The sequence below is a fragment of the Anabrus simplex genome, chromosome 1, assembly GCF_040414725.1.
Source record: "Anabrus simplex isolate iqAnaSimp1 chromosome 1, ASM4041472v1, whole genome shotgun sequence".
Lineage (NCBI taxonomy): Eukaryota > Metazoa > Arthropoda > Insecta > Orthoptera > Tettigoniidae > Anabrus > Anabrus simplex.
Genome location: NC_090265.1, coordinates 784,164,868 through 784,741,583, shown reverse-complemented (window position 1 = coordinate 784,741,583; position 576,716 = coordinate 784,164,868). Strand labels below are relative to the sequence as shown.

General features: G+C 39.7%; 4 protein-coding genes across 13 annotated transcripts in view; 1 reads left to right on the top strand and 3 right to left on the bottom strand.

Moving 5' to 3' along the window:
• The window catches only part of LOC136857520 (V-type proton ATPase 116 kDa subunit a 1), a 581,303-nt gene extending 522,752 nt beyond the window's left edge, over window positions 1–58,551 (bottom strand). For both annotated transcript variants that reach the window (XM_067136242.2, XM_067136245.2), the window contains exon 1: window positions 58,443–58,551. The gene's annotated coding sequence lies outside the window, so the exon portion shown is untranslated. The remainder of the gene's footprint in view (window positions 1–58,442) is intronic.
• Window positions 58,552–179,205: 120,654 nt separating this feature from the next.
• drn (doctor no) lies at window positions 179,206–455,928 on the bottom strand. 9 transcript variants are annotated; one of them, XM_067136234.2, is made up of 6 exons: window positions 455,795–455,928; window positions 446,031–446,061; window positions 419,867–419,967; window positions 218,433–218,802; window positions 209,059–209,218; window positions 179,206–181,847 (listed from the first exon to the last, which is right to left on the bottom strand). In XM_067136234.2, the coding sequence occupies exons 4-6, from the start codon at window positions 218,682–218,684 to the stop codon at window positions 181,699–181,701; spliced, it is 561 nt and encodes a 186-aa protein (XP_066992335.1). In that variant the 5' UTR covers window positions 218,685–218,802; window positions 419,867–419,967; window positions 446,031–446,061; window positions 455,795–455,928; the 3' UTR covers window positions 179,206–181,698. The 9 variants fall into 9 exon arrangements, with proteins under 9 accessions (XP_066992335.1, XP_066992333.1, XP_066992341.1 ...); XM_067136232.2 differs by lacking the exon at window positions 446,031–446,061 and having other exon boundaries at window positions 455,795–455,927; XM_067136240.2 differs by lacking the exon at window positions 446,031–446,061 and having other exon boundaries at window positions 209,059–209,215; window positions 455,795–455,927.
• LOC137497069 (piggyBac transposable element-derived protein 3-like) lies at window positions 205,740–208,024 on the bottom strand. Its single transcript, XM_068225704.1, has 3 exons — window positions 207,894–208,024; window positions 207,331–207,620; window positions 205,740–207,218 (listed from the first exon to the last, which is right to left on the bottom strand). Exons 1-3 carry the CDS (start codon window positions 207,925–207,927, stop codon window positions 205,740–205,742), a joined length of 1,803 nt encoding a protein of 600 aa, XP_068081805.1. The 5' UTR covers window positions 207,928–208,024.
• Window positions 455,929–456,170: 242 nt separating the features above from the next.
• On the top strand, window positions 456,171–551,384 carry LOC136857518 (IQ calmodulin-binding motif-containing protein 1). The gene is made up of 4 exons (XM_067136230.2): window positions 456,171–456,342; window positions 467,709–467,967; window positions 498,579–498,757; window positions 551,150–551,384. The coding sequence occupies exons 1-4, from the start codon at window positions 456,315–456,317 to the stop codon at window positions 551,302–551,304; spliced, it is 621 nt and encodes a 206-aa protein (XP_066992331.2). The 5' UTR covers window positions 456,171–456,314; the 3' UTR covers window positions 551,305–551,384.
• Window positions 551,385–576,716: the final 25,332 nt, after the last annotated feature.

Genomic DNA, 576,716 nt, shown 5'->3' with positions numbered 1-576,716 from the left:
ATGGAAGGAGGTAAGTAGGTTAAGGTACGAACCAGGAAAGTGACGAATGGGAGAAAGTGAAAAATTATCGGCTGTTAATATGAGCAAATTCGGCGAAACATATCTCATCAACCCGGTTCCAGCAGTTCGAGAAAGTTACCACGTATCGGAAACTAGCTGTAGTTGACGGGGCAATCATATAGCATGCGCATATTTATCTAACTCCCCAGCTACTTTCTGATGTACTCGGGACGCAGCAGTAATCCCATCTATCGGAGATGAGTGGCAGCAAACGAGACAAATCACATGAAATGGTATTGTTCTCTTAGCCTTCAAAAGCATTGGAACAAACGAAACCGAGGCAGGCGGACTGCTAAATTCAAACTAAATGCTGCACATTTAAATAACTCAACAACTGCTACTAAATTTATCCACGATAAATTAGCGCTATTAACGGCGTGGTTGGTACATGATGGATTACCCCCTGTATACAACCATTCCAAACAAATTATCAGTGTCAGCCCTGTCATGAAACGACACTCGCCGAGTTCCTGGTCAAATTTCCACAAAGTTAAAATATTAAATATATTTAAAATATATTTATTATATATAACATATTTAAAGGGGCTGCCTGGCCAAGGCGGTAAAGGCGTGCTCGGTTCTCCCGGAAGGACGTGGGTTCGAATCCCCGTCAGGAAGTCGTAAAATTTAAGAAACGAGATGTCCACTTCCGGAAGTGCATATGGCCCTGAGGTTCACTCAGCCTACACCAAAAATGAGTACCAGGTTAATTCATGGGGGCAAAGGCGGCCGGGCGTAGAGCTAACCACTCTACCCCATCACGTGCCGCGGTTAACAATGGTGGAAGCCCTTACCTTCCACTCCTTTATTATATATTTTATATTTATTATATATTTAAAATATTTAAAATCTTAAACTAACGTATAGACCATTAACTAACTTAAATAATATTCTTCGAAATCGCTAAAATACTCTCTTCAAATAATGACCGACAGGGGAGCGCAAGGAAGCCCATTGCTATCGGTAGCTCTCAAACCATGTATCTCTCCGGAGATAGGTGGCTCATACGGATGACCAGGGAATTTTATGAATGTTATGATATTGTAGGCCCTTCACATTTAGTGTTCTTCCAACTCTCTGATATTATGGCATCTGATGTACTGCAGAGGGAGTTGTTCCTCCTCCTTTCACGACTCCCTCTTGTCTTCTTCTTCCTTACGGTTATTTCTAATTTTTATACTAATCTTCACAATTTTCCTTTTCAATATGACCCAATGACCACGCGCTTATACACCTTACGACCATTATAACTAAACCATCGCCAGTTAACACGTTGGAACAACATTTCCATGTTAGCAGTGCTCGGCGTTGAAATGGACTGAGCAACAAAAGTCTAAAATGATCAAATGTGTTCATCATAATCGGTATGATAAAACTGTACGAGACATAAATAATCGGATTTTTTATCTCTATAACCTTTTATGTAGTACTTTTCGAGAGTACCAATAACACAGGTATTTACAAATTTAATTTTAGGTGCCTTCAGCAAAACTTCCATTTCATCCAGCCTAGACTTTAGTGACTTATTCCTTGACTGTTGTTATAACCACAAAGACGCACACACGAAATGCTATCAATTGTGTACACTGTTTTATTTACAAATTATATAAACATTATACACACATATTTTGACAAAACACTTCTACGAAGAAAAATAAGAAGAAGAAGAAGAAGAAGAAGACTGCTCCATTAGCATGTCAACAAAATCACAACATTACTTCAATACTTGACTAACGACTTCACTAGCAAGTCTCGCTAACAACTCTACTCCAACTCCCAAGGCTGCCTCTTTATATTTATAGCTTGCCAGGCTTCTAGAAGAGTATGACACAACATGTTTTCTCAAAATTTCTAGAGTCTCCAATAACCCATTTACAATGAATGGAATTTTCTATGCAATTCTAGTGACAAGATGCGTTGTTCTGGAATATTACCGTGTTTTGCACAACCTTACACTGGATTTACACATCATATTTACAGGTAATAATAAATTATATACTATTAATTACGTGTTCTTACATTAAATAAACTCTTGTTAAAACAGCAGACGTGTCATGACATAACCTCACATGTTTTGTTAAGACTACAATTTATACCAAATAAAGTCCGTACATAACTACGAAAATAATAATAATAATAATAATAATAATAATAATAATAATAATAATAATAATAATAATAATAATAATAATAATAATAATAATAATAATCGAGATTGATATTTTCATAATTTACCCATGGGTTAAAGAATTGTTTCCAAGTTATACTAGTCCATTATACTTGCATCATTGTACGTATCGATTTTCATTACATTCTGTTCATCCGTTTTCTCTTGGTTCGGCGTTAATATGGACTTTGCAACAAAAATCGAATTTCATGAATATCTCTGTTATTATAGCCGGTACGGCAAAAATGTGTAAGACACTAGCTGTACCCGCGGCTTTGCTCGCTTGGATTTCGTAATTTGACAAAAGTAATCGTTCCTCGATACTGTACTAAGACATTATTTGAAAATTCCTTAAGTATAAAATCTCACTGAAAAGGTGAGTTTCATTTACCCCAGAAACTCTTTGTAAACCACGTTTGTGGCATTGCCTTCTGGACCTAAGATGACCAGCTACTGACAGAGCTAACTCTGGAACATGCGACATAGAACTGTACGTGTGAGAAACAGACCTCGCTCAAATCGAAAACAAAAAATACGTGTTTATATATTATTAAAGAAAATACTAAATACCTATTTCCACGGCTGTAACATCTTCAGTTTTTGAGATTGTACCGGGTGGTACACCTCCACGCCGCTAATTTAAATGCGCGCCAGTTAAAACTCCTCTGCTGGAGGAAGTCTGAACTTTATTGACGTTATTAATTTTCTACCTTCTCAGAAGATGTCACTACCTGTAAATTTTGGAGTTTTAGAACTGTGTCACTTTTGATGTGTTTTTGTTTCGCTTGAAGTAAGAAGTGTGAACTTTCTCTTCTAGAGGACACTACTGAAGATCTACAATAGTGCAGCCTAGTGCGGAGTCAAAGAACTATTCTTTTTGGAGAAAATTTAATTTCAAGAGTTTGTTCTTTGTTAAATTTCTTTCTGTCATTGTTTAAGTAGGCAATATTTACCCCTTTCTTCCCCTTGTTATGAATGTATCCAATCCCGAATTTCTTCTATTAATTTCTGACCAATCTGGTGTATCTTCCCCCAACTTGAATCTGTTGCGGGGTCCTACCCAATAAAGAGTTTGTGGGAGGGTGTTTTCTTTCCCCTAACGCCTAGAACCTTCCGCGAGAGGATATAAACTGCTGATTTTCGGGTCTCCGGGCCACTTGTGTTCCATCTTTCAGTGTGTTAAGTACATAGCAGGGGGCGGGAAGCGCCTCTTTCTTCGGCAGCGGTCAACAACAAGGTAATGGCCGATTAATAACTTCTTTCTTTGCTAGCTCAGCAGTTTAACTTTCGGGGCGGGTTCTAAGCGTTCAACCATGTAACCTTTTCCTAAAATGTAACTACTCTTTTCATATATTCTCTTTTAAAACGACATATCGGGATAGAGAGTGCTTAACCCTCTCGAGCTCCCACTCACATCGTCCTGAGGTGAACTTATTTTTCTCAACCAATTCTTCCGTAATGTAATGTAAATTGCTATTAAGTCACCTCTGTAGTATGGGATTAGCCCTTGTATTAACGGCCTAGTGCCAAGTAGGTCTTAAGCAAAGTGTATTAGGAGTGCAAGTTCGCCTCCTCTCAAATTGTATTTTAGAGGTCATGTATTAATCTTCTTGTTATTTATCAGACCTCAGTAGGTTGGGTATTTTGCCCCTGTGTATATGTCCTTTGAGGACGGCTTAAAGGTGGAGTTCGGAGTGGCCTATGATAGGCTTGTATTTTAGGGGGAAGTTGCCCTTTTTGAAAATTGTGTTTCTGCCTCAAGGAGGCTTTTGGATGTAATTGGAAGCAGATGTTTCTGGCATGTTTGGGGGTTTTCGGCCCCTTTGTTGTATGGTGTTCATTGTAAGGTTGGGCTCATTGCTCAAGAATTATGTTTCTGACTTTTGAAACCCCAAATGGGGTACCTATGTAAATGTATTTGTCAATCGTGTTTCGGCTACTAAGTACCTGTTCTATTTGTTGTTACCTAATTTTGAAAAGAAAATATAACCTTGTTAAATTTTAAAATTAATTTCACTTTAGTAGCTTGAGACCCGTTCACCACCCCGCACCTTCTTTCATGCATAACTACCACCAAAACACGGTAACAAGTGGTAGCAGAGCGTGGTTGAATGGGTCTCAATTTAGCCCCTTTTGACGGCTAAACATTGTTTGTTCCGAACTCTAACCATTTTCTCAGTTGCTGGAATTTTTTGACCTTTTCAAAATTGGTCTGTCATCATGCCCGGCCCTCGCGATGTTCTCCTTCTTAACTATTTGCGCAAGGAGGAGTTGATCTATGAATTAACTATCAGAAATGTGCAATCTGGAGGCACGGTTGCAATAGACACTAACAAGCTTAGAGAGTCCCTTGATTTGCCCATTTCCATCCCCAATTTGGGAGAGAAAGAAATTGACGATTCTCTTTCCACGATCACGGAGAATGTTACTGGGCTAGCTTCTGTAGTTAGTTTTTTTGATGAAAATGATCCGTCTCCGAATCAAATTAAGCGTGTGCAAGGCAGGCTATATCATTTTTCGAATAGGGTTAACGATCTGTTGTCTCTAAAACTGAATGACGTTCAGAGGAAGGAAGCTAGTAAGCTCCTGGAAAATATTTCCGAATTATCTAGTAAGGTCACTCAATTGTTAACTGGGGAAGTTCCTCCCAAATCTGATCAGCCCAGCATAGTGAATGTAGGTAGCGAGGAAGAACCTGCTAACGGAGAAGTAAATAGGAAAACCATCGCTGCTCAAACTATCTCTGCCCCATTGGACAACGAGTCTGAACGCCGTGCATCGCTGAGTAACATCCGTTCTGAATTAACTTCCTTGCCATTGAAACCTTTACCTACTATGTCACCCGGGTTTAGTAGCTTGCCTCATCCATTGGCAATGTTGCTCAGAGGTATTTCTAAGTTTTCCGTTAATACCACCAGTGACGTAATTTCATTTTTAAGATTTCTAGTGGAATTTCAGGATCATGCCCTTGTTTTTTCTCTTTCTCCATGTCAAATCTTGCAAATTATCTATCCGTATGCTATTGGTATTCTCTCTGACAAAATAGTTAGAGCCATTGCCGAGCAATCTTCTATTGAGGATTTCCATGCCCATTTGCTAGCTAACTTCATCCCGGCTAGGGCCAGGTCCTCCCTTATTCAGAAGTACTATTATCGTGTACAGCGCTTGGATGAAAACTTGGCTGATTTCATACAGGACATTAAGTTTTATACTAGGGTGTTTGCCCTTCATTTTCCTGAAGATCAGATTGTACAGGCTATTGTAGAGGGAATTTCACCCCCCTATAGGTCATATTTGTGTTTCGCGGCGTGCCCGCAAACCTTCTCTGAACTTGAAGCATTGGCCGTCTCAGCGGAAGGAGTTAGATACGCCGATTCTTTGCGTGTCGCGAAAGAACCCCCGCCTTCCTTTAGTAACACTCGGCCTCCACCTCGCCGACCAGTCAATCCCCGTAAATGTTATGCTTGCGGGTCCCCTGACCATCTGCGCAACAAGTGTCCGCTGATCAAGTCAAGTGGGACAAGGAATGGAGCCGGGTCATCACAAGGCTGTTTTAAATGTGGGGCTTTCTCACATATTGCCAAGAATTGTCCCAACTCAAATAGCACCCCCTCCTGCTCAACTTCTGGTGCAAATTCCACCTATGCCAATAATAAAAAGTGACTAGTGGCTCCGGCTGAGTCGACTAATCCATCTTCCCGAGACTCAGCCCTTAGTAAACAGGTTGTAAATGCAGAGAACGATCAGCCTTCAAATTCATCTTTTGAATGCCCTAAAGAATGTCTTAGGATTGCGGCGGATACCCCCGCACCTGTTCCTTTTCTTAAGATTGAGTTAAATAACGAGCCTATAACAGCTCTCTTAGATTCAGGGAGTGTTTGTTCGATTATTTCGGCTGAATGGTATTCTAAATTGAAATCAGTTTGTAAACTTCCTGACTATGTCTCTTCTCCTGTTCAATACATTTCGGCTAATTCATCTCCATTAGAAATTCTAGGTTCCTTACTGGTCAAGATTCGTATTTTTAAGTTTACATGGAAAATTAAATTGTTTGTGGCCAAGCAATTGTCTTGCCCCATTATATTGGGAGCTGACTTTATTTCTCACACTGGTCTTGTGCTCGATCTCCAGTCTAGGTCGTGCACATTCAAATTTGCTTCTAGTTGTAAAATACCACTATTAAAGTGTAATTCTGTGTCATGTTCTTCTATTTCGCCTACCCAGGATGAGATGTTGTTAGACCTTAGACATCTACCTGAGGAGCAGGCTGATAGTATTCGCAAACTGTGTCAGTCGTTTCCCGAGGTGTTCTCTGATACTCTTGGTGTTACTGACCTTATTGAATACAAAATTGAGGTCACGGATTCGATTCCTGTTCGTTTTCCACCGTATAGGCTATCTCCACCTAAAATGAAGGCTCTGAAAGAAATTATCGATCAGATGTTGAAGGATGGTATTATTAGGCCCTCTAAGTCGGCGTATTCATCGCCTATTTTTCTAGTCCCGAAACCCCAAGGAGGCTTCAGGCCTGTCATTGATTACAGGGCTCTCAATCGGAAGGTGGTGTTGCAATCTGTGCCCCTTCCTGACCTTCATTCTTGTTTTTCATGGTTTCGTAAGGCCAAGTTCTTCACCATCTTGGACTTAAATCAGGCCTATAATCAAATTCCCCTTGCCGAAGAGTCTAAACACCTTACAGCGTTTGCCACGGACTGGAATTTATATGAATACAACCGCGTGCCTTTCGTGCTCCCTACGGGAGCAGCTGTGCTCACTAGGCTACTAGATAGGGTTTTCTCCGACATCAAATTCGAGTACTTATATCACTATTTAGATGATGTCGTCGTATTTTCAGAGACTTTTGAAGAACATCTAGATCATCTGCGAGAAGTTCTCGAGCGCCTTCGTAAGGCTGGGTTAACCGTTAAGTTGTCCAAGGTCGCCTTTGCTAAGCCCTCTATGTCATTCCTAGGGCATATTGTGTCACCCGATGGTGTAGCAGTCGATCATTCTAGAACACAGGCCATCCGTGATTTTAAACCTCCCAAGGACATTAAAGGTATTGCCAGGTTCATTGGTATGGTGAATTTCTTCAGAAAGTTCATTCCTAACTTTGCTAATAGAGCGGCGCCCTTAAACCTTCTTCGTAGGAAAGGCATCAAATTCGAGTGGGGACCTTCTCAACAAGCCGCTTTTGAAGATCTGAAATTAGCTCTCTGTAATGCCCCTGCCCTTGCTATGCCTGATTTCTCAAAGAAATTCATCGTCCAAACGGACGCGTCATCGTCAGCTGTAGCTGCAGTCCTTCTTCAAGAGACTGAACTAGGGAGGCGACCCATCGCCTATGCGTCTAGGACATTGTCGGCTCAAGAAGCCAAGTATTCCATCTATGAGCTCGAAGGGTTGGCAGTATTATTTGCCTTAGAAAAGTTCCGTCTCTATCTGGAACATGTCAAATTCGACCTGGAAACAGATAATCAAGCCCTAAGCTGGGTCTTAGGTAGGCCGCGTCGTACTGGTCGTATAGCCCGCTGGGCTATTCGTATTTCCGCCTTCCAGTTTGATGTTAGACATATCAGAGGTACCGAAAATGTTGTTGCTGATGGACTGAGCCGTATGTTTCATAACGACGTCGAGACCCACGAATCGCTCGATAGTTCATCACCTTCCGAGTCCATATTATCTGGTGTTAATGCCATCTTAACAGATGCTCCCATGCTTTTTAGGGATGTTGAGAAATACCAACGTGAAGATCCGACGCTGGCTCCGATAATGGAAACCCTTTCTTCTGGGGAACATGTTGTCCCTTATGTTCTGAGGAATGGTGTTCTATGTTGCCCTTCGAGGCATGATAAGTTGATGAAAGTTGTTGTTCCAGCGGTTCTTGTACCTATGATCTTCAAGTATTATCATGAGACCCCATTAGAAGGGCATCTTGGAATCTTTAAAACCCGTGAAAAGATTCGTGAAATGTTCATCTGGAAAGGTATGGACGGCGAAATTCGTGAACTTGTAAAAGCTTGTAAATCTTGTTTGCTCAGTAAACCAACCATGTCCACCAAGGTAGGCCTCTTGTCTTCGCATCAAGCATCGCGCCCCATGGAACGCCTGTATATTGATTATGTAGGACCCTTCCCCCAGTCAAAGGGAAATGCCAACAAATTCATCTTTGTATGTGTAGATGGTTTTACAAGATTTTCGTGGTTATTTCCGACTAAGCTGGCTACCGCTCAGTCTACCATTACCTGCTTAAATTCTATTTTTGCTTCTTTTGGTCCGTGCCAATATATTGTATCTGATAATGCTAAGGCTTTTACATCTAATTTATTTCGTAAATTCTGTTTTGACTTATCCATCTCTCATGTAACTACTTCTGCTTATTACCCTCAACCATCTCTGGCTGAACGGGTTAATCGTAATCTCAGGTCCGCACTGATTGCCTATCATCATGAAGATCATTCCAGGTGGGACACGTCCCTGCATTGGATAGCTTTTGCTTTGAATTCGGCGGTTCATGAATCTCACAAGTTTACTCCAGCTTCTTTGATGTTTAAGTTTGTTCCCAACACGCCGCTCTCTAACCTCTGGTCTCTGAGTGACATTTTGCCCGAGACAATAGATCCGGACAACATTAAAGATCTTTGGAAGAAGGCTAAAGCTAATCTTAAAGTATCTCATGAAAAGGTTAGGGAAAGGTATGATCGTGGACGGAGACCCACCCCTTTAAAGGTAGGTGACCAAGTAATGGTCAAAAATCTTGTTCCCGCGGGCAAGCTTGCCCCCAGATTTCATGGGCCTTGTATAATTCTCGATTTCCTCACCCCGGTTACGTTGTTATTAAGCAATCCAGCCACCGAGAGGATATTTAGGGTTCACCTGTCACAGGTGAAACCGGTGTAAATTTTGTGTCAACTTGCTTCATATAATTTGAAAGGAATATGAAGGTTATATTTTTTTTTTTTTGAGTTCAACTTTTCAGGCTTTCTGCCCCTTCTATAATATTTTGTCTTATATGTAAGCATTTCTTGTAAACCTCCCCGATTGTTAAACTGCCATCCTGTCCTTGCCTCGGCCATTACCACGCTCCCGTCTCCTGCTTCAATACACACTGTGGCTTGATTTGAGTAAATGCCATGGATATCCGCATGCCGCTGGCCCCTCAACCTCTCCATAAGCCTGTACCCTCAAAGAAGATGATGGTCCAACACAATTCTGCCGCCAAACTTTAATGTTTCAGTGCCCCCGCAGCCGCGCGGCGCCGTGCAGCAACTGGAGCTGAGGACGGGCCCCCTCGGCCCCAGCGAGGACGACGTGTGCACGGCGAGCCGGAGCTCTCCTCCCGGCCAAGGCTGATGTGCGGCGCACGACCTGCTACTTGCCCGCGGCCTGTATATGTTCACCGCGGGCGCGGCGTGCTTCAACACCTCTGCTCCCCTCATAGTGCGGGCGAGCGGTATCTCAGGGTACTTGAGGGGTCCGAGCGGCCTCCTTTGGACGCAAGCTGCAACGGCCGGTCTGGCCATCCAACTTAGCCTACATCAACTACATGGACAGTCACTATAAGAGATGACTACACTTGGGAATTCAACAACAAATTTGGTGGACATTGCAAAATTTTTCATCACCTTTTAAAAGATTATCTTCAGAAATTCGCCTTCTACAAACATAAAAACCTTACGTTACCAATTACAACAAAATTTTGGAATTGAATTAAGAAATTTCTCAAATACTTCTGCAATTTATTTTAATATCAACATCAAAACTTGGACCTTATTTTCAAACAAAAGTTTATGTTCTTCTGTGTTACCCCTTGGAGGAACTTTTGGGGGGGGGAGGTCTGTACCGGGTGGTACACCTCCACGCCGCTAATTTAAATGCGCGCCAGTTAAAACTCCTCTGCTGGAGGAAGTCTGAACTTTATTGACGTTATTAATTTTCTACCTTCTCAGAAGATGTCACTACCTGTAAATTTTGGAGTTTTAGAACTGTGTCACTTTTGATGTGTTTTTGTTTCGCTTGAAGTAAGAAGTGTGAACTTTCTCTTCTAGAGGACACTACTGAAGATCTACAATAGTGCAGCCTAGTGCGGAGTCAAAGAACTATTTTTTTTGGAGAAAATTTAATTTCAAGAGTTTGTTCTTTGTTAAATTTCTTTCTGTCATTGTTTAAGTTGGCAATATTTACCCCTTTCTTCCCCTTGTTATGAATGTATCCAATCCCGAATTTCTTCTATTAATTTCTGACCAATCTGGTGTATCTTCCCCCAACTTGAATCTGTTGCGGGGTCCTACCCAATAAAGAGTTTGTGGGAGGGTGTTTTCTTTCCCCTAGCGCCTAGAACCTTCCGCGAGAGGATATAAACTGCTGATTTTCGGGTCTCCGGGCCACTTGTGTTCCATCTTTCAGTGTGTTAAGTACATAGCAGGGGGCGGGAAGCGCCTCTTTCTTCGGCAGCGGTCAACAACAAGGTAATGGCCGATTAATAACTTCTTTCTTTGCTAGCTCAGCAGTTTAACTTTCGGGGCGGGTTCTAAGCGTTCAACCATGTAACCTTTTCCTAAAATGTAACTACTCTTTTCATATATTCTCTTTTAAAACGACATATCGGGATAGAGAGTGCTTAACCCTCTCGAGCTCCCACTCACATCGTCCTGAGGTGAACTTATTTTTCTCAACCAATTCTTCCGTAATGTAATGTAAATTGCTATTAAGTCACCTCTGTAGTATGGGATTAGCCCTTGTATTAACGGCCTAGTGCCAAGTAGGTCTTAAGCAAAGTGTATTAGGAGTGCAAGTTCGCCTCCTCTCAAATTGTATTTTAGAGGTCATGTATTAATCTTCTTGTTATTTATCAGACCTCAGTAGGTTGGGTATTTTGCCCCTGTGTATATGTCCTTTGAGGACGGCTTAAAGGTGGAGTTCGGAGTGGCCTATGATAGGCTTGTATTTTAGGGGGAAGTTGCCCTTTTTGAAAATTGTGTTTCTGCCTCAAGGAGGCTTTTGGATGTAATTGGAAGCAGATGTTTCTGGCATGTTTGGGGGTTTTCGGCCCCTTTGTTGTATGGTGTTCATTGTAAGGTTGGGCTCATTGCTCAAGAATTATGTTTCTGACTTTTGAAACCCCAAATGGGGTACCTATGTAAATGTATTTGTCAATCGTGTTTCGGCTACTAAGTACCTGTTCTATTTGTTGTTACCTAATTTTGAAAAGAAAATATAACCTTGTTAAATTTTAAAATTAATTTCACTTTAGTAGCTTGAGACCCGATCACCACCCCGCACCTTCTTTCATGCATAACTACCACCAAAACACGGTAACAGAGATATAACTATCTCAATCAAAAGAATTCAACCCCTTTATAAGTCCTTTCCCGCCCTTCGACCCCCACCTAAGTGGATTTTCCGAAAACAATAATAATACATATTCCTTTATTTTTAAAGGAGATTCCAAATGCCAATCTTCACGTCTGTAACATGTTAAGTTCTTGAGAAGTACTGTAGGTATACTCATTTCAAAAATTCACCAGCTTTTTCAATTTTTTACCACCCTGAAGTAGATTTCCGAAAACAAAAAAATACGTTTTTCTTTATTTTTTAAAGGGGATTCCATGTTCCAATTTTCACGCCTGTAACATGTTTATTTTTTGAGATATAAGCATCCACATAAAAAAATTTCGACCCACATTTCACTTCTTTAACCTTTAACAGATTTTCCTAAAATAAAAAATATGTTTCTTTGTTTTTAAAGGAGATCCCAAATACCAATTTTCCCAACTTTTAAGTTTTTGAGATATAGATATACTCATTTAAACCATTCATCCCCACTAATCACTCCCTTAGCGACGGAACATGCAAAAGTCCTTCCTTAGTCAGCACCTACACTGTAACATATAAATGTATCCCCAAAATTTCGTTTCTTTATGTCCAATAGTTTTGGTTGGGCGATGGTCGGTCGGTCGGTCGGTCGGTCGGTCGGTCGGTCAGTCAGTCAGTCAGTCAGTCAGTCAGTCAGTCAGTCAGTCAGTCAGTCAGTCAGTCAGTCAGGACATGTTAATATACACAGATAATTGAATTTTATATAATTTTGGTTTTGTCGTATTTACCCATAGGACCACTAATAACATAGATATATGAGAATTAAAGTTTAGGACTTTCACTAAGTTAACATTTTACTCAGCGTGAATAAAATTATTATTTATAGCCTAGATTGTAGTGCCTCATTCCGCCACTTTACCGACTGATTTTAGTTAAATTCTATTCAGCCATTTTCTCGTTATGCGCATACCCACATACATACAGACACGACGGAAAATTAAAAGGCGCATTTCCTTGTTACTGCGGACATGACCGGCACAAAAATACCATTCTTTTTCAATTCTGACCAATGTATAGACTAAACTCGTATTTGATATTCATACTATGAAGATATGAAACTGAGCATGTAACGGATCCACATCCACATTTAAAGCATACAGGTTCAGGACCACTCTGTCGAAGAACCCCAAAACAAAGTTGTATTACAACTAGCAGTTCTAGCTTCGCTCGCGTTTAAAAATTGCTTGATTAGATTAAACCACTGCTGGTATCAATAGTGAACAATCTAATAATAACTTTCCTCTAATCAAACTCTCTCTCATGTTTCAGCCGGCCTCAGTAGCTCAGGCAGTAGATCCCCTGTGGGTAGGGCCGGTATACCCTGCCTGTCGTAAGAGTTGACTAAAGGGGGCCCCAGTGTTCTGAACGTGAGAGAGGGGCTTGGCGACCACGGGGCCCTTAGCTGAGTCCTCGCATTGATTCCACTTACTTGTGCCAAGCTCCTCACTTTCATTTATCCTATCCGACCTCCCTTGGTCAACTCTTGTTCTTTTCCGACCCCGACGATATTAGGTTTTCGAATCCTAGAGAATCCACGAGCTTCGGGGCCCTTGTCTTTCTTTAGCCGATATCTTTATTTTTCGAAGTGTCGGATCGCTTCCATTTTTTCTCTCTGATTAGTGTTAATAGAGGATGGTTGCTTAGTTGTACTTCCTCTTAAAACAATAATTACCGGGCGAGTTGGCCGTGCTGTTAGAAGCGCGCGGCTGTGAGCTTGCATCTGGGAGATAGTGGGTTCGAACCCATTTTCCTACCTACTTAAGGTCACGGCTGCTTCCTTCCAACTCCTAGGCCTTTCCTGTCCCATTGTCGCCATAAGACCTATCTGCGTCGGTGCGACGTAAAGCCACTAGGAAAAAAGAACAATCACTAATCACCACCACCACCAGACACTAGAGTGCTGGCCTCCCGACTCCACCCTGGCAGATTCGATCCCGGCTCAGTCCGGTGGTAATTAATGGTGCTTAAATACGTCAGCCTCTTGTCGGCAGATTTATAGGCACGTAACAGAACTTCTGCGGGACACAATTTTGGCACGTCGGCATCTCCAAAAACAGGAAATGTAGTTAGTGGGACGTAACAGTGTTTTACGCAACAGCCACTGAAAGTGGTCTTTTACTTTACGGCTGACAGTTTCGAAAATGAGTAACGTAAACTTTATAATCACTTTATTGGCTGTCGCGTACAATATTTTATTTTATACTATGGTAATTTTACTTATTTTAAATTATATATTGAATTATAAATATAACTGACATATCGCCACGGAAATCATCCATTTTGACTCATGCGGTAACGTTTTTCTTTTGTTACGTATGTGTATTTTCTTTTTTGCTATGGAAGTTATGAGAGATGTGCACATTGAGTTATGGTGAACAAAACATTAAAATTAATGTTACTGGTACTTGAAGCAGGTAACAGTCCACTAAGCTACAAGAGTGGTAACCATAATACTCCAGTCCCGACCGTTTTGATATGCTGTGATATATACGATATTGGAAATGGATTGACCTAGACAACAGTGAAGATACTACTTTCAACCATGTCATAGAGTAGAGGGATCGAAGATTTAAGTGTCGATGTATTTTTTTAATTATACGATCTTTGAAGCCTTGGAAACTTCGTATTTACACGGGTGTCCTTACGCGCCGACAATCATTGTACAAGATGCCACCTATGTAGGAAATTCGATCCCGGCCCTTATTTCTAATCCCGGGATTTCGGGATTACACTTGGTCAGTCCCGGGATCCCGGGATTATCCCGGGATTGAAAGTTACAAATAAAAAATTAGATATTCTCACAGAAATCAGCTGTTTAATCAGCAAATCGAAATTTAGACAAAATATACATATTTTACGGTATACATCTAGCTAATCTAATCACTCTAACTAATCAGACTTGTAGTCAGACTAACCAGATTTAAAATCACTCAGTCTCTATGTTAAAATTATTCTTTTCCAAGAATCAGTGAGATCTCTTTAAACTTACACAAAGTTAAAAAACCCTTATGTAACAAACTATGCAAATAAACTTTGGAAATTAACAACAATCTCTCTGAACATAGACTATACAGATGACTTTCATGTAACAACATCATAAGTAGGTAGAAAGTTTCTTAGCAAAAAGTATTTAAAAATAACATTAACCAGTCATATTTCTCGTAAATATAAAGAAAACTAATTTAATGTCAACATTCTAGTTTGAATTGCGAAAATATGATCTGAGAAATAACAACGCGTCCAGTGTCTCATCACCAAACCTGCTTCTCAATTTGTTGCACATATATGCAGCTGATGAGAAAGCGTGTTCAAGTTCGATGGAAGTTGGAGGAATCGTTAGTAAATACTTATAAGCCTGCTCTAGGTTATAGCTCCGAGTAGAATTTGAAGACTCGTATAGGTTCATTTCTTTCTTAACAATTCTGGAAAATTCATTTTCATTTAATACTTCAGGAGACATAATTTTCATGCTGTTTTCTATTTCTAGCTGAAGTTTTTCTTTGAGCGTCAAATCACTTTTTTCTCTATTTGTAGGCTCGACTTGCATATTTTGTTCTACCTCTTCGTATTTTTTTACCATTTAATCTCTCAATTAAAGAAACAATGTGTTTTTATCATGACTTTGCTCAGACTTGAAAATGTATGTTTTATTTCATCATCGAACGCCGACGCTACATTGTCACTATGAGGATTTTGTAGGTAGCAAAATACGCCATTCAACTCATTTCTTCGGCGATCTTTCATGCGCTTTTGTAAATGTATCTTGAATTTAAAACCAACTCGGAGCTATTGTCATTTATCTGCTTAAAAAGAAACTTAAGGGCAGCACCAGTTGTGCATAAATTCGCATCAGTGCGACAGAGTGCTTCTACAGTTAATTTGACTGGAGCCAAGACTTTAATGATTTCATCGATGAGCTCGAAATCGGACTCTTCCAACTGCACTGAATTATTCAAAGCTATAAGCGCCTTTTTGACGCTAAATTTCAAGAAGGCATTCACTCATCACACTCACACGGGAGAGGTAATGCACTAATGCACGCATTGTGGTCAGACTTTCACGCACATAGGGGATGAACTCATGCGCTAAACGAGAACAGGTATTTACACACCGAAAAGACGCATAAATAACGCACTGAGAGTTTCGCTTCACGCAGTCTATTTTACAATTTTTTAAAAATGATGTCAATCCCGAAAATCGCGGGATCCCGAAAACGTAATCCCGAAATCTACGGGATTGAAAAGCGGTCGGGATCCCGGGATCGAATCCTCTACACCTATGGAAACGTGCCCTTAGTGACAACAAAGTATTTCGACATTTATATGCAGATTCATTATCTGATGTGCCACAAGGGTGATGAGCTCTGGAATTCTTGTAATTTCTCAGCTGACCGTAAGTGACAGCCGACAGTAAGCTAGGTGATCGGCTACGAGAATTCTCGCTTTTATGCACCTTGTATTTCCTTGATTCTTGATGAAATTGTGGGGGAGATTATGAGTTCCAAACGGTGTACTCATGGAATATAAATTATCGCTGCATCTTTATTTCTTTCTTTAAACCTTCGTGTATTTCACAAAATAATGTCGGATATATCGGATATATACAGCTATTCCCTGGAGCTCCAGTGCAGATGTCAACATGGCAGGGCGTATTCACTTACCGACGGCTACCAATAATTGTGATTAATTATGTACAGGCCGGTTATAATAGGCATCGAGTGATAGTGAATTGAATATTTCTAATGATTGACGGCTAACACTAAACGGGTAGTAGCCGTAACGAGAAATCCTTGCATACTTGAAAACAATGAGTACCTACACGAATGGCACAAACACGGCATTCGTACTAGACTGTACTTAGAAAGACTATTAAATGGAACCACAAACGGTATTGCTTTGAAAAATATCACAACGTACAGACTACAAATAAACCTAGTGAGTACATGGTCCAAGTTTGAGGTCGATATCTTAAATACATTTCCAGTTACAGTAGTTTGAGTGCAACAGTGTAATTTCTCGTTCGGGGCCCGTCGTCAATGTGTTAAGCTTGGTGTTCGCTGATTCATTATCTCTCTGAAAAACCGTGTTTACATTACTGTGAAGCGGAGTTCAACCAATGAGATATGATTTCTAAGTTTAAAAAGTGGGTCAAGTACTTAAGAGTACGGTAAGGTGTCATTTTCCGTACTCTCTTGAGTACGGGAAGAAGGCACTTACGTTACAGTATGATATAAAATCAGTAACATTACTATTGTCATATTTCATCTCTCTCCTCGGCTTCTACGTCAATTAGCGTGTTCAAAGTCGTAGCCTGGTAACATTACTTTTGACATAAATATGCCCGCTGAGGGTCATCTGAAATTTTTTTTTGCTAGGGGTTTTACGTCGCACCGACACAGATAGGTCTTATGGCGACAATGGGATAGGAAAGGCCTAGGAGTTGGAAGGAAGTGGCCGTGGCCTTAATTAAGGAACAGCCCCAGCATTTGCCTGGTGTGAAAATGGGAAACCACGGAAAACCATCTTCAGGGCTGCCGATAGTGGGATTCGAACCTACTATCTCCCGGATGCAAGCTCACAGCCGCGCGCCATCTGAAAATTAGCGTTACGGAAGATTAGCGTGACGGAAGTGTAACCCCAGCAACCGTGCAGGCTGTGATATAAAAGGTTCTTTCCAACACAGTCCCTGTACCGGTACATGGCCGCTTTGCTCATGTGCAATACGGAAAATCCTTTCCAACACAGTCAAAATTGCGTTCATGTATTCGTCCATGTACTACTGTCAGGCTTTCGAACTAACTCTTTGCATCGATCCCTAACGGTCCGAAATAGTCCGCGGTCTAAAGCGTGTGCTGATCCGTACATTCCCGTGACATGCGCAGAAACACTGAATCATTGCCTCCTGATGTAAACTTCCTTCTTCTTTGAGAAACCTTAATCAGATGTTAGATTATTGAGGTTATTACGGAAAGTGACAACGACCTTTACAATCTCCATCCCGTGAAAATGAAGAAAAGCTGCTATTTTTCGCAAAAATAAATTAAAATTATTTAGGTTCCAGTATTTAATGTGTTATCTCTCTTTAGTTATTTATGAATTGTGTTACGTTAGGCCTATATAAAGGTCCAAAATCTACCAGGTTAATACAAACAATGTAATTGAAATACGATGCATTTTTCAGAAGAAACTGTCTCTCATTATGATGAAAAGGACTTCTTCGAGCATTTCAGGATAAACCGCGGACTTGCTCAAGATATTGCAAATTGATTTCAAATAAGAGAGCAACATAGAAGCAACTTAAAGAAAACATGGAGTATGAGGAATTCGGACAATTCTGAAACATATACAAGTTTTCCCATTCTGTTATTTTATTCCATATTTTGTGTTTAAATACAGATATAAAGTATAGGTTAAATCGCTAAATATGAACATTTGTTTATAGGTCTCAACATCTACATTTCGCGTCAATATGGTCTAAATTACAAACTATAATTGTATAATTATAGAAATATTGCGTTAGTTAATATTAAAATAAAATATTACCGGGCGAGTTGGCCGTGCAGTTTGGGGCGCACGGCTGTGGGCTTGCAACCGGGAGATAGTGGGTTCGAATCCCACTGTCGGCAGCCCTGAGGATGGTTTTCCGTGGTTTCCCCATTTTCACACCATGCAAATGCTGGGGCTGTACCTTAATCCTTAATTAAGGCCGCGGCCACTTCCAACTCCTAGGCCTTTGCTGTCCCATTGTCGCCATAAGACCTATCTGTCTCGGTGCGACGTAAAGCTACTAGCAAATATATACGGCGTTATTACTGGGGACTAATAGCAAGGAAACTTCCTCTCGTTCATATTTCAGCTTTCAATGGACTGTGTTACTCCAAATTCATGGAGAAAGAAGGTATTCCTCCAGGCCAGTTCATAACATGAACGAGAATCTATTCCAACACAACGCAATCGTGTATGAATCCCGTAACTGATACGAAGTCAGCGCATGCGTATAGGGCGATACGTGAATGCGTCCATGTACTGGTAACAAACTGCGTGTTGGAAAGAAAAGTATCGATATGTAGCCAGACAGTATTACCTAGCAACCAGTGGCGCTTCGTGCATGAAGGGCTTTTGGGCGCCGTACCGCCGCCTACAAAAACATTTAACGTTATTTCACTCTGTATTTGATTACATAAAGAGATGGACAAATGTAGCGAAGTCGAACTTGTGTGGTGTGATATTCAGTTCTACAATGTTATCTTTATTATTTCGGCTGTAAACATTTTGCTTTTCTATTTTCAAGAAAATGGCAAAGGTTTCCAGAGCGCGGCTGCCGTCCAACAAGCACGATGTTTTCTCTTTGGTCGTGAGGCGCTCGGACTGTGCAACATATGTGACAATGACTTGTAATGAATTGTAAAGTTCCAATCAATATATTGTCATATCCAGATGGCTGTTTGGTTTGATACTGATCTAAAGCCAAATAAATTAATAAAATGTCGTTTTATACACCTTGCGCCGCGCAATGCACCGGTGCATGCACCCTGACAAGCCCCAATATCCACTCTTGATGAGAGGCGTATCATTTCGCCTTCTTCTTATTCTTATTCTTCTTCCTCCTTTTCCAACAAGAACGATGCAATTGGGAACATGCATCATTTTCAAAAATATTTTTTTTGAAAAGTACACCAATGAAATAGTACGTAAACGTATTACATTGTGGTATGTTGCCTTGTTTTCTACCATTAAAAAAATATTTAATAGTGCCTTTCCGCAAGGCGAGTGAAACGGCCTCTGACGTAAGCGGCGCGCTGTGACGTCACGATCCCGTATCGCATGGAGCTCTACCAGCCGTTGTGCATCAGCCGTTGCTAAAGCCGATTGTTTATTATTCATGATCGCGAATAACTTCAGAATGACAGAAGAAAGGTTCAAAACAGCACAATCAGCCAATCTATCATGTGTAGATGTCATCATTCTTGAAAAATAGTGACTTTTGTGGCCGCAGAATTTCGCGGATAAAAAGCAAGTTTGTAAGTGGCATCTTTTATATACGTGCAATGTACTGTAACCCATAGTATTAGGATAACAACTGAACCTGGATAGATATCACATCACTTTCAACATTTCCTTCTAGACTGATTCCCCTATTAAAGAATAACATTACATTTTCGGGCTTTCAGCATTAGTAAAGTAAGAAATCGTATTTCAGCACTAACATAAACATATAGGTAGCATTATAGTACTAGTCCGCTTCTGTGGTGTAGTGGTTAATGTGTGCCATTCCCGGAGGCCCGGTTTCGATTCCCGGCTCTGCCATGAAAGTTGAAAACAAATAGTACGAGGGCTGGAACGGGGTCTACTCAGCCTCGGGAGGTCAACTGAGTAGAAGGGTTTCGAATCCCACCTCAGCCATCCTCGAAGTGGTTTTTCGTATTTTCCTACTTCTCCTCCAGGCACCTAAGGCCACGGCCGTTTCCTTCCCTCTTCCTTGTCTATCCCTTCCGATCCTCCCATCCTCCAACAAGGCCCCTGTTGAGCATAACAGGTGAGGCCTCCTGGGCGAGGTAATGGCCCTCCTCACCAGCTGCATCACCATACTCAAAGTCTCACGTTCCAGGACACTGCCCTTGAAGTGGTAGAGGTGAAATCCCTCGCTGAGTCCGAGAGAAAACCAACCCTGAAGGATAAACTGATTAAGAAAGAAAGAAAGAAGGAAAGAAAGAAATATCATAGTACTATAGGGCTATAATCTATCATTCCCCAAAAAATATATATTTATGGTTGGGACAACTGGCCTACCCACTTCCGGGGCCCATGAAAGAGAATTAAATATCTTTGTGGAGGGAAAAAGTTAAACATGATAAAGGTAAATATGACTTCATCTAGTTTTCACAAGTCGGGCTGAGTGGTTCAGACTGTTTAGGTGCTGGCCTTCTGACCCCAACTTGGCAGGTTCGATCCTGGTTCAGTCCGGTGGTAGTTGAAGGTGCTCAAATACGTCAGCCTCGTGTCGGTAGATTTAATGGCACGTAAAATAACTCCTGCAGGACTAAATTCCTGTACATCGGCGTCTCCGAAAATCGTAGAAGTAGCTAGCGGGGCGTGAAGCCAATAACATTAATTACATTTGGCTTTTAACAAGCTGAGCATATCAGGAAAGAAAAGTGTCCTGGTGACATTTTAGTCGTTCAATACAGGAATGTCTTTGGGTGCTGTGACTTTAATTTTTTTTTCTGTTTGCTTTACGTCACACCGTCACATAATGGCGACGATGGGACAGGAAAGGCCTAGGAATGGGAACAAAGCGGCCGTGGCCTTAGGTACAGCCTCAACATTTGCCTGGTGTGAAAATGGGAAACCACGGAAAACCATCTTCAGGGCTGCCGGCAGTGGGGTTCAAAACCCACTATCTCCCGGATGCGAGCTCACAGCTGCGCGCTCCTAACCGCACGGCCAACTCGCGCGGTATTTTTACTCTTCGGTTTATTAACTTGGCTTGTATAACCTAAAACTTAGGCTAAGTTGGATAATATTTTAAACACCTACATCACTATTTTCACCTGTGTGCAATTATGTTATTTATTTCATTAATATTATGATAATTATTATAATTGAGCATTGTTAACTTATAAGACTCCAACAGACAAGCATTGGTTTTGTGTAGAGTTATACATTTGTTAAATTCACGTCGTTTCCTTTCATGATGTACACGCCTATTCTTTGCTACATTATAGGGTATTTAGATATAGCCTGAATTTCTTTACCAATTAAGCTCTTCAATAAAGACATACATAACTCTCCCATGCCAAGATATATTGGTAGAATTAGAGCTGTCAAAATGGTTCATAACCCCTTTGATTTATTATCTTGACATGGATCACCCAAAACATAGGTTAGGTTTGGAGAATACTTTAATAATCAGCATTATTTAATGCACCGTTTATTACTTTCATATTCCAAGATGTAATTGAAGCATTTAAATAAAGCATCATACATTAAAATTTAAAGTTTTACCACTAGAACAGCTGACATGGAAAAGTGATTTGAAAATTCAAACAAATTCATCTTACGTTAAAATTTTCAAAAAAATAAACTGTAGACTTTTCCGATATATCACCAGCATTTCTCCAGCTCGCCAAAATCCATTTCTCCCTAGTTTTAGCGTCTTTGGAACGTTTATAAACAATTTGTTTGTGATGGTATGCGATGTGCTATTGCACATCGGAACTCTACACCATTTATAAGTTTTCTGCCTCACTGTCTGCACAGGATTCATTTTAAGTCTAAAATATACCACTCAGATTATTATCCAATGTATAGACCTCGAATTTAACCATACTAGACACCAACGTAAAGTAGAAATACGCGAAGTGTATCCTGCTTCTCACAGCACACTGCGTGTTATTTCGTCTGCTAATTCAGTCAACCTGTACGATGACGTCAGGCCAATGAGATCGCGTACTTGCGTGACGTGACATTTTCGTAGATTTTTATCATGTTTGGAGTTATTATTTGTACATTCTGATCACATTTTTGAATTCTGCATGCAATTTTGTATCAGATTAGCATATTTTTAATTAAAACCCCGGATCATGCATGTTCCCTATTATATCTAAATCCAGCTCTCGAAATATCACACTTTGTTTACCCTCCCAAAATTCGTATCAAAATGACTTCTTGCTTTCTCCAACAGCAGTCAGCAGCTAAGGCGGGCAGTTTCAGCGAAATAACCTAGCAGTCACTGCCAACAGTTACAGCTGGCTACGGCCACACACGTGCGTATTTTCACGTTGCGGTTCACATTCGGGGTGTGTACTGGCATAATCCATCGCGTGCACAATTGTAATAATTATGAATAAAATTTCATTTAAAAAAAAGAATAACTAACGATGGCAGAAGTAAGGAAGACATAAAATGCAGACTAGCACAAGCAAGGGAGGCCTTTCTTAAGAAAATACATTTGCTCACTTAGCGGTCATTAATAAAATACGTCCGCAAAAATGCCATAAAATTTAACCCCTCCCCAATTGTAATACGTTGTAACAGTCATTAAATCCACCCCCTAGTCAACGTCCAAAATGAATTACCCCCGCCCACATACACTTGTCTGAGAAAAAGTAAAAATAAATCAAGTGCCAAGTTCACAACAAAAACTAATGAGAGAAATCTAGGCACATAACCTTAATACTGGTTTCGATACGCGTTCGGTAAACTTCTCACCGAAATATGATATTATGAAGTTAATTGTAAATGTGAGCTTTTTTTACAAACCTTATAGGAAATGTATAACGCAAAATGGTGCTAATTTCCTAATGAAGGAAACTGCGAAGATAAGTGTAGTCTACATCAATCTTATTCTTCAAAATTTATTACTATTAGAATTTACATTTGGCAGACTTGTCTTTTTTTTTTCTAGTTGCTTTACGTCGCACCGACACAGGTCTTATGGCGACGATGGGATAGGAATGACCTAGGAATTGGAAGGAAACGGCAGTGGCCTTAATTAAGGTACAGCCCCGGCATTTGCCTGGTGTGAAAATGGGAAACCACGGAAAACCATCTTCAGGGCAGCCGACAGTGGGGCTCGAACCCACTATCTCCCGATTGCTGGATACTGGTCGCACTTAAGCGACTGCAGCTATCGAGCTCGGTCAGACTTGTCTTGTCTCAAAACTGACCATAATGTCAGGGAAACGAACAAATAAAAAATAAAAAAAGGCAGACTGGAATTAAAAAGTATATGGAAAGTGCTAACAAAATTTTCAAATCGAGTAACAACGAAAAATAATGATGAACGTACATATTTTCATACAGACCCTCCTCCCCCCCCCCAAATTATTGTACAGTTTTGTCATATTTTTGTAAGACCTCCCCCCCCCCCCAACATCGCTGGTTGGAGGGAAAGTTTCTCATGGATGACCCCAACCTCTTAGAACATTGATACAGGAATTAAAAATATGTTTCTGAAGACTTTCGTCTGGAGCGTGCTGTTCTGTGAAAGCGAAATATGGACGACAACTAGCTCAGAAAGAATAGAAGATTTTGAAATGGGGTGTTACAGAATAATGCTAAAAGTGAGATGGGTAGATCGAATGGAGAGATACGGAATGAAATTGGTGAGAAGACATTGATTTGGCTAAATTTGACGACAAGAAGAGATACAGTGATAGGACGCACCTTAAGACAGCCAGGACTCGTTCAGATGGTTGTTGGGGAAAGTATAGGCGGTAAGAACGGCAGGGATAGACTAAGGTATGAATATGACAAACAGATTAGAGCAGATGTAGGATGATAACAGGCGAGACAGGTCTTATGGTTACGATGGGATAGGAAAGGCTACGGGTGGGAAGGAAGCGGCTGTCCCAGAATTTGTCTGCTGTGAAAATGGGAAACCACGCATAAGTATCTTCAGAGCTGCCGACAGTGGCGTTCGAACCCACTATCTTCTGGATGCAAGCTCACAGCTGCACGCCCCTAACCGCACGGCCAACTCGCCCGATAAGTGATAAGTCTAATAAAACGACTGCGTGATTTTCCGTTCTTTCTGATGATGCCAAATGTAAAGTCATAAATCATTGAATCGGCCGGAATTTAAGAGCATAACATCAGCCTCGTGTCGGAAGATTTACGGGCACCTAAAAGAACTCCTGAGGGACAAACTTTCGGCACCTCGGCGTCTCCGAAAACCGCCGAAAGTAGTTAATGGGACGTAAAAACAATAACATTAATTCATAATTCTACCATCAATTCTCACTGTAGCCCAATTATCAACACAAATGTGTTTTGCTTTTAATCTACACTTAATCCCATAGACCTCTGGTACGGCGAACATCTCTGTACTGTGTCATATGCCTCACTCTAGATCTACGAAACATAAACATAACTGTCCATTCCTCTCGTAGCATCTTCCAGGGAGGTGAGAAGAGTAATGGAGTGGCCCTTAGCCAGGCCAAACGGGATCGCTCCTTGAAAGCGGCAGCCATATTGTTCGGCACCACGGCCGGCCGGGGAGCAGTGTGAGCTAGTTGCTAGTCATAAGTTTGTATTCACCCAGTGAGTTACCTGTGACAAGTTGCCTAATGGAACCGTTGTTTATCATAGGACGTGGTGTGTATGACTGCAGCAATAAAAGTGACAGGAAAAGAAAACCCGGCACTGCTTTTCATCGGTAAGTTTTTCTTCCCGTAGGCTAGTACGTACCAGACGTAAACATACATGTTTGTTTTTGTTTTTCATGGAGAGAGCATCATTGTTTTAAAATATGGATTGATGTAGATTCTCTAAGAACCTACCTAGACCGTCGGGCCCTGTGGACGAAGGCAGTTAAGAGGAAGAACTCGACACCTGGTGTTCATAGAGTTATTTGTACGGAGCACTTTAGCTCTGACCAAGTGAATAAACATACTTACCCGGGCCTAGACTGAGAGAGAATGCTTTCCCGAACGTATTCCCTGCATACCCAGTCTACTTACAGCCGTAAGCGCCTTAATAATAATAATAATAATAATAATAATAATAATAATAATAATAATAATAATAATAATAATAATTCAAAACGAAGGAAGGAGAGTTTAGACATAGGAGGAATACAGATCTATACAAGGATGAAGGAAATGAAGGGATGTTAGACACGATCAGAAAAAGGAGAATTATATTTCTTGGTCACATAATGAGGATGGATAACAGCAGACTGAAAAAAACGAGTGTTTAACCATGTTTACAAGAGCAAGAATGGCAACCAGTGGATCCAAGGAGTAAAAAACGATATGACAGGGATTGGAATTACAGACGATGTAATACAAGACAGAACAGCTTTCAGAAGATTCATACAAAATTTCAAGGGTTTCCAGGAGAAGGAAAAGAGGAAAGGTAATAATAACATCTGGACACAAGAGAGGAGGAAACAGCAAAGTGAAAGGATGAAGAACTATTGGAAGTCAAGGAAAGAAGAATTAAGATGAATGCACAGGGTCATTTTCCGTGGTCATGGCCAAATTCGAAGAAATAACAATAATAACGTTATTTGCTTTACCTCCCACTAAATACTTTTACGGTTTCTGGAGACGGCAAGCTGCTGGAACTTAGTCCCGCAGATATTTTTACGTGCCAGTAAATCTACCGGCACGAGGCTGACGTATTTGAGCACCTTCAAGTACCACCAGACTGAGCTAGGACCGAACCTGCCAAGTTGGTTTCAGAAGACCACCGTCTCAACTGTCTGAGCCACTCAGCCCGGCAGCACTTAAATTAAGATAATGATTGATATGCTTTATTGTTCCGTTTGGATGACGTTCTAAATAATAACTGTTTGCAGAAAAGGAATGAAACACAATCCAGGGATGTTGATACATTCGAGCCAATTAATATCGTACTGAAGTGCGCTACCAGTGTCGTTAATACTGCTCAGGTGCAAAAGGTGAGAACATTTCATATTTTATTACCGGAAGAGCTTTGAACACAATATACTCCTATTCGAGTTCGGTAATCCACATTTTAACTAATAATCTTCTTGTTTGTTAATTCGGGGTGTTCAACCCCAGACGAGGAAAATGGATAAAACTTTGAACACGCACAGTGTCAAAAGAAAGAAGATAAATTTAAATTGATAATTAGAAAATTGAGGGCTTCATTGAGACGTACGAGAATGATCATTAAAAATTTACGAAGAAGGAATGCTAGAATGACAAAAAAAGAAAGCGACAGCTATGAATGTTTTATTTCACGATTTGAAATCAAAAAGCTTGTGATTGCAGTGTTGGTTCTTGTCAATTTGTGGTCTGTGAGCGGCTTTAGTTTGATCAAAAGTACGGTTTTATATGTCACAATTTTGTGTACAGTGTGGTATATTACATTAGGTGCCTTGTGCTTGAATAGGAAGAAAACACAGTTTCAACCGCATTCTCCCTCATTCGGTAGCGCAAGCTTGTGCCGAATGGGCCTGGCCTCAAGGGCTTCCCCATCCTGTGAATTGGGCCCACTTTCTCCACAGGCTAGCAGTGGTGAGGGGCCACTCGATTACTCTTCTCACCTCCCTGCATTTTTCAGTTACTTGGCGCGTGCTGAAAATCTGATTCTGACAACCCCTCTGTGATCTGAAACCCAACTTACTCTCAACCACTGATCACATGATGATGATGATGATGATGATGATGATGATGATGATGATGATGATGATGATGATGATGATGTCTGTTGTTTCAAGGGGCCAAACAGCTAGGTCATCGGCCCCTGATAGTATGAAGTGCAACGAATTGAAACAATAATTAAAACTTCAAAATGTATCCAATGACTAGAATAGAAAACGAATGATGATGAAAAAATGACCATGAACCCAAAACAATCAGTGGATACAATTCACAATGCCTTCTTTTCTGGGATGATGTTTGTTAATAAAAAGGGGTCCAATATCCAGGTCACCGGCCTACGATAACAGTACTAATCGCTGGTAAAGCAGAACCATGGTGTTCCTCCTATAGTGGTACTAATCACAGGTAATGCAGACCCATGGTATGTCACACATAATGGCACCACTCGCAGGCAACACAGGCCGATGGCGTTCCTCAAATAATGGTACTACTCTCAGGCAACGCAGACCCATGGTGTTGCTCAAATAGCGGTACTAATCAGAGGCAACGTAAACCCGTCGTATTCTTCATATAGTGGCGCTACTCATAGGTAACGCAGACCCAGTCTGAACACAGGAGAACCGACACATTCCAGCGCAGCGTACGGCACCTTTTCTCGCATAGACATACTGTAAGTCCGCGCAGCGCTTCCAAAATCCCAGTGAACACCTTGTCTGGTATACTGATCAACGAGATACCGCAATAGTGGTTGAAATCCTTCCTGTCCCCTGGTTTACAGATAGGTGCAATTACTGGTTTTGTCTAATCTGAAGGTATTTCATCCCTCCGCTCCCGCTATATTTCACCATTTCAGCTCCGTTCCTGCTGCTTTATGAATTTATTTACTTTCCTCAAATGTATACATTTACAAGCTGTATCCTAATATTTGGAGAGGGCACTATATCGCGGCTTGCGCTGGTTAGTAACGTCCTAGGAGCCGCGATGAAACGCACGCCAAGACATTTTCTCCGGCACTTCATTATCGATACGAAGAGGGCCTTATACCGCTGCGGCACGTCCACTCTCTGGGAAGTCAAACAGGAGTGTCTAAAATTATTCACGCACGACGAACAAGTACGAACAAAAAGATGGAAGGTCACGTTGAAAATAGATCAGTAGCTGATAGCAGCAGACCTTGGGGCCTTATCGCACGTCCCTGCAATAAACAAGACGCGGATCCCTTCATCAAACAGAAGTCCACCAGCCAAACGTATATAAACAACAATAACACAGTCCGCCTCTGTGGTGTAGTGGTTAATGTGATTAGCGGCCACATCCGGAGGCGCAGGTTCGATTCCCGACTTTGCCACGAAATTTGAAAAGTGGCACGTGGTCCACTCAGCCACGGGAGGTCAACTAAGTAGAGAGGGTTCGATTCCCACCTTAGCCGGGCTGAGTGGCTCAGACGGTTAAGGCGCTGGCCTTCTAACCCCAACTTGGCAGGTTAGATCCTGGCTCAGTCCAGTGGTATTTGAAACGACAGGCCCGTGTCTGTAGATTTACTGGCACGTAAAAGAATTGCTGAGGGACTAGATTCCGGCACCTCGGCTTCTCCGAAGACCGTAAAAGTAGTTAGTGGGACGTAAAGCAAATATTATTATTATTATTTTTATTTTTATTATTATTATTATTATTATTCCCACCTTACCAACGGCCGTAGCCGTGTTGAGACACCGGATCTCGTGAGATCTCCGAAGTTAAGCAACATTGGGCGTGGTCAGGAGTTGGATGGGTTGCCACACGCTGTTCGTGGGGGTAAGGGAATGGAGGAGCGGAAAGGAACTGGCCACCCTACCGCACGTAAACTCCGGCTCAGGAACATCTCTGCGGAGGTTCGGACCTGCCTTCGGGCAGAATAACCCTTACCTTACCTATTCCCACCTTAGCCACCCTCGAAGTGGTTTTCCGTGTGGTTTCCCACTTACTCTCCAGGAAAATACCGGAATGGTACCTAACTTAAGGCCATGGGCTCTTCCTTGCATATCCCTTCCAATACCCCCCCCCCCTGAAATTCCCCAATTCAGCATAGCAGGTGAGGCCACCTGGGAGAGGCACTGGTCCTCCTCTTCAGTTGTATCCTCGACCAAATGTCTCACGCTCCAGGACACTGCCCTTGAGGCGGTAGAGGTGGGATCCCTCGCTGAAACCGAAACTGGATGAGACTATTGACTTTCAGTGTTCAGTCTGCAAGTCTGTGAATGAACTAAGCGCCTCTCTGCATCACAATCTGTAGCTTGCTCTGCAGCATCTTATCTTTAAATCATTAACCATTAAATCACTAACTGTCGTCGTCTTGGTATCACTCTGCTTCTCTTACCCTCCACGATGGAGTGCTTTATTATCCTAGGTAAGATGCCTAATATCGAATACAAGTTACATAAAAATATAACAATATTTTAAGTGGCTAGTGATTTCAAGAGCATTGTATGGGGCAGAAATATGGGGCATTGAAGTAGAGAGAAAAACATTAGATGTAATAAATAATAAATTCAGCAAAATAATTATGAGGCTTCCAGATTCCACGGCCAATTATGGAGTTGGAAGACGATGTGAGGATATAAGCATTCAATCAGATATAGCCCGGAAAATATTAAAATATTGCTTAAGGTTAAAAGGTGGAGAAGGGAGGAGAATACTCAATTTAGCATACAAACAACAGATGGAACACTTAAAGGATGATTACTGGTTAACGAAAGTGAAAAGGATGCTCGACACAGTAGGAATGGTTTAGTTACTGGGGTAAAGGGATTCAGGATGAAGATAAGGAATTCATTAAGAAAGTAATGGTCAGAGCGAAAGGGTACTGAGAAACAGACGATTATGGCATAATGAGCAACTAAAAGGACACTGCTGGATTTTTTTAAAACTATACACAAAATTGTAATAAGGAGAGAAAGACTTCCTAACAGAGAAGTGAGAGGAATGCTGTGGTGGCTAATGGGAATTTATAAAAATAAGGCTCAGAGAGAGAGAGAAATAACGAAAATCAGCGTCTACTCTGTGAAATGGAAGAAGCGCATCTGTTAGGAATCTGTCGGGAAACCGAAGCACTGAGACTAAAAACCTGAGAAGTGAATACAAAACAAAAATAGAAAGGGAGAGAATTTATTCTATACAATTGCTAAAATATTAAATAAAGAGGAAAGTGTAATGCAGGTATCAAACTTTAATGAATTGCAATCTCCCTAGTTTCAGTCGATCCTACGCTATTCTCCTAGGTAACCTGTCCTCCTCCATTCGCTTCATATGTCCCCATCACTGAAGCCAGTTTATATGCATAGCTTCATCCATGGAGTTCATTCCTAATTTAGCCTTTATCTCCTCCTGCTCTTGTTCCTGTCTATTCGTATCGCCAATCATCCCTAATACCTTCCAACTTATGAATAAGATACCACGAGTACACTCAGCTTTCAATCCTGTACCATGTAAAGATAATTTGGTCCAAGAGCTCGTTTATTTGTTACAGAATACTGTTGATCGAAACTGCGAGTTCACTGCATTCGCCCTGTTACACCACAATGCAGTAGTACGATAAGAAAATTACCGTTTCCAATACGATAGTGATGTCCGTTTGGAAGAAATCTAGGAGGAATGTCACGTGGACAACGAAACTGGAACGGGTAGATTATTTCTTAGACTGTGCATTCTCCCAGAATTATAGTACCGTAGTAAGTGAAACTGGACTTTCAATCTTCTTCCTTTCCCTTCTCTTGTCCCAGTTACCTGGGATCAACACTTCGTGAGGATTGATCCCTGTTTTGTCCTCTTCCGTAGCTGCCGTCCTCGGGGGCTCGGGTTCGTTTGCCGGTACTATCAAAGGTTCAAATGGTACATGCAGCTCACCTCCATTGGGGTTGTGTGGCTGAAAACTGCGCCACACCTTTATCCGGCTCCACTGCTAAATTGTTAGCATGCTTACCTTTGGTTCGACAGGGTCCCGGGTTCGATTCCCAGCCGAGTCTGGGATTTTTAACTTTTATTAGTGAATTCCTACGGTTCGGGAACTGGGTGTTTTTTTTGCCGTCTTCAGAATTAAAATTCATCTTAAGTAGGGCCCCATCCTCAAAGACGTGCAGGCCGCCTATCGAGACTGCACTTCCCCAGTGTTTCTACAAATTAGGGTGGAAAAACTCCTCGCTATGACTTAAGAATCCAGTCCGCGTTGTAAACATCGATGGTGGCTGAAGAGTGATTCTCATCGAAACCTCCCCCATGGAGCTTTGGCATTATTTCTTTTCTCCGAAGTGGTGAGTTAGGACTTAACAGTGTATATACTCAGTAAGTATACAAACAAAATCAAACCCCATGGCGCAACAGCCCCGAAGGTGCATGGTCTACCAAGCAACCGCTGCTCAGCACCAAGGTCTGCAGATTACAAGGTGTCGTGTGGTCAGCACGACGAATCCTCTCCGCCGTTATTCGTGGCTTTTTATACCGAGGCCGCTATCTCACCATCAGATAGCTCATGAATTGTAATCACTTCGGCTGAGTGGACCTCGAATCAGCCCTCAATCCCAGTAAAAGTACATGAACTGGCCGAGAATCGAAGCCGGGGCCTCGGGATAAGACGCAGGCATGCTACCCCTAAACCGCTGGGCGGCACAACTCAGTATGTGGAGGCCGTTACTATTAGTCCAGTTTTACGAAGGGATGCCCCTCCTGGCGCCAACTCTATGTGGAGAGATGTATTCATTATTGCGTGTTTCTCTGATGTGTTGAGTGTAGATGAAGATGGGAATTGAGAAAACACTAACACCCAGTCATCGAATCAGAGGAGTTAACTATAGGCAGTTAAAATCCCCGACCCAGCAGATAATCGCACCCGGACTGACAATTCAGCCAAGGAGCCGGACTGAAGTTGACAATTCAAGGAACGCAGAGAAACCAGAACTCTACTGGGTGACCTATTGCTGAATGTATTATTTTTGTCGGGTAAACACCAGGCGTCCTGGCATGCCCACATCGTACGGCATGAAGTATCGAAGGGATTTTTCCCACCCTCCAAAAGTCCAGCTGTCTTTAATCGGTATGAACTTGAGGTACGGAAGTGAACACTCTCCCACTGATCTATTTATATAATTGTATGTTTAAAACCAGTGCAGTAAACCTTTTGAAACTTTAGAGAAGATTTCAGACATTAATTTGTTGCGAATTCACTGGACGAGAATAACGTGACTCTAATGGTTTGAACAAGATATATTTTCCCTCCCAACATTAAATAAAATGGTCAAAAATATTATATACCTACAGTACATCTAAGGCAATGTGCCAATTTTTACTACGACCTTAGTTCAGTAGCATCCTCTGAAAATATATGTACATGATCGATGTATTAGTCTGCCAGAATGCTGTGCTGATGAGGTATTCTTTAATGTATCAGTTAATCTGTTATTATGAACAGTAAGATGGGCTTTTAGTGTCAGGATACCACATCGGAGTATTGGTGAAACTTCGGATATTTTTCAAACTTGCTTTACGTCGCATCGACACAGATAGGTCTTATAGCGACGATGGGATAGGAAAGGCCTAGGAGTGGGAAGGAAGTGGCCGTGGCCTTAATTAAGGCACAGCTCCAGCATTTGCCTGGTGAGAAAATAGGAAACCACGGCAAACCATCTTCAGGGCTGCCGACAGTGGGGTGCGAACCCACTATCTCCTGAATGCAAGCTGATAGCTACGTGTAGAGGTAGCGTGCCTGTCTCTTAATCCAAGGCCCTGGGTTTGTTTTCCAGCCAGTTTCAGAATGTTATTACTGTTCTGATTAGCAGAACGGGCTTCATTTGATACGAGATTTTCTCAAGCTCCTAGTTTCATCACAGTGAGATGATGACAAGTGGTTACTATGGTAACAATGCTGTCGGGGAAATTGATGACTACTCCCGATAGACCTCGAGCCCAAAAATACATCTATGTTAAAACTGTCTTGAATTGGTACGACGCTCTTTCGCCTTTAGATTTTGTTCGATTTACTGAAATTCCGACCTGAGAGAAGATCACAGGTTGAAAATAAAATTGGTGTCTCTGACGGTACATTGTTCAACACCTGCTCTCTAGCTTTTGGGTACAGTGGGGAATGGAATGCAGTAACGTGATCACGTGATAAGGAACATCCTCATAAATTGAGCGAGACGTACGACATTGCTAATACTGGCAATACATTGACGTTATCTACCTTATCGCCGGAGATATCGCACCATACAATGTTATTACTTTAAACGAGTCGATACAGACCCGAAGAAGAATTCTCATGTATCTCATGCTGAACAGGGGCCTTCTGGGGGATGATAATAATAATATTTTATTTATTCTGGCAAAGTTAGGGATGTACTCCCTTTCTTACTCTTAACCAGTCTTGATCTAGAACACTGTTAATAATACATAGTGATGACAATAATATGAAAACAACACTAACAATAATAACAGCGACAGTGTTAATAAAATAATCACCGGGCGAGTTGGCCGTGCGGTTAGAGGCGCGCGGCTGTGAGCTTGCATCCGGGAGATAGTGGGTTCGAATCCCACTGTCGGCAGCCCTGAAGATGGTTTGCCGTGGTTTCCTATTCGAGACATTTGATAAAGCGAATTACAACGAAGTGTGCTAGCAATTGAAAAGTTGATTTCCAAATCATATGTAAATCTTCATTGTCCATTTGGAGCTGAACCTGCAGATGTAGGCCTAAAGTGGTAAACATATGATGGTGATGATGATGTTTATTGTTTAAAGGGGCCTAACAGCTAGGTCATCTGCCCCTAATGGTACGAGGTGCAATGAAATGACAGGATCATTAAAACTTCAAAATGTATCCACTGACTAAAATCTAAAACGAATGATTATGACGATGAAAATTACCAAGAATCCAAAGAAATCATAGGATCCAATTCACAATGCGTTCTATTCTAAGCTGAATCTTGTTGTCCAAAGGGGTCCAAAATTCAGGTCATCAGCCCCTCATAATAGTACTAATCACTGGTAGAGCAGAGCAGTGGTATTCCTCCCTACAGTGGTACTAATCACAGATAACAGAGACTCATGGTGTTCCTAGCATGGTGGTACTAATCACAGGTGATCTAGACCCATAGTATGTCACACATAATGGCACCACTCAGAGGTAACACAGAGACATGGTGTTCCTCACCATCTGGGACTAACCACGGGCGCCGGTATTGCCGTAGTGTTCCTCACATAGAGGAACTAATGACAGGCCACGAATACTCATTGTGTTGCTCACATAGTGGTACTAATGATAGGTAATATAGACCCACGATGTACCACACATTATGGTAATGCCCACAGGTAACACGAACCCATGGTGTTCCTCACATAAAGGCACTGCTTACAGGCAAGGCATTCCCATGGTGGTCCACACATAGTGGTACTAATCACGGGCGATGAACAATCCCGTGGTGTTCCTCACATAGTGGTACCAATCGCAGGTAACGCAGACCCATTCTAAACGCAGGCGAGCCAACGCAATTCAACGGGGCGCACGACAGCTCCTCCCGCACGTACACCAGTCTGTGATGCGCACGTCCGCTCACCTGCACCGGTGGAATGCACACAATGGTACCAATCACAGGCAACGCCCAGACCCATGGTGTTCCTCACATAAAGGCACTACTTACAGGCAAGGCATTCCCATGGTGGTCACACATAGGGGTACTAATCACAAGTAATCTCATGGTTCCAATTCCATCATCCGTTCGTCGCCCCTTTTAGTCGCCTCTTATGACAGGCAGGAGATGCCGTGGGTGTATTATTTGTCTGCGTCCCCCACCCCACAGGGGGTGAAGCGGTAAACGTCAGTGTCGCAAAGTATTCCTGTCCGAAATCCATGTGTTTATATGCACTTTAAAATAAAATACGTGTCAGTGTGACTGAAAGCTTCTTCTATTTCTTTTTTTTTTTTTTTTTTTTTTTGCTATTTGCTTTACGTCGCACCGACACAGATATGTCTTATGGCGACGATGGGATAGGAAAGGCCTAGGAAGTGGAAGGAAGCGGCCGTGGCCTTAATTAAGGTACAGCCCCAGCATTTGCCTGGTGTGAAAATGGGAAACCACGGAAAACCATCTTCTGGGCTGCAGACAGTGGGGCTCGAACCCACTATCTCCCGATTACTGGATACTGGCCGGACTTAAGCGACTGCAGCTATCGAGCTCGGTCTTCTATTTCCTCCCGAGTGAGAGGGTGAGTACGTGTCTTCTAGCCGCAGCTTGTATTTAGGAGATAGCAGGTTCAACAATAAATAAATAAATAAATAAATAAATAAATAAATAAATAAATACATAAATAAATAAATAAACGCTGATCTTCATTTGGGACAGTCATTCAGGTGAGAAATCTCTATCAATTGCTTACCTAGTTCTTTCTTGAATAATTTCAAACATTTTGGATATTTATCGAACATTTCCCTTGATAAATTACTCCAATCCCTTACTCCTCGTCCTATAAATTAATATTTGCCTCAATTTAACATTTTGAATTCCAACTTTATCTTCATATTATGATCTATCCTACTTTTAAAAGCTCCTCTCAAGCTTATTCGTCTACTAATGACATTCCACGCCATCTCTCCAGTGACGGCTCGGAACATACCACTTAGTGGAGCAAACCGTCTCCTTACTCCCAAGTCTTTCCAGTTTGCAATTTTTTGTCGGAAATCACTCAGAACAAATCCTGCTGCTTTCCATAGGACTTTTTCTTCTCGTATTAAATATTCCTGCTGAGGGTCCCGTACACTGGATCCATACTCTAATTGTGGTCTTACCGGAGACTTCTGTGCTCTCTCGTTTACATCCTTACTGCAATCTTAAATACTCTCATAACCATGTGAAGAAATCTGTACCCTTTCTTTACAATGTGATTAGCTCAATGAGGATCTTTCCTTATATTAATACCTCTTTACTTACAGTGATCGATATGACATACTGTCAGCCCATCAAAACATTAAATCTGAGAGGACTTTTCCTCTTTTCCTAATTTTTCATCCCGTTTACCATCATAAGCATTGCCTGTTGTCCATCTCACAACAGTCCGACTCACAATCCTGTAACGTATTCATAACTCTATACAGCATAACGTCATCTTCAAAAGAAAACCTTATCCCTCACAATCAAATACTGAAGACATCCGTGGTAATCCATATAACATGGAAGAAAGCAGTGAAAACCGTCAGACGTGGGAAGGCGCGCATAATATAATCATTCGCGGTGCCATGAAAGTAACAGTACTTCCTGTTACCACCTGGCGAGCCGCCAGCGAAGCGCACTGCTTCGTGCGGGAATCAAACCGTCTGACATAATCGAGCAGCCACCAATAAGGCTGTTCTTCTTCTAGACCACAACAATCCTTGTGCTCCACCTATTATACCAATATACTGTGAACTAAAAGGCGATGCGATTAGCGTCGTTGCTTAGCTATTGGATGTCCAATCGGACGACCGAGGCTCGATTCCCAATGGACGCCGCGTTGGAAATTTATACCATAAATCACCTGGTAACAGGAAGGGCACTAGGCCACAAGTTAGAAATGAGTCAGAATGGCCCCAAAGACCCTACAAATACCTGGATTAAACTAGTTTATTTTTTTATTTTTTTTGTTTCATGATCTTTCTTTCTTTCTTTCTTTCTTTCTTTCTTTCTTTCTGTCTTTATTTATTTATTTATTTATTTATTTATTTATTTATTTACTTATTTATTTCATTCTTAATCCGTTTACCCTCTAGGATTGGTTTTTCCCTCGGACTTAGCGAGGGATCCCACCTCTACCGCCTCAGGGCAGTGCCCTTGAGCGCAAGACTTTGGGTCGGGGATACAACTGGGAAGGAGGACCAGTACCTCGCCTAGATGGGCCTCACCTGCTATGCTGAACATGGACCTTGTGGGGGGATGGGAAGATTGGGAGGGATAGAAAAGGAAGAGGGGAGGAACTGGCCGTAGACTTTAAGTTCGGTATCATCCCGGCATTTGCCTGGAGGAGAAATGGGAAACCACGGAAAACCACTTCGAGAATGCCTGAAGTGGGAATCGAATCCCCCTCTACTCATTTGACCTCCCGAGGCTGAGTGGAACCCGTTCCAGCCTTCGCACCACTTTTCAAATTTCGTGGCAGAGCCGGAAATCGAATCCGGGCCTCCAGGGGTGGCAGCTAATCACACTAACCACTACACCACAGAGAGGCGGACGAAATAGAAGTTTCTTTCTTTCTTTCTTTCTTTCTTTCTTTCTTTCTTTCTTTCTTTCTTTCTTTGTTTCTTTCTTTCTTTCTTAATCCGTTTACAGTCCAGGGTTGGTTTTTCCCTCGGACTCAGTAAGGAACCCCACCTCTTCCGCCTCAAGGGCAGTGTCCGCCTGCAGCGTGAGACTTTGGGTCTTGTGAATATACCTCGCACAGGCGGCCTCACGTGCTATGCTGAAGAGGGTCATGTATATACTCGCATGTGGAGGAGGGGGAGGGGAGAAGATTGGAAGGGATATAATATACAAGGAAGAGGGAACGAAGCGGCCATGGACTTAAGTAAGGTATTATCTCAGCATTTGCTTGGAGAAGAAGTGGGAAACCATGGAAAACCACTTCGAGGATGGCTGAGTGAGAATCGAACCCCCCTCTACTCAGTTGACCTCCTGAGGCTGAGTGGATCCCGTTCCAGCCTTCGTACCACCTTTTAAATTTCATAGCAAAGCCGGAAATCGAATCTGGGCCTCCGAAGGTGGCAGCTAATCACACTACCCACTACACCACAGGGGTGAACTGTTTTATGTTCTACTGTAAGTAAAGGAATTCTTCATTGTTTTCTACTCCACGTCCGATTCACCATAGACAGAGATTGAAAAAAAGTAAAAGTGTATGAGAAACAAACATCCTGAGACATTAAAACCAAGTACTGTGCTGATGAGCGATTGAGTTGAGTTAGCTGCGCTGTTGTCTGTGGTCGGACCGGCGAATGTAAGAGTTCAGTGTGGTACATGACTGCGATCAGGGGCGCCAGGGTTTGACGATTAGTCCGTGGGGGGGGGGGGGCTTTAACTCGCAATACAACTGACCAAAAAGCTGCGCGGTTTAGGTCACGTAGCTATCAGCTTGCATTCGCGAGATACTGGCTTCGAACCCCACTGTCGGCAGCTCTGAAGATGGCTTCCTGTGGTCTCCCACTTTTACACCAAGGTGTACTTCAAGTTAGGCTACGGTCGCGTCCTTCTCTCTTCTAGCTCTTTTCTATTTCATCCCCGCCATAAGACCTATCTGCATCGGTGGGACGTAAAGCAAATTGTAAAATCTCAGAGTCTAGAGGCCCGGAAATATCGAAATTTAACCCTCGTGAAAATGCAGTTTTAAGGTAAAAACATAATAGTGTAGAAACTGAAAGTCTTACTGTCGGATTTTTTATTATGGAATTCGAATTTAGGCATTAATCACAAATGGATCGATAGGTCTTTTTTCAAAATGACTTATACCAATATTTCCCTTGTTTAATTTTGCATTACAGCGTATAAGATAAATTATTTTTGAAGTTCATTAATTATTTTTATTTGTGGTTGTAATAAATACTGTCCGAGCTTTTTGGCTTCTCTATGAGCCACTCACTTAAAAATTGAAGGGGTCGGGGCAAAAGAGTGCCAAGCAACATTTTTGACAAAACTGAGCTGTCGGTGCCATTTGTTGAGAATTATGATAAGCTATCAGTAAACACTGGAAACTTGCATAGAAACACATTCAAGTGGCACTGCATGTGACTTTCATCTTGTTTCCCCCAACAGTTCTTAGAAACACTCGGAGCAAAACAGTGTCAAGCAACCAGAAGACCCAGATTACCTTGGATTGTAGGAGGAAGCTTGTGTTTTCGAGTGATTCTGAAGAATATCTCGGTGATCCTGATATAGACGCTGACTATCTTCCTCACATAGCATGTGAAATTTCCTCTCAAAGTGGAAGTGAGGTAAGTGTTGCTTGGCATTATTTTGACCATAACTAAAGTTTCCGCCATTGTTGCTGGGGTTATGTAACTTATTAAGTCATTAGGTTATGCTTTAGGAATCGTTATAACAAACTCTTGGATCTATAGCAAGTGGATTTTTCAGTTCAAAGTTTACTCAAGTTAGTTTAAGGCCTTTGTTGACCAACATTCGCAAATATGCATTATGTGGCTTGGCACTATATTGCTCCAATTTTAAATCTGTTGCTGTCAGTCATCAGTTTTCTCAAGAAAAGTTACATTGCCACTTGCGACCAGAGGTTTATACGAGTTAACAGAAAAACTAGTGCATAATTTTGCAGCACTCTTGTTAAAGTATCGTTATTAGTTACATAACAGAGGATACAACATGGGTATTTCTCGTACTAAGACTTGGTGTTTTGCACTGTTTAGGATATCCTGGATCATTCAAGGATACCGTAACATTCGCCTGAGAAAGGCCCGAATTCTAGGAAGAGAAATAGACGTATTAAGATACAGATGAATAAGAAGAGGCGAAACGAAGGAAGAGAATATGTAGCGCGTAAGACCGGAAAAGTTGTTCCAGGAGCAAAAGTTGGAGAGCTATGTCGCTGTCCCCTGAGATGTTTTGAACTTGAAGAACAACATATATTGTCAATATTTAATGGGTTTTGGGATCTCGCTGATTTTGATAAGCAAAATGCTTATTTATTTGGATGTATTGGAGCCATTCCTGTAAAACGGGGATACAGGACACCTGAAGGAGAGCCAAGCTACGGAAATTGTGGACATACAATGTAGGCATTCATGACTGTGGTAAAGACTTAGTGTGCATGTTTTTGTGGGATAAGAGTATTGTAGGAGAGGCAGTGACGAAATAGGTAGTGCAGTTTTGAAGTATCTGAAAACAAACGCCGTCGATGCTAAAAAGCTTGTGATTTTTTCTGATAACTGCGGGGGCCAGAATAAAAACTGGAATATAATGGCACTCTGGCCTTATTTAATTCACACTAAACGATTTAATGAGATCGAACACTGGTTTTTAACATCTGGCCACACATTCTTGCCATCAGGTAGAGACTTTGTTAAAACTGAGAAGTACCAACGAAATCAACCGCCTGTGTACGACGCTGCCGACTAGAGATGTATCATTCAAGAATGTGGGTGAAAGAAGTTCAGTGTAACAGACATGAAACAAGACGACTTTTATGACCTGGCAGCATTAAAAGTTGGACTCCTGAACACCAGTAAAAAACATGTGTAAGTGGCATGGAATTTAAATTCACAGACGTAATTTGATCAAATTTGAAGCAAGTAATCCATGGTTTATCAAACTAAAAACAAGAGTGAATATGGATTTTTAAGACTGTAGCGTGCAAAAAAGAGGCAACACCACAACGTTGGGCTTGAAACGAAAGTACACTACTGTGCAAAAAATAAAGAAAAGTAAACTGCAATATATGTTGAAACTCCTGGACTATGTCCCACCTGTCCATCACCAGTTTTATCTCAGCTTGATTCCTGATTCTGAAGACACTAATGAAGTTGAAGAAGTGTATGAAAGGAGCAGCTGATCTTTTAGTTTTAATGTTACGCATGTGCAGTTATAAGTCCCTAAATTCCATATTTTGAAAAGAACATCATAGTTAAAAGATACAAACAGACCTTTTTCCGTGATGGGTTTATGTTGATTTATTTAAATTTCTTTTCAGTTGCCAGTTCTACCCCGTTTTCCACTGCTACCAATTTAAATATTATTGGTGGAAATGTTATTTTAATTGAAGATTGGTATTAGTTTTCATTTCTGATTAAAATAGTTGAAATATCAGACATTGTTTCATTATCATAAAATAATATTCCTAAGATAAGTGTCACTCCCATTGGGGCAATAAAGTGCCAAGCCACAATATTCTGTGACGTGGTATTAAATGTATTGACTTTTACTCTACAAATAGCAGCTCGAAAGAAATTATGCCTGCAAATCACATACAATGAATATTACTGAACCTTTCAAAGCTATTATTACATCATTCCCGTGAATGGTACGATTTCACGATTTGAACAAACTTTCTAACTGCTCTCCCTTAAAGTTAAGAAAATGTTGCTTGGCACTCTTTTGCCCCGAGCCCTTCAATTTATACATGGAAAACTACTTGTATGTTGGTAATGAAATTTTTGTATGTTGTAGCCACATGTATCAGTTGTTACAATGCTTTTCAACCACCCCAAAAACGTTCTTATCAATTTTCTAAAACAACTTTTTCTCAGCCTAGGTTAAACGTTCAACAGGGAACTTGGGTTTGTTTTGAAGCACTCAGTCGTGGTTATCAGAAACTACACTCACTGTAAACCGTACAGTGTGATACTGAATTTATGAAGAGTAATAATGATTTGATGGGAGGTTGTGTGCGCGCTGGACCGTGCGGATAACAGCAGAGGTGGTGAAACCGCGTGCAGGGTTCCCGCGTAAGTCTTTAGTAAGTCTTTAGTTCAAAATTGAAATGTTTTGCCGAATTTCTAATTCTCATTCATAAAGAGTGTTCCTACGAACATTCGATCGCCACCGTTTCGAGGGCAATTAACTTGTAAGTACATCCTTTGTTTCTTAATTATGGACATGCATGATTGCATTTTCGTTGAATTCCTTGCGTCGCGGTACTGCGCTGATTAATTTTAAATCTTCTGAAGGTGGAATAAGAACGTTCTGATTTACATGGGAAGCCAATTACCCTGTCCGGATCAATGGCTAAATGTGGTTAGCGTGCTGGCCTTTGATCACAGGGGTCCGAGGTTCGATTCCCGACAGGGTCGGGAATTTTAACCATCTTTGATTAATTTCGCTGGCACGGGGTTTGGGTGTATGTGTTGTCTTCATCATCATTTCATCCTCAGTGTACGGGCGTCAAATCAAGAGACCTGAACCTGGCGAGCCGAACTTGTCCTCGGACACTCCCGACACTAAAAGCCATACGCCATTTCATATTTTCACCAATTACCCTTCCTGAAGTTTCGGATGAATCAGATCTATTTAATAAACTAACATATCCATAATAACTCACTTGTGATAATAAGGTAATCAAATGTTTCTTAGTGCCCCCCCCCCCTCCTCACCGTTGGTAATGTAAGGACAAAAATATCTTGGTAGTGCTAGGGTTAAGAACTATAATGAAAAAGGAACATTCCCCCTTTTCCCTTCTTCTGTTATTATTCTTTAAATATTTCTTCTCCCTGTCTGTGGGGGTTGCTGGGCATCCCCAAAAACAGTTTGAGGGTCTTGGAGCAACATAATACCCCCAGAGTTCGGTGCCCCTTACTGTGATGTCGTCAGACCAGCAACAGGTGAACAGAGGATGAGTAAGACACGAGATTTCGGCGCAATCCTGGACACATTGTCGGTGTCATACGTGTAGACTATTCCATCTCCAAAGTTATACAGGCAAAGGGCCTGCCATGAGCCACTGTGTCCATAGTCTAGTATGATCGTGTGATGAGAAGTCGCGTGGATGCGAGGGGTAAACATGTCTGCCACGCATGCGCCTATCTCAAGTCTCAAGGTCTGACAATAAACATCTGTTCCGTCCGCGGTTACTCTTGAGAAATGAGGTTCTGCTCTGAAGCCTCAAAGTGGCCAGTGGCGTGGACTGAATCCCATCTACCCCAGCGCTGCTGGGGTAAAGAACTTTGTATTAACATTTTCTAATTATTCCTTAGAACGCTTTTTATAATGTTTAAAAAATTGCGAACATCTAAGTCAAGCCAAGTAGCCTACAGCTGTCTCGACAATCCGCTCGCACTACCGCAGTTCAGCTTCTCCAGCGAGCTGGGTTTCCTAGCCGGCGCGGAATTTAAGGTCGCTTGGGTGACGCATGCACTTGAAGCAAATACAGAAGAGACAATACGCGACACTCAGCGAGATATCGAGGGACAGCTATTAGAACTCTCTCTAGCGGGTAGACCTGAGAACTACTGATTCTGTCATAAGAGCACATGTATTTGTGTGTGAAGTTTTTGGTGTTATTTATGCGTTTTCAGTGAGTTTACATAATTAAATAGTAGCGTGTGTCATTCCTTGATATCTCCTCTCAACATGAGGGGAAAGGTATGTGCTGTGTTTGGCTGTCTTTCTTTCGCTTCCCTCGTGGCAAGAAAATGTAAGTAATATTGTGTTTGCAGATATATATTCTTCCGGTGACAAAGAGATTTTTATAGTACTTCATAATCTTCTGGCCTGCTCGACCCATATTTTAACTGGCTTAAAATATAATACGCATATTTTATTGTATAGTGCAGCAGTTAACCTTCAATACCGATGTGTTGTTGTAGGTGTGATCTGTGGGTTTTGAAATGTCACAGAATTGATTTGGATAAGATGTACAAGAAAGAAGGGACGTTACGCTTATATATGAATTATAAGATCTGTTCAGATCATTTCCAGGCCAGCGACTTTAAAAATCCTCGACTATACAGCCAAGGGTATGTTACATTTTTACTCTAATTGTACGTAAATATTCCTTAAAGCATCACTATCGACAACATTTTCATACTTTTCTTTCTTTTATCCCTCTTCTCAGATTAAAGCCGGGATTTTATATATTTTCTTTCTGTTAGTAGGCTTCATGTTAATAGGAAAATTGTCCTGCTTTTAAATGTTAATTCATTGCATCATATGTGTAAGGAATGTGCCGATATTTTTATTGACAAGTGTCTTAATGTGATGATACAATGTTTTTAGATGAGAAAAAATACAAATCTAACCGTAAAAGTTCAGGCAGGAATGCTAAAGCAAAAAACGTTATGCATAAATAAAAGATCAAGCCATTTCACAGCAGTCCATTTCACATCTTCTTTATATGTCTAATTTCAGTCTTTAAATAATAACCTTTTAAATAATTCTACAATCATTTATCCAGAATTACTTTAGCAACTTCGAAGTTAATATCTCAATAATACTTTCTTTCTAGACGTAATTTATTTATCCATTTTCGTATATGCATTTCCATTGATATTTGAATTTAGCGCGATTTTTTCATGTCAAGTCACTAGGAGCGCCACCGTCGAATTGTCTCCCATTTTAACAAGGCTAAATCCATAAGTGTCGCGTATTGTCTCTACTGCATTTGCTTGAAGCTTCCTCGAGGCGGAACTGTGACCCCTCCCCCGACAGCAATTTACGGCGACAGGCCAGCTAGCTTAGGTAAGGGGTGATAGTTTTTAAAACTTGACATCGAAGTCTTCAGCGCCACACACTAGAGACTGCAAGAAAAATATCAACATCTTTACAGTACAGCCATGCCTTTGCTGGCGAGATGTAGTGTTTACAGTGCACTATGTCTTCTGGTATGGGCTATATCAAATTTGATACTTTCACTGACCTGTCTCAGTCTCATCCTTGGCTTTGACAATATGAAAGTGACCGAGGTATGAGCGATGCTAGTAATATCATTGCTTATGCAGCCAGTCCCTGTCATGAATAGTGTGAAAATATCGCTCATAGGGTCGGTTGGTGTATGCATTTCAGTGGGCTTGGCAGACTGATATGTAATAGCAACGGCTGGCTCAGTGAGGAAAGCAACGGGAAACTACCTCACTCCTCATTTCCCTAGTATGCCTCTTCAGTGACGCCTAAGCTATTTATGACAGCTGTTGGCGGAGCTGCAGAGGATCAAACCAGCCTTCGGGCTGAATACCCAATATACATACAGCAGTATAGCCACTTGCACATCGTGTTGCTAATAAAATAGTGCCAGTATATGAAATAAATTGTAATATAGAATTTAAATTTTAGTCCTGGGTTTCGGCATGTATACAGTTTTTTCGAGCAATTCATTGATGGCACGTGTGGAGTGTGTGTTCAGATAGCCACAGAAAAATATTTAGGTTGCCCAGCATGAACACAGAGTTAAGCGCGAATGGTTGTCTGTGATGGCGGTATATAGTGAAATTTTTTTAGTGTTCCTCTTGGATTATAGGTGAAGGTTTAGCGAGTTCTGTGGCATTCTTCATGAATATAACGTGTGTTATAAGTCGTGAGAAATATTCTCCCTCGTTTGTCGTACACTCAGTAAGCGAGTGAAATTATAAAACTTCAATGACGGTAAAATACCAGTTAAATTTTGCTGATTAGTTTAAGTAAAAAAACAAATAGTTATTCCGAGTGTATTTTTGTGAAAAGCATGACTGTACTATCACGAAGCGTCACCGGATGATACTATAAGTACATTGTTTAAAATCTGCTATAGATTAAGTTATGATGGTGTAGTCACTGCCGTGGAAGTATGTGCGATCGTGTGGTTGAAAATATTCTTGAAACGATCTTTCTCGGGTAGACCTTTCCACGAAAAATGCAGCTTTATAAAATGGTAATGTTGACTTTAAGGAGTGTAGTGGGGCTACGATTGTTTATATTTAAAAAGAACTTATTTGCAGCTGGGGTAATGAATATGTTCACCGCACGCCACTAAAAGTGGCAGTGCAATTGTACTTTAGTTACACGTTTAGCCTACTATAAGTCCTGTATATGAGCAAGTTATGCATCTGTTTCAGAGAGTTCACACTGTCTGTCACGACGAAAGTTTCTGCTTATTGTGCAGTATCTATTACTCGTGTCGTACCTACAAGCCGCCGCGACTTCTCGTGAGACGCAGACCATAGCTAGGGTGAACTGCCGTGTAGTACAACGTGTTGTTGACAGGGTCACCGTCGACTGACTTGGATGCTAGCGGTACAGCAGATAACTCGGGTATTCAATGCTGGATAACAACAATATGTGAGTAGCCATACCATCCAGGACCATGAACTCGCAATGAGGTGCAGAAGCCACCGTCCCACTTGGTTACAACTGCTCAACGCACGTCACAAGGCACAAAATATAACAGTGGCATAGGAACGCTCCCGTTGTACTCCCACAACATAAATAAGATCGCCTGGACAAATAAGTCGTGGTTCCAATTTGCAGTTTGTACACGCTAAAGCGTCTCCAAGCATTGGATGCAATGGATTCGTCTTGACCAGGCCGGAAATGGCTTCATCGTATGGGGACTGTTCATGTGGAATGAAATGGGACCCCTGGTACATCGGACAACGTCCCTCACCGACGAACGATACAGCAACCTGCTGGCAGATCACATCCACTCATTTGTTCACTTCCAGCACAATGCAGTACAGTTAGACCGTGACGAATAGAACACCTAGTGAGGTCACTCGCCGAGTTCAAGCGCGCTCCCGAGAGCGGCGCTAGTGGAGCCAATCACCAACGCTACACGGTCAGCTGTTTTAGTGGAGGTTACACCGATACGCAAATAACCAAATAAAACAGCCTGTTGTTTAGACTTATGGACAATACTGTCAGAGAGTTGTAAATAATATTCTCAGTCCCCACGAAGAAATATCTTTGGACTTTAATAAGAGAACGCACGAGATAAAATGTAACATTACCGAAAAGCGAAAGCAATATTGTGCTTTACATACTTTAAAAATGGCTTTTTAAACAGAGCACAAGAACAATAAGCATTCCGTGTTCTTAATCTGCTCCTGTAGGAAATTAATCCTAGTTTTGGCTGGGGAAAGAGACATTTAGCTCGCATTAAATTACGAGTTGCGATCTTTAGTCGCCTTTTGAGAGACACTATTGGCTTTTGGGCATCGGTAAGAGAACCAGACTGGCCGTGTACCGGGCGAGTTGGCCGTGCGGTTAGGGGCGCGCTGTTGTGAGCTTGCATCCGGGAGATAGTAGGTTCGAATCCAACTGTCGGCAGCCCTGAAGATGGTTTTCCGTGTTTCCCATTTTCACACCAGGAAAATGTTGGAACTGTACCTTAATTAAGGCCACGGCCGCTTCCTTCCAACTCCTAGCCCTTTCCTATCCCATCATCGCCATAAGACCTATCTGTGTCGGTGCGACGTAAAGCCACTAGCAAAGAAAAAGACCGTGAATCTGACAACAACTAGGCTGACCTTGAAACTTACCGTTCACTCACATCGTTATTCGTCTTCCTTATCCTCTTGATATCGCCATCATTCCTTTTCCTACTGGGTGCCTTTCGCGATTTTACCTCAGTGGATAGGCATTTCGGTAAATCTGGAAAAATATGAGGCACCGCTCCTGGTTTTGATTTCCACCTCACGCGAGGAAGTTCAACGTGTTTACCGTTCACAACGAAATAGTCCGCATATATAAGCTAATTGAATCTGCCGAAAAATGCAGGCCACATATTCTGCTTTATGCTGACGATTGCTCATCTTTCCACAGAATAACTCTCATCCATTTCGCCAAGAGATTATTTTCTTTTGGCGGTAGAAAAAATCGTCTACCATCAGGCTTCCTTTCGTAACCCGATTTACAACCAGGAACGAAACAGTATGTCATTTTCTCGAAATAATCGAAAACTAGTTGATTACACACATAAAGCACTACACAGATATATATTTTTTGCTAGTTGCTTTACGTCGCACCGACACAGTTTAGGTCTTATGGCGACGATGGGACAGGAAACGCCTAGGAATGGGAAGGAAACGGCCGTGGTCTTTAATTAACGTACAGCCCCAGCATTTGCCTGGTGTGAAAATGGGAAACCACGGAAAACCATCTCCAGGGCTGCCGACAGTGGGGTTCGAACCCACTATCTCCCGGATGCGACTTCACAGCTGCACAGATATTAATAGAGACTTTCAGAAAATATCAAAACAAACAGATTCCCTCGACAGGCGTTAAGATTGTTCCCATGACTTCACGCATGTACGCTATTAACTTCGTCGGCAATTCGGCGCACGTGTTTTTGCAGCTGGTTCGTTGCGAATGCAACGCCACACTCCGGCGGGACCACCAATGACAATGTTAAGACAGCAGAGTGATCAAACTAGATCTCCATTCGTCATGGTAAGACAATGCACCATCCAATCGCTCCCGAACTGTGGTTGACTGGTTCGATCAACACTGCATGGACATGAGGAGACCTCATCTAGGATGCTGTCGAGATGTGCCCGCCCTTGACTCTGCTCCGAACAATCCATGTGCACTGCGGGAGGCTGCGCAGTGATCATGGTGCATGCATACACAGTACTCCAGAGATACATCAGCACATCGAGGATTCAATGCAACGGCGGGTTGATGCTTGTATCAATGCTGGTACGTTTTCTCCCTGTGAATTTCCCATGATTAATGTACTATGTACAGTTGTAGTAAATGAGTTCTAACATGGAATTTAAGCGGTTCCAGACCCATGTCCATATAACATATTGTTTTCTTCTACGTGTGGGAATGTGCCCTGAAAGTTTGGTCATATCTTATTGTTACACCTTGCATACCCGGCTTAATATCGAGAAAGTCTGATAAGCCGATTAAGACAGACAAAAATCGAACTGAATCCAATTTGGCTTTTATACACCTAATTCGAGATAAAATAAAGTACAGCTCAAGGGATTTTTTTGTATTTATATCGTGTCAGAAGCAACGTTACATATAAGGATGTACTAAAAATGTCTATAGAAAATAAATTGTGCACCAAAGGTTCATACTGTGGTGTACGAGAAATTAGCAACGTCGAGTGCATTCCTTGTCACTTCAAGCAGCTCTTTCTCACTACATGAGGAATGATAGAGATGACATTCTAGCAGATTGGCTGTAGTCTACACTTCACTACAGACACACAAAAGAGAATCCACAGAATATCCCCACTTGTGCAGATTGGTCTTGCATCTAGTAACATCTGATCTCCGACAACCTCCCTCACCACCTATTTAGAAATATCCAAGTCGTCCAGTACTCCATATGTAGCTGCTAATTCTCCACAAGGTGTTTTCCGTCGTCCAAGATGCTCAACCCTAGCTCGCCACAAAGTGAGTCTTGAGTGCTGTTGTGTTCATTCAAGTTTCTGTGTGGTCTTCAAGAAACTTTTGCGTGATCTTAACCGTGATGGTGCTGGTTTGGAGTCCATACATTGGATGAGCTTTGGGATTGTAAGGGGGAAAATGAAGTATAAAGTCAAATTAATAATTTTACGCATACAGATGATAATTCTCCCACTTCTATTTCATAGCTGAAGACATACTGCTAAAAGTTCAATGCTCGAGACCATTAACTCGTTCCATCTCACCCACACAATTCGCGCGAGGAGGTATGGCTTTAATCTTGAGTGACTGCAGCTCGGCAACTCTACGCACGTAGAGATATTACGTGGTTGTGCTGACAATTACACCCACACAAAATAAAATAACTCTCACAGCAGAGAAGGAACAACGACTAAGGCGTATTAACTCTGCAGAATTAAACGGTACTCCAAATTCTTGTATAATTTCCCGTACTTGGAGACCGAGAGCCGTCAGACCTGGTGAAGTGGTGTTAGTAGTAGTAGTAGTAGTAGTAGTAGTAGTAGTAGTAGTAGTAGTAGTAGTAGTAGTTATTGTTGTGGTGTACCTCAAGGATTCATCCTAGGACCAACACTCTTCCTAATTTACGTAAGTATAACCAGGCAACCATCCGCTCTTAACTCTAATTAGAGGACAGCATGGAAAGGCTCGGCACTTCGAAGAATGAGGGTATCGGAAAACGGAGGGGAAGAGCCATAAAGGGAAATATAATACGCTCTAATACCGTGGGGATCGAAAGAATAAGAATTGATTGTGGGAGGTCGGATAGAAATGATGAACATGAGGAACCTGGGACAGGGAAATGGAATCAACGTCAGACTCAGATTCAGGCCCATGGTGCAAACATTATAGCCCTTAGGTTTCCTCTTTCAATTACTTTTTACTCGTGAAAGTGGGAAACCACGGAAAACAAACTTCACGGCTGTTGACGCTGGGATTCAAAAAGCCATTTCCCGAATGCAAGCTAACAGCTACGTGAACCCTAACCGCACGGCCAACTCACTCAGTCTTAACACATGACCACGTTCTACAAGTTTGAAATAATTTCGCCGATTGTTAACGCATTAGAGAGACTGAAATGCCACTGCAATTATTCAGTTGGCCGTGGCAACACGCGGTGTAATGCGTTAACTTAAAATGTTCGCCACTCACAGCGCAGCGGTGAATGTCTCCCATTAACGCACGGAGCCTATAACCTAACCTAACAAACGTCTGGCTGGCCTTTGGTCACAGGGGTCCCGGGTTCGATTCCCGGCAGGGTCGGGATTTTTAACCAAAACTGGTTAATTCCCCTGGCACGGGGACTGGGTGAATGTGTCGTCTTCATTATCATTTCAACCTCATCACGACGCACAGGTCGTCTACGGGCGTCAAATCAAAAGATCTGCACCTGGCGAGCCGAAGTCCTCGGGCACATCCCGGCACTAAAAGCCATACGCCATTTCAATTCATACCTAACAAACAACATATCTAACAATAGAATAAGTAAGATAATGACTATTTTTACATTCACAACGACCCCCCCCCCCCCCACCTCTCCACTCCCTGGATGAAAACAAATACAACCTATCGGCTTCCAAGTGACCCCCTTCTTCCTCTACACCAAGGCAAAAAGACCAACTCATCTCGAACATCAGTTGCTTGATGCTCAATTACAATTATCCATACTTTAATTAAATGCATTTAAGCCTATGGCAGTACCCAGTTGCAATCAAAAGCAACATCGAGTGTGGTCAATACCCGAATGGGTGACCTACTGGGCACACCACATGCCAATGGCCTCAACAAAACTCTGCCAGCCATGTCCATTCTAAATGTTAATAGAAAAGCGTTTAATGCTCCATATACTAATTGAGTTCGAAGATGGTTTTGCGTGGTTTCCCATTCCATTGTGTCTGTTTTGGCTTTACTTCTGTTTTCGTAGAATTCGAGTATTTGTTTTGTAAGTTTTACTGGAGGCATTTTTTAACATGTCCATAGAATCTCAACTTGTGTGTTCTCATGTCACTGTGAATATTTGTGTATTGTTTGATTACCTGTCTGCCTCTGAATCGGTATTGTCCGTCGGCGAGTTTTGGGCCTAGAATTTTTCTTAGGATTTTGCGTTCCTATATCTCAATATTTTCAATGTCTCCTTTCCTGTTCAAAATTAGCCTTTCTGATCCATAAAAACATTGCAGTTTAATTACTGTACTGTAATGTCTTAGTTTTGTGTGCTTGGAAATACGTTTCTTGTCATCGGCATGTAGTGGCTTTTGTTTCGTGTCTATTTTCCTGAATTGTTTAACCAAGGTACTTAAATTGTGATACGCGTTTAATTTTGCCATATTTTGTCTCCATGAATTTTGGTGGTTGTTGTTGCAGGTCACGTATTCTGTCTTTTCAAAAGATATGTGAAGGCCGACTTTTTCCGCAGCTTCTGATTTTGAGCTGTTGAAATATCTCGAGTTAAGATTGCTAGGCCGTCTGCAAATGCTAGGCAATCTATCGCTAATTTTCCTCTGCCTAAAGTGATTGGTTGGTGAATTTTGAGGACTAAGTTCTGTTTGCGCCATTCTTGTAACACTTTTTCAAGGACGCAATTTGAAGAGAAAAGGCCGGAGTCCATCTCCTTGTCTTACTGCCGTTTTGATTTCAAAGGGATTTGAGTTTTCCCCCACGAATTTAACCTCGGATTTCGTGTCTGTCAGTGTCTGTTTCACGATTGCAAGTATTTACATATTGAAACCCAGTTCTTTCAATATTTGTAAGAGTGATTCGCGATCAACTGAATCAAAGACCTTTTTGAATTCAACAAATATGTAGACTAAATTTTTGCTACAAATTCTCTGATGTCTTAGGATTAGCTTTAGGTTCAAGATTTGCTCTGGATACAATCGGCCTGGTTTGAATCCTGCCTGATATTATCCGATTTGTGGTTCTAATTGTTGTTGTGCTCTATCGAGAAGACACTGAGATAGAAATTGTTTATGCAACTGATACTAGTGAGAATCCTCTGTAGTTGTTTGCATCTGTTCTGTCTCTCTTCTTATATAGTCGTAAATATATTATTAATTATTATTATTATTATTATTATTATTATTATTATTATTATTATTATTATTATTATTATTATTATTATTATTATTATTATTATTATTATTATTATTATTATAAGCCGGCCCTGTGGTGTAGAGTTAGGGTCCAAGTCTCCTATTCCAAGGCCATCGAATCGTTTTCCGTCCAGTTCAAGGATTTTACTTCTGGACTGCGGAATACAGTTACAGTTTCTTGTACATTCGCTAAAATTAAATATTGTTTTAAGAAAATGGGGGAGACAGTGTCATTGACACTCCCTTACTGGCATGAGAACATCTAACATAATATTTTTATATTTAATTGTTTCTTTTAATCTTTATTTCATCATCCATTTATATTATTAATTTCTACAGCGTCTCCCATATAAACCCAGACCGAAGGCACGGTGTTTGTGCTCTGCACTACGGCAGCTGCCTCAGCCGAGCTTACGTCGCGCGCGACCACCCTGCTTTAAGCATGTATACAATCTTAGATGAAATCTTACCTAATAAAAGATCCTGGAAGTGTCGTCCTTCCTGGGTTAATCAGGCATTATATCTGATAACCACATTATGGCTGACGCGAGGGAGTTCTGCCACTGTAATGTTTCTGATTTCATTCTCAGTGTTTTCTTTCAGTTCCTCCAGTGTGTGAGGATTTATTCCAAGCACTTTTTCTTTCAGTTTACCTCACAAGAAAAATCACACATTGTTAGATCTGGAGAACAAGAGGGAAATGGACCAGCACTGATCACTCTGTCTGCAAACACTTCCGAGATTTGTAAGAAGGGAATCTTCTGCTGTATGCGTAGGGGCTGAATCTTGTTGAAACCACCCACGCGATTTTTCTTCTTCCATTAACTGATGGAAGATCGGTGTCAAAATGTCATCTTGGTACCTCTCTACATTTACTGTCGTCTCGAAATAAATTAGGCTCAATTATTCGTCTTGCACTAACAGCACACCAAACACCAATCTTCCTATCATAATGAGGGACTTCATAAACACCATTAGGATTTTCTGCACACCAATAGCTAGAGTTACGACTGTTCACGCGACCATTGAGATGAAAGAAGAACTTTTACACACGAAAATACGGTGTTTCCATGATAACTCTCTTACCATGTTAACAGCTGAGATTCAGACTGGCGTCTGATGCTTGCCAGGTCGAACACGTGCAGGCTGCTTGCAACGTCAAGAACTATGCGCACACCTCCAATACTGCAGCTTACGTTTTGGAGAGTAAAACCGCCGCTTAGACGGTCGTAGTTTATATGAGAGACCCTGTATGATGTTCCATTCCGCGGGGTATTAACAGTAGAATCTTCTAATTTTATACGCACATTGTAGAGGATAAGCAGATATCACTGATGATGGAAACGAGAAGGAAACCCCAATTAGGTTTACGATGTTCTTGTAGCACACTTCTCACTTGCCTTTGGAATATTCCTCTGTAAGTCCTCTTTAGAAGCATTCCCGCATGTGAAGTGGAATAGTGGAACGAGGTGAACATAAATCGGATCAAATTTTTCAAGCCACTGGACGAAAAGTGGAAATGTGCAAATAACTGGAGAAGAAATAAATGATCAATATGCTACACTTTAACGTAGAGTTATACCATCTGCATTTTTACGATAAATTCGTATCTCGTCTCCGCTTCCCGCGTGCATATTTTCTTTCCTCCTTCCTTCCGTTACTTATAGGTATTCAAACTCTTACTGATAGTATACAATACTAAAGAAATAGCCTTGTTCAAATCTCCCAGGACCGGGCGAGTTGGCCGTGCGGTTAGGAGCGTCCAGCTGTGAGCTCGCATCCGGGAGATAGTGGGTTCGAACCCCACTCTCGGCAGCCCTGAAGATGGTTTTCCGTAGTTTCCATTTTCACACCAGGCAAACGCTGGGTCTGTACCTTAATTAAGGCCACGGCCACTTCCTTCCCATTCCTAGGCCTTTCCTGTCTCATCGTCGCCATAAGACCTATCTGTGTCGGTGCGACGTGAAGCAAATAGCAAAAATCTCCCAGGCAGTTGTCCTACCTTGGCAGGATTTACGAAGGCTGTTTTTTCAACCTCCGATGGGCTGTAACAAAAATAATGTCCATCCATATTTCTGTTGTTAATCCAACATGATCTAAAGAACCACTTTAGTCTTAAACTTGGATACATAAGCTTCATAATTTTTATCTATTACCTGTTTAGTTGTATATCTTGAAGGGACTATATAATGAGAGGCAATAACTGTCCACAGTTCTGGAGGGTAGGTCATCCTCAACAATAATTTTCATGATGTTTTCGGTAATTTTTTATTCTTGCTCCCAGCATCAGGAAGTAATATTCCGTTTTATAGTTAGTAAATACTGCATTAGTATTCTTAACGAAATTACTAAATGAATGGCATTACCAATAAATAATAAATCCTTAACACCTTGACTAATTATCTGTATTTTAAAAGAATTTACTTATTGTATTATAATATGAATTATTTTTATAAATAATATAACTAATATTTTTGTAAGAACCGTAATGTCATATAAATTTATATAATTAATATCATTAATATTTATGGTTTAATCGTTTCACAACAATAATTCTGGAACCATTTGATGAATGTACAATATTCTTTTGTTTTTTGTTTTTTAGGATCTACTATGGACCACGTTAAGCATCATTTATTTCTAGATCTTTAGATCAGTCCAGTATTTCTTCATCCTTTCGGAATGGGCTTCTTTACGTTCTTGCGACCAGGTGTTGCCGGTCCGCTTCCTATTGTGTCATCTCGGTTTATTATTATTATTATTATTATTATTATTATTATTATTATTATTATTATTATTATTATTATTATTATTATTATTATTATTATTATTCAAAGAAAAGCTGTACATTTATGGAAAAACCGATATATTCTGCGATAAACTGAATCAAATTTTCGGTATCAATATATCGATAAATCGAACGAAAATATTGGTATTTCATAACAAGCGATATATCGTTCCCATCCCTAGTAGTAGTATCTGTAGTTGACGGGACAATCATATAGCATATGTTAAGTTATCTAACTCCCCTGCTACTTTGCGCCAATATTCAGGCATGCTGTTATACGGCGGACGCAGCAGTAATCCCATTTATCGGAGATGAGTGGCAGCTAAAGAGAAAAATCACATCACAATGGACAATGTAATGTTAACTTTTGATCGGCTTTGTGAGCTTTCGATATTGCAGGCGTTCGCATTCAGTTTTATTCCAACTCTGTGATATTAGGACATCAAATGTAAAGGCAGTCCTTCCTTCTATCATGACTCCCTTTTGTCTTATTCTTCAAGCGATCGTTCCTTAGCCTTTTCTGATTTTTTATAATCATCTTCACGACTTTCCTCGTCGATACGGACCGATAGTCACGCGATTTACACCTTAAGATAATCATGACAAAAACCATCGCCAGTTAAGATGATTAAACAAATTTCCATGTTAGCAACACTCGGCGTTGATACGGACTAAGCAACAAAAGTCTAAATTCCTGAATTATATTATCGTAGTCAGTAAGGTAAAACTGTATAAGACATAAATGATTGGAACTCATATTCTCTATAACTTTAGTTATGTAATACTTTTCGATAGGACCTATAACATAGGTATTTTAGGCGCCTTCCCCTACACTGCCACTTCATCCAACGTGAATAAAATTTATTTCTAACCTAGACTGTAATACTTTATTCACAGACTTTATGTACCGATTTTCATTACAATCTGTTCACCCATTTTCTCGTGGTTCGGGGTTGATATGCACTTAGCAACAAAAATCGAAATTTATGAATATTTCTCTTATCTTAGACGGTACGGTAAAAATGTATACGACATAAATGATCGGAAATGATGTAGATATATGAGAATTGAATGTTAGGGCTTCCCCTAAACTACTATTTCACTCAGCATGTATTTATAGCCTATATTGTAGTGCTTCACTCACCGACTTTGCATGCCAATTTTCATTAAATTCTCATCAGCCATTTTCTCTTGATGCCCGTACTTACATACAGACCAACAAACAGAGATGACGGAAAATAAAAAAAATGCATTTACTTATTACTGCGGACACGAACCATTCTTTTTAAATTCTGAGGAACGTAAGACAAAAATCGTATTATATATATATTATAAATTTAGAAGATACTAGCTGATGTACCCGTGCTTCGATACGGAATTCTCAGGAAGACTGACTCTATGGTTTTCCTATCTGAAATCAACATAGGCCATTACAAAAACGTCAGTAGGAATGTAGCAATTAAAAGCAATGCTATCATATAAAATATTCGATCAAATGAAAACACACATTTTCTCACTTTTAACAAACACTACTACGGTGCCGATCTAACGGTCCAAAGTTCCAGAGCTGGAATGACCAGGCCGCAGACAGCCGTATTTTTTTTGCAAGTAGCTTTACGTCGCACCGACACAGATAGGTCTTATGGCGACGATGGGACAGGAAATGACTAGGAATGGGAAGGAAGCGGCCGTGGCCATAATTAACGTACAGCCCCGGCATTTGCCTGGTGTGAAAATGGGAAACCACGGAAAACCATCTTCAAGGCTGCCGACGGTGGGGTTCAAACCCACTATCTCCCGAATACTGCATTCTGGCCGCACTTCAGCGACTGCAGCTATCCAGCTTGGTGCATTAAATTCTGCTTACCCATTTTCTCGTGACTCGGCGCTGATATGGACTTAGTAAAAAAAAAAAAAAAAAAAAAAAAAAATCCTAATTCATGAATCATAGCCGGTATGCTAACAATGTATAAGACATAAATAATCACAGATTTAACATCAGAAGACTTTAGTTATGTAATATTTATCGATACGACCACTAATAACATAAATACTTGGGAATTCAATTTTTTGCCTTCCCCTAAACTACCATTTTTCTCAGCGTGAATACAGTTACTTATAGCCTAGATTGTAGCTACCTTCCCTGACTTTACCTCCCGATCTTCATTAAGATACGACCACTAATAACAAATATTAGAGAATTAAATTTTAGGCCTTTCCCTAAACTACCATTTCACTCAGCGTGAATACAATTATTTATGGCCTAGCGACTTATTCCCCGACTTTGCCTACCGATTTTCATTAAACTCTCTTCAGCCGTTTTCTCGTGGTACGTGTACATACATACATACATACATACAGACAGACAGACAGACAGACAGACAGACAGACAGAAATTACGGAAAATTAAATAGTGCATTTCCATGTTACTGTGAACACGACTGATACAGAAATACCATCCTTTTAAAATTCAGAACAATGTACAGATAAAACTCTTATTTTATATATATATAGATACATAACATATATTAATCCGAAAACAATGATACTAAGAAATATTTTAAATCTTCAATTCCGGGGAAAGCAGAATAAATAATTATTCAAAATAAAATTTTTCTTTGAATGAATCGAACATAATGATTATAAGTGTTGTATTAACGAGCTAAACATCTAGGTAATCGGCTTGATTGAATCAAATAATTCGCTGCGTGTCAGTAGAGATTCCCTCCGAGGCGTAACTACAGCCCCCTTGAAGGAAACAAAATCTATCAACAACACACAAATTTAATTACAGCAGATACTTCCATGCAATCTATATCTATTTAATATATGCAAATGACTTATAATAAGAATACAAACTGAATTAATTTATTATTTTCTTTTGGAAGTTAAATATTTTGTAGGGATTGAAATACATGTAAGCTACATCGTGAATAAATACCGGTATGTGTTTCTATCTTTTGTCTTTGCAGTTTTAAAACTTTATTATACTCACATTATTTTCCAAAGAAACTGAAACATGGAGCGAACTTTATGTGCTGCATAGGCATTGGCGATTTCAATTATATCGATGAACATCATCAAGATAACTAGAATAAAGAACATCATATTCAGTGCTAAGGAGACTCAGTTCACAGAGTCTGTCTTCGGTCGTAACATTTCTTTATAAGTTTCAGTTTCGAAAATTATCGTTTTGTCGAAGAAAGAGCAACAAAAATAATTAGATCTATTGATATTTTGGTACCAATTTTCACCGTTTCTTTAATAATAACTTGGTGCAGGTATTTGTGGGAGAGCGTGCCGCTCGTAATACGAAAGACAGCTGACATAATAATAACCATTCGACAATTACTCTACGTACTCACTGTAAGAACAAACTTTTTCAGCCCATTCTACAAACATATCACGATATCCTTTCCCATGCAGTGTTACGCCACTGGTTTCCCTTAATTTGGAGCACATATTTAATCTTACCGATGAGATACGACCAATTCCAGTAAGAGCTGAAATACACGAAACCGCGGCTGACTATTTAATTTGAAAAGGTCAGAATCGGCAGTTAAATGCCTTGAGAGAAAGGCAATTACATTTTCTTAGTTAAATCTTGTTACACTGCATAAGGGAAATTAAATGGACCATTCAAAACGGTAATTTTTCAAGTAAAATACGGTATGGACCCAGACACATAAGTCAAAATATGGCATGTCTATACAAAATATGGACTTGCTAGGTTTAAAGTCTCTGCCCCCCCCCCCCCCCTTGCGCCTTACTGGATACACTTGCTCAATTCACAATAACAACAACAACAACAACAACAACAACAATGCACAACTGGAACTTGTAAAATGAATTGCTAAATGCTATTTTCCTTTGACTATTAGGACAATGAAAACTGTAGTATAAATACATCAGTGGAAGATGGAAATGTGCTTGTATCAAATACGTTACATATCGGCGGACAATAATTGGAAGTGAAAGTACCAAGCCCATAGGGAGAGATGGGCACTGTACCGGCGGACAATTGTAAACAAAAGTGGTGAGGCCTTACCTCGTTACTGCTCCCTGGCGGCTTGTCGGTACACCACACTATACACTTGGACACAGTCGCGACGCAGCTCACGAGCAGACTGAAAGTAGCGCCATCGCGTTCACTCAGCTGAGCTCCCCACTCCCGCGCGAACCTCAACAGTGCAGAGTCCTGACCTCCAACGTGCACCATCACACAACACCGTCGCAATATTTCAGCAAGGAAAACATGGTCGTGCCCTTCTCATGAACGTCGCTGTTGCCTCTCAACAGTGGTGAAATATTGTTTGTCCAACCCTTGTCCCGTTTCCTACGGAGTCGGGTATGAGGTGAGATGAATCTGTCGTGGCGGGTTTTTATGACCGGATGCCCTTCTTGACGACCTCATCAGAAGAGTTAATGAGATGAAATGAATGACGTGATATATGATAGTAGGGAGAGGGTGAAACCCGGTGCCTACTCTTGTCGAATAGCACCAAAGGGTCTCCTCAAGGCTTAACGTCTCCATCCGACGGACGAAACACCATCAACAGCGTCATATGTCCTCACTCCATATGGGCACTGCAGAGAGGTTTGGAATTTAATCCAGGCTTTTGGCACGCAATCTAGTGATTAGAAATTGTATACCACCACCTCCCCATCCCTCCCGGCCAACATTCTGATGGTGAAAATTTTTTCAACCAACGGGACTCGAACCTGCTAACCTCGATATCAGACCGTTTAGACTTCAGCGCCTTAACGATCATGTCCATCAGGCGGGCTTAACAGTGGTGAAATGTTATTTTATTTATTTGATTTTAGGAGTGGCGAAGTTAGGGCTCGTGGCCCCCTCTTACACTCAACCACGTAATTTACAGACAACACATTATATTAAAGAAATGTACTATTCTATTATAAAATCAAAGATAAGCTAAAAATTGCAGATTTGGACAACATTTATAATGAAGAAAGAAAGCAAAGTTCAACAAATAAAATAGAATAAAATAAAATAAAATGAATCCGGAGCATGAAGGTAAAAAGAAAGAGACAAAGTCATAACGAAACAGTAAGAAACAAACTGAAAAATATAAGCAATGCATAAAGAGAACACAATACGTAATAAAGTAAATGGAAATATATGTATGGCCGTAAAAAGTGATGTATGTAAATGAGTAAAAAGCCAAATAGTATGTACATTTACACCATAATAATAATATAATATTAATTAAAAGAAACAACGGTATCCTTCAGCTGTACAGTGAAATGGCATTGTTGCTAGCCTACCTACCACAATCACACAACCTATCATATGTCATCACACACACGAAACAATCAGCGGTATTCAACAGGTAATCTCTGCATGCAGTCTTAAATTTTGATATTGAGTTTGAGTTCCTGACAGCAGCTGGGAGTGAATTCCAAAGTCGTGACCCAGCCACTACGAAGGATCTATTATACATTGAAGAGTGGTTGACGGGAATAGCGAGGAAAGAGCCAGATCACGTGTTACAGTTATGGAATGAGTATAATAAATAGATTTTTTAAGAAATTTATTTGGGTAGATTTTCCTTGTGAGTTCGGTGTATCAACGTATGTGGAATTTCGTCGCCTCTCGGGTTTCAGCCAGGAAAGCCAGAAAATGTTTGTAGCTAGAGTTCAATGCTCGCTGAAGTTTCACAGTTTGTTCAAGGGTCGCAACAACGAGGACAATGTCGCAGTAATCAAGTATTGGTAGTATCAAAGTCTGGAATTTTCTTCGGTTAAGTTGAACGGAATTCAAACTTCCATGAAGTGATAATGAAGGGTTGACTGGCCGAAGCGGTAAAGGCGTGCTCGATTTTCCGGAAGGACGTGGGTTCGATTCCCTGTCAAGAAGAAACATTTAAGAATGAGATTTCCACTTCCGGAGTGGATATGGTCCTGAGGTTCACTCAGCCTACACCAAAAAATGAGTACCAGGTTAATTCCTGGGGACAAAGGCGGCCGGGCGTTTTAGCAAACCACTCTACCCCTCCAAGGGCATGTAGGTTCGAACCTACTACCTCCCGAATGCCGCATGTCCACTCGCTCGTTTAGCACCTTTCTTTTTCTTTACTATAAATATAAATGAGGATGTTTGCTATCAGAATTGATTCATCTAAATAAGGTAAACAATGGCAAACATCTTCAAAGGAATTCGGTAAACTATTAAAAACTCTACACAAGTACCCAGAGCTGAAGAAAGTGTTCTATGATTCGCGAGCATTAGCAGTGTCAACGATATCTTGTGAATGAAGATCCAACTTCAGGATAAAACAGGAAGCACAACATTTATCTGGATATCAATACACTAGATGCCATACAAAGCCAAACCAAACCCCATGGCGCAACAGCCCCGAAGGGCCATGACCTACCAAGCGACCGCTGCTCAGCCCGAAGGCTTGCAGATTACGAGGTGTCCTGTGGTCAGCACGACGGATCCTCTCGGCCGTTATTCTTGGCTTTCTAGACCGGTAGATGTCATACAACTAGCAGTAAAGGGATCTCTCTTTGTGGCTAGTCCACACCAAAGTTAATAAGCAATGTTTAAAAAACAAAGTTAATAAACAGTGTTAATGAAAACATTTCTCAATATAGTTGTCACGACCGCGTGTCGCGACTCGCCCCCTTTCATGTCTCAGTGCCGAGTGAACGGACTCGAGCGAGTCTCGAATCCGTGACCTCCGAGACCAAGGATATTGAGTATTGATCTACAGTTTATGTGATCATGTAACAGTGGCAAGAAGTCATAGTGATTCAAATGTTTGAGTCATAATTTTATTAAGTGAAAATGCCTGTGTAATGTTGTGTATTAGCCGACAACACAGCGTCAGTGTAAAACGGAAAACGCAATGGAAGTTCTGAAAGTGTTTCTAGAAGAAAGGAGTGCGTAGAATTTTTGACGCAGTAAGAAGCGAGTTGTTCGAGTAAATTCGATGTGGGAGGAACACGTGAACCAATCAGACTTTAAAATGAGAAACTTCTGGAGAAGTAGAGGGGTAAAGCTTCGAGAAACTTCGAATGTAAGATATAGGGAATGATACTTCGACAGGTGGGGGAGAATCTGTCTAATTACCGTGGAAGCAGCATGTGCGTGGCAGGCGCCACAAAGGGAGAGAAACTGTCTAGCTTCCGTGCAAGCAACGTGTGTGTGGCTGTGAGCCAGAATAGTACAGAATTTGTAGGTTATGTGTGTGGCTAGGCAAAACAGTCCAGTTATTGGAAAGGGTTAAGTGAGGATATAACTGAGTACAGCATAGATAGCAGGTTGCTATAGAAAGATTTAGAGCCGCAACGACTAAGTTACTTGTCGTAGCTGTGAGCCTAAAGACTGGGAACGAACATCGAACTGTTTACTAGGAAGGCCGTGTAATATAGTGAGCCTATCTTCTCAGTAAATTTAACCTAACCAGAACTATTGGGAGATAAGCTATTCTGATCGACGACGGAGTTTGTGGGTATCGTGTTCGGACCCTGGAGATACACATCCGCTTCTACTAAACATTGCGTCACGCTGGACGACTACGGCATCACGGGTGTGGAGAAGAAAGTCAAGAAAGAAGACGGACGCGGATGGAAGAAGAAGTCTTCAATCACAAGCTAAGTAATTGCCAAGTTTCGCAGGGTTTGATCTTATTGTATTGGAGTGTGTTAATGAACTGGATAGTCAAGGACTTTGAGAGAGACTATCTAACCAAGAGCTATATTTGTACTTCTACTAAGATTTTCAGGATTCATAATTGTATATTTTGTATTTGTACAGTGTGTGTCTATTTGAGAAAATACAGGTAAAGGGAACTGTGTGTGTTGTAAAGTTGATTCTTGTCATTTTTAAGTTTAGCTCCCGAATAATCGAACCCAGGTTCCTAGTCTGCCGAATCCTTAGTATCACGAAATAGTTAATAAACTTTTGTTAACGAACTTCTTCAACATCACGTCCATATCACAAAAGCTGTTTGTGAAGTTACGATGCATAGGGTCAGGAAAAAAAAGAATGAAATGGCGTATGGCTTTTAGTGCCGGGAGTGTCCGAGGACATGTTCGGCTGGCCAGGTGCAGGTCTTTCGATTTGACTCCCGTAGGCGACCTGCGAGTCGTGATGAGGATGAAATGATGATGAAGACGACACATACACCCAGCCCCCGTGCCAGAGAAATTAACCAATGATGTTTAAAATTCTCGTCTCTGCCGGGAATCGAACCCGGAACCCCTGTGAGTAAAGGCCAGCATGCTAACCATTTAGCCACGGAGCCGGACATACAGGAAGAAGAATGGACGCAAAATGTGGCAAAGAAAAACATTGGAAAGGCGTTTAGAATTAAGTTTGGAGAGAGCACTTATGTCACGATGCAACAGGCTTTCAAATTGGGCCCGAAGTTGCAAGAAATGATACAGATTATCGGAAAACGAGCTCCACTAGTGACAGGCTACTTTTATAGGCATAACTTAACGATTCTTAGCAACAGATAACTCAGACATTTCACTTATATACCTAATTGTCTAGAGTTAAAAAAACAAGGAATTTTAGTAACTGTGCCTAAGGTGTTTGAACCTTTCTACAACAATCTCAAGGAATTGGTAAAGGTACGAAATAAGGAAAATCTTCATTTAACCTAGTTGGGATAGTATTATTTTGATGATATACAAGCGATTATGGAAGGTTAGATTATTCAGCGAGGAGCGAAATTGGAAATGAAACTACATTAGAACACAGCTATAAAGAATACCACCCAGCTCGATAGCTGCAGTCCCTTAAGTGCGACCAGTATCCAGTATTCGGGTGATAGTGGGTTCGAACGCCACTGTCGGCAGCCGTGAAGATGGTTTTCCATGGTTTCCCATTTTCACACCAGGCTAATGTTCGGGCTGTACCCTAAGTAAGTCCACGGACGCTTCCTCCCCACTCCTAGCCCCTTCCTCCAATCATCGCCATAAGACCTATCTGTGTCGGTGCGACGTAAAGCAATTTGTAAAAAAGTAAAAAAAAAAAGAACATCATACAAAATTATGTATAGGGCCCATTAGAACTTTCGCTTGCGATTTGATGGTCATTTTTTTTTAAGAAGAAATATGAAATCATCGTATTCCGCATTAGGAATTTGTGTGTTCTAATTGCGTCCTTGCGCAAGTGCCAACCGAAATGTTAACGAAAACACAAAAAGGTAAGCAAAAGTTTCATTAACAAATGTTAGAGTTAGAATTTGTTTAATAATTGGCTTTACGTCACGCTGACATAGATAGGTTTTACGGCGACGATGGAACAGGAAAGGCCTAGGAATGGGAAGGAAGCGGCCATGGCCTTAATTAAAGTACAGCCTGCTGCGAAAACGGGAAACCACGGAAAACCACCTTCAGAGCTGCCGACAGTGGGGTTCGAACCCACTATACCCCGGGCATCTAGTTGGGAGTTTTGTAGCTGTGTGTCGTTGAAGTGAAGAGTGTCGATTTCAGCGCTCTAAAGCATGTTCGTGGATTAAAATCGAGGTTGCCCGTGGCAAAAAATGCATCAGAATGTTATCGAGGATTGCGTGAAGCCTGTGGTGAGAATGCATTATCATGGACGGTTGCACGATGGATCAAGACGTTTCTTGCGGGTCGGAATGAGACTGCAGATTTTTACCGCACAGGTCGGCCGTCCATTCCTCAAGATCATATTGATACCGTGAGTGGTCTCGTTTCCGTAAACCATCGATGTACTGATCGGGAATTATCCATAGAGGTTGGTCTCGGTCATCAAACGGTGTGGCACATAGTGACGAAATGTCTTAACATGAGGTTCCACATCAACTCACCGACGTACAATACAGAAATGGGATCGGTGTTCACTGGCTAACATCCACCTGGACAGATACCGCAGCGAAGAAGACGGTATTTCTGCAGCGTATTGACGCCGTTGATGAGACGTGGGCACGAGCCTTAGAACGAGCCTGAATTAAAGTGAGCGTCATCCAGGTTCGCCACGCCCGAAGAAATGTCGACAGTAACCCAGTCGGATGAAGCTTATGCTGATTGTGACATACGACTACGAGGGAGTTATTCTTACACCTGCTGTGCCTGAGGGACAAACCGTCAAATGGATTACTATTGCCGATTTCTGGAGCGGCATCTGCGTCCACCTATGCGGTGCAAACGTCCACAATTTTTTTTTTTTTTTTTTTTTTTTGCTAGTTGCTTTACGTCGCACCGACACAGATAGGTCTTATGGCGACGATGGGACAGGAAATGGCTAGGAGTGGGAAGAAGGAAGCGGTCGTGGCCTTAATTAAGGTACAGCCCCAGCATTTGCCTGGTGTGAAAATGGGAAACCACGGAAAACCATTTTCAGGGCTGCCGACAGTGGGACGTCCACATTTATTGCGAGATGATCGCCCTGTCGTCTTGCTTATGTCGCAAACAATGTCAAGCTCTTATTGCAACAGTGGTATTGGGAGGTCTTAGAACAACCTCTGTACTCACCAGACATGAGTCCTTGTGAACTCCACTTGTTTGCGAAGTTGAAGGTACCCCTCCAAGGCCAACAATTTTCTGACGTGGCATCTGTACTCCGCACAGTAGGGTGCTTCGTCGCTGTTATCAATAGAGAACGCCTTGCCAACAGTCCCCAACGGCCTCCCGACATTTGGTGAAAGGTAAGAGAATTTGCGGGTGACTACATTGAAGGCATGTAGTACAACTGTACTTGTTAGTTCATGAAATATTGCGTTCTATCAATATTGCCCCTACTTTGTTTAGAGCCCTCGTAAGATAAACTAAGTTTTCCTCTAGAGAACATCTTTGACTACTGTGACAATGTGCAAATGACTTGAATACAGCAAAACTACAATGTGAACAGAACTCTTGCATTTGATATGCCCTCCACTTCCTACACGATGCTCGCATGACACAATACTACACCTAGTGGCAAAAAGTCACGGGAAGGGGTGTCCCAGTAAGAAATGTGCCATGTATGACCCCTGAGCATTACGGCTATCTGCGGCGTAACTCAGCAGTCTATCAAAGACACCAGTGTCGTGAAAATGGCATTACTTCGCGAATTAACCGACTTTGAACGTGGGATGATCATCGGCACATGGCAAATGGGTCATAGCATTGCGGAGATTATACGCGAATTCGGGTTTCCGAGGTCAAGAGTGCCGAGGGCGGATCTTCAATATCGCAGAGAGAATGTTACCACCCGCGTAAACCGCCGCACGGGAAGACCACAGGTGTTTAACGAACGGACATCACGTCACCTCCGCAGAACCATACTGGGCGCTCTACGAGCTACTGTGAGTCAGATAACCGCCCAGTTGAATGTCGGGAGTCAGGAACCCACTTCTACCAGGACTGTAAGGAGGCAACTGCACCGCATAGGCTTTACCAGGAGACCACCAAGTCGTGTCCCTTTGCTGACACCTCGACACAGAGCTCAACGAGGTGAATGGGCCCGCGAACATCGGCAATGGACCATGAAACAGTGGCGGCGTGTGGTATGGTCCGATGAATCCCGGTTCCAGTTGTATCGAGCTGATGGGCGCGTGAGAGTGTGGCGTATGCCCCATGAAGCTATGAATCCTGCATGTCAACAAGGTTTGTGTCCAAGCGGGAGATGGCTCAGTTGTGGTCTGGGTGGCGTTCTCATGGCCCCATTGCCCGCCTGCAGGGAGCGCTGACAGGTGCGCGTTATGTGGATATTCATTCAGACTCTGCATTCCTTTCTGGCCCTAGAGTACCCTGATGGAGATGCCGTGTTTCATCAGGACAATGCGCCATGTCACCACTCTGTGGTGGCGCGCAGGTGGTTGGAGGAGCACTCTAGTGAAGTTACGACCATGGATTGGCCCTATAGATCCCCGATCTTAATCCAATTGAGCATTTACGAGATACTGTCGTTGCTGGTGTACCTTGTAGAATCAGTGCCTCGCCGTGTTGCGGAGGAGCAGCTCGTCATCAACATCACATTCAGTCAGTGTCTTCCCATGACTTTCGGCCACTCAACAAGTTAAAGATGATTATGATTAAACGACCAGAGAAAAATCACCACGTGACCCTCGTCAACCTATTGCTTTCTATGAACAGCCCTAACTATCTATCGTCCATGCTAGGCTTGTCTCTTCGTTTCACGAAATTAATTCTCGTTCCGGTTCATTGCCCGAAATAGTACCGCATCGAACAATTCGATCCCAGTAGATATTACAAAACTTCGTCACCTTCTGCTATCAACTACTATCAGCTCAGAAATTACGAGAATCACGAGAAAGGTTCGGTAAATTTCAAACTTCTTTAAAATCATTTAAGATAAGTCTAGGTTAAGAACTGATAGAGAATTTGCCACCTGGGCGACAATATTAAACGCAGATCAATTGATTGATTGATTGATTGATTGATTGATTGATTGATTGATTGATTGATTGATTGATTGATTGATTTGATTGATTGAAAAGCGTGCTGGTCGTCGACGAGGAATTTACAAGAACTATAACATTGTTCTTAGTGAACAGAGATTGTAACGTAGTAGACCTATTATTATATTCATATTTTGTCTTTTTAAGTATCAAAAGGGGAGAACGCCAAGGTTGCATACTTTTGCCGCTCCTATTCAGCCTCTACGCCGATCACATCTTCAAAGAAGCGATGCATGATACTGAGCTAGGTGTGAGAGTAAATAGAGTCGTCACGAACAATATTATATATGTAGATGACACCCGAATTATATCCGGCACCCTCAGCTGTGAGCTTGCATTCGGGAGATAGTGGGTTTGAATCCCACTGTCGGCAGCCCAGAAGATGTTTTTTCCGTGGTTTCCCATTTTCACACCAGGCAAATGCTGAGGCTGTACCTTAATTAAGGCCACGGCCGCTTCCTTCCCACTCCTAGGCTTTCCCATTCCCACTGTCGCCATAAGACCTAGGCCTATCTGTGTCCGTATGACGTAAAGCAAATAAAATATATATCCGACACCATTGACGGTCTTCAAGGACTTCTCTGCAGAATTCATCTCAGTGGATTAAGATATGGTCTAAACATCAATAACACAAAAACCAAGTTCATGGTATTCAGCAGAAGCAACCATGAAGGTGTCTCCATTTCATTAAATAATCAAAACATTGAACGAGTACGCCAGTTCACATACCTTGGGAGCACCAAAACAGACAAAGAGATCAGACGTTGTATTGAGATTTCCAGATCATCTTTCCAAAAGATGGTATCGTCCTTTTGTGATGATCATCTAAACCTCAAATCCAGGAGCGAGTTGGCCGTGCGGTTTGGGACACGTAACTATCAGCTTGCATTCGAGTGATAGTGGGTTCGAACCCCTCTGTCGGCAGTCCTGAAGATGGTTCTCCGTGGTTTCCCGTTTTCACACCAGTCAAATGCTAGAACTGTACCTTAATTAAGGCCACGGTCGCTTCCTTCCCATTTCCAGCTCTTCCCTATCCCATCGTCGTCATAATACCTATCTATGTTCGGTGCGACGTGAAAATATTAATTAAAACAGATTGTAAAATTTTATTTGGTCTTCGTTCAGAAAGCTCTCCTAAAAATGCCCTTCCTCGTCTTGCTTAACAAGTGAGAATTTCATATGGGTTTATGGAAAAAGCAGGGGCTGCCTGGCCGAGACGGTAAAGGCGTGCTCGGTTCGCCCGGAAGGACGTGGGTTCGAATCCCCGTCAGGAAGTCGTAAAATTTAAGAAATGACATTTCCACTTCCGGAGGTGCATATGGCCCTGAGGTTCACTAAGCCTACACCAAAAATGAGTACCAGGTTAATTCCTGGGGACAAAGGCGGCCGGGCGTAAAGCTAACCACTCTACCCCATCACGTGCCGAAGTTAACAATGGTGGAAGCGTTTACCTTCCACTCCTCCAAGGGCCTTCATGGCCTGTAAGGAGGTGACTTTGCTTTGCTTTGCTTATGGAAAAAGCTACTAAATGATTACATCTGAAGTCGTATAAAATACCTGTGGCGCATGTTCTTCAACCAGACGAACCGGTGCATAGATGAACATTTTGTGAGTTGGAGACTGGAAAAATATATACAATAGACAAACAGACCCACATTCAGTATTCTTCTCGGACGAGGTGGTGGTGATTTGTTTTGCTTGCTGCTTATTGTTTAAAGGGGCCTAACATCTAAGGTCATCGACCCGATTATTGTTTTAAGAGGAAGTACAACTGGGCAGCCATCCTCTATTAACAATAATCAGAGGGATTCATTTGGAAGGGGTTCGACACATCGAACAATTAATATATCAGCCGAAAAAAGACAAGGGGCACGAAAGGCGTGAAAATGAAAAACTCCCTACGTCTTGAGTGCTCTAAAACCGTCGGGGTCGGAAAACAACATGAGTTGATCAAGTGAGGTCGGATAAGATAGATGAAAGACAGGTGCCCGGCACAAGTAAGTGGAAGCAATGCCAGAAGGGCCCAGTGGTCGACAACCCACGCTCCCAAATTAGGAGCTCGTGGCGCTCTACCCCCTGTGGTTGGGGGGGGGGGCGTTAGAATAACACCCACGGTATACTCTGCCTGTTCGAAGAGGCGACTAGCAGGAGCCCCAGGGGCTCTTAACTTGGAAGCGTGGGTTGGCGACCACGGGGCCTTCTGCTGAGTCCTGACATTGCTTCTACTTACTTGTGTCAGGCTCCTCACTTTAATCTATCTTATCCGACCTCACTTGGTCAACTCTTGTTCTTTTCCGACCCCGGCGGTTTTAGAGCACTCAAGACGTAGGGAGTCTTTCATTTCACGCCCTTCTTGGCCCTTGTCTTTCTTTGGCCGATACCTTCATTTTTAGAAGTATCGGATCCCTTCTGTTTTCCCCTCGGATTAGTCTTATATAGGGAGGATGGTTGCCTAGTTGTACTTCCTCTTAAAACAATAATCACCACTAAACCTGGGGGTCTCGGACGAGACCCGGTTCCACCTCTACGGCTCTCGATGTACACAAATCATTCGTTATTGGAGTGCTGACTTCACAAATGAAGTGTCCCTCCATGATGCAAAAATCGATGTATGGTGTACCAGTGGTGAAGGAATCATAGGGCCATTTTTTCTTGAATACAGTTGATTCTGTTTCTTATGTAAAAACCATAATACCCCCTTTCAAAGAATTAACCGATAGGGAGCGTGATTTTGCAGTTTTTAACAGATTTCTCACGCTACGCATAATTCTATGAGAGAAATTCACAAAGGTTTCTACAGAACTGAGTTATTAGTACGGATTTGTGCCCCGCTCAGTCCCCCTATTTATCCGCCTGCGATTGTTATCTCTGGGATAAATTTTTAAGAAAACTGTGCAAGACAACCTACGACCTCGATACGCACCCTCGATATCTAAAGAGTTAAACGCGAGTCGTAACTGTTTATTATTTTTTTCTTTGTCAGGCTCCATGGCTAAATGTTTAGCGTGCTGGCCTTTGGACATGGGGGACCCGGGTTCGATTCCCGACAGGCTCGGGAATTTTAACCATAATTGCGTAATTCCGATGGCATGGGGGCTGGGTATATGTGTCGTCTTCATCATCATTTCATTCTCATCACGACGTGCAGGTCGCCTACGGGAGTCAAATCAAGAGACCTGCATCTGGCGAGCCGAACTTGTCCTCGGACACTCCCGGCACTAAAAGCCATACACCATTTCATTTCATTTTATTTTTTCTTTAAAGACATGAATATGGCAAACAGTTTAAAGTAGATGTACTGTAGGATGTACACCCATGTTCATGAAAATCAGAACACCTTGAAAGAATAGGGATATGAAGTTCATATTCACAGGACATGTGCATTGTATGTTCTGAAGAAATGATTAGTATTTGAAGCATGTCGGTCCTCAGGTTCCAGGTCCACATCGATATCTCGGCGCACCACCACCGACTGGTAAAATGTGCCTGCGGCTCTTGTTGTCGCTACAAACTGTAGATAATGGATCAGTTTGACTTGAACAGACGTGCAGGATGCCTCGCAGATGCATGCGAGAACCGTACCGTCAAATGAGTGAGTTTGAAAGAGGGCGCATTATTGTCATGAGAGAACGTGATGCATCCATCCGGGATATTGCTGCTCGTGTGAGACGAAGTGTGACGGCAGTGCAACGGGTGTGTACAGAATGGTTCACATAAGGCCGTAGAACACGACAGGATGGGTCTGGTCGCACTACCCAGACCACCTCCAGAGAAGATCGACACCTTATGGCATTGCAGGACTGATCTGTGTCCTCCTCGGCTCTGCCGCAACAGTGGAACAGTATATCACATCGTACATTACCAGGAGTGACAGTCTGGTCTAGGTTAACGGCGTGTCGTCCACTTCTCCGCCGACCTTTGGCTAATGTACATAAACATGCTAGACTGCAATGGTGTATAGAAGGACGTCACTGGTGACAGGAATTGCAGCAGATAGTGTTTTCGGACGAATCCAGGTTCTGTTTTTTTGAAAATGATTGGCGCATTTTGGTTCGCCGCAGACAGGGGGAGAGGCATCACATTGATTCCATTAGCACACGACATACAGCGCCAACTCAAGGCCTTATAGTGTGGGGTGCTATTGGGTACAACCACAGATCACAGTTGGTGCGTGTCAGGACACTGTGACCAGTTTGACTTACGTGAATGATATCCTGCGACCCGTAACCATACCCTTTCTGCACGACACCCCAGACGCCATATTTCAGCAGGACAATGCGCGACCACATATTGCTGCACGAACACGTGCCTTCTTGTTGTCACAGGATGTCGGACTTTTGCCCTGGACCGCCCAATCACCGGACTTGTCGCCGATCGAAAATATGTAGGATATGGTGAAACGACGGGTTCGGCGCTGTGACCTAATGTCAACCTCCAAAGATGAACTGAGGAACTAGGTGAATGCAGCATGGATGGCTAAACCCTAGGACGCCATTCGCGCCTTGTACGCGTCGATGCCATCACGCATGGAACAAGTTATCAGTGCCCATGGAGGGCCCAGTGACTACTAGGCAACAGGACACATGCTGAATCTAGGTGACTGAAATGCTAATCGTTTCTGCAGAACATACTAATGAACATGCCCTGTGAATATGAACATCTTATCTCTAGTCTTTCAAGGTGTTCTGTTTTTTATGTACGTGAGTGTAGTATAGTACCGAGATCGAAGGCTGTTTCGATCTCCAACAGTTCCACAATCAGCTGTCACAAAGAGTGTAGGCATCACTGAAGAGGTGTGCTAGCGAAATGAGGTGTGGATTACAGTAGTTTACCGTTGCTTTCCTCACCGAGCCAGAATGAGCTATTACATATCAGTCTACGAAGCCCATTGAAACACAGAAACCAGCCCACCCTGTGAGTGACACTTTCACACTGTTCATCGCAGGGACTGGCTGCATACAGAATAATGTTCACAGCGTTCCTCGTACCCAGCGTTGCAAACCTCCGAAAATTGAAATACCATACAGAAATTAACCGTAATCTTCAACATAAGACCGTACAGTGCTTATTTTCACCCAAATACACTAAAATTCATAGAATGCGTGCAATAATAGCGAACAGCAATTATATCAAATAGGAATAGGAAATGCTTGTTTTAGTACACTGTAAATGGTTCGTGGTTCTAAACAGTATATTGTGTTCCGCGAAAATTCCCGAGAGTTCTTTTCTGCACTGTGTGCTAATTTCTGAACCCTCGCAAAGTTAGTCTCTTTGTTGAAAACAGCCTTGAAATTGCTTTGCTGGGCAATGGATACAATATTCATGCTTTTAATGTGCGTTCCGCTTTTATTATGTATTTTAATATTAGTTAATTCCGAGACAAATGTCACGTTACACACCTTACACTTTGCCCTATCCTCACATGTTGGATCAGGACGCAACCATACTCTCCCACGACTGCCTGTACTTTTGTTTCCTTCTGGATGTTTTAACAGAAAGTTTTCTTCTCCTTTGGGTGTCGAAGGACCTACTTCACTTTCGGAATCAGAAGTGAACAGCATCTTTGTTTATTTAACAATTTAGTCACATAATTAGTACATGGTAAGCTTACCCACACGAAACTGACGCACTGCATTGTCACGCAGAAGAATTTGTAAGTACATCACAATATTATTCATAAGAACGACAAAAATTTACAACTAGACGCTGCAGTGTTACCCATTTCATGTTACACAACACTTCACATTCTCATTGGCTGATTAAGAAACGATTGACGGAGCTCGGTGTGAGCCGATTCCAGAGTGTGACTCTGAACATAATATGTAGGACTACGAGATCCACAGTTGATAAAGTTTGATGTAGGGTAATCCCGGTCGCAGAGTGAAACAGAAAAATCCCACGTGTCAGACTATTCAGGCGCTTCATTGGTTGATATGAAATCACCTCAAAGCTGAATCACAACATTCAAAGCTCAGTAGTCCCCGGGAGAAATTGAGGACACGTCATACATGTCCAGGCAATGAGGTATGTTCAAATCGGAGAAAGAATAATTTTGCATACAAAATTTGAACATTTACAATTACAAAAAGTGTGCATTAAAAATTTCTCAGAACCGTATACAACGCGTATGGTTTGACATTCGAACCGTACATAGTAGGGTTCCGGAACACCGAGTGCCAATTGTTCCGAAACATTCTCAAGCCAGACCGAGATAGTGACTCGCTGTCCCGTCGGTAACGCCACTATGCACTGCTCTTCGCCTACTAGCTGTCGATACCGGCTGTGTGCCGCCATTTCCTGAAGTGTTCCGTGTTGCGTGTTCCCTCTTCTGCCATATCCTCTTTGTTATGTGAGTTATACCGAAAACTGACCTTCGGTATATGCGAATATCGTAATGTGTTCTGTTTTGTTTTCAACTGTTTTGTAAGAGTCTTTTCATTGAAGCCTATAATATAACCGTATGAAAAACGGTCAACTTTGCATAATGTCGCACCGGAGTCCTTTTTAGGACGTTTTACTAGAATAAAACCGTACAGAGTGAAATGCAATTGATGTTCTTCTATTTTGTCTGCAAAGGGATCTCAACCGGCACAATGACAGTCAATTCAAACTTAAAAATCCCACCATTTTTAATTTCGTATTCTGTTTGTATATTTTTGTTTTTAATCTCCTGTTCCGCTTGTATATAGTGTTTAATGTTTATATTCGTGTTTTGCTTGTATGGATTAATTTTTATTTTCGTGTTCCGCTTGTATATTTTGTATGTAAATAGAGTACTGATGAATGTTTCTTCAACTGTGCGAGTATATTTTTAATTGGTGAAAATAACGTTGTGACATTTGTAAACACATCTACTGCCAGTGTAATTGTGGCAGGTGTATTTCAGAATGAATGAAAACATTCTTATCCTAAAAACAACATTTAGACACAATTTTTTGGGTGCGTATTTCAGAGTTCCGACTGCTTTTTCACGTGCCGTGAAGTTTTATCCTGGCCGTAATTACAATACAGGCCGATACATTCAACTGGTGAAAATATCCTTGGATTAGTTCTTTTAGACACCTGTACTGCCATTGTAACCGTATTATGTGTATTTCATATTGATCGGAAAATCCTAACCTAAAAACAGCCTTTGGACGTGATTTTTGGGCGCCAATTTCAGTGTTCTGACTGTTCGTTCACGTTCCGTGCAGCTTTATTCTGGCCGTAACTATACACAGCACGTCCGGTACAGCAGCATATTCCTGCTGATGCGGAGCATGTCATATTGCCTCACGAATTTCTCTCTACTGCGCATTTACAGTGCCGTGTGCCGGCTCTCTGTACCGAAACACTCCACCTCAAGCTCCTAATGTTCCGTAACAACTGACTGTTCCAGTCTGCCCAAGCCTAGTACATAGAGGGTTGAAAACCGTATGATTGACAACTCTGGTCAGAGCCAAGCATGAGACTGAGACAGGCCAATGAAAGTAACACATTTGCTCTTGCCCATACCAAACTAGAGATGAGCTTATTATTTTTTTTTTTTTTGCCAGTTGCTTTACGTCGCGCCGACACAGATAGGTCTTATGGCGACGATGGGACAGGGAAGGGCTGGGAGTGGGAAGGAAGCGGCCGTGGCCTTAATTAAGGTACAGCCCCAGCATTTGCCTGGTGTGAAAATGGGAAACCACGGAAAACCATTTTCAGGGCTGCCGACAGTGGGGTTCGAACCTACTATCTCCCGAATACTGGATACTGGCCGCATTTAAGCGACTGCAGCTATCGAGCTCGGTGAGAGATGAGCTTAAAATGATATTTCATAATATCTGTAACCGGGCGAGTTGGCCGTGCGGTTAGGAGCGCACAGCTGTGAGCTCGCATCCGGGAGATAGTGGGTTCGAACCCCACTGTCGGCAGCCCTGAAGATGGTTTTCTGTGGTTTCCCATTTTCACACGAGGGAGATGCTGGGGCTGTACCTTAATTAAGGCCACGGCCGCTTCCTTCCAATTCCTGGGCCTTTCCTGTCCCATCGTCGCCATAAGACCTATCTGTGTCGGTGCGACGTAAAGCAACTAGCAAAAAAAAAAAAAAAAAAGAATATCTGTGACCAGCGAACCTGTGACTCCAAAATATCTGTGATTCAGTCACAGGGAGCACGAGCATATAATTATCATCACGGTCACTTTTTGGTCGCGGGCGGCCAGTAGGGAAATACTTCTACAGTAGTTGATATGATGACAATATCGGGTAGTATTTTTTGGATGAGTCGGGACATTAGAAGTGTGAAAAACAATATTCACCTTAATAATTTTTAAGTTTTAATAAACAACTACGCGTGCCGTGTCTCCATGATACCAGTTATTTACAGTACTTAATGTAGGTTTAAAAATAAAATGACTAACTTTTACCTAATATCATGCAACATACAACACGGGCTGGTACTCAACCTGGAGGTTCGTTACAGTAACAACCTTAACCTTAGTTATGTACAGTTACACGCCTACATTACAATACCTAAGTGCATTGAAGATTGAAGCAAATGGAACTGAAAAACTGAGGCATATTATACAGCCTATTCATAGTTTCTTCGCTAACAACAAATAAGAAATGCATGGACTTAATACAAAGATTCCTCCCATATACTGCGTTGTACACCTTAAACAACTCGTAAACGGTTAACGATATTGACATTTTGTTTTCACTTTAAGTAATGGTACTAACGGGCTAATAATCGGACTTACAGGACTGTGTCATGGCGTTAATATTTTCTGAGATCATGGTACTAATTTTGCTTTCTTAAACGGTACTAAACTATTTTGTACATATAGCATTAATGTACAAATATTACAAATTCATCACCGTGATTATTTTGAAAACGGACACGTACTTCTCGAAAAAATATGATGTATTCAAACATTTGCCAGCTGATGACTGCCCTGTTCTATTCGCGATATGTATGAAACATGTGCTAGCTGTTGACATATAGAGTTGCTAGATAGGTATTCTCTCTTCTGTGCTCATAAATACACTATGATAAATTGTATGATTTTTTTTCTTTACAAGGTGCTTGACGTCGCACCGACACAGATAGGTTTTATGGCGACGTGACGGTGCGATAGGAAAGGGCTGGGGGTGGAAAGGAAGCAGCCGTGGCATAATTAAGGTACACCCACCAGCATTTGCCTGGTGTGAAAATGGTAAACCACAGAAAACCATCTTCAAAGCTGCAGACAGTGGGCCTCGAACCCACTATCTGTCGAATAAGGGATACTGGCCGCATTTAAGGGACTGCAGCTATCAAGCTCGGTAAATGCATGGTTTAACACCTTTAATATCGCCATAACTACAGTCCGACTCGTTGGCTGAATGGTCAGCATACTGGCCTTCGGTTCAGAAGGTCCCGGGTTCGATTCCGGCTGAATCGGGGATTTTGTGCCCATCGTAACACTCTCATCTTCATATTCAGACAACATACCACACTAACAACCACCACAGAAAAACGCAATAGTAATTACATCCCTCCATTTAGGGTTGGTGTCAGGAAGGGCATCCGGCTGTAAATAGGGCCAAATCCACATGTGCGACGCAGTTCGCACCCGCGACCTCACAGGAGTAGGAAGAGCGGAAGAAGAAGAAGACGAAGAAGAAGAAGAAGAATTTCACCATAGCCACTGCAGATAACTTAAACGATATTTTTTTCACAGATACTTCCGTAGCAGTGTATCTGATATATCGGTGGCAAAGTAGCAGGCTATGATTTATCGACCATCTCTACAGTGTTTGTAATGAAAAGGTTAGCACAGAGCAAGTTGACATGGAGAGTTGCATCTCACCATTCTATGAACTGATGAAACGAACAACCTGTTACTTTCCATTTAATGTTTGTATCCATCCATTTCATTACTCACCATCGTTACATCATCTTATCATCAGCGGACATTAACGAACGTAATTAAACGAGAATTCCGCATTAGACGCATGGCTGAAGAGCTGCCGATACCCGAGGCGTTCCGAAGGACATTTCACAAAGTTTTACAACTCCTGTCACGGAATGTTGTGTAAACGCAGCCCTGCACGATTATTCGTTTCAACATAAAAGCAAGTCTCGGTGATTCTACCCAGTGACGTAAGCAGACATTCGTCAGGGAGCGCAGAGTGGGGAGTTATTTTAAGACTGGTTATTCAAATACAATTTACCAGTATTTTAGTAGTAGTACTTTCTTTATCAGGCTATTGTTATTTCTGGCCGTAGGTGTTACGTGGAATGTGAGAAACTAATAAAGGGATACCATTATTCATATTTTTACTATAGCCTATAGCTGGGATGACTACCTCAGGTGGTACAGACGCTGAATTTCTTAGCCGAAGTTGACAGGTTCGATCCTGCCTCAGTCCGGTGGTACATGAAGGTGCCGCACTCAAAAGTCTTTTGTCGGTAAATTTTTGGCATGTAAAATAACCACCTGCGAGACAAAATTCCGACACCTCGGCGTCTCCGAAAATCGTAGAAGTAGTAAGTGGGACGTAAAAAAACCAATAACTTTCTATTCATCTTTGTTCATAACGGCCTACTTACGGCCACGTTATTTCAGCCGTCTTCTCTGTGCTTTGATCGTTGCCCAGTGCTGCTTCATTCGTTGCCGATATTACTCTTTTCTTTACTTCGTCCACGTCGATCCCGTCTTCAACTTTGGCCTTTCTTGAAATCCCTGGTGGTCTTTTAGTTTCCTTCAGAGTGGGTTGCGTTCTTTTATATCTTCATAAGTGATTCCCATCTCCTGTAGGTCTTCTTTTCTTTAAAATAGGTAAAGATCTGGTTCGATAATAGTGTGGGTTTCATTCTTAGGAACTAGGAAGTGGCAATAAAATGCAATTCTCCTTCTTCGCATGACATCAGAGATCTTCTGAACATAAATATAGAGCTCATACTAGCAATAATAATAATAATATTATGTTGCGGATCTCGTGGACTGACCACGTCTCCAATTCTGCCGTACTCAAATGCATGAGAAGAGAACGAATGTGGATGTGTACAATCAAGAAAAGAAAAGTACAACCTACTTAAATTGATCATGCAGCATTCGCGTATACTGAGAACTATCAAGGACATCAGTGAAGCCTTAACCTCAAATCCGAACGATGGAAACCTAAAGCACATTATAATGTAAGCATCTGAAACATTGTTCCATTTACAAACCTTGAAAGCAATGAGAAAAAGCGTCGCACATATTTCTGAGAACAAGGCTTCGGAGACTTATACTGCAGCCCCGACTCTCGTCCCTCTCCCCGCGATTCGCCACCCGCGGCTTGCTGCTGTATGCCTGATAAGCGCGGGGACCGGAGGGGATAGGCTTCTATCCGCCAAATCGCCACTGCTAACTATCAACCATGCGTTATTCATCGTGTATACTTCTTCACCTCATACTTCTGACTTAAATATAGATAACAGAGTGCTGGTATTTTACTCCCGTTTACTTCTACAACCTGGTGGAAACACACTGCAAGGCTGCTGTTATAGGAGTAATATAGTTTTATTTTTATAGGTAGATCTGCTCAAATGAAACGCAGTCTATCAGGTTTAGTGTTCTCTTTTGTTGGCTGGAATCGAACCCGTGATCATGGGTCGGACATTACCACTGATCTCCCGAGGAAGCTAATTAACCAGTGAACGACGAGTACTACCGCTGTAGAATTCAACACTTTCATTTAATGATGATGATGATGATGATGATGATAATGATGATAGTAGTATAATACAGGCATTCTGCGGCCGCCACCGCTACCGGGCTCCCAGAGGCCACCTCCACCACCACCACAGCCAGAGGCCTCCCAGATGACTCCTCCACCACCACCACAGCCAGAGGCCTCCCAGAGGTCTCCTCCACCACCCGCGGGAAATTTGAATTTGTAAACAAAGCCACGTGCTTTTTGACAGCTGTCATCGACAACAACGCATCGCTAACCTCACTGCTGCCATCTTGACGGGCCTAAACCTCAGTAGTACCAACTTAACCTAACTAGCGCGAGGTAAACAAAGCCACGTGTTTTTTGACAGCCACGTGCTTTTTGACAGACAACAACGCATCGCTAACCTCAGTACTGCCATCTTGACGGGCCTAAACCTCAGTAGTACCAACTTAACCTAACTAGCGCGTGGTAAACAAAGCCACGTGCTTTTTGACAGCCACGTGCTTTTTTGACAGCTGTCATCCGCCATCTTGAAACCACAGAGCACTGTGCTGCCCTCTTTATCGTAGTAGATGTAAATTCGTCACCTGTCATTGGCAGTGCTGCCATCTTGACGGGCCTAAACCTTAGTGCTACCAACTTAACCTCACTAGCGTGAGATAAACAAATCCACGTGCTTTTTTGACAGCTGTCATCCGCCATCTTTAAACCACAGAGCACAGTGCTGACCTCCTTATCGCAGTAGCTGCTAATTCGTCACCTGTCATCCGCAGTGCTGCCATCTTAACGGGCCTAAACCTTAGTGCTACCAACTTAACCTCACTAGCGCGAGATTAGAATCGGTAAACAAATCCACGTGCTTTTTTGACAGCTGTCAGCCGCCATCTTTAATCTATAGAGCACAGTGGTGCCCTCTTTAGCTACTTACCTTTGAAATGTGGTGGCGGATAATTTGAAAAATGCTTTTTGACAGCAGCCATCTTTAATCTAGAGAGCACCGTGCTGCCCTCTTTAGCTAGATACCTGTGGTGGCAGGCAATTCCACATGACAGCAGCCATCTTTAATCAAGAGAGCACCGTGCTGCCCTCTATGTGGTGGCGGCAATTTGAAAAATTCTACATGCTCTTGTTTGGAAACAAACTCACGCGCTTTTTTGACAGCCGTCATCCGCCATCTTTAATCAACAGAGCACAGTGCTGCCCTCTTTAGCTAGATACCTTTGAAATGTGGTGGCGGCAAATTCCACGGAAACAAACCTATGTGCGTTTTTGACAGCTGACATCCGCCATCTTTAATCTATAGAGCAGAGTGCTGCCCTCTTTAGCTACTTACCTTTGAAATGTGGTGGCGGATAATTTGAAAAGTGCTTTTTGACAGCAGCCATCTTTAATCACCGTGCTGCGCTCTTTAGCTAGATACCTGTGGTGGCAGGCAATTCCACGTGACAGCAGCCATCTTTAATCAAGAGGGCACCGTGCTGCCCTCTTTGTGGCGGTGGCAAATTCCACGTGCTTTACAAACTCACGTGCTTTTTTCTGACAGCTGTCATCCGCCATCTTGCATCACAAACCTCAGTGCTGCGCTCTTTAGCTAGTTACCTTTGAAATGTGGTGACGGCAATTTGAAAAATTCTATGTGCTCTTGTTTGGAAACAAAGCCACGTGATTTTTGACAGCTGTCATCCACCATCTTTCATCAATAGAGCACTGTGTGCTATCATGCGGGCAATTTCGTCAGCTGTCATCCGCCATCTTTAATCTACAGAGCACCGTGCTGTCCTCTATGTTGTAGCGGGCAATTTGAAAAGTCCTGTTAGCCGTCATACGCCATCTTTAATCAAGAGAGCACCGTGCTGCCATCTTTAGCTACTTACCTTTGAAATGTGGTGGCGGATAATTTGAAAAATGCTTTTTGATAGCAGCCATCTTTAATCCAGAGAGCACCGTGCTGCCCTCTTTAGCTAGATACCTGTGGTGGCAGGCAATTCCACGTGACAGCAGCCATCTTTAATCAAGAGGGCGCCGTGCTGCCCTCATTGTGGCGGTGGCAAATTCCACGTGCTTTACAAACTCACGTACTTTTTTCTGACAGCTGTCATCCGCCATCTTGCATCACAAACCTCAGTGCTGCGCTCTTTAGCTAGTTACCTTTGAAATGTGGTGACGGCAATTTGAAAAATTCTATGTGCTCTTGTTTGGAAACAAAGCCACGTGCTTTTTGACAGCTGTCATCCACCATCTTTATTCAATAGAGCACTGTGCTGCTATCATGCGGGCAATTTCGTCAGCTGTCATCCGCCATCTTTAATCTACAGAGCACCGTGCTGTCCTCTATGTAGTAGCGGGCAATTAGAAAAGTTCTGTTAGCTGTCATCAGCCATCTTTAATCAAGAGAGCACCGTGCTGCCATCTTTAGCTAGATACCTTTGAAATGTGGTGCCGGCAATTTGAAAAATTCTATGTGCTCTTGTTTAGTAAAGAAAGCCACGTGCTTTTTTGACAGCTGTCATCCACCATCTTTAATCAATAGAGCACTGTGCTGTTATCATGCGGGCAATTTCGTCAGCTGTCATCCGCCATCTTTAATCTACAGAGCACCGTGCTGCTCTCTGTAGTAGCGGGCAATTTGAAAATTTCTGTTAGCTGTCATCCGCCATCTTTAATCAAGAGAGCACCGTGCTGCCATCTTTAGCTAGATACCTTTGAAATGTGGTGGCGGCAAATTGAAAAATTCCACGTGCTCTTGTTTAGTAAACAAACTCACGCGCTTTTTGTCAGCTGTCATCCACCATCTTTAATCTATAGAGCTCAGTGCTACACTCTTTAGGTACATACCTTTGAAATATGGTGGCGGATAATTTAAAAAGAAAAATTCTACATCAGCCATCTCTCGACGCTAATTGCACAAGATGGTGGCTATACATGACTCCTTAAAGGTGCTTATGCAAGATGGCCGCTATACATAGGTTCTTATGAGATGCCCTTGGGATGCTTGCGCAAAATGGCGGTTATACAAGGCTCCTTATGAGACGCCCTAGAGATGCTTGCGCAAGATGGTGGTTGCTCTTATGAGGCGGCTTAAGGGTCCTTGCACAAGATGGCTAGAGATGCCCTAAGGATGCTTGCGCAAGATGGCGGACGCAAGATGGTGGCCATACAAGACTCCTTATGAGACGCCCTAAGGGTGCTTGCGCAAGATGGCTGCTGCTCTTATGAAGAAAGCTAGCTTAGGGGCTAACGTGTCGTGCTAGTTCGATTCATGAAATTTGGGGCTTAAATGCATAATGTTAAATATCTCGAAAACGGCGCATCGTAGAGCAAAACGGACAACATTTTTCTACCCAATACCTCGCTTCGCAGTATGGGGAACATGATATCATAAGAAAAACATAGTCTAATGATGAGATCAACGGTTCGGTTCTAACTTAGGCCCTTTGGCATTAGCTCTGTTTCAGCTCGTAATGAAGCAGGTCTTCGTAACATGATCAGGTCTAGCTATGGTAGAGAGTATAACGTACCGTGCAGGTTCGATTCATTACATTTGGGGCTTAAATGCAAAATGTTAAATATCTCGAAAACGGACAAAATTTTTCTACCTGATACCTAGGTTTGCAGTATCAGGAACATGATAGCATATGAAAAACATAGTCTAATGATGAGATCGACGGTTCGATTCCTACTTAGGCACCTTGGCATTGGCAGCTATACATAGCTTCTTATGAGACAGCTTAAGAGCGCTTGCACAAGATGACTGCTGCTCTTATGAGACGCCCTAGGGGTGCTTGCGGGAGGTAGCAGCGACAAGACGATGACTATACACAGCTGCTTATGATACGGCCTAGAGGTGCTTACACGAGATGGTGGCTGCTCTGATGAAGAAAGCAAGCTTTGCATCCTGCAGGTATTTTTACAGCACTAAACCTCACACCTTTGAAATGTGGTGGCGGGTAATTTGAAAAATTCGACGTGCTTTTTCATAAGCTGTTAAGGCCTCCTCTTATGTCAAGGCATAGCTCTATCGAACAAGTTTAAACCTGCATCGGAATAGCTAGAGTAAGCACGTACTGCAGTGATGACGTCATTAAGCACTTGCAAATCACAGAAGAAACGTAACAAGGCTGGAATCGAAAACTGCACTCTATGCCGTTAACTTTATCATGTGATCGGAACATTGATTGAAGTGTTTAGAACACTAAATAAGTAGAACCGAACACTGTACTCGATACAACATGTGTTTAGAACATGTCAGGGGATACCTTTGTTCTAAGAAGATTAGTTTACCGCACATTCCTTGTAGGGCTAATAGGCTAAGGGGCTAATCGGTAAAAGGGCTAATGGGCAAAAGGGCTAAAGGGCTAAAGGGCTAATGGGATAAAGGGCTAAAGGGCTAAAGGAGCAACAACCTCATCGATCGCTATCAGCAAGAACGCTTGTACTTTGTTAAGTGTAGAAAATTAATCTTTATTTGTAAATGGTTTCATGTTCAGAACAAGGAATGGAACCTAGGGGTTACGCCTTACCTAATAAAATCCCCGAGGTGCGATGAGTTACGTTTTTCGAACTAGTGTTTGGAACACTGAAGTTTTCAAGATGATAGCAGAGAGTTTAGCAATGTTCTGTTGTTGGATCATAAATTCCGCGCTACAACATGCATAAGGTGGCAGCCTTGAGGTTTACTGCCGTAAAGATGACAAGAGTGAGGTTAACAATGTTCCGTTGTTGGATTTTAAATTCCGCGCTACAACATGCATAAGGTGGCAGCCTTGAGGTTTACCGCTGTAAAGATGGCAGCAGTGAGGTTAGCAACGCTCTATTGTCCTTCAAACTAAGGTTAGGGTTCGTCAAGAAGACAGCTGTCAAAAAAGCACGTGGCTATGTTCACCAAACAAGAGCACGTGGTCGTGACGACACGGTCACGTAGTATGCAGCCTCAGCATGCAAAGTTCAATGTCTACACCTACGTAGTAAACATTCTGCTATGTTCACAAGATTTTTTACACATAACTCTTCTTTATGCTTTAAGTTCATGCACATAGGCTATGCTAAGATAGCTGCACAAACACATGCGAACTTTGTACATTCTAATGGAATAAGTTTAGTACTGTGTGCATCATGGATACATGATGTGTGCACGCATTTGAACTTGACTATACGTAATGCTGCTGCTTTGTTTACAAGATTTTTATACATTGCTATTCTTTATGCTTTAAGTTCGCGCACACACAAGCGATAGTCGTACGCTCTGGCAGGAGAAATTTAGTACGATATTCGATACATACATTATCGATAGGTGATGTGTACACGCTTTAGAACATAGCTCTTCTTTGTGCTTTAAGTTCGTGCACATGGGTTAGGGATACACAAAAGCGATTGCTGCATGCTCTAGCGGAAGAAGTCTAGTACGATAGTCGATGCATGTTAAATCGATAGGTTATGCTAAGATTGCAGCACACTTACACGATTTTAGCACAATCTAGTGGAAAAAGTTTAGTATGATAGTCGTTTCATGCAAAATCATTAGGTAATGTGTACACGCTTTGAAACAAGGCTAATCTTTGTACTTTAAGTTCATGCGTCTTAGTTGTGGTAAGATAGCAGCACAATCTACCTGAAGAAGTTTTGTACGAGAGTCGATACATGCAAAATCGATAGTTGATGCGTACACGCTTTGAAACATGACTATTCATTGTACTTTAAGTTCATGGGTATAGGTTATGCTAAGATAGCAGCACAATCTAGCGGAAGAAATTTAGTACGATATTTGATGCATGCAAAAACAATAAGTAATGTGTACACACTTTGAAACATGGCTATTCTTCGTACTTTAAGTTCATGTGTATAAGTTATGCTAAGATAGCAGCACAATCTAGCGGAAGAAGTTTAGTACGTTATTTGTTGCATGCAAAATCGATAGGTGATGTGTACACACTTTGAAACATGGCTATTCTTTTTACTTTAAGGTCATGCGTATAGGTTATGCTAAGATAGCAGCACAATCTAGCGGAAGGAGTTTAGTACGAGAGTCAATGCATGCAAAATCGATAGGTAATGTGTACATGCTTTGAAACATGGCTATTCTTTGTACTTTTAAGTTCATGTGTATAAGTTATGCTAAGATGCCAGCACAATCTAGCGGAAGAAGTTTAGTACGATATTTGTTGCATGCAAAGTCGATAGGTAATGTGTACACGCTTTGAAACATGGCTATTATTTTTACTTTAAGGTCATGCGTATAGGTTATGCTAAGATAGCAGCACAATCTAGCGGAAGGAGTTTAGTACGAGAGTCAATGCATGCAAAATCGATAGGTAATGTGTACATGCTTTGAAACATGGCTATTCTTTGTACTTTTAAGTTCATGTGTATAAGTTATGCTAAGATGCCAGCACAATCTAGCGGAAGAAGTTAAGTACGATATTTGTTGCATGCAAAGTCGATAGGTAATGTGTACACGCTTTGAAACATGGCTATTCTTTGTACCTTAAGGTCATGCGTATAGGTTAAGCTAAGATAGCAGCACAATCTAGCGGAAGAAGTTTAGTACGAGAGTCGATGCTTGCAAAATCGATAGGTAATGTGTACATGCTTTGAGACATAGCTATTCTTTGTACTTTAAGTTCATGCGTCTTAGTTATGCTAAGATAGCAGCACAATCTACCTGCAGAAGTTTAGTACGAGAGTCGATACATGCAAATTCGATATTTGATGTGCACACGCTTTGAAACATGACTATTCATTGTACTTTAAGTTCATTGGTATAGGTTATGCTAAGATAGCAGCACAATCTAGCGGAATAAATTTAGTACGAGATTCGATGAATGCAAAATCAATAAGTAATGTGTACACGCTTTGAAACATGGCTATTCTTTCTACTTTAAGTTCATGTGTATAAGTTATGCTAAGATAGCAGCACAACCTAGCGGAAGATGTTTAGTACGATATTTGTTGCATGCAAAGTCGATAGGTAATGTGTACACGCTTTGAAACATGGCTATTCATTGTACCTTAAGGTCACGCGTATAGGTTATGCTAAGATAGCAGAACAATCTAGCGGAAGAAGTTTAGTACGAGAGTCGATGCATGCAAAAACGATAGGTAATGTGTACACGCTTTGAAACATGGCTATTCATTGTACTTTAATTTTATAGGTACAGGTTATGCTAAGATAGCAGCACTATCTAGCGGATGAAGTTTAGTTCGATGGTCGATGCATGTAAAATCGATAGGTGATGTGTACACACTTTGAAACATGGCTGTTCATTGTACATTAATTTTATGGGTATAGGTTATGCTAAGATAGCAGCACTATCTAGCGGATGAAGTTTAATACGATGGTCCATGCATGTAAAATCGATAGGTGATGTGTACACGCTTTGAAACATGGCAATTCATACTACTGCTCTGTTCCCAAGACTTTTAAGCATAGCTAATCCTAATGCTGCTCTTAACGACGTCGAGCTAAGGATTGATTACGTGACCGTGACGTCACGACCACGTGCTCTTGTTTGGTAAACATAGCCACGTGCTTTTTGACAGCTGTCTTCTTGACGAACCCTAACCTCACTTTGAAGACAATAGAGCGTCGCTAACCTCACTGCTGCCATCTTTACAGCGGTAAACCTCAAGGCTGCCACTTTATGCATGTTATAGCGCGGAATTTAAAATCCAACAACGGAACATTGTTAACCTCACTCTTGTCATCTTTACGGCAGTAAACCTCAAGGCTGCCACCTTATGCATGTTGTAGCGCGGAATTTATAATCCAACAACAGAACATTGCTAAACTCTCTGCTATCATCTTGAAAACTTCAGTGTTCCAAACACTAGTTCGAAAAAACGTAACTCATCGCACCTCGGGGATTTTATTAGGTAAGGCGTAACCCCTAGGTTCCATTCCTTGTTCTGAACATGAAACCATTTACAAATAAAGATTAATTTTCTACACTTAACAAAGTAAAGCGTTCTTGCTGATAGCGATCGATGAGGTTGTTGTTCCTTTAGCCCTTTAGCCCTTTAGCCCATTAGCCCTTTAGCCCTTTTGCCCATTAGCCCTTTTACCGATTAGCCCCTTAGCCTATTAGCCCTACAAGGAATGTGCGGTAAACTAATCTTCTTAGAACAAAGGTATCCCCTGACATGTTCTAAACACATGTTGTATCGAGTACAGTGTTCGGTTCTACTTATTTAGTGTTCTAAACACTTCAATCAATGCTCCGATCACATGATAAAGTTAACGGCATAGAGTGCAGTTTTCGATTCCAGCCTTGTTACGTTCCTTCTGTGATTTGCAAGTGCTTAATGACGTCATCACTGTAGCACGTGCTTAATCTAGCTATTCCGATGTAGGTTTAAACTTGTTCGATAGAGCTATGCCTTGACATAAGAGGAGGCCTTAACAGCTTATGAAAAAGCACGTCGAATTTTTCAAATTACCCACCACCACATTTCAAAGGTATGAGGTTTAGTGCTGTAAAAATACCTGCACGATGCAAAGCTAGCTTTCTTCATCAGAACAGCCACCATCTTGTATAAGCACCTCTAGGCCGTATCATAAGCAGCTGTGTATAGTCATCGTCTTGTCGCTGCTACCTCCCGCAAGCACCCCTAGGGCGTCTCATAAGAGCAGCAGTCATCTTGTGCAAGCGCTCTTAAGCTGTCTCATAAGAAGCTATGTATAGCTGCCAATGCCAAGGTGCCTAAGTAGGAATCGAACCGTCGATCTCATCATTAGACTATGTTTTTCTTATGCTATCATGTTCCTGATACTGCAAACCTAGGTATCAGGTAGAAAAATTTTGTCCGTTTTCGAGATATTTAACATTTTGCATTAAAGCCCCAAATGTAATGAATCGAACCTGCACGGTACGTTATACTCTCTACCATAGCTAGACCTGATCATGTTACGAAGACTTGCTTCATTACGAGCTGAAACAGAGCTAATGCCAAAGGGCCTAAGTTAGAACCGAACCGTTGATCTCATCATTAGACTATGTTTTTCTTATGATATCATGTTCCCCATACTGCGAACCGAGGTATTGGGTAGAAAAATGTTGTCCGTTTTGCTCTACGATGCGCCGTTTTCGAGATATTTAACATTATGCATTTAAGCCCCAAATTTCATGAATCGAACTAGCACGACACGTTAGCCCCTAAGCTAGCTTTCTTCATAAGAGCAGCAGCCATCTTGCGCAAGCACCCTTAAGGCGTCTCATAAGGAGTCGTGTATAGCCACCATCTTGCGTCCGCCATCTTGCGCAAGCATCCTTAGGGCATCTCTAGCCATCTTGTGCAAGGACCCTTAAGCCGCCTCATAAGAGAACCACCATCTTGCGCAAGCATCTCTAGGGCGTCTCATAAGGAGCCTTGTATAACCGCCATCTTGCGCAAGCATCCCAAGGGCATCTCATAAGAACCTATGTATAGCGGCCATCTTGCATAAGCACCTTTAAGGAGTCATGTATAGCCACCATCTTGTGCAATTAGCGTCGAGAGATGGCTGATGTAGAATTTTTCTTTTTAAATTATCCGCCACCATATTTCAAAGGTATGTACCTAAAGAGTGTAGCACTGAGCTCTATAGATTAAAGATGGTGGATGACAGCTGACAAAAAGCGCGTGAGTTTGTTTACTAAACAAGAGCACGTGGAATTTTTCAATTTGCCGCCACCACATTTCAAAGGTATCTAGCTAAAGATGGCAGCACGGTGCTCTCTTGATTAAAGATGGCGGATGACAGCTAACAGAACTTTTCAAATTGCCCGCTACTACAGAGAGCAGCACGGTGCTCTGTAGATTAAAGATGGGGGATGACAGCTGACAAAATTGCCCGCATGATAGCAGCACAGTGCTCTATTGATTAAAGATGGTGGATGACAGCTGTCAAAAAAGCGCGTGGCTTTCTTTACTAAACAAGAGCACATAGAATTTTTCAAATTGCCGCCACAACATTTCAAAGGTATCTAGCTAAAGATGGCAGCCCGGTGCTCTCTTGATTAAAGATGGTGGATGATAGCTAACAGAACTTTTCTAATTGCCCGCTACTACATAGAGGACAGCACGGTGCTCTGTAGTTTAAAGATGGCGGATGACAGCTGACGAAATTGCCCGCATGATAGCAGCACAGTGCTCTATTGATTAAAGATGGTGGATGACAGCTGTCAAAAAGCACGTGGCTTTGTTTCCAAACAAGAGCACATAGAATTTTTCAAATTGCCGTCACCACATTTCAAAGGTAACTAGCTAAAGAGCGCAGCACTGAGGTTTGTGATGCAAGATGGCGGATGACAGCTGTCAGAAAAAAGCACGTGAGTTTGTAAAGCACGTGGAATTTGCCACCGCCACAAAGAGGGCAGCACGGTGCCCTCTTGATTAAAGATGGCTGCTGTCACGTGGAATTGCCTGCCACCACAGGTATCTAGCTAAAGAGGGCAGCACGGTGCTCTCTGGATTAAAGATGGCTGCTATCAAAAAGCATTTTTCAAATTATCCGCCACCACATTTCAAAGGTAAGTAGCTAAAGAGGGCACCACTGTGCTCTATGGATTAAAGATGGTGGATGACAGCTGTCAATAAAGCACGTGGATTTGTTTACCGATTCAAATCTCGCGCTAGTAAGGTTAAGTTGGTAGCACTATGGTTTAGGCCCGTTAAGATGGCAGCACTGCGGATGACAGCTGTGACGTACCACATTTCAAAGGTAAGTAGCTAAAGAGGGCAGCACTCTGCTCTATAGATTAAAGATGGCGGATGTCAGCTGTCAAAAAAGCACATAGCTTTGTTTCCAAACAAGAGCACGTGGAATTTGCCGCCACCACATTTCAAAGGTATCTAGCTAAAGAGGGCAGCACTGTGCTCTGTTGATTAAAGATGGCGGATGATGGCTGTCAAAGAAGCGCGTGAGTTTGTTTCCAAACAAGAGCATGTAGAATTTTTCAAATTGCCGCCACCACATAGAGGGCAGCACGGTGCTCTCTTGATTAAAGATGGCTGCTGTCATGTGGAATTGCCTGCCACCACAGGTATCTAGCTAAAGAGGTCAGCACGGTGCTCTCTAGATTAAAGATGGCTGCTGTCAAAAAGCATTTTTCAAATTATCCGCCACCACATTTCAAAGGTAAGTAGCTAAAGAGGACACCACTGTGCTCTATAGATTAAAGATGGCGGATGACAGCTGTAAAAAAGCACGTGGATTTGTTTACCGATTCTAATCTCGCGCTAGTGAGGTTAAGTTGGTAGCACTAAGGTTTAGGCCCGTTAAGATGGCAGCACTGCGGATGACAGGTGACGAATTTGCAGCTACTGCGATAAAGACGGCAGCACTGTGCTCTGTGGTTTAAAGATGGCGGATGACAGCTGTCAAAAAAGCACGTGGATTTGTTTATCTCACGCTAGTGAGGTTAAGTTGGTAGCACTAAGGTTTAGGCCCGTCAAGATGACAGCACTGCCGATGACAGGTGACGAATTTACATCTACTACGATAAAGAGGGCAGCACAGTGCTCTGTGGTTTCAAGATGGCGGATGACAGCTGTCAAAAAAGCACGTGGCTGTTAAAAAGCACGTGGCTTTTTTTACCACGCGCTAGTTAGGTTAAGTTGGTACTACTGAGGTTTAGGCCCGTCAAGATGGCAGTACTGAGGTTAGCGATGCGTTGTTGTCTGTCAAAAAGCACGTGGCTGTCAAAAAACACGTGGCTTTGTTTACCTCGCGCTAGTTAGGTTAAGTTGGTACTACTGAGGTTTAGGCCCGTCGAGATGGCAGCAGTGAGGTTAGCGATGCGTTGTTGTCGATGACAGCTGTCAAAAAGCACGTGGCTTTGTTTACAAATTCAAATTTCCCGCGGGTGGTGGAGGAGACCTCTGGGAGGCCTCTGGCTGTGGTGGTGGTGGAGGAGTCATCTGGGATGCCTCTGGCTGTGGTGGTGGTGGAGGTGGCCTCTGGGAGCCCGGTGGCGGTGGCGGCCGCAGAATCCCTGTATTATACTACTGATGATATTTTCTTTTTGCAAGTTGCTTTACGTCGCACCGACACAGATAGGTCTTATGGCAACGGTGGGACAGGAAAGGGCTAGGAATGGGAAGGAAGCGGCCGTGGCCTGGTGTGAAAATGGAAAACCACGGAAAATCATCTTCAGGACTGCGAACAGTGGGGTTCGAACCCACTATCTCCCGAATACTGGATACTGGACGCACTTAAGCGATTGCAACTATCGAGCTCGGTAATAATAATAATAAGGAGAAGAAGAAGAATGGTGCATGGTATCTGTATAGGTTTGGTGGTGACCTAATGCGGATAAAATGAATGGCGAAGACGTCACAAACACCCAGTCCCCAAGTCAGGGGAATTAACAGTAAGAGGGGTGTTAATCCTGAAAATTGAACCGGGGCCATCGGGCCATAAAGCGGGACGTCAATTTGCGAAACCTTAGGCTACCTTGCGATACCTTAGGCTACCATCTCCACTGATCAGGTGTTCAGTATTGACAGTAGCATGAGGCCATGGCAGTTGCTTGTGAAGCAGCCTTGACAACACAGCAGGCTATTGGTTGCAGCTTAAAACGCCCAAGGCTTGGCGTTCACCAAACCAACGATCGAAAAGGGTGTAACCTAAGTCTAGTGGTAGCCCACGGCTTGATCCCAGCATACGCCACTGTCATGCAGGGTAAAACTGATGGAGGTAGAAGTAGTCGCGGTGGAAGGAAACGGTCTTGGCTGAGGAACTTACGGGATTGGACAGGACTAGATTCCAGTAAAGTGAAGAGGACAGCGGAATATCGCACAGAATTCGCTGTGATTGTGGCAAATTTCAGTAATGGAGAAAGCACTATAAGATTATTATTATTATTATTATTATTATTATTATTATTATTATTATTATTATTATTATTATTATTATTATTATTATTATATATCATTCGCTGGGGCCATCAAGGACCACGTTAAGTCTTGTTGCATTTGACACTGAACTTGGCCTTCTTTAGAGCCCAAATTTCCCTCATTCTTTGTGAGTGGGCCTGCTTACGCTCCTCTGTCCAAGGGGCACCGTGTCTTCTCTTCGGTTGCTCGTCTCGGTTTAGCCCGTTCGTCAATATTTTCTTGCGGAAGAGATCTCTGTTAAGGGCGTCTTCAGCTGAGATATGTAGCATTTGCAGGTCTTCTTTGGTATTCCTAAACCAGGGAATTGTGGTTTTGGGGTTTGAATCAAAAAAGTGAAAGATTTCTTTAGTTAACTTTCTTCCGTCCATTCTTTTCAGATGACCGTAAAATCGTGCCCGTCTTTTCCTGATTGTGTCGGTAATTTTCTCTATTTTGCTGTAGACTTCCTTGGTGGATCTATTTTGATGGATTCCATTTCTGTACTTTGATCCCAAGATTCCTCTCACAATTTTGCGTTCTCTTTTCTCCAGTTCTTCAAGGAGTCCTTTGTTGGCATTTAGAGACAGGGTTTCGGCTGCATATAGAACTACTGGCTTCAGAACTGTTTCATAGTGACGTATCTTGGTGTTTTGGGAAAGGCATTTTTTGTTGTAGATTGTGCGGGATGTTTGGTAGGCTATTTCCAGTTTGCGTACTCGCCCCTGAAGTGCTTCTTTGTCCAGTCCATTTTTCATGATGATCTCACCCAGGTATTTGAATTTGTCTACTAGGGTGATGTCCCCGTATTTTGTATGGAGTTTTGGTGGAGCCTCTTTGATGTTAGTCATAACTTTTGTTTTCTCAAACGATATCTGCAAACCAGTTTGTTCGGCAACTTCCTTTAAAATTTCAACTTGAGCTCTAGCGGTTTCTATGTCGTTTGAGAGAACAGCAATATCATCGGCAAATGCTAAGCAGTCTGTTGCGATCCCCTTGGATTTGGTTCCTATTCTCAATGGACTGTAGTTGGTCTCCTGTAATCTCAGCCGCCAGGTTCTGATGATCTTTTCAAGAACACAGTTGAAGAGTATCGGGGATAGCCCATCACCTTGTCGGACTCCTGTTTTGATGTCAAAGGAATGCGAGAGACATCCGTGGACCTTCACCTTGGATTTTGTATCGGTCAGGGTGACTCTAATTAATGCCAGCAGTTTCAAATCAACTCCAAATTCATTTAAGATGTTTAGTAGGACTTCCCGGTCAATGGAGTCGTACGCTTTCTTAAAGTCCACAAAGACAGACACATACTGCTTGGAACTTAGTGTACAATATATGATGATCGTTTTGAGATTTTGGATCTGTTCAGCTGTTGAGCGGCCTTTTCTGAACCCTCCTTGGTATTCACCTATTTGATGTTCGACTTGTGCTTCCAAACGCTCCAGGATGACAAGTGATAGAATTTTGTAAGTCACGTGTAACAAAGTTATTCCTCTGTAGTTGTTGATGTTCTTCATGCTGCCTTTTTTATGTAATGGATGGATCAAAACTATTTTCCAATCTTCGGGTAGGGTCTCCTTGTTCCAAATTTCTTCTATTTGCTTTTGCAAGATATCAAGTGATTCCTCTGGGGCATATTTCCATAGTTCTGCTACTACTGAGTCTTCCCCCGGCGCTTTGTTATTTTTGAGACGGGCAATGTGGCGCTTGATTTCATCTCTGCCGGGTGGTCTGGAATCTGGGTACCTGAGTAAGGGTTCCTTGGTCTCAATGGGGCTTTGCGGTTTAGAGCAATTAAGTAAATTCTTGAAGTAATCTACCAGAATGTTGCAATTTTCTTCATTTGACGTCGCCAGTGAACCATCCTTTCGCTCAAAGCATAGAGATGGTGGTTTATAGCCAGTGAGTTTGCGTTTGAAGGCTCTGTAGTACTCTCTGCTTTCATTCTTCCTAAAGCTTTGTTCTATCTTTTCAATGAGAGATTTTTCGTATTTACGTTTCTCAGTTCTGAACACCCTAGCTGCTTGGGCACGTTGGGTTTTGTAGGTTTCCCAATCATTTTCTGATTTCGTAGAGTAGTACTGTTTCCACTCATTGAGTCTTTCTTGGAGGACTGATTCGGAGGTACCATTCCACCAGGCATGCTTTTTGCTTCTCTTGATTTCTGCAACGTCTCTGGCGGCCTCAACAAGGAGACTTTTGGCGTTGTTAAAGTCACAGTCATTTGGTCTAGCCTTCTCCTGGAACTCCTCGACCCTTTGCCGAAGTTTATCTTTGTCGAAGCGTGTGATCTGTTTTGTTGCCTTCCTTGTGTTTGTGGGAATTCGTTTGAATTTGATAAGAGACATGTAATGATCTGAGGCCACATTGATGCCTTTCTTTACCTTGACATTCATAATCTCAGGGCTGTTTCTCCTGGAGATTGCAACATGATCAATTTGGAACTCCCCGAGAGCTTGGACGGGAGAACGCCAAGTCATTTGCTTTCTGGGTAGATGGCGAAAGTGGGTCGACATGACCTGCAGGTTGTGATTTTCGCAAATGGACACCAGTCTTTTGCCGTTGGGATTGGTTCTTTTGTGAGCAGGGTAATTTCCTATAACTTTCTTGTACTTCTGTTCACGACCTAGTTGGGCATTGAAGTCACCCCAAAGAAGCTTGACGTGGTGTTTGGGGATTTTGTTTAATTTTTCATCCAGTAGGTCCCAGAAATTATCAACTTCGTCTGGATCAGACTTGTTCTTATCGTTTGTAGGAGCATGTGCATTAACTAGGGCGTAGGTTTTGTTCGCGCATTTAATTGTGAGTATAGACAATCTGTCATTCACAGGTTCGAAATTTGCAACCGATTTAAGGATCTTGGTTCTAACAGCAAACGCGGTTCCAAGCATCACAGCTCCACTGAGTCGGTAGCCTTCGGATTCAAAAATCTCTTCATCTAGGTACCTTGTTTCCTGTAGGGCCATTATGGATATCTGATTTTCGTGAAGAGATTTGGTGAGGGTTTTCCGTTTGCCAGTTTGTGTAAGTGAATTTGTGTTGAAAGTTGCTAGAAAGGTTTTAGATTTTGGCCTGAGTTTTTGACTCTTCGGGGTACACCGAGACGCTCCGACTCGTCTCTTGCATGATGTCGAGTCTCCCCCAGAATCCGAACGAGACTCGTGCGCCGTGGCGTTCACGACGAGGGATTTATCCGAAGATTTACCCCCTGGGGTATGTTTCTTGAAATGTTGTGCCATCATGCTTTTTGACTTGACTTTGCTTTGGACGAGTACCCATCCTTTTACAACTAGGGTTGTTAGTCCTAGAGGTTGCCTCAAGATGTTTTCTGGCTTCTGGTCATTTACCAGTCTTCGCCGTAACCCTGGCAAGGGACCAGTTTTTTTTCACGGTGGTATTTTATTTCCCTACTACCCTCTGACTCTGCTGGCGGCAGAGCCAGCGAGCTTCCCCAATTCCAATGGGACGCGCCCGATGGAGGAAACCGGTAAATCCCCACACGGATTATTATTATTATTATTATTATTATTATTATTATTATTATTATTATTATTACCTTTATTTTCACCGAGCGAAATGGCCGTGCGATTGGGATCGCATACTGTAGCCGTGAGCTTGCATTCGGGAGATAGTGGGTTCGAATTCCACCGTCTGCACCCCTGAAGGTAGTTTCCCATTTTCACAGCAGGTAGATGCGAGGACTGTACCTTAATTAAGACCGCTCCCTTTCCCATCCTTGCGTCGTCGAGAAACCTTCAAGAAATGTTATTTCCAATTAGCTAACTAAAGATCACAACGTTCAACATTTATGTTTGGAGCGAACCTTGATGTTTGCCCGGTAATGTATTCTCTGGCTGTGTTGTTCCTTTCTGTCGTTCGACCAGAGTGCGCCTGTATTCTTTCTTGGTACTGTAGTTTGTCCTGGGAGACATTTTGTCTTAATATTCTTCTCGGAGGTAATCGGTCTCTGATGCCATTTCTGTTAGCCATGGTGTCTATTGTTGCAGTAAGTAAGAAGCCGGTTAGGCAGACTGGCTGGATTCATCCTTGACATATGACCGTAGAAGGTTAGACGTCGCTTCCTGGCCACGTGTGTGATCTTTTCAGTGTAGCCTACTTGTACAACTCCTGGTTCGTCCTTCTCTTTGACTGGTCCCTACATCTTCTGTAATACTTTTCTCTCCTGGACCTCCTGTTTGTCTGGCTGTCTTCTTCTTCTGGAAAGTTGTGGTTGGCTGTGCTCTTCTGTTAAGTGTCAGACACTCAGTGGCTTCTCAACGGATGAGTACATGATAAAAGAAGAAACAAAGTCTCCGTAAAGGACATGAAGACTTCAACTGTTCGTAACCTCGTCACTTGGTGGGGTAGAGTGGTTAGCTCTACGCGCGGCCGCCTCTGCCCTCAAGGATTAACTTGCTACTCATTTTTAGTGTAGGCTCAGTGAACTTCAGGCATGGTAATGTCTGAGTTTGGTACTGCGCAAGAGAATTGTGTTCTTGATTAGTTTAGTTGCAATGCCGGTTCTAGTTTGTTCGTTCGGGTTGTTAGCGCTGATCTTTCTGAAAGACTGGGTTCCAAGGTACTTGAACCTGTTGATTTTCTCAATTTTGCCCAGTAATTTAATTACAATTTGAGCATACAACATAATTCAAAGTACTGTAGAGCAGTGGCGCCGACTTTCGGGCGGGGGGGGGGGGGGGGGAGGGGAGAAAGGCGTTATCTTCCCCCAAAAATTATCTTAGGGGGGTAGAGTGCCATTTTGCCCCAACACCCCCACCCCACCCCAAAACGTGGAGTTTGGTAGTTTTCGGAGGTTGATAAAGCGTTAAATCTGGAGAAAATGGTAAATTGTTTTATATCTAGATTAGAAAGCGGGCATTCCTTCAGAGAACTGCATTTCCCAATGGAGTCTGTTCAGGTCGTACAGCTTTTCACATTTCGTATCATGAAATGCATGGAAAGGAAATCAAAATCCTGAGATTTGCTGATGATATACTTATTTTATATGAGACTGCAGAAGATCTGGAGAAACTGCTGAATGGTATGGACAAAGTCTTGGGTAAGGAGTACAAGATGAAAATAAGTAAGTCCAAAACAAAAGTAATAGTGTAGTCGTACGAAGTCAGGTGATGCAGGAAATATTAGATTAGGAAATGAAGTCTTAAAGGAAGTAGACGAATATGGTTACTTGAGATCAAATCACTAATGAAGAGATACTGAATCGAATTACAACAACAATAATAATAATAATAATAATAATGTTATTTACTTTACGTCCCACTAACTACTTTTTCGGTCTTCGGAGACGCCGAGGTTCCGGAATTTAGTCCCGCGGGAGTTCTTTTGCGTGCCAGTAAATCTACCGACACGAGGACGAGGCTGAAGTATTTGAGCACCTTCAAATACCACCGGACTGAGCCAGGATCGAACCTGCCACGTTGGGGTCAGAAGGCCAGCGCCTTAACCGTCTGAGCCACTCAGCCCGGCAAATTCTGAATCGAATTGGTGAGAGGAGATCGATTTGGCTATATTTGACCAGAAGAAGAGACAGAATGATAGGACACATCTTAAGACATCCCGGACTTGTGCACTGGTTTTTGAAGGAAGTGTAGGCGGTAAGAACGCTGGGGGTAGACCAAGTTATGTATATGACAAGCAGATTAGAGCAGATGTAGGATGCAGCAGTTACGTAGAAATGAAAAGTTTATCACAGGATAGGCAAAATTGTTAATAATTCTTTATCAAACGGGTATTTTGTCTTTTACCCCTTGCTACTTTCCTAATGGAATCTCCCAAACGGTCATTATTGTTTGATATTTTACTAGTATCCATGTTATTCGAGCCGGTGACATGTTTGTATGTTGAAGCCAGTCTTGTGTAATTTCTACACAGCGCGCGTGATGACGTAAGTTAATTAGTATAGGCGTCCGCCTCCGTAGAGTGACGGTTAGTGTAATTAGCTGCCGTTCTAGGGGGCTTGGGCTCGATCAAATCAAATCAAAATCTCTTTATTTGCAAATGAGGTGCCTACCTCGGTGGCAAATGGTACACTAAAATACATTATTGTCAAGCACTAAATATTAAATTAACAAGAGAACAAAATTTTCCTATAATACAATATTATACAATTTACGCTAACAATTTTTTCTATTAAACACACAGCTCATCCTTAGTAAATTTATATTGTTTACAAAATTCTTCTAATAATACCTCCTGTACTACTTACAAATATAGTCAACTGATATACTTTATGTGGAATTACTTCAAATGATACTGTACAACTGGTATAAGATTAAATTTTACATTGCATTTATTTACTTTTTTCTGTTTTCCTTTACCCATTCTGGAACCTAAGTAGCATAACGACCTGCTGCGTCTTAACCAGAGCCCCTTTTGCCACCACTTTTCAGAGTTCCTGAAGGGCCTTCACAGCTACCGTAGCGGTCCCAGGGCCCTCGAAGTCCCCACTGTACTTCACCCCTACAGGCAGTCCCCTACTTTGGCTGTCCAAACTCCTTAGACTAGGGGATGGAATTAATTTATTCACACACATTTTTTTATTTACATTAACCTGCACTGGTCGAATGCCCTCTAACATTTCATTTATTTTCTCTGTTGCTGTTTATTCTCTTCTTGAATATCTGTACAGATTTTGGAAACGGATCAAACACTACCCCTGGTAAACTGTTCCACTCCTTTACACCCTTCCCAATGAATGAAAATTTACCCCAATCGCTTCTACTAAAATTTCTTCTAATTTTACATTTGTGGTCAGTCCTGCCGATATAATTATTTTCCAACTGAAGCCTCTCACGGATATCTCCCCATGCTGCTTCTCCTGTATAGGCTCTATATAACCCTATAAGTCTAGTTTTCTCCCTTCTCTTACTTAAAGTTTCCCACCCTAGTTCCTTTAACATTTCTGATACACTACTCTTTCTCCTGAAATCCCCTGTTACAAACCTTGCTGCTTTCCTCTGCACACTGTCTATTTCTTTTATTAGGTATTCTTGGTGAGGATTCCAAACACTGTTTGCATATTCCAATAATGGACGAACCATACTTAGGTAACTTTTCTCTTTTAATTCTTTGTTGCATCCTTTAAGTAGCCTCATTATGACATGTAATGATCTGTATGCTTTCCCAACAATGTCATCAGCATGACCCTTCCAGTGCAAATTACTTTCAAATTTTACACCTAAGTATTTGCACTTGCCATCTTTTGGGATAACTACCCCATCCAAAGTATATTCAAATTCAGTTTTAAAACTCCTGTTTGTAAACGTTGTAACAGTTGATTTGCCTCCATTAACCTTCATATTATTCTCTTCAACCCATTGTTGGATACTCTCAAGGTCCCTTTGTAATTCTGAACAATCCTCAATGGTATTTATTTCCCTATAAACAATTATGTCATCTGCACACAACCTTATTTTTGATGTTATATTATTCCCTAAATCATTTACGTATATTAAGAAAAGTAACGGACCGATTATACTACCCTGTGCAATTCCCTTCCAAACTTTCTCTTCCTGAGATACATTATTTCCTACTTTGACTTTCTGAACCCTTGAATTTAGAAATGTTTTCACCCAACGTGTAACCCTTACGTCCAGTCCTATTCCCTCCAATTTCTTTAATAATATTCCATGTTCCACTCTATCAAAAGCTTTGGAAAGATCTATGGCTATGCAATCTAACTGGCCTCCTGAATACAATTGATCTGATATGTCCTGCTGAAATCCCACCAGTTGTGCCTCACAAGAAAATTTATTTCTAAATCCATACTGGCTCCTCATGAACCAATTTTTATCATCACATATACCTCTGTGATATTAAACTCTCCAGTATTTTACAAACTATACTGGTCAGGCTGATTGGTCTGTAGTTTTCTGGTTTCCTTTTATCACCCTTTCCTTTATAAATTGGTATTATTATAGATTCCTTCCATTCCTTTGGTATTACACTATTATTTATGACATAGTCAAAGAGAAATTTTAAATAAGGCACTATGTACCACCCCATTGTCTTTAACACCTCCCCAGTAATTTGATCACTTCCTGCTGCTTTTCCTTGCTGAAGCAGTTGGATTTCTCTGAAAATATCTTCATTTGTGAATGAGAAGCTTCTTGTTTCCCTCTGTGTGTCTCCTTCTGTATCTTCTGTTTCGGTTTCCAACTCCTGACAATCATCTACTGAATATCTGAATTCCTTACTAAAGAGGTTTGCTTTCTCAGTATCTGTTAAATAGTGTTCACCCGCTTCTCCCACCATTGTAGGAATTTGGATTCCTTTTCCTTTTTGATTCCTGATATATGAATACAGCTTCTTCCATTTCCCTTTGTGGTCATTACGCTCTTGAAGAATGCCATTCATATAATTCTCTTTTGCTTCCTTTTTCACTCTATTCAGTTCCCTCATTAGCTGTTTTCTAGTTTCTCTACTCTCCCTACCTTCTTTGATTTTCCTGTTTACTATTCTACATTTTCTTTTTAATTTTCTTATTTCCTTTGTATAATAAACAGGGTCTGAGGTCATTTTACCCTTCTTAACAGGTACAAATCTCTTCTCTCCTTCCCAAATGATTCCTTTGAATTTAGCCCAAAGTGTATCCACATTACTCCCTTCACTTATCCAACAACTGAATTGTGATTTAAGGTAAGTCCCAAATTCATCAACTTTAGTTTTTCTGTACAATTTCTTGTCCTGTGTGACCCTCTTATTAAGCCTTTTTGGTATCAGTCCTACATCCATTATTACAGCTTTATGGTCACCTATTCCTTCAATTACCTCAGTTTTATCAACAATTTCCCATGGTTTAATCAAGAATACATCTAGTAAGTTATTGAGACGAGTTGGTTCTTGTACTACTTGTGTAAATCCTCCCTCCCAGATTAACTTATTTGCCAGTTTCTGTTCATGGGCTTCACTTGTAGCTCCATTCCATTCAACTTCAGGCAAGTTTAGATCTCCCCCAATTATTACCACATCATTATTATTGTTTTTATGAGTATAATCTATTATTTTCTCAAATATTTCCACGTCCCTTTCCTCTCTTCCTGGCCTGTATGTTCCTATAATTCCCACCTCCATCATATTATCACAAATTAATTTTATCCCTAATATTTCATCCCTTTCATCGGTAAACCATTCATGTGGACAATAAGTTTCCTTCACCAGAATAAACACCCCCCTCCCTTTTTATCTCCTCGGTCTCTACGATAGACTGTGTACCCTTCTGGAAATACTTCTTTGTTACCCACCCCTTCTCTCAACCACGATTCCACTCCTATCACCACATCAGTCTCATAAGATTCCATCAATGTACCGAATTTTAATTGTTTATTTACTACACTCTGACAGTTTACCAAGAGTAATCTCAGACCCCCTTCCTCCCTAAAACTTGACTGTTGCAATTGGTTAACTTGAAATTCGTTACTTTCCTGAGTTTCATTTTCTAGTTGGCTGAGCCAGCTAGAAGTACGGCTGGCTCTTTCTACTAGTTTTCCCGGTCAGTATTATAACTCAAGGGAGTTGCCTCTTTTACAGTACATATCTTAAGATTAATAAAATCTAGAACAATATTTGCTATCTTTTGTTTACCTGAATTGTTTAGATGAAGGCCATGCTTTGTGTAACAGTGTCTCTCGAAACTGCTGCTATCAATTACCTGTGTATTACGAAAATGTTAACAAATTTTAACCATATCTGTATTAACTTTGTCCACTTCAATGTTCACACACGAGTCTCTAATCAAATCATGCCTGTGGGGCACGTTCACTACAAAGATGTTAGTGTGAGTCAGCTTACCTAGTGTACATTTAAGTTCAGAAATGACATTCTTAGCGTCGTTGTGAGCTACGTCGTTCGTCCCGCCGATGATCACTACTGCATCACGACTTCCGAGATTTCTTGCCGCCTGCTCCGTGTTTTCCAATACCTTCGTCATTGGGGCCCCAGGATAGATGACAGCCGATGCTGCAATATCTTTATTGTTCATTTTCTCCGCAATTCCCCTCGCCTGGCTATCACCAAATATGAGAATGTTCGACACTTTCGCCGGTGCACTGTGTGAGATTTTAGGCCTAACTTTGCTGCTTCTCGTATCGGGTCTTGCGCTATACGTCTGACTGCTTCCCGTGCGGATACCTTGCGTATCGCTTACTTCCCTCAGGGTTGAAAATCTATTTTTAGTGTCAATTACAAAGTTGTCCTTATTTAACTGTACTCTTTTCCTCCTAGAATCTGAAGGAACTTGACACCACGCGCTAGAATTCACGGAGTCACCCGTGTTCTGAGTGTTTACTGGTACTGGTACTTTCGATTCCAGTAAACGTACCTTCTCCTTTAAAATCTCATTTTCCGCTTTTAATGCTTGTAAATCCTGTTGCAATAAAGAGAGAATTACAAGTACATTATCATTACCTCCATCCTCCAAGGAATGAGACGCCAGCGATTCGTTGACCGTTGTAGACCTAGGTTTGTTACCGCTATTCAAATTGCTCTCGCCACAGCTAACACAGGTCCAAGTATCTTCATTTTTAGCAAAACCAGCACTACATATACACTCAAAATGGTACCAAATTAAACACTTTTCACACTGGATACCATTCTTCACTCGCTTCTTGTTTACACAGGTACTGCCAGAAATTTAAGAACGGCAGGAGATACATGCAGCTCACCTCCACTAGGGGTGTGCCCACTGATCTCTATACATGGATGGCTGTTAGCTTGGGTAGCAGTAAGCCGAATAGAAGATGACTGACGTAGTAAGATGGCAGCGAACGCACGGTGCAGTAGACCACGAGGAGCGCACTTGTTTTGTTTATGCTTAGTTCAATGACGCCAGGTCTTCTGATTGTAGTTCCACGGATGTTCTGTGCTGTTTTATTGCAATACCCCCACACATTTACAATGGAATTAAGATGAAATATAACTAGTTTAGATATTTCCCTCGCTGAATTGAAACCACATGTTACTTCTGCATGTTAGTAAAATATAAACCACCGGGCGAGTTGGCCGTGCGCGTAGAGGCGCGCGGCTGTGAGCTTGCATCCGGGAGATAGTAGGTTCGAATCCCACTATCGGCAGCCTTGAAGATGGTTTTCCGTGGTTTCCCATTTTCACACCAGGCAAATGCTGGGGCTGTACCTTAATTAAGGCCACGGCCGCTTCCTTCCAACTCCTAGGCCTTTCCTCTCCCATCGTCGCCATAAGACCTATCTGTGTCGGTGCGACGTAAAGCCCCTAGCAAAAAAAAAATATATATATATATAAACCGCGTGAATACAACCAGATAAGCATACCAGCAAAAATTAAAATCTGAAAGTAAGAGAAAAATTAAAGAATTTTACGTATAAAGTGGTGCTGTAGAGAGTTATGGCTTCAGCACTTTTCGAGAAAGAGGTTTCGACGAACAAGAAAACCTGGAAAATTTGTCTGTATGGTACTTCCCTACATTACTAAGTAGAGGTTTCACGAATTTGGTCACCACAGTTTCTGACACAAGTTCCTGGTGCTTATTGCTGCGAAAACACCTTAAATTTTTACATTGGCACAAAGAAGGAAGAACATAGTTTTTTTATGGTCTGGAGCAGACTTGCAGAGTTCTTGCAGTACGGTAGAGCCGCCTCAACAAATTTCTGTAGCCCCATAATTAGGCCAATAAATCGTTGTTGGGGATAGCGCAGGCCTCCTCTATCCGACTGTCTGATTAAGTTCATCAATGGGGATGCATTAAATGAGGTGGAAACGTTATTCAAGCACGTGCTGCATTCTTTTTTTTTTCTTTCTTCAATTACACGCACTAAATAACCACACACTAATGCCTGGTAAGCAGTTTCCAAAGGAACACACACTGACTCAGGGGGCTCACGAAAATCTTCCAATAAATCAAGTACATACTCAGGGAATAATAGTAATAGACGGCCTATTAGGCGACTTGCATGTCTGTGAAGACGCCACACACACCAAAATTCCCGACCCGGCCGGGAATCGAACCCGGGACCCTCTGAACCGAAGGCCAGTACGCTGACCATTCAGCCAGCGAGTCGGACATACTCAGGGAGCAACACTGGTTCTGTTTCGTCAAGTCCGGGGATGGGAAGTTTGGAAGGGATAGGCAAGGAAGAGGGAAGGAAGCGGCCGTGGCCTTAAATTAGGTACCATCCCGGCATTTGTCGGGAGGAGAAGTGGGAAACCACGGAAAACGACTTCCAGGATGGATGAGGTGGGAATCGAACCCACCTGTACTCAGTTGACCTCCCGAGGCTGAGTGGACCCCGTTTCAGCCCTCGTACCACTTTTCAAACTTCGTAACAGAGCCGGGAATCGAACCCGGGCCTCCGGGGGTGGCAGCTAATCACACTAACCACTACACAATAGAGGCGGACAATGGAATCTATGACAGCATATTATTCTGTTTTGTACCTTCACATTAACAGTACAATTGTCCCCAGATTTTTTTATTTTATTATTATTATTATTATTTTTTTTTTTTTTTTTTTTTTTTTTTTTTTTTTTTTTTTTTTTTTTTTGCTAGTTGCTTTACGTCGCACCGACACAGATAGATCTTATGGCGACGATGGGACAGGGACCAAGTTCATGTTTACGTTTATTTTCCGGAACCAAACTGCAGAACACACATAGTGTCAACTTCATATGACAATAAACCTCACAGCATAATTTAACAGTTTTAGAAAACTAAAGTTATATATAAGCTGGACAAACCGCCATGGGTATACAACAACGGAGTCGTCATTTTAACGGATTTTAAAATGGAATGCAACTTCATCTACCATATTTTATTTTATATTCACCTGTGCAAATGTTATAGTGTGTTTTAAAGTTGTTTTAAAGTCATATTTCATATTCATCCATGCAGATGTTATAGTGTGTATAAAGTTGTTTTAGGGCTTTATTGTGTTTGCCCGATTTGACTTTGTGGCTGATGATGGCACATATCTGGTGCCGAAACTAGTACCTCATTTGAACGATATGTGATTCTTTCACATTAATAAATATCTTTGTATTGAATAGGAGGAACCCTCTTAATTTTTAAATATGGTGTCCCCAAAATCCCTGCAAATCACATATAACACTATCCTCCACCACAATAACACTCAGTTACCTACACATGGCAGATGCCGCCCACCGTCTTCGGAGGGTCTCCCTTTCAAGGGCTGCACTCGGGTAGAAATAGCCACACGAAATTTAAAAAACCAGATTTATATGCCCTCTCCTTTTACATCCTTACTACAACCCCTAAATACCTTCATAATCAAGTGGAGAGATGTGTACCCTTTAGTTACAATCATATTTATGTGATTACCCCAATGAAGATCTTTCCTTTTATTAAGACCTAGGTATTTACAATGATCCCCAATGGGAACTTTCACCCCATCAACCCAGTAATTAAAACTGAGAGGACTTTTCCTATTTTTGAAAGTCACAACCTGGCTTTTAACCCCGTTTATCATCATACCATTGCCTACTGTCCATCTCACAACATTATCGAGGTCATTTTGCAGTTGCCCACAATCTTGTAACTTATTTATTACTCTGTATAGAATAACATCACCTGCTGAAAGCCTCATCTGTGATTCCACTTCTTTACACATATCATTTATATATATATATATATATATATATATATATATATATAAGAAAACGTAAAAGTCCAATAATACTGCCTTGAGGAATTCCCCTCTTAATTATTACAGGGACAGATAAAGCTCCGCCTACTCTCTGAGTTCTATTTTCTAGAAACATAGCCACCCATTCAGTCACTCTTTTCTCAAGTCCAATTGCACTCATTTTTGCCAGTAGTCTCCCATGATCCATCCTATCAAATGCCCTACATAGGTCAATCATGATACAGTCCAACTGGCCTCCTAAATCCAGGATATTTGCTATATTTTGCTGGAATCCTACAAGTTGAGCTTCAGTGGAATAACCCAAACTGCCTTCTATCAAACCAGTTATTAATTTTTCAAACATGTCTTATATAATTAGAAAGAATGCTTTCCCAAAGTTTACATGCAATGCATGTCAAACTGAATGGCATGTAATTTTTAGCTTTATATCTATTACCCATTCCTTTATACACAGGGGCTACTATAGCAACTCTCCATTCATTTGGTATAGATACTTCAGATATGGTACTATATCCCAAACCATTGTCTTTAGCATATCCCCTCAAACCTTATCAATTCTAGCTGCTTTTCTAGTTTTCAACTTTTGTATTTTACAGTAAATGTCATTATTGTCCTAAGTAAATTTTAATACTTCTTTAGTATCACTTATCTCCTCTGTCTGCACATTATCCTTGGAACCAACAATCTTTACATACTGCTGACTGAATACTTCTGCCTTTTGAAGATCCTCGCATACACACTCCCCTTGTTAATTAATGATTCCTGGAATGTCCTTCTTGGAACCTGTTTCTGCCTTAAAGTACCTATACATACTCTTCCATTTTTCACTAAAATTTGTATGGCCGCCAATTATGCTTGCCATCATGTTATCCTTAGCCGACTTCTCTGCTAGATTCAATTTCCTAGTAAGTTCCTTCAATTTCTCCTTACTTCCAGAGCCATTTCTAACTCAATCTCTTTCCAACCTGCACCTCCTTCCTAGTCTCTTTACTTCTCTGTTATACCATAATATAGTGGGTCTTTACCATTCCTTACCACCTTTAAAGGTACAAACCTATTTTCACATTCCTCAACAATTGCTTTAAACCCATCCCAGAGTCTGTTTACATTTTTATTTACCATTTCCCACCAATCATACTTAATTATTAAAAGCTCCCTCATGCCTGTTTTATCAACCATATGGTACTGCCTAATAGTCCTAATTTTTATATCTTCCTTTCTTACACATTTATTTTTAACTAGCTGACCCGACAAACGTCGTTCTGTCAAAAATAAGTTACAATGGAACGAACTCGAATTCAGTCTGTACTGCAAGCTAACATCAGAATAATGCAAATGACTACATTATCAACATCGAATGAGTTAATTTTCTAGTGCTACCAAAAGTTTGTAACAAACTACTGGAAAAGTGTGTTTTCATTACCTGTAATATTAATATCTTGATTGTGAATAAGGAAATGCTGAAATAGGTCACAGCATATCACTCCCTAGAAATTACCCTGATAGACTGTAACGTAGATGTGAACTGTTCAGCAGGTCTATATTTTTTGGATATTTGTAAGGAAATACATGGAATCTGTTCCTGTTCCTGAAACTAATGAGTACAATGGATCTGGTGGTGGAATCAATGGCACTAATTTCATTTTGCCATTTGTGCAACACAATCCAGCGGCTTCATTTTTATATTTCTTTACCTTACAATATTGCCAAACTGAGTTCATAGATCCAATAGCAACGCACTGGTAGGCACTGTAGTCAATTGAAACATCATAACTGAAAGCAGCTCGATTCAAACTTGCAAGATTATTAGCTGAACGACGCGCTGCATGGGTTTGTGATATCCGAATCCTTTCAGTTTCATTTAGTTCTTCACGTTGTTGTGCAGTTCGATTGGACTGAAAATTAGCTTGGCTTGTATCATTTGAAGTTCTTCGACCGAAGTTGCTCCGCCCGCGTCTTTTAGGCGGCATGAGTCTTAAAATGAGTATACTGTATATGGAAGCACACACAAAATAAACCACTCAACCAAAGAAATAGATGAACTTGTTTGTCGAGAAGCAAAGTTTTAAAAACAATCAGGGTAGACAAAGGTCTCCAACTATAACAAAACACAACACTGCATGCGACTCTCTGGAGAGCGTATGTTTGGGAGATCTGTACCGGCAGTCAAGCCAGCCAGCCAGTGGATAATATAGTGGATCTTTACCGTTCCTTGCTACCTTTAAAAGTACAAACCTATTTTCACATACCTCAACAATTGTTTAATATATATTAAATCGACACCGTTGGCGACGGGGGCCGGGCTCGCTACTGGGGGCACCGCTGACGTCGGGCTGCGCTAACGTTAGCCTTGCTCGCAGGCAGATTTCAGTTGTACTATAAGGTAGGGGAAATTGGGCGGAGTTAAAAGGTCACTTCTAGAAAGCTTTCTTGCATAATTTAAGGGGTATAAATACCCTGCATAGGTATATAAGGACATCAGACTCTCCTCAGCTTCATTATGTCTGCATTAATGACACCTTTGAGCTGGCTCGTTCAAAGTGCCGACTTGGCGGAGCTGTCGATTGACTGATGTGAAAATGGGAAACCACGGAAAACCATCTTCACGGCTGCCGACAGTGGGGTTCGAACCCACTATCTCCCGGATGCGAGCTCACAGCTGCGCGCTCCTAACCGCACGGCCAACTCGCTCGTTATTAAGTTAATTAATATAGGCTACTACTATACTACTTATTTGTATGATTTTTTAAATTCCTACAACACCCTAACAGGATGAAAATTGCTGGTAATTACTGGAAACAGAAAATAATGCACAAGAATTACACAATTCTTAACTGCAGTTAATAACTTGTTAGGGGGAAATAAACAACTTTATTCACCTCTTTGCTGCAAACGTCACAGGAGCAACTCCTGTAACCACTTTTTAATTAAAGACGAGTTGGAACCCGACACTTTCGGCATAATTCACACACTGAACAAACGGGAACACCAAAATATTCTCACAGAATGAAATTCACTTCTTTTCCCCAGAAGTCAACGGATACTGTCTCATCTCCTGCCTCATGACAAAGTACGGGAGTGTTCACTGCAAGAGGTTCTTAAGGCATTTCGGAGAGATTGGTTTACAGCTTCCCAATTTTAAAATTTTCTGTAAGATACTGAATGCAAGTCAGCAAATATTTTATTTTCTTGAAATATACTGAAAGGCATTTTTAACTGATTTGGGGATAAAAATAAGAATTATATAGGTTTTAACGTCAATTCGGACATTTTAAAGCACAATAGGACCACAGTTTCTAACTTTATAAATACATGAAACGCGTAAATACAACTTCATTTTAAGTCATTTCTTCAAGAACAAAATAGGTCTTTCCCGAAAATCCGAGGGCTGGTGATTACATCCCTCCACATAGAGTTGGCGTCAAGAAGGGCACCCGGCCGTAAATTAGGGCCAAATCCACGAAGCGAGACATGTCACACCCCCAAATCCACATATATGGAAACGCAGTAGGAGGAGAAGAAGAAGAATATATTTTGTTTTATATATTTTATTTTAAATTTTTCATCAAATAATATATAAACATAAATTTCGTAATATTCACAAACAATACGAAAATAACAATAACTAATCAGTAGCTAACAAACAATTTAACCACCTAAAACAAAAAATCAAGGACAACTTACATAAAGGCAATACTACTGTATAGCCTAGTAATTGTGGGTAAAACTGAAGACAAAGCATTTTTTCAGAGATGATAAATTTAATATTGTCAAGAAAGACCCCACTAATACCATACAAAAGAATCTCAAATAAATACTCAAAAATCCTCAGTTCTTGTTAAATGAACAGCAGACACTGCAATTGATTAACATGAACCCCAAACTACCAACTGCAAGAGCACTCCCTAAAATACACAAAATAAACAGGGCCGACGACTTTCGATGTGAGGCCCCTTTAAACAACAAAGCATCATACTCATCATCAAAATAAACACACTGGACTTGTGTCTAGGGAATGTTAAGGTGCAGCCATAATCGGCTTTGCTCGGGACTACTAGAGGAATCTCGCCGTTTCGTACCTCCTACCTAGCGATTTAGCGCCATGTGGAGCAAGAAGAAGAAGAAGAAGCTTTGTTTTGTTTTGTGAAAGATAACTAACTTTACATACAAGTCTATCTCAGTATTGCTTGTTTTGTCATAGTTAACTTAACAAGTCTTTACGCCGAGTTTGCCGCATAATTTCACGGGTAATGAGACTTTTTTAAATCGTGGTTAATTTGCCGTTTAATTTCACGGGTAATGAGATTTATTTTAAATCGTGGTGCTGTGAAGTACAGACAGTATTAATAGACTTCTGCAGTGTTTTGGGAGTCCACTTCATGAAATAGTGAATTAGTTATGTGAATTAACTGCTTTATTGCGCATTGCAGTGAACTTTTTGTGCTTGCACAATGGACAATTTCGTATGTAGTGAGTGTAATAAATTCTTCACCTACAGGAAAAATTTAAATCACCACATAAAAACAAAGCACACTAACAAAAATCCTAAATTTTCGTGTGATTTGTGTAGTTCTACCTCTCACACAAAATACAGTTTAGAACGGCATATAAATTCACAACATAAGACTATGAAGTGTGAACAACCTCAGGTAAAATGTCCGCTTTGTGTAGAAGAATGTCTTACAAAATCTGACATGGTGGCACATTTTAACAATTTTCATGAGATTCGTATCACAAACGAAAGTTTAAAATTTGCGAATGAAGAGGATTTCCTTAAGTGGAAAAGTGAAAAAGAAAATGAACAAGTGTGTAAATTCGTTGTACGTCACTCCAAGTACGAATGTAAAGATGGTTCTTCTAAAATGAAATACAGGTGTCACAGGGATGGGACCTTTAACTCAAGGGGTAATCATGAGCGTCACCAGAAAGTACTTGGAAGCAACAAGATAAGTAGTGATTGTCCAGCAAAAATTGATGTTTCAGTCTGCAGAAGTGCATGTTTCATTTTGTGCAACACACGTAGGCCACCAAGAAGAGTTAGATCGCATGAGATTATCGCTGTCGGAAAGAAATGACTTAGCGAGGAAGATTGCGATGAAAATTCCTTTCGATAGAATCCTTGAGGATTTTAGAGATTCTATTGGTGAAACTGACATTGAACGCATTCATCTTCTGACCAGAAAAGATCTATTTAACACTGAGCAAGAGTACAATTTAAAATCTGAAGCTGTGCGGCATGAGAATGTTTGTACTAGTGTCGAATCCTGGATTCCTGAAATGGATGAACGTGGAGGAATAGTACGCTTTTACAAGGGTCAAAACATGTCTTCTATGATGTACCCTCAATTAAAACCAGAGGACTTCGTGAGGCGCAGCAAGAAATGTTACTACGATACGGCGACAAGGACAAAGTATGACGTCATGCAGCGGTAAGTCTCCAAGTCTCGAGTTACGAGTTAATGTTTTTTACGTTGTGATCTGTTGATCTGTGAAGTTTACAACTTATTATTAGTGGTCTGTGTTTTGTGAAAAGAGTTGCCAGTATCTTTTAAATCCGTGTATAATGATTGAAAGTAATGATCTTATTACATACTTGCTTCGAACTCCAGTTTCTTCTTTGTCTTTCGAAGAAAAATTTACCCTGAAAGACAAGCGACCACAGCCATTATTGAAAATTGTGCAGAAGGATGGAAACCAAATAAGAACTTTCCAGTCCCAATGGTATAAGGATTATACATGTCTTACAGCAAGTGTGACAGATTGTAAGTTTTATTGTTACATTTGCATATTATTTGGAGGTGATAGTGAATGGAATGAAAGTGGCATCAGTACCTAAAAAATTTTCATAGACACCAGATTTCAAAAAGACATTCAGAACAGTGAGCGTTTTCTGCTTCTGGGCAGGAGTAGAATAGAGCATGCCTTATCAGAAGCGGCTCGTCTTGCAGCTCTAAAGTATAATGAGTTAGTAAATCATAATAGACGGGTTCTTGGCAGGTTAGTTCAAGTGGTGTGTTTTCTCGGAAAACAAGAACTTCCATTCCGTGGGCATGACGAGAGTAGTGACTCCGTAAATAAAGGTAACTACCGTACCTCGAGACCCTGGAATTGCTAGCACAAGAAGAACAATTCATGAGAGAGCACCTGGGAGCAACTTCAGGATTTAAACAACCTTCAAGTGACATTCAGAATGAACTTATTAACTGTGTAACTCAAGTGATGAATGAAGAGATTCAGAAAGAACGTTCTGTTTGTGAATTTGTATCAGTTCAGGCGGATGAAACATTAGATATATCTTGTCAGGATCAGATGAACATTATACACTGACTGACAGAGCAAATGCAACACCAAGAAGGAGTGGTTCGAAAGGGATGAAAGTTGGGGAAAAAACAGAGACGGCACGGACGAATAATTGATGTTTATTTCAAACCGATATGCAGGTTACACAATGCGCACGGCATCGACTCAGTAGGATGTAGGACCACCGCGAGCGGCGATGCACGCAGAAACACGTCGAGGTACAGAGTCAATAAGAGTGCGGATGGTGTCCTGAGGGATGGTTCTCCATTCTCTGTCAACCATTTGCCACAGTTGGTCGTCCGTACGAGGCTGGGGCAGAGTTTGCAAACGGCGTCCAATGAGATCCCACACGTGTTCGATTGGTGAGAGATCCGGAGAGTACGCTGGCCACGGAAGCATCTGTACACCTTGTACAGCCTGTTGGGAGATGCGAGCAGTGTGTGGGCGGGCATTATCCTGCTGAAACAGAGCATTGGGCAGCCCCTGAAGGTACGGGAGTGCCACCGGCCGCAGCACATGCTGCACGTAGCGGTGGGCATTTAACGTGCCTTGAATACGCATTAGAGGTGACGTGGAATCATACGCAATAGCGCCCCAAACATGATGCCGCGTTGTCTAGCGGTAGGTCGCTCCACAGTTACTGCCGGATTTGACCTTTCTCCACGCCGACGCCACACTCGTCTGCGGTGACTATCACTGACAGAACAGAAGCGTGACTCATCGGAGAACACGACGTTCCGCCATTCCCTCATCCAAGCCGCTCTAGCCCGGCACCATGACAGGCGTGCACGTCTATGCTGTGGAGTCAATGGTAGTCTTCTGAGCGGACGCCGGGAGTGCAGGCCTCCTTCAACCAATCGACAGGAATTGTTCTGGTCGATATTGGAACAGCCAGGGTGTCTTGCACATGCTGAAGAATGGCGGTTGACGTGGCGTGCGGGGCTGCCACCGCTTGGCGGCGGATGCGCCGATCCTCGCGTGCTGACGTCACTCGGGCTGCGCCTCGACCCCTCGCACGTGCCACATGTCCCTGCGCCAACCATCTTCGCCACAGGCGCTGCACCGTGGACACATCTCTATGGGTATGGGCTGCGATTTGACGAAGCGACCAACCTGCCCTTCTCAGCCCGATCACCATACCCCTCGTAAAGTCGTCTGTCTGCTGGAAATGCCTCCGTTGACGGCGGCCTGGCATTCTTAGCTATACACGTGTCCTGTGGCACACGACAACATGTTCTACAATGACTGTCGGCTGAGAAATCACGGTACGAAGTGGGCCATTCGCCAACGCCATGTCCCATTTATCGTTCGCTACGTACGCAGCACAGCGGCGCATTTCACATCATGAGCATACCTCAGTGACGTCAGTCTACCCTGCAATTGGCATAAAGTTCTGACCACTCCTTCTTGGTGTTGCATTTGCTCTGTCAGTCAGTGTATTTCGGTATTGTGTTGGCTATAACGTTCACGAGATGTTTGTGACGTTCTACGATGTCTCAAAAGATAAAAGTGCCACTGGACTGTCAGCCGTAATATTGGATGTCTTAAGAAAATGGGGCGTAGAAAAGAAATTAATATATCAGACTTATGACGGAGCTTCCATAATGGCGGGTTCTACAGGGGGTGTTCAAACTATCGTAAAGCAAGTTTGCCCACATGCAATGTTTACACATTGCTATGCACATAAGGTTAATTTGGTACTTCTGTGTGGAGCAAAAGCTATAAAGTGCGTCTCTTCACTTATGATTTGACTGCCTTCCATACATATTTCAGCAAGTCATCAAAGCGAACTCAAGTCCTAAGAGTCCCCCGGCATGTTCGATTCGTTGGAACTTCCACTCCAGAGCAACACTAACAATAGCATCCCATTTCAAGGACTTGAAAGAAGCTCTTACACACATTGTTGATAAAGATGAAGAATGGAATGGCGAATCTGTTAATGGTGCTATGGGACTGGTTAAGAGATTAGATGACCCTAATTTCCTCTTCTTGTTGTGCGTCTTCACCAAGATATTTTGCTACACGGATCATTTATTCAAGGTGCTGCAAGCAAAATGCACATCTAATGTAAATATCTACAACTATGAAATAAAGCAAACCATAAATAACTTAAAAAATCTGAGAAATGAAGAAACAGTGAATAAATGCACAGACACCAGCAAAGCTCTCAATACAGCAATGACAACAGAATCATTTGTAGTGCCAACCCTCACAGCATTGGCATATGAAATCATTGATACCACCGTGGTACAGATGGAAATACGGTTCTGTGACTTTGAAAACTTCCATTTTGCACAAACAAGGAGCCTTCATTAGTTAAGCTCCTCGCTCAGACTAGAGCGCCAACACAGAGTAGTAGTGAAAAATTAAAACTTGAAGTACCAAGAAACAGAATAAGAGAACACCAGTAAGGTAGAGTTGATTTGACACATTTTCTACGCCGTTCAGGTCACGTTGAAAACCTTGAGAGGAGGAGAAACAACTAACAACATGTCCATGTCAGCCTCTCCCCCCGAAGCTTAGCTATTAACTTTCATATCCGCTGCACATTGGTCTGAAGTAATCTAATTTTTTTTGTCACAGTCCAAATCGAAACGACCACAAGTACCAAGTCCAACAGAGTAAATATCCAGTTAGGTAGTATAATATCAGGAGGTAGATTAAAGTCTAGTACCACCTTAAAATCATGTTCAACAGCATTACTTATAGTTAACCCAGAGTTCACCTTTTTTCACCACATTAGGTGCTTCCGCAAAACATCCATTTAAGAATTACACACCACAGTTTCTGTTTTAAAAATGGAGCATGAAAGATAATAGGTTCCAAGAAGTGCACAATTCATAGTCTGAATCAAATCACATCTTCAAACTTAATAGATTCCGAACAGTTTTGGATACTGATTGCAATAGTATACACGGTTATGACAACCGTGATAAGGTTCCCTATGGGAATCAACATCTACATCATATGATAACCTGTCGAAAATAATTTCACCATTAGAGTTCATGAAAGATTATACACAACGTATCCACAGAGTTTCCTTCCAACAATTAACTTAATCTAGCAATTACCATATCATAGTAAGACCTACTCATGGTGTAAATTCACATAACATATGCATGTTCATGTTGGTGAAAAGAGCGAGATCACACACTTGTCTATTTATAATTTTTGGTTGAGAATGGTCTCTAGAGACCAAAACTAGTCCTAAACTGAATTAATGTAATTTTTACATAATAAATGTATTACATAGGTGGAACCATTTGAGCACTTGCCTTTTTTACTTGTAATTGCTTTGCAATATGGATCAGTATGAAATTCATTGCATGTGTCAATCCAAATTGTTCTAGGGCTCCTTCTCACTCTCATTCCCTTGAACTTCATCTCCACCATCTGTTTTGATATTCTTTCCTTCTCCACCCTCTTTACATGTCCAAACCATCTTAGTTTACTCCTATCAATTATCTCATTTAGGTTTTCCATTCCGTCCTCTTTTCTCAATCTGTCTTTTCTATCATACTTCGTATTTAATTTTGCTGGCTTGAATTATACTCTCCTCGCTACTTGCCATTGTCCAGGTCTCAGCTGTATAATATATTTTGTACATTATCCCTTTACACTTCCTTATTCCAAACAAGTTTTCTTACACACTGGTAGAATGCATCACCCTGTTGCACCCTTTTGATAATCTCCATGTCCAGCCTTGTATTCTGCATTAATTCTCTCCCTAGGTATTTGAAACTGTGAACAAACTCAAGACTTTGACCACCAATTTTCACAATGCCTTTCTCCTCTTGATATCGCCATCGTCTTGCTTTTCTCTGTGCTGATCTTCAAACCATACTTTTCAATTTTCTTGTCCAGTGCATCAAGGTGTTCTTGTACTCCTTTGCTGTTTGTTTTCCAAACCACAATATTGTCTGCAAATACGAGGGGGAGATCGAATATAAATGGGATTTTATTTTTTATTTAAATTCATTTATTAAAAAACACAAGGCAATTACAATTTATTTTTCCACATAGTTTCCTGCTTTGGAAATGCATTTGTCCCAGCTTATGGGCAGCTTTTTGATACCCCCATTGTAAAAAGAACAGGGTCATGTCACCAGCCAGTTGCGCACAAAGTCTTCCACACTCTAATCATCTTCAAATCGTTGTCCTCCTACAGCTTCTTTAAGTGGTCCAGACAAATGGAAAATGCAGGGAGATAAGTCTGGGCTGTAAGGTGGATGATCAAGTGTAGTCCAGCCTCTGACAGACCTCCAAACGTCCCAACTAAGGATTTCCAGTCAAAAGGCAAGGGACCAATCTGGAATACACTTTATGGAACTGTAGGTCGTTTGTGATGATTGCTTGACAGCTCCCATAACTCATTCTGACTTGTTCTGCAATTTCTGATGCTCTTGCCCGTTGATCGTCGTCAATAATGTAATTAACAGCACAAATGTTTTTGTCTGTAATGCTGGTCCGAGGATGGCGATCGTGTTGCTGATTTTCCACACGTTCTCATCCATCCTTGATCATTTTATGCCAGGCAAACATACATGCCCTTGACAATGTTTCATCACTGAACTGTGCAGTCAATCTCTGGCAAATTTCCACTGCTGTAACTGCTTCACTAACAAGAAATTTTATAATTATGCGTTGCGCAGTGGAGGAGTGCACATGTGGCTCCGACATCATGAGCGTTACTGACAAAATGGTGGGAAATATCTAACAGCACACTCCCCCCACTCCTAACGGTCCTGCCTAAGCATAGCAGAAGCGCAGGGCCAGTCCTACCAACTGTTGATGTTCTGGAACAAAAATCCTGTTTATATTTGATCAACCTTTGTAGTAATAACTTCATCTCCCTGTTCCCAAATGCTTCCTTTGTCTTCTTTATAATTTCATCCATAAAAATTAGAAATAAGAGGGGCGACAGCACACTCCCACATTAGTCCAGTTTCAAGTCTAAACCATTCTGTCTTTCGAAATGGAGTTTCTGCTGATGACACAGTCTTTGTACATTGCTTGCACCATTTCTACGGTTTATATACCCAGTCTCCTTTTGACCATGGTTTCCCACACCTCTTCCTGGGAACACTATCATATGCTATCATTAGATCTATGAACATCATGACTAGATCCTTTCCATGTTCCCAATTATTGTCCATTAATTAACATGTGCTGAAGATTTGGTTCACTGAGATTTTCCACTTCTAAAGCCATACTGCTCCTCTTGCAACTCTCCTCCTACCATTCTCCTCTCTTTCTGTTTTATGACCGCATAGGATCACTTTAGTCAGTCTATTGTTCAGGTCTCTTAGAAGGGATTGTTCGGGCTTTGCGGTCCTCCCAGTACTTCTTCAGACACTCCGATCTTCGTGCCCTTTCCTCGGTTGAAAATATGCGTGTTATTGGTTTGTTTCACATAAGGGTAAAATGGAGGTTTGTATTCTTGAGTTTTGTATTCAGTTTTATCTTATTTGTGGTGTCTACTGTTGTAAGGCCTACTTCCTTCGGATCCTCTCTTACTTCTGTGATCCCATTCGTCTCTCTAATATTCTTTCCACTATTTTTGCCACATGTGATAAGAGTGTGATTCCTCTATGGTTATCACACACTTTCTTGTCCCCTTTCTTAAAAACTTGTATTATTATTCCCTTTTCCCAGTCTTCTGGCACAAGTTTCTGTTCCCATATGCAATTTACAATCTGCACACCCATTGTACCATTAGTCCAACAGGTCCAGCAGTCTTGATCATTTCCACACTAATTTAATCCACCCCTGGTGCTTTTCCCATTTTCATTTTATGGACTGCTAATTCCATCTCTAACATGGTTATATCATCATCTACTGTTGAGTCATCACACCATATTACTACCGTATCCTCTGCACAATTTCTCACATTCAGCAATTTATTAAAATCCTCCTTCCATCTTCTCTATATTTCTTCTAACAAGTCAGGTCAGACTTCTCCATTTGTGTTAGGTCAGGAACACCCTCCTACCATATGTGAGAGTATGACTGTCTGGCCGAGGGTCAGGCGGCCAGTACCAAACCTGGCAAACTAGGGGAGAACCAACGGCTACGGGCGGATTAACTCTCCCTTAGTAGGTTTGATGAAGCCTTTGTGTAGGAAATGACACATAAATTCATCATAGTTCAGGGCACTCTCTTGCCCTTGGGGCGGAAAACTTCCCGTAAAACTGAATGAACCATACTTGGTCAACGGAATAGAAAGTCCTCAACGGTGGACCAGACGTAAGGACAGCAAGTCCTTCCTTGACTGGAATGGCGGACGAAGGCTGCAGTGACTAGGAACCCTTCAATCATCTTGCATATGCTTGCCACTGAAAACAGTTCCTTAGTCATCAAGCACAGTGCGTTTGCTGAAGTGCAGCAACACTCTTACTCTAAAAGAACCTCATGCACAGCAGTCTTCCAAAAACAAATTGACTCTTCCACAAGTTCTGCGGCCACCAGGAAGTTGTGACAGGGGCAGGGTTGTGATGCCTGAAAGCCTCTAGTGATAACTTGGCATGTAGGTGGTAGATGTGTGATCAGTTGCCTTGCTTAGGATTGTGGATGTAAAGCAATTTGATTATTGCATCTATGACTGAGCAGTCATATTTAGGGTTCGCTCTGCTCACCTCATACGGGGAAGGGGCTAGAAAAGTTGCCCTAAACATAGTCAGCCATTTCTAGTACTGATTGGATAGCCACGTCCAATGGTATCACCTCAATGTGGTCGAACAAGAAAAAATTATATATTGCTACATGGAACATAAGAACACTTAATGATGACACTTCAAATGAGAGACCCGAAAGGAGAACAGCCCTTGTGGGTAAAGAGTTACGATAATATAGACATAGCAGCACTCCAGGAGACCCGTCTTGCTGAAGGAGGTCAGTTGAATGAAAACAGTGCTGGATACACTTTCTTCTGGAAGGGTAAACCCACCAATGAACACCAAAACATGGAGTAGGCTTTGCCATCAAGAATAAACTTCTCGGAGACCTGCTGGAGCTTCCACTTGGACATAATGAATGCATCATAACATTCAGACTTCGATTAAATGGTGACCAGCATGCCACAGTAATTTGCACATATGCTCCGACATTAGACTCTGATGATGACATCAAAGAAACATTCTATTCAGATCTGGATGACATCCTATCAAACATCAATCACCTGATTTTAATGCCAGAGTGGTAAAGGACCACAAAGTATGGAATGGTGTCATTGGCAAGGAGGGAGTTGACAGTGAAAACTCCAATGGTATTAGACTACTCTCAAAATGTGCTGAACATCGATTGATAATCACCAACACCATCTTTCATTAAAGGGATCTCTTCAAAACATCATAGCAGCATCCTAGATTGAAACACTGGCACCTCATTATGTAATCGTCCGCAAGCAAGATCTACACGATGTTCTCATCACCAAAGCAATGATGGAAGCTGATAACTGTTGGACAGATCACCAACTTATTAGATCAGTGATGCTTTTGTCACTGTCCAGCCAGAGGACGAAACAACAGAAGAGCTGCAGACACACTTTTGACACCGAGAAGTTTGGCAATACAAAAATTACTTCAAAATACAGAGAGCTCCTTCATCGGATTTTGTCGAAGGAATATCAACCTGATGTAATACAACACTGGGAGAGTCTGAAGACCACTATTCAAGATGCTTGCAAAGAAACGGTAGGATACAAGACCAGAAAACATCAGGACTGGTTTGATGAAAATGATGAAGAAATTGAAGCATTGATTTCAGAGAAGAGAAAAGCCTTGCAAGCATGGCGAAGGGACATGAACTCCCACTCAAAGAAACAAGCCGTAAGTATTTCCAAAGCAAATGTCCAAAGAAAAACCCGTGAGCTCAAGAATGCATGGTGGAAAGCAAAGGCAAAAGAGTTGCAATATCTAGCAGATAAATATTCACAATAGTTCTTCCAAGCGACAAAAGCAGTTTATGGTCCCACCACCTTTGGGAAGAATCCCCTTTGATCCAGCGATAAGAGTGCACATTTAAAAGATCAATACTCCATGAATAGGTGGAAAGAACATTTTGAAGACCTCTTGAACCAGGAATCGATTATTGATGAACAGGTGTATGATATATTAAAACAAGCTCCCATCAATGAAGAACTTGGCTCCCTGCCAACATTACATGAAGTTAAACATGTTGTCAATCAAGCAAAGCATCACAAAGCCTCTGGGCCTGATGGTATACCAGTGGAAGCTCTCAAAGGAGGAGGTGAGGAACTCATAAGACACATACATGAACTGACTGTCATAATTGGAAGCACTGAAGAAATGCCTCCTGATTTCAGAGAGTTCCATATTTAAGAAAAGGGATCGAACAAACTGTAATAACTGTCCTGGAGTATCTTTACTGTCATGCCTGGGATAGCTTATTGCTTGAATCTTGGCAAATCGTACTGTACCCTTGCTGGAAAAAATACTTCCAGAGAGTCAGTGTGGCTTCAGGCCTTGTAGAGGAACCACAGATATGATATTCACAGCTCGTCAACTTCAGGAAAAATGTAGAGATTAAAATAGACCTCTTTATATTGCCTTTATTGATCTTACTAAGGCACTTGACTCTGTGAACCGAGAAGCTTTGTGGAAAATTTTAGCTCTATATGGTTTTCCACAGAAATTTATTGCCATCTTGAAATTGCTCTACACTGATATGATGGCAGCTGTCATTGGCAATGGCTCTATTGGAGAGTCATTCCATACCAATACCGGTGTTAAGCAAGGCTGTGTAATAGCCCCCAATTTGTTTTCCTCGTATGTTGCCGCTGTCATGGAACTTGTCTGAGTTGATCTCCCTCCAGGAATACATATAACCTACAGGATGGATGGTAAACTATTTAATTTGAGCTGTTTAAAGGCAAGAACATGGACATTCTCTGCAGCATCAGTTGAGATACAGTACGCTGATGATAATGCTGTCGTAGCTCAGACACAAGAAGAGCTTGTGATAATCCTGAAAGCTTTTTCCACTGCGTACAACAAGATCAGACTCGAACTGAATACCAGCAAAACACAGATCCTATACCAACCTGCCCCTGGGGAAGGTCAAAGAGATATCATGTCACAATTGATGGAGTGAGCCTTCAAGTTGTAAATGCCTTCCCATACCTTGGCAGCACCCTCTCGTCAAGCGCAAATATAGATTCAGAAATCCAACACAGAATTAACCGTGCAGGAGCATCCTTTGCTAAGTTAAGATCTTGAGCTTTTGACAATCATGATGTTAATATCGCAACAAAGATTCTTGTGTACAATTCTGTTGTAGTTCCAACCTTACTCTATGGATCGGAATCCTGGACATGCTACAGTCAACACCATAAGACGCTGGAACAATATCATCATAGTTGCATGAGAAGAATACTGCAAATAACTTGGCAAGACAGGTGCACAAATATCAGCATTCTTGAAGAGGCGAACACCACCAGTATAGAATTGATGGTTTTAAGACGCCAGCTACGATGGACAGGGCACGTAGTTCGCATTCCCAAACAAGTGTTTTACTCTGCGATATCAGTAGGTAAACGCTGTGTAGGCGGTCAGAGGAAGCTATTTAAAGATGAAATCAAGGCTAACTTGAAGAGATGTAACATTGATGTTGATAACTGGGGGAACTTAAGCCTTTGACCGTTCATCCTCGAGATCACTAGTCAATCATGGCACACTATCTTTTGAAGAAAACCTCCAACAGACGGTGAATGACAAGAGGCAACGTAGGAAAGAAAGAGAAGTGCTGAGGAGAAATAGAAACAACATGATTGCTCCACCTGGGACTACCTGTCATCACTGTGCCAAATTGTATAACTCCCGCATTGGACTGTATAGTCACCTCTGAATGCATAGATGAAGAGGTATACCATCTGGAAGACAAACCTACTCACATACGAGTATTTGCTATCATTTCTTCTAGATGTGTTATCAACTCTCCACCTTGCTTTTTACATGAGCTTTGTAAAAACAATCCTTTCCCAATACTTTGTATAATTCCATACAGCATTCTTTTACTGCCAACTCCATCTGTTTCCACCTTTTGTGTAAATTCTTTCCAACTTTTCTTCTCTTACCAATTTTTTACATTTCCTTTCATCAAGATACTTTCTTTTGCTTTCTTTTTTTAATCTCTACTCCATTCCTGCCATACTTTCATCTTTTCACTGCTTCTCTCACCTTCTCATTCAACCATGCTGTCTCCTTTTCTTTCACTCTTGTCAATGTTCTAACAGGTACTCTCTGCCCCACTTACAAATGCCCTTTTGAAGTTGGACCATTCATCTTCCACATTTCCTACTTCAGTAACTGGAGTTTGTTGTTTCAGACTCTCCAGAAATAATTTATGAACAAGGGGAGTATAACTTATATGCGAGGACTTACAGAAGGCAGAAGTATTCAGTCAGCAATATAGTTAGGTGTAGAGTCCTGATAGAGCAGGCAATAATAATGGTGAAATACTGAATGATGATATAGATATATATAAAAAGATACAAAAGTTAAAAGCTATAAAGGCAGCTGGAATTGATAAGATTTCTGGGGATATTAAAGGCTATGGGTTGGGATATATCTGAAATACTCATTTGACTACCGTTTGCATGAAGGAGCAATACCAAATGAATGGAAAGTTGCAATAGTAGCCCCAGTGTACAAGGGTGACAAACATAAGGCAGGTAATTACAGGCCGATCAGCTTGACATGTGTTATTTATAAGCTCTGAGAAAGCATTGTTTCTGATTATACTTACACACGTTTGCAAAATTACTAACTGGTTTGATAGAAGGTAGTTTGGGTTTAAGAAAGTTTATTCCACTGAAGCTCAACTTGTAGGATTCCAGAAGATATTAGATATTTTAGATTCAGATGGTCAAATAGACTGTTGACCTATCCAAGGCCTTTGATAGGGTAGATCATGTGAGATTACTGATGAAAATTAGTGCTATTGGACTAGACAAAAAGTGGTTGAATGGGTGGTTACATTTCTAGAAAATAGAACTCAGAGAATTAGAGTAGGTGAAGTGTTATCTGATCCTGTTATCATGAAGAAGGGGGTTCTGCAGGGCATTATTATTGGATCTTTATGTTTTCTTATGTATGTAAATGATATGAGTAAAGACCTGGAATCACTAATAAGGCTATTCGCAGATATATATATTGTCCCCTTCAAAAGTGGTAAAAATCATTTACTGGAGAATATTTTATTTCTACTGTAAATTGGAACATTATTTCGTGAACCAGGAAGAGAGTTTTAGCACGTCGTGTCGACTGGAACCAGTCACCAGGTGGACGGAAATCCCAGCCAAGGGCGAGCAAGAGGGGCGAGCAGATACCGCTAGCCAAGTAACCTTCAAATCAGCCGTGAATACCACGTGATCAGGCAAAATGTGTGTCAAGTGCTCGATCGATATTAGTAAAGGTATATGACGTCTGACTATGGCAGCCAATCAAGTGATCAATTTGGTGTGAAGTTAATGAAGTGACCAATCGTGTATAATGAAAAGACGCACCCCTGTCTTAAGACGGTGAATTATGGATTTTCCTAAGGAAACTTTACTCTGAATTTTCTACCTCTGAACGCGACGAGTGGGGAATTATTCTGACTTCAACTACGGACGTGAGAAGACGCATTTTGCTTACTGGGGAACTTCGTCTTATTTAAAGCTTCCAACATCTTGCAAATAGCAGTTCAGACATTCGCGGATTCTACTTACGATTAACTGAAGATATTAAAAGATAAGTTGCTTTTCCATCTCGTCAAACAGCGGTGTGTGTTTTGGACTTGTCTCAGACTTAATTTTCAGTTTCAGCTTTCGCAAGAATTTCTACAGAGGAGATCATTGGTTCGAGTGCAAGTCAGGATGCCTGTCTTCCTACGAGATGAATGGTGTGGTTTCCAGCGCGCCAGCATGTCCTCAATGAACGAGTAGGATGTAAAGCAACTCAGACGGGCGAGACCAGGATCGATGGTGCGTAACGTGGTAATGCACTAGGTCATCAGCCCGAGTTCTACGATCGACAGTCACCACCAAGTAATATTTAAACATTGTTATTCTGTCTTCCTATTTGTAAATGTAAATGTAATGATATAGCCTCTACTTATTTGTTTAAAAGAATTTCTATTAGTTAGAATTTTTTCCGCCTCTTCTTTCTTGGTGAAGGTAGTTTGGGAATGAGTGTGTGTATTTTGAACCTATGAGCTTGTTTGAGTGGATGTCATCGAGAAATGTTTCAACTGTCCCGAGTTCATTATGGCAGGAGAGATAAAAGTAATACGACCTCAACGTTAAACTAGGACTCTTTGAATAATTTTTATACTTGAATTGAGATCAGATGGGACAGTAATTTCGTGGATTCCATTATATCAGAGTTCATTCCTCGATTATACGACGTATGGTTGGATTCCGAGTGCGATAGAGTCATCTGAGATATTCTTGTGCAGTAGCTCCCGCATGTATGATCTTGCGCGGCCAGGGATAATAATAATAATAAAATAAAAATAAATTAACCTAATTATCGCGTAAAAGAACACCTAAGGTCATGAGCATAATAATAATTATTATTGAATAAGGTTGATGTGCGCTCATTTATATTAATTTAAGCCTGGGAAATGGCAGTATCTGACCGATACATTTATATATATTTTTGCTGTGCTATTATAATTAGTTGACTGGTAGATGGATATTATTGAATTTAGCAGATAAGTTGTGCATCCATTGTTGAGTCAATTTAAGAAGAAAATATGTTACCTGACGTAATTTCTTCGTTGTGAGCGCAGATTAATTGAGAGCCACAATTATGGTGGAGAGGTAAAAATAAATATCGCAGCTCATGAACCGCGTGCGCGGAATGTTAATTCTGACCTGTGTTTAGGCAAATTTGTCGATGATTTTCGGATGATTTTTGCTCGTAAATTTTCCCTGAACATCGTCGTATGACTGAGTTCTTCAATAAAGTGATAATCATTGCTCTATCACATCTCAAGTTGATGAGAGGAAGTCCCCACGATATTATCATGAGAATATTTTCCCTGACTTTGGCTAAACATGAAAATGATAATCAAGGGCTAGCATTCGTGTAAATATGTATATAATATTCCCGTGTATCTTTGTGTGAATGTAGTGAGTGTGATTTGTCTGTATTTTGCTTATTGTAATTTTACAGTCCATATTTGTGATGATGCTCTTCGCTGTTTCGTGGATTTTTTGGCCAATTTTATGCCAACTTTAGTGGTTCACTATTTGACAGAATTTAAACCTTTAGTGAATTTTATTCGTTTTTAAGGAAGAATAGGGTCTTAACTAGCGAATACATATAAATAAGTATAGGCCATGTCAGTGGATTGAACTCACAAAATCTCAAAGTTGTAAGAGTAATATAACTAATTATTTTCAATCAATGGGTAAATGTAGGTTGACATGATGTCAAATTCCAAATTATTGTGTGAAGATCAACTACTGAATAATTATGAAAGAGAATTTATTAACTAATTTAAAGGTCAAGGAAGACGATTCAACCATAATTTCATGGGAAAATTTTTTTAATTTAATTTTCAGAAAGGAGTGAAAATGATCATTTTCAAACTCGATTTAAGTTAAGTCCATTGAGGAAGGAAATTTTATTTCAAATCATTTAATTATTAATGGAAGAGATAATCTCAAATTAATTATTATTAATCATTTAATTAATTTTCGACTAAAAATCTAAATATTATATTTACAGACTCAGGCATTCGCTGTTCCATTTATCGATGGAGTGTCCATGTTGGTAACGACATAAAAGAAGACAAGTCATATGAAAATCCCTAGATTTTGTAAATTATTTGTAGAATTTGAGAAGAGCAGTAGTTGTAATAAATGTGTGAAACCTATTTAGCTTTCTCTCATTTGCCACTAGTTCATTATCTATCCCTGCACTTTAAAATTTTCGCACAGCCGATAAGCGAACGATCTACCCCCTGGAGATCCTCGCTCACCGGCCGAGCTGAGCCCGGCATGACAGGTGCAATATATATATATCTCTCTCTGTGTGTGTGTGTGTCTGGTTGGCAGACGCTCTCCATTCTTCACGTTTCTTTGCTTTCCTTTTCAGTTCATAGTAATGACATCTCACGTCATCTAATATTTGCGTCATGTACTCTAAAACTTGGTTGTCCTCTATAATATTTTACCTCTATTATTTTCTTCAATAATAACTCATGATGTCTAAGTATATGGCCTATTAAATGTTCCTGCCATCTTTTCATTTGTGTCATAAAACATTTTCTCTCTCCTGCTCTTCATTCGTGACCGTTTCTCTCCAACTAATTTTCAGTAATCTCCTATAGCACCAAGCTTCAAATGCAAGTAGATTCCTTTTTTTTCCTTTCACCTAATGTACAAGTTTCACTTCCATATAAAGCAATACTCCATATGTAGGTCTTCAACAGTTGTATCTTCACATTAAGACTCCTGGTTTTTGCTGTAAACGTTTATTCTTCTTATTAAAATCATTCTCAGCTTGAGCAATCCTACCAAATACAGTAGAGACAATGCGCGACACTCAGAGAGATATCGAGGGACAGCTATTAGAGCTCTCTCTAGCGGATTGACCTGAGAACTACTGATTCTGTCATAAGAGCACGTGTATTTGTATGTGTTTTTTTGGTGTTATTTATGCGTTTTCAGTGAGTTGACATAATTAAATAGTAGCATGTGTCATTCCTTGATATCTCCTCTCAACATGAGCGGCAAGGTATGTGCTGTGTTTGGCTGCACTAACTATAAAGTAGAGAAGAATGTGCGGTCTTTCTTCTGGTTCCCTCATGACAAGAAAATGTAGGTAATATTGTGTTTGCATATATATTCTTCCAGTTTATAGTACTTCATAATCTTCTGACCTGTTCGACCCATATTTTAACTGGCTTAAAATATAATATGAATGTTTTATTGTATAGTGCAGCAGTTAACCTTCAATACCGATGTGTTGTTGTAGGTGTGATCTGTGGGTTTTGAAATGTCACAGAATTGATTTGGATAAGGTGTACAAGAAAGAAGGGACGTTACACTTATATATGAATTATAAGATCTGTTCAGATCATTTCCAGGCCAGCGACTTTAAAAATCCTCGACTATACAGCCAAGGGTATGTTACATTTTTACTCTAATTGTACGTAAATATTCCTCAAAGCATCACTATCGACAACATTTTCATACTTTTCTTTCCTTTATCCCTCTTCTCAGATTAAAGCCGGCATTTTATAGATTTTCTTTCTGTTAGTAGGCTTCATGTTAATAGGAAAATTGTCCAGCTTTTAAATGTTAATTCATTGCATCATGTGTGTAAGGAATGTGCCGATATTTGTATTGGCATGTGTTTTAATGTGATGATAAAATGTTTTTTAAATGAGAAAAAAGACAAATCTAACCGCAAAAGTTCGGACAGGAATGCTAAAGCAAAAAAAGTAATGCAAAAAATGAAAGATCAAGCCATTTCACAGCAGTTCATTTCACATCTTGTTTATATGTCTAATTTCAGTCTTTGAATAATAACCTTTTAAATAATTCTTCATTCATTTATCCAGAATTGCTTTGGCAACTTTGAAGTTAATATCTCAATAACACTTTCTGTTTGACGTAATTTATTTATCCATTTTCGTATATGCATTTCCATTGATATTTGAATTTAGCGCGACTTTTCAGGTCAAGTCACTAGGAGCGCCACCGTCGAATTGTCTCCCATTCTAACAAGGCTAAATCCAAGAGTCGCGTATTGTCTCTACTGTATTTGATCCTACTCAATATCTCACAACAACTTTTTCTATCACTTGTGACTTTACTTCCTAAGTAAATTCAGACACTTCCTGTAATGTTTCGTTTCCCAATTTTATCTCTGTATATTTCATCTTTCGTCTACTTCATATTAATTTTTTTGTTTTATCTTTATTCATTTTCATGTTATATTCTTTTTCCAGTATTTTATTCATCATAGAATCATTTGTAAATCTTCCTCACTCTCTGCAATTAATGCTGTATCATTGGCAAATCTTAACATGTCAATTTTATTCCCATGAATAGTTGCTCCAACTACTAGTTCCTCTCTTAGTCTGTCCACTGCTTTTTGTACCTACAGACTGAATAGATATGAAGATAAGGAACATCCTTGTCTGACCCTTTATCCAATGTAAGCTGTTTCTTCTTCATTACCACAGTGAATTACTCAAATTTCTTGTATATAGATGTTATATATGATTCTCTTATCTCTAAAGCTGATACCTATTTGTTGAAGAATACTGAATAAAATATTCCAACTTAAATTGTCAAACGCCTTCTCCATATCAACAAATGCTATAAACGTTGCTTTATCCTATTTATTTTGCTTTTCTATCACTTGCCCCAATGCTAATAACCAAATTGATCTTCAGATAATTGTTCTGTTATTTTGTTTTCCATTTTTCATAAAATTCTAGAGATTATTTTTGAGGCATGACTTACTAGACTCTATGTTCTGTATTATTTACAAGATCTTGCATTAGATTTCTTTGGTTAATACACTTTATAAAGTCACCAAGTAACTCTCAAGTCCTATAAATATTACATACTAATTTGTAAATATAACTTCATAGACATGATACTGTATAGGCTTTTGGGCTTATGCCGTGTCAAGAAAATAAGGCGAAATTCTTTACGTTTCGCAGAGAACTGTGCCTTGCGTCATCAGAAGAAAATCTCGACTGTCCACGAGAAAGGCTTCCTAAACAATTACTCTTTTAAATTTAGAAGTTATAATAGAAGTGGAAATGGTATGTTCATTAGCCACCAGATGGCTCCCTGGATGTGGCACAGCGCTAGCGTTCGAAGTGGAAGCTGACCGAACACATATTATGTGAACCTCTTAGACTGATTCTGACGGTTCGGTCAGCTTCTGCTTCGAACGCTAGCGCTGTGCCACATCCGGGGAGCTATCTGGTGGCGAATGAACGTACAATTTTCACTTCTATTATAACGTCTAAATTTAAAAGAGTAATTGTTTAGGAAGCCTTTCTCGTGGATAGTCAAGATTTTCTTCTGATGACGCAGAGCACAGTTCTCTGTGAAACGTAAAGAATTTCACCTTATTTTCTTGACATGGCATAAGCCCAAAAGCCTATACAGTATCATGTCTATAAGTACAGGCCGTGAAAGCATCAATGGCAACATATAACTTCATAATTTATCTCGTGATTGATTTAATAGTTATCCAGGTATTTCATCAATCCCAGTAGCATTTTTAATTTTTATGTCCTGTAGCTGTGAAATAGACATCAGGAGAAGGATTGCCATGGCCAAGAACATCATGTCTCAGTTATTTCATATTTAGAAGGATCGCTCCATTTCTGTACAGTTAAAGATGAGACTAGTACAGACACTGGTATTCTCTATCTTCCTCTATGGTGTTGAAACGTGGACTTTCCGAGCTTCAGATTTGAATAAGATCAACTCTTTAGAGATGTGGTGCAGAAGAAGAATGCTTCACATTCCTTTATTATATTTCTTATGATGTAATATTTTTTCACATCTTCTTCATTATTAGAGTTTTTATATTTCCTTCTCTCATTGATCATATCTACAACTTCCAGACTGATCCATTCTTTTCTATTTTCTTTCTTCCTATAACTGATTCTGTTGATTCTAGAATTCTATTACAATTATCTTCTACACCTAATTGTTCTTCATCATCTTCTAGTTCAATTTTATTTGTTTCATTTTCATAAAGAATTTTGGTAGACTCATCTCTAAGTCTGGAAATATCCCATTGTTTCTTTCCATTCTGTTGCAATTTTTTAAACTAAGTTAAAAAAAACCTCTGCAGAAGTAATTGAAGAATACAAAAGAATCAATAATAAAATAACCAAATTAAAAAGAGAGTTACAAAAAAAGGTATTATGAACACAGATTACAGAATTGCAAAAACCAAAAAGAAACATGGTATGTAGTCAATGAAGTGTTAAGTAGGAAACTTGGACATAAACATGAAATCAGCCATCTTGTGGTAAATGATGTCGGCATTACAAACACAGAGGACATATGCAATAATCTAAAAGAACTATATGTTAATGTAGCTGAAAATATAAAAAAAGGTGTTCCTGAAGATGAGCAAGTTCATGGCAGCACAACAGCAGAAAGTCAAACTAATAGTATTTTCATGTCTCCAACTGATGAATGTGAAGTGCTCAAAATTATCACTTCTCTAAAAAATAAAAATAATTTAACAGAAGATAAAATAACCAATGTCATGTTAAAAACCTGCATTGAAAGTTTAAGTGCCATATATTGTGGAAATTATTAACCGTTCAATTCTCAGTGGAGAAATACCCCAATTACTCAAATGTGCCAGAATTGTACCCATCTTTAAATCAGGAGATAATACAGATTCATCCAATTACAGGCCAATTAGTATATTATCTGCAATTGGAAAACTCATAGAAATGGTAGTAAAAATTAGATTAGTAAATTTTCTGTGTAAAACTAATTACTTTTCCGATGAAAAAATGAAATGGCATATGGCTTTTAATGCCGGGAGTGTCCGAGGACAAGTTCGGCTCGCCAGATGCAGGTCTTTTGATTTGACACCCGTAGGTGACCTGCGCGTCTTGATGAGGATGAAATGATGATGAAGATGACACATACACCCAGCCCCTGTGCCAGTGAAATTAATCAATTGTGGTTAAAATTCCCGACCCTGCCGGGAATCGAACCCGGGACCCCTGTGACCAAAGGCCAGCATGCTAACCATTTAGCCATGGAGCCGGACACTTTTCCAATAATCAATATGGGTTTCTCCCAAACAGAGGAACTGATAATACCGTATTTGATACAGTAATAGATGTTTAAAAGACCTTAGATGAAAATAAATTAGCAGCAGGGCTACTCATAGATCTTAAAAAAGCATTTGACCTGGTTGGCCACAAAATACTTCTGAACAAGTTAAAAATAACAGGAATTAGGGGTTTAGCACACAAATGGTTCCAAAATTATTTACCAAACCGAACACAATACGTGATGATCAATGATACTAAACGTTCCAAGCAGCAAACAAAAATGGGAGTACTGCAGGTCTCAATACTATGTCCTATTCTATTTTTATTTATATTAACACTAAAGGGAAAATGTAAATTATCTGCCGATGATATCTTAATAACTTAATAATGCAAATTATGGAAGATATAAATTGTGACTTGAACAAGTTATCGGACTGGGTTTTATCTCAATAAATGATCATAAATGTGACTAAAACAAAACAGCCCATAAGATCACAGTGGCTAACACTGTTACCCTAAAAGACCAAGTAATAGAGCGAGTCAACTTAGCTAAGTATCTTGGTATAATACTAGACTCAACACTTCCCTGGAAAAAGCCATATTGATTATATAATCAGCAAAATTACCCCTTTGATAGGAATAATGCACAGATTAAGACACAGTAATTTCTCTCATCAACAACTGAAGTGTATATATTATGCAATGATCCACCCACATCTAACATACAAAAGCTTTATTTGGGGAAGATGTAGGAAAGATTATATTAATAATTTGGAAATCCTACAAAAAAGATCCATCAAAATCATGTATGGATTACCCTTCCTCAAACCGTCACATGAAGTTTTTTCAGAGTCAAATATTCTGCCATTCCATAAACAAATTGCATTTTCATCATAAGTCTTTATGTATAAGCTAGACAGGAAATTAACCCACTCTACTGTTTACTTCTCCCATTTTAGTGAAAGTCATAGATATGAAACTAGATGATCATTAAGGATATATCCCTCTCACTCTTAATTCAGTAAAGTATGGAATGAAAGGCATAGAATCATCAATGTTTAGGGAATATAATGTGTTGCCTCCTGTTATAAAGAACTCTAAATCGGTTATATGTTTTAAGGAAAAAACTGAAGGAATATTACTCTTATACAGATATCTAAATATAATCTCTGTATAAAATGCTTTAATTAATACAATTATATATTGTCCATATTTAATATACAGGATAGCGCACGAATAGTTGACACATTTGAAAAGCAAATATAAAATGCATCTTATGTGCTATGTTGTTCAAATTTCATGCACACCTTTCCTGTTTCACGGAAATAACTGTAGAGGGACACTGCTGCTTTGTCTCCGAATGTCTGCATTCCAGTGAGCTTTCTGCCATGGCCGACCACGGAAGAATATGTGGCATTCATGGGACTACAGCATGCCAAAGCCCTTCATTATACCATACGTATGTACCTTGTTTGACGTAATGTTGGCAACAGCATAGATATTTGAATGGGACTCCTACAAGTCAAAGCCCTACAATTGCACCATATGTATATATCTTAACATTAGTATTATATTACAATAAGGCATTCTTGTTTAATTAGTTTTTAGTAATGTTTTATTATGTACAATCACTATTAAGCAGGTTCACCAACAGCTGATGATGACGTATTTACAGGTCAAAACTAGTACTGTTTTAATGTAAATAATTCTAAACATTTTGTAAAATAAAGTATTGATTAGGTGGAAAACTCATCCTTCATATTTGTGAGCAAGTCTGAAGAGGAGTTCAACTGGATTCTTAGGTGTAAATGAAACGGCTTGTGATGCATGTTGAAGTGGAATTGATCTTGTTAATACTAGTTTCACTAGTGAACAATTCCAATATAGCAACTCACACACTTTTTCGTCTTATTCCACAGACTTCAACACACATCGCAAGCCGTTTCATTTACACCTAAGAATCCAGTTGAACTCCTATTCAGACTTACACAGATGATAACTTCATAAGCTTCACAACCTAGGCAGCATATTTGCATATTTAAAAAGAAGAATGAATTTGTTATTTGAATGAGACATGATCAAGCATCCTCTACTAGCTATACTTGCCATCTAACCACCATCTTCACTTCGAATATTACACTAGTCAACAGCCATTTCGCATCTGGGATGTATACATCAACTAGTATGTATTTTGGTGTGTAGAATCCGAATATACCTTTCAAAATGTTCTAGCACGTACCATTTTTTAGTTTTTAAAGGGTTTTTTATTATTCATATTCAGTATTTCACTTTTTGCTGTTCTTCTGTTTTGATGTTTCAATGTTTGTTTTTGATTTGCAAAGGAGAGCTAGAAAATGTACAAATTGTCAGTAAATGGTTATCCAGTGGTGTGAAAGAGATCCTCAATGAGTGTTTCCTGTGAAAGGTGGTGCAAATTTTTTGTGTTTAAAACTCGATATTGGGTTTTTCTTTTTTTACAGTAAGTCGTAGTTCTTTTTGTTTCTTCATGCGATGAAGGACTAGAAATTTGAAATTTTTCAGCACCCAAGGTATTTGGAGTAGACAGCGATATAGATACATTTCAAAAGCATCAATTCTTTTTTCTAGATTTCGGTCAAGGGTCAAGCTTTCACATCCAAAGAGAAAAATGGAGAATACATAGCACCGAATCATTCACATTCTTAATTGCACACTTAGATCCGATTTTGTAAATAGCTGTTTCATGCTAAACAATTGTCTCCTGGCCTGTTCTATTCTAGATTTTATCTCTCTCTTCGAATCACATTCCTCATCTAGCACAGTACCAAAGTATTTGAAGGAGGATACTTGTTCAATCTTACTGCCTTTTATTGACAGGGTTGCTTGAATTTTTCTTTTAGAGAAGACTACAGCTTTGGTCTTGGAAGCATTGACAAACAGGCCAAACTCTTCACTGCGCTGGACTAATTTGTCTATCATGATATTGTTAATTGCCTGTCCATTTATAACTATCCTGCTGTTTTCCTCCAACAATACCTCCCTAAATATTGCCTCAGAATAAATGTTGAATTAGAGAGGTGACAGCACACAACCCTGACGAACACCTTTTCTCATTGTAGTCACTTCTGATGTTCATTGGTCGATTTTGACATCTGCAGTTTGATTCCAGTACAGTGCGCTGATGATGCGTAAATCGCATTGGTCAATACCAGTCGATCTTAATATCTCTACCATCTTTTCATGTTTCACACAGTCGAAGGCTTTTTTGTAGTCAATAAAACAAGTATATACATCGACATTCATGTCTCTGCACCTCTGTACTAGTACATTTAAGGAGAAGAGTGCTTCATGTGTGCTGACCCCATTTCGGAAGCCAAACTGGGTCAGATCCATTTGAGATTCACATTTCTTGTAAATCCGGGTGTGTATGATTTGCAGAAATATTTTGAGGAGATGGGACATCAAACTAATCATATGGTAATCATCACACTGGGAGGAGTTCTGCTACTTCGGTATTGGTATGAAAGATGATCTCGGCCAGTCAGAACGTATTTTTCCTGATGTATAGATGATGTTCAACAACGATGTTAGTAGACTGAGGCTGGTTGAGTCCTGTTTAGCTATAACTTTAACAACTTCAGCGTAAATTCTGTCTGGACCAGTGGCTTTATCATTCTTCTGAAGTTTAATGGCATTCAATACTTCACTCTTTGTTATTTCAGGATTAGTTTCTTTGATTCTTTCGTCAGGTGGTGGAGGATCATCTCTGTCATCTTTGAAGAGATATTAGACGTATTCCTTCCAAGTTTTGCTTCAACTCCTAAAATAATTTCATTGTTTGCATTCCTTAATATTTGTCCGCATCGCTTCTTTTGTAGCCCACTCAGCTCTTTCACCTTTTTATATAGGTTAAAGTGACCATGTTTCTCCTGAAGTTCCTCGATTTCCTTACATTTGTCAGACATCCAGGATTCCTTTCCTTCTCTGTATTTTCTGCGTATCTCTTTGTGTAGATTTTTGTATGTAGCAGGGTCTTTATATTTCCTTCTTTCATTTGTGAGCTCCAGGATTTCATCAGTCATCCAGGTTTGGTTTTTGTTGCTGTTGATGTATCCTATGTTATTTTCCTGGACTTGAGTTATGTTATCTCTTATGGTGTTCCATGTGGATTCTACTTCTATATGTTGAGACTCTTTTATTGCTGCCATCTTTTCTTCCAGAGCAGCACCAACACTAGTTCTGACATCAGAATTGGCCAATTTTCTGATGTCTATGCGTCTTGATATTTTAGCACATCCTGTAGCATTTCTAAAGCGTTGCATTTTAAAGTCCATTACTACAGGTTGTGGTCACTGTTAATGTCGGCACCAGGATAGGTTTTTACTGATTTCACGAATTTCTCCAGCTCTTGTTTCACTAAAATAAAATCAATCTGATTTCTGACAGTATTTTCTTCATTATCTGCAGGTTAAGTCCATGTGTATAGCCTCCTAGGGTGAAGTTTGAAAAAGGTATTAGAAACAAAAACTTCATGTTCTGTGCAAAACTGCACCAATCTGTCTCCCCTTGTGTTTCATTCACCAAGACCATAGCTCCCTACAATATCACCTTCAGCACAAAGGCCAATCTTTGAGCTGAAATCACCCATGACCAGTGTTATCTCTCCTTTCTTTGTAAGTTTCAATGCTTCATTCAATATATCATAGAATGATTCTATCTCTTCATCATCTTTGTCAGAAGTTGGTGCATGAACCTCGATGATATTCATAGGTCAGTGTGATGTTTGCAACCTTACTAACAATACTCGATCACTAATTGGAAAGAAATCTAAAACTGATTTTGCAATCATTGATGACACAATAACGCCAACTCCATACCTGTGGTTAATATCATCTCTCCCTGAAAAGTACAAGGATTCTTCCTTCATAATCTGAATCCCTGATCCAGGCCATCTTCACTTAACCCAAGAATGTCAATTTTCAGCCTGCACCTTTCTGCTTCCAAGTTTGCAAGCTTTCTGGTCATATATAAGCTGTGTACATTCCATATAGCAATTCAAATTTTGTTGTCATACAATTTGATCTTTCCAAAACTGTCAGGCTTTCTAATCATAGCAGTGTTCAAACCATTCCCCCTGGAGAAAAATGGCAACTAGTAAATCTTATTGCTGTCTAAACCACCCAGACAACTTTTGTTATGTGTGTGGGAAATTCACTCCAAAAGCCCAAAGAAAACAGATTCCTGATTTGGTTAAGAAGGCATATAAATTGTATTTTGATTGTCCTGTTGGTGATCAAGATAAAAATTTTGCACCTCATATTGCCTGCATAACCTGTACTACAACCTTAATCAAGTGGTTGAAAGAAAAATGCCGAGCCATGCCATTCGCTGTTCCGATTGTGTGGTGTGAGCCTAAAGACTCAGACTGTTACTTCTGTCTTACAAATATTTCGGGACATTCAAGCAAAACTAAACATAAAATTAAGTATCCAAATGTATCTTCAGTGGATTTGCCTGTGCCTCATGATGAGGGTTGGCTGTTTCTGTCTGTAACTTGAAAGCCACGGAACCAGACACCACGTCTAGTGAATCAGAAAGTATTGAACATATAGAAAAGTACTGCTCTCAATATCATGACACTTCACCTCAGCTCTTTAATCAAGGTTAAAAGTCAGGTTGTGAGTTTCACAAATAGGAAAAGTCCTCTCAGTTTTAATTGCTGCGTTGATGGGATGAAAGTTCCTTTTGGGGATCGTTGTAAGTATCTAGGTGTTAATATAAGGAAAGATCTTCATTGGGTTAATCACATACATGGTAACATAGTTTTTGTCTTTTCTGTTACCCAAAAAGCCCTTCACAATTGCTTTAAAAGAAGACCAAGCAACTAATTGGATATCTGTGAGTTTGGTATCAAAGGTTGGATCTTTCAGCAATTTTCTTATTTGTGGTCCAACAAATATACCCTCTTTCAGATTTGCCTCACTTAATTTGGGAAACTTTTCTTTTAAGTGATTGAATACTTCTGCCTTTTGAAGATCCTCGCATACACACTCTCCTTGTTCATTAATTATTCCTGGAATGTCCTTCTTTGAACCTGTTTCTGCCTTAAAATACCTATACATACCCTTCCATTTTTCACTCAAATTTGTATGACTGCCAATTATGCTTGCCATCATGCTATCCTTAGCTGCCTTCTTTGCTAGATTCAATTTTCTAGTAAGTTCCTTCAAATTCTCCTTACTTCCACAGCCATTTCTAACTCTATTTCTTTCCAGTCTGCACCTCCTTCTTAGTCTCTTTATTTCTCTATTATAATAAGGTGGGTCTTTACCATTCCTTACCACCCTTAAAGGTACAAACCTGTTTTCGCATTCCTCAACAATTTCTTTAAACCCATCCCAGAGTCTGTTTACATTTTTATTTACCGTTTCCCACCGATCATAGTTACTTTTTAGAAACTGCCTCATCCCTGCTTTATCAGCCATATGGTACTGCCTAATAGTCCTACATTTATGATCTTCCTTTGTATCACATTTATTTTTAACTACGACAAAAACAGCTTCATGATCACTAATACCATCTATTACTTCAGTTTCCCTATAGAGCTCATCTGATTTTATCAGCACCACATCCAGGATATTTTTCCCTTTGGTTGGTTCCATCACTTTCTGAATCAGCTGTCCTTCCCACATTAACTAATTTGCCATTTGTTGGTCATGCTTCCTGTCGTTCGCATTTCCTTCCCAATTGACATCTGGCAAATTCAGATCTCCTTTCCATGTCATTTCTCACATAGCCGACTATCTTATCAAATAATTCCGAATCCGCATCAGTGCTACCTTTTCCCAGTGTGCACACTCCAAATATTATCTTTAGAAATGAGCCTTACACCTAAAATTTCATGTGTCTCATCTGTAACTTTTTCGTAGCTTACGAATTCTTCTTTCACCAGAATGAATACTCCCCCTCCCACCATTCCTATCCTATCTCTACGATACACACTCCAGTGCCGTGAGAAAATAAAGAAATAAAGGAAAGATTTTAACTAATCCACAAATCATTTTAAACTAAATGTATTGATATCTTGTATATACTGAAAAATTCTGTGTAAATACACTGACTGACAGAGCAAATGCAACACCAAGAAGGAGTGGTTCGAAAGGGATGAAAGTTGGGGAAAAAACAGAGACGGCACGGACGAATAATTGATGTTTATTTCAAACCGATATGCAGGTTACACAATGCGCACGGCATCGACTCAGTAGGGTGTAGGACCACCGCGAGCGGCGATGCACGCAGAAACACGTCGAGGTACAGAGTCAATAAGAGTGCGGATGGTGTCCTGAGGGATGGTTCTCCATTCTCTGTCAACCATTTGCCACAGTTGGTCGTCCGTACGAGGCTGGGGAAGAGTTTGCAAACGGCGTCCAATGAGATCCCACACGTGTTCGATTGGTGAGAGATCCGGAGAGTACGCTGGCCACGGAAGCATCTGTACACCTCGTACAGCCTGTTGGGAGATGCGAGCAGTGTGTGGGCGGGCATTATCCTGCTGAAACAGAGCATTGGGCAGCCCCTGAAGGTACGGGAGTGCCACCGGCCGCAGCACATGCTGCACGTAGCGGTGGGCATTTAATGTGCCTTGAATACGCACTAGAGGTGACGTGGAATCATACGCAATAGCGCCCCAAACCATGATGCCGCGTTGTCTAGCGGTAGGGCGCTCCACAGTTACTGCCGGATTTGACCTTTCTCCACGCCGACGCCACACTCGTCTGCGGTGACTATCACTGACAGAACAGAAGCGTGACTCATCGGAGAACACGACGTTCCGCCATTCCCTCATCCAAGTCGCTCTAGCCCGGCACCATGCCAGGCGTGCACGTCTATGCTGTGGAGTCAATGGTAGTCTTCTGAGCGGACGCCGGGAGTGCAGGCCTCCTTCAACCAATCGACGGGAAATTGTTCTGGTCGATATTGGAACAGCCAGGGTGTCTTGCACATGCTGAAGAATGGCGGTTGACGTGGCGTGCGGGGCTGCCACCGCTTGGCGGCGGATGCGCCGATCCTCGCGTGCTGACGTCACTCGGGCAGCGCCTCGACCCCTCGCACGTGCCACATGTCCCTGCGCCAACCATCTTCGCCACAGGCGCTGCACCGTGGACACATCCCTATGGGTATCGGCTGCGATTTGACGAAGCGACCAACCTGCCCTTCTCAGCCCGATCACCATACCCCTCGTAAAGTCATCTGTCTGCTGGAAATGCCTCCGTTGACGGTGGCCTGGCATTCTTAGCTATACACGTGTCCTGTGGCACACGACAACACGTTCTACAATGACTGTCGGCTGAGAAATCACGGTACGAAGTGGGCCATTCGCCAACGCCGTGTCCCATTTATCGTTCGCTACGTGCGCAGCACAGCGGCGCGTTTCACATCATGAGCATACCTCAGTGACGTCAGTCTACCCTGCAATTGGCATAAAGTTCTGACCACTCCTTCTTGGTGTTGCATTTGCTCTGTCAGTCAGTGTATTTTGATTCCCATTTGACTTCAATTGTCATCCCAATATCAACATTATGAGTGTTAATATTATTTTAACCGGGCGAGTTGGCGGTGCGGTTAGGGGTGCGCAGCTATGAGCTTGCATCCGGGAGATAGTGGATTCGAACCCCACTGTAGCCAGCCCCGAAGATGGTTTTCCGTGGTTTCCCATTTTCACACCAGGCAAATGCTGGGGCTGTACCTTAATTAAGGCCACGGCCGCTTCCTTCCCATTCCTAGGCCTTTCCTATCCAATCATCGCCGTAAAACCTATCTGTGTCGATGGGCCGTAAAGCAAACAGTAAAAAAAAAAAAAAATATTATATTATCTCCATTAGATTTGAACATATATTATGATATCCCGATAGAACTTTAACACGTTGGGTGCCACGTGATGCCATATGGTGTCACGCTGGTCTTCAAATTTGAGATGGCGTGACGTTGTATGGCGGCACACAGGTCTTGAAATCAGAGTTGGCGTGACGCCATATGGCAGCATAGCAGAGTTTCGGCTACGTGAAGTGCGAACTAAACGGTCTATTCCAGATATGTATTGCTACTATGTGCCACCATATGGCGCCACAGTATTCTTCCAAAACCACTGACTGGCCTGTGAACATTCTCACAAGTGAAAGCGCCCCAGACATTGCTTTTTCCTCGTTTACATGTGAATTATCATTCGGTCTGTATAGTTGTGCAAAAATATAAAGAAATGGAAGATATTGGTAATATTCTTGGTAGAAATGGTGACTTACCAAGAAGAGAATTAGTGAATTGGAATATTTGTGAATTACTTATGGATTCTGATGGAGAGAAAGATGTAAGTGTTGATGACAGTGAATATAATGCTAGTGACGATGAGTGCCCTCACAGCATGATGAACGTATTGAGTGATGTGGAAGACAGTGGCGATTCTGATAGTGACATTATAGGTGGGGACGATGCAGGTGCAAATGGTGTACACAATCATATGAACAATGATGACTGAGGTCCTTGTGTAAGGACACAGAAAAATATTCCATTTACAAGCCAGGAGCATCTAAATCTTCAAACTGACACTTCTTCAGCCACAGGAGCATGCACATCAAGAATTTTGAATCGGTCTACAACTAACCCTGAAAAAGAATAAAGAGCAGACCGATGGCCACATGACCCTTTTAGTCACCTTCTACGACAGGCGGGAATTACCTTTGGATGTATTCAACCCTTGCCATCCAAAGGTGGTCCAATAGATGGAACCAAACCACAATCCGTGTCTGCGCCTAGGTTGCCCCTTTTCAGTCGCCTCTTACGACAGGTAGAGTATACTGGGAGTGTATTCATCTGCATCCGCCACTCATGGGGGGTAACAATATGCAATGTAATATAAGGACTTATTTTGCATTTCAGCAAGTTTTCATAAATATTGTGTTAGTTTGAATTATAACATAAATTTGACATACAGTATTTGAAATTTGTGTTGTACATTCCATATAAAGCATTAAAAAATTCTGTGACACCGTATGGCGTCATGCTGTATTTTATACTTAGTAAAAATTGATGCAACACCATATGGCATCACATATGACCTTGGTATCATGAGATAAAGTTTACTTAGTACATCATATTAATATATCCGAAAGATTATATAAACAGCCTACAAGACGTATAATTGCTGTGGCACCAGCGGAATACTATTGAAATTCATGTCTGGCACCAGTGGAATAGTGTGCTACAATCGGCTTGGCACTCAACGTGTTAAAAATGGATTAACCAACCAATTCAATCCAAATATGACAATAATGTCCTTATACATCAATGTAAATTATTATAAACAATTAGTTTTTTTAAATAGTTTTAATATAACATCCACTTCAGAGCTCTGACTTAGAGTATTGAATTTATGGATGACGATGCCTGCAATGACAGGTGAAACATGTACCATTACAACCTTAGAATGATTACATAAGTCTTAAAGATTGTAAAGTATTGAATAAGTGGTTTTAAATAAATAAATTGTAAAAAGTTTTAACACATTAAAGGAGTCGGACTGATTTTGTCTTTTTCTGATTAGATAAAAAAACTTATGATGAACAAGGTGTGCATGAATGACGAGCATTCTAATGTTTCCAAGTCATCAGACTCCACGACTATGCCACAACCTGCCAAATTAATGAAGTTTACTTTGTGGACTGACTATGATGATGGTCTTATTCCACAGATTAGCTGGAAAAATATTTAAAGCAAAATTGTGAAATGGAAGAAGATATAGTGTCCTATTGGAGAACAAATGGACAAACCTATCCAAAACTTCACCAGATCGCTAAGAAAGTATTATGTATGCAAGCATCAAGTTCAGCTTCAGAGAGAAATTTCAGTTCAGCGGGCTTCATTCTTAACGCATGACGGTCTGTTCTACACCCGGACTACACTGATGCCCTTTTCATTCACAGTAATTCCATTCCACCACCATTATCAATGACCAATAAACTACGCACACTAAGTAAAAGCTATGTTCAGGTTTGTTTTTGTTGTTGGCATATTCCACGTCATTTCAGTTTGTATTTTATTTTGAGTTAAATGGGAATGAAGTCCTATGAACATGTTTTGTGTTATTTAGATTCATTTTCAGTTAACTTGATGTCAATTGCAGATGAATATTAGTTTATAATAAAGTTTCTCTTTTTGTACTATTATTATTATTATTATTATTATTATTATTATTACTACAGTGCAGGAGAAATTTCTATCATTTTACTTCAAAATGCGATTAGCCTACTTTAGAATTGTTATTAGTGCACGGAAATTAGTATAGTGAGTGATCCGAATACAAGTGTGCAGTGAACATTTCGCTGTACATAGCGCAAGTTTTATTGCGGGGACGTAGTCAAGGTTATTCTACTGAGCCCGCCCAGTGCAGTGGACTGCAGTGGGCTGTATGAGACCAGTGCTATGGGCAGTAAGCAGCTGCGTCAGAAGGGAACGACACTGCACGGGCTGGGCTGCCGGAGCCCGTGGGTTTGAAGTGCTACGTGGCGGGTCTCTCTGCAGAACTCTGTGTTGTGGACCGTATTGCAAATAGAGGAGTCGATAGCAATAAAGTACTAGAAGAGGAATGGTGGAATGATCAAGTAAGGTACACCACCCTACCCAGAGAGAATCTGGAAAAGGAAATGGATGAAGAAGTAATAGGAGTACAATGATACCCTACTGGGAATACAACAGTAATGAAATGGATGGATTGTAGAGAAGTGTAATGTTGACAATGACGCACAATGATTTACTGAGACTGGAGATTGTATAATATTACAATGAATGTATGGGATCCATAGGAAAGACTGGTATGATTAGCAAAATATACAGTATGAGAAAAGCATCAGATGGTACAAAAAACTGGCATCCCATTTCACAGACTTAGTATTTTAAAACTCTTACAACTCTTACGTCTTGTACCTCACGAAACCTTTCTTCTGCAAACGTTCATTTAGCTCCAAACAATTAACTCATTCAGAGAGAGAGTATATACACCAACAACCAAAGTAGACGAAGACCAACATCTACAGGCAATCCAGAAGTTTATATATACATATTAAGTATAGTTTTAGAAGGAAATGAAATAAATTGAAAAAAAAAAAAAAAAAAAAAAAAAAAAAGATGCACATTTAAAAAAAGATGAAGTAGTCTAGAAAAGGACAATATGCATTTCTATAATACAGGGGCCATGATAAGGAATTGCAAGTAAGATATGTCTATGAAGGTGATGGGCAGCCCGAGACAGGATCCCGAGATTAGTGCAATGACCTGTCACTGACACATCTCTAGCAGAGAGCAATAGGTCTACAGCTAGGTGGAAATGAATGTGGTTTCTGCCAAGTATGCGAGTCAAGCGTGGGCCTTCAAGGTGAAGGGCAGCCCAAGGCATGATCCTGAGATTAGTGCAATGACCTGTTGTCGACAGATTTCGAGCAGTGTGCAATAGGTCTACACCTACGTGGACCTGAACATTGTTTGTGCCGAGTGCGCGAGTCAAGCCTTGGCCTTCTCCATTCCACAAGCAAGTAGCAACTAGGCCGCCCAATTCTAGCATGCGTCTAGTATTGACGTGGTATTACATCAGCCTTTGCTGGTGAGATGTAGTGTTTACAGTGCACTATGTCTTCTGGTATGGGCTAGAATAAATTTGATACTTTCATTGACATGTCTCAGTCTCATCCATGGCTTTGACAATATGAAAGTGACTGAGGTATGAGCGATGCTAGTAATACAATTCCTTATGCAGCCAGTCCTTGTTATGAATGGTGTGAAAATATCGCTCATAGGCTTGGTGGGTTCATGCATTTCAGTGGGCTTGGCAGACCGATATGCAATAGCAACTTCTGGCTCGGTGAGGAAAGCAACAGGAAATTACCTCGCTCTTCATTTCCCTAATACGCCTCTTCAGTGACGCCTAGGCTCTTTATGACAGCTGTTGGTGGAGCTGTGGAGGATCAAACCAGACTTCAGACTGAATACCCAACATACATACATAGATGCATTACATCATCGTCATCATCATCATCATCATCTGGAGCCGTTTCCAACCAAAGGCTGGGTCTGCCATCGTTTTCTGTCCATCCACCACTTCTCTTCTGTCACTGTCATCCAGTTCCCTCCTCTTACCTTGATGCTCTTCTTTAAACCTTTCAGCCATCTGTCCCTTGGTTTTCCTCAAGGTCTCCTTCCTTTCAACTCCCATTTCTAACATCTTTCTTGGTATCCACTTTTCTCCCATTCTCTTAACATGTCCATACCACTGCAACCTTGATTTTCCCCCCATTTTTTTTCCATTAGGGGTACCTCATTTACCATTTCCGAAACACCAATTTCTTACTCTGTCCATTCTCATTAAACCTACTCGACACCTTTGGAACTTCATTTCCAATGTTTGTATTCTATTTTTATACCTCCCCATCACCCAGTTTCTGATCCAGACATCAAAGTTTGAACAAAATAAGTCTTGTGGATAATTTCTTCAAATCTCCGTGGTACATCCGTCCCATATCAATCCTCCCACACTCTTAAAGAGTCCATTTGCACACCTTCTTTCTCTTTCATCGATTTCCATTCTCTTTCCTCCATTTTCCTTCAATTACACTTCCCAGGAATTTAAAGCTTTCAGCTCTTTTCACTCTTTTGGGCTGAGAACTTCATTCCATAAGATGACAACTTCTTCACGTACATTTAGCTGTTGCTGCACTTCACTCTCGCTGTTTCCCCATATTAGTAGATCATCTGCAAACAACACTGCTTACATTCTTCTCTCCCCAGTGGTCCGTGCTACCTTCAGTATTAGATCACCCATCACCACTATAAACAGTTGAGGTGAGAGGGCACTTCGTTGCTTTACACCACCAAGTTCTTTCAGTTCCAACTTAAACACAGCTTTCGCTTCCATCATACATATTTTTCACCCTTGTCACTATCTGCTCATTTACTGCTTTTGTTCTCACAGCTTTCAAGATCTTGTTTATACAGACACTGTCATATGCCTTCCGTATGTCCATGAAGGCCATCACCAAATCTTTCCCATACTTACAGTGCTGCTCTTGTAGCTGCCTCACTGTGAATATGAGGTCAATAGTTGACCTCCTTTGTTTAAAGCCATTCTACTGTTCTCTGAATTATTTTTCCACTGACATTATTTGCTTTTCCAGTACTTTTTCATAGATCTTAGCATAGTGACAGATCAGGGTATTACCGGTACATAATCTATAAATGATACACACTGTTGCAGTGAATTCAGCAGTAATACTCTTATTCAAGGTTACCCAGTAAACTAGCAATTCATGTCTTAAAACTCTTGAGCTATAGAAGTCATTCTAATTATGATATGACTAAAGTATGGCTCTTGTTTGGTGAGATTAATGATACCTTATGTTGAATAATACAGAGGAGTCAATGTTTGCAACAATGTTTAATATTCATTAAGCAGCATACATTTACACATGCGCGCGCACACACACACACACACACACACACACACACACACACACACACACACACACACACACACACACACACGAGTACATGTTTCGTACCTGTAAGGAACATCTTCAGCTGTAAGAACACTGACTAAAGAAGTCCGAAAAATTAAAGATTTGAATCATTATTGAACAATATAAACCATGCACAATGTTCAGAACAAAATATGTAATATACATCACCAGCACATATGCAGTATAGGTGCTGTATGTTACAAATTTTCTAACAATTATTCAGCAGTTCTGAACACCGTGCATGGTTATAATACATTGTTCTACAATGATTCATATCTCTGGCAGCATGTTCATGATGTTAAAATAGTGTTTCCATACACGGACGTTATTTCATGCAATAACCAGCCGGGTTGAGTAGCTCAGGCAGTAGAGCACTGGCCTTCTGAGCTCAAGTTGGCAGGTTTGATCCCTGCTCAGTGCAGTGGGACTTGAAGGTGCGAAAATACGTCAGCCTCATATCTGTAGATTTACTGGCATGCTAAAGAGTTCCCAAGGGATAAAATTATGTAACCTTGGCAACTCCAAAAACCATAAAAGCAGTTAGATGGATGTAAAACCAATAACATTATTAAACAACTATCAACTGGGATGCCGCTCACATCTCAGCACAGGAGAATCTGTCTCAAGATATTAAGAGATTTATAACTAGGGCCGGGATTTTTAGGTGGCATAAACCTTCACTTTAGGTTTTTTGAATTCTTAAAATAGGTTATTTTAGGTTTTTGCCTAAAGGCAGCAATATTTTTTGGTTTTTGTAGTTCTGTAAAATTCATTTATGTACTTATTTCACAAAAGTTTACATTGTCATATTCATAAAAATACACAGAGAATACACTGTACTGTTTCCTTTGTAAGTTATTTTTTGGCATTGCAGTAAATAACAACGTACATACCCAAATTGTCTGGTGTAAATGATTTCCTGTTGTCACGTAACACATTCTTATATGACGAAAAAGTTCTTTCAACGGAACATGACGTCATTGGAGCGTAGTACCTAGATGCTAATGCATTAAGTTGTGGGGGTAATTTTCCTGAATACTTTTCACCCTGTAATACTGAATTGATGACTTTCATATCTTCAAAACCAGGATTGCGTTGAAGAATCTTCTGCAGGTTCGAAGAACATGCCACTCCCAATGGCCCAGGTATTTCTCTTCTGGAAACACTGCCAATGATATCCAGGGAATCTTCCAACTGGAGAATAGCTTCTGGTATAAAACAAAAATGTGTCTTAATATATGCTAGGGATGCGACGAGGGTTGGGCACTCGAGCGATTTCTTGGACTTTGCGATGCAGGAAGCTTCTGTTTCATCCAAGTCATTGACGACATTTTTAATTTCTTCTAGGTGCTCAGCATAGTAAATAGCAGCAGACAGCCAAGTTCCCCAGCGGGTAAGTATCGGCTCAGGTGGAAGAGGTGTTGTTGGTAGTTTCTCTTTGAACAACTGTATACGTGTTGGGGCTTTGAGGAAAACTTTCTTGACTGAAGAAACCACGCTGTTGACGTCACTGAAGTTGCTTCTAATCTCCTCCGCAAGGCGGTGCAGGCCGTAGGCCAAGCACGTAACGTGTAGCATGCTAGGGTAGAAAGACTGTAGAACCTGCCCTGCCTTCAACATGTAGGCAGCACTGTCTGTCACTAACAAAAGGAACTTGCTATCTTGATTCTCTGCTGGCCACAATATGCGTAAAGCATCCCTCACAGCGCAGGCTGTTGTGCTGTTGTTAGTTTGTTCTATTTCTTTACAAAGAATTAGATGAGCGTTACCTGGTTCATTTTGATCCAGCTTACCTACTACCACATTCACAATGAAGCGACCGCAACTGTCAGATGTTTCATCGACAGAACACGAAATGTAGTGATCGCCTATATATCTTCTCCTATTCCATCTAATGTCTTCTGGTAAACAGGATGCAAATAATTCTTCCTTAAAGTGGATTCATTCGGTATACTGCGGCCGCTGATGTCTTCTAAGAATGTTTTCACGGTCAGGTTACTTAGCACGTTCCATGGGACGTTTGCAGACACCAACGCCTGACATAGGTGAAAGTTAAAGTTATCTTCAGGCTTGCCAACTGTAGAAGAAAGAAACGTTCGCTTACTGTTGTTGCTGGACTTATTTCTCCTCGCTACGCTAGCCATGTGAGCAGCTGCAGATTTATGCTGCTCAAGATGGGATTTCTGCTCACATTTAACCTGAAATGCAGAATCCAAATCCTAAGTACTCTTCAGTAAGCGAGCTAGGGTATTGCAATGCAGGTTACAGGAAACTTACTTCTTTGGAGCATGCCTGACAGAAGACTACTCGACCGTCTGTAGTGAAGTGTACATCTGTAGCAATCCATTTTCTCAATAAGTGCGATTTAGGCATTGTTTCAGTATGCAGCAATTACGGTTAGAAAATACTGCAGGAACCATTCACCACACACTCTGCCGGTTGTACTCTCTATGGACAACTGGAGGCAAAACTGTTTACGTTCCTCCTGACCTATCATATGCATCAAGGAGCCACCAGATGTCACATATGTAGTGGGAAGCATGGGATGTGCTGCATTTAACGGTGGTAACATGAACTACCTCCGTCCTACTGCTTGTAATTGCTGTGGAAATAATTTTACAATGCAGGGAAAATAACATTATTTGAAGAAGGTAAAACAGCTATTTAGGTTATTTCAGGTGTCAACCCCTCATTTAGGTTTTTTTTAGGTGCAATGAAATTCACATATTCTGCTCCAGGAAGTGTGAAACGAACAAATATATCAAAATTTGTGAATTAAATGGCGAGGAAAAATATAGGTTAAAACCTAAAAATCCGGGCCCTATTTATAACGCCTGCCACGAGAGAGATCCAATTCTTTGTTGACCATTTGTAATCCAATTAAAAGTCTATTTTCACATCCGCACTCTTGTTTACCTTCTCCGTAACAGTAGTGTCTTATATACATTCACATTTGTTATAGCTTTGTGATAATTACATACCTACCGATCTTTGAAACACATATTGCTGAAAAATTACACCTGTAAATTGCATAAAATATGAGCCTTTCCACAATTAAATAATACATAGAAGCTATTCCAAAAGTTACAGTAAAAGAGAATTATATTTCTTCAGCATAATAAAACATTATGATAACAAACAGGGTAAATTAAACTAAATCTTACATGAAGAGTAGCACTGTCTCTGGCTCTATGACACTGGCAAAAACTTAATACCACTTACTGTATTTTTAAACAAAGCTACATTAACAACCAATCACAATAACTGAACTTTCAGTTCACACTGATCAATTTCCTAACCACCACCACAATTAAAACCATGGCAAAAAGGGGAAAAGGAATACCAGACTTGCTTTTTTTCATGCTAGTGGCTTTATGTCGCGCCGACACAGACAGGTCATATGGCGACGATGGGATAGGAAAGGCCTAGGAGTTGGAAGGAAGTGGCCGTGGCCTTAATTAAGGTACAACCCCAGCATTTGCCTGGTGTGAAAATGGGAAACCACGGAAAACCATCTTCAGAGCTGCCAACAGTGGGATTCGAACCCACTGTCTCCTGAATGCAAGCTCACAGCCGCGTGCCTCTGTCCGCATGGCCAACTCGCCCAGTACACCAGATTTGAGCATCACAATATTCAACTCTCATTTGAAAGTGACCACTGAGGACACAACTTCTGATCAAATGGCAGTTAAAAGGAATTACACCTTGAGCCACTCACAGTGACCAGTAGACGAAGGAACTTCAGCCACTGAAGCAACATTCCCAGATGGCGTAAGTTTCAAAACATATTTTAAGTTCTGCATTTAGTGACTTAAAATTGGAAGAAACAATTAGGAAGGTGAGGAAGCAATATTTGAAATAGGGAGTCTCTCGTCTAAATCAGGAGAATTGGCAGATATGTAATGACTAGGGCTTGAAAATTGAAGAAAAATCCCTTTTTTCTTGAGTGTTCGAAGATGAAGCCTAATATACAGAGTGGACCACATAAGGTGAGACTGTACAATATCTCAAAAACTGAGCGTTGTATAAAGAACTGTCTGGATGGTCATTTGAAGGTCTCGTGACGTTTTTAAAATGGGAAACCAATATTTTAAATTTTGTTTTCGCATTCCTCATACAATTGCAAGTAATCAACTTCATTTCCCGTATCAAAATTTAATCACTAAATTTTACAATATTTAAAATTCTTCGACCGTTTTGATACCTCATACAAAACGAAACAGCTTTTCATACACAATTTTTATAAGCACATAGTTCCGTCCCTGGTGTAGACAATGCAACATTGATGACTAGTAGGTACACAGAGTAATACCAGTCATTGCATATGCATCAGACCTTAGCATAATAAATGTTCAAAATGATGCCCTTCTACCTCAGTGCATTTTCCAACTCTGTGAATGAACAACTGATGTGCCCATAAAAGCATGTCTCTGTCAATACTGGCACAAGCACTTCATATGCGCACCTTCATGTTGTCCAGAGTCGTTAAGCTGTTAAGCTGCCATCAATGAAGTATGGCACCCAAAATCCCACACCACACATTAACCGACCAGGGTCTCTGATGTTCCACTTCTTGTAACCAATGTGGATTGTCTCACAGCCAAATATTGTGTCTATTTACTTCACCATGATTTGTGAATGCACACATCACTATACAATACTACCTGAAAAAAGTTAATATTCCGCAGTCTGCCCAGTGCCCACCTACAGAACGTTAGTCTATTCACAAAACCATCACTATGTAGTTCTCATGTAATAACATATGGTAGGGATGGAATTTATGCTGTTCCATATTCTCAGGATACCGCTTCTGGACATTCCCGCATTGGTAGTTAACGTGCGAGAACTGTCATGAGGCTCATAATTCAATGCAGCTGGCACCGCAACTGCCCTATCATCGTCCGCAGCGGTTTGTCTGCGCCTCTTATTCTTTGCCTGGACACTGCCTTCTTTGGTAAATTGTTTTATTACAAGATAAAATTAAGCTCTTGACAGAGTTCTTCAATCAGGAAACCTTCCTGAGTACACAAGAGTAGCCTGTTCCACATCTCTCCTAGATTTCCCGTAAATGCGAACCATTTCCACTTTGTCTTGTTGTGAAAGTCTGTCCATTTCAATTGTGCATGCGTCAAATGTTAAAAGACTTGCATGGAACTGATGGTTGTTACTCGGTGATCACCAACTGTTGTAGGTACGTACTACCAGGTGATCCACCTGGACTCGCAGGTGGTTGCAAGTACAATAACGACGGATACCAGGCAACCGTCCTACTGTGGAAAGTAAACAAAACAGACGTAGTGTCTCATGGCCTCCTCGCTGTAGTGTTATGCTGGACTGTGTCAAATGGGTCCAACCATTCATTGCACTCTTCGAACACATTCATGTAATTCTTTGTTATGTATGTTGGTGTACAAACAATTGCAAAGTGCTTTATATAAAAGTTTAGTTTCGTATGAAGAATGCAAAAACAAAATGAAAAATGTTGGTTCCTATTTTAAAAATGTCACACGACTCTCAAATGTTTTCGAAACAAAACAACAAATAGCATTTTCTTTCCCCCTTAATATCAAGAACTTTTACTCAAGACAGTTCTTTATACAATGCTTAGTTTTTGAGATTATACAGTTTACAACAATTTTTTATTTTCCACCTTGTCGATACACTAAATTGCTTAAAGCAACTTATTGGTTAAAAGTGGTACACACCGGGTGAGTTGGCTGTGCGGTTAGGAGCGTGCAGCTGTGAGCTCGCATCCAGGAGATAGCGAGTTCGAATCCCACTGTCGGCAGCCCCGAAGATGGTTTTCCGTGGTTGCCCATTTTCAAGCCAGGTAAATGCTGGGGCTGTACCTTAATTAAGGCCATGGCCACTTTCTTCTCATTCCTAGGCCTTTCCTGTCCCATTGTCGGCATAAGACCTATCTGTGTCGGTTCAACATAAAACAAATAGTAAAAAAGTGGTACATGTTTCGTATATTATAAACATCTTCAGCCACATAACACACATGATTGACAACTACAAATTAGTAATATTTCATCTGCACCAGTAATATTATGAAATCTGGATTTCTTCATTTCGACAATTACTTATAAATGTATCATTTTTAATTTATAAATTGGCTGTTCTTTTTTCATGAACCTTTTATTATTATACAAGTGTTTCCTTGACAACTGCTTTCAATTGTAGAAAGAATTTATATAATTTCTCTTAAGTATTTTGTTTTTAATATTGTCAATCTTCTTCTGTTAATTTTAAGGACACTTCCTCTAAAGCATTGATACTTTGTCAATATATGAATTTTTCATCTAAACAGAGGTTTAATTTGTGTCTTTTATTTTAATCAATTTCATTCTAAATTATTTCTTTTCTGGACTTGATAACATTTTAAGATATAACACTCATTTGTCAAGCAGCAAGGAGCAACCTTGAAAGAATTCGGGCATACATTTACCTTAATTCAGCAAGCTAAAGCCATGTGAAAAAGTATTAAAAAGTTTTTAACAGGTCCTGCAAGACAGAGGGATGAATGCCAATGGTGAATAGTAATGAAAGATAGGCAGAAATTCTTGAATTTCATTCAAAAGAACATGTGGTAAACAGTAAGAAAGAGGAGGATTAGGAGAAGAAAGAATACCTGCAAGATAAGTGCAAATGTACTCTGAACATTCTAAATTTTTATTGGCCATCATTCTCTGTACAGACCATGTGCTTCTGCTTTGCCCAATCCAGCATTTAAGAAGTACTCATTCTGAAGACATAAGTAACTTCTTTCAAATACTCAACAAAGTTCATACAAATTCCTCTATGGATCTGTGTTGGCCTCGTGATACTAATATGTTTAGGTTCAAATCAAACAAAATCAACTTTAAAATCAGAAACAGCCGGCATGTGCCATTTGTTATAGGAAAAAAGGGATGTTGAAATGACATATGGGCGGGCAACCTAAATGATGTTAAAATGCCTGCATACAGTATACCACTTTTCACGAGAGTTTAATCCTGATGTAAACAAATAGGCGGAGCACCTTGCCTTTGCACGTGGACATAAGCGTAGTTGATTGGAGAAGCAACCGTCGCACTCACTTGACTGTATGCGAGCTCGAAGAAAAGTAGCAAGTCGCATTAATTTTATTTTAGTTTAGTTTACTACATTCAGAAAGTTTGAAAGAGTACGTAATCAAATTAAAATATGGTTGTCATACATACCGGTATGTATCATTATATATGTGTTTTTAAAAATAAAATAGTGATTATATAATGAGAAATGAAGGCACAAGGCGTGGTGTAATACAGGAAGTCTTCTCGTAGTGAGGGGAAGTCCCAAGCTGTACAGCGTGGATCAGCATTCAGCGAGTATTCATAGTGAGAGAAATTGAGCAAGAGGTAGGACCATCGCGTGTAGTGAAGCACAAAAGAGGAAAACCACTCAGAAGTGACTATAGGCAGTGCATCGTGAATGTGTTCAATAAACTAAGTAAACAGAATCCAGGTTTAGTTATTTATTCAGTAGTTCAGACCTTCACATTGTTGTCGTATGTGATGCGCACCCCTGTTCATCCGAACACAAGACATTGACGGGGTGGAGGTCGGTACTACACGCTCAGCGAATCACAACCCTTTCTCTGGCGGAGGCGTGGACATACCATGTTTACATCAGGATTAAATTCTCGTGAAACGACACATAGCAAAGGTGAACTATTATTATTTTTCATAAACTACCAGTTACATCTGGGCTCCGCCTGAAAAGTATCGTTGTCCGTTAATATACCTACAGATCTACTTGCAAAGTTTCGAGGTAATGAAATAATACACATGAACTGTTGTGGTGACAGAATGTAATATATCAACAAAAATTTGAAAATACATCACAAATAGAAATTGAATTACATTTGATTTTCTGCAGTTTGGCAACTTCTTGCAAATTAAAGATATTGCTTCATTAACCTTGTACATTTAACTGTAAAATCATTAATCCATATTATGCATCATACTAATAGTAGCGTAAATTTATGAATTCCTCCGAGTTCTAACCTTGAAAAGCTACATAAAATTGACCACGAGAGACATGGAGTTTCCAAATTAATCCCTGCTCCTTACAGAGATTGTCCTCAAGCCTTGTTCAAATTCATAAACCAGCAACAGTTTCTATTACCAACCCTGTAGTTATGATTTTGCTAGAGAGAGAGTTGAATTGAACATAGAGCTAGCATTGCCATGGTTACAGCTGGTTGTTCATTGATCAGTTTGCAAGCATGGGGAGTTAGGGACTTAATCTCGTAATGCCAAACAAAGTCATCTCCATACAGGCCATGAAGACTCCTGGAGGGGTGGAAGGTAAAGGCTTCCACTATCCGTAACCTCGGCACTTGGTAGGGTCGAGTGGTTAGCTCTAGGCCCGGCCGCCTTTGACCCCAAGAATTAACCTGATACTCACTTTTGGTGTAGGCTGAGTGAACCTCAGGGCCATCTGCACCTCCAGAACTGAAAATCTCGTTTCTTAAATTTTACGACTTCCTGACGGGGCTCAAAGATAAAAACTTCATTATTGCTACGTACTGAACTGAGAATCACAACAGTAAAAGTGAATTCCACCTTCAATCGAACCCACGTCCTTCTGGGTGAACCGAGCGCGCCATTACCGCCTCAACCAGGCAGCCCCTAAATATCGTAATGAGAGACATAAAATGAGCTGTATCTGGTACTTCTATAACAACTTTGATAGTTTGTCCATTTTATGGATATTTTGTGGCCTCAAATAAAAGTAGTAAGTTGCATTAATTTTATTTTATTTTTGTTTACTACATTTAGAAAGTTTGAAAGAGTACGTAATCAAATTAAAATATGGTTGTCATACATACCGGTATGTATGTGTTTTTTTAAATAAAATAGTGATTAAATAACGAGAAATGAAGGCACGAGGCGTGGTGTAGTACAGGAAGTCTTCTTGTAGTGAGGGGAAGTCCCAAGCTGTACAGCGTGGATCAGCAGTCAGCGAGTATTCATAGTGCTCAAATTTGAGTTTGACAATGTAACTACCTCTACAACCTCTGTAAGGTGGAAATCAAAGTTTTATTGTTCTCCTTTTAATAATACACTACTCGAGCTCTTTAGGGACTTTTCAGCCACAAAACTACCCTTTTGCCTCAATGTGGCAGCAGGCCCATCAGCATGACTGCCACACCTTTCCAAGACTCTGACTGTTAATATGCTGTTGGAACATCACTGTAAGCCTCCTACGAAGCACACAGCCAAAGACAAGCATTTAAACAAGTAGTGGTATTTTTCTCCCCCAGTGCACTGTCATTGCATTAACTTAACCTAAGTAGTAAGCTAGCACTCGCATACCTGCCAACTTTCAAAAAGAGAAATCCGGAAGATCCTTAAGCGGAAAATTTTTAACAACACCCGCATTCATAACAGTCTTGAGACATAATGAAAAAGGGAGGCAAGGAGGGGCGGAATTATAAACAATACAAGTCAAATATAGTAGAACCTCGATGCATCATTACCGGAACTGTCGTTTTCCGGTATTCATAGTTGAATTTATTCGGTCCAAAAAATGTTCCAAATAAACCAATGTTAAATTTCCCCGCATCTATCGTTTCTCGAACTATCGTTTTATCGCATCGATCGCCGAAAAATTATTTGTCCTCGGTCACAATTTCCTCGCATAAATCGATCGTACGTAAGAAAAATATACGCAACTTTTTTTTTTTTTAATTTAGAGGAACTGCTTAATACTTTTTCACATATTAGCAGCAACCTGTTACGCGAGAATGTACGAGCGACTTTTTATAGTCTGGAACAAGGATCTTGTAGGCTGGAGTGCTGTGCGCAGGGTAATTAATCGCGTGACGCGTCGTACCTTGCGGAGTGAGTGGGATGCTTGAGGTCTGTTGACCGCTTTGTTGCCCTCTGCCCAAGTCTTGTTACAAGCCGGACCTAACCAAGCCAGACCAATAATCCTTTCTCGTAGCCTAGTCTTGTAACTTATTCTTAAATTGGCAGCCTCGCACAAGCCGCTGTGAAGTTATTCGAGACGCGCCGCGTTGAAATTCTAACCTCTATGACATTCTCTTTTTTAGTGACATCGTCCGAGCTGAGGTGCGGGAGCCCCGCCGTGTTGGGTATCCAACCTATCGTTCGCAAAAGGTCTATGGAATATTTTCCTAAATACAGGTTTATCGCCGTAATGTCCACCTATATCTTTAATTTGCAGTAAGAGAACTGAATTTAAAGGTTTTCAATTATTACGAAATGTGTAAAGAAAAGTGAATCGAAACGGCGTAAAAGTCACGCTTTTTATTTTCAACTCAAAGGCCTATATCATGGTTGCAATTAGTGATGGGCAGTCTGATACGAGGTCTCGAGATTTCTCGAAACTAGCGCAGGCATTTTTTCTCGCGAGAAATTTCGAGAAATCTCGAGAGCGTTGTCCCCACAATGTGCGACGAGCAGCGTGCCGTAGGCCTGCAGGTAATCGGAGCTGAATGTTGTTTGTTCCGAATAGGCGAACAGCCAACCACGGGCCTTCTGATTTTCGTAAATACGTGTCAACAGGCGACTAGGGAGTTCATTTCTACCGAGGTCTATTTTGACGCAGTATAACATAATTATGAAGGATACGCATTCGAGCATTGTATGCACTGGTAGGTACACGAATGAGTGGTTTAAGTACAGAACCTGACGGCTACTGTATGCACAGGTAACTGGATACTAGAGGCGTGCATTATTCGAACTCGAGACGAGGCAAGGTGCGCCTTGTTGCATATGCAACCACCATTACACATGAGTGGAATGTGCAATTTAAATTGCTATAGAGTATTCGCGTCATAATTAGGTAGGTACTTCGATTTACGACTGTGCAATGTGAACTGTGTCGAATTGTACGCGACAACCTGAAGACGATGTCCGAAACGCAACGTAAGTCGTGGATGTCGGTTATTTTGAACAGATGTCACATAGCACAGCCCACTGTGTTTGCTTATTCAAAAGAAGTAAAATACATCGGCAGAAATACTTCTGGGATGATCCGGCACTTATAAACGCATAATATCAATGAAGAGGAGTCGTCACAGAACACCTCCGGCCCGGTCTGAATCACAAGAAACTACCCTGCCGACAACGATCGTAAGGCATCCAGATAGGATTACATCCTAATAACAATTATTAACAAATTATGCGGGTTATTCAGCTGGGAAGTCCACCTGACATAACTCGTGAACGTTTCAAGATACTGGCATTCTGTATTCACTTTTGTTAATGGTAAGGAGCTCCTAGTTCAACATGCAGTGCTTTCATAGGGTTTTGACAAAATTTATCGTCACACACGTTTCCATGTGAGAACTACTGCTGATAATTATCAAGCTTACATTCGTAGTTACTGGGACGTCGCACAGCCCGCAGCACACGAGAATCGGTCTCGAGAGCGTTGCCCATCACCCCTGTTACACGTTCCACTCATGTGTAATGGGGGTTGCGTATGTAGCAAAGCACATCTTCCCCTTCTCAGGTTCGAATAATGCACGCCTCTAGTATCCAAGTAGGTGTACATCCTATCTACAGTTATTCACAAATTAGGCATTGTTATTCACCTAAGATGTCCACCCCATGACATTCTGTTTCCACTTTAGTAAATGGTATTAAGGGGTTCATAGTTGAACATGCTTTCCAGGCTTTTGACAAAATGTATTAGCTCACACGTTTTCATAAGAGAAAGTTATTTCACGCAATAACTGCCAATGATATACTATCAAGTTTAAAGTCGTAGTTACTGGTACGTCGCACAGCTTGCGCTACAGGAGGATCGGTCTCGGGATTCTCGCGAGAATCTCGAGATCTGCGACGTCAGTCTCGAGAGTCTCGAGCGAGAGCGTTGCCCATCACTAGTTGCAATATTTTGATACCGTTAGGTATAGTATGAGCTAGATTGGTTAGCACGTGATTGCTTTTGGTTCAAGGGGTCTCGATTGGGTCGAGGGTTTTAACTTTCCTTGGTTAATTCCATCGGTTCAGGGGCTGTCAGTCTGCTGAATTAAACATTAGAATTCATCTAAGGCAGGGTCGCATTTTCATATCCGCATAGATCACCTATCACGCGGCAACTCAAAAGACCTGCACCCGGCTCCGGAGGCCACGCGCCATTATTGTTTATTGTTATTACAATAAGATGTTATTACGGTGATAATCGATGTGATTATCGATACATTTACCGGTTGAATTTCAAACCAAGGCCAACTACAACTGGTCTTGTTCAAACACTGCATCTCGTATTACCAGCTACTATCGATAAAAGTCAAACAAATCTGATTTGACCGCAGAAAGCGAAACCAAGCGCGGATATTCAAAATCTTTTCAATAACGTTGTTCGGCCGCACAACACACTCCTAATAAAGTAACCGTATTTTATTATTTTCCTTTCCCCCTATTTTTTATGTTGCCCGCATCCGTCCTCATTTTTCCCCTGCCCCCTGAAAAACGTTGCATCGTGGTTTTACTGTGTATGAAATTAAATACACGAAGTTACATCTTGGTGAGTACTCATCTGTTCTCACTAAACACTGGGAAAACTTTCCGTGATCGTATAAAACAAGGAAATTAAGCAGAATATGCCTCACGAAAAGACCGATAATATCGTTTCTTAGTAACTCATTACTAGGGCCCGGATTTATATGCACTAAAAAACCTGAAAATATGCACTAAAAAGTTACAATATATGCACGGAAAATAAGGAAATATGCTCTTAAAAACATGCAATTTTATTCACTTACCTATTTACAGGTATCATTTATTGCAAAAAGAAGCATCACAATAGGTAACTAGTAGTCTTTCAATGTTTTCTGGAGACAAACTATGTCTGTTGTCCGTCAAAATGAGTTTATAGGCTGAAAATGATCGTTTTACATCAACTGACGTAATTGGACAGTACTTATACATGGGCACCAACGTTTCGGAGCATACATCTGGCAAGGATACCCTAGTTCCACTCAAGTATTGACTAATTAACTTAATCTCCTTCAGTCCTGGGTTCGAATTCAACACCTTTTCTAACTTGCATTTAATCTTCTCTCCAATTTCGCCTGGAGAGTAATTCAACGAAGATGTAGCTTTTTCAACGAGATCAAGTGATTCATGGAGGGGAGTACCAGAAGATTCTAAGCTCTCAATGGCTTTTGGAAGTTTAGAAAAATGTGCATGAATAAAATTCACATCTTCATAAACAGTAGCGGTTTCAAACACACCTTTTGCATCACGGACACACGCAATATGTTCATCTTCAAGTTTCGTAACCACTTCTTTCAGTTCATTAAAATGTTCCTGATAAAATGATACTGCAGATAACCATGTCCCCCACCTAGTCAGGACAGGTTCAGGTGGCAAAGGAACTTCAGGTAGACAATCTTTGTAGAGCTGGACACGAGCTGGTGCTTTCAGAAACAGTTTCTTCCCACATCCAATTAAATTGTTAACAGCTGGAAACTGTGCGCGTATTTCTTCTGCAATGAGGTGTAATCCGTGCGCTAAACAGGTTACTTGTATGAGTTTTGGATAAAATACTTGGAGGGCCTTTGCTGCTTTCAACATATACGAAGCTGCATCTGTGAGCAGTACAAGCACTTTACAACAATTAGTCTCAATTTCAGATGGCCAGAATAGTCGCAGAGAATCATTTACAAATCTTGCTATTGTGCTATGGTTGGTTTTCTCTAGTACTTTACAAGCAAGAAGATGTGGCTTACCTGGTTCGTCTGGATGTAATTTACCAACCACGAAATTTGCTATGTAACGGCCACACGAATCCGTTGTCTCATCCACCGATATCCAGACACAGTTCCTTCCGATATCAGAACGGATCAATTCCAGGGTAGATTCATATAGCGGAGGTAGGTAAATTTTCCTAAGAGTTGATTCATCTGGTATTTTTTGATTTACGCAATATTTCTCGAGAAATGATCGCAGAACTGGATTGTTTAATTTATTCCATGGAATGTTGCTGCATACGAAAGCCCTACAAAGATCATTTGAAAATGTATTAAGACTACAGATCTTGGGCTTTACCTGTGTAAGAAGTAGTAGTTGTGGTGTGCTGTTCTTCTCCTCCTTTGCTTTAATATGTGCAGTTGTTTTTGAATGCTCTTCAAGCTGAAATTTCTTTTCACATTTCACTTCCTTTGAGCAAACTTGACAGTACACGATGACACCATCTGTTGAATAGTCCCTATTACCCGACACCCACTGATTTAGTAAATCTCTTCTGCTGCTCTTTTCCTTAGGATTTTTTTAAAAACTAACACTTTCAGAAATGAGATGCAGGGCATTAAAATGGAACGTAACTAGTGAACTGAAGATACTTCTGTCCTGACCAAGTGCCTAGCCCCCTGAGATTATTATCTGCTGTGGTAGAGAAAGGAATTCAGGGAAGTCCAGCCTGCCTACCCACACCTAAGCTATCTGTTGCCATTGTCAGTTGTGAAAGTAAAGTGCCGTTACACAGACAGTCGAAAATACCAACTAGCGAGGGATGCACATAAAATAGGCAACTAGCTAGGGATGTACAAAACAGATTTATTTTAGTAGTTCTTGTAATTATCCTTAAATTCAGACATTATATACCGGAATATGCTGTTACGTCTAGAATATGCACTAACCCTCAAAATATGTCAAAATATGCAATTGCATATGCGCATATGCATTTTTTAAAAATCCGGGCCCTACTCATTACGAACAGCACCAAAAATACTAAATACTTAGAAATTCGTCACACAATTCCACGAGTTTCAGTACTACCGCCAATGTTATACATGCACACAAACAAAGCCTTTCAGCTGCTACGAAGCACGACGCAGTTACTATAAAACTATAATTGTTTTATATAGATTCACAGCCTGCTACTTTTCTGGAACATCTCATTGAATGAAGTAGCAGTTGAGGTCGAACAGGTGACAAAACACGGTGATAATCGATACATTTACCGGGTGAATTTCGAACACTGCATCTCGTATTACCAGCTACTATCGATAAAGGTCAAACAAATCCGATTTGACCGCAGAAAGCGAAACCAAGCGCGGATATTCAAAAGCTTTTCAATAACGTTGTTCATCCGTTTAACACACTCAAAATCCGTACATTTTACGGAAAAAACTGGAATACTTGGCAGGTACCTATGTACCAGTAAAGCTGCAATGTTGCACTAGCAAAATCTTGGAAAAGTGGCAATTCAACTGATAAGCCCATTACCACACTGGAAATTAATGCCAACAGTTTCATACCTCCTGGGCTGTTCTTTTCATCATACAATTTGTTTTACATTCCACCAACACAGATAGGTCTTACGGTGGTAATGGGATCGGAGTGGGGAGGAAGTGGCCGTGGTCTTAAGGTACACCCCCAGCATTTGCCTCATGTGAAAATGAGATACCCCTGTGGGTGGGGGCGGTAGAATAACACCCGCAGTATCCCCTACCTGTCGTTAAGAGGCGACCAAGAGGCCCTAAGGGATCTGAAATTTGGAGCATGGGTTGACGACCACGGGGCTCTTAGCCAAGTCCTGGCATTGCTTCCACTTATGCTCGGCTCCTCGCTTTCATCTACGCTATCCGAACTCTCTTGGTCAACTCGTTCTTTTCCAACCCCGACAGTAGTAGAGCTCTTGAGGTCTACGGAGTCTCATTTTCAAGCCACTGGTGGCCCTTGTCTTCCTTTGGCTGATTTTCATTTTTCAACGTGTCATGTCCTTTCCATTCTTTCTCTCCAATGTGTTATATATGGAGGATGGTTACCTAGTTGTACTTGCTCTTAAAACAATCACCACCATCTGTGAAAATGAGAAACTACGGAAAATCATCTTCAGTGCTGCAGACAGTGGGGTTCAAACCCACTATCTCCTGAACGCAAGATCCCAGCTGCACGACCCTAACCGCACAGCCCCAACTTGCTCGGTTCTTAGTGTTTAAATCATTCTTCAAAGGGTCAGACATCTTCCTCTTTCACCTGCAAACAGAATAAAAAAGGTTTGTCATGTCTTGCTTCTCCTCGAAAGAAAAATCGCCATCTATAAATGGGTCTTTTGGGAAGCCAGTTGAAAGGTTCACGCTACAAATGGGCTGCTCACCTTTTTTAGAAGTGCTGCAGTGATGATCGGGAACTCCCAAAATTAAGCCATTAGGATGACTCAAGCTGGTAATGAGGCCATTCCCACCAAAGACTGTTTAAAGAAATATGACCAGGCTAAGACCAGTAAATGTAGCCCACAATGTGCTGTTGGGAGATCAGAAGAATACAAGAATGAGGACTGTGGCTGCAAGGACAAACTCTCTGTTCTGTCCAGACAGATGGACTCTTACCTGCTACAGGAAAACATTGACTCGCACCTTGCAAAGTTCTGTCTTGCCTGATCAGATATGTGAATACTCTGATGAATTATGGATATACTGTACGACTGATTTTTGTCTCTATGGAGATTCATATATTGCAGTGTTACAACTACAGTGAAACTGTTAAGAAGTTTTTCAAGGGACCACAAAAAAAAAAAAAATTAAGCAGGAAAATTCTTAAAAGGGGTAATGCCCAAAAACTTATTCTGTACTTTGAAATACATGTGAAACACACAGCAAACAGATTTTCTTGTTTGTGAACAATACCGAAATAGGCTGATGTATAAGAGCTGCTAAAAGAAAGCCACAATAAAATTCTTAAGACTATCATGACATGTATTTTTAGAGATAAAGTAAAATAATTGAAGATACTGTATTATAAAAATACTTGATAAGAGAAGGAAACATATTATATAAAACCTTGCACAAGAGATAAGAAGTAATACTAAGAAAATTAAAATGATAGATGGTAACAGTACATTATGTAAATTCCATACTGCATTAGACAAACACATTTCCAAACACAAAAGTCTAGGTTCCTACTAGGAAAAGAAATTGTCCAGGATTGACTGTTTTAGGTTTTTACTGCTTTCTTGAAGTATAAACCTCTCCATTTCCCACATTGCCTTCCATGTGTTCTGAGGCACACTGACTGAAGCTTCCATAAACCGCCTCTGTTTTTCAAGGCGGATGCTTGCCTCACTGCAAGATGGTCTTGGGGGATTCTTTTCCTCAACCTCCTCCTCCTCTTCTTCTTCTTCAATCTCATCTCCTGCATGAACTTCCTTGCAGATCTCATCGATAGTCTGCTCCTCACAAGTGATTACCACATCATCAATGGCAGCGAAGTCGTTGAAACTACTGGTAATCTCCATCTGTCATTACTGATCTGCATTTAGGGCAGTCGCCCAGGTGGCAGATTCCCTATCTGTTGTTTTCCTAGCCTTTTCTTAAATGATTTCAAAGAAATTGGAAAAATATTGAACACTTCCCTTAGTAAGTTATTCCAATCCCTAACTACCCTTCCTATAAAAGAATATTTGCCCCAATTTGTCCTCTTGAATTCCAACTTTATCTTCATATTGTGATCTTTCCTACTTTTAAAGACACCACTCAAACTTATTCGTCTACTGATGTCCTGCCACGCCATCTCACCACTGACAGCTCGGAAAATACCAGTTAATCAAGCAGCTCGTATCCTTTCTCCCATGTCTTCCCAGCCCAAACTGTGTACCATTTTTGAACAAACTGAGCTGCTTTTCTTTGGATTTTTTCCAGTTCTTGAATCAAGTAATCCTGGTGAGGGACCCATACACTAGTTGGGGTCTTACCAGAGACTTATATGCCCTCTCCTTTACATCCTTACTACAACCCCTAAATACCACCCTCATAGCCAAGTGCAGAGATCTGTACCCTTTACCTATCATATTTATGTAATTACCCCAATGAAGGTCTCTTCTTATATTAACACCTAGGTACTTGCAATGATCCCCAAAAGGAACTTTCACCCCATCAATGCAGTAATTAAAACTGAGAGGACTTTTCCTATTCGTGAAACTCACAACCTGAACCCCGTTTATCATACCATTGCCCACCGTCCATCTCTCAACACTATCAAGGTCACCCTGCAGCTGCTCACAATCTTGTAACTTATTTATTACTCTGTACAGAATAACATCATCTGAAAACAGCCTTATCTCTGATACCACTTCTTTACACATATCATTGATATATATAAGGAAACACAAAGGTCCAATAATACTGCCTTGAGGAATTCCCCTCTTAATTATTACAGGGTCAGATAAAGCTTTGCCTACTCTAATTCTCCGAGTTCTATTTTCTAAAAATATAGCCACCCATTCAGTCACTCTTTTTCTAGTCCAATAGCACTCATTTTTGCCAGTAGTCTTCCATGATCTACCCTATCAAATGCCTTAGGTAGGTCAATCGCAACACAGTCCATTTGGCCTCCTGAATCCAGGATATCTGCTATGTCTTGCTGAAATCCTACAAGCTGAGCTTCAGTGGAATAACCTTTCCTAAACCCATACTGCCTTCTGTCAAACCAGTTATTAATTTTGCAAACATGTGTAATATAATCAGAAAGAATGCTTTCTCAAAGCTTACATGCAATGCTTGTCAAACTGACTGGCCTGTAATTTTCAGCTTTATGTCTATCACCCTATCCTTTATACACAGGGGCTACTATAGCAACTCTCCATTCATTTGGTATAGCTCCTCTGACCAAACAATAATCAAATAAGCATTTCAGATATGGTACTATATCCCAACCCATTGCCTTTAGTATATCCCCAGAAATCTTATCAATTCCAGCTGCTTTTCTAGTTTTCAACCTTTGTACCTTACTGTAAATGTCGTTGTCATAATAGGTAAATTTTAATACTTCTTTAGTATTACTCATCTCCCCTATCTGGACATTATCCTTGTAACGAACAATCTTTACATACTGCTGACTGAATACTTCTGCCTTTTGAAGATCCTCGCATACACACTCACCTTGTTCATTAATGATTGCTAGAATGTCCTTTGAACCTATTTCTGCCTTAAAATACCTATACATACCCTTCCATTTTTCACTAAAATTGGTATGACCACCAATTAGGCAATTATGCTTGTCATCATGTTATCCTTAGCTGACTTCTTTGCTAGATTCAATTTCCTAGTAAGTTCCTTCAGTTTCTCCTTACTTCCACAGCCATTTCCAACTATTTTGTTCCAACCTACACCTCCTTAATCTCTTTAATTCTCTGTTATAATATAGTGGATCTTTACCATTCGTTACCACCTTTAAAGGTATTATTATTTATTTATTGTATGATGAATCCATGTACACACATGTATATAGTTCAGGGTAAATGTGCGTAGTCACAAGTCCGTAAAATACTATAACTCTAGGTCTAGCATTTTGACCCAATCAACTGCTTCATCCGATGTGTGGTGAATGTCCATTAGCGTTCCTTTGAAAGCTCGAATTGGGCAGTCAGCAACAATGTGGTGGATTGACTGAGAAGAGGCACCACAATCACAATCTGCAGACATAGTCCAACCCCACTTGCACAACAGATAACCACATCTGCCTTGTCCGGTTCTTATCCGATTGATGATTCTCCACTGTCGTCTTGGAAGATCAAATCCTTGTACCCGTTTAGAAGGATTCTCAACCAGATGTTTGTTCACTACTGAAGACTGATCCCACTGGGCTTTCCATGAACTGTTAACATGAAGAGGTTCTTTCAAGATCCATTGCTGTACGCCAGGGTGGTTTCCTTGATTTCAGTCGTTCAGTGTGCGTAATATCTTGATGGATGGGTAGTTCGGGGTTCTGACGAATGTTTTTCCAAACCTTTAGGAGAGCTTCTGATCATCTTAGGGCTGGATGTGCAATATTGCTGAGAACAGGAAGCCATAGTGTGTTCGTGCTCCGAATGCAACCGGAAATTATGCGCATTGCCTGATTTGAGTTGTACAACGATCTTCTTTGTGTGAACACTATTGATCCAAGAGGGGCAGCAGTATTCAGCAACAGAATATGATAAGGCTAATGCTGTTGATCTTAGAACATGAGTATTGGCTCCCCATGATCTACCAGCAAGTTTCTGAAGAATATTATTTCTAGTTTTTACTTTAGCAGCTATATTTGAAAGATGTTGCTTGAAAGTCAAAGTTCTATCAAGTGTTATTCCCGAGTATTTTGGTGTACTGCAGAATGGCAACACTTCACCTCGGAATCTGACTGTTGGTTTGTAATTAGACTGTCTGCTGCGTAAGTGGAATGTAGATATAACTGTTTTTTGAGGATTTAGGTGAAGGAACCATTTCTTGAAGTATACATCCAAGGCTTCCAGATCAGTGGCTAAAGTAGTTTCAGCATCATAAAAGTTGGAGCACTGAGTCACCAAACAAATGTCATCAGCATAAAAGAATTTTCTTGATGATGTGTCTGAGAGGTCATATATGTACAGACTGAAAAGGAGGAAAGGACTGATCCTTGAGGTAAACCATCATTTAATTTAAACCCTCTACTTCTGTCATTATCAGCGTAGATCTGGAAGTACCTATTACTGAGCATATTGCTAAGTAAGGCCATAAGTTTACGACGTAGGATCACACTAAAAATTTTTAGAAGGAGTCCTCCTCGCCAGACAGTATCATAGGCAGCTGATAGATCCAAAAAGGCAGGTAAAAACCTATCTTCACATTCCTCAACAACTGCTTTAAACCCATCCGAGAGTTTGTTTACATTTTTATTTACTATTTTCCAGCGATCATTACTTTTTAAAAACTCCCTCATGCCTGTTTTGTCAGCCATATGGTACTGCCTAGCAGTCCTAATTTTAATACCTTCCTTTCTTTCACATTTATTTTAACTACGACAAAAACAGCTTCGTGATCACTAATACCATCTATTACTTCGGTTTCTCTATAGAGCTCATCTGGTTTTATCAGCACCACATCCAAAATATTCTTCCCTCTAGTTGGTTTCATCCCTTTCTGAATCAGCTGCCCTTCCCATATTAACTTATTTGCCATTTGTTGTTCATGCTTCTTGTCATTTGCATTACCTTCCCAATTGACATTTGGTAAATTGAGATCACCTGCTACTATCATATTCTTTTCCATATCATTTCCAACATAGCTGATTATCTTATCAAATAATTCTGAATCAGCATCGGCACTACCCTTTCCCGGTCTGTACACTCCAAAGACAAAGTTGCCTATTATCTTTAGAGATGAGCCTTACACCCAAAATTTAATGTTTTTCATCCTTAACTTTTTTGTAGCTTACAAATTCTTCTTTCAACAGAATGAATACTCCCCCTCCTATCATTCCTATCCTATCTCTACGATACCCACTCCAGTTCCGTGAGAATATTTCTGCATCGATTATATCACTTCTCAGCCACGATTCAACTCCTATTACAATACCTGGTAAGTATATATCTATTAAATTACTTAATTTGATTCCTTTGTTTACAATGCTTCTACAGTCGAGCACTAACATTTTTATGTCATCCCTACTTGATTTCCAGTTCCCTGTTCGCTTCACACCGCTCCCTAGGCCACCCCATTTCCCTGAATGTACCTGCCAGTAACCCTTCTAAACAAGTTTCCTAACATATGTACCACTGCGGTTTAAGTGAAGGCCACCTGAGCACAGATCCCTGTCTCCTACCCACCCATTAGGATCTAGAAATCTCACTCCCAGTTTCCCCACATACCCACTCTATAGTCTCATTTATATCCCCAATCACCTTCCAGTCAGTATCCCTCCTACACAGTATTCCACTGATAACAACCTCCGCTTCCTTAAACTTCATCCGTGCTGCATTTACCAGATCCCACACATCCCCAACTATGTTGGTACTTATACCTGCTTGCCTTACGTTGTTAGTACCAACACGAAACACTACCACCTTCTCCTTTCTACTTTCCTCAACATCTGCCTCAACCTAATTCCTGGATGACACTCTACCCTGGTTCCCTTTCCTTCACACACTTTCCCCACATCTCTAATGATGGAATCCCAATGACCAGAGCCTCAACCCTACCCACCTCATTTGATCCTCTCCCCTCCTGGTCAGCCCTATCTTCTCTCACTGCTGCAGAAGCCACTTCCTCCTCCCTTTTCTCCCTCCCATGACCCTGTTCCACCTGTCTTTTCCTTTCCACTATTCCACATTTCCCTTCCTCCTACTTCCACACTTCTCAGCAACAGTTCCCCGTTTCTCATCTTCTCATCTTCCCTCTTGTTCTACCTGCAGTGACTTGTACCGATTTCTCACAGACACTTGTCCTGAATTCTGATCCTGAACAGAGCCCTTAGCCTGCAATCTCCTTCCCCTTCAAACATTAGACCACCTGTCTTCTACAATTCCCCCCCATTTCCTTCCCGTCCCTCATTTACACCTCCTGTATCCTCTACATTATTTGAGGGAGGCATACTTTCCTTCCTGTCCTCTGAGAAAATCCTAATTATCCTCAAACTCTCCAACTCCTCCCTCATACTCCTTAATGCCTGGCCACACCCACATTTCCTACAGTTGCTCTGCTTAGCCATTATTTACGGAATAATGGGAAGAAAAGGAAAAATGAAATATCTTATTCTGCGCAAATAAAAATGAAAGGAAAGAAACATTGTGTAGGATAGTTCATAAAGATCACACAACAACAAGCTAATTAGTATAAGCTACTACTACACTACAATACTACTTAGTTGTACAATTTTTTTTTTTCTATAACACCCCAACAGAATGAAAATTGCTGTTAATTACTGAAAACCAAAAGTAATACACAAGAATCAGGTCTACACAATTCTAAACTGCAGGTAAGTCTACCCTAATTACGGTACTGCAACAGAATTCTAGTAAGAGAGTTAATACAAATACAACAGATACTATACTACACAAATATTTCACAGTAATAGAATAAACACACTCATTTATAATAAGATACCTACTATAATACACTACCGGTACAATGATTTTAAACTACGTTCAGACGCATCCTAATTATAATACAACAGATTATTACTAAGCACAAAATGAAATGGAAATTACATTTAAAGTTTGAAATTCGCAAGACTACTCAAAATAAACACTAATTTCTAATAAGTCACTACAATACACCAACAGTTTTTAAACTACATTCAGATGTATCCTAATTACAATAGGTTATTATTAAGCACAAATATAAATGAAAATTGCAATTAAGCCTAAAGTTTGAAACTCGCAAGAACTACCGTACTCAAGGATTACCAACAAAGTTAAACGCGTAGACAGAAGATTATTTCTTTAGTATTACTTTTATCCTACTATACTCTAATAGAAATGAAACCTTGCATTTGGTTAAATGCTTAAGTATCGACAGGATTGCCGTACACAAAGAAGAAACGCGAATATAACAGGCAAGATATTATCTAACATACCTTATCTTCACTACAATTCTCAACTGAAATGTGGTTATGTGATTATTACAGCTGGTGGAATACTATTATTTTCCCTACTCCACGGGATGGAGAATAAAAGTGTTCTTAATAAGAGGTTGTCTACAATAATTTCTCACAAATATTTCTGTCAAAACAACTCCTCCTCCTCCTCCTCCTCCTCCTCCAGGGACTTGAATTGCAATAACTGGGATATATGACTTTATTGTTGTTGTTGTTATTATCTAACCGCTCATAAATACTGTAAGATCAAGGGAGCGAAATATAAATTACGGACACTAACTACCTACTCAGAACTACAAATAATTGGAATACAAGATCAGCTGATTTTCCTGTACAGTTTTCCAGCACCCTGGCTCTTCATCACCAACTTCCAAAATAATGCTGTTGGTACCACTACCAAAGCCTGCTTTCTTGAAGCAATTTGCTATTATTACAGGCTCCACTGAATCCCATGATGAGGCAATGAAATGCATTGTGTTCAAAAGAGCTGGTTTGTAGATGGGTTTGACTGCTTCCACACACAGCAGCATACAGCGCACAACGGATTTTTGGTACCTCTGCTTCAATACCTTAATGATTCCTTGGTCCATGGGCTGTAGTACCGATGTAGTAGTATTCGATAGAAAAAATTCTACCTTGATGTTCCTTAACCCTTTAACGCTCACATTATTTTATGTTTAGTTGGCGTACATGAACAGTGGCTAAATATTTAGACACTTCAATAAAGTTGAATATGCTTGACAGAAGCCATTGATATTGTGCCTTATGGAATTTGGTAGTCTCTCCAGACGATCATTGGCTTAATATTTAGCCACTTTCTGTTTTGCGAGTCATTTCCTGCTTTGTGCTGCCATTTGGGACGAAAGTGGCTAAATATTTAGACACTGAGTTCTTGCATACCTAGCAGTATCATATGTTGTGAATATTCTCAGTTTGTTGCTATATATTGAGTGTTTCTGGAGTGACTGCTATATTATATCCCAATATTCATAATTTCATGTAAGTATAATGATTTTTAACTATTGTCAATAATCCATGTGAAGCTAATAGTTAACAATGCACATATTTAGCACCCAGCCTATTGTCAGTAGAAATGAACAGTGGCTAAATATTTAGCCACCAGGTTCTTAAGTTCGTTTGAAAGGGTTTTATGAACAAACATCAAATCCAATTAACAGTTACCCCTGCTACAAATAATGTTCTTCTAATAAAAATAGAACTTTGATCACTCAGGGAAAATCAGGTGGCTAAATATTTAGCCACTGACCTATAAAGGGTTAAATGGGGCCACTCCTTGTGATGAGCAGGGCAGTGGTCTATAAACACCACAATCTTTCTGTTCTGGCTCCCCATTTTGGCATCTAATGCCTGCCTATACTCTTCAAACAGGGAACTTGTCATCCAAGTTAACTTGTTGCTGGTGTACTTGCAGAGTAAAGTCCTGACATTTTTGAAACAACGTGGTTCCCTATCATCAGTAGAGGTAGTTTTTCAGTTCCTTCCATATTAGCACCAACCAATACCGTAACTCGCAATTTACTTAATTTTCCACCGTGGCAAGATTCTCCCTTCTAAACTAGAGATTTATCCAGGATAAGCTGGTAAAAAAGTGTGTATTCATCGAGATTTAAAACATTGCAAGGTTTGTAACTGCTTTTATTAGTAGGCAGAACTGTTTCCTTCCACGCTCCCCTTTCCTCCACACTTACACACTCTGCTTCGCCACGAATTGTTTTGTAAACAATACCAGCTCGATTTTTAAAGCGGTCCAGCCACCTGTTCGACGTGGTAAAAGGTACCTTTAATTTGAATGCAATTTCTTCGGCTTTCTCCTTCACAATAGTCCCACTCAAAATTTGTTTAAACTTTGCTGCTGTTTAAACCATATCAACAGAGTTTGTTCTACTTCATCGTACTTTCCGGATTTAACTTTCTTGCAATTTGCAGAAGTACTCCCTGAAGAAGCCAAGATCTCTTCTTTCTTTGCTATAATGCCATCCCCAGCTCCTTCGCCAAAGCAACACGGGAAAGTGTAGAGGACTCCAGTTCCCTTATAAACTCCACTTTGTCTAATTGTTAGTGCCTTTCGCTTGATCACTTTCCTCTGACTTCCGCTCATTTTCACTTAAAACGTTCGTACGTTGATATTACAAGTACAACTAACTTCACTGACTCCTATTCACACTAATTACGACTACACTATGCTTGGCAATCCATAGCTTAGGCTTACAAGACGAAAAAAGACAGTTTGTTAGCATGTGCTCTCCCCCCACCCTCACACACACACACCTGCTACAAGTTAACAGCAGCAAATGGGAAATCCAGCAATTTATTCTTAGAGATTCCTAGAACTAGTGATGGGCAGTCTGAGACGAGGTCTCCACACTTCTCGGGATTTCTCGAGACTAACGCAGGTACTATTTCTCGCGAGAAATTTTGAGAGATCTCTAGAGTGGTGTCCCTGGATTGTGCGGCGAGCAGCATGTCATAAGCCTGCAGGTAGTCGGAGCTGAATGTTGTTTGAGTCGAGTATGCTAGCCAACCACAGGCCTTCTCAATTTCGTAAATACGTGTCAACAAGCGACTAAGGCGTTCATTTCTACCAAGGTCTATTTTGACGCAGTATAACATAATTATAAAGGATATGAATTCTGGCATTGTATGCAATGGTAGGTACATGAATGAGTGGTTTAAGTACAGAATCTGACAGCTACTGTGGGTACACGTACCTGGATACTAGAAGCGTGCATTATTCGAACTCTAGACAAGACAAGATGCGCCTTTCTGCATGTGCAACCACCATTACGCATGAGTGGAATGTGTAATCTAAAATGCTTCAGTTTGCTCCAATTCTTTCGATTGGTAGGTGTACATCGTTATCAGACCCCACATTCAATAACATAACCACTGCTTGTGTTTACCGATATTTTGGTGATGAAGAAATAATTCCTTACAATGTTATAGAGCATTCGCGTCATAATAAGGTACTGCGATATATGACGGTGCAATGCGATATTGTGTCTAGTACGCAACAACTTTAAGACTATGTCTGAAACGCAACGTAAGTCGTGGATGTCTGTTATTTTGAAGAGATGCCACATAGCACAGCCTGCTGTGTTTCTTATTCACTTCTGGGATGATCTGATACTTAAAAACACAATATAAATGAAGAGGAAGTAACAAAACATCTCCGGCCCGGTCTGAATCGCAAGAAGCTACCCTGCCAACAATGATTGTGAGGCATCCAGGTAGGTTTACGTCCTAATAATAGTTATTAACAAATTATACGGGTTATTCAGCTAAGAACTCCACCTGATGCAACTGGTGAACAGTTTAAGATACTGGCATTCTGTCTTCACTTTCGTTAATGGTATTAAGGAGCTCATAGTTCAACATGCAGTGCTCTCCTAGGCTTTTAATAAAATTTATCGTCACGCACGTTTCCATATGAGAACTGCTGACGACAACTATCAAGCTTACACTTGTAGTTACTGGGACGTCGCACAGGTCACAGCACACGAGAATCTGTCTCGAGAGTGTTGCCCATCACCCCTGCTGAAAGAATTGGAGCAGTCAGGCATTTTAGATTACACGTTCCACTCATGTGTAATGGGGGTTTCATATGTAGCAAAGCACATCTTCCCTGTCTCAGGTTCGAATAATGCACGCCTCTAGTATCCAAGTAGATGTACATCCTATCTACAGTTAGGCCTATTCACAAATTATAGATGGTTATTCAGCTAAAATGTCCACCCCAAATAAGTCGTGAACAGCTTAAGATACTGACATTCTGTTTTCAATTTCGTTAATGGTATTAAGGGGTTCTTAGTTGAACATGCAGTACTTTTCCAGGCTTTTCACAAAATGTATTAGCACACACGTTTTCATATGGAAACGTTATTTCATGCCATAACTTCAAATGATATACCATCAAGTTTACAGTTGTCGTTACTGGTACATCGCACAGCTTGCACTACAGGAGGATCGATCGAGATTCTTGCGGGTCTCAAGATCTGCGACGTCAGTCTCGAGTGAGAGCGTTGCCCATCACTACCAAGAACCTATTCATAGGCCTATATCACCCCTGCATTCCTACTGGTTGTCACGGCAACGGGCGTAGTTTCTGGCCGTTTCACAAGTACCGCATAGACAGGCCGGTATCGAGTTTATTTTCCTGCTTTCATCAAGTATATTTTCCAACCACAAACAGTGAAGATGATGTTGTAGAAGAAATGTATGAGTTAGTAGACACCAAAGCTAATATTATCTTAATGGGAGACTTCAATGCTTCAGTTGGTAGTCATGAAAATCTTAAACATACTGGTAAATTTGGACTTGGCAAAACAAACTCGAGAGGAGAAAAATTGCTGGGGTTTTGTGAACAACATGAACTATTAATAACTAATACATGCTTTGATGTTCACAAAAGACAATGTTATTCATGGAAGGCTCCTGGAGATAGAAGACATTTGTTAGATTACATAATAGTAAGACAGATATAGAAACCAAGTGCTTACCAGTCACAGTTACCCAGGGGTTGATGTAGACAGTGATCATATATTAGTTGCAGCGAAGTGCAGTATTAGATTCAGAAAACAAAGCGTACAGTTCGAAGAAATGGTGTTTGAATAACATACACATTGCAGATTTGGCTTCAAAATTCAAAGAGAAAACTAATCAACTGAGCAGTGAAAGTACTGGAGGGAAAAATGTCAAGAACAGCTTAATGACAGCTGCTTCAGAAATACTGGGTAAAAGAAAATTGGAACCAAAGAAGCCTTGGATGACTCGAGAAATTTTAGATCTCATTGAACAGAGGAAAAAAATGAGAAGCAGGGATTTTGAACAGTATAGAGCATTAAAAAATTTAATAACAGACAAGTATCGCTTAGCAAAAGACAGTTGAATGAAATTGGAGAGGACATTAAAAAAGATCTAAAAGCAGGGAAATCTGATAAGGCATATTTTAAAATAAAATCATTGCAGAACAAGAAAATAACCAGAAGTAATGTGGTTAAAAACAAAGCAGGCGAGATTCTTTTTGAAAATGAGGAGGTAGGTGAATGCTGGAAGCAATATATTGAAGATCTATAAGGAGGTCGGGAAATAGATAACATTTGGGATTATGTAGAGGACGAGAGCCTGATTGAGGTAGAAAGGAAAGGCCTACCAATTACAAAAAGTGAGTTTAATATGGCTCTACACTTATTAAAGGATAAAAAAAAGCTGTAGGTGTTAACATTTCAGCAGAGCTCCTAAAGAACTGTGGAGACATCATGAAAGAGAGATTGTTTCATACCATTACAAACTGCTATGAAGAAGGAATCATACCACCTGATTTCATAAAGAACCGGACAATAACAGTCCCAAAGAAAGGAAATGCCAAGAACTGTTCAGATTACAGAACAATAACCATTCTATCCCGTGCTTCTAAAATCCTACTGATAATACTTAAATGCCAAATCAGCAGGAAAATTTAACAGAATTTATGATGACCAATATGGCTTCAGAGCAGGTAAGGGTACTAGAGAAGCAATTCTAGCTCTGCGTCAAATCCTGGAGAGAAAACTGGAAGATAACAGGAAAAGTTATGTAACTCTCGTGGATTTAGAGAACGCATTCGACAAGGTTGACTGGAAGTTATTATTTCAAATTCAGAACATTGGGTCTTGATTGGAAGGACAGATGTTTGCTTTTTAACCTGTACAGAGCCCAAAGCACAGATAAACATCAATGGAACGACAAGAGAAGCAAGAATAAGAAAAGGAGTGCAGCAAGGCTGTCCTTTTATCATCTTATCTGTTTAATATCTTCATAGAATTTGCTATTAGAACAATAAAAGAAAAACCAAAGGGATAACTTTTAATGGTAAACAAATTCATAGTATTCGCTTTGCAGATGATATTGCATTAATAGCTGATTTAGAACACAAAATGGGTTACATCGCGCATTCCTATCTACAAAATGTCATTGTAAAATGTCACAAATGGAACATAATAATTGCTTTTACTTAAATGAAGTGAAAAATCTGCAGTAAATTACGAAATACCGTCGTTATTGGAGAAATATGAATACATACTTAAGGCCTGTAGACAGAAATCGTTTGTCGTATTCCGCTGCTGGTGCCGTCTTGTTACTTTCTTGAGGTCCAGGGCTAGCACCGAGGAATGGGAGTGCTATGTCTGCGGATTCTCATTATTTTTGTCCATATGACTAGAGCAGCCAGTTCAAACAGCAAAATGGAAGTCAACAGCATTCACGATATTTCGTTCTTCAATGAGGCAAATGATCATGTTATAGTGATGTGGCTGGAACTCTACGGAAAAACAACTAAGGACGCATTCAACAACTTGATGCTGCACATTACAGAGAAATATCGTTAGTACCACAAAATTTTTGTTGAAAGAAAAATAGCATGATCCCTGGACCAATAAATCACTAGTCCACAGAATTCTTATGTACATTGGCCATAGCTTTTTGTCGCCTATTAAATCTTGCATATTGCGATACAGTTCAGGAAATGATGTCATCGACAACTGGAGCAATGAAACAAAAGCAAAGAACTTCAGTGAATACAGAAATCACACACGAAATTGTTCAAAGTGTAAGACAAACAAAAGACATACGTGTGTTACTGTGAGCGTAGTACCAAAAGTACTTGTAAAGTAGTAAAGCAGGTATACATAATATTCTCCAAAAATAAAATATTTCTTAATTTACCACAGATTTTAAACTTCAACTGTATAAAAGCAATTATTATGTTCCATTTGTGACAAATTTTACAGTGACATTTCGTAGATAGGAATGCGCGACGTAACCCACAAAATGACTAGGATGCTCGGTACACTAAACATGTCAGAGACGTTCAGGCTAAAAATAAACACAAAGAAAACTAAAATGATCATTCAAGAGAAGACTGAATTGAAAAACATTAAATTAGGCTGTGAAAAAATAGATCAGGTTAAAGAATTTTGTTATCTGGGTAGTGTTATTACCAATGGTAATCAGTGCCCGACAGAAGTCAAAAGAATTGCTATAGCAAAACAAGTGTTTCAATCTATTGTTTAATAAGCACACAGGAATTGAAACCAGGAAGAAATTTGTTAAAACCTTTTGTTGGAGTGTGCTAACTTACGGTTTTGAGACCTGGATTTTGGGAAAACAAGCACAATCAATACTAGAAGCTGTAGAAATGTGGTTCTGGAGAAGACTGACAGGGACGAGTTGGACAGAGAAAAAGACTAATATCCAAATCTTGAATGACGATGAGAAACGAACCTTAATTTATTCAACTGGGCGGAGGAAAGCTACATTTCTTGGACACGCCCTATGACATGACACCTTTCTCCAGAATGTCTTCGAAGGAAAGGTCTTAGGGAAGAAGTCAAGAGGAAGACCACGTCTCTCATACCTTCGGAACATGATCACTCAGTTGGGTTTCGCTTCCAATGTCACGATGAAAATGACTGCTGAAGATCGTGGGATGTGGCTGCAGCGACAAGGCTTAGCCTTTAGGTAATGGATGGAAACCACCTCTCGATATAGGTAACGAAGAAAAGAAACGCAAGTTCGAAGTTGCAGAAATGAGTGCATGGGAAAGTATTGGGGTATTACGTGCGAGCGATAAAGGCGCAATAGCAACACTAGCACATCTAAACTTAAACAGTTTCTTTCGCCGCAAGAATTTTATTTCATGTCTCCTCATCCTTGAGCTACGTTCTAATAATTGTGATATAATAATTACGAGTGACACGATACTACAATGTTTAGCTCGTATAAAGGTAAAAATAAAAATAATTTTCAATTTTATGCCAACACGTGGCATCACAATGCCTCTGTGGCCGTGCGTCAGGCCCCTTCCCACCAACACCTAGCTGGTTATCAACATTCGTTCAACTTCGTAGACGATCGGGATCTTTCGGCCCGCTGTTTGGCGGCACAATATGTATCAGCTGGCAAGTCATCTGTTTCCTGCATAAAGTCAGGAAGTTTCTTTGTTTCGTAATCATTTATTCACCTAACTAATAATGGACATGGAAAATCTTATCAGTTTAGTTCCAAAACGTAATTTCCTCTATGACAAGACCCATAAGTATTATTGCAACAACAACGTAAGAGTGAATGCCTGGAAGGAAATAAGCAAGGGAATGAAAAATCAAACCGGTTAGAATATTCAATTTTGTGGTAGATTAGGCCTATATGGTACTTAGTTTATTTTGCAATTATTGTTGACCTTATTTCAGAATCATATGAGTTTGGAGTCCATATACAGTACGGTAACTGACATGGCATGGAATGGAATGTACAGTATTTACCGTGAACAACTTTATAAGTGGCATTCCCTACGGTTGTCGTACGTGTTCCTAACAAACAGTACGGTAATGGATAAGAAGCTGCTGTGTTGTAGGCAAAAGAATTTTTCGGTTTTCAATTAATGTTGAGGCCACCTTGATTAGTGACTTCACCCTGTCGCAGCACGCAACTTACTGCATTAAAGTTTTATCAAACCATCCATTGCGTGCTTTGGGTTTTCCGTGTGGAATCCCATTCGATTCAATTCCGCTTGATGTGAATGGTGGAGAGGAAATTTTCAACTAATGGGTTCGATTCCATTCCACAAGGTGAGAGTGAGCATCTGGTGTTAGTGTTGTAATAGCGTGACATCATATGGCCTTGGCAAGCCCGGAGAGGCTCCATGACACGCGCAAACGGCCTAACACAGGGTTCAACTTCCACGAAGACTGGAGGGTTCTAACCATAAACTGCTTTGAGCGAACGTTTCCTACCTCAACAACAGGCTCTAAAATTTGAACTGTTTAACTGGGAAATATATTTACATCAGAACACTTTAAACGGGGAAAATATACATGTAACTTAATGCAACCGATCAAGGGACCAAGAATATCACACTTCTTAGGTGGGAAAACTTCTTAACCAAGTTTCACTGTAGTAAGCAAACAACAAAATTGTCTACAGTATATGGCATCTCCCGACAACCCATTTATCTCGCAGAACTCGTGTCACATATGCAAGATCATTTGCAGTCATACCTGCTGCTTCATTAACAAGGTGTTACCCCATAATGTTTTGCTCTTGTGTAGTTCTTTGATTTTGGAACATACCAATTCGATGGAGGCAAGTGCAGAACCAAGTGTCTTTGTAATTTCAGTAACTCACTGAATCGGTATTCTTTTCTGGATTTTTTAACTCGATCAGTTCAGAAATCTGAAGTTTCTTCATTCCTGAATAGAACATTTTGTTTTCTTTCAGCCATTTCACATAACTTAAACAGCATTACCAAGAGGGTATCCGGTTTCCTTCAGTACTATGGTATGCTGCAGTGTCGATTATTGACACACTTCTAGAGGGGAGAGTACGAAGGAGTTTTCATTCACCCATTTATCTTAGCACCAGCATAGATGAGCATCAACCTGTTTCAAGAGCTCATGCTGGTTGTAACTCGCCGAATACTCTTATTTTTGTCAATAATTTAAATGTATTTTTTTTACATCACATCGACAAACAGGTCTTATGGCGACAATAGGATAAGTAAGGGCTAGGACCGCAAAGGAAGTGACTGTGTCTTGGCTGGTGTGAAAATGGGAAACCACACAGAAAATGATCATCAAGGCTGCCAACAGTGGGGTTTAAACCCATTATTTCTCGAATGCAAGCTAACAGTATGTGACAAACTGTGAAGGTAACTAACTCCCCCGGTCCAACATTTATTAAATCATTCGAAATAATTTTCCTGTCTTTAAGATTGCATATCTTCACGAGTTTTAAATAGTTACTTCACCAATAAATATTTGGGGACCAATCACTATGTATCTGTTGCTTGCATGTTTCTTCCACCTGAACCTCATAATGTATAATTATAAAATTCTTTTCCCAGTTCTTTACGGGGTCAGGGATGAAGGGAGATGAATTTTCATAGTGAGTTTTTAAGACTGGATGACATCAACCTCATCAGAGCAGTTAATGAGATAAAATGAAGTGATATATGATAGTAAAAAAGGAAAGGGTGAAAGCTGGTGCCACTATGTAGCCTACTCATGTCGAATAGGCACGAAGGGGTCTGCTCAAAGCTCAAGTCCCCTTTCAATGGATGAATCATCATAAACAGCATTATATGTCCCCACTCCATATGAACACTGAGGAGAGTTTTGCTCACACAAAAATAAAATGAGAAAGGGCAAAAACAGCAACAATGGAGAAACTAAGAATGACAAAGAAGTCTGAACAAATTCACAATAATGCAGCCTCTCTTTACACTGTGCATCTAAAAGCGATCCAGATAAAAATGTCTTCTAATCCAGTTTCCACAGACTAGCCTGTGACTTAATTAAACATTCAGAGTGACTGACACAACACATGGATCACATGAGGGGATATTCTTCTAAACATACAATTAGAAGAGGATAGACATCATTAGCTTCTGCAATATTATAGGCCCTTATTGCTTGAGAAACATTTTATTATTTTGTTATATACCCTATATAAATAGTACTCCATTGGAACTTTACGGCTCTCCTTGATAGTAGTCACCTTCAGCTCACGAAAGAAGTATGAAACTGAATAAATACAGTCATAAAAGCAGAAAACCAGTGAAGAATAGAGGATAATGAATGTAAAAAAATGAAGAGCAAGAGACTTATGCAAGTTGCAGAAATGCAAGTAGATTTTTCCCCCCTGAAAGCTCATAGTTCCTAACTACTAAGCATGAGATTTCAGGTTTTTCCTTAGCATGTTGCTTTTATGTATGATTAATTATTACCTTATCCAGCTTGATTCAGGGAAGAAAACCTTTAATACCAAGCTCTGATTTGGCCACAAAATTATTGAAAGTATTAAAATTACTCTAGAGATTTTTTTTTCACCAAGATGCCTACCTTTCTAGCAATTTTTTTTTTCCTTCCAATTTTGGTCCCACGCCCTGTCAAACTTTTCTTCTCAGAAATTTCAACCACCACCCTTTCCCGTGTAATGGCCAACACAAAAGCATCCAAAAGGATAGGAAAAACATTGTTAGAAAAACCAATTCAAAGATGACAACTAATTATAATTAACGCACTATGAAAATCCTGGTTCATGGATCTAGGGCATTTCATTGGCTCAAATCTATCTAGAATCCTTTCGACATTTAAAAATCATAATGGGCAAAGTCCGAATAAGGATGTAGAATATAGTTTCGTTACACTGACCATGCATTAGCATTAAAACATTACTGAAAGGAAAAAAATAATAATTTTGAAACAATATTGAATTGAAAGGTTTATTAATACCTTACATACAATGTTTTCAGAACAATATTGTAGATGATTAAAAATTAAACATTGCTTTGTGAAAGAGAAGAATTACACGTACTGTGAAAGAACAGCAGGACGGGTAACGAGAACAAGAAATGTCGGGAAAGAAATGCCAAATCAACGGCAACTTCTTTGAGGCACGGGGGGGGGGGAGGTAAATCGATTAGGGATGAGAGAATGTAATGATAATTCATTTAAAGAATAAGACAATAGGAAATTGTGAGTGGTATGGAAGAAGTTATGATATTTAACAATTTACACACTACTGGACTGGTTTCATGATCTCCACAAAAATTTACAAAACTAGTATATTTTTCTGAATATTCTTTATGGGGGAGAGGTTTTCCATCAGAATCAAACAGGAACAGGCAAAGACAGAGAATGGCAATGAATATTTTATAAGTAAAATATGTATGCATTAAAAGTATCCTATCATACTCGCATCATACCACACACAGGAAATACCTCTCCCCCTTTCCATGGATGTGCCCCCACATGTAGATTGCAAACCTAGCAGGAAAACTCGCAGTCTACATTAATTTCCCAGACCAAAACGTTGCCGCGTTCTCTGGCAGAAAGCATGTCTTCTTTAAATCACGTTCTACAGATGGTACGGACGTCAACAACAGCACAAGAACATACGGAACAGCCATTTAATACTGGGTCATACTAGTGTGTCTTAACCCATCTACTGAAAGACTGAGTTAATGAAGGATTGTTTAATGGTTAAAACTCATGGACATAAATGTCAGTACTGAATTACTGATAATTATAAAGGAAATACAAATTTCACCAAAACAGTTACTGTACGAGATACATAGCTCATTGCTGTGCAAACATCACAGATGAGAACAGATGGATAATATAGTAAACAGAAGGGAAGACAGGCGCAATTTAACAATACCACGCACACACCCAAATGAAAATACAATTACGCTAGATATGCAAACTGTACAAGAAACTACGGCAACAGATGTTGTCCTCGCACCAACTCCAGTCAGTTACACACATACCACCTTCAGTTCCTTGCAGGTGCACATTTGGAAAGGCTTTCAATCACTGATACAAAGAAAGAAAAGGCGATCAATGCAAATTACAGAAGCCATTGTTTCTTGCTATAAACAGTATCCATTTCAAAAAGGTAGACAAAGTAAATCAGAGCTGCCTGCGTGGCCTATAATCTAACACACACAAACTTTTCCTAAATGATTAAGGTGAAAGCGCCAGGACGATTCCCTTTCTGCAACACACTCGAGACAGATCTTCAGTATAACAATACAGGCACGATCCATAAGATTCAAGAGCTTTACTTGTAAGGAATAGTGAAAGGGAGGAACAAAAGTAAAACAAACTCAAACATCTTGCCTAACAGGGAATCATCAACCACAACGCACAGCTCATTCTGTTACTCAGCACATACTCTAAAGAATATTGCAAGTGAACAAAGTAAAACAAATTCATCACACATCTTTAACATCCCCTATTTATTATAAAATACTCAATAGATTAATCTGATTTCTGAAAGAAAAGTAAAGTCATTTTCAGAAGAAAAAAATCACTAGTGATGTCCTTTAATATAGGAAAACTATGTTACCACTGTATCTAGCTTCAATGGCCAACAGTTCATATCAATACAGAAACAAAAATTCTCCCATATGTGACAAGTTTTTTTTTTTTTTAATGCTTTACTGCCTAAGAAACAAAAGTTGAATAATAAAACAGCATCATATTTGTAAATAGACAAAACTCTAAAAACTGATATGAGCATCTGATAAACACTGAAAAAGAACTTTTGATGTTCTGCCCTCTCTTGTTCCTCTAAAGACTGCTTAAGTGTTCCTCTGCAACTTCCTCGAAGGCAATTAGCTAATGGTGGTGGTTTTAACTGGCCCTCAAACTTACACACGTTTAACATCAGCCAACATAACAGAGCCAAAGAAAAGAAACAACGAACAAGTATTTGTAGCCATGCACTCAAAACAAAAAGTCTTTAGTTTTTATATTAAATCATTGTTCCATTAAAATGGCATGTCATAGGTATTATGTCTGGACCGTTAACTACAACTATAACAAAGCAATGTATGCTGGAAGGATGAACCCCCACAGCTCCCACCATTGAAATGTGCCATTCACTTCATAGCTTTATACAATACAGGCATAAATGGGAAAAAAGTGCACCACTTCAAAACCGACAACTGAAAACGGAAACTTCAGTCAAACCAACAGCAGGGTTTTCTCTTGATGTTCACGCATAAAAGAAAAAAATGGCACGTTTAGAGTTTTTTTATTATCTTGTCCATTCCTTTCAATTTTCTCATTCCCCTGATGCAAGTAACTTAGATAAAAATCAGCTGCCGATGACAATTTTGAGTAGTGTCGTGTCTTTTATACTTCCTTCTTCCCCTAATTGATCCCTAAATCACTTCTACACTAGGCACAGCCGGTTCAAATCTTCTGGATCTTCTCTCCTACAACCACGGGGTTATTGCGCCGGATCTCCTGAGCACCCATCTCCCGGTAATCAAAGGTGCAATTGTGCTTGTCGCTGTACCGATGCACCGCACAGAACAGCCCTCCGCAACGGCACTCGAAGCCTGAAACATCAGTCAGAAATTTGCAAAATTCTTCCAAAGTGTGCCATATCAATACAATTAACCTAGGTTTCCTGAAACAATTTCAAATAATGATAAACTCTTTCTTTTATATCACTTTGGGATGAAAAAATTGGTTACCAATTTTTTTTAAAGTACAAATACTGTCATCCTGCTGGATACAAGTCATTATGTAATGACATAACAATGCTTATTTCTTATCAAATGACATTTTAAATCTAATTAAAAATAGTGAAACCTCGCTAGCGCATTCATTAACACGTAAATTCAAAGTCCAATTATCATCTTATTAAATCTATATAAAAATACCTCACATATTGCATCACTAATTTTGACTAATACCGCTTAGTATGCTCGCATTGTTCCTAGCCCTGAAATATTTGACATTCCTTGTGAAAGAAACTATTTCTCAGGCAAGAACCGTTGCCACAGTTGCGTGATTATGGAAAAAGACCTTAAATTCCTGAACTTCACAGGATAAGTTGTACCTTCGGGGAGCAAGCCGTCAGCCTCAGGAAGGTTCAGTTTTGCTTGCCGGTTAGCAGCGAGATTGGCGAGCCTATATATGCTCGTATTTCACGTTCCATTCAAATGCAATAAATTTATTTTTTGAGGGGTACAGTGAAATGTGGCGAATATTTGTCGTGTGATACGGTAGTCTATATAGAATTAGGAACATCATCGTGTGAAATTTACCAGCATGGTGCATATTTGTCTTGTGATAGTTTAGATATGGCTATGGAAAGAGTCATTAAATTCCTTACTAATAAAGACATAACAAGCCTGTCAGAAATTGGACTGGCATCCGCATCTTGAAGTGCGCACAGGTCATGAATGTTGGAACTCGCAACTTCGAGTTTCGTCTATCATTCAAGTTGGTCGAAGTTTAATAAAAATGGCGGCCAAAGTAATTCTTGCCAGTCGCACATGGTTGAGTGTAACCCCCAATTCATTGTCTAATAGTGTGACCAGAAAATGTTTTTAACCCATTGCTCTCAAATAAACGGCTGCTATTAACATTTGTTATAGAAAGAGTGTGAACTGCAACATTATTTTTAACATTTTTATTGGCCCCCACGCAAGTTTCATTGTTTGGTGGTGTTCCACTCAGTGCACTTATTTTATAAACCCCAGTGGAAAATGTATTTATATTTGTTCTCAAGTTTTTCACACCTTTTAATACTTTCCTCTCATCTTGAGAAAGGGTAGATGTAGTTTACACTGTACCTGCAGATCCAAGACATAAAATGCTCCCATGTCGGAAAAGAATCTATTTAGTGTTTCCATATCCCTGTTGGACAGATTTTATTTGTATACTCAGTACGTTTTTAACATGTTCTTTATTGTTGTCCATGCAGGAACATCTTAACAAGGTTTTTCTGTATATTTTACTAATTTATATGCATTACAAAATTTTAGGATCTCTTCAATATTTCAATTCTAGATATAATATTCACAGTTTAAAGGCTATTTACTTTTCATGAAAACAATGAATTAAATAATGCTGCACAAATTCAAAGCATAGTTATGATGCAAATTACAGACCACACTTACAGGTTTCATAAATTTTTATGTAACAATTACTTTTAATAGGAAGTCAGGAAAAATAGCGGTGATGTGTCTCAAAACATAGAACACTCAGCAGGGTACTCACAGTATAAAAAAAAAAAAAAAAAAGATTATTTGTTTGCGCAACAAAACTAAAGAACAAAGGGAAAAACAGATGCTAATTACATTGAAAACACAGGGGTTATAAATGAAAATGATACTGTCAGCAGAAACCTCTCCTGAAAGAGCTCCTGCTACTTGACACAGCAAGCGACCTAGGGATACAGGAAATATATGCCCGTCATTAGTTAGCACTCAGCCCACTTAACGGTAGGTGGCCACTGTGGTGACCAGGAGCTCACGAAGTCTCTGTGGCCAGCAACATTTTAATTTGTAGCATTTTGCAGAAGAGAATGATTTAATCAATAGCGTGTAAATCTGTCCTTGCTTTGATAATATAGGCAAGAAAGCATAAAATATCAGTTTAGGACAACTGAAGAACACAGAAATGGAAGAAAATTAAATGGAAACTAAACTGAAGCAAAATAAAAGATCTGCAATTCAAGCCACTGAGAAACCTCTAATTCCACCATCAGCAGGTTTGATCCTGGTTCAGTCTGGTGGTAGAGCGGAACCTCCATTTTCCATTTTTGGAGGGACCGTGGAAAACAAACCCGTACAACACGAGAAAACTGAAAATCCGAGAATAAATGAAAACCAATAATTTGCTGAACATTACAAAAATGTAATATGTATTACTGTAATTTTACAAACACCCCTAGACCAACCCAAACTACAACACCAGTGGACCTTTGCCTGCCTAGCGACCGCTGCTCAGCCCGAAGGCCTGCAGATTATGAGGTGACGCATGGTCAGTGTGACGAATTCTCTTGACCGTTATTCCTGGCTCTCTAGACTGGGGTCGCCATCTCATCATTAAATAGCTCCTCAATTAAAAGCAATCACTTAGGCTGGGTGGACCTGGAACCAGCCCTTACATCCAGGTAAATATGCCTGGCCTGGCATCGAACCCGGGCCATCTGGGTGAGAAGCAGGCAAGTTAGACCGTGGAACTGGCTTCAAACAATTACCGGTACGCAAGTTAAAAAACCTTTATACTTCACGTTCAGATTTACCGGGGAAACTTTGTCAGTTTTCCGTGAAAACTTCTTTCAAGTTCAGCAACTTGGATCAGCCAAACTCTTCGAAAAATACAATAACGTCAAGCCAAACAACAATCGACCACGAGTAATTTTTAATTCCCCAATCTAATAAAATAAAGCACATTAGATACAAAAAAGAGCAACATTATGGCAAAATCCCTTCTTTTCTTAATCTTCCATTGTAATTTGATCACCAGTGTACTGTTCGTAGTCAGCTCCTGGAAATCTTGTACCGCGTAAATTAGGCTTACATCGGCATTTACAGGTTATGTTTATTTTTTTATTTGATTTTCATGCCTTCATTTGTGGCGAAATTAAGGCTCACGGCCCTCTCTTACACTTAACCCCACATTATCTAATAACAAAATATAAATCCTAACCTCATTCATTCTTCCATTCATACTACCATTCATACAAACTGGTTATATATTTAATAGGTAATCTCGGCAAGACCGCTTGAAAGAAGCTAAAGAAGTGCAATTTCTGACAATGACTGGAAGGGATTCCATAGTCTTGCACCAGACACATGAAAGGAGTGGTTAAATGAAGATGAGCGATGCATAGGAATTGCGAGTATAGTAGTCGATCTTGTGTTGTGTTCATGAGAGGAGAGTAAATTAAACTTTGAGGATAAAGACTGGGGTTTAGATTCATTCAACGGACAAAATACGAGAGTTGCAATGTGAAGATGTCTTAGTTTATCGATTTTTAACCAGGAGAGAATTTCATAATAGGGGGATATATGAGTTTAAAATTTAATTGAAAATATAAACCTAATGCATGAATTCATCGCCCTCTGTAACTTTGTCTGTTCCATGGTGGCATCTCTCATAATATCACAATAATTAACACAGGAAATATGAGTGTCTGGATAAGTTTAATTTTCAAGCTTAGAAAGGAAGAAGTGATTGGCGAGTGAGAGGGTGAAGTGACCAGTGAATTTCCTACAGATGCTTGTTATATGTTCACTCCAATCTAGTGTGTCACTTATGATAATCCCAAGATTTTTTACCGAGTTCTGAAATGGTATAGCTACACCACAAAGCAAAAGTGAAGGTAATAACTTCTTATTAAGGATATTTAACTGCCTTTGTTGCCCAATTACAATAGTTTGTGTCTTTTTAGGATTGATTAATACACAGTTCTTACTAGAATAGGAGCTAATAAGATTTAAAATAGAATTCATCTGATGAATTCCAAACTCAATATCAACAGCTTTACAATGATAATATATTTGTAGATCATCTGCATATAAATGATACTTACAGTTACTGAACTCACAAGGTATATCATTGATATATAAACAGAAGAGGTCCAAGCACAGATCCCTGTAGGACACCTGTTTGCTTCATCTTCCAGTCTGTGCTCATGCCGTTTATGACAACACGTTGTTGCTGATTGGTGAGGTATGAAGCAAAGAGCTGAATAGCAGAGGGACTCAGATTAAATCTTTGTAGTTTTGCTAATAATATGTCAATATTTACTGTGTCAAACGCAATACTGAAGTCAAGTAAAATAAGTATAGCCACTTTCCGCTCATCTGCAGCTCCTCTAACGTCGTCTGTAATTCTTAGTAGTGCCATCCCTGTGCTATGTCCTTCCTTGAAACCAGATTGGAAGGGGTCACGCAGAGAATATTTTCCCAGGTGTGTAAAGAAAAGATAAATAATAATAATAATAATAACAACAACAACATCTCGACTACAGATAACTTCCACTTCATACAACAACTTTTAACAACACGCTAGAATCCAGCGCACACCGGCACGAACATGCCACTACGGCTCCTTTTCACAAACAGAAAAAGAAGATACCTCGTCCCAGCTATGACGCTCCAACTCTGTAGTAATGTATTTTTAATCCCTCCACTGCAGATTACACCATAAGCAACTCCATTCTATTTCACCAGGCCAGCAGCACAAAACAATAACAGTCCCAAGGTCCTCCACGTTTTAATTTACGAAATAATATCAATTTAAAGTCTCACTAGCATCTCACACTGATGTTTTCAAATAATATTCAAAGATACTTGAAGTTAACAGAACTAAAAAGTGAAAGACTAACCCGCAACATATTCCCAGTAAATACAATTACCAACAAATAACTGCCATCATTGTTGCCATTCAAATTCACTGTGTACTCAGCAACACCCAATGAGTCTCCGTCCATGCCGACCAAATTCACTGTAATTAATAAGCCATATTCATGAACCCGGGACTTCAACCAGACAACTTCCAGTTTAACTACGCATATAGAACCTCATTCGACATTCTTGAAAAAACTGTGGAATATTTTTCCCTGCCCCTGTGGTAATAATTATTATTATAATCGTATGGTCTTCGCTATCGTGTGCAGACATTTCCATCTGACGCCATATGGCTGTCTGCTCGTCAATTTCGACGTTCCGTTCTACTCTAGGCCCACTAGATAGCAGACCAAGTAAACCAAAACTCTCTTCGGCATCTATGGCTGAGATTTAATGAATTTTGTCGGGTGAACACCAAATGTGCCACCAGAGATCTTTTACATGCTGACATTGTACGATATGCGTCGAATGGACTTTTTTCCGCCCTTAAAAAGTCTGACTACCTCTGCCGGGTTTGAACCCACTATCTTGGGATCTGGAGGCCGACACTACCACTGATCCACAGAGGCAGAACCCCCTATGGTTATAAACTAAGGTTGGACCACTACATATTACTGATGTGTTAATGCTGCAATCGTCAACCAATGACTAAAACAACGGGATGCAAGTGATGCCAGACATTTTATATCCTTTCTCACCAAGCAGCTTTATTGTAAATATGTATATAAGCTGGTTATTTCACAACTGTTCAAATGGATATTGTAAATTTAATGTATAGTTACCATGTCAACCTGTAATCGTTCAACCAACGGCAGTAATTAGTGTCATGAACATTGACGCCAGATACTTTATACCCTTCTTCCCCTAACTGTAAATGTAAATATATGTCTAAACTTTATAATTTCCTATAATTTTCTAATGAGTACCGTCAATTATTCTTCGGACCACCACTGCTGGACTCTGCTAAAATACCCAGTGATTTTACGCATTGGTGCCGACTACTGTGTCTATAAACTTATATTGTTTAACTGTATCACCACTGAACATGATTTTCTTTTTTGCTTAACTTTCCCATTGTAATGTATCTTAATGTTTACAATTTAATTACTAATCAGGTACCTGATTTATGCCTTGAGGAGCTACTATGACTGATGATGCCCTCAATGAAGGGCGAAACATGTCTCAAATGGATTCAATAATAAATTTCTAAGTGTTTAAAAATTTATAATGTATTGAATACGTGACAAACCCTTTAGCATCCTACATTCAGTATCTTCAATACGGATTAACAATGAACAATGATATTTATCACCTGCAAGAACTACCAGCATTTATATTATTAGATAGACGCCGGAAGTAACTGAATTTCTTATCGCAAATAATTTGTTTAATTCGATTTTGCAGTACATGGTATTGTTCAAATGTGTCAGCTGATAAATTTAGTTTGTAACGTTTATATAACGAATCACGCTGAGCCATCAGAGATTTAACTTCAGTTGTCAGCCAGACGGCTACGGCATACTTGCGGATCTTGGTGTTAACGTCCAGTCATTGCGGTAATTTGAGGAAGCGGAAAAGCAATCGGCAGTGAACTTACATAAGGGACCATCTTAGCATGCATTCGGGTGGTATTGTTTAGAGAATCAAAATAAAGCAGTGTCCACAACAATTGGAAGGAGACAGAGCACATTTCGACAGCTCTTCTTGAAGACTGAATGAGTTTCATCAAATGTTCGTACTTGCAAAGCTTCTACATTATGTCCAGGGTTAGATGTTTACTTTTTTTTTCCGAGCGTATCGTCGAACAGGTTTTCGGCACTTCCCTCAGGGCACTGTATAGTCACTGAGCTTTCAGGCAGGAATCTAAACTGCTTCTTCGTAAGTAACACAAATGATGTATTTTAAAATTAACGTATACGACTGCGTTATCGAGACCAGAACAGATGTTGCACCTTACATACATAAAGCCATGGGAGGTTTTGGGATTGCCTATTACTGTTTTGGTCCCAGTGTAAGATTAGAAATTTCACGTTATTGTGTTAAAATGTTGAAACCGCAGTAGTTTTATCTGCGCACGTTACATGTCAAAACTTTGCATCATTTCGCACTCGTACCGACTAGGACAGCAGGCGCGCTTTCCAGTTGAGCTCAAGGTCACGAATAACCGTAAATTCGGAAGCTTTTAAATTTTTTCTCTTTATGCAATTTAATCGTGATTAGTGACGGACATAATTGAATATAATGCATTCGAAAACTTGAGAATCGATATTTGCATTAGAAATAATATTCTCGAGGTCAACATAACCTTTAAAAGTCGATGTAGGCCGGAGGACTAATTTGCGCGGTACAAGATTTCCACAAACTGACTACGAACAGTATACCGGTGACCAAATTACAATGGAAGATTTAAAGAAAAAGGGATTTCGCAATCATGTTTGGCGCTTTCGTATCCAATGTGCTTTATTAGATTAGAGAATTAAAAAAATACTTGTGGTCGATTGTTTGGCTTGTTGTTATTAGGTTTTTCGAACAGTTTGACGATCAGAGTTGCTGAACTGAAAGAAGTTTTCAGAGGAAACTGACAAAGTTTCCCCGGTAAAACTGAATGCAAAGTTTCGATACTTTTAAGCCACGTACTGGTAATTAATGTTTGAATCCGGCCTTGCTGTCAAACTTGTCTGCCTCTCACCCGGAGGACCCAGGTTTGACTCCCGGCCTGGTCAGCCATTTTAACCTGGATATGAGGGCTGGTTCCAGGTTCACTCATTCTACGAGTATCTTCAATTGAGGTGCTATCTAATGGTGAGATGGCGACCCCGGTCTAGAGAGCCACAAATAACGGCTGAGAGTATTAATCACATTGACCAAGTGTCACCTCGTAATCTGCAGGCTTTCAGACCGAGCAGCGGTCGCTTGGTAGGCGGAAGGCTCACTGGGGCTGTAGTTTTGTTTGGTTTAGGGGTGTTTGTAAGATTTTTTCAAGTATACATATTTCTTTTTTTAGTTATGTTTAGCCAATTTGTTCATGGTTCATTCCAGGATATTCCGTTTTCCCGTGTTGTACGTTTTTTTCCGGTGGTCCCTCCAAAAACGGAGAATCGAGGTTCCACTGTAATATGTTCCCTTCTCTTATCAAGTATTTTTATAATACAGTATGTTCAATTATCTCACTATATCTCTAAAAATACATGTAATGATCATCTAATATTTATATTGTGGCTTTTTTTAGCAGCTCTTATATATCACCCTATTATCAGTATCGTTCACAAACAAGGAAATCTGTTGGCTGTGTGTTTCACATGTATTTCAAAGTACAGAATAACTTTTTGGGCATTACCCCTTTTAAGAAGTTTTTGGTGGTCCCTTGAAAAACTTATCTTTCACTGTAGTTATATTATTAAGATTGTAATGACTTCCGATTACTTCACACATGGTCAATTTATAATTTTGACGTCCTACTTCATATTCTCCTTTTATATGGCATAAGCAATTCTACACATTTCCTTATAATAATTAAACTAGTTTTTATGGTTGATTCAGATCTTACTAATGCGAACTACTGGACCTTAGTGAACAATTCTACTTTACGAAACCAGGTTAAGGGCCGACCTAACTTTTGGGTTATGTTTTCCTGGCTGATGTTTAAGCGGAACATGTCCCAATTTTAACATCTGTATAATATTTGTATCCTAAACATAAGGACTGAAGTATTGTAATGGTGGTATAATTCATTTGTTTAAAACTTTGATATAAGGTGTACTTTTCCATTAAATTTTAGAAAAGAATACTCTTGAAAAATTTAAGAGGTAAAATAGTGTTACTGAGTTTATGCGCTATTAATGGCTGTTTACGGTTTTCGGAGATGCCGAGGTGCTGGAATTTTGCCCTGCACGAGTTTTTAACCTTTTCGCGGCTGAATTCTTGGACAGGCTGATGTGACTGCAATGCTGGATTCCTTCAGCCAACAAACTCATCAGATATCGCCAATTTTGAACACAAAATACAAGCACTAACTACAATAATATTATGAGACAATATTTTAACTCGCCAGTTTGTTCCTACAGTGCTGGAGACCGTTCATGTTTGAGATCCAGGGTTCGATTCCACACGAGGTGGCAAAAATTTTCTTTATTAGGAAGATGTTTAGAAATTTTCATTTGTATTATGGGCTATGCCTACTATATTTACGCACAATACCAAACCATGCAAACGATTAACTGCAGAAAGATTAAATTAAACGCACAATATTGATCAAAGAAGAGCGGAACTTACCATGAACTCAGAAGCATCAACTGTATGTATAGAATCTGTCCTTTGTCCGCTACCCTCACCGAAATCTCTTCATTCACAAATACCTCGAAATAATCCATTTCAAGGCAATCAGGGGTCAAATTATTATACTTAGGTTTGGTACTTGAAATGCATGCGCTTTTGGTGTAAACTTTTTGTTCGTTGCTTTAGGCTGGCTTAGGTCTGTGCCATTTCTTCCTTTCTCTGGCAGCAAGTTATCACCTTTATCAACATTATTATCACTCCCTATCACTTCACTAATATCTTCAGTATCACTACTGTCAATGTCTAAATCCACATCGGGCTCTCTCTGCTCTAAAAGCGTAAGATTTCCTCCGGACGCATCTTGCGTTCATACACAGCAGCTATCATACAAACACGATGTTTACAACTGTGACAAAAGAATGTTTTCCTGCAGAACTACTCGCGGAAAAGACAGAAAGTTTAAAGTGAGACTAATAGATGGCAGAAGCATATAACAGTTATAAGGCAGATCGAGTATATTCGAGCGCAACATTGGCGGCGCAAAGCCTGGCTCGAGTATACTCTATCGAACCACTGGCAGATCCTTTCAGGCAGCTCGAATATACTCGATCGCAGCAGTGAAAAGGTTAATGTGCCCATAAATGTACTGACATGAGGCCGACACATTTGAGCCCCTTCAAATACCAACGGACTGAGCCAGGATGAAGCCTGCCAAGTTGGGTTCAGAAGGCCTGCGCTCTACCAGTCAAACTTGGAAAGAAACCCTGAATAGAGAAGAGAGTTACGAACACCGACTCTTTCCAACAGGACGCTATATGATGCCACATTCGTATTAAGAAAAGAATACCTGATCATTGCTAAATTACACAAATCTCTCTGAGAAGCTCACTTACATAAAGGCAGAAAAACTTCACTTAGCAGTGTCAAAAGAGATTTTGAGTTTCTGTTATAAGAAAATAAACAAGAAAATTCAAATGAATGAAAACGAACTGACATTTCTGCATGGTGATATACATACTAAAGCATGATTTTGAAGAGATAACTGTTGGATGAAACCAGGGTCAACGCTAACCATTCTGTCAATGAAGACTGGAGAGAATGACTGTTACGGGAACAATAGAGGATCCCTGGGGAATACCAAAAGGAGATGAACCAAATTAATCAAATGGTTCACAGAATCCCCCTAACCGTTTACCTTCACTTTTAAGAAAAAGATTGTGCAATTGTGTAATGAACACCACTGCTGGAAGCTAGTAATCTCTTGCAGCAGATGAATACTTTTCTTGAAAGATTAATACACAAAAAAAAAAAAAAATTGTGCAAGTGGATTCTTTTTGCCAAGTGAACACTGAGTCCCTAGATCAAGGAATAATTTTATTTCTGTCATATGATTTTGGCATGCAAAAGATTTCTGGCGACACTTTCGGTGTTTACCTGACAAAAATTAATTCAATCTCAGCCAAAGACTCCCAGAGATCTGGTTTACCCCGTTTGCCATCTAGTAGGCCTAGAGTAAAATGGAACGTCGAGATTGATGAGCAGACAGCCAGATGGCATCCAATCCAAATGTCTGCACACGACAGCTGAGGCCATACGATTATTATTATTTCTGTGTACAGAAGGCGACTAGTGCGTTACTTTCTCAGTGAATTTGCTAGAAATGTTCAAACGGGAGAAATATGCTAGCAGAGCGTGACGGATGCTATGCGGAGCGCGTCATTTGCCTGGTCAATACGGACCATTACAACATCAAACCACAATAAACAAACTTGGTTGTCTGGAAGGCTATTCCTTTGTTGACAATCACGAACTGCTTCGTCAAGTGTGCATTTGGTTGCTTAAATGCAGACAACTATGATGAACAGGGGAAGTTCTAGCATCAATCAGTACAAGTTGTATGGTATACATCGCCATCAACCCATTTGGAGACTACTTCAGATGAGTGGGATCACGCCATACTGATCAACTACAATCACATGACGCCAGACGGAGATACAGCTTCGGCTGATGCCGAACAAGTGCAGGAACTAACTATTCAGTCAAAACATTATATACTTGCCGCTCTGATGAAGCAACAATTAAGGCAATGGATATGGAGTAGTTCGTTGCTAGCGTTTACAACTAGATGGAGCAATAACTCAAATTTTTTTAAAGACAATAAGCCTAATTTGACCAAAACCTACTACAGCATTAAACATTTGCTTATTTTAGGTACTGTAAAAAGGTAGCTATTCATTATTCTTGACATTGGTGTTTTATATATAAAACTATATCTTTTAAGTTTGTTTTGTTATACCACCAGTTTCCAATTGGACAGTGTGGTTGGCTCCTTTGTGCAAGTGCTTTTTTCATTGGATTGCTGTACTTTTACTGCATTTTTCATAGATTTCTCCCTGTCTTTCTTTCTTGGTGCAAGGTTATGTTTGCCAGAGTACGGCCTTGTCTTCCGAGTTATCCAAGAGTAAATGCCCACTGCTGGATATATTTAGGAAATACTATTTTCATGGCATTTGAAAGGTTTAAACTGTGAATCAAGGCGATTGCATGCATTAATTTGTCTTAGAATATTTTGTAACATGCCAATTACAAGTTTGTGGTTGTTAATTCACGCAATTAGAAGTACAATTTTCGCGTCCCAACGACTTCGAATCACCGAGGTTTTAGTGTACACAATATGTGCTTAGCAATCATCTTCCTACCCTCCTCCCAGTTACCTGGGGTCCAAACTTTTTATGGATTTAGCCTAGATTTTATGCCCAGATGCCCATTCTTACACGAACCCTGGGTGAAGGGATGTATTGAACTACTGCACATTTCCATGCATGTTTGTCATGCGATGTGTTTATGTATTTGGAGGAGTGTTTCAAGACTAAAATTAACACCCTACCCCTGAACTACAGGAATTCAGACACGATTAAAATCCCTAGTCAGGTCGAGAATTGAACCTAGAGCACTCTGAACTGGAGGCGAGTACACTGACAACTCGGTCAACGTGCCAGACTACATGCTTACAAGCCATGAAATTCTTAAAAGATTTGCTTCAGCTTTCCAAAATTTTCCCCAAATGGTAGTATTCTACTTCAATAGGGGAGTGTGAGAGAGAAATTCAATTCATTTAGAACCCATCTAATTTACACACAATTCTAATTTAAAAACCTGCTAAGCTGTGAAGTATCATTTAATACCAAAGACAACAAACACCAACACTTCATAATAAACAAGGTCCTGGTAATTTGCAACCAATATTTGTAAGCTGTGTTACAGAACAATTGTCACATCTTGCAGACACGTGTAAAATTGTTGATGGCTGTGATTCTATTCTGAATATGATCATAAAAACTGACAGATAAACTGAACTACTTAACATTTGGGAATTGTTCCTTCAACTTTATTTCATCTCTAAAATAAACAATAACCGCTTATTATAATGTCTACGATTACGGGCCGTGAAAGCATCAATCTAAAGAATACCTACTTACCGTATTTACTCTTGTATCAGACCCCCTCGCGTATTAGTCTCGAAAAGCCTGGGGGGGGGAGGTTATAAGAAAATTAAAAATTAAAATTAAAAAAACTCGCATACAAGGCCCCCTAACGCAATTCAGAGAACAGCAATTCCACTTCAAAGCGGGTACAAGCCTTACTGCAGCCCTGATGACATCACAAAATTGTGAATAGTTTCGTCAGTGCGACCCACACAATGAAAACGCGAAGTCATGCGGTACATCTGTGTTTCGTAGTTAAGAAATATCTGTCTCCTAGCGTAGGCGTACTCCAGCTCTGATGACATTGCACAAAAAGGTGAATAATTTCGCGTTCGACCCGCGCATTGCAAGCACGCATCAGTCATGTACTGTATTTATGTCTGTTTTGTAGTTAAGAATTTCTGCCAGCATAAGGGTTAGCACTGCCCTTCTTGGTAACCCGAGTTTGATTCCCGGTGCCTTACTGCCAGAGATTTACGAATGGCAGGAAGATTGCTATGCGGTGAAAATGGTACATGCAACTCCCTTCCACTGGGGGCCTGTCTAAAAAGAACTGCACCACCTCGGGATAAGGAAACTAACTTTAGTACAGAAATATTCACGGTTATTGCTATTAATATCGCAAGCAAGATCATTAACAAAGTGATTGTTGAATATCTCGTAACTTGGGCCAATATAGGGTTTCTTTGCAGAGGAAGTAGGTTTAAAACGTGATAAAAATAATACAATCATAACAATAGTTTTACTCACCAACGTACTTCACGAATTATAATATAACGTCCCCACTTAAAGATTTTCGGAGACTCCAAACAAAACATTCTATGTGTTAATAAAAAAATGGAGACAATGATCATACGAAATTAAACATTATAATAATAAAACACATTACCACCACACCTGTAGGTATCCATAAATGCGGCAAACATTCCTGTTATTTATTATTAATCTTCCTGTCTTGGGAACTTCTGGCACTATGCGCGCACTTATAGCATACCTAACCTAAACAATGTGGTCTCTCTTCTCATTTGCAGTTGTTTCCCTAAATCCTGATGTGGAGAAAAAGAATGATATGTACTTAGTAAGGATTTGGCTTTCAACAGCAGCAGTTATCCAAACAACACTTCCAGTAACTACGTATTACATTCAGAAGAACAACTCTTAACATATGCTAGTTATCAGCTGGTTGTTTGGCACACTTTCCACCAAAGCACTGCTTTATTCGGAAGGACTAGCTTCTGCTACACATACACCAACTGCGAATATCAGAGACCATCTCAAGAATCCATTTTGGAATAGATTCTCACTGTTTGGACTCTATAGTCTGGAACGAAACTATTTTTAAAAGTTTCAAAAAAGATGGGACCTAGAATTCTCTCGATGCATGGCTGACGAGATGGCAGTGAAGATGACGTCATCTGGAATGATGACATGCTGGTAGCAGGGAAATTGCAAGTGATCAATATTATGGATCCGAATTGAAGATACTATACTGTAGGATGCTAAATATTTTATTAATATCACTAGATGCCACTTTTTTTGTAATAAAGATACGCACAAATTCTTTTCGTATCTTCTTTCTTGGCCATATATGACCTAGGTACTTTAAAGTAGAATATTTTAGCAAAATGAACTTGCGAAATATCACAAAATATGATTTATTGCTCGAATTGCATAAGTGATTATGACATATAGGCACTTGATACGAAAAATGTGAAATAGTATCTGAAAAACTCTCCAATAAACGATAAAGTGCTTCTGAGAAGGTGACTATTGTAGTTTCTTTCTCATTTGCTTGATAGTGCTATATATTCTCTACACAAATGCACACAAAGCAATGCACACGGTGTATCGGAAATGCGTATTCAGTTCCACGCTCTGTAAGGCTATCGATAAAAATCAATATCTGTTATCGATTACAGAAAATACAGAGATGAGATATCTATTAGGTTCCACCTATTCAATACTAATTACGTGTTGATGTCACTAATATCTTTTGTTCAACTTGGGACCAGTTTCGACACAAAATGTCATCAGCCATAAAATGAATCAAATATATAAGCAATGACATAATAATTAAAACTATTGTGGATACATACTGAAATATCCTTAAAAATCTTTAATCGTCCATTCACACCACGTGTTAAGATAAATCGCCATAAAAAAATCAATTTAAAAAAGGCCGTTTCTGTTCTGTTATGGCGCGTCATTAGTATTGAATAGGTGGAACCTAGTAGGTATCTCATCTCTGTGATCTCAATTCAATACAGAAACATCAATGAAGCTCATATCTTTGAATACAGAAAATGCGTTATGGTCGAGGTCATAAGAAGACCGTTCGTAGATACACAGTGCCTATTAATATATTCTGTGGCAGTGAGAGCTGCTTATGAACCTTTACAGGAAAATGACGCATTTAAGTATAAAAATGCCGAAAATTACAGTTTTTTCGAGGGATGAGGAATGCAACACGTGCAATAAACACTGCAGAGAATAAGAAACCCAATTAACATAATTCCAGGCGGCAAATAATCGGCGGTATTCGACACATCGCAAAGAAGTTGAAGAGTGATATACAGCAATTTGTAATGGACACATTCATTTATTCATGCAAGCTAACATTCCTCTTGAGAAAATGGATAATCCTGGCATGCGGAAGCGGATGTATATAAAAGGAAAGATAAATTAAACTGTCTTTGTGACGTAATGGTATTAGTAGGCCTATTGAAAATAAATCTCCTGGTTGAATGGTAATAATGTTACTATTTTTACACCTCTTTCAATTTTTGTGGTTTTTGGAGACGCCGAGATGCCGAATGTTGTCCCGCAGTAGTTCTTTTATGTGACAGTAAAACTAGTGACATAGGGCTGACATATTTGAGCACCTTCAAAATACCACCAGACTGAGCCAGGGTTGAATCCGCCAACTTGGGCTTATAAAGCCAGCGCTTTAACTGTCTGAACTACTCATCCCGGACCGGGGAGTACCAGCATATCCATGAACATCTTCCAGAGCTGTATTCCTTTGAAAAACTTAGTGAAAGCACGTCTGGTTGAGAAGAAGAAAGAAGAAATTGTTAGCGAGGTTTCAGGGGGTTTGATAGAAGACCACAGTGAATTTGCATCCAAGTGTTCGCAAGCATTATGGTTTCCGACGTCTAATGTGGACAGCAAGAGCGGCCTCTCTGCTTACACAAAGATACTTTCTATCGCACAACTCTGCATCCTGATAATGTTGAAACCATGTTTAGTTCATACTTTGAAGACAAGTGATTCAACGTGTAAAAAAAATGTAGGCAACGTATAAATTCATATTTACAGGTCAGATCACCTAACTTCATTTCGAGGTATCAGTGATTTATACATATAGTTCTGTAACAATTTGCATTCTTGGTTGTTCTAAGATCTAATAACAAGGATACATTGTAAGAGTTCACTTTAAAACCGCTTATCACAAAATTAGATTTTCCCCAATACTATAAGGAAGATTTCACAAGAAACATCGATCAGTATGACTATTTCATGAAATACCTACCGAAATAGTGTCAGTTTTAACACCGAAATCAACTGATTTACACTGACTGACAGAGCAAATGCAACACCAAGAAGGAGTGGTTCGAAAGGGATGAAAGTTGGGGAAAAAACAGAGACGGCACGGACGAATAATTGATGTTTATTTCAAACCGATATGCAGGTTACACAATGCGCACGGCATCGACTCAGTAGGATGTAGGACCACCGCGAGCGGCGATGCACGCAGAAACACGTCGAGGTACAGAGTCAGTAAGAGTGCGGATGGTGTCCTGAGGGATGGTTCTCCATTCTCTGTCAACCATTTGCTACAGTTGGTCGTCCGTACGAGGCTGGGGAAGAGTTTGCAAACGGCTTCCAATGAGATCCCACACGTGTTCGATTGGTGAGAGATCCGGAGAGTACGCTGGCCACGGAAGCATCTGTACACCTCGTACAGCCTGTTGGGAGATGCGAGCAGTGTGTGGGCGGGCATTATCCTGCTGAAACAGAGCATTGGGCAGCCCCTGAAGGTACGGGAGTGCCACCGGCCGCAGCACATGCTGCACGTAGCGGTGGGCATTTAACGTGCCTTGAATACGCATTAGAGGTGACGTGGAATCATACGCAATAGCGCCCCAAACCATGATGCCACGTTGTCTAGCGGTAGGGCGCTCCACAGTTACTGCCGGATTTGACCTTTCTCCACGCCGACGCCACACTCGTCTGCGGTGACTATCACTGACAGAACAGAAGCGTGACTCATCGGAGAACACGACGTTCCGCCATTCCCTCATCCAAGTCGCTCTAGCCCGGCACCATGCCAGGCGTGCACGTCTATGCTGTGGAGTCAATGGTAGTCTTCTGAGCGGATGCCGGGAGTGCAGGCCTCCTTCAACCAATCGACGGGAAATTGTTCTGGTCGATATTGGAACAGCCAGGGTGTCTTGCACATGCTGAAGAATGGCGGTTGACGTGGCGTGCGGGGCTGCTACCGCTTGGCGGCGGATGCGCCGATCCTCGCGTGCTGACGTCACTCGGACTGCGCCTGGACCCCTCGCACGTGCCACATGTCCCTGCGCCAACCATCTTCGCCACAGGCGCTGCACCGTGGACACATCCCTATGGGTATCGGCTGCGATTTGACGAAGCGACCAACCTGCCCTTCTCAGCCCGATCACCATACCCCTCTTAAAGTCGTCTGTCTGCTGGAAATGCCTCCGTTGACGGCGGCCTGGCATTCTTAGCTATACACGTGTCCTGTGGCACACGACAACATGTTCTACAATGACTGTCGGCTGAGAAATCACGGTACGAAGTGGGCCATTCGCCAACGCCGTGTCCCATTTATCGTTCGCTACGTGCGCAGCACAGCGGCGCATTTCACATCATGAGCATACCTCAGTGACGTCAGTCTACCCTGCAATTGGCATAAAGTTCTGACCACTCCTTCTTGGTGATGCATTTGCTCTGTCAGTCAGTGTATTTCACCAAAAAATAAGACCCTTAAATATCACCTATTCAACACATAAAAAATTTTTACAATTAAGAATTTATCATTATTACAATAAGAATGTGGGACATGTTTCGCCTTTCATAGAAAGCATCATCAGTCACTGTACCTCCTCAAGGTTAAATCAGGTACTGATTTATATTTAAATTATAATTACTAAGAGTTAACATTAACATATTTACAGTAGGAGCAACGCATATAACAGCGGCCATCAGCAGGGGACCGACTTGAAATTCTGAACATAACCAGCCGTTGGCAGCTGATCATTAGTTGTGACAAAGGTACACTACTCGGTATTAATGTGTATTACAGCCTATCAGCTGTTGATTGCTAGTTGTGTAAGGCGCATGACGGCGTCCAGTAGCAGTGGTCCGTCATAAAACGTTGACACTACATTATTAGAAATGTTAGGAAAAGTAATTACCAAGATTTATATTAACATATTTACATGGGAGCAGTCAAAGGAAATATAATACAAATGTGCCGCACCAAATGTGTGTAACTATATTTCTGCCAGATGTTAAATCAACATTTTTATTTGCCAAGGCTAACATCACAAGCCAAAGATTTCGACCGGGTGTTCATTTTCAAATTTACGGCATTACCTCCGAGTAAGGTCTAAATGAACCATTCCCACACTAGAATATTTTACATAGCATCCTAAAAAATGTAATATATAAAACTCAAATTTAAGAGTGATCTAAAAACCCCCACAAGTTCCCTTGTAACAACTATTATTAACAAATAACGGCTGCAATTGTTGTCGTACACAATGTGCTTATCTACTTATTCAACCTTTCTTTTCAACTACACCTAAATTAAGCCTAGACAATTTAAGACACTCCATTCAAGTTTCCATTTGTAGCAGTAAAATTCACCATTTGTTTATTGAGAGCCAAATTTTCGAACCTGGGACTTCAACCAGATAACTTCTTCAGTTCACAACTACGCTCCTTTGGTATCTCTCAAAGTGCTGGAATGTTTTTCCTAACATTCCAAACAATGTATTTTTTTAATTCTGAAACCAAACCACTGCTGCTAGAAACTGTGCAGTAACCTTGTCACAACTGGTGGTCATCAGCCAATAGCAGAAATATAATTATATGCATATGGTGCGGGACATTTGTATTATATTTCCTTAGAGTGCTCCCATGTAAATATGTTAATATAAATCTTAGCAATTACTTTTCCTAACATTTATAATAATGTAGTGTCAACGTTTTATGACGGACCACTGCTACTGGACGCCGTCATGCGCCTTACACAACTAGCAATCAACAGCTGACAGGCTGTAATACACATTAATACCGAGTAGTGTACCTTTGTCACAACTAATGATCAGCTGCCAACGGCTGGTTATGTTTTACGCATTGGTGCCGATTACTTGTATCTTTTTCCTTAGACTGCTCCCATGTAAGTATACCAATATAAATCTTTGTAATTACATTTCCGAACATTTCAAAAGGTGTAGTGTCAGAATTTCAAGTCGGTCCCCTGCTGATGGACGCTGTTACACTTAAGAAAATGGAAATTGCAACACCATGAAGGCACTGGTCGTTTGTGTTGATTTTCAAGATATGGAATGATGCCATGTAGGTATGTAAACAATCAAAGTTTCAGACCCACTGGATTGTTGCTATAGGTCTCCCCACATGATTGGTCACGAAGGAATCAACTCCAGTATACGGACTCGGGTGTAGCATAGTTGATTTGTAGTCTGTGCAGTGAAGTGTTCCCCGTCAAACATGCCTCGACGACAGAAAAGAGCACGCTATCAACAACTGTCGCCGTTTGAGAGGGCTCGGATAATTGGGCTGTGTGAGGGTGGATTACTGCTAAAGAATGCCGCTGCACGTGTTGGCCGACAGGCGTCTATGGTACGTGTATGGCAGCAGTGGTCAAATGAAGGTACCCACACTTGTAGACCTGCCACAGGCCCAGCGCAACATACAACTGTGAGAGAGGATCGCTGCATCATTCGGACGACCCGAATGGAACCCCATGCAACAGCAGCGCAAATTCGAGCAGCTGTGGCACCCCACATTACACAACAAACAGTTGGTAATCGCTTGCGTGCAGCTGGCTTAAGAGCCCGTGTCCCTGCAGAAGGTGTTCCACTGACCCCATAACAACGACGTGTAAGGCTGGCCTGGTGTCGAGAAAGATCGACGTGGGTCGACGAATGGCATAGGGTCGTCTTTAGTGATGAATCGCGCTTCTGTCTTGGCCGCAGTGATCTCCGGAATCGTGTGTGCCGACGTACTGGGGAGAGGGGCCACCCAGATCTTGTCGAGAGGCACACAGGGCCAACACCAAGCATTATGGTCTGGAGAGCTATTGGCTTTAATGTGAAATCACAATTGGTGCTTGTTGAGGGCACTATGACTGCTCGACAGTACGTTGATGGGGTACTCAATCCAGTGGTTGTCCCTATGATGGCGAACATTGCTAATGGGATGTTTCAGCAGGACAACGCCTGGGTTCACACTGCACGCATCTCCAGAGAAGCCCTCCACGACATCACAACCTTAGAACGGCCCGCCAGATCCCCGAACCTCAGTCCTATTGAGCATGTGTGGGACAGGATGGGTCGACACCTGGCCAACCGTCCTCAGCCACCCACAACTCTGGAACAACTGACCCGTGCAGTGCAGCAAGCATGGGCCACAATTCCTCAGGACGCGATCCAGGGCCTTATTAACTCCATGCCTCGACGAATTCAACAATGTATTGCAGCTCGTGGTGGGCACATCCTGTATTGATTGTTGTCCAAACTTGCGGTCAGAGGAACCTGAAAGTGTAATCATCGAATCACAACCGAACACTCGTCCTGCATGTTCAATTGCAGCAATGTAGCACCACCACTCCTGGGTATTGCAATTTCCATTTTCTTCAGTGTATATGCCTTGTTCCTACTGTAAATAATGTTAATATTAATTCTTGGTAATTATAATTTAAAAATAAATCAGGTACCTGATTTAACCTTCTGGAGGTACAGCGACCAATTCCTTCTATGAAAGGCAAAAAATCTCTCGTTCTTATGGTAATGATGAATTCCTAATTGTTAAAAATTTTAATGTATTGAACAGGTGACATTATTAATAAAATATTTAGCATCATACAGCAGGGAAGTTGTTGGCACAAAATAATTCAAATTAAAGCTGTGATTAAGTTTACTCAAGTTTACTGTGTGGTAGGCCTACTGTTCAACTGACAAACAAATGACTGGCCATTAAGTTATCTTGTGTCAATACTGCATAATATATCCTTGTCCCTTTCCTCTACGGGATCAAGTATGAAGCGAGGCGAATCTTTGTAGCAAGTTCTTACGACCGTATGCCCTTCCTGACGCTAACCTAATCAAAGGAATTAATGAGATGAAACGAATGACGAGATATGAGTAACTAAAAATGATATTTATAAGTAGACCTAAAAATAGTGTTCACCATCTATCGTCTTTTTACATTTAGAAATACTGCCTTCCAAAGAAAATAGCCAGTAAAACTCAAATACATTCATAAGTTTGTTGAAGAATAGTACAGAATGTTAACATGTATAATTTATAGCTCTTTGTGGCCTAGAAGCCGTGTGTTCACTGCACAAAACTTGATGTTACTGCATATTGGACACCGCTCCCCCACTACTTTTCTGGGCTGTAAAAGTAGGAAAAAAGGGGTTTAATATGCAAGTAAATATGGTATTTAAAAATCATACTAGCCAAGATCAGATGTTCATAACAACTAGAGCCGAAGTCCGCTATAGCGAGTACGAGATAACGAGAACTCCTCTTATGTCAGGTTTTTTCTGTCCCTTCAAACTCCCTATATTGAATTGTATATTATCCTTCGGTTACAGTGAGAACCCTATCAATGACTCATCCGTTATTATGAGCGATTAAGCGTGTGCAATTTTCTCCATCACCAGTATTTACGCACCCACCCATTATATTGCATGCGATCAATCACCTCTGGTATTGCTTCCTCACTGCATCAAGTAGCAAGCTCTCTCTTCTACATTCGAAGGCTATGTCTGAGTCTATTAATAAAACCCATCAACTGCTGTTCCGAAAATAAATGAAAATGAAAGAGAACATGATTTTGTAATAAATGTATGAATATTTTATCCAATAGCAGTTGCAAAATCAAAAATAAGGGGTGAAGTAAACAATCGCTTAAGTTTAATGCTAAACACTGCAATTAAGTTATAATGGGATACACCTCAAGATATGGCAGAGTGCATTTCGGAGATTAGTTTACATTTTCATTACGGCCATGAATGCTTCCTTTCCACTCCTAGGCCTTTCCTATCTCACTGTCAACATAAGACCTGTGTCTGTGCGACGTAAAACCAATTGTATTTTTAAAAAAGTTCATATTTTCTCACATCTGGTTAAATTATGGAAAGGATATAAGAATGTAAATTTATTGCGAGAATATTTCTCTGCTGGCACTTGAAAAATGTTTTTACGATACATAAAAATATGGCAGATTAGGTGACGCTGGTTGAATAAGAACTGAAACGTTTGCCATAAAATGCAATCAATCATCTTCAGAACGGTATCATTTTCTTGTTATGTGCACTTGCAAGATCTCTCGTCCATATTCGAAGGAAATGTTGGAGTCTATTAGCAATACCTGTCAACTGCCATTCCGTAAAGAAAATCAGAAATGAGAGAACGTTTTCATAACAAATATGTAAGTAACATGGTTGATAGCAGTTAAATCATTGGAAATAAAGGCTAAGTAATATATCGCTTAATTTTAATACTCTGAACTGAAAATAAGAATGCGATACACCTCGAGATATGGCAGAGGGCATCACTGATTTCAGAGATTAGATTACATTTTCTTGCGTCTGGTTAAATTTTGGTAAGGCTATTCCTATGTAAATTTATAGCAAGAACGTTATTTTTCTACTGGCACCACTTGATATATGTTTTAATGGTAAACGCGTGGTTAGGTTAGAGTAGGCGACACTGAATAAGAAAACTTAAGTATTTGCCACAAACACTTCGGTATCATTTTCTCGCTATGTGCACTTGCGAGCTTTCTAGTCTACATTCAAATGCAATGTCAGAGGAGTAATAGCTGTCGACTGCTGTTCCGTATAAAGAAAATTAGAAATGAAAGGAGAACATGTTTTTTTAACAAGTACATTAAAAACATGGTCGATAGCAGTTAACTCATTAGAAATACAGGCTACATAAAAGATTACTTAATTTTAATACTCTACACTGAAATTAAGTAAGAATGTGATACACCTCAAGATATGGCAGAGCACATTACTATTTTTAGATTGTTTATATTTTCTCGCGTGGTAAAATTTCGGAGAGGCTATTCCCATGTAAATTTATAGTGAGAATGTTATTTCTCTACTGGTGCATGGAATGTGTTTTCATGATACATATAATACCGTCAAGTTAGGTGGCCTTTTTGAATAACAAAACAAACATTTCCCACAAAATGCGTTTTCTCGCTATGTACGCTTGCGAGTTCTCTCATCGACATTCGAAGGCAATGTCTGAGTCTATTAGTAATACCCGTCGACTGCTGTTCTCTAAAAGATAATTCGAAATTAAAGAGGATAGCAAGTTTTACCAATGAACGCGTAAATGACGTGGCCAATAGCAGTCGCTAACTTGTTAGCAATCAACATTGAAGTAAATGATATTTTAATGTTATATACTGAACTAAATTTAAACTAGCACGAAGACTTACCGGACCAACCTATTAAAAAAAAAAAAATCTTTCAATAAACGCTAAGCTGAAACACTATAATTCCATAGTTACACCAGAGGCAACGTATGCTAGTGGAACTTTATTAAAATTAAATGTAAAATCTACAACAGACAAATTACAGAAAACTGATAGAAGAATTCTTAGAACAATTATTAATAAAAAACACCAAGTTGATGGACAGTGGAGAGCGTTACCTAACCCTTTCCACCCTGAAGGATTTTCTTCACGATTTTTAAAAGTAGGTGCCTTATATTAGACTAGACAAGCCTCCTGAAGTTGGGAAAAATAGTTAAAAAAATATTGTGTACACGGTTTTGAAGAAAATGGACCCCCAAGATGTTGGGGGTTAGGCCTTTACTGATACTTTTTTGGGGACATTTTACTAGTTTACATTCATATACACCTTAATGATAACATTCATTTACTTTGTCTCTCTTTTACATATTTTTCTAAACACATACATTTACACACATTCTCTCTCTCTCTCTCTCTCTCTCTCTCTCTCTCTCTCCCTCTCTCGAGATAATACAAAAATTGACAGGCATAATGTTTGAAATATCTATGATCTAGGCTTGACATGAAATAACTTGAAACAACATTTATCCTTAGATAAGCACAAATATACATCACATTTCTCACAGCGTAATTTTGTGCGCTTACAACAACTTTCTAGGCGACAAATTCTCGATGAATGGATGTCATCTACAACAGGCCAGTGGTCATATCCGTCGTATCGTTTGTCAACCCCAGGTATCGGAGAAGGTGTGTAAATCTTCTTAGGTGGTTCGGGCATACCATTTTCAACTTCTTCAATTCCTCTGTTTCCATCATCCTCAGTTCTTCTTTTCCTAGCAGGGGTGGCCAACCTCGCTTCAGCTATCGACATTCTAAATTTCAGGAGATCTTTGATCTCTCTGTTGCTTCTCTTATTAGCCAGAGCATCTTCCCGATATAGCATCCAGCTATTTACCGTTGCTAGATCTAGAAAGTGAAGAATTACTTTCACAGTCCATTTTCTGGTTCTGAACCATGTTCGATAACACTCCATCTGTTGGTTGCAAATATCAACCCCACCCATACACTGGTTGTATTTACAGACAACAGATGGACAATCCACTTCAACATGTCTTTTTTCAGCCTTGGACCATCTTCTCACATGCAGCTCTGGATGCTTCCCAGCACACGTGGAAGCCATTACCACTTTTTGGTTGTCCATCCACTCTGTTACAACAATCTTCTCATCGCTTCTGACATATTCATTGCTTTCACCCCTATTCATCTTTTTCTGTGACAGTTCTATATCTCGAATCCTGTTTTTCATGACCGTTCCTGTTCCCTCAATCCCCTTTTCTGAAAGTACCTGTAGCAGTGGAATAGTTGTAAAGTACCTGTCAAAATATACAAAACTTCCTTGAGGTAGAGAAGAAACAAGCCTCATAATAACTGCTGGACCAAGACCAAGTTCCCTATTAACTAGAGGAGTTGACTGACCCTGATATACCTCAAAATCTAGCACTAGACCTTTGGAAGTAGTCAAAACAAAGTTCTTTAGACCAACTGGGCGTGGCTTATTTTTCACATACTGCTTAAGTTTACACCTCCCTAAGAAAGGAATCATTTGTTCATCAATTGAATAACTACCATTTCCCCGAGGAAGTTGTAAGCACACATCACGCACTTTTTGAATCACAGGTTGCACTTTCCAAAGTGCATTCGAGTCAGCATCATTGGGTTTATTTACAGTATCGACTACATGTAGATGTTTACGCAGTAATAAAAATCTGTCTCGCGACATGCATTCTGAAATGAGATTCAGCTGAATACCTTTCTGCCAGTACATGGACAACCTGGGATAGCGAATGCAACCCATGAGTAAATTAATACCAAAAAATTTCTTTAATTCCTGTGGGTTTGTATTGATGGACTTCCCCGTTTTTACCACGGAATACATGTTAGTCTTCTCTGCAGCCAAATTGAAGAAGTCGTCATCAAAATAATCTTCATGGTACTGCAAAGGCGTTCTTTCACTAGGCGGATTCTGAAAATGAAGGTAGAAAATTCAGCATAAAATAAAAGTGATTGTAATTGTATTTGCCTTCACCTGAGGACATTTTTTTAAAATAGTCAGTCGATAATGCAAATAATCTTACCTGAATATTGGTGTAATCAATAGGCACCGGATGTGGCTTTTCCTGGAAATACTTTTTCTTCCAAAACAGCCGCCTTGGTGTAGTATCAGTCCTTGGCCCTGGGGAGGGTGTCTCTATTGCAGTACAATTTGTTTCTTCTTCTTGTTCATCTGCTTCACTTTCTAAGGGTTCCACTTCTACAGGATGTTCGTAAGTACTTATCATTGGATCATCGTCGTCATCATCACTAAATTGTTCATCAATGTCGGAATTATTTAAAAATTCTAAGATCAAATCATCATTGAGAAAACCTGGAAATAATACGAGAAATGAAGAAAATGTAAAAACAACACATGGTATGTGGTTTTACAGGAGGTAAGAGAATGTGTAAACATAAATTAAAAGTTGAGTTAAAACCTAACCCCCAAAATCTTGGTGGTGCACATTAATGTGGACATGGTGAACAAGATAGCAAATATACTCGTATTACACTGTTGAAATATTATTCCATATGCTTTTCTGATTGAAACTAATGTAGAAAATTTGCAGGAACAGCATTTTAAAAGAATAAAATATATATTTACCTTCGGTGTGTCCAACACGAGGTGGCAAGTCCATGTTTACAAGCTTCAGACTCCATCTGTTGGCGTAGCAGAGAAATAAAAACAGTTGAAAGAGGACGGCCGTACCCCCAAGAATGCTGCAGTCCGGTTTGACGCACTAAAATGATACTGTTTGGATGCTATGAATTTTTAAAGCCAACCCCCAATATTTTGGGGGTGGGTTGTTTAAGGGCTAACAACATTGTCTATCGTGAATGTGAATCAATAATATCTACAATGCGTAAAAGAAGAATTTCCTTTTTCTGTCACATATCAAGATTACCAGACACAAGGATACTGAAACAACTATTTGATTACTTTTTGAAAAATAAAATCAATAATAACTGGTTCGAAGAAGTTCAGGATGATTTGGAAGAATTGGGTATAACTTGGCAACAAATCAAAGACAGAAAAGAGAAGAGGATTTTGAAGAACAAAAGCATTAAGTCTCAAACTAAAAACAGTTGAACGGAAACAATATATTGTATCGGACACAGAAAGGGCTTCCAGGTCGGAGAGGATGAGAAAGTTCAGGGAGAAGAAAAAGAAGAAATTAACTCAAATGTATCGATTTAAGTGCTCCAATGTGGGCGTAAAATATGTAAATAAATAATACTGAAATTAAGTAAGACGTGGCAGAATACATAACTGATTTCAGAGGATAGCTTATAGTTTCTCACGCCTCATAAAATTTCAGAAAAGCTATTCCAATGTAAATTTGTAATGAGGAGGTTATTTTTGTATGTGCGCTTGAAGTGTGTTCATGATGCGTAGAAGGTTAGGCGACACTGTTTGAAGAAGAAAATCGAAACATTTGTCACAGAGGCCTCTGGAGTTACACTATTTTTTTTAAAAGAATGAAACACAAATAGTCACGTAGAATCAGATTTCAAAAAATAGCGAGCGAATAAACCGTAGTGTGGATATTATCTGAGAAAGTGCATGTTTTGAACAAACTGATTGCTGTTTCATAATGATTTTAATGTGTATGGAGTTTTCCCCAACATTTACAAAAATTCTGATACGACAATCCGCTATAGCGAGTAAATTTTTTGCCGTTATAAATTCTCACTATAACTGACTTCTATTGTATTGGATTTCACCAACATCAACTACTAAGGAATTCAACAGAACACCACTCCCTCACCTGTTAAGCCAACCTTCTTGCGGCATGTGGCGCATCGGTTCTTCTTTTTCTTGGCATCTTTGTCCGAGTCCTTGCCTTCGAAGCTGTCATCAGCATCACCACTGCTCACCGAGTTCTCAGCGCTACTACCACCGACGGCACCCTCTCCGTCCGCAGTCTTCTGCAACAACGTGTAAGAAATAATTTAACTGGAAATGTGAAAAGAAGTACTAGAAACTGAAAAATATTATTCTAAGCAAATATAAATTCCATATAGCAATATAGATTCTGCATTACCACACTAGTAACCAGGAAGGTTTCAGAACCTTCAATTTCAAACAAGCCAGGTTTCAGAACCTTCAATTTCACAATCAGACCTAGGGCAATCGTACACATTAGCTCAGGGGCTCAATGTGTATTTATGCAACAATCTATAATTTCAAAACAATCTGTAATTTCCATTTGCTTTATGACTTGTTCACAGTGTAAATGCAACTTTACCAGTCCAGAAGGCATTAACTTTTACCAGCTCTATAGCTTTTGAAGACCAGCCTCCATAACCTTTGTCACAAACATGCATCTAAGAAAGACCATTGGTATGAAGACATTGCAACCATTGAAGGCTAATTTGAAGGAAAGTTCATCAATCTCCACATATAGGCTGCCCCAGTGCAGATATCTAAATCATAAAATCAAACCAGGTGTGACAGATGGGTACACACACTTACGGAGAACAAGGTTATTGGATAGGTATTATTTATAACTTCAATAGTAATGTTATTGGCTTTACATCCCACTAAATGTTTTTAGTTTTTTTGGAGACGGTGAGGGGCCAGAATTTAGTCCTGCAGGAGTTCTCATGCCAGTAAATCTACCAACACGTGGCTGACGTACTTTAGCACCTTCAAATGCCACCGGACTGAGCCAGGATTGAACACCAAAACAGCATCAAAAATAGTGGGACTGGTTGCAGAAGAACATAGCAACATCAATGTATAATATTTTGAGCAAGAAACAAATGATATTAGATAAGAAGTTACAAAATTTACTTCATAACAAAGTAAAACACTTTGAGGGGAATATTCTGAATGATAATGAACACAAGTTCTTTGAACTTGTTAAAAATATAACTGAAGTTAAATCTGATATTAATGAAATGAACATTTTAAGTTAAAGGCGTAAATTTAATTGGGAAAGGAATTTTAACAATGAAGATTTGGTCATCTTAATAGCTGAAACAAGAAGTGGCCATAACTAGTTGAACAAGTTACATTTAAATATGAAGTAAGTAGACATTATCCCATATGACAGAACATTAACATAGATAACTAAGCTGAATAAGAATATTAAATTATTGAAGAATAGATAGTAATAATAATAATAATAATAATAATAATAATAATAATAATAATAATGTGACAAAAGCTGATAAAGGCAATACTATTGTGCTGATACACAAGATTATATTGAAAAGACTAAGAATTTTCTAACTAGCAATAATTCTGAATTGGTAAAAAAAAAAGATCCCACAACATCTATGCAAAAGAAAATTAAACAACTTCTCAATAACAAATTATTTGTTAGACTCCCAGGATACTGGAATTAGCTAGAGGCCAGGGATACCTACTCTAAGGGTGCTAACCAAAAATTTGTAAGAAAAAAGATAAAACCTGAAGATCTTAAATTTATTTAGGTATTCTCATCCAACATCGTCTAAAATTTTATGTAATGATAATTTTCCTAATATACCACTAATGTTTATTTATTGATATGGTGAATTATATATAATGCTTCTGTAAATTTGGGCTAAACAAAATAAAGTGTAATATTGCTTTTATTCTCTGATTGGACTACAGTGAAGAGAATTTACTATGTTCCTGAAACATGCTTTAATAAATTATTTTCAATGATATGTGTATAGACAAGGTGGACCAAGCACATACTATTTTAAATGGTTTTTAGTAGCTTTAAACAAGTCAGCACAGGAATGAACACCCAGAGGTGCCAACCTTTGAAGTGGATTATCAGTAATCGGCCTCTGCCCCTGAGAAAAATTGCGTCAAGTCCAAAGCACGCTCCTTCCTTCTCGATAATGACACCCCTTTTGCCCTTCCCTCTAACAATCTATTCGAAAGTAGGCCTATATCATATTACACAACAACATTTGCACATTTCTGTGATTAAAACATTCCTTGTAGCTTGTTGCTCATTAAAGCAGCTGCTTTTCAGTGATGTTTTTCTTGAACCATCCTTCCCACTGTGATGACATTTTCATCTTATGAACCATAAGCGATTCCGGTGCAGATGTGCTTAATGTAGGCATCACTTCTTTCCCAATCTTGCTGTCAACTATCAGGTACACTTAACACAGCAAATACAATATTACTGAAGGATTAAGTGGAGAAGAGCAGTGCCTGAGCTCATTCATCCACAATGAATTTTACAACTCTTATGGGTAGCAAAAGGAAGTAAGTCATGATTGAATAAGTATAGTTGCCAACTCACAAGCATTGAAACAAGGATGATTTAGGAGAAAGGCTCAAAAGGATCTAACACTTTTCCTTTTCTTTTTTCCATAGAAAATTATTTATTCGTGATGTTAGCTTTTCCATAATAATTTCTCCTGTGACCGTAATTCCATAATCATGAGGTGAAATCCGTAATAATTACGGACAATCTGTAATAATTGGCACTTCTGAATACCTATTATGGTAACGCTTATCAGCAACGTAGGCCAATTTCGGAAGAAATTAGGGAACCGATCGCTTAGAAGATGTAAGCGACTAATTTTGGTGAAAGTGATGAATATAATTTTTCTGGGTCTACAGATATACCAGAGAATGATGGAGTCGTGCCATTGGTTAATGGGCCTACAACAGTTTCTACAATGTCAGAGTGATAATTCAAGTGAAAGGGCTAATGACACTGTTGCAAATGTGTAAGCCTATTTGTAATTGTCAATCAAATGAAAGACAAATGAGCTACCAAGTAAAAAAAAAAAAAAAAAAAAGACTAAAGCTAGAGAATATGGTGTTGGATTTGGTTAGTCATAGTCCTTTGCAAAAAAGAACTTGCTACGAAAGTAAATAAGCCGATCTAGCCGACCAGAGGCTTACTGAAAAATACCGTAAACCTGAAACTGTAAATCTTAGAAAGTAGTAAAGCAGACACATTTTTTATTACGAAAAACAGCCAGGAAAGAAAACTGCCATGGCAGAAAATATGCAACGTGCCAAGAACATAAAACATTGCCATGCAAGGCTAATGGCCAAGGAAGCTTCATAATTCCATGCACTGCATAATCCATTAACCAATCACAAGCAGTCCTCCCAATTTCTTTTAAGCATAGCCAATCAGTAAGTAGAGATATTCTGAATACAAAGGAAAGTAGTTAATTACTTCATTAATTCAGTTTAACATCACAAGAACTTGTCTGATGAAGTTTACAGCTATATCACTGAACTGTTTCTTGACAATGCACATCACACTACTATCACAATCCATGCATATCACAAACACCCATGTCTTCCATCCTTTAGAACAATCAATGGAGAGAAGATAGAAGGGAAAAGCTTAACAATAAATTTTTCACAATCCTGACAAGCAAGGTGGTCTTTTTAAACTAAAAGCCATGAAGCCTATGACAGTATCCATCTTCAGAGCAGCTCCAGACAAATTCAGAAGTTTTCACACCTCTAACAATCTTTTAGGTTAAAACTACTCTTTGTCAAAATAAATAAATAAATAAATAAATAAATAAATAAATAAATAAATAAATAAATAAATAAATAAATAAATAAAATAAAATATTCTTGTGGTTGAATACTCAGGCACAGTAAATTTCAACATTACAGTAACCAGTACACTGTTTAATTCACCAAGAAGGAAGCATTAATTTATGCAAGGCACCGCAATTTTCTATCAAAGCCATACATATTCTGGACCCTCCATCAAAGAATACAATACTTTGTAGAGAAATTATGATAAGGTGTACAAAAATCCCTGTTCAAACTATTAAGGCAAGTGTATGTACAACCTGGGCTTCGTAATGTTTGCAAATAACTCCCTTGCATGAAGTACACTTTGGAATATTCAACCACTGCACAAATCCTCGTAACACTTGGACCACTATGAATGACGAAGGTGATAGGTAACTGATAAATTAAAAGAAAGAAGTGCCTCCAATCTAATAACTTACAATGAAGAGTTCAGATAGATATAGACGTATTTCCATTAATGCTCTGAACAGAGAAGGTAACAATGTGCACTTGTGTTGAAGGTCATCCGCTGACCATTGTGTCCTGTTGTGAACAAGGAAGTTAAATCATCTTGGTGCTTAGCAAGGAGAGAGAAGAGTGGTGGCTGCTAACATTGACACAAAATTGTAACCTATACATCTATAAATAAGAAATTATGTAACAAAAAGGAAGTATACAGCTTGATAAGCAAGTTGAAACAGTAATAAGAATGGCATTAGCATAATTGACCATCTGTACAAAAACTGTTTTTGCACATTGTGCACTTTTCATATAATAATAATAATAATAATAATAATAATAATAATAATAATAATAATAATAATAATAATAATAAAAGGTTATCTATTTCTTAAAAAAAAAAAAAAAAAAAAAAAAAGACAAATTTTATTCAATGAATTGCCATCACCTCAAAAACATCTGAGGAAAAGTCTAGAAAACTGAACTTAACTGATGAACTAGCTTTAGATTTATCTGAAAACGCTCATTTTGTAAGGATATCAGCATGCTGTGAGGCAGCTTAATGCATGAATTTTGAAGAATAAACATGAAAGGCTTACTCTATATTAATGAAAAAAATTAAAATTGGGTAAGCAAATTTTTTCAACATTTCTGGAAAAATGATAAAGACAATGGTTTGCCTTGATTTTAACAGACATATTTAGAAATTCGTTTTAGGAATTTTGAATTTCAGACCAAGCAAAGCATTCAATTTTTCAACTCAAGAACCAACAGAAGACTATCCAATACAACCTGAAAAATAAATATTAGTAGTGGTAATATAAACTTACAATCTCAACCAGATACTAAGAAGGCAATACTTACAGTTGTCTACTATAAATACTGTCAAACTGTTGGCTAGTATTGCACAACCAACTGCTGAGGTAACAATGTGCACTTGTGCTGAAGGTCATCCCCTGACCACTGTGTCCTGTTGTGAACAAGAAAGTTCAATCATCTTGGTGCTTAGCAAGGAGAGAGATGAATAATGGAAAGAGTAGCCATAATTGCTCTCCAGAAGGTTGGAAAAACAGCTACCAAGGTTGTCAATGCACTGAAAACCCTGGTGAGTAGCACAAGGCATCCGCATCAAATGATTCACCGATAATTGCAGCGTGAAAGATTGTGAGAGAGATGATCAACCCAGCACTGTACAGGCAGCAGGACCTGCTAAAGCAGTGACAGTTCATATTTGCAGTGATAAAGCCACAGCAGCACAACATTTCACTTTGATGGACATTTCTTATCAATACAACAAAACAAGCAAAGTGAATTTAAATAAGGGTGGCACCTGCAGTGTTTCACAAAAATCCTCACTGATGAGAAAGATTTCACATGTGCTGATAATTGATTAAAAGCAAGGACAACTAGGCAACCAAACCTTCTAAATCTAATCAGAGCAAAAAATTGAAGACCTCTAATCCTTCAAAGAAGGAGGGTACTGGCAGAAGAAAGTTAAGGGCCAAAAAGGGTGTGAAAATTAAACACTTCCTTAGCCGGGAAAAGTTAATCAACGGAGTTTGGATAGGAAATAGTGAAATTTCACTTTTGAGTGCTTCAACCACTGGGTTCTTGAGAGGCTCGTGGTGGAATTTCCCAAGTTTAGTGAAGCCACTATGTATCTTTATGGGCTGATGAAAGAAAAAGAGTAATGTATAAGGAAACTCTGCTGGACCTCAACGTGAGGAAACCAAACCAAACCATGTTAAAAAATCAATCCTAGAGCTTCCAGCAGAATTCCGCCCCAGCTCCTACAGCAAGGATGCCTTTCGGTCAACGTCCGCTATTTCACCTCCATTGCCGATGGCCATCTAATTCTCATCTAAATCCATTGAACTGTAATCAGTGCTAAAAGTAATTATCTCCAAGAAAAGGCACCCTACAAATGAAAGATTTTAGCAAGAAAATGCACCCTACAAATGAAAGTTTTTAAGTACCCCTTGGTTCCAGCAGCAATGCATTTTCGAGACCAGCCGTGCTATGACAGACGACTGATCAGAGATATTAAGGATCAAGCTACAAATTAAAACCTCTCTATCAGGACACTAACCATCCCTTAATTTTATGACAGGAATAATAACAGTTACGACAGAAGCCAAACATACAATAGTACTATCATGAGGATTAGAAGACAATTTTTACTGTTGCCGTTTCAGGAGTTAAAATAACTTAGGCTGACCAGTTGGTTAACAGTTCAGAACTTGTTAATTTGGAAGGTGAACCTACATGAAGTAAAAAAAAAAAAAAAAAACTACACACAGCATATCTTCTATTATGGCCTCTCCCAGGTGCTTATTTTTGGGTCATTTATTTTGTCTCATGCACTTTGAGTGTTTGTTTCATTGTAGTGCATTTTGCCAGTTATATGGATCGCTTTAATTCATTGTATTTTACACGGTTTAAATTGATCACACTTCAATCAATCCAGAAAGTATTCGCATCGTGCTGACAGTAAATTAATATTCTTTCAAGGTCCACCTATTCAATACAATAACATTTTATTGTGATACAATCACATGTCAAATGGTACTAGTTTCGGCATCTATGTGCCATCAGCCTTAAGTGCAAATTAAACAATTATATACATATGCCTAAAAAATCTAAAACACATTTTAACACATTTTAACACATTGTAAAATACATTACTCTAATGATACATGAGATAAGTTAAAATTATGTTAGAATTGAATGCCGTGATAAAGTTCTTAAAATTCCGGCTTCCAAAAAGGAAGGTTTGTGGCTTCTCTGGACTTCCTTTGACGTAATTCTGTGGAAGGAAAGGGCCAGGACGTGTGCAGACCAATAGAGAAAACTATGGTGAATACTGTCCTGCTCACAAACATGTGCCGTGCAGGTGAAGCAGCTAAGAAATAAACAAATTACAGTCTTGCTGCAGCTTGACAAGTGCACCGCAGGTGGAGCAACTCAGTATATTAACATCTGCTGATGAATCCCATATTTGCCACTCAATATTTGACACCAATATCATAGTAACCTCAAAAGAAAATTTTGGTTCCATCTTATTCAACACCAATCAGATGCTTAAAAATCTTTAACTTCACAAATTGTACATTTTTTGGTATGTGTTTCATCCTTATTATAATACTTCAGCCATTACCCAATAAAAATAATCAATACATCATTAATGTTTTTAAACACTGGACACTGCTCATAAAAAATCTCCACATAAATTTGTTCATTACATTTAAAAGAACGTTAAATGGAAAATAGTCTCCATAAATTGGTCTTAGCCTATACTGCCCCGATATAATATTGACTAGCCTATGTGAATGAAAATTAAACAGTATACCTCAGAGTGTCCACTAAAAACTGCTGTGAATCAATGGAATGGAAATTATCTTATGTTCATATAAGCTCAGAAACTTTGAAAATCTTTGGTAAAAATTTAAAATTCAGAGAAAACACAGAATGTAAAAATTACGTAAATAAAAATTAGTAGTACTCAAAAGATATCCCATGTTGCCATGCGGATCTGTTTACTGTTGACCTGCTCATGTGTACACTGTGTATAATAAGGATGAAACTTGTACCAAGAACTGTGCGATATGTAAATGTTAACAGTAATAAGTTCAATATTTTGAGAACTGATTAGTATTTAATAAGGTGGAACCAGAATAATTTCCTTTCAAAGTTACGAGGCATTAACTTAAGAGTCATTTTTTCTACAAGTTCAAGCTGCACCTGGATGGACAACTATTTGCCAATGATGGACAGGTGTAAACAGCAGTTTTTGAATGACTTTAGGATTCAATTTATATAAGCAAAACAATTTATGGAACCTTCACGTAAGTGTTTACAGAGTGCTGTTGAAAAACATGGTACTGTATTGTGTATTAACTTGGAAACGAGTCATGAGCAAATGGACAAGTGATGCAGGTAAGGGAGATCAACTACGAAATGAAGGACAGGTGGATGACCAGGCACTACATCCTCCAGTTCAAGGTATGGCAATCATAGCAGCCCTCCATGGCAAATATTCTATGAATTCCCATTTCTTATATGCTTTCATTATTACAATGATTTTCTAGACTTGAGGTAGAAGTTTAATACAACAGTCTCTGTTCCAATAAATGTTTTTGTAGCATGGGAACTTAACAAAAAAATATGAATTTTCCTTGTTTTAAAACAATCCACCTTCCTATTAAGAATCAAATACCACTGATGTTTTTAATACAAGACTATGGATGATTTGCCTTTGCAACTGGCTTTCAAAACTGTTAATATTCTAATAATTTGCTAACATTTACAAGGTGTAGTAATAATTTCCCAGAGAAATTCTCAAGTACTACAAACGCTAAAGGAACGCTTCATCGTTTATCCAATGAAACAGTGGTGATCTTTATAGGACTGTAACAGGCCGCTAGGTCTAATACAGGAATGGATGATATGGCCCTTAATTACCGTTTGAATGAGTTTTAATTAATTTCCTCAGTTAAAGACTGAATGAATCACCACAGATCTTTCAAGTACTGGCATCATACAACGAACACGCTTTCACAAGAAATGAAAGTGACTAACCAGTTTTACTGGAACAATATTACAAATATTCTCTTTCTCCAGAATAGAATCTCTGACTTTGTTCAGCCAGCACCTAATTCTAATAACAGATTTGGTGCTGCATAGAAGGTCAATTGAAAATTCTCCCATAACTCACCTACGATGTGAATAAACTAACTCAAAGCACAGTACCTAGTTGCAGGATCCTACACAGCCTGGAGCCAAGCAGGTATATGCAAGAATGTCTTCCTTTTCATCACTTACGAGAAAAGTTTTGAAATAAGAGGACCCTGAACACGTCAAAATTAAATCAACATTTTATTTAATAATTTGATAAAATTCTATACAATATTCAATGCATGAGAATGAGTTATTTAAATACGAGTGTTAACGCGTAGTCCAGGGAAATGTTTGTTCCAAGTCTGAACAGTGACAAATTTCTTACTACATAGAATTAAGATAACCCTGTATTTTCACGACAGTGTTTTTCTCATCACTAATGCATCTAGAACAATAGTCAATTCATATCACTGCATTCATGACAAAACTAGAGAGAAAAGTGCCCAGCATGCTTCAATACCAATAATGCCCCCATGCACAGACAGAACAGTTCAAGCTCACATCTTTGTTGATTTCTGTGGGCGGTGCTATGACTGGGATGGTGGGTTGAGCCGTGTCGATGAGGCTGGTGGGCAGACTGGAAGCAGGACCTGGAGCAGCAGGGCTGGCACTTCCTGCACTGCTGGGAGGTTGCTGCTTCTTCTTCAGAGCCTCTTTGTAGCAGAGTGAGCAGAGACCATCCGTGGCAGGAGATCCATAGAAGCCACAACCTGAGCGGCACATAGCCTGCATGGGATTTGACTCACGTTCCATCGTTGTAAAGTGAGGTGCACTTTAACCAGTGGTGAAGACTTCAAGAAGAGTGTGGAATAAACGCAACACTTTTTGTAAGAAAACACCAAGAGTAAGCGCCCTGTCAAGACCGGGTCACCTGCAACATACAAACGAACATCTTTGACACTCATAACTCAAAATGTAACGCAGAGTTGTGCCAAAGGGCAACTAAGCCACAGCACACTATACATAACACAAATATAACCATAAGCAGACAAGAGCATAGAACTATGAATATCCTATTGAAGGTGCAATGGATATGAATTTTTTTTTTTTTAGAACTTTCCACAGAAAGAGATGTCTCAGACAACAATCCTTGTGACAATAAGACTGCAGATGTATGTCCAGATTAAGTGAAAGGACAAGCAAAAAATGATGAACAAAGACTCAGTTGCACAAAAAAAGCCTGCAATATTTAACAAATGGCTTAAGAATTCTTTTTTGTAAATATCACACACTTAAGACTCCAAATGAAGATGCCAAATACATATAGGAATGAAGAATCTATAGCAGTTGGAAGGATATAGTATTCAAGGCAATGAAAAATTCCAAGAATTGAAAATGGAAGTCAATTAAAAGAAGATGCCGAAAATACAATGCAGTATAGAATTTAGGATGAAGACCAAACCTCAAAGCAAGTGTATACAGGGAAAGCGAAATGGTAACACAGCAGCAATAATCTCACCAAGCCATGAGCTAAGGGAGAAAGAAGCATCCAGTACACCTGAAAATTCTGGCTGCACAAGGAAAGGTCCATTTATGGGACTATTGAATATATTTCTTTATGTATCAAACCACAAAATTAAACATATCCATTAATCATCACATTCATAAAATGTATTAAAAATTGGGACAAATTTATACCTTTTTGAAAATCAGTTAAAGCTAGCATTTTCAGTGAACCCTGACAAAGAACTATAATAGACACTTAGGGTAAAACAAACTTTTACCAACCGTACAAGCAACGAAATTCAATGCACAAATCTTTTTTACTTATAGCATTTTAGGTCTTTCTGTACAAAAACTGAAATATAACAACTAAACTCTATTTAATAAAATAGACTTCTCTCTAAACAATGACATCTCGGTCACTTCAACCTAATTCTTCGAACAACAAAAGGATTAAAATTCAACCATTTATTTAATAAGCACTATTAGAGCAACCAATTAATCCCAAACTCTGCAAGCGATCAGTCTCTAGTTTGTAACGAGTCTAACAGTATATTACTTTTATACCAAAAAGGGATATTTGTTTATCGAGTCCGCTCCAGCCTCTTCTTCACTTTGACAAACCAAAGTGACCGAGGTATGAGCCTTGCAAATTATATCATTCCTTATGCACTCTGTCCCCGTTATGGAGTGAAAATGCCACTCACAGCATCAGTTCGTGCATGCATTTCAGCAGTCTTGGCAGACTGAGGTCTAATTGGTAATGGCAACTTCTGGCTCTGTGAGGAAAGCAGTGGGAAACCACATTCATTTCCCCATTCTGCCTTTTCATGACACCTATGCCATCTATGACAGCTTGACATCTAATGGTAGAAATGTTGAGGATTTAACCACCCTTTAGACTGACATACAAGCTATAAATATTAAAAAACAAAGAACCAACTGAACTATTAAGTCTCCTATAGTTCCAGAAATCATTCGTCACATAACGCAAGTTTCTTAATGGGACAATCAGATATGATAGTGGTATCCAATACCTGGAAACTGAAGACAATGTCCTTCAGATGTGTACCGAGAAAATTACATAAAGAGTAAAATAACAGAGGTGGTAGGAAAAAACCCCTGATGTGCACTTTTCAATATCATACGGTGCTCATATTAAAAACAAAGTTGTTCACTTCCATAGTGAATGTCAAGATGCTGCAAGGTGGTGAACAGCGATAGCAATGTGGTAGCCAGGCGCACTAGTTGGTACGTACACACTAGTTATTTTTGGCCTATGCCTGAAGCTAAGTGTAGCCCACACTGGGCCACGGCCACAACAATCACCTGTCATATGAACCGACAGTTCCTGAGCTGATGGACTCGTGCCTTCATGGATAATACATCCTCCCAGTTGGCAATGTTAACTAGGCACTTAATCATACCAGACTTATGAACATCCTTGGGTTTCATTTGCTGCCATCCTTAAATTAAAAATACATCACTTGCTTTGGAAGGTGTGAGCTAGTCATGCAGGCAACGTGACTAGCCCTTCAAAGTTTATGTTTAATGTGTATTACTGCTGTGGTGAATGAACAATACAGGACAATGCTGCAGAAAAATGGTAAAATAAATTTTCAATTTCATCCCTCAGTCTAGAAGTTCATAAATGTTTTGAAGGATGGAAATAATAATAATAATAATAATAATAATAATAATAATAAATCACATAACTTTCTGGCAAGTTATGCTCTAGTATGGCTACGTCTTTCTATCAAGCATGGACAGCTCCAGATCTAGTAAGGAATCAGAACGAAATTATCAAGAATCGACAGATACCGTGCTCAAAATAAATTGTGTATACAAGTAACTGTAACCCTGCCAAAGTTCATGATGAGAAAGAAGCACATTGCATAATGTGCTAACTAAACAGAAAAATCAATAATTTATCCACTTCAAGACTTTTAAGGACATTTGGTCTCAAAGACTTCCGAGTAGATCTAATATCGCAGAAGCACGATAACTGTTGTAGCGATATAATTACGAGCTCTACTCTGCTGATACGATCTTAAGAAACCTAAATATCATAAATCACCTCTCTAAACCAGATCTTTTCTTTAGCTAAAATCAGGTGCCATAACATTACCTAGCCAAGTTAAATTATGTTGCAGAACATGCGACAGTATTAGGGCATTTTAGTTTCATAGGGGAAAAGCCATGTTAATGAGCATTTTCTCAACTCTTCATCTTCATATCCTGTTTCCAGCTTCCCGGGTCTGATTGTGAATCAAGGACCTCTGCCTGTCTCTCCACCACTTCTTTTTTTAAGTACCGGTACATCATCTAGTTTTCCTCCCTTCTCTATGCACAGTCACACTGAATCTGTCCACCTCTTTCAGGGTCTTCCTCGTGCTCTCTCTACTGTTAACTTCTGAGGGAGCTGGTTTTTTTTTTTTTAAACCACTGTCTTCACCCATTCTCATCATATGCCCATACCACTTCAGCTTTGTTGTTTCTATCCTGTCTTATAAGTTTCAAGATTTGTCTTCTTCCTTCTCTCTTCATTTCTAATTCTATCCTTTCTGGTCTTGCCCTCCATACCTCTTAGGAATTTCATCTCTGCTGCCTGTATTCTACTCTTCTCTTGTTATGTTGTAGTCCACAATCAAGCTGCATAGGTTAGTATGGGTTCATGATAGGTTGAATACTTTCCTACATTTCTTCGGGACATCATGGCTCCACAAAATACCCCTTACACTGGTAGAAGCTGTTTGCATTCTTTTTCCAATTTCCCTGGTTATCTTTCCATCTTCTGTGATCACACTTCACAAGTACTTGAATCTTTTAACCACTTCCAGAAATTTAACATTCAGTTTTATCTTTTCCTCTTCCTTCCCCTTGTCATCACTATTTTAGTTTTTCTCTGTGCTTACTTTCATCCCAAATTTTTTTACCTCTTGGTACCATACATCTACTTGTTTTTGCACTTCTGTTTCATCCTCACCCCATATCACTAAATCATCTGCAAACAACATGGCTTTTGTGGCCTGTCTTCCCAATCTCTGTTTAATGTTCTTATGAATTTCATCCATGTTGGAGGCCAGTTTCAACTTCACACTACTAACACAATTTTTGTACATAGCTTTTATCATATGTCTTAATGTAGCGATACGGTCAAACGACCTGCCTTTCCTAAACGTACTGTTCTTCCATTTCTCCTAGCTTCCTCCTCAGTCTTCCTTCCAATGATTAACTTTCCCAATATCTAAAGTGGTTACCCAAACAAAGGAACATATAGGCCTACGTTACTACTTCCTGTTCCTGCCTTGTAAGTTCAATGTTATCTTGCTACTCTTTAAAGCTGCCATATAAATGACCGATTTTTTTTTGGAATTGCCACTTAGCCTACTACAAATTATTCAACTCCTCTAGCTTATAACAAGTTTAGGGAACAATCAACATGTATTGGAATAAGGAATTATTTTTCAAAATATTAGTAACCTTAATTTTTCTCTGGTTACCTCCTACCGATATTGAATGAATCTGAATTATCTTCCCAGCAACCTACAGAAAAATATTCCAGAAGTATAAAAGATATTTCACTTGTTTAGGCACAAGAGATGTTCATTGGGACCGATCACCTTCGATGTTAGGCCCCTTAAAACAACAATCATCATCAGAGATGTTCATTAGAAAGAACCATCTCACCCTAAGCTTGAATTCTCTGGCACAGAAGTGTAGCCACACATTTTAAAGCAGCACTTCACACATTCATCAATTCCAATTCTCAGTATTCGAATCAATCTATACAGAATTCTTGTTTTGGAACCTGGATGAATTACAGTAGCACAAACTAGTAATTAGAATATTAGAATATACAGGCAAGCTACCCACGTAGACTTACAAAACCAAGGATATGCCAAGCTATAGATGCTTAATATGCTCCCAGGTTAAGGTGACTGCACCAAATTAAACACCCATAAAAATCTAAAACATATTACACATTTCTGTTGAGTATTATGCCATTTTTTTTTAATGACCTTAAAATCACCTACTGTTAAGTTCCATGCTTTGTTGTACAGTCAAAAGTGACCAGTCTATTCCATAACACCTCCGGAAACAAAGATGGGTTTCATAAATACATCCTCCCACTTCATATAAGTAATTATTACCAATATTACCCACAAAATCACTAAAAATGCTACATTTCGGGACCGAAAAATATTCAAAATGGAGTGCTGAGTAATGGAATGCGAGTAATTTTCAATGCAATATTTCCAGTCCCCTACTTCTTTACTGGAGCCGAATCCTGGTTACGCATGAAGTGTCCCTGTAGCAAAATTCTAACAAGGCCTTTCAATCAACATGAACTTCTCTGTTTGGCTACTTGAATCAAATCTGGTGATGTGAACAGGCAGGTAAATATAATGAAACATGAACTGATGAGCTAGTAACCAATCAGAAGACTGCCAATGGCAGTAAAGATCATACAACATTACCAGTGAAATGAAAAACCACAGCCTGTTTCCAGTCATTGACCAGGTCAGGGATGAAATGAATGAAGCCCCCATCTTGCGGCGAGGATAGGAACTGTACCGGCTGCCAAAGCCTGTCGCACTCTTCTGGGGCAATGATTAATGACTGACAGATGAAATCAAATGATAGTTGAGTGTTGCTGGAATGAAAGAGTACCCGGAGAAAAAACATGTCCAGCAGAAATCTCACATGGAGTGACCGGGATTTGAACCACGGAACCCAGTGGTGAGAGGCTGACGCGCTGCCGCCTGAGCCACGGAGGCTCTACAACATTACCAGTATAATAATAATAATAATAACAACAGCAAGATCTAAATGTACATTAAACTGAGGATAAATGTTTCTATCGATTAAGATTATTTCCAAATCACCTATTATAATCAGGATTTTGTTGAATACATTAACACACACACCAGCTTGTTTCAGGAATGTACAATTACTGAACTTCACTTAGAAATTCTTGGGGAGAGTAACCCAGGGTCTCAGTTAAGCCATCTAAAGCTTTTATGCCAGTTGATCATGTTTTAAATATGTAAACTGAAGTTGAATACCAGGGGTACCAAACAAATATTTGTCTTGGTAGTGCAGAATTCTGCATTCCAACTCGCGTCAACGTTAATAAAAGAATACCACAGGCTCTGTGCCTATAATCCCATATGTCATCTACTTCAAAAAGAAAATCTCACTTCTGAATTTCTATCTGGCCATGGCATTGTAACACAGTTGAATTTAAGTTCTTATTTTTCTGAAACTGGGTGGTTTCTTCAATATAAGAGTATCCTAACCACCACACAATATGATTCCTCGTAACTATGGCCCGGAACCACTTGAATCTTGTGGCAACTTCCGTCTGGGGGAAGTTGTTGTTGTTGTTGTTATTATTATTATTATTATTATTATTATTATTATTATTATGTTAACATCTCTATCGCTTAACAATAGACTACCGCTAACATCGCAAATGAAAATGTTCACAGATGTCTATTCATGCCAAGGGGCTTGAGAATTATACATACATTTATAGTTTGTGATGGAGTATAGCTATGGAAGAAAGGGGGTGGGGGAGAAGGAAATATAACCCTCAGTATGGCTGCTGATAGACCGCGATTTGAGCCTGGGATCCCTGAAAGGTGCCCGTAAGTTGCCCTGAAATGAGCTATTCGAGGACAACGATACGTAATTTCGGTCACCAACCAATTTGAACACCAGTCCTTCACTAAATATTCACCATGCTCCTAGAAAACAAGTAATCCAATATAAAAATATAACTTACTCATTACACATTACTTTCAAGGTATTTCTCAATACTATAACTAGTTATTTGAAATATAAACTTCAACGTTGCGTAAAGAATCGAGAACAGTACGAACAATGACAGACCTGGGACCCTCCATTCTATTTTGGTTATATGGGAAACTGATAGTCGCGTGAAAATATCTTGATGATGATGATGATGATGATAATAATAATAAGAAGAAGAATTCTGAATATCATCGCAATTAGAATTCCAAGACCATTGCCGTTCGTTTTTACATAATAGAACACGCAACACACTTGTCAGCGAAAGCACGAACACATGTTTACCCTATCGCAGCTTTCAGACGCCTCTAAAAGCATAGAGAGAACACTAGTACACCGCATAAACTTAATAAAGCTCATTCCAAATGGGTGCAAGGACCCTGAAGAATGAAGGCACACAATATCTACTCACCGAATTTTGACAAAGTTAAGCATAGCACACACGCCCACACTAAAAGAACAAGCACTGGATGCTGATATGGCGAAGCTAGTACTTTATATAGAAAACTTCACCTATATCATCATCAGAACTATGCAACAGCTGAGGCAAAACTACGTAGTTTCCTCAATGCTACGCCTCTGCTCCAACACTAGCCAACCACCTTCAGCTGAAGGCACACAAAGCACTGTGCGTCATCGACTGACGAAGCAAAAGTACAGACCCCCCACCACCGGTATTCGAGCTCATGGGCGACAGGGCTGCCAACATTACACATTCACAATCACCGCCGATCAGCCGGCCCAATCTTTCAACAGCACGACCTTTAACATGGCATAAAAATAGACAAGTCGATGTGTTTGAACTTGGAGAGAGGCTTCCTGTTGATTTTCGCCCAAGGCTTTGTTCAAAGTGAACTGCCAAGTTCCGCAAATTACGCATGACGAAAAACAACTAAATGTTTAAACATAACTACAAATACGATTGCAATATCATACTTTTCATTCTTAATGACCCAAAATTTATCACGGAAAACGTGTAAATTTCAAAAACCTCCAACTGTACCTAAATTGTAGAAGCCTCAACTTATTAAATCATTTTCTGACAGGAAAAACAGTCAGTGCGACAATAACATGAAACTATCTTCTTATATTGAAACTGCTAACCCGTCATTCACTGAAATTCAATTTTATGATGTACGTGAACGGGAAAAATTGCTGTTCTATTTATCCTGTGCAGAAGGTGTGTTAAGTCACAAAATCGTGATTTCGAGAAAATCGCATTTGAAAGGTTAGGATCGATGTATTAGAATCATAATGTATAACTCAAATAGCAGGTGTGAGCATTTTACGCATGTTTGAAGAACAATTCGTAGTGATACAGACGTGTCTTAGTGCGCCTTTTGTGCACCCAACACAGCATTACCACCCTGTCTAGGACGTAAAAAGTAAACGAACTACCCAAGAACGTACCATCTCATTAACAGAACGCCTTTTCAGCTCAGTAAGGAGAATTTAACTTCAGCGTTATTTCATTTTAGGTAGCGGATTTTTTTAAAAAAAACATATCAATAATTGATATATGAACGTCAAGGTTTATGAGCCCTTCTCGTGATAATAAAAAAATATATATTACAACAAAAATTTCGAAAGAGCACTCTTATTGTACGTCATTTCAGTAGGTATTTAAAAATCGTCGAGTCATAAAATAATTCGACACTTTCCATACAAGACCAGATGTATCTCTAACGAGGTCAACGTATTGACAGCGCGTCTGTTTTCTGGTATGGGCCAGAACAGCGCCTAGTAACATAGGAAAACAACGGTAAACGACATCGCTACTAATTCCATTAGTACGTCAATTCATTGACGTCTGGACTTTCTACTATTCCTATCGAATTTTTGGGATTCAACAGCAGAATGCTGAACTCAACTGCACAAGTAGAAGAGCGAGACAACGTTCACTAAGAAAACACGTACACTTGTGTTGACAGCTATTAAAGAAGGAAGCTGCTGAAGTACCTTGGGTCAATTATCGGAATATTTCTCATTTGCGTTAAGAAATCGCTCATGGCGGAACCGTTTATGAGTAACATACGCAACTACCCAAGACATACTGTTACTGGTTTCACATCCAACTAATTGCTTTTGCGGTTTCCAGAGATGCTCAGGTGCCGGAATTTTGACCCGTTATTCTCTTACGTGCCAGAAAATATTTAACACTAGGCTGGCGAATTTAAACGCCCTCAAATACCACCGGATTTAGCCGTGATGGAACCCGCCAACTTTAGCTCTACCGTCTCTATTACTCAGCCCACACGGAGAGAATTTAAACGTGCACATATTCTACCGAATTATTCTGTATAGTTATCAACCGACTGTGAATAAATCATCTTGCAACCTAGAACACAAGATGCAATTCCGTCCGTTAATTCACAAAAACCCTTCCAGGATGAATCGTTTGAAGAGAAGTCACTTTACCATGAAAATGACAAATTCTTATCATCATAAAAGTCATAACTTTCCGATAAATTGCATTCGGCTGAGTGGATCTTTATAACCTGGTAGAAAATATAACTTAAGCTTTTCAGTCTGACGAACACAAATATAGCACTTAGACCACGATAAAAGTTATTTTACATCGTGTTCGACAGACAGAACAACACTTTTACGTCCCACTCACTACTTTTACGGTTTTCGGAGACGCCAAAAGTGTTGGAACTTTGTCCTGCATGAGTTCTTTAACGTGCCTGTAAATCTACAGACTCGAGGTGACGTATTCGAGAACCTACCTCCGGACTGAGCCAGAATCGAACCTGCCAAGTTGGGCTTAAATCAGTGCTCTACCGTCCGAGCTACTCAGCCCGGCGTTCGACAGACTGAAAAGCTCTTAAATAATACTGAGTCGACACTGAAAAAGAATAGCCTCATTCTTAAACACGTAGAAAATATAAATCAAATGCACATTTAAAAATATAACTAATGGGTTCGGCAACGGCGGAAATAGACGGGATTAAGACTAGGAGACTGTAGCCGTCGTGATCATTAAACATATAGCGCACGCATTTGCCTGAGGTAAAACTGGGAAACCATGGAAAAACATCTTTAGGGCTACCGGATGGTGAGGTTCGAACGCATCTCGCGAATGGAAGTTTACAATTAGCATTTTTTTTCCAGTTAAATTGCGAATTCCATCTCCTTTATTCATGGGCCTTATATTCGTGTAACTCGTTTTAAGAGGGCTTAAAGCGAGGTCATCGGCCCAGTTAATCGCGCAGCACTTCTGCCTTGGTTTAACAAACATAACCTTATAACACCATAAGAATTCTAAGATAAATTACATTCTAGTGCGGCAAACAAAAGATCGCCTTCCAGTTCGATTCAAGGCCGACAACACCTTGAGAGACTAAATGGCTCTTACAGAAGATTAAGCAAGGACGACACAACGAATCAGTTGGCAGTACTGACGCGGAATGCATGCGTGTCATTTGGGAAAGGAAACTGCTGATAAGCGCCCTCTGCGCAACCATTATGACGGCTAAGACGAGAACAACTATTTGAATCAGGTATCTTGTAAACGGCTTTGATAAGGTTGTCAGGACTGTTTCATTAGCTGTACCAACAATGTTACCAGGAAAATCAGGAACATTTCATGGGAGGTTCCAGAAATCAAATGACTAATCCAAACAGTTCTCCTGACGTCAGGTTAATGACTAATGTTAACAGTCCATTTCGCACACAGCAATTTATGCACTATCCTGCACTATTGAAGACTAAGGGCCTGTACTACGACAGCCAGATAAAAGTGCGGTATAAATTTATTTGCCAGTTTGGACATTTATCTGGAAGTTCGGTTGACACCGCGTACTACGACTTTCGTTTATGTGCAATCTGGGAAAATATTCTCGAGTATAGCTATGCCGAAGTTGGAGAGGCTGTTAACGCTCTTATCTGGGACTTAGCTCTCATCGGGGACGCTACCGCAAAGAATCAAGATGGCTACTCATGAAGATTAATCTACATCTGCATGATGCTGTGCGAAATTAAGTTGTTACAATGTAATTTATGTATATATTTATGAAGTATGTCATGTTTCCTGTCCAGATATCACAGAATTCTAAAAGATTTCCCAAGCTAGAAAGTTGTTGCTGCTGAGTATATGAGTAGTACACACGCGGTTCACTGCAAGCTTCATGGGTAGCCGTGGTCGTTAGGGCAGCAAAGTTTGCTGATAAGCAGTTTTTCGTGGGTTCGAGTCCCAATAGTCTAACATTTTTTTACCCTGTAAATTGTAGTCGGTTGGGTACTAGAGGTGATAGCACACATTTCCTAATCATTAAAATACGTGTCAAAAAGTGTGGGTTCTATTCCAAATCTATCCGCGACGCACATATGGAGTAAAGGTATACGACGTTGTTCATGGCGATTCGTCAGTCGAATGAGGATGTTAAGGAGGTTATATTTCTTTTACTTCATAACAACTTGCTACAAAAGTATTTACGCTAAAGTGAGATAAATGCTTGCCAGTTACTATTCCCACGTTGTATTGAAAAGAAAGAAACTAACTACTTATTCAGTGAGCAAACAATTTCTGAATTAATAATAAAATTAATGATCCCACGCTGCATCAATGGCATTAATTACGAATATAAACTTTACTTTCGACGTAACGCGCAACCTCGTAAATAGTACTAGACAAAAAAAGATACATAACCTGAATCTTAACTTTTGCGTCCAGGTTACATTTATTTCCTATAACAGTTTCAGTTTCGTTATACAGTTAATTAATTTTAACATTTCTTCGTATGTGTATATTTCAGTCCTAATTCTGTTTTTGACCTGGACTTCCACATTATAGCTTAATAAAAGTCTGATATTGGACTATAGTAATACAATTTCAAAAGGAATAGAACTAAACAAGCGAAAACACCAGGGAACACGTGTACCACCGCGCTAAATTTCACTATATTTTCAGTAACCTTATTACCAACCCAATAAAAATGTTACTACATCTTCCGCATTACAATACCGTAGTTAAAATCCGTTGGTAGTACGCAATAAAATATTTAACTTCTAGTTTGCAAAACTGCAGCCTACGTATCTGGCTGTTTATCTGACAGTCGTAGTACAGGCCCTAAGTAGTTGATTTAAGGCATTTCTCCTCAGTATGTTACAATGCAGAAGACTACATTTAAGAGGACAGCAAAAACCTAACGAAGAACCCTTCACTATGAAAACTTATACCTTAAGATAGACAACCGAAATTGAAAAGGGAATGACTGGACAGAACAAACCGTTCAGTGTCCGGGGATTTTCGTGAACCGCTACAGCAGTTCAGATAGATAAGCTGTCTACGTGCAGGTGAACGTGAGTTCGAAATCCGGCAAAGAAACTGGCTATGCGGAGTCCCCACAGTTTTACTATGTTGATGGGGGTGATAGCTCCTCAATGGGATCACTAAATTACCTAGATGTTAATATGAGGGCATTTAGGGGTTGTAGTAAGAATGTAATGGAGAGGGCATGGCCATAATTAGAGTATGGTTTCAATGTATGGGACCTACACGAGGACTACTAGATAAGAACTGGAAGAGATCAAAAGGAAAGTAGCACGATTTATTCTTGATTTCTGACTAACGAATAGCATTACGAAAATGTTGCAAATTTTCGGCTGGGAAGACTTGAGATTAAAGAGACGAAATGCTCAACTAAGTGGTATGTTTCGAGCTGTCAGTGGAGAGATGGCGCGGAATGACAAATAGACGAATAATCAAATTAATAATAATAATAAAAATAATAAAAGTCCGCTGAATTGCTATAGATGTATAGGGATGCTGGAGTGTTTGAATTTTGTCCTACAGGAGTTCAACGTGGAGGAAGCACTTTCTCTGTCACGTTAAGAGGGGCGATACCCATATAACTGTAGATATACGGGCTGTCCAAATAGTAACAAAATTTGTCGTGGTCTACATTATGTACTGATGCATAACCTTATAACGTAAAGGGGCAATGTTAATGTTCGTTACGTTGGACATTACTATTCTCATCCAGCAGAGAATCCAACTGGAGCACGACCCTTCCTGCCACAAAAGACAGCAGAAAATAAAAAGCTAGCAGCTTACAGTAATGTTTTAAACAGAGGTTCATTATACGAGAATACCTTAGCTCCAACTTTTCTTACGAATTTCGTAAGCACTGAAACTACAGATTAATATACCGTTTCGTCTGAGACGGCATCCCTAATATTTATACTTATTTATATATAAATTTGCTAGTTGCTTTACGTCGCACCGACACAGGTAGGTATTATGGCGACATAGGGACATGAAAGGCCTAGGAATGGGTAGGAAGACTTCAGAGCTGGGAACCAGGCTTGATAATCTTGAATTTTTCAATATCACGTAGACACAAGGAGATTAAGAAAATAAAACTTTTTTTTTTACAATTTCTTGTACGTCGCACCGAAACAGATTTTATGGCGACGATAGGATAGGAAAGGCCGAGGAGTGGGAAGGAAGCGACCGTGGGCCAAATTACGGCACAGCCTCTGCATTTGCTTCAGTGCTACTGACAGTGAGATTCGAGTCCACTATGTCCCGGATGCAAGCTCACAATTGAACGCCCCTAACCGCACGGCCAACTCGCCCGGTGAAAGAAAGAAAGAAAGAAAGAAAGAAAGAAGGAAGGGGGAGGGAGAAGATGAAGCCCAACAGTTATCTGATTTATATTCCTTCGGAAGGCCTCGTCGAGGTATGCCTACAGTTCTCCCTCCATCTTATAACCACTAACAGAATATTACAGTTTCAATTTCAGGTTACAAATAACCTGGGAGGGAGTACACACGCTTTTCGTTTTAACATCAAGATCATTGACGTATAAAATAACTCCCAATAACCAATAAACTGCACGGTTTTCACGATTAAAAGTGGTTTCCATAAATATTTAAAATAATCGGTTAATGTATTTCCGATATATACAATACCGTTTAACTGCGCGAAAGATTCAATGATTAGATTATAGTTTAGGTAGGTTGCAGTAGTTACGTAGAAATGTACATTTTGGCACAGGAATGGGGTGGCGTGGAAAGCTGCACCAAACCAGTCTAAAGACTTATGACACAAACAGTCTCGTGGCGATACAATATTTAAAATCTGCTATTACTATCTGCTGTGATTTTAAAACGTGAGTTTAATTCTCACAATTCTAAGGAATCACCCTACTATGCAAAACTGTCAAATCTGCGCTGAAAAATGTACTTCTGAAAAGAAAAAAAGAAAACCCTTTTCTTTGTCCGACCACACTATAATACGATAATTACATGCGGCGTAACTGTATCGTTATGGCATTTATTTACAAGCACAAGATACAGCTAGATTTTTAGAAAAACAAATCTATTCAATGACGTAATCGCTATCTGATCAATATGTACTAATGTTATTTTTGCAATTTTAATTCTATATAATCAATGTAATTATTCCTTTATGTATAATTATGAATGTCGCGATATGACTTCCTAAGTTAAAGTATCAATAAATAAACTTTATACAAAAGAAAAAAGATACAGCTACTATTAACGGCATCTCACTTGTACTGTCAACAAATTAACAAAAATAAACTTTCATAATAAAATATAAAAAACATAACAGAAGGTAACAAGATCAGGTAAACAGCCTATTAATAACTGCCCAAATCGAAAACCATGAGAATGTCCATGTTCATAGTCCAGTCGTAGTAGGTCAAGATGGCGGTACAACCACTTCACATCAACCTATCGTTAAGAGATTATTTACACCCCTCTGCAATATACTTTATGCTTTATCAAACTTGTCTCCTATTAATAATGTTAGAGAGAGCTGGGAGGCGGAATAGAAAAGATTAAGTAATCCGTGCTAAGAGTGAGGAATGTGGAGAAGGTCTTTGACTGGCGGAGAGGGAAAAGTAAGACAAGACGTTCCGAGCAGTTAATGCCTATTTACAATTCCGTGGAGGAAACTCGAGTCAGGTGTGTCACCTAATGTGCAGCGGTGACTCATTTACTGCCCTTAATACCTGCTCCGTAGACAGATTTCTGAGCTTAGGGTTTCTGTTCCTCACAACTGCAGCAAAGGAGGACACTGCCTTGTGTAACTGGCCAATATTGGGGAGGCTGTTGTCCAAATCGGAGAGCAGTTCGAAAGAGGTTGAAAGACCGTTAGGAAGAAGTGGCGAAGAGCAGTGGAATCAAATTTCTGTGAAACGGTATAGAATGCTTAGTAATTTCATAACCTCAAGTTGTATAAGTTTGTATGTGGTTCTTGAATTGTAATTTCGTATGGAATATTACACCGAAGTCGCGCTGTTGCGTAACTACGGCGATGGGCTTGTCGAGTAGGTAATATGACGTTGATAGAGGAGATTTACGTATGCTCAGGGTCATATGGATACCAGGACGCCACGGGTTCGATTCCCGGCCAGACCAGGGATTTTTAACCTGGATCTGAGGGCTGGTTCGAGGTCCACTCAGCCTGCGTGATTACAATTGAGGAGCTATCTGACTGTGAGATGGCGGCCCCGGTCTCTAGTCAAGATTAACGGCCGAGAGGATTCGTCGTGCTGACCACACGTCACCTCGTAATCTGTATCCCTTCAGGCTGTGCAGCGGTCGCTTGGTAGGCCAAGACCCTTCACGTGCTATTGCGCCATGGGGTTCGGTTTGGTTTTTTCGGCCATGTTGATGCACGTTTGTGGATTGGGGACGTTTCCAAGTACGGCACCAGTTCGAGAGGACATTAAGGGACCTTAAGGACTGTAAAAGAGCTGCATCTGCTGGATTACCGATCTCCCTAAATATCTTCCAGTCGTCAGCAAAGAATAGGGCATTTGCCGTTTCGTTGAGTTTGGGCGGCAGATCGTCCGTAAACAAGGAAAATAGCAAAGGGCCAAGAAGTCTGCCCTGTGGGACACCGGAGGTGACTGGTAACCATGAGGATCTGATCAACCTGATCAACTCTGTCAACGGGTATGTAGGAAGACAGGAAGAAGGGTCAGAAGACTGTCATGCATTATCAAATCGTTCGGCGAGTTTATGGAGCAGCAGAGTGTATGGTCTACAGAATCAAAAGCTTTCGAAATGTCTACGTAGCAGATATCCAGCTATAATTTAGCTGCAATGGCATGTGATTCAGAACTAAGCGGAGTGGTCAGGTTTGATAACAGCCACCTGGTAGGAAAAATGCCTATTGTTTGAGATATAGGGAGAGGTGAATGCGAGAAGATGGTGTACATAAACTTTTCAAAGATAAAGGACAATGTGGGGAGAATAGAAATTGGTTGGCAAGATGAAACAAATTTGTTGCCTGATTTAAGTAGTGGAACAATATTTGCCTGTTTCCAGGTCGAAGGAAAATAGCCCGTGGCGAAACATCTGTTAAATAATTTAGAGAAAGGGACGCAAAGGCTCCTGGCAGTATTTTTCAAGAAAAGAGGACCTATAGTGTCGGGACCGGTAGCTTTGTTGGTACGAAGAGTTTGAAGGAGATTATGAACTTGTTGTGGTAGTTATACTTGATATGGTTCTGTATGAAAACTGTCCCTACGGGAGGGAGCGATTGATTTTGTGAGGGAGGGGAGAAGTTGGACCTGTTGAACAGTTCATTGCGTTCGGCGCCGTCTGCTGTTGTATCGTGCTTCACGCCAATAGGAATCCCCTCGGTCCTTGTGTCGTCAACATACATTATGATAATGCCATTTCTTAATGCAGTGTTATTGCAGCTATCGATTTCCAAGTAACCATATCCGATATAGATTAATATCGAGAGTGGATCAATCCTGAACTGATAAGACACTCAAACATTTACCCCGCTTCAAACACACTATTCCCGAAATACATTTCGCGAACTGCACAATCAACAACCACTTCTGTCCATGTTACTTTGGATATTATAATAAAAATTGAGTTCATTTCCTGCGTTTTATTGTGTCTTGACTTCGAAGTTAAAGCTCCATGCAGGTCATATGTTTAACTAGTCGAGAACATTCATGGTCAATGTCTGATGTCGCAAATTTCCAGACTATATTCCACTATGCAGGATCACTTAGTAATTTCTGATAAAATTATAAAAGGTAGGCTATTTCAAGAATATCAGTATATCCATTTCAGCGATCCACGTCTTGTTAACATGGTATTTCTCGTAAAGATTTGCTTTTGCATCTGATCAGTCCTAGTAGATGGTATAATCATGGCGCAAATATGAAATAACGATTGGAAGAATCCCGACCAGAGAGAGGGTATTTCCCTTTCGGTGCCCGCCCCACCCCATCAGAGTGGTGAATGAATGGAATTTAAAAAAATAATTGAAAACAAAAAGAATACACACATATTGCAAAAACTTGAAGTTTAGACATTAAATTGCTTTACGTCCCATTAACTACTTTCACGGTTTTCGGAGACGCCGAGATGCCAGAATTTAGTCGCGCAGGAGTTCTTTTACATGCCAGTAAACCTACCGACACGAGGCTGATTTATCTGAGCACCTTCAAATACCACCGGACTGAGCCAGGATCGAACCTGCCAAGTTGGGGTCAGAAGGCCAGCGCCTCAACCGTCTGAGCCACTCAGCCCGGGACATTTAAATTTAAAAGGACATACAGTAGTACCGCGACAGCATTACTGCGAGTTACCAACGTTATGAGACTACAGCAACACTGATAGACCTACTCAGAACAGCCTTTGACACAGTCCTGAGTTACTATTACACTATCTCCGTAATCTGAAATGTGATAAGGCATCTCTTAATTCTTTCAGCACCTACCTCACTGACCGCCGGCAATCAGTAGAAGAACCAATGTACTCAAGATGACATAACAAGTCAATAGGTGTCCCGCAGGGGGTCGGTTTTGGACCCACTTTTGTCATTAGCGTGAACGACATAGGCGACGCACTGCATTATAACAAGTACCACATATACGCAGATCAGTTTTTTTTTTTTTAAATAGTGTCCATAAGACATGTCTGTTGTCTGTGAGTAGAAGTGTTAATTTAGACGTTTCATGCGGAAGTAGATTTACTTCGGAATGAGTAAACAATTCTCGTGTGAAAAATATCTTGCTGGAAAGGAATTTGAGGAGGAAAACATTTTTGGGACATTAACCAGAGCCAGAGTTATACAGTTTCTGACGAGGATGTAAATGAGGAAGAAGATAATGCCATTGATTTTAACGATACAGTTCCTGAAGGTGAGGACGATACTGTACAATGTATAGAAGATATTTCGAAATCTGAACAAAGTGAGCCTAAATCTGGCGCAAGAGTATGTGTGGCCACGTCAGGCAGACGCTATGTAACAACCTCCTCAGGCAGAAGACACTCTAATCGAAACATTTTTCGAGAGTGTTCCGGTTTTCGCCCGGCAGGAAAAATAACATTCTGGATTCTTTTTTGAAATGTTTCACTCTGGACGTCGTAAGTGCTATTAGTACAGTATATTAATAAGGAGGCTCAACGGAGAGGCATAAACTAGTGAAGTGGAGGTAATGTCGCCGGTTGGAATTTTGTTCTCTTATAACAGCTGAAGATATGAAGCTGGACTACCATGATTGATGTCCTGAAAAGTTTGTAAGTCCTGCCTATAGAGCAACAATGGGCTAAATATATTTCGTCAACTTGTGGCAATAATACTGTTCAATGATTTAGAAACAAGAGAGGATCGCAGAAAAGCAGGTAAATTCACTGTTCTTAGAGAGGTATTTAAAATAATGAACTTGCTTTGTGAAATAAAATCTATATATTAATCTGCTTCATTCCTTTTTATTCTTTCTGGAATTAAATGCCGGTGAATCAGACAATGATAGGTCTCTTAAGTTCAGTCAACTTTGATCTTAAAATCAAATCTCTAAATGACCACTCAATTCTCTACTTGGTGGATTGCTAAGCGATTTATACTTTCATCAATATTCTGATATAATGCTACTTTCATCCTTAGTGGTGTGACTGCATGCAACCATCTTTGATTACTACCAGTCAAGCCACGGAGTATACATATCCTCCGATCGTGGAAGAATATCATTTTCAGCGAGATACATTTTGATTCTCTGACCTTTCCCAGCTTCTAAATATACCCTAAAGATGGCAGAACGTTCCTAATAACTTACATGCTGCTAAGAGAAAACAGTCGACGTACGCACAGACGGGAAGGTATCAATTCAACTAGCCTCCTGGTATGACCATTAATTTTTTTTTTTTTTGCTACGGGCTTTACGTCGCACCGACACAGATAGGTCTTATGGCGACGATGGGATAGGAAAGGCCTAGGAGTTGGAAGGAAGCGGCCGTGGCCTTAATTAAGGTACAGCCCCAGCATTTGCCTGGTGTGAAAATGGGAAACCACGGAAAACCATCTTCAGGGCTGCCGATAGTGGGATTCGAACCTACTATCTCCCGGATGCAAGCTCACAGCCACGCGCCTCTACGCGCACGGCCAACTCGCCCGGTATGACCATTAATAAAACGCAGGGAACTACTCTTGAAAATTTGGGTGTCTACTTTACCCGAACCACTATTCAATCATGGCCAATTGTACAGTGTATGTTGCACTATCTCGGGCAAGATCGTTTCGATATCAAGATCCAGATACGCCCAAATGGTCAATGCACAGTGAAAATTGAATAGAAAGAAGTGTAATACGCTACATTACTAATGAATAAATTATTATTTAAAGGTTCATTAAACTATTTATAAAGGGCAGGCAAAACAATACAACAGGCGAATCAAGAAAAGTTACCTGACCTATTTATAACGAATGCTGAGGAGCAGTTTAGGCCCACTAAACATTAGTAAAAGAGTTTACTAAGAACAGCTTTGCCCAGTTCGTCCGACCCGTCTACTGGACCGATTTGCTCCATTTTTATTTTATTCTTTCCTGAATTATTTGCCAATGAATTATCAGGCACTGAAGACCCCTAAGTTCAGTCAACTTTGAGTAATCCTAAAACCAAGTCATTAAATATCACTCCAATAATTGCAAGCGAAGGCTTAGCCTAACCCGCAATGCATATTTTTTTTACCTAGCGGATTGCACACAGTTAAGGAGCAATAACTTTACGTAAAGGGTCCGATACACACGCCGACTTCTGGAATACTTACCTGCACGGACTTGCCTCCGGGAGGTAAATCGTAAGTATGCAGTTGCCCACATACGCTCAGACCGAGCTCGATAGCTGCAGTCGCTTAAGTGCGACCAGTATCCAATATTCGGGAGATAGTGGGTTTGAACCCCCACTGTCGGCAGCCCTGAAGATGTTTTTCCGTGGTTCCATTTTCACACCAGGCAAATGCTGGGGCTGTACCTTAGTTAAGGGCACGGCCGCTTCCTTCCCAGTCCTAGCCCTTTCCTGTCCCATCGTCGCCATAAGACCTATCTGTGTCGGTGCGACGTAAAGCCAACAGAAAAAACACACGCTCAGACTAAATGATTATTTGCCGAAGAAGTTGAATACGATGCGCTCAGCTGTTTTCTGTTTCAGATTATGCGCTTCGGGTGGTTGAAAAATGTATACGGACTGAAATTAGATAGTATACAAGATGAGCGGTTGTTACTTAGACATAATGTTATGCTCTGCACGAAGACGACGCGCAAACAAAAAAGATTGCAGTTTCATATTTGTCGGTCACCCCGTTTACATTTTCTGCCGCGACTCTGAAATAGCACTTTCGTCGCAAAGTCTCCGGCTGAATTCAAGCAGCGCCAGAATGTCAGAGATTTGCCTGAGGACTTTTTGTCGGCAGACTTATCGGCCATACACACAGACATATGTCTGAAGAAAATGGTTTGCGCAGACTTACCTCCGATCACGGCACGTGCCTCCGACGAAGTCCGCGCGTGTACGGGGCCCTTAAGGATATCGGCGAAACTGAACTATTGGAACTGACGGCAACTACAGGCAAATCCTGCGATTTCAACCAAATTTGGCACCCATGACTTAATACTGCCTGGAGAGAAATGCCGTGGGAGTAAGGCACACCTAACACCCCTAGGAGTGGACTGGGGAGGGAGGGAGGGAGGGAGGGAGGGAGGGAGGGAGGGAGGGGCATGTAAAAATAATCGAATACGGCCTACATTAGTGTTGAATCCTCAGTTGTCGGGGTCGTTGAGATGACTAGTGACACTCCGGATGATATTTAAGTCCAAGTTCATCTACCATCGGCACGGGGTGCAAAAGAAAATTTCCAAAATGACCGAGATTGTGCATGTATGTTTCCACATAGTTGTCAATCAACCTTGATACATATATGACAATATCTGGGGCAAAATACTGTCGGGGTAAGACATCCCTAGAGTCCCTATGGTTGGGGGTTGCGAGAGAGTGACATGATGAATTGTGACCCTCTGGATGCCGTTTACGTCCAATTTCAGCCTCCATCGGCATGTAGGTCATAAAGGGTGTGAATGAAAACATTTAAAATGACCGAGATCACTACTGAATTCACAGTTTTGGTGTTCCCTAAGGTGAGAGTCCCAGCAACAATTGGAATAATGTACATCATATCTATAGCGCGACCTGTAAATACTTAAGAGTTATCACTTATTTGTACCATTCGAAAGGATGAAACCCCACTTTCGGCAGCTCTATAGGCGTTTTTCCATGGTTTCCTATTTTCACACCAGACAAATGCTATGGCTTGTACCCCATGGTCGTTCCATTCCCACCCCCGCCGCCGTGTGTGTGTGTGTGTGTGTGTGTGTGTGTGTGTGTGTATCTCTCCGGTGCGACGAAAAACAAACTAATGAACATCACAATTAAGACACCTACAAAAAATCACTTCACGCACAATTAACAGCTAATACAAGTCCTAAAAGTAAACATTCAAAGAAGAACCCACACAGCACATGGAAAGATGTTATACCACATGTTTTCTGACCTATTTATAACAAATGCTGTGGAGCAGCCCGGGTCCTGCAGTATTAAATAAAAATGAAACAATATAACGCACGCGAACCCACACAAATGCCATTGAATAGGTCAATACGTTGGTAAAAAAGGCATCCTGTTAAAATTTCTACTAGTGTCTTTAACGGTTGAGTTTCACGGTCAGCGGTCGTTTTCTACCACCCTTCCATCCATCGCCGTGCTAGCGTACGGTAGGTCTTCCTCGACCTCTTTCCTTCGTAATTTCACTGTTCAATTTGGCATTATTTCTTTCGTGTGTATACGAGGAGAATGAAATGACCTATACTGCCAATGTTAAATTTAATTCATATCCGCTTTCCTCTGGAAGAATTCCAGATAATGCAAGGGGAGTTTTACACGCTATAGATAATATTATATCCTGCGAACCATGTGACCTTGCCGCGGTGGGGAGGCTTGCGTGTCCGCATGAAGCAGATGGCCAAGCCGCAGGTGCAACCACATAGGAAGGGAATCTGCCGCGAGACCAGACTAACGAGTGGTTCAAGGGAGTAGCAGTCATTCGGAAGTGGCAAGGACGGCAGTCTAGATTGACTGATATGGGCTTCTAATAATACTCAACATGGCTTAGCTGTATTGATACTGCTACACGGCTGAATACAACGGGAAACTACAGCCATAACTAACTCCCGAGGACATGCAGCTCTCTCTGTATGAATGATGTACTGATGATGGCTTCCTCCCGGGTAAAATATTCCGGGGTAAACTAGTCCCCAACTCGGATCTCCGGGTGGGGACTACACGAGCGGGGGCGATCATCAGGAAGATGGATACTGGCATTCTGCGAGTCGGAGCGTGGAATGTTAGAAGTTGGAATCGTTGTGGTAGGTTAGAGAATCTGAAAGGGGAGATGGATAGACTAAAGTTAGATGTAGCTGGTATAAGTGAAGAATGTTGGCAGGAAGAACAGGATTTTTGGTCAGGCGACTACAGAATTAACACAAAATCAAACAGGGGAAATGCAGGAGTTGGTTTAATAATGAATAAGAGAATAGGGCAGCGGGTAAGCTACTACGACCAACATAGTGAAAGAATTACTGTCGTCAAGATAGACACAAAACCAATGCCCACCACAATAGTGCAGGTTTATATGCCTACTAGTTCAGGGGATGAAGAGGAAATCGAAAGAATATGAAGAGAGAGAAGAATTAATACAATACGTAAAAGGTGACGAGTATCTGTGATGGGAGACTGGAATGCAGGGGTAGGCCAAGGAAGAGAAGGTAATATAGTAGGAGAATTCGAACTGGGACGAAGGAACGAAAGAGGAGGCGGGCTGGTTGAATTCCGCACTAAGCATAATTTAGTCCTTGCCAATACTTGGTTCAATCACCACAAACAATGGCTGTATACGTGGACGAGGCCTGGAGATACTGGAAGGTATCGAATAGAATTCATTATGATTAGGCAGAGATTCAGAAACCAGGTGTTGGATTTTAAAACTTTCCAGGAGCAGACGTGGACTGACCATAACTTGCTGGTCATGAAATGCCATCTGAAGTTGAAGAAAGGAAGGAATGAAAGGAGATGGGATCTAGACAAGTTAAAATAAGAGTGTGGGGGGGATTGTTTCAAAGAACAAGTTGCACAACGACTAAAAGAAAAATGCAGTAGGGCTGCTGAAGAAATGTTAGGAAGAAAAGATCAGCTAAGAATCAGTGGATAACTCAGGAGATACTAAACCTGATTGATGAAGGACGAAAATACAAGAATGCTAGAAATTAGTCATGGGCTGCGAATGGACTCGCGAAGACTCGAGTCTGGGATCGTAAAACTCGAGGTACTCGAGTCCGGACTCGAGGCCGAGGACGCTGGCAGCGTTATCTGCGAGCCGTGTATGGAAACAACACGATGCTTAATATTGTAGGTAGGCCAAGGACAAGTATTGGGTCCATTTCCCAATAATGCACAGTGATATAATGTACAAACTGATGTTTCGATGTGGTAATTAACATCACTTTAAAGAAGTGTGCTCACAGTCACCCTTTCAAACAGTCGTTAATCCCGAAGCATACACACAGTACCTTACCGGAAAAATAAGTACGATATTATACGGCAGGACAAAATACCGGAGGTGGAAACAATATAATTGTTATTCTTGGATACCTTACCAAATGCCCAGAGCATTCCTTCAATCAATTGAACGTTGTGGACGTTTAACTAGGGCATTCGTTGTTTTACTGCACAACAATGTAGAACCGAACTTGTACATTATGCCGAATTTACATGAATGTATAGACCTACACAACAAAACCATACTGTAACGTAAACTAAGGAACGTGTGGACACAGGTGCTTATGAGCCACAGTCCGGCTCCATGGCTAAATGGTTAGCGTGCTGGTCTTTGGTCACAGGTGTCGCTGGTTCGATACGTGGCAGGGTAGCGAATTTTAACCATCATTGGTTAATTTTGCCGACACGGGGGCTGGGTGTGTTCTGTCTTCAACATCATTTCATCCTCATTATGACGTGCAGGGCGCCTACGGGTGTCAAATCGAAAGACCTGCATCTGGCCAGCCGAACATGTCCTCGGATACTCTCGGCACTAAAAGCCATACGCCATTTCATTTTACCGGGGCAGTGTGAAATTGTAGAGATCAGGCAGGACAAACGTACATTTTCGACTAATCTATATTATAGACGGCATTATTGTACGCTCGTGACTATACAAAGATTACCTGACCGCAAAGTTTTTAAAGCTATGTGTGGTATATCTGATCTCACAATTGTGTGAACATTGCGCCCCTTACCGAACCTTGCGTCTCGCACTGTGTGTTCAGATGAATCTACGTAACTAGCGACTGTGTTAAGATATTTTTAATGTGAAATAGAGATACAGCTAGATTGTTATCTTTCTTAATCTGCTTACCCTCCAGGGTTGGTTTCTCCCTCGGACTCAGCCAGGGATCGCATCTCTACCGCCTCAAGGGCAGTGTCCTGGAGCGTGAGACATTGGGTCGGGGGATACAACTGGGGAGAATGACCAGTACCTTGCCCAGGCGGCCTCACCTGCTATGCTGAACAGGGGCCTTGGTGGGGGATGGGAAGATTGGGATAGACAAGGAAGAGGGAAGGAAGCCTACAGTGAATAGTTAAATTATGTTCCTAATCTTCACTCCGTATCTCAAGTTACCAAAGGCTAACCTATTGGGCGATATAACGCAAATATGCAAACTCATATCCTCATATCGAGGTGGTGCAGCTCCTTTCGGGAAAACCCCCATTGCAGGCGAGCTGCATATACTATTTCAATCAGATACCAGCCTTCCTGACAATCTAAAATTTCTGGCGGTACCGGGAATCGAACTCAGGCTTCCAAGGATGAAAGTTAATAACACTACCCGTTACGCTACAGAGGCGCTGTAATGAACGAGCCCAACTAAATATAGACGAAGGAGAAAAGGAAGAATGTCATTGTGTGACAAACTAAACGAATGGCATTTCGAAACAAATGTGTTACGGTCTTACACTCGCGTGTTTCTCGTTATGATCATCATTTACGTAGCTGTTGTAATCGTACTTAATGATTGGGGCATTTATTGCGACTGCTCAGCAACAGGTCGCAGTTACGGATCGTGACGTCACCGTGGAGACTCGAGTTACTTCGCACGGGTTACTCGGCGAGGCTTGGACTCGCCAGACTAGATTCCCGCTTGTCCAAGCGTCACTCGCGCACATCCCTACTAGAAATGAAGAGGGCCGATAAGAATACAGGCGATTAAAGAATGAAGTGGATAGAAAGTGCAAGGTAGCTAAGGAAAAATGGCTGAAGAAGAAGGGCAAGGATGTCGAAGGTTGTATGGTCCTAGGAAAGGTAGATGCTGCATACAGTAAAATCAAGGAAACCTTTGGAGAAAGGAAACCTAGGTGTATGGATATTAAAGAGTTCAGATTGAAAGCCACTGCTAGGGAAAGAAGACAAAGCAGAAAGATGGCATGAACATATCCAACAGTGGTATCAAGGTAAAGATGTAGATGATCTGGTTCTGGAAGAGGCTGTTGGTGCTGATGAAATGGGAGACCCAATTTTGAGTTCCGAGTTTGACAGAGCTGAGAGAGACCTAAATACGAACAAGGCACCTGGAATTTATGAAATACCCTCTGAATTATTGACTGCATTAGTAGAAACCAGCATGGCAAGGTTATTCCATTTAATGTGTAATATGTATGAGACAGAAGTGCCATCCGATTTTCGGCAGCATGTTGTTATACCTATTCCCAAGAAAGCCGGTGCTGACAAGTGTGAAAATTACCGTACCGTACCATTAGTTTCGTATCTCATGCCTGCAAAATTTTAACACGTATTATTTACAGAAGAATGGAAAAACAAGTTGAAGCTGAGTTGAGAGATCAATAATTTGGCTTCAGAAGAAATGTAGAAACACCTGAAGCAATCCTGACTGTACGTCTGCTCTTACAGGATCGAATCAAGGACAAGCCCACGTACATGGCATTCATAGATCTACAAAAGGCATTCGATAATGTTGATTGGACCAAGCTATTCCAGATTCTGAGATGACTGGGATCAGATACGGTGAACGAAGAATTATCCACAATCTGTATAAAAATCAGTCTGCAGTGATAAGAATCCAGGGCTTTGAAAAAGAAGCAGCAATCCAGAAAGGAGTGAGGCAAGGCTGCAGTTTGCCCCGCCCCCTCCTTGTTAATGTTTACACAGAACAGGCAGTAAAGGAAATAAGAGGAATTTGGAAAGTGAATCCCAATCAAAGGAGAGGAAATCAAAATTTTGAGATTTGTCGATGATATTGTTATTTTATCTGGGACTGCAGAAGATCTCGAGAAGTTGCTGAATGATATGGACGAAGTCTTGGGTAAGGAGTACAAGATGAAAATAAATAAGTCCAAAACAGAAGTAATGGAGTGCAGTTGAACGAAGGCAGGCGATGCAGGAAATATTAGATTAGGAAATGAAGACTTGAATGAAGTAGATGAACATTGTTACTTGGGTAGTAAAATAACTAACGGCAGAAGGACATAAAATGCAGACTAGCACAAGCAAGGAAGAGCTTTCTTAAGCAAAGAAATCTGCTCACTTCAAACATTGATATAGGAATTAGCCGTTTCTGAAGACTCGTCTGGATCGTGGCATTGTATGGAAGTGAAACATGGGCGTTAACTAGCTCAGAAAGAAAGAGAACAGAAGCTTTCGAAATGTGGTGTTACAGAATGCTGAAGGTGAGATAGATATATCGAATCACGAATGAAGAGATACTGAATCGAATTGGTGAGCGGAGATCGATTTGGCTAAATTTGACGAGAAGAAGAGATAGAGTGATAGGACACATCTTAAGACGCCCAGGACTTGTTCAGTTGGTTTTTGAAAGAAGTGTAGGCGGTAAGAACGGTAGGGGTACACCAAGGTTTGAATATGCCAAGCAGATGTAGGATGAAATAGTTACGTAGAAATGAAAAGGTCGGCACAGAATAGGGTGGCATGGAGCGCTGCATCAAACCAGTCTATGGACTGATGACAAACACAGCATAGATATTATATGTTCAGTTTATTATTTAGCGTATAACATACAAAGCACATATGCCTAGACAAAGCAAAATTAAATAAAAGTTAAAGCGTGCTTAACAAAGAGGTAGGGGGATCCAGTGGGTTGCGGCCGAGGACGACTCAACTATGTCCGCTGTGACATCAATGAAGTCTTCTCTTTTGCCTTCACATGCGCCTAACTGCATAAGGCCCTACTTCACCGCTGACGCAGCAAGCGTCCATGACTGGTTCGTGTCGTACTAAGACGATTCTGTACATGACGGGTAGGTTAAATTCTGCGGCTACATTATGCTTTTCAACGACGTGCCATTTTGGTGACTTCGAGGACAATTCTTCATTCCATTTTTGCTTCAAAGTTACAAGCATTTACGGACTGAATGCAACCTGCAGATATTGGAGAGTTTCTTGGTGATAGTCGGTGTCAAATCTTCTGATCCAACAGTTCACCGTGAAATTGTAACCGATTGCGAGGGTCAGAAAGTCCCATCGATCTTCTTCGAATGACAGCTGTTGAGGCAATTTGATGCAGTTGAGTACACTGATCCAAGTGCAGCCGTGCTTCAGCTCCCCATGAGGTAGCCGTTAACTTACAAAAGAAGTCACGTGCTCAGATTTTAGCTGCTATTCTAGAAAGGTGTTGACAGAATGTTAGCGTTACACCAGTCGTCTTCCGCTTCTTCCTACATCCTGGTGGGGTCGCTGTTGCGATCTGTGTTGCATATGTGGACTTGGCCCTGTTTTACGGCCGGATGCACTTCATGACCCCAACTCTGTGGAGGGATGTATCGACTATTACGTTTTATCTGTGGTGGTTGTTAGTATAGTGTGTTGATTTGTGCATGAAGATGAGTGTTGGGAGAAACCACCCACCCAGTCCCCGAATCAAAGGAATTAACCAGACGCGATTATAATCCCATCCCGGCCGGGAATCGAACCCAAAACCCCCCGAAGGCCTTTGACGCAGCATAGCGTTTATGACTGGTTTCCATCCTATTAAAGACGATTCCCTAGATCTGTTTATTTTTACTATGACATTATTGTTCTACCTAGCCCGCCGAAGAGGTCATGATCGTTAACGCGTCAAGTCTATATGATCTGACAACATGGATAGACGGTTCGAGTCGCGTTGGTCGAAAAAATTTCACGATCAGAATGTTGGCAGGCCGGTAGGAGGGGGGAGGGGGTGGTGGTATACAGTTTCTAATTACTATATTGCGGTGCCAGTGTTCATATGGAGTGAGGGCTGTTGATGGTGATTCGTCCGTCGGATGGGGGTAAAGCCTTGAGCAGACCCCTCTTTGGTGCTATTCGACCGGAGTAGGTAGGCTATGTGCCAGCACCGGGTTCCCCTCTCGCTATCATATATCACGCCTTCATTTTTTTCACCTCGTCCGGTCGTAAGAAGTCGCTACGAAGTTTTCTCTCACTTTATACCCGATTCCGTAGAGAAACGGGACAAGGGTTGGACTTGCATAATTTGTTCTACCTCTACCATTGTAGATCCACTTTACCACAACAATCGCAGTTCCTTTAAAAATTGTTGAATTATGCAAGGAAGTTGTATTTTTCAGAAATCGCAATAAAACATTCACTCGCGGATAGAGACACCATTTACGACCCTTTAACACTGTAGTCCTCACCGACTATTGATTCAGATCTTCCAGTGAAGATCCAGTTGCATTCTTATCCTTCTTCCCTGGAGTCATGCTTCTTCAGATTATTTCTTCTTGTATTCTCTCCCTCAGTAAATGAAATGGCGTATGGCTTTTAGTGCCGGGAGTGTCCGAGGACATGTTCGGCTCGCCAGGTGCAGGTCTTTTGATTTGACACCCGTAGGTGACCTGCGCGTCGTGATGAGGATGAAATGATGATGAAGACGACACATACACCCAGCCCTCGAGCCGGCGAAATTAACCAATGATTGTTAAAATTCCCGACCCTACCGGGAATCGAACCCGGGACCCCTCTGACCAAAGGCCAGCACGCTAACCATATAGCCATGGAGCCGGACTCTCCCTCAGTGACGTGCTGTTTGTCCATTTTCTGTAATATTGTTCCTGAATTTCAACCAGTTTTCATTCCAAGATGTTCCAGAACCTTTCTTCCTCTCTGCTTCACCTTAACTGAAAGTGGTAACCAGGACTTGGATTTTGTTGACCAATGAATTAACCAGAAGTGCTCTAAAACGCTCATATGACAAAACTTTAAAAATGACCTAAATGAATATGCTAAAAATAAATCATTTGAATCAGCCAACTCATAAGCAAGGTGAAGATTAATTTGGTATATAAATTACCTAATTTTGTTAGACCTAAAAAAATGTTCTGGGCTATGTTTGGCCAAAGACGTGAAAGGAATTTCTCTGATCAGACATCTTGATTACTGGTTAAAGTGCGCAAAAAGCAAAAAAGCCGCTTGCATAAACCATACTGGGGTTTAATCTCAAGAGTCTTACTAGCACTCCAAAATAATAGGTTTCAACTAGGCCGATCACCTGACTTCGTTGTTTAATTGTATGTACCAACAATTTCCTGCAAAGTTTTCAAAACGAAATTGCAGAAGATTGTCATATAGCACAATTTTCCACAGTGAAAAGCTGACTAACATCAACTAACACAATAGGAGACACTTTAAAACATATGATCAACCAGTATAGCTTTAGATATCTCGAAGTTAGAACAGGAATCCGAAATTTAACTTTATGTAGCTATTTCGTGGTCAGGTAAGAGTTCTTATGCTGCTAGTTTACACATTTCCCCACTGCTGCCAAACGAATTTACGACGTCTCTCACCAGTTCATAGTTTTCACAGTAGAACCTCGCCTGGTAAGAATAGGGGCGGATGGCAAGAGTAAGTCAGTGACAAGGCTTAAAAAGGCAGCATTCTTGATGGTACCTCGAGAAGTTGAAATCTATCTGTTTACAGCTGGAAATTTGGAAAGGTGACATTTTTTTCTGCTTGCGGTGGCATGTATGTGCAAGATATGTGCGCCATTTTGGAATATAGTGCATAGCGAGAATTGCCCGATTTCATCATATATGATTAAGCATCTCTTACAAGAAGCAACTCTTGTCATATTCAAGCGAAATCAATCATCAATGACCTGCATTTAGCGCTATCGCCGAGGTGGCAGTTTCCGTAGCAATTGTTTACCTAGCTTTTTTTACTTAAACGTTTTCAAAGAATTTAAAGATTTATCAGTCGCGACTTCTAACTTCTGGTTTTTAGGGAATGTAACAAAAATAATAAAATAAATAAATAAATAAATAAATAAATAAATAAATAAATAAATAAATAAAAACATCAATTTCAATTTCCTCCTCAACGAGATCGATGAAGTCATCATCGGAAGGATGTATGTTGGGAGTACAAGTGGTTTCAAAAGTGTCGGCAAGGGCATTAGCTTGTCGACATCTGAATGGGTCAATCCTCGTATTCCATGGAGGATGAGTATGCCAAGTCCGCTTCCTAGTGAATCTTCTAGCCATCCTGTGCAGTGAGTTATCGGCCACATTTAACTCGGCTAATCTGGATCTCCGAGCTCTGATTTTATGGTTTCTAATAGTAATAAGTAGGGCTCGGGTGTTTAGGAAAAGTCATATTTTTCTTTGTCTTTTTTCTTGCCCGATTGGATTTCGGTGCAAATCAGGTGATTATCGTCACAATTAAGTGATTTTTATTTGTAATATAAATGCATATTTTGGCTACCTTTTGTCATAAGGTCATATTTTGAGCTATTTTCGTAGAAACGTCATATTTCGGCGATTTGATGACAGCTGTAGCTGTGCAAAATCATCGCCAACTTTCCGAATGAGAACTAGTATTCACAAAACCGTTTTTCCGTGTCACATCTGTAGTTAGTACAACTGGAATACACTGCCTGTTCTATTAAGATTGCGCAGGAATTGTTTCCCAACAGTTTGTCAGAAAGTCTGGCATATATTAAGTCGATCTTTGGAATTACTCGTTTAGATGCTGCTAGCTTCGAAATTCATGCAAGTATTGATATTAAGAGAAGTGTTGAACTTTAAGCACAATAATCACACGGAATAGTTGGCGTCAGTGTAAAAAGGAAACTTCGAAACGTGCTCAATCGAAGTGACGGTTTTCGCTGTGTTTGCAAGAGAAATGACATTCTTAGAGGAGAAGGTACCAGTGCATTTCAAGATGTGCGCATACTCGATAGCAGTGATTTAATGTTATTTAAATATGCACAAATAACGTCTTGTGACGTAGAAAGGAGCTTTTCTTACAAGAATGTGTTAAGTGATAATCGCGCCTGATGCTTTGAAGATCAATCTTGTCATACACTATTTGCCCTGTCGCCCTACCATAATCTATCGAAAGACATCTACTTAATTCGTTTCGTGGTGCTCAGTTTAAACTTTAAGGCATTTAAATAATATTAACGTAATCTGAGCTTAAACGTTCCAAACTATTTTACAGAAATAGATTGATTTCTAGTTTTCTCGTATTTCAAACCAACAATGAAGAATGCAGCAAACATGTTTTGATTTTTAAATGTTGTGTGACGTGATAATCTTAGCGAAATTTGTAGGTCCTACTTTATATGTATGTATTCACAAATGTTTGATAAGTGAATCGAGGGCAATAGACTGTTAATAGCTGCTAAACATGTATATTCAGAAAATTAATATGAAAGTAAGAATAAATAATTTACTTAAATACATATCGTTTTGGGTTATATTTTGTAATTTTTACGTCATATTTCGTCACTTTTGCTTGCTTGCTTATTTGGGCTAGTTTTAGGTCTTAAACATCCGAGCCCTAGTAATAAGTATAGCCAAATTTCTGGATTGCCGGTTCCAGAGGGACTTTAAGTGCGGGTCTCTGCACCGGTGCCATAATTTGCGGGTTCGGTTCTTGATTTTGATTTGATCTAGGACTTCAGTGGGTAGAGTTTACATCCTTCTCTTGGCTAAGGAAGGTCCCACGAGATCAACAAACAAGGGCCCAATGCTGGTGGTGCCACCTCTGGAGTAGTTCGGCAATTAGTGGCAGTCACTAAGTCACTAGCCGGCGAACGCTCGTTTCATCCATCCCTAAGTATCGATAACCGAGTTGAATTTTATATAAATTCCATTAAAATATGAAAAAAATAATTTTTCGTTGAAAATACAAGGGATATAACGCATCAGTCGGATGTATGAGAAATTCGCCCACTGAAATTCATCGAATATTTCTCTAGGTATGTATTCGAATACCTTACTCTTCGCAAATGAATATTTGCCACAATTTCACCTCCTGAAATCAAACTTTACCTTACACCGCAATTCTCTCCATGAATTCGTCGATCTCTGTCTGTGGGTCGATAAAATCATGTACCTAAACAGCGTCATCAACTGAACAATGGCACCATTCCCAAGAAGTAAAGTTCTGCATGGAGAAGGCCAGGGCAGCATTTACAAGCCTCTGTCAAGTGTTCTGTAGCAGAGAAATACTATTGCAGCTTCGGGTTAGATACTCACGGTGCTGTGTTCCCCGTCGTGGTGTACGAAGTCTAGTCCTGGACTATTACAATAGCTATACGGAGAAGATTACAAGCATCTGAAATGTGAGTGTACTGTCGCTTACTTCGTATCAGCTGGGTAGACAATAGGAAACCAGGAAGTATTGACCAGGATGTGTGAGGAAAGAGAACTTTGTAAGACTAAGATCAAGAAGCTCACCTGCTTCAGTCATATGAGGCACACGGAAACTTTACACCTTCCAGCTAACAGTTTTGCAAAGGAAGATCGGCTGGCGAGGGAAGAGGTCCTGGGAGACCCCACACGTCTTTCCTAGAGAACCAGCGACAGTGGTTCAGACAACCAACAATTTCGCTATTTCGCGCACCTAGCAATGAAAGTGTGATAGCCAGAACAGTCGCCAACATCCGATGATGTAACGGCACTAGAAGTTTTTTTTTTTTTGCTAGGGGCTTTACGTCGCACCGACACAGATAGGTCTTATGGCGACGATGGGATAGGAAAGGCCTAGGAGGTGGAAGGAAGCGGGATTCGAACCTACTATCTCCCGGATGCAAGCTCACAGCCGCGCGCCTCTACGCGCACGACCAACTCGCCCGGTAGCACTAGAAGTAGGCGCCATTCACATTAAAATATTTCCTTTTGCTTTTTCAAATATATGCCGGTTTAAATGAAGATACAAGTGTATTTTATGTTCAACTGTTTTCACTGAAAGCAGTCAACTTTTGTTTCATTTTAATTCAAAAATGAAAAGGGAATGTTTCCAGAATTTGCCTACTGCCTATCTAGCCTTATCCTTGATGTAGTACAGTTTTTGCATAACGTCTACACTACAATATATAAATTCGTGTGGCTGTTGCTAGCCTGGTGCAGTCCTTGTAAGGGAGACCCTCCGGCGAGGGTGAGTGGTGGTGGTGATTAGTTTTAAGAGAAAGTACAATCAGGCAACAATCCCCTCGTAACACATACAGAGAAAATGGAAGCGGTTCAACATTTCGAAAAATGAAGGTATCAGCTACAGAAAGAAAATGCCCTGGAAGAGCGTGAAAATAAAATACCCCCTAGGCCTCCAATGCTCTAATGCCATCGGGGTTGGAAAAGAACAAGCGCTGACCAAGTGAGATCGGATATGATAGATTAAAGTGAGAAGCCTGGCACAACTAAGCGGAAGCAATGCCAGGACTCAACTAAGAGGCCCGTGCTCACAACCCACGCTCCAAAGTTCAGAGCCACTGGGGCGAGGGTGAAAGGCATCTGTCGTGAATAGGAAATCGCAATGCATGGCAGTGTGGTGGATAGTGTACATGACATAAGTAGCATAAATGTTGGGGATTGCAAAAACACCTAGCATTCAACACCTAGGATTCAAATCCCTCTATCCGGTCGGGAATCGAACCTGGGGCCCCGAGGATAGAAGGTGAAGACAATGACCATTCAGCCATGGGGCCGGACTACACCGCAATGACAAAAACATTTTCACTGAATGTCGACAATGTAACGAATACGAATAGCCGCAGTTGAGAAGAGTCTATCTCGATTTTGTCTAATTTGGTTCAAAACAATGAATAGTAATTGTACATAATTTGCCTGGAGTCTAAATCTCGGGATGATAATACCGCTTGTTTTCCCCTAAAAATAAAGCTAATCACTTGGAAGTTCAACCGGCTAACGTTACTTCATCTAAAGTTCCAGAAACACGAGGGACTCGCAGATGAATAAAAAGTTTCAGAAACAAAAGGGACTCGCAGATGAATAAAAACACTTGGCTATTTCTTACAACAAAAATTAAGAATATTGTGGTGAATATAAAGGCTCCTCTCTCCTAAAACACCAGGGTCTTCACGACAAGGATCAGTATTCTCCGGCTGAGTTATTACAGCATGCATTTTAATCGACCATACAGCTTCGGAATATCAAACAGGCTGGCTACTTGTATCTCTGGTTACTCACCATAGTAGCTTTCTCCAAGTCACAGCGATCAAATGACGTCACATGGAACTACGTAATACGCGGTATGCAATGATGTCATGAGCATGACGTTCAGGTACCAGGCGTATATAGCGCACGCACTCGCTACCTTCATTCATACTGCAGACGTCAGGCAGTAACCGTATCTTACCGCTCTACTTCCATCACTTTCGTTCCCAAAGCATTAAAACAAAAGGCATGTTACGAAACAAAGCCTTATTCTTTGTAATACAGCCGATTATAAAATACGAAAACTGTACATATTACCAGCCTTCAACGCCGACCCAAAATACCATTTCACCAATAGGACAAAGCACAGACACCGAGCCAGAAGCAAGAAACGCTTGATAGACTCAAAAAAGGAAAACAAAACCTGAAAAAAAAAAGAAAAAAAGAAAAAAAACTACACTAACGTCGTATATGATACAATTCCATGGGTTCGGTTTAACGCAGAAGATAAAACGTTTTTGCATAAGAGGGGACATTTCGTACTTTTCATGTTTATGAACAGGGCAAAACGACGTGTCATAAGCCCCAATCAAAAGGAAGAGTTCCGAACCAATACGAAAGACACCTGTAAATTTTAAAAGTCGTGACAAGGCAAGACTCTCCCGGCCTCGTAAATGTAATTTATCAACGGGATAGGGCGAGAACATGAGTTGTCCACGAAAGGTCGGGTAGGAAGAGCAAGGAACAAGTAATGCCAGATTCAGCTGGGACCCAGTAGTCATCGCTCTACTCACAAACCGCCTACCTCAAGGGAGTTCAGCACACACTACGTAAATATTAATCTATTCTGTTATCCGACGCATTCCTTGCATTTCTTGGACCGTACCAAAACTACCGTGTTGGAAGAACTAAGCATCCAAACTAAACTTCTCGAGCGGATTACCCAGGCTTTCCTCCGATACTTCGGACACATCACCAGAAGAACAGGCGTGTTGGAGAAGGTTGTGGTGGAGGGAAAAGTTAGAGATTCCGAAGAAGACGCCCATCAGAGGGGTCAATCAGCTTCAGCACCTTGAGCGAAAATCTTTCTACGAGGAGAGTATGCGCTGCTGCAATGGGTAGTGGAACGAGATTGGCTGTATTGTTGGCCCCCGCTCAGCACTCTTTATTAACAAAGCGGAGCGGTAAGCTCTCATATACCCGTACTTTCAAATTAATTCAAAATCAAAAAACACCATAACATTTTATCGCCACACCATTCCATTAATAACATCTTTGAACACAAGAATACAATGCCAGAAAATTTTTTAAAGACCACCCAATAAAACTAATTTATCATTTTGACACTAGTCATCCATTTATTCATTTAACACGTACATTGGGATATGTCACACGGCAATATTGTTCATTATTTAGTTCTGGCCTTGTAGCATGCCTTGATCCTGTGTGCATGGAGTGGATCAATTTCCTACACTTCTCGCGTGATACTTGTTGGCATAGTGCGTACACTGCCAGTTGAAATTTTACCACGTTCTTGGGCTTCTGTTTTGCAAGTCTGTATGTCATTGTGTTCCACAGGTCCTCGATGGGATTTAATGCCGGAAAACGAGGCGGCCAGGGAAGCAGTTCAAAGTCCTTGGTTTCAAACCGCAGCTTTGTTGCCATAGATCAATGACATGGGCAGTTATCTTGCTGATAAAGATTATCTACCCCCCCCCCCCCCCCACAGCAGCTGCTGCGCTGAATGGATCATTACCTCCATGGTCTCAGTATCTGGCACTATTCATATTACACAAGTCAGCACCTAAAACTTTCCAGGACCCTCTGAGGCGATACATCCCCTGTTCATTGCACCACCGTCTTGATGCACTGCGAAGGCGACATACACTGGAAGAATTATTATTTTTAAACATAACCATGTTTTAATGTAGACCTTATCCATGAGTGAATTAACTCGTAAAGAAATACTGTTAATAGTCACAATTTTTAGAATTATAAGTTGTATTCCACAACGTGCCACTGGTCACTGTATTTCATTATTATTATTATTCTACGAATCGGAACTTTACGTCGAGTGAATAGCTCGAACGGAAATTCATCGTAGAAAATTAATCTCTTCCAAGATTCTTTGCAGCATCCAAAAGACCCCTTCCAAAATCTACGTCGCTTCCTTTTGTGAGCGCCATTCAGACGAGGTTTCTTCAATGCAAAAAATATTCCTAGGCCTGCCTCATCCAATCTGTTTCATACAGTGCACTCAGTTATGGCAGCATTGCACAGTAGGCCCTTAGATCTCTCAGAAGATCACTGCAACTAGCACTTATGTCCTTTTTACAAAGATGCAATAACTTACGGTCTTGCTTGGGTTATGTCTTCCGTGGATAGACTGCCCTTAGCCTGTCAACAACTGTTCCAAACTCATATCACTGGATTGTTTGTTGCGAAAATATCTTAAGACACTTCCAAAGTGTTTTACCACCGATCCTTAAACCAGTAGTTGCTTCTGACACACATTTTCCCCCACATTTTCGCCAACACATAAGGTAAATAATAATAATAATAATAATAATAATAATAATAATAATAATAATAATAATAATAATAATCTTACAATGTTGAAAAACTTCTGAATGGCAAGAACTGGTCAAGATGTGCCTACTGACTTGCAAAGAGTAACATTAGAAGGAACAGATTTTGCAAACCTAAATGGAAGGAGGGGAGCTTGAAATGGACTCAAAAGAAAATACCAACATTGTCCCGTTTTAGTCCTAAATTCAAAGCGTGAAACTCAAAAAATATAAAAAATAAGTTGATTTTTGTATTTTCCTCCGTTATTTACATCGAAATACCCTTCGTAAAATCTCTTAGAAAAACAAAAATCATAGCCGAATCTTACCCCACTTTTGGACTATTAAATTAATTTCCAGAAGAAAAATTCAATTTTATATTTCTTGAAACTTTTAAAAAATATGTAACTTTTGAACCTTTTCAGGTAGAGTATTTCTGCTTATACCAAAATCGTCGGTCCGTAATGTAGATTACTGCATAATTAACAAACAGTACGAGGCCGGCAGCAAATAAATTGAAGGGGTGGTCGTAAACTTTAATAATAATAATAATAATAATAATAATAATAATAATAATAATAATGTTATTTGCTTTACGTCTCACTAACTACTTTTTAAGGTCTTCGGAGACGCCGAGATGCCGGAATTTAGTCCCGCAGGAGTTCTTTTACGTGCCAGTAAATCTACCGACACGGGGCTGTCGTATTTGAGCACCTTCAAATACCACCGGACTGAGCCAGGATCGAACCTGCCAAGTTGGGGTTAGAAGGCCAGCGCCTTAACCGTCTGAGCCACTCAGCCCGGCGGTCGTAAACTTTAAAACCACCCTCACATGATTAGTTGGACCTCACTCCCAGCCATCCCCTTGTGCTATGCCTGTCATTTCCTTCCAGGCCACATATCTCATATACTGTATGGTGTCGTGAATTATACAGTACAGGGCTTTAGCGTGACGTCAGAGGCACAGGATGACCTCGCTCAGCAACGTTGACCGAAGTTATCGTCTCAATTTCTACCTTGCACTAGCCAAATACAGCAGAGACAATACGCGATACTCTGCGAGATATCAAGGGACAGCTATTAGAGCTCTCTCTAGCGGATTGACCTGAGAACTACTCATTCTGTCACAGCACGTGTATTTGTGTGTGCGAAGTTTTGGTGTTATGCGTTTTCAGTGAGTTGACATAAATAGTAGTGTGTGTCATTCCTTAATATAACCTCTCAACATGAGGGGAAAGGTGAGTGCTGTGTTTGGCTGCAATAACTATGAAGTAGAGAAGATATGCACAGTCTTTCTTCCGTTTCCCTCCTGACAAGTAAATCTAAGTAATACTGTGTTTGCATATATATTCTTCCAGTGACGAAGAGATTTTTATAGTGTACTTCATAATCTGACCTGCTCGACACATATTCTAATTGGCTTAAAATATAATATGCATATTTTATTGTATAGTGCAGCAGTTAACCTTCAATACCGATGTGTTGTTGGTGTGATCTGTGGGTTTGATTTAATTAAGGAAAATACATATGCATATGAGTGTGGCTGGTTGTGTTCCAAGTTACTCCATTTGGAATGCCGTAATGCGTTGTCAAACACTGAAGAAAATATGGGTGATTTAAGAAATGTACATATTTTGTTGAAACAATATGATGCAAATTTGCTTCACCCTAATGTAATGCCATTATGGCAAGTACTGCTTATAGGGAAAGTTTGAATGTTTTTAAGGCTAAATATATAATTTTCTTTCTGTTAGTAGGCTTCAAGTTAAAAGGAAAATTGTCCAGCTCTTAAATATAAATTCATTGAATCACGTGTGTAAGGAATGTGTCGATATTTTTGTCAACAAGTGTTTTAATATGATACAATGCTTTTAAATGAGAAAAAAGAAAAATCTAGCCGTGAACGTTCAGACAGGAATTCTAAAGCTAAAAAAGTAATGCATAAATGAGAGATCAAGCCCTTTCACAGCATTCTATTTCACATCTTGATTATATGTAATTTCAGACTTTAAATAATAACCTGTTAAATAATTCTTCATTCATTTATCCAGAATTGCTTTAGCAACTTTGAAGTTAATATCTTAGTAACACTTTCTTTCTAGACGTAATTTATTTATCCATTTCCGTATACACATTTCCATTGATATTTGAATTTAGCACGAATTTTCAGGTCAAGCCACTAGGAGCGCCACTTGCGACTTGTCTCCAATTGTAACAAGGCTAAATCCGGAAGTGTCGCGTATTGTATCTACTGTATTTGCACTAGCCACACTGCCAGCTGCCTTGATGAAGAGTTATAAAGTTCTGATCCGAAACTCGTGCGTTAAACCCTAGATAGAGACGAGCGGGCAGGTAAAAAACATGGCAGTGCATGTAATAATATTGTTGGCACGTTTAAGATCTCTAGAGGCGCAATCTACATCCACCCGAAAAAATTAGCTCCGCCCTAAGAACCATGGTGCCGGTGGTGACTAATTTGAGAAGAATGGTGAGAATCCTTTACTCTTAACTTTATTCAAAAAGGAAGTCCGACTCTAAGGAATTGACAAAAAGGAAGAATACTGCAGTTAAGGTGTGAAAAAGCAGGATTTCTCACAAACATAGTAAGTACTAGCAGGTTAAGATGTGAACAAGAATCGACCAGGAGAGGTTGGACAGGAAAGACGAGGAGCACAATACAAGCGGAAGAAATATCGCACACAACTAGCGTGCAGAGACCTCTACTCCATGCTTTCAACATGAGAGCCCATGGGGAACTTTAGAACCATCTCGATGATATACTGTAGAATCACTATATGCCTAAACTAGTACACCATGCCAACGTGGCTCCATTTCAGGTCTGCAACCATGTTGCCATCTGAAATGCAAGTGTATTCCAGCTGTGTAATGCTTAATTAAAAGTAGTACCATCTAGAAGGGAGTGGCTGATTATGTTCGCGAGTAATTCTCTTACTCAAGTTTTGCTATATAATAAGAGGTTCGTAATCGTTACATTAGTGTAAGAGTGAGCAGAAGTAAATATTTAGATCACCTACTACATTCTCGTAAGTAAGATACCCGGTCTTTGTGAGAAGTGAAGAACTATACAGATAACCTAAAAACCTTTGTTGACCCACTCAAAATGGCCACCTCTGTTCATAGAGGTCGGCATCTATCGAATTCAAGGAATGAAAAAATCAATGATACTTTTCCTCAACAGACACCAAGTAAGCCAACAAATAATAACAGCGTTAATAACCCTCCACATTCTAACAGTGCATCAGGTAACCACACAACCGCCACAAGTAGGCTTAGTAACGAACGTAATTCAAACTTAAGCTATTCTGCTGCAATACAGTCGTACCCCTCCAAAGAACAAGTTATTGTAATCGAATCTCATGATGGGATCAGTATCAAGGATTATGTGCTAGCTATAGGTAAACTTACAACCCCTAGCAACATTCGGTTTGTTTCACGTATATCGAACGGAAGGATATGCATCTTTCTCACTAATAAGAAAAATTCCGAAGATCTGATATTGGCAAACCCTAAAATCTTAAACTACGTATCACTGGAAATACGACCCCTTCTAACAAAAAACAAGCGTATTATATTAGCCAACGTCTGTCCTGTGATCCCGAACTATGTTATTGAAGAGGAATTGTTAAAACTCGGTGTGAAAATGATGTCTAGGATTGATGATGTTGATGATGCTTGTTTTAAGGGGCCTAACATCGAAGGTCATCGGCCCCTAATGGAACGAGATGGACGACATGATATATGGCAGTTAAAATTTTAAAACTTATCCACTGACTAGAGTTTTAAAAAATGGTGATGAAAAATGAGTATGAGATTAAAACAATCAGTGGGTCTAATTCGCAATGCCTTATTTTCTAATAAAATAAGAGAAAATACACGAGATAAAGGAATAAAGCATTGCCTACTAGTATAGATACATAATTTAGGTTAGACGTTAAAATAACACATTAAAATACGCAAAACAAACTATAAGTCGATAGGATAAAAGCGCAATTGACAAATACACTAGCACAAAGGACATCATTACATACGATAAAAGACCACTATCCCTCATAAAGCAGATGACGATGTCTGCTGAAGGGTCATCTCGCAGGATGAGGGAGATGGTACGCGGGAGTTTTAGACTACGGCGCAGATCGACCAGGTCCACGCACTCCGTAAGGATGTGTACCGCGATAAGATGATCGCCGTAAGTACACACAGGAGGGGGTTCTCCCTTCAGTAGATGGGAGTGCGTCAAGATACCGTGGCCGATCCGAAGGCGACATAATACCACTGCTTCCCTCCGAGAAGCCCGAACGGAAGTCCTCCATACCTTCGTTGTTTATTTTATCACTCTCAGCTTATCTGGAAGTGGAATGGCCTGCCACTCCATCTCCCAATGGGACATAACCAGATGTCTCAGCTGAGTGCGAATATCACTGCTGGAACCTTGCAAGAAAACGGCGGCAGCCTTATCTGCTAATTAATTTCCCTCTACACCCATGTGGCTTGGGACCCACATAAACGTGATTCTGGTGCCAAAATCCGAGCACCCGACCAGCAGGTCCTGGACCCGCTGCACCAGAGAGTGCCGAGGGAAGCGAGTATCAATAGACTGTAGCGAGCTCAAGGAGTCAGTACACAGAAGAAAGTGTCGGCGTCCATTGAACAGTGCGTACCGCAGAGCTTCACAGATAGCATAGAGCTATGCTGTGTACACACTACAGGATTCCGGGAGAGCAAAAAGAAACCTCTCATTGTCGACAACAAACGCACAGCCCATCTTCGTTTCTGTCCTTGAACCAACCGTGCAGACGACGAGTGAACCTGGATAGCGGCCAACAACGGACAGGAAGAGCCTCCGATAAATTGAAGGGTCCGTGTTTCCTTTCGGGGCAGTGTGCAAATCCAGGATTATTTCAGGTCGTCGTACAACCCACGGAGGTACCCCTCTAGGTTGTCTGACAAGGCAAGGAACCGAAGGTATGTCAAATAATTCGTAACTGCTATCCAAGCGCATCCCAACCGGCCGCATCGCACGAGGACAAGCAGCGTACAGAAAACGGTTGCCATTGTTGAACACGCAAGGATAGCTTGAATGAAGTGGCATCTGTCGCAAATTTGCAGCATACGTAAGTAGAAGCCTCAGGTGTAAAGGCGGCACACCAGACTCAGCGAGCAGGCTGGCAACGGGGCTTGTACGAAAAGCTCCCTTCGCAAACCTAACCCCGCCGTGGTGGATGCTGTTAAGCTTCGCAAGAACGCTTGGTCTTGCTGAGCCATATGCTGCACTACCGTAGTCTAGCCGAGATAAAATATGCGCCCTATAGAATCGTAGCACAGCGCGGTCAGCCCCCCAAGAAGTGCTGCTAAGAAACTTCATGATATTCAGCTTCTTAGTGCATTGCACTTTTAACTGCCGCACATGTGGCTCCCACGATAATTTGTTATCGAAAATGAACCCAAGAAATCGGCAACTGTCAACTACAGGAATAGCTACATTTCCTAAATAAAGTTCAGGAGGAGGGCGAAGATAACGTTGGCGACAAAAGTGGACAACACAGGTCTTCGTGGTGAAAAAACGAAAGCCATGTTTCAAGGTACACTGCTCCACCCTCCTAATAGCTTGTTGCAATTGTCGCTATGCGACTGCCATACTGCGTGAGCTATAATGGAGAGCAAAATCGCCCACATGAAGCGACGGTATTACTGTTGAACCAGCAGCAGCAGAAACAATACCGTTTATGGCAATCGCGAACAGAGTGACACTAATAACCGATCCCTGTGGGACTATTTTCTTGAAAATGGTATTGCGAATATGTCCTCCCTACTCGGACACGGAATATACGGAGGGACAAAAAATTCGCAATAAATACCGGCAAGTTATCTCGGAATCTCAATTGATGCAGGACTGAAAGGATACCATATCGCCATGTGGTGTCGTAGGTCTTCTCTAAATCAAAGAAAACAGCTACCAAATGCTGTTTGCGCAGAAACGCATCCTGGATAAAGCTCTCCAGGCGTACCAGGTGGTCAGTGGTGGATCGAGCGGCTCGAAAACCCCACTGGTACTCGGACAAAAGTCCTTGTTTCTCCAGACACCACATAACGTCGGCGATTTACCATCCTCTTAAATAGCTTACACAGGCAGCTTGTAAGACAAATAGGTCTGTAACTTCCTGCATACTTAGGATCTTTGTCAGGCTTGAGGACAGGAATGACGATGCCCTCTCGCCACTGAGACGGAAAAATCACCCTCCATCCAGATTCTGTTGAACACACGAAGGAGATATAGAAGACTCATCACTAAGGTGTTTCAACATCTGGTTATGGATGTTCTCTGGTCCAGGAGAAGTGTCCTTCCAAAGCGCTAATGCGCTGCGGAGTTCCCACTCCGTAAAGAGCACGTTATAGTTCCCTGAAGCTTGAGTGGCAAAAATGAGGTGATGTCGTTCTGCCTCCCGCTTCAGAGTGAGGAAATCACGGTGGTAATTCCCCGGGCCAGACACACTCGCGAAATGGCTAGCCAGATGGTTAGCAATCGAGAGTGGTTCAGTGACGATGTTGCCTGCAATGGAAATTCCCGGTACAGAAGATGATCCTTGGATACCCGAAATACGTCGAAGCTTAGTCCACACTTGAGATGTTGGAGTATGTGACGTCATAGACGACACATCTCCCCCATGAAGCCTTCTTACTTTGTCCAAAAAGAAACGCGCGCCTGAGCGCGGAGTTTTTAAAATGTTACCAAGTTGGCCACTGTAGGTTGTCTACGGTAACGCTTATGAGCGCGACGGCGTTCTTTGATAGCTGCTGCTATTTCATCGTCCCACCAAGGAACGAGTTTTCGGCGAGGAGTCCCCGAGAAGAAAGGAATGGACTCCTCAGCAGCAGCAAGAATAACGTGGGTGACGTAAGTTATTTCCTCGCCGACGCTCCGCCTGATATCGTCATTAAAGACAGCTAGTGATGTGTACTTTGGCCATTCAGCATGTTTAAGTTTCAACAAAGTAAGGATGATGGGAAAATGGTCACTGTCACAGAGATCGTGTGTATTCCGCCGAAACAGTGGAACTAACGTTCGGCTGCATAGACTTACATCTATGCGAGAATATGTGCCGTAACATACACTAAAGTGAGTTGGTTCCCCTGTGTTCAAAATACATAAATCCAGCTCAGTTACTAATGTTTCCAGCTGTCTTCCCCGGGGGCAAGGCGTCTCAGAGCCCCATATGGGGTGATGGGCGTTAAAATCTCCCTATAAGAGGAAGGGAGGTGGAAGCTGATCTATAAGACCAGTGGCATCATTTATGTTAAGATGCTGGCCGGGTGGAAAATAAACATTACACACTGTTGCCATGACAGGCACCGCAATTACTTTCAGTGAGGTCCTTATAGGAACCTCTTCGCCATAAGTATCAGAACGAGCAAAAATGTCCACGCCACCAGACGCCCGGTGGGCATAAAATCGTTCTGTCGTGTATAGTCTGAAATATCTCAAGACCGTATGATGAACAGGTCTGAAGTTGGTCTCCTGAATACAGACTATATTCGCTGCGTACTCACTAATGAGCTGACGTAACTTAGCAAGATGCCTGTCATAACCGTTGCAATTCCACTGTAACAGTGCCATAGTGTGGACTATAACAGGAGTGTTAGGTTATGAGCGACAAAATGCTCGCAATCCTAAACACTATCAACATTTACATCCGTAGATGGGGAGGACAGCGCGACATCCATCCCGTCATCAACAGACGGCGGAGATGCCGCCCAGAACTTCGACGCTTCTCGGGGACGAACAGGACCCCTACGAGGAGAGCGCCCAGTTTTGGGGGCAGGAGTACCTCCTGGCGCAGACTCAAACCCCCTAGATGGGGGCAAGACTTCTTCGCAGGGGAAGTGCGAGAGCGCTCAGCAAGGGCGCTCTTCTTCGCCGCCTTCTTTTCTAGTTTAGACGGGCTGGGAGATGGTTTCCCAGCCCTGGTCAACGATGCCGCTTCCGCCGGCTGGAGCACAGCTTTCGCCGACCTCTTAGGTAGGGGAGACTTAGCCTTCCCCTCGTGCAGTGTCGGCTGGGAACGGCCGGCCAGCACAGACTTCTGGATGGTCGAAGGTGGGGTAGTCCCCCCCTTCGAGCTTTTACTCTTTGCGACGTTGCTTGGAGCAGCAACAGACGCCTTGGGCGCAGCGATCAGCACAGGCGACAATGTTGAAAATGTCGAACTTGGAAGACTCTGAGCTATCATGCTGTAGTCGACTTGACGGGCAGGTGTATTCGTGGAATTACACTTATGGCGCGCTTCCTGGTAGGAAAGACCATCCAGGGTCTTGATCTCCTGGATCTTATCACTCAGATATGTCGGACAATTCCGATCCCGAGGAGAATGAAAACCGGAGCAGTTAGTGCACTTGTATGGAGATGTGCACTCCTCCGCGCCGTGAGCTACTCATCCACATGCACCACATACAGCCTGATTGGAACAGCGAGATACCATATGTCCGAATAGTCGGCATTGATAGCAACGCATAGGAGGCGGGATGCACTGCCTCACATCGCAACGATACCTTGATTTTCTCTGGTAACACTGACAACTTGAAAGAGACAATTAAGGCACCGTCTTCACCGTTGACCTTGCGCGTAATGCGCCGGACGTGTGTTACACCACGTTTCTTCATGTCTTCCATCAACTCGTCGTCGGTGTGCAAAATAAGGTCGCGGTGAAAGATGACTCCGTGAACCAGGTTCAAGGACTTATGCTCCTCCACTTTGACGGGGATTTCGGCCAAGTGGTCGAACTTCAGCAACTGATCAGCTTGCAATGCTGAACGAGTCTTCAATAGCGAACTACCGTTGCGCATTTTATTGAGGTCCTCAAGTTCGCCGTAGACGCCTTCAATGTGTGTACTAAAAAGGATAGACTTCACCAGCTTAAAATCATGCCCATCGGTTTTGGTAGCGACCAGAAACCTAGGGAAACTGGATCCCATTCCTTCACGCTGCGCATGTTCCCAGGGAGTTGAACCTCTCAGGGAAGCAAAAGTTAAAGACTTCGGTGGGGGACCACCGTGAGATAGCCGACTTCGATTGGAAGCCATGCCCGAAAACTTCCTCCCCGAATGCCACCCACTTCGATCAGGGGTCTCTGTAGCCGAACCAAGCAGCCAAGGCAATACCAACCTGGTCATAGCAGGTACTGCCCGAGGTCCGATGTTGGACGATGCCTAATACGGGATGACTGAGGCAATGAGCACTAAGACTCCTTTCTTCCAGTCACCCGCAATAGCATGTACCCCATAGCGTGTACAGAGCACTAAATATAGAGAAAAAAAAATATGTCCTTCTGGCATTCGACTGTGCGGGGACCTGTGTTGTCAGGCGGATACTACTGCCAAGGTAAATGGCGCTCCCACCCGCAAAAGTCCTGGGTGGTTAATGGCGGGCTTTTGGGCGTAATCGCACACGAAAGAGGCCCATCTCCGGGCAGCACGCACATCAAAATTTTGAAATGGTCTACATCTGACCCTCGGAAAAATAATAAAAAGTAAAGAGGGGACGATGGCCACATGACCCTTTAAGTCGCCTTCTACGACAGGCAGGGATTACCTGTGAATGTATTCAAACCCTCCCATCCACAGGAGGTCCAACACATTATGCCAAACCGCAATCCATGTCCGCGCCTAGGTCGCCCCTTTTAGTCGACCCATACGACAGGCAGGGGATACCGCGGGTGTATTCTACATGTGCGTCCCCCACCCGCAGGGGGTAGTGTGTTTGGTCCGCGAGAGGTATTTTATTTCCCTCAAGTCCGCCGGCAAGCCGGTTAGGACCACCCTATCCGCCACCTGGGACGCGCCACGTGGGAGTATCACCTCTGCCCCGGCTACGCCAGCGTAGTAGGTTCGTGGATGTCTAGGATTATCCCAATCAGAGCAGGTTTGTCAATTCCAGGATCTCCCACATTTTAAGCTTTCGAAGACAAATGTACATTCAAAATGAAGACTTTGATAAACTCCCCGAATCCCTTCATCTCGAATACGATGGTACAAACTACTGGATTTACCTATCATCTGTCTCACCCACTTGTTTTCTTTGCCATACCGAAGGACATCTGGCCAAAGATAGTCCTAACAACGAAACACTTCCAAAAGATGAATCCTCTTCGAATCATTTTCCTCAACTCCAAGGGATTTCACAAAAGTCAGAGGTCGAAAACCCCAATACAGACATCGGTATTTCTAGCTCTCTCCCAAAAGATAGGCCTATTCAAGAAGCCACTTCACTGACCAACCCTGACTTAGCACTTAGCCAAGTCTGTAATGATCCTCCCTCCTCCAGAATTCAAATTGAGAGAGAAATTGCAGCACCTATGGAAACACACGCCACCCCTACAACAGTGGATTTTCCTGGATGTAAAAGGCCAATTTCACTAGCTAGTAGTGAAACAACTAATCCAAATCCCGATGGCAACAAATCCATACTGGCCTCTCCTGAACAAATCGAATACCGTAAGATAAATCACACTTCCAAGAAACCCAAGACAGACATGCAAAAATCATTTAGTGATATGTTCCTGCCAGTAAAACAAGTTCTGGAAGCCGACCCATCAACATTCCCCCTCAGCTACCTACAGCTCCAATCCTTCCTTGAAAATACAGTTGGTGCCAAGGACATATCAGCAATTGCTTCAAACTACACAGAAGACATACAAGGTCTTGCTAAAGCCCTTCAAAAACTCTATCCTTACTATACCGATAAAAGCATTTTAAAAAAAAGCACTCGAATAGTAAAAAAACCTACTGAAATCCGCCAGTCAAAGTAAAGACCCAACGCATATCAATGTAACGCCAGACTATTCCAGTGACGACAATTCCTTCCCAGTATAACAATGGAGATAAACTTCGTTCTGCTTTTGATCATTATTATGACAACATTACTCCAATGGCATCTTAACAGTTATCGATCACAGTTAGAATATCTACAACTCCTAATAAATAAACACCAACCATCTGTTATCTGTCTCCAAGAAACGAACTCTCAGAACGACTTTGCAGCCAATCTTACAGTGTCTAGCACAAAAATAGAACTAATGTGAATCATGCGAGTGGAGAAGTAGCTACTTATATAAAAATATATATCTATGCCAAAGAAATTACTATTAACACTGCATCCGCTGTCGTGCGGTCAGCGCAATGTCCTGCCGGTAACTCGGTTTCTTCTCAGGGTATTCTGTCTACCGCTCATAAAATCTGAGATTTTATATGTGTTCGTTTTTTACGTGGTTTCGGAAGAGACTCGAACCGCTGAGACACGTATGATAGGGAAACCTAACCACTCGAGTATGGACCAATGGCCGAAAACCTCAAAAAGAATCTCTTTCTTCCGTCAGATTCATTAGTTACTTCTATCTACTAAGCTCACTAGCTAACTTACAAACTAGGTGTTACCAAAAAGAATTCATAACACAGACACATCCTAAAAGAATAATATAAGAAAATTTATTGAAATAAATAATGTTCAATGAAAGTTAATGTGAATTCTGGGTAGTATAATCTTAATAACTTTTATGTATAATGGGTAAGAGTCAGCGCTGGCTCAAATAAAAGTAAAATAATTATGATTTTTAAATTATCTCCACTCATTCTCATTCAATGTTCAAGTTCATATCGGTTATTTACTTCTATATTCATAACCATGTTCCGAAGTGATTTTAATTTATCCTAATTATGTTTGACAGTTCACTGAGCAATCACGGTCTCCGTATAAATACTTGATGTATATACAGTCACGATAATTATATTAATTATTCTCACCTCATTTAAGTCAATTCACTGTAATAAAAACAGATGGTTTGCTAAATTGAAGCGTAATAGATATTAAATGGGATAAAGTCAGATTGCGAATATCAACCTGATCATGTCTTTGCTTATATGTCTCCCAATTGAACTCTTGCGTGAGTATGAAATCGTAAAACTGCTCTCCAAATTTTTCACTCATAAATCTGAACTCTGATTATTTGGTCCTCCAACTTGAATACGCATAAATAACAACTCACGGGCCAAGACAATACTTCCCTACAGCCTACGACATATGGCTCCTAACTAACCATTTTCCTATTCATTATGTTATTTAAACACTTCAACTCATATGATCTCTGCATTAAAAAGAAATAAAACATCTATCTAACTGTTTAGGTAGTTTCCGATCCACACACTCCTCCACCAACGGCTCAATGTGCTTTAGCTATCTCATATTATTCAATATCTCTCATGTGTACGAGCTACTCAACTCGTATGGTCAGTACAGAATGAAATTAATACGTATTATATTGAAATGTCACCGCACCAAAGAATATCACATGTGTACTTAGTCATGAGCCTCGTTAAACCGTATGTTAAAGAACTCTCACGTATTCGCTACATATCATTTACCAAGGTCAGATAAAACTGTCACGATTCACAATTCTACCATAATACATGTCGATCTTACCTTAAAATGTGTCATCTGCGCGATGTGCACTCATTTGACTTACTCTTCCATGTGACACAGAGCTCACCTCATGTAAATCTAACGCAACGTTTCCTCGGCAAATAGCAATTCTTTCTCATACCGCAGCACATAAACATCTGCATTTCAAATATTCCATAATATACTCCGAGAAATAACCATATTTTAATACCATTCCAATATATATTATCACACCACTGGCACACTTATTACCGTACGCATATCGCCGATTACTCTTAAAACTATGTGCCAAACATTTTAGAATTGCCTTATTATAAACGCACTTTTATAACCTCTTATCTTTTAAAAGCAATTGGAGCTCAATGCCCTCTTTCTATAAAGAAAGGATACGTAAACTATATTCATTTCTGTCGCGCAGGTAAAATCGTGATGTAATCATTGTACAATTAAGACGAGATTAATCGAAGTTTCACTAGTTGTATAGACTCATTTCTATTAGATCTTCACAAGAAATACTTCCTTCATTTACTCATGCAAGTTTCTACTATTTGTGGCCAAGTGCGGTAGCATGTATATGATACATTAGAATTCTAATTCCACACTGCCATCTTATCTTATAGCCTTAAATATCTCACACTTCACTTTATGGTTCACACACGTTCTTAATTCATAAATATCACCAATTAATCAGCACATGCCGAAGTTAGAGTAAGGGTGTAGATTGTAAGAGACTACTCTACTAGAAAATATAAAGAATTAGCTCGTTAGATGTTATGTTTGGTCTGGTTGTCGCTCCATTCCTTGGTTGTGGTTCGACACTCTGTTAGGATCTGGATCTCATGTTGGACATCGTCTTCCCGGTCATCAGCTGGTCATCAGATTGGCCGCTGCCTATCCTCATCGGCTGGTCACCTGGTCTGCCGGTCCATTCCTCCACAGCTGGTCATCTGGTTTGCCGGTCCATTCCTCCACAGCTGGTCATCTGGTTTGCCGGTCCATTCCTCCAGTTCAGTCCATCATGTAGATTTAGCAAGCAGTCATTCCAAATCTGCAAACAACATAGAAAATTCCTTCTGCGGAGACATCAGTCATAATATATTCCATTGTTTTATTGCTTCTTCTTAACGACGAAATTTTCTTCAATTGGAAATAAATTCTCCTTATATGTGTATTAATTTATAACAACAGGGGTAATTTTCTTGCCGTACGAAATTATCGGTCCTCTAATGTAGTGAGTCCTTCTCCGCCGATCGCAGAATGGTTGCTCACCGGATCCAAGTTAGATATATCTCACCGTAATTTATTTATTTTTGTAATATCTCGTCTCTTTTATAATGTACGCCGGTGAATTATTTTGTGTGATTTGAATGTCAATTATAAAATATTCAATATCTTCTTCAAGGGTTTAGGATAATCTTCAGATGTAAGCTTTGCTTGTTCTTGCGTCCTTCCTCTGCCGTTGAATTTTTTAGAGTGAGTAGTTTTTTTATAACAATTACTCTGCTGCTGTATTTTTTTTATAAAACAATCCAATTGAGCCTCTACTGTCCTGTAGTGTCTTCCAACTTGGTCTGTTCCGTGACGTGCATGGTCTTCTATATACCGTATTAATGAGAAGTTCATTGCCTTCAATAGATCGCATGGGCCATACCTTCCTACGCCGCCATTTTGTAAATGGTCTACGAGATGCGAACGGGCACAACACTAATTTGGAAGCTGTAGCAATTTCAGTCCATCTACCACCTTCTCTATGTATCTGCAATGTTTATATTCCAAACGGTTATTTATTTCAAGGTGACGATGTACGAAACCTTATCCACCAACTACCTAAACTATTCATCCTAGTAGGTGACTTCAACAGCCCAACACGTTATGGGGTAGCCATAGTTCTGATGCAAGAGGAAAAGAGATAGAAAAGATACTTGAATTTGATTTAATTCTAATGAACTCTACTGCTCCAACTCGCTTTGACATAGCCCACGGCACCTGTAGTAGTCTAGATCTAACCACCTGCACACCGGACGTAGCAACCCTTTTCAACTGGTCTGTTTATTCAACACTGCAAGGAAATAGTGACCACTTCCCGATACTAATCAATAATGAAATTTCTTCTGTCAACTCCTCATTTATTAACAACTCTAAATGGAACTTAAATAAAGCAGATTGGACGAAATTTAGGCAGACAGTCAATAATCACTTAAGAGACTTAACCCCTCCAAATGATATCCCTTATAAGCACATAAATACCATTGTTCAAGATTTCACAGAAGTTCTTGTTAAATCTGTGGACATGAGTGTTCCAAAAGTAATCTCAAGTTCCTTTAAGAAAACAGTACCTTGGTGGAACGACACTTGTAAGGAGGCTATTAAGAATAAGAATCACGCTTTCTACCTCTACAAAAGAAAACCCACACCTGAAAATAAAGCCCAATTTCAAAAATGTAGAGCAATCGCTCGAAAAGGAATTAAACTCAGCAAAAAGAATTCATGACTATCATTTGTCTCCTCGCTAAGTTCCCAAACCCCACAAAAGGAAATGTGGAATAAACTTCAAAGAATAAATGACAAATATAATCACTTCTACATTACTTCCCTCAAACTCGGTTGATGGAACCTTCATAAAGAAACCTCAAAACATCGCTGATAAATTACCTGACATTTGCCGAGATCTCTAGTGACAAAAATTATGATCCCGAATTTCTTCATACAAAGAAATCCAGTGAATCCGTTGATCTAAGGAAAGCCATCTCTGACCCCAACTATAATCTAAACGATGCTTTTCAACTACAGGAAATAATTACTGTTCTTAAAAATGTGGCAAATCTAGTTCTGGCCCAGATACGGTCCCTTATGAATTTCTAAAACAGCTTCCACTAAATGCAATAAATTGTCTTCTGGCCATTTTCAACCACATATGGAGCTCTAAGACATTTCCTGATCAATGGCGAAATGCCATTGTAGTTCCAATACCCAAACCAGGGAAGGACAACTCAATTGCAGAAAACTATCGCCCTATTGCTTCAACTAATGCGATGTGTAAACTCATGGAGAAAAGTCAACAAAAGATTACGCTGGTATCCCGAGCACATAAATTTCTTCAGTAATGTGCAAAACAGGTTCCGTAAAGCACACTCCACAACAGAGACTTTGATAAGTCTGCAATTTGAAATACAGGAAGCTTTCCTCAATAACCAGCACCTAACTAATAGCAGTCAGTTTAGATATTAATAAGGCATTTGACATGGTATGGAAAGACTATGTTATCCAAGTACGAATGACACATAATATATCCGGAAATATCCTATATTTCAATTATAATTTTCTCCAAATGCGCCAAATTCAAGTTAGAGTAAACGGAATGCTGTCAAAGGAAGTAGTAATCAACAATGGAGTCCCACAAGGATCAGTTATCAGTGTTACACTGTTTCGTGTGGCAATTAATGGTATAGTCTCTAACATCCACTCACCAGTTAAGTGTTGCCTTTTTGCCGACGATTTGATAATCTTCTGCCCGGGGAAAAACATTACGACGACTCAACTATTACAAGAATCAATTGTAAAAATTTAAAACTGGACTAAAACCACAGGGTTCAAATTTTCTAAAACTAAAACCAAATGTATTCTCTTCTCCAAATATAAACATATCATCCCTAACCCTGAATTATATATGGAAGGCCATAAAATTGAATCAGTTAAAACTATTAAAATTCTAGGACTTATTTGATAACAAGCTCACCTGGACCCCATACCTTAAAAATCTTACAAGACGAGTGTCAAAGAAAAATGAATATCATGAAAATTCTCTCAGCAAAAAACTGGGGAGCAGACTACCATGTCCTAATGAACACATACAGAGCTAAACTGGATTGTACCAGTATAGTATATTGTTCTGCCAGACCATCTACTCTTAAGATCCTTGATACCATCCAATCTTCAGCTCTTCGAATTGCCCTAGGAGCTCATCGCACCAGCCCCATATCTAGTACAGAGACTGAAGCCAACGAACCACCACTTGAAATCAGACGTAAACAGCTGAGTTTGACATACGCACTCAAGATAACTGGCTCAAGTAACCAATACTTGATAAAACACCTACTTTCAAAGAAAGAAAGGAAAACTAACTGGATCTCAACCCCAACCCATTAACATCAAGATATACAATCTTCTCAAAGAACTAAATCTCAGCCTTCCACCCATTTTATTTTCACACAACTCACTAGATACCCCTCCATGGAAAGCTCATTTGCCTCAAATCAACTGGGAATTAAACAACAAACTGACACAGCGAAATCCCAATAGTTATTTAATGAAATTTGTGATATACACTCATCATATAGTGCAATTTATACTGATGGATTCAATGAGAGAAATGGTTGTGCAGTGAAACAAAGACTATAGTAAGCTTTACAGATTACCAGATCTTTTCACAGTTTTTACAAGTGAACTATATGCTCTTAAACAGGCCATGATTCAGCTTTCTAAAGCAAGCTACAATAACTCATTCATAATATTCTCTGATTTCAAAAGTGCATTAACTTCAATACAAAATCCATCAACAACACAGCTCCTTGTTAAAGAAATTCAAATGCTGTACCACAAGATTGCAGGGAAAAAATGTTATTTTTATGTGGATACCATCTCACAGAGGAATACCAGGCAACGAATCAGCTGATCAAGCAGCAAAAGAGGCTACTAGCCTTCCAATCAACGACTGTCAAATTGCCACGCCACATTCTGATATCATCGCTTATATCAAAATCAAACTACACGAACAATGGAAAATGAACTGGCTTAAAACTTCCACTAGCAACCTCCAAAAAATTTAAATGATATCTACGAGAACATATCCTCTCCAAAACCTCACCCGACATGAACAAGCCTTAATCTCCCGACTAAGGATAGGACACACGAAGATCACTCACAACTATCTCTTAGAAAAGAACCTCCCACCTGCAGTAAATGCAACTGCTCTCTCACTGTCAAACATATCATCTCAGAATGTCAACTGTATGACCATTGGCGCCAACACCACAACATACCTAAGGAAATGGAACTGACACTGGCTTCTCCAGCACTGAGTCATCAAGTCATCAACTTCCTCAAGGACACTGGCTTGCACTCCAAAATCTAATTATATTATACTTATTTATTTTTTCCTTTACATTTTTATAATTACAATATTATTATTATTATTATTATTACTATTATTCTGTAATCATAAGTTAGAGTCGCGATAAGACCTTTGAGTTAAAGCGACTGTAAACCACCCTAATAAAATAAAATATTTAAAAGCAGTATCATTTGCTGAATCGAAAGTTACTTTGTCAATATCAAGAATTTCCATTTCACCCTTTCCCTTACCCCGGAATAGCATAATATCTACTTCCAACGAAACTCGTGTCTTGCTCTCTATTACCGGTACATAGAGGTTCGCGAAATATAATAAGTGTAGTGATTACACAAAGGTTTCTTCCTCAACACGTGGTGCAATCCGGTCTGCAAGCATGTTGCTGACTACTGTAGAACTGCTACGACCTTGGCGTGTGTGTAATTGGTGATCCCATATTCACCAGAGAACGTCACATCTAAACAATAACATAGGCTCCATAAAGCATTTTCTTCCAAGGCACCGTAGACAGTGTAAGTAAAATGAAGTTAGGCTAGTTCCTATTCCTTAGGTACCTCAAGGCCTACGTATTCACATACTAAAAGTATGAACTCTTAATAAGAAATATTTCCTTCCAATGTTCTAAGAAATATTGTTCCATAAATTTATGCTTTTCAAATATACATGGTATTTTCACTGATGTTTATGCTATCCCCTTAAACATTCTCAAGGCATCGTCAAAGCGCTACACGTATACCGCACACTTACCTGCTAACGGAAAAACTTGTCTACAGGAGAACGAACGTTTACCTTTCCGTGGTGCGAGAAGCAATCGCCTCAAAATAGCAAGATGGGCTGTAGGAGGAAGAAATTGTACTTCACGAAGGGATCATCAAGAGTTCATAAAATCAAAACAGACAACTTGCACCATGAACAGCGAATGAAGAACGAGTCACTGCACTGATCATTCCATCTACATCATAATGAAACTTCCGGTATATCCTATTTCAGTCGATCATGTGTGTAACCTCTCCTACAGAAAGAACATCCAATCACTGCGACATACAAATATGATCACCCTGAAAGAAGCAGTTTACTTCTGATTTAGATGGTGTAAAATATGATCAGTGGAGTGACTTGTTCTTTATTCGCTGACCATGATGCAAATTACACAACTGCTTTCCTCTTTTTATAAGCTTGACGACGATCCCTTTGTGAAATGTAACTTGTTTTCTGTACACAATTCCCCACATCGGATGTAAATTTGGCTAGTGTGTGTATGCTTCGAAACACTGAGCCGGTGCAATCAGCTGTCTCGATGCCTCAACACATCAACGCTTAACTGTTTCAAAGCAGTGAGACTGCTTCGTGCGTCGTGTCGTCGGATCAGAAAGAGCAGTTGTTCCGTACATGTCGGCCAAATCGACGCTTCGAAACAGTGCCGGTGCTTTAATCTTCTCGCCTCAATACAATGTACTCCGCAATGTAAGGTCTTAATTTTACACAGAAAAATGACGTTTTCAAAGCAGGGTCATGCTATAACTGACGCTGCCGTTTGTCAAATGCAAAATTTTCTACAAATATGTTTTCAAACTTCAATTTGGGGTAGATTTTTAAACTGGATTAGGGAAAGGCGTTACTTTACATAATAGCAATCTTGGACTCTTATTTATTTCTTACAATATATTTCTTATATTGTAATCATTCAAATTAGTTCATTCAGTTAAGTAACTATCTTACTATGCTTTCGTAACTAGCTTCGGTTGTTTGTTAATGAAGGTAAAATTCGTATTTCTGACTCATCTTATAGTTATTCAAGTTTGTTCATTTACTTAAGACTATTTTACTATGCTTAAATGAACAGTTGCAAAATTGTAACTGGATTAAGTTAGGTTAAGTTTTTTTCTACATATACCTATGTTTGACTGCTCGTAAGTTTGTACAATCATTTCATAATTATTCAAATTAGTTACAGGTATAGTGCGTTTTTAACTGTAAAACTAACCCCTTTTAGTATAATTCTAAGCGCTTAGTGAAGAAGCAAACTCATAATCTTACTATATACTAGTACTATTATACTACACATCTATTTATCATACTGTATTTTGTACATTTGCTCATTAAATATTTCATTTCTTTCAGGTATCTGTCATATATACACATACATAGTTGTGCGACTTGTAAAAATTGAATGGTTTGCTGGCTGTAGGGCTGATGAAAAAAAAAAAACAAAACAAAACAAAACAAAAAAACAATCTTTATCAGAACGTCGAATGGTTTATTCAGTGCACTGAACTTTGCTATGACGCGTGGTTCATGTTTCACCACGCCATCCATCACGAAACACGGCTTCTGCTGCAGTCCGAGGCGGAAGTGCGCCTGCCTTGTGTCAACACACTGCTTCTCTGTTCCATCGCGAGGCAGTGGCCGGGAACACTGTCTTGTAGTCCGGGACGGAAGTGTGCCGTGCGTCGACACAATGTTTCGAAGCTGTGCAATATCGAACGTTTGCAACAGTCAGCAGTGTCATTTCGCTCATCGGAGGCAGATTATTTTAGCCCTACTCGAAGGTAAAGTCTATATTTCTCCTGTGGCGAATGTTTTCCATCGGCAACTAATATTGCCCATGCTAGCCGACATGTAGCGCGTTCAACGATATCAACAATGCTGAGTTTTCACGACCTCGAAGTGGAAGGGTTCCTCGTCAGCTGTTATGAATCAACTGAAATTTTAAACAACCTGGTACTGATGGCAACAGGATTGACCAATTTAAACAATTTTTTAAACTGTGTTTTTTTTATTCCTGCTGTATTTACTAATTTCCAATTCTATTACTGGAACAATTTAAACAGCTTTAAAAGTTTACTGAGTGGCACTTATCCCTTGTTACACCAATATCCATCCAGTGTCACTTGAACTACAGTTCATTCCCTCGTTGGCTGTGTTGTGGTCGGGTTATGAACCATCGAAGTGACAGGGGAAAAGGCTGGCTTACATTTGACGACGTACAATGAGCGAGGAAAAAAGCTGTAGAGCCAGTGCAAAAAATGTAGATATGAGAAGGCCAAGTACAGAGAACGAAGACTTCTATAGAAAAAAAAATTGCAAATAAACAGTTATAATGAAGGTATGATATTAATTTTTGTCTTATGTTAGCACTAATAGCTTCTTGGTACGTCTTCCAATAAGTTAACATAACTTTTTTAATATTTTCAATAATATTCCTTTATGTGTATCATGCTTTTTTAACTTCTACGGAAAAATACTAGCTGCCTGAAAACCAAGGCGCTAAGCATATTTAATAGACTTTCATTTTATTATAAATGTTATACTTTTTGCCTTTTTTTTTTCTTGCTCAAATCGAAGCAGCTTTTCGTCAACTTTTAACAAAAGAATTGTCCAGCTCCTTGGGTGAATGGCCAGTGTAGTGCTCTTCGGTTCAAGGGGCCCCCAGGTTAGATTCACGACCGGGTCGGAGATTTAAATCTTAAATGTTTAATTAATTCCCTTGGGGACAGTGTTAGTACTATCCCCAACAACCCTGCAACTCACATCACACATAACACTATCCCACACTACAATAACACGCAGGTACCTATACACGCCAAATGTCATCCACCCTCGTCGGAGGGTCTGCATCAAGCTAGAAACAGCCACACGAAATTAACAAAATAATTTATTGAATATTTCAAATACGACAACTGTTCAACAAGATCAATGACATTCTCAATTTCCTTCCAGCTTTCTAATACGACAACATTAAATAATGTTTCACAGCATAAGTATATTAATATGAAAAACAACACTATTTTACCACAGAAAATCAATATGAAGATAAAGGTGGTTTCAACAAAACAAGTTTAAATACTTTCCAATCCTGGGTAGCAAAGGATTATCTTTTTTTAGCAAACACTATGCATACGATTAATTCCTGCAAAGTTTCTTATGTATGACCAACCATCCATACCCTTACATCACCACCTGCACGGCTGCCATGGTTACATTTCCGTCACAAATTCTGTTACGCCACGTTTCACAAATTTTCGGATGACCCCCAGCCGTAAGATATATTTATGTCAAAAACATCACGGGTCAAGTTTCGGTCCCTGTAGGTAGATTGCTTATGTCGGACGTAGTGTTAAAATACAATCAGTGATATACGCCTGAATGGCACTCCCCACATGTGGGACAAATATGATTTCTGGGTAAATATAACCACAAATACTTATTATGCAAGTGATCATGTACACACACACAGCCAAGATGCATATATAACTACCTTCATCCACCATGAATCAAACCAAACCCCATGGCACCTCAGCCCTGATGGGCATGGCCTACTAAGGAGCTACTGCTCAGCCCGGAGGCCAGCAGACGAGATGTTTCGTGGTCAGCGCAACGAATCCTCTCTGCCGTTATTCTCGACTTTCATGTCTACCATCCCCACCAATGTAACTCCAAAGTCAAAGCGATTTTCCTTCACACTTCAGATTAAAATCATCCGTCAAATAATAATAATAATAATAATAATAATAATAATACGAACACTATACACGAATATTTTTATTCTGAACATACTACACATCCTAAGACATGGACTTCCTATGAGAGCATAAAACATCGAATTGTGCACCACTATGAAACACGTGGTATTTCAGCAAGAAAGTGTTCTTAAATGTCCGAAATGCACACTCTTGAGCAGTCGAAATTACACGTCATGCCCAGTTCACAATTACATAATTATAAATAACTGTATTAAATAGGTCTGTATAACTTCAGCTGAACTTCAATATTTTAGTAGTAGCAATGTATGAAACACCTTCCTGTTTTCAATAGCAACTTCTCAGCATGCAATCGGGCCATAGAATGAGTTTTAAGGCAAGTGAGCAATACATTCATTTTCTGCAGGGTGAAAGTTACCAAGGTGACCAAACTTGGAAATGCAGCATTTCATAACGGTCCAAAACACACATCGGTCCAAAATACATGAACTTGACCTACACACAAGAGATGTGAAACTGTCTCAAGTCTACATAATTTTCAATTCAACGGGCGGCGAATGACGACATATGACCCCTAAAAACAAACCTAGTCGAATCAATAAAAAAAAATTTAAAAAATGTTCCATACTTAAAATGGGTTTTTGGTGAAAAACTAGCGAGGTTTATCATAACGAATTTCTGTGCCGGCGACGAGTTGCTTGTTCGCTCAGAGCGCCAGTTAGGGGAAATTATCGGAGAAATGTCCGGCTCCATGGCTAAATGGTTAGCGTGCTGGCCTTTGGTCACAGGGCCCCGGGTTCGATTCCCGGTAGGGTCGGGAATTTTAACTATCATTGGTTAATTTCGCTGGCACTGGGGCTGCGTGTATGTGTCGTCTTCATCATCATTCATCCTCATGACGGCGCGCAGGTCGCCCACGGGTATCAAATTGAAAGACCTGCACGTGGCGAGCCGAACTTGTCCTTGGACACTCCCGGCACTAAAAGCCATGCGCCATTTCATTTCATCGGAGAAATGAAAACACTGCCTGAAATATTTCACACGACAACAGCGAGTAGCTGCACGATAGTGGATTGGAATGGAACGGGAGGGAGAGGTCAACGTACCAACTCACGTGGTGGCTCAGAAGGGAATTAACCTGTTGTCAAGCAACTGGATTTAAACGATATTAAATTTGAACTAGTTGAAGAGATACCGCTTTAAAAAGCATATAATTGTACTATTATAATCTTACTTGTATTTATTACTGTACCTTTCCCGACCTTATCCCGATTACATAGGGACAGCATCGTGCTTAGATTTAGCCCAGTCTAACGGCGGATGCTCTTTTTGACACCATCCCCACGGGGAGATATATTCACTACTGCGAATTACTGCGGTGTTAGTGTGGTGTGTCAATGAAGAGGTGTGCATAAAAACGAGCACAAGCGCACGGTCCACGAGTCACAGGAATTAGCCAGAATTTGCTAAAAAAAAATCCGGCTCGGCTGGGAATCGAACCTGAGCCCCTATGAACTGAAACCCGCTACGGCGACCATTCGGCAAAGGAGCCGGCTTCTCACTTGCTGGTAAACCTACCGACCGAGGCCGGCATATTTGATTGATTACAAATAAATTAAAATATGATAACATTCAAAAAGCATTATTTTAAAAGCGAAATTATGTATATGAAGTTTACAGTGTAAAAACAAATTTAAAAAACTAGTACATAAAAACACTTATACAGAGTGGGAAAAATAACTCTGCTGTAGCTCTTCCAGTGCGTAAGGATTACTGGAGTACACCTGACACTTCAATTTTCTCCACAGGTAAAAATCACAGGGAGGGAGATCAGGAGATCGAGGTAGCCAATTGATTGCACTGCCTCTGCTGATTGTCCTCTACTCAAACACCTTATGCATACGTGACAAGGCTGTCAAAGCGGTGTGTGCAGTTCCACCATCTTGCTGAAAATATCCATCTGTGAGCTGATTCATGTATGGATTAAACAGCGTCTGGACATACCGGTTAGCATAACACTTTGGAACGATGTGGACTCCAGACATTGCCCACCATACACAACTGGAGATTATGCAACCGCTTTCCCACAAACTGATGGGGATTTTCTGATGCATAATGGCACGTGTTCTGAGAGATCACATACCCTGATAGGCTGAACCAGGCCTCATCTGAAGAAATGAAGAACTGAGGATCCAGAAGTCCCGACTCCACTCAAACCACCGACAGAACTAAACACGCGAAGGTTCGTATGGAAGTTTTAACCCACGCACAGCATCAAATTTGTAAGGATACACTGTAGGTGTGGGTCTTTTTCAATAATGCTTCGACGCGACGATCTCAATTCCTACCAGGCTTTCCTTCACTCCAGCAATGTTTTTTGATTTTCGAACTCTTTTCGGATAGTTACGGTTTTTACTCGCCACAGAATACACTTCGCGCCATTTTGTCACTAAGTTTTGCATTGCAGACTTTGCTGGAGGTTTTGCCAAAAACACCTCCAGTCATAAACTCTTGTGCAAACAGTTCCGCAAAGGTTTTCCACGAATTGTGCTTCGCTTAACACTCGACAGCCGGACTTTATGGCTCAGACGGTTGAACATCCACAAGACATACCGTTGCTTACATTACATAGTTTGGAAGAAATTTAACAAGTCTAATATATGATGCTATCACTCATTATTAGCAATGCAATTTGAATACTCCTTATCCTTCCCACGTGTATATATAAATACGTTACTTCTCCCACACACAGGAAGGCAAGTCACTTGACGGAAAAGTTTGCGGGAAAAGACTATCCGTTTCCCGAACGTTCTTTGAGCCCAATAACTCTGCGTTTGGTGATCCGAAGCACATGTGTCCAGTTTAGGGCCTACTTGTTTGCTTGCACTGAGCTTATTGTGAATAAAAATATTTTGTAATTAGTTGGAAGTGCAAACGTCCGTGCTGTGTGTGTGTGTGAGCGAGAGAGAGAGAGAGAGAGAGAGAGAGAGAGAGAGAGACCATTGCAAACCATATGTGAACCACACCAGTCTGTGATCAAACAAAGAAGGAACACGCTAATTTCGTGAAGAAAATCCTGGAAGTACTCTGGATGAAGTAACACGCGCAGTGGCCGATGTAACAGGCATTTCTAAGGCGAGCATTTACCGTGTTAGGAAAGAATTTAAGGTTGACAGGAAACTGGTTACTCTTAAGAAAACATTTAAAGCGACAAAGCTAAGTGAAAAATACGATGGTTTTACGAAAGATAAGATCGGTAAAAAGACATTCACGACTTTTTAAGAAATGAAATACCAACCCCTAATAAAATATTAGCTACAGTTAATAGTGACGACACATTTCCTCGCGCAAATCTTCAGATTTTTGAAAATCATGAATTTCATTTAAGTGTCTAAATCGCCAGCGGACGCTTATTGAAAAGAATGAAATAGTGTTGTGGAGAATAAAGTATTCACGTCAGATTAAGAAATTCCGTGAAGAGAGAACTATTTGCTTCCTTGATGAAACGTGTGTAAATGCAGGGCACACTACTACGATACTTTGGAAAGATGAAACTATAAAATCTAGTAGAGATAGATTTATTAGGGGATTATAACGTGGGTTGAAATCTCCCTCCGGCATGGGTAAACGGCTTATTGTTCTGCACATAGGAAAAGAAAACAGTTAGCAAATGCTTAACAGTCTAATGAACGAAAGAGCAATGTTTTGGAACAGGTAGCATTTCAGAATACACTTGCTTGAGATTGCTTTCTTCGACTCTGAAACATGGTGAGACGGGCTGTAAAGCTTCCGTCGCCAGCCAAACTCCTATGTGGTGGACGCTATTAGGTTTATTTAGAACATACATGCGTGTTGATCCATAAGCTGCATTGTCGTAGTCTGATGTTGATAACATGTGCTCTATAGAAGCGCTCCTATTCTGATCACGTTACAATAGTGTACATGCGTATAAGTCATTTCTATTACAATACTGTATTTAGAAGCAGTAACATGTTTCATTTGTCGTCTGTTTAATTTTGTAGAGGTAAATACTGTATTTTCTGGTTTTATGAAAGCGAGGGCGTAATGGCCGTAACTCGCAAAACAAAATATTTCCTATAATGAGCTGAGGAATCCGTACGTGCAATATATAAATGCAGCGCAGAATCGTCCAAAATAGCGACGGTATTACTGCTGAACCCCTAGCAGAGACAATACCGTTTACGGAAATCGAGAACAGAGTGACCCTCAGAAACCAATCCCGAAGGGACTCCATTTTCCTCAACACGGTATTTTGTTCGGATATGAAAGAGAAAGGCAAAAAGAAATTTGCATTGAACACCCGCATATTCCCTCGGATTTTCAATTGGTGCAGGGTTGAAAAGATTCCCTATTGCTATGTGGTATCATATACTTTGTCCAAATCGAGAAAAACAGCCCCCAAACGCTGTTTTCGTAGAAGAAATTCCTGGATTGACCTCTCAAAGCGTGCCACGTGGTCAATGGCGGATTGAATAAATTCGAAAGCAGGTTGAATAAACGACGAGTCGTCGAATCACTATCCTCTCAAACAGCTTATAGACAAATTGTCTGGAGCTTTCTGCATACTTGGGCTTTGAACAGATTCATGGAGAATTACTATTCTCTCGCCACTGAAACGAACTCTATGATGATTATTATGCTTGTTTAAATGGGCCTAACATCGAAGGTAATCGGCCCCTAATGGAACGAGATGGACGACATGATATATGATAGTTAAAATTTTAAAATGTATCCACCATTGACTAGAGTTTTAAAAAATGGTGGTGAAGAAAAATGAGTATGAGTTTAAAACAATCAGTGGATCTAATTCGCAATGCCTTATTTTCTAATAAAATAAGATAAAATACAGGTAACAAAGGAATAAGGCATTGCCTAGAAGAAGAGATTATATATATAATTGGAGTTAGGCGTTAAAATAACATTAAAATACGCAACACAAACTCAAATGAAGTCAATGGGATAAAAGCGCAATTAACACAAATACACTGCGACAAAGGACAACATTACACACGATAAAGAAAGACCACTATCCCTCATAAAACGGATGAGGTCTGCTGACGGCTCGTCACCTCGCAGGATAAGGGAGATTGTACTCGGGGGGGTTAAGCCTACGGCGCAGATCGACCAGGTCCACACACTCCGTAAGGATGTGTACCACGGTAAAATCATCGCCGTAAGTACACACCGGAGGGGGTTGTTCTTTCAATAGATGGGAGTGAGTCAGGATACCGTGGCCCATCCGAAGACGACATAATGCCACTGCTTCCCTCCGAGAAGCCCGTAGGGAAGTCCTCCATACCATCGTTGTTTTTTATCGCTCTCAGCTTATCTGGAAGTGGAATGGCCTGCCACTCTATCTCCCAATGGGACATAACCAGATGTCTTACCTGAGTGCGAATATCACTGCTGGAACCTTGCAAGAAAACGGAGGCAGCCTTATCTGCTAATTAATTTCCCTCTACACCCATGTGGCTTGGGAGCCACAGAAACGTGATTCTGGTGCCGGCATCCGAACACCCGGCAAGCAGGTCCTGGACACGCTGCACCAGAGGGTGCCGAGGGAAACAGGTATCAACACACTGCAGCGAGGTCAAGGAGTCAGTACACAGAAGAAAGTGTCGGCGCTCATCGGACAGTGCATACCGCAGAGCTTCACAGGTAGCATAGAGCTCTGCTGTGTACTTACTACAGGTTTCCGGGAGAGCAAAAAGAAACCTCTCATTGTCGACAACGAACGCACAGCCAACCTTCGTTTCTGTCCTTGAACCATCCGTGTAAACGACGACTGAACCTAGATATCGGCCGACAACGGACAAAAAAAAGCCTCCGAAAAATCGAAGGGTCCGTGTTTTCCTTCGGGCCAGTGTGCACATCCAGGATTATTTCAGGTCGTCGTACCACCACGGAGGTACCCCACTTGGTTGTTTGATAAGGTAAGGAACCGAAGGTACGTGAAACAATTTGTGACTGCTATCCAAGCGTATTTCAACCGACCGCGTTGCTCCAGGACAAGCAGCGTACAGTAGACTGTGTCCACTGAATACGCAAGGATAGCTTGGGTGAAGTGGCATCTGTCGCAAATTTGCAGCATACGACAGAAGGAACTGCTGGCGCCTCAGGTGTAAAGGTGGCACACCAGATTCAGCGAGCAGGCTAGCAACGGGGCTTGTACGCAAAGCTCCCGTTGCCAAACTAACTCCGCTGTGGTGGATGCTGTTCAGCTTCGCAAGGACGCTTGGTCTTGCTGAGCCATATGCTGCACTGCCGTAGTCTAGCCGAGATAAAATATGTGCCCTATAGAATCGTAGGACCACCCCGCGGTCAGCTCCCCAATTAGTGCTGCTAAGAAACTTCAAGAGATTAAGCCTCTTGGTGCATTGAACTTTTAGCTGCCGCACGTGTGGCTCCCACGATAATTTGCTATCGACAAGGAGCTCAAGAAATCGGTGTCAAACACAGGAATACCGCCATTTCATAGATAAAGTTCAGGAGGCGGGTGAAGAGTACGTTGACGACAAAAGTGGACAACACAGGTCTTTGCGGTGGAAAACCAAAAGCCATGTTCGAGGGTTTACTGCTCCACTATCCTAATAGCTTACTGTAATTGTCGCTCTGCGACTGCCATATTACGCGAGCTATAGTGCAGAGCAAAATAGTCAACATATAGCGACGTTATTACTGCTGAACCAGTAGCAGCGACAATACCGTTTATGGCAATCGCGAACAGAGTGACACTAAGAACCGATCCCTGTGGGACCCTATTTTCTTGAACGTGGTATTGCGAATATATCCTCCCTATTCGGACACGGAATAGACGGCGAGACAAAAATTTCGCAATAAATACCGGCAAGTTACCTCGGAATCTCCAATGATGCAGGACTGAAAGGATACCATATCGCCATGTGGTGTCGTAGGCCTTCTGTAAATAAAAAAATAAAAAAAATAAAAAAAGCTACCAAATGCTGTTTGCGGAGAAACGCATCCTAGATAGAGCTCTCCAGGCGTACCAAGTGGTCAGTGCTCGAAAACCACACTGTGTTTCTCCAGACACCACAAAAGTAGGAGATTTACCATCCTCTCAAATAGCTTACACAGGCACTTTTTAAGATAAATGGGTCTGTAACTTTCAGCATACTTAGGATCTTTGTCAGGCTTGAGGACAGGAATGACTATGCCCTCTCGCCACTGAGACGGAAAATCACCGTCCATCCAGATTCGGTTGAACACACGAAAGAGATATAGAAAACTGCCCTCGCTAATATGTTTCAACATCTGGTTATGGATATTGTCTGGTCCAGGAGACGTGTCCTTGCAAAGCGCTAAGGAGTTCCCACGCCGTAAAAGGCACGTTATAGTCCTCTGACGCTTGAGTGGCAAAAATGAGGTGATTACTTTCTTCCTCCCACTTCCGAGCGAGGAAATCACGATGGTAATTCCCGGCGATAGACACATCCGCGAAATGGCTAGCAAGATGGTTAGCAATCGAGAGTGGTTCAGTGACGATATGGCCTGCAATGGAAATTCTCGGTACAGAAGATGATCCTTGGATACCCGAAATATGTCGAAGTTTAGTCCACACTTGAGATGTTGGAGTTTGTGACGTCATAGACGACACACATCTTTCCCACGAAGCTTTCTTACTTTGGCGAATAAGAACTCGCGCCTTAGCGTTCTTTGCTAGCTGCTATTTCTTCGTTCCACGACTGCTATTTCTTCGTTCCACGAAGGAACGAGTTTTCGGCGAGTAGTCCTTGAGAAGGACGGAATGGACTCAGCAGCAGCAGCACCAAGAATAACCTGTGTGATGTAAGTTATTTCCTCGCCGACGCTGCGCCTGATATCGTCGTTAAAGACAGCTAGTGAAGTATACTATGGCCAATCAGCATGTGTAAGAATCCATCGAGGAGGAGCCTCGACAGATTTTTGTTTCAACACAGTATGATGGAAAAATGGTCACTGTCAGATCATCGTATGTATTCCACCGAAACAGCGGAACCAACGTTCGGCTGCACAGACTTACGTCTATGCGAGAATATGTGCCGTAACGTGCACTAAAATAAATTGGTTCCCCTGTGTTCAAAATACATAAATCCAGCTCTGTTACTGATCATTCCAGCTCTCGTCCCCGGGATCAAGGCGTCTCACAGCCCCATATGGGGTGATGGGCGATAAAATCGCCCAACAAGCGGGGGGTAGAAGCTGATCTATAAGATCAGCAACATCATTATGTTAAGAGGCTGGTCTGGTGGGGAAAAAAGTCACACACTGTTATGACAGGCAGCGGTACCCGCACTACAATTACTTCCAGTGGGATCTTTAGAGGAACCTCTTCGCTATAGGTATCAGAAAGGGACAAGTATACCCACGCCACCAGACGCCCGTTGGGAATAATATCGTTCTGTCGAGTAGTCTGAAATGTCTCAGGAACGTATGATGACCTGGTCTGAAGTTTGTCTCCTGAATACAGACTATATTTGCTGCGTACTCACTAATGAGGTGACGTAATTCAGCAAGATGCCTGTCATAACCGTTACAACTCCACTGTAACAGTGCCATAGTGTGGACTATAAAAGGAGTGTTAGGTTATGAGCGACAAGATGCTCGTAAGCCTAAACACTAATATCTACATCCGTAGATGTAGACGATAGCGCGACGTCCATCCCGTAATCGACAGACGGCGGGGATGACGCCCAGAACTTCGACGCTTTTCGGGGAGGGAAGTTCCCCTACGAGGGGAGCGCGCAGGTTTTGGAGCAGGAGTGCCTGCTAGCGCGCACTCATACCCTCCAGATGGATGGCATGATTTCTCCTTCGCAGGGGAAGTGCCGGAACGCCCGGTAAGGGTGTTCATCTTCGCCGCCTTCTTTTCTAGTTTAGACGGGCTGAGAGTTGATTTCCCAGCCATGGTCGACGATGCCGCCTCCGCCGGCTGAAGCACGGCTTTCGCCCGACCTCTTAAGGGGAAGGGGGACACAGCCTTCCCACCTTGTTTTGCCGGCTCAGACTTCTGGTTGGTCGAAGGTGTGGTGGTCAAACCCCCTTCGAGCTTTTACTCTTTGCGACCTTGCTCTGAGGAGCAACAGTCGCCTTGGGCGCATCGTTCATCACGAGTACGATGTCGTGAAAGACGAACCTGGGAGAGACTGAGCTATCATGGTATAGTCGAGTATATGGGCAGGTGTATTCGTGGAATTAAACTTACGGCGCGCTTCCTGGTAGGAAAGACCATCCAGGGTTTTGATCTCCTGGATCTTCTCACTCAGATACGTCGGACAGTTCCGATCCCGAGGAGAATGAAAACCAGAGCAGTTAGTGAACTTGTACGGAGTTGTGCACTCCTCCGTGCTGTGAGGCACTCGTCCACATGTACCACATAGAGACGGATTCGAACAACGAGATACCATGTGTCCGAATCGCTGACATTGATAGCATCGCATAGCAGGCGGGATGTACGGCCTCACATCGCAACGATAAGTTGTTACCTTGACTATCTCTGGTAACACTGACAACTTGAATGACACAATGAAGGCACCAGTGGTAACGTCTTCACCGTTCACCTAGCGCGTAATGCGCCGGACATGTCTCACGCCACAGTTCTTCATGTCTTCCATCAACTCGTCGTCAGTGTTCAAAATAAGGTCGCGGTGAAAGATGACTCCGCGAACCAGATTCAAGGATTTGTGATCTTCCACTTTGACGGGAAATTCACCAAAGTGGTCGCACTTAAGCAACTGATCAGCTCGCAGTGCTGTACGAGTCTTCAATAGCGAACTACCGGTGCGCATTTTCTTGGGATCCTCAAGTTCGCCGCAGACGCCTTCAATGTGTCTACTAAAAAGGATCGAGTTTACCAGCTTAAGATCATGCCCATCGGTTCTTGTAGCGACCAGAAACCTAGGGAAGCTGAATCCCATTCCTTTACGCTGCGCATGTTCCCAGTGAGTTTAACATCTCAGGGAAGCAAAAGTTAAAGACTTCGGTGGAGGACCACCTTGGGATGGGCGACTTCGTTTCGAAGCCATGCCCGCAATCACCCCCCCCCCCCCGAATGGAACCCACTCCGATCAGGGGTCTCTGTAGCCCATCCAAGCAGCAAAGGCAATACCCACCTGGTCACAGCCGGTACTGCCCGGGGTCCGATGTTGGACGATGCCTAATACGGGATGACTGGGCAATGAGCACTAGGACTCCCTCCAGTCACCCGCAATAGCATGTGCCCCATATCGTGTACAGAGCCCTAAATATAGCGAAAAAAAATGAACAAATAATAATATGTCCTTCTGGCATTAGGCTGTGAGGGCACGTGTGTTGTCAAGCGGATACTACTGCCAGGGTACATGGCGCACCCACCCGCAAGATTCCTGGGTGGTCAAATGCGAGCTTTTGGGCGTAACGGCACACGTAAGAGGCCCATCTCCGAGCAGCACGCATATCAACAATTTTGAAATGGTCTACAACTAACACACAAAAAAATAGAATATAAAATAAAGAGGGGACCATGGCCACATAACCCTTTTGAGTCGCCTTCTACGACAGGCAAGGATTACCTCCATCCACAGGAGGTCCAACACATCGTACAAAGTCCGAATCCATGTTCGCGCCTAGGTCGCCCCTTTTAGTCGCCTCTTACGTCAGGCAGGGGATACAGCGGATATATTCAACATGTGCGTCCCTCACCCGCAGGGGATCTGAAACGATCTCTCCCATTAACAGATTCGTTTGAAAACTCAGAAGGCTGCATACATTATTCTTCCTGAGATTTATTTATTGATCGTATGGCTTTTAGTGTCGGGAGTGTCCGGCATGTACGGCTCGCCCGGCGCAGGTCTATTTCACACCCATTGACCACCTGCGTGTCTGAATGCGGGATGTGTAAAACCTAGTGTTGACACACAGAACTTATCGAATAACACCACGGGGTCTGATCAGGGCTTAACGTCTCCATCCGAGACGAATCACCATCAACAGGGTCATGTCCTCACTACAGATGGGCACTGCCGAGAGGTCTGGAATTAAATCCATACTCTTAGCACGCAATCTAGAGATTAGGAATTTTATACTACAACCTATCTTACCCTGCCCGTCAACATTCTAGATAAATGTTTTCGACCAACGGGACTCGAAGCGGCTGACTACGGCGTCAGACCATAGAGACTTGACGCCTTAACGATCATGTGCTTCGCTGAGATGTTTAACATTTTGTTAAGGATGTTACCTGATTTGGTAGTCGTGTCCTTGCTAAGTGCCAAACGCACTCTGGAGTTCCCACTCCGTAAAAGGGGAAATTATAATCCTCTGAAGCGCCAGTACGAAAACTTACACGATGGTGTTCTCCTTCACACTTCAGAGCAAGACGTTCTGGTTGGTAATTACCGCTACCATACCCATCTGCAAAGCGATTTGCAAGACGATTAGCAACCAAGGGTGTATGAAAGACAATACTACGTGCACTAGAAATACCTGGTAAATTTATGGCTTTTGTACACTCTAAATACGTTGGAGATTAGTCCACACCTGAGATGACTATGTGCCGTCATGGATGACACGTACCTTTCCCGTGATCATTATTACTCTGTCTGGGAAGAACATCGCGTCAGTGTGTGGGATTCTTTATATCATTGTATTCCACCTGCACAATGTCTCATGTCAATTTCACTGTTCTTTTCAGTTTACAGAAATAAAGGACACAGCAACACTTGTGCACTGTTCGTAGATAGAGGATCTTTTCTTAAATCAGTAAAATTACCTGGTTTCTTACGACAAGTATAAAATAGGAGCATATTCCTGAGTGTGTAAAAAGGAAAAGAGCAATAAAGTTCGTATTCTTACGATACTGCACATCTAGAACATTTTTATGGGACATTGAGTTTGTCACATAGTTCAAACCACAAGGACGAGACATTTCAAAAAGCACATGCATTAGCCGAGATTTTAAAAAATGCGGTCACCGTAGAGAGAAGCTGTCTCAAGGCGTTACCTGAGATGATTATGAGTTCACGATTCGACTTCCATTTCGTTTAGCGAAAAGTGGCTGCCTATATTGGGAGACAAGTTAGAAATTCATACCGAGTTGTTATGAAATCATAACTTAATCTAGGAGCAACAAAATGTTTAAATATTCTCACTAGAAGCGAAAACCCACGATAATGAGAAATTTAGAATGAAAAAAGTTCATGGTTTTCATGGCGCAAGTGAACACTGCATAACATTAAAAGTATGACATTTTCAAAAGGCAGAGACTAGGAGATTCCCACGCAAATGAACAGTATATACTTTTATACTCGTTGGCTTTGTGGTATGATCTGCTTAAACCTTTAACCAAGTCAACAGGCTGAGCGCAGAAAACATTCACTATTATTGCTGCAGTTGATGCCATCAATACTCAAACGCAAAAGAAAGTATGCACTACAAGTGTAGTGTACAGTCGTGCGTACATTCCACATTTTAAACAGCCAACCAAAAGTGCGTTTAATGAATCCACTCAAGATTACACAGACTATCTCAGACGCATTCTTACCCCTAAGTATCAGCAGGGCTTTGGTACACGACGGCTCGAACACAACCACAAAGGAGTTTCGCAGCGCTGTACTCGCAATTTCAAAAGCCGCTGCTATCTTCCTTGCAATAACGTTGCCTCGGAAACAACCGTACAACTCATCAATTGTAACTTCCAGTTAAATTATAAGCGTGGCATTGTTTTCGGAGCATAAGGTCGTGTGCGATGTATTGAAATATCTTGTGTTGTTCTACAGCGTCAGCTGCTAGTTACGAAGTACGAATAATCGCACACGCGATAGAACTCTTCACGAACAGCAAAGGATTCCTGAAAGTATTACGAAATATACCCCAGGAAAATCTCGCCAAAAACGAACACAGGCTGCCATTCACTCGAAGTTAAACACAGTTAATATTTAATACGATCCTAAGCAAGGACGAGTTTCTATGGATTACACCGACATTCAAATAAACCGAATCTTCATTTGTACCTAGTACTACAAATTACCGAGGCTGTTAAATCGTACACGCTGGCCCAGAAATAAATTTCGCTTTAAATATACAAACTGCCAAACTTCATTGAATTATACTCAAGAATCCCTCAGTGCTCCGCTCCTTTATAACAGAAGCACCTTAACATTATCAAATAATTATCAATGTTGCTGGTAGCACTATCAACAATAACAAGTGATCCATATAACTCGTACGATTTTATCTCCAAGGAAACATTCTATGAGATTCTTGGGATGCCCTCTTTCAAGTAACGAAAATTACAAAGCTGCCAGTTACCGACTTATCAGAGGGAAGAAGACACATACTGGCCGTCAAGGTGCTTAGTTCCTTAGACTTGAACTTCCGAACAGATTACTGCAACATGAACAAAATTTTCGTTGGTGTATTTTTGTGCTGTGATTGCGTAGAATGCTTTATTACTGCTCCCCGATCATGAATATGTTTCAATTCCAGTTGTATTGTCAAGAAAGGCTTAAAATCTAATGATTCATATTGCACATAGGAGCACATGCAGAAACAAACATGCTTCAATCGCATTAACATAAACCTATAATTACAAAGTTGCATTAAGATATGAGTGTATTTTAAAAATGCATTTATTTCTCACAACTAGTGCTCCGACTTCCAAGGTAACAAAACTGGTTTCCTTGCTTAATACTCTCTTTGCATATTCTGATAAGGTATGCGATGTGTGTGTTTGACTCAGCCCATATACTAATGATTAAAGTCTGGTAGCCATTATCGTGAAGGCGTCAAGTCTGTATGGCCTGATAGCGTAGTTAGTCAATTCGACTCCCGCTGACGAAAAAATAATCATCAAAATATTGCCCCGCAGAGAGGAGAGGTGGTGGTATACAATTTAGAATTACTAAATTTCTTAACACCTGGATTCAGTTACAAACCTCTCCCTAGTGCCAATACAGAACGAGGGCAAATGACGCTGTTGATGGCGATTCGTCCGACAGATGGCGAGGTTAAGCTCTGAGCAAACGCTTTTGTGTTATTCGACAGGGCTAGGTTATGAGCCGATAATGTTCTTTTATGTTTTATCTTAAGAAGTCCGGCTCCATGGCTAAATGGACAGCGTGCTGGCCTTTGGTCCAGAGGTCCCGGGTTCGATTCCCGGCCGGGTCGGAGATTTTAACCTTAAATGGTTAATTCCCTTGGCTCGGGGACGGGGTGTTCGTGCTGTCCCCAACATCTCTGCAACTCGCACACCACACAACACTATCTTCCACCACAATAACACGCAGTTACCTGCACATGGCAGATGCCGCCCACCCTCTTCGGAGGGTCTGTCTTACAAGGGCTGCACCCGGCTGGAAATAGCCACACAAAATTATTATTATTATTATTATTATCTTAAGAACAATTAACAGGAATAAATACCTAGAAAATGTTTTAACAATTCAAACTTTACTGCTGCATTAATAACCGGAGAGAATGAGTTTGTTCCGCCCTCTCCTTATTATCGCACCCAAATACAAAGACCTGCACTAGGCGAGCCGAACCCGTCCTCGTTCACTCCAGGTGCTGAAAGCCAAACGATAAAGTGTTAATTTTAAGGTTCCAGTCACCGAATGATTTTGTCAAATTACAGTATTTTGTTCATTCTTTATTCTGTTTGTCAATATAGCAATGTCATCTGCAAACAAACAGTGTAACTGCTTTCCGTTCATTTTGTTCCCGCTTTTTGTCAGTTTTACGACTTATTGCTTCCTCTATGAACATGTCAAACATAAGAGTGGACAATCCTGCCCGACTTATTTTCGCAATTATACTGCTTTCATTAACTTCAATCTCGGTGTTCTGCAGTTTATAGACATTTAATATAAGGCGCGTGTCTCTCCAGTAAAAACCCATTTTTCGTTGTTCGGAAAAGCTGTTGCCAGTCCACATGATGGTCATATACATTTGTTTTTGATGAAGTCCCCCTCCAAATTAAAACAATGAGCCTGAACTGCTTTCGGGGTACCCCTACTCGTTCTAAATACAGATTTATCATAAAGCTGTTCTTGGAAATGTTTAGCACTACTTCTGAAGAAATATAGGAGAGAGTTATGTAATCAGAACAATCAGTAGCATTAGGTTTTTCGACAATGCAACAGTTTTGCTACGAATGAAGTCGGGAGGAATGATGCCTGCCTCGTGAGTCTGCGATCAATTAAAAAAATACATTTTATGTCAACGCCTAGTGCCTTTAAGAGTTCTGCTACAATTGTATCTGGTTCTGGTGCTCTATTTTTGAGACTGGACAGCTGAAATTATATTCTGTCAGTGTGATTGGTGGGTTCAGTCTATCAACTTCTACTAGTCTTCCTCTTTTATATATCGGGTGGACACAATTTTACTTTGCCAATCCAACAGACTTTAGACAAACTATTTATAGTACGCAGTACCAAATTCGGTAGGAATACTGTCCGTATTATGGGCTACGGTATATGCATGTCACCGTACCTGAAACGCAGGGTTCATCAAGTGAAAGTTCGCACGTATGCCGATTTGAAGAGAAGCAAATCAAGAAAGGTAGCAGGCACAGCCGTGCAGCACGAGGCTTCCATACTGTCCTCGACAGCGAGACACAATTTCGAGCACACTTTGTAGTCTGACGGATGATACCTCCATAACAAAAACTCATATTGCATTATATGGCAACGCATCAAACGTGCTTCATTGGACACGTTTAAGGCAATGTTTGTATTAAGTTCAACGTTAATAAACCCCCGGTTTTCCACAGATATAAAAGTGGGGAGAGGAATTATAACCACTCAGTACATAGTCTTTTTTACATCCCCTCCTTTGTACTGATCTTCAATGCCCCTTTTCCAACGTTCACGTAACCTCATATTCTACTACGGTAGGCCTATTTACATTAACCTCATATTCTACTAGGGTAGGCCTATTTACATTCTTGTCCTTATCAGTGCTCTTAGTTCTGGTTTTCATTGCAGAGACATGTTCCTGTAGTTTGCTTTACCTATCCTTCCACTCATATTTTTCTGTATCTTCATTGGCGGCTTTCATCCAGTTCTCCTTACTTCACATTTCGCAGTAATTTCGTTTTCAATCTCTTTGTATCCCTCCGTCTTCCATTTCTTGAATAGTCAGATAATATCTAATCCCGGGGAAATATTTTGGTTACTACGACGAGAATTAGGATATGAGGATCTGATAGGGGTGGTAGGAATTCACTGCTCTCTTGCCTGTCCCCTTAGAAATCTTCAAATACTGGACAGGGCGAATCTATCAACCCGACAGCCCCCTGGTTACCTCCTTAAGTTGAACAACACTTCAGGTTTCTTCTTTTCAGCCGTGTCTTTTGAAAGCAGGGGGTACGGTGGATGAACCAACATTCTTTATAATGAATGAATCACGTCCTTATCGTTTTAAGACGTTGTTTTCTACTTATAATCGAGTTCATCATAACGTGTTACCCATAACTAATCACGTCCATTTTAGTATAACATTCGTATTTCTAGAGACATTTAATCTGGATTGACAAAGGCTCTATGGACAATTATATTTACGAAAAAAGTTCACAATTACTGCAACAAAGTCAATCTGTGCCCCTTCCTGATCTTCACTCTTGTTTTTCATGGTTTCGAAAAGCCAAGTTCTTCACCATCCTTTACCGTAATCAGGCATACCAGATCCCTCTAATTGAAGAATCGAAACATCTAACAGCTTTTGCCACGGATTGGAACTTGTATGAGTACAACCGCGTGCCTTTCGGTCTCCCAACGGGAACAGCTGTTCTTACTAGACTGCTAGGTACGGTCTTCTCGGACATCAAATTTGAATATCTGTATCACTACCTCGATTATGTATTTTCTGAGACCTTTGAAGAACACCTATAGCATCTAAAAGTACTCAATCGCCTTCGTAAGGGAGTTATTTAAGGTAGCTTTTGCTAAACCTACAATGTCGTTCTTAGGGCATATTGTGTCGCCCGACGGTGTTTCCATCGATCATTCCAGGACACAGGCTATCCGTGAATTCAAGCCTCCTAAGGACATCCATCAAAGGCATTGCCAGGTTCATAGGCATGGTGAATTTCTTCAGGAAATGTATTCCTAACTTCGCTAACAGAGCGGCGCCCTTGAACTTACTCCGTAGGAAAGGCGTCAAATTTGAATGGGGGCCGCCTCAGCAAGCTGCTTTTGAAGATCTGAAACTAGTCGCGGCCACCAAATTATGCGGGTCAGAGAAATTACGTTGTTGCCAAGGTTATGTAGCAACTGGCGAAGAAATATCTAAGCACAACGTTTCGGAGCGCGAGACAGGTTGTTCTCTCTGAAGCTCCTGTTACTTAATACAATGTTTCGAAACAAATTATACTAAAGCTTCAGAAAGGACTGCTGATTTGAGTGGTATAACTATTTTCCACATAAACCACTTTAAATAATTATTAAAATAAAATCTTGAACGAGTAAATTTAAATCCGTAGAATCATGTATGCGGCCAAGTTTTTATTTCTTCAGCCAATAAAATTTTGTCTGCGGGAAAAATGTAAAAAATCGCCTGACTTACATTTTTATCTGAAACATATGTCCGTGAGTCTTTTAGTTTTCCTGGAAAATTACCCGGAAAGCGACCATGTAAATGACACTGAGAAAGTTCGGGGCGCGCGCGCCATCACAGGCTGTAGGACGCCGTAAATACTTTCGGATTGCATATTAATCTGTATCGGTTTTATTACATTATAGCTTTGAATATTTGAACAATGTATATTCGGCTGAGTAATATAGAAAAAGAACTACTTTAAAGAATAGGTTTACAATAATTTAGAATGAATTAAAAATTGGTTTTTAGCTAAAAGGCAGTCTAGGATTTCTTAGTCATTGTCATCACTGATCTCACTATCTGTCGAGTCATTTACACTGATGATGAATGACTCCATTGTTTCGTCCCTTATTTCCTTGGCCCAATCGTCTGCTTGAATTTCCGCGCGATTGAAGCACTTTTCCCAGTCTGCAGCAGTCACACGGACGATGGCTTCTGACGTGAGTTTTTCTACGTCCTTTATTTAGAATGTCTTGTTCCTCTCTGGCACTTCACTCTTGACCTGAGCCCAAATTATTTCAATTGGGTAGTATTGGCAGTGGTAGGATGGCGGCCTTACTCCCTCATGGCCCCAAGAGAGAGCTAATTTATCAAGTGTTCCTTTGAGATAAAAGTATTTTATAGTTGAGTGATTATTTCGCTTCATGAACACACCTCTGGACCGAACAAAAGCTAACATTACACATTGTTGCAGTCAATTCTTGGTTTTTCTTGAAGCTCACAGTCTGCAAAATATTTGAGTCGGCCAACTTCTAATGCAATACATTCACAATTACGGATTTTGTTTGGCTGGCTAAATCCTCCTCCTTTAGCCCTTCCAACCGACGACGCTTCAGAGGAGTTTCTTGTTCGTTTCTCGCACTTACTTCGTCCTCTTTAAGATAACAGACACGAAGAAAAACCAGGCTGAACACATTCACTATCCATATTTTACTGCACTTTACGGTGCGAGCTCAACAGCCACATGACAGGGAATGACTCGGGTAAGGTGGACTGGAGCGGATGGGCTTCAACTAGCGTTGCCGATCCGTGCTCGGAGGTAAGCGACTCTCGACCATCTGTCGCTTCGCCGTTCCCATATCTGACGACAGCGCAGTTTTCCTCACCCGCCTAATTTGGTGGCCGCGACAATAGTTCTTTGTAACGCTTCTGTGTTAGCCATGCCAGATTTCTCTAAAAAATTCGTTGTTCAAACAGACGCGGTTTCAATCTATGAACTTGAGGCTTTGGCAGTTTTGTTTGCACTAGAGAAGTTCCGTCTTTATCTGGAACATGTCAAATTTGACCTAGAAACGGATAACCAAGCCTGAAGTTGGGTATTAGCTAGGCCACGTCGTATTGGACGTATCGCCCGCTGGGCCATTAGGATATCTGCTTTCCAATTTGATGTGAGGCATATTAGAGAACATGAAAATGTCACTGCGGATGGGCTAAGCCGCATGTTTTCTCATGAAGTGGAGACCACTGAACAGGAAGATAGTTCTCTTACCACGCCCATACCTTCGGGTATCAATGCTATTCTAACTGATGCCCCTATGTTATTTCGGGATATCGAGAAGTATCAATGCGAAGATTCAATGCTGGCTCATATAATGAAAAAAAAAAAAAAACCTTTCTTCTGGGGAACATGTCGTCTCTTACGTGTTGAGAAACGGTTTTTGTGTTGCCCTTCGAGGCATGATCTCAAGATGAAAGTAGTAGTTCCAGCTGTGCTTGTGCCTATGATCTTCAAAAACTACCATTAGACCCCGTTAGGGAGGCATTTAGGCTCCTTCAAAATTCGGTAAAAGATCCACGAGTTGTTCATTTGGAAAGGTAAAGACGATCCTGCTTGCTTAGCAAGCCCACCCTGTCCACTAAGCTAGGGCTATTGTCATCTCATCAAGCGTCTCGCCCCATGGAACGTCTATATAAAGACTTCGCCGGACCTTTCCCACAACCCAAGGTGAAAGGGGATTAAACTTATTCTGGTTTGTGCAGACGGCTTCACTAGATTCTCTGTTATTTCCGATGAAGCTGGCAACCGTGCAGTCTACAATATCTTGTTTGAATAATATTTTTGCTTCTTTTGGTCCTTGTCAATATATAGTTTCCGATAATGCTAAGGCATTCACATCTAACTTATTCCGCAAATTCTGTTTCGAACTGTATCTCACACGTGATCACTTCTGCGTATTATCCTCAACCGTCTCTGGCTGAGCGGGCCAATCGTAATTTCCGTTCTGCCTTAATTGTATTCCATCATGAAGACCATTCCAGGTGGGATACATCCCTGCATTGGTTAACATTTGCTCTAAATTCGGCGGTACATGAGTCACAAGTTCACTCCAGCCTCTCTCATGTTTAAGTTTGTTCCTAACAAGCCGCTCTCTAATCTTTGGTCAATTAATGACATATTACGAGAGACAATAGATCCCGATAATATTACAGATCTATGAGAGAAGGCTAAACGCAACCTAAAAGCTTCCCATGAAATAGGTTAGAGAAAGATATGATCGTGGACTGACGCCCACCAACTTAAAAGTTGGGGGATCAGGTTATATTTAAAAATTTCGTTCCTGCGGGCAAGCTTGTCCCCAGATTCCATGGACATTCTAGATTTTCTAACACCGGTTACATTACTGGTCAGTAATCCAGCCACGGAGAGGATATTTAGGCTTCACTCTCAGGTGTAACCAGTGTAAGTTAATTGTTGTTTTACATTAGCCACTAAATTTTGGAAGGAGTCTAAAGTTATTTTTCTTTGAAGAAGGAGCTTAGATATTGAGATTAACCTAATGTTAATATGGCGACCTTCTGCCCCGCTTCTGGATGTAAATTTGTATTGTACAATCTTCCCCTCTGATTATTCCTGTTGTCAATTCTCTGGTGGCCATTACCAAGCCCCCGTCTCCTTCATCCACGCATTGCTGTCACATTCACCATCTAGGTGTAAGAGCACACAGGAAGCGGCGCGGGCCGATATGAAGCTATGGGACTGCACAAACAAATAGCGATTTGAAGCTAGGCGGAACGGGGCGACGCGGCGCGGGCTAACTTGGAACAGTCGAGTTTGTTTTCTTCAGGCGGGTAGGCGCGGGCTGCACGTTGTGCCATGTAGTGATGGGACATTCGATTCATTTTACTGAATCGATTCATTTGATTCCGTTCACGTTACTGAATCGATACAGTGATCCGATTCACGGCTCATTGGTCACCGCTCCTACTGCATCTGTGTAGTATGTGCTGGTAAGACAGCAGCAACAGCATTCAGTGCTCGCAGCTGCCATCTGGTCTTCATACTATGAACTCCTTTCTTAGAAAAAATGCTAGTTACTCTAATACATCGAAGGTTTCAGGCGACGCAGGGTGGGAAAGGTTAGGAAGGTAGCAGCCATGGCCTGAATTAAGGTACAGTCCCAGCATTTCCTGGTGTGAAAACGGGGAAACTACGGAAAAACCATCTTAACGGCTGCCGACGGTGGGATTCGAACCCACCATCCCCCGAATGCAAGCGCATAGCCAAGCGATATTAACCGCACGACAACTCGCTCAGTCTTTTTTTAAAAGTATTTTTCTATCAGCTGAGGATTTTTTTAAATCGTCATATTTTGTATAGGCTACCCGAGATATACAGTAGCCCGCAGGTTTTCTGATTCAACATACTGTTATTGCGTCTGTCCACATATGATTGAAGTCTTGTGCAACGATGTGACATATGAACTGACAGAATACTGAGCCGTTCTTCCCAATATAAAACAGGTACTTTTGAGTGGTCATGACTCATGAGCATGACTCATAGTCATAGGGCAGGCTAGAGTCGAGTTTAACTGTCAAATGTCAACTAAGTTATAATACTAAGATTCATTAAACTAATAAATAGTATAACCTAATAGCCTACCTACTTACTAGCTACTTCAGAATTATGTTGTGACTAACTTTTTAACACTGCAAATAAATCCATCTATTATTTAAACCTCCCTGTAAGAAAAGGACAGTGAATGCAAATGGGTATTATTTTCAAATGAGCTGAGCTCGCGAGTCCATTACAGCATACGATTCTTTCAGTCTAGCATGGCTCACTGTATGTCTCGCTGCAGCGGAAGCTCGGCTCTCCGCGTGTCCAGTGAGCCGATAAGGAGCCGTGTGTTATGTCTCACTGAGCCGCGCTCGTTCACGATTCTTTCGATGTGCCATGATTCACTGTATGCCTCGCTGCAGCGGAAGCTCGGCTCTCCGCGTGTCCAGTGAGCCGATAACGAGCCGTGTGTATCATGTGTCTCACTGAGCCGCGCTCGTTCACGATTCTTTCGATGTGCCATGATACACTGTCTCGCTGCAGCGGAAGCTCGGCTCCCCGTCAACGTCCAGTGAGTGCGCCACTCAGCACTGTCCACTGGGAGTAAGCTGAATCGTGTGCCGTGAGCTCGCCTTTCCTGTGAATCGATTCACTCGGACACTTAAATGAATCGATACACTGCTTCGAATCAAGCATTCAGTAGCCAACACTAGTGCCATGGACGGCGAACTACTTATTAACGAGGTATTTGCTAGACCACCTATTTGGCAATCGAGGCACAAGCATTATCGCAACAGAGGTGTGATTGAGAAGCTGTGGGATGAAATAGGAAGAGCAATGAATACAACAAGCAAGTACCTAGCTATATTTTGTAAAACACAATATATGGTTATATATGTTGATGTTGGACTTTTTTAAAGAAATTCTTTTCAATTCAAGTCAGTTCAGTTCTAATCTGACTATTATAGTTTATGAAATAATAAAGTTAACCACACTTTTAGACACTATAGTCGCCTTTCAAAAGTCTGTGTTTTTAAATAGTTGGCAAATTTATCTCTGATCTCCTGTACTCGAGATGTGTATCTATTATTTCTCCTATGTTTATGTAGAGCTGTGGCTGGAAGTGCATTAAAACGCACTTCTCTGAATACGGGTCATTTTCACCATCTTTGTCCCTCACAACATTGTGGAGAACACAAGCACACTATTATTGTTATAGCGTGGGGTACTGTCGTTTCAATGTCTTTCTGAAAAATGCGCCATTTTGAGTAGAGTATGCCGAAAGCACATTCAATACACCTCCGAGCTCGTGACAATCGATAATTAAAGGTTGTTTTTGCAGGAGTCAGATCTTTCCGCGCATATGGCTTCAGCAGGTACGATTTCAGTGGATATGCTTCATCTGCAATGAGAACGTTTGGTAATATTTCGGAAGAAGTAGGAAGTTCGCAGTCTGGGGGCATGTTGAAAGCGTTGTATTCGGAGGCTTACGTATAGTGAAGAAGCAGCAAACGTAGCGCCGTCATTTTGGCTACCTTTCGCACCTACGTCAATGGCTAAGAATTTGTATTCCAGATCAGACACACCTTGCAGGACTACTGAGAAAAACTTCTTGTAGTTATAGAATTTCGATCCAGAATGTGGAAGACATTTTATTTTGCAGTGCTTTCCATCAAGTGCTCCTACACTATTTGTGAAGTTCCGTAAGTCCCAAAACCCCGCTCTTGATTGCTTCAATTTTTCAGTAATGGGCACGGGCATATGAACTTCCACTAGGTTTCTCCACAGTAATTCGCACGTCTCTATCACAATAGACTTCACGGTTGAATATCCCATTCGGAAGGAATAAGCCAGCGTTTTAAACGAAGCACATGTGGCTAAATACCTAAAACAAAAGCAAATTAATATATTAGCAGCAATAGTTGTAATTTATCAAAATATATGTAAAAATCATTTGGTAGATTTTACAGTAACAGGGTGGCAGCAATTGCCGATTCCCTTAAAAATAAAATAAGTTATGAAATTAAATAAAACACTAAGAGATAAGGACACCAACGCTGCCAGTTCTAAAGATAAAATTTATACATCTCTACTACATAGTATAAAAATGGGAGTAGTGTCTGTTACTCTAACTGAAACCCAGCTTGACCTATTTTAGGTCTCTTCCCTTAACATATTACACGCTACTTTCCAAATGCATCCCCCGCCACACTCATGCCAAGCTACCCAATTAGCTCAGAAAACGAGTTTGTTGCAGAAATATGTTTACTTTTTTCAGAGGATGAACCTCGAAGTAAATGGAGAGATCATTACAGAAAGGAACTGAAAAAGACGATGAAATACAAATCTGACGATGCTGGCGGTAAAACGCAACTTTCAACCTAGCCATTTTTTGAGTTGCTCTACTTTTTGAAAGATGAGATGAATCCAAGTACAACTTCTGGAAACCTGAACCCGTCCCCTACGATTTCATCGCCGTCTGCCAACGACATGAACTTCGATGAACTTGATAGCGGCGATGGCACGCAGTCACAAAAACAGGACGGTTTGGAGGAGGTACAAGGCGATGTTCGACTGTTTCATCACGTTCTGAAACTCCCTCAAGTATGTCCCACCCTAGCTCAAGTTTCGGTTCTCAAAATCCCCGTAAGAGAAAAGTAAATGTGCAAGATGTCGTGGCAAAGAAAATGTTACTGGTAGAAGAGCAAAAGGTCGAACTCCTTAAAAAAGGTAGTGAACAGTGTGAAGATTATCACTTTTTAATGAGCTTGCTGCCTCATTTTAAAGGTATGTCAGCTTTAGAAAAGTTAACAATGAGAAATAAAATTACGCAGCTTTTCATTGATGCGAAAATTACTAAATCAGATCAGGGTGGTGCTTCTGAAACATTTCACTACATCGACGAAGGACGCATACATTTCTAACTATGGACTCCACAACAGCAGTGGTAAAATACAAAGTAAAATATCTACATGAAAACAGTTTGTGTTGTTTTACACAGTCATTCCAATTTTTTTTTTTGAGAGGATCTTTAATTCTGATTACATTTGTTTTATAAAATGACGTAGCTTCAATACATTTAGTATACTTTAAAAAGGATGTACTCTAACCTTTATTTACCACCTCTACCGGCTCATTTATTTTCAAATGCAAAAGTAATGCTAATATAATCCATATGAAACTGACTTACCTCAGACAAACAACTAGTCTCTCCTCTGGACCGATAGGTTTTCTCCAGTTGGTTGTTTGTTTTTCCAGATCTTCTTTAGCTTTACTAAGAATATAATCAAATGTTGAAATTGACATTCTTGTGTAACGTACAAAGTGTTCCTCGTGCCTCCTTAAAACTGGAAATAAGTGATGATAATCTCCATAAATAGCTCTCCTCAAACACACTTCATTCACCCACTCTCTCCTCCGGCGTCGTTTCAAAATTGTCAATTTTAAAAAGTTATTTTCACAGAGGATACTTATACGTGCAGCTTTGGACAGCGCCATGTTGTCGACTACCGCATGTACGTTATCGCGTCCTGTGTGTGCAATACCCGCGCAGACGACGCGCCGCCCCTGCCCGGCACGCCCCGCGCCGCGCCCTTGTGCCCTTACACTAAGCCGCCCGCACCTCAGCCTCCTACAAATAAAATATTGTACTCACATGCTCCAGCAAATCAATCTCTGTCGCACAGATATTATTGTTTCAGTACCCCCTCCTCAGCCGTCGGCGGCCGTGTCTCAGCATCTGGCGAGCGATACCGGAGTGGGGAATGGGCCCACTCCAATCCAAGGCCCCACACCGCTGGCTGCGCAGTAGCGTGTGACTGGGGAAGACATGTCCATGCGCGTACCGCCATGTTGCGGGCGCTTCTCAGCTTGACGCGGAGATCGTATGTAATACGAGCTTTAACATAAATTTCGCACTCATGAAAACATCTACCCTACAAAATTAATGACAGCCTACACCGACTACCGTGTACACACGCAATAAATATACATAGTATGAAGACTGTGGTAATATTAAAATATATTTCTCTATAAAAACGGAACAATCTACACAAATCCTTTGGATAGCCCATAGGTGGCGCAACTAAAAAAAAAATAATTAAAAAGACAATAAGAAGACTGAAAAATACACTACTATGAAAATACACTAGCAGTACCTCGAAAATTATCACGTCGCTCACTTTAATACTGTATAAGGGTCATGTTTGTAACTAATTTGTTCGAACATTGTACATATCGCAAGAAGGCCAGACTCAAAGGACGAGGATCACGTAACAATCTGTCTCTTGAGAAACGTAGACTCTACTTTGTCCAACCCTTGTCCCGTTTCCCTACGGGGTCGGGTATGAGGTGAGATGAATTTGTCGTGGCGGTTTTTTATGACCGGATGCCCTTCCTGACGTCAACCTCATCAGAGGAGTTAATGAGAGATGAAATGAATGACGTGATATATGATAGTAGGGAGAGGGTGAAACCCGGTGCCGGCACATAGCCTACTCCTGTCGAATAGCACCAAGGGGTCTGCTCAAGGCTTAACGTCCCCATCCGACGGACGAATCACCATCAACAGCGTCATATGCCCTCACTCCATACTTAGCCTACAAGGAATACAAAGCCTGCTCACTCGCAGTGCTCTCTTCAGAAACAGTGTCCGCCTGGCAGTGTGCGTCTTGGCCGCTGCAGCGCTAGTATACCACCTCACATCAGCACTCTGTAGCATTGTTAACGGGAGTTAAAACCAGCACAAATTTACCTCTACACTATACTTCCTGTATATTATATACGTTACTGAGCAGAATGAAGTAGAAAATAATAAATGTTCACCTTTTACCCCTAGGAGTTCAATTCAGCTGTGGATTTTCATTTCAGATTACACATAAAACTGTCGCAATTTATGCCTGGCATTTAAAAGGATATAAGGTCTGCACTAGATAGTTTTACTACCGCACCGTAGATTTTCAGTGAAAAGGAACGACTTTAAATATTTTCCTTGATATTTTCTTCTCATAAATTGTTTTTCTTCTCGAGAAGTATTCTCGGCGATACTCATCTGTCATGCCATTAGCATAGTTAGTGACAGAGGAGTACAGAAACTTCTGCAGTATTATTCTGCTTTGTTCCTCAGGATGATCACTTTTCCCACACTGTAGAATAGGATTTTTAGCAACACGTGGCAACAGTATTTCGGTTAATGTTTGTGCTATTTTTGGACTGCCCAGCGTTACCGATAACATTTCGTCCCTTACTTGCCCCAGTTTCATCAGCAGTGATACAAAACTTGGCTTTGGATACCTGAAACGTGAGACCACCTCTGTCTTTGATTTTTATTAATGACGTTAGTGGAGATGGACTCTGGATACTACTAATTTTATCAACACACTCTTGACATGGCATGTGGTCTTCGACAACTCTTACCAAATATCCTTGGTACCACCTACACAACAGAATAAGGAAAATATCATCAGAACAGGAACAATAATAATAAGAAACCTAATTTTTGCCGTCACATGGTCTGCGTATTTACTGTACCATACCTTGTCTGCTTATTGCTTTAATCCATAATTCCCTAGTTAGTTCTTGGCAAAGGAATTCATGGAAACTAGTTCCAGGAACTTTATTTCTAGAGCCTTGTTTACAACACGGTACGCAACAGTACACCACTGTAATATGATTGACGTATTTTAACAATACCCTTTTCCCATTTGGTCAATGTGTGAATTAAGCCGAAAGTGTCAGGTTCCAATTCATCCTCAATTTACAAGAATTTACCAGTTTCACATTGGATGGTAAAATTATATTGTGCGACGTTTGCAGCAAGAGGTGAGTGAAATTTGTTTTATATTTCCCCATAACGAATTATTATCAATTTAGCGAATCCAACACGGTGTTTTAAGTAATGCATATTAAGATACGTTAAACTGCAGCTGCCTAGAATATTGTAGAGCCTATTTGAGAGTCTGTTTTAGGCAGCTAAAATAACATTTTAGCACCTAAAAATCTGAGGTCTAGTAATCACTGTATCAACAAACACAAACACCAGTCCCCGAGCCAGAAGAATTAATTAGACGTGATTATAATCACCCATCCGGCCGTCAATCGAATCCGGGACCTTCTGAACCGAAGGCGTCAGCGCTGACTATTCAGCCAAGGATTCGGACAAAACAAAATCATTATTGAGCTTCATTATTTCTATCTGTATTAACATTCAAATTTCGCAGTGGACGTCACCAGTAAGCATACAGCGTGTAGAAATACCGCCAACCGAGGTGTTCATGTGAGGTTGAATTGCAGCGCCTCTAGCGGCAAATATAGCATCCACAGGGCGGACAGCTATGAGTGGCTATTGGGCAGGCTTTGTTTTCCTTGTAGGCTAAGCTCCATATGAGCACCGTGGAGAGGTTTGGAATTTAATCCAGGCTTTTGGCACGCAATCTAGTGATTAGAAATTGTATACCACCACCTCCCCTACCCTGCCGGCCAACATTCTGATGGTGAAATTTTTTTCGACCAACGGGACTCGAACCGGCTAACCTCGGTGTTGGACCGTTTTTAGACTTCAGCGCCTTAACGATCATAGCCACCAGGCGGGCTAAACGTAGACTCTACAATTTAGCTTTATTGAAAATAAGAAGACATGTTCCAAGAGCAGTCTACAACTTAAGTATGATTACATATCGTGAGATAAAAATTGCCTGTCTCTCAGCAGACTGCAGAACACAAATATTTATAAACTCCTGTACCGATAATAATAATCTTCAATATCAACAAAAAAGGAAACCTGTGAAATAAAATCTTTCTATGAAAGGTAACATAGCTTACGATTCCTCTCTGGTAAGTAATTAGGCCTACAGCAAATTTTACTCAATTCTCTGAATACATTGTTTAAAAAGTACATGACTGCAGAATTCATTCTAAAACAATCAGATACATGTTTTATCATTTTCTGAATATGAAATGCCGGCTCTGCGGTGTAGGGGTAGCGTGTCTACTTCTTACCCGGAGGCCCCGGGTTCAATCCACGGCCAGGTCAGAGATTTGTACCTGGATATGAGTGCTGGTTCAAGGTTCGCTCAGCCTACGTGATTACAATTACGGAGATATCTGACGGTGAGATAACGGCCGAAAGGATTCGCCGTGCTGACCACATGACACCTCGTAATCTGTAGGCCTTCAGGCTGAGCAGCGGTCCCTTGGTAGGCCATGGCCTTTCGGGCCTTTTGTGCCATGGGATTTGGTTTGGTTTGGATATGAAATAACGGAACTGGATGAGCAGAAGTTAAGTTACTGTATCATTGTGTGATTTGGATTTAGGTAAATGCTGCCTGACATTTGTTACACTAGTGCTAGTCTTCTGTTGTGTATTTCTTAAAATGAAATGAATGTATAGGGTTAGTTTGAGTTTCTCTGCGTGGTTCAGGGTTAAGTTTTATTTTTACCAATTTGCTTTACGTCGTACCGATACAGATAGGTCTTATCGCGACGATGGGATAGGAAAGCCTTAGGAATGAGAAGGAAGAGCCCGTGGCCTTAATTAAAGTCAGCCGCAGCATTTGCCTGGTGTGAAAATGTGAAACCACGGGAAACCATCTTCAGGGCTGCCGACAGTGGGGTTCGAACCCACTTTATCCCGGATGCAAGCTCACAGCTGTGCGGTCCTAACCGAACGGCCAGCTTGCCCGGTTAGGCTTAAGTAAGAATGGTATCATTTAAGATGTAAAACCCTCCTTATAATATTATCTGCTTGAATAATACTGCTTTTACAAACTCATTCCGAATTAACATTATCTGAGCACATAAAAATTGAAAGTGCGTTCTAATTTTTCTCTAATATGAGCACCATGATTTACACCAGAATGGAAATAGGTGAAACTGAAAGTAAAGCACTTGCAAACAAAAAGATTAATATCATAGTGAACAGTTATTTTGATTAGCGTTTTCTACTGCAGACTAGGATTGACAAGACTGCAATGAGCTTTATTTAGACTTTATATTGTCAGATCTTACTGGAATAGCGTATTAACAATTGTATTCTTTTATTAGGCCTATAAAGCAAATGGGAAAAATTGGAGAAATGAAGACACACGATACTAATAAATCATTTTTTAGATAACTGATAATTTGAAGCAATACCTTACCCTAATATTAAAAGGTTTTATCAAGTTGTATCAATCATATCTTACGGATTCTAGGTCCAGGTTTATCAAATTTGTAATACCGCAACACAGTTTATGTGAAAAATATGTAGCCTTTTTCAGAACAGCTGTTTAGTTCTAAACAATTATCTCCGATGAATTGGAAAAAGGCAAACAAAAAAGAAGAAGCAGCCTAAATATTCTAAATGTCATGTCCATGCGTTCTCTGAATCAATCACCCTATAACCTGTTTAGTTCTCGATTATGGTAAATTAACGTTATTTTATAACAGTTCTATTTCTACTCACATGTGAAAAGAAATACCAGATCCCTTCCGATAGCAACCTGTACAAATGAAGGCTGCGCACGAATTCACCCGCGTGAATATCTTTCCATTCTACAGGTAAGGCCTAACTTTAGGCCTAATATTGCCGAAACTACTGTAATATATCAGTTCCCACATTCCTTGAAAATATTTGACAATATATTAACACTCCGTTACATATAATACTAAAATAGATCCACTAACAGGCATGATTCAAATGAAATCGAAAACATGCAAGGATCTGTAAACATTACAACGTGCTAGTCATCCATTCGAAGCTGAAGCGCCCGCAACATGGCGATGCGCGAAAGTGTTCAATATTCCGCATAGCATCAGCGCGCTCTGTGAGTCTAGATAAGTAATATTAAAGTCTTTGCTCCAATCAAGTGATGCCTCGTTCTGAACGGCGCGCCGGAGCCCCATCTTTCCGGCAAGGGCTGAATTGCGGTAACTCCACCGCCAATCCATTCGGGGGCAACACATCTACATCTGATCTGCGGCGACCATCACGACTACCTCTCTCATAGTAGCGGGAGAGGTGTATGTGAGAGTACTTGGGGGGGCCCGGGCGACCTCACCTGGTTATCGGCATGGATGGCCGGTCTTGCCGTCAGTCCGACTTGGCAGGTCCTAAACTTCTACAATCACAGGACGACTTCAAATCTTGTTTTCCAAACAAATTTTCGAAAAAAGAAACGGCAAGACATTTCTCATCTATGAAATTTCAATGAGAAAATTTTCTTCTGTATCACCCTAAGGAAGATCCTTTGGACGCGGGAAGGTCTGTACCGGGAAGTACACCTCAACCCCGCACATTTTAAAGAAGCGCCTTCAGGAACTATCTATCAAACAAAACGTGAAACAGCTACTGCATGAAGTTTGGACATTAATCAGAAGATGTCACAAATAAATAACAGAGTAATGTGTTATTTTACAGGTTCCTAAAGTGACTAGATTTGTCTTGGATACGTCAATAAGTTTGAACTTTTCTCCATAGATGTCATTACAAAAACTGAGGTAATGTACTCTGCTGCAAGGTAGAAGAATTAGTGATTTGAAGAAGTTTTGCGTTCTTACGTTTGCTCAACTAAAATGATGTTCATTTATTTTGTTATTTCTAGGTTTGCAACACTTCCTTCTCATCCCGCCAGCTTTTGAACCTGGTCAATTAGAAAATTTTGTATTTTTCAGCCTATCACAGGCTTCTTGTAACTTTTAAACTATCCAATAAAATGAGAGGGTGTGTTCGGATATAGTCCAGAGCCTTCTCGAACAGTCCCCTCGGGTATATAAGCAGCGGCTTTTCAAGCTACCTTGTCTTATTGATCGTCGACTTACTGAGTGTGCGTGTTAAGACAGGAGGCGGGGAGCCTCATTCTTCGGCAGGCAGTACACCAGCCCAGGTAATGGCCACCAGTTTTCTATCTCTGTAGCTATATCCGCCAATTTATCCGAGGAGAAGGTTTTAAATTTTAACTATGTAAGCGTTTGATCTCTAAAATGTAAACTCCTTCCTTTGCATGTAAAATTTCAGAAACTCTTCAACTGTAAAATGGGGATAGAGAGTGCGTTACCCGCTCGAGATCCCCTTCAATTTATCTTGAGGTGACTACGATCTTGTAGCTATTTCTGTAAAGCATTAAATTAACCTTTCATTCTAGTCACCTCAGTAGCTTGGGATTAGCCTGTATCATCGGGTCGCGAGCCCGATTAGGGTTTTATACTTGGTTTTCTAGGAGCGCAAGTGTACGCCTCCATACGTTTTGTGTTTGGACCAGTAATTTAACCTGTTCTTTCCACGAAGGCCCAGTATTTTGAGTAATATATATCCCTGTGAACAAAAATTGAATTGTAGGTTGTGTCCAGAGAGGCCAGAGATTGTAGGGTTTTGTGTAATGTTGCCTTGAGTAGACTGCAAAAACTTGGGAGCCAGTCTCCTTTGTTGAATTCGAAGAGTTTGTAAACTATTCCTGGTTTTTGTGTGATATTGAGTGGGGCCTTTGGAAGGCTGTATTTGTAACCTTTGGGGCAAAGTGCTCTTGAATTGGGAGATTTCTCTCCTCGTATAACAAAACGCAACATTTGCGATGTGAAAATGAAAATTTGGAGCTGGAAGCTCAGCACTTTTAATGTCAAACCCTTCGGTTTTCTTTCTTGTATCAAACTGCTATTTGCATCTGTAACCTTGTTATTTCACTAAGTGATAAGTTTGTTAACTTCGAGATTTGAATAGAAATATAACCTTTGTTTTTAAAAGTTTTAAGTTTATCCTTGACATCGTAGATAGACCCATTCCAACCAGCACCTTCTTTCACATCTCTCTGTTCCACGGATAACTCAACTCCGTAACAGTAAGAATCATCTGAAGGAGAAGTACAACTAGATGACAATTCCTCGCAACCGTAATCAAGACACTTCAAATAATGCAGATACCGACAAGAGAAAAAGGCCACAAAGAGCTCTATGGACCTCGCACGAGAAGAAGCGCTGGCCAATGGAGAGGTGAACGTTAATAACCTGGCACAAGTGGAAGAGAGATCAGACACACCACGGTCTCATTTCGACAGCCCTAAAGGGTCGACATAGTCGCCTCTTACGAACGATGGGAGAGTACCGTGTGGACGTATTCTATCCCCACCCCCCCACTACCACCTCAAATGCTGCGCGTCGGGCGTAGAATATATCCGCGATATCTCCTGCCTGTCGTAAGATGCGACTAAAGGGAAGACTACCAGGTGTCCTCATCGACTTAGGAGTGTAGGTTAGCGACCATAGTGATCCTAGCTGGATCAAAACTGCTTCTACTTGTGGCAGACTCGTAACATTCGTCATTCCTCTCTGAATCTACCTTACCGGTCCCAACGGTACGCATTCCAGAGCTCTGGCTTTTCGTGGATTACTTGTTTTGTCACGGTGTACGTCAATAATAAAAATTTCAAAAAATTTATTGCCAACCCCTAAAGGATGTCATGTGCCATAACATATATTAAAAAATGATCCGAGCAACAGCCTAGGTTCAATAAAACTCTTATCTAAGAAGCTCTTCCACACTCAGATTACCGAATCACTGGCCTTTAAAAACAAACAAGAATACGAAATCTAAATCACTTACGTGGTGTTCCTAATAGGCTATCAGAATTTTCAGCTTCAAAGTAACGTATTTAATACCTTAAAGGTGAAACAAAGGTCCACGTTGAAAAGTGCCTTCAATCCACTGAAATTTTGTTTTGGGATTTTGCATCACATTCTGTAAAGCTCTGTGATATGCACACCTATTTTGTTGAAGTCTCTTTGGTGTTGGTGTTCTGTTAAACCAGTTTCCGGTGATGTCTTCGGGGTATTGTCACGTCCAGTGCTGAAAGTTCGAAGACTGAGCGGAAAGCTTAGCACGAACACCATATTGCCCGCAAATTGCTCTATACACCAATTTTTTTCTACATGGAAATAATTGTGTCTCGCATGCTCGCAGAACTGCGTTTCTCAACGGACTTAAAGGCCACCACACACAGAAAGCTATGCTAAGCTGCGCGTGTTGTGAAAAATATTGCTCCCAATGCATTTAAGTACGACGACACACACAGGTCGCTATGCTAAGCTATACTATGCCAAGCTAAGCTAAGCTAAGCTAGACAGATCGCTAGGCAGGCGATTTTCTTGGCTGTAGCTGGTCTGGCGCATGCGCTTTTCATTTCTGAGCAGTTGGTCTGGGGGGCTCTCGTGTGTGTTTAGTCGTGTCGTGTGAGTCTCTTCTGGTAGCACTTCAATATTTTAATACAATGGACAATGGGGCCAAAAGAACGACTAATTGATGAGGTGAAATGATATCCCGGGCTTTATGATACGTCATCAAATTACTACAGAGACTTGATAAGAAAGGAAAACTGTTGGCAGGAAATAAGTTCAGTACCTACTTCAAATTGATTGTAAATAGTCTACCATTTACAAATTAGCTATATAATCACAATTTTGACAGTTCTAATTGTTTGAGAAGAATACTTTTTTTACATGGCTTTACGCACATTATTTACAATTTAGAAGATACAGTTGATGCGCCTGTTCAGCGACTGTATGCCATATTCTTAAATATTCTTAAATATATCAACAGTTACTAAGAACGTGAAAGGTAAAATAATGCCATATATTGTTTTAGGTAAATTACTTTAAAACTTATGAAAACGACTGAGGGACTGTTTTAGGGAGGCACTGATGAGACAAAAAGAGAGTAAAAGTGGATAGGAAGGGTAAAAAATGAAGGAGTGGAGATTCCACGAACAAATGTAATTCTTTCTGCCTTATATTTCTACAAGAAGGTGAGCTGTTATTTTAACGCACGCAGTATGACTAATACTGGTATATAAAATATTTTTTAAATATTAAAAATTGATTAAATTATAAGTGAATTTATATGTTGAGTATATTATAATTTAAAACGCATGTAATTCATTCGAGGTTATAAGCAAATAAGAACGTTTCGATTTGTTGTTTTGCAGCTAAGACATTATAAACATTACACTAAAAAAAAAAAAATGAACATGAATAATTGCGTGTGAAGCAAAATGATTAGGACAGTTCAATATGCTCCATAAACAGATCTCCGTGTGTCATTTCATAATCTACGTTTGGATGTGTATAATTAGCCTAATTTTCCTTACAGCACACATTCAAACTGACAGGCAGGAAACATATCGATGTCAAGAGATAACTGAGCAGCCACCCAGATGACAGCGAGAGTCCGGAATGTGATGACCTACACTCCCTATCACATATGTCTGATTCATCATCTGTTCCGTCAGACTCGTTGGCTGAATGGTCAGCGTACTGGCCTTCGGTTCAGAGTGTCGCGGGTTCGATTCCCGGCCGGGTCGGGTTTTTTAACCCTCATTGGTTAATTCCATTGGCCCGGGGACTGGGGGTATGTGCTGTCCCCAACATCCTTGCAACTCACACACCACGCATAACACCATCCACCACCACAATGACACGCAGTTACCTACACATGGCAGATGCCGCCCACCCTCGCCTGAGGGTCTGCCTTACAAGGGCTGCACTCGGCTAGAAATAGCCACACGAAATTATATACTATTATCTGTTCCGTCCGCCTCCACACCTACACAGTCTCAGCCAGTCGAACCCCTTTGAAAAAAAAAATCATGCCACCGAGCAGTAGTGCAGAGAGAGCAATTGATTATTTACAACAGCGAGACAATAAAAGTGCTGCCTAGTATAGTTTAGCTTAGCTTTTTATTTTTGTCATAGCACACCACAGCTTGGCATTGCTTAGCGGAGCATAGTGTAGCGTAGCATAGCTTAGCTTTCTGTGTGTGGTGGCCTTTACTGCACTATATTGCCCTGACCTTGATGAAGGACCATTTTACAGAATAAATTTAAAACATTTTCATGATTCCCCGATCCCCCGGCACTTTAACATTATCGAAATAGAAATTATTCTGGATCCTTGTGGTCAGATCAACATATACATGTATGTCTCGCTCTCTCACGAAATATTTAACCAAGCATGTAAGCTTGTCGTTAAACGACTGTAACAGAGCTTATAACCAAGAGATCTTCGCTTTTACGAGGAATCTGAATGAAAGAACGAAGTTTATTTTCGAGCGTTTATACGCATCGGCTGGGATTCAAACCGCGGCCACGCTTGAGGGAAGTCACTGACGATGTTATTCGGCCATAACGTTCCAAAACTGAAATTAATTCCATTTCAAGGCACACCTGAATAACGTATTTACCTTCAAAGATAGCGAATTTCTACTAAAACGGGGTTTTTAAGGTACCCGTTACAGTGTTTGCGTGCCAGGAAAGGCATCCGGCCGGAAAAAGGCTAGGCAGAACAGTGTCTTTCATGTCACTGAATTCTGATTTTGACAGAAACAGATTATTCTTTAACAATTATTTTAATTTATTTCAAGGACGACGTTCAAATGAGCACAATATTTGTTACGAATGGAACAAGTTAAGAGGTCCGAAAGAAATCATTCCAAATTCTTAATTATTAACCGTAGTCTATTTTAGGAGATAATAAAAAATAAATAACCCCATCAAAGGAAATTCGTAACCGAACTGCAAGAGTAAACCGACGTCGGAGTAAACATTACGTAAACGCCGCGACCTTTTCGACCGATGAGTGTGCGTGCGACAGCAATACTGTCGAGAGCTGAATAGAGGGCAATGACTCGTTTCAGTCCAAGATGAGCTCTTTCCATCAAATGTTACAAAAACACAGAAAAGTAAAATATATAGCATAACATGAGAACACAGAAATGCACGGGTAATCAACAAAAGCTGCTCACAATGACACTCCAATTAACAATCAACTACACACAGAAATGAACTAAAGCGCGGATCTGTGGCCATTTGAAGACCATGTGTTAGTATACTAAGGCAGTGATGAGTAATGTGCGATTGTTTAATTCCACCAAATATGATTACTGTATAAGGTAATCCATCCAACCTGTTCCTTAGATTAATGGTCAGTAGTCCACAGGAACACTGTTTCGATACCTGATAGTTCCGGGTTTACTTTCTCTGGCACGGGGACAGGATGATTGTGCGTTAATGCATACTACTTCATTTAAACAACCATCACAGAAACACGCAATACAAATACATTCCTCCACATAAATTTGGCGTCAGGAAAGGCATCTGGTTGTACAGTCAGTTTATTTAATTCGGACAATCAGATTATGCATATATATCCATAAATTAACTTTTAGGAAAATTTCGCCATAAGGATTTGTAGCACTATGGGATTTTATCTGATCTGAATGTATTTCAATGAACATCAGTTTTTAAATACCTGTCCAATACCTTACCAGAAGACAAAAGGAAGAATTAAATGTATTGAGGTCAGTTGATTTCAAGACATTCCGCGAACATTATTGTCTCTTGTATGGTGGTTATTAAGAATGATACTGTTCTACAAGAAAGAGTGAGCAAAATAAACCAACGAGTACGAAGTACTAGGAGTTCTAATATAACTAAACAGAGGTGCCAACTGTTGAAGTGGATTATCAGTAATCACCCTCCGCACCCCAGAGAATTTTCGAGACAAGTCCAAAGGATGCTCTTCCCTTTTCAATAATGACACCACCTTTGCCCTTCCCGACAGTAATCTGTTTTAAAGTATATCATATTACACAACATTTGCATACTACCTCTTAATTCAGAGATAAAACATCCCTTGCAACTCGTTTCGCATCCAGCAGCTGCTTTTCAAGGTAGGTTTTCTTCAAGCATCCTTCACCTTCTGATCACATTTTAGTCTCTTGAACCATAAGCGATTCCAGTGTAGATGTCCTTAATGTAGGTCTCAATTCTTTCTATCAACTGTCCGGTACACTTAATATAGAAATACATTACTTAAGGATTTATAGCAGAGAGCGTATGGGTAGCAAAAGGAAGTGACGACAGAATAAGTATCGTTGTCTCACAAGCACTGAAACGAGGAGAATTTAGCAGAAATGCTGAAGGATTTAACATTTTTCCTTTTCTTTTCTCCGTAGAAAATGATTTTCGTGTGAATGTCAGCTTTTCCGTAATAATTTCCCCTTTGACCGTAATGCCGTAATCCTGAGGTGAAATCCGTAATAATTACGGACAATCCGTAATAGTTGGTACCTCTGTAACAATGTCAGAATCACATTATACAAATTTCAATCTTCACTTAGCTAAAGACCTTAGAGCGAAAGGCTTCAAGTATATGAGGTCAAGGGATGGGAGAATTTTTGTAAGGAGAAATGATACTTCTAGCATTATACATATAAAAAACAGATGATGTCTTAGCTCTCTCTTCCCCATAGGACTTAGGTGGGCTATTTACTTGTAGGTACATGAATAATCCACGTTATTCTTTATGGAAGGTTCTGAATTCCAACTAAGTGAACTACAGGAGCTTACTAACAAAGATGGAATTAGAATTCTATACATCAACTCCCAAAGTATTCGTAATAAGTGGAGTAATTTACTTTATACAACACAGGAAGCACAATATCCTGAAATCATTGTAATTGTTGAAACATGGGTTTCTCCTGAGGAAGAAAAATATTTTAATCTAAATGGATATGATGGTCTCTTTTGCTCTATATCACATAATAGGGGTGGTGAAATTGTCATTTATATAACACAAACCGTATAAGGCTAATATATTATCTATTAACAATAATGCCAGTTCATATAGTATATTATTAATCGAGATAAAGGGTTTTGTGAATGACATTCACTTAGCAGTATATAACCCTCATACCAAATTTTCCAAAGATTTTCTAAAATGTTAAATAGATATTTGGAATAAAAGTGCTAAAACATTTTGTATTACTGTTTATGACTTTAATATAAATAAATTAGAAAATAGTCATATCTACTGAGCTTCAGAATCTCTGTGGGTGTAATAATCAGAGTTCATGTAACACTGTCTTTCCTACTAGAATTTCATTGACAATTAGTACACTTAGGGTCAGTCAGGGTAACGAGACCAAAAAAAAAAAAGACACACTCAGTTTTTTCTGCTCTAATTAATAATCGCAACACTTTGCATGAATGATATTATATATTTGTCTTTTATCCATTATGGTAAAATAATTGGAAAGTGTCCGAACTATATATCTAGCAGTACACAAGTTTTTCCTGAGGGGTGTTTTTTTCTAACCAAAAAACTTTCATGCATTGCACTTTGTATTTTGTTACTCTGGCTCAACCCAAATATCCAGGAAAGTGTTTCTGGTTTTATTTGGTAGTATAAGGGAGAATCATCTTTTTCAGCTTGAAAACACAATTTTAAGCTTTTGATTTGAAAAGAAAATTTTATTTTTTAAAAAGGGGGTAATTATGAGACATCATTAGGGTAAAAGTGAGACACTTTTAGGGGGAAAATGAGACAGTTTGTACACTTGTTTCTGTACCTAAATACTTATGTTTGTCATTCCTACAGACTGCTTTCCTGATATACTTCCTGAAAATTCTTTCGAGAATATCCTACTTACAAAAATCAAACACACTGCCAAAACCATGATGAAGCGAAGAAGAGTGGACCCGACAGCAAAGGTGAAACATCTGAAGAGTATTCCCAGCTTGTGAGGGAAAAGCAGAAACCACTTCATAAGGATAGAAAGGGTACAGGTATTCAAAAGGCAACAGTTCCAGTAGTAAAGAGCAGAAGTTCATTCACTGAGCTCGATAGCTGCAGTCGCTTAAGTGTGGCCAGTATCCAGTATTTGGGAGATAGTAGGTTCAAACCCCACTGTCGGCAGCCCTGAAAATGGTTTTCCATTTTCACACCAGGCAAATGCTGGGGTTGTACCTTAATTAAGGCCACGGCCGCTTCGTTCCCACTCCTAGCCCTTTCCTGTCCCCATCATCGCCATAAGATCAATCTGTGTCGGTGTGACGTAAAGCAACTAGCAAAAAAAGTTCATTCTTCTGACTCAGCTACAAGCGAAGATGAAGATTGGCAAGGTAGCGGTGACAGTCTTGATGAAGTTGATCTGCTTGACACAGATGCTGAGGAAATGACCATGGCAGATGAAGTAAATCCAGGTGACTTTGTACTTGTACTTTTTGAAAGTTCTGGAAAGTGGCATTCTTTTCAATATAAATATGTTGCCACTGTTCAGAAAGTTCTGGAAGGTGGAGACATGCAAATCATGTGTCTCAATTGTGTGGACAATAACAAAACTGTGTTGAGGCTTAATGAAAATGATTTATCTGTTGTGGAAAAGTCGAAATCACTAGGGAAATTGCCTGTTCCAATAATAACAGGGAAAGGTGGTAGAGGCATTACATTTGCATTCCCAGGAACAGTTGATGTTTTTGAAAGAAAAAAAAAAAAACTAGAACTCCTACATTTTCTGTTAAGTCAGTTTAAACCAAGTGATGTCACATTTTTTCACCATTCTGATTACAATGGGCACTATGTATATTTAATACAATTAAAATGTAACAAATTCAGGCATAAAGCTCAGGTACCATTTAATTAGATGGTATAATGTCAACAGTCTATACTAAGTAATTTTTATCAAGAATGAGTATAAAAATGCATCTCAAGCCTAAATTTTGTAGGTATCAAAACATGGACATGTTTTGGCCATGGCCTATAATAAAACTGAGGAAAGTGTTGCAAACTATTACACCCAGATTTTTTTCCTGTCTTCCTTTGACCGTAAGCTGTCTCACAATTAACCTATAAACTCTCCAACATGATTTTACAGTCTGCTACAATACTGTCTCACTTTTCCCCTGGGTTGTCTCATAATTCTTTTGCAGGTTAAAAATGAGATGCACATTTATATTTATTTTTCAAAAGTTAATGAATATATAGTAATCTGTTGTTTCCAGTGTTTTTTTGTAATACCAGTCACAACTTATGAATTTTTGTATAACTGTCACTGTTGCAGTTTGTAATTTATGAACAAAGTTGTAAAAAATGTCTCATATTTACCCTGACTGACCCAATAGATCATTTTTACATAAACAGAGTCTGCAAATATAAAATATATAACATAATAAATGATCTGAGTGATCACAATTTATTAATCTTGGATATTAATATTACACCCAAAATGAATACACAAAGAAATTATGTAATCTAACCTACAAAATACCATGTCCCATCTATGGAAAAATACATGTCTCAAACGCCAATAACTATAAATGAAAAGGATAGCTCGGATATCATAAATAAATTAATGACATATTTTAAAGAAAGTACTGCTTTAGTTAAAACTGAAAGTCCTAATCTAAATAAGAAAGTTAGACCCTTTTGCCCATGGTTTACTTCAGAGCTGTTAAATTTAATCAAAAAAAAAAATTATATTATAAAATTAAAAGACAACAGATGAGATTTAGTATGGGATGTGGCTATATTTCACAGCAGTTAATACAAGACTATAAAAACATACATAACAGGGTTACTAGAATGAAGAGATCTAGAAAATAATTTATTATATCAATAAGTTAAACAGCACAAATGATCAGTGGAAAGTTATTAATAATATTCTAACAACTAATAACAGTAATAATGAAGAAATACAACTGAAAGTAAATGATAAGTTGGTGACTGATTCTAGTCAAATTTCAACTATATTTAATGACTATTTCACTGATATGGGTCTGTCTTTAGCTAAGAACATTTCTCAGTGTAAATACCCTCACCTTGAACCTGGCCCATCTAATTCCTTATTTTTAACCCCTACTAATGAAAATGAAATTGAACAAATAATTAATAATTTTAAAAACAGTTGTAGTGTTGACTGTTTTGGTATTAGTAATATTCTTGTAAAGAGACTCTAAATTTATTATACCTCACATCACAAAATTAGTTAACAAATCTCTATCAGAGGGTAAAGTACCAGCCAAACTTAAAATCGCCCGAGTTGTACCAATCTATAAAGGCATGGATAAATTTGATGTAAGTAATTACAGACCAATCTCTGTACTACCTCCTTTATCTAAGATTTTAGAACAAGTGGTTAAAAAAAGATTAGATTTTTGTTAAATAATAAATATTTTTATCAATTTCAGCATGGTTTCCTACCTCACTCGAGTACCAGTAATGCTATTGAGGATATTATTATTTAACTACAACAAGCTTTAGACTCCGGTATGTTAGCAGCTGGTTTATTTATAGATCTTTAAAAAGGCTTTGGACACAGTTGATCATAAAATTTTATTACATAAATTAGAAGTAGCAGGCATTAGAGGTATTGCATTTGATTGGTTTGCTGATTACCTCTCTAATAGGGAGCAGTTTGTTACATGTAGTAATAATCAGAGTAATGTGAAGGTGATCTCAATTGGTGTGCCTCAGGGTTCTGTGCTTGGGCCTTTATTGTTTATCTTCATTAATGATATTGGTCACCTTTAATTAAATGGAAGACTATCCATTTATGCTGATGACACTAATATTTTTTATACAGGCTCTAGCAATCATGAACTTGAACAAAATATGCAGCAGGATATTCGATTACTGGAAACATGGCTTAATTCCAACCGATTAACTATCAATCTAACAAACTACATAAATGTTCACAAACCTTTATATGTATTAAATTTGGATAAAAATCTGCTTTTCTTCAATCAAAGAATAATGAAAGTGCACAGTACAAAATTCTTAGGACTGATTATAGACGAAAATCTGTCATGGAGTAATCACGTGGAGACTATTTGTAATAAAACTATCCCTGTGATTGGTATCCTCAGTAGATTGCGATGTAAGTTTTCTCGTGGGTTGTTGAAGGGTATTTACTAAGCTCTTATTGAAAGCCACATCTCTTATATGATACATGTCTGGGCATGCTGTAATAAAGAATTTTGGAAAGGTAGAGGTCCTTAGGAAGAGAGCACTAAAATTAATTTTCAAACTGCCCATTCTGACACCGACTAAAGATCTGTATAAATATTGTAATATATTATCACTTCCACTTCCGCATAAAGACTTCTATAACTATGATCTATAAAATTCAAAACAAATTAGTCTGCTCAAACACATCAGTAATTACCAATTCACAGATTCATAATTATGAAACAAGAATTATTTATAATATTCACTACAATCAGATTCATTCCACTAGTTATGGTCAAAATTCTCTTTGGCATTTTTCTATAACTATGTATAACTCTCTTCCAAAAATATATTAAAATGTTACAAACTTTATCTATCTTCAAGGGTAATGTAACCAAATACTTGAAGTAGTATGGTAATTATGGTTAGGAAGCTTTGTCCTATCTTATCTATTACATCATGTTAAATTATATACTTGCTGTATTTTATTTTGTAATCACATTGTGAATACCTGTGCCATTGTCATTTATTTGTATTGCACCAAGAAGAGCCTTGGCTCAGGAGCCTATATTGAAATGAAATAAAAAAAAATAAAAAGAACAAGTAGAGTTAAATGTGCCTCCTTCCGAATTATATTTTGCACTGATAATCTAGAATATCCCAGAAGTTCGATAGCAAGAAGGAAGGGTCTATTTCTTCTGGAATTGCTACTCAATACACAGATTATTTCCTCAGGATGGACACAATGTTCGACATTCCCAGTACCAGAAAAAATAAAGAGGATGTTCCTCATTATCAGATTTCTGAAACTACAATATTAACAATGTGAACAGATTACAAATATTGTCTACATTGAGATTATTTCGACAATAATTTTAACTTCAAATCGATTAAAGATATATGCTGTACGCTGCGACCTCCTGCTGTACATTAATTTTATGCTATTTTTAAGGTTAAATGCTAAAACGAGTTAGGATGTAGTTTGTTGAAATCATTTTCTACTACTAACAGACTACTACTTTACTAATTTATAGATAAATTTCGTATCTTTTTGTTTTAGTTTTACAGTGTTACTACAAGGTACCTTTGAGACAAGATACACCTAGAGAAAACTAATGGACGGTTTGAATGTATAAGTTCATTACACCTAGATTTCCAGATAAATCTTGAGTATTCCCAATTTGCACTGAATTGTATATTATCTTAAGGGTAAGTACAAGGGGTTAACTGTGAAGATATGACAAGGAGAAAGACTGACAACTCTACAAAGAATGGAGGAGTCATGGAATAAATCCTTCGTATCTCCTGCCTGTTGTAAGACGCGACTAAAAGTGGTGATTCCCGGTGGGTTCTAGCTTAGGAGGTATGGGGTTGCGACCATGGAGTTACTAGCAGAGTCTGGCGTTGCTTCCACTCACACCAAATAAAGCTTTCATCTTTCCTATCTGACCTTAGCTCTTGTTCTCTTCCAACCCCGAAGGTGTTACGTGAGAGAGGTCTGCCGAGTATTGCTTTCATACTATGGATGTATAGGATTTTTTATGGATTAAAAGTACTGCCTCGAAAGCCTAATCGTAACGAGCAGTCTTATTTTAAGTCCCATGGTAACGTACACTGCAATGCACCTTTATGGAGTAAGACATCAATAGCAGTCATTTTTATGTTGTCATATTTTCCGAAAGTGAGGAAACTATTTTACAATTTTTAAAAATTCCTTCTGCGAATCAAATATAGTCTAGTTCTGAAGATACTTTCAGTATTTCTCACATAGTGGTACTAATCGCAAGTAAAGTCAACCTATGGTGTTCCTTGTGTGATCACAGGTAATCTCATGGTTCAAAATCAATCATCTCTTGGTCACTGCTTTTCGTGGCCTCTTACGACCTGTGTGTGTATTCAACTGCACGCCCCTCCACCTCCCCCACAGGGGTTCTGACATAATTCACTGATATCCAACATTTAAAATAGAACAAGAGACCGAACAAAACCGGAATACGAGTCGATTACAAGAAAGTCGCTTATAAGGTCAAAAGTCATCCGCTTGAAACTGAAAAACAAATCGCCAAGAATTTCGACTGATAACACTGAGCACGCAATTTCTATTCACTGTATGTTCACTGAACTCTCTATATGTTCAAGGGCACAGTTTACCTAAAAGGCCGACCACCTCCTACTTCCTGTTCCTGGACAGTCAGCAGACAAGGGCAGGATACGAAACAGCCTTGTTGCACTTCCTCATCTTCACGAAATAGGCGCTATAATAGTTACGAAGTTCCTACGGGTAGTCTGGCATACTGATCAGGTTGATCGGGACAAAGGGCGACAAAAACAGTGGCACTCTTAGTCAGGGATAACTTGGGCAGCCAGCAAACATTCTCCATAGGAAAATGCTAGTTCAATCCATACAAAAATGACAATATTGTTATAACTCATCAACTTCGAAGACCGATAATAATCGGTGCCATTTTTTTTTTAAAAAGGCCCCTTGGTATTAGAGTAGCGGCACACACAACTTGGAAATGGAAGTCCCTCATTGCTGAAGGGTAACGGTGTGAATTAGCACAGGTAATATGAATTTCCAGACCAAGGCAGTATTGTCACAAATGTCTAATGCAAGATAAAAGTACATCATGAATAGCAGGATGTTAGAATTTTGAACCCCATTGATTACGTCCGTCACAGTCTTCCACTTTCTCGATTTTTAAACTTAATTTTTATACAATTTGCTTTACGTCCCACCGACAGAGATAGGGTTTATGGCGTCAATGGGACAGGAAATGGCTAGGAGTGGGAAGGAAGCGGCTGTGGCCTTAATTGAGATACAGCCTCAGCGTCTGCCTAGTGTGAAAATGGGAAACCACGGAAAACCATCTTCAGGGCTGTCGACAGTGGGGTTCAAACCCACTATCTCCTGAATGCAATTTCTCAAATTTAGCAGATTGGGCGATTGTACTCGGTAACTTACTTATAAACCATTTTAACTGATTTCACTTTTTTTTCCGTTTAAACAACTAAAATATCCCAACAAGTATCATACAATGACGAAATATACAGTATATATATAGAAAATCATGTTGAAATGTATTATGCTACAAAGAGGTTTTCCTTGATCTTTTGTCCGCTACTGAGCACATGATGCACTGTGTATAAAGCAGACGATGCATACGTCGTTAATTTTTTTGCAAGATCGCGGGTGCAATGCAATAATAAAATTATAGACGGTCGCTGACTGTATCACAGACACGAACGACCTCAAAAGGTAAACCTTTACGAACTCTATTTTTCTTCCGATATCGAAAGCAATAAACAGTAATAATGAAAAGGTTCAGCCTACAATTTGTGGAGTCTCTTTTAATGAAGGTTATCCCTTCTTCACTCTAACTTGGCCGCCTCTGGCAATGTTCAGGTCTCTGGCTCACTACTACATCCTTGCGATCAGTACACTGAGGTCATCTTGAGGAAGAACGTCCCATTCTATCCGGGCAACTCTAATAAGGCTGGTTTACACGGGTAGAGTAGCGAGGCGAGTAGAGTAGATAGAGTAGCTACGTTACTCTACCACTGTCTGGTAGAGTTGAGACTCGTATCGTTCATACGGGAGTAGAGTCATACAGGAGCGTAGTAGCACCATGTCAAGGCGTAACCACATCGGAAGGAAGTGTTTAAACACATTTGCAAGAGGCTAGTGAAGCTTCAGAAGAAGTAAATGAGAAGTAAAGGCTGACGGCAGTGGGGTGGCTTAGTAGGAGAGTAGGAGAGAAACACTCGGAACATCAGCACTAACTCAGAGAACTTGCGATAGAGGATTAAAGAATACAGAAAATTTAATTTTTACTCCTCACATTTTTGTTAAGAATTTGCTTTACGTCGCACCAAACACAGATAGGTCTTATGGCGACGATGGGATAGGAAAGGGCTAGGAGTGGGAAGGAAGCAGCCATGGCCTTAACGTAACAGCCACAGCAATTGCCTGGTATGAAAATGGGAAAGCATTTTCAAGGCTGACGACAGTGGGGTTCGAACCCACTATCTCCCGGGTGCAAGCTCACAGCTGCGAATCTCTAACCGCACGGCCAACTCGCCCGGTCCTTACATTCTTTAACATGGCATCCATTGTCCTATACCACTTGAGAGTGAGTGGAAATGACTGCTGCACCACCTCGAAACCTTCTGGATTTAAGAATTTTCATCAGATCTTGGTACATTGTATTTTTTTATCATTTTCTGTTTCAGTCCCATCATACCAAAACCCTCTTTACCCATTTTCTTGCTTGTTGTTGTTTAAAGGGGCCTAACATCGAAGGTCATCGGCCCCTTTACCCATTTTCCTAACGATGTCCTCTTCCACCGCCCGTATCATACTCTTGTTTCTATACACAATGCTGTTTATGTTCCATAAACATTCTTTTTCACGGTAAAGTTCTACAAATTTGCACGTTTCTTCTTCCATCAATTTCATACTGCCGCCAAATGCACAAATGCTCAATTTACTGTACTCCATGGAACACCATCCACACACACACACACACACACACACACACACACACACATTGGAATTACGTAGTCGAATGATGCGCCAAATGAAAAATCGAGCGTCTTCGGCCTTCTCCACCAGTTCTTGCAGGTCGGTTCCGATGGAGGGGGAAGGAGAGTGGTAGTTACTTTACCACAGCAGAAACCCACTACTCTACTCTACTCTACTCTACTCTACCTGCCATTAGCTCAGTTATTTATACGATGCTAGTAGCTCTACTCGCCTCGCTACTCAACCAGTGTAAACCAGCCTTTTAACAAGGAGTGTCCGTGAAGATTGTGGGCGGTCAGAAAAAGCCGTTTTCCATCTCGCCCGTGAATTAGATGACCAATTCATATGGTCGACACCCGCCTCCCTCATGTTCTACACTGATTCACATCGACGAGGGTGATCACTGTCGTCTACAAAAAATAATTCGGCATCATGATCATACATATAAGGTTGTATAAACGATCGACGCATTCCATCGGTGACCGGCTCCATGGCTAAATGGTTAGCGTGCAGGCCTTTGGACACAGGAGTCCCAGGTTCGATTACCGGCAGGGTCGAGAATTATTAACCATAAATGGTTAATTTCGCTGGCACGGGGGCTAAGTGTATGTGTCGTCTTCATCCTCATCACGACGCGCAGGTTACCGACGGGTGTAAAATCAAAAGACCAGCATTTGGCGAGCCGAACTTGTCCTTGGACACTCCCGGCACGAAAAGCCATACGGCATTTCAACACTAGCTGAAACGCCTGCCGTATTGTATACAATACTAGCAGTCTTCGCCTGAAATGGCATAGCTCATCCCAGGCTCAACACAGACCGTAGGCAGCGGCATCTGCTGTATTGCAAACAAGCAATTGAATTACGTGTGTATATACAGTGCTCTATCACAACAGGACTGCACACGCCCTATACCATACCGTGCCGTGCCTAATCCCATATCAGAAACATTTTTGTGTATCGTGGTTTTAATACACAATATGATTTAAAATTGTTATAGACGTTGTTCGAAGTGGTAATGGTTTGTAGTCATATTCATCGCATCCTGAAAGAAATCTGCATTCACTAGCAACAGAACTGCTTGCGTAATTCATCCAATTTATGCAGTGACAGTTTTCCAATAATAATAATAATAATAATAATAATAATAATAATAATAATAATAATAATAATAATAATAATAATAATAATAATAACCTTATTTGCTTAATGTCCCACTAACTACTTTACGGTTTTCGGAGACGCCGAGGTGCCGGAATGTTGTCCTGCAGGATTTCTTTTACGTGCAAATAAATCCACCGGACTGAGCCAGGATCGGACCTGCCAAGTTGGGGACAGAAGGCCAACGCCTCAACCGTCTGAGCCACGCAGCCCGGCAACATTTTTCTAAGAATTACTCAGTGCAATGAGAGTTATTACAGTAGATAATTTAGCGTTTCCCGCCAAGCAGCACAAGTTGATTTTGGTTAGGGGGGAGGGTGATAAACCTGTACCAATGATCCAGACACTGAAAACCTCCCTGCGAGCAATGTACGTCGTTGCAAAAATATTTTAACAATATGCCTTTCGTAACTGGATAGATGTTAAAAGAAGATACTTCTCTGAATTTACAGCATCTTAAAAAAACATTGTTGATGGTAGTGCTGCAATATTACAGAACACCACACGTCAATACTTATAAAACGCAGTCGCACGCAGATGTACTTATCGGAAATTTTCTGTCTCAAAGGCCCATTCGCAAGTGAAACCATACATCATCTGCAAAAATGACCGAATCGACACAACTACTAGGAATGCTCTGTAAAATCCAATTACAAAAGTTCATCCGACAATGTCACCCGAATATTGGAATTTTTGGATTAAGAATATACTACACCACTTTCAGTTTTAAAAAGACTCTTAGGACTAAGAATTAAGCCGACCGTTTCTTGTGCATGACGATGCGCGGATTGCCTTAATAAATATTCTAATATTTTTGCAATATGATCGAGTAATATCGTCTGTTATCCGGCCTAGTGGAGTAGGGGGCAACACACCCGCCTGTCACCCGGTTGCTCCGGGTTCGATTCCCGGGCGGGTCAAGGGTTTTTAATTGTACATACATACATTATCATTATAGACTGTTATGCCTTTCAGCGTTCAGTCTGCAAGCCTCTGAGAATTTACTAAACGTCGCCACAATCGATTTGCAACTAGTGTTGTTGCCTCATTTGGAGATATACTGACCCGCAGCACATACATTATGAAGAGCGAGAATGCATTTACAAAGTTCACACAATATTGCACCTTAGATGACAGAACCTTACCGGCCAAAGTTCTAAGCTAAAATATTTCACATAGGAGGTTTTGTCCCAGCAACGATGATATATTTTTTTTAATGCTATTTGTTCGTGGCGGCGACCTCTGTAGATCTTTTGCCACTACTTTCGCCATATGATAGAAACCTGAGTGTAAGTTGAATTGCGGAAGTGTTGAATGTGAGGAAAGGAACGTTAAGGACGACACAAACACCCAGTCCCCAGGCCAGGGATATTAATCATTTAGAATTAAAAACCCCTGACCCGCCCGGGAATCTAACCCAGAGCAACCGGGTGACAGGCGGACGCGTTGCCCAATACTCCGCTAGGCCGGATAACAGACGATATTACGATATTAATCATATTGCACAAATATTAGAATATTTATTAAGGCAATCCGTGCATCGTCATGCACAAGAAACGAAGCTTCAATGTTAGAACGCAAGACTACCCCACGCATCACTCGACTGGCTGATTCCACACCTCAGGAGTACGGTCGACAGGGTAATAATTCTTTACAGAAAAACAATATATATACAAATCTCCACCTTATCAATACAAATTTATTTTACATTAAGCAAGTAAATATAGTCAAATAGTCAAGACTAGTTTCGACCCCTAGGGGGTCATCCTCAGTTGACATGCAATAAAAATTGTATTGTTCATAAAAACATCACATATAGTGGTAAAAGTTTGGACTAATTTAGACTGATCATTAATGTTGGTATGTCTAATGCATGACTAGTGTGCATCGTTCATGAAGACACATATCACCTTACTGCTACTACCATCCAATTTTTAGGTTATATAATATGGAACACACATATGTTTGTGTAACTCAACAGTGGCAAGTTCAACTATGTACACAATTGGCTATTGATTAGTCACATGAAAGTACAGAACACTGGCTTGAACATTTCTGATTGAGGTATCAATGCAACACCTTACTTGCATACATCCTAGAAGCTAAATTCAGTTTGTAAGGCCCATTACTTCTGATTGAAACTTAGTATGAAGTTAAAATTTAAATAAAAATATTTGCTAATGTAGACATTAAAATGTTGTTAAAATGGGCATATAGTCAAAAACAGTGGTATGTATGCCACACATGTCTAGTTAAAAATACATTACATTGATGTTGTTTATGTGCGGTACAACATGTACACTGATTTGGAATAAATGAGGTTTGTATATATAGTTGTTCCAACAAAATGGATCCATAAAAATATTATATGTAAAGACAATTGGTATTATAATGATCCGCTGCAGATCAGGTAATGCTGTTTATTTATCTGGAGATATTATTGGCAGCTACAGATGTTGGAGTTATTAGAAATGTTAATGGAGCATGTTTTCTTCCGTAGTCGCGATGTTTATAGTTGGTGGCATTAGTCAAATATGTTGAAAGTTATGCGTCTTGGTGCACGTTGATTTGTCCTGGAAGCTTATATGTTGTAAAAAACAAGGTGGAGTGTCTGGAAATAGAAATAATAGTGTGATAATGTTGTGGATAGAAAGTGTAATAGTGAATCGTATGTCGTTTTACTTACGTAAAGTGTTGGAACCGTGCGTTCTTTGTAGCTGCCTGTTGGGATCTGATACGTGTAGCTCTGAGATTGTAGTTAGCGCCGGTAGAGGGGAGGTTTGGGGGGATGGGTGGAGTGTTAGTGATGGGAGTGGGGTTGGAGGGGAGAGGGTTTTGGGGCGGTTGATTTGAACATATCGATTTTTGTTTGCTTATTCTTTTGATATAGAAATCTTTTAATAAGGGAATTACTGCATGAAAAAGAATATTGTTTCTGTCTATACTTTCATTTAGGTTGGAGTTTGGATTCACGTATTTGTCTAAATTTATGTAAAATTCTTCTATTATACTGAGCAAGGGACTTTTTGGATTCATATTAAGGATTTGCATGTCGTTCTTAATGTCCGTGAAATTATGTTTTTGATCGTCAATATGCTGACCCATAGCTGAGAAATGTCTGTGTTTGACGGCGTTTACATGTTCATTATATCGTATTAAAAAACTTCTACCGGTAAGTCCTATATAGCTGGCTCGGCAGTCGTTGCATTTTAGGCGATAGACTCCTGAGTGATTGTATTTATTTATGTTATTAACTGATTTGGAATTGTATAGTATGTTGGTGTTATTGCGTGCCGTTTTATATGCTATTTTTAGGCCTTGTTTTTTGAAGATATTTGTTATGGGATGTATATGGTTATTGTTGTAAGTAAACAGTGCATATTCTTTTTTATTTTTAGTGATTCTGGTTAGCTTGGTTTTAGGTTGGTTTTTGACTTTACTGATGATCCGGTTTATCATTTCTCTTTTATATCCGTTTTGTTTTGCTATTTCATGGATTGTGTTTAGTTCTTTATTTAGATTTTCCTTTGAAAGTGGAATGTTGTATGCTCTATGAATCATACTATAGTATGCAGCTCTTTTATGGGCATGTGGGTGGGTGGAGTCTATCTTTATTGTATTTGATGTGTGGGTAGGTTTTCTATATATATTGTATGTTAGGTGGTTGTTATGTCTGGTTATGGATATGTCTAAGTAGTTTATAGTATTGTTGTGTTCAGTGTCCATGGTAAATTTAATGTGGGGATCTATTCTATTTAGTTGTTCTAGGATTATGTTTTCATTAGTATGTCTATTGTCCATGATTATAAATGCATCATCGACAAACCTGCACCAAAAGATGATATTTTCTATTTTTTTAATTTCTTGGTGTTCTAAGTAATCCATATATATATCAGCTATTATGCCTGATATTGGTGATCCCATGGGTAATCCTTTTTGTTGATAGATAGTGTCATGGAACTTGAAATAATTGTTATTGATAGCGAATTGTAAAAGTTTAATAAATTCATCTATTTCCAATTTGCTTAGCTTACTGTGGTTATAAAGGTTGGATTCTATGATAGTGATAGTTTTTTGTGTGGGTATATTGGGATACATGTTTGTTATATCATATGTTGCTAGCTTGTAAAAGTGTTCTATTCTTATATTCTTAGTAATGTTGCAGAAATCTATTGAGTTTTTTATGGTTTTGTTTGCTTGAAAAACGTAATGTTTTTTAAGGAATTTTTGTATGTATTTGGATAATTTATAAATAGGGCTTGGTCTATAATTTATTATGGGTCTCATAGGAATATTGTTTTTATGGATCTTAGGATAAGCTTTAGCTGTAGGTATCCCTGGATTCATGGTGGTTAATTTTGCAGTTTCCTGTTCGTTCAAAAGAAAATTGGTGTTTTTTAGGAGAATTTTTAAGTTTTTCTGGATACTGTTAGTAGGATCTTTAGTCTTGATTTGAAAAGTTTCATCTTGAAAGCAGGTTTTTGTTTTTGTTATATATTCCTCTTTATCCATAATAACTGTAGTGTTTCCTTTATCTGCCTTTGTTACTATTAGGTTATTTTGCTGGATTTTATTTTTGAGTACCTTAATTTGTGTTTGGTTTGTGATATCTTGATTCTGAGGTTTTTGAGTGATCAACATATTGTGGTAGTGTTTTTTTAATTTCATATCTAATTTCATTTTGTTTTTCTTGGGGTATTTTGTTTAGAGCATCTTCTGTTTCAGTAATAATAGTGGCTATGTTTTCAAATACTGAATTGTTTTTCCAGTTATGTTTTGGTCCTTTGCTCAGTATAGTTGTTTCTTTTTCATTGAATGTTGTGTTAGTTAGGTTTTGGAGTGGGGGATGGAAAATATGTTGGTTGTTATCTGTAGAAACAGTAATATGTTGTCTATACTGTGTATGGTTGGTTTGGTTTAGTGATGCCTTGAGTGCGTTAAGTTTCTTGTTTAAGGTATTCTGCTTCTGTATGGCTATGTTTTCTATCTTTTCGTTAGTTATTTGTTGGAAGTTGCTCCAGTATGTGTGTGGTAGCTCATGTGAGGCTTTAAGGTGTGCTTCATACATTTGTATGTTGAGGTGTTGTTTTTTCCTATACATGAATTTAATTTCTTCTTTAAGCCATATTCGATTGGTTTTGTTTTGGGTATTTTGGGTTTGATATGTGCTTCTATGTTTATTATTATATTTCCTAAGAAATTTAGGAGTTAGATTATTAAGTAGGCATTGTTTTAAGAAAGTGATGTTTTTGACAATATTTGTGATCTTAATCTTCAGATTTTGGTATCTGTGTGCCATTTTTCTTGCCTGGTTGGCTTTTCTACTGTTATTTATAAGTTTCATTTCCGTATTGATGGATATTACTTTACAGAAAAACAATATATATACAAATCTCCACCTTATCAATACAAATTTATTTTACATTAAGCAAGTAAATATAGTCAAATAGTCAAGACTAGTTTCGACCCCTAGGGGGTCATCCTCAGTTGACATGCAATAAAAATTGTATTGTTCATAAAAACATCACATATAGTGGTAAAAGTTTGGACTAATTTAGACTGATCATTAATGTTGGTATGTCTAATGCATGACTAGTGTGCATCGTTCATGAAGACACATATCACCTTACTGCTACTACCATCCAATTTTTAGGTTATATAATATGGAACACACATATGTTTGTGTAACTCAACAGTGGCAAGTTCAACTATGTACACAATTGGCTATTGATTAGTCACATGAAAGTACAGAACACTGGCTTGAACATTTCTGATTGAGGTATCAATGCAACACCTTACTTGCATACATCCTAGAAGCTAAATTCAGTTTGTAAGGCCCATTACTTCTGATTGAAACTTAGTATGAAGTTAAAATTTAAATAAAAATATTTGCTAATGTAGACATTAAAATGTTGTTAAAATGGGCATATAGTCAAAAACAGTGGTATGTATGCCACACATGTCTAGTTAAAAATACATTACATTGATGTTGTTTATGTGCGGTACAACATGTACACTGATTTGGAATAAATGAGGTTTGTATATATAGTTGTTCCAACAAAATGGATCCATAAAAATATTATATGTAAAGACAATTGGTATTATAATGATCCGCTGCAGATCAGGTAATGCTGTTTATTTATCTGGAGATATTATTGGCAGCTGCAGATGTTGGAGTTATTAGAAATGTTAATGGAGCATGTTTTCTTCCGTAGTCGCGATGTTTATAGTTGGTGGCATTAGTCAAATATGTTGAAAGTTATGCGTCTTGGTGCACGTTGATTTGTCCTGGAAGCTTATATGTTGTAAAAAACAAGGTGGAGTGTCTGGAAATAGAAATAATAGTGTGATAATGTTGTGGATAGAAAGTGTAATAGTGAATCGTATGTCGTTTTACTTACGTAAAGTGTTGGAACCGTGCGTTCTTTGTAGCTGCCTGTTGGGATCTGATACGTGTAGCTCTGAGATTGTAGTTAGCGGCGGTAGAGGGGAGGTTTGGGGGGATGGGTGGAGTGTTAGTGATGGGAGTGGGGTTGGAGGGGAGAGGGTTTTGGGGCGGTTGATTTGAACATATCGATTTTTGTTTGCTTATTCTTTTGATATAGAAATCTTTTAATAAGGGAATTACTGCATGAAAAAGAATATTGTTTCTGTCTATACTTTCATTTAGGTTGGAGTTTGGATTCACGTATTTGTCTAAATTTATGTAAAATTCTTCTATTATACTGAGCAAGGGACTTTTTGGATTCATATTAAGGATTTGCATGTCGTTCTTAATGTCCGTGAAATTATGTTTTTGATCGTCAATATGCTGACCCATAGCTGAGAAATGTCTGTGTTTGACGGCGTTTACATGTTCATTATATCGTATTAAAAAACTTCTACCGGTAAGTCCTATATAGCTGGCTCGGCAGTCGTTGCATTTTAGGCGATAGACTCCTGAGTGATTGTATTTATTTATGTTATTAACTGATTTGGAATTGTATAGTATGTTGGTGTTATTGCGTGCCGTTTTATATGCTATTTTTAGGCCTTGTTTTTTGAAGATATTTGTTATGGGATGTATATGGTTATTGTTGTAAGTAAACAGTGCATATTCTTTTTTATTTTTAGTGATTCTGGTTAGCTTGGTTTTAGGTTGGTTTTTGACTTTACTGATGATCCGGTTTATCATTTCTCTTTTATATCCGTTTTGTTTTGCTATTTCATGGATTGTGTTTAGTTCTTTATTTAGATTTTCCTTTGAAAGTGGAATGTTGTATGCTCTATGAATCATACTATAGTATGCAGCTCTTTTATGGGCATGTGGGTGGGTGGAGTCTATCTTTATTGTATTTGATGTGTGGGTAGGTTTTCTATATATATTGTATGTTAGGTGGTTGTTATGTCTGGTTATGGATATGTCTAAGTAGTTTATAGTATTGTTGTGTTCAGTGTCCATGGTAAATTTAATGTGGGGATCTATTCTATTTAGTTGTTCTAGGATTATGTTTTCATTAGTATGTCTATTGTCCATGATTATAAATGCATCATCGACAAACCTGCACCAAAAGATGATATTTTCTATTTTTTTAATTTCTTGGTGTTCTAAGTAATCCATATATATATCAGCTATTATGCCTGATATTGGTGATCCCATGGGTAATCCTTTTTGTTGATAGATAGTGTCATGGAACTTGAAATAATTGTTATTGATAGCGAATTGTAAAAGTTTAATAAATTCATCTATTTCCAATTTGCTTAGCTTACTGTGGTTATAAAGGTTGGATTCTATGATAGTGATAGTTTTTTGTGTGGGTATATTGGGATACATGTTTGTTATATCATATGTTGCTAGCTTGTAAAAGTGTTCTATTCTTATATTCTTAGTAATGTTGCAGAAATCTATTGAGTTTTTTATGGTTTTGTTTGCTTGAAAAACGTAATGTTTTTTAAGGAATTTTTGTATGTATTTGGATAATTTATAAATAGGGCTTGGTCTATAATTTATTATGGGTCTCATAGGAATATTGTTTTTATGGATCTTAGGATAAGCTTTAGCTGTAGGTATCCCTGGATTCATGGTGGTTAATTTTGCAGTTTCCTGTTCGTTCAAAAGAAAATTGGTGTTTTTTAGGAGAATTTTTAAGTTTTTCTGGATACTGTTAGTAGGATCTTTAGTCTTGATTTGAAAAGTTTCATCTTGAAAGCAGGTTTTTGTTTTTGTTATATATTCCTCTTTATCCATAATAACTGTAGTGTTTCCTTTATCTGCCTTTGTTACTATTAGGTTATTTTGCTGGATTTTATTTTTGAGTACCTTAATTTGTGTTTGGTTTGTGATATCTTGATTCTGAGGTTTTTGAGTGATCTTATCAACATATTGTGGTAGTGTTTTTTTAATTTCATATCTAATTTCATTTTGTTTTTCTTGGGGTATTTTGTTTAGAGCATCTTCTGTTTCAGTAATAATAGTGGCTATGTTTTCAAATACTGAATTGTTTTTCCAGTTATGTTTTGGTCCTTTGCTCAGTATAGTTGTTTCTTTTTCATTGAATGTTGTGTTAGTTAGGTTTTGCCAACCAGGCAAGAAAAATGGCACACAGATACCAAAATCTGAAGATTAAGATCACAAATATTGTCAAAAACATCACTTTCTTAAAACAATGCCTACTTAATAATCTAACTCCTAAATTTCTTAGGAAATATAATAATAAACATAGAAGCACATATCAAACCCAAAATACCCAAAACAAAACCAATCGAATATGGCTTAAAGAAGAAATTAAATTCATGTATAGGAAAAAACAACACCTCAACATACAAATGTATGAAGCACACCTTAAAGCCTCACATGAGCTACCACACACATACTGGAGCAACTTCCAACAAATAACTAACGAAAAGATAGAAAACATAGCCATACAGAAGCAGAATACCTTAAACAAGAAACTTAACGCACTCAAGGCATCACTAAACCAAACCAACCATACACAGTATAGACAACATATTACTGTTTCTACAGATAACAACCAACATATTTTCCATCCCCCACTCCAAAACCTAACTAACACAACATTCAATGAAAAAGAAACAACTATACTGAGCAAAGGACCAAAACATAACTGGAAAAACAATTCAGTATTTGAAAACATAGCCACTATTATTACTGAAACAGAAGATGCTCTAAACAAAATACCCCAAGAAAAACAAAATGAAATTAGATATGAAATTAAAAAAACACTACCACAATATGTTGATAAGATCACTCAAAAACCTCAGAATCAAGATATCACAAACCAAACACAAATTAAGGTACTCAAAAATAAAATCCAGCAAAATAACCTAATAGTAACAAAGGCAGATAAAGGAAACACTACAGTTATTATGGATAAAGAGGAATATATAACAAAAACAAAAACCTGCTTTCAAGATGAAACTTTTCAAATCAAGACTAAAGATCCTACTAACAGTATCCAGAAAAACTTAAAAATTCTCCTAAAAAACACCAATTTTCTTTTGAACGAACAGGAAACTGCAAAATTAACCACCATGAATCCAGGGATACCTACAGCTAAAGCTTATCCTAAGATCCATAAAAACAATATTCCTATGAGACCCATAATAAACTATAGACCAAGCCCTATTTATAAATTATCCAAATACATACAAAAATTCCTTAAAAAACATTACGTTTTTCAAGCAAACAAAACCATAAAAAACTCAATAGATTTCTGCAACATTACTAAGAATATAAGAATAGAACACTTTTACAAGCTAGCAACATATGATATAACAAACATGTATCCCAATATACCCACACAAAAAACTATCACTATCATAGAATCCAACCTTTATAACCACAGTAAGCTAAGCAAATTGGAAATAGATGAATTTATTAAACTTTTACAATTCGCTATCAATAACAATTATTTCAAGTTCCATGACACTATCTATCAACAAAAAGGATTACCCATGGGATCACCAATATCAGGCATAATAGCTGATATATATATGGATTACTTAGAACACCAAGAAATTAAAAAAATAGAAAATATCATCTTTTGGTGCAGGTTTGTCGATGATGCATTTATAATCATGGACAATAGACATACTAATGAAAACATAATCCTAGAACAACTAAATAGAATAGATCCCCACATTAAATTTACCATGGACACTGAACACAACAATACTATAAACTACTTAGACATATCCATAACCAGACATAACAACCACCTAACATACAATATATATAGAAAACCTACCCACACATCAAATACAATAAAGATAGACTCCACCCACCCACATGCCCATAAAAGAGCTGCATACTATAGTATGATTCATAGAGCATACAACATTCCACTTTCAAAGGAAAATCTAAATAAAGAACTAAACACAATCCATGAAATAGCAAAACAAAACGGATATAAAAGAGAAATGATAAACCGGATCATCAGTAAAGTCAAAAACCAACCTAAAACCAAGCTAACCAGAATCACTAAAAATAAAAAAGAATATGCACTGTTTACTTACAACAATAACCATATACATCCCATAACAAATATCTTCAAAAAACAAGGCCTAAAAATAGCATATAAAACGGCACGCAATAACACCAACATACTATACAATTCCAAATCAGTTAATAACATAAATAAATACAATCACTCAGGAGTCTATCGCCTAAAATGCAACGACTGCCGAGCCAGCTATATAGGACTTACCGGTAGAAGTTTTTTAATACGATATAATGAACATGTAAACGCCGTCAAACACAGACATTTCTCAGCTATGGGTCAGCATATTGACGATCAAAAACATAATTTCACGGACATTAAGAACGACATGCAAATCCTTAATATGAATCCAAAAAGTCCCTTGCTCAGTATAATAGAAGAATTTTACATAAATTTAGACAAATACGTGAATCCAAACTCCAACCTAAATGAAAGTATAGACAGAAACAATATTCTTTTTCATGCAGTAATTCCCTTATTAAAAGATTTCTATATCAAAAGAATAAGCAAACAAAAATCGATATGTTCAAATCAACCGCCCCAAAACCCTCTCCCCTCCAACCCCACTCCCATCACTAACACTCCACCCATCCCCCCAAACCTCCCCTCTACCGCCGCTAACTACAATCTCAGAGCTACACGTATCAGATCCCAACAGGCAGCTACAAAGAACGCACGGTTCCAACACTTTACGTAAGTAAAACGACATACGATTCACTATTACACTTTCTATCCACAACATTATCACACTATTATTTCTATTTCCAGACACTCCACCTTGTTTTTTACAACATATAAGCTTCCAGGACAAATCAACGTGCACCAAGACGCATAACTTTCAACATATTTGACTAATGCCACCAACTATAAACATCGCGACTACGGAAGAAAACATGCTCCATTAACATTTCTAATAACTCCAACATCTGTAGCTGCCAATAATATCTCCAGATAAATAAACAGCATTACCTGATCTGCAGCGGATCATTATAATACCAATTGTCTTTACATATAATATTTTTATGGATCCATTTTGTTGGAACAACTATATATACAAACCTCATTTATTCCAAATCAGTGTACATGTTGTACCGCACATAAACAACATCAATGTAATGTATTTTTAACTAGACATGTGTGGCATACATACCACTGTTTTTGACTATATGCCCATTTTAACAACATTTTAATGTCTACATTAGCAAATATTTTTATTTAAATTTTAACTTCATACTAAGTTTCAATCAGAAGTAATGGGCCTTACAAACTGAATTTAGCTTCTAGGATGTATGCAAGTAAGGTGTTGCATTGATACCTCAATCAGAAATGTTCAAGCCAGTGTTCTGTACTTTCATGTGACTAATCAATAGCCAATTGTGTACATAGTTGAACTTGCCACTGTTGAGTTACACAAACATATGTGTGTTCCATATTATATAACCTAAAAATTGGATGGTAGTAGCAGTAAGGTGATATGTGTCTTCATGAACGATGCACACTAGTCATGCATTAGACATACCAACATTAATGATCAGTCTAAATTAGTCCAAACTTTTACCACTATATGTGATGTTTTTATGAACAATACAATTTTTATTGCATGTCAACTGAGGATGACCCCCTAGGGGTCGAAACTAGTCTTGACTATTTGACTATATTTACTTGCTTAATGTAAAATAAATTTGTATTGATAAGGTGGAGATTTGTATATATATTGTTTTTCTGTAAAGTAATATCCATCAATACGGAAATGAAACTTATAAATAACAGTAGAAAAGCCAACCAGGCAAGAAAAATGGCACACAGATACCAAAATCTGAAGATTAAGATCACAAATATTGTCAAAAACATCACTTTCTTAAAACAATGCCTACTTAATAATCTAACTCCTAAATTTCTTAGGAAATATAATAATAAACATAGAAGCACATATCAAACCCAAAATACCCAAAACAAAACCAATCGAATATGGCTTAAAGAAGAAATTAAATTCATGTATAGGAAAAAACAACACCTCAACATACAAATGTATGAAGCACACCTTAAAGCCTCACATGAGCTACCACACACATACTGGAGCAACTTCCAACAAATAACTAACGAAAAGATAGAAAACATAGCCATACAGAAGCAGAATACCTTAAACAAGAAACTTAACGCACTCAAGGCATCACTAAACCAAACCAACCATACACAGTATAGACAACATATTACTGTTTCTACAGATAACAACCAACATATTTTCCATCCCCCACTCCAAAACCTAACTAACACAACATTCAATGAAAAAGAAACAACTATACTGAGCAAAGGACCAAAACATAACTGGAAAAACAATTCAGTATTTGAAAACATAGCCACTATTATTACTGAAACAGAAGATGCTCTAAACAAAATACCCCAAGAAAAACAAAATGAAATTAGATATGAAATTAAAAAAACACTACCACAATATGTTGATAAGATCACTCAAAAACCTCAGAATCAAGATATCACAAACCAAACACAAATTAAGGTACTCAAAAATAAAATCCAGCAAAATAACCTAATAGTAACAAAGGCAGATAAAGGAAACACTACAGTTATTATGGATAAAGAGGAATATATAACAAAAACAAAAACCTGCTTTCAAGATGAAACTTTTCAAATCAAGACTAAAGATCCTACTAACAGTATCCAGAAAAACTTAAAAATTCTCCTAAAAAACACCAATTTTCTTTTGAACGAACAGGAAACTGCAAAATTAACCACCATGAATCCAGGGATACCTACAGCTAAAGCTTATCCTAAGATCCATAAAAACAATATTCCTATGAGACCCATAATAAACTATAGACCAAGCCCTATTTATAAATTATCCAAATACATACAAAAATTCCTTAAAAAACATTACGTTTTTCAAGCAAACAAAACCATAAAAAACTCAATAGATTTCTGCAACATTACTAAGAATATAAGAATAGAACACTTTTACAAGCTAGCAACATATGATATAACAAACATGTATCCCAATATACCCACACAAAAAACTATCACTATCATAGAATCCAACCTTTATAACCACAGTAAGCTAAGCAAATTGGAAATAGATGAATTTATTAAACTTTTACAATTCGCTATCAATAACAATTATTTCAAGTTCCATGACACTATCTATCAACAAAAAGGATTACCCATGGGATCACCAATATCAGGCATAATAGCTGATATATATATGGATTACTTAGAACACCAAGAAATTAAAAAAATAGAAAATATCATCTTTTGGTGCAGGTTTGTCGATGATGCATTTATAATCATGGACAATAGACATACTAATGAAAACATAATCCTAGAACAACTAAATAGAATAGATCCCCACATTAAATTTACCATGGACACTGAACACAACAATACTATAAACTACTTAGACATATCCATAACCAGACATAACAACCACCTAACATACAATATATATAGAAAACCTACCCACACATCAAATACAATAAAGATAGACTCCACCCACCCACATGCCCATAAAAGAGCTGCATACTATAGTATGATTCATAGAGCATACAACATTCCACTTTCAAAGGAAAATCTAAATAAAGAACTAAACACAATCCATGAAATAGCAAAACAAAACGGATATAAAAGAGAAATGATAAACCGGATCATCAGTAAAGTCAAAAACCAACCTAAAACCAAGCTAACCAGAATCACTAAAAATAAAAAAGAATATGCACTGTTTACTTACAACAATAACCATATACATCCCATAACAAATATCTTCAAAAAACAAGGCCTAAAAATAGCATATAAAACGGCACGCAATAACACCAACATACTATACAATTCCAAATCAGTTAATAACATAAATAAATACAATCACTCAGGAGTCTATCGCCTAAAATGCAACGACTGCCGAGCCAGCTATATAGGACTTACCGGTAGAAGTTTTTTAATACGATATAATGAACATGTAAACGCCGTCAAACACAGACATTTCTCAGCTATGGGTCAGCATATTGACGATCAAAAACATAATTTCACGGACATTAAGAACGACATGCAAATCCTTAATATGAATCCAAAAAGTCCCTTGCTCAGTATAATAGAAGAATTTTACATAAATTTAGACAAATACGTGAATCCAAACTCCAACCTAAATGAAAGTATAGACAGAAACAATATTCTTTTTCATGCAGTAATTCCCTTATTAAAAGATTTCTATATCAAAAGAATAAGCAAACAAAAATCGATATGTTCAAATCAACCGCCCCAAAACCCTCTCCCCTCCAACCCCACTCCCATCACTAACACTCCACCCATCCCCCCAAACCTCCCCTCTACCGCCGCTAACTACAATCTCAGAGCTACACGTATCAGATCCCAACAGGCAGCTACAAAGAACGCACGGTTCCAACACTTTACGTAAGTAAAACGACATACGATTCACTATTACACTTTCTATCCACAACATTATCACACTATTATTTCTATTTCCAGACACTCCACCTTGTTTTTTACAACATATAAGCTTCCAGGACAAATCAACGTGCACCAAGACGCATAACTTTCAACATATTTGACTAATGCCACCAACTATAAACATCGCGACTACGGAAGAAAACATGCTCCATTAACATTTCTAATAACTCCAACATCTGTAGCTGCCAATAATATCTCCAGATAAATAAACAGCATTACCTGATCTGCAGCGGATCATTATAATACCAATTGTCTTTACATATAATATTTTTATGGATCCATTTTGTTGGAACAACTATATATACAAACCTCATTTATTCCAAATCAGTGTACATGTTGTACCGCACATAAACAACATCAATGTAATGTATTTTTAACTAGACATGTGTGGCATACATACCACTGTTTTTGACTATATGCCCATTTTAACAACATTTTAATGTCTACATTAGCAAATATTTTTATTTAAATTTTAACTTCATACTAAGTTTCAATCAGAAGTAATGGGCCTTACAAACTGAATTTAGCTTCTAGGATGTATGCAAGTAAGGTGTTGCATTGATACCTCAATCAGAAATGTTCAAGCCAGTGTTCTGTACTTTCATGTGACTAATCAATAGCCAATTGTGTACATAGTTGAACTTGCCACTGTTGAGTTACACAAACATATGTGTGTTCCATATTATATAACCTAAAAATTGGATGGTAGTAGCAGTAAGGTGATATGTGTCTTCATGAACGATGCACACTAGTCATGCATTAGACATACCAACATTAATGATCAGTCTAAATTAGTCCAAACTTTTACCACTATATGTGATGTTTTTATGAACAATACAATTTTTATTGCATGTCAACTGAGGATGACCCCCTAGGGGTCGAAACTAGTCTTGACTATTTGACTATATTTACTTGCTTAATGTAAAATAAATTTGTATTGATAAGGTGGAGATTTGTATATATATTGTTTTTCTGTAAAGTAATATCCATCAATACGGAAATGAAACTTATAAATAACAGGGTAATAATTCTTCGCTAATTTCCCCCCCCCCCCACAAACGTCACGTTCGAAGCTTTTATCGCAATAGATCTTTAAAAAAAAGTTTTTTGAGCCGACATCCTGGTACCTCTCGGAGCGTGGAAAAACATCTGCATGTCACAGTAACAGCATCACGGTTGGCATTGTCAATAAAATCATTCTGGACCCAATCTATCTATATATACACACGAATTTTGTCTGTACATTGCTCATAATTTAAAATCAATGGTATTGCTGGATCGGCCATGTTCACAGAAACAAGGAAATGCACTTTCTAATTTTCCGTAATTTTTGTCTATGTATGTAGTCTCACGGTAGCTAGAAGAGAGACGGTAGGTGTCACGAGACGGATGCGCAGTGGACTGTAGTGTTGGCTACTGAATGCATGATTCGAAGCAGTGTAGTATCGATTCATTCAAGTGTCCGAGTTAATCGATTCAAAGGAACGGCGAGCTCACGGCACACGATTCAGCTTACTCCCAGCGGACAGTGCAGAGTGGCGCACTCACTGGACGTTGACGGGGAGCCGAGCTTCCGCTGCAGCGAGACAGTGAATCATGGCACATCGAAAGAATCGTGAACGAGCGCGGCTCAGTGAGACACAAGATACACACGGCTCTTTATCGGCACACTGGACACTGGATGAGAGCCGGGCTTCCTCCGAAGCAATACATACAGAGGCATGGTACACTGAAAAAATCGTACCCTAAATGGACTCCCGAGCTCAGCTCATTTGAAAATAATACCTACTTGCATTCACTGTCCTCTTCTTAAGCTGCGTTTACACTAAGCGCAATTTCCTCGCGAAATAATTTCGCGAGGTAATTACGCCTACTGTAGACGCTCCCTCACCCCTGAGTAATTGCGGAGTGAGTGCCCTCGCTGCGAGCCGGAGGTCAGTCGGTTTTTGTCCGCGCATCAAAGGGTTTCGCTCATCGAATCTCTCTCAGTGTAAACGTGGTCCCCGTAGTTGCGCGAGGGATGAATCAAGAACAGTGCTTGCAGCTCATCGAGCTCTACAAAAATAGAGATTTTACATGGAATCCGAAAAACAAAGTCTATTTCAATCGCAATAAAAGAGAAGATGCGCGGAAGGAAATTAGTTCTCAACTAAACTTTCCTATCTCTACACTGAAAGCGAAGATGAAAGCCCTACTGGGATCATATCGAAGTGAAAGATCAAAAGAAAATAAGAGCAGGCTCACTGGATCAGGTAAGCTATCACTATTGGTTTAAATGCAAAACTGCATCATTTCATTACTTTTTTGAACCTACCGGTACCTATTTTGAAGCACTCTTGGCTCATTGTGAAGAACTTCCACTAGTGGGCAGACACCACCACATTCAGAAGGCACAAGCCCTGAACATTTGGATTCGTCATATTTAGATGGGCTATTGCGCTTGTGACTAATTTTACTTGGTTTGTGATTTATTTTTCTTCCATTTTTTACATTTTCACCTATTTTTTGTATTGATCCACAACAATTAACAAATATATCAAACGCTATTTTTTTAAATGGGTACTGTTTGGATACGAAATGTATTTCTAAATTGAATTAATGTTGTGATTTTAATTATTAGCATTCCTATTTGTTCATTTGACTTTTTTAAAATACATATATAATACCGAGCCGATTTACAGTTTTAAATGCGATCAATTATTATCCTTACCTTCACATAATCCTGAAGTGTTTCAATCAACACATCACAAACTTCAGGGACGATTCTTGATATTGTGCACTTCGATATTTTAATGAATACTGCAAACTTGTGTACGAATCATCAGTTGCTAAGAAACGCAGTGTGACAGCCAACCTTTCTCTTACTGTTACTGCTTCTCTGAATGTTGTGTCTTGTTCTTCAACTTTTTGACTGATCAGTGAAACGAGTTGTTCATAATCTTGGGTACCCATGCGGATGAAGTTCTTAATTGTATCATCAATGGTTTCCTGTACCATTTCTCTCATAAGGCTGTTTCCATATTGGCTTCTTCCAAGGAAAAATTGTTTGCTCTACTATCGTCGAGGGCGCCGATTTTTGTTCTTCCCTGTCTTGATCAAAAATGACATTGATATGATGGAAAACGCGGCTGCAGGGACAAAAGTTTCCATGTTGGCTGCAATACAAGACCAGAAGCGTTCAGGCTTGTCGAAGGCGGCTCGCCCCACTCACACTATTTTTTGCTGTGAATTGCGCTGTTTTGGGTAGTGTGAAATTTCCCTCGAAGCGAGTAAATTTCACCCGAGTGACTTTCGCGAAGGAGTTTCGCTAGTGTAAATGCAGCTTTACAGGGAGGTTTAAATAATAGATTATTTATTTTCGGTGTTAAAAAGGTAGTCAAAACAAAATTCGAAAGTAGCTAGTAAGTAGGAAGGCTATTAGGTTATACTATTTATTAGTTTAATGAATCTTAGTATTATAACTTAGCTGACATTTGACAATTAATTAAACTCGAATCTAGCCTGCCCTATGACTATGAGTCATGCTCATGACCACTCAAAAGTACCCATTTTATATTGGGAAGAACGGCTCAGTATTGTCTCGGTTCGTATGTGACATCGTTGCACAAGACTTCAATAATATGTGGACAGTAAGCGAGCCGACTGACGCAATAACTTAACCAACATTATGTTGAATCAGAAAACCACTGGGCTACTGTACATCTCGGGTAGCCTATACAAAATATGACGATTTTAAAAAATCCTCTGCTGATAGAAAAAATACAGTACATATTTCAAAAGTGACTTAGCAAGTTGGACGTGCGGTTAGTATCGCGTAGCTATGCGCTTGGATTCGGGGGATGGTGGGTTCGAATCCCACCGTCGGCAGCCGTTAAGATGATTTTCCGTAGTTTCCCCATTTTTATACCAGGAAATTAAGGCCATGGCTGCTACCTTCCTAATCCAGGACCATTCCCATCCTGCTTCGCCGGAAACCTTCCATGTATTAGAGTGACTAGCATTTTTTTCTAAGAAAGGTGTTCATAGTATGAAGACCAGATGGCAGCAGCGAACAATGAATGCCGTTGCTGCTGTCTTACCATTACATACTACACAGATGCAGTAGGAGCGGTGACTCTAATGTGCCATGCATCGGATCACTGTATCGATTCAGTAACGTGAACGAATCAAATGAATCGATTCAGTAAAATGAATCGAATGTCCCATCACTAGTGGACTGCAGTGGTGACGTCACTGGCCCATCCCTCCCATTACACTAGGCATTGTTTGGCGCGTTAATATCAGTCTATAATATCCTTGGTGTCAGTTATTTCACTCAAGCAAGACATCTTTATATACTTAGTAGAGTATAAGCAAATTGGGGACTCATAATTCACTCATAAAATAACCGAACAGCATTTACTATTAACTGGTAGTAAACGACAAAACGTGAGAAAAGCTGCGAACTTCTCTCTGGCACTGTGGCTAAGGCTATATCGTGTATTTTATATGACCACCCCCTGCCCACAACAGTTACCCAGAGAATAAAGTCCCTATTACTGAGCAAAAGTGCATATGGCACAATTAAAACTGCAAACTGCAACAGAGAAGAGTATGAAACATTAACTGTAGATGTCCTCGACCGAATAAACTGTGCTGTTACTAATGATACCATAGAATCAGACGAAACTAACTTGGAAATTTATGATTCAGAGTATGAAGACTTTCGTTGTATACTTATTAATAGATCAGTTTACTGACAAGTACAATCTCGAAGACTACTTACATAATGAAAATAAGTACTTATTGAAAATGTTGGCAGGGTATATTGCATATCGAGTTACGAAAAAAAGGAATCACTACTAGCTTCATCTACGGAGGAAAAACTGGAAGATGCATTAATATTAAGAACTCGGACTGGATGTCGGCTTGTCTAGACCTAATAAATCCATCTCCCCAGTGGTTCGATAGTGTTTGCGAACTAGAAAAAGATTTTCAAAGGTTCCACGGAAATGGTCTAAGGAAGTGCCCAAGAGTGATGAAGGAACTGATAAATATCAGACCTACAGTAAGTATAGTGAAGTCGATGACTTCGCAGTTACGTGTTTTGTGAGAACTCGTCCATTTATTAGAATGAAAGAACTGAATAAAAAGGCCATTGAATGAAAGCTGGACTACGAATGCGCATGCTGACGCTGCACGGAAAAGATTGAAGAAAATTAACAAAATTAAGTCCTGAAAGGTAAGCCTAAATTAATAGTGATGTTATTTTTGTTACGTAGATTTATTATTATTAATTTTTGTTAGTAAAAAAAGCAATCATGTTTGGACAGTACTTACTATTTTCACGAAAAGTTACATGCAGTATATACCTAAGTGTATTTTATTTAGATTTTTTCGGTTAATATCATTTCTTGATTGTTAAGCTTTGGTTTATTTCATCTGTACTTATGTTAAATTCTTTCAAGTAATTGGGAACTATAAATACTAACATTTCCGGTGTATTGAAGCATTTAAAAATGATTTTTAAACTATTCTGGGTTTTAAAGTAGGTCTGCAATATTTACGAAAGCACACAAACAAAATAATAAAAATAATAGTTTTAGGTAATATCTTAGTGGTTTTCGTGTGAAAAGATTGTATTACAAGGTAAACGTATTTGTGATAAGGAAGATAAGCCGGGCGCTCCGCACACTGATATGTAGTAAGTTACGCCTGGCAGACGGTCCACCGTCCGCTGACGTCACACGCTCCTGGCCGGCTGCGCGACACCTACCGTCTCTCTTCTAGCTAGGCCTACCGTGTGTAGTCTACACGCAACACGAGAAAACGGCTGAAGAGAAAAAAAAATGAAAATCGGTATATAGAGTCTAGGAATAAGAAACTGCAGTCTAAGCTATAAACAAATTTATTCACCCTGGATGATATTGTAGTTTAGGGGAAGGAGCCTAAAATTTAATTTTCAAATACTTATGTTATTGGTCCTATCGAAAAGTACTACATTAGTTATAAAGAATACAATTTCCAATCAATTATGTTTTCAGTTTTACCGTACCGACTATGATAAGAGTGGTATTTCAGAGTCTGAATTAAACTAAATGTGATAGCCAACAATATCGAAAGATCACAAAATTGATCAGGATTAGCATTACACTGACCATTGTCTGTTGTGATGCTCTTTGTCTCTTATGCTGCTACTCATCTCCAATAGATGGAATTACTGTTGCGTACCGAGTATAACAGCCTGCCTGAATATTGGCGGGAATTAGTTGGGGAGTTAGATTCTTCAGCATACCATTCCTCTGGTTCATTCAAATTCTGATACTGCTGGTATGTGACACACTGGTTCATCATACGTACTGTACTATTCCAGCTATTCGATCCCTACCCTGACGCGCTGATAGGAAGGAGCAGTGTGCATACATAACAGAATAACAGCAGAGGCTCATTTATGACAAGTACAATACGGTTCAACCCGGAAATTAAATTAAATAATTATAGCACAACAATTCACATAACTCAAAATTCGACCCTGAAAAGAGCCGTTTCTTTAGAAAAGCTTCTTCCTCTCCACGTTTATTACATTCTCATTCATTTCATTCCAAATTAGCAATGAAGAGGTTTCTCCTCTGGCTTGGAGGAAAAATTTGCCTTTAAGTCAGATAGTCTTTTCCCCTGCCAGTGTAGTGAATTGAGATTTTCCGACTCATCGGTTACTCCTATTAAACAGATGAGTAAAAGGGCATTGTTTTTGCTCTGGGACTCTACACTTTCTCAGCAGTATTTAATACAAAACTTGGAAAGAGTTTGGGTATTTCTCTCTCTTCTTCCGATAACGAGTCCTTTTGTGAGACTATGAGCATGAGGACATTGCACTCACGCCGCAGATGTGCCAATGCCCTCTTTCATTATAAGTGTCTGACGAATAGTGTAGATTGCTCAATATTACTGGAGCTGATTCCATTACATGTTCCTCGTCGCAATACTAGGCAAAGGTACATTTTTCATCTGACCAAAGTGAGAACTGTGGCTTGGGCTAACTCATGGCTTGTGAGGACACTAACATCACTGAATGAGGAGGGTGAATCAGTGGACCTTTTTCACTCACACCCCGTCTAAAATCAGACATGCCCTAATGACCTCATGAATGTAAGGCCCTATCTGTAATATATATAAATGTTACTAGATGTAATTTAATAATGTCAATTATTTAAGGAGATTTATTTTTTATTTATTTATTTAAGGAGTTGTAAATAAGCATATATAAAAGGTATCTAGATTTAGTTTGAACTTCGTTATTATTTTAGGAAATTAGTGTTATTTATTTACGGTGTATTTGTTGTATATTATGTTTTATAGAATCATCTTTAATTGGGAAAATATCCTGTTGAAGATAAATCTATCTCTTCACCACCCCTCCCTCACGGCTTGCGGCTGTCTGGTCATTCCAGCTCTGGAACTTTGAACTGTTAGATCGGCAGCGTAGTACTGTTCGTTAAAAGTTAGAAAATGCGCGATTTTTCATTTTCATTTGATCGAAAATTTCATATGATAGCACTGCTTTTAATCGCGACATTTCAGTTGGGAAAACCACTAAGTCTTTCTGAGGATGTAAACAGGCAGGTAGAGAGTGGGTGTCTACCATTATAATGAAAACTCTCGAACTTGATTGTAAAATGATAGGCAAGAGGGCCTTCCATTACAATGAACATTCCCTAACCCAGTCTTCACATAAGATAATATGTTTGGCAAATACCCCGTCGCGTTTCTAAGGTAATGTTAATATCTACGCAATTTAACACAATGCTACAACGAGTACACTACCTAACCTGGAATTCTGTATGCAATGTAGAATTCCATAGCGAAGCACGGGTACATCAGCTAGTACAGAATAATCCTAAACATTATACAGTCGGTTGCACAACGCCCTCACGAACAGCCGTCTATGTTATGAACATTTCCGTTCAATTCCTTCCTCTCCTGCCATTTCTACCTATACCACAACCCCCAACGAGCGAATTTTCGAGGCAGACGTGACTTAGAGAATGGACACTGCTTACAGGTAGTGTTCGTGCTGAATATTTCGTACCTAGACGCAACACGTCGCAAAATTGACGAAGGGCAACTCTATAATCTGCAACGTTTTGATCAACTCCACCGGACGTGTCACGCAACATTCTAACTTCGAAAAATGAATTGTGTGGTATCATGGTTGCTCACCCCAAAGGAACATTTATTCGAGGACTCATCTAGTCCAGGACCAGCGCATCCTTCTCGATAACTTCTCGAGGGGCCAGGCAACCATATTCATATCCATGGAGTGCTAATCGAACCAGCCAGCCACAATTCGGGACCGATGGGATGGGCATTGTTTTGCTGTAGGTACAAATCACCATTCCTTGATGGATGCAGTAATTTAGCACCCGTTTCTTGGTACAGGCCAGAGAAAAAAGTAGCTTCCATCGAAGTCCCAGACTCATCCACGGCTGTGACGTATGGAAGCAGTTAAGGCGCAGGTGGTATTGAGTAATGTCATTCGGAGCACAACCATTATGTTAAGGAGCTACACATAGGGCTGGTCATGCTGCAATAGCTCTTTCTGGGGCAGTTCGTAAAGCAATGGCACACCACTTCGCCCCTCATCCCGCGTGGTATGCCTGGATTTTGGCATAACGTTAGTTTTTGTGTTTTCCCTAGAATCTTTGGTTGTGCTACTTGAAATTCCAAACCGCCTTCCGGCTAGTGGCGTAACAGACAGGAACAGGTCTTCTGCAAGATGATGGAGGCGAACGAAGTCGTAAACATGATCTGCCAGCAGGTTCCTATAATGTTCGCCGATGAGGGACGTTGTCAGATGTACCAGGCTCCAATTTCATCCCACATGAAATGTCCATACGAGAATACCACCAACACCGGCCTGAACTGTACCCTGCCGGCAAGAGGAATCCATTGCCTTATGTTAACGACGCAATCGTACCCGGCCATCGGCGTGTACCAGCTGCTACATCGACTCATTCGTCCAGATGACTTTTCTTCCAAGCTTCGAGCGTCCAGTGGTGGTATTTCCTTGCCCATGTCAGTCGTTGTGGATTGTGACGGGTGCTTAGCAGAGTTATTCTCGTGAGACGCTTGCTTCAGTAGGCCTACCCCATGGCGAGCAGATTGTTCTGGATGCTATGGCTACTCACATCACCGAGACGAGTGACCTGCTGCTGCAACTATAGCCAATTCAATCGCCCACGAGTGTAAGCATTTAACCGGTCGATGTTAAGTATTGCATGGAATATCACCAATGACCACCTCTTTGTGCGTGTACTGGGTATCAGCAGTCAACATTTTATTTGGTTCGATGGATCTGCTTCCTCATTTTGATACTTAGTAGCTAAGACAGCATTTCCTTTCTTAGGAGCATAGAAGAGCAATGCAAAATTGTTAAAAAATCGGCACAGTGAAGAATGCAAAGGCCTATATTACTTCAGAAACAAACGCGTATCTTAGTGTACCTACATATGGGTAAGTTTCCTTGTGTCAACGCCAGTTCCACAGAAGAGAACCATGTTGTCAGAAACGTTTTGGTTTGTTCCCGAGACACAATTCGTTATTTCGACAACAGACTACACTAACGTCCGACACATTGGCTGAATGGTCAGAGTTGAGGCCTTCGGTTCAGAGGGTCCCGGAGACTTTAATCGCCTCTGATTAATTCTTCTGGCCCGGGGACTGGGTGTTGTGTTTGCCCAACACTTTTCTCTTCATATTCAGACAACACACTGCACTGCCAACCACAACAGAAACGCGCAATACATCCCTCCATATAGGGATGGCGTCAGGAAGGGCATCCGGCAGTAAAAGAGGGCCAAATCCGCATGTGCGACACAGTTCGCACCCGCGACCTCACAGATGTGGGAAAAGCTGTAGAAGTAGTCATACTACACTAACATTTTAGGCCGTAATCCAGTCAGGACCTTTCCTGCCATAAATCTAACTGTACTGTACACGTAAGAATTATAGCAGCAATAATTTATTCCGTCACACAGCAGTATTTCTTTTGCCCCGATATTTAGCAGGACTGATTGTGTAAATACACACGAAATCCATAGCACTCTTGGAAATCAAGTACCATTTAATCAGAAGAGTTGCAATCCGTCATGAAATGGTTTTTGCAGTTAGAGATAAGTTGCTTCAATACATCTCAAATCGCCGCTACTTCTTAGGGCTATTTCCTATTTAGGATCATGCGTGATCGCCATCTACAAAACGCACTGCTGCCCGCAAAGGTCACCGTATTCTCTCATCGCCGCACCGTGTAGTTCAAACCACGCTGAAGGCATATACTACGGCTTCTGCCATATTTTCCCACACCCTGGAGGGGTCGCAGCAGCAAACTGTACCGCATATGTTGTTATGGCCCTATTTTATGTATGCCTTACCTGATAGCATTCCTATGTGGAGGGATGCATTCGCTATTGCGTATTTCTATTTGTGTATGAAGAGGTGTGTGATGACCTGATGAGAAACACAAATACCCAGTCCCCGAGTAGGAGCAATTAACCAGAAGCGGCTAAAAGCACCGCCTCGGCTGGGAATCGAACCCAAGGCATTCCGAACCAAAGGCCGCTGAGCATTCAGCCACGAAGTCAGACAACTGAAGGTCAATACTTCCCTTCGTTAAAAATAAACTGATCTGATCAAGGACAGAATCGACTTTTCTCCCAGTTTCCTATCTCTAGTTCTAGCAGAATGTCTTGATATGGATAAGCAATAGTATTGTAGTAAGGCTTCTTTGCCGAGGACTGTTGGCAGGAAAACCAGGATGTTCCGATGTTTACGGCTACAACCATATAAATAGCTCAGCACGGGCCAGTCGCCAGTTGTCTAACGCTATACAGACTCATCTTCGATCTCAAAAGCTATATCTCATTTCCATCTGCTGCTTCATTTGACTCTTCTAGGTCTTGCCCAAGGTCAAGCAACCACTAGGCTATCCCTCATGAATGACGCAAGACGGAAGAGGAAGCGAAAGCAGTTTACAGTTGGGCGGTAAGCTGTCTGGACTACAAAGATAGTTGCCATAGTTCCTATAAGAAATGCACATATTTTTTATCATAGCCAACCATATCTACGCTTCCTCTGCCCCCTCTAGGTTCAGGGGCCAACGGAAAACATCCCTGTAGGAGGAATACCTGATTTCCATTAATATTAATGTAGGGACTGAATCAAATATCAGGAGTTTTTCCTATCGAGTCAAGATTAAAAATATTCAGAAGAAACTCAACGTAACTATTCCATTCTGTGTTTTCTGAATACATATTTTACACGTTAACAGTATCAGTGTTATGAAAATTTTCAGAATATTTCTAAAATATAATCCTGTTTCACAATATCAAGTAAAATAACACGAAAGAACTACTTCACGATTCTCGTAGTACAAACTGCTATACCACTTCAGAAATCGACAGTAATTCATCATTACAGAATTTTACCGACGTTTACATCGTTTTCTTCTATTGAGGAGTACTATGTCTTTCGAAGGATTAAATGTAGTTTCCTGTTCACCACTTGCTTTCTCCTTTCGAGGATAAGGCCAAGAATGCGATTAAAACTATTGTACATTCTAATGAAGGAAGCGACCGTAGATTTGCACAGGGTAAGTTTCAAATAGAAACCCAGTTCAATAAATGGAATTCCGTATATGAATATGCAGGTATACTTAAAATGCTGTAAAATGAAAAAGGTTAAAGCAAAAATATGCTGCCTTTGCTGTTTGACAGCCTTTTAGAACATAATGAGAACGGACTTGAGTCCGGCCTACAGCGAGTTTTTCTTCTTCTCCTTCACAGAATCGCGCACTTATAACGGCGGCGCGCTTGTCCGATACTGGAAAGCGTTGCGAGAACAGGAATGGATAACGTCTGGTTGACGTCAAGACGGCTTCCCATCTGGGAACTGCTGTAGTAAATTCTTGCTACCACGAGAATTTCTGAATCCACAATACTAATGGCTGTAGTAACAATATAAATGCCGAAGCACGCAAGTGGGGTGGGAAAATGTTGGGAGTATTCCAGGCAAAATGAAAAAAGCTCTCTACAGAGAGCTGACGCCTTAATACCGTCGCAATCAAAATAAACCAAACTCCGTCAATGGAAGTCTAATAGAAAAAAGAAGAGTAAAAGCTAGGGTGGATTTAGTGGGACCTTACAGTCGTTCCAACCAAGCGACCGAGGAGTGTCTGTGTGTATGGAAAGAAAGTCTTAACCATCTCAAAAGTAAATACATTATCTACCGTTATTCTTCCGAATGATACAGGACATCGAAAAATCATATCATCTGGTACCCTCTATTCAGAGAAGAGTTGGCGACCACTATGAAGCATATCTGTTGCCTATTTTGTTTCTCATATAGTTGCCATACCACTGTCGGAGGTTCGCGTCCAGAATAATCAGCTCCGCCCATGGCTACGTTTCCCTTATCTCTTTGTCCTAACAGCGTACATCCAAACATACTCTTCACTGCTACACACCGAATATTTTCAGATATGAATTCCCATCTAGGACAAGGAGTACCATGAAACCTACCGGCTAGGTCAGGGGTTGAACAAATATGAAGTGGAATGCAGCCATAAAAGTTAAACCAGCACAGAAATCATATTGCCAGTGTGAATCCGTAGTCAGTGTAAAAGTATATTGCATTACAGATCACTGTGATGTGAAACAATATTCTGCACTGTAGGCCGTAAGAGAAATCCTACCAGCATGTTTGAAAAACAAAAGAAATAATTCTTCTTAACAATTGTATATGCAGATGGAAATAAAAGAAATGCTCCATTCAATGATGTAAGACACAAACATACTGCATCCAATAAGGCATAACTGCAGGCTATAACTAGCACTTAAGACACACACAACAACAATTATGGTATTTTGTAGCCATAGCAAAATCAAAAGGCTTAAGTGGCAATAAGCAGACAAGCGCGGGCCCTATTGTTTCTTTCAGATCTCGAATACCTTCTATTCATACTTCATTGACGAAACCCAATGTCATAGCAGGGCCATATCTGAATTGTTGAGAAAAACTATTTATGCCGAAAGTCGGGTAAGCTCCTGTCTTGAGGTGCAGTTATTTTCTGTATCCGAGATTGCACTTCTATCACTCGGAGAATCAACCTGAAAGGACTCTCCATATCCGACGTACGCCTAATCGTTACACATTAATTTTTAAAGGTAAGGAGAAACAGGTCTTTGAAAGAACCCGAAACATACGTTATTGTATAACACAGTTTCGAGGAATGTGAAACTATGTTAGCGAAAGAGCTCCATCTAGTAGCATCCCATCCAATTAGTACGAGCTCGATTCCCGACTATTGGAGGATCTAGTGCGACACTGGTACAATGGAAGAGGATGAATATAACCTCGTTATGAAAAGTACGATAAATGAGTTTAAAATTTCCCTCGCTCATCCAACGGCTGGTATTCAATGACATATCAGTTGAACTCTAAACGAACGCCGACATGATCTAATACACGGAATTTCATTACTTTCTTCAACTGTAACTCCAATTAGGAATACATATCACTCCAGCCAGACTTCACATGGCGATCATCACAGCATACGAACTAATATAAATTAAGTTAAAATTCAATTCCAGGTGAAAGGCATTCAGTTCACAGACTTCACATTTCTCTTTCACACTGGATATTTGGAAATACTTAAGATAATGAGGATCTCAAAAGCGAGCCCGATATATCAGTAAGTTCCAAAATGAACTGTTGCAATTTATCAATCTTGTACTGCAAAGTCGAAATCATCTCAAAAGTCAAATCTACCTTATATTACTGTATAGTGTACATGTAACTTCTTTGAAACAGGATCTGATGTGTCATCAATACGACAGATACCGCTGACGTTAACTTCTGTTTACACGAAGATACGTACTTCCTTAGTTCCAGTCCCTTAATAATAATCTTCAATACGCTGTGCTAACCCTGCTCTTCGTGCTCAACTATTCAAATTGACAGCGTCGCGAATAAAACCCGATGACATGATGAACAGTCTGATGAGTCTGACTGCTGTTTAAAGAAGCCCGAATAGCAGCCTGTAACACTAACCATATCCAGGAAGCAGCCCGCTGACGATCAAAGATTTGGATAAACATCATGCACAACCATTAAACATATTATACCTTCAAAGGGATCGTGCACAAATTCATTGTGAAATTCATTCAAATGTAGTTTTCATTCGAAGACAGCAGAACAACTTAGCACCGTCGAACCTCCATGCAACTACGCTGTACCCCACAGCTTAAAATAAAGCGCAAGGTTCGGCCCGGGAGAGCCAAGTTTAGCTTGGCGATGTTCAATTTCAAAGTCCATGAATCCTTTTCTTTACGGGTAAATCACATAAGCAGTGCTAGAACCAGTCCTAAACAATTCACCTACCCAATCAAGTTACAACACAGCACTTTAACTGTCCGATTCCAATAACCAACCAAGCAAAACGTGTAGCTGTCATATATGCGCTATGGAAAATACAAGAAAAACATTATGAATACCATCTGGAAGCAGATCAACATAAGACAAATTCTAGAAACACCGAAGACGCTGTGGAGAGCCTACTGGTTCGAGTGTTGTCAGACTAGATTATCGAACAGCTGTCCAGCTCCATGGCTAATCACAGTCCCTGGTTCGATTCCCAGCAGATTCGAGAATTTTAACCATACGTGGTTAATTCCCCTAGCGCGGGTATTAGGTGTATGTGTCGTCCTCATTGTTTGATCCTCATTCACGACGCACAGGTCGCCTACGGGCGTCAAATAAAAAGACCTGCACCTGGCGAGCCGAAGTCCTCGGACACCTCCCGGCACTGAAAGCAATACGCCAATTAATTTCATCGAAGAGCTATTGATAAATCCATTAAGAGAGACGACGGTTGCCCAGTCAAATGACCTGTAGGTATTGGGAGTGTCACGTGGTCAGCGCGGCCACATCCTCAGCCGTTTAATTGTTTTCATAATAGAGTTTGTCGTCTCATGTCAACAGTTCTTCGGTAGGATTCACGAGGCCGAGTGAAGCCATGGACTGGCCAGGAATGCAATCCGGTCCCAAGCAGGCATACACGCTACCTACAACACGGGGTAGATCAAACTAGTATAAGAATTTAATAGAACTTTGAGGTAGAGAACTAAATGAAGCCACAGCACTAGTTGCAAATAGAGGATTGTGGCGACGTTTAGTAAATTCACAGAGGCTTGCAGACTGAACGCTAAAATGCATAATGGTCTACAATGATGTATGCATGTTTGTTCTTACATACGTAGTTATAGTGTACTTGGTGTAGAGCGTCAGTGAAAATGTACTTATTTTCACACTGACAGGCCGAGTGGCTCAGTCAGTCGGTTGGCTTCGAACCCGGGTCAGTTCGATGGTATTTGAGTCTTTTCAAATATCACAGACTTGTAACATTATCATCACTTTCGTATTGATTCCAATACACAACATTTCGGAAATGTAAGCAAGAAACATGCAGAAAACTTTTGTAAGAACATTCTCCTAAGGGGAGGAAAGTTATCAAAGCCTACTGAAGAAGGGAAAAATGTTTGCGACTGCCATCGTTCTGTTACTTTCTAGTGGTAACAAGTTTGCCTTATTCGTCGTTAATTCCATAAAAACATTCTATGTCAAATTATGCCCGTGACGTGCTTAGAAAGTCAAATTTCTCGTCCACAGGTTGATGTGCGGAGTTTAACACACATTTCACAGCAGTGGGCTGATTTTGTTGCTGCAACTGTCTTCTTTACTGCAGACCTGGAATTACAATAAGCATTCCAATTTTCAGCTGTCTTATAAGCAAGGAACTTTTAATATATGTGCTTTGTAATTTGCACCACGCTCTTCAAGCTCCTCTGTTCTTACCAATGTCTGAATCGATTTCACGTCGCACGTGCTTTGGAGCGCCTAACTTTTCATGAGATGCTGCAATGACATTCCTTAAGAGCACCCCATGTTTCCAGATCACCAGTCTATTTCTCAAATTCGATATAAAATCAATGCATGGATCTAAGTTTCTTTTTCAAAAACTCAAAATCGCTTGTAACGACACTTAGTATGACCATGCGAGTTCTCGATTCTGAGAGAACGCATCTTCATTAATCTGGTAACTTTACTGATACAGAAAAAGCTCTGAAATTTGTTAAGAACACTTGCAGATATGCTGTTTTAAAATTTTGCTACGATCGGATGGCAAGGTTTAATTTTACGCGTTTTAAAGTAGACAAATGTCCGTGGAAGATCGAAAGACACGTTATTTTTTTTCTGACCCCAACAAAATATCAGAACCATTAAACATACGAAAAATATTCTGTACGGTACCGCGTCTGAACGTAGAAAGAAAGGAACATTTTAGCGTATTTTAAGTGCATATCGGCCCACTCCAATATTTATGGAGGTTTAAACTCCAGCCTACATAAATCTGGATCTGACAATGCAAAAGCGAATGTGCCTACAAGCTGAGTATCGGTACCGTAACTTACATTCATGTGTCTGCACCATACAGCGTAAATTTTTCATTATTGAATAAATCACATATGGACGCGAGAACCCTCAGTATTCTTTATTTGCTCTATATTACAGCATTTTACTTTCATAAGAACTGAGCATGAAACTCTGTTGGCCATTTCAGTTTTTCTAGAAAAGGCTGCAAGGAGAGTACAAAACACCTGGAATTATACTGCCCTAGTATACGCCATAAAAGCGACAGTACTTTTTACTAATAAAGGGGAAAGAGCAATAATTCAGCGCTGGCTAAACCTTCTATAATAAACAGAGCAATAGCAACAGTTTTACAGTAAACGACAATGCAACAATTTTACATAGATGCTTTCATTATACAACCTTTCGGCCAAAACAAACTAAAGAATCTTATAAATAGCGAGCTGACTGAGTAACCTAAGAATCCAAGTATAAATAAGCTCATACAGTACTTTCTATCATGTACAGTAATTGTTCAGTTTGGAGTTCCAAGGTGCATCGAAGTGAAATCTCAAGAATTAAGCATTATACCCCTGATATAATCTATTTCTCGTACATTACCGACAAAGAGAGATACATTTAAAACTAAATCGTATCTTATGCCTTTTACGTGATAACAAGGACGAAACACTTATCTGATCACCGCATTTAGAACAATCCCACAGAACTATAATTTGCGCTAACCGTTCGTACGCTATTGAAAGAGAAGCATCTCACCTGGGACAGATTGACTGATTGGTGCTTGTTGCTTAAAGGGGCCTCACATCTACGTCATCGGTCCCTAATGGTACGAAATGAAATGACAAATTAAAAACGCAAAAATTCTTCACTGACCACAATTAAAAACGTGAGGACTAAAAATGAATTGATTGATGGATATGAATTTAAAACGATCAGTGGAACCGACCCACAGTGCCTCACATGCACAGAAGCTGGCGTAAAACAATAGTATTACTGACCAAGGGACTGCTTCTATAGCACGACACTGAATCGATGATGCTTGTAGTCGAAAGGAGTCTAAAATCCAAGTCATCGGCCCTTCATAAAGGTACTTATCGCTAGAAAAGTAGAACCATGGTATTTGTCATGTTGCGGTACTGATCAAGAGTAGCAGACTCGCGGTATTCCACACATTATGGTACTACTCACAGGTAATGAAATTCGCACATGTATTAAAGACCTACTCTGTTTCTGACATTGCGGCGCCATTGACAAGCAACGCATACCTATGTCGTCCATCGCCTAAGTGTACTAACCACAGGGACTCGTACTATCCCGTGGTATTCCTCATATAGTGGGTACTAATCATACGCAAGCCAAAACCATGGGTTCCGTCAACCCATGGTGTCGCTCACATAATGCTACTAATAACAGGTACTGTAAATGCCGTCGCGCTCCGGTTTGCTACTAATCACGAACCTATTTGGTACCTAACATAGTGGTATTACGCGCAAGGAAAAGCGACTCATGGTGTTCCCCATGTGGTGGTACTAATCACAAGGAGTTTCATGGTTCTAGTATAATCATCCCTTGGTCGCTCTTTTTAGTCGCCTCTTACGACAGGCAGGGGATACCGTTAGTGTATTCTTCGTCTGCGTCCTCCACCCACAGCACCTGGGACAAGTAACTTGTAACTGTTACAATAATTTCAAAGTTTCCTTTTGCAAAACCACCATAGTCGTTCTGGTATGCTGAATCGTGAGAGGATCCCTGGCACCAAAAATTAACGGCCCTGGCAATACTATCTCCTGTACATTTCTAGCAAAAGCCGGTAGATAACTCATTTCGAACTTCGCGGTACTGTTCAATACTCCTACTACAGTCAAAAGAGGCAAATAACCGCACAATGTCTTGTGTCTAATAGTAAGTGCCAAGGAAAATTTCCTAGAACTTAAAAATAGACTCGACGCATCTTATGCAGTTAATCACACTATGGCAATATGGTACGCCGAACTTAAAAATATGAACTGAGCAACATAACTTCATCCTTTAATAAAACTGGCAAATAGTTATCTTTTACACAAACATCTGGAAAACAAAAGAGAACAAATTTCATCCCAATAAACTAACAATCCTTTCAACATGTCAAAACTACCCTTCGTAAAGTTCGTTAAGCACACCAGCAGTTATGTCTGTTCCACACGTCAAGATCAGATGTTTTCCGAAGGGAGACAAGTGAAACATGACATCAAATATCTTCAAGGTCGCTGAGTAAGCTACGTCACCTCGGCCAATATGGCGGAAAACAGCTGGGCGTGGTTCAGAACAGCTGACTGGACCTGTGAGACTACTTCGTTGCATGCTGCTGCGCCGACGTTCCAACTTAAAAAAAACTGTCCAGTTGCAGTGATACTAAATAAAGGACTTATTCACATGCAAGATAATATTCCAAACGCGTAGGTAGTTATGTACACTTACAGATAAACGGATAGTCTGAGTTCGAAAAAGCAACACCACGATTTCACAACACTACAATATTCGAAGCACGAGCGGAAACTTAGCGCTTCGTCGAAACCATATTTTTTTCTTTTTTTGCTAGGGGCTTTACGTCGCACCGACACAGATAGGTCATATGGCGACGATGGGATAGGAAAGGCCTAGGAGTTGGAAGGAAGCGGCCGTGGCCTTAATTAAGGTACAGCCCCAGCATTTTACTGGTGTGAAAATGGGAAACCACGGAAAACCATTTTCAGGGCTGCCGATAGTGGGATTCGAACCTACTATCTCCCGGATGCAAGCTCACAGCCGCGTGCCTCTATGCTCACGGCCAACTCGCCCGGTGAAACCATAATTAAAGATAAGTCAGGCTATGTAAATGATGTAAAAGACCAGGTTATAAACACAAGTCAGGAATAATTTCATTTCAGAAATACCTTGTTGTAACATGGCATTGTGCAACCACGTGACGACGGCTGCTGCACAGTCACAACAGGTCCCATTTCTCTGCACTGTTTCGTCCAATAACAATGCCTCACAAATATCGGCTACTCCTAAGCCATGATTAACAGAACTACGATATGGAGGGCACACATCAAGGCAGTACGCTAACACACCATTGCTCAGAAAAACGCGAGTAGCAGCAAACATGTGTCTTCGACATGTGCGGGACTCGAGGCCAGCTGTTGTCTAGCCTTGCACAAAGAACAGCACTCAGCTGTCCCTCCCCTCCCACTGCCATGAGAAGAAGCAGCCAACCGCTTTCCACCTGCACCGCAATTCCCCGATAGCGATCAAACGCGGCGAACCCGCATCATTCCCAGCATTCAAAAGATGGGCACGTGGACTCTTGGTCATAAAAGAAATAAAAATTGCGAAGGACCACTTCCATGGCATTTCACTTTAGTAGTCCACCATAAGATTCTTGTTCAACATCTAGTCCCAACACCACGACCATAAAAAATAAAAATAAAAATAAAAAAAACCATTACGGAATGTCCACGTTTTGAAAACAAATGAAACCAGTTCCGGAATACTCTGCAAACGTAGCTTCAAACGACAATTTTTATAGGACCTAAGGAACTAGCAACTAGACAGATAATCAGGCATTAATGCAGAACCAGAGAAATGGAGATTGCAGTAATGACTTGTTTTACCGGGCTTGGCAACCATGTACAGATTTCGTAAAGAAATTAACTGTATCCCATACAACACGAGTATCCTTCATAATATACTAGAGCATTCTATTCCAAACATTATGATGCCTTTACAGAATAAAACAGATGATTCCAATGACGCCCACTGGTAAAAGATACGGGAGAGATGGCTCAACAAGACCTTCAACATAAACAGAGTATTAAAATACGAGCGCATAATATATGACGGTCCTGAAGTGAAACGAATATTTAATAGTTCTTTTGAATAGGGGCGAAACGTGAGAAATACACACTCCTTATAATAAAGTATTACAAAACAATTGCATTGTGATTGACAGAAGTGCCATCGGGTGCATATAAAATATGCATATGCTCTTTCACGAAGATGTCCGGCTCCATGGCTAAATGGTTAGCGTGCTGACCTTTGGTCACAGGGGTCCCGGGTTCGATTCCCGGCAGGGTCGGGAATTTTAACCAGCATTAGTTAATTTCGCAGGCATGGGGGCTGGGTGTCTGTCATCATCATTATTCCATCATCACGACGCGCAGGTCGCCTACGGAAATCAAATCAAAAGACCTGCACCTGGCGAGCCGAACATGTCCTCGGACACTCCCGGCACTAAAAGCCATACGCCATTTCATTATCCACGAAGATATCAAAACAAATACAAAAATGTTTAATTTCTTTACCTACGACTACTACAAAACCTGACTAATTACAGTGGACTCTACTAAAACAATGAAAGACAAAGGAAAGTAATACATAAAAGTCATATATCGACAGTACAGTGATATTTCTTAAAACACGGTTTATCATAATGCACTTTGGCGAACATTTATTTGTTTTTCAAGTTGCCGTAAATAATAATTTCGACGACGGCAATGACAATACGGTTCAGAGAGAAACAGTCCATTAACGAATTTTCTGACATAAGTCGGAATAGTAAATTACTGATGTTCAGAAATTATCTTGCAAATAAAATCTACTACCGTCCATCTATAAATAACTTCTACACCCACGACTTCTTTCTTGAACTGCCAATTCCCGTGAGCCTGTACTTCACCTGTGCAAAATCACCCTAACTTAAAATAAACATTATGGTTGTTCTTCAGTCTACAAGTCTCTGGAAAATAACAAAATGTATAAATACTTTAAAAAACATCTTACTTCACCTGTGCAAAATCACCCTAACTTAAAATAAACATTATGGTTGTTCTTCAGTCTACAAGTCTCTGGAAAATAACAAAATGTATAAATACTTTAAAAAACATCTTATTCCAAATCCACACTTTAGTCTGATGGTCAACAACAATAACTATGTTCGTAAGCAATCGCTCAGAGGATTGTCGAACAAGAAAATGTTAAGAGACACGAGTTATCGCCCCAGGGTTGTTTATGAAATCAGCCACCAAATTTGTTTTTTGGTAAAACGTATCAAGCGGAACCAACAAATATTTAATTACTCACAAAAACTTGACATGGTTACATAAGGAAAATGTTTGATGATCACATGTCTATAAAATCTATTTTAGCAAAATTTTGGCTATCCATTTCAGGAGAAATGCAGCATCTGCATTGCAATGGAACACTGTTGGACAGATTTTATCCTGACATAGTGAGACCACAGACATGTATTGTACGCACTTTTTAGTGCTAGATTTTTGTACTGGGTTGAGGAGTAAGAAGGGAGCACTGCCGGTTCCGGTAATACTGCTAACCGAATGGAAATGAAATCTGAATAGAATCGATAATATGATCGATCGATATGAATTTTCTAAACTTTTATTACCTTACGCCAACAACTGTGTGAGCATAAGCGATTCTTAGTTTGTGTTTCAAAGGTTGCCAGTACGAATCTCTAAGATAACCGAGGTCGACCAATTCAGCACTAGGGTGTCCATCTATCACTAAAAAGTGTGCATACAATATGTATGATATTCAGCCTGAAGACTGGTTTGGTCTTCAACAGCCGCACCATCAGCTGTCTAAGTTGGCCAAGGCATCACTGATGAGGCATTCTAAGGAAATAAGGAGTGAAGTAGTTTCCCCGTTGCTTTGCTAACTTTAGCATCTACAGGAATCAAATTATAAACAACTATAATAGGATTTGCAGAAAGATATCTAGCAGGCAGTATGTTATTCAAGACATTTAACAAAGAACGCATTTACAAACAATACAATAGTTTAGAGACAATCAGCCCATCAGCAACGGGTACACTGCTAGTAGTTCAGGAAGAAAGTAGAAAACAAGTACGAGATTACAAATAGGAGAATCTGGGCCACAGCAATCTGAAACAGTTCTCTAAACTGATGTAAGACGTGTTCTAGGCTACAGAAACCTACTGAAAATAACCTATGCGCCTTTCAGATAAGTACTTTGTCTTAAGAGGTTAAAAAAGGCTCTAGAAAAATTCAGGAAAAGGCATGAGGATATAGAAAATTGCAACTTTTACCAGAGATCAACTAAATAAAACTCTGCATAAATGATCATTACAATTATGCACAATATGTAAGCATATACATATATGCTGATATGGCACTAGCCGCTGATAACATAAAAGATTTGCAAAACGGAATGTAGCTTATCAAACAATGGGTGGATGATGACAAGCTAAGGATGAATATAAAGAAGACAGAATTAATGGTATTCAGGAGAGGACGCTTATCGAAAGGGGACTACATTGTACGCGGGTGACATACATTAACACTGAAAAAAAAAAAAAACAGTTCACATATCTAGGGATCACACAAGTCTCCAGGACGACCTTCTCAGTACACATAAAGAAGAGACTAGCCGCTGCATTTAGAAGCATAAGTGAAATCAAACATCTGCAAAGAATGTCACTGGAGATGGCCATGAAACTTTTCCAAGTCAACGTGCTACCAACGCTCACATACGGATTAGAAGTAATACGGGAGTACCTATCACGTAAACAGCTACGAGAACTGGAAAGCACGAAACCGAGATTCCTTAAGAGGGTCCTAGGGATATCTAAATTCACCCGATTCTGGTACGTATATAATTTAGCCTGGGAAACCACCTTTATACAGGACTTAAGGCTACAAATGCCTCTACAGCAAACTCCAGCATAATTGGAACTGTTACGAGAACTACAAGAGAAAAGGGACTCGATCGAGGAAAGCTTTTACAGTATAGACGCACTGATAAATAAGGATTGGATGAAACAGGAATACGAGTTGAGATATTTGGTGATGCTTTGCAATACACTACTTTCGCTACCATACTGTGCCAAGAAATCCTACCACCAGGCCAGCCAGGAGTGTGTATGTGTATTGTGCAATGAACAGTGTGATACATTTCACGTAGTGAAGTGCAAGAAGAGAACAGTCTCTCTGAATCAGTTTTGCTCTGAACAAAGTTCTCCTTGAGTGAATTGTAATTTACTTGATGTAATATGCAAATTTTGCACATTGTGCACAGTAAAATTTATTATTAATTATGCTGTACAGAGATGCACAATCTCTTTATTTACAATAGAATATGTCATATGGAATCCTTACTTCTGTTTACTGTAGCAAATATGCCACACGTGATGGGCAAAATCTAAATATTTGCCAGGTGAAGAGCTGTGTTACTAAGACCTGGACAACTGATAACACACACGAAGAGAATGGTTAAGTGATATTTCTTTAAGCAGTACAATTTGAATTTGGCATATTCATAATTCTGCAGTTTATCATCAAATGTTTTTGCTGCTTCAAGATTACTTTCCTTAAATTCAAAGGGAACATGGAAGTAAAAAATACCTTGGAACCTTAGCAAAGTCAACAGTAACTTAGAAGACAAAATACTGTGTAGTCGACATACTTTGTCCTTGTGGCAGCCTCCGCATGGGGGAAGTTGTAATAAAAATAATAATAATAATAAACAATTACTTACCACCACTGGCATGCATTCCACTATCATAACCTTGATCACAAACATATCGTACTTTATGTCAATTCGATCCACAGAGCAAGATTGAACATAATATTTAATGACATAATGAAAGGTTGCCTGTTATGTAATTAACAATTAGAATCAAATGCAAAATATAAAAATAATTATAGGTAGAAAAAGGCACTCTACTAAACATTTTTAAAAGAAAATTCACCACTTCCAAGAACTTCGGTGCAGTTGAGTCCGCCAACAGAATACAATATCAGCGAGTTGAAAGCCAATGGCCCAGAACAATTAGACAGCAGGCTTTAAAAAATAAACATAGAATGCTTTAAACATTTCTACTCCAAACAAAATTATATACTCTCCGGTAAACTTGCACTGAGAAACAAAATCGTCCACAGATAACGGCACAAGTACAACTTTCGCAAATAAATTGCAGTCTTTAGACCCACAAACTGCGAATCTAGAAATAAGTTAGGTGTAACAGAAAGACGACGACCTAAACGAAGATAAAGCGTTGACAATACCATGAATAGGAGACGTCGTCTTTTGATATCCTCTAAATCATTCCTGGGGTAATTTGAGCGAAGTCCTAGGTTAAAAGTTGTTTTACGTCGCACCGACACAGACGTGCCAACTTTGAACAGTTGAAACTCCGAGGATTTTTGCGGCATATCCCGATATTAATAACGTAACTTTGAAGTACATTTAATACATTATACTACTCAAGTATGTAATTACTCTTATTAATAATTCATTATTTTATGAATACTGAAATACTGCACGTTTGAGTTTTAGAACACATGACTCTTAACTGCCTTACGCCTCTTCATAAATTTCTCAGCTAGATTTATACTCAAAGCGCTGGTCTCGTTGAACGGTTTATTTTTTTCCAGAATTCTTTTTCGGGAAGCTTTGATAACTGAGTTTTTGTCCTTGTAAATATGCTAAACAGTGTCACATTTGGCGCTGCTATATGGAAATGATAAAATAAAAAGCATTACTTTAGAGATTCTGTCATATTAAAGAACACCGCCCGCTGATTGCATCCGTCTTGCCAGCGCTCACTGAAAATTTGTTCTCTCCAGGTACTTCAAGAACGAGGAAAAACCTGGGATTTAAAAAAATACACAGGAATACTACATCTGTTATCAAAATCGGGGGAAGTCTCTGCGATCAGGAGAGATGATAAAAAATAGGGAGTCTCCCGCTTAAATCGGGAGAGTTGGCATGTCTGCATAGTTCTTATGGCGACGATGGCAGAGGAAAAGTTTTTTTTTTTTTTTTCCAATTTGCTTTATGTCGCACTGACACAGACAGGTCTTATGGCGACGATGGGATAGAAAAGGGCTAGGAGTGGGAAGGAAAGCGGCTGTGGTTTTAATTAAGGTGCAGCCGCAGTATTTGTCTGGTGTGAAAATGGTAAACCACAGAAAACCATCCTCAGGGCTGCCGACAGTGGGGTTAGAACCCACTATCTTCCGAATACAAGCTCACAGCTGCGTGCCCCTAACCGCACGGCCAACCTGCTCGGTGCCAGTTAACTTCTAACAATGAAGAGAACTGTCGCAATTTTCGGTAGAAATTCAGTATGACTTACCATACTTTTATAGCATGATAATAAGGATGTAATATGTTTCGTTTTCAACTAAACAAAGCAGAATCTGGGCGTTCAATGCAATCTTCCATTGATTGAATCAAAAATCCATATAACAAGAACATTTCCGAATTCAAATCATTCCTCGCCCACGAGCGATCAGGTGTTTGTCCAAAGACAATAAAACATCAATAGAGAAAAACTGCGGGAAACAAAATAATTTAACGCTTTCCACATACAATACCAAAAAAATGGCTTAGGGATATACAGACAATTACATCCCATTATGACAATGACATGGAAATTAAGAATAATTCACGTCATCTCACTGTATCCGGCAATCATTTCCAACTCGTAGGATAAACTTCCGCAAAGTTCTTCACAAAAATTCTGTACCCTTTAGAGAAAAATGAAAGTTATCCAAGGAGCAGTAAAACAGACCAATATTTCGAGCAAAGAAAATACATTACTGAAAAAAGCGGGATAAAGAAATGTAAAAAGAAAACCCCTATTATACTTTTTATGATCATGTGGTCGTATTCCACCCGCCATCTTACATATTGGTAACTGTACTTACATAACGCGCACACATTCCAGAGGCACGAAAATGCTTCCAAATACACAACACAGGGATGAACAAAAACTGACACTATTCAAACACACAGCACACGTATGTTCCAAATGAGTACAAATTCAAAGCAAGGCGGATGTAAAGAGCACAGGTTTCTACTAAAACGCAGTCTTCGAGAACAGCAGGAAAACTCACCACGGAAGTGAATTATGTGGCGGGGTGTCAGCTGACGACTGGAACAGAGTATCGCTCGCGATACATCGCGGACAGTGGTGTATCACCAAGGGATAATGATGTAACACTCAATTATTGGTTAACAACCACCCCCAGCTGTGAAACACATAGCTTTCCTTGAACTACGCCTCAATACTGCCACTGCTTGGCAGAGGGCAGAGGAGTAGCACAGAGCCGAACGATACACGAAAACTAGCGAAAACTCACGATGCACCCGGATTTCGCCGCATTGGCATTTAAATCTTTTACAAGAAAAAAAAAAAAAAACCCTCTTTCCTCTGAAAACCTGAAACAGAAACCAGGGCAATTAAAAAAAACAGATGTTCTGCAAGAAATGCACAACATAACTTGAAAAATGTGTGTGCACTATGAAAAATCATGTACAAGAAATGAATCCATGTGGCTCCCTTGCACAAATACAGAATTTTTAGGAGACATTCCCTGCCCTCCTTATCCAACTTTTGATAGATAGATAAAGCCTTTATTCTCTGGCGAATTTTCGTAACGAAAAGTAAAATATATTTTAGATTTATATATTTGCGCTGAAACGTCAGTTCTCTCTTGTCTGGAAAGTCTTCCGCTCAAAAGGCTAGTTAATTCTCGAATAGCACTTACTACCAAAGGTTATAGGGAAACAGCAAAAACCTATAGCAGCGCTATAATAAAAGCGTACAAGCACTGCCTTCGCGATGTACAGGCCGTATTGTAGCTCTGATAAAGTCACCCAAAATGGCGAACAGTTTCCTTCATCCGACCCGCGCAATGCAAGCACATGAAACGACTGAGCCATTCCCAAATGTTGTATTAATGTAAGAGGTGAGATCAGAACACTTATAACCGTTTGATATCTCGTAAGTTAGGTCTAGGTAATTTCAGAAGTAGACTTAAAATGTGATCAAAGTTGTCTATGCATAACGATTGATTTACTCCACCATGTACCCAACAATTCATAATTATTATTGCGCATTACAAAATATGGAGACAATGAACGTACAAAAATAAAAACTATAATAAGGTTTTGCCACCGTGATCATAATACAGTGCAATTTCCATGGGTTCCTTTTCTTGGATCTTTTGTCACTATCTTTCAAGGAATTACATTGCATTGCTAAATATTATCTACTAGCAATAGTTTAATTTAAATTTGTTAGTGTATGTATAATGTCAAAATCATTTAAGAGAAGGTCGGGGTTTATAAACTGCATTTTAGACTGGGTTTTGCTTTTACTTCTCACGTTCTCAATATTGCCTAATGCAAGAAATAGAACACATATGTAGGTTCACTAGGTTACTAATCATTTGGGTTATTTCTGGACTTCTATATCAATAAAACGCAATGCTATAAATTTATACCTATAGAAGTCAAAAGTGAAACTTGCCATCAGCTCGGAAAAATGAGTGAAACACATAATAGTTACATTTTTGTCTTCCATATGCGTATACTGCCTTCATTCGAAGGAAATGAAAATATTGATCTATAGTCACTTGTATAGCTCGGTTTTCGTCGTTGTGCACAAGTTCTTGGCATTGTCGCAACTTATTAATTTCGCCAATGAGGGAAAAAGGTGAAAAACTGTTTAATGTTGAAGGCCATGGTATCGCACTTTTTTTTTTTTTTTGGTGAGTTTTGAACAAAACTGTGGTCAACTGAGTTTTGCAACAAACTTTCATGGATAATGTTAGTTATGAAGCAAAACGGTTTAAGTTTGAAAACGGACCAAGGAAAATATCGTGGGTTGGTATGCTGTTATAGGTTGGGTTAGCAAAAAAGAAACAAAAAGCATTAAGAAAAGAACAAATTTTAATTTCTAAAATGTTAGAAACTTTATAGTAGACTACAGGTTTTACATATTAATAATGACTTCTTTAATCGGCTCACAAACTGGTTCCTCTTCTTCAGTGTCATCAGCCCCATCAATAATGTTTTTGTAAAATAACTCCTTGTTATCTCTCCACTGGCCCCCGTAATGTTTAGTCAACAAGTTGTTGACATCAACCTTCTTGGTTTCTTTTGTTGTGTTTGACGCAGGAATAACATTAGGACTCATGTTAAAAAGCAGTTTCCCTGGCTTGGTTAGAGATTTGGATACTGCAAGGTCTGACTTGTATGTGTACTGTCCCCTAACAAGTACGTCCTTCGCTTTAGTTTTTGTCGGAACAATCCTCCTGCAGGGCCCCAGCCGTAATAATAAAAGATTAATGAATTAAAAACTTGCTGCGTAAACTGAGAGGTTAATGCTAAGAGTGAGGTGAACAAAACGTCAACAGAGTGAAGACAATCCCATGATGCCCTGGGTGCACCACACGCTCTCAGATTGGTTGGAATGGAGAGAGAATTTTGCTGCAAAATATCTGTTAGATAATGTGACTTACAGATCTGTTCAAATTATTAGACTCAACAGGCAGATCAAGCACTTTTTTACTTCTCTTCCCAAAATCATGTTGAAAAACCATATTTATATTAACAAAACTAGTATTTTAGCAAAACATCAGTCCCTTGCATAATTTGTTTGCTGTTTGCAGGTATCTCCAGTTAATCTAGCCCACTTTTGTCATTCATCACACCAACTTTTTAACTTCATACGTAAAACTTAATCAACCTACAAAATTACTACTACATCATTACAATTAAATCCCTGATTACAACTGAGCATTTTAGTACTTTGTGTAGTATCCTTTGCATTGAATGACACTCTTTAGCCGTTTTGGCATTCTTTTCACAAGATTTACGTACATATCCTTCAGTTCCACATCCGTATACCACAGATTGTTTATTTCTGCAATCAGCTGATGTTTGTTGGTTATGTTCTTTTTCATCATCTTGTGTTTCATGAAGCTCCATACATTTTCTATTGGATTCATGTCAGGGCTGTTGTCCAGCCAATGAAGAACACTGATATCCTTGTCCTTTAAAAATTTTATGACACTTTTGGACACTTTTTTGGCCCCATGACAAGGTGCACTATCATGCATGAACATGAAAGAGCCATCGTCAAACCATTCTTCGGCCTGAGGAAGGAGTTGTTCTTCAAGAACCCGTTTGTAATTGTCCTGTTTCATTGCTCCCTCTACAATTTGAATTTGTCCAGGCCCATAGATGAACATCACACCCCGCACCATCACTGCAGTTGGGTGTTTCACAGTCTGTTGTATGCACTCCAACTTGTATTCCTCTCCACGTCGACGACGTACATATCTTTAACATTCTTCAGAAATGCTGAAATACGAATCATCGCTAAAACACACTTTCTCCCATTCATTGGACCAGTGATGAAGTCCTTTTGCCCATTCCAGACATGAATGTGCCATTGATGGGGTGATCTTCGCTTTCTTCCTTGATCTGCACCATTTGATGCCCTCACTACACAAGATCCTCTGGACACTTCCAGGGAGGAACAGCTGATCGATAACCTGCCATTTTAATGCTCAAGTCCTTAAAAGTGCATTTTCTATTAAAAAAAGCCAAATTTTTTGTGCTCTAACGCCTCGTCTAAAAAGATGAGACTTTTGCCCACACTTTCCCACTCTATTATGGTGATAAGTTGTATTCTTCCTCAATTCTACACTAATTCTACCCACTGATTTTTGACTTAAAGACACTTTACGTGCAATTTGCCTATGTGAATACCTTCCTTCACTCAGCAGAGTATTGACAACTGCAACTTTACGTGGGGAAATGTCTTTGCCTTTCCCCGTTATCAAAAAACATTTCGATTATACGGTACACAACACTAGAAGTTGGAAAGAAACAACTGATTGAATAAAACTGTATGGGATCACCTCAAAATTAATGGTTAAAGATAGCTCCACTTCCCTAGCAACAGTAAAATCCACCAACAGTGGCCATAACTACACATTTTCACTCTTGTCTGAAGCAAGAATCCAATTGCTACTTGCAGTCACAGAACAGGCAATGACCATCCCTCCAAAACAAAACAGCTTAAGGTCAAAACAGAGTTGCCAACAGCTTGATGTGTTCATAAACTGTGTGGGAACTGATGTTGCACATGTTCACTAATAATCTGACAAGAAAAGGCCCTTTTATGAAGAGGTATCTTAAATATATTTCAAAACTCCATTTTCAGTATTTTTTTCAGTCTTATAATATGCGTTTTGGTTCAAACTACCATCACAGCTTGATGCGCCTTTACAAGACGAACATGGTGATATGCAAAACTCAATACCTCAAAAAACTGGAGAATGTGAGTTTTGCATCTACACCCCTCACAAGTTATTGGCATTGTCACAACTTATACAAATTCGCCACACATATTTCCGCAAAGCCGTGCTATACAATAACAATTCAATGAATAAACTCCACGAGAAGCATTACGTCCCATGAATTTTCATTACACACGACGTGGAAACAACATAGGCCTACCTAACCTGAACTAGGAGGTCTAAAAGTACGGTAGCTGTTTACACGTACATCCTGAAGTGAAAAATATAGAGAACAGTCATGCAATATACTTAAAAACAAAAGGTCTGTCTTTCAACAGTCACAGTTATCCAAAGAATGCTCTCAATCACTGTTAATTAGATTCGCAAATACAACTGATAACATTAGTTTAGCCGCCCTAATCGATCAGCTGATGGGCTTGGAGCGCTTTCTACAGTACGGCCTGTCCATCACGATGGCAGCGGTACAAGCTATGATGAGGAGAGAGACAATTTCCCACCCCTTTCCTCACTGGGCGACTCGATGAATTTTGGTACCAAGCCACTAGTAGTTTCAGTCCCCGATCAGAGATAGCGCAACAGTGCGCATTTTGTACAATACCTTCCTGCTATCAACAGATGGCGCAGAGAAGTAACATCCGGCGCAGTGACGCACATCCGGTTATGCTTACAGCTCCCGCAACTCCTTTCCCCTGCCCGACACCCCCCCCCCCCCCAACATCCGACCAATGCAGTTCTACTATTTCCATACCCTGCCCGGTAGAAATTTTGGAAGAGGGCCGCAAGGATTATTACAAGACATGTTACCTTAAATGCTGCGATTCTCAGCTAAAAATGATTGTGGAAGAGATATGAGTTTAGTACGCTTGCCAGAGACCAACCCGCTCGCCCCTAGAAGTACATTTAATTTATAGAACTGTATCTAATGAACTAGTTCGAGCAAATGAACAAACTGGACCCATCCCTAATAACGGTGATTGGGTTGAAGTATGGAAGAAGATTACGTCATTGACACCTAGGATGAGGCCGAGATTTTGGTACCAACCTTCGCAGAAGAAAAAAAATTAAATGGCCAGCGAAGTTTAAGTGTCATGGCGTCGGACGGTAGCCTTACACTTTATCAATTCCTCCTTTAATATCTAGGCTTACGGCGAGAAATAATGGTCATTTATTAGCTGTAACGTATTTTTGAACATCCAGGCCAATCTCTGTCGGGGCCACACTCCCTTCGGAAGGATCTTTTCTATCGCCGCGGCGCATACTGTCCGCACGGCAAAAAAAAAAAAAAAAAAAGTAATTTAGTAGTTGTAACCAATTTTTGCACATCCAGGCCAATCTCCAGTATAGCCATATAACACTAACAGCTAACAGTTGGCTGCATCGTTCCTCTCGGCGCTATTAGTGGTACAGTGAACTCGCGTGCGCCACCTAGTGGTGACTCACGTTACTAATCGCTGCGGCCCTCTTTGTAAAGTTCTGGTAGAAACTTACAAACAGGGCCGCAAGGATTATTACAGGACATGTTACTTTAACCGTGCCAGATGCAGCTTGAACTGAGTAGGGGCTTTTCTGTACTCTGTGGAAGACGGATCTGGATGGCGAAGTCCTCAACCCCGACACGGCGCGTCCCAATGGCTGACAGGGGCTCTCGTGAGAAAGTGGTGTTCGCACCCGCGGATCAACTGAGGACATGATACAGTGGCAGCAGCTATATCATTAATGCTGATAAGAAGATCGATACAGCTGCCTCGCGTCCTAGCATACTTGGATGTTACGATGTGACGTGGTTACTGCGCACTGAGGAAGGCAACGGGAAACTACCTCAATTTTCCCTAGTAATCACCATGGCTATGCTTGCAGCTAAATTAGTATCCGGAGTAAGCTCCTCAAGCGGATCTCCGGGAGAGGCAGATACAAGCACAGCAATAGAAAGACCGAAATACCAAGATAGAGTCAAGATTGGAACTTGGAATGTGAAGACGATGAGCCAGGCGGGAAAGATCCACAATGCAATAAAGGAGATGACAAGAATGAAAATAGATATTCTAGGAGTAAGGGAAATGCGATGGCCAGGATCTGGAACCATCAACATAGACGAGCACCGAGTTTGCTACTCGGGTACAGACAATGGTATGCATGAACATGGGGTAGGAATCATACTGAATAAAAGAATAGCCAAGTGTGTTGACAACGTTATTCCAGTCTCATCACATTATTCAAGTCTACGCTCCTACTGCAGACAAACCAGATGAGGAAGTCGAAAATTTCTATAATAGCATAAAACATATCCTGAACAAGTTAAAAAGAGAAGACCTCAACATAGTCATGGGCGACTTTAATGCAAAACTTGGGGCGGGAAGAACATCAAACGCCGTCGACCCTTTGGTCTAGGAGACAGGAATGCTCGAGGAGATGAGTTGGAACTATTTGCAGAAACAAATCAGCTAGTGGTGATGAATACATGGTTTAAACTACCACCACACAAGTTATACACATGGAAATCGCCCATGGACAAACCAGGACACATTGTGAGGAATCAGATTGATTTCATGATGGTGAACAAGAGATACAGAAATGGTTGTACATCTGTCAGAACATATCCAGGAGCAGACATACAATCAGGCCATGTCCCAGTGGTTGGAAATTTTAAGATCAGAATGACATATGTTGTCCCCAAAACAGCACGGAAATACTACTTGAGAAAATTGAAAGATGCTACCATACAGCAGAAAGTCAAGACAGCTCTAAACAATAAATTGATTGACAATTGTGACGATGTTAATGAAAAACTCACACCTACAAGAAGTGATCACAAAAATATTCAACGACATTTACTCATCAGATAAAATCCCTCCAGAATGGTTAAAATCAGAATTTATTGCTTTACCTAAGAAATCAAATGCCAAAGAATGTGGGGACTACCGTACCATCAGTTTAATGAGCCATCTGCTAAAATTATTTCTTAAAGTGATACACAAGCGGATATACAGTATTTGTGAAGAACAGATAGCGTCCAACCAGTTTGGGTTTTTGAAGGCAGTTGGCACTAGAGAAGCAATATTTAGTGTACAGGTACTGTTCCAAAAATGTAGGGATAGCAAATGTAATGTATTTGCATGCCTCATTGATTATCAAAAGGCGTTTGATCGCGTGATTCATGAACACCTGATAGACGTACTCAAGAAAACAGAAATTGATGGGAAAGATCTAAGAATAATAATAGCAAATTTATACTGGAACCAATCTGCAGTCATGAAAATAGATCAAGACCAATCTGAGCAAGTGAGAATACGCCGAGGGGTCAGGCAAGGATGTATAATATCACCGATACTCTTCGACCTGTATTCTGAGCACGTATTCAAAGAAGCCCTATTTGATGTGGAGGAAGGAATTTCCGTGAATGGTGTCAAACTCAACAATTTGTGCTACGCAGATGACACAATTGTCTTTGCAGATACGATGGAAGGGCTACAGAAGTTGATGAACAAAATTTCTGAAACAAGCAAGAGATATGGTCTGGACATCAACACTAATAAAACAAAATTGATGATCATCAGTAAGAACATCCGAGGCGTGAATCTGTTCCTCAATGGAGGAAGTATAGAGTTTCACAGTATTCGTACCTGGGTACCATCATTAACGAAGCATGGGACAATTCGCAAGAGATAAATTGTCGCATTAGAAAAGCGAGAAGTGTTTTCAATTCAATGAGCTCAACCTTCAAGAATCACGACCTTAGGTGCTATGTGTTTTCAGTTCTCTTTTACGGTGTGGAAACCTGGACGCTTACAAAAGCCAGCACTGCTAGACTGGAAGCATTTGAACTCTGGCTATACAGAAGAATTTTGAGAATATCATGGACTCAGAAGATTACAAACGTTGAGGTTCTACGCCGAGCTAACAAGAGACCAGAGCTGATCAATACCCTCAAGTGTCGTAAACTACAATATTTTGGACACATCATGAGGAATCAGAAAAGGTATGAGCTGCTTCAACTTATCCTGCAAGGGAAAATAGAAGGAGAAAGATCTCTTGGGCGAAGAAGAATTTCCTGGCTCGACAACCTTAAAACCTGGTTCAACCAAACATCTGCAGAACTGTTCCGAATTTCAATGGATAAAGCCCGAATAGCCATGTTGATCGTCAACGTCCGAGGCGGACAGGCACACTAAGAAGAAGAATGTTACCTTAAATGCTGCTATTCAGAATTAAATGCACTGAGACAGGAAATAAATAGAACTACATTAATAGAACCATTCAGCCCCTGAGGTGTACCCAAACAGGAAATACAGGATTTCAGGACTGGTGAAGATATATTTCTAATAAACAAGCACATGGGCACTACTACTTCGATATAATTTCATGACATGAGCACTTGGAATTCAAACAACCAAATACTGTAGCATCATGGGAACTAAAGAGGATGGAAAATGGGAACTATCTCTTAAATCGATGTAAGTTAGAACAAGGTTAATCAACTGGGTAAAGGCGGATTCAATGTAATCCAGCAATATTATCTCCACAATACTTGACGTGATACGACGAATTCTTTGTCAGAAGGGCCCACTGATTGAGGTTAGAGTTTAAAACTTCACTTCGAGGCAAACTGCTTTAATTATTAACATCGCTCATTTAATGCCCACTTGCGTGCCATCTACAGAACCTGTCTACATCTATCTACACGTTGTGAATGACCTCCAGCGCTATCTAAAATCGCCGACGGGAACTACCTGAAGCTAGCTACAGATTGGAACCACATTCTCCATTAAACTTTCACCGGGATGGCACAACAAGCTCTATTGACGTCAGAAAAGTTGGATGGCGCAGCCACGCGGAAGAATGTTGAAGCTGCAACATAGTGACTGGTGAGCTTTATTTACATGGCGAAGCATTGACGTCGTGATGGAAACAGAAAGAAAATTGTCTAATTTGAGGAGATACTGCTCTGTATACGGTTGCAAATCGTATAAAACGGATGCGAAATCTCTTCACTACTTTCCTGTACAAAAAGTTCAGAGAGAAAGATGGGCTTCCGCGCTGTCAGTTGGAAAACGCGTTACGCGATACATGACAGTGTGCAGTCTGCATTCTCGTGAAGACGACTTCTTTCCACAGCGTAGGTACCGGTACTGTTTATTGTACTCATTGATAGTTATTGTCTCTAATTTGTATTCACAAAGATTTAGCTACATCAAAAATACTGATAAACTTGTAGCCTAATACTTCTGTGCCGCACATAGAATGTAATCCGCTCTCTGTAAACTTCATATGTGTAACAGCAGACAGTAAATTAACTATCTACGTGTGAGTAATATCTTTAACTGGTAGTAATTAAACACTGCATTTAAATTGTCTATAAAATACTTCTTTCAATGAAAGAAAATACGTAGTATTTTGCCATCATAAATTAGCTTTTTTTGCTATTTGTTTTACGTCACACCGACACAGATAGGTCTTATGGCGACGATGGGACAGGAAAGGTCTAGGAATGGAAAGGAAGCGGCCGTGGCCTTATTTAAGGTACAGCCCCAGCATTTGGAAAACCACGGAAAACCATCTTCAGGGCTGCCGACAGTGGGGTTCGAACAAACTATCTCCCGGATGCGAGCTCACAGCTGCACGCTCCTAACCGCACGGCCAACTCGCCCGATCATCATAAATTAGAAGCCATAATCTAATTATTTGGTAGAATTGGACAAACCAAGTATTCTTCAACCCCAAACAGCTGTGACTGTAGAGATTATGGTATTCTTTAATTATAATTTTCAAACTTTGCTCTGCATATTCTGTAGGTAGTTATAATTTTTATACTTATTATTGACGGTTCTAAGTTCTAACTTTTGTGCTGATGGTAAAAATGGAAGAATATTAAGATTAAGATGTGGGCTGTTCCAACACAAGCCTGTATAAAGCCTAGGATTTATTTGCTTTACAACATTTACTTAGTAGAATTATTATTTTATTTCTTCCCCAAGATTACAGTTTACAAGACAGGTAACTCCCCGTCACCTGGCTAAGGCTTTGGCATGGACCAAATCAACAAGAAATTACTCCATAACCTCTAATAGTGGAAAATTACAGTAGCTTAACTGTTAAGGTGCATTAGCGTGTCAACGGTAACATTTATCTGACAAACCCGCTTTACATGTACAGTTGCACTACGCATTTTCACTCCCTTTGTTCAAGACAACATTAACTTTGTGGGGTTTTGAATCGATGTGGGATGATTGTAAACATAATGCTACAACACCAGTTTCATCTTCTGTTTCAAACTTTTTACCTACACATATCAAGTAATTACGCTTGAATATTTCTTCCCCTTCCACTAATGGACGCGTGAAATCTCCAACAACTCTCGACAGTTGCGCACATGACGCCAAAGACATTTTGAACACTTAATAAATCTACAGACGCACACCCTATCACTGTCGTGTTAATTTCCCGTCACTATCTCGCCGCCATATTGGAAACAGCTGACCGTAGGCTCCTCCCCCGTTTCGGACGTCAATAGGGCCCCATACACGCGCAGACTTAGTCTGCACAAACCAGTCTCTTCAGACATGTCACTGTGTGTATGGCTGATAAGTCTGCCGACAAAAAGTCTGCAGGCAAGTCTCTGACATTCTAGCGCTGCTTGAATTCAGCCGGAGACTTTGCGACGAAAGCGCCATCTCAGAGTTGCGGCAGAAAATGTAAATGTGGTAACCTACAAATATGAAAACTGAAATTTATCTTTTGCGCGTCTTTTTCGTGCAGAGCGCTAAATTGTGTCCAAATAATAACTCATCTTCTATACCGACTATCTAATTAATTTCGATCCGTATACATTTTTCAACCATCCGAAGCGCATAATCTTAAACAGAAAACAGCTGAGCATGATTTATTCAACTTCCTCGGTACATAGTCATTTAGTCTGAGCGTGTGTGGGGAACTGCATACTTCCGACTTACCTCCCGGAGGCACGTCTGTGCAGGTAAGTATTCCAGAAGTCTGCGCGTGTATGGGGCCCTTATGAGTAGCACCTTTCGTAACATTCAGATGCGCTAGGCATGGTCCGAATGTCATTCCATTACTCAGCCACATCCGTACTTCAGCAGCTTCCATGTCATCAAACCCATGAGCCAGACTCTGTGGAAGCTACATTTTGCTCTGGCCTGTACCAAGAGACTGGTGTAAAAATACTGCATTCATCATCACGAAATAGCAATAATATATGTGAAAATTTTCATCAATTTCAATGTAGATTTCTTTAGTTTTTAAACATGTCAGTAAATCTACCAGCACGAGTCCGTTGTATTAACGTCAGCCAACTGCGCCGTGATTCGATCCTGCAACTCAGTTTTTTGCTAGTTGCTTTACGTCGCATCGACACAGATAGGTCTTATGGCGACGATGGGACAGGGAAGGTCTAGGAGTGGGAGGGAAGCGGCCGTGGCCTTAATTAAGGTACAGCCCCAGCATTTGCCTGGTGTGAAAATAGGAAACCACGGAAAACTATCTTCAGGGCTGCCGACAGTGGGGTTCGAACCTACTGTCTCCCGAATACTGGACACTGGCCGCACAAAAATGACGATGTTGTAAATTCAATCATTAGTTGCCACATATCAGTATTTAAGGCTCTGCCGTGGTGGCAGATTCCCCATCAATTATTTGCCTTTCTTAAATGATCTCAAAGTTGGAGATTTATCGACCATCTATCAGTGGCGGCTCGTGGCTGTAAAGTATGGTGAAGGGCTATAACCCGTTCGGTTTCGAGCGACAGATTTAGGAACTTCTTTATTTGCTTACCCTCCAAGGTTGGTTATTCCCTCGGACTCAGCGAGGGATCCCACCTCTACCGCCCCAAGGGAAGTGTCCTGGAGCGTGAGACACTGGGTTGGGGATACAACTGGGGCGAATGACCGGTACCTCGCCAGGCGGCCTCACCTACTATGCTGAACAGGGATGGGAATTGATAGGCAAAGACGAGGGAAGGAGGCGGCCGTGCCCTTAAGTTAAGTACCATCCCGGCATTTGTCTGGAGGAGAAGTGGGAAACCACGGAAAACCACTTCCAGGATGGCTGAGGTGAAAATCAAGCCCACTTCTACTCAGTTGACCTCCCGAGGCTGAGTGGACCCCGTTTCAGCCCTCGTACCACTTTTCAAATTTCGTGGCAGAGTCGGGAATCGAACACGGTCCTCCGGGGTGGCAGCTAATCACACTAACCACAGAGGCGGACAAGATTTAGGAATTACGTGTTGTTTTTGGTTGTTTTGTACTCGTACCTCGTACTTGTGACTGGCGGAGGGTCCAGCACGTGACCACGATTTATTGAATTTAATGTTTCGTCATGACCACGAAAAGCTGGTTCTTGCTTACTTAAATAGAGCACTGCATCAATTACCAACTGAAGGAAAAGCCTATTTAAATGTACATTTTTATTGAACTGTACAGTTACAATATACAGTCTGGCATTTTCCTTCAGGACATCAGAGATCGTATTTTGGTTTGTTTCCAATGTCTTCAAATCTAGCTGCCGTATTTTTTTTTTTTTTTTTTTGCTAGTTGCTTTACGTCGCACCGACACAGATAGGTCTTATGGCGACGATGGGACGGGAAAGGGCTATGAAAGGGAAGGCCACGGCCGCGACGGTAAAGCAACTAGCAAAAAAAAGCTGCCATATTATATGTTCTGCAGAGTCTGAGTGCTTGTGTGAAGAACGTGTTATGTTCAAAAGGGCTGAAAATCCTTTATTCCATACGTTATTTTTATTGATAAAAGGCAAACAGGCTCAACAAAACAACTTCTGTCGAGCTGGAGAGGAGCACAACCATAGAAATTCCTTAAACCACGATCGTTTGAAACTAAGATTGTAAGATTTACCGGAATGTTTCACTTCTTTTGTAGCACAAATCAGCAGTGATTCAGTAGGGCGATCAAAACGTAGAACTTCATTCTGATCTTCGATTCTTCAACGTGAAAATGGTGTTTATAATAAAATACACACTTTGTCATAAATAAAATACATGTTTAAATAAAACAGCACAACACTACGAATGAAGCACGATGCGTAAGTACTCTTACTTCACGCAGAATGACGCACGGAAGACAAACATTCCGATCCTCCGGCAACTTCACTTGCACATTCTGCTATGTGGAAAGTATGCGGGTGACGTAACGGTTGTCATGGCAACCGCCAAGGCCAAGCGCTAGGAGGGAGCACTTGGGAGGTAGAGGCAGCTGCGGAATCTCTCGTCCACCCCGGTGAAACTCTAATAGGGCTTTTGGTTCCAATCTGTAGCTAGCTTCAGGTAGTTTCAGTCTCTTTTTCTAGATGGCGCTGGAGGTCATTCATAACGTGTAAATAGTTATATACACGTTCTGTAGATGGCACGCAAGTAAGCATAAAATGAGCGTTGTTAATAATTAAAGGCTCTTTGTCTCGAAGTGAAGTATTTAAAGTTTTTCAAGTCTAACCTCAATCAGTGGGCACTTCTTACAAATTAATTAGTCATAAAACGTCGGGCATTGTGGAGATAATATTGCTGAATTGCATCGAATTCGACTTTACCCAATCGATTAACCTTGTTCAAACTTATATCGATTTTAATCGATAGTTCCCATGATGCTACAGTATTTGTGTTGTTTGAATTCCAAGTGCTCATGTGCTTGTGATGTAAATCTTAGTTCCTTGTGCTTGGTTATTTGAAATATATCTTCGCCAGTCCTCCTGAAATCCTGTATTTCCTGTTTGAGTACACATCAGGAGCTGAAAGCTGAATGGTTCTATTAATGTAGTTCTATATATTTCCTGTCTCAGTGCATTTAATTCTGTTATTTTTATTTTCATGTGGTACTTGGATATTGATGTGATACCCCATTGTCTTGTGTATGGTGTGCTCTATTGTCTTGTTTTCGAAGGGATTTCTTATTTGTTATAATATCAGCTTTGTGTTAATGTGTCAATCATTCATTTGAAGTTAAAGCTGCTTTGAGGTGTGTGGTTATGTTCTCAGTATGCCATACAAACTTGGGGTATCAGATCATTATTTACAACGTAGTAAGTACTTGGAAATAAAAATATATGAATTACAATGTATTGGGCATGGAAGTAGTAGAAGTGCATTATTATCGCCGTTGGGGGTGGGGGGGCAGGGAAAGGAGGGGGGAGGAGCCGTAAGCATACCCGGATGTGCGTCACTGCGCCGGATGTTAATTCTCCGCGCTATCTGTTGAAAGTAATACTAAGGTATTGCACCAGAATGCACACTGTGGCGCTATCTCGGAAAAGAGACTAAAACTACTAGCGCCAAGTGGCTTGGAACCGAAATTTATCATTGAGTTTCATCTCTATTCTATTCTATCCTCTTTGCTCTCGTCTTCACTCAGTTTCACGCGCCGTACTGTGGCCGACAGCCGGCGCTTTCGTGAGTTCCCCTGGTTCTCATCAAGTGATGCGAGCTCTTGGTGCTCCAAACGCCGTACAATAAAACATTTCCTTTCCGTAAAACCAACAAATGTCATAAGAAAAATAAATTTAAGTAATTCATTATGGTAAAAAGTGATGAAGTGGCACTTCACCTGAAAAGCCGCCCCTGCCATCTATCTATCTTGGTCAATTATTCCAATTCTTCCTAAAAGCGAATGTTTACCCCAATTCGCGTCTTCTTAAGCACCAACTTAATCTACATATTATTATGGCTTCTCCTACTCTTAAAACTTTACTGAAGTTAGTAATTTAATTGCACGTCACCTTCCCACAGACAGCTCGAAATATACCGCTTAGTCCAGCAGCTCGTCTCTTCCAAATCTTCCCAGCCAAAGTTTGTAACAATTTCATAGCACTACTCTTGTTAGAAATCGCCCAGAACAAATCAAGATGCTTTCTTTAGAATCTCTTCTAGTTCTCGAATCAAGTAATCCTAGTGAGAATCCCAACCATACTCTAACTGGGGTCTTACCAATGACTTACTGTATATGCCCTCTCCTTTACATACTTACATGCCAGAATACCCTCATTACCATACGGTGTCCGGCTCTCTGGCTAAATGGATAGCGTGCTAAGTCTAGGGTCACAGCGGTCCCGGGTTCGATTCCCGGCAGGGTCGGGAATTTTAACCATCATTGGTTAACTTCGCCGACACTGGGGCTGGGTGTGTGTTGTCTTCATCATTTCATCCTCATCACGACGCGCAGGTTACCTACGGGTGTCAAATCAAAAGACCTGCACCTGGCGAGCCGAACATGTCCTCGGACACTCCCGGCACTAAAAGCCATACGCCATTTCATTTACCATACAGTACGAAGAGATCTGTAACCTTCATTTACAACCTCATTAAATTCCTTATGCCAACACCTAGGGTCTTAGTGATTCCTTCCTCCTTCAACACAGTTATTAACACTAACATTTCCAAGCCATTTTTTGAAACGTCACCTACCACGAAGGAGGGGGGGACCACCAAAATAATTTGTGGTGTTAAGACATTATAGCGTTTTAAGAAACCTGATCGTTTAGCCGACATTAAACAATAGAAAGACAGATAAAATCATATTTTCGTACAAAGCTGTACTGTTTATTTGCTCTATGGGAACAATATTATACTCTGTGCATTGACAGCGTCTTTCATCACTTTCTTCTCGATCTTCATTAAACTGAAAAACGATCGTCTATCTCTTGCATGAAGCACAGAGCATTTTGAATTTGTTCTGTCCCTTGGTGTGACATTCTTCGGTGTATACGTAGCAACGTCTCCTTCCACTGCAACCTTCCTTGATTGTAAACTTCTGTACTATTTTTTACCTCAGTACACCCATCATTGCCAAAACTGATTTGTGGAGCTCAGAGAAAGTATTTTTGGCATGTCCTCGAATGCAAAGTGTTAAGAGTTGAGTGGCCAGTTCTTGTTAATACAGTCTTCTGAGTGGGTTTCTTATTCCAGCCTGGAAATTTTATTAAAATAATGTGCAACTGTTCAAGACTACAATATCTATAAGAGTGTAAAAAGCAAACTGTGGCCATTTACGAGTGCCCCTTTTAGCGGAATTTATGAACATTTATAACTTCAGTTTTCACACAGAGCTCATTTATTTTATCAGCACTACGTCTAGAATAGTTTTCCCTTTAGCTGGTTCCATTACTTTTTAATTCAGCTGTGTCCTTTTCAGATTAACTTATTTATCATTTGTTGGTCATGCTGTCTGTCATTCAGACCTTCCCAATTAACATTTGGTAAGCTGAGATCCGCCACTGCTGTCATGTTCCTTTCTGTATCGTTCCTCAGATAGCCAAATATCTGATCAAAAAATTCCATGTCAGAATTGCCCACAAATGTAGCAGGAGGGAAAAACAGTTAATAGTTCTGTTGCAAGGCTGAGAACATTCTATTGAAAAGTTACCTAAGTTACAAAATTTTATGTCTGGGTATACTGATCTAAAGTAGGCTACTCGAGAACCACTTACGCCCAGGTGCAAGTCCTAAGGATAGTAATATTCAGATCTTTAACCTTAGTAAAAATAGCGTTCAAGAAAATTTGGATATTTCTTTCCAAGGATGGCCACTTAATCACCTGTGATTAAAAAGAAAACTTTAGACTTGGCATGGAAGTGTTCTGAATGTCCAAAATACTTCTTATGAGACTTGTGTCCTCTATCAGAGAGCAGGCCAATTAACATGAATTTCATATGTGCAAATATAATGTTAAGCACTACCATGTTGTCCATGTGTCTGAGGTAGCAAATATTCTATCCATGCACTGATAATACATTTTATTCCAAAGGGTCAAATGTGAAATAATGAATGCAGTGAAGTACTTTTGCAAAAAGAAAGGGAACAGCATTACACTTTCAACAGTAAGGAAAGCTTTGGTTGCAATTAAAATGATATGGAACAGTACAGGGGATGTACCTTCAAATTCTATTCTCAAAATTCCCTTATTTGCAACTTCAAATTCTTTCCTCTAAATTCCCCTACTTACAACTTTATTTTAAAACTGCCAATACGAACAGAACATGGCAGCCAATATGACGTACACCTTCAGCTATTCATAGCAACCAGTAAAGACTTTTGACATTCATAGCCACAAATACGAGGACTTCCAGTCATTAAAGCAATATCCTGAAACACCGAGAGTTTCGAAACATATTTCAAGTTCAGCAATAGCCGATTTAAAATTCAGGGAAACAATTTACCGATCAAGAATTAAGGAAAAAACAAAAATTTTGGAGAGTTGGCAGGTATGGAATCAAGTCTTACCATTGTAGTCTCCGTTTCTCTTACCACCGATAGCCCCTTTCCGCTATTCTCTTAGGTAATTACCCTCCTCCATTTATCTCGTATGACCTCACCATCAAAGCCAGTTCATATGCACAGCTTCATCCACCAAGTTCATTAGTAACTTAGCTCAGATCTCCTCACCGGACTGCCTTTATATAATTGTTCCAGTCTTTTTATACCAGCAATCATTCTCACTACTTTCAGCTCAAAAGAATATCTAGCTCTCACTATATATAGGTAACTAAGGCAATGCAAATATACATCATCTCAGAGTTCACTTCTTACAGAAAACAGTTCATTCAAAACTGCAAGCTCTGCATTAGCTTCCCTACACCTAGTTTCATTTTCAACTATAACGCTAACTCATTTCAAGCACAGTATTTGAAATGATCAATATGCATTTATCTTTTGTTTTTTATTTATTTCCTACACGACATTCAGTCTCTTGAAGTTGTTATCAGCCAGGTCACGCCAGAAACAACCTGCTACCGTATGTGACAGACTGTACTACCAGCAACTGTATGGCCAAGGATCCAGTGGCCATTACCAAACTTCACACCCAAAAGGGGGGACCAAGGGTTTTGGAGGCCAGGTGAAGCCTTTGTGTAGGAAATGACAAATTCACCAGAAACGAGCACACGGGCTACAGTTTAGATGGCAGAAGGGGACCTCAGTCCCAACGGCAGATAAAACTAAAGAAATTTCTCCCGTTGGCAACATCTGTACTTCAGCGAAGCGGTTATAAAAGGAGTCTGTACTCCTGAGGAGCAGCCTGAAGTTACACCTGGCAGTAAGTATATAATGCCTCAGCCTATATATGAAATGGTACTTCTGAACTTGCCTCGGAAAAAGTTAGAGCGTACCCTGCAGCAAACGACGCACAGTTCTTTGGGCACTAAGGGTACTGTGGAAAAAGGGGCAACCAGCAGTCAACATCATGAGGGGGGGAGGGGGCATAATCAACCTTATGACCCTGACAGAAAAGGCAGAAGTGGTGGATTTTATAGAAAAAGAGGGTATAGAAATGATGGGGATGAGAAGTGAAATGGGAGGGGAAAGGAAAAAGGAGAATGAGGAAAGGACATGAGTGATGGCAGAGAGGCGAAAGAAAGATCATTTCAAAACAGCTGGAAGAGTCCATCAGCAACAGGATAATGAAAATGAGACAGAATGAGGAACAAGTAATGGACTTCAAAGAAGTGTATGCACCACAGAAGGGAACAACGGGGAGGATATTGAAGAATTCCTGGAGAAACTAGGAAAGGAAGAAGTGAACTGACAGGAAAAGGTAAGAAGTAGAGAAACTAGTTGAGTTTTAGAGAATTTCACCTTATTTTCTTGACATGGCATAAGCCCAAAAAGCCTATATCATGTCTAAGTATGGGCTGTGAAAGCAACAATGGTACCATTAGTTGAGTTTTGTGAGAGGAATGAGATGATTGTGGGCAACACATGGTTTCGGAAGAAAAACAGCAGGAAAATTACAAGATATGGCTAGGGTCAGAGAAGAATAAAATCAGTAATTGAATACTTTCTCGTGGAAAGGACAAATCGCAGACAGTTGATGGATGCAATAGCTTTACCAGGAGAAGCATTCGATTGAGATCGTAGAGCTGTGATAGAAAAAATGAGAGTAGGGAAAATGGAAAAATTAAAGGGGATAAGAGATAATAAAATAGAAATGTGGAAACTAAAAGATCAGAGGAAGAATTTCTGGAGAGACTGGAACAATCAATTCCACTTACTGAAGTAGGAAATGTGTAAGATGAATGGACTAACTTCAAAAGGGCATTTGTATGCGGGGCAGAAAGTGCCTGTGACAGAATATCAATGAGAGTGAAAGAAAAGGAGACACCGTGGTGGAATGAGAAGGTGAGCGGAGCAATGGAAGAAAAAAGGAAAGCATGGAATAAAAATAAAAGAAACCAAAAGTATCTTGATATTAAAAGGGAATGTAAGGAACTGGTAAGAGATGATGATTATTGTTGCTGTTGTTTAGGGGCCTAACAGCTAAGTCATCAGCCCCATATGGTACGAGGTGCAACAAAACAACACGATAAACTTAAAAATGTATCCACTGACTAGAATCTAAAACGAACAATGAAAAAATTACCATAATCCAAGACAATCAGTGGATTCAGTTCACAATGCCTTATTTTCTGAGATGGTTCTTGTTGTCCAAAGGGGTCCAAAATGCAGGTTACCAGCCCCTCATAACAGTACTAATCACTGGTAAAGCAAAACCACGGAGTTCCTCATATAACAGTACTAATCACAGGTAATGTAGACCCATGGTATGTCTCACATAATGTCACCACTCACAAGTAACACAAACCCATGGTGTTTCTCACTTAAGGGCACCACTCACAAGCAATGTAGACCCAAGGTGTTCCTCACAAAGAGGGACTAATCACGGTTGCCAGCTAGATCCGCGAGTTCCTCACGTAGTGACCCACGGTGTATTAAATTCCGTAACTCCTAAAGTTAATATACCAAAGTTAATACTAGTACCACTATGTGAGCAACACCATGGGTATACGTAGCCTGTGAACCATCCAGAGACAACACAGACCCATGGTGTTCCTCACATAATGGTACTACTCTCAGGCAACGCAGACCCGTGGTGTTCCTTACAGTTGTACTAATCACAGGCAATGCTCAAACCCATGGTGTTTCCTCATATAGTGGCACTACTCATAGGTAACTCAGACCCATTCTGAATACAGGGAAACCAACACAATTTAGCGCATTGATATTGGTGTATGTAATCGAACGTGCCCTCTTTCCCACCTCAGTGGAATGCACACAATGGTACTAATCACAGGCAATGTCCAGGCCCATGGTGTTCCTCACATAATGGTACTGATTGCAGGTAACGTCAACCCAGGGTGTTCCTCACGTAATGTTACTAATCACAAGTAATCCCAGGGTTTGAATTCCATCACCACCTAGTTGCCCCTTTTAGTAATTTCTTTCAACAGAGGCAGGGGATACAGTGGGTGTATTCATCTGCGTGCCCATCCACGGGGGGGAGTAAGAGAAGTTGTTTGAATTTTTTTTTTAATACAAAAAAAAAAAAATTGAAATGAAGGTGGCAGTAAAATAATGCTGTATGGAATTATATGAAGTTATAGGAAAGAAAATGTATACAAAGCTAATGAAAGAGGAGGTTGGAGAGTTGATAACGCATGAAGAATAAATACATAGAAGATGTAAGGAGTATTTTGAATAAACTGCTGAATGTGAGAAATTGTGCAGAAGAGATGGTAGTAGTACGGTTTCTGAAAGTTGTTACAAACAAGTCCAAAGAGTGATTCAAAGTAACAAAATATCTCTCAGTGTAACCCACAAGTACACTGCAGTCCATTGACATCACGTCTTGTCTCCAGGCAACAATGAGCTTACTCTTCCAATAGAGAGACTGTACACAGGACCTCTGCCAATAGCTTCTGCAAAACTTGCAGAGCGCGGCTGTGAGCTTGCATCCGGGAGATAGTAGGTTCGAATCCCACTATCGGCAGCCCTGAAGATGGTTTTCCGTGGTTTCCCATTTTCACACCAGGCAAATGCTGGGGCTGTACCTTAATTATGGCCACGGCCGCTTCCTTCCAACTCCTAGGTCTTTCCTATCCCATCGTCGCCATAAGACCTATCTGTGTCGGTGCGACGTAAAGCCCCTAGCAAAAAAAAAAACTTGCAGATGTCCTTAATCCGGCACCGTATAGTACCAGTACGCCTTAATTCAGATTTTCTCATACTGATTGTTAGTCACGACATAAATCTGGCAACTCCGCTTTACATTGTCAAAGTGATACTCCCTGCAACGCCTGAAAACAACAGAGGGTTTTATTTGAATGTTTGTTTGCAGCGACAACTGTTTGGAATTTGAGATCGTGTCGAGAGGAATAAAAATGACTGCCAGTCTTAGGTAAGTTGTTTTATTTTGTTGACAAATTTTGACAATACAATTTGTATCACGTGGTATTAGTGGATTAGTGGTATTAGTCCATGACTAGAAATAACAAGCAGCTGGTCAGCATTTCTGTGTTCGCTGTTATGACACTACTTATTCTGTTGGTACAGTATGGTACCACATGGTGCTTACCACACCTCAGTTCCTTTTCTCCTCCTTGCTTCTGAGGGTGATTCTGAAGAAACAGCTCATACTGCAGTCGCAAATAACGATTTGTGTGTGTCATTCAATTGATTAATTGTAGATTTTACTAAAAAATATCCACGTCATAACATACATGGGGAGTGCGATGTATCACGTCTAATGATGCGTGAACTTTATTTGAGTGGCTTTGGTATTGTTGTGGTTCTCCATGTTAATGAAGAAGAGGATACTCATTCTGAAGCCTATTACATCAAACCACCAGAATATAATGTATTACCTGATGAAGATCTGGCTGAGGAAGATGAAGGGGGTATCCCAGATAACCCTACGCGAGGTGAACTGCGAGCACCAGCTGAAGTCGTGCTGCACCAACAAATGCCGCACAGGAGTAGAAAATTCATATCCGACAATGATTTACAGCCCGCAAAGAGAGCGAAATCACCACCTGGTCCACCAGCTATCTGGATGGCAGATTACCTAGTTCCCACAACAGTTCACTTCCCTAGTGAGAAATTTTCCATTTTTCAAAATATGATACCGACCAAAATATTTTATTTGTATTTTGATGATGAAATTGTAAATTTCTTGTGCTCTCAAGCTGGCATTAAGAAGATCCTAAAGTAACCCTGAAGGATTGAATATATTCATCGCAATATTACTTCTAAGTGGCTATGTGCAAGTACCACCATCAGAATTAAGAAGGTGCAATATGGGAGGTATTTTGAAGAGAAATAGATACAGTTGTTTACACTTCTTTTTAGAGTACCCAACACCTTGAGATTCAATGACCTACATCACTATCACTCCATCAAACCACCACCAGCGCTGCTGCTGGATACGAACCTCACTGCCGCACTTAAGTCACACGTAATGTGGGCATGTGTGTAAACTATCTTTTGCCACTCCAAACTAGTGAAAAGTCGGAATAGGCGACTACAAACTGAAATCTATAATAGTATTATTCCTATTTCCTAATGATATGGCACGTCTGAGCTAATGTTATTTTTTGGAAATCCTAAGGGATATCACGAACGAAGCTATAAACACCATTTATTCTTTTGTTTATTGCAAAGTAATTTGTAAGTGATATTTTGTAAAAATATTAAGCATTAAATTTCATGGTACTCTTAACAAGGCAACGTTTTTTGTTTCACCCCAAAGGTATTTCAAGATTTCAAGCGCCGTGCGGTATTTTATATTACCAGGCCTTCATTTAGAAACCAACCATCCAATTTTTAGAAAAATGACTGAAATGTTCTCTAATATGCGAATGCAGAGAATATTTAATACAAATTAAAAATATCCAAAATTGAGAACTCTGGCATTCGCGGGTTAAGTTGGCGAAATAATATTTATCGTCAAATGAACTACCTCTCTACTAGTCGCTTAGTTCAATGGAAGACACAAGGACACCACCTCCAAAAATGACAACAATGCATGTGAGAGAAGAAGTTCTTCGTGTAAGACTTGCCAGTTTGGGTATATAGAACATCATTCCTGTTTTAAGATACACTAAACTATGCTGTGTGTGGTATTCAGTGAATTTTTACTAAATTCTAGTTCATTTCAGTGCAAAAAAGGGGGCAGGTCCAAAATTTGTTTACATTTAAACCATTAAATGTATGTACGAACGCTATTGAAAGCGGGAAAACTGGATGAAGTGAAAGACCAGATGAGGAAGAATGAGATAGATATATTAGGTATGTGTGAGACAAGATTGGAAGGAAATTGAGACTTCTACCAGTGATGAGTTTAGAGTAATTTATAGTGGTGGAGAGAAAAGAGGAAAGCATGGAGTGGCACTAGTAATAAGAGGAAAAGGGTCAAATAATGTATTCAGTACCTACCATGTCAGTAACCGGTTAATGATGGTGAAATTAATAGTGCACCTGTGGACTTAGTAATAATTCAGACATATTTCCCAACATCGGCTCATGACTTGAAAGAAGTGGAGACTATGTATGAAGATACTGAAGAACTCTTAAAACTAACTAAAGAAAAAGATAATGTCGCAATAATGGGCAATTTTAATGCAATAGTGGGATCCCATACAGGCAATAAGACAGTAGGAAATTTTGGTCTGGGAGAAACAAATGAAAGAGGTGAAACTCTGGTAGATTTCTGCAGTCAAAATGATATGGTTATTACAAACACATTATCTGAAGTTCCTCTTAGAAGAAGGTACACGTGGGAGGCGCCAGACAAAAGACTACTTAAGTTAGATTATATACTAATGAAGCAAAGATACAGGAATCAGCTAAAATCATGCCACAGCTACCCAGGTCCTGATATAGATAGTGACCATACACTTGTGTTAGCCAAGTGCAACATTAGATTTAAAAGAACCAAAGGATCTATCAAAAAGAAATGGAGACTAGGACTGAAAGAATCAGCAACAAAGGTGTCTTTTAAAAAACAAACCAATGAAGTAGATAATGGAAGTGGTGAGCCAATGTAGTGGAATATCAATATAAGGATAATTGAAGCAACAAATGAGCTTTAAGAAAAAGGAAATTGGAGCCCAGAAAACCTCTGTGGAACATAGTATTTTTATGTTTATGGAACATGGCTGACTTACAAACTGCAGAATGCTTAGGCACTGGGTATGGTATCACTTGTGGCGGCCTGGTATTATATATTGGTGAAAGCTATCTCAGACTTTCCATAATTTATGTTCAGAAGAAATACTAAACCTAATTCAAGAAAGGAATAAGCTCAGGAAGGAAAACAATGTAGATGACTACAAAAAGATTGAAAATCAGATCACAACCAAATGCAGAGAAGAAAAAGAGAAATGGAACCAAAATATTGCTGAAGAGATAGAAGAAGATATAAAAAAGGGAAAACAGGATCAAATTTATAAGAAAACCAGCGCCCTTCAGTACAAAAATAGAACCAAATCTGCAGTAGTAAAAAACAAAGGAAAGTTACTGGTAGGCAACGATAAGATATATGCTCGAGGGAAAGAATACATAGAAAAACTGTACGATAAGGACTTCAAGAATGACAATAAGCTAACTGAAGATATCGATGACTGTGGAAGATAAATGCAAGGTCCTCCAATCATGAGACATTAATTTGAACATTCCCTTCAGAGTCTGAAAGAAGGAAAAGCAACCCGTGTAGATGACATCCCAGCAGAATTACTGAAAAATTTAGGTATCAACATGAAAGACCAATTATTCAGAGTAATAAATGAGTGCTACGAAAGAGGAATCGTACCAGAAGACTTCACACAATGCAGAACCATTACACCTAAAATAGGAAGGGCAGTTGACTGCACCGATTATATAACACTATCAATATTAACACATGCCTCCAAGATACTCAACATAGTTAAGAACAGAATAAAAGGAAAAGTAGATAAGTATGTTGGAGAAGACCAATTTGCATTTAGAGAAGGCAAAGGAACAAGAGAAGCAATTCTAGCCTTACGCATGTTATTGGAGAGAAGGATGGAAATTAATAGAACGACTTATCTTGCCTTCATTGACTTAGAAAAAGTCTTGACAATGTGAACTGGGAACTACTGTTTAGAACTATAAGAAAAATAGGACTGGACTGGAAGGATAGAAGAATGATTAATCAACTGTATCTGAACCAAAGCACAAAAATAATCATCAAACAGGTAGAAGAAAAGGCCAGGATTAGGAAAGGAATTGGACAAGGTTGTCCCCTATCACCGTATTTATTTAATATGTTCATTGAGGAAGCTATTCAGATCATGAAGGAGAAAACGAAGGGAATAAAAGTCAATGGTAAAAGGATACATTGTATCAGATTTGCAGATGACATCGTATTAACTGCACTCAGAAAAAGAAATAATACAATGCTCAAAGTCCTCTCAGGCACTCTTAAACTATGGAAATTAAAAGTAATCAAACGGAAAACGAAAGTAATGGTAGTACGGAAAAATATGGAAGAAATTAAAACCAATATAAAAATTGATGACGTCAGAATTGATCAGGTGAAACAATTCTGTTATCTTGGTAGTATGATAGAGAATAATAGATGCTCCCTGGAAGTAAAGAGAAGAATAGCATTGGCAAAACAGGATTTATGAGAAAGAAAAACATTTTAACCAGCACACACATGAATATAGATGTCAGAAAATCCTTTGCAAAATCATTTGTATGGAGTACCGTTCAGTATGGAAGTGAGAGTTGGACTCAGGATAAATTAGAAAGGAATCGACTTGAAGCTACTGAAATGTGGATATGGCGGGAAAATGACCAGAACGAGCAGGACGGAAAGAAAAACCAACCTGGAAGTCTTAAGGGAAATTTTTTTTTTTTTGCTAGGGGCTTTACGTCGCACCGACACAGATAGGTCTTATGGCGACGATGGGATAGGAAAGACATAGGAGTTGGAAGGAAGCGGCCGTGACCTTAATTAAGGTACAGCCCCAGCATTTGCCTGGTGTGAAAATGGGAAACCACGGAAAACCATTTTCAGGGCTGCCGATAGTGGGATTCGAACCTACTATCTCCCGGATGCAAGCTCACAGCCGCGCGCCTCTACGCGCACGGCCAACTGGCCCGGTAAAGGGAAGTTAAAGAGAGAAGATTTTTAAACAAAATGGAAAACAGGAAATTAAAATTTATTGGACATGTCATCAGACAATACTTTCATCACTAATATACTTGAATGGAAAGTGCTGGGAAAGAAAGAGAGAGGAAGACCTAGGATGAAGTATTTGGACGACATCAAGAAGAGGTTAGGTTGTGACAATTACATGGAACTGAAACGAACAGCCAATGAAAGAAAAGAGTGGTTGCATCGACAAGGCATTTGCATCGACAAAGCATTAGCCTTTAGAATATTGATTGATTGAATAAATTAGTATTATACTGCAATAAAATGTCTACTTAGGTAGCATGTGCTGTAAAACAAGAATAAGGGCTAATTGCAGAAAAGGTATTTAGACCATGTCTACGGTTAAACAACGTCTAAGTATGGCTCCCGCATTGCAAAGATGTTATTTATCACTTAGTGTCTAAAACCTATGTTCAACTGGCCATATTTAAACACTGCCAAGAACAATGTTTAACCTCAAACTTTAGGAAAGAATCGCAATTACAGGTTATGTACCATGAAACATGTGATACAACGGACAGTCCGGTAACTGTCAACTTGACTACAATTCTTGGCAACTGATATATCTGATTATATTTGGGATAATTTCCCTGGAATTATAGTGTGATAGTACATACATCACACCCTCACACTGTATTTAGAAGTGAGAGATATTGTCTGTATTCGATTTATCATCATCATCATCATTATTATTTGTTTTATACTTTGTCAATAATATATATATTTTTCTTCCAGGGGCTTTACGTCGCACCGAAACAGATAGGTCTTATGGCGACGATGGGATAGGAAAGGCCTAGGAGTTGGAAGGAAGCGGCAGTGGCCTTAAGGTACAGAATAATATTTTTAAGCTGGGAGGTCTCCATATGAAGAGTCATTTGTTTTGTACAACGGTTGGGAAAATCATTGCTATCATAACTCAGGTAATTTGTATGACTCATGCAGGCATCCCAAAGTCTGATGAGGTGGACTTATTGTAGTCGAAAAGTTCCGATGATTCATGTGAAACACCCTAGAGTCTGTTGATGGTGTTATTGTCTTGGGGCCAGGAAGAGATTCAGGGCGCGGTCTTGACATTAGGATCTACTCGTGACTGGCTGGCCAGGATCAATCTAGATGTATAATCTGAGAAGAAGGGGGAAGCGGAGGTCTATATAAGCTTGTGTGATCACAGTGGATGGAACTGGATATACGGTACTGGAGCGACACTGCTGCACTATTTGGACAGGACTTCAAACATCTGTGGAACATAATATTTTTATGTTTATGGAACATGGCTGACTTACAAACTGTAGAGTGCTTAGGCACTGGGTATGGTATCACTTGTGGTGGCCTGGTATTATATATTGGTGAAAGCTATCTCAGACTTTCCATAATTTATGTTCAGAAATGACAAGCGTGTGTTGTTTTAAAGATCTATTCATTTGAGCAAGGGTTAGAGTCAGTGAACACAGTATTATGAGGTACAGTATCTGTGTGATATAAGTGCCAATTATGAGAATCTACAAGTCATGTTGATATACAGAGACGTGAAGAGTACTTATCTACATATATGTGCATTGTTCAATGTACTAACAGAAATTGGCGGCTTAATCATTTTCCCCACTGTTTTCATTATTGTTGTAAATATGGAGTCTTCCAGTAATATTTTGTGTGTGCATTATATGTATATTTTGGTATGTTGATGGGGTGCTCATGCACGGATTTTATTGAGAATATAGTTCATTATTTTAGAATCAGTGGAGTTATTGATGAACCTAGGTGCAGTTCCTACCTATTTAGTCCTTTTCAAAAGGTTAGGTAAGGCCTGAAGCAGATGTACCAGTACACAGCTTTTATATACACGCCCTGGGAGAATAAGAATTATCATGCTCTATTAAAATTCGAGGGATCCATTATGGTGAACACTGGCGCCCATACTATGGACATTTCGATTAATTACTTTTATTAATATAATTTATGATCATTTATTAATATTAAGAGTAAAGTTACAATAGGTCACTTTCACTACATCCATATCATAACTTGTCCTGATGTCAGAGGGCTGTCACATAGATCATCAGGAGGGATTCACTTATTACATTTAATGCCAAGTAAGCACACATAATAGAGACACTAAAAAGTAGGTTGCACGTGCGTGCAAGGTTTCTTTTTTTTTTTTTTTTAAACGGATAAACGTCACCCTAATTCAGGTAAGTTTTCGGAAACTATGAGATAGGGTAAGGCAATGACTGGGAAGGAAGAGCTATGGCCAATAACAATCCCAGCATTTGCCTTATGTAAAAATGGGGAGACTATGGAAAACAATCTTCAGGGCTGCCAATGGTGCATTTCGAATCTATTATCTACAGAATGCAAGCTGCATCTATATGGCCCGTACAACTCATTCGGTTATACAGTAATATACAAAGGGCACCAGGAAAATTTTGCAAATACGCAAAAACAGTTGGCTGGACATCCCTGTTATGCTGAGGGATGAAAACTAGTCTAGAAGACAGCAAGGCGCAACCTTCACACCAGTTGTTAGAAAGCAAGTTAAGGTGTCAGTGTGGTCTCAAGGTGAATATCACGCAATTATCCGCTACAATTTTGCTCATAGATTAACTGTTGACCAGTGCCTGGAGGAAATGACTCCTGTGCTGGATAAAGACTGTCCACATCAGACAACAATTTTCCGTTGGTACAAAGAGTTCCAGAGGGGAAATTTTGAGGTTGAAGATGATCCTCGTTCTGGGCAACTGTCTGAATCAGTGACTGAGGAAAATTTTGCAGCAAAAGAGGCGGTTGACGTATCGGCAGGTAGAAGAGACCCTCCACATCAATGCAGCAGCTATTCATTCAATTCTACATGACCATCTCCATGTTAGAAAGTTTTGTTCCCTCTGGGTGCCACATTCACTTTCAGAGGAACAAAGGGCACACCGAGTGAAATGGTGCCGAAAAATCCTAAAAAAGTTTGAAAATGAGACTTTGAATAACGTCATTAGCATCGTTACAGGTGACTAAACTTGGCTTTATTATTACGATGTCCCAACAAAATCCCAGAACAATGTGTAGCTGCTCGAAGATAAGGGTACTCCTGAGACCATGCGAAAGTCAAGGTTAGTGAAGAAAAGGACGATTGCAATATTCTTCACTAAACAGGGCATTCTGACTCGGGTCAATTATTGCGAAGTGGTTAATTGAGACTTGTCTGCCTCAGGTCATCCAGGCTCTCAAACAGCTCCGTCCAAGGTCACGGCTCAACACTTGGCTCTTGCATCACGACAATGCTCCAGCACATCGTGCTAATGTAACCATGTATTTTCTTGCCAGATCAGGGTTGACTGTGCTTGATCACCCTCCATACAGTCCTGATCTTGCCCCATGTGACTTTGCACTCTTCCCAGAAGTGAAGATAAAGCTGAAAAGGACAGCATTTTGCATCCAACGAGGAGCTTTTGGCAGCATGGGATCAAGAGTGTGAAAATGTAACCAAAGAAAAGTGGCAGAGGTGGTTCAGTGACTGGTTTCAACGTATGGAGAAGTGTATTGAGTGTGGTGGAAATTATTTTGAAACAGTCAAAGCGTTCACTCACATTGCAAAACTTTCCCAGTGTCCTTTGTAGTTTCATCTTCCCTTACCAGAAGCTATTTCGATTACCCTCACCATGGCAACACTATAATTAAAGCTACACTTCCTCGTACAGTGGCTTTAGTGTTGATAATATTACGAGATTTTATTTCCGCCGAAAGCGATATTCTCATCTGTGGGCAAGTCATGCTCATGCTTTAGCCATACTTGAGTAATATGTAGGAAGACAACAGCTGATGTTTGGTGCACGCATCAACAAATTTCATGGGTTGCAACAAGTGAAATGTAGCAAGGAAGATACTTCTATTTCCATTTTCGAACCAGTATTGAAACTTTAAATGACGTCCAGCTAAATGCCGGCTGATCATTGTTTATGAAATGGAAGGTTGTGATTAACAGACGTCTTTTAGGTAGACGATGTCTAAGGCTTAAAAAAACTAGTCATGGTTTCTGCAATTGTCCAAAATGTTTAGACAACATTCTAATTTTCTGGGGAAGTTTGTTTTTTCCCCACAACACCAGCCCGAGGCCGTCCCCTGGCGACAATTAGCACCGGCGACCTACGACAAGGGCCTCCCAACACCGCCCGACGCCAAAGTCTACCAGATCGCAGCCGCGTTAAAGGATCAACTCCATCTCATTCCGACTGGTCGCGATCACCACGACGCAGCAACCACTCTCTGGGCCATCTCGGCGTGGCAACGCCTAGACCCCTCTCAACGGAAATACTTGTTCAATCGAGCCAATCTGCTATAGCTGGCTCTGGCCCAAGGGTGGGACGTGGCCGTACAGGTAGACCGGGCCACCGGCGATCAGGTCGCCATCCTTCCAGAAGGTTTCACCTACACTCCGGCTCTCCGCCAGCCAGCGGTCACCCGCGGGGCCACCACTTCTCAGCCAGGACGAGGACGTCACGGGGCGGCGAGCAAAACAGCAACCAAGGCGTAATGCTGCAGCTGGCCGCAGGGCAACGACGATCCTCGCCTCGTCGGCCCCTGCGCCAGACCACCATTCCTGTGCTTCAGCGATCTCTCACTGGACTTCCTGAGACTATGTGAACTGTTGGTTAAGATTTGTATGTATCTTCACTTGCAAAGGAGTTTATCTTTGTTATTTGTGTCTTGTGAATTAACACATTACTGTAACAGGCAGTTAGCCTGAGTTTATGCACCATGTATATTTATAACTTTAATAAAAAATAGCATGGAGGGGTTTACTGGTTGGTGACCTCTCGCTGCCTCTCTCGCGGCTAATGCCCGTGCTGCCTTCTCGTACACGCGAAACCACCCAAGCCTATACAAGGCCGGGTGGAAGGCAGCTCGGGGTCAGTTGGTCGGGAGAGAGGTAAGCAACTAAAAGTGGCGCCACCGCGTTTTCTCACCAGATCCTTCAATTTATTCATGGTCTTTACAGTGTTATTTGTTGTGGTCAATTTCTTTCTTCTAGATATGACTAAGACAATTATTGTCCTACATTGGAAAGACCAGCCGGCTAAGCTGTTGCCCATGGAACACCCAAGTGAACGAACAAACACTTGCACGCAAAGGATTGTCTAAAATTCTATTTGATGTTTTCTGATATTTGTGCCGGCCCTGCCTGCCTCTACCTAGAGGCCCAGGGTTCAATTCCCAGCCAGGTCAGGGATTTTTTCCAGTATCCGAAGGCTGGTTCAAGGTACACTCAGCCTATGTTAATACAATAAGAGAAGCTATCTGATGGTGAGACAGCAGCCCCAGTCTAGAATGCAATGAATGGCCAAAAGGATTTGTCACGCTGACCACGACATCTCGTAATCTGTAGGACTTCAGGCTAAATGGCGGTTTGCTTGGCTGGCCAACAGCCAGGAAAGGCTGACAGCACCGGGTAATTAAAAAACACACACGCACTTGTACCTATACGAACAGCCTTTGGCTAACTGATGTCTACCAATTCCTACGTGATGGTTCATTACCACTCAAATGTCCAGTCGTCTCAGCAGATGACCCATGAACAAATTGGTACAAGATATTAACATGTTGTTGTTGTTGTCGTCGTCGTCCATAGACTGGTCTGATGCAGCTCTCCATGCCACCCTATCATGTGCTAACCTTTTCATTTCTACGTAACTATTGCATCCTACATCTGCTCTAATCTGCTTGTCATATTCATACCTTGGTCTACCCCTACCGTTCTTACCAGCAACACTTCCTTCAAAAACCAACTGAAGAAGTCCTGGATGCCTTAAGATGTGTCCTATCATTCTATCTCCTCTTCTCATCAAATTTAGCCAAATGCTTATATTGTGATACAAATTTTTATAATTTTGTTAATTACCACCTATTCAATACAATAAAAACGTAGTACAAACTTACATATTTATTAAGATACATGTTTCGCTCCTTTTTCATGATCATCATCAGCCAACTATTATTCACTTAAGGTTGTATAAGATCATGAAAAAATTATTTTGGATTAAGATTATTCCTATAATTATGTTTTAAAAATACAATTCCGATTGTCATTTTCATTATTATCTAGCTCCAACCGCTAGTTGGTCAACATCATTTTACAGCAATTTTACCACTTGTCTATAACGAACTGTCGGTTTATTTATTTTACTCATATTAATAGTCTTTTAATGTTACTATTGTAAATACTTTCCTCAATTATAAACTTCTCTCTCATAGTCTTGTCTTTAAAACCAACATTGTACTAGTCTTTTACCATATGTCAATTTTCTATCAAGCCTCTTCAAAGCTTTTTATAAATTAGTTTTATCTCATTTATATGTGAATCAGATGCCCGATTTTATTTCAAGGTTAAACCCACAGATGATGATGCCTATATGTAAGGTGAAACATGTACCATTTTAATTAATATGTCAATGTAATCCAACAAAGACAAGATTTATTGTATTGATTAGGTGGACAAATTAATAAATGAACTTATTGTTATTATTTCAATGGACTTTACAGATGCCGATGCATCAACCACAGCAATTTTCACAGTTTCAAGTTTGGATAAGTTGTTCTGACTTATTCAATGTTTTAAATTAAGACTAAATTGTGACATACCAGAGTGTTTAAATTATTATTGGTTATATGAGTGCTTATGTCTTCCAATTGGAGCATGGCTGAAGATGACCCAATATATGTGGTGTAGAAACTAGTCCAGTTTTATAATATGCTAGCTAATGGTATTGAACAGGTGGACCCTTCTTACCCTTGGATAGAGATTATGAATGTTAAGGTTAAAAAAGGCGTAAATGTGGCCTCGGACCACTACCCGTCTATAATTAAATTTAAACCGCTCCCTGCAAACTCTAACAACAACCCCCAAAATTTAACTCGTTTTGACAATGATAAACTCTGAAAAAAAATCACGGAGTTCCAGTAAAGGCTCGACCGATCGAATGTGACTTTAACAACAGCAAAAAACCGCCTGATTGAGGCTGCAAAAAAGGTTGCTGAAATCGAAAGAAGCAAGAAACATGCCTGGTGGAATGATACCTGTGTTTCAGTTCTCAAGGAAAGGCTCGATGAATGGAAACAATATTATTCAACAAAACTGCAAACTGACTGGGAAACCTACAAAGCACAACAGGCCCAGACAGCTAAAATGATCCAAGCTGAGAAATGTACATAATAAGTCATTGATTGAGAAGATCAACCAAGACTTTAAGAGAAATGAAACATTCAAAAGGAAACTTACGGGCTATAAACCTCCGTTGCTATGCTTTCAGCGAAAGGACTGTACATTGGCAACATCAAACAAAGAAAACTCGTCGACTACTTTAAGAACTTACTAAACTGCGATCAACCCGAAAATTCCATCAAGACCGAAGAACCCATACTCAGACGCCCACAATCAAGATCACCTGACAAAGAAGAAAACAAGCGTCACATTGCCCGACTCAAGAAAAACAAGCGCCTGGAGAAGACTTGTCGTTGCAGAACTTTGGAAATATGCCAATCAAGAAGCAGTTTAAATCTTGCAGAAACAAATAGAAGAAATTTGGAAAGAAGAAATCCTACCCGAAGACAGGAAAATGGTGTTGATCCATCCCTTACACAAAAAATTAAGCATGATAAACGTCAACTACAGAGGAATATCCCTGCTACCGATAACATACAAAATTATCTCGCTTGCTATCCTGGAGCGTTTAGAAGTCCAAGTCGAGCATCAAATAGGCGAATATCAAGGGGGCTTCAGAAACAGTTGTTCAACTGTTGAACAGATCCACAAGCTCAAAACTATCATCAGGCATTGTATTCTTAGGTCCAAACAGTACATGTCAGTTTTTGTGGACTTTAAGAAGGCCCACAATTTGATAGACCACGAGGTTCTGCCAAACATTCTCAACGAATTTGGGATTCACCTGAAACTGCTAGCATTAGAGCCACCCTGACTGACACAAAAACCAAAGTAAAGTCCTAGGATGCCTTTCAGATTCCCTTGAGGTCAAAACAGGAGTCAGACAAATGATGGGCTCTCTGATGCTTTTCAACTGCATGCCCGAAAAGAGCATTCTTGTCTGTACAATATAGGTGGTATGTTCCGAGCTGTCAGTGGAGAGATGGCATGGGAGGATATCAGTAGACGATTAAGTTTGAGTGGTGTCTTTAAATGTAGGAAGATCACAATATGAAGATAAAGTTGGAATTCAAGAGGAAAAAAAGGGGCAAGGAAGGGGAGTTAGGGATTGGAATAACTTACCAAGGGAGATGTTCAATAAATTTCCAATTTCTTTGCAATCATTTAAGAAAAGGCTGGGAAAGCAACAGATATGGAATATGCCACCTGGGTGAATGCCCTAAATACAGATCAGTAGTGATTGATTGATTTAAGACCTGGCAAACAAAATTATTAGAAGCTGATTATAGTCCTCTGAGAATGAGAACAAAATCTAAGGGGATCATGATCGACTGTCTAGCGTTTGCTGACGACATCACCATTCTGTCAAACGATGTAGAAACTGCTAGAATGCAAACTGACCTTCTAAAAGAAATTGCTGAAGAAACTGGCTTGTAGATATCTGTTGGAAAAAAAAAAGAAGTAATGACCAACATCAAAACAGATAAAATACGGGAAGATCAACGAAGTAGAAAAATTTAAGTATCTAGGTGAAGAGATAATGAAAAATGGACTGGACAAAGAAGCACTTAAAGGAACGAGTACACAAACTTGAAATAGTCTATCAAACGCCGTGTTCAATATACAACAAAAAATGCCTGTCCCGAATTACTAAACTACATCATTATGAAACTGTTCTGAAACCAATAGTTATGTATGCAGCCAAAATCCTATCCCTAAATGCTAACAAAGGACTCCTCGAAGAACTGGAGAAAAAAAGAGCAGAAATATTCTGGGATCCAATTACAAGAATGGCACCCATTACAGAAAACCCAACAAAGAAGTTTACAGTAAAATAGAGAAAATTACAGAAACAACCCATAAAAGATGGGCATGATATGTCATTTCAAACGAATGGACAGAAACAAGCTGACTAGTGTTGGCTACTGAATGCTTGATTCGAAGCAGTGTATCGATTCATTTAAGTGTCCGAGTGAATCGATTCACAGGAAAGGCGAGCTCACGGCACACGATTCAGCTTACTCCCAGTGGACAGTGCTGAGTGGCGCACTCACTGGACGTTGACGGGGAGCCGAGCTTCCGCTGCAGCGAGACAGTGTATCATGGCACATCGAAAGAATCGTGAACGAGCGCGGCTCAGTGAGACACATGATACACACGGCTCGTTATCGGCTCACTGGACACGCGGAGAGCCGAGCTTCCGCTGCAGCGAGGCATACAGTGAATCATGGCACATCGAAAGAATCGTGAACGAGCGCGGCTCAGTGAGACATAACACACGGCTCCTTATCGGCTCACTGGACACGCGGAGAGCCGAGCTTCCGCTGCAGCGAGACATACAGTGAGCCATGCTAGACTGAAAGAATCGTATGCTGTAATGGACTCGCGAGCTCAGCTCATTTGAAAATAATACCCATTTGCATTCACTGTCCTTTTCTTACAGGGAGGTTTAAATAATAGATGGATTTATTTGCAGTGTTAAAAAGTTAGTCACAACATAATTCTGAAGTAGCTAGTAAGTAGGTAGGCTATTAGGTTATACTATTTATTAGTTTAATGAATCTTAGTATTATAACTTAGTTGACATTTGACAGTTAAACTCGACTCTAGCCTGCCCTATGACTATGAGTCATGCTCATGAGTCATGACCACTCAAAAGTACCTGTTTTATATTGGGAAGAACGGCTCAGTATTCTGTCAGTTCATATGTCACATCGTTGCACAAGACTTCAATCATATGTGGACAGACGCAATAACAGTATGTTGAATCAGAAAACCTGCGGGCTACTGTATATCTCGGGTAGCCTATACAAAATATGACGATTTAAAAAATCCTCAGCTGATAGAAAAATACTTTTAAAAAAAGACTGAGCGAGTTGTCGTGCGGTTAATATCGCTTGGCTATGCGCTTGCATTCGGGGGATGGTGGGTTCGAATCCCACCGTCGGCAGCCGTTAAGATGGTTTTTCCGTAGTTTCCCCGTTTTCACACCAGGAAATGCTGGGACTGTACCTTAATTCAGGCCATGGCTGCTACCTTCCTAACCTTTCCCACCCTGCGTCGCCTGAAACCTTCGATGTATTAGAGTAACTAGCATTTTTTCTAAGAAAGGAGTTCATAGTATGAAGACCAGATGGCAGCTGCGAGCACTGAATGCTGTTGCTGCTGTCTTACCAGCACATACTACACAGATGCAGTAGGAGCGGTGACCAATGAGCCGTGAATCGGATCACTGTATCGATTCAGTAACGTGAACGGAATCAAATGAATCGATTCAGTAAAATGAATCGAATGTCCCATCACTAAAGCTGACTAAACACATCTTTCACCTTTTTTTACTCCAAACCCAAAACCACAATGCCCTGGTTTATGAGCACTAAAAACGACCTCCAAATGCTGCATATGAAACCCAAAGATGCCTTCAACAGAGATCTCTTCTGCAAAAAAAAAAAAAAAACCTGACGAATGGGCTAAACAGAGACAAGCAACTGAAAAGAAGACAAGGTACCACCTAGACAGAGGAACACAAGCCAGCCCACTCACAGAGAATGAGGGAATTCTGGGCTCAAAAGAAAGTGAAGCAAACTGCCAAATGTAACAAGATTTAATGCAGTCCTAGATGGCCCCAAATCTATATATATAACATAAGAGTTTTGTCTGTACATTGCTCAGAATTTGAAAAGAATGGTATTTCTGTATCGGTCATGTCCACAGTAACAAGAAAATGCATTTTTTAGTTTTCCATAATTTCTGTCTGTATGTATGTATGTATACGCATCACGAGAAAACGGCTAAAGAGAATTTTATGAAAATCGGAATGTAAAGTTGGGTGATGAACCGCTACAATCTAGGCTATAAATTATTTTAATCACGCTAAGTGAAATGGTAGTTTAGGGGAAGGCCTGAAATTTAATTCTCAAATATTTATGTTATTAGTGGTCGTGTCTTAATGAAAATCGGTAGACAAAGATGGAAAATAAGTCGCTACAATATAGGCTATACATGCTGAGAAAAATGGTAGTTTAGGGGAAGGCCTAAAATTTAATTGTCAAATATTTATTTTATTAGTGGTCGTATCTTCACGAAAATTGGTATGCAAAGTCGGGGAATAGGTCGCTATAATCTAGGCTATCAATCTTATTCGCACTGAGTGAAATGGTAGTTTAAGGGAAGGCCTGAAATGTAATTCTCAAATAAGTTACTAATGTTATTAGTGGTCGTATCGATAAATCTATATATATAAAATAAGAGTTTTGTCTGTACATTACTCAGAATTTGAAAAGAATGGTATTTCTGTGTCGGTTATGTCCACAGTGACAACGAAATGCATTTTTTACTTTTCCGTAATTTCTGTCTGTCTGTATGTACATGCATCACGATAAAACGGCTGAAGAGATTTTAATGAAAATCGGTATGTAATGACGGGTGATGAACCACTGCAATCTAGGCTACAAATTATTTTATTCACGCTGAGTGGAATGCTAGTTATGGGGAAGGTCTGAAATGTAATTCTCAAGTAAGTTATTTGTTATTAGTGGTCGTATCGATAAATACTACATAACCAACCTAACTTTAGTTATGTCGTAAGTTAGTAGTAGTTATGTAAGAAGTTATTAAATTTCCGATCACTTATGTCTTATACATTGTTACCGTACCGCATATAATTGGAGATATTCATGAATTTGGATTTTTGTTACTAAGTCCATATCAGCGCCGAGTCACGAGAAAATGGGTAAACAGAATTTAGTGAAAATCGGTATGTAAAGTCTGAGAATAAGGAACTACAGTCTACGATATAAATAATTTTGTAAGACACCCTAATATCACAGAGTCGAAAGAAAACTAATGTGAAGGCCTGCAATATAGAAAGCTCATAAACTTTATCAACAATAACACTACATTGACCACTGTTTGTTGTGATGTGCTTTTTGTCTTCTCTTTCCTCTCATCCCCGATAGATAGGATTACTGCAGCGTACCGAGATTTTATTTAATTTGCTTGACGTCGCACTGACACAGGTAGGTCTTATAACGACGATGGGATAGGAAATGAATAGTGGTGTGAAGGAAGTGGCCTTGGCTGTAAGGTACAGCCTGGTGTGACTGGTGTGAAAATGGGAAACCACGGAATACCAATTTTTTTTTGCTTACGTCGCACCGACACAGATATGTCTTATGCGACGATGGGATAGGAAAGGTCTAGGAAGTGGAAGGAAGCGGCCGTGGCTTTACTTAAGGTACAATCCTGGCATTTGCCTGGTGTGAAACTGGGAAACCACAGAGAACCATCGTCAGGGCTGCCGACAGTGGGGCTCGAACCCACCATCTCCCGAATACCATCTTCAGGGTTGCTGGCAGTGGGGTTCGAATCCACTATCTCCCGGATGCAATCTCACAGCTGCGCGCCCCTAACCACACGGCCAACTTGCTTGGTCGTACCGACTGTAACAGCCGGCCTGTATATTGGTGGGAAGTAGCTGGGGTGTAAGATAACTTTCTTCTTTAGCATGCCATTCCTCTGGTTCATACATTTTCTGATATATCTGGTACGTAACACATTGGTTCATCGTAGTATTCGAGCTATACAATCCCTACTCTGAGCCACTGATTGGAATGAGTAGTGTGCATATTTAACGGAATAATGACAGGAGTGTTCAAGGTAGTCTGCGACCTGGTTATTCCAGGTCTGGAACTATGGACTCTTAGATCGGCACCGTAGTACTGTTCGTTGAAAGTGAGAAAGTGTGCGGTTTTTCATTTGATCTAGTATTTTATATCATAACATTGCTTTCAATCGCTACATTCCTACTGACATTTTTGTAATGACCTATGTTGAATTCAGTTAGGTAAACCACCAAGTCAGTCTTTCTGAGAATCCCGTAGCGAAGCACGGGTACATCAGCTAGTAACAAATATCTCAGATCAGGGGTATATAAAATCAGTTGTCAATCTTGCAAAGTATCCTACGCCAGACAAACTGGGAGAAAGTTTTCAATAAGATATAAGGAACATTTAAATGCTATTAGATATTGTGATGGAATTAAAGTGAAAAAACCCTCCTTTATTATGTTTTTCGACTTGGTAATCTATATCTTTGAAATTGGTGAAACTGTACTTTCGCCATAGCATTGGCTAAAATTATTTAATCACGTTTGCGGGCCTGTTCTGCACTGCACAGTCTCGGTACAGTTATGTACTCGCCATCTGATCGCTTATCCTTGGCACTGTAACGGTTCAAATCCCGTTAGAAGATGATATCTGTATTTTTATTATTGTATGATTTTATCTGTATTTTATTATTATTATTATGTCAGTATTATTATTATGTTATCTGTGATATTGTTACTATTATTGTAATTATCAGTCTTATTTAATTCGATTTTGCAATGCCTGTTGCTTGCAAGATTGTACTTAGATGTATGCATATGTACGTATATGTAGATTATCAAATACCTGTACAGTGAGAGTTTCAATGTATCAGATGTGGAAGTGACGTCGTTATATTGCTATACCACTGGCGATTCTGCCAAGTCATTGCCAAGCCATGGCTACGTCATCGTATTTATTTAGCAATGGGTTCAGAGAGTCAGCCGCCCCGGGCTATTTCACCACTGTATGCAATATCTGTCGCGTAGGTGGGAGTACGTCATTGTTATTTCTGGAGATTACGTAGCTGTGTCAACCAACGTCTATAAAAGGTGGGTGCATATTGTAGTGTCAGTCATTAGTTATACGGATGCAGTACAGTGAAGAAGTCTACTAGATCAAGAGGCCTTAGTTGGTCAGTCACCGAGTGTGAACGAGAGATGGTGAAGATTCAGTGAGCCATTAATTATTGGTCATTGAGAGAGTGAGACCAAAAGGTTGGTCCGTCGCTTAGTGGAAGACACGGACGCAAGGGCTTACCATGGAGTCAGAGAGGGCAACCCTGGACCTGCCAAGAGGTAATACCATATTGACTTACAAAGAAGTCAGATGATATGGAGAAGAAACAGTCTCAAGGATGTATCACCAAGTTAGGCGTGACACATCTACAGTAAACACCAGATCAAAGGAATACGTCGTAATTACACTAAAAGTGTTGAAGGTACAGTCAAGTGAATCAGTGAGGGAAATATTTTGTATAAATTGTTAAATGTCCGGTCAAGAAGAATTCAAATTCATGCCTAGTTTCTTTCAGTTGCAATGTCATAATTTCATATTCTCATCTGTTTTATCGCAACAAGACTCACTATTTTTTGATATATTATTTAAAGAATATATATTGTTCTATCAAACGAATTCATAGTTTTATTTCAATGAAAGTAAAATATCTTAACCTCAAAATTAATGGGGAATCCGAACGCCAATCTCCTTTTCCCAGAACTTGTATGGTATGTTGTCAAAAGTAAGCTTATTACCCCACACCCTAGAGATAGTCAAGAGTCTCATTCTATTAGTGCTGCACTGAGTGGCAGCTGGCGCCCTTCAAATAACGTATGTGTAAGTAAGCAGGTAACAAGTAAGTGTGAGTACAAGGTCCGACGAGTGTGTATTTTATTTAATGAATGTTAATTTTCAGATTTTCCATTTTAAATGCAGATATTTCAGATTTTTCAAGTTAAATCCAGATTTATATATGTTTCAAAAGTTAGTCAGACAGTTAGGAAAATCTCAGCACGTATGCGCGCGCACCTTACCTGGCCTGGCCAGAAGATTTTAAGCGTGGCTTGGTAAAGGGAAGGTTGTTGATCGCCAACTAGAGAAGATGGAGGTTGGTTGTGCTTTGTACTCACGCTTACACGTGAACTCAAGAACGATGGACAAAGGATAGAAGGAACTATCCTCCCGGGGCATTTCCCGGAGAGTTTGTTTTTATTTCTTCTAGAGTATTTTGGTAACTGATACAGCCTCCAAAATTTATTTTATTATACATTGGAACGTGTGATTATCTCATAGCCTCGTGGTCTCCTGTATTGGATATCTCATCAGAAACTTCAAGACTGTAAGTTCTGCATTATTTGTTACTCTGGGAGTTGCTTTGAGCTGGGAACCTCGCCTCTTCAACTGCAATTGATCTCGTTTTAAAAGGATTGATTTACGTTTGGTTTTCAAGAGGTTCGAAAACAGAGTTTGATTCTGGGAGAAATGACTTGTTTAATCACTAATGTTTATGGGGTTCTAATGTAGAAGCTACATCTAACCTGTTTCCAACCTGTTAATGGTTCTCTAAAAGTAAATGAATTCCATGTTATTCTTCGGGTATGTCTTAACTACATTATGATTTTTCTGGGCATTTGAAATTCAAATAATAATGATAATTTTGCTGTGAGGTAAAATAGCGAGAAGTTTTCACAAGGACTTTAGTAATTGCATTTTTTCCCCTGTTCCTTTTGGGGTTTTATGGTTTTTCTTCCTTATTTTTGTCCCTTTTTGGGTTCCTTACTCATCCGTTTTTCTTTTGTTGTACCTTATTTGCATTGTCGTGCTTGTGTCTTGTGATTGGGTTATCCTAGTAGGCCTAGTTATGGCACTGCCTTGGCGGCTTGGTGATTATTATTTTGGTGTTGGGTTTTACATTGTGTTGACTGGATACCCTGTTTGGTGTTCTTTAATTTTTTTTCTGTTCGATTCCTTGGGTGCGGTATTTCCTTCCGGTTGCTTTTTGCTATTTCTGTGGTTATTTGGAATGAGTTTCCTTGTGAAAACTCCTCGAGAAGTGAGTCTCTAATCTAGTAAAGCTTTAATATTTCCTTTTAAAATCTTGTAGGGGTATAGACCGATTCCTGCGCACGCTTGTTAACTGTTTTTAAAATAAATAAAAAATTAAATGTTTTGAGGATGTTCAGTTTTAAATTTTACTCAATTATTTTCCTAAATAAAATCTCATTCTTAATTTAAATGGTATTGTGTTGTTCTTGGAGTAGTTAATCAGATTTTTATACAGTAACCACGTTCCACAGTTTGTTATCACCTGCACTGTTCTTGGTAAGTTCCTTTAATTTATATTTTTCGTTCTGGTTGTTCTGTTATGGTGATATGTGCTTCCTCCTTTGTCCACCTTTGTTTTATTTATTGGCTGACCGGTCCGGGCGATTTGGGGAGATCGTAGGACTGGTAGAATATACAGCAGAACCCATTTATCCAATACAAAGGGGGCGGAGCCACTTCGGTTGACGCGCGTCTTTGGATGACACATGGTAAATATTTTCGGAAGTTAAATGTTGAAATAAAAATGCATAAACTCTGTTAAGCAAAGGTGCATACTGTAAATTAACATTAAAAAGGATGGTAAATAAACTCCATTGTCATAAAGCAGCAGGAATAGAAGAAATTAACCTGAAATGGTGAAGTATAGTGGGAAGACAGGGATGAAATGGCTTCATAGAGTAGTAAGATTAGCATGGAGTGTTGGTAAGGTACCATCAGAATGGACAAAAGCAGTAATTGCACCTATCTATAAGTAAGGGAACAGGAAGGATTGCTACAACTATCGAGGTATTTCAGTGATTCGTATACCAGGCAAAGTATTCACTGGCATCTTGGAAGGGAAGGTGCGTTCAGTCGTTGAGAGGAAGTTGGATGAAAACCAGTGTGGTTTCAGACCACAGAGGGGCTGTCAGGATCAGATTTTCAGTATGCGCCAGGTAATTGAAAAATGCTACGAGAGGAATAGGCAGTTGTGTTTATGTTTCGTAGACCCAGAGAAAGCATATGACAGGGTAACGAGGGAAAATATGTTTGCCATACTGGGGGACTATGGAATTAAAGGTAGATTACGAAAATCAGTCAAAGGCATTTATGTTGACAATTGGGCTTCAGTAAGAACTGACGGTAGAATGAGTTCTTGGTTCAGGGTTCTTACAAGGCTATAATCTTTCTTTCTTTGCTGTTCTTAGTTTACATGGATCATCTGCTGAAAGGTCTAAAATGGCAAGGAGGGATTCATTAGGTGGAAATTTAGTAAGCATTCTGGCCTATGCTGACGACCTGGTCTTAATGGCAATTGTACTGAAAGCCTGCAGTCTAATATCTTGGAACTTGAAAATAAGTGCAATGAGTATGGTACGAAAATTAGCCTTTCGAAGACTAAATTGATGTCAGTAGGTAAGAAATTCAACAGAACTGAATGTCAGATTGGTGATACAAAGCTAGAACAGGTCGATAATTTCAAGTATTTAGGTTGCGTGTTCTCCCAGGATGGTAATATAGTAAGTGAGATTGAATCAAGATGCAGTAAAGCTATTGCAGTGAGATCGCAGTTGCGATCAACAGTATTATGTAAGAAGGAAGCCAGCTCCCGGACCAAACTATCTTTACATCGGTCTGTTTTCAGACCAACTTTGCTATACGGGAGTGAAAACTGTGTGGACTCAGGATATCTTATTCATAGGTTAGAAGTGACAGACATGAAAGTAGCAAGAATGATTGCTGGTACAAACAGGTGGGAACAATGGCAGGAGGGTACATGAAATGAGGAGATAAAGGCTAAGTTAGGAATGAACTCGATAGATGAAGCTGTACGCATAAACCAGCTTCGGTGGTGGGGTCATGTGAGGCGACTGGAGGAAGATAGGTTACGCAGGAGAATAATGGATTCTGTTATGGAGGGTAAGAGAAGTAGAGGGAGACCAAGACGACGATAGTTAGACTCAGTTTCTAACGATTTAAAGACAAGAGATATAGAACTAAATGAGGCCACAGCACTAGTTGCAAATAGAGGATTGTGGCGATGTTTAGTAAATTCACAGAGGATTGCAGACTGAACGCTGAAAGGTATAACAGTCTATAATGATAATGTGTGTGTGTGTATGTATGTCACTCATTGTATAAAATCAGTTATTTTCCTCTGAATTTTCTTGGTGCAGCGCTGTCGTGCAGCTATGTCACGCCACCATTTAATTAACCATACATCAGCTGGAGTAGATTCCTTGCTTTGTTAACAAAGCGCAAAGCAATCTGAAATAATGAAACAATTTTTTGTTACTACTGAACTGAATACTGTATACAGTAATTTTATTACAGTACTGTAATTGATGCGTGTGGTACTGTATTTTAATAAAAATTCAAAATCAATCTTACCCCCAATGCATTAAATCCAACATCTGCTGTAACTCAATTCTCATAACTCCTGTTGTCAAGGTCGGAGTCGTCTGCATAATCTTCATGACAAATAATACAGTAATAGTAAGGATAATAATACAGTAATAATAATTCCTACTTGTTCAAGAAACATGTATCATGGAACGAACTAGAGGTTAAGAAACTTTTTTTTTATGCTACACGTGATTGAAACGTGCAAAAAAAAAATTTTTTTTAATATATACTGCATATATAAATTGAATAAGGAGGAAACTATTTACTAATGAATCATTGTTATAGTGATCTAAAGATTATTATTTGTTGCTCCTGATTTAAAGGGGCCTGACATCATGGTCATCAGCCCTAGCACAGTAACATTTTATCTTTTCACTTACTCGTACTGACAGCACAGCCGAGTGCCTCTTGGGGAAAGACTGAGACCGTTCCTCTGCTGGAAGGTTACCATTGGAGTGCTTCTCCTTCCAACCATACTTGTCAAGATACCCCTTCACTAGGTATCTTATGTTCAAAGTTGTAAAAGGAAACCTCCTATGGACGACTTTAAAAATTCCAACCATCAGCATGCTTCCCTTCTTTGCAGTCAGGACTGGCTGCTCGACTATGCTCTATGGATTCGACTCATTAACTTTGTTCGTTAAGGTTGAATGAGGTATCCCGTACCTCTCAGTGGCTTTTTTGTATGCGAGTCATCCATCCTGTAATTCTTAACAGCTTTATCAAGCATATCTGCATTGTAATTATGACAGACCAAACTTTGGAAATTTATGCTCATGTTCTCGTAGCTCTGTCCAAAGTACCCCAATTAGAAAAACTGCCATAGCGATGTTGCTCACAAATGAATGGTGCTCAAACAAATGCAAGTTGATCCTAACTGAATATCAGTTTGTATAAAGCACACAACATCAATCTATTTCAATTCACATTTGCTGACAATGTGAAAGTTCTTGATACACTCAGTACCACATGATACAATAAAACTCTCCCATTCAGGGGAAGCCTAAAAGTGCTGACAATCAAGAAAATTGCAATATCACAATAATACTATGAACCTTGACTGTCAAGTGACAGGATAAAAAATGCATGCTAGTTCAACACAGATCTATCCATGTTAAGAAAATTAAGCACACATCTGTTTGAAATTAAACCCCCATCCAAACGAACCCCATTTTATGGTAATAACAGAGTCAGCTTATTACATGTTATAAACCTCATTTTTGGTCTGTATTGAACAATTTTACAGTTCAAAAATAATAAAGGTGTTCTTTAATCCACCTATTCAATATTTTATTTCCACTTATACTGGTTACATAAACACAATAACACTTATTTGGGATATGTTTCGCCCTCAATTTAGGGCATCTTCAGCCTAAAATAATCTTCAAAAGTACATATAAAATTACATATGGAAGCCAAAAGATTAGCTAGTTACTAAAATTTGTTACATAAAATGTGAATATTGATGCATTAATAAAAACATGTTGATGGAACACTGTCTATGATTATACTAAAACTATCTTGTCAGAGACAAACTTCTACCATTAAAAATACGTAGTCCAATTAAAATGGTTCAAATAAAACTGTTAGTGGATAACCAATGTGATAATGATGTAATGCCAACGAAATGAGGGCGTGAACATAAGCACAAAAATGTATGTCATATATAACATGTTCAAGGCCACTGCTAAAGTCGTAAGCGTGAAGGTACTAAAACATTCAAAGGTAGATGCACGTAAAGGCGAAACTGAAGCATCGGTTGAATTATTGTAGAAGAAGTGGCCCTTTGTACCGGTAGGAAATACTGCCAGGGACCTTGTTGAGAAATGTCAGTACATGCTGGCATAACATTCACTGCAAGAGAAGGAAAGGAAGTATTAAGACATTCACACCCGTATCCGAGTTATTGCCTATAGCGCGTGACCATGCTGTGGACCGTATCCGAGTCAGCCCGGATAAGCGGAACCTTGAAGTGGAGCCGTTCCTACGCAGCTGGGATCCATTTTGGTCACAAATATGTGCGAGAGAGATGAAAGTAATACCCTTATGAATGCTTCTACTCACCAGAAACCACATGGCCACGGCGATTTTCCCTCCCAATGCACTTTCTTCGTTTTGTTTCTGAGGGTAGCCTAGCACTGGCACAACTAGCTGCGTAGTTGGTTTGTGATTGCACAAGCGAGTGTATAATCCTTTGGTATAATCACGTTCTGAAGTAAGTGTAACTTGGCGTGTAGGGACAATATAAATGATGCAAGTGATGCGAATTTACGAAGCATAGTTTTACAGCTGCTTGAAAATTATCTTGGCCAGAGGTATACAGTCCATATGGACAATTATTACCAATACAGTTGGACTCGCGAAACAATTACAGGAACACAACACTGCCGTATGTGGAACAATACGGTCAAATAGGGATGTACCAAAAGATCTAAAGGAACACCAGGCAATTCTCAAACGGCATGGGGGAAATTGAACCCGACGTACAAGTACAGTCACTTCTCTCCGAAATCTCAGCTCCAAGTCAACGTGCTGCGATTTTGCCGCCAGAAAGGGCGCCGGCCAAGGATCCATCATTTCAGTTAGATGGGAAGAGAGAAGAGCATATTCTCTTGAAGTTTCCACCATTAAATATAGTCAAGTTCTCCTGAAGAAGGTGCAAAGTGTGCTTCAAAAATAAAATTATTAGTGAAACACTATTTTTGTGGAAAGTGTGGTGTTCCCATTCACCCAGGAAAGTGTGACATTACCTACCACACCCTACAGAGATACTAGAGGACTTCATTAAGGTATGTGGAAAATTTTGTTTCCATATCTTGTTTAGTTTATAACTAATTGTGAAAAGAATTTGTTGTTTGCTCCGCCACTAACAGCTGGAATAGCTGGGCCAGCCCTTTAAATAGCCGCTCAGATGATGGGCGTGAATGTGTTAAGATGGTGAACGCAAGGAGAGAATTGAATTTGAAATTCACAAAAGAGGACAAAGTCTATAACTCATTAAATTTTCTAGATGTATCTGTTATGCGTAAGGATAACACTCTTGATTTCCAAATCTTTAGAAAACCGATAAAATAATCTACAACCATAAACAATTTTTCATTGCACCTGAATTCACAAAAACAAGCACCTTTTCACAGTCTAATATATCTATATCCCCAAGAATTTGAAGAATTGAATTATATTTGGAATCTTGCTAAACAGAATGTTTCCAAAATATGAATGATTAATAGACTGATCAATAAAATTAAGAACAGGTTATCCACAAATCTGATACCAGAAAAAACAAAAAAGACTGAGTATGCTACATTCACTTATAATAATCCAGCTATACACCAGATTACTAACGTATTCAAAAGACATAATTTTAATATAGCTTTTAGAACTACTAATCAATCCATATTCTTTAATCATAAAAAAGTTCATTATGACAAAAATAGTTATTTGGGATCGGGAGTATACAGACTCCAATGTACACAGTGTAATTTTTCATATGTTGGACAGACTGGGAGAAGCTTTACGACAAGATACATGGAACATGTTAACGCAGAGAAACATAGAAAATACTCAGCGATGAGCTGACATATGAGGGAGACTGGTCACCGATTTGAATCCATAGAGAAAGGCCTAGTGATAATTAGAATTACAGAAAAAGGAAGAATGTTGAACGAACTAGAAAGTTTATATATCTATTTAGACCAGACGTATAATAAGGAATAAAATCTTAATGACATCACAGACAGTAAAAGCATGTTATATGAATTAATGCCTAAATTATTAAAGACAGTTAGTTCAAATATATTTAGGATACCTAATATATTTAATTCTTCATACTCTAATACTCCACCCATATCTACGGATATTAGGCCTACTTCCAACAAAACTGATAACTCTGCCCCTTTGTCAGCCTCGTCACACTCCCCCATTCCTTCCCCGCTGAGTTCACTACCGCCTCTGCAGCACAGATACAAGACTCAGAGCCAACAGAAGGGTGGCTACCAATTCAATGGTAGCTAACAATTAACAACTTTCAACAAACACATAAGTCCTCATCTATTCTAAATAAAGTAATAAGAATTCTCTCCTGGCGTTCACGATCTTAAAATTTCCTTTCCTTCTCTTGCAGTGAATATTATCCCAGCATCTACTGAAGTTTCTCAACAAGGTCTCTGACAATATTTCCTACTGGTACAAAGGGTCACTTCTACAATAATTCAACTGATGCTTCAGTTTCGCCTTTACGTGCATGTACCTTTGAATGTTTTAGTACATTCACGCTTACGACTTTAGCAGCAGCCTTGAACATGTTATATATATGATATACATTTTTGTGCTTATGTTCACACCCTCATTTCGTTGGCATTACGTCATTATCACATTGGTTATCCACTAACAATTTTATTTGAACCATTTTTAATTACACTATGTATTTTTAATGGAAGAAGTTTTAGTCTCTGACAAGATAGTTTTAGTATAATCATTGACAGTGTTTCATTAACATGTTTTTATTAATGTATCAATATTCACATTTTATGTAACAAATTTTAGTAACTAGCTAATCTTTTAGCTTCCATCTGTCTGTCAGGTCAACAGCCCAGAGGCTCGTTGGATCCTCAAATAACACCACCAAAGGCTATGCGGTTATAAGGAAACCCCAAAAACTAATGGCAGCACCAAAATGAGGCATACTAGGCAAGATGAGGAGTGAGGTAGTTTGCCATTGCTTTCCTCACTGTGTCAGAAAGTACTATTGCAGCACGACTGACCCTGTGAGCAGCACCTTTCGTAACACTTAGATGCACTAGTTGTGCTCTGAATGTCATTACTCAGCACTACCCATACTCCAGCAGCTTCCATATTGTCACAGCCATGGATGTTGACTGGGACTTTGGTGGAAGCTACACTTTACTCTGGCCTGTACCAAGAGATGGATGCAAAAGTACTGTATCTATCAAGAAATGACAGCAGGCAGTTAGCTTCCAAATGTAATATTATATGTACTTTTGAAGATTATTTTAGACTGAAGATGTCCTAAATTGAGGGTGAAACATGTCCCAATAAGTGTTATTGCTTTCATGTAACCACTATAAGTGGAAATATAGTATTGAATAGGTGGATTAAAGAAATACCTCTATTATTTTTGAAGAGTCAGCTTAGCCGATTATTGTGAGTCACCTATGCGACTGGCTTGTTAACTGAGATTTCCTGTTCTTTCAAACAAGTCAGACCGCCACTGTTAATGAGTACACTGTTCCTAGTATGTAAGCAAAGAACTTTTAAGTGGACAAATCAAAAAGCCAAGAGCTCGAATTTTACCACTGTGTGTACTCATTCATTCATTTTTTTTTTTTGCTAGGGGCTTTACGTCGCACCGACACAGATAGGTCTTATGGCGACGATGGGATAGGAAAGGCCTAGGAGTTGGAAGGAAGCGGCCGTGGCCTTAATTAAGGTACAGCCCCAGCATTTGCCTGGTGTGAAAATGGGAAACCACGGAAAACCATCTTCAGGGCTGCCGATAGTGGGATTCGAACCTACTATCTCCCGGATGCAAGCTCACAGCCGCGCGCCTCTACGCGCACGGCCAACTCGCCCGGTGCTCATTCATTCAAAGGGTCAACATGAACAAGATGAGCTAAGGAATAACCATCTAAATATATGAAACCTTTAATAATGGCATCAAAGAAAGACTATCAGAAGAAATCAATAGTATTTACATGGAAATTAGGTAATGATACACAAAGGAATAAGAATGAATACAGTGACAGGAATTTGTTAAGGCTCATCCCCTCTCTTTATAGCTCACCACATTCATGAATCATTAAAAAATATTTAAACTCGTGGCTTTAACTATTAGATTCTAGTGGAGATTTTTGGGTGCACCTGGCTTTTTCTGAAAATTTGGTTGTTAATTATGTAATTCCCAACTGTGTACACAGTATGTTAGAATGGGTGAAGTATCAATTATGGTGTCTAATGGTATCATACGAATAATATTACAGCAATTACGCTTCAAGCTGATTCAACATGTTATTGTGGTGTTGCGAACTCAAAGAATATGGTCAAAATCAGATGTATCATTCCAGTAAACCCACAAAATTGTTATATTCAGTTTTCTAGATCAATAACAATGCCAAACACTAAATACCTATAGTTATTTTTAACATGTCAAAATCTGATCTTGGTAAGAGGTGAAGACAAGGTGGTCTAGACCAATACATTGTATTTACTAAGGATGACGTTTTTAATGTTTGAGAAATGTCGCAAGTTTTCTTCTTATAGTAGCCACATCCGCTATGATTACGATTTTTGAGTGTTATTTTCTAGAATTGGAACCTGAAAGCCAAGATGTCAAGCTCAGAAATGCTGCAAAATTTTTAGCAATCAGCTGATACATAAAGGCTACAAATTTAAGATCACTGATAGTATATTATTTTCACTGTAACACATGAAAAGTAAAAACAGATAAAACCATAGGTACTTCCTTCACTATGATGATAATGTTACCAATAAGAACACTGGAGGTCTAACAAATTAACAAAGAAATACCAAGTGTTTCCAAGTTATAAGTTACTGGATCATAACGATATTTGAGAAAGGCAATGTAATATAAATAATTACTTATGAATAAAGGTAAAATGTGGTTAGGAAGAGGTCTTTCCACTGAAAAAGTTACAACAGCCTATAATGATTGAAATGCAAGAATTAACCCCTGACACTGGAAAGCCTCTTTTTATTACATAATTTAAGTCTGCATCACAGATCATATCAGCTAAAGAGATAGCAATACTGGATTACTAAATAGAAACAGTAGGCACTGGCCTATTAAGCCCCACAAAAACTGAACCTGCATACCCATACTGTTATGAGCAGAGCTTTCCAGTTGCATGGAAACATACAAAAAGATTTGTCTACTTAGGTTCCCTGGATTCTTAGAGACAGATACAGAAAATATGAAGGAAGCTGGCCATAAATTAACATAATTATTCCGAAGACAATGAGTTGGAGTTTGTAGAGGGTTCATTTCAAGCGTTTTATATCACAAAATTTGTTTAATGCCGATGCAAAAGTGCCATCACCGTGACTGGGCCTATAAACTAATTTTTTTAAAACCTGGTTCAATCAATGTTATCAAATATTTTTAAGAATTTATAGGGGTTTCAAAATCATGAACACTACCGGCGAGCTTCAATTTTCAAAGTAAGACTGCTGAAAACTTTTCATCGACCTTCAATGCAGCAAGAATGAGTGAAACACGCTTGTCATTATGACTACTGATTATGGTATCCTGCAAACAACATACTTCAAAGATATCATGAAAGAGTTTTCCACAATAAAAAAAACTACGATGGTGAATTATTTTTGTTACACAGCACGTGTAATTTGTTTAAAGCATTAATAATTATAGCCTAAACGTCAGATAATACTAGTTTATGCAGATTGTTGGTGAAATTAAAAACATGTCTGGATTTAATTTACAAGCAGGGTACTGAGATTTTGCTTATCTACAAGCTGTGGCAGGGTTTTATATTGCACTTCAATAAATTTTTGTGTGTTTTATCAGAAGTGCTTTGAATTAAGAATATTAGTTAATTTAAAAAAATCAAACTATACGCTTGCAGATTCCAAGTGTGGTTCAAATGTAATACAACCCGACATTCCGACAGCCAAGGACAAGAGCATATGTTAGTCTAAGTTCCATGGTCACTTTTTTTTTTGTTACAATTTGCTTTTACGTCACATTGACACAGATAGCTCTTATGGCAATAATGTGATAGGAAAGGGCTAGATATGGGAAAGAAGCATCTGTGGCCTTAAGGTACAGCCCCAGTATTTGCCTAGTGTGAAAATGGGAAACACAGAAAACCATATTCAGGGCCACCAACAATTGGGTTCGAACTTACTATCTCCTGAATGCAAACTGACAGCTATGCAACCCAAACCACCCAGTCATTCACTCGGTCATGGTAACTTTTATAGCAGTATTAGTCTAAATATGGGTAAAGGTTTGTGCACTGAGTAAGAGAAGATTCTGATCTTTACAGTAAACTTTGTCAGACCTCCTGAACACAGAAAGCTTTACACAATAACTACAATATCTACTTAGATGGAAGATATTTTGTGCACATGAAATTCAAGCTAGTATTAGTTTCATTGTGCTCCCACTGTAATGACATCTACTGTAAACAATTAGAGCTCAAAAGCAGGTTCATTTAAAATTTCCATGTGGTAGTGGCTAAAAGCTCCATCAGCTATAAAAGATAACAGAATACGCCTCCTCACAAAGTCAGCCCACAGACACTAAAGTAGAGATCCTCATATACACGTGTTCAGCCAGTTTGCCCCACTAAGTTACCACTATGACAACTGGGATCTTGTAAGTTCCACCTGCAGTAAGTATTAACTGTAGGATGACTAGCTTCACAACACAAATACAGAAGACTTAATACACTGGTGCTATACGTGAACAAAAAGCATTTAAAATGTGACATTTGCTTTATAAATTTGAACAGGCACTTCTGCATAACAAAACAGGTGTCAGCAGATGGAAAGGTTGAAACAAACACTGCTTACAAAGAGCACATGAAAAGGCAGGGGGCATATCTAAAAACAAAAGCTATTACCATGCCTAACATGCCCTGGCACAAGCTAGTGAAAACATATGTTACAGGTCTGTTTTAATAACTCACCATGCCCTGGTGCAGACTGGAGTTGGCAGCAAGCAAAATTTGAGCTGGGGATGACGAGATGACATGCTTCGAATGGCAATTTCACAGGATATCTTCACTACCTAAGTCATACAAGAAGTTAAGACTTTATAAATGTTTAGCAAATTATATACCAAAAGCAAGTCATTGCTAACACAATTTAGGTTTTAACAGTAATAAAGAGGCAGTGGATTTTTGCATGAGGAACCAAATGATTGTTGGAAACACCTGCTTTAGGAAGAACAGTCAGAAGATTACAAGGTATGGTTGGGGAGACAGACGAACAAAGACTATGATCGATTATATAATCATAGAGAAAGAACACCGGAAGAACCTTTTAAATGTTACAGTCATGCCTGAAGAAGCCTTTGGTGGAGATCATAGAGTTGTGATAGGCACATTGAAAGTGGGAAAGATTGAAAAACCCCCATTAAGAAGAGAGAAAAGAATTAAAGTATGGAAGTTTAAGGAGAAAAAAGCATACAAGAATTTCAAAGTGAAATAATGCCCTTGGTACCCAGGATGGAGATGGGGAATGTTGAAGATGAATGGAAAAGATTTAAGGAAGTACTGGTTGGATGTGCAAAAAAGATATGTGGTAGAACATCAACAAATGTGAAAGACAAAGAGACACACTAGTGGAATGATAGGGTAAAGAGTAAAGTGAAGGAAAAGAAAATGGCATGGAAAATATCAAAAACATCTAAGACTGAAGAAAGTAGAAGATGATATCTGGAGGCAAAGAATTTGACCAAGGAAGAGGAAGCTGGGCCTTATTCACAGAGAAATTGAGATATGATAAAGGATGTGCAGCATAATATTAACTAAGCCAGAAATAAGAAATAGATGGACAGAGTATTTTCAGAAGTTGCTGAACATGAGAACTAATGACAGTCATTCAATGGACGACCAGGAAAGGCAATTTAGTTCATGAAGAAAGAAATTACAGTGAATGAAACTGAAATGGCAGTAAGAAAGATGAATGGAAAAACTGCTGGAACACATGAAATTTCAGTGGAGATGGTAAAGGTAGCTGGAGCTGTAGGCCTGCAGCGGACATATCAAGTTCTCGGGATTGTCTGGGAGAATAATGAGGTCCCTGAGGATTGGCAAAAAGGAATAATCATCCCAATTTTCAAGAAAGGTGATAAGAAAGTATTGAAGAACTACAGGTGAATTACTCTGATATCCCATGTTGCTGAGATAATGGAGATGATTCTGAAAAGTAGGATAAGGTTGAGGGTTGAAAATCAGATACAGGAAAATCAGTTTGGTTTCAAAAGTGGAAGGACAACAATAGTCATTTTCATTATGAGGCAACTAATGAAAAAACAATGGGAGTATGGGAATGATATGGTGATGACATTCATTGACATTGTAAAGGCATATGATTGTGTCCCCAGGACTTAAGTTTTTTTTTTTGCTAGGGGCTTTACGTCGCGCCGACACAGATAGGTCTTATGGCGACGATGGGATAGGAAAGGCCTAGGAGTTGGAAGGAAGCGGCCGTGGCCTTAATTAAGGTACAGCCCCAGCATTTGCCTGGTGTGAAAATGGGAAACCACGGAAAACTATTTTCAGGGCTGCCGATAGTGGGATTCGAACCTACTATCTCCCGGATGCAAGCTCACAGCCGCCCGCCTCTACGCGCACGGCCAACTCGCCCGGTGGACTTAAGTTTGGAACAGTCTGGTGCAAAAAGGAATTGGACAAGGATTAATAAAAATGATCATGGCAATGTACAAGGAATGTTGTAATTGCATGCAAACACAAATTGGCAGGAAAAGTTGGTTCAAAACCACTAGTGGGTAAAGACAGGGAGGTGTTCTATCGCCAATCCTGTTTACAATAGTGATGGATGACATGAGATCAGCAAAAGCAACATATGGAGGAAGAGAAATAAACATTATGTTATTTGCAGATGATATTGTGATTTGGGGAGAAGAGAACATGAAGGTTCAAGAACAGTTGAATGTGGTGAATGGGAAGATCTAAGAATGTGGACTGAAAATAAGTGTAAGAAAGAGTGACTCTTGTTATGACTAGAAGGGAGAAAGAAGGGAAAGGTCAGATTAAACCTGCAGACAAGCCCCTGGAAGTAGTGGAGACGTTTGAATACCTGGGGAGTGAATTCATGGAGAATGCTAAACTGGATGCTGATATTAGTAAGAGGATTCAAGCTGGAAGCTGTTTCTATCATAGTGTAAGAAACATTTTATGGGACAAAGATATGCCAATGGAAGCAAAGGAAGCTATGTACACGATGTATTACGTACCCATAACAACTTACGGAGCAGAAACTTTGACAATGACAAAGAAGGATGAGAGTCGAATACAGGCAGCCGAAATGAAGTTCTTGAGGAGTATGATACAGAAGAGTAGAAGAGACAAAATAAGGAATGAGAAAATCTGGGAAGAAATTGGAGTGGAAAAAATGGATAGAATAGAGAAGAGCCGACTAAGATGGTTTGGGCACAAAGCGAATGAGTGATGAAAGAATGCCAAGAAAAGGTGATGAAAATGCAAGGAAAGAGGCCATGGACGACCACGATTGATATGGAAGGACACAATCCAACCTAGTATTATAGAAAGAAACCTGGACTGAGACGCAGTGTTGGAGGAGGAGTGGTGGAAAGACCGAAGAAAGTGGAGAGGAACCATATTTGCCCCTATCCGGCTACAGCGGGATAAAGAGAAATGATGATAATGAGTAATAAAGAACATAAACAAATTCAGAGAAGCCAAACAATAAAATCAGCCTTTACATATGGCATTTATCAGATCTTCAGAAAGCATTAACTCTATTAACAGAGAAGCTGAGGAGGGTCTTAACTTTAGTTGGGTGTCCATAATAATACTCGGCAACATGAGCACTTCTGCTCTCAGCAGCAACAAAACCTAGACAGCCTTTTCAGATGACAATGAGAATCAAACAGGGATGTGTAATCATTCACTTTGTTCTCTATATTTGTGAGAATTATACTGCATTTTGTTGAGAGAAGATTTCCACCAGGAAGTGGAAATAGTGTATAAAATTCGAGATCGATTATCTTGATTGACTACAAGCCGAAACCGAAGTATCCTCAATCTCTGTTAGACTACAATACACAAACAATGTTGTTGTAGGCAATACAGAATATTACTTCCAAACAATCTTGAAAGCATTTTGCTAACGAGGGGAACCCGCCAAGTGTAACAACGTGATTTGCCAGAAACTTCGCTCAGTGAAAGAGGGGTCAAAATAAGCGAACACATTTCAGCTAATAATAATGGCATGTGACCTCTGGAGAGGCCTGGAGCAGGACTTTCGATTTAATGTCGTATAGGTGACCTGCGCGTCTGATGTTTCCACGAATCCGAGAAAACTACAGTCCAAGTTTACAACATGCTTTACGTGCCTATTAACGTAAAGAAAGTTCAACCGACATGGTGGCTTTCGCCGTGACCTCAAACTTTTGCGCTCAAATCCTGATGAATTGTGCTTTTTTTTTTTTTTTTCCCCTTCATTTACTTTTGTCCAATGTATTTTGAAATACCGTTTTTCGTTTATAATTGTTCTGTCTAGCAAGCGAATTTTAAAACATCAAATGTTCTACATTCATTGCACAGCAAAGGGATATCGCGTCTAGACATGAAGCAATAAAAATCCATGCATTGATTCATAATCATCTGCAAGCTCCAGTTTTTCGAAAAATAATTATGCATCGTTTGTTGCAAACTTATTGCCAACACGTGAAATCTTCAGTAATGTTACCGACGTTTCATTTCCGAGTGACATTATCCCACAGAAATGTAACTGTGGCAAATATGCTTTTGCACAATGCTCGTGGTGTACAAAATTTCTAGTTTTGAATGTTACTATAACTGGTATCATCCAAGGGAATGCACCATATTTCCTTGAAGTATTAATATAAGAATGAACTTACAAACCACTGTAATCCCTGAAAAATACCATAAATATGTAACACTTAATGTGAAACCCAGTTGTAAGATTACACCAACATAATGCCCTTGTAACCACTAACTTATTCATGTAGTAATCGTCAATGGACATAAGTAGATAAATTAAACAAACAAAAAATAATAATCGGGATTTGAACACGGGGCACAAAAGTGTGAAGCCGCGGTGATAGCCACTGCGGCAGTTCAACAGCTTACGCTCTAAAAGACACGTAAAGCAAGTCTGAAACTTCGACCATCATTTTCTTCGAAACGGCCAAGTGTCTATGGATAAGCCGAAACATGTTTGCTTATTTCGGCGTCTCTTTCCCTGAGCGAAGTTTCCGGGAAAATGGGTGGTTGCGCTTGGTAGGTTTCCCTCGTAAGTATACACTAGTGACAGATTAGAATTTATAATTAATAAGACAAACGTAGACTGCAGATTTTACACAAAAGTCTATTTAGTTCTTTGCAGTGGTAAAAAGCTTCAAAATATTCATGTCAAATAAGGGCTACTGGAAAATTATTACACTGACTAAAATTGCCTAAAATAGAAGTTAGCACCTATTTTGGCCAAAAAATTTCTTTTCCTTCATAATTTGCTTTACGTTGCTCTCACACAGATAGGTCTTATAGTGACAATGGGTTGTTAGGAAAGGGCTAGGAGTGGGAAGGAAGTGACTGTGGTCTCAAGGTACAGCCCCAGCATTTGCCTGGTGTGAAAACTGGAAACCATTATCACGGCCACTGACAGTGGCTCTGTGCTCATGCTCTGAATACATGAGGTTTGTTGTTTAAAGGGGCCTAACATCTAGGTCATTGGCCCCTAATGGAACAAAATAAGATGAAATGTAATGACAATTTAAAAGTCTAAAATCATCCATGGACCAGAATTCAAACTGTGATGAAGAATGAATGGATGAATATGAATTTAAAACAATCAGTGGAGCTGACCCGCAATGCCCCACATTCCCAGAAACAACCGTAAAACAATACTACTACTGACCAAGGAACTGCTCCTAAAGCACAATCCTGCATCGATGATGCTTGTTGTCTACAGGGGCCCAAAACCAGGTCATCGGCCCCACATAAAGGTACTTATTGGTAGTAAAGTAGAACCATGATACCTGTCATGTTGAGGTACTAATCAAAAGTAGCGTAGACTCGCAGTATGCGACATTATGGTACTACTCACAGGTAATGTAATAAGCACGTGTAACTCTGACCTATGGTGTTTCTCACATTGCGGCACAACTTACAGGCAATGCAAACCTATGGTGTTCCTCATATAGGTGTAATAATCACAGGGACTCTTACTATCCATGGTGTTCCTCACACAGTAGGTACTAAACACAGGCAACGCAGACCCACAGTGTTGCTCATATAGTGGTACTAATCAGAGGCAATGCCCAGGCCTTGGCGTTTCTCACATAATGGTACTAATTACAGGCAATGTAAATCCGTGGTGTTCCGCATATAGTGGTACTAATTACGCGTACTGTAAAACCCAGTCTGATTCACACTCTGTTGCTACCAATCACAAACTTATTGTGTACCTAACACAGTGGTATTAATCGCAAGTAAAGGCAACCCATGGTGTTCCCTGGGTGATGGTACTAATTACAAGTAGTCTCGTGGTTTTAATTTGATCGTCCCTTGGTCGCTTCTTATGGCAGGCAGGAGATACCATGGCTGTATTCTTCGTCTGCACCTCCCACCCACAGGGGGTTGTGTGTTTGGTCCACGAGAGCTATTTTATTTCGCTCAAGTCTGTCCGCAACCTGGTTAGGACCCCCTTATCCGCCATCTGGGACATGCCATGTGGGAGTATCACCTCTCCCCCTGCTACGCCAGCATAGCAGGTTTGTGGCACTGAATACAATTTGTTGTAAATATACAATTATATTTAGGAGTAATAAATAGAGAACATCAATTCCAAACAAATGCTACAGAAATCCAGAGAATAAAATCAGCCTGACTACAGTGTATGATTTACAGATTTTGAGAAAGCATTAACTCTATAAACAGAGAAGCTCTGAGCTCATGCAGATGGTGATGCTGATTTCATTCCAATAGCTCACATGTATTCTATTCAGTACCAATTAACCACAAGGTGTTACAGATCCTACCAGGGAACTATAAAGGTGCAATATAAAGAGGAGTGTCTGGACTAGACTGAACCAATTGAGGACAGACCACATCAGATGCATAAATGGGGACTCGGCAACTGTGCAGCAAGTGACTGGAGCTCAGGAACAGACAGTAGAACACCTTGTAAAAGACTGCCCACTGAGGATACCATGGATTATTCCAAGACCTCACTCATGCAACCTCAGCTTTAACCTAACTGCAGCCACTAAATGTCAATTTGTGATGAAGACTTTGAAACTAGTTATGAAAAACACATTTTAAGAATAATTAATGATGTGTAAAGGCATTTGTTGAAGTTTGAAAAATGATAGCATAAGAATCTGCAAAATCTAATTCCCTCAACAAGCTTCCACATACTCTTTTTTGTAAAATATTTCTATGTATATGTTCTGTGCATTTCAGCACCATATTTCTTGGCAATTATATGCATACTTAAGAGCTGCTGCTCTGCCATATGATAAAATAAATATTTATGACATGTCTGTAACACGGGTGCACTCCAATTACAACAGACATTACAGAATATAGTATTATGATAGATAATACAAAACAGAAAACAAATCACAACAAATTAAGATTTTGAAAAATGATGAACAAATTTAGAAAAAAATGACAAACACAACAATAGGTTTAAAAGTTGTTACATACAGATCAGGGTTAAATAGTGCTGCAATTACTGGTTCCTGATTACGTAAGTAGGAAGAACTAAATATTTATTTGTAGGCACACACACATGCAAACAGATCAGGTGCATCATTAACAGTGTAAAAATAATATCCTGAAATTTATAGACAACTGAATTCCATTTGGATTATGTACAAAGAGGAGGTGAAGCTGATTCCTGCCCATGGTGTCCCTGCTAAAGTAGTTTAAATTAAATTTCCATTACTGAACTGAACATCAACACTTGGCGGTCAGACTGTCTCTCGAGATCTCCTGACCTATGGTACACAAACATACCACAGCTCACAGAAGCTCTTTTCAGAGCCAATGAACCAAACCCTTGGATCCTGTACTAAGAGTCCTTCAAATTAACATAGAAGGCACGAGTAAATCTACAACCGACTACTTGATTCGATTTGATTTATGTTCAAGAAACTCATCTCTGATGAGTCACAAATGCACTCAAGAGGGAAGATCCATGGTTACAGATTATTGGGAGTTGCTTATCAATTGTACGGTTCTGCGACCTATGTTTGCAACTCCATCATGGACGCTCATCTAGTCTCTTCACACCATGAGAACAACATTTTTAACATTGTGACTCAGGTTAACAGCTTGACAGTTGTTAACACTTAAAAACCTCCAGGCATCCCCTGGCCAGATTATGTTCTTCCAAACTTTGTACATCCTGCTGCCTATATGGGTGGCTTTAACAGCCACCACACCCAATGGGGATACAGATCAAATGACCTTTGTGGAGAGAAACTTACGGAATGGTCAGACTTGTCCAATATTCAGCTCATCTTCACCCAAAGGAAAAAGGCTCCTTTAAATCAGCAAGGTGGTACACAGAAACCAATCCTGACTTATGTTTTGTGTACACTGATCACCAGAGATACAGTTTACCTGCTATACATAGAGTGCTCACAAACTTCCCACACAGTCAGCACCAGCCTGTTCTTTTGGAAATAGGCACTCAGATCCCCATTATTAGAACTTCTCTTCCACGGCGGAATTTTGCCAAAGCTAACTGGAACAGTTTCTCTGCTGATCTTGATAGCAGCATAAAATGGATTCCTCCTGTTGTCAACTACTGTAGATTTCTTAAAAGCGATACTTGCCGCTGCAAAAAGACACATTCCTCGAGGAGTCTGAAAGGAGTACATACCCAGATGGAATGAAACATGTAAAAAACTCTACAGTGATTTTCAAAAGAACGGTAAAACGGATGTTGCTGATGAACTCATGAACAACTTAGATGAAGCCAGATGGAACAAGTGGACAGAAACTATGGATCATCATAAAAAGAACAGGGTCGTGTCATCAGCCAGTTGTGCACGAAGTCTTCCACACTCTCGTCATCTTCAAATCTTTGCCCCCCTAGAGCTTCTTTAAGTGGTCCGAACAAATGGAAATCACAGGGTGACAAGTCCGGGTGTAAGGAGGATGATCAAGTGTAGTCCAGTGCATTTCCTGTAGCTTGGAGACAGAGCTGCAGTATGGGGTAGCGCATCGTCATGGAGGATGATCCGTCGAATCGGTTGGTCTCTTCTTTTGCGGCGATATGCAACCCTCACCTTGTTCAACAGCTTGCAGTAGAAAGCAGCATCGATTGTGCGTCACTCATGCAAAAAAATCAGCAATAATGTCTTTAACCGCACTAATGTTTTAGTCTGTAATGCTGGTCCGAGGACTGCAATCGTGTTGCTGATTTTCCACAAGTTCATCCTTCCTTGAACTTTTTATGCCAGGCAAACACACGCGTCCTTGACAATGTTTGATCACTGAACTGTGCAGTCAATCTCTGGAAAATTTCTGCCGCTAACTCCTTCACGAGCAAGAAATGTTATAATCATGCGTCGTGCAGTGGAGGGGTGCACCTAATGCTCTGACATCGTGAGCATTACTGACGAAACGGCGGGAAATATCTAACAGCATGCTCTCCCCACTCCTAATGGTCCTGCCTAAACATAGAAGTGTGGGGCCAGTGCTACCAACTGTTGATGTTTAGGAACAAAAATCCTGTTTATATCTGATCGACCTTCGTATTTGTTGATCTCCAAAAGATATCTAACTATAAATCTTGTAAGATAGTGCTGGCATTACACAATAGAGGAGGAATTTTGAGAAAGTCCAGGTAGCACAGAATGAAAAAATGCAAGGTTATTTGATTGTTTTGAGAGAAGCATACAAGTCCTACAAGCACATAAATTCCATCGAACAATGTCAGTACATCCCTCCATCTGATTACTGTTAAAGGGGCCTAACATCTAGGTCATCGACCCATACTGGTACGTGATGAAGCGCAATGATGATTATTTTCACCATGTTGGTCCGTATTGACTTTTTATTGGCGTTTTGTGCGGTCTGAATGAGACTGCGGATTTGCACTGCACAGGTCCTCCGTCCATTCCTCAAGATCAGATTGAAATTGTGAGGGCAGTGAAAATATTTTACAGAAATATGATTATCGAAATTCAAAAACCATCCCCATTGACTGGCGTTCAAAAGGAAGACTAAAAATGATTATGAATTTAAAACAATCAGATCCGACCTGCAATGCCCATCCTTCCCATACAATATCTTAAAACAATGGTAAAAACGGAACAAGGGACGGCTTCCAAAGCAAAAATATATATCCATGATGCTTGTTAGCTGGTAGGATATTCAGATTACACTTACGATGGAAAAATCATATTCTGTTCTTAATAACTAATGGGCAAGATTTCGCACAGTGAGAATTTATACTTTTTCAGGTTTCTAAACATATATGGTTCCATATACAATTTTATCATGTCACAAAAATGACATTTCCTGCAATGCAAAATCATTTGTGGCTCATGTTTATAGTGAAGCCATTCCTTCATGCATGAATTTTAACACAGTACTAATTTTCTCAATTTACTGCACTGATAATATTGTAAATAAAATTATGATGAAGAATGAACGAAAATCTATCTACGAGGGATGTAAATAAAGTAGTGGCAACATAGTCCAGACACTCGCAGGAGATTGGGCATGCGCAATCAGGATATGGGAGTGGTCGGGGGCACTGTTGAGTGACTAATTCACCGCTCTAAAGCATGTTTTCAAAAGATAAGAGTTCCAGGCTGCCCATGGCAAAAATGCATCAGAATAATATCGAGGATTGCGCCAGTGGTGAGAATGCATTACCATCTAGGACGATTGCACGATGGGTCAAGGCGTTTTGTGCGGTCTGAATGAGACTGTGGATTTGCACCGCACAGGTCCTCCGTCCATTCCTCGAGATCAGATTGAAATTGTGAGGGGTCTTGTTTCCGTAGACCACCGATGAACTGTCGAGGAATTATCCTCAGAGGTTAGTCTCAGTCATCAAACGGTGTAGCACATACTCACAAAATGTCTAACATGAGGAAAATTGGGTTCCATATCAACTCACCGACGTACAGAAATGGCACCAGTATGCACTGGCTGGCATCCACCTGGGCAGATGCTGCAACATACGAGACATTTCTGCAGCGTATTGTCGCCATAGACAAGATGTGGGCACGAACTTACGAGCCTGAATTAAAGCGTCAATCGAATTAATTATAAGAAATAAACTGTCAATACAATATATCAAGTAAATGATATTACATCAGTACTGAGGCTAGTTTCAGCCACTTAGTGGCCATCTTCAGCCAAATAAAAATTAAACAGATAATGTGATAACTGAAACATATCTATACCAAAGACAATGTTGCAGGAATAATTACAACATTAAAATAATTATGGTTATGATCATCTTGTCATAATATGTCTTTAAGTAGACTAAGGACCTCAGGCAAAGAAGTAAATATGGATATGATAGCCAGAATTAGGAATAAATAAACATACAGAAAAGAAATTAAAAAGGAGAAAAATTATTTATGAGACTCCCCTCTAATGTCTGATGCAGAACAAGCAGTAACTTGCTGGAGAGGCAGCCAGGCCATGTAAACAAAGGAGTGGAAAGGGAACAAGCACTGACTTGGAGGAAGCAGGCAATGTAAACAAAGGAGTAAATAAGGAGGGGAGGGGAGGGAAGGGGTAAAGAAGGACGCATCTTATGTCAGTCAAACAGGTGGGAGCTTCCATACAAGATACTTAGGGCATGTTAACGCCCTGAAATACAACAGATGGGACATCACATGGGTGATACTAACCATACAGTAAGTTCACCAACATCAACCAAGACATGAAAATTCTCGAAAGGCCCCCTGCTCAGTACTACGGAAAATTGTTTTATCCATCTGGAACAGTTTTTCAATCCTAACTTAAATCTAACATTTTATTCGACCTTTTAATTCGTATCTTTAGTAATCATGTCTTTTATTATCTCCTTAAATTCCCCTTTTAGCAGCTGTCTTTCTTTCTGCATCCTTCAGCTCCACCTTAGACACTCCTCCTCTCCCTCCTCTACCATTACCCCCTCTCATTTTTATCTACTCCTTTGTTTACATTGCCTGCTTCCTCCAACAAGACAGTGCTTGTTCCCTATCCACTCCTTTGTTTACATGGCCTGCCTGCTTCCTTCAGCAAGTGAGTGCTTGTTCTACATCAGACATTAGAGACGAGTCTCATAAATAACTTTTCTCTTTTTTAATTTCTTTCCTGTATGTTTATTCATTCCTAATTCTGGGTATCATTTCCAGATTTACTTCTTTGCCTGAGGTCCTGTCTACTTAAAGACATATGACAAGATCATAACCAAAATTGTTATAATTATGTTAATGTTATAATTATTCCTGCAACATTGTCTTTGTCTAGTATAGATATGTTTTAGTTTTCAGATAATTTACTCTAAGTTTCATTTGGCTGAAAATGGCCACTAAGTGGCTGAAACTAGTCCCAAGACTGATGTAATATAATTTACTTGATATATTGCATAGTCAATTTATTTCTTATAATCGAATGAAAGGCATCACTCAGGTTCGCCACGTCCATAGAAATTTCGACAGGAATCCAATCGGGTTAAGCTTATGCCGATTGTGTCATACAACTATGAAGGTGACATTCTTATGCATGCTGAGCCTGAAGGACAAACCGTCAACAGTGACTACTATTGCCGATTTCTGGAGCAAGAACTGCGCCCAGCTATGCGGCGCAAACATCCACATCTATTGCGAGACAATCGCCCTATCGTGTTGCATGACAACACATGTTATGTTACACACATGTCATGTTGCACAGAATGTCGAGCTCTTATTGCAACAGTGGAATTGAGAGGTCTTGGAACACCCTCCGTACTCACCACATATGATCCCCTGCAACATTGACCTGTTTCCAAAGTTGAAGGAAGCCCTCAGAGGCCACCATTTTTCTGACGTGGCATCTATACTCCGTGCAGTAAAGCAACAGTTGCTGTCATCAACAGAGAACGCCTTGCTAACGGTCCGTAACGGCTTCCTGGCATTTAATATATAAATAATGCACAGTAGAGTTTTCCACCTATTCAATACTAAGTTGTATTTACAGTATTTACATTACATGGAACTAGTTTCAACCCTACTCGGGGTCATCATCAGCCATATAAAAACATACACAAAATAAATGCGAGATCCTAAAACATGTTTTCTAGCAGTAAGAGTCTTATGAAAAATGTAATTTTACAATATGAAGTGTGGTTGAAATGTTGCAAATGAAAATGAAATATTACGTGTGATGTAGGTGAGTAATAATTAATGCAAGTACATTATACAAGCTAAGAATTCTGCAACAATAGTACAAATAAGGTGCTCTGTGTTGTTTAAATTTATAGACTCATGGAATTCAGTAGGTCCTGGTGATACATAACGGGTGCTATGGCAATAAGAATGAACACAAAATAAACTGACACACATATAAAAATATACAGGTATGTACAATGAGTAACAAAATGTATGGTTGATACTCTCTGGAAGAAGAGTCGACTAAACACTGTATCAGCTTAAGCGGATAATTTGGCAGTTGATGAGCTGCATGGTTGTTCAGAATGTGGCAAAAGGTAATAGACTTTGTGGGTGACTACATTGAAGGAAAATACGGTAATGCAAGTGTACTTCTAGTTCATTAAATATTGTATTTTATCAATATTGCCACTACTTTATTTACAGCCCTCATATTATGTTTTATGTCTAATTCAGACACCTAAAACTTAATGTTCATGCCTAAAAGACATCCATAAGCCTATATTCAAATAATAAAATAAACCACATCAAACACCAATAAGGTAGCTCCTTCCATTATGGTTAGTAACAAGACCCTGCATAATATCAAACACTTTTCCTACTTCGGCTGCCACCTCTCAACAAATGGTAATGTAGATGCCGACATACAGTGACTACACAGACGGGCTAGTGTGGCATTTGGATGCCTCCTTAGAAGGGTTTTCAACTGTCATTACCTCAGTGTCCAGGTCAAGCTATATGTTGAAAATGCCACAGTGATACAAACACTTAGCAATCTAAGAACTAATCATTTTCAACAATGATGCACACAGAAGGCAGTCATTATACTTGCCAGCAAGTGATTGCAAACAAGAGGATGACTGATCTATACAAGGTGAACTAGCTGCCCCTTATGTTTTACGTTGCTCACTGTTTATAGCTAATCTCTCTATTTGTGTCCGACTCGTTGGCTGAACGGTCAGCGTACTGGCCTTTGGTTCAGAAGGTCCCGGGCTCGATTCCCGGCCGGGCCGGGGATTTTAACCTTAATTGGTTAATTCGTCCGGCACGGGGGCTGGGTGTACGTGTTGTCTTCATCCTCATCACGACATGCAGGTCGCCTACGGGAGTCAAATAGAAAGACCTGCACCTGGCGAGCCAAACCCGTCCTGGGATATCCTGGCACTAAAAGCCATACGACATTTCATCTCTATTTGTTGTCGGAGCTAACGACAAACAGGAGGAAACTATGGTGTTTATAAGCAAGCACACATCTACTCGCATGAAGCCAATACCAGACATACTGGTAAACTGATTTGCGGAGCATAGTAAAAGTACGTCTGCCTGTGTTGAGGTTTCCTACACCCTATAGCAAACTTAAATACATACTGATGTTTTATCGGTCAGTCATGGCAAGAAATAGCCTGTATTTGAAAACCGAACCTCCATCAGGTTCGCAAAGCCTAGAGTCTCATTCTCATGTCCTTCCGTTTCTTTTGCCATTACTTTAATTTCTCTAAGTGTGGGACCTCTTCCATTCCCCCCCCTCGGAAAGGTGTTAACAGAGGATGGTTGCCCAAGTGTACTTCCTCTTACAACAATAATCACCACCACCCCAGTTGTTGTGGATGAGAAGAACATGCAGGATGAACACGCTTCCTCTCCTTGGCTGCAGCCTATCAGTAAGGTTGCCTCTCACATTTACTTGAAAACGACTTCAGCAGCCGTGTCCCGCTGCACAGCTTGGGAGTGCTCAAGATGCACAACATTATAGCAACACTAACTTTTAAAGTGATGGAGTGTGCTGGAAAACATTCCGAGTTTAAAAACTTGATGGGGTAATTGGTCGTTTCATCCTGATTGATGACCATTTCAATACATGTGAACCTCTCAGTTGGCTTGAACATGCTCAAAATGCCAGGCATGTGGATAGCTTGTTTGCAAAACTGTTTCCTTTGCTCGACAAATGGGCGATTAGCTCCTTGACCAACGGGAGGTTCATGGCCAGTGAGCATGGCAGTTCAACTTCACCTTTGATTTCGGTCAGTGTACCCCTCTCAAATCTTCAACAGTAGATTGGAGAAATCTCATGCGAGCAAATCCCCCCCCAGTCAAGCTCTCTTATTTTTGGTAAGCGGAGCTTTATGCAAGCCCAGACAGATTGCTTCTGGTTGTCTGGTTGACATTTACCTCATCAGTGCATGTGCCTCTGGTAATATGGGGAAAGTCTGCCGGAAGTTGCCAGAAAACAGGAACATGACTCTACCAAAAAATATATTTCTTATGTCTTGTAGTGTGTGCTAACTGCTTGTAGGTTAACCATAGTGCACTCATCCCACACAATGAAAAGTCTCTCAGCACTTTTGTTATGATGTTGCTTTTTCGAGACACTGCACGCAGAGCAAGATCTGTAGACAAGATAAACAGGTATTTTGAACATGAAATGAACCACCTTGCCCCTGGGCAGGAAGGTTGCCACTATGCCTGTAGCCGCTACCTCAAATGTGAACCAAAATCAATTTAAGAAATGTTTTCCTGTGCCACCAATAAGAGACATTTCACCAGACTTTGATGTGATGTTTACAACCTGAGAGCATAGGTTTTTTTGTTCTGTAGCTAGTAATGTTCATGTTCTTGGATAAAATTACACTTTTTTGAAGTACTGTAGGTTGTTTCAGCTGCATAATTTTATCAATACCATATCATTAGGGTCTGCAGTGTCGGAAGACCATATCGACTTAAAAGAATTCATGCCAATCGAAATCATGAAATCCTGGAGATACATACGACAATGGTTTGCTATGTCGAGACTTTCACATTAAAAGACATTAATTAGCCCGTCATTGTTCGCACTTAAGTTTGTCACGCAGTTGGTCGTGGCTCACCACTGTAATTATTTCAGTTATGTTTTATTTCTCGTTTTGCTATTTGATCTATGATATTTTCTCATACTACTGGATGGGGTTTAGGGCTATATTTATTAGAGGACAGAAAGAAAAATATTAAAACATACTCGTCATATAGATTACATATTTAAAAAAGCATAAATAGCTTTTGTTGAATATATACAACTAAATATTACATATAAATTAGATCATGTTTGAACATTCGTTATTACCAGTCTTCCACAAGAAATAAATTTCATAATTAATCCATATTGTCAGCCTCAACAAGATGGAAGATCTCAATAATTGAATAACTCCACCTTTAAAATACTGTACAATGTTATTCCTTTCCATTTAATTTTAAAAGGACACATTTTATTTCTTCCTTGTGAGACATCTTCAGCCTAAAAATATTATTAAAATAAAGACGTGATATTCTTGATAACACTAAAGACAATGACTTATCCATAAAATGTTTAAGAGTGAAGATTACTCAGTCCATCATATATAAACAGTTATAAAAACAGTTCATGTTGTTAAAAATTGTCTTAGGAACAAATTACTGAATGATAAAATTTCCATTGGCTTTAAAATTAAAATAAAATTAAATGTGATGATCACAGTGTTCTGAAAGCAGAAATAAATCTTGAATTAGGTTGACGTCATCTCAAGTTTATGGAAGCTTGAGTGCATATGTGTCTTATTAAACAAGGCTTCTTTTCCTTGGAGGAATTTCTCAATATACTGGTTATGTAGCCAGACAATGTTGTTGGTATGTGAAAAGTTCTAAACGGAAAAAAGGAAGAAAAAAGAGACTTGCGCGATATTCTAAGGTAAATGAGATATATAAGGCATATGAGTACGTACTTCTCTGTCCTGTTTCTCTCTCTCTCTCTTGTCCGGCCAGCTCATGTGCGGTTCTGTAGCTTACGGTTGATTGTAAGCTATGAGCTGCATGCTCCAGAGCAGAGGTGAGGGGAGTGGTAGTGGGGGGGTCGAGTAGAGGGGAACTGAAGAATTAGAAGCGTTAGAATTGTTCGTAGTATTTTGGAGAAAAAAAAAAAAAAAAAACAGATATCATTTTGGTTACTGTTGGGGTTAATTCTTTGATCAATGTTAATAAAAATATTTTCATATATGTTGAGGAGTGTGCCTTTATTATTTTTATGATGGGAAGATCTTGTTCAATGTCGGAAAATGAATGGTTATAGTCAGACATGTGACTACTCATGACAGAATCTACCATATATTTTGGCGTTAGCATACTCTAGAGAACGAATAGAGAAAGAGCGCCCTGTTTGCCCATGCAAGTAGTGGGGCAGTGGGTGTAAGTTAGTTTTTAGGCTGAAGATTTCTCACGAGGAAGAGACGAAACATGCCCCTTTTTAAAATAAAATAGAAAGATTTAACATTGTTAAGACCTTCTATCTTGTTATTACCAGTTTTGCAACTATAGCCCTTCCCCAATAAAAGTTTCTCTGAATAATTATAGTTGAGAAAGCTGTTGAGCTATGGGGTTTGTTTTTTATTAGTGCCTTATTCAGTGGTTCTTCAATAAAAACATATCTTGGTTCATGAAAAATAGTTGCTCATTAGCTTCAGTAAAATCCAAGTTTTATCGCGGAATTAGGTTGCCTGAACTATTAATCAACGGACCCCACAAGTGCCTGTTGCTCAGCATTTGATTATAATTATTTTGTAGTGTCAGAAGTGTAAACCCAAAATAATATATTCTAGTGATATCAATCCACAGATTAGTTGGCTGCAACCTACCATTGTGATTGATCAAGTTTTCCTCCCATTCTCAAATGTTGTCTAGATATGATCATCCATGATTTATTAAATGTACTGCTATATCAGTCTTCCTCAATACAGTATTGCTTGCCTTTCAACTCTTCAACCTGCTAAGGATCATATTTAACAATCTCTCCTGTTACAGTACGTATTTTAGGTATTCAGCCCGAAGGCTGGTTTGATCCTCCACAGCTCTGCCAAAAGATGTCATAAATAGCTTAGGCGTCACTTAAGAGGTGTACTAAGGAAATGAGGAGTGAGGTAGTTACCTGTTGCTTTCCTCACCAAGTCAGAAGTTGCTATTACATATCAATCTGCCAAGCCCACTGAAATGAATGCACCAATTGACCCTATGAACAATGTTTTCACACCATTCCTAAGAAGGACTGGCTGCGCAAGGAATGGCATTACTAGCATTGCTCATATCTATCACTTTTATACTGTTAAAGCTAAAGATGAGACAGACAGGTCAATGAAAGTAACAGTACGATGATACAATAATGCTTTTGGTTTTATGTCCCACTAAGATATTGCGGTATGTTTCCAACAAGCTCAGCCTCTCTGTCAACTATATTTTGCCATACATTCATATGCTTATCTATCTGCCACATAACCTTTTTCTTAATTTTATCTGTAGTTCTTATTATTAACACTGTCCGGTAACATCACATTTCAAAACTGTCTTTTCTCTTTGGAAATATGAAATCTTTACAAGAAATGAGTATTTTCTATTAAATGCCGTGTTACTTTGGCATATAGTGCTGACTGTCTCCTCCTCAGATCAACCATTTATGGCAATTTTACTATCAACCTACCCACAAACTGGTTGAACTGGATGTGCTCTGAGCTGCTGGATGTGCTCTGAGCTGAAGCATGTCATTACTTTTGTATTTGCTCTTATTTGCAGGCCCAGGTCCATTATGCCTTATGGACAAATGTGTTTCTGTCATTGACCTGTCTATCTCTTGCCTCTGACAATTTCAAAGTGGCTGAGGTATGAGTTATGCTAGTTTTGTCATTTCTTATGCAACCAATTCCTACATGGTAAGAAAATTTCTGCTCCTAGGGTTAGTAGTTGTGTGAGTTTCAGTGGGCAGATATGGAAAATAAAATAGGTTTTAAATGATTCCAAATACCCTATTCATAAAAACATGACAAAATTTTAACTGTAGCTAATGAAAAAGCAAATATGTATTTACCCAGAAATCCCAGCCCTGCCGATAACTAATAGCATCTTCTGTCTCAGTGAGGAAAGCAACAGTAAACTACCTCACCCTGTAACTTGACATTTATTTTCATACTAGCAGTTCTCGCCAATGTTGAAATCTGAATTAGATCTAAACACGGTTAGTACCATTAGTGAACATACAATAACTTAACTCTGATCAACCTCTGTGTCAAATTTTATCTTTTCCTTGGCCTCAACATCAATTCACTTTGTATGTTTAAGAACATAGCCAGGAATATTACTCTGCAGACCACTGATGATTGAATGATTGCTCAGAACATGCACTTCTAACAGGTTAGACAGTGTAGTCACTTTAAAGGAGTCCAGATGTACATTTCCTATAAACTGGTCCAAATTTTCTTTCACTGACCCTGCCTTCATTCTCCAACTTTCTCTCAATGTTCACTGAACTTGCACTACTATTAGATACAAATAATTTTATGAACAAAACACACATGAACAATTATATAAGGATTTTATTTCTAAATTTTGCACCTACGATCCTTTATTGATAAGACTTAACAGTTTACCCTTATTTTGGATTTTATCGTATAATCGTCATCACCTGCATAAATTTTTCATATGTCATGTGCTCTTTTCTTTACCTTGGCATATCCTTCCTTTCCTACTGTTGTCTATAGCTCTTCCCCTTCATTGTTTTCCTTTCACCACCCCTTCCATCGCCACTTGTAGTAAGGAATCATGTCAGATTATGATTTACCTAATTTTTGTTTTCTTTTTCGAATCACAGCTAGCATATTTCTCTCTTCTCCCACTCTCTTCAGTATGTCTGCGTTCATTATTCTATCTTCCCTGCTCACTCCTATTCTCTTCCAAATCCACATCTCAAATGCATCTTTCCTTCTCTGTTCTTCCTCGCTCAGGGTCCATGTTATTCCACCATATACAGCCAAACTCCACACATAACACTGTACTAGTCTCTTCCTCAGATTTTTCTCTAGCGGGCCAAAAAACAGGTTTCTTTTTTTTTTGTTTGTTTGTAGTTGAAGCTTTTCTTAGCTAATTCGGGCTTTTATATCTGTTATAGAGTGGAGGTCTTTAATTAAAATGTTTCCAAGGTATTTAAAGTATATAAGGTATATAAAGTAAGCCTCAAGTATGAGTTGGTCGGCCAGTGCACCACGGCACAGTGACAACTACGCACACCTTGCAACCTTAGCTTACTTTCGTATGTTCCTCAGTCTCATCGAAACTTGTGTTGAGTTCTGAAGTGATTTAGGTGTTTTATGTGTTACAAGTGTTTGGATTGTGTGTTATACAGTAATAATGCAGAGATACAGCATCGGCTTTTATATGTACGAATCGTACGAGATCAGGCTAAATCATCCTGCAGAGAATTCCAAGATGTGCGTCCAAGCAAAACAAACTGTACAAAAATGTGGAAATAAATTCAGGGCTCAATTCTCCATAAGAAGCAACAGGTAAAGCAACGCATGCGTAATGAGGAGAAAACTATTCTCCTAAAAAATCTTTGCAAAGGTTTTCACACAGAATCACAATTTCAAGGAGCACAGAATGGCAAGCTAACAAGCTCTTAAAATTGAAACCATACAAGATCATTGTTGTACACAAATTACTACCATATGATGAGAGTTGGGTATATTTCTATAACAGAATGTTAAGGAATGTTAATGATAGGGTAAATAATCCAAATCTAATAATCATCTCTGATGAAGCACTGTTCCAAACCCGATTGTGTGATGAGAAAATTTGAGTATGGTGCATGGTAAATGCATACAGGATAACAGGGCCACTATTTTGTGCAGATATTGCTAATGCAGAACATTACAGGAAAAACAAAACCACACACACCATTCTTTTAACTGATCAATACTGATTGTCGGTCTGGATATTTCCAGAGATACTCTGCCACTGCATATGCAGCTGCAGTCATTAAATTTTACTGAAGAAGATTTTGAAGACAGGGTAATTAGTACAGGGTTATTATGGCCAGCATAATCTCCGGACCTCACATCATCTGATTTTTATTTATGGGGGTAACTTACAGGTCAAACTGCCACACATTAAGAACTTGCAAGAAAATTTCCTAAAGAAGTGCCATGGATGCAGGACATTTTTCCACCATTACCTATGATAATGTATGTGCATATTGTAATTGTAAGAACCTAAATCATTACAAAGTTTGTGATTTCAGTTGCATAAATATTGCATCCGATTGTTCACAGCCAGATCCATCATGCAGCCAGCCAACTCTTATGAGAGATTCGCTATACATTTTCAGATATCATACCTATGACATCAGCAAGATGATACATGTTTAATTTTGTCCCTTGCATTACTACCCCATGAGGCAGGCAGCAGAAGAATGTATCCACAGGATCCAAAGTCCATGGTAAGAGGTGTTTGAAAGAGATAACCGCACACAGGCTCTTTGCTTAAGAACATGGGTTGGCAATCACAGGACACGCAGCTGAGCCTGGAATTCCTTCCACTTGCTTGAGTAAATATTCAATATGAGCCATCATTTTCAACTTGAAGTAACAATTTCAATTAAATCTATAAACGTACATAAAGCAAAGAGAGGAGATATACTTGAGACATAGTTTAAAAAACACCTAAGTTTTGTTTATCTTGTTTATTTAAAACTCATCTAATCATCAATGTTTAATAAGGAAAGAATAATTTGAACATTAAAGGGTACATATTTCCTATCTGGTACAGCATCAAGGTATCAAAGAATTAAGCCTTCGTTTACAGTAATATGAAAACCCAACATCAATACAGAACAACAGTTCAGCTCAGGTCATCTGACAAACTTCAACTGATAGTTTCACTAGTTTGTTATTTTCATTATCACAAAGAATTCACCAACCTTGAAATTTCATCTTTCGTACGTGTATTTAAAAAGAAAAGGAAAAAAAGAGACAACTTTAAAATCCAAAACTTAAATTTTACCAATAAATATTGTTCAGCAGACAGCAAAAATGAGGTTAACCGTCGAGCACTCTCATTCATCACTCGAACACTCGCATGGCGCACTGAGTGCTCCATTAAGTATGTTAATATTTTCATCAAAGTTAAGTAAATTCAAAGCCTATATTCTATGTCTTATCGTTCATCAATTAATTCTCGAAATATTTAATATATTAGTTTTTATTTTACCTCTCTAATTACATTACAATATAATTGTCATATAAATTCACTAAGCCTCTACTTAAACGTTAGGTTTACTTTCTAAACTAAAATTAACAAGTGTATTTCAATACAATGAGTACATTTAAATATGGCATCAGTTCAGTCTATTTTTACGTTAACAATCAAAAATATAATTATTACAGCACATTGTAGCTCGTAAATTTAAATCTGGCATCATTGTTTTGTCCTGTTTATTCTGTATCACTCGCTGGTGCACTCTTGCAAATTTCACACGTGTATGTGATGTTTACATGTTTGCAGACGAAGCTGTGACATGAAGTGCATCTTATGGTAGTGTTTATATTTTTAGCACGTCCACAAATTACACATCTTCCTCGTTTCTTCAGAGAAGGCTCCACAATTTATTTCTTTAGGGCTCTTGAAACATTGGAGGAAAACTGAAACATCTGCAGGAAGAGTCGGTACCTTAGCTCTTTCAACTAGATGAGGTTCCATTAGAGAAAATGACAAATTTTTCAAAAATATTCTCCATGGGTTTCATGTTATTTTCATTTGAAAAATGGATAACTTGTGCATTTATCCCAGCTACGTCCAAGAAAGCATAGAATATTGCCAGTGGCCATCTTCTTGTGATGTGTGCAGTGGTATATGTGCTGCACATTTGATCCACTGTGTCAACACCCCCTTTTGTTGAATTATAATCCCGAATCATTTCCAGTTTTTTCGTTTCTTCATCTATGACACCACTGTCATGCATGGTGGTTAACAGCAGCACGGCCTTGTTCTTCTTTGATAAGAAATGACACCAAAGTTACGCCCTTCTGGTATCCGAACAAAGATTTCACGGGTCGATCTTTTTGAGGCAAAAATTCAACAGAAATTTCCCATTTGTTTTTCCTCAGTGTTCCAATACATGTTGTCTTCTTCAATTGAGAAAATGCCAGGGGATAGCTAGTGTACCCGTTTTCCATGGTAATGTTCCATTTGGTGCCTTCAATGTGAGAAACTAGCCTACCAACAATCTCCGAAGGCGAGTTTGAAACGTCAAAGTCTTTGTTCCTGTTTGCCACAGTACACTTCTAAATTTCTAGTGCAGAAGGTTTTGGAATCTGTAAGCAAAAACAGCTTTATTCCATATTTGTCTGGCTTGTTTGGAATAAACTGAACAAAGCTGCACCGTCCTCGAAAAGCTTGGAGCTTTTCATCAACAGTTACAAACTCACTAAGATTGTAACTGTTCTTGCAGTTTGTCACAAATGCATCAAGAACCATCCGTATTGCAGCCAGTTTATCGTGAGCTCTCCTTCCGACCCTCGTGGACTTCGTCATCAAATCAAAGACATGTCAGTAAGGAGAAATCTTTTGTAACTCATTGTTGCCCTTTTGATTTCTACTCCAGTGCCATCTTTAGCCCAGTTTCCTAACATTCATGTGATTAGCTTTCTTTGTGCCAATAAGGTATAGCAAGCCTAACAAAGCCATTATTTCAGTACGCAACATTTCCTTGGTATCTCCCTCTCTTTTATATCGTTCAACCTGGGTAGCTATGTATAAATTCGTGAAATTTACAATATTGTCAATCATATTTACGTCAATAATTTTGTGAAAAGCAGACAGTTCACTTGTTACACCCCGTACAATCTCCTCTCTTGTAACCATCTCATAACAAAAACTGCATCCACTGTCCCCATTCCCTTCATGAATCCAAACAGCATTTCCTTTACTGTCACCTGATTTCTCAGTCTCCTATACAATACCCTTTCCAGAACCTATGTAAGGAGTTCCAATAGCTTGATTCCCTTGTAATTTTCACATTACTAAGCATCATTACCTTTGTGCTTGTAGATGGGTATCTTCGCTCGTCCTTTTTCTTTCTTCCAACTGGATTTTCCTCATTTCATATACTCATTCCACCCCTTCTCCTGCCAGTGCTCTGATCATTTCATCCCTCTATGGGTGGTGGTAGAATAACATCCATGGTATCCCCTGCCTGTCATAAGAAGCAAGTAAATGGGGCCCCAGGGGCTCTTAACGTGGGAGCAACTACAGGGTCCTTAGATGAGTCCTGGAATTGCTTCCACTTGTGCCAGGCTCCTCATTTTCATGTATCCTATCCAACCTCCCTTCGTCAACTCTTGTTCTTTCTTGACCCCGGTAGTATTACGTGTTGAGGCCTAGTCTCTTTGCCTTTCTTTGGCAGATACCTTCATTTTTTGAAGTGTGGGAGCTCTTCCAATCAGTGATAATAGAAGGTTGAATGCCTAGTTGCATTTTCTCTTAAAATTAATCACCACCACCAACACACTGATCATTTCAATTGTTACACCTGAAGGCCTGCAGCTTTATCACTATCCCTCTTGCTCAGTGCTCACTCCACCTCCTCCTAAATAATCACCCCTGATCCTTCCATTCTTTCAATGATCCCAAAGTTTTTTTCTTTTGTTAACCATATTTTACAGTTCTTCAGAGCAGATCTTCCACTTTTTCAATAGTCTTGAGGTCAACCTGATATGACAATGTTATTTCACTATGCACTAATTTTAATCTGGCATGCATTTCAATCTTCAACAATTTATTAATAACCCAGACTATAAAATATCAATAGGCAAGATTTAAAGCAACAAATATACTAAGAAATGGCAAATTTAAAGAAATGCCAACTGTGCCTGTAAAATCAAATTGTGCTGAAGCCTTGCTTACCTGCATCAGCTGAGAATATGAAATAAGCTGCAGACAGGTTATTAGCTTTGTGCCCTCCCATTCAAACAAGTTGCACTGAGACATCAGCTAAACCGACCTGAATTTCAAGAAATCCATCACTGTCTCTGATGTTGATCCTTTCCACTCGTGATCACCTGAATAGGCCTACCACTGAGAACTAAAGATAAGGAGTCACTTTCTTTCCACCTTTCATTCATACCTACTGATGTATTCCAGAATGAATTTTACAGACACTCAAAATCTATCCAACATGCTAGTAGAAGGATGTTAAGATAATAAATATTCTACAAACATTGCAGAACTACTGTAAACTTATAGATGCATAAGAGTGAATATCAAGAGTGGAAGAGAATATGTGAGCACCCTCAGTAGCGGCGATTGGAAATTAAAAGTGGGGGGGGGGGGAACAAAACTACGGACAACAAAAAGTACTCTAGTTAGTGGGATATAGCGGCACATAAACTAAAAGCTACAAAGTGGTACATTTTTTATGCTCTCATGGCGAATTTCCACAGAGAGGTAGAGGTTTTACCAATTTAAGTGTGCTAATAACAGTTTGAGATGTTGATTCAATACTAGACTACAGAATAAAACTTTCACCAAAGGAACATTATACACATGTATTACAATTAAATAGAAATACGGCGTGATTATACAATTTAAAATAATTTAGTATTTGACTACACACATGGGAACTAACAGCCAATAAAGAGACTGCCAGACAGATGAATGCATGCGACAATCTGTGAATCATACCTGCGTCCTTGATCTCGGCAAAAAGACATACTCCTGCTACCCTTTTTCACAGCACATGCAACATCACCACTACTTAACGAGGTGCTATGCAAATCAGTTAGGCGCGACGAACGACATTTTGTAAACTAAAGAGCCAGCTGATAAGATAACGGGGCTCGTACATTTTTTAAAATAATTCCAATAATTCCTAGTTTCAGCCGACTAAAATGTAATAAAAATGCAATGTTTTCTCCACAAAATGCCCCCCTTAGTCGCCGCTACCGAGCACCCTTATATTTAAGTAGTGAAGAACATCTCTGTCTACCTCAGCAGCTCTTACTCTCCACAAACTGAAGCCAATTCATATGCACAGCTCCATATAGCGGGTCCATTGCCCTCTAATATAACAAATCTCTGTCCTTGTTCCCACTAATTTGTACAAGCTATTCTGACTACCTTCATGCCTGTCTGAAAAGCATCACTACTGGTCTTCACCATACCAACAGACACAAAACGCAAAAAATTTCACACATCCTTTAAAAAAAAAAGTAAAAAATCTGCCATTTGTCTTAAATGAACTGCTTCAGAGGTCTTACGGTGATGAAGGGTCAGTACAGCACAAGAAGGAAGCGACATTGGCCTTAATTGAAGGGCTTATTTCCGAAGTGATGTAAATCCATGAAATGTTTTCCTTTCTTTCTTATAATGAAATTTAGATATGATTATGAATATAAATGTAGTTTCACTCATTACTTGAGTTGGGAAGTAATTGATTAAAAGTAATCAGATTACTTGAAATGGTTACATTCATAGTAATTTTTACTTGTAATTTACTTCTTGAAATAAAATTGTTATAGTTACATTCTTGTCTTGATATACATTGTACAGAACCAGAAACAGTGGGGAAAAGTAAATGAACATATATTTTTCAGTTCAGAACCAGTAGCTACACCGGTGCTCAATGAGGGACTTTCTTACCTCTCCAGTACTTCCAAAAACACTATACTTACACCAACAATTTTCTTAAAATTAAACACAGGTATTCCTTCAAGTGCTCCTGTAGGGCATCTTTTCAGCAAATGCAAAGATTTACATCACCCAGAGACATTGAGGGTTAGCGATGAGAATCTTAAAGCCAATTAGTTTATTTACAAAGTAAATGGCAAATTATTTGAAATAAACTAAACTAAAAATGATGGGAAAAGATGATTTTCAAAGTACCAAAATAAGATGTTTAGTCTCACCTTGTGATGATAGCCACTCAATGCCTCTATGCTAGAAACAAAAAATGAAGCAATATATTTTTCTCTGCAAACGTGTATTATTCCAGGCCCATGAAAAAAAAAGTCAGCAATTTCCTTAAGGCATTTTGTAATATAATTATAATTTTACTGAATACTTGTTGAAAAGTAATTGTAACCAAGCACAATATTTGTCAGTCAACTGTAATTCATCCCAATTACTTTTTATATTGTACTCTTCTAATCAATGATTACTCCTACACACACCCTGACACTGTATTTTTAAAATCTTTTATCAATGAAAAGTTGGAGTTAACTTAGGTCATTTTGGAATCAAATAAAAAAAAATTGAAATTTAAATGGTTTAATCAATCGCTACTGATCTGCTGCTTTCCCAGCCTTTTCTTAAACGATTGCAAAGAAATTGGAAATTTATTGAACATCTCCCTTCCTTGCCCCAATTTTTCCTCTTGAATTCCAACTCTATCTTCATATTGTGATCTTTCCTACGTTTAAAGACACCACTCAAACTCATTCGTCTACTGATATCCTTCCATGCCATCTCTCCACTGACAGCTCGGAACATATCACCTATACTGTACATACAAGAAATGTGTTCCACCTATCAATATTTATTTATGTATTTATTTATTGTAAATGGATTTACATTAGTACCGGTTTCGGCCTTCCATGGCCATCATCAGCTAGTACATAATTATATTACAGCCATTAGACAATATCGCAAAGATGTTATGTTAGATCATCCGGATGTCTAATGGGGATGAAAATAAAATATATAGTAGTAGTGTGTCTATGCGAGGTTAAAACATCTGTGGTCAAAGTGGTGATGAAGGCTACAGTAAATTAAAACATATTGAGTATACATTGGACATGAGTACATTAAACATATTAAAATACATAAGCCACAGTATAAAACACTTGAGTTGAACACACTAAAATGTGGTATATATATATGTTAAAACACTTGTTAAAATTTCAGTTCGTGTTGCGTGGATTTCCTTCTTCAATCTTCTTTATGGTTCTTGTGCTTCTGTATCATGTTTAGTTGTATGAAGTGATCTTCGAGATTAATCTATGGCTGATTATGTCATATTGATTCGTGGTGAAAACCCTTGTCGTGAAATTTTTTTTGGAGTACTATGAAATCCAACAGTTGATGTACTTCAATAAGTTTTATGAAAGACTGCAAGATTTGAGTTTAAATTTTGATTAGGAGCTGTTTGTGGCGACACCTCTCTCGTCTGTATTCGTGTTATAGTTATCTGTAAAGGTAAGCTAATAGAAGTATAGTGTGTGTATGAAGGAATGCCCGGTGTGTGTATGGAAATGAAGAGTACTTACTATTGTTGTTGTGGAGGTAGTGTAACAATATGTTTGGAAGCTTGCTGTGTTTTACTACGAGTGCGTCTGGAGCTTATGTTAGCTGTGGAGAGGGATGTAGGTGGAGGGGTAGGAGGAGTGGCTATTGTGGAGGTAGGGGTGGGGTTAGGCTTGTGATTCGTCTGTTTATTAGGGCGTGTGTTTACTATTTTGAGATTGTCATTTTTTAATGCAGGAATGGCTTTATCAAAGATGATGCTGGTTTTCTCTGTAATGTCGTTAATGTTATGATTGGGATTAGCGTATTGGTCCTGAGAAATATAGAATTCTTCAGTTCACCTCCTCTATCTGGACATTATCCTTGTAACCAACAATCTTTACATACTGCTGACTGAATACTTCTGCCTTTTGAAGATCTTCGCATACACACTCCCCTTGCTCATTAATGATTTGTTGAATGTCCTTTTTGGAACCTGTTTCTGCCTTAAAGAACCTATACATATTCTTCCATTTTTCACTAAAATTTGTATGGCCACCAATTATGCTTGCCATCATGTTATCCTTGGCTGACTTCTTTGCTAGATTCAATTTCCTAGTAAGTTCCTTCAATTTCTCCTTACTTCCACAGCCATTTCTAACTATTTCTTTCCAACCTGCACCTCCTTCTTAGTCTCTTTACTTCTCTGTTATAATATAGTGGATATTTACCATGCCTTACCACCTTTAAAGGTACAAACCTATTTTCACATTCATCATCAATTGCTTTAAACACATCCCAGAGTCTGTTTACATTTTAATTTAACGTTTTCCACCGATCATAGTTACTTATCAAAAACTCCCTCATGCCTGTTTTATCAGTCATATGGTACTGCCTAATAGTCCTAATATCTTCCTTTCTAATACCATCTATTACTTCAGTTTCTCTATAGAGCTCATCTGGCTTTACCAGCACCAAATCCAGAATATTCTTTCCTCTAGTTGGTTTCATCACTTTCTGAATCAGGTGCCCTTCCCATATTAACTTATTTGCTATTTGTTGGTCATGCCTCCGTTCGTTCGTATTACCTTCCCAATTGATATTTGGTAAATTGAGATCACCCGCTACAATCACGTTCCTTTCCTTATCGTTTCCCACATAGCTGATTATCTTATCAAATAATTCTGAATAAGCATCTGCGCTACCATTTCCTGGTCTGTACAATCCAAAGACATCAAGTTGCCTATTATCTTTAGAGATGAGCCTTACCCCTAGAATTTCGTGTTTGTCATCTTTAACTTTTTCGTAGCTTACAAATTCTTCTTTCACCAGAATAAATACTCCCCCTCCAACCATTCCTTTCCTATCTCTACGATACACCCACCAGTTGGAATAATAGCAGCAAGTTATTTGTTAAATAGACCACCTAATCAATACAAAGTCTAGTCTTGGATGATTTACATAGATCTGTTAACTAATAACTCTACAATTAACTATGTTTCTTGTTTCCTTTTACAGATTCCACTGTTATATGCCTTTTCAACTAGAATATAAACAAACTCACATTTTTGCAACATTTGAGCACTGCTTCAAATTGAGATGGTCCATAGAGATCCAATTTAAAACTGTTCTTCAAGTTCCATTCTACAACTTCATATCTTCAATGTGTTCTACAACTTCACCACGTGCCTCTGACTCGTCTTTTATCTTCTTGATTATGATTAATTTTGGATCTTTTGACCAACCTTCGACTTTTATTCTCTCTTCTTTATTTTGAATATATACGATTTTTCGCTACCGTCTAATTGTAACCGCCGGACAGTCAACTTTATTTTTATAGCAATCTTACTACTTGTATAACAGTCTGATGTTTTATCCATTGTACTTATTATAGCAGCCTTCTAATGTTAATTTTGTTAATACTTCCACCATTGTAACTCATCACATTGTATATTTTTAAACCATCATTGTTATTTTTAATGTTATTTCACTTAAAATCTCTTCAAGAATTTTAAAATTCATTTCATTATTACATGTTAATTAGATGCTTATTTTCAATCTAAGGTTAAGACAATGGCTGACGATGCCTTCATACAAAGCGAAACATGTACCACTATTAGTTAACAGATCTATGTAAATCATCCAAGACTAGACTTTGTATTGATTAGGTGGTCTATTTAACAAATAACTTACTGTTATTATTCCAATCAAATATCAATACGGAACAAAAATGATTATTACATGTAACACCCACCAGTTCCGTGAGAAAATTTCTACATTCATTATATCATTTCTCAGCCATGATTCAACTCCTATTACATTTAAACAACACTCCATACCTACATTTCAAATATTGATCATAAAGGAAGCACACCAGTTATTACAGTACTTACATAGCAAAGTTTTAAAATAAGGTTCGAAACATGTAGTAAATTACAGTCTTCAATCATCGCCATTGCTGTGACTATCACTGTGAATACTGCCAGCGAGAGCAAATGCATGTTGGTAAAACGGCATTGCAGGATGGTCCTACATTATGCAGAGTTTATTTAAAAAAGCCTTTTTTATCTTCTCCCATTTCACTGGGCGGCCTAACTGTTCTTGTCTCGACTTGAGAGATTACTTTCTTTTACCCCTTTTCAACAATGTGTAAAATCATTCTGACACCCCTGAAAATGTGGATTTGCAGAAAATTTTGTTTGCACTTATTTGAATAGATTTCAAATCTGCAGTATTAAAACCCAATTTTGATTTAATAATAATGTTCCCTAGCTGAGATTTTCCACATGTAGATGGCAGACCCTGCCAAGAACATGAACAGTACCAACTTCTCCAAAAATATTATACTCAGAGCCATCAAACTGGTCAAAACAGGTATGACACACATTGAAAATAAACACATTTTGGAGTTCTGTCACTCTGCAAATAAACGTAGTTTTTAGATCTCGCTTAAACCTTCACTATGTGATGTGAGAGCCTTTAAACTATTTTATGAAAGCAAAACAAAAATTCATCAATTTTGGATTTATGTCACTTTGGAAATAAGTTGTTTAATTAAACAATGTCTCTGTTGTTAACCCGCGAGTGGTCGCTATATGAGATTTTCTCTCACATTATTTTGTATTGTGAGTTAACTTCTCAGCGATGCAAGGGAGGTCACTGTTCCTTCTTCGAGACGAGTTTATAACTGTCGTAAGGCTATTCACATTTGAAGGGTAAGCATGCCCTTCTCTAGACAGAAATAAGATTCGTACGAGTTTGAGCGCCCTGTGTGAGAGGTTCTCTCATCGTGCGACCAGTGGCGTCTGTGTTATGTTGAAGTAGAGAGGGGAAACTTTCTCCTGTTGTAGGAGTTAGCATTTGACTTATTCATGCGTGTAACGTTCTCCATTTACAATTACTGATAAACGAGTCTTCAAGAATTATGAGTCGAGGAAGAAGGCTGGGAAATAAATGCTGTTACAAACTCCAGTTATCTCAAATGTTGGCGAGAAGACCTTTTTTTCCATTCCTATTTTTTTTTCGCACCGACACAGATAGGTCTTATGGTGACGATGGGACAGGAAAGGCCTAGGAATGGGAAGGAAGCAGCCGTGGCCTTAAGGCACAGCCGCGGCATTTGCCTGGTGTGAAAATGGGAAACCACGGAAGAGAGAAGACCTATTGTACTTTATTCTTGCTTTTGTACTGCGGCTGTCAGAAAGTTCTATATTAATAATAACATTATTGGTTTTACGTCCCAATAACTACTTTTTACAGATTTCACACATACCGAGGGGCCAAAATTTTGTGCCACAAGAGTTCTTTTATATGCCAGTAAAGCTACGGCTGAAGTATCTGAGCACTTTCGAATACCACCGGACTGTGCCAAGATCGAACCTGCCAACTAGAGCTCAGAGCCTTAACCGTCTGAGCCTTTCAGCCCGTCACTCTTGTGAATATTACGTACTTCCATGTGACTGAACTAATGACTAATTTCCATTGAGTAGTAATTTGTTTCTGTAATATACGGATAATAATTTTTTTTATCTAAACTGTATAAAGCAATCTTTACGTCTCATTTCCGCAATTTGTTTCATTCTTATGCCCCTGCAAAATTATAGAAGATATACCTTAAATGAACTTTAATATGAGAGAAAGTCTCACGTGCGACCACTCGTGTTACAATTCGGCTAGTGACCACTCGCGGGTTAATCTCTCTTCAAGAGGCTCTAGCTGTATCTTTGATGTGCTAGAACAATGGGTTTTGTCACTAGCTAGGCCATGCACAGGCCATAAAGACTGCCTCCGTACCTGAGAACAGTTGGCAAGTTATGTGAATGAAGAATATCCCACAAATATCATGCTCATTTGTCTCTTAAATAGATCATGATAGGGTTAGTGTGAATCAAGAACAAAATTTGGCAACAAATCTTATTATTACAAATAAAAATACATTTGTACATACCCACCACTATTTTGCTGCACACATTACTTTCTTCTGTGGCATTCCGCTTGAACATGTCTTTTGTTACCTGTTCATGTTACTATGTCTGAAGTTTGAATATCTTTATCCAATTATTCTTCTTATCTTTTGTTTGCAAGTTGTACAGTGTATTTCTTTTGGAGTTATTTGCTTTAGTTTTCTTAATCAATTCTCGATATGACCCCATCCCAGACTTAATACCTTTCTTACTTGCCAAATAGATATTAACTGGTTTAGGGCAAAATCATGAGGAAGATTTGGTGACCCTTAGTAAATATTATTAAAACAAAAATATACACATGTACATTAGAGTATCTATTGCCAGTTATTACTTCAAGTCTTTTGTTTTAGCTGAAGTTCTTTGCTGTGAATTTCTGCCGACACTGTAGTGCTGTAAAGAAATAGCAAAAGGAGAAATACATGTCATACCACAAAATGTATGAAGAAAAGATATTACAACAGAGCCTCTCAAACATCCAAAATCTCATGCATGCAAAACAAGGTGCAGAGGTTCTGTGCACCGTGCATCGGTCCTACTTTGCTAGGTTCGGACCAGTATTCTGTCTCAGGGCGACTCGGCTCGACTCTGATGGAGAGCCCTGCAGAGCGAGTGATGAAGGGGGAAACAGGCGGAGCAAGCGAGACAGGTGTAGGAAAAGGGAGAGACAGAGCTATTGCTCAAACTCGAGGAGTGGGGAGGGACCTGCACTCTGAGATCAACCTAACGAAGTCGTCATACGTACTTTGCACAGCGCAATGCACCGGCGCATGAACTCGGAGGCATTCTATTACGACACTGTATTAGGGCGTGTTGTAGACATTTGCCCATAATTCATTAATTACTGGTCCAAGGGTCATGCTATTTTAGGTGAAATTTAGCATCTTTATGTTATGATGTTTCTCTGAATCTGCATCACTAAGTTGTCGAAGGAGTCTTTAGTACTTCTGAATAACTCCAGCCACATGAATTGGTTGATGTGCTCAAGAAGCAATTTTTAGTTCATTACTCATATGTTCCTGGCGTACCATTTCAGTCTTAACCAATAGCCTTCCACTTGGTTTGTACAGGCACCCACCACTAATAGGATCTATACAATTTTTACTATGATTTACCGTTTTGTGTGTGAATGGCAAAACTCCCACTCCCAAGTAGACAGTTTTTGCATAACCGTCCTAATATTTCAGTACCAGGTAAGACATGTTCCAAAATGGGGTAGGCTACTTTTATGTTTTTGCTTTTCAAATGTCAACGTACAGAATCATTCCCCTTCTTTGCTGTCCACTTTTGTTTAATTATCCTCCCACATGTTTTCGTTTAGTACTGATGCTTTCATCTAAGTGGACCACAGTGCCTACACCACCAATCCAGAATGGGGGTTTACTATTAATCAGTTTACATGAACAAATGTCATAAAAGAAAGAAAAGTTCCACCTGATCAATACTTATTTATTATCACACGTATAATAGGACCAGTTTCGACCTCTTACAACGACCGGTTTCGACCTTGTAATTTATAAATCAGGATACATGAACAAATGTCGTGAAAATATCGGTACTGCACAACACAATGCACGCTAATATTCAGGATATCTGAAGTTGTTAAGATGCGACATTAAGAGGATCATAGCCACTTTTACAAATGTCATTCTAAGTTGTAATTTCAAATCAGTAAAGAAGGCCCCTTTTTTCTTAAGCTCCTGAAATTCATGTAAAAGTGAAACCCACTATCACTTACCTTGGCTGCGCTTCCTGTGCTTGCAGCCACTTTCAGTTCTACCACTCGCAACAGCTGATGACGCAAGACACTTCCTGCACCTAAAATAGTACCCTGTCAATCAACTTCCTTTTTTTTTTTCACTAAAATGCACTTGTTCTTGTAGCTTGCAGTTATGCTTCTAGCTTTCCTTGGCAATAGGTCTTACATTTTCCGTAAAATACCCTCATTGTCCTCACCAAAATAGGTTATATCTTGTACACATTTCATCTCCATTTTTCTCTCTGAACTGGCCACAAATGTCATGGACAAACATAGTCAAACTTCACAGATATAGTATTAGAAATTTTTGGTACCCACCCTGAACCTCAACAGCTAACAAAAGAAGACATATTCTAGCGCAGTGCCAAATTCAGAGACTTTGCAGATATAATACTACATTCTTTTGTACGAGCCCTGGATCTGAACAAGATAAAGAAAACATGTTAAAGCACTGTACTGTAGAAGAAAGCTGTGTGTGCAGTGAAAGTCATGGGTAGGCCTATGAGCATATATATTTTTTGTTTTAATAATAAAATTATTTATTATTATTATTATTATGGCCCATCAAATTTTCCTCTTGATTTCCCTTAAACCCATTATGATCTACTGAAGACAGAAATATGTAGGCTAAGAAATTCTTGGAATATTCTTCATTCACATTACCATTTGCAACAGTTCGTAACAAGTAACTAAGTCACTAGCCACAGCCAGCAACAGCACACTACAAAGGAGCACCTAGCCAGTAGCCTTCAGAGGCCGTACTGGAGTTCCATCCAGGAGAATGCTCAAGAGGTACGAAAATATGAACATAAAAGGCGATATTGCTATATCTTATTATACAGGTTGGTAATGCATATATTATGGTCTTAAGAAACTTTACTGCATGCTTATCCGATCAAATTTAGTTCAGTTTACTTCAGTTTATAGGAGTCAAATCACAATGAATAATGTTTCCCCAAATGTACACTACAGCATTTGGTAACATGCTATACCATAATATCTACCCTGGGGTTTTAAAATATATCAGTAAGCTCTCACCTCTTACTTTAACACACTCAATCCAGAGGAAGGATGCTGATACAGTATGTGCAAAAATTAAGTATTAAAACAATTGAAAGAAAAGAAGCAGCAATAGCCTATTTCATTTTGCGAACAGGGAACATGACACACCCATAAAAAATGAGGAAATACAACTTTGTTCAAACAAGGGAGAATGCATTAATGCATTTAAAAATTAGGAAATTTCATATCACCAACTTCTTTTCAAGATAGTTTATAAAATTATTGAAGATAATACAAATCCAGAATGAGAAATCAAAACTATTCATGTATTTCCTTACGAAGAAACTAGTTTTTCTAACTAGGATGAATTATATCAGAAAAAAAAACATTTAAATTACTGTACCCCAGAATGAAGAAGAAACAAGATTTTTAAAAAAAGAATACCCAAAAGTATACATTTCTGCACAGAAATTATAAAGCAAAAACCTAAAATATAACAAGGTATACTCCAAAGGGATGATAAGACATTACTAATAAGATTGGTCTATCTATCTATTGGAATATACAGGTTAAGGGACTTCATACAATATGGATTAGAATTTCAAGTGTACTATTTATAGTTAGTCTTTCTGGAAATTATTCACGATTTTGACTTTCAATAATGTGAACTCCAAGAAATAAAGATCCGTATATTCGACTACACGAGAGGGAGAGATACACGATTATATTCAACTAGGCCTAGCCTACCTGATCGATAGGTAATTAGTTACAACAAAAAATACCGGGTTTCAAATCAGATCCGCTGAACATTCATGGGCAGAGCAGAAGAATATACACTGAACTACATAACACACACGCATTTATCGTATCAACTGGGAATTATACGATTGCCCAATGATGCAATTGGTCTGCACCATTTTGGAAACAAGTTTTAAATACTTACAATGGAAGAGACAAAAAATTTAGAAATACATTAAAAACCATATGAAACACAATTAGAGCAGAACTGTAAATAGCAAGTATTTTAACTTCGACAAAACTGACTTCACATACATCCAGATTAACCAATCAAGAAGACTACGGTCGAAGAAAATGGCGACTTCACTTCTTACCTCCTACATGAAACGAAATGACCGTCATAACCACACTTTGCACTAAAATTGTTCAATGACTTAAAACCTTCAACACATAGATGTACACGTCATTCCCATTCAAAAATACTTACTATTCACACCTACAACGAATCAAAATTCTACAATTAAGTGTCTGCTGACAGGGCATTCCTACACACAACACATACTACATAATCATGTGACTATCATGTGTATTTCTGATTGGTTAACACATACAGCTGATCCGCGGAACTTAGTATTGAAACAAATATCGACCATTACACAGTCCAAAAGTTCAAGTGCTCACAACAAGAAAATTGACATTGCAAAGAATCGTCCGCGTCAAAATCTATTCAAGTTTCAGGGCTGATACGAAAAATCAATACGGACTTAATCAAGAACAGCAGTTCGCCATTTTGTTATGCCTAATATTATGTCGATAGGTTAGCCTAGAAATCTGCGATCGATTAATCGAGTCAGCATCGCCAACTGTCAAACCATGTCAAACTGTCATTTGTAAACAAGCAACAAGCATCATTTAAAGGTTATGCAAGATTATTTTTCCATCAGTTTTATAAAACAGTTATAATAATAGAGTAAAGTTTATTTCTGTATTAAGCACTTGAGCTTAGTATGGACTTAGTATGGGCTGTTCCTGCTGGTGAGTTATTTTGTTACATGTTGACTAATAGATGTATTCCGGACCTATGGTCTGGAGGACGGATGATTTATTTCTAACAAATCTACTTGCCCTAGATTGTTTTCATTGAGAGAACTACATAGGAACAAGGTACCTGGAATTGATGGCATACACTCAGAATTACTCACTGCCTTAGGAGAAACCGTAATGACAATGTTAATGCCATTTAGTGTGTAAGATGTATGGTACGGGACAAGTGCCATGTAATTTTAGACAATGTTGTTATACCCAGTCTTATACCTATTCGCAAGTAAGTAGGTGTGGACAAGTGTGAAAACTATCGCACCGTTAGATTAGTATCTCATGCTTGCAAAATTTTAACATATGTAATTTACAGAAGAACGGAAAGACAAGTTGAAGCAGAGTTGGGAGAAGATCAGTTACACTTCAGAAGAAATTTAGAAACACGTGAAGCAATCCGGACTTAACGTCTGATCTTAGAGAATCGAATTCAGGACAAGCCCACTTATATGGCATTCGTAGATCTATATAAAAATCTAAAAATTAATGGAGTGTAGTTGCACAAAGTTAGGTATTGCTGGAAATATAAAATTAGAAAAGGAAGTGTTAAAGGAAGTAGAATATTGACATGATATAGGCTTTTGGGCTTAGCCGTATCAAGAAAATAAGGTGAAATTCTTTACGTTTCACAGAGAAGCCTTTCTCGAGGACAGTCAAGATTTTCTTCTGATGATGCAGACCATAGTTCTCTGCGAAATGTAAAGAATTTCACCTTATTTTCTTGACACGGCATAAGCCCAAAAGCCTATATCATGTCTATAAGTACGGGCCGTGAAAGCATCAATGGCAACAGAAGAAGAATATTGTTACATGGGTAGTAGAATAACTAATTATTGGAAAAGTAAGAACATAAAATGCAGACTAGCACAAGCAAAGAAGCCCTTACTTAAGAAAAGAAATTTGCTCACTTCGAACAGTGCTATAGGATTTAGAAAGATGTTTGTGAAGACTTTCATGTGGAGCATAGCATTGTATGGAAGTATGAGCAATAATGAGCTCAGGAAGAAAGAGAATATAATATTTTGAAATGTGGTGTTGCAGATGAATGCTGAAGGTGAGATGGATAGATCGAATTACGAATGAAGAGGTGCTAAATCGAATTGGTGCGAGGAGAATGATTGGCAAAATTTGACCAGATGAAGAGATAGAATGATAGGACACATCTTAAGACATCCAGGACTTGTTCAGTTAGTATTTGAGGGAAGTGGAGGCTGTAAGGACGGTAGGGGTAGACTAAGGTATGAATATGACAAACAGATTCAAATCGATGTAGGCTATAGTAGTTAGTTAAAAAAGAAAAGATTAGTTCATGATAGGGTGGGTTGGAAATCTGCAAAAAAAACAGTCTATGGACTGATAACCCAAACAGGAACAACAAACTTTTCAGGCAGCAGGAGAGCATCAAAGACAATAATAGTTCCTGCAACCTTACAACCAAAATACTCAGCAAGTTGGAAATTATGTAGCCTACGTGCCTTCTGTATTGTGATTGTGCCTGATTATACACACCTATCTCCCTGACGATGACTAGCTTCTTCTACAACTCACTGTCCACCTCCATGGTGTAATGGTTAGCGCTGTTAGCTGCAATACTTTGTGGCCTGGGTTCAATTCCTCGAAATTTAAGAATGATAGGAGGGCTAGTGTGGTGGCTATTGTTTTAAGAGGACGTTCTACTAGGCAACCATTCTCTATATAACACTTATCAGAGAGAAAAAATGGAAGGGAACCAAGAATTAAAAAATGGTAAAGAAAGACAAGGGCCACAAAGGGTGTGAAAATGCGACTCCCTACCCCTCGAATGTTCTACTAGCGTCATGGACAGAAAAGAACGAGAGTTCACTAAGGGAGGTCAGATAGGATAGATGAAAGTGAGGAGCCTGGCACAAGTAAGTGGCAGCAATGCCAGGACTCAGCTAAGGGCCCCGTGGTTGCCAACTCATGCTCCCATATTGAAAGCCCCTGGGGCTTCTTTTAGGTGCCTCTACGACAGACCGGTGTGGGTGTTATTCTACTGTAGGAGGGGTAGTATGTAGTTAAAATGGTATATGCAGCTCACCGCCATTGGGGATGTGCCTGGAAAGAGCTGCACCACCTCAGTATGAGGACATAGTTTACTTCCACAACTCATTTATTTTGATTTAAAATACATCAAGGCTATCCTCTGTCTGTCGTTACCACTTAACTGTGTCACCCTTTCCTATCTGATCTCTTTTGGTCAACTTAAGTTCGTTTCCAACATTGACGTTATTAGGTTTGTGAGACCTAGGTGGTCTTTCATTTCCGTGCACTTTGTGGCCCTTCCCTTTTTTTGGCCGATACAGCCTACCTTCAGTCTTCGAATGGTCGGACTTCGTCCATTTTTCTCTGGTTAGTGTTAAGAGGGAATATTTTCCCGTATGTAGTTCCTCTTAAAACAACAATCGCCACTACCATCATTCTTCGTCACTTATTACAAAATTTGTTCAGTAGAAACAAGGGGGAGCTCAGGCATAGTGACATGGTGACTTGTCACTCCCTAGATTCATTTGCAGTTGAAATTTACAGTATATCACATTGTTAAACAATAGAGAAAACTTCTTAAGTTGCAACAGTTCTAACTTGAGTGAGGGCTCTGGCTTGGTGAGATGATGTTGGCGTGCATGCGTTCCTGCCGGGGAAGTCGATTGTGTGACAGAACCTCCTTGATTTATATATTTTTGTATAAAATGGAACATTGAAATTGACAAGCAAGCAGCCAGATGACAGTAAATTAAAATGCCTGTATACTGTATTTGAGACCATATGATTAATATTTTTATATTATGAATTTGGTTCATGTTTGTGGGTTACTGTAGTCACGTCCTAGTTCGTCAACCATGGGCAACGGTTGAGTGGCCTAGTAAGTGGTCCTGAGAGTCGGGATACCAGTTGCTATGGAATGGGAGTGGGCATCTCGGACATATTCTGAGCCATGGCCCTCCTTGTGCTCAGGCGGCTAGGACTATACAATTCACCGGTGGTCCATAACCCGTTAGAGGAGAGATCCTCACTTGGACTATGTGCAAGTAGGGTAGCATCCTGCTTCATGTATTTACCAAGCTCAGAACATTTTCAACAAGCCTCGGACCTATGGGAGTAACGGAGTCCTGCTCCCATTTCACAGGCGAGGGACTCCTTGGAAACAACTTGGCCAACGAAATGGAATTCAATGGGGAGCTATCAATATTAATGGGGCTTATGGAAGAAAGAAAGTAGAACTGGCTGAGTCAACAAAGAGGATGCATCTGGATGTGCTAGGAGTAAGTGATATTCGCAAAAGGGGAGATAACGAGGAAGACATAGGAGATAATAAAGTGTACTTGACGGGTGTTAGAAAGGGAAGGACAGAGTCAGGGGTAGGGCTCTTTATCAGGAATACCATTGCATGCAACATAGTTTCTGTTAGGCACGCGAATTATGTGGGTAGATTTGTCAGTTGGAGGAATTAGGACTAGAATTGTGTCCGTGTATTCACCATGTGAGGGTGCAGACGAGGATGAAGTTGACAAGTTTTATGAAGCATTGAGTGCCATTGTGGTCAGGGTCAACAGCAAGAATAGAATAGTGCTAATGGGCGATTTCAATGCGAGAGTTGGGAATAGAACTGAACGATACAAAAGGGTGATTGGTAAGTGTGGGGAAGATATGGAAACTAATGGGAATGGGAAGCATTTGCTGGACTTCTATGCTAGTATGGGTTTAGCTGTTATGAATACATTCTTCAAGCATAAGGCTATTCACCGTTACACATGGGAGGCTAGGGGTACCAGATCCATAATAGACTATATCTTAACAGACTTCGAATTCAGGAAATCTGATAGGAATGTACGAGTCTGCGGATTTTTTGATGATACAGACCACTATCTGATCTGTAGTGAACTAATATCTCTAGGCCTAGGGTAGAGAAAGTGAAATCTGTCTGCAAACGAATACGGGTAGAAAATCTCCATGACGAGGAAATTAGACAGAAGTACATGGATGTGATCAGTGAGAAGTTTCGAACAGTAGATAGTAAGCAGGTTCAGGATATAGAAAGTGAATGGGTGGCATACAAGGATGCTGTAGTAGAGACAGCAAGGGAATGCCTAGGACCAACTGTGTATAAAGATGGGAAAAGGCGAACATCTTGGTAGAATGAAGAAGTGAGAGCAGCTTGTAAACGTAAAAAGAAGGCTTATCAGAAATGGCTCCAAACAAGGGCCGAGGCAGGCAGGGATTTGTACGTAGATGAAAGAAACAGAGCGAAACAAATAGTTGTTGAATCCAAAAAGAACTCGTGGGAAGATTTTGGTAACAACCTGGAAAGGCTAGGTCAAGCAGCAGGGAAACTTTTCTGGACAGCAATAAAGAATCTTAGGAAGGGAGGGAAAAAGGAAATGAACAGTGTTTTGAGTAATTCAGGTGAACTCATAGTAGATCCCAGGGAATCACTGGAGAGGTGGAGGGAATATTTTGAACATCTCGATGTAAAAGGAAATCATCCTGGTGGTGTTGCAAAGAGCCAAGCTCATGGGGAGGAGGAAAATGATGATGGTAAAATTACGCTTGAGGAAGTGGAAAGGATGGTAAATAAACTCCATTGTCATAAAGCAGCAGGAATAGATGAAATTAGACCTGAAATGGTAAAGTATAGTGGGAAGGCAGGGATGAAATGGTGTCATAGAGTAGTAAAATTAGCATGGAATGTTGGTAAGGTACCTTCAGATTGGACAAAAGCAGTAATTGCACCTATCTATAAGCAAGGGAACAGGAAGGATTGCAACAACTATCGAGGTATCTCATTGGTTAGTATACCAGGCAAAGTATTCACTGGCCTCTTGGAAGAGAGGGTGCGATCAGTCATTGAGAGGAAGTTGGATGAAACCCAGTGTGGTTTCAGACCACAGAGAGGCTGTCAGCATCAGATTTTCAGTATGCGCCAGGTAATTGAAAAATGCCACAAGAGGAATAGGCAGTTGTGTTTATGTTTTGTAGATCTAGAGAAAGCATATGAGAGGGTACTGAGGGAAAAGATGTTCGCCATACTGGGGGACTATGGAATTAAAGGTAGATTATTAAAATCAATCAAAGGCATCTATGTTGACAATTGGGCTTCAGTGAGAATTGATGGTAGAATTTCTTGGTTCAGGATACTTACAGGGGTTAGACAAGGCTGTAATCTTTCACCTTTGCTGTTCATAGTTTACATGGATCATCTGCTGAAAGGTATAAAATAGCAGGGAGGGATTCAGTTAGGTGGAAATGTAGTAAGCAGTCTGGCTTATGCTGACGACTTGGTCTTAATGGCAGATTGTGCCGAAAGCCTGCAGTGTAATATCTCGAACTTGAAAATAGGTACGAGTATGGTATGAAAATTAGCCTCTTGAAGACTAAATTGATGTCAGTTGGTAAGAAATTCAACAGAATTGAATGTCAGATTGGTGATACAAAGCTAGAACAGGTCGATAATTTCAAGTATTTGGTTAATGCAGTGAGTTCGCAGTTGCGATCAACAGTATTCTGTAAGAAGGAAGTGAGCTCCCAGACGAAACTATCTTTACATCAGTCTGTTTTCAGACCAACTTTGCTTTACAGGAGCGAAAGCTGGGTGGACTCAGGATATCTTATTCATAAGTTAGAAGTAACAGATATGAAAGTAGCAAGAATGATTGCTTGGTACAAACAGGTGGGAACAATGGCAGAATGGTACTCAGAATGAGGAGATAAAGGCTAAGTTAGGAATGAACTCGATGGATGAAGCTGTACCAGCTTCGGTGGTGGGGTCATGTGAGGCGAATGGAAGAGGAAAGGTTACCTAGGAGAATAATGGACTCTGCTATGGAGGGTAAGAGAAGTAGAGGTAGACCAAGACGACGATGGTTAGACTCGGTTTTTAACGATTTAAAGATAAGAGGTATAGAACTAAATGAGGCCACAACACTAGTTGCAAATTGAGGATTGTGGCGACGTTTAGTAAATTCACAGAGGCTTGCAGACTGAACTCTGAAAGGCATAACAGTCTATAATGATTATGTATGTATGTATGTATGTATGTATGTATGTATGAATGAATTTGGTAGGTGCTCTTCTCAGTTTTGTACATTATCATATGTTGATAAACTGGAAATGAAGCAGTTATGTAGTTAGGGATTGGAATAGCTTACGAAGGGAGATGTTCAATAAATTTCCAATTTCTTTGCAATCACTTAAGAAAAGGCTAGGAAAACTACAGATAGGGAATCTGCCACCTGGGTGACTGCCCTAAATGCAGATCAGTAGTGATTGATTGGTGCATACCAAAATTAAACATTATGGACAAATAATAAAATGCTAAATTTAATAGAAGGCAGAAATTTAACCCTCTGCTCTTTACTCTGTATTCTGTACAAAAAAACAAGAGGTAATGTGGCTGTGATGAGAAAAATATGTTTTTCTGTTTTCTGTGTGTACTTTCCTTTGAGGAGACTCCTTCTGTTCAAAGAACGGTGTCTTCTGCTCTTCTGCATTTGAATGACAAAATAAAAATGTGAAATCAAATGAACAATATAATGAGTTTGTTTATATTGGGAAGAGTAAACACAATTAAGTTTACACTGTCAACAGTCTATGGCCAAACATAATGAACAAATGAATAGAAACGTTTATGTATTGAATCTATTGAGGGATGTGTACTGTATTGTCAAGTTTGTTGCTAAGAAACCATTAGTAAATAAAGGGAGAAGAGCGCACGAATGTGCATATAAATGATTCTACTCTCATGTAAGGTCTTTTCTCTTTTGCTGCACTTATTGAAGTGGTATCGTTCCCATATTTTCCAACTCATTTTGCACACGCATTCGTCGCTTGGTTCGTGATATATCTCTTTTACACATGGCTTATGATGAAATCCCTGTACAGCTAGCCTATTGATGGCACTGCACATGTTCTGATTTGGGCCCATCCAGTCTCTACTTGTCATAGCATCTGTCACGTAAAACTCCAACCAGATTTCTTCTCTTTTGCTTAACCTCAGATTTAGATGAGTAATGGCTTGAGGTGTCAGTGGTACAGAAAGTTATTAAGATCCTCGATAAGGAAAGACTCCTGAGCTAATTCGTAAGCTAGTCTAGATGGAGATGTCTTAGATATACCTAATATCCTGTTCAGAAAGATAGCTTTCACTTTTTCTAGGGTCAGTAAGAAACCATTAGTTGATCACCAGTAATGTGAGTAGGCCTACAGTGCATCATAATTCAATTAGTAGAATTTAGTTCCATTATTATTATTATTATTATTATTATTATTATTATTATTATTTATTGTTCAAGTGACCTTCGCGCTCATCATTTGGTGCCTAGTTGCTGTTCACTGTCAGCGTATTAGTGCTTCTGTAGGCAACTGCAAAGCATTCTGGTATTGTATTCCATAATGTAGTAGAAACTGTGTACTGTAGAGGAAGCTCTCATACTTTCAAGAATATGAAGACAGCAAGGATTTAACTCTGCCAGTGCTGTGTCCAAAGCCATGGATCTAACAGGAGTCGCATCGAGCTCGATAGCTGCAGTCACTTAAGTGCGGCCAGTATCCAGTATTCGGGAGATAGTGGGTTCGAACCCCACTGTCGGCAGCCCTGAAGATGGTTTTCCGTGGTTTCCCATTTTCACGCCAGACAAATGCTGGGGCTGTACCTTAATTAAGGCCGTGGCTGCTTCTTTCCCATTCCCAGCCTTTTGCTGTCCTAACATCACCATAAGACCTATCTGTGTCGGTGCAGTGTAAAGCAACTTGCAAAAAAAAAAAAAGTCACGGTAATCTTCGCGTGAATGAAAATGACTAAAATATACGCAATATTTGACTGAATATATATTTAAAGAAGAAATAGTTAATGTGTCGTGTCGTAGTAATGCAAACAAATGAGCGAGAAAACGTAGAGTGGAAAGTATTCCATATCCAATTTCTATAGAACACTTTCCCGCCTTGTCAATACTTTAGCCTACATATGTTATTATACTTAATTACTGTACATGTTTCGAGAGCTAACTACTCTCTTCTTCAGCGGTACCAAAACATCGAACTAAATCTTCGGACTTGATACATTTGTACAAATATAGTTATCAACAGAACAATTATATATAAATCTTGAAGTTGTTAAAATATTTCTTTGTGTTTCAACTTTTACTTACTTATTGTGTCATTTATTACAAACTTTAAAATAGAAAATTTCACATCATAAAATGAATAAAACCTATTAAATTAGTCACTATATGCTAAAATTTAAAATCTGCTCTGCTCTTGGAACTTACGTCCTTATTTACATCTAAAGAAGAAATAAAATGGTTCTTTGTATCTAAATTTACATTTACTTTGTCATTTAGTAAAACATTTTAAAATAGAATAATTTTCAAATCATAAAATAAATTACACCTATTAAGTCAGTCACTATAGGTTGAGCTGTGAGCTTGCATCCGGGAGATAGTAGGTTCGAATCCCACTATCGGCAGCCCTGAAAATGGATTTCTGTGGTTTCCCATTTTCACACCAGGCAAATGCTGGGGCTGTACCATAATTAAGGCCATGGCCGCTTCCTTCCAACTCCTAGGCCTTTCCTATCCCATCGTCGCCATAAGACCTATCTGTGTCGGTGCGACGTAAAGCCCCTAGCAAAAAACTATATGTTGAATTTAAAATATTTTCTGTGCTCTTCTTAAAATTTCTCCTTTCCTTAAGTCTGCTATATTTCTGAGACCTTTCACATACAGTAAATCAGAATTTCCTCCTCTTAATCCCGTCAAATTCTTCAGTTTCAACTGGTTCCCAAATTTATCCACAAATTAAAATAACATTTCAATTGTCTGAACCAAACAAATATGTCCTTACTCCTTTGCTTGCTGTCAATGACCTTACGAGGCGAGCTGCTACTTGTCGCTATGCTGCCAGTTACGTAATGACCATACTAGCCATTTTAACCGTCAAATTCGTCAGTTTCAACTGGTTACCAAATTTATCCACAATATAAATATCATTACACTAGTCTGAATCAAACAAACATGTTCTTGCCCTTTGCTTGCTGTCAATGACCTCAAGCAAGAACGTTGCAGTGATGAACTACAACAGTTGGTAGGCCTGCTAGCGTGCTGTAACGTAGTAATGCTGCAGAATACAAATACACAGCTAGTATGGTACGCGGAGAGAAGGTGATGGACCCCAGAGGATAGAAGGTTAGAATAGAAAGAAGCGAATACTAACAGAACAGATAAATACATTTAAGCGTCAACAAGAAATATAAGTTTTCTTTAAGTTAAGACACCAACATAATGAAGCCAGCAATGAAAATACTAAGAACAGCTCTGAATCAGCAGTTACAAAGCAAGAATATGCCACATTTACAAATTTCAGTTAGATAGTAGGAATACATCCGATAGGTTATTATAAAGTTTGTAGTAACGCAGATATAACAGGATCGTACAACTTCAAAAATGTGAAAATGAATCAGAATGGTATGATAAAAATATGAGGAAAGGGAGGAGAGGGGAGTAAAAGATGGATGCTGGGAGGAAGAGATTCTTCACGGGGTAGCTTATTTGTAGAGAAATACTAGTGTTCAACAAACAGTAGTTATCACAAGCACATAAATAGGTGTATATAGTTAATGTTCCCTTGTCCTGAGTATAGTTCCAGTTGTAAACTTAAGTTAAAAAAGAGAAATCTTGCATCTCGATAGTTAACACTGACACTAGCTGGCTGAATGAAAATGTACATAAGAAGCCAAGTCTCAAAAACAGAAATACAGCCAGACGGGCCAAGGAAATGTCTGAAGTCAAAATAGTATAGTGATATTCTTGCTCACCAAGTTGCACGATGTAAAAGGCCAAGATGGTAATGGCCAAATAATAAGACGACTCACAGATCCTCGGTGCTTCACCACTCCGTAACGATATGAGACTGACTTGTGAGGGGTGGAACCTGGGTTATATAGCATAATGGAGAAGTCTAGAATCATTGGTAGGAAAGTTCCAGTGTTTTCCGGAACAATGACGTCACAGTCACATGTCCATGGGTAGAGGTTTGCAGCAGGCAAGCAAGGCAGTACGTAGCGAATGCAGTGGTACAGCAGTCAAAAAGTGAGGTGGAGGCAGAAGGTAGGAATGTAGAATTACAATGAAACTTGCATAGTTGTAGAGAGAGAATATTGCAGTTTGTGATGCTCCAACAATGAAAATTCTGCTTTTAATCTTGTTGTGTTGCAAATAAAAATAAGTAACACATAATACTTTGTAATTGCAATGGTTTCTAAATAAGTAGCCAAGGTACAGTGCACTGGAATGGATGGTATTAAATATGTACCCACCCTTCTAACTTCTTCTTTCCTGGTCATATATGAACCCATAAAACGGGCATTCCTGAGCTCACTCACGGTCAGCTCGTCTGACTCGGAGAGAATATGTCCAAAGTTCTTGTACCAGATCTAATGGCACTTCACTTTTCCTTAAGACAGCCTCAGCAGTTCGTTTCCTGTGTGCCGTCTTATTATTTGGCCATTACCATCTTGGCCTTTTACAGTGTGCAACTTGGTGAGCAAGAAAATCACTATGCTATTTTGACTTCAGATATTTCCTTGGCGTGTCTGGTCGTATTTCTTTTTTTTTTAAAGACTTAGGGCCTTAGGACACCCTCTTCCTCTCTTCGCTCTTGATGGCTGGAACTTTCTGTACCAAGTGGTGTTCATTTCTTCTTCTGACGTGATCACACCAGCGGAACGGCTTTTCCTCCATCTTGTCGCTGATGGGCACTACTTTAAAGCATCCTCGCACATGTTCATCACGCACTTTGTCATACAGAGTGACGCCCACTGACCATCACATCTCTGTGATGTGCATTCAGTGGTCATGCTTTTTCTGGCTTGCCATACATGAGGGCAGGCCGGACAGTGGTTTTGTACACTTTGCCCTTTAATTTGACTGGCATCCGCTTATCACACAGTAAGAGACTGCCATTTCATCCAACCAATATTGATGTGGTGCTTGACATCTGCATCGATATTACCATCAGTTGTGATGACTCATCCAAGATATTTGAACTTGTCGGTCATCAGAGATCATCATCATCCTTCACCCTTCTAACTATTTCTTTTAGTAAAACTAACTAGTAATCCATTCCAAAAGCATTCCCAATGCAATTATACATCACCTCTGAATCTAAAACTCACGAAAGTATTTTTGTGATTAAGGTCAACATTTTTGCCTTATAAAGGGATAAGTAGGCTAAAGGTGAAGTGTGTTGAATAAACTTCCTTTTGAAGATAATGATGTACAGTATTTCTCTTTCAGCTCAAAGGACCTTTTATGTGATTGAGTTACGCAACAGGGCAGCAGTACGAATTCAATTGGCATGGCGTAGATACAAAGCCCGGAGAACTTCTTCCATTATGTACTCTAGTCCTGAACACAAGAAAGCTGCTGTTATAATTCAGAGAGCAGTGAGGCGATGGCTTGCTTTGAAAGAGGAGAGTATGCTTACCCAGCAGCATTTACTTTCAGAAGGAATTAACGAAGAAAGACTTGCACAGCTGCAACAAGAAATTAAAGAGTAAGTTCAAATAATAAGTCAATATATTGTGACAAGTTGGCAGGGTAGTAAGATAATTAACCCACGAGTGGTCGCTAGCCAAAATGCAACATGAGTGGTCGCGTGTGAGACTTTCTCTTGCATTAAAATAAATGTGACATTTTTCACAGTTTTGTGGGGCATAAGGCTGAAATTTACCACTGAAATCAAATGCAAGTTCTACAATATATATTTTAGATAAAAATGAAATAAAGAAAATATAATGGTGTATGTCTTTTAGTGCTGGGAGTGTCCGAGGACAAGTTCAGCTCACCAGGTGCAGGTTTTTTTTTTTACTCCCATAGGCGACCTGCGCATTGTGATGAGGATGAAATGATGATGAAGACGACACATACACTCAGCCCCCGTGCTAGTGATATTAACCAATTATGGTTAAAATTCCCGTCCCAGCTGGGAATCAAACCCGGGACCCCTGTGACGAAAGGCCTGCACGCTAACCATTTTGCCATGGAGCCGGACATAAATATGAAATGATTAGCTGTTTATTAAAGACACAAATTGCTACTTAAAATAACATATGCAATGTACATAAAAATAACTTCCGTCCTGGAGTTGTAAGAAAATAAAATCTCACACATGCATTTTATCTAGTAATATTTACGTAAAAAAAGCAAGGTTTCTGAACACAGTAACATTTTCAAAAACAAGAAGTGCTCATAATACAAATACTAACGCGTACAACAGGAGTAAGTTTTCCGCTCCACTTCAACATAACACCAACGCCATTGGTCGCGCGATGAGAGAAACTCTCACGCAGTGCGCACGGTCATATAGGAACCTTTGTTCTGACTAGGGGAGTGGGTGCTTACCCTTCAAATGTGAATCGCTCTACTCATGACAGTTATAAACTCAGCTAGAAGAGGGAAGAGTCACCTCCCTTTCATCACTGTGAAGTAATATCACAATAAAAAATAATGTGAGAGAAAATCTCATATAGCGACCACTCGCGGGTCACTACACTGGTAGCTTCTATACTAATATTTATTAACTAAGCCTTAAAATTACACAGGACTAATGAGCACATAACTTTTGCTCATAACACACACTTACACAGTTTGTGCTCTCTCTTTCTTAGTTTCTCACTTGTTCTAACACCACAGATTTTTCTTACAAGCTAAACAGTTATGTCACAAAGTCACATGTCACACGCACTTGCACGCTAGGGCAGTGTGTGCTGTATTTCAAAAGCAGCCCCACACTACACAGTTCTCGCACGCCTACACAGTTTTACATTCACACACAAGGTCTCACGTTGTACAGCTACACGGTCTCTCCTTCACCGTCAGTCCATGCTGTAGTACGCTAGTCCGACAGTCATGGCATTCACGCGCTTCACAGCAATGGTAGTCACTCACTGACTGAGCTCACGACTGAACTACACCAACTCCAACTCAAGCAAGTCACTCCTGTCTTATATATCTGCTCCAGTCATTCCAGGACAGTCCAGATACTGGATGTATCCAGAAACCTTGCGAGGTGGAAGACTCCAGGTCAATCGTCTCGTGATTTCCGTACTCCTAGGTCGCGCCACCACGGACGGAAGCAAGAGGGAGCCGGCCTAGCACTTAAGCCTTGTTCGTGATTTGTGAGGTTGAAGAGTAAGCAGGTGGGCTGATAAAGGTAACGTCACCAGCCCATCACAAATTGGCATGGCGGATGCTATAACCATTACAATACCTTGATACTTACCAAAATCCCAAATAACAGACCACAAAAATGTACATGGCATTTTATCGTATAAAACACTTAAAAAATAAAAGATTCATGACACTCCAGATATTAACCCTTCGTAAATTGTTGCCAAGCTGAGTGGCGCAGGCGGTTAAGGCGCTGGCCTTCTGAACCTAACTTGATAGGTTTGATCCTGGTTCAGTCTGGTGATATTTGAAGGTGCTCAATACGTCAGCCTCATGTCAGTAGATTTACTGGCACACAAAAGAACTCCTGCGGGACTAAATTATGGCATCTCAATGTCTCCAAAAACCATAAAAGTAGTTAGTGGGATGTAATAACATTATTATGATTCATAAATTGTTTAAAAAGCTTTGTTCCTTTGAATTTTTTGCACGGTAAATGTAAACTCATCAAGTTTATTTATTGATCGAAACATATAGTTTTTGTTGTCCCTCAGTCCAAGTATGCCCAAGCACCACCTTCCAAGCCTTTAGTAGCCACTGGAATATGTCATTTCATCTGGTGACAGCTGTCGTTCAATTCCCTGTGGAGTTCTGATTAGGCATAATGAGTGGACTTTCGTGATTCCAAAAACTTGAAGTTTGCTACCTAGAAGATTATTCAAGGAACATACCTTTGTTTCCTTTACTAGCACGATTCATCATCATTTTCCAGCTCCAGTTTCCTGGGTTTGGTGAACAAGCGCTCGCCACTTCTTCCTGCCTAAGTATAGTTTCTGTTCCTCTATGTCCTCCCACTTGATATTCCTTCTGCTGATCTCCTATTTCACTGTGTGTATTGTCGTAGGTCCGATAACCTAATTGTGGTAAAACCTTCAAAAATCATATTTAATATAATAGATAAAATAATAGTAGTTACGATGATCTATAAATGGTGTTAATATATTAATGTTTTGTGTCCCTGGACGTGTAACGTCCATATACTTATCCTGCTTATATATTAGCATGCTCAGTTTACGATCAATAAGGTATCAGTGGACAGGATTTTTAAAGACTTGTGACATAGCAATGGACGTATTAACACACAAAGACTTCCAATATGGCACCAAGAGACATCACAAATAGGTCATTGGTGTGAAACGTGTATATATTCTTAGTAGATTGTTTTTTTAAAAAAAAGAGCAATTGTTTTTTAGAGAATAAAAAAGATCGCAAGTGTGAGAATAGAAAAAAAGGGCAATTGAAGAGAACAGCATATGTATCGTAGCGACAATAAAGTTGTTATGCAAAGAAGCAAACGTGTTCTCGTGTGATATTTTTCTTTCGTAAGAAAAAAAAGAAAATCTCCTATTGAGAATGATACTATCCATCGATTCCTTGGCCTTCCTAATGACCTTTCCCCTCTCACTTCACTGTCAAAGTAATTAATTCATGTAACAGTGGTTATTTGGACATAAAAAGTCTTACTTAGAAACATAAAACCTGTTATAAAATTAAACGAGGTAAAATATACGGCAACTGACAACAGGAAGTGGAGAGCGGAAGGAACCCTGTGAGGTCTACAGGAACGTATGACGTTATGGGGAAAAATAGATAAACGATGGTTACCCTTAAGACTTTACTAAATTAAGACGAAAATAATGTTTCAAGATGAAATGAGCAGACAAAGCAAAGTGGTAAGTGAAAATTAAAAACACCGAAGTGTCAGTGAACCCTAGTTACATACTGATAATATTTAAATTAAATAAAAGGAATTACAATAACAAAACAACCTGAACACAGAACTCAAAGAAAAACCAAATTTTACATGTGACTGACAATGTCACTAATCCAGAAAATGAAGGTTAAGTTTACATTTAGATACAATACTGTGAACAAGAAAAGAGAATTGCCTCTGAAAACAAGCTTTGCTGTCTAGCTGAAAAGCTAAGTCCTTTTGATGTTCAAATTGGTTAATGTGGAATATCAAGAGTAAACTCTGGCGCATGAATCGTAATTTATATTTTAACAAAAGTTACATAAAACACGTTAAAGGCCGAAACTCAAGAAGGAATAATAGCGCTTACCTAGAAGCTGGCATCCCCCAAAGGGGATGAACGCCAAGCGCAACCGCTCGCTAGATCAGTCAGATGTTAAAGAGGCTCAAACAAGCTCTACACATGTGGAAGCGCAAGAAGCCAAAAATCGTGCAATCACAGGTGACGAATCAGGTCACAGAATTTTTTGTCCGACATGCACATTCACCAATAAGAACATCGTTATTCCTAACAATAAAAACTGTTTTTATTTAATCCAATCAGAAAGCACTTCGAGTTTAGTCCTGTAAGTTCTAGAAGGTTGCTGATGCAACAGCAATTTCACCATTAATAACACGTGGCATTACAGGTTGCCTAAAAATTTGTTACAGTTTCAGAAAAGATCTTCATATGTTTTATACAGATAATTTTTTTAAATGTTCACTAGTTCAAAATTAACTAACACAGTAAATGACATTCTCAAAATAAAATGACAATAATAATTTTATATAACACAAAACAAAATTTTCTTCTTTTCGTCTTCATCAAATACCACACAAATAATTTCTACTCAATCAATTTTCCAAGACGAAGGTCCAATTCTCAAATAAACAATAGAATTTCGTTCACATCCTCCCCCTACTTTACTTTGAGTGTAGCTCACAACAAATAAATGTTAATATGTTTTAAGTTAATTGGAGGTCTGATCATAAATCACATCGGGCACACTGTAGCACAAATATCGTTCTCCACACGAACGTCTATTGCAGGTTGAAATGTCCCCACCTCTGGTATCGATGAGCCCTGCAGCTGCTGACCGCGGCTGATGCCAGCAAGTACATACATGTTCAGTCCAACCATAGGGATTTGGAAATTTTTGGCCCAGCTCACCCAATTTGCGAACTGGCTGGTAACAGGTAGTGAAGTGTGGTGCAGAGTAGGACCAGTCGCCATCAGGAACATTTGGCCAATGTCGGATTGTAGCGACTAAGTCATGCAGTGTGCCCTCCAAACAAGCACGGTAGGTTGCACATCGGATGAACCGAGTTATCACAGCCACTGGAACATAAACAAATATACAGCAGGAGGAGGAATGCATGATGCAAGTCCATGGTCTGACCATCCAGAAGAGCTTGAAGAAACTAAAGAGTTCAAGGATGGGTTTTATGTTTTTCTTTACATAATCTAATGTTAACTTAGTCACTCTACTGGTGGCTCCACAAAGTTAGATAGGGAAATCCTCTCCTGCACTATGGACTTGGGATACCTCAGCCCCCCCCCCCCCCCCTCAAAGGGCAAGCACTATTAATAAAGTTTCAAAAGATGAACAATTTAAAAAAAAAAAGGAAAATCTACCAGAGTTTACCCTAGACCAGGGATGGCAAACCTTTTCCAACTAGTGTGCCATTTTAAGTCTGGTGTATTATTCTCAACTGTTGACTGTGCCACTTGTTATTTTCCTTTAAGGAATGCCCTCTCCCTCCCTCCCCCGGCGACTTCCTTTCCAAATTCCTAATTATGTTTCATAATATGTTATTTATTTACTGATTTATTTATTTATTTATTTATTTATTTATCTATTTATTTATTTATCTATTTATTTATTTATTTATTTATTTATTTATTTATTTATTTATTTATTTATTTATGTTGTAAATACATTTAACTGTATGTTCCGTGCTCGTATTTTGGAAATACTGCAAAAATACATTTTTAATACTGTAAGTTTTGAATATACATATTATTTGTAAATAAATAAATAAATAAATAAATAAATAAATAAATAATAAGCACCAGTTGTAACACACTTCGTCATTAAATACTACTAGCGGGCGAGCTGGCCGCGCAGTCAAGGGCGCGCAGCTGTCAGTTTGCATCCGGGAGATAGTGGGTTCGAGTCCCACCGTCGGCAGCCCCGAAGTTTGTTTTCCGTTGTTTCCCATTTTCACACCAGGTAAATGCTGGGGCTGTATCTCAGTTAAGGCCACGGCGGTTTCCTTCCCACTCGTAAGCCTTTCCTATCGCATCGTCGCCGTAAGACCGATCTCTGTCTGTGCGACGAAAACAAATTGTAAGAAGATAAATATTATTATAGATAAAAACCAAAAACACTAATATTGCCAATGGACTTCCCTTCCTGCATTAGCTTCATTATCTTTCCATGTTGTCGTAGTTCGTATGCTCAACAATTTAACTAATTTCTACCTCATTACGTTTCCGCAAGTAAAACAGAAGAAAACAGCTATCCTTGCCTGTAAGGTCACATCCATGCTTTCATCAAAATATACTGCATACATCTGGGATTTGTTCAACTTAGCTTTCAATTGCTCCAAAACTTCTTCACCCATTCTTATTACAGCAGTTCAGCTGGCTGGCATTCATTTCATTCTGTTAATTATTTGTAGTTTGTTAGGGAAGTTTTCAAATAATGTGTCGGACATCAGTAAGGAAGTTTATTTCAAGAACTCGCCGTCAGAAAGCGGTTTTCTATGCATGCTGTAGTATGCAGTGAGACAGATGGAAACACTGCACTGATATTATTCCTTGGACGAAAAGATGATACAAAAGAACTAATTTGCTTTGTGTAATGTTCGATATTTTGTGACACGAACTCTCTCTTCTTTCTTCTTTTGGCATGGAACAAACATATGAATGATTAGTCTCGAAATGTCGCTTTATATTAAATGTGAGGGACACAATATTGTTTTCAAACACAGCCAACACATCTTTCTATCAGTCCGAATTACCTTGTCCACTGTTCATCCGGCAACCTTTGTTAAGATTTTGTTATTTTAGGCACCGAAAACATGCTTGTGAGGTCCGTATACAAAACCACCAGAAAACGACACTGTTATCTCACTTGACTTTCGGACCTATCAGTGTAGCAGCGTTGCCATATTGCACGTCCGGATGGAACTAGTATTGAGATTTTCGATATTTAGTTCTTACACGTGAATCACTAAAATATATGTATTGTCTGCAGTACAAGACGTAAACATTATTATGTTCATGAGGCGTGCCACCGAAATCGTGATCGCGTGTCACTTAGTGACACGCGTGGCATAGGTTCGCCATCCCTGCCCTAGACCCACAAGATTACAGAAAGAAATCAAGAAATTACACAACCCAAAATCTAATGAAAGAAATTCATTTACCAGAAAAAAAGGAAACCATATGTTAATGAGGATACAGTGCAAACACATTACAATTCACCAAATCCCATTACACACAATTAACTATCCAACAATTAAGCACAGTAGGTATGGCAGGTCAGCACAAAAGAGAAAACATCATCCAGCTAATAAATTACCCCAACTAAACCTTCACTACACACGGAAATGCTCCACACATACAATTTTCAGGTTAAATTGATACACCAGACCATATCCTCATTGAATTTTAGCTTTACATTACCAACCTGGGTGCATTCTTAATCACCAGGGATAAAGAAAGAAAACAAATGGGAGGTTAAATTTCGAACGTTGCAAGTGAATCTAAACCAGTCTGAAAATTACAATTTATTACTTTAGCTTGCAACGTTGCTTGCATTATCCTTAGAAGGACAAGTCACAGAAATGAGGTTAGTAAATCACCATCTACTTCATCATACCATATACAACACTTTAAAATTTTTACACAGAACAAACCTCACATTATGTTGCCCGTGTCCCTATGCAGATCGTGTTAAATTTGCCATCAGGGGAAGTATCCAGAAGAAAATCAAAATAGTTCAAGAGTGCACATACCGAAATTCAACTAACTGATATAAGAAATAAAAAGGCACGTACAACACCTTCATACCAGGAAATATTAGATTACAGCATGCCACACCAAGATGACCAGGCCTATCTGTCCTCCAACACACGACAATACATTAACACAATATACAAATCACCAGTGCAATGACCCCTGAATCAAGAAGAACCAATAAAAGAAAAGGCACAGCATGACCTTCAATACACTTGATTCCATCAGATGACAATGAGACTGCCTTAGGACCAATGTCGTACTTCCAGGACGGCAATGAACCCTCAGCACCTTAAATCCTAGGTCTCATTTCACACAAATGCTTTCCCAAGGTACCAAAGACAAACACAAATAACATATTTAAAATATATTTACAAATATGGATGGACAGATACGACAAGGCTACGAAATTTAGAAACCTTACTCAGCTTACAGGACCACATAATCGAGCGAATTGGGTAAATGACTTTATAGGACACAAAGATAAACAGATGAAAATAAATACAGAGCAATTTAAATGAAGAAGGAGTAATTGAAGAAAATTAAAGAACTTTTACAAATTTTACTACCAAATTTTATGACGAATTTAGTATAACCAAAAAAGTAGCAGCAGCAGAGTAGAGCAGAGCAGAGAGCGATTTACATCGAACATGGCATGTTATAGTCTTGGCTCGGGAGGCATGTACTTTTTAAAGACAATCATTGGTTCACGGTGTCTCTTATAATTGGCTGTGGCTGTTCTCGAAGTTTGGTTGCAGCACAGGTCGTCCACGCGTGGCACGCTGGAAACACAGGCTCGTCACGTGATCTACCCCGCACTCAGTCGAACACGGATCAATACATCGCCCTTCTGAATAATAGAAAAAACCAGTTTGGTGCCCACACACAGCTTTGCAAATGATAAATAGTGCGCCCGGTGAACAATAAAACTTTTAATTTTCGCTCGTCGTAAATATTCTAAAGATTACCAAATTTGAAGGGAACATCTCTCCCTTGGTTAGAGTATAATTTCATAAGGAAATGAGATTATAGAATAATACTGTCCATTAAATATTTTCCCCGAAAATTTGGATAATAAGTGGCATCGAAGTAGCGTAGATAAGCTCACAACTGGTGTCCGTTCTCCTTGAGACTCAAAGTTCTCCGTTCCGCTCTTTGCATCTGGTAACCTAGTACTTCTACACAGGGCGTTCGGTAAGTTTTGACTCCTCATTCAGTAAATAATTTTCCCTTCAAGTAGGCGGTTAAGTAATGTTGGTTTATTGTGTAGGTGTCGTGTAGACTCTTAGATTGGCTGCATTGTGGACTGCTTCGTATGACTTATCGAGACTTTTGGATTTTATAAGAGTTGTTGCCAAATACATTTTATATGGTCCCATGAACAATGCTGCAAACTTCGCATAGAACTTGCTTGTAGGTACTGACACGGCGAGTTTTCTCAATAATACGTACTCATTTAATCGGGGAGACCTATGGAATTTTCTTCCTTGAACTCTTCTGTTACATCTCTCAGCATGGCGCTTCAATGACTCGGTTGCCTTCTCAATGTTTTCCTGTGGAGTAGGTCTCACCGTACCGGGACATTGAATAATGTGATCCCAAGGGTTTACGGGATAATTATTAAAATGAAGTACTGATGGAATCTGAGAGATAGCCTCGCGAATAGTGCCATTAGAACACTCCGTGATGATCGAGATTTCATCTACCCATTTCCAATGTGCATGTCCACAGAATATCCTACAGAATTTAGCCATTTCTTGCATCACACGTTCCGCTGGATTGCTGGACGGATGTCTTACAGAATTTAGAATATGTTTGATGCCTAGCTGGGTCATGCCTTGCTTGAATTCCACAGAAGTAAATTGTGGTCTGTGATCTGTTAAGATAGCCTTAGGCTTTCCCATATGAGGAATTATATTTCGGGTGATTCTCCACAGAACAGATTTAGTGTTGACCTTTTGAATAGGATACAGCATCACGTATTTTGAAAATACATCAATGGTCACAATCACATGACGATTTCCCCTCTTCGAAGTTGGAATTTGACCAAACAGGTCCATTGAGGCTCTGGTCATGGGGGATTCCATCGTTAGACACGTGGGGAAAGTGTGTGGAGGAAAGGGGACCAGGGTAGAATGCTATCCAGGAATTAGGTTGAGGCAGATGTTGAGGAAAGTAGAAGAGAGGGAGGAGGGGAAGGAGAAGGTGGTAGTGTTTCAGTTTGGTACCAACAACGTAAGGCAAGCTGATATAAGTACCAACATAGTTGGAGATGTGTGGGATCTGGTAAATGCAGCACGGGTGAAGTTTAAGAAAGCGGAGATTGTTATTAGTGGAATACTGTGTAGGAGGGATACTGACTGGAGGGTGATTGGGGATTTAAATGAGACTATGGAGTGGGTATGTGGGAAACTGGGAGTGAAATTTCTAGATCCTAATGGGTGGGTAGGAGATAGGGATCTGCGCTCGGATGGCCTTCATTTAAACCGCAGTGGTACGTATAAGTTAGGAAATTTGTTTGGAAGGGTAATAGGGAGGTACATTCAGGGAGACGGGATGGCCTAGGGAGCGGTGATAAGGGAACAGGGAACTGGAAATCAAGTAGGGATGACATAAAATTGTTAGTGCTGAACTGTAGAAGTATTGTAAAGAAAGGAATAGAATTAAGTAATTTAATAGATATATATTTACCAGATATTGTAATAGGAGTTGAATCATGGCTGAGAAATGATATAATGGATGCAGAAATTTTCTCACGGCACTGGAGTGTGTATCGTAGAGATAGGATAGGAAAGGTGGGAGGGGGATTTTTCATTCTGGTGAAAGAAGAATGTGTAAGCTACGAAAAAGTTACGGATGAGACTCATGAAATTCTAGGTGTAAGGCTCATTTCTAAAGATAATAGGCAACTTGATATATTTGGAGTGTACAGATCGGGAAAGGGTAGCACTGATGCGGATTCGGAATTATTTGATAGGATAGTCAGCTATGTGGGAAACGACATGGAAAGAAATGTGATTGTAGCGGGAGATCTGAATTTGCCAGATGTCAATTGGGAAGGAAATGCGAACGACAGGAAGCATGACCAACAAATGGCAAATAAGTTAATATGGGAAGGACAGCTGATTCAGAAAGTGATGGAACCAACCAGAGGGAAAAATATCCTGGATGTGGTGCTGATAAAACCAGATGAGCTCTATAGGGAAACTGAAGTAATAGATGGTATTAGTGATAATGAAGCTGTTTTTGTGGTAGTTAAAAATAAATGCGATAGAAAGGAAGGTCTTAAAAGTAGGACTGCTAGGCAGGTATGAGGCAGTTTCTAAAAAGTAACTATGATCGGTGGAAAACGGTAAATAAAAATGTAAACAGACTCTGGGATGGGTTTAAAGAAATTGTTGAGGAATGCGAAAACAGGTTTGTACCTTTAAGGGTGGTAAGGAATGGTAAATATCCATAGATGGTATTAGAAAGGAAGATATTAGGACTATTAGGCAGTACCATATGACTGATAAAACAGCCATGAGGGAGTTTTTGATAAGTAACTATGATCGGTGGAAAACGTTAAATTAAAATGTAAACAGACTCTGGGATGTGTTTTAATTGATGATGAATGTGAAAATAGGTTTGTACCTTTAAAGGTGGTAAGGAATGGTAAATATCCACTATATTATAACAGAGAAGTAAAGAGACTAAGAAGGAGGTGCAAGTTGGAAAGAAATAGTTAGAAATGGCTATGGAAGTAAGGAGAAATTGAAGGAACTTACTAGGAAATTGAATCTAGCAAAGAAGTCAGCCAAGGATAACATGATGGCAAGCATAATTGGTGGCCATACAAATTTTAGTGAAAAATGGAAGAATATGTATAGGTTCTTTAAGGCAGAAACAGGTTCCAAGAAGGACATTCAACAAATCATTAATGAGCAAGGGGAGTGTGTATGTGAGGATCTTCAAAAGGCAGAAGTATTCAGTCAGCAATATGTAAAGCTTGTTGGTTACAAGGATAATGTCGAGATAGAGGAAGAGACTAAGGCCAAAGAAGTAATAAAATTTACATATGATAACAATGACATTTACAATAAGATACAAAAGTTGAAAACTAGAAAAGCGGCTGGAATTGATCAGATTTCTGGGGATATTCTGAAGACAATAGGTTGGAATGTAGTACCATATCTGAAGTACTTATTTGATTATTGTTTGGTCGAAGGAGCTATACCAGATGAATGGAGAGTTGCTATAGTAGCCCCTGTGTATAAAGGAAAGGGTGATAGACATAAAGCTGAAAATTACAGGCCAGTAAGTTTGACATGCATTGTATGTAAGCTTTGGGAAGGCATTCTTTCTGATTATATTAGACATGTTTGTGAAATTAATAACTGGTTCGATAGAAGGCAATTCGGTTTTAGGAAAGGTTATTCCACTGAAGCTCAACTTGTAGGATTCCAGCAAGATATAGCAGATATCTTGGATTCTGGAGGTCAAGTGGACTGTATCGCGATTGACATGTCTAAAGCATTTGATAGGGTGGATCATGGGAGACTACTGGCAAAAACGAGTGCAATTGGACTAGACAAAAGAGTGACTGAATGGGTTGCTATATTTCTACAAAATAGATCTTAGAGAGTTAGAGTAGGTGAAGCTTTGTCTGACCCTGTAATAGTTGAGAGGGGAGTTCCTCAGGGCAGTGTTATTGGACCTTTATGTTTTCTTATATATATAAATGATATGAGTAAAGGAGTGGAATCGGAGGTAAGGCTTTTTGCGGATGATGTTATTCTCTATAGAGTGATAAATAAGTTACAAGATTGTGAGCAACTGCAACGTGACCTCGAAAATGTTGTGAGATGGACAGCAGGCAATGGTATGTTGATAAACGGGGCTAAAAGTCAGGTTGTGAGTTTCACAAATAGGAAAAGTCCTCTCAGTTTTAATTACTGCGTTGATGGGGTGAAAGTTCCTTTTGGGGATCATTGTGAGTATCTAGGTGTTAATATAAGGAAAGATCTTCACTGGGGTAATCACATAAATGGGATTGTAAATAAAGTGTACCGATCTCTGCACATGGTTATGAGGGTGTTTAGGGGTTGTAGTAAGGATGTAAAGGAGAGTGCATATAAGTCTCTGGTAAGACCCCAACTAGAGTATGGTTCCAGTGTATGGGACCCTCACCAGGATTACCTGATTCAAGAACTGGAAAAAATCCAAAGAAAAGCAGCTCGATTTGTTCTGGGTGATTTCCGACAAAAGAGTAGCTTACAAAAATGTTGCAATGTTTGGGTTGGGAAGAATTGAGAGAAAGAAGATGAGCTGCTCGTCTAAGTGGTATGTTCCGAGCTGTCAGCGGAGAGATGGCGTGGAATGACATTAGTAGACGAATAGGTTTGAATGGCGTTTATAAAAGTAGGAAAGATCACGATATGAAGATAAAGTTGGAATTCAAGAGGACAAACTGGGGCAAATATTCATTTATAGGAAGGGGAGTTAGGGATTGGAATAACTTACCAAGGGGGATGTTCAATAAATTTCCAATTTCTTTGAAATCATTTCGGAAAAGGCTAGGAAAGCAACAGATAGGGAATCTGCCACCTGGGTGACTGCCCTAAATGCAGATCAGTATTGATTGAAAAAAAATGCATAGAGTTCTTTCGGAGCAGATGGCAAAATAAGAAAAAGACTTTGCTGTAACAAGTGTGAACTTGGTTTGACCCTGTGACAAGTGTCGCACGTCCTGATGACATTATTTACAAAGATCCTCAATCCTTCCCACGTGAATGATTCTGATATGGCGGCAACAGTTTTATCCACTGTGCCATGACCTGTAATTTTGTGTATGTGCCAAATAAGAGGTTCCTGCAGTTTAGGTGGAATGACGGCTCTTAGCTTCGTCTTAGCTGAGTCAACAAATATAGAATTCCATTAACATATTGTAAATTCTTAGCTTGCCTCCTGATTTTTCTGAACTCTGGCTCATTTGGAGTGAGCTTGTCCTCGAGACAGTCAATGATGGATCGTAATTTAAGATCTCGTTTCTGTGCCTGTCGAAGATAACCAAGCCTGCGTAGAAATTCGTGGTCTCCCTGCACTAATTCTATCTGATGCACATCCACGGTTTCAGAATTAGGATTTCTGCTTAAGCAATCGGCCAGTAAGTTATTTTTCCCAGAGCAATTTTTCCAGCTGAAGATTAAATTTCTGTACGAAGAGTGTCCATCTGAAGACTCGTTCAAAAGCCATAGTTGTTTTCAGCATGAAGGTTAATGCACGGTGGTCAGTTCTAACAACAATGGGAAATCCATCAATTTTTGCCAATATTTGAGAGCATAAAGTATTGATAGCATCTCTAGCTCAGTTACGGAGTAATGTTTCTCGTGTTTCCTGATTTTTCTACTGACGAGAGCCAAGTATGTCCTGTTTTCAGGGTTGTCAGTTTCTTCCTGAATAAGAACTGCTCCAATCTCGATGTTTGAGGCATCTGTTTGTAGAATAAAGGGTCTGGTAAAATCAGGGTATCCCAACTTTCCTTAGGAGATCTTGCAAAGGAGCTACTGTCTGAGTGTAGTTTGGGCAATGATTTGAAAAGAAATTGAGCCATACCCAGTAATTGTCTCACCTGTTTCACTCTGACCGGCTTAGGGAAATTGCTGATAGCTTCGATCTTGACTGGATTTGGTTTCACGCCATCGCCGTCTATGATATGTCCTAGAAATAGGATCTCGGACTTGCAAAAGTGGGATTTCTTAAAATTTACATGGAAACCAGTATCAGACAAATTCTTGAGAAGTTTCTCCAACTTAAACATGTGTTCTTCTAGAGTTTCAGTTGTTAGGAGCAAATCATCAATGTACCTCGTGGTAGAGGCTTTTACCTCATCAGTTAAACATCTGTCGAGTGTTCTGATGAGTGCGGCACCAGTGTTACGGATTCCGAAAGGAAGCCGACAGAAAACATACGTCTGTTGGTCGTATATGAAGCCTGTCAGTAACCTAGATTTTTCCTGGAGCAGAATATGATAGTAGGAAGACGTAAAGTCAACAGAAGAGAAGTATCTCATGCCCTTAAATTTTCGAATGATGCCTTTAATCGACGGAGCCTGATCATTCTCCGGGATTAGCTTTTCATTTACAGATCTGACATCTAAACATACACGCAGCGATCCATCTGGCTTAGAAACCACCACTAAAGGGTTAACAAAAGGACTTCGGGCCTTCATGATGATTCTGTCCCTTTCCATCTCCTCTATAATCTTGCCTACCGTAGAGTGAAATTTCTCCGGTATTGGATACGGCTTCTTCTTGAAAGGTAGCCAGTCTGTCACAAGAAGTGAGTACTTAAAATCTGGAATAAGACCTGGTTTGGAATCGAACAAATTCTTGTATTTTAATAGCAAATTTTGAAGCTGGATCTGTTCCTCTTCGGTAGCCATGGCTTGTCGTGACTTGGCAGTGATCAGATCAAAGGGATGTTCATCATTCTCGCCTTCTTCTAATTTATCCATGGCCATTAAAATTTCTTCGGAAGCCTCATGGTCTTCGGTTTCCGTCGGAGATACGGCGTTTGACTCCCCGCAATAGGCGTATGGATCGTTTACGTCTGAAGGATTAAATGTAGCGGTTTGAGAGAAATCTCACTTCTTGAAATGGATGGAATTTGACTGCATGTCAATCATAGCCTGGTACGACATGAAAAAATCAGCACCCAGGATAATGTTGAATTTAATGTTGGACATGGCTAGAAATACATGAGGAAATGTCGTCCTTCCAATCTCAACATCCAACAATGTCTGTTGCTTACACATGACAGACTTATCTGGTATAATGCCCTTAATTTTTACATGAGATACCGGTATGACAGGTATATCATTTCTGTCCCTGAGATCTCTTAAAAATGCAGTAGAAATGACGCTAATAGTTGACCCAGTGTCGATGAGACACTTAACATGAACGTTACAGATTCATGCTGAAATTATCGGTACTGTCGATGGTGTTCCACTGCTACGTTGACAACTTCATCTAGTCCATGAGTCGACCTGTACCACAATCCATTCCTGACATTCTCCGACCATGCTTTCAGGATTCAGGCTATCTCCTTTTATTGTACATGGAGTTTATTTTTCACGGCGCCTTGGCTGTGTTCCTGACTCGAGTTGTTCTGTTGGCTTTCTCGAGCCTTAGCCTCTTGGTATTGAAGGCTTTCCACTCCCACGATATCAGGGTTGGTATCCTGGTTCTGGATAGCTCTTCTCCACCGTTCTTTCTCCTGAGTTGAGCTTTGGAGGTCTTTCAGATATTTTTCCTTCTCCTATTCTCGTAAATCCCTCCGTCCTCTTGACTGGCGGAAGTCCTGGTTTCTTCTCCAGCCCCTTGGGTAGTCTGTGTACGGTCGCTTCCTTCCGTTTCGTCATGAATATTCCCAGTTTCTGGCGGGCATATTTCGACGTACAGGCGAGCGATCACGAGGCGAATCTTGCCCTTCGGGTTTACGTTGCCACGCTCTCCCTTGGTTGATCGGTCTTGATTCATCCTCCTTACTTGCGGTGGAAACTTGATGAACTTGAGGCTCTAGATTTCGCGCCTGACGAGCTGGTTCTTTGGACGTCATGTCCAGCTGGCTTAATAATGCCTCAGCCTGGATTGCTGTTTGTGTGTTCGAGGCTATCATAATCCTCTGCACATCAGCCGGTAGTTGTCGGACAATCACCTTGACCAGTTCGAATTCAGATGGTGGTGAATCCAGTTCTCTAAGCTTACGTAATTGACTAGCAAAGAAGTCTGCGTACTTAGTGGGCATCGACGACGCATACCTCCTGGCGTATAGCTCCGTTTTAAGGTTGTGTTGTACATCGCTATTCCAGTACTTTTCCAGGAATGCCTTCTTGATACCTTCAAAGTCGTCGAATGAGACTCTAAATGCCACAAACCAGGTGTGCACTGAATTTTCTAGAAATCTTTCAGTGACTCGCAATTGCCTTTCTGGTGGGATTTTCGCATCACAGAAGTAGTCCTGAAGTTTATTAATAAAGCCTTTTGGTGTCACATTGTCTCTGGCATTGTTGAATTTTTTTGGCTGGTCCTCGTGAAGTCGGATGATATTAAGTATCTGTGTCTGACCAGTCGCGTTTAATTGGGATGTGTTTACCATCGGACCTGAAGAAACGTCGATAGGATTAGCAGCGCTCTTTCCTAACGTTGCCAGTGGGGTTGATGCCTGAGCTGTGCCGGTTATGCATTGCACTAACAACCCTTGTTTTTCTAGCAACGAGTTGGTTATCGTGCTAGTATTTTCGTTTTGGATTTTCAGGAGGTGCGTCTCATGTACAAGCTCCTTAATTCCGTCCGAGTATTCTTTTCTCATACCATCGGTATCAGTTTTGGAGTCGACCTTGACCTTTTGGATTTCATTAATCAAGGTGGCCTTAATGGATTTCATTTTGGATCGACTATCCTCAAGAGATTCGTAAAAAAAGTCCATACACTCTGAATTATCAGCCTGGGATGTCTTGAGTTCGTCAAGGATGCCCTTTTCGACCTGTTTCAAGTTTTCATTCAGTCCAGTGAACTTCCTTGCCCATGCCAATTTAGTGGCTTTGAGGTCCTCGGCGTTATCGTCAATCTTTTCCTCGATGTTTTGGAATGATTGCTCAACTTCGCCCTTGTACTTGTCTATTCCTGTCAAAATGTCTTATTGAACGTTAGCCAACCGTTCACTAAATTCGTTGGACATGTCTGCCATGGATTTAGCTATGTTTTTGTTTACTTCCTTTTTTCATACTTGCAAAATCGCTCTTGGCTATTACGAGTTTGCTTTGCACTGATGCTAACTTGCCATTAAAGAGCTTAATGTCCGCGCATATTTCTCCAAGACCTTCCTCGGTTTGATGTTTAATGTCAGTAAGTTTTTCCTCTATAGCTTCCCCAAGAGATTTTTCCAAATTTATTTGAGCATTACTAGGATCAGAAAGTCCTTTTTCTAAATTAACCTGGCTAGTCGTGAGTGATTTTTCCAAATTAGCCTGACTGTTGCTAAGATCAGAGAGTCCTTTCTCTAAATAAGCCTGGCTATACCAAGATCACTAAGTCCTTTCTCTAATCTAGCTTGGCTAGCATCCAAGTTGGCCTGATTGTCACTAAGTTTCCTTTCCAAGTTCACCTGATTGTCACTAAGTTTCTTCCCTAAATTGGTTTGGCTAGCCTTTAAGTTAGCGTTAAGTCTCCTCCATCTCCAGTAACATCTGCCGTAAGTCCTCCATAATGACAATAATTCATTAAATGGCTACCCTGGCAAGAGAAGGATTCCGATCGGGATGCGGGAATGTTAGGAATCGAACACATCTAATAGCAAAGGCAATGATTTGTCGACACCATGATAGTTCTAAATTTTACCAATATCAGTCATAATTATCTGCCTAATTTAAGTTAATTATGTCATCGCAATAAATTTAAAATTCCTAGTCACCAGCAAGAATTTTATCTTAAACATGATCCACATAAATTAAACTTAACACTTGCTTATGTTAGCCACAAGAATTTGGGCAAATAAATGTATCAGAGTCAGCCTAACTTAATTGGTTGTCTGATATTGTCAATGTCATGAACACTGGACAGCACAAGATCATTTCTAAGCTTGGATAAGCCCATCATCGAGCCCCACGATGGATTAAGCCATCTTAAATGCCCCCGATTATTGCCTGGCTAAGCCCAGCCAGTGAGCGAGAGATCCCGAGGTGGACCATTCGTTACTGGCTTTCCGTTTTTAGAGGCATTTAAGGAAAAAGTGGTAACGACCAAGCAAAATAAAATACATTTTAAAGACAACACTCTTACATTTATTAACACAAGCGTTCAAAAAAATCCTTGCTGGATTTATTACAATGAATTTTCATAATGTCTGATCTTCATGTAGCGCTTTATAACCAAAGTAATCTTCGTCCTCCAGCTTTACTGTTCTGGAATGAAAATTAAGAGAAAAACAAATTAAGCTTTTTTTAGGCCTTTAAAAATTAAAGTATTTAACTGAAAGAGTCCAGAGACTTCAATAAATATTTGCACAAAATTAGCAGGCAGCAATCTCGCTTATTACTCCACAGAAAAATTAACCTAAGGTTCCATGAATTTATAGTAATCTCAACACATGGTCAATATTGAACTTTGATTAATTTCAGTATTTAAAGTGAGTAACATTCATTAATAACACCAATTTAAGCTTTGATGAAAATTCAAAATTAATTTCAAAATTTTATATTAATTATTATCACGTGTGAGTTAATTGAAGATTAATTTACAAATCGCTTGCCTTTGCGGAAAAATAAAGAGATGATATTTCACCTAAATCTTTAGAAATTGCAAATTAAATCCTAGTCTAGTCTTACTCGACACTAATCTTATTAAGTTTTTCCTTAAGGTGCGCTAAATAAGTCCTCATGGTGGCAAACAACGTTGAACACAATCTGTTTCGTTGCAATAGATGCACGACCAAATTAACTCACATTAAACAATCGAAAGACATGGAAAATATTCATAATTACAACACACACACACCACATTCACACAAGGTAACACATACTTTTTATATACACTATTTACAGCGAATCCTGTCCTTATAATTTTATTCATTATTTTTAGCATGGTCACATCAATAGTTTCCGGAGGATGAATTCGTGTACGGAAATACTCTTTCTTCAATAGTGGCTAGTGATCAAAATTCGTGATATCTCTTGGATTGAAATATTCCTCAAACAACGATGGAGATTCATCTAAATTTCTGAGATTTGTTTGAAGATTCCAATAAGATTCCATGATCATCACCATCACATGGGTTACAAGTCGCAAATATCGCGTTCGTGAGCCTCAATCGCATTATTATTATTCCCTATTCGTGAAATATATTGAAGGTGTGCTCCGCTTATAATAAGTCGCGTTGTGCTCCCAAAGACACAACAAGTCATTCACCAATAATAACTTCTCCAATTAACAAATTACTCGATTAACATCCCGCAGGACAGCCATATTCCAGGCACATCATGAACTGAGCACATTAAATCTCACTTATAAGGAATCTAAGATAATTTATAGCTCACAGCGTTTAATTCCATTTTTAACCCTATCTTTACTTGATTTTATTATTGCTCAAGTGATTATTAGATCTATCAGTCCTCATGAAATGTCGCGAAATTAGACGACTCGATCCTAAAGAATACAAGTGATCTTAAAATGACACTAAGTTCGATCCTGTCTCACAAATTTTACACGTAACTCCAATCCAGAGTAATCCCAATATCACAGGCAAAAAAATGAAGTTTATCGCGTGGTCAGTGATTTTTACATATGTCTAACTCCTATGTATGGGAACTCACTCAAAGACAGACTACACAGCTAATCTAATAGGTTTCAAATTTCAGTCACACAAATGTAACTCGACTACAATGACACCTCAAGAAATGGAAAATGAAATAATTCTATCTACAGCAAGAACTAATAGAGCAACGATTTAGAGAAGAAAGATCCTCTCGCTTTACAAAGATGAGAAAGAAAATAAACATTTAAATGGTACTCGTTTTAGATGAGGTTTGACTCCAGGTTGCAGTCAGTCATTCCTGCATTTCCCCGGTCAGTCACCCTCTCTGACCAGATGCGCCTCACGTACTTAGAAAGTCATGGAGACACGGCAGTAGACGTCCCACGATGAAATTAAGATGCACATTGTAGAGGAATAATCCATCTTGATGTACACAGCGATTCCCTGGGATAAATTCCGTCACGTTCCAGAAGTGTAGCCTGTAACTAAGACGGCAAATATTAAAATATGTTCACACGCACTGGATTACTAAATGTTCTCGTGAAGATATAAACTTAACTTGGATCTCCAATGTTGAGATTCACTCCATAAGAGTTGCTAATAAACTTTCACTAATTTTAGCAGAGCGGATGTCTGCTTGCACGGCAGAGTTCTCTTTCCATGTGGTTACGATGAAAAGTAGCAGCAGCAGAGTGACAGCAGAGATAGTACTGTAGATACCAGCAGCAGAGCAGAGAGCGATTTACATCGAACATGGCATGTTATAGTCTTGGCTCGGGAGGCATGTACTTTTTAAAGACGATCATTGGTTCACGGTGTCTCTTATAATTGGCTGTGACTGTTCTCGAAGTTTGGTCGCAGCACAGGTCGTCCACACGTGGCACGCTGGAAACACAGGGTCGTCACGTGATCTACCCCGCACTCAGTCGAACACGGATCAATACATCGCCCTTCTGAATAATAGAAAAAACCAGTTTGGTGCCCACACACAGCTTTGCAAATGATAAATACAGCTCCCGGTGAACAATAAAACTTTTAATGTTGGCTAATCATAAATATTCTAAAGATTGCCCAATTTGAAGGGGACATCACAGGATTTGGCTTGGAAATCTGATATCACTCAGCTGACGGACATGGCCAATCCATCTATGTTGATGACCAATGATGGATGCGCTTTCTCATGAACGGCAAATTGGTGACATGATCTGCCCTTTTATTATTATTATATTAATATAAGGAACGATCTTCATTCACATTAACAAGGTTGTCAAGAAAGCTTACATGTCTCTTCATATAGTTATATAGTTTAGGGGTTGTGGTAAGGATGTAAAGGAGAAGATGTATAAGTCACTGGTGTGACCTCAACTAGAGGATGGTTCCGTGTATGAGACCCTCACAAGGAATACTTGATACGTGAACTGGAAAAGAGCCAAAGGACAGCAGCATGATTGTTCTGGGTGATTTCCAACAGAAGAGTAGTGTTACGAAAATGTTCTAAACTTTGGCCTCTAAAGACCTGGGAGTAATGAGACGATCTGCTCGACTAACTGGTATGTTCTGAGCTGTCGGTGGAGAGATGGCGTGGAATGACATTAGTAGATGAATAAGCTCAAATTGTACTTTTAAAGGATCATAACATGTAGATAAAATTGGAATTCAAGAGGGAAAAATGGGGCAAATATTCATTCAGAAGCATTCATCTTTATCTTTTTCTCCCTTCCCTTTTCCTGTGCTTCTTCATATCCTGCATTTACCACTAGACTGAAGATGTGCCTAAATTGTCTCTTACTTGCTGTTGATACCCACCCTCATGATGAAGCTGGTAGGATAGCACAGTTTGATTGTGAAGATTGTCCAAGTCCTGTAGTTTTTCATGTTTGTTTATTTTTTCCTCTTCCCATTCTAACATCCAGTATTAAATGACTATTTTGATTTTGTTTTCTTGTGTTCACTATTTTTCTCTTAGATGGTAGCTGCTTTTGATAGGCTAGAATATGGGAGACTACTGGCAAAAATGAGTGCAATAGTTTTGGACAAAAGGGTGGCTATATTTTTAGAAAATAGAACTCAGAGAATTAGAATAGTGAAGCATTATCTGATTCTGTAATAATTACGAGGGAAATTCCTCAAGGCAGGATTTTTGGAACTTTATGTTTTCTTATATCTCTATATATAAAATAAGAGTTTTGTCAGTATATTGCTCAGAATTTGAAAAGATTGGTATTTCTATATTGGTCATGTCCATAGTAACAAGGAAATGCACTTTTTACGTTTCCGTAATTTTTGCCTGTCTGTCTGTATTTATGTACACGCATTACTAGAAAACGGCTGAAGAGAATTTAATAAAAATTGGTATGCGAAGTCGGGGAATAAGTCGCTACAATCTAGGCTATAAATAATTTTATTCACGCTGATTAAAATGGTAGTTTAGGGGAAGGCCTAAAATTTAATTCTCATATCTTTATATTATTAATGGTCGTATTGATAAATACTGCATAACCAAAGTTATATAGAATTAAATTTCCGATCATTTATGTCCTATACATTTTTACCATATCGGCTTACGATAACACAGATATTCACGATTTTTTTTTTTTTTTTTTTTTTTTTTTTGCAAAGTCCATATCAATGCTGAGCTACGAGAAAATAGGTTAACAGAATAATTTAATGAAAATCCGTATATAGAGTCGGGGAATAAGAAACTACAGTCTAAGCTATAAACAAATTTATTCACCCAGGATGAAATTGTAGGTTAGAGGAAGGATCTAAAATGTAATTTTTAAATATCTATGTTATTGGTCCTATCGAAAAGTATTACATAACAAAAATTAAAAAGCATGAAATTTCCGTTCATTTATGTTTTATTCAGTTTTACCGTACCGACTATGGTAAGAGTGGTATTTCAGAGTTGGAAGAAAACGAAATGTGAAGGCCTACAATATCGAAAGCACATAACATTGATCAACAATAACATTACATTGACCATTGTTTGTTGTGATGTTCTTTGTCTCTTATGCTGCCTCTCAACTCCTATAGATGGGATTACTGTTGCGTACCGAGTATAACAATCTGACTGGATATTGGCGGGAAATAGCTGGGGAGTTAGAAAACTCTCTCCTTTAGCATGCCATTCCTCTGGTTCATACATTTGCTGATACAGCTGGTATGTAACACACTGGTTCATCATAGTATTCCAGCTATTAGATTCCTACTCTGATAAGCAGTGTGCACACTTAAGGCAGTAGTAGTAGTAGTAGTAGTAGTAGTAGTAGTAGTAGTAGTAGTAGTTCCAAGTCAGATAGATTTTTTCATCACCAGTGTAGTGAATTAAGATTTTCCAACTCATCTGTACTTCTAGGAAACAGACTAGTTAAAGGGCATAGTTTTTGCCGTGGGAGTCTCCAATATTCAACCCCCTCCCTGCCGAATGAAGACAAAGAGTGATCATGGATCCAGCTCTGGAACTTTGGGCTGCTAGATCGGCAGCGTAGTCCTGTTCATTAAAAGTGAGAAATGTGTGGTTTTTCATTTGATCAAGTATTTCATGTGGAGGCATTGCATTTAATCGCGCCATTCGTACTGATGTAATTGTAATGACGTATGTTCATTTCAGTTGGGAAAACCATTAAGCCAGTCTTTCTGAGGATTTAAAAATGCAGGTGGAAAGTGAGTGTCTACCATTATAATGAAAACTCCCCAACCTGATTGTGACTGATGGTAGGCAAGCAAGCCTACCATTATAATGAAAATTCCCTAACTCATTCTTCATATGAGAAAAGACATTTGGTGACTTCCCCATCGTGTTTCTAGGGTAACGTTATGAGCTATGCAATTTAATACGATCCTGCTCACAACACGTACACTACCTAACCTAGAATTCTGTATACAATGTAAAATTCCGTAGTGAAGCACGGGTAAATCAGCTAGTAGTATATATAAATGGTATGAGTAAGGAAGTGGAATCAGAGATAAGGCTTTTTGCGGATGATGTTATATTATATAGAGTAATAAATTTACAAGATTTTGAGCATCTGCAAAACAGACCTCTGCAATGTTGTGAGATGGACAACAGGCAATGGTATGATGGTAAACGGGGTTAAAAGTCAGGTTGTGAGTTTCACTAATAGGAAAAGTCCTCTCAGTTTTACTTACTGCATTGATGTCGTGAAAATTCCTTATGGGGATCACAGTAAGTTCCTAGGTGTTAATATAAGGAAAGATCTTCATTGACCGAGCTCGATAGGTGCAGTCGTTTAAGTGCGGCCAGTATTCGGGGGATAGTAGGTTCGAACCCAACTATCGGCAGCCCTGAAGATGGTTTTCTGTGGTTTACCATTTTCACACCAGGCAAATGCTGGGCTTGTACCTTAATTAAGGCCACGGCCGCTTCCTTCCCACTCCTAGCCCTTTCCTCTCCCGTCATCGCCGTAAGACCTACCTGTGTCGGTGCGACATAAAACAGCTAGCAAAGAAAAAAAAAAGATCTTCATTGGGGTAATCACATAAACAGGATTGTAAAACAAGTGTAGGAGTCAGAATACTCAACAGGTCAGTATTCAAATATGTGATAAAATCTGTATGTAAGAGATCCTAGAAAGTGATCTTCTTTCTTCAGAATGCTGGAGAAGTTGCTTGTAGATGAGGATAGACTTAAAATTTTAAAAATACATCGACCGGGAGGAAACTCCTCAAGAATAACTGAAGTTGAAGTTAAATCTTGATAAAAAGTTTTTAGGTATTGAAGGGTCTCCTGGCTGGTCCTGCTATGTTTACTTCCCTTACTTCATCAGCTGATGATGTGTCGAGTGTTTTAGCTCAACATGAAGGAACATTTAATCTCATCATTATCAACATCATCATAAGTGTTTTTTTATTTCATATATGCCAATTTTTGTATCTTTACACATGTTCTCTAGCTGAAGATGTTCCAAATCAGGAATGAAACATGTACTTTTTAATCATTTAACTAGATTTTTAAGTTGGAATATGTTTTGTGATTGCATGGACTAGCCATAAAAAGCAAATAAGTATTGGAAAGTCGGATTCTTCCTTCAACCTAACCTTAGTTAGGCAGTTGTTATTCATATGTTGGACGTGACCAGTTCATCTGAGTTGGTGGCAGATGATAGAGGCTTTGATGCTATTCATCTGTGCTTTCTGAAGAACCGACACATTAGTAACATAATCCTCCCATCTAACGTTCATAAATGATCCTAGCTTTTGCTGGTGAAAGTATTCCAGTTTCTTGATATCACAGCGTTATAAAGGGCCCTTGTTTCACATGATGAAAGGAGAACAGCTGGATACACCATCAGCTTGGTGCATATCCTCAAGTCTTTATTCACAGAATCTTACGAAAAAGACATCCAAATGCTACGTGGGTGGCACTTATTCTGTTTTCCACATGCTTTTTTCCTAAGTACACCATACTGAGATTATACTTTTAAGATAGGAGAACTGTCCTACTTGTTCCAGAGACATATTTGAGATAGTAAGAGTAAGATCTTGGAAAGTAGTTCCAAGGGCAGGTTGTGCAAGCACCTTAGTTTTTTTAGTGTTTATGGTCAAACTAAACCATTCATATGCATCCTTGAAGCAGCTGATTGATAGTTGCAGCTCTGTAGGTGTATGCTCTGGAGAAGCATTGTCATCACCATACTGTAATTCAGTTACCTGGGTGACCTTGGTTGATCATTATGAACGGAGTCTGGCCTGATTAAAAAGTCCTCCATCAAAGCAATATCTGATTTCCACACCTATTTATTTTGTTTATCGTATGGCTTTTAATGCCGGGAGTGTCCGAGGACATGTTCGGCTCTCCTGGTGCATGTCTTTCTACTTGATACCCATGGGCAGCCTGCACATCGTATGTGGGATGATGATAATGAGGTAGGGAGAGGGTGAAACCCATTGTCAGCACGTAGCCTACTCCTGTCGAATAACACCAAGGGTTCTGCTCAGAGCTTTATGTCCCTATCCGATGGATGAATCACCATCAACAGTGTCATATGCCTTCACTCCATATGAGCACTGCGGAGAGCTTTGGAATTTAATCCAGGTTTTTGGCATGCAATGTAGCAATTAGAAATTGTATACCACCACCTCTCCTACGCTGCCGGTAGCTGCAGTTGCTTAAGTGCGGCCAGTATCCAGTCTTCGGGAGATAGTTGGTTCAAACCCCACTGTCGGCAGCCCTGAAGATGGTTTTCCATGGTTCATTTTCACACCAGGCAAATGCTGGAGCTGTCAGTACCTTAATTAAGGACACGGCTCTTCCTTCCCACTCCTAGCCGTTTCCTATCCCATCGTCGTGATAAGACCTATCTGTGTCGGTGGAGCTTAAAACAACTTGTAAAACATTCTGATTGTAAAACTTTTTTCGACCAATGGGGCTCGAACCGACTAACCATGGTGTTAGAACATACAGAGATCAATGCCTTAACTATCATGGCCACCACCCGCACATATGTTGTTAGATGATGATGTCTCATAGATCATGGCTGTAAGATACAGGGCAAAACATGTAGGAGTAAGGACACAGCTTTGTTTAAGCCCATTAGTAATTGGAAATTCCTTTTATATATCATTTTGATACATAACCTATCCAACCATACCAGCATGGAGTGCTCTGACTATTTCTACAAATTGTTTATGGTAACCCAAACGGCTTAAAACCATCCGTATAGATTCTCCAGACATAGTATCACAGGCCTTTTCTAAATCATGGAACACAAAGCAGAAGTTTTTGTGGCTCTCTGCACTTCTCCTGCAGTTGACTTGCACCAAATATCATGTCGATGGTACTTGTAGATGTATGAAACCCACACTGAGGTTCTGGAAGTATCTTTTCCAAGACAATCTGGAGTCCAGCGGGATTTTGGAAAAAATATTTCCTGCTTTGGAGAGCAAGGAAGTGCCACGATAGTTACCGCAAATGCATTGATGACCTGTTTTGAAGGATTCACAGACTCAACACTAAATTTATGTGCAGTGTTTTTAACATTACATTTTTTTTTAATTTTAAAAATTCTTAAGAAGAGTCAATTATTGTAATATGCGTGACATTACACTTTTTTCAAGAGACATTAATTTCAAGGATCCTCATGAAGGTTCAAATATTTTAATGTATACTGAGTGGCCAAAAGTTATGGAAGACACTGAATATGATATTAATAACAGGTTGCTCCTCTGCGAGCCCTCAAAACGGCAGCAATATGGCAAGGCATTGACTCTACAAGATGTTGAAATTGTTCTGGAGGTATCTGGACCCATGCATCTTGCACTGCTACTCACAATTGGTCTTGTGTACTTGGTGCAGGGTTCATGGAGCATACACCAGCATTGGCAGCATCCCATAAATGATTGGATTAAGATCAGCTGATCTGGAGGGCCAATCCATGGTCGTAACTTGACTGGAGTGCTCCTCCAATCACCTGCGTGCCACCACATAGCATTGACATGGCACATTGTCCTGTTGAAAGAAGGCATCAGGGTGCTCTTGGGCCAGAAAGGAATGCAGATATTCTGAAAGATTGTCCAGATAATGTGCGTGCACCTGTCAGCACTCCCTGCAAATGGACAATGAGGCGAAATTGCGACCATGAGAACGCCACCCAGACCAGAACTGAGCCACCTCCTGCATGGACACAACCTTGTTTTTTTTTTTTTTCCCTAGTGGCTTTTCGTCGCACTGACACAGATAGGTCTTATGGCGACGATGGGATAGGAAAGGCCTAGGAGTTGGAAGGAAGCGGCCGTGGCCTTAATTGAGGTACAGCCCCAGCATTTCAACCTTGTTGACATGCAGGATCCATAGCTTCATGTGGCATATGCCACACTCTCACGCACTCATCTGCTCGATATAACTGGAACCAGGATTCATCGGACCATACCACATGCCGCCACTGTTGTATGGTTCATTGCCAATGTTCGCGGGCCCATGCACGTCGTTGATCTCTGGGTTGAGGTGTCAGCAAAGGGACACGAGTTGGTCGTCGGCTGGTGAAGCCTGTGTGGTGCAGTTGCCTCCTTACAGTCCTGGTAGAAATGGGTTCATGACTTCCAACATTCAACTGGGCGGTGATCTGACTCACGATAGCCCATTGAGCGCCCAGTGTGGTTCTGCAGAGTCGACGTGATGTCCGCTCTTTAAACACCTGTGGTCTTCCCGTGCAGCGGTTTACGCAAGTGATAACATTCTCTCTGCGATACTGAAGATCTACCTTTGACATGGTTGACCTCGGAAACCCTAATTCGTGTGTAGTCTCCGCAATGCTATGACCCATACGCTGTGCGTTCAAAGTCGGTATCTAACGACATGTTGCCATCTTCACAATACTGGTGTCTGTGGCAGACTGCTCAGCTACACCGCAGCTAGCCACAATGCTCAGGGTTCATACACGGCACATTTGCTAATGGGACACCCCTTCCCATGACTTTTGGCTTCTCAGTGTATATAATGATTAATCTTTACCATTTGACAGATGATGATGGCTTGAAACAACCTGAAACATGTACTGATCAATTGTAACTTATCATGAGTAAAACAAGTATTGATTAGGTTGACCTGAAATAACAAAATAATTTTTAACTTGTTGTCTGGTTATGACAGTGTCAGTTTTCTGTCCGTGCTAAATTGATGGTGCTAATTCCACATAGACCCCAGCCCGAAAACATATCTATGATTTATATTATCATGTGTGTAGAGTTATTGGGTTCGTCGTGTTTGTTTATTGTACATTCCATACAGTTTGCCGACGTTTCAAATACATTGCAGTATTCTTTGTCAAGGGAACTGAAATACCCATACTCGACCCAAGGTTATCATTCTCCTGGTACTTACTGTGCTTGGCCTTAAATGGCCTTCTCTCTCTGGCTGACGTAAGAAAATTGCGGTCTCTTAGGGTTCGTCCTGTATGTTCGTACTGTGGCCTGTATCTTTTAGTCTATGTATAATAGGCATCCAAGAATTGCTGATTTTGTATCCTTCTTCTAAATTCATATTGTTTGGATGTTTTTTAATTGTGATAGTCTCATCCATGAAGAGCAATATCAAAGTCCTAAGAGAGATAGGAGATAAATGGAGTCTGGTGACTGAAATTGAAAAACGGAAAATACAATTTATTGGTCACATTCTGCGGGAAGAAGAGTTCTTTTGTAAACATCATTGAAGGAAGGATTGCAGGGAAAAGAGGAAGAGGACGACCCAGAGTGTCTTATTTCAAGAACCTGCTTCAGAAAATGAGCTGCCAGACCTACGCCGAGTTGAAAAGACTGGTTAAAGATAGACATCTATGGTTGCGGCAACAAGGCTTAGCCTTCAGAATATGACGATGATGATGTTGATGATAGATTCCTTTCAAAGTTCCAGGGAATAGCTGATAAGATCTTGGTTTTGTCAAATGAATTAATTTGAAATTAGGAAACACCCGAACAATATGAATTTAGAGGAAGAATACAAAATCAGCAATTCTTGGCTACCTTTTATACATAGATTAAACAATGCAGGCCACAACATCAACATACAGGACGAACGTCAATTTATGTAATAGCACCAGCAAGTCCCAATTGGCTGGCTGTGACACATACATTCCAGAATTCTCAAGAGACCACAAGGGCTTAACTCAGCCAGAGAGAGAAGGCTATCTAAGGCCAAGGACAGTAACTACTCTCGTAGTTGATTAGCTGCTCGGGAGACTGATTACCTTGGATCTAGCAGGAGTATTTCAACAGTTTAAAGATATTAATATTAAAAGTTGCACTTTTACAATACTTACAGAAGTTTTTATTCTTAAAGCAAAGTTGTAGGGTAGTTGTTTCGTCCCTCTTGAGGACATCCTCAGCCTAGCAAAGAGCGAAAGTTGAATAGTAAAATTAGCATAACAAAAAAAAAGTGTTCTATACATGGCTACAGCAAATCAAATTTACATGGTCTTAGTGTGCCATTTGACGACAAAGTGGTGACTTGAAATCCATTTGAAACATCTTATCATTGTTCAAGTATAAAAGAATCTTACATTTGCAGACATACAGGTTAAGAGAGAAAAATCATGACTAGTAGTTTAGTCTTGGTTCTATGTTGCTAATCGTAAAAACTGTTCCTTTAGTGGTTTAATGGGTAATAAACATTGTGTGGTAGAATTAGGCTGTTAACAAGGTGAACTTTTCATGTGATGTCATTATAAGTTGAAAAGCCAGGCTTGGGTTATATGGTTTCAGTCGTGGAGTTATCTAGAATGTAAATAGATTATTAAGAAATTGTGTAAACTTAAACAAGATCGAAAGGTAAAAAGAAATGTAAAGCACATCCGAGTACTTACGTTCATTGCCGGTCGTCATGTGTCTTGGCTGACAAGCCTTGTGCTGCAGTCATGTATTACTTGTAATAGGGGTATTTCAGTCGCCTTGGAAATGTATTTGAAATGCTGGCAAACTGTATGGAATATACAGAAAATAACAACACTGTTCAACCTAGAAGAAGAACCAAATAACATTAGAAAGTGTAGTCATACTTCATGTAAGATGAAAATCTTACACCGCAGTATTTTTTCGTCTGTATCTTGGCACAGACAATAGCAGAATGTAGCTTCCACCAAAGTCCCGATCTCATTTATAGTTTGTGACAGTGTGGAAGTTGCTTTGGTATGGGTGGTGCTCAGTAAGATGTTGTGGATGTTGTGAAAAGTGCTGTTCATAGTGCTGGTTGTGCTATAATTGCACTTTCTGGCTTAGTGAAGGCAGCAGTGACAAATTACTTCACTCCTTGTTATGCTTTGTACACCTCATTTTGGCACCACCATCGGTTATCGCAGTTTCACTATAACTGCATAACCTTTGGTGGTGTTATTTGCTATGGTCAAACTGAATTTCATTGTCTTTGTTGCAGTTGGCAGAATGCTCATGATGAATATAAAGCTGAGGGATTGAAAAAGTTGGATGAAAATCACAAGGAGGTTCAAAAGAGACTGAATAGCTGGTACATGAGGGCCAGCACTAGACAGAGGCGTGATCAGCACATAGAGGCTAAATGTGCCCAACTGGGAGCAACAGTCATGCTACTGAAAAGTAAGTTGTATTTTGAAAATTCATAATCTTATATTATAATGACAGTAGTCAATTGGATCTACACTGACTGGCCAAAAATCACGGGGAGGGGTGTCTCATTAGAAAATGTGCCGTGTATGACCCCTGAATGTTGAGGTGTAGCTGAGCAGTCTGTCATAGACACCAGTGCCGTGAAGATGGCAGCTTGTCGTTAGTTAAACGACTTTAAACATGGGATGATCATCGGCACACAAGTTATAGCATTGCAGAGATTACACGTAAATTCAGGTTTCCAAGGTCAACAGTTCACAATTAAGTATTTATTATTTTCCATAACATAATTTTAAGGACACTTCCTCTTAAGCATTACTTTGTCAATTTTATATATTTTTCATCTAAACAGTGTTATGTGGCTGAAGATGTTGATAAAATACAAAACATGTACCACTTTTAACCATTAAATTGCCTTAAGCAATCATTGTATCGACTAGGTGGAAAATAATAAATACTTAATTGTGAATCTATTGAAGTGCGATACGGACCATGAAACTGATTTTATGTAATAAGGTCAACAGTGTCGAGGGTGGATCTTTAATATCGCAGAGAGAATGTTACCACCTGCAAAAATTGCTGCACGAGAAGACCATAGGTGTTTAATGAATAGACATCACGTCACCTCCGCAGAACCATACTGGGCGCTCAATGGGCTACTCTGAGTCAGGTCACCACCCAGTTGAATCTTGGGATTACATATAAAATTGAAAGTTTAGTTTAACAGGTCCACCTTTTCAATACAAAATTTTAGTAATGCGGGTTACATTACAAATGAAACATTTATTTGGAACTAGTTTCGACCTAAGATCAAGGTCATCATCAGCCAAGAACATGAATTGCACAACATATTAAATAGACCATAAACAATGTACATATATCGCAGAAACATTGTGGTTTGATGCTATAAAGTTAAAAGTTGAAGATGAAAAGTCACAGTGGAGATAAGAGTTTTAAATTATGCATAAATTGCATTAAAGTAAGGCCACAGTTGTGTTTGAGTAAGCAAGGAGTGCAGATGTGCTGAGTAGAGTGCGGAGTAATGAGCAACACGTTGGCACTATACAGGATAGCGATTGGGAGCTGGCACTGTGGAATAGAAAGTAGAAAGGTGAGAAGAGTGAAGATAAATGGTGAAAAAAGGGGGATGTTGGCAGCTCTACTGGTGGCAGCGGTGGTGGTCATGCTGTTGATAATAGGGGGAGTTGAAATTAATCCTGGTCCTGGTCTGGGTCCAGTGGGTTCCATTGGATGGGAAGAGTTTGAAGCGATAAAAGAGATGATAAGAGAGGCATGTAAGATGGAGCAAAGAAGAGAAATGTTTTGAGAGCTATCTAAGGAGTTTAAGGACCTAAAGATGAGTATTAAGGAAGATGTGAGGAAGATAATGGAGGAAGAAGGGTGTAATAAAGATGAGCTGGAATTATTGAAGCAGAAGGTAAGAAATTTGGAGCAAGACCTGAGAGAGATGAAGCGATTAGTAGTGAGGAGTGATCAAGAAATTTTGAGGAAGAATATTTTCATATTTGGTATGCAAGAAGAGGAAAAAGAGACTAAAGTGGAACTAGTGTATAAAGTGGTGGAAGTGGTGCAGAATGGGATGAAGATTAACTTTAGCGAAGTTGATATAGACGATGTGCACCAGGTTGGGAAAGTTAAGGGAAGGAGGCCTATTGGAGTGAAATTATCTACATTGATAGCGGACATTGTGATAAGGAATGCGAGTAATTTAAAAGGTGAGAAGGTGTGGATAAGAAGAGAGATGGGCAGTGAAGCCATCAAGGAGAACAGAATCTTGAGCAGGCATTTAAGGGAGGCAAGAAAGCAAGGCCTTAAAAAGCGTATATTAGAAGGCAGCAGCTGGTTGTTGGGGATGGCAGATGGTCACGTACATAGGCAGTGGGCCGGCTAAAGGAAATAGATGAAGAACATCAACGTTAGCAGAAGGCGACGCAGACGGCAGAGGGAGAAGTGGTGAAGGTCACAAGGAGAAGTAGCGATGACGTAGAGGAGAGTGATATTACGGAAGTGAGTGAAGTCCACAACGCACCAAGATCGGGAAGTGGAGAACTGTTGAATAGCAGTGTCAGCAACCAGTTGGTCGGGAATACAGAGACCTTGGTGAGCCATGACAGCATAGAGGTGAATGAATCAAGAAATAGGACAAGAGTGATACAGAGTGAAGTGAAAGGGGTGAGCAAAAGCAATAGGAGACAGGGTAATGATTCAACTTCACCGAGTAAAGGAAATACAGAAAGGAAAATGGAGAGAAGACAGGCACTAAATAAGGGAAGATCGATAAGTTTGAAAGATTTATAGGGAGGAAAGAAATAGGTTCTGGTACAGAGAAAGGAAAGGAGGAGGATGATAAAGAGAAGAAAGAGGGGAAAGATGGGGAAGGCTTGCAAGAAAGAGTGACAAGAAGTAGGGGTGGAAATGGAGAAACACAGAAGCAGAGAGGGGGAGGGATAGGGAATAAATAACTAGATATGGCGATAGGGCTGTTGAATATTGAGGGGTTGATGGGGAAGCTAGGGAGTAAAAAAATTATGGAATTAGTAAAGGATTTTGAGATAATTGCTTTAGTGGTGACATGGTTAGGGAAAGGGGTAGAAATTGAATGGGACAGGTATAGAGTAGTCAATGTGATAAGGAAAAAAATGGGGAGGATGGGAAGAAACCCAGGGGTTATAGCAGTTTTAATAAGAAATGAGATAGCAGAGAGGGTAGAGAGGATACAGAGTGAGGTAGAGGGGGTAGTGTGGTTTAGAATTAAAATGGGAAGAGATGAACAGGAGGCAATTTGTCTGGCCCTCTTATATAATCATCCTAAAGATTCAGTTCATGCAAATGAATTTTTTTTTAGGAACTGATTCAAGAAATAAACACGATTAAGGCGATGTATGTGGGAGATGGAATGATTTTAATGGGGGATTGGAATGTAAGAGTACCAGATTATGGGAGAGAGGATACCAAAGTGAGAGGGTACAGTAGAGCGAGTAAAGGTGAAGGTATAAGTAGTTATGGAGTAAGGCTGTTAGAGTTATGTGCTATAGAAAATTTATATATTTTAAACGGGTCACATCAAATGGAGGGAGTGTAGTAGATATAGGAGTAAGCACGGAGATAGCGTTAAGGAGAATGATAAGTTTTGAGGTGGTAGAATGTGGGGCAACAGAACACATGCCCATTAAGATAAAACTAAGAGGTGAGGATGATAGGAGAGAGGTAGGAAAAAGAAGGGAGAGATATAAGAAGGAGGGATGGAAATATATTTGGAACGATACTACGAGAGAAAAAATGAGATTAGTGCTAAAAGAGAGGGGAGATATCTTAAGGGTAGAAATTGAAAGGGCATTGGAAGGAAATGACATGGATAAGGTGCTAAAATTAATAGAATTTCCAGTATGGAGTGTGGGAAAGAAAGTGAAGATAACAGAAGGGAGACATAATAACAGAGTCACGGGGTGGTTTGATGAAGATTGTAGGAGGAAACGAGAGGTTGTAATGGCAGCTCTAGCGGAGTTTAAGAAGGGAGGGGAACAAGAGAAGAGAGAGGAATATTGTAAATTAAGAAGAGATTTAAAGAGTTATTGAACGAGAAAAAAAAATGGCTGGAAAGAGGCGGAAGCAGAAAGAATAAATGGATATTGCAAAGAGAAGAGATTCGAGAGGATTTGGGAATCTATAAATAAGATAAAGAGAGCAAGACCGATGAGAAGGAGGCAAATATAGGGGAAAATGAGTGGATAGGATACTTTAAAGGGCTTTTAGGAGGAGGAGAAAGCTGGCATGGGGAAATGGGCAAGACATATATCGTAAGGGAACTAGAAGTAGGAATTCAGATACTAGATGAAGAGATAACAAGCCAGGAAGTAATTAGGGTGTTAAGTAAGACAAGGACAAATTCAGTAGGTGGTATGAACAGTATTACGAAGAGTGTATGGAAGAAAGTGGGGACCAATGAACCGATGTTGAAGGTGATGTTTAAATTTTTTATCAGGATGTTGGAAACGGCAAAATTTCCTAGTGACTGGAAGAAAAGGTGTAATATGTCCAATTTATAAGAATAAAGGGGCTAGAAATGATCCTAATAATTATAGAGGAATAACACTCCTTGACTCTGTCGAAGGTATGTACAGGGATCATAGCCAATAGGATTAAGAGTTGGGCAGAGCAGTATGGAGGATATCAGAGTATCAGAATGGGTTTAGGGAGGGGAGGAATACGGTACATAATGTGTGGATTTTGGATACTTCGATCACGAAGTATGTGAGGATAGCAGGAATGATATTATATGTAGCAGCGATTGCTTTAGAAAAAGCCTTTGATGCAGTGAGTCGGGAGGTGCTATTTACTAGATTAAGGGAGATAAGGCTCTCGAAGGAAATGAGGGCGGCAATAGAAGTAATATATGAGAAAATACTGGTGATGATTAAATTACAGGGGGAAGAATGAGTAAGTGTGTGGATGATAAAGATGTTGATTCCCATAGGGAATTTGAAATGTTTGTTCCAAATGAGTAAATTTATAATACCAATATAGTTGGTCCATTATTGGACATTATAAATTTTCCACCTAACTCATTTCTGGTTGCCAGCGTTTCAGCCCAGTGTGCTATGTTGGGCTCATCAGTTGGTAAATAGCACACCCACCAAGACACATGGCTAGTGCATACTGTGGAGGCCACTGCGTAGGCTACATGGAGCCACCGGCAGTGCAGATGCACTATGAGAGACTTTGTCTCATTACCAAAAATTGATGCCTGCTTGGCCATCAGACGATAAAAATGTTGATTCCCATAGGGAACCTGAAAGGTTTGTTTTGAATGAGTAAATTTATAATACCAATATAGTTGGTCCGTTATTGGACATTGTAAATTTTCCAGCTAACTCATTCCTGGTTGCCAGCGTTTCACCCCAGTGTGTTACGTTGAGCTCATCAGTTGGTAAATAGCACACCCACCAAGACACATGGCTAGTGCATACCGTGGAGGCCGCTGCGTAGGCTACATGGAGCCACCGGCAGTGCAGATGCACTATGAGAGACTTTACCTCTTTTTCAAAAATTGATGCCTGCCTGGCCATCAGATGATAAAGATGTTGATTCCCATAGGAAACCTGAAATGTTTGTTCCGAATGAGTAAATTTATAATACCAATATAGTTGGTCCATTATTGGACATTATAAATTTTCCAGCTAACTCATTCTCCTGGTTGCCTGAAATGCACTAGCTAGATTAGTGTGTAAAGAATCGATGGAAAGTGCAATAGCTAAGAGAATGATTAAGTATTGGATGAAGGAATGGGAGGGGAATTACTACAAGAAGCGTATAGGTTTCAGAAAATCATGGAGAATGAAGGACACTGGGTGAATAAGTGTAAAAAAATAAAACCTACAAAATTTAGGGTTGGGAGAGTTAGGGTTCGTGGGATTGGGGGAGAGGAAAGAATGAGCATGGAAAAGGGTAAAGGGAAGATTATTAGGTATAGAAAGACAGTTTAATAATGGAATGTAGGGAGAGAGACTCGCTATCAGTATTAAACAAATTGGTGGAAGTAACGAACCCAAAAATGGAGGGCAGAAGAGATAAAAGAAGTTTATAATGGTGGGTAATGGGAGTTCCAAAAAACAGGGGATGTATAGGATGAGAAAATAAGGATACATGTATTTTGTGTGGAGAGGGTTGGTCGGACCTGCACATATTTAACCAATGCAGAACCTTAGAGGAGATTAAAAAGAAATGACTGACTAAGAAAGAAATGGAAAAGGTAGAAAGAGTGATAAGATGACAGCATGGTTATGTAGAGTGTGGGAGAGAGGAACAAATATATCGAAATATTTAAATGCGGTTAGAGCGAGGTTTTTAAAGAAATTGAGGGAATAACAGGAAGAATGGAGGGAGCGAAAATGGGTCAATAAAAAGAGGAGAGAGATGATAGGAAGCAGGAGAAATGGAAGAAAGAAGGAGCAGGGAAGGTTGGAGCTATGTTTAGAACACAGGGTAGGAGGTGAGAGAAGCAGAGGGAGAGGAGTAGGAAGGTAGAAGAAGATAGGTAAAATGGCAAGTTGAATCTAAAAATGTCTTCAGAGAAAGAGATAGTAAGATTTAGATGAACAAGGGAAGCATCTTGCCCAGAGGAATGGTTATCCGCCCTGAGCAGGATGCTGCTAAGAAGAATGAGAGAGTTGTACTAGATATAAGGATATGTACTACGAAGAGATTGTTATAGTTTTGTGTAGTGCAGTAGTGTAGTGAATTCAAGGAGGAACGATTGGCAGAGAGTTAGTGTAAATGGAAGTAAAAGTGAGTGGGAAAAGATGAATTGTTGTATATCTAGATTAGTGACTAGGGAGATGGATTGACCAAGACTTTGATGAATTGAATTGATATTGAATTGAATTTATTGATAATGATGATATACATGCCACTGAGGCTGAAAAGCCCCTTTATGTAGCGTCTACTTATAACACAATACAAGTTTATGAATATACTAACTACATTTTCTTCTTCTTCTTCTTCTTTTATGACCACATAGGATCACTTTAGTCAGTCCGTCGTTCAGGTCTCTTTGAAGGGATTGTTCGGGCTTTGCGGTCCTCCCAGTACTTCTTCAGACGCTCCGATCTTCGTGCCCTTTCCTCAGTTGAAAATGTGCGTGTTGTTGGTTTGTTTTGTGTAAGGGTAAAGCGGAGGTTTGTATTCTTGAGTTTTGTATTCAATTTTATCTTATTTTTGGTGTCTTCTGTTGTAAGGCCTATTTCCTTCAGATCCTCTCTTACTTCTCTGATCCATTTACATCCTGTTGTGGTATTTTTTGAGACGAGATTGTGTTGTACTAGTTGTTTCAGAAGTCTCGAGTCCTGCATCCTCATGATATGTCCAAAGAATCCCAGTCTCCTCTTACGCATAGTATCTGTAATGGGTTCTAGCTCTTTGTACACGACTTTGTTAGGTATTAACCGCCACTGTCCATCTTTCTGATATTTTTTGTTGATACAGGTTCTTCCAATCCTCCTTTCAATTTTCTGAAGTCTGTCAGTCTTTGATTGTTTATTCAGGTAAAAGAGTGTTTCTGCTGCATATGTAGCTTCTGGTTTTATAACTGTGTTGTAGTGTTTTATTTTTGTATTTATTGATAGACATTTCTTTTTGTAGATATCCCATGTTAATTTTTGTGCTTTAGCTAATCTATTTGTTCTTACTTGGATTGAGATTTTTTCATTTAAGTTATGTGTTATTACTTCTCCAAGATATTTAAACTGAGTTACTATTTTGATTTTATTACCATTTATGGTGACTTCTTTTAGCTGTGTTGGTTTTTGGGGCATAATTTCTGTTTTTTCAAATGATATTTTGAGGCCAATTTTATTTGCAATGTTTTGAAGTTCTGATATCTGGGTTTTTGCTTCTTTTATGTCCACTGCTAGTAATGCTAAATCGTCAGCAAAACCCAGGCAATTTGTTTTGATTTTTCGGCCAATCTTTATTTTGGGGGGACATTTTCTAAACCATTCCCTCATTACCATTTCTAGAGCACAGTTAAATAATAGTGGTGAGAGCCCATCTCCCTGCCGTAGTCCAGTTTTAATTTCAAATGTCTCTGATGTTTCCCCCCTAAACTTCACTTTTGACTTGGTATTGGTGAGAGTCAATTTTATCATGTTTATTAATTTGGGGTGTAGTCCAAGGTGCCTTAAAATTTTAAACAGAGATTCTCTATGGATGCAATCATAAGCTTTCTTGAAATCTACAAATGTTATCACCATATCTCTGCTTCTTCTCCTGTTATAGTCCATTATCAACTTAAGACTCATGATCTGATCAGGACAGCTCCTCCAGGGTCTGAAACCTCCTTGATATTCTCCTAGTTCTTTCTCAAGTTGTAAACTTATCCTATTAAGGATGATTATTGAAAATATTTTGTATGTTATGTCTAGGAGAGAGATTCCCCTGTAGTTATTAGGGTCGGTTTTGTCCCCTTTTTTGTGCAGAGGATGAATGAGGGCTGTTGTCCAGTGTTCTGGTAGTTCTTCTTTAATCCAGATAGAGACAAGTTGTTGATGGAGGGCAACTTTTGCTGAGGTTCCTGCATATTTCCAGATTTCCGCAAAGGTCTGATCTTCTCCTGGCGCTTTGTAGTTTTTTAATTTATTCAGAGCTTGGTAGACTTCCTTTATTGTGGGGGGATTGATGTTTTCTGGTGATGTTTTTATCGGGGTGTTGGTGTCCAAATGAAGGAGTTCTGTAGGTTCCTCACAATTTAAAAGCTTGTTGAAATGTTTAGCCAGAATTTCTGCATTGTCTTTATTGTTATGGGCCAGCTTACCATCTTCATCCTTCATCAGTAGGGTCGGGGGTTCATATTTTTGGAGCTGCTTTCTGAAGGTTTTGTAGTAGTCCCTTGATTTAGTTTTACTGAACTGTTCTTCAATTAACTGCAGGGTGTCCTTATGATGTTGTCTTTTTATTCTTCTTAAGACTTGGGTAGTTTCTTTTCTCTGTTTTACTAGCTTTTGATAGGATATTTCTGTCTTTTGGGACTGATGTAATAGCCATGCCTGATGTCTTTTCTCCACTGTTTCATCACATTCACTGTTCCACCATTGGTGTTTTTTACGTGGTTTAATTGGAGCTAGGTCTTCTGCAATTTGTTTAAGGTTGTGTACTAAGTCTTCAAGTTTGTCTGTGATTTTTATTTTTTCAGTTGCTTTCTGGTAATTTTTGTTGTTGATTAGCTGGGTAGGATCTATTTTTCTTTTAGTTTTAAGGGCTTGCTTTTGTTGTCTCCTCTGGGGAGTGAGTTTAATTTTAATTTTAACTACGTAGTGATCTGAACCTGTGTCTATTCCTCGGAGGACTTTGACGTTATAGATCTCTTTGTGGTGGTATTTGTCCATGCAGACGTGGTCCAGTTGCCATTCTCCTTTAGTGTAGTCAGGGTGTTTCCATGTTTTGAGTTTTTGAGGTTTCCTCTTAAAACATGTAGATTTTGAGATTAAATTATGGTTTCTACACAGGTCAACTAGTCTCTCTCCATTTTTATTTGTTTTCTTGTGTGCTGGCCATTTTCCGATGATGTCACGGTATTTTCTTTCTCTGCCTAGTTGAGCGTTGAAGTCGCCTATTAATAATTTTATATGGTGTTTGGGGATGTTATCTATGGTCTGGTCCAATAGGTCCCAAAATTCTCCTGTTTCCTCCTGGTCTTTTGAGGAGTTGTTTTTATCATTAGTGGGAGCATGGGCATTTATTATAGTATAGATTTTATTAGATGCCTTTAAGGTGAGCGTTGAGAGTCGTGGAGACTGTGATCTGAATTCTTGAACTGAGTTTATTATTTTAAGGCTGACCAAAAATCCTGTTCCAAATTGTGGGACATTCTTCATCACTCTCTTCCCGGGTATACCTTTATAAAGTCTGTACCCTTGAGATTCCAAGGCATCCTGGTCAGTGTTTCTAATTTCCTGTAATCCCATGATAAGAATTTTGTGTTGGTCCATTATGTCGGTGATCACTTTTAGTTTACCGGTTTGCATGAGTGAGTTTATGTTGTGTGTAGAGAAGTATGTTATCTGCTTTGGTTTGATTCTTGATTTTGTCTCATTCGTGTATGTAGTACTGGGGTATTTCCGTGCCTCCGACTTCACGGTATCTTTCAGGTGGCAGCCCACCGTATCCGAATGCTGCCTTCTCTGAACTCTTGGTTCAGCCGGTGGAGTATTCCTTAAAAGACCTTCCATGATTGACTGTCAAGGTGTCACCTGTGTGGGACTAGGTCCCGAATTACAACTCTGGATGTGATCCAGTGAGGTGATAATGAGGCCGCTCCTCTGGAGTACAGACGCCTTGTGCAGCCGCCCCTAACCTGGAGAACAGACGCTGCATAATGGATTCCAGTGGCATTTCCTCCACTGTGGGGACCATCACCCCACCCAAAGGGGCTCATTCGCCCGAAGCCGTTGGCCCCCTTAGGGAGTCAGGTTATTTCCCGCCGCCCAACACTCGGCGTTGGCAATTTTACAGCTGGGTGCCAGACCAGCAAACCCTCCTCCTTTCTCATTCCGGACTTGGGACCGGACAATGGACTAACTACATTTTATAATACTAAAATATCAAATTAAACATTAAACTTAAAATTAAACTTAAAATTAAAATACAGATACCAATTCCAATAAAGTTAAAACATAAATCATATAAGAAGTAATAAAGCATATCATTCGATTTTTTAATATTTTAGGCTACAAGAATCTCAGGAATATAAAAAACAGAAACAATTTTCTTAGAAATATACATATTTATTATTGGACACAAGAATACCTGATCTCAGCCCCTTGCGAGGGAGAGCATCTTGCTCAGAGGAATGGTTAACTGCCCTGAGGAAGATGGTCAGTAGAATGAGTGATATATTATGTACTATGTAGATATATTAAGAAGAGATTTGTATATATTGGTAATTGAAGGCATTAAGAGATGAGCAGGTAATATCTATATAGAGGGTGATGGTGAAAAACTTAGTTAAAAGTAGGAATTAGGTAGGTGAAAGAAGGCTGAGAGAGTAACTGTAAAGAAGTTGTAAAAATATTAAGGTTATGGTGCTGTTTAAAAACATGAGCAATTAGTGAGTGAATTGTAGAGTATAAACTGTAGATAATGTGGAAGAACTGTATTAAGATGATGTAAACTAGTAGAGTGGTAAGGAAACTATTGGTATGTTTGTAAGGTCGGTGTTGTGGACTGTGGAGAGAGGACAAGGAATGGTGGATGTGTATCTAGAGTAGTTGACTAGAAAGATGGATTGAGCAAGACATTGATGAATGAGGAAGAGCATCTTGCCCAGAGGAATGGTTATCCGCCCTGAGCAAGATGATGGTCAATAGAATGAGTGTTATATACAAGGTAGATATTATAAGAAGAGATTTGTATATATTGGTAAAGGAATGTATTAAGAGATGAGCAGGTAATATCTAGATCGGGGAGATGATGAAAGACTTTGTAAAATGTAGAAATTATGCAGGAGAAGGAAGGCTGATAGTAAATGGAAAGAGGTGTATAAAAATTAAATTTATGGCGTAGTTTAAGAAAATGAACTATTAATGGGTGGATTGTAGAGTATAAGATGTAAATAATGTGGAAGAACTTATGAAGATGGTATGAACTAGCAGGATGAGAAGAAAACTATTGGTAAGCTAAAACTAAAATAAGGGAGCAAATAATGTAGTGAAGTGAAGGGAAAACGACTGGCAGAGTGTTATTGTAAATGCAGGTAATGTAAATGAGGAAGAGGAGACTGGAATGGGGAGTGCGAGATATAAGAGGTGAAAGGGTAGGGTGGGACTCACCCATCCCAAAGTAAAAAAAGATTAAGCATGTCCGCACATGGGGAAAGAGGAGAAGCAAGGATGGGTGCTGGCAATGTGGAAGAAAGGTGAGTCGCATACAACAGGCTGGACAGGAGATAAGAATGTCACGGGTCACATGTGATCTGTAATACCAATATAAATGGCCCGTTATTGGACATTATAAATTTCCCAGCTAAGTCATTCCTGGTTGCCAGCGTTTCACCCCTGTATGCTAGGCTGGGCTCATCAGTTGGTACCTAGCACACCTACCAAGAGGCATGGCTAATGCATACCGTGGAGGCCACTACGTAGGCTAATTGTAGCCACCGGCAGTGCCAATGCACTATGAGAGACTTTGTCTTATTACCAAAAATTGATGCCGGCTTGGGCATCAAATGATATAGATGTTGATTCCCACGATAAAAGCAGTTGAATGTGTCATCAAAGAGACATTAAATAATTTTGAGAATAAAACAGTCACAGGTAGTACATTAATTGACCTGACAAAAGCTTTTGATTGTGTCTCGCATGAAATCTTAATTCATAAGCTCAGTTATTATGGAGTAAGGGGTTATGAACTGAAATTAATGGCATCCTATCTTCATCAAAGTAAACAGATGGTGGTAAGAAGTGATAAAAAATCTGGTACGGAAATGGTTAAAGCAGGTGTCCCACAAGGATCTGTTTTGGGTCCTTTCCTGTTTTTCGTCTATATCAATGACCTAGCATGTAATGTTCCCTGCACATCAGTTCTATATGCTGATGATACAACTTTCCTAAATACTAATGGTGATGTTACAACACTACAAAACCAAGTCAACACATGTGTTAAAATTGCTGAATACTGGTTTCATTACAATAAATTAACTATTAATGTCACTAAAACAGAAAATATCCTATTTACCTTGGATCACACTGTAAATGATGGCTGCCGTAATTCTGTTAAATCATTAGGCCTACATGTAGATGCAAGACTTACCTGGGAAATACATACATCAGAACTCTGTAAGAGGTTAGCCAGGGTGTGGTATCTGTTGTGGAAACTGAAAACCTGCATCAGTCGGAATATGCTACTTGCATCCTATCATGCTTTCTTTCACCCTCATATTATACTGTATGGGATCATGTTATGGGGCAATTGTCCTACATCAAATAATGTACTTATTTGGCAGAAAAAGGCAGTCCATCTAATTGCTGGATTAGAATTTAGAGACTCCTGTAAAACTTTTTTTTTACCGGGCTGAGTGGCTCAGACGGTTAAGGCGCTGGCCTTCTAACCCCAACTTGGCAGGTTCGATCCTGGCTCAGTCCGGTGGTATTTGAAGGTGCTCAAATACGACAGCCCCGTGTCGGTAGATTTACTGGCACGTAAAAGAACTCCTGCGGGACTAAATTCCGGCACCTCGGCGTCTCCGAAGACCTTAACAAGTAGTTAGTGGGACGTAAAACAAATAACATTATTATTATTATAAAACTTTTTTTGTGAGCCCAGAAATTATGACGGTTCCCTGTTTATATATTCTTACAAATATTATGCATGTGAAAGAGAATCCAAATTTAAAGAAAGATCTACAGTTCACATGCACAACACAAGATACAAGAATGATCGGGATATTCCTTACTCCAGGCTTAGTAAAAGCACAAACAGCCACTGTTATCAACAGCTTAAGATGTACAATAAGCTTCCACTACCTATTCGAACATTAGACAATAGTGCATTTAACAGGGTACTGTCACAACTTTTAAGGAAAAAGGCATTTTATAGTGTAGAAGAGTAATTAGAATGTGGAATTTCAAAAACTGATCTAATATAGGTAGCTAAAATAATTTTTGTAATGACTCAGGCATTATGGGTAAGATATTGTCTACAGATTATTTTTATTAATCCTGACATTACATAGTGTACATTTTCTGTACTTGATGGTAAAAACAATAAAATATCTAAAATATCTAAAAAAATATCTAGAATTGTAAACCCTGACTTCGGTCAGAAATGTTTCGATCGGAAGATCAGACAATCAACCAAACATGAAGAGTCTTCTAACTAATAAATCCACCGGCTTGGACCAAAAACCCCAGCAAAGACATCATTTGGATACGGTGGGATGTCACTTAGAAGATAAAGGTGAATCGGAGCACCTGGTGAGCCCAACAGACATGCAAGCACATCAATTTAAGAAGAAACTTAAATTCAACAAGAAAGGAAAGTTTTCATACTTTGCGACATTAAATATTAATTCGCTAATGAAACTTGGTAAGTTGAAGCACTTAACAGATGTAATGGATCAACATAAAATCTTAATAACAGCACTTCAAGAACTTCAAAATACAGATCTGGATCCAATTGAATTAAGATGATATTGTCTCCATAAAGGACCCCCAGGGAAAATGGTAATGAAGAATGTCCCTCAATTTGGAGTGGGATTTCTGGTTCATAATAGTATAATAGACTCAATAGGAGACTTCTTCTTGATCACTGTAAGGACAGCAACCTTAACAATTAAAGTAGAAAACACCTTGATAAATGTACACGCACCAACAAATGATAAAAACAGAAAAGATAGAGAAGTGGACAAATTTTGGGAGGAACTCAACCATATGATATCAAACATCCCTCATGCACATGTTAAAATCTTGCTGGGAGATTTTAACGCAAAAATAGGACGAGAAAGGCAATACTGCCCAGTAGTAGGAAAATGGCGAACTCATAAATTAACAAACAGGAATGGTGAAAGGTTAATTAAACTTTGTACAGACCATGGATTTATTTTGGAAACTACCAGATTTAAGAGGCGACCACACAAATTAATGATCTGGAAATGTCCTAACATAAAATTGGGGGAATTCCAAATTGATCATATTGCAATGGATAAAAATTATCATAAGGAAATTTATGATGTCAGAGTTCTTCATGGAATAGGCATTTATTCAGATTATTACATATCCAAAATAAAAATCAAGTTGACACCAAAGAGAAAAAGTAAGCCTGCCCAATCCAAATGAAGAGAAATTATGACCCTACTTATTTAATGAATAATGAAGTATATTTGGAAAGATCTAAAACACAACTAAGTGGTGACTTAGAGGTGATAATAAATTGAAATCAGGAGCTGAAGAACTTGCTCCCATTAAAAGGAGAAAGAAACATGTCTGGTGGAATGGGGAGTGCAATAAGGCAATCCAAACAAGGCACAAAGCATGGTTAAATAATCAACAAAGAAAAACTGACGAATCCAGAACAGAACTAACTAATGCTACAAGACAAGTGGCTAAAGAAATTTAAAGAATTAAAAGGAATCATCAGAATGAAATGCTCAGAACAATAGATGATTCATTCAAGCAACATAAAACAAGTGATTATCACAAGATGTTTAAACAGTATCAGTCTAAGTATACTCCACCAACACTTATGCTGAGAAATAAAAATGGAAAAATGACACATAACAACCAAGACAATGCAAATATTTTGGCAGTCTACTTCAAAAAATTACTCAACTGCGAAGACCCAAGAGAATATCTAGTTTGACCCTAAGCCAAAAAACAAACCACCACTAGGAAAGGTTATACCACCAACATATGAGGAAGTGATCAAAGCCATTAACTTGCTCAAGAACTATAAAGCAGCAGGAGAAAATCAGTTGGTTGCAGAATTATGGAAGAATGCCAATGATCAAACTCTCCGAAACTTGCATAAACATATTATTGACATATGGAACTACGAAAAAATGCCCGAGGAATGGAACTCGGCAATAATCCACCCGCTACACAAGAAAGGTGATAGATCAGATCCCAATAATTTTAGAGGGATATCCCTTGTTGATGTCACATATAAGATCCTTTCCAAAATTATTCACTCAAGAATACAGGAACAACTGGACCAAGAACTTGCAGAGTACCAAGGAGGATTTCAGCCAGGCAGAAGTTGTCCAGATCAAATCGTTAGTCTTAAGTGGATTCAAAAAAGATTATGACAGTATTCATCGGGAGTCATTATTGAATACCCTTCAAGAATTTGGTGTTCACAGAAAACTGATCAACCTTATTGGAATCACTGTCAAGAATACTAAAGCAAAAGTTAAATTTAGAGGAGAATTGTCAGAGCCATTTACAATCAAAACTGAACTTCGACAGGGGGATGGTCTCTCACCTGTTTTGTCTACTGGAGAAGGTCATGCGAGAATGGAGAAAGAAATGCCAACCGCACATCAAGATTGGTAGAAATATAAAACTAAACTGCTTAGCATTTGCGGGCTAAAGTCCAAATTGAACAACTAGAAAACATTGCAGAAAAAGTGGAATTACAAATTTCATTTAAAAAGATAGAAATTATGCCAACCTTTGAGGTGGACACCCCTGTCATTCAACTAACGATAACAAACAAATTAAGGTTGTAAAAAAGTTCAAGTATCTTGGGGAAATTATAACTTGGAACCTAAATGAGAAAGCCTCAATAGAATACAGAACAACAAAACTGAGACAAGCACAACGAGTCACATGGTCAACATATAACAATAAATCTCTCTCGATAAATGCCAAATTCAAACAATGGTTCAGTAGTTAAACCTGAAGCAACTTACACAAGCGAAACTCTGTTTAAGTTGAATACCAAAGTAACAACAGATAAAATCCAAATAATAAGCAGAAGAATCGTTAGGACAATCATCAATAAAAAAAAACATCAAGTAAATGGACAATGGAGACTGTTGCCTAATGAAACAGTCTATCGGGAAAATGAATCAATTGTGGATACAATGCAAAAAAGGAGAATTGCCTTTTTCAGCCACATAGTAAGACTATCAGAGACCAGACTACTGAAACAGTTATTCAATTTCTTTTGGAAAAGTGAAACCAAGAACAACTGGTTCGTTGAGGTCCAGAATGATTTAGAAGAACTGAATATAACAATGAAACAAATTGCAAAGAGAAAACAGAAGAGGATTCTGAGAAGTAGAGATACAAGACTAAAATTAAAAACAGTCAAACGAAAACAGTACACCATTACAGATGAAGAGAGGGCAGCCAGGTCAGAAAAAATAAAGAAGTTCTGGGAACAGAAGAGGAAGTTGGAAAAATATTACAACTAATATTGTGAAGACTGTAGTGTATATGGATTGATTTAAGTGCTCCAATGTGGATGTAAACTATGTAAATAAATAAAATAAATAAATAAGGTCATATTTGTATATATTGGTTCCAAATGTTTAACACTAGAACGGCCGAACATTCCTCATACCTATAAAGGCCGCAGGCGGTCATTTTAACCGCTGCCGCTTACTGACATATACCTAGGATCCAGGATCTGGGAAACATGACAATGTTCAATTATTTATTTTAAAACAACAGTTAACCATTAGGATGTATTGTATATAGATCAGTCCATTGTTAAATATTAATAATTGTTCATATTCTCTCACTTCTGATAGGTAACAATGAAATATTTCGGCGGACTTGCTATTGAATGCCTTTGTGAAAAATTATGATAAATATAACGGTCTCTATTTGTTTACAAGCCTATTTAGGCACTTGACAAGCAATTCATGCAAGTTATTACCTTACACGAACATTTTCCACAGACTACTTTGTTGCACGAAGAACGTGTGTCAGAGGTTTTGTTCTGTTTATAATTGGAGTTCACTTGACATTGTTGTCGCTTATGACTGGCATATTTAACCTGAATCTGAGGCTCAGGCGGAAGTGTAGGGAGTTCAATCAACCGGGATCTTGTCTTCACAAAATCAGATCTTAGTTCTTGTATTACTTCAAGAATATAATCATGTCGAGAGATTCTCTGTCCCGTAACTTGCTTGTAGACTATCCATGAATTTATTGCTGCTAGATCAAGTACGTAGTAAAATACATGTACATTGTACCTTCGGCATCCAGCTCTAGTAGAGTATTTATGCGCCATTTGATCAACTACATCCACACCATACTTAGTTCCGTTATAAAATTCAGTAGTACTAGGGAGCTTCTTGTTATCTTCACTGACTTGAACGCTTGGGTGTAGAGTGCTTAGCAGAAGCACATTCTTGTTCACTTTTTCTTGATATACTGTGAGAGTAGTGTGATCTTCCTTCTGAAGTACGGCAGTCTCATACAGATTCATACGTAGTGCTTTGATTGACACCGGGATTTCCTTCCTCACTCGATTGATTGTTCCAACAATACTAGTTTCCTTCTCTTTCAGTCTCTCAGCCAACTTCACCAATGTAAAGAAGTTATCAGTGGTCACGTTACGTCCTTTCATGAGGTATGGGTCCATAAGTTTCATGACAACATTTTCAAGCAGTGACTCATTGGCGGGTCGCATTTCGTCTTTCCCAAGATAAGGAAACCCATTGCACACATACTTAGAATCAACGTCTACCAGTAGCCAGAATTTTATGCCAAATTGATCTGGCTTGTTGGCCATGTACTGCGTGAACCTGCACCGAGCTTTGCTGGGGAAGAGTTGTTCATCAGCTGTGACATTCGCTCCTGGTTTATAGCACGCATAACAATTCTCAATAAATCTGTTCCAAATAGCCGAAGCCAAAGCAAATTTATCTGTCTGCAAACGAGTGGATCTAGTTTTACGGAGATCAAAGCGTCTATCGTAGGTGCGAAGTCCACTGTGTGCATATTTTCATCAGCCGAATCACCATCATTATCCAACCTATTATCACACTGTTGAGGTATAAAATCCTCATCGTCACTCATTGCGTCTATATCTGATAATGTATCTTCGTCACCTGATTCGTCTTCTCCTAGCTTTTCAAGTTCTGCTAATAATTTAACAGGAGTAAGTTTTTGCCGCCGAGCCATTATTACGCACTATACGACACAAGGGACAGGCACTAACTCGTCCATACGCAACCACTGCTAGAGGCATACTATTTAGTTACATCATACGCCCCTATATCGCCACTTGTAAATATATCACAGGAAGCAAGCAGTGAGCAGAATAGAGCTCTCCGTATCAAGGAAGTGAAGCGGTCAAAATGACCGCTTATGGCCTTCCTAGGTATAAGGGACAATATCAGTGTTCCCTTATTATCTACGGATGTAATTTTTGGCATGAATGTACATAACCCTAAAAGATTAAAAGTCACAAAAGAACAACCTCGTGCGTAAAAAATTACGAGCGTGGAAATACCTTGAAATTCGCTAACGGTCAAAATGACCACTTTGGCCGTTCTAGTGTTAACAAAGACAAGACCTGGGTCTTAACCTTAAGATTGACAATAGGCTGAAGATGCCCAAAAACAGGGCAAAACATGTACCTATATAGTGTATACAAATCACTTAGAATTTAATCACCACAAACAGTGAATTGTATTGAATAGGTGGCTACAATGAATTTTATTCTAATAGAATCTTAATTATTGTTATCTTCAATACGGAACAAACATGAGATTAGTTACTTGTAACCTCAAATGGTGTTCAGTTCGGTTTTTAGATCTTTTTTAGACATAGATACAGTAAAGGTTTGGTGAACTAAGCTGCTGTAAGTTGCTAGTTTGTGAATCTGTGGATGTATTGAGTCTTGGTGGATTGTAGAAGCAGTTTGAGTGAGTTTTCTGAAGATCTTATCATTTTTAAAAATTGGGTGTCTGGTGATGGTTAAATCTAAATAGTTTATTTTTTGGCGTTTTTTGGATTCCAGTGTGAATTTCATATGTGAATCAACGTTATTAAGACTCAGAAGAGTGGTAGCAGCGTTGAGTGTTTTTTCATCCATAATTACTAAGATATCGTCCACATATCTAGCCCAAAGGATAATATTGTTGAAGATTTTGTTGTTGTCAATTTTAGAATGTTCTAGAAAATCTAGGTAGATTTCTGCTAAGATACCCAAGGAAGGCGAGTCCATTGCCAAACCTTCCTGTTGATATGAGGATTGGGGCAAAAGTCATGGCAACTATTCTTTTTCTTGTAGATATGTGAACGGATCACAAACGTATATGTGTCGTGTGAAAGTTCTGCAGGCATAGTGTGTATGCAGAACAACAAATGGCTCTGTGATAGCTGGTAGTAGTGCAGCGAGGGCTGTGAAATCAGTCAGTTGGTGAGTGTCGTGCGAGATGGAAGTAAACCTTGTTGAGCAGCGCGCTTACATCAAAATAGCCGATCTCCGAGGGAGAAATGCGATGGAATTTCACAGTGAATTAGTTGAAACCCTTGGGAATAATGCCCTACCATACCGTACAGTAGCACGGTGAGTAGGAAAGTTTCAGCAAAGACGTGTGTCAACCAGTGATGAGCAACGTTCGGGACGACCTGTCAGTGTGTGGACCGACGTGGCACGTGCTGTCTTCAAGCAGCTCCTGGAAAAAGACAGACGATGGATGCTACTGGAGTTAGAGAGGGCAAGTGGCATCAAGAAACGCACCATCCACAGGATATTGCGTAATGAGCTGCAACTGCGCAAAATCGCATCGCGGTGGGTACCGCATGCAATGACGGAAGTTCAAAGGTGGGTGCGCTATGCAATATGCTCTGACCACCTTGCATGCTGGCAACAGGACGGCGATCAATTCTTGTCACGAATAATCGCAATCGATGAATTTTGGGCCAGGGCATACGAACCAGAACTGAAATGTCAGTCCGCGGAGTGGCGACATGGTGGATGACCAAGGAGGCAGAAGGTCTGTCAGAATCCTTCCCCAGTCAAATTGATGGTGATCGTCACGTATGACGTCAGGGGTGTCATTGTTTGCCACTTTGTTCCACATGGCAGAACAGTGACCGCACAGTACTACAGGGACTTCCTGGTGCGACAGGTATGACATGGCACTTGGGAGGAATGTCCGGATCTTGTGGACAGTGCAATAATCCTGCACGACAATGCAAAATCACATAAAGGCTAGTGTGTAGGGCAGCTACTGCAACGTTGGGGATGGGAAGAATTGGAGCACCCACTGTACTCTCCCAAATTTTCGCCCTGTGACTTTGATCTCATTTGAAAGATTAAGAACCCACTACATGGTAAGCGGTTTGCAACACGAGAGGACATTGCTAATGCTGTGCGCCAACAGGTGACCCGATTCACACATGGTGCGGCAAATGCTGATGCAGATGGTATTCAGCGCCTCCCACATGGTTGGCAGCGTGTGGTGTCAGTAGCAGGGGACTACTTTGAGAGTCTGTAGGCCCAGGTTTGTCATGTCAACTTTGTGTGTACTGTGTTGTCATTCTTTTGCACCAGGAAGGCCATATTGCCCTGTATACTACCGTAATAAAGTAGTATGTTACGATATTTCAGCGCTATTCATTGTCCACACTTGTAGTTAACACCTTGTCCTTTCGTCTGTAAATGTCACATTTTCCAACCGGACTGATATCTTCAAGAAAAAAAAAAGTTGCCATGACTTTTGCCCCAACCCTCGTAGATGATGTTATCAAAAGTGAAGAAGTTGTTATTTACAACTAATTTTAGATGGACATGAAATCCTGGATTACTAATTTACTTAAATGGCTGTATTTATTGAAATTATTTTCAATAATAGTATATAATTTTGATACTTGTATGTTGGGATACATATTTACCATATCAAAAGAATGAAGGTAGTGATGGGGTTGGATATTGTTTTCTAATTTATCAATTAGATCTGTAGTGTTTTTAATGGATTTTTGTACCTACATTGGTAATTCTTCCTCAAAAATGTTGGATAAATTGAGATATTTTATATAAAGAGCTTGGTCTGTATTGATGATCGGGCGAATGGGGGCGCCGGCCTTGTGTATTTTAGAAAGGACTTTGGTAGTGGGAAGACCTAGATTCATAATTATTAATTTTGTTTTTTCTTGGTCTGTAAATAGGTATGGGGTGTTCTTTAGGGTTTGTTTGAGTAATCATTCTCTGAATGGGATCTTTTTTAACTATGGAAAATGAACTGTCTTTAAAGAATTTCTTTGTTTTGCTAATGTACTCGTTTTTGTCCTTTAGGACGGTTGTATTACCCTTGTCGGCTTTAGTGACGATAAGATTGTTGTCATTGATTTTCTTTTTAAGAGCGTATAAGCGTTTTTGTTCGGCAAATGAATCCTCATTATTGTTATGATTAGTGGGGTTGATTGAATTGTTTAGAAAGAAAATGTTGTTCAGTTTCCTTTTTATGTCCATTCTTAATTCATCTTGTTTATCTGTTGGCATTTTGTTAATGGCCAGTTCGGATTCTGTGATCAAGGTAGTGGCTGTGTTAAGCACATTAAGGTTAGGCAATTATGTTTGGGGCCTTTAACTAAAATTGAACTTTCGTCTTCATTCATATGCACCATAGATAAATTTATAACTGGTGGATGAAATTAGTCCCGTTTGTGATTATTCTGGTTGCTTTAAACTGGTTATTGTAAGGGTTAGAGTTTTTAAGTGTATTGAATTTTCTCTCTAAGATTTGTTGTTTCTTTGTTGGCTCGGTAAATAATTTATTATCATCTTGGGTTTGGAAAAGATTCCATTGAGCACCTCATAGTAACTTAGCGGGTACAAGGTGAGTTTAGTATAACCTATGATTTAAGAAGGATTTATACTTATTTAAGAATCTGATTCCTTCTCTTAACCAAATTTTATTAGTTTTATTATGAGTTTTAATGGTTTGAGGCAAAAAGTGATGTTTCTTTATATTACCTTTGAAGAAATTAGGTGTTAAATTAAGCAAGATACATTGTTTAAGGAATTCAATATCTTTTCCCAATTTGGCTATCTTGATTCTTAAGCTTAAATACAGAAAAGCTTTTCGTTTTGCCTGGTAGGCGGTATCATTAAGAGATACAAACTTCATGCTGAATGGTCAGTATTGAAATGTGATTACGTATAAAATTGAAAGTTTAGTTTAACAGGTCCATCTTTTCAATACAAAATTTTAGATGTAACTTTTATTTGGAACTAGTTTTGACCTAAGGTCAAGGTGGTCATCAGCCAAGAACACGAATTGCACAACATATTAAATAGTCCATAAACAATGTACATGTACCGCAGAAACATTGTGGTGTGACGCTATAAAGTTAAAAGTTGAAGATGAAACAGTCACAGTGGAGATAAAAGTTTTAAATTATGCATAAATTGCATTAAAGTAAGGCACTTAGCTGCCGTTGAAGGATGATTCAATTTGATCAATCTGGATGCCGAAACTGAGTCAGGTCAGAAGATTTTCTGCTACCATATGCGACAGTAGACAGTACTACCTGCGACTGTCTGGCCGAGGGTCTGGTGACCGATATCAAACCAGGCAAACTAAGTGAAAACTAATAGCTGCGAGCAAGGGAGTTTTCCCTTAGAAGGTTGGATAAGATGAAACCTTTGTTTGGGAAATAACACACACATTCATCAGCTGCTGCCTTGCAGTGAGGCAGAGGACTGCCAAAGGCTAAGGGAGACCACTTTGAAAGAAAATCCTCTAGTACGTACAGCAGTACAATTTAGTTGCTTTCAAAAAGAAAACGAGCCTCGGAAGGAAACATATTCTGAATGTCGACAATACTTCAAGTACTCTTGGAACTAATGACGACGTCATGTCCAATGTTCATTCAAGATGCATGAGAAGAACCGATCATAGAAACAAGCTTCGGATTGGAACCTTAAACGTTATGACTCTAACAGGAAAATGCAACAAAATCACGGATTTAATGAACCATAGACATATTTACATCCCAGGGCTAAGTGAAACCAAATGGAAAGGTTGCAACACAAGAATGTTAGAGGATGAATGTAAATTATACTGGAGTGGTAATCCTGCAGTGGTGAAGAATGGAGTTGGTTTTATACTCCATAAAGACTTTGATAGTGTAACAGATGTCTCATTCATCAATGAGAGATTAATCAAAGCTAAAATTTGCGTAAATGGAGAAACTCAAACTGTTTATGCTCCCCAGCAGGGTTGTAGCGATGACCAAAAAGCAAGCTTCCTAGAAAAACTAGAGGACATCATTGATGAAGAGAACATAATAATAATTGGGGATTTTAATGCCCAGGTAGGAACTGATAGGTCAGGTTATGAAGGAATTATTGGTCCCTATAGATTTGGTAACAGAAATGAGAAGGGTGAACTTCTGCTTGATCTATGTACACGAAACCAACTTCTGGTGAAGAACTTGTGGTTTCAGAAACGAGATTGCCACAAGATAACGAGATACAGATAGGTCAAGTGAAGAAAAGGTGCATGATGTAAAAGTGATATCTAGTGAAAGCGTTGATTGTGACCATAGACTGTTCATTGCAGACCTAAGAGTCACCAAACCTATTATTAAAATAAACAAAAAGAAAAAAAACACAAATTAAGGACTGGAAATTGAAAGATCTGGAAGTCAAACAGCAGTTTCAAGACGAAATCAGAGCTAAAATAACAATAACAGACACAGAAAAAGGTAATGAAAAATGGAATGATTTTAAGGCAAGTCTGATTGGTAGTGCAGATAAAATATGTGGAAGAACAAGCAGAAGAGTTAGAGAGAAAAGATCATCTTAGTGGAATGATAAAGTGAAAGAAACCATAATGAAAAGGAATAAAGCCAATAAAGTTCTTGATGTGGCTAAGTCTGACAGAAGAATCAGCAGCGACTGAATAGACAACAATAAATTGGAAGAGATGGCAAAAGAATATAGATACATGAAGTTGGAAGTCAAGAGAATTGTACGGGAAGAAGAAGAGAAAAGTTGGAAAGAATTTACAACTAAACTGGAAGAACACAGTAAAGGGAATATGAAAATGATATATGGAATAGTAAAAACTAAAAGATCAGATAAAGAAGGAATTACAGCTCTGGAGACACTAGATGGGAATATAGTTCGCAATATGAAAGATATCACGGATACAATGGGGCAGTATTTTGACAAGCTCCTAAATGGCCCTAATGAGATCTCTGTTGAGGATGTAGAAGAGAAAACAGTAGAGGAAGATATCCCAATTACATGGATAGAAGTAGAGCAAGCTCTCCATAGGATGAGAAGTGGTAAGTCAGCAGGAGCTGATGAAGTTACAACTGACATGATTAAAGCTGCTGGTCTGCGAGGAATACAGTGGCTCTATAGAGTTCTTAGAACAATATGGAAGGATAATGAAAATACCTGAAGATTGGACAAAAGGGGTGATAGTTCCTATCTTTAAGAAAGGGAGTAGAAGGAAAAGTGAAAATTATAGACACATTACCCTCTTATCACACGGCCTTAAAGTTATGGAGTAGATCATTGAAGCCAGAGTAAGGGATATACTAGATCCTATTGTAGAAGAGGAACAACATGGCGTTAGGGCTGGAAGAGGCACAACAGATTTGATATTTGCTTTGAGGATGTTGGCAGAGAAACACTGGGAAAGAGGAACAGACCTAATTATTGTGTTTATGGACCTTGAAAAGGCGTATGATAATGTTCCTAGATCAACTATTTGGAAAAGTCTTAGTAAACTTGGTGTACCGGAGTACCTTATTATGAAGATCCAAGTGCTATATACTAATCACAAAAGCTGTGTCAGTATTGGAGTTGGTCACTCTGAATGGTTCAATACAACCAAAGGAGTACAACAGGGAAGTGCCTTACCACCTCTTCTATTCATAGCAGTTATGGATACCATTTTAAAGGAACTGTAACCTTTACTACAGTGGTTACACAAAACAAAGCACTAAACACAATAAAGGGGGGAGAGGTAAGAGCAACTACACAATATCAGAAACCACTACACACTCAGCGAAACATTAGCTGAAACTACGCGGATCTCCGCGACAACAACATACGCAAAAATATCAGTAGGGCCAACTAGTGGATAATAAACCAGGAAGGTGGAAAGGGGCTAGGACTTACCGAGGGCAGACTGTGAAATGATCAACCGTGATCCTTACATTTAAAAATATAATTTACCAAAGGATTTTACAAACACATTCCAAACAAAATCCACCAACTTGCAACTTACGAACTATACGCTCTTTGGTACACATAACTTAGAGGTTCTTTGATAATATCGTCTTACAAGTACAAAATTTCAAACCAACTATACATCTAGTTACAAATGCAGTTGTACAATGCAATTTACAGTGAAGTAAACGTACTCTCCAAAACTCTAGCGTACATCGAGTGACACTGAACTCCCAGAGGCAAACCGCAAGGTAAATGTATTAAACTACAATCTACATATTTAGTGAAACAAGAAATGGGAATGCCTCGAAAGCACACAGGCAAGCCCAGCTAAAAAGCTAAGGCGTCATAAATAATTAATTTGGCAAATCTAGGTTAGACTAGGGCAGACTCCTAAACGAAACAGCAACCGAACATTATGGAAATTTTAGCCGGAACGGAATTCAAGAGTGTTTACCCGAAGGTGGGCCATCCCGGTAGCGAGGCGTCGCACACGACGTAAAACGTCAGACAGACCAGACCAGACCAGACCAGACAAGACTAGTCAGACCTCGATATGCTACCTCACTCTCTTTAAAAAGGTAAACCCTGGCCTTGGAGTAGCCAATTAGAATGCACGAGTCTGCCTATCGCCACCCAGATTCATCAATCACAATTCCTACTCCAGTTGCGAACTTTAAATTTCTCAAATACACACGCTCGCGAACCTTCCATTTCCAGAACAGTCAGAAAATATATTCTAGAAGATATAACCAACAAAATGCAACACACCCTGTTCAAAAATTCATGTAACATTTCTGGATACTTCCAGTAAGTACAGAACTGAAATCTACTATTTACAAATACCATATGTTATGAAATATTACACTGTACAGGTTAGGTCGTTACAAATAAAACATATTACCACACTTCAGATCATACAGTAAGTACTACGGAAGGTTTACAAATAAAGTCTTTAATAAACACTTTCCACTTTCAATACCTTTTTTATACCTGTGACAGGAACTAAAAGGAAAAGGTAATAAAGATCTTCAAGCTCTGGTGTTTGCAGACGATGTGGCAATATGGGATGAAACAGAGGAGGGAGTGCATAATAATCTGAATGCGTGGTGTCAGAAGTTTGATGATTATGGAATGAAATTGAACCCATCAAAAACAGTAGCATTGAAAATCAGCAGCCATAATACAGAATGCAGCATAAAAATACAGGACCACCAAGTTGAAGTAGTACACCAGTTCAGATATTTAGGAAGCATAATGGCTAGTAATAATAGAGTTGAGATATAGAAATAACAAACCGAGTAAGCAAAGGCTCTGACTTTTACAGTATCGTTAGGCACCTATTATGGGATGAGAAGGTCCCACAAAGAACAAAAATGACCCTGTACAAGTCATATTTTATACCCATCCTTACATATTCTCTGGAAACCTGCACACTAACATCAAAGATTGTAGTAGGATTCAAGCCTGTGAAATGAAAAGACACGACTTCATCACGTGAAAAATGATGAGATCCAATTTAACCTAGGTCTAAATGAATCGATGGAGGTCATCTAAACATGTTATCCTGCTACGGTATGGAGTAGACCGTACAGCCAGCAACTCAAAGTCGAGTGTTGGGCAGCAGAAAATAACCTGACACCCTAAAGGAGCCAACGGCTTATAGTGGAGGAGCTCCCTTAGGAGGGTAATGGTCCCTTAGTGGAGGAAATGCCACTAGAATCCATCAGGTAGTGTCTGTACTTCATGTTAGGAGCAGCTACCAACAGCGCCTGTTCTCATGCACTTGAATTGTATAAGCCAGAAGAATCTGGTGTATTACTAGATTGGAGGCTGAACATGTGTGTTTAAAACTTACGTGACAAAGGAGAAGCATGTTTGAATATCTATATGGGTGTGTTTCGGGATGAAATTCCTAAAATTGACAATTTGTCTGATATTGATGATCAAATTATTGGTACTAACTTGCTTACTGCTTATGCGTCTAATGACTCAGTGACTGCCGCTAACAAAGTTTTCTAAAAGGAAAGCTAAATTATGGAGGGGAAACGTACTCACTGTTGTTATAAATATTAAATCTGAAGAGGTTTCATTAAAATTAAATATGTTTGGTAATGCAACGCTATACTTTAAAGTAGGTATAGTTGGCAACAACAAGAACGACAAAGGCCCTTTTATAGATACTATATCTTTAAAGCTACTGAAGCACTTCCTTTCTTATGCATTTGCCTGTACACACACCTTCTCCCTATAGGTCGAAGAGACCTATACATAGGAAAATGTGCATGTCTCTATCGTGACATAGCTCTCGCCGCAGTAAGCAAGTCACAACTTGTCAGCTCTTATATACTGCAGCAGCCGCGCATGCGCAGTAGCACTGATAAGGACTTAGAATTCTGCCAGGCAAGTCTTATAACGTCTGCGCTCCCCATAATATTAGGGAGCGCGACACGGCAGTTATTATCAGTCAAGCATCAAGGTCAAGTGGGATGCCTCGCTAACGCGAGGCAAGGAGAAGGTGTGTGTACAGGCAAATGCAAATTAGTCTACACCAGTGAAGGCAAGGGGAAACCACACTGGTATAAATTCCCAGGAAATCACCATGACGAGAAATCAGAAAGAAACAGCTCCTAGTCCCGGGCAGTCCTTAAATGGGCGAGGGATGCTAAGAATCTCCCAGCTCAAATTAGTGAATTCCGCAATAAGAATGGGGACTTGGAATGTCAGAAGTCTCTATGCAGCTGGCAAGCTTGACAGTCTTATCAAGGAAATGGTTAGATGAAGAATACCATTAATGGGAATTAGTGAAGTTCGGTGGCCTGGTGCAGGTAAATGTCATCATGATGATGGTACATTCTATTACTCTGGTAGCAAAGATAATGATAAAGATCATAGAAATGGAGTCGGAATCTTTATAAATTTTGAACTTATGAAGTATGTCAGCAACTTTGTAACAATTTCTGATCAAATCATGTTATTACATATTTCATGCTCACTTTTTAACGTAAACATCTTGCAGATATATGCACCAACAGCGGACAAAAAGTATGATGACGAAGTAGAAACATTCTATGAACAACTTGGAACTGTTCTTAAAGACCTGAAGAAGGATGAAATAACTGTCATAATGGGCGATTTCAATGCAAAAATTGGTCAAGGACGTCGTTCCGACTTGGTAGGTGAATTCGGGCTTGGTAAATGCAATGACCGGGCAGAAAAGCTGTATGAATTTTGTGTAGAACATCAAATGATTCTCACCAATACATGGTTCAAACTTCCAAAACATCGTTTATACACATGGAAAGCTCCTAAAGGTGATCCTCAGAATCGTGACTCAACAAGGAACCAAATTGATTACATTCTGGTAAATGAGCGTTTCAGAAATTCCATCAAAAGAGTTGCAGCATATCCAGGTGCAGATATTTCCTCGGATCATAATTCATTGATAGCTAATGTAAGAGTACGTCTGAAAATCATGAAGAATAAGCCTAGAGGAAAGGTACTAAATACCGCTAATCTACAAAATTCTGAAACTCGGCAGAAAATTGCTCAGGATTTGAATAGGCATTTAAAAGAAATCAATACCAATAACTGTGAAACAGCAAATGATTTGTGGAATCAGTTTAAAAGTCGGGAAGAGGTACTTCTTCAAAACAAAGGTCAAAAGATACATCCAGTGAAGAAACAGAAATGGATGACAGATGATATTCTTGAACTAATAATAATAATCGTATGGCCTCAGCTACCGTTTGCAGACATTTCGATTTGACGCCATCTGGCTGTCTGCTCGTCAATTTCGACGTTCCGTTTTACTCTAGGTCCGCTATTCTTGAACTAATGGAACAACAAAGATTAGTAAAAAATGATGCAGAGGAACGCAAAAAATTACAACGCCACATAAGGAAAGAAATACGTGCTGCGAAAGAGAACTGGATGAAAGAACAATGTGTGGAAATGGAAATCTTTCTGTCTAAACATGATCTGTTCAATATACATCGAAAATTAAAGGAAATAGCTGGCATGTAAACAAAACGTAACCTTTCTGTACTGGTTGATGCCACAGACAGGCGTATTATTAATGAACAAGAAGTTTTAAATACTTGAGAAAATTATCTGACGGAACTTTTCTGTGATCAGAGAGGTGAGGAAACTAACCAACGAGCTAATTGTGAAGGCCCTGACATTCTTAAATCAGAAGTACTATATGCTGTGAAAGTTTCAAAAAGCAAGAAATCACCAGGTCCAGATAACATCCCTGTAAAACTTCTTAAAATGATTGACAAAGACAATATCCAGTTCTTGGTAAAGTTGTTCAATACTATATATAATACTGGAGACATCCTATCTGACTGGCTGTTACCTACATTCATCACATTGCCAAAGAAGCAAAAGGCATGTAAATGTAATAATTATAGGCTAATAAACCTCACGAGCCACACACTTAAAGTATTCCTTCGTGTAATACATAACAGAATCAAGACTAAGTGTGAACAAGACCTCAATGAAACACAGTTTGGGTTCAGAAATTCTTTTGGCACAAGGGAAGCATTGTTTGCGCTAAATATCCTAATTCAGAACAGTCTAGATCAACAGCAAGAAGTGTTTGCTTGTTTCATTGATTTTGAAAAGGCATTTGACAGAGTACAACATCCAAAACTTGCAGAAGTCCTAAAGGATATATGAGTTGACAGCAAAGATATCCGCATTATTGAAAATCTTTATTGGAGACAAAAGGCCATTGTCCAAATCGAAAATCAAACTACAAACGAGATAGCCATCCAAAGAGGAGTTAGACAAGGTTATGTTTTATCTCCATTGTTATTCAACCTTTATTCGGATAAAATTTTCAAAACAGCTTTAGAAAATCACCAATATGGAATAAAAGTAAATGGTGGCATAATTAACAACATAAGATATGCAGATGATAGTCATCTTGTGTGACATTTTTGAAGGTCTTCAACTCCTGCTCAGTAATATTAGTGCAGTAAGTGAGGACATGGGACTAAAAATAAATGTAAACAAGACCAAGTTCATGATCTTCAGCAGACGTGCCAATGCTGAAGCACTGAAGCAATCTTACAATTAAACAACTGACAGATTGAGAGAGTCACCACTTTTAAATATCTGGGTGCCATTGTCACTGAGCATCTTGATCCTGAGAAAGAAGTGAAACAGAGGATAGCAATTAGCATGAAGAATATTTACAAAAATGAAATCTTTCTTTTGCAATGACAACTTAAATTTAAAACTTAGACAGAGGATGATCAAGTGCTATATATGGTCAGCCTTGCTGTATGGTGTGGAAACATGGACTCTCAAGAACATATCCGTGAAACGCTTGCAAGCCTTTGAAATGTGGATCCACCGTAAGATGTTCAGGATTTCGTGGGTTGCATGACTAACGAACCAAGAAGTACTCAGAAGGGCGAGAGCAAGTCGAGAACTCATTCAAACATTAAAATACCAGAAGATCTCTGACCTTGGCCACATCCTAAGAAATGACCGTTACCTCATTGTACAAGGCAAAATACTGGGTCGAAGAGGTGTCGGGAGGAGGCGAACATCATGGCTTGGAAACATCAAAGAATGGACTGGAATTCACAGTGTTGAAAGACTTTTCCACCTAGCAAGAGATCGTACTCTATTCGCCACAGTGATCGCCAACGTCGATATGGTACTGTGAAGAAGAAGAAGAAGAAGAAGAAACGAATGAATAGCAAAAGGTTACCATCTGCTTATTTTGAAAACAGAATAACATGTAGAAGACCAGCTGGAAGACCAAGAAGAAGATGGATGGACCAACTGAGGGAAGATGTGGAGAGAAGAGGATGGAATTGGGAATCTGTCATGGACAACAAAATCTTTTTGAATAGGCAACTTTGGAAGACGCTCATTTTCAAACACCCTATCTGGTTCGCTGGAAGGGCAAACAGATGATGATGATGATGGATGCCGAGATTCTTGAAAATTTGTATATCCTTTGCTACAAAGTTCTGGCATCTGTAAGTCATCATATGGTAGCAGTGGCATTTAGAAAACAATTTATGCACACGCAGTGAACAATGTAGAAACATGGTACATTGATGTCCAAAGAGCTTCTAGTTTAATGTCCTTAATGTTGCCTTCAGTTTTTTAAGAACATTAAACTAGAAGCTCTTTGGACATCAATGTACCATGTTTGTACATTGTTCACTGCATGTGCATAAAGTGTTTTCTAAATGCCACTGCTACCATATGATGACTTACAGCTGCCAGAACTTTATAGCGAAGGATACACAAATTTTCAAGAATCTTCAGCATCCAGATTGATCAAATTGAATCATCTTTCAATGTCAGCTAAGTGCCTTACTTTAATGCAATTTATGCATAATTTAAAATTATCTCCATTGAGACTGTTTCATCTTCAACTTTTAACTTTATAGCATCAAACCACAATGTTTCTGCAATATATGTACATTGTTTATGGATTATTTAATATGTTGTGCAATTTGTGTTCTTGGCTGATGATGACCTTGACCTTAGGTCAAAACTTGTTCCAAATAAACGTGTAATTTTTAATGTAACCCGCATTACTAAAATTTTGTATTAAAAAGATGGACCTGTTAAACTAAACTTCAATTTTATATGTAATCACAGTTCAGTATGGACCATTCAAACATCAAGTTTATATCTCTTAATGATACAGCCTACCAGGCAAAACAAAAAGCTTTTCTGTACTTAAGCTTAAGAATCAAGATAGCCAAATTGGGAAAAAATATTGAATTCCTTAAACAATGTATTTTGCTTAATTTAACACCTGATTTCTTCAAAGGCAATATAAAGAAACATCACTTTTTTGCCTCAAACCATTAAAACTTACAATAAAACTAATAAAATTTAGTTAAGAGAAGAAATCATTTTCTTATATAGGTTATACGAAACTCACCTTGTAGCCGCTAAGTTACTATCAGGTGCTCAATGGAATCTTTTTCAAACCCAAGTTAATAATAAGTTATTTACCAAGTTAACCAAGAAACAACAAATCTTAGAGAGAAAATTAGATACACTAAAAAACTGTAACCCTTACAATAACCAGTTTAAAGCAACCAGAATAATCACGAACGGGACTGAGCAATTTCATCCACCAGTTTTAAATTTATCTAGCGTGCATTTGAATGAAGACGAAAATTCAATTTTAGCTAAAGGATCCAAACATAATTGGCCTATCCTTAATGCACTTAACACAGCCACTACCTTGATCACAGAATCCGAACTAGCCATTAACAAAATGCCAATAGATAAACAAGATGAATTAAGAATCAACATAAAAAGGAAACTGAACAACATTTTCTTTCTAAACAATTCAGTCAACCCCACTAATCATAAAAATAACGAGGATTCATTTGTCAAACAAAAACGCTTATATGCACTTAAAAAGAAAATCAATAACAACGATCTTATCGTCACTAAAACCATCACTAAACCGTCCTAATGGGAAAAAAACAAGTACATTAGCAAAACAAAGAAATTCTTTACAGACAGTTCATTTTCCATAGTTAAAAAGGACTCCATTCAGAGAATTCAACAATTACTCAAGCAGAACCTAAAGAACACCCCACTGAGCTCGATAGCTGCAGTCGCTTAAGTGCGGCCAGTATCCAGTATTCGGGAGATAGTAGGTTCGAACCCCACTGTCAGCAGCCCTGAAAATGGTTTTCCCTGGTTTCCCATTTTCACACCAGGCAAATGCTGGGGTTGTACCTTAATTAATTCCACGGCTGCTTCCTGCCAAAGCCCTTTCTAAATTACACAAGGCCGGCGCCCCCATTCGCCCGATCATCAACTACAGACCAAGCTCTTTACACAAAATATCTCAATTTATCCAAACGTTTTTGAAGAAGAATTACCAATTCAGGTCCAAAATTCCATTGAAATCACTACAGATCTAATTTTATTGATAAATTAAAAAAGTTCAATATCCAACCCCATCACTGCCTTCATTCTTTTGATATCGTAAATATGTATCCCAACATACAAGTATCAAAATTACACCCTATTATCAAAAATAATTTAAATTAGAAATCCAGGATTTCATGTCCATTCTAAAATTAGTTGTAAATAACGATTTCTTCACTTTTGATATCATCTATCAACAGGAAGGCCTGGCAATGGGCTTGCCTGCCTCGGGTATCTTAGCAAAAATCTACCTAGATTTTCTAGAACATACTAAAATTGATAACAACAAAAATATTCTCCTTTGGGCTAGATATGTAGACGATATCTTAGTAATTATGGATGAAAAGAACAGTCAACGCTGCTACCACTCTTCTCAGTCTTAATAACGTTGATTCACATATTAAATTCACACTGGAATCCAAAATACATCAAAAAATAAACGATTTAGATTTAACCATCACCAGACACTCAATCTTTTTAAATTATAAGATCTTCAGAAAACCCACTCAAACTGCTTCTACAAACCGCCAAGACTCAATACATCCACAGACTCACAAACGAGCAACTTACAACAGCTTAGTTCACCGAGCCTTTACTGTACCTAAGTCTAAAAAAGATCTAAAAAATGAACTGAACGTCATTCGAGGTATCGCAAAATCCAATGGTTACAATAATTTTGTTATTAAAAGAATAATAAACAAATACTGACATCGTCCTTCGACTACATTAAAGAAAGAAAAACCCAACGTCCCCTTAATCTCCATCTTCACATTTAATAAAGAGATCTCTAAAATCACTAACATTTTTAAGAAACAAAATGGAAAAATAGCCTTTAAAACAAATATTAAAAATGCAGGTATCTTTATTATTCCACATCAGTTAATTGAATGAATGAATTAATGAATGAATGAAAACCTACAACCTGTTTTCCAGTCAATGACCGGGTCAGGGATGTGATGAATGAATCATATATATAGGCTATTAGTACGATGGGGTCGCCACTCCCAAAGTGATCTGTTAATGACTGACAGATGCTATGAAATGAGAATGGAGAGTGTTTGCTGAAATGAAAGATGACAGGGAAAACTGGAATACCCGGAGAAAAACCTGTCCCACCTCCACTCTATCCAGCACAAATCTTACATGGAATGACCAGGATTTGAACCACGGTATCCAGCGATGAGAGGCCGACGTGCGACCTTCTGAGCCATAGAGGCTCCATTTAATAGAATTATTAGTTTCTCAAAATCAAGAGTTTACAGAATCAAGTGTAATAATTGCAATTTTTGGTATGTTGGACAGACTGGGAGAAGTTTCAACACAAGATATTCAGAATATATTAATGGCCTAAGATATAACAAATTCGCAGCAGGTCAACACATGCAAGATAACAATCATAATTTTACTAACATAGAACAAGATATGGAAATCCTTAAGATATTAAACAAAGGCCCCCTACTTGATATAACAGAAAACTGTTTTATACATTTAGATCAGTATTTCAATTCAAACTACAACATTAATGACATTTCAGAGAAATCCAATAATCTATTTGACCTTCTCATTATTATTTTTTAAAATTTTAATTTAACAAATCAAAAATTGGTTTTCAATCAATTCATGGTACCTTTCCGCAGCATTTACCCCTATTCCCACACTCCTCAGCCCCGCCATAAGATAGCCCCTCCTCACTTCTCCCTCCCTTCCCCGTTTTGTCCGATCTGCCTTTCCCCTTTTTTTCCCCTCCCTTCCTCACCTTCCTTCCAGCTATGCAGTATTTCCAACACATCGCAGCGCAAGGTGAGTCACATATTATATTGTATTATTTTTAATGTTTTTACTATTACAGCCCTTGTACTAATTTGGCTTATTATTATTATTATTATTATTATTATTATTATTATTATTATTTATCAGTTCACTTGTTTCCACATTGAACTGCGAATCTTCTCCACCTACTTCACAGAAAAAAATTGCTTTCAAGCCCAATTTTTGCCTTCAGTTTTTTAAGAACATTAATCTAGAAGCTCTTTGGACATCAATGTACGATGTTTCTACATTGTTCACTGCATGTGCATAAATTGTTTTCTAAATGCCACTGCTACCATATGAAGACTTACAGCTGTCAGAACTTTGTAGCGAAGGATACATAAATTTTCAACGATCTTCGGCATGCAGATTGATAAAATTGAGTCATCTTTCAATGGCTGCTAAGTGCCTTACTTTAATGCAATTTATGCATAATTTAAAACTTTTATCTTCATTGTGACTGTTTCATCTTCTTCAACTTTTAACTTTACAGCGTCAAACCACAATGTTTTTGCGATATATATACTATGTTTATGGACTATTTAATATGTTGTGCAATTCTTATTCTTGGCTGATGATGACCTTGACCTTAGGTCGAAACTAGTTCCACATAAATGTTTCATTTGTAATGTAACCTGCATTACTAAATTTTTACATTGAAAATATGGACGTGTTAAGGGGCCCATAGATGTGCAATATTATTGTGCAATGTTGGGATTTGTGCAAAAAAATTGATAGTGTGTATTTAATATTGAAGGGTTGTGCAATAAATTGTACGAAATCAAGAAAGTTTGAAATATATTGCGCAAATCGCAAAATACTGTGCTGTGTGTTGGCAATATTGTGCAATATCCCGTCTTCCCGCCAGTTGGTATCAACAAGCGTTGGAGAAGGTATCGTGATGACAGGCAAAAAGGAGGAGAAAAAGTTTATTTTGGAGTTTATCGAAGTGTACCATGGCTCTGTGGGACGTTAAGAGCAAAGCGAGGAGTTCCTCATACAATTCACCATTCATGCGTGGCAAGTTTTGAAAATCATTTGGTTCCCATTTTCTCAGTTCATTGAGTAAATTTTCATGAGTGTACTTTTCTCTGTCTGGAAACCACTGTTTGGCCCTTGTGCTTCTTTTCCGTTTCTGCTTCTTTTTGGCACTTACGCCCACGGCGATCAAAACTCAGCAAAGATCAGTGTCACTCAATATAATCACCAAATAATAATAATAATAATAATAATAATAATAATAATAATAATAATAATAATAATAATAATAATAATCGTATGGCCTCAGCTACCGTGTGCAGACATTTCGATTTGACGCCATCTGGCTGTCTGCTCGTCAATTTCGACGTTCCGTTTTACTCTAGGTCCGCTAGATGGCAGACAGAGTAAACCGGATCTCTCTTGGGCGTCTATGGCTGAGATTTAATTAATTTTGTCGGGTAAATACCAAATGTATCACCAGAGATCTTTTACATGCCGACATCGTACGACATGGAGTGTCGAATGGACTTTTTTCCGCCCTTCAAAAATCCGACTACCTCTGCCGGGTTTGAACCCGCTATCTTGGGATCCAGAAGCCGACACTCTACCACGGATCCGGCATGGACTGATTATATATTGCAACGCATATTGTATGTCTATGACCGCTTTGCACAATATATTGCACAACTATCAATATTATCTCCACACAATTCTATTAATTGCACAAACTCGATTTTTGTGCAATAATATTGTACGTCTATAGGCAGCTAACAATATATTGTACAATCCATTTTGCGGAATAATATTCCACGTCTATGGGCCCCTTTAAACTAAACTTTCAATTTTATATGTAATCACAGTTCAATACGGTCCTTCAACATGAAGTTTATATCTCTTAACGAATCTTGGGAGTCAGGAACCCATTTTTACCAAGACTGTAAGGAGCCAACTCCACCGCATAGACTTCACCAGCCAACGACCAACTCGTGTCAGCACTTCATATAGCACTTCCATTGCATCTATCATGAAGGAATAAAAATTAATTAATATTTAATATTAAACACAATGTGTTCATATGATTTTAAAAATAGAGAAATTCACTGTCAATACAAGGTTTCGCCTTTTGCATAATGAGAAAGGGGAAGTGTTCTTTGTTTGCAGTCAAACAGGTGGTATAGTGAACAATGTGAGCCGCAGATTTCACAAACACAGTCGCTGGTTACCTGGTGAAAAACTTTCTTATTACAAATACGGTGATGAAAGCAGTAAATTTCTCATCTCATATAGAGGTAACGTAGCTCAAAAATGGCTGCTTTCCATTCACTGTTCATGGCAGGAGTATTAAAGAATTCTGGGTCTATTTTTGCAGTATTCTCGAGTCATTCTTCCAAGAACCTTTTGGTAGCTGGGGTTGGTGTCAGATTATAAGTTGTCATCAGATCATCTATGAAGGAAGATCGAAAACTTGGGACAAAACTAAAGTGAGATACATAAAAAGAACACTTTGCATCTCAAGGTTTTTACCAAATCAACTTGAAGGAAAACAATTAAGGCATAGGCAAGAAAAGAATAATAATCTGCTAGTATCAATATTTACTGTAGTTTTAACTTCAGTTATATCGTTTCATTTTACCTGTTACGATAAGGATATGTCTGAGTGCAGTTTCCTTCTCAAGTAGTGATAAAATAATACCCTTATTTACACTAAAGAAAAAAATAATTACATTAGCATGTAGTTATATTTCATGAAAGTTGAAAATCTTATGAGGAAGGAATTGTAGTGTAGTTGTTTTATTAGGTAGCATCTTGCTTGCTATATTGGTATTTCAGCTTAACAGCAGTTTTTATTTCTGTTAGGGCGTAGTTGGTTAAAATAACAACAACAACAACAACAACAACAATAAATGACATAGTCATACTCAGCAATAATACACAGGAGGCAAAGGAAGCACTGGAATGCTTGCATGAAATAGCTGCCAAAAGAAGTCTACAGATATCTTATGAGAAGACCCAATACATGGAATGACAGAACAACAGTGTGCACACCATGCATACTGTATATGGATCCATAAAAAGAGTCGAAAAATTTAAATATTTAGGGGAATTCATACAAATAGGAGGATCAAACAAGGCGTCTAACATAGAACGAACGGAAAAACTCCAGAGAGCATACAAACTCACATGGTCACATATTAAGAAAAGCATATCAAGACAGGCCAAACTTAGAGACTACAAAACAGTCGTATTACCAGAAGCATTGTATGCATCAGAAACAACCACAATTGGAGCATCAGGCATCATTATCATTTTACAGTTCCAGTTTCCCGGGTACTGTCTTCCATTCTGTCTTATTGAGATAAGTTCTGTTGTTAATGACGTCCTCCAGTGTCCTTCCCCGATCTGCAATGTCCATCTTTACGATGTCCATCCAGTGAGTTCTTGGTTTTCCCACCATCCGTTTCCCTGCCACTTGTCTCTCCAAGTTAACATATGCTGTCCTTATTGGCTCCATCCTCATTACATGCCCGAATCACCTCAGTCTGGACATGCTGACTCGATCTAACAATGATGTAACAATCCCAGCTTCCTTCCTAACCACATAATTCCTTAACTTGTCCAGTTTGGTTTTTTGAATTGTGGATCTAAGGAACTTCATCTCAGATGCCTGCAACCTTGATGAATCTTTCTTAGTGAGGGTGCAGGTTTCAATACCATAGGTTAAGACTGGTATGAAGTACTGATTGAACATAAGCAGCTTTAATTTTGTTGGTACTTTGGGATCCCAGAGGAGTGTTCGTACTTGCTGGCAAAAGTGAGATTAAGACTTCATTGGTGCTCACGCAACATTAGTACCATGGTTACCGCTTGCATCGCCAATATCTACACACGGTATGACTGTCCTATGTTTATTTCTCGCAGACGACGAAGCACAACGCTGCCAACCACTGTACTTAGGAACTAGAGCAGACATCTACTTACCTCAGCAAACACCATGGTCTGCACTGGTTAGGGTAGGGCATGGACAAGACCATTAGTCTGGATTCGTTAGAGTAGTGAGCCCTGGATCAAAACTACTTTCTTTCTCAGAAAATGAAACAATTGATAGCAGGAAAGCCTAGTACGTTTTTCTTGGTACATAGAGCCTCCAGATCTAGGCAGCAGTGCATCTGTCCATTGTTGATACAGAATACGTAAGTAATAATAATAATAACTTAAATGTTTCCACCTTTTCAATACATTCACAAAATTACAAAATTATACGGTACTAGTTTCGACCCATCTAGGGGTCATCATCAGCCGTATTGGAGCAAAGATCATTTGTGGCGAAATCCTAAGACAATATTATTTTAAAGAATAACAAGTGAAATGAGATGTTATGGTAATAGTTAATAATACAAGGAATATACATAATGCAGCCAACCTAAACTCAATCCTAAATTTAATCAAAGGTACTTTTCCAAGACAATTACACTTTCTCCCGCACCCTTCAGCCCCACCTTAAGCCCTCTTCCTAAGCCATATTTCATTTCAATACAAGAACTTACTGATTTCCATGATTATAATTTTTACAACACCCCATTTATACTTTATTCTTTGTTAAAAACCTCTTATTATGTATATTCCTTGTATTATTAACTATTACCATAACATCTCATTTCACTTGTTATTCTTTAAAATAATATTGTCTTAGGATTTCGCCACAAATGATCTTTGCTCCAATACGGCTGATGATGACCCCTAGATGGGTCGAAACTAGTACCGTATAATTTTGTAATTTTGTGAATGTATTGAAAAGGTGGAAACATTTAAGTTATTATTATTATTACTTATATATTGTTCAATACGGACCAAAAACATGAAATTCATAACCATCAACAGAATACGTATGTAATTCTATTGACATGGCATCGTGCGATGCATGAGTCATTAATGTTACCAGTTTTTCATCTAATTACAAGAACAGCTTTAATGATTTCATGCAATTGTATCTACGTCACGATTTCCTTTCAAATAGCAGAGTATGTGAAAAGTGTGGCCATGAGGTCAAATTATTAGTGAATAAGAAGCTTAATCGCGTAGCCTTTTCATGTCGTTGGCGAGTACAAGGGGGTTGGGAATGTGGATGGTACGCCAGTGCTCAGAAAAATACTTTCTTTGGTGACTCTGTATTGAACTTGTACCAAATAGGTTGTTTTGCAGTCTTTAATCCTTGTAGCCATTCCAGCAATGGAAAATAGCGTCTGCTACTCTTCATTAAGTTATAAAAGTAAATTTACTTCTTGAAGTGGGTTTGTGGTTCCCTGGCCATGGCAATGGGCACATCTATTCTCTAAAAGGAATTTAAAGTAAGTTTTGAATGCTTTCTTCTACATCACCTCCTTATAAAACTTAATAAAACTTGCGTGAGCACGGCTGAAGTTTTACCACCTCCTTTGTGGCTAGTGTATCTCGAGATATTACACTGCCGAGGTATGTAAAGCTTTCCACACTTTCTAGTGGATGGTTTTCTAGAATGATGTTCGCTGGTCGTCCCTCTCTGTTTATTGCCATCACTACTGTTTTGAGTTTGCTTACCTTCAGATCTTCTTCTTCTTTTCCTTTGTCCTGTTAGGCATCGGGACATTTCAGCCATTTATTAAAGTTTCTTCTGTCGTGCGCCATTCTCTGAACCTCACCCAGGGTCTTCCCTCACTTCCTGATCATTCCCAAGATGTAGGCCTACTCCTCCCATTCAATCCGTGGCCTCCCTCTGTTCTTCTTCCTGTTGGTCTGGCTCGCCACACCTGCTTCGCTTTCCTTTCATCTTCCATTCTTTCTAGGTGACCAATCCAGCCCAATCCTCTCCTCTCAATGACATCCATTATTGGCTCCTGCTGAAGCTCATCTCTCACTGTGGTGTTTCTAATATGGTCTCCTCAAGTTTTCCCGGCAACTTTCCGCAAATATCTCATCTCAGCGGCACCAAACGACTCTCTAGTTTTTTATGCACTGTCCAACCCTCTGCACAATACAGGAGATTTCGCAGGTAAAAGGCATGATATGCCCGCATTTTTGTGTTTCTAATAATTTCTTTCTTTCCTATGATTGTGTTGTTTATACCATAGTAAACTTGATTAGCTTTTCTAATTCTGTTGTTTATTTCTGCCTCTAATTTTCCATCCTCTCTGAAAATGGTGCCCAGATACTCAATTTGTTCTATTTGCTCAATATCCTCATTGTTCCACTTGATTTGAAGCTGTACTTTTTCTCCTTTGGTGAACTGCATGACCTTGGTTTTGCTCGCATTCACTTCCATACCACGGTCCTGGAAGGCATAAGCCCATTTAGTAAGAGCTTGTTGGCGATCCTCCCTTTCCTAGCCAAAATCAGAATGTCATCTGTATAAACCAAGGATTGGACATATATTGGTCTCATGTTCCAGTTGCCAACCTTAATTCTTTTAGTTCTTTTACACTGCTTAATGACTTGGTTCATGAAGATCACAAAGATAAGAGGGCTCAAGCTGTCACCCTGCTTTACTCCCTTCGCCATTTCAAATTCCCTAGAGCATTCACCAGCTATTCTCCCCACTCCTTGGACTCTATTGTACATGCTCCTAATGCGGCATGAGAGAGTCTTGGTTACCTTTTCATCTTCAAGTGCTGCCCAAAGCCATTCCCTGGGGACCGAGTCAAATGCGGATAGAATGCAGCTAGAATGTATTACAGAACTATTTTAAATAGTAGTACATTTCACACTAGTCAATATGGATCAAACAACTATATTAACCACAGCGCGGAAGAAGAAACTCTCGTAAACTTTCTGAGGAAAAATGGGATAACTAGTGACATTCAATGTGAAATGCTGGAAACAAAAGGGATAAATAAGTCGTTTAAACTTGGCCTATCCTTGGGGGAACTCGAGAAAGTAAAATCACCAGGTTTCTGGCCAAAAAGAGTAATAGTCGGAAGGTTCAATTTTCGCCGAGAAAGGCGAGTTGGGGTCGAACTTTGACATGTTGATCAGTGCAGAAGATGAACCAGCAAAGACTAACGACACGAACCTTCTTGAAATAAACATCATGCTATGGAACGTAGAAGGTTTACGAAAACTAATCAAAACAACACCTGATAACTTATGGAACGGACTCGATGTAATAATTACCACAGAAACAATGATCACAGAAAATTTAGACATACCTCACTACTACAGCAAACATGCACTAGCAATCCAAAAGAGCCGAGGAAGACCAGAAGGAGGCATATCCTGCTTCTATAATGATAAAATAGGAGTGATCAAAGAAATCGATATTGAAGAAAATACAATTATTGTGAAAACAGCCAACATATCTTTCGTAGGAATTTATATCAGCCCTGCAAAAACTATGGATGACGCGATGGAACAAGTCGTTAGGGCAATAACATATGTAGCAAGGGAAGAAAATGTTATAATTACCGGCGACCTGAACTGCAGGCTCGACAAACCGAACAGCAAGACAGATCTCTTCTTGGAAATCTTAGCAGCTGAAGGATACAATCTGATCAATAAAAAAGAGGAAGTTACATACATTGCACCGAATGGAACTAGCACTATCGATCTCATCTTCTTCCGAGGCAAAGGGATCACCTTTATGCATCACCAAATAGCAAAACGACAAAACATTTCAGTACTCAAGAAACATTTACCAATCTATGCGACTTTCAGAGTAAGAAAGAACTGCCAAGACAAAGTAAAACTGTCACAAACAGGATCAAGAAAACTAGACATCGATAAACTACAGGCAAACCAAACAAAGGTAGAATTAGCATCACAGCTCATTGAAGCAGACCAAACAGATTCCGCTCTAGAAATTATCAACCACTACATTAGAAACGCCATGATACCCAAAACAGAACGGACCTCAAAAATTTGGTTTGATCATGAGTGTTATGAAGAACGAAGGAAAACACTTCAACTACTGCGTCAAGCCAGACAACAAACGAACAAATCAAATCTTCAAATGTACGCTCGTCAAAGAAAACTCTATAAGCATCTGTTAGCTCTCAAGAAATCGGCCTATATGGAAGACCACGCAAAGGTACAAGCTAAGGAAGCTCTTAAAGACCCCTACATAGCCTTGAAGAAAAAAGTACAAAATCAATCAAATCATATAACCATTGAATCTTGGGAAACCCACTTCACAACAATTCTCAACAAAGAAAACAGAACCCGGGCTCTCGACATCAGAGAACAGAACAATTCAACAATATCTGCAATAACCCTTACAGAAGTAAAAGGGACGGTATTTACCATGAAAAAAGCGGAAGGCTGCAGGGCCAGACGGGATATATACTGAAAATCTACAAGACTCCCTAGAAATATTAGGTCCCGTATGGACAAAACTCTTCAATAGAAGTCTTGAAAGCGGATTTATCCCAGATAGCTGGAGGCAATCACGAATGAAAATCCTCTATAAAGGAAAAGGAGAAACCGATGATGAAAACTCATACAGAGGAATAGCGTTAGAGAACAACTCCTTCAAGATTTATACAAGAATTCTCGCCCGGCGACTTGAGAGGGAAATTGAAATCCACATTCCGGAGGAGCAATTTGGATTCAGGAAAGGGAGAGGGACCCTGCACGCAATTGCAAATCTACTAAATGACATACATGAGGCACTAAGGCACAGAGGAGGAAAATTTCACGTTGTCTTCATTGATTATACGAAAGCCTTCGATTTTCTGAACAGAGCCAAGTTAATGAAGAAGCTAGAACATATGATTGGACAAAACAACCCTCTGGTCACTACAATAAATAATTTGCTAGCATTCAATTTCGTTGAAATCGAAGACGGTGTAACAACCTCATCCCCCATCACACAAACAAATGAGATCCTCCAGAGTGATCCAATAAGCCCAATCTTATTCAATATCGCCACAGCAGATGTAACGAACTTAATACAGAACTTTCCAGTTGTGCTATACGCCTATGCAGATGACATGATACTAGGCTCTAGAAACAGGGAGGTCCTCCAGGAAGCAATGGACAAGTTACAGATCTGGGCTAACGAAAATGACCTACAGTTAAATAAAGACAAAACTGTTTACATGACATTTCGAAAAGGAGGAAGAGTTGCGGCACAAGACACAATCACGTTTTCAGGACAGACCTTGAAAAAAGTAGGTAATTTCCGATACCTCGGCATCACTCTTCAATCTAATGGTACCTTTTACAGAATACACATAAGAGAAAGAACAGCAGCAGCCATACGAGGGATCTACAACATAGAAAACCCCACCATGATCTCGCTAAAAACAGCAATGCTTCTCTTCCGCAGCAAAATTCTCCCTGCTCTCAACTATGGTATTCATCTCATCTGGGACCACCTTACTATGACCGACTTAGAAACCCTAGAAAGTGCAAAAGCCAGATTCCTGAAAAGAATACTGGGGATAGCAAAAACAGCGCCGTCAAGACTAGCGTATATGCTTGCAAAAGAACGCTTTTTCATAGAAGATATGAGGTACATCCTACAGCTACCATCTACACCACAAGCAGAAGAAGTCCTTAGGAAAAGAAAAGGAAAACAAGAAGAAATATGGCCGGAATTTTTCACAACAGAAGCCATGCTAGACCGAAGATGGAGTGGACCAAACCAGGTTTTGCGAAGTGCCATTACATGGATTTCATCATAAATTGTGCATGAAAACATACTTCCATGACCCAGATGAAGACTGCTTATGCAAACTATGCAACAAAGTGTGTGAGCGTTATCATTTTACAATTTGTACACAGAGACACAAGACTCTAAAGTAATACAGCAAAGAATAATGTATTTTGTATCTATTCAATCAGTGTATACCAATTTTATGCACGTTTGTGCGCTCTTTCCTTAATAATAATAATAATAATAATAATAATAATAATAATAATAATATTAACCTATCATGGTTGTTTATCAAATGCAGCTAAAACATCCTTCCCACGACTATGTTGTTTCTCTATATACTCCAGTATGCGAGAACGGCCACACTGGAATGACAAATTGCTCGATAGTTTGCACAGTCCAGAGTGCTGCCCTTCTTATGGATAGGAACAATAATGTTCTTCTCCCAATCCTTTAGAATCTTCTGAATGCTCCATGCTTGTTGGCATATCCTTGTCATCCATTTCACCACAGCCTCTCCTCCATACTTCATCAATTCTGGTGAAATTCCATCCCAACCAGCTGCCTTGCCCACCTTCATTTCAGTGATAGGCTCTCTTACTTTACTCTGCGTAATTGTCTCCTCTTCTTCTACTGTCGGATTTTTTATTATGGACACTCGAGTTTAGGCTTTAATTACAAACAAACCAATAGGCCTATTGCATTGTGAGTTATACAGATATTTTCCTTGTTTAATTCTACATTAGTGTATATAAGACACATTATTTTCGACGCTCATTAAATATTTTTTATTTGTGGTTGTAATAGATATTGCCCGGGTTTTTGGCTTCTTCTCTAGGAAGCACTCGCTTAGGAATATATACAAGGAAAACTATTTGTCTGATGGTAGTGAAATTTTTATATATTATAACCACATGTATTTTTAGTGCAATACTCAAGTTAGAATTTTTTTCAACCACCCCGAAAAAAGTTCTTATCATTTTCCCAAAGCAACTCTTTCTCAGCCCAGGATAAATGTACAGCAGCAAACTTGGGCTTGTTTTGAAGCACTCAGTTGTGGTTATCAGAAACTACAACGACTGTAACCCTACAGTGTGGTACCGAAATTATGAAGAGTAATATTGAAAGGAGGTTTTGTGTGCGCCGGACCGTGCGATAACAGCAGGCCGGGTGGTGAAATCGGGTGCAGGGTTGCCGTGTTCAGTAACAATCATGCGTGCAACGAACACAGCTTTTCGTTTACTTTCAACCTTTAATTTTATTTCCTCTCATAAATTCAACAGTTGCTGCATCCCGACATATATAACTTAGACGAATTAGAGACTTAAGAGCACACAGCTACAAGATCTTCTTTAAAGACGAGACCTCGTGCGGAGGAACCATACTATGAAATATGGGTGGCAAGAAAACGTGGTTGAAGCTTTAGTAACGACTTTGACAACTATAATCTGTACATAGGGTACATTCAGCAAATTTATGGATGGCGTGGAGGGTTCAAAACACCGTCTGGAGCTGGGAAACGAATCATAATTTTACACATCGGAAGTGAAGGATTTCTTGACAGTGCAGAACTTTGTTTTATTGGCAAGAAAGGAAGTGGTGATTACCACAATGAGATGAACTCGGCTCATTATGAAGAATGGTTCACGAAAGTCCTGAGTTTATTGCCTCAAAGGTCGGCTGTTGTTATAGATCAAGCTCCATATCATACGATGGTCAATCCTTCATCTAAAAACCCGAACATGTCATGGCTGAAACCTGAAATTTTATCTTGGATAACATCAAAGAATACCGGGCGAGTTGGCTTGTGGTTAGAAGCGTGCAGCTGTAAGCTCGCATCCGGGAGATAGTGGGTTCGAACCCCACTGTTGGCAGCCCTGAAAATGGTCTTCCATGGTTTCCCATTTTCACACCAGGCAAATGCTGGGGCTGAACCTTAATTAAGGCCACAGCCGATTCCTTCCCATTCCTAGGCCTTTCCTCTCCCATCGTCGCCATGAGACCTATATGTGTCGGTGCGACGTAAAGCAACTAGCAAAAAAAAACATCAAAGAATATTTCACTAGCACCTGAGTTGACGATTATAACAAATTAACTCAATTAGAGCTGATTGTCCTTGCCAGGCCTCATTTTCAAACACCGGTAAAGAAGATGGAACAACTGACTAAACGACTTCGACCAGATGTACAGCTTGTTTGGTTACCAGTGGCCCATTGCGAGCTTAATCCAATCAAGCTCATTTGGGCTTACGTAAAAGGGACAATAGCAAAAACAAATATGGCTAACACATTAGAAAATGGTAGAGGTATGGAACCAATTAACGCTTTATACCGAGAAGCCTTACGGACCGTGATTCCTGAACTCTGGAAACAATGTATTATACACGCCAAGAAAATTGAAGACCACTACTGGGAAAAAAGGTTGGACTGTCTGAAAATGACCCTTATTTCAAGCCAGTCATAATCAACATGAATGACAGCAGCACCGATTCATTGGAACACAGTGATTTTTCAGACGAAGAAAATTGATAGAATTAAATAATGTAAATATACGTAAATAATAATGCAAATAACTCGTGTAAAATTGCACAGTGATATTTCTAAATTAGGAAGTCAACCATTTTAAAATCTGCCATTGAAGGTCCAAAGCCCTTATGAGAAAAGGTGATGGGAAGTGGAATTTATAAGAGGAAATAAAATTAAAGGTTGAAAGTAAACGAAAAGCTGTGTTCGTTGCGCGCGTGATTGTTACTGAACGCGGCAACACTGTGCCCGATTTCACCACCCAGCCTGCTGTTAATCGCACGGTCCGGCGTACATAAAACCTCCTTTCAATATTACTCTTCATAAATTCGGTACCATACTGTAGGGTTACAGTCGTTGTAGTTTCTGATAAGCACGACTGAGTGCTTCAAAACAAGCCCAAGTTTGCTGCTGTACATTTATCCTGGGCTGAGAAAGAGTTGCTTTAGAAAAATGATAAGAACTTTTTTCGGAGTGGTTAAAAAAAGTTCTAACTTGAGTATTACACTAAAAATACATGTGGTTATAATATATAAAAATTTCACTACCATCAGACAAGTAGTTTTCCTTGTATCTATTCCTAAGTGAGCGCTTCCTAGAGAAGAAGCCATAAACCCGGGCAATACTTATTACAACCACATATAAAAATATTTAAGGAACATCAAAAATAATGTGTCTTATACACACTAATGTTGAATTAAACAAGGAAAATATTGGTATAACTCGCAATGCAATAGGCCTATTGGTTCGTTTGCAATTAAAGCCTAAACTCGAATGTCCATAATGAAAAATCCGACAGTAGTTCTTCTTCTGCCCCCCTTACCGGAGTCGTCTTGTGAATTCTGGTCTGCACGGAACACATCCTCATAATAAGTGCTCCATGTATCAAGAATGTCCCTTGGCCTCGTTTGGATCTTCTGGTTCCTGTCTTTAATGTTTCTGATTGTCTTTCCAGTTTTGCCTTGGATGGATCTTAGTATCTTCCAAAACTTCTTCTGATTATTTCTGTATTCTGATTCCATTTCCTCACCAAATTCCTGCCAGTTCTTTTCTTTTGCCGCTTGTACTTGCTGCTTAGCTTCGTTACATGCTTCAACATAGTTCCTCCAGTCCTCTACCCTTCTTGTTCTCATGTTCTCCTTCCATGCTACTTTTTTCCTCCTTACACCTTCCTTGACTTCCTCATTCCCCCACTTTGTTCATTTCCTTTGTGTGTTTACTGTAGTTTTCCCACAGACCTCTTCTGCTACTTTAATAATATTCATCTTAAATTCCCTCCATCTCTCTTCTTAGTTCCAACCTCTCTCGGGTTCTTCCCTTTCTGTTTGCTGAAGTTTTTCCCCCAACTTCTGAACATAATTCTGCCTCTCTAAATGCAGAAATTCTTATTTTCTCAAATCGTACATGAGAGGGTGTGGGTGTAGCTTTGAACCTTGTTTTCATAACCAGTAGCCTATGTTCCGTACTCATTTCTTCACTGCAGAAGACATTTACATCTAGTGAAGCATAAGTCATGTTCTTAGTGTAACAAAAGTAGTCAATGCAACTCATTGCTTCTCGGCCTACTGCCTCAAAAGTTCTTTTATGGATCTTTTTTTTGGGGAAAAGGGTGTTGCCAATCCTTAGCCCATTATTAATACAGAATTCCAACATTCTTTCACCATTGGTATTGATGGTACATTGTGCTCTATGTTGGCCCATACATCCATGTCCTCGACGTAACCTATTTCCAATCCTAGCATTCCAGTTCCCCATCATAATAACATGTCAACTTCTGTAGCTTTTTGCATTTGAACATTGAATTGCTCCTTATCTACTTCTTATCTTCTACTTCAGTGGGGGTATAGATCTGCACTAGCGTAATACTTTCTTCTAGTTCCACATCCACTGTGATAAGTCTGCAGTTAATAGGTTCCCATCCTGTCATTTTGTTTTCCACTGTTTTGGACATAATGATGGCCACTCCTTCTTTTGCCCATTCATTCCTGCTGACTCTTGAGTATCTCATTACATGTCCCTTATCCAAATTTATTTGGCCACTGCCTTTTCTCTTGGTTTCACTGACTCCAAGTGTGGCAAGCTTGTACTTCTCCATTTCTTCAACTATTTCTACCTCCTTCCCTGACAGCAAGGTCACATTCCAAGTACCAATTCTCATATACCATTTCGCACTCCTTGTTATCCGTCCGGCTACTCTCATGTTTCTCTGAATAGTTTATTTCGCTCCACATGGGTTATTAGCCCTACGGAAGCTAGCATGATGAGGGGTCTGCCCTCATAGCTGTCATGCCAGCCCGTTTTCTGTCAGGGTATCTTCCCTTAGCCTTTGGGGTCCACTCCCTATCTGCAAGACAGCAGTTTATGGTTCACAGTTCCTCTGCCTACTCCACCGTTGAGGTGTATACAAGGTTCCTTCTTCCGCCTTCATAGCCATTGGCTGCCAACTTCTGATGAATTTATGTGCCATTTCTTGCACAAAGGCTTTATCTGGCCTGAGATTGAACTCCTCGAACTTAACCTTCCATTCATTGAGTCTCGACTGTACTTGTTCCTCAGTTTCTCCCCAGATGATAACATCATCAGCAAAGGCCATTGCATTTAGTTCACCAGAGGTTTTCTTGATGTTCTTCATTATGTCATCCATGATTGTGATAAACAATAATGGGAATAGTGCATTGCCTTGCTGGACTCCACTTTCAGTCTTGAACCAGGATGAATGTCCATTACCCAACTGCACACAGCTGGTACAGTTCTCATACAGCACCTGAACTTTCCTCACCAGACCCTTTGGCACATTCCTTTTTCTCAGGCATTCCCATATCTTCTCTCTTGCAATGCTGTCATATGCCTTCTCAATGTCAAGGAAAACCATAAACAGATCTTTGCCTTTTTCCCAATATTTTTCCATTAACATACGGACACTAAAGATTAGGTCTGTTGTGGACCTGTTAGGCTTGAAGCCATACTGTTCCTTTTTAAATTGTGGTTCTAAGATGACTCGCAGTCTGCTCTCTAAGATTTTCTCAAGAATCTTAAGCCCATGAGAAAGGAGTGTTAATCTCCGGTAGTTGGAGCATTTTTTGGCTATTTCCATGATGCCCACTAACTCTTCACATTTCCCAGTCAGACTCAGTACATTGATTGTTCCTATTCAAGTATGTTGTCTTCTCTGGGGTTGTTGCACAATCACAAGGCTTGGGCTGTAAGCCATCATACCTGGCATGGGTCTGCGGATGCTGTTGTCTACTCTGAGTTCTTTGTTTGCATCCGAGGCTCGTATAAATATTGAAAGCGATTGCAGTTACTCTCCAACTGACTTGCTAGGCCTAACGTTAGAGAAGATTTTCTGTCAGGGTTATCTCCCTTAGCCTTTAGGAGTTCCCTGCCACATCTGCAAGGCAGTAGCTTCTAGTTGAATTTATATGTCATTTCCTACACAAAGGCTTCAACAAGCCCCCTAAGGGTGAACTCCTCTGCCCATAACCATTGGTTCTCCCTTAGTTTGTCAGGTTTGGTAACAGCCGCCCAACCCTTGACCAGACAGTCGCAGGTAGTACCGTCTACTGTCGCATATGGTAGCAGGATGTACCTGACCTGACTCCCATCAGGCATCATAGAGACAGAAATAAAAGAACATACAATTCTCAGAAAAATATTTTGACCAGTACACAGAGATGCCATATGGATGAAACGACCTACTGAAGAGTTGTACCAGCACACTGACAGACTCACAGACACGATCAGGAAACGCAGACTAACTTTCTATGGGCACATACGGAGAATGGATAACAACAGACTTGCAAAGAAAATCTTTTACGTAGTAAACAGTTCAACCAAGAAAACAAATTGGTATCATGAAATTGAGGAAGATGTAAGGCAGGTGGAGATCAACAGACAAATTATAGGAGACAGAAAGGAATTCAGAAAAAAATTAGGAATACAAAATTTATAGTAAATGAGAAGAAGACAGGAGCATTGTGGACAGAACAAAGGAAACAGGAGCACAGCTAAAGGATGAAGAGATTTTGGGAGGAGGAGAAGAGGAAGAAGGGAAAGAAGTGAAAATTGTGTCACCATAGGATATTGGAGTTCAAACACTGTTCATAAGGGCAAAAATGATATGAATGAATAATAACAACATGACCTTGCTGCGGTGGGGAGGCTTGCACATCCCAATGAAGCAGATTGGCGAGTCGTAGGTGCAACCATATCGGATGGGTATCTGTCAAGAGGTCAGACTAACGAATGATTCAACGAAAGGGGAGGTCGCAGCCTTTCGGAAGTTGCAGTGGCAGCAGTCTGGATAATTGACTGATATGGCCTTGTAATAATATTTGAAATGGCTTAGCTGTGTTGATACTGCTACATGGCTGAAAGTAATGGGAAACTTTAGCCGTTACTAACTTCCAAGAACATGCAGCTCTCTCTGCATGAATGAATGATGTACTGATGATGGCATCCTCCTGGGTAAAATATTCTGGAGATAAAATAGTCCCCCATTCAGATCTCTGGGTGGGGTCTACATGGGAGGGGCAATCATTAGGAAGATAAATACTGACATTCTGCAAGTCGTAGCATTTTAATTGTTGTGGTAGGTTAGAGAACCTGAAAAGGGAAATGGATAAGACTAAATTTAGATGTAGTTGGTATAAGTGAAGTACGTTGGCAGGAAAACAGGATTTTTGATCAGGCCACTACAAAATTATCAACACAAAAATCAAACATGGGAAATCCTGGAGTTTTATTTTTATTTTTTAGAACTGGCTTTACGTTGCACCAGGACAGATAGGTCTTATGGCGACGATGGGATAGCAAAGGCCTAGAAGTGGGAAGGAAGCAGCCATGGCCTTAATTAAGGTACAGCCCCAGCATTTGCCTGATGTGAAAATTGGAAACCATGGAATACCATCTTCAGGGCTGCCGACAGTGGGACTCAAATCCACTGTCTCCTAGATGCAAGCTCACAGCTGCGCGCCCTTAACCGCATGCCCAACTCGCCCGGTGAAGGAGTTTGTTTAATAATGAATAAGAAAATAGGGCAGCAGGTAAGCTAGGAAGAGGTATTAGGGATTGGAATAATTTGCCAAGGCAGATGTTTGATAAAATTCCAACTTCTTTGAAATCATTTAAGAAAAGGCTAGGTAAGAAATGGTAGGGATTCTGCCACTTGGGCTACAGCCCTACATGCAGATGAGTGGATTTGATTTATGACTGATTGAATAAATTATATCTTGGTGTTTCCGTATCATATAAAATGGTGGAAGTTTCACCTGAAGATTGTGAGAGATTGTTGGAAATGTTTGTATCTCTGGTCTGTTTTAGGCTCTCCACCTCTTGCAGACTTGAATTCAGTAGACATGGAGTTCTACAAGTGTCCTGCCCTCCCATATGCTACAGAGGCCCGTTTGAAGCACAAACAACAACTTCGAGCACTTAGTGCTCCATGGTGGGAACAACTGGAGTTACAGGGAAATTAATTGTGTTCTTACACAATATACTGTATGCAGCATTATTTGTGTATATTCAAAATAGTAAAGATTGGTTTAATACAATATTATTCTGATAGTTATACTATTTAACTTGCTTCCCTTATTCATTAGGTTAAAGCTGTGGTATCTAAACTCTTTTAATTCATTACATCCTTGCTAAGTAAGAGTATTTGTATAATGCCCTAGATCAAAACATGCCTATCTCTATCTCTATGTTAGCAAGACAACCTGTTCACCATTACATATCAAGTTAAATAAGGAAGTTACCAAAGTGGTAGGTAATTTCTGTCTACCAGGAACAATAATCAGTTGTAATGGTTCTAGTAGTCCAGAAATTTGCCTTTGCAGGGCTGCACTTTAAGGCCTGGATAAATAAGATCATAAAATGTTCGGATGTGTCTGTGCCCACAAAGGTCAGAATGGTTAAGGCATTAGTATTTTACATATGGTTGTGAAAGCTGGACCATAACAAAAAACAAGATAGAAAGCATATTGATGCACTTGAGCTATGGTGCTGGTGATTATTATTATTATTATTATTATTATTATTATTATTATTATTATTATTATTATTATTATTATTATTATTATTATTGGCATATTTACAAGCATAATGTGTAAAAATATACATTGAACATATAAATTAAAATATAGAAGTAATTAAACTAGAATGTCCAGCTTCGACAACCAGTCCACTGCACTTGGTGTCAATTCATGCAGAGCCTGTAAACCGCCCTTAAATGCTGACAGTGGACAGCTCTCAACAACATGAAGCAATGTCTGCTTCTCAGCACCACACTCACATGCAACACTTTCACAATATCTCCACTTTTTCATCATATATCAGCACTTGCCGTGGCCTGTTCAGAAACGGTTCAGTTTTGACCACTCACGTCGAGGAAGATCGAAACCTGGCACTTTCTTTGTTGGGTCTTTAATCAGAAAGGCATTGGTGGGTGGACATTGTTCCCATTGCTGTCTCCATTCTGCTGTTACACTGAACTTTTTATAGGAGTGTAGATCAGTCCAGAGTGGATTCTGGGATTTTAACCTCATCACAGGTGGATCTCGTAAGGCATTGAACAAGAGTGAGTTCCTGTGTGCAAAAGTCTTCTTGAGCAACTGTACTTTCGCTGCTTTTCTCCTCAGGTCTGGAACACGGAAGAAGCCTCCCTGAAGAGTGCTAGATAAGGCATTCGGGCGTTCCCTGGACAATGGTGGTACACAGGCTGATTTCTTCCACGAAGGTGCTGCTACACAGCAACAAGCAGATGATTGATTTTATGTGTTCCTTGGACGGGTAAGAAGATAAACAAATGAGTAATTCAGAAGATGAATCCAGATGTCTTTTGAGGTATTCATTACAAGGTTACAGTTGTCATACTGTGAGAATATTATGAGACAGTCAGATACCTTGGAAAAAATTATTATGCTTGCAAAAGTGGAAGGAACTTGAAAACAAGGGTTGCTGGCACTGTGATTAAAAGACTTCATGACAGATACAATGAATATGTTACTGAAAGAACTGAAAGGATTCGTGAAACACGGAAACGTCCATGCTGTTGCCAGGAAACATCGTCGACTTCACAACACCTCTTACAAACAATGAACTTCATTACAGTTCCGTATTGACTTACAAACTCTTGGTTTCAGTTCTTAAGAATTTTAATTTTCGAGTCAACCTTTCTATACTTAATAGACCAACACTCACAGTTTAAGAGATAAATTTATTCATATTTTCTTTGTTACATGTTTCGATCTATTGTGGTCATCATCGGCCAACTACAATAATAAAAAAATTGGAATAACATCTTAAAATCAATGAATGAATGAATGAATGAATGAATGAATGAATGAATAAAATAAGTATCATGAGTGGGTGAAAACATTATTTAAGGAACACTCAGTTAAGTGTCTGTCATAAAATATTCTTGCTTCATTCAAATCAAGTCAAGTCATTGGATTTTGGTAAATATTTTTTCACTGAAGCAGAGAATGATGTTTTCTCAAAACATTAAACAGACTTTTTTATAGTATTGATGAAGCAGAACATGTTATCTCCTCTTTTTCAGTGTAGTGAGATTGTCAGAGTACAGATAGTCAATGTGATCTTTAAGACTGTGATGTGAAGTACTGAGAGAAAGAGGGACATAGGAGTACAGATGGTCGATGTGATCATGAGGCTATGATGGCCTTGACTGGCTCTTTTATCAAAGAGGCCTCATCTCATCATACTATAGAGAACCTTTTTTTTTTAATCCATGGTAGTTTCACAGACCCTGAGTCAAGTTTACCCCTTTTGATGTATTCTGAATCCTATAGTTCTCGACTCCAAATTCCATTATATAAAATCAGCTTCATGGTCCGTATCGCACTTCAATAGATTCACAATTAAGTATTTATTTATTTTCCACCTAGTCGATACAATGATTGCTTAAGGCAATTTAATGGTTAAATGTGGTACGTTTCGTATATTATCAACATCTTCAGCCACATAACACTGTTTAGATGAAAAATATATAAATTGACAAAGTAATGCTTTAGAGGAAGTGTCCTTAAAATTAACATAAGATTGACAACATTAAAACAAACAAATAACTTCATGTGGAATATTGTACAAGTGTTTCCTTGACGACTGCTTTCAATTGTAGAAATAATATATATATTTTCTCTTGAGTTATTTGTTTGTTTTAATGTTGTCAATCTTATGTTAATTTTAAGGACACTTCCTCTAAAGCATTACTTTGTCAATTTATATATTTTTCATCTAAAAAGGTTTATGTGGCTGAGGATGTTGATAATATACGAAACATGTACCACTTTTAATCATTAAATTGCCTTAAGCAATCATTGTATCGACTAGGTGGAAAATAAACAAATACTTAATTGTGAATCCAAATTCCATGTTGATGTTCCTTGGAAACTATTTGTTAGATGCAAACAAATTACTGTTTATCAATTTGAGTTTCATTTATTTATTTATTTATTTATTTATTTATGGGAAACCAAAACAGCAAGATGCCGAATTACAGAGTACTGCATTGAAAAATTGTATTTTAAAAAAATTATTGGCTTAAGATCCCAGTAACTACTTTTACGGTTTTCAGAGACATCAAGGTGCCAGAATTTTTCCCTGTAGGAGTTCTTTTATATGCCAGAAAATCTACCGACACGAAGCTGGCGTATTTGAGTGCCTTCAGTTACCACCGGACTGAGCCAGGATCAAACCTGCCAAGTTGGGATCAGAAGACCAGGGCCTCAACCGTCTGAGCCAATAAGCTCGGCGTATTTACAATAGAGTAGCACAATGCAAATATAAATGAGAGCAATGAAAAGCATATTTCTGATCATTTGATTTTCCCAGGAGACATTCGACACTATTTTATGTATTTTTACCAGTTACTTGGGGTTGGCACTTTGTATGGTAAAGTCCAGTTTTACTGTTAGATGCTTTTCCTGACCCCAACCCCATGTGGAGGCATGAATTCACGATTGCATGTTTCTGTGGTGGTTTGTAGTGGAATGTGTTGTGTATGAATAGAGACTAACACAAATCCCAGTCCCTGAGCCAGAGGCCCGGCCAAGAACCGAACCCGGCATTCCTCTGAAACGAAGGGTGCCATGCTGACCATTCAGCTAAGTAAACAGTCATGTCCCGTTATCTAAGCATCCTCTTTAATACCTTAGGTTTTCAGTCTTTGGAAATTCTTGTAGCTAAATAATGACCCCTTATACACTGAGTGGCCAAAAGTCATGGGAAGACACTGAATGTGATGTTAATAACAAGTTGCTTTTCCGCGAGCCCTGAAAACGGCAGCAGTTGGGTGAGGCATCAACTCCACAAGGTGTTGGAATCGTTCTGAAGGGATCTGGACCCATGCATCTTGTACTGCTACCCACAATTTGTCTTATGTAGTTGGTGCGGGGTTCAAGGAGCGTACACCAGCATCGACAGCATCCCATAAATGCTTGATTGGATTAAGATCGGGGATCTGGAGGGCCAATCTATAGTCTTAACTTCACTAGAGCGCTCCTCCAACCACCTGCGTGCCACCACAGAGTGGTGACATGGTGCATTGTCCTGTTGAAAACGTGGTATCTCCAGAATGTCTACATAATGTGCACCTATCAGCACTCCCTGCTGCTGGACAATGGGGCCTAATTGTGACCATGAGAACGCTGCCCAGAGCAGGACTGAGCCATCTCTCTCCTGGAAACAACCTTGTTGACACGAAGGATCCATAGCTTCATGGGGCATATGCCACACTGTCATGCGTTCATCAGCTCGATGCAACTCGAACTGGGATTCATCGGACTATACCATACACCGCCACTGTTCCATGGTCCATTGCCGATGTTCACGGGCCCTTGTACATCGTTGAGCTCTGTGTCGAGGTGTCAGCAAAGGGACATTAGTTGGTCATTGGCTGGTGAAGCCTATGCGGTGCAGTTGCCTCCTTACAGTCCTGGTAGAAATGGGTTCCTGTCTCCCAACATTTAACTGGGTGGTGATCTGACTTGCAGTAGCCCATTAAGTGCCCAGTAAGGTTCTACAGCGGCAATGTGATGTCTGTTCATTAAACACCTGTGGTCTTCCCGTGCGGCGTTTTACGTGGGTGGTAACATTCTCTCTGCGATATTGAAGATCCACCCTCGACACTGTTGACCTCGGAAACCGGAATTCATGTGTAATCCCCGCAATGCTATCACCCACGCGCCAGCGCCGACAATCATTCCACGTTCAGACTAAGTTAACTTGCGATATGTTGCCATCTTCACGACACTGGTGTCTATGACAGACTGCTCAGCTACGCCGCAGCTAGGCGCAACACTCAGGGGTCATACACGGCACATTTTCTACGGCGGGTTGCCCTAGTTCATCTTGGACAATTTTGACGTACCTTTTGTCCTAGGCACTTCCGTTTCTCCAGACCTGGATGTGCTCAATGTGTAGCCACAGGCATGGACTATTGCCCTATATCTCAATTTGCACTGTAGAAGACTTCGGCAGAGTACAGGAGGAGTAATATTGTCCAATACCTCCTTGCACACTTTCCAAAGACCCTCAATAGTTGCAGGACGTCAAGAAGGAAGCCCCCATTTTGGGAGACCAAAGGCACAGAAATCCATCAGCGAGGCATCCGAGGATTTCACAGGGATGTCACTAAATGGTATGACATGACATTCTTCAGGAAGTAGGTAGCATTCATCTTCACATTTCTTGGCACTCTGAAGATTCTGAGTTTACCCCGGGCACAATATCCTGCCATTACCATGAACTTTTCTTTAAATGTGCCTGTATTGAAATGAGATCACAATTGAAATAAAAATATTGTAGGTTCCACCTTGTTCAATACAAATACACTGTTGTTAGATGGTTTTTACAACATATATTTTATTGCAGAACTCGTTTTGGTGCTCATTTAGGCACCATCATTCGCTGCATAATAAGTAGAGAAAGAGATATAACAGTATAAAACAAATATTGATATAATTAACTCCTTAATATCTATCTTAATGTTTAGTTTAAAAACTCTAATTTACAACAAGATAAACCTTCTGAGTCAAAAATGTAAAATCTTCAATATTCTGTGATGGCTATTATTCTACACACTCGTAAAAATCAAGTTAAAATTCAATATTAAAATTGTGAAATTAGACCTGAATCAAGTGCTACAATGTTAAAATGTTCATTTCACAGATGCACTGCTAGCCATTTATTGGATATAAAACTCGCTGTGTTCATTAAATTGCTAAACTGTGCCGTCTTCTGAAGTTTATTGATATGTGGAGACTTAGTTCTTATGTTGTATATCTAATGGTTGGAATTGTGATTATTTGCCCTGATGTTTAGCGGGCATAGCCTCTCAGTTCAATACAACCCTGTAATGATGAAAGCCCAATGTTAATAGAAAGCAAGAAAAAACGTTAAAAACCTGATTGAATCAAAATATTCATGAAGCCGACTCACCTCAACGGCTGTGTACTTTGCGCGGCAACTGCAGCACGACGAGTGTGTCTGCTCGTGTCGTGTGCGATGTGATGAAGCGCTAAGGAAGGGGAAGTAGGGGCAGCAAGGGGAATGTTTCTGGAACGTTGACAATGTAGGAGAGGGTCGGGGGGGGGGGGGCGTTGTGGACGAAGACAGTAGTGTGAAAAACTGTTACCTAGAGTTCGAAAGACGGACGAATTTTCTGGAATTCTTAGCTTGTCAAGTAATAGAATCAAGCAATCGTATAATACTTTGGGTTTCTCTGAAATTTCATTCAAATTTAGATTAGCATTATAACACTGGTCTAAATGTATTAGACATACTTCTGTAATGTCAAGCCTCGGTCCCTTAGCTAGTGTTTCCACGATCTCAAGATCGTGATCTACTGTATGTCTGTGAATTTATATTTGTATTCATGGACGTGTTGGCCTATGGCTGAAAATCTATTATATTTTACAGCGTTGACATTAAAGCTACGTCCAGTTTGCCGTATATATCCGCTTCCACAGTCTTTGCATTTGCACCTATATACACCTGATTTAGAGTATGGGTTGACCTTATTGACAGTTGATGCTTATGTAAAAATTCTGTACTTCTGTTATCTGTTTTGAACACAATCCTAATGTTACGTTTCTTGATATAAACCTCTTTATTGAACGTGAATGTTGCGATTTCTTTTCCTTCTGGTTTATCTTTAGTCAGGGTTGTGTGAGGGCGATATTTAGATTTATTTATTATTCGCTGTATAAAATTCCCTTAGCTATGGATCAAATAATGTTCAGTTCTCGCTTGGACATTGGTACACTAAATGCGTGATTAACCAAGCTGTTATAGGTCACGCATTTATGAGCTACAGGGTGTATTGAATCCTGTCGTATTGTAACTGAAGTTTGTGTGGGCTTCCTGTAAATGCTAAAAGAAAATGAAGAGGAATGCCTATTGATATTTAGGTCCAGTTAGTTAATGGATTTTTCTATTTCAGATTTCAAAGTAAATTTTATATCAGTATCTATTGTGTTGAGATTATTCAGAGTGGTAGAGGTGTTGGATGTGCGTTCATCCATAATAACAAAAGCATCGTCTACGTACCTGGACCAAAATATAACATTCTTAAATTTGTCAAAACCGAGCAAGTTGGCGGTGCAGTTAGGAGCGCGAAGCTGTGAGCATGCATCTAGGAGATAGTGGGTTCGAACCCCACTGTCGGCAGCCCTGAAGATGGTTTTCCGTGGTTTCCCATTTCACAGGAGGCAAATGCAGGGGCTGTACCTTAATTAAGGCCACGGCTGCATCCTTCCCATTCCTAGACCTTTTCTGTCCCATCGTCGTTATAAGACCTATCTGTGTTGGGGCGACGTAGAGCAACTAGCCAAAAAAAATTCATTATTAATTATTTGCATATCTTCTAAAAAATCTGGATAAATCTCTGCCAAAATCCCCAAGGCCGCTGACCCCATTGCAAGGCCATCCTGTTTTTAAAGGGTATGATCAAATGTGAAATAGTTCTTGTTGACCAGCAATTTTAAAATGGCCATAAAATCTTCGATTTCAAAATTGCTTAGGTGACTATATTTCTTCAAATTCTTGGGAATGATATTGAAGACAACTCATCTCTCAGAGATGAGATTTTACATTTTTGACTCACAAGGGTTATCTTGTTGTAAAGTATAGTTTTTAAACTTAACATTAGATAGATATTAAGGAGTTAATTATATCAATATGTTGTTTTATACTGTTATATCTCCAAGTGTTTCTACTTATTATGCATCCGATGATGGTGCCTAAATGAGCACCGAAACTAGTTCTGCAATAAAATATATGTTGTAAAAATCATCTAACAACAGTGTATTTGTATTGAACAAGGTGGAACCTACAAGATTTTTATTTCAATTGTGATCTCAGTTCAATACAGGCAAATAAGATGAAGTTCCTCACGTTTAATGATGAAGCCCATCAGGTATGCACTATAGCTCATCGGTATATGAATTTAAGAATAAAAGTGGGAAAACTTGGTAAAGATACTAAATTTATTAGACAATGTATAGCATATGATTTGACTCCAAATTTCTTAAAAAGGGTTCTGAAAAGGGACCCAGGGGTTCCACATCAAAGTAAAACCTGGTTAAAGTCTAAAAAACTCTGGCTAAACAACGAACTAAAATTTCTTCACAGAGAGGTAACCTTTTGGAATCAGCAATTATATGAGGCTCACCTCAAAGCTACAGTATTACTTTCTACTGCACAATGGAATCTGTTCCAAAATAAAAGTTCAATTTAAATTATCTAACATACTTGCAAATAAACAATCAACATTGGTGAAAAACTAGAAATGCTAAGGAAGGATGCAGTAACATGTAGAACCCAATCCTCTTCCCCGATCCAAAGAACCTATTTGACACATAACGGAGATCCATTGAAACAGTTTCATGTTCCAGTCATTAACCTTTCCAAGGTCAACTTGAACAAAGAGGAAAGATGCATTCTTGAGAAAGGTCCTAAACATAATTGGTTGAACTTTAATCAAACTAAAGTAACCAAAAATCTTATCATAAGAGCAGAAATCGCGCTCGGAAAATTGACACACGACTTGCATGATGAGGTCAGAATAGAAGTAAAAAAAACAGCTTAACAAACTAGTTAATAATAATTTTGCTGTCACTAAAGATTCCTTCAACCGAGCTTGATAGCTGCAGTCGCTTAAGTGCGGCCAGTATCCAGAAATCGGGGGATAGTGGGTTCGAATCCCACTGTCAGCAGCCCTGAAGATGGTTTACCATGGTTTCCCATTTTCACACCAGGCAAATGCTGGGGCTGTACCTTAATTAAGGCCACGGACGCTTCCTTCCCATTCCTAGGCCTTTCCTATCCCATCACCATAAGACCTATCTGTGCCGGTGTGACGTAAAGCAAATAGCAAAAAAGAGAAGATTCCTTCAAGGATAGAAAACAAATATTAGAACTTAAAAGAAAATAAAAAACGAAGAGCTTATTGCCACTGAAGCTGATAAGGGCAACGTAACTGTTATCATGCGTAAAGCAGATTACATCCAAAAAGCAAAAAAAATTAAACTATGACTCTTTTTCTATTATTAAGAAAGACCCGACTCAGTCATTGCAGAAGCATTTGAAACAAACAGTGAAGAAATCGTCTTTCCTCTTTAACGAATTTGAGAAGCAAAAATTAATTAGCATGAACCCTGGCCTAACAACCGCTAAAGCTCTACCAAAAATCCATGAGGCCAATATAAATTACAGACCTAGCCCCCTCTATAAACTGGTGCAGTATGTCCAAAAATTCCTAAAACAACATTACAGATTCACTGCAAATAAATCCACAAAGAATTCCATAGAATTGATTAAAGAATTAGGTACATTTCAATTACATGACCACCACATAATGCATTCTTTTGATATAGTCTCGCTGATTTTGGCAGAGATTTATCTAGATTTTTAGAAGATATGCCGATAATTAGTAATGACAAATTTAAGACTGTTCTATTTTGGTCCACGTACGTAGACGTTTTTGTTATTCTGGATGAATGCATATCCGACTCCTCTACCACTCTGAATAATCTCAACACAATAGATACCGATATAAAATTTACTTTGGAATCTGAAATAGAAAAATCCATTAATTATCTGGACCTAAAGATCAATAGGCATTCCTCTTCATTTTCTTTTAGCATTTACAGGAAGCCCACACAAACTTCAGTTACAATACGACAGGATTCAATACACGCTGTAGCTCATAAATGCGTGACCTATAACAGCTTGGTTAAGCGCCCATTTAGCGTACCAATATCCAAGCAAGATCTGAACATTATTTGATCTATAGCTAAGGGAATTTTATAGAGCGAATAATAAATAAATTTAAATATCGCCTTCAGACAACCCTGACTAAAGATAAACCAGAAGAAAAAGAAATCGCGACAGTCACGTTCAATAAAGAGGTTTATAGAATTACGAATATTTTCAAGAAACGTAACATTAGGATTGTGTTCAAAAGAGATAACATAAGTACAGAAATTTTACATAATGCATCAGCTGTCAATAAGGTCAACTAGTGATGGGCAACGCTCTCGCTCGAGACTCTCAAGACTGACGTTGCAGATCTCGAGAATCTCGAGACCGATCCTTCTGTAGTGCAAGCTGGGCGACGTACCAGTAATTACGACTGTAAAATTGATAGTATATCATTGGCAGTTATTGCGTGAAATAACGTTCTCATATGAAAATGTGTGAGCCAATACATTTTGTCAAAAGCCAGGAAAAGAACTCATGTTCAACTACGAACCCCTTAATACTATTAACGAAAGTGAAAACAGAATGCCAGTATCTTAAACTGTTCACGTCTTATTTGGAGTGGACATCTTAGCTGAAAAACCATGCATAATTTGTGAATGAATTTAGATAAGATGTACACCTACTTGTATACTGGAGGCGTGTATTATTCGAACCTGAGACGGGGAAGATGTGCTTTGCTACATATGCAACCCCCATTACACGTGAGTGGAACGTGTAATCTAAAATGCCCGACTTTGCTCCAATTCTTTCAGCAGGTGTGATGCGCTACGCTCTCGAGACCGACTCTCGTGTGCTGCAAGCTGTACGACGTCCCAGTAACTAAGGGTGTAAGCTTGATAGTTATCATCAGCAGTTCTCATATGGAAACGTGTGTGACGATAAATTTTGTCAAAAGCCTAGGAAAACACTTCATGTTGAAGTATGAGCTCTTTAATACCATTAACGAAAGAGAATACAGAATGCCAGTACCTTAAACTGTTCACGAGTTATGTCAGGTGGACTTCTTAGCTGAATAACCTGTATAATTTTTTAATTGTTATTAAGATGTAAACCTAAAATAGTTGTCGGCAAGGTAGTTTCTTGTGATTCAGACCGGGCCGGAGGTGTTCTGTGACGATTCCTCTTCATTGATAGGCCTAAGCGTTTGTAAGTGACGGATCATCCCAGAAGTATTTCCGCCGATGTATTTTACTTCTTTTGAATAAGCAACACAGTGGGCTGTGCTATGTGACATCTTATGTTGCGTTTCGTATATCGTCTTCAAGTTGTCGCGTACAACTAGACAGAATTTCACACGGCACCGTCTTATATCGAAGTACCGTACCTAATTATGACGCGAATACTCTACAACAGTAAAAGGAAAGGAATATCGGTAAACACAAGCAGTTGTCATAATACGGGGTCTGATAACGATGTATACCTAACTGTCGAAAGAATTGGAGCAAACTGATGCATTTTAGATTACACACTCCACTCATGCGTAATGGTGGTTGCATATGCAACAAGGCGCATCTTGCCTCGTCTCGAGTTCGAATAATGCACGGCTCTAGTATTCAGGCACGTGTACCTACAGTAGGCGTCAGGTTCTGTACTTAAACCACTCATTCCTGCACCTACCAGTGCATACAATGCCAGAATGCGTACAGTATCCTTTATAATTATCTTATACTGCTTCAAAATGGACCTCGGTAGAAGTGAACGTCCTAGTCGCTCGTTGACACGTATTTACGAAATTGAGAAGGCCCGTGGTTAGTTATTCGCATACTCAGCACAAACAACATTCAGCTCCGACTACCTGTAGGCCTACAACACGCTGCTCGCCGCACAATGCGGGGACAACGCTCTCGAGATCTCTCGACATTTCTCGCGAGAAATAGTGCCTATGCTAGTCTCGAGAAATCCCGAAACTTCGTCTCAGACTGCCCATCACTAACGTCAACCCATACTCTAAATCAGGTGTATATAGGTTCAAATGTAAAGACTGTGGAAGCGGATATATAGGGCAAACTGGACGTAGCTTTAATGTCAACGCTGTGAAATATAATAGATTTTCAGCCGTAGGCCAACACATTCATGAAAAACAAACATAAATTCACAGACATACAGTAGATCACGATCTTGAGATCATGGAAACACTAGCTAAGGGACCGAGGCTTGACATTACAGAAGTAGGGTCTAATACATTTAGACCAGTATTATAATGCTAATCTAAATTTGAATGAAATTTCAGAGAAACCCAAAGTATTATACGATTGCTTGATTCTATTACTTGACAAGCTAAGAATTCCAGAAAATTCGTCCGTCTTTCGAACTCTAGGTAACAGTTTTTCACACTACTGTCTTCGTCCACAACGCCCCCCCCCCCCCGACCCTCTCCTACATTGTCAACGTTCCAGAAACATTCCCCTTGCTGCCCCTACTTCCCCTTCCTTAGCGCTTCATCACATCGCACACGACACGAGCAGACACACTCGTCGTGCTGCAGTTGCCGCGCAAAGTACACAGCCGTTGAGGTGAGTCGGCTTCATGAATATTTTGATTCAATCAGGTTTTTAACGTTTTTTCTTGCTTTCTATTAACATCGGGCTTTCATCATTACAGGGTTGTATTGAACTGAGAGGCTATGCCCGCTAAACATCAGGGCAAATAATCACAATTCCAACCATTAGATATACAACATAAGAACTAAGTCTCCACATATCAATAAACTTCAGAAGACGGCACAGTTTAGCAATTTAATGAACACAACGAGTTTTTAATCCAATAAATGGCTAGCAGTGCATCTGTGAAATGGACATTTTAACATTGTAGCACTTGATTCAGGTCTAAAATCACAATTTTAATATTGAATTTTCACTTGATTTTTACGAGTGTGTAGAATAATAGCCATCACAGAATATTGAAGACTACTCATCTCTCAGAGATGAGATTTTACATTTTTGACTCAGAAGGTTTATCTTGTTGTAAATTAGAGTTTTTAAACTTAACATTAGATAGATATTAAGTTAATTATATCAATATGTTGTTTTATACTGTTATATCTCTTTCTCTACTTATTATGCAGCTGAAATGGTGCCTAAATAAGCGTCTACATGTACTACATGCTTGTATATCTTTGTTCATGCAACCTGTTTTAGCTGATGATGGTGTCCATAGACACTGAAACCGGTACTGAATGTTGAATGTTGTGATTATATTAACAACATATTATGTATTGACAAAAGGTGGATCAATCAAATTTCCCTCTATTGTATGTTATCTCCTTTCAATACGGACCAGATATGAAGTTTTTAATGTTGAATGAAACTAGTTCTGCAATAAAATATATGTTGTAACAACCATCTAACAACAGTGTATATGTATTGAACAAGGTGGAACCTACAAGAAATTTTATTTCAATTGTGGAAACTTTTTTTTATTTTCCTTGACGAAGTTTGAGTGCCCCTTTTGAACTTTTGGGCGATAGTAAATTGTCCGGGGCTTATTAGTGTCATCCATATAAACCAAGGCTTCATCCAAGGTAACAACAGACTGCCATTTATCGCCTGCTAGGTAGTTTTCATATAATTTTCTGGCATTAGTAAACCGCTCTTCAATGTGCCTTGCTTTCGAAGTACATTCACTTGCCTTATGCCACTTCACCAGGTTCAGATCTTCTTTAATTATATGGTAGACTGTACCTTTAGATGTACGTATGTGGCTGGTAAGTTGTCTTTGAGTTGGTGGATTTTAGTTCAGGACAGCAGCCTTTACCTTCTCAATAATGTCCGGAGTACTGGATGGTCGAACTCTCTTCCGCGGCAGATTTTTTAAGTAGTTGTTTCTGGCGGGAAACCATTCTGATGTAATTCTATCACATTGCCAACAGATGGCTTACTAGTGTTTAGGCCTTTCATTTTAAATTCTTGCACAATCTTTGATAATGAGAAATTAGCGTCGGAAAAGCCAACAATGTAGCCTTACCAGATACCTGCAATTTGGCAGGCCGTGAGGCAACAATGGTACGATATGACAGTTCGCAGCATTTCTCTAAATCACATTGACCAGAACAAAATGGTCGCGTCCTGTATTGACTGGGGCAACCTTCCGTAATGGAAAACCCCTTCCCATGACTTTTGGCCACTCTGAGTAAATTAATAGTGAATCAGCAGTTATTTTGAAATCAATAGAGAGTTTTCGCGCTGTACTCGCTCGTTAAGCGCTTAACGTTATAACACGTCAGTTATGACGTGTTTCTGACGTATGTTCCCTAACTTGTAGCGTAACGTAAACACCTTTCGCGCACCATCTGACCGTCCGCTAAACTTCGGGAAGAATCGGAAGAAATCGTAACTCTCCGCTTGCCGAAGGTCACTTCACGAACGGCAGTCGAACAGCTGTATTAACATGGAGGAAATAATACAGCTTGCATTACTTGGTGATCTGGAAGATGATATTCCTATTTTGATGCTACAATCTCTATCGGAGAGAGCAGGAAAGCGAAGGATAAGATCAATGGAATTTCCACGTTTTAATATAGACAACTTTTCTCCCGAGGATAGCTTACTTAATTTTAGATTTGATACAGATGGCTTGGTTAAACTGTTGGATACTTTAAATATACCAAGAAGCATTACAGTAGAGAATCGAACTGTAACAGGTACGTTTACTAGCTCTGAATCTACTGAATTAGCATTTCAAATGTCTTCATATAATACTGTATTTAGATCTAATGAATGTTATTATTTTTCAGGTCTGGAAGCCCTCTGCATGTATCTACGACGCCTAGCCTACCCAAATAGGTTAACTGATTTGGAAAGAATATTTGGAGTGTCTGCACCATATATTTCAATGATTTGCAGTTATGTAATGAATTTCATTCACCAGCATTGGGGACCTCTACTTACCAACTTGCATAATCTGAAGTGGTTAAACAAGGAGAAATTAAGTAATTATTCTGCTGCTGTTGCATCAAAAAATGTTCCAGTTAACAATTGTTGGGGATTTATTGATGGAACAGCAAGGGCAATATGTAGGCCAGTGAGAAATCAAGAAAACTACTTTTCTGGACACAAGCGGGTACATTGTATCAAATATCAATCTGTCTTGTGTCCTGATGGTATTGTTGTTAGTTTAAAAGGGCCATTTCCAGGAAGGATGCATGATGCTGGAATATTACGCGATTGTAACTTCTACAATGAACTTGAACAGTGTGCAGTATTCCCCGATGGTGAGAAATTTGTGTTGTATGGAGATTCTGCATATCCACTTAGGGAGTTGCTCCTTAGACCGTATTCCAGCCAAAACTTAACTCCTGATCAAATGTCATTCAATAGTGCCATGAGTCATGTGAGACAAAGTGTGGAATGGGGTTTTGGGAAAATAGTGAGAGAATTTGCATTCCTTGATTTCAAGAAAAATCAAAAACTGTTACTCCAGGATCTTGAAAAAATGTATCACAGTGCAGTTATTTTAACAAACTGTCATACATGTTTATATGGCAGTCAACCAGGATTATTTTTTGACATTTCTCCCCCAACCTTGACAGAATATTTGAGTATTTGAAACAAGATATCTCAATAATTAATACACCATATGTTTAATTTAATATTTATAATAATCTACTAACAATAGGCTACAAATAATCCATGGTAAAATCTATAATGGTAATAAATAATTGCTTAGTATTTTATAGGAAATGTTCTTTAAAGTGAATACTATGATACAACATTTTATGATTTTTTAATTACAGTGAATAATGAGATATATACAGTGTAGTGAAGGTGATGGTTGATATAAGAATTTGTATTTAGCAGAATTTGTGTGTTGCAGTGAAAAATTATAACCTTAAAAAGGCTTTAATAACTTCTAAATAGATCACTTACCATGCTGATTAGGGTCTGTTGATAACCCAAGGCAGTAAAATAAGAATATTAATTACATGTTTATTTAATTTGAATAACTGTAACATTCAGTAGGCTTAATTAAGTTCTAAAGATGTGAGTAGGCCTAACCCTGCCCATTGGGGTTAGTTATATAGTAGGGACAATGAAATAAGAATGGTATTTAGCAGAGTTTTTGTGTTACAGTAAATAATTATCTTTAAATGGTCTTAATTTTGTTTATTAGTTTCTAAAGAGATCACTTACCATGCCCGTTAGGGTCTGTTGATTATCCAAGGCAGTAAAATAAGAATATTAACTACATGTTTTTTTTAAATTTGAATAACTGTAACATTTGCAGGGCTTAATTAAGTTCTAAAGATGTGAGCAGGCCTAACCAAGCCCATTGGGACTGTTCTAGAGTAGGGACAATGAAATAAGAATGGTATTTAGCAGAATTTTTGTGTTACAGTAAATAATTATCTTTAAATGGCCTTAATTTTGTTTATTAGTTTCAGAAGAGATCAGTTACCATGTTCATTAGGGTCTGTTGATTATCCAAGGCAGTAAAATAAGAATATTAACTACATGTTTTTTTAAATTTGAATAACTGTAACATTTGCAGGGCTTAATTAAGTTCTAAAGATGTGAGCAGGCCTAACCAAGCCCATTGGGACTGTTCTAGAGTAGGGACAATGAAATAAGAATGGTATTTAGCAGAATTTTTGTGTTACAGTAAATAATTATCTTTAAATGGCCTTAATTTTGTTTATTAGTTTCAGAAGAGATCAGTTACCATGTTCATTAGGGTCTATTGATTATCCAAGGCAGTAAAATAAGAATATTAACTACATGTTTTTTTAAATTTGAATAACTGTAACATTCAGTAGGCTTAATTAAGTTCTAAAGATGTGAGTACTGGTAGGCCTAACAAAGCCCATTGGGGCTGTTCTAGAGTAGGGACAATGAAATAAGAATGGTATTTAGCAGAATTTTTGTGTTACAGTAAATAATTATCTTTAAATGGCCTTAATTTTGTTTATTAGTTTCAAAAGAGATCAGTTACCATGTTCATTAGGGTCTATTGATTATCCAAGGCAGTAAAATAAGAATATTAACTACATGGTTTTTTAATTTGAATAACTGTAACATTCAGTAGGCTTAATTAAGTTCTAAAGATGTGAGCAGGCCTAACCAAGCCCATTGGGGCTGTTCTAGAGTAGGGACAATGAAATAAGAATGGTATTTAGCAGAATTTTTGTGTTACAGTAAATAATTATCTTTAAATGGCCTTAATTTTGTTTATTAGTTTCAAAAGAGATCAGTTACCATGTTCATTAGGGTCTATTGATTATCCAAGGCAGTAAAATAAGAATATTAACTACATGGTTTTTTAATTTGAATAACTGTAACATTCAGTAGGCTTAATTAAGTTCTAAAGATGTGAGCAGGCCTAACCAAGCCCATTGGGGCTGTTCTAGAGTAGGGACAATGAAATAAGAATGGTATTTAGCAGAATTTTTGTGTTACAGTAAATAATTATCTTTAAATGGCCTTAATTTTGTTTATTAGTTTCAGAAGAGATCAGTTAATGGCATTTAGCAGAATTTTTGTGTTACAGTAAATAATTATCTTTAAATGGCCTTAATTTTGTTTATTAGTTTCAGAAGAGATCAGTTACCATGTTCATTAGGGTCTATTGATTATCCAAGGCAGTAAAATAAGAATATTAACTACATGTTTTTTTAAATTTGAATAACTGTAACATTCAGTAGGCTTAATTAAGTTCTAAAGATGTGAGTACCGGTAGGCCTAACCAAGCCCATTGGGGCTGTTCTAGAGTAGGGACAATGAAATAAGAATGGCATTTAGCAGAATTTTTGTGTTACAGTAAATAATTATCTTTAAATGGCCTTAATTTTGTTTATTAGTTTCAAAAGAGATCAGTTACCATGTTCATTAGGGTCTATTGATTATCCAAGGCAGTAAAATAAGAATATTAACTACATGTTTTTTAAAAATTTGAATAACTGTAACATTCAGTAGGCTTAATTAAGTGCTAAAGATGTGAGCAGGCCTAACCAAGCCCATTGGGGCTGTTCTAGAGTAGGAACAATGAAATAAGAATGGTATTTAGCAGAATTTTTATGTTACAGTAAACAATTATCTTTAATTGGCCTTAATTTTGTTTATTAGTTTCAAAAGATATCAGTTACCATGCTCATTAGGGTCTATTGATAATCCAAGGCAGTAAAATAAGAATATTAACTACATGTTTATTTAATTTGAATAACTGTAACATTCGCAGGGCTTAATTAAGTTCTAAAGATGTGAGCAGGCCTAACCCTGCCCATTGGAGCTGTTATATAGTAGGGACAATGAAATAAGAATGGCATTTAGCAGAATTTTTGTTTCACAGTAAATAATTATCTTTAAATGGCCTTAATATTGTTTATTAGTTTCAAAAGAGATCAGTTACCATGTTCATTAGGGTCTATTGATTATTCAAGGCAGTAAAATAAGAATATTAACTACATATTTATTTAATTTGAATAACTGTAACATTCAGTAGGCTTAATTAAGTTCTAAAGATGTGAGCAGGCCTACTCCTGCCCATTAGGGGCTGTTATATAGTAGGAACAATGAAATAAGAATGGTATTTAGCAGAATTTTTGTGTTACAGTAAATAATTATCTTTAAATGGCCTTAATTTTGTTTATTAGTTTCAAAAGTGATCAGTTACCATGCTCATTAGTGTATGTTGATTAATATTGAAATAAAATGTGAATCTAATGTTAATAATTTAATCCCCAAAAGTAAAATACAGTCTATTTATTCCCTAGGAGATTAATAACCCTCTCCATCAGGGCCTGCTGATTCTTCTCCATCTCTATTCTGTGCAATCTCTCCTTCTTTTCCACTTCAAACTTATGTTCCTCTAATGCTAGTTGTCTTCTCTGGATTTCCAGCTTTTCTTTCTTCAAATTTATTTGTTCATTTCTCCACTCTTTCTCATCTGCTTGTTTTTTTTTCAAGCAGGTCGAGGCATTCCTTACTCATTTGACCGGCCTTTCTTTTTCGGATAGCAGATACTCTGAAATAAAATAATGTATAACTAATAATAGTATCTTTATCATAATAGAGTCATACTGTAATGACAAACAAGAAGTTTTAATCCTACTAGAAGAACAAATTATGTACAGGTTAAGCCTACCTGACGGGTGTTTCTACTGGGGCTTCTCCTGGTGTTTCCGCGAGCTCTTCGCATGATATTTCAGTTGCCTGGGATGAAGTGGAGGGAGAAGGAGTGTGTACTGCTGCGTCAGGATTGTGGCTGTCCTGCAAATTGTGTAAGGCAAGGTCTCTGGCCTCTAGTCCCTTCTTCCTGCTTCCATCGATGCTTTTGCTTTTTGCAGTTAAAAAGTCTCGTGCCATGTCCACTATTTCTTGCAGTAACTGCTCCTTTTCTCCATACTGCTCTTCTGTGCCCGATCTAAAAGCATGATTTTTTTAATACAAAGAAAATTTGAGGTTAGGCCTAAATTCCGTCACTGTTTCACTAATCATTTCTATATAATGCATAAATGAGATAGTATACAACATTATATACGATTACTGTTGATTCAAAAAGTGAATTTTAGCAAAAGAAATTATACTCACTTGCGAAGATTTGCTCTATCGCCTTTCTTCCAAAGCTGCATCAAATGGTGCACATGTTCCTTGAGAGTCCTCAATGAGAAAATCTTTCCCGAACCTTCTTGTAGTTTAAGTTGAACACTAACCCATCTACCACCATCCTCGAAGGGGTTTGCAGCTAATACCTCCCTTAGAAGGTAAATATCGTCCTGAATATTAAATCTCGAACGGGAAGCCATATTTTTGCGCTGAATTGGACCTGTAGACGTTCCTGGGGCGCTAAACACGTGCGAGTGCAAGCACGAGGTTGTCATGTTACACGGCCAGTGTATGCTAAAGAACGGAGCTGCTTTGAGTCATACGGACAAACAATTAACCACGAGCGCTCGGAGATATATTTCATTTTCGTGAGTTCGAGTGCAATTGACGCGGATGGGAATATATAGAAACAAAAGTCATAAATTTACGCTGAGTGGTTCGCATTTTAGAGTTTGTTAAAGAAAATAGCAGTAATAAATTTCCAGGATTATGCTTAGGTGTTTATAAATGTATACCGGACATGCTGAAATATGGTTGTTTTCTCTTTTGTTTAAAGAAACAGTTATATTAGAAAACATGTAATATATCATGGAAATTCTGTACATAACGGGGTGTTTATGACGGGTAGAAAATCCCAGTTAATTAGTGTTAACATATAAAAGGTAATAATCGTGGAAGTATGAAAAAAAAATTCGCAAGGTTTGCCTGGAGTTGAAATGAAAAACCACGCGAAATTATTTCAGTTATTTCTTTTATGTTCGTTTCCATTTTGTTGCTGGACAAATTTCGAGACGGCAATAATCTGAGCATAATCCTGGACATTGGTACTCCTATTTTATTTAACAAACGATAAAATGCGAACCATTCAGAGTAAAATACAATGCTTATTTCCATATATTCACAAAATTGTCCCCACCCGTGTCATTTGCACTCGAAGTCCCAAAAATTACACATTCCTCCGAGCGCTCGTAGTATTTGATCTTAGTTTTACAAGTTTGTCTGTATGAGGCAACGCAGCTTCTGACCAGCAGGCTGACAGGCCTCAAACGTCTGGTAGATAACGTTACGTTAATCGACTGGTGATAACCGGGCCGCTTATTTCAATAACGTAAGATGAATGGCTCCGATTGGCTCTTTTATCAGTGACGTCAATATAGCGTCAACCGGTTAGCGAACGGCTTGGGTGCGAAAACTCTCTAATAAAGAAAACCTTCTTTCAGTTATTTCTTCAAGCCATATACAAGGAGAAAGAAAAGCATAATAGGACAATGGCAGGTCGGTGTGGGAAGAGACAGCAACAGAAAGAAGCAACATGAAAACACAAAAGGACAAAAGCAATCATTATGTCTTCATACACTGCCTTCTTCAGGCTCTCTCCACATCATTCCGGTTCTTCACCATCCATCTCTTCTCAGCTCCCGGCGAGCTTGTTTCTACTTCCCAGCTTCATCATTGAAAGGCATCTTGACAGATCTTCATTCTGGGTGCAGGTGGTGTGGGATAGAAGAAATCTGGACAAATACAGTAAAAGGGCTACTTATGAAGCAGGAACGAGCTGTCGGGGGCTGAGAAGAGAGGTATGTACAGTACGTGCAACTTTTAGTAATACCTGGGCTCCCTAGTGCTGAATCGGTGGACCGCAGTTATCTTTGAGATTTGTATTGGCAGCCTTTGAAACACAAATTATGAATCGGTTATGCATGCCGTGAGACACCTGACGTACTCTTTACGTACAAGTACTGTTGTTGTTTACACAGCAAAGCCTAAATATATGTTAGGATTGAATATGAGTGAGGAAAACTGGCCTCCTAATAAAATTTATGCTGTTGACGTCATGGCTGGTGAAACAGGTCACGTCGTCCTTCGTCTTCCCCCATACAACTGTGATCTGAACGCCATTGAATTGGCACGGGCAAAAATAAAACACAGATGCAAACAACGCTACATTACGGGAGACATGTCAGCAGTTAACTTACGACGACTGACCATCAGGGCATTCTATTTAGTATCTGGGAGGGATATTGCAGAAAGATGAAAGAACTGGATGAGGAATACTCGAGGCATGATGGTGTCATGGAAATAGCCATGGATGAGATTGTAATTAATAATACTGCAGATAGCAGTGGCGATTGTGAAAGTGATATGTCTGAGAATTAATAGTACTGTGCATAGCAGTGACGATAGCGTAACGATTAGTGTTATTAGCTGCCGTCCTCAGGGACCCGAGTTCGATTCCTGGTATTACCAGAAATTTAAGAATGGCAGGAGGGCTGGTATGTGGTTTAAATGGTACATGCAGCTCACCTCCATTGGGGGTGTGCCTGAAAAGAGCTGCACCACCTCGGGATGAGGACACGAGTTTACTTTACTTAGTGACGATTGTGGAAGTGATATTTCAGAGAATTCATGCTACGATAATAAAGGTTCAGAAAATTCATATCGATTGATAATAATATTGATTCAATTCAGATTTCATTTCCATTCAGTTGGCAGTATTACCGGAAGCAGGAGAGCTCCCTCCTTACTCCTCACCCCCGCAAAACCAGGTATCACTAAAAGTTGCATGTACTGTACAGCTGGGATTCATGAAGAGAACCTATTCATTTGAAGATGTGGAATTTGTCCTAGTCTTCTCTTTCCACATTTAATTGTCATTTTGTTCAACCTATTATATGTTTTATCATGTTCCTTACTTTTTGTCCTTTTTGTGGCATATGCCTTATTTTTACTAACCTCTGCAGTGGAGTATCCAACACAACGCAGAGAAGGTAGGTACACTGTGTCGGGCTCTGAAGTTTGAACCAGTGCTTACAGCTCTATATTCTTATTTTAGTTTTCAAATTTTTCCTTCACTCGGAGGCTGCCTAACACAAAATATACACAAAAATAATTTCATTCAAAAATAACATAAAGTAAATTATGTCTCAATCTGGCAAATATAAGTGGTATCCGAGTATCAAAAACGAACCCCTGGGCGCTTTCAGTCCCCAGACGATGAACTCCTTGGAACTGATGTTAAAGGTCTTCATCAGCTCTATCGTCTTCTTAGGGACTGTCCCTCTCGTACCGGTCATGAGATCACTGGTGAAGAGAATGATGATTTTCCCGAAACATGTATGTTAAATTAATAATTTTCTATCATTATAAGGTGTATTAACAAGGTGGATCCAAAATAAAACTATAATAGTTTCTTTAATAGATTCAGACAAGTCAATACAGGATCAAATAAAATACCTATTATGGTTAAGTTTATCAACCCCTCACTTCTAGGCTACGTTGACCAGCTCATATTTATTCATGTAATACGGCACTGTAGACAGGTAGAGATACTTCTTTTCTCTGTCTGCTTTGTCTGCTTGGTCGGAGTGCATTTCAAATCTTACTGTGGGGTCTAAAATATATCCTTTCTTTCCTTTAATGGCGATCGTGTCTACTCTCGTGCTACCATGAACTTCCTCATGCGCTTGAAATCCTTTCTCACGGAGCGTCTATGCTATGGACGACCTGGTGTTGTGATGTCTGGTATTCGAAGAGCTTCACCGAAGGCTAAGAAACCCAAGACGTGAGTCTACATGTCATTTTCAGCGCATCTCTCCACTCCGTGCTAGAAAGGCCATCGTAATTTCTAACCCAGCGGTTTACAGGAGGGAACTCCATACAAACACACTCCTTGACCTTTGCTTCTCAACTGGCACCATCTTATTTCAAAATTTTGGTCTCGGAAATAATCTCATTTACATGAATGACCACAGACAGTAACAAAGGTCATGAAATAAGTTCCTAATATTAATCAAGATTTTCATATTGCAATGTTTCATAACAAATCCATCTAATAAAACAGCTACTCAGAACTAAAAAACCAAGCTGTATGTGCTGGTTCAAGTATAGGTTGACTGTGCTAATGGGATAAAAAAAGTAAGCCATAAGAATCCCTGTAAATACCTAGGTGTTAATATAAGGAAAGACCTTCATTGGGGTAATCACATACACAGGATTGTAAATAAAGGTTATGAGGGTATTTCATGGTTGCAGCAAGAATATAAGGGAGAGGTCATATCATCGTTGGCTTTAACTCATATCTCAGTAAATATATTCTTCAACAGCTTACATTTTCACACTCGCAATGCCTGCAAGTCATTGATAAGACTCCAATTAGAGGATGGTTATGACGAATAGAATAACAAGTGCGATGACTCAGCCGTTATATCATGGTAGTTTGTGGACCCGACACTGCAAGCGACAGTGTCCGACACGTGCTCCAGTAGTGCCAGCAAGCGTTATTGTGCGAGATATTTCAAATCAATAAGTTGAATTTTCTTTGATTTTAGTTCCTAAACTAAGTTCATTGTGTGTTGTGCACTTAAAGCAAGTGTGTTATGTGACTTGATTAAATTAATAGTTTAACGTGCCGTACTGGTTTTTGCTTGGCTGTAAGCCAGGCTATGGTAGAGTAGTTAATAGTATTAATATTCTTTTCACCACTGAAGGATATTAATTAAATTTGAAAAATGGGCCAGAGCTATTCCACGAAAGGGTACTGTGTTAACTAGTAATGGGCAGTCTGAGACGAGGTCTCGAGATTTCTCGAGACTAGCGCAGGTACTATTTCTCGCGAGAAAGTTCGAGATATCTCGAGAGCATTTTGCCCGTACTGTGCGGCGAGCAGCGTGTCGTAGGCATACAGGTAGTCGGAGCTGAATATTGTTTGTGCCGAGTATGCGAATAGCCAACCACGGGCCTTCTCAATTTCTTAAATACGTGCCAACAAGCGACTAGGGCGTTCATTTCTACCGAGGTCTATTTTGACGCAGTATAACATAATTTTAAAGGATACCGTACGCATTCTGGCATTGTATGCACTGGTAGGTACACGAATGAGTGGTTTACGTACAGACCCTGACGGCTACTGTAGGTACACGTACCTGGATACTGGAGGCGTGCATTATTCGAACGCGAGACGAGTCAAGATGCGCCTTGCTGCATGTTACGCATAAGTGGAATGTGTAATCTAAAATGCTCCAGTTTGCTCCAATTCTTTCGACAGTTAGGTATACATCGTTATCAGACCCCACATTCAATACCGGTAACATATGACCACTGCTTGTGTTTACTGATATTTTGGCGACGAAGAAAATAATTCCTTACAATGTTATAGAATATTCGCGTCATAATTAGGTACTTCGATATATGACGGTGCAATGTGAAATTGTGTCTAGTTGTACGGGACAACTCGAAGACGATGTCCGAAACCTAACGTAAGTCGTGGATGTCGGTTATTTTGAAGGGATGTCACATAGCACAGTCCGACGTGTTGCTTATTCAAAAGAAGTAAAATACGTCGGCAGAAATACTTTTGGGATGATCCGACACATAAAAACACATAATATAAAGAAGAATGGTCACAGAACACCTCCGGCCCTGTCTGAATAACAAGAAACTACCCGGCCGACAACGATTTTGAGGCATCCAGGTAAGTTTACATCCTAATAACAATTATTAACAAATTATACTAAGAAGTCCACCTGACATAACTCGTGAACAGTTTAAGGTACTGGCATTCTGTATTCACTTTCGTTAATGGTATTAAAGAGCTCATACTTCAACACGCAGTGCTTTCCTAGGCTTTTGACAAAATTTATCGTCACACACGTTTCCATATGAGAACTGATGATGATAACTATCAAGTTTACACTCGTAGATACTGGGACGTCGCACAGCTCGCAGCACACGAGAATCGATCTTGAGAGCGTTGCCCATCACCCATGCTGAAAGAATTGGAGTAAAGTCGGGCATTTTAGATTACACGTTCCACTCATGTGTAATGGGAGTTGCATATGTAGCAATGTACATCCTCCCCGTCTCAGGTTCGAATAATGCACGCCTCTAGTATCCAAGTAGCTGTACATCCTATATACAGTTATTCACAAATTAAGCATGATTATTCAGCTAATATGTCCACCCCAAATAAGTCGTGATCAGTTTAAGATACTGACATTCTGTTTCAACTTTAGTTAATGGTATTAAGAGGTTCATAGTTGAACATGCAGTACTTTTCCAGGCTTTTGACA

Bases quoted from the DNA above. Each gene is read 5' to 3' on its own strand.
- LOC137497069 (XM_068225704.1), bottom strand. From the start codon at position 207,927: ATGGACTTGCCACCTCGTGTTGGACACACCGAAG. The intron at 207,621-207,893 runs GTAAATATATAT...TATTATTTCCAG, and splicing joins TCGTGTTGGACACACCGAAG to GTTTTCTCAATGATGATTTG. The intron at 207,219-207,330 runs GTAAGATTATTT...CTTCATTTTCAG, and splicing joins TTGATTACACCAATATTCAG to AATCCGCCTAGTGAAAGAAC.
- drn (XM_067136234.2), bottom strand. From the start codon at position 218,684: ATGGAACGTGAGTCAAATCCCATGCAGGCTATGTGCCGCTCAGGTTGT. The intron at 209,219-218,432 runs GTGAGCTTGAAC...ACGTTGTTGCAG, and splicing joins CCACAGAAATCAACAAAGAT to AAGACTGCGGACGGAGAGGG. The intron at 181,848-209,058 runs GTGAGGGAGTGG...CTGATGTTTCAG, and splicing joins CAAGAAGGTTGGCTTAACAG to GCTTCGAGTGCCGTTGCGGA.
- LOC136857518 (XM_067136230.2), top strand. From the start codon at position 456,315: ATGGACTTAGTATGGGCTGTTCCTGCTG. The intron at 456,343-467,708 runs GTGAGTTATTTT...TTTCTCTTTCAG, and splicing joins AGTATGGGCTGTTCCTGCTG to CTCAAAGGACCTTTTATGTG. The intron at 498,758-551,149 runs GTAAGTTGTATT...GGTCTGTTTTAG, and splicing joins AACAGTCATGCTACTGAAAA to GCTCTCCACCTCTTGCAGAC.